At 39.3% G+C, this 452,865-nt stretch overlaps 1 protein-coding gene across 1 annotated transcript; it reads right to left on the bottom strand.

Moving 5' to 3' along the window:
- Nucleotides 1–52,057: 52,057 nt before the first annotated feature.
- Nucleotides 52,058–378,302, bottom strand: SPOCK1 (SPARC (osteonectin), cwcv and kazal like domains proteoglycan 1). The gene is made up of 11 exons (XM_052771960.1): nucleotides 378,151–378,302; nucleotides 377,602–377,769; nucleotides 267,522–267,567; nucleotides 186,751–186,865; nucleotides 155,983–156,115; nucleotides 118,156–118,270; nucleotides 70,605–70,721; nucleotides 63,629–63,850; nucleotides 62,962–63,024; nucleotides 57,606–57,743; nucleotides 52,058–56,579 (listed from the first exon to the last, which is right to left on the bottom strand). Exons 2-11 carry the CDS (start codon nucleotides 377,767–377,769, stop codon nucleotides 56,389–56,391), a joined length of 1,308 nt encoding a protein of 435 aa, XP_052627920.1. The 5' UTR covers nucleotides 378,151–378,302; the 3' UTR covers nucleotides 52,058–56,388.
- Nucleotides 378,303–452,865: the final 74,563 nt, after the last annotated feature.

The following is a 452,865-nucleotide window of genomic DNA, read 5'->3' as shown; positions in this document are numbered from 1 at the left end:
CATGAAATGGGGAACCTGGCATTTAGCAGACATGCAGGTGTGGACCCAACAGCTTCGTTTAGTAAGTGCTTAGGGCTGATAAAGCTGCTTCGGAAGTGCTTTTAAGGATATCTGTCATATTACAATGTCAAAATCCAGTGCGAATCTGCACAGCTTATTATTTTTGCTGTTTCTTAGCGGGTATGTCTTGTTTTCATTTATATTGAACAGATACTTTATTCTTATCACAGTATCTGCCTGGCAATCTTGGATAGCTGGAGAGCCTTGACCCTTTTCTGATCCTGGCTTCCAGAGACTCAGAGCCAAAAATATAAAAACTGCCTTTCAAGAAAACATAAATTATAAAGTGAATAACAATTTTCCCCCATCAGGATACAATTTGTGCACACCTGAAGCGGGAGAAAAACTACATAGAGGAGAGACAAGTCATTTCCCAGTGCCTTGAGAGGCTCGCTGGCTCTGATGAGCTTCCAGTTCAACTGGACTAACAGCCTATGACAGATTTTGGACACCTTTTGGGTCTCTGCAGATCTCATTTTAGGTGCAAAAGACTACTAATAGATTTTGCTTTGCATGTGGAGGCTAAAAGATTTATATTCTATGTGCTCTGCTTGTGGATGATGGAGAGATGTTATAGCCTGTAGAAAAGTTCATTCGAATTGTACTTGCAAGACACATTAGCAATAAGTAGAAAGTCAAATAGTCCCTTCTGGGTGGAGATGAGGTAAAGGAGTGTGGAAATAGGGCTCCCTGGGATAGCTGGAAGGTGTCCCTGTGTGCTGGGGAGGTCTGCAAGCCACCAGGATGGCGTGGGCAACTCCTCCAGCACAGGGCGGACCTGGAGGCCTGACAACAGCTTTTGACGCGAGGTCTTTTGGCAGAAGCATCTCCCCTTCCTTTGGAGGGGTTCAGGCCCTCGAGAGCTGAAGTCTCACTAGAAGATGTAACTGAGGTAGGGACCTGGATTTCGGAGGGTAACAGCAGTTTGTAGAAGGGTGAGCTCCGGCTGGAGTTAATAGACGCTCCATGCTGATTGCAAATCTGCTCATTAGGCACTTGTTTGCCCAGGAGAACTATGTGTATGTGGCTATGTCTACGGTAGTACTGCGGTTTGGATGAGAGCGTGCTTTTGAAGCGAATCCCCTGATTGTCTGCACTGCTCGTGCCTTGGTTTGTATTGCAGAGCCGTCTCTGAGTGCCCAGAGCAGATTCCCTTCAAATGAACCCAACTGGCACATATAGCTGGAATATGCTGCAGTGCTAATGTGCATTGGCCCCCAGCACCAGCTGTCCCATGCTGCACATCCCATTGTAGAGCATTGCATTAGGTATAGCCTTGGCACGGCTGTAGGAAAGCTAATGCTGAGACAACAGTTGGACAAAGCAGGATCAGTCTTTTTAGTACCCTGGCGTGATTTGTTGCAGCTGAGTCCTTCCAGCAAATCCTTAAGATTTTCAGCAGCTATAAGCTTTTTACAGCAAATCAGATTTTTGCACCCATCTGGTTGACTGGTTGTAAACATACATCTTTCAAGTTGGCTTGTTATGTTTTGTTGGTATTAAAAAGAAAACCCACAATGTGCAGTAGAGTATTCATCTGTATCTGCTTTTGATGACTTAGGCCTCTTGCAAATGAACACAAATAACCAAGAAAATTGGTTTGCATGTAAAATCCCGAAGACAAAAGACTCAAGCACAACAAAGCAACAGGTTGGCATGTTGAAAACGTCAAGGCAGTCTGACCATGATTGCTGCTCTGAGTCAAACATTCTGGTACAATGAAGAACTTAGGGGAAATTGATAGTGAGCTGTCTGGTTTTTAGGGGCGCCAGGCGCCCACCGGTCTTGTCAGGGTGATGTGCCTGACTTTCGCCATCTGTATTCAAAAGCGTCGATCTGGGCCTTCAGTGTAAGCCTTTGCTGAGGGATAAGCAACACTAATTAACTTTCCTCCTTTCCTCTGAATCTAACTAATTTAAGAAATGTCTTATCGATTGTGATTTTGGCAAGTTAAATTTGTGTTGTGTGTGCTGTGAACATAAGGAGAACGGTTTGCCATTGAGGGCTGCAGTCAGTTGTAGCGTGTTGCTACTCGCTCAGCATGGGAGGAGTGCTCTACTTGCTGCTCCCTCTTGCTCAGTTGCTGATCTTTTTATTGCTTTGGTGCCTTGTTGTAGGTATTTTGGGCGGATTCAACGATCACAACTACAAAGGATCTGAAGCATTTTTGCCATTAAAATCTAGCAACGTAGCTGCAGTACAGTCACAGCAGATTTAGGAGATCTCAACACTGGTCTCACTCAACACACTCAACACTCATGTCTATACCTGGGCTATAATCTTACAGCATAGACATAGCCCAGAACAGATTTACAGTTAAGTCCCACTGTGTTCCATAAAACTACAAATTTCTCTAGTTTAAGGTACAGAAAGGATACATCTGCCTTTCTGACCGGTGGTGTGCAAATGGGGAAGAGCCGGGGTTTGGTTTGTTGTAGCTTGGTTAGTCTACATGCCTAATCTTCAGGTGATGGTTGATGCTAACCTTTCCTCCGGCATGTGTATGATTTTGGAGCATTTGAAGCAGAGAATCTCTGATGCTCCAATACAATTTATTGAAAGAACATTATTTCCATGAGGCAATGAAATCAATCGAATGAACGATTCATGTTTAAACCTCTGTCCTCCCCATCCCCACTCCACCCGCCTCTGTGTAAGAGGGAAATTGGGAGGAATTCAAAGCAAAATGTGGTCTGGAAGTGTATGGCTTCTGGCTAGATGCCAGCAGCCATGCTTTAAGGATCATCACCTGTAGGATGTAAAATGCCAAAGAGAGAGACTGCCACATATAATGTGAAATCTTTGAAGGGGGAATATGCTTTGCAGTATGGATGACTCTTTCCACGGAGCCTTTCAGACTGCTCAGCAGTTACGAGTTTTTTATAGCAAGTCAAATTTCTTCACCCATCTGCTTGTCTGCTTATGAAAATGTATCCCTCTGGTGCACTTGTTACATTTCATTACTGTTAAATAAAATAAAAAGTCAACATACCTTGCCCACTGGTTTAGTCATCTGTATCTGCTTTTGATGAACTGCATCTCCTATAAAATGAACACACGTGCTCTGGACGTAAATATCACCCCCTGTTACAGCTTCCAGACCTCTAATAACAAAATCAACTTCATTAATGATGAGACTAAAGGCAATGCACACCAAACAGAACAGCTGCACTGGGAAGCTTTTTAAGTAGAAATATGATGGATACATGATTCAGATGTCTTTCATGAACAATTAAATTTCCCTTGATTACACCCTCTTGAGAAGGAAAAATAGAAAAGGAAGCAGTATTATTAATAGTCAGCTTTATTTCTGATTGCTTAAGTGACTACACTAAGATGAGATTCAGTAAAAGAAGTCAGTAAAAACATTGGAACAGAAATGTTAGACAAAAATTTGATTAGGCCTCAGACATTCTGTATATCAAATGAATCTCATGCCGTAGCAATCATCTGCACTCGCTGCGCAACGCTGTTGCGTTGGTCATCTCCTTGTGGGGGAAAGAGGAGCACAAGGGCCCCGATCTCCAGGGACAGCCTCGATAACATGCTCTAATTTTGTCTCGTTGCCTTTAAGGTCTTAAAAATTAAGAACGCATTTCATTGCACTGCATATAAACAGTCAACCCCCAGTGGGAAAGTTAATTAAAATGGCCAATGCATCATATTACCAATCATCTGGGTAGTGCTCAGTGCTCTCTGATCAGCCTTCTGAACATAATTCAGGTTGTACAGATGTGGGTGCATACAGACAGCGAGACTTGTAAGATGCTCTTAGTCATAGGTTCATCACTTGTTAAAACACAAGTATTCTTAGTTGTAAAGACAAAAATGTCTAGGGTTTAGTCCAATACCATGCCAAAGAATAAGACACAGCTAATGAAACTGTGCCTTAGGTTAAATACTAATCTCCCCCCTTCCTTTTTCCTTTCTCTTTACCTGTATCTAATTATTTTCAAGTTTCCAGGTGCACTTGCTTGAGGTTAAAAGGGCTCAATTTCATTCTGTTTTTCTTTCTGCACCTTTCCATCATCTTGATGGTTTTTATTTTTCTTTTCTTTCCTTTGCTGGCATTTCCTTAGCTGGTTGGTAGCTAACGTGGATTGTTAAGAACAGATTTTACAGCTTATATGTAGGCACTAGTATCCACTCACACTGGCTTCAAATCCCACTTTTGGTAAGCGTGTTGTGCCTCCCTGCATTTCCTCGTGATCTTATTTCGGAGCAGTGTCCTCTCCATCCCAAGCTGATTTGCAGTTAATCAGCTGCTACATTTCTGTGGCTGGTAAAGTGATTCCTATGGGTATTTAATTTGAAAACCATAGTGGTATGACATGCAAGTAGAGGGGATGCTGTGTGAAGGCAAGATGGTACTGTATATTCCTCATCTTGTAAAGAAAAGTCTCTGTGTGCGATCCAGTTTTTTAGGTGCTGCTCATGGGACACTGAGTTTTATTTAGCTGGATTTGTTATAAAGTTCTTACCTGAGACTGTGGGCAGCAGCAGCACACACCTTAAAACCAGATAGTACTAAAAGTCAGTACTACAGGACATAAACTTACCCATCCTCCCCAAACAAATAATAACCCCATAATAAAGTAATGGTTGAAGCCATGGTCTCTTCACAAGCAGCTGATGCCGCAGTCCTGCTCTGTGATGTATTCTGGTACAGTAATTCTCCTTCTGCAGGGGGTATCTTAGAAAGCTATGACTGTGCTCTATCTGTTTATTTATAGGATCAAAATTAATGTAGTGTGGATTAAAAACATGTTTGTTTATAGGATTGTGACTAATGTAGTGTGTGCACTCTACATCAGTAAACATTAATGAATATTCCTCTGTATGAAGCTGAATAAGTGACTCGACTGTTGCATTGCTCCCACACAAGAAAGCTGGGCTCTGCAGCAGCGGCGCGGGGTAATTCTGGTTCCATCACAAGACCTTATGTACTGTACCCATTACAGAGCCAGAAGCCAATGTTTCCATAGTGAATAATGACTTGGGGTCCTGAAATGTTTATTGAGATTAGCCAGGGGTGACATTAAACCTGTGGGATGGCACTGATACTACAGAATCCATTTTGTCATGTAGTACCCTTCAGATTTAAGATATTTCTAAGTGCGTGACAAAATTGAAATCCTGAGTGTTTGGGGACTACGATAGCAACTATACCAGTCATTATGAAATGAGATGGAAAGCAGTGAAAGACCTGAAAGAAACCCCATAAACAATGATAACGTAGCATTACCACCAAGAGGTAACCCAGTCGCTCTACCTCAACTCAGTCCTTGCTGTATTTGCCTGTATGCAGCAGATGACCAGGATCCTCAGTGCTGTGTGTGCAGAGCCCAAAGGGAGAGCAGAAGGCCAGAATTCACCGTGCTTTTTAGGCACAGAGATCCTTCTGGTGGCTCCGCACCTCCGAGGGCCTTGAAGCACTTGCCCAAGAGCGCAGAGTAAGGAATTGAAATACGAATTGCAAGAACCAAGTCAGGATCATGCTATTCTTGTTTTTGACTATCTGCTGCTTTTATTGTAACCTACCTGCTTTGCCTTTTATCTGCTTAATTTTCCTCCGCTTGTGGCTGCAGTGTATCTAAAACTCGATGTGCTAGGATGGGTTTCCATGGGATGTCCAGCATGTGCGGAGGCTGCACACAAAAAGTAACTGCCTTCTACTTTGGGAAACACTTGGGAGGAGTGAAGAGACAAGTTACTTCCTTTGGAGATTTGTAAAGTTTTCTCTCCAATCCTTCTTGCAATTCCTATCGAGATACATCTTACTCCATATGTGTTCCCAAAGCTCTTCTTTGGCACATTCGGGATGACCTACCTACGAATGACTCTCAAAAAATCAGCACAAAAATTTGTTCAAAAAATCAAAACAAGTGCTTAGCGATATGTGAAGAATAACCACAATATAATAGGCAAAGAAAACACATCATGATATATTTTCAGGCAATAGGCTTTTCCTGCATGTGCTTTTCAGTCTGTTGGAAGAGCAAGTAGAAGCGAGTTCCCTCTTTGGATCTGAATCCAGCCTGCAAAGGTTGTATTTGTTGGTGCAAGAACCCAAAACGAGGGAAAGTGGCAATGTTTGTCCTTTACGGTCTTTATGAAGCACTGGACTTTTCAATCTTTCCTGAGAAGAGTGGCCAGAACCATCAGCTTTTGGGGGATTTTTATTTCAGTGCAGATGAGAAGGGTGTGACTTGCTACAGCTCTGCGTAATGCCACTGTTAGCTGAGCTAGATCGTGCCTGCGGAGCTGGTCATGCTGAGCTTTACGGCATCTTCATTTTACACAAAAGTCTTGGCAATGCAGGAAAAAGAAATTACAGAAAATCCAGAGAGCTGAATGGGAATTTGAATAAAACGCCATAGAGCACAATGGCACTCTTCTACTTGCATCGGAGCTGGACAGCTGCAATACGGCACGAAGGTCGCATCTGAAACGACGTCCCTCTCAGCTCAGCACCCCTCTGGTACCACTGTGCAATGCAAATGCCTGTGCAGGACTGGCACCCGAGGGCTTCCAGCCCTCAGGCAAGAACTGCTGTCAGAGCTCTTCTGCGGCTTTCTTTTACCCTGACAACTCCCCTTACAGCTTTCCAGCCACCCTACATGTTTAAATTCCTCAAGCAGTTTTGTGCGCAGCTCCTGCAAATTCATCTAAATGCAGAAGCACCTCTGCACACCTTTCCTGTCTGCTTTGGGCTGTCACGCACAGGCTCCGTGCCGTACAAAGTGCAGTAATAGCATAAAATACGCTGACAAACCTGCCTCTGAACCACATTGGCACAGGTGATTAACAGTCTTTCCTGGTAACGCTTTACTGTGCTTGCTGATCTGTCTGCACAAATAGGGAGAAAAGAGAGGGCAATAGGGACTGGTCTTGAAAACACAGGACCAGGGCATGTGCTGTCTTTGACTTACTCAACTGACGTATTTGTGCATCAAATATTGGCTGAGGGAACCCTGTCAGGTCCTTTCTGGCTGAAAGGGAGATGCCTCTTTGGCTGTAGCTTGTATGTGACTTTGGGGTATCGTCTGCAAAGGTGTCTGGCTGGCAGATGCAGCCTGGGATGGTGGATGCATCCTTTGTGTATTGTTTTGAGGAGGCTTTAAGCCATACCTTGCTCTAGCCTGTTCCTGCCTCTTCCTTGCTCCCTCCCAACTTATCGCATCTTTGCTAAACCCTCCCTGGTGTGAAATGGCTTAAGGAGCCTGGTCTGCAGCTGGTTCTCCCGGCATGACCCTGCTTGGGAGCTTTGGGGTTGTAAAGGGAAGGGGTTGTGCTGGGTAAGTAGTTCTGGTCCCTAGCCACAATTTGGGAAATAAGACAGCGAGCTTTCTGCCGGTGACTTTATTAGATAACCTGGCAAGAACAAAAGCTACCCGCCGGGGAGCATGCTGCTTCGGAGCCCCAAAAGGACTTCTTCCCAGGGTTCTGTGTAACGTCACCATGCTTTGTTATTCCCAATTAATATTTTAGCAAGCAGAAGAAGAAACTTTCCCTTTGAAGTTATACACTAGTAAATCAGCTTCTTATTATAGCATTAAAATAGTGACAGTTTTGCTTGGGGGAAAGAGGGGCAGGCAGCCCAGCTATAAATACTATATTGGAACGGTTAATAACTTTAGGAATAAGCAAGTACTACAAACTAGAAATTTATTTTCTGTGGCCCCTAAAGCTGAACCTGCGACAGCTCTGATCTTGTTAGTTCGTTCTTTCATCCTTTCTGAGCCTAATGCAAACCCTTGAGGGAGCACTTCAGGCCTAGATGGTACCAAGTACTAAGGTACCATAAAAAAGAACATTTTCAGGATGATGTGCTGGGCTAGCTGGGAACAGAGACACAAACATACTGGGCTTAGACCTAACTTTTTCTATCAATTACTGTAATACAGGAAAATGTGTATATATCTTTATTGTGTAGTTACAGCTGGCCAGGCTAAAAGCTTGTCTGAGAAAAAATCTCTTTCCTAGTGGACACTAAGGAAAGCACTTTGTCTGGTAAGTATAATAAAAACTGACCAGCACACAGTGTTGTAAAGATGAAAAGTGCTGTAAATGTGTCACTACCTGTTATGTGGTTTATATGAGAGATTTGTAGCCATCGAGACAAGCTGCCTATAGGGAGTGCATTGGGAAAGGGGATTGTACTTAGAAGAGGATCGGACGTACAGATCCCGGTGTAATCCTTCTCACGAAGAACTTTTTGAAATCTCTGTTATCAGTGGCAAGACAGTACAATCTAAATACAGACCCATTTGATCTACAGGGTTATCTCTATTTCCAGGATCAAAATAAATCTCAGCAGGACAGTTCAGCTGTAATCACAGAGAGGGAGTCGGGAAAACCCTTTGCTCTCCGGATCAGTGTGAACACTGTTACCGAGACTGAGCAAAAGTTTGACTTAATCTCTTGAGTAGGCAGGAAAAAAATTTAGAAGCCTTTAATAAAAACTAGTTGTCCAAGCAGTGTTTTGCAATGATATCTCTTTCGATGGGTTTTGCTGAAAAGAAAACTTCATGCTGATCAGCTGATGGCAAGTTTAATCTAATTTTCCCTCGGGAAGCCTTGTCTGGCCCATTTCATTATCTCTTTGCAATTTGTTCATTTGGGAAGGACTTTTTTTGTTGTCGCTTTTTAAACGACATGTTTGCATAGCTACTGGCATAACCTCAAGTGGATCTGTCAATAATGACTATCTCATAAACTGCTAATGGAGACGTGTCCTGTGCAGGCACGGGAAAGTGCTTGGGTGTCTCAGACCTGACGTTGTTCCCTGCCGAAGCTCCTGCCCCTTTCCTCAGCCCAGGTGAGACCCCTGCTCTTTCCTGGCTGGCCCCAGAATCTCTCTGGGGAGAAAAAACAGTGTCATTATGCAGGTTTCATGTGTATCTTCAAAAGCCTCTAATGTTTAGAGCTAAAACTTGGCATGTCTTAGCCCCTATTATATCTAGCTAATGTTTTATCCTTCACAAAAATGAACAAGGTAATCCTTTAAGTTAATAACTTAAGGAATCAATAATAATTCTAGATGCCACAATTTACTTTCTGCTTTGAAATTTGGCTTAGCAAACTGTGTACCTTCAGCTCCTCTGCTAGAAAATGGCCAGAAGATCCCCTTTGAAGTGACGGCTCTTTTATGGCTTTTTATCTGTTAATAGTATTTATAATCTAATGGAGAACAACTTTCCAAATCTGTTTGAAATATTTCCAAGCTGTTTATCATGATGTAGCATGATAATCCAGCACTAATTCACATTAGCCAAGGACTGGATTTCAATTAATAGTTGCAATACTTAAGTTTATTTAGCTAAACCATTGGCATTGGTGTGGCGTTCATAAAATCAACATGCAGTTGCATAGCTTCCTTCCACATTGCCCTCATAACTTTGGACCAATTTTGTAAATTATGTATAAAACTGAGATTTTTTTGTAAATTTTTTTTTTTTTTTTTTAGTTTTTAAATCCAGGGGGCTCTGAAGAAAAATGAGGCACATATTTCCTGGGTACCAAATCTTCCTCTATTGCCTTTTCAAACCCTGACAGAAAGAAATAGCATGAAATCCCAGTCCCAGTACTGCCTTGCATGTTTATGGCCAGGCTTGCCCTGGTGATAACAAACCCAAGCTAGGGAAAAGTGACAATGTGCAGATCAGAAAGTGCATTTCACAATGTGCCATTGGGCTGAGTTCAAAGCGGTTCCTTTTACTATTTCATCCTCTAAATTACTTGAACAGGATTCACTCATTCTCCTGGCGTTTCTGTGCATATTGCACAAGTGCCCTGCAGTACAAAACACAAACAAACATCAAAGCAGGGAAAATAATTTGACTTCCTCATCTTTTTGGATGTGTCTTTTTTTAATTTTTTTTAGATATATATAATTCCTGAAGTAGCCCGTGGCTTATATTAAAGTGCAGGCATTTGAAATAAAGTGACAGGGGTTTATCTTCCTGGGAAAAAAGGAAACTTCTAAAGTGATGTGATCAGATCCTGAAGTCTGAAAAAAATATAATAAAAGAGTTGAGGCCTCTCTTCAACAAACAAGCCTGAGCTAAAAATGAAATTTTTCCTAGTTTTACTATTTTTCTTCAGCGCTCTGCTATGGAGCAGGACCTTAACAGTTTCTCTGGGGAGCAGATGGATGAGAGGGAGACCAGAAGCACCTGTAGCTCTTCTGCAGTTCTTGACCTCTGTCCTTTCCTGGTCTCACACACTCTAATTTTGGGTGGTATCGCTATGTCCCATAGCTGCAGTGTTCATTATTTCAGGGTGTTCATGGTTTGGTGACTGGCAGCAATGGAATAAGAGGAAATGTTTCATTTGAAGTGAGTATCAGCAAGCAGTATTTTTACAGAAACGGCTTCACACAGACTCAGATTTATATGGTGTTTTTAAAAGAAATCATAAAGGAAAATTGGAAAAATGTGTGCCCTCCTGTGCTGAGAGGGTGTGAGGGTTTGGAGCAGGGCTGGGAGCAGGGGTGAGCGCTCTGGGGGTTGTTCCAGCCTTCCCTCTCGCCAGGCTCACTGCTGATTAACCCACCCGATCCTGGCATTATTATACAGAGGGGTCAAGACGTGCAGGGGTGGTTACCGTGCATTTACACGCTACAGGAGAAATGGAGAGCATCACATACCGTGCTGCACGTCAGCGTGCCCAAACAAGCTATTGGGGAATTGCTGAGAAAAAGGGACTTTTTAGAAACTTTCTCCTGGGTGGAGGAGCCGCGGAGCTGCGTTTTGTACCCCTGTGAAGCTGGGAATCAGCTGCTGAGGTTGTTTCTCGCCTTTGGGCATGTTTGGTCCGTGTTTGCATTTCCCCGTCTCAATTTAATTCCATGCATTTCACTTCGTCTTTTAGGGTCGCGAGTGTGCAAGAAAGCCCGAGCGTCCTCTGGGAAACCTCCATGTACCTGGTGCCTGTCAAGCGGTGTGTACTCTCGTTCGCTGGCAGCGCGCACATCTCGCCTCTCGCTACTTCTCGTGCGTCCCTACAGCCCGTTTTGAAACCTCGTAATGCAGAGGATGAGCCTGGGACTGACCCCGAGGTACGTTAGCACTTGAGTGGAGATGGGATGTGGCACCCTGTCACTCCCCAGCCTGCGCTGGGATAATCCAGGCTGGTCGCAGCAGGGTGCAGAGCCTCCCGCTCGCCTGCAGACAGGCGACGGTGTCAGCACGAACGCTGCTGCTTCAGCATCCGCTCAGAGCCAGTCGCTTAACGGCGATCGCGTTTGTCTAATGCCGCTCTGGGGTGCGTGTTTGCTTGCCTATCGCTTTTGATCGTCGGCAAAATGACACCTCGAAAGCATGTCGCTCTCCCACAAGGGCACCTTGAGAAGCTGAGCGCCTTCGGGCGCTCCGTGAGCTGTCGTGCTCCTCGCAATCCCGTTTTCGCTTGCTTATCTGCTGCAGCGGTTTGGGCTGTGTCCTTCTGTTGCAGGGCACAGACCTGGCCCCAGGCTTTGCATCTCCGCTGGCTCACACATATCGGCCCCTTCAATCCATGCACAGTTCCCGAGTAGCAACAGCTTTGATATTTTCTGGCTAGAGTAGCACAGAGTCATCTAATTCTAGGTGTTTCATTACTCGAATTGCACTGGGGAAATACATTGCTTAATGGCTTTGTGTCACTTGATCTAACGGTCTCCTGTTGGGCCATGTAACATGACCTATAGAAATGGTGTTGAATTTGCAGCCTAATAAAATGTTTCCTCGTCCTGCTGGGACTTGCTCTCTCCCTTTGCTCACCAGTTTGCAGGAGGCAGCACGTTGCTGCTCTGGTGAGGAGGATGGAGCCATTCTGGCAATACGAGTTACTGGCTCTGTTGTCCTCCTTCCCTCCGACCGTCCTACAAGACGGAGTAGAAAACTACGTGGCTGCTTTCCACAAGCAACTACAAATTGTTGAAATGTAACAACTCCAGTAAAGAACAGCTTGTGATACTCTGCTTTTCAGCTTGGCTTATTTGTTTGTTTACTCACTAATTTTTTTAGCTTCAGCAACTTGCAATGAAATCTCGGTTATTAGCAGGAATTAGCAGGATTTGGCTGCTTGGCTTTCCAGAGTAAGCTCATTTGCTTTTGTGTAAGTCATGTGCAAATACATATGAAATCTGAATTTAAAGCACCAAAACTTCGTAACAAAAATGGGCAGTGTATTGTCAGTCTAAAATCAGCATATGTTTTCATGCAAACTCAACCAGATCAGGCTCCAGTTTGAGCAGGGAGTTGGGCTCCAGAGGTCACTTCCAGCCTAACTCGTTAGCTTATAAGGATGAGGCACCCCTTCCATCAGCATTTCTTCTCCTTTCCTCTCCATGGAAGAAAAGGATCATCTTTCTCCTCCAGCACTCCCATGAACCCCAATGTCCTTTTTTTTTTTTTTTCAATCTGCTGCCTCATCTCCAAATCCTGAAAGTTCTTTACTGTTTTCTACTGTTTTGCAGGTTGAAGCTTCCCTCCATCCCCCATGAGGACCATTTTCGTTGTTCTTTCCCTACACCATCAGGTGCTCTGGAACCATTCCTCATTCCAAACACCCTTGATTTAATTTACCATTTTTGCTCTAGAGTTCCTTTTCTCCCTGTAATTGGTAGATGCCTTCAGCCCATAATGTTTGCGGGCAAAATTGTCAGAAGCATCATCTGTGGCATGTGCTGATTGACATGTCCCAAATGCCCAGTTTTATTCTCTCTGCACTCAGAGTCCATTACACCAGTAAAAGGCACTGATTATGACTCAACACTAACTCCCGTTGGCACGAGCAGAGCTGACAAGGGAGATTCATCTGGAGTAGGTAAGGATGAAGCAGTTCATACTCATCCTTCCCTGGGTACTGCCAAAGGCTGATGGCTTCTCTGTGATAGAGATTAGTGCCTACCTGGGAAAGCCGCTCTTTGTAGAGCAGTGGTGGGGGGCATTCTCCCCCTCTCTCCCTTAGCCCTGTAGCATCCTCCTTTTCTCTCCATAAATGTGTTCTCTCGTGTACCCTTTGTACATGATGTGTGGGATTACTGGTACTCGCCGGTACAGGACTATGGGTTCTGCTTCCATCCACAGCCCGCTACAGCACAGTCACCTTTCCACGCTGACTGGTTTTCATTTTATGCTACTGGGAACATGCTCTTTCTGTGAACTTCTTTTCCAAATACACTCCAGAAACAATGATTTCTGGGAATCCAGAAAACATCATGGGTTTGTTAATCCCTTGTGCAATGCAGAATGATGGTGGGATTCAGTTAGGAAAATTATGAAAACTGCAAAGAATGGTTCAGATAAAATGAAGGAGTTCTCTTGGTAGCATTATATGTTCCTCACAGCTTTATATGCTATTTATAGCAATATATTTGGCAATGCAGATTAAATACATTCTCCTTGCAAGATTCAGATCTGGAGCTGGAAAAAACAGGGTATCTGTGTGTCCGTGCGCAGCTGCACGTTGAAGGCTGAGATTGCATTTGTGGGGGGGTTTCTTGAATTTTTTTAGGGAAAAAACCACTTTGTGTTCAAGTTGGCTTTGTGTATTTCAAAGCTCCCATTTCTCTCTGACTTTGCAGTTTGACAAGAGGCTTTCAATTCTCATTTGATTGCTTCGCTAGCAGCTTTGAGACCACCTCTTGTTCTTTCCTCAGCTCCGCTCACCAGCTGGGCAGGGCAGCCCCTCTCCCAGAGGTGTTTTTAGCTGAGCCGTGGGCAAGCAAAGGCAGTTTGCCTCTGACTGAGGCTAACGTGGCTCTGGGAGTGAGGGAGTCCCTTTGCATCCAGTGTTGCTATGATATTTTCCACCTACTACAGCCACGCTCCTTCTGCCGCCTCTAATTCTGGCCCACAGGGAGGGGGATGGATGTATGGGCAGGGGCGTGAGTTGTAAATTAGTGGGATATCCTACAGGCTATCACCTTGGGTTCACAGCATGTGTGAGAAGCGATAGGGATGTTCTTTACCCAGCCACGCCATTTTTTTAAACTTCTGGTTTATTTTAGCAAATGTGCAAAGGGATTCACGGGCTTAAAGGGTAGGTGGGCAATGTTGGCACACACTACTCTTTTAAGTGGAGCTGGGTGGTTTTAATAGCCAGAACCCAAATGCATGTCTCCAGGGTTTTTGGTTTTGGGGAGTTCACAAGGAGTGAAGATTAAAGATTTCAAACCTGCTTAGGAACACCTTTGCCATCAAAAGCCGAAGGGACTCACGTTCCTGAGTTGTTCAGAAGTGTAGAAAAATTCCACCCTGAATCATATCTAGATTTTTTTAAGACTGCGAGCATGCCCCAAAATAAATAAAAATAAAACCTAGGGGAGATCAAAATGGAAAGAGGCTGTGCCAGCATCTGCCAAAAGACAAGACAGGCTCTTTTCTGTATCTTATATCTCTTACATAAAACTTCTACACAATTTCTGCTTTAATAATAATAAACCTCTTTACCCAAGAAATGTCTCAAGGCTCTGGTCTAGTTATCAGCTTCAGACTTTAGTGAGGTTCAAATCTGGTGCTGGGCTCCTTATCCTAAACAACCAGTCTGTTGTCAGCCATCACTCAAACCTCTGATTTCTCCCTTGACTCAAAAAAGGTTCCCCCCCTCCCCATTTCTTTTAGCACGCTCTGCACTTTTCCTCTCATTTTCTGGCTCTCTTGAGCTTTAAGAGTATTCTGGGAAATAATAAGAGAAAAGATAAAAAGTTGATTTAGTGCTTAGCAAACATTGGAAGGAGATTTGTGCATGTGATTAGAATTTGTTTGTTCTCTTCTTATGTAGCAGAGGAGGGTTTGGTGTAATAGCTAAGAACATATGTGGTAGAAGTTGCTGAAGAAGGCTTTTCAATGTTGACAGACTATGAATTTAAAATTAGCAACTGCAAGTCATAGTTAAAGAATCTTTTATGGGGCAGAGAGCGATTTCTTGCCAGTGTAGATATGGCTACAGCCAATAGGCACAAATCCATGGCATGCGGACGCAAGGAATTTAAGGTGTGCCAGGCACATCCCAAGAAATGCAATGGGGAGAAGTGCTTGGAAAAAGAAGAAGAGATTATCCAGCAATTTAAAGAGTTTCCCTCTCGTCTTGTTTGGTATCAAGCCCTCATTCTGCTTGGGCTGGGGAGCAGTGAGTGGCTACAGCTCCATGAAGCTGAGTTTTGGCTTGGGCCAATGATCTCTGAAGCACCTTCTGGACTCGTGTGTGTGTGCGTGTGAGAGATGGATGCTGGAAAAGCTGACCTGCTTTCATGTCCAAAATGCGGTGTGTGGGTGGTGTTAGTATGCCGTGAAGGAAAGACCTCATTAGTCCATGATGAATGAAATACAAAGGCACAGAAGAAAGGAAGGAAGTCAAGGGTGATAGGAATTGGAAAGAGAATAAAAAACCTGGGCATTTAGAAGAGGAAGGGATCCCTGTTTGAACAGATAGTCTTGTAAGAAAGTGATATAAAAATAAACTTAATTTGCTTCCTAACATGACATTGCAGCAACATAAGGTTGGAATAAATCTTGAAATGGCTTATTGGAGAGAATATAGAGTAAAGCTTGATCAAATTGTTTATGTATAAAGAATGAAAGAACATGTAGGAAAATGGAGTTGTACTGAAGAAAAAGTATGTTACAGAAGGAAAACAGACACGTGGTTCCAGCTCAGCAAAGCCTGTAAATGATGCTTTCGCCTCTCTCGCTGCTGAACACGAGGGGACTTTGTAATGAGCTAGCAGCAGAGAAGGTGCAGAGTCAGACCTCAGACCAGCTGGGAACTGAGGAACTGGATCGATCAAAGGGACTGGGGATGCCCAAGGGACACGGCCACTGCTCACTGGCTTCAGTGGGGACAAAGCAGCTGTGGCTCATCTGCCAGCTCCAGCATCTTCTAGGGTTTGCTCCTGGGTGAGCACTTAGTGATTCCCAAAGGGAGATGAGAGCAAGTAACAAGCCACTGTCCTACAAGTTAAAATATTGAAAATGTACCTATATTGGCTATCAAATTAGAACCACAGAAGCATTTAAAAATGTTTTGTTGATTCCTGGTTTTGATGGCAATGAGAGCAACAGAATCGGAGAAATTAATGAAACGCATTTGAAGTGAGATATTGTTAGCAAGGCACAGTGGTTTTTTTGTCAGGATTTATGTATGGCAGGTAAAAACCAAAAGAGAGAGAGTCTAGCAAGCCAGATGAACTGTCAGACCTAAAAAGTGTCGTCATTCTGGAAGCAGCTGAAAAAAGTCAATAGAAGACAATTGACTTTAGATAAATTGTCAAAAAAATGTCAGCACTTGAAGTTCAGAGAAAGGCCTCTTGACAATGGAAACCTATGGTTTTCCTTGATAAAAGTCTGTTAAGATTATTAGTAATGCATTGATAGAAAGTTTATAGAGCAGCTTTGAAAATAAGTGATGAAAGGAAAATGACAAAGAGCAGCTCTGCCAGAGGTAGGAGAGCTACTGTTCTGTAGCAAAATGACCTCTGATAGGGAGAGAAAAATGAAAAGCAAGTAAATGAAATAAATTTTTCTTGATTTCTACATTTTTATGATCACAAAATGCTATGATATGGAACGTAAAAGAAATTTCATATAAATGTATAATTCCTAAACCAGAGTAACCACTATGAATGTTGAGGTATACAAATGACTACTCTGATAACAACAGTGCTTGTACCTCCAAAGACTCATTTCGCGATCTTTGCTTATAATGCTGGCTGTTTATTCATGTGAATCATCCATTTGCTCTTTTCCATGTGCCATAAAAAGAGTGAGAAGAAAAACAGAGTTTTACAATATTTTCATTCAATAAGCCTGGGGTGCCGCGATACACTACTGAAATCTAACAGCAACATACAGAAACCCTGGGTGGCCCAGGTTTGTGAGGTTGTGAGCTGGGATACACAGTAGATCAGAGCCCTTTTTAACCCTTCAGAAATCAGTTTTGGGAAAATGCCCTTCATGGCATTCGCTGCTCCTGCCAAGCAGTGCTGAAAGCAAGATGTTGACGTTGTTAAAATGGTCCGGACATTTCTGTGGATGCTGTGAATATGTTGGGCTGGGGGAGGAAGGGTTGAAACAACTGGTCTGCCTTAAAAAGCAAGTCAAGAATTATGGAAGGAGTATAAGTACTGTTATCCCAGTGCCTGAGCTTTAACAGCAGCAGGAAAACTCCTTACAGACAGGTTATTCTTACGCCTTCCTCTGAAATAGTAATATTCACAGAGACGGGATGCGAACCTGAGTGGACTGCCTGTATCCATCGATGTGCTGATTCCTGGGATCCACATTTACCTGGGTTCAAATTCCTTGAAGCTAATAAAGTGGGATGTGGGGTTTGCTCTGCATCTGTTTGAAGAGGATCTGCATGCAGAGTAAAATACGATGGTTGAAGGACTCTATCTTGATATGATTTATTTAACTCATGAAAAATGTAAGAAGATTGAATTATATTGGCACCGTGTCTCATATCGCTGGGTGAAAAATTAAGATATATTAGTGGAATTTAAGTGACTAGTTTCTCACTGAATTTGCATTATGATTAGCCCAGCTGTCTCTGCAGTGCACTCTGCCACGAGCACGAACAAGAAAGCAGCAGGCAGGTTGTCTAAGTGCTTTAGGAACTCCAGACTACAATAAAATGTGCAGAGGTGTGTGGCTATTATGGAGTCATGTCTCGTCTGCGTTTTGATGATATCAAACTTGATAGAGCGGCAGGAAGAAATTAAGAGGGAGGTTTTGCAGTAGGGAGGAGAGCATATGTGAGACTTGAAGGGTTTTGTTCAAGTTTGAGGAAGAAAGGTGAGACAAATTGCAGGACAAAAGGAAAATTAAAGTGTGTTCTCTGAAATAGTGTAATTTGTCAGTAACAGCAGAAGGGGAGAGACAATTCCAGTAATCAGCAAGAGAGGGAGAACTATTAAGAAACCATCAAGAGTCCTGTCCACGCAAAGGTTTTTTGCTTATTAATAAAAATCAGGGAAGAAAACCAAACACTGTATTTAAGGCTGTTTTCTAATCCTAATTTTCAGTTATGTGTTTTTATTCTTTTCCTAAATACTTTCACATCCATCTCCCAAAGGGCAATTATATTGAATAAAAATAATTTGAATTGATATTAATTGCATTCTATAAATTTTCAACCAATATTTTTTTATTCAAATTTTCATGAGGCACGTATTTTAATTCTCGGTTCAAGTCTTCAAAACCAAACCCAGTTTATAATTTAATAGCGCAATTTATTAGTTTTACAATCCCTACTTTTGACCTCATCCCTTGTGCCATGTTTGACCCGGTGGTCGCAATTTCAGGTTTTTATGCATGGTAAAGTGGTGTCTAAATGGCGTAGTTCCCGTTAAAGCATGGCTGGATGGTGCTGTGCTCTCCCTGGGTTTTTCATCTGGTGCTCGCTGCGTGCTCACGCTGCGCAGCATCAAGGCCAGGTTTTAAAGGAGCTCTTGATAATGTCGTGTAAGATGCAACCGCACAAATTACCAATTCAAAGGTTATGGATAGAAAGGAGCTGTCCAAAGAAAAACTACATCATGTTTGAAATCTAGACTGACTAAGTGGCTTAAGAGGGCAAAATTTAATTAAATGCCTGGAGCCAGCCTGAACTGTCGGGAATAAATCTAAATTAAATATGATTACAAAGTGATCTAATAGAATGAGATAAGTTATACATAAATTAGACATAGCTTGCGCGACAGAAACAAATCAACAGAAAGTCCTTGGGTGTATATCAGTCCTAGTACATTTTTATGACACAGATCAAAATGGGATGAGAATTCCTGACTGTACAGCAGAAAGGAGCCTATAAACATGATTGACAAATCTGCCAACAAAAGTTGAGTCTGTGCAGGGCGGAGATGGATCATGCAGCGGTTTCTGTGTTACGTGCTCTTAGTTGCTGAGAGGTTATAAATTATTACAAAAAGGCTGGTTTGCTGCTCTTGTTCTTTTAATAGTAGAAATGGTGGTAGATTTAAATGGAGAACACTTGATACAAAAATTAAATGTCATTCCCAAAGCACGCTTAATGGTTTTACCTTACTTTCTGCCAGGGAAACATAGCTTGTGACTGTGAAGATAAGATGGAGAAATTGTCTACTAAATTGGAATACTCTTTGTGATTAAGCCAGGTCACAATTAAGAGAGTAATCCAAGGATTTAATCACTGATAAAAAAATTTTACAGCATGTTGTTGTGTTAAAAAAAGCAAACTGTAATTAACTTGTAGCCATTGCTAGAGTAGAGCCAATAAATAAATTAATATGAGGTTGGCCGCTTAGCAAATTGTATCAGCAGAAAGACAAACCAAATCAAAAGACACCTCTTCGATGACAAACATCAATGTTATTACAAATGGCAAGAGCCAGCTCTTCCCCAATTAAAACAGCTTCAAAGAGAATTCTGAGACTCTATTATGAGAGAAATGACCTTAGAAAAAGGGAATGTGTACAAATACAGCAATTCTTGTTGCTCAGCCTATTGTCCTTTGAATATTTGTGTGTTAATTATTATTTCTCTTACCACAGTGACACACGCTAGGTTTGGGGGAGAGAAGCATGTAAAGAGCAGACCCGAGGGAAAAAGGGCCAGTGAAATCAAATGTCTGAAATTTGACTATATATATGTTTTTTTTAAAAAGGAAAATGTGAACAGAGGAAATGGCAGGAGTGTCAGGAGGCAGGTGAGGCTGCCCGCAGAAACACGGTCTCGTGGGACAGCGGTGTAAGACTGACTGATTCTGGATGGCAAAATAGCAGTTTGGTGGTATCAGACCACTTACTCCTGAACAGATGTCGGGATCAAAAAATACGCAGCATTTTTGCTAAACTCCTCTTGGTAGGCTTTGAAGGAAGCCCAGAGGTGGGGTAGCCTGGAGTGTTGTGTGCTTTGAAATAATCCTTCGATGTCAGGAGCTGGGGGTGTTGTGGGGCTGCAAACTTTCTCGTTGGTGGTAACAAGTGTGTTGTGCAACGGAAGAGAGGATCTTGTTCTCTATTCGCAAAGGGAAACTAAAAGTCTTTCTGAGATAAAGATGGCATCTGTTTCAAAGCTGAAGAAAAAAAAAATCCCCTTTTTCTGGTCTGGAAGTGTCACATTGCTCGTGGGAATCTGTACCATGGTCCTGGGACAGTGTAGAGGTGCCCGTCATCTTCCTACCACCTCTGATATCCACATTTGGGTGGTTTTCTCAGCCTGAGCTGTACAGCACAGATATTCAGCAATTCACTGCGACGAACTGGAATGGTGATGGAGAGAACTAGACCCCACGTTTATCTCTAAATTTCAGCGTAAGAGAGGTCGGATTTCTCGTGAAATCATGCTTCTTACAGCCTGCATTTCATTAATTGGTCGCAGAGCCTATTGCAGAGACTGACGATCAGCAAAATAAGACTGTCAAGTCCCCCTGAGCCATCCCTTTCTTTTGGGTAAAAGCACAATGTTGCCTTTTATTTTCTAGTCCTTATCTTGCTTTTTTAGTACAGTGTGAACCAATGCTGGCATGGAAAAACATGACAGTTCCCTGAATCAGCAGTCATAGGTTTAAGAATGAATAGGGCTTCTGTGGAAAATTTATTAGGCTTAGAAATAGAATTACAATGTTGGTGGGTAAAATATAGAGGAACATAACCTTGTGCAGAGAAAACTAAGCAGTCTTCTTCCCAGTCCTCTGCCTGTTTGTCAAAGTTGACTCCATACAATCTCAAACAGCTATTTCCCTGCCATCCTTTTAAATATTATTACTCTTATTTAAGACCTTTCTCCATTTTGCTCTGCCCCTGCCTCTCCCATGTCCTCAGCAACTGGGTATGCTTGTGGCAACGTCGCAGGACTAATGTCCGTAGCTGTCTTTAGTGGTAGAGGCAAGTGAGGGATGAGCATTTTTAATTGAGGGTGGTAACGCAGGAGGAGCGGAGGGGAGGGGATCCAGGGGAGCTGCACAGTCAGCAATCGCCATGTCGTTTCCCTTCCCTGGCTAGTATGGGACTAGCTGATGCTTTGATCTGAGCAGGAAAAATGCCTTTTGGGAAAAGGCTTCACAAATCACACCCCTATAACATTAAGTAGGTTGTAGCCTCAGGACCTGAATTTGTCCAGTAAGTGTGATGTAATTCGTACTTTCCTTGCACAGCTCCTCTTATTTTCAACACCAGGTTCAGTCCCGAGTAGGTCAGTGCTGCTTTGCTGGAGGGTTACACTCAAGGCACGTGGTTGAGCATGACGGTGGGATGTCCTGCAGGACACGTGGATGGAGGCACCTCTCTGCACCCGTGGGAGGTGCAGGGCTGGCCCCAGGCAGTGCTCACCGATGTCGATGCTTCATAGGTGCAACCGCTTCTTCAGATATAACCTTGTTCTCTCTCACCTGCAAAGCATGTAGCCAAGCTAGGCAAATACTTTCTAATAGCCCACTTATTTGACAAATGCAGCCTTTGTCTCTGTACGAGTGTCCCTAAGTCAGCTGCGATTTGAGTTTACGCTGTTGTTGGCCCTTGATGGGTAAAATCTGAAATTGGAGCTGTGGTTTGGTGATTGCTGGCAGAAGCACAGCCTCTGCTGCTCAGCTGCGCCAGTTCATTTCCTACCATGGGGCTGCTGATTTAGAGCTTGCTTTAGGAGCTGGGTGAGTGCGTTTTTAGGAATATTTGATTAAATCTCAGTTACATGAACACCTGAGGAGAGAAAATACAGAACTGGCACAAATACAGCTGACATGAACTCATTCAAACAAACATTTGCCAAGCCACCACAGGGACTTTTTTTATTGCTTTTGTATTGGAATTCCTTTCCTGAGACAGCCTTATTTGTTAAAGATATCTATACATGAAAAATGCAGTACAAATACTCTGGGCCAGATTTACAGCTGACTTTGCTGCCCTGCTTCATCTGGGGATTTGTCCGTCTGTACTAAGGTAGAGGGCAGTTATTCCTGGTCAAAATGCAGCAAAATACATTCATAGATTAGGTGTAAAATGAATTTACTTACAGGGCATTAGTCATTCTCATCATTTCTATTATTGGTGAAGTTAACTATCCTTAATTCAAACCCAGAGAAAAGCCAGGATAAGTAATTGTTTCTCGTTGGCATCTTAATTTTGGAGCTCAGCTCAGTTTATTTGGTTGCTTGTCTCATGGATCTAATAATTGCTTTATTTGATATCCCTACCCTAGTCTGAAATCGTTCTGTAGTTTCATTAAAGAGAACAGGATATCAAGATATATCAATCAGCCTTCTCTCTTCATCAAGGGGCAAACTCTTTCTCCCGCAGAGGAAGAAGCTCTTTGTCACTTGCTACACTTTGGCATCCCTTAACTGCTGGTTTCTTTATATCTTGGGTTGCCGCTGAACTGTCAGCCCATGAACTCTCTTGTCTTGGGTGCAGAAGAAGCTGCTGCACGTGTTGTCAAGAAACTGTAGCTGCCGCCTCCCCTCAAAAAATTAACATTGTGCTCTGGTAGTGCTCCTGAACCTTCATAAACCAAAGGGGACAGGCAGACCCTCGCGTGCCCTGCTTTTACCGGCGCTGGAAGGAAGGATGCTCAGTTACTGCCGTTGCCCATCTCCGGCGGGCAGGCGCTGGGCTCGGGCAGCAGCGGGCACGCTGCCCACGTGGGCTGCGGCCGCGGCGTCGCTCAGCGCTGGCCAAGACTTGGCAGCAACTCTAGTTTTGGACTTGATTTCCATTTTTATTACTGCCGCACTTAAAAAAAATGAAAAAGTTAGTTATATCTGTGTTCGTGTTCGCGTCTCCATTGTTAGCCATGACCTAGCATGCCATATTTTGCTGTTGCAGCACCCAAGTGAAATTACATTTCTTAATAAGGAAACTTGGCTACGCGGAGTTTGGAAGGTGCTCTACAGAAATGTAATAACTGCTTGTTCACCTGTCAAGGTGGAAAGTAAGTTTGGGTGTTGCTTCAAGCACAATTTCTGCTGCTTCTGTGCCATATTAGACTCGGGTTTAATATTAAATAAATCAGAATTCATGAAAAAGGCTGCTCCTTTTTATAGTATTAAATGGATTTTGAATACTGCACTGAACTGACAAAAATGGCACTGAAGGCAACGAATGCACAGACTGCGGACCTTTAGACTGCATTTGAAAAGGATTTAAGTACATTCTGAAGTTGGCTTTCAAATATTTGTATATTTTCTTACCCCTTCTTCCCCCACTCTCCCTCTCCCCCCAAAAATCATGAATATAATTTCAAATATCTTGGGAAAGTTTTGGCATAAATATATGTAAATTTTAAATCTGTTTAAAGGGATATTGTCAAATATTTTTCTTTAAATAATTTCCAACATCTTTGTTTACTTCTCTTGCTTACAGTTTGCAGAATTGCAAAAATATAATCCTCCTTGACCCGTGAAAACCTTTTTCTATTTATCAAACATTGATTTTTCTGTGTTTCTGCTAGAGCTTGAAATTAACAGAACTGTGCTGATAATTAAAATACAAATGATCATAACAGTAGCCTTTTCATATGTAGATCACTTCATATAAACATCTAGATAGCTATCTGTAGCCATTATGTATCATTTGTATTTACACACAAAAATGGAAGGAAGCTTGCTTAATTCAATTAATTTTTTTTTCTTGGTTAAGGAAAAAAAGCAACCACTATAACAAAATATATTCAGCAGCGGGATGAAATACTTGGGTCCTTTTTTCCATTGGAGTTGTTGCCCTGCTGCTGGTGACCCTCTTGGCAGGCGGTTTGGCCTTTTTGGCGAGGTGAGGATAGGCAGCACCTCTCTCCCGCTGCCAGTACTAGGTCGGGATGGCAAAGCAGAAATACGGGGAAATGCTTCCAAAGGCGCCGGCTGCCATCGGCTCTGGCACCCCATGGAAAGGCTTCGCAGCAGCGTTGGGGCGGTGGGGACCAGGAGCCAAGTCAAGAAACCTCTCCTGCCAAGTGATGCAGGAAACTGAAGGAACCACACAGTTTGTGAGAACAGATCCACTATTAAAAATGGAAGGATAAGGTACATCCTTTCCTCCTCTGCAAGAAACTGCGCTGACACGAGAAGTGCAGAGATGCTATGCTAATGTACCAGTGAGAAGTGGTGTTGGCAGGCTGAGCAAATGAGGGATGGAAGAGCCGGCAGGATAGCAGCAGCATGGGGCAGGGCAGAATTTGTCCCATTGCTCCCATCTATGAAGCAGATGAGGCACAGGAGCTGGGACCAGATCTGGGGGTTCACTTAGCGAAAACCCACCTCCCCTCTGCCTGGAGAGAGACAAAGTTCCTCCTGGGATGGTCGGACCCTGGTTGGCAGCGGTTCGGTGCTGAATCTCCTGGCCGTGGAGAGGGGCTGGTGGATGCCGGGATCTGCTGGTGCTGTCGCTTCATGGCGTTCCCACTTTGTGCAGAGCAGAAAAACCTTTTACTTTTCCAGCATGAACATTTGTACCTGTCTTGCTGCCTCCCTGCTCTTGGCAGCATGAGAGACTCTGCCCCGGCCAGGCAAGATAACTTCTGCTGGTTTCTAAGGCAACCATCACCGGCACATCCATTCAGACACATTTCAGGAGGCAGAAAGAAATCAAACCCACACCCCAACTCCTCCTGCTTTTCCAGATCTGGGTAGTGGAAAATCATGCAACAGCGTGCGCACGCACACATCTCTCTCGCCTGAGCATCTTCAGGAGGCTGATGCGCACGTCCACTGGATGCGTGCAACTGTCTTCTGAAGATGGTCAGGGATAGAGGTGAAAGTAAGTATACTGAAAATAGGCATTATCAGTTAAAAAGCAAAACATAATCATGTTCTCAGGCGTGTGGACAGATGGATTGTCACCATCCACTGAGTTGCTCGTGGTGTATCGGTATGAATGGAGAGCATCGCTCTCCCTGTGACTGGGAAAAACCCATGATGGGCACGGGGGTCCAGAGCTGAGTTTTGTTGTTTGACTCTGCTTTTTATAGGAAACTGCAAGTGTGGGTGCTCATAACTAGCATTGGCTCAGCCTGTGTTTGGAGCCGTGTGCTTGCACGCAGCCTGGGTGGCATGTGCACGTCGTGTCTGAGTTACACCATCAAGGGTCGTATCAGATTATGAACTTCGTGAGATTATCAACTTTGAGATTAGTAGGTTGAAACTTTTAAGGGTAATGCTTAAACAGCAACAGCTCTCACACCTGGACAGGAGTCAGTTTGGGCTGAATTTAGCCAAGGAGGTGTGCTTCCTAGATCAGTTACTTGAAACCTGATGTTAAAGGAGTGACTAACTTCTTGGGACATGTGATCTTATCCAGAGATGCAGCAGAGGCATGAACCACAAAGAGGTGTAGATGGCATTGCTTTGCAGGATTCCTGCCGGAGATTTTAGATGTAAGTCAGGCTGGGAATGATGTTCACTCTGCTTTTGCAGTTGACTGCAGTGAGAAGCATTTAAGTTTTGTACATAAAAGCTTAAATGACCCAATGACCCCATTAAAAATAAAAGAAAAAGAATTGGGTTTAACAAAATAATCTTTATTCAAAATAGGTGAGCTGAGGTGACCTTCTGTTCTGTTATTTTGCTTCATTCCTTTAGGAAGAAAATACTTGACTGTTTTTTACAGCAGGAGGTGATAATGCATAGAACTTCCCAATGACTCTTTTAGAACAGCAAGTTTGGGGAAAAAAAAAAAAGGAAAGAAAAAAATCTCTTGGGTTGTGAGCGGTCTGTTGCTGTCTTAGGCAAGCAGTGAGTTTCTTGGGTGGCTGTAAAGAATAACCCTTTATCCTTTTTCACCGTCACCCTGTTGTTCGGTGCGTTGTACCCCGATGACAAGCAGAGCGCTGCAGGACGGGTGAGTGGGGACCCCGACTGCTCGCACACGGCCACCTTCCAATGTCACCGGGCAGCTTCTACGGAGCACAGGGGCAAAGGGCGAGTGTGTGACAGACTGCTCGTCTGGAGGGAGAACGGGTGATGCTCGCGGGGTCGGCTTCAATTAGGGGCTGGATCTGCCAAGGGGTGATTGAGCTCGCTGCACGCTGGGCTCTGCGCGCCGCTGGGGAAGGTCACCGGGGCTGAAACCCTGGATTGATTGTACTGTTGTACCTTGAATAAAGGTTAAAGGAAAAGTTTTGTACCATATGAAGTGAGTATTGATTTCCTGAAGGCAACTGGGAATTGCACTGTGGCTAGACTTTCTTTTACTGAGGTAGCATCACTTTTTTTCCCCTTAAAGGGCCAAGATGTTTCTTTAAGCAAGCTCTCTTCGGTCTTTAGTGGTTAAGCGGTTAGCTTTCTGGTTTTGCGAGTGATTGAAACATGAGTGTGATTTTAATGTTCCCAGTTGCACCACCCACCAGTTCTGTGTCTATAAGGTTTCATTAACTTTAATGATACAATAAAAAAAACCCCTAAGTGTAATAATGCAGCGATGATAGAAAGGGAGTAACTCAAAGCAACTCAGAGCGCTCCTGTTGTTAATGCACTCCATATGAGATCTTGTCTTTAAGTAATTCAGAAAGCAAAGTTGCAAGATTCATTTGATTCATTTTGGTACCTCAAAGCCCAGTACCACAGGTCTGTGCGTGCAAACCTCTCTGTACGGGGATAATTTTGGCTTTCACTTGCTCCACTTGTATACACTGGCATAATAGATACGTACGTCAATAAGGAGATAGCTGGCTGAGAAGATCAAATGACTGTGATTGAGCTCTTGCAGAAAATGCTAGGGTAAATAGTGTGGCTGTATGTCTTGAAAAAGACAGGAGAGGCCCCAGAAGCGTACACGATGGTATAAACTAAGAGCTGTAGAGCCACGGCTTACCCCCACCATCCTCAAACTTTTAACCAGCAGTGATGCTTTTGATTCATAACTTCAACTTAGCAGGGCACACTTCTGCTGATTTCTTCTTTTTCAATACATTGTTTATTCAGCAGTCCAAGGCGACTACAAAGTTACTGCATGCTCTCAAATACTTCTTGCAGATAAGGTTTTGTCATTACTGAAATTTAACACTTAATCCAACCTTGCCTTGAAATTATCTGGCCCTGTCACAAAACCATCACAGCTGTCCTTTTACTGTGACCATACTGTAAAGACGACGATGATTTGTAATTTCTTTTTGCAACAGAATTACTCACTTACTGTGAGTGGGGAGTACAATTTTGCAAGGCTGATTTAACTTGTTTTGTTGTTTCAAGGACAGATATAATCCTATATTTACAAAGTAATTACATGGTCCTTCATGTATAATTCTTAGTCTGTTTGTGGAAGCTATTCATCATATAATTAAATGAATGGTTACCCTTTACAGCTTCTTGTAACAGGTAAAGAGTCCTCCAAATTTGTGCAGTACAGCGTTACCCAAATTGCAGATGCTGGTTAAAGTGACCAACAGTTTTGCTACGTTATAATTATGTATTCTTTCCATTGCTTTTCTTCGAAATGAATTCAGGCGCATGAGTATTTGACTAGACTTTGGGCGTTTTTTCATTAACTGGTGTGCTGACGAGGGTTATATCTGAAACCAAGGATTAGAAAATAATAATTCTGCAACCTCCTAAAGTGCCCACGTCACTCATGTCTGTCCTGTAATGCCCAAAGCCTTTGCCAACTGTTTAGAGCATTCAGAATAATGATAACGATTTTTCATTCATTCAGTAAAAGAGAGGGAGAAAATGGAGGAAGGAAACTGAAGTGACCTTTTGTGGTAAGCAGAAATGTGCCAATATTGAAAGACAATTATCTGAAGTGCCTGTGGGTACCAGCTTCCTGTTGATAACCTGTGGTGCTAATTACCTGCAAGAATTCAGGGCAGATATTTGTGACTTGAATTAATTGGCTCTCGGGAAAGACAGCACTTGCAGAGGCTACCGAGACAAAGTAACACAGAATAGCAAGATGGAAAAGATGCTTGTGATGACGGTGGGGCCTTTTGGTTCTGGTTTCCACCGTTCTCCTCTACGTGTGCAGTTGTGCCGCAGCCTGAGTGCCTCAGCCTTTCTGTGAGATACCGTGTTTTATCGCACTCCTTTAACCTTCCCAGTGATTAGAAATGTGATTTCGTAGCTTTTCCACCTCTTCGTCCCTCTATAGCCTTGCAGACCTGTGGGGCAGAGGCAAGGTGGCCAGTTAATCAAAATACAATGTACTGAAAAGGTCAAAATAGTAGAGCAGACTCAATATATTTTTTCTAGAATGGGAGGCATTAATATTCTGTGTCTTCATAGACCACAGCGTAATGTCAAGGACTGCAACATCTGAGCAGAAAATAGAAAAAAGGCAATAGATTCCCTTGACGAAGATTTTAATTAGAATGAATAATGATACAAAACTAACTAGTGGGGTTTTTTGCATGTCTCGTTTTGGAAGATACATGGACTTCTGTGAAATGGCTCAGAGGATACTTCGTTTTGCAAAAAACCAAATGATTTGCACAGTGCATGAAATCAGCAACCTTGCTTTTGGGGAAAGAAGCGCGCAAATGCCCATTGATTTTGGTGGAGGTAGGATAGCATCACTTCTGTGGCACGAGGTGCCCGTGGCAATTCTGTGCCTAAGCCTTCCTTGCTCATCTTCTATAGCTGAGCTAATTTGTACATAGCCTGGTGAAGAAGTAAACGGGCATTACATTTTAAAAGAGATTAGGTGGGATCAGGTTTTTCAAAGAGCTTGGTGCCTACCAGGGTGTTAAAAAGTCAGCAGATACTTGTGAGGGCTTGAATCCTGCTGCCTCTGAGCATCTGGCCATGGAGAGCCCCAGAAAATGCTGCATAATCCAGGGAAATTTTGCAAAGTTAATCCTTACTGCCATGCCGAAAAAGCAGCTTGGTTGCTTCCACATAGCCGCTGAGCCACTGAAGACATGCTTTAAGCTTCAGAAATGCTTTACTACCCACAGCTCAGCCCCCGTGAGGACAGCTAATACACAGCAACAGCAAAATGAGGCCACCTAATTAGGTACCTCTGTCTGCTTAGTTAATGCAACTGACCATGTCCTAAGTGACATTCCCAAGGTCACACAACAAGCCAAAGCCACGACTGGGCTGAGGGTGTGCTGATGCAGTCTTTCTGACCCATGACTCCTCTAAAAAGGTGTATTTTGGCCCTTCTCCCCTCGCAGGGGTGAAGCTGGGCGAGCAGCGCTCAGGAAGGCGGATTGACCTTTTCTTCTGCCCTGGTGACAGATGTTCCTCGCAGACATGTCAAAATGTGTTCTTTCTACTCCCTCTCTCCTTTTCAGGGTGTCTTTTTATTGATTAGTCCAGGCAGGTAAATCCGAGCCTAAAGTAATTACCTTCTCTTTGTTTCATAAGGTCCCTGGGCCCAATATATTTTAATGACTTTCCTCCACTTTAATGGATATCAAATGACTCCTCATGACGTCCATCATTTCTCCTCGGTGACACTGGTGGCTGGTTACAGCTGGTTCAGACAATTCTGGGCAAACAGGCCTTTTAAAGATAATTAACATTCAAAAAGGTCAGTTATCCTTGCAGGTCTGCATGCTGATGTTGAGCTGTAAGAGAGTTTAGCTACCCTTTATTATAAACACCAAATTGAAAACCCTAAGCACAGCCAAATCCATTTGTAATAATCCCACACAGGTACGGCTTTCGCTGCACAGCGTATGAATATTGAGCTTTTAATTTTTTTCCATTTCTTCTACCAGCAGACTGCTCAGCTATTTCAATTCCTGTAAAATGTTTACAAATATCAGCTTCTCCTGCTGCCTCCTGCCTGCCTACCCCAGCGCTCACCTCCTCAGTGTAATATTTGCATTTCTTTGTCCCCTGGCAGCACAGATGAACATTTAATTAGGGCTTTTGGAGCCCTAGCATACGAATCTACTCCCTTGTTCATCTTGGCCTGCCTCCATGCTCCTTTCTCGATGAAGAGCACTCGCTCCTGCCCTGCACATTTATCAGCCCCGGCTTGGCTCATTCCAGCTGTGATTTATGGGGAACACGTACCCAAAGGAAATGTCTTTGAAGGTCAGATAGGAAGAGCCATTTCAGCTTGTCAGGATAAGCAATAGTTAATGCAGTACTTCCACATGGTTTCGTGTGTGTGCATATATATATATACACACACATATATATACACATGCATATGAAAATATAGGCATGAGAACAAGCATTAGTCCAGCAAGATGTGTAAGATGCATAGGTGCGTTCCTGAACTGGAGCTGTTGCGAGGGGAGTTGTGTGTGTTCTTGTGATACAGTTTCTTTACCAGAATATATTTGAGGAATTGCAAGGCCTGAAGATGGTGATTAGATGGTAGAGTAGTTTTGCAGATACTGTCTTTCTATTTTGGCTGAAGAAAATGGCTTGGTCTTTTTTATTGCATTTTTAAACGAGATTGAGACAGATACAGATTTAACCCAAATTGCCGAGGTGAAAGAGTCCCAAGGCTGACTGTATGGACAAAGCTTTCCCAGAGGATGACTGCTTATACAATTATGCAGCTGACCCAAATAAAAGTACCCATTAGAAACTGCAAATGGAAGCACTTTCTGAATGCATATCCTCCTACAAATTGAACCTGAATTGGGATTTTTGTTTCTTGAGAAAGCTGTGTCTGAAAACAAATGTTTTTTTTTCTCTTGCTGCAAGGGTAGTTCATTAACACTGAGTTTCTGTGCTTTATTATTCCAGCATTACATGTTTATCTGCCAGGTATTTGTCAAAGCAGCCTTCTCTGTGGACAAGGAAAACAAAGGGAAAATGTAATTGTCAGCAAGGGTCATGAGTTCTGGCCAACAGTTAAGTATCACCATGTCCGCTGTATTTTTGATTTTTCTTACTTTCCAGCCTGTGCTTTGCTTTGCACAAAACTTTTTAGTTCTCGTGATTCTGCATCCATAGATGGTATGGCATGCAGGCAACTGCGGTGGCTTCCACAGAGGCATCTTAGGAACAAGCAGACCTTGTGGACGTAATGGGTATAGAAGGCACGAGCAATTTGGTGACAGTCAAATGGCTATTATCATGATGGTTAATATCTAAGTTTCTGAGTTGGATGGTTAACGTGCGAGTTTACAGATACATAAATGATAAAATGAGGGACAAAAAGTTTTTCAACCAAAACGTCCCATTTACGTCTTCTGTCACTTCTGAGAAGATGAAGCCCAGGTCCTGGCCCCACCACGGGCCCTGACACCCACAGCCCTGTGGTCGGCCCCCAGCCTCCTGCTTGGCATGGCTTTGGCAACTTTTTCTGGTGGGGATGTAAAGGAACACTGCAGGAGCGACATGCCTTGCCACATCACAGCGGATGGCTCAAGGGGTTTCAATTTTTGGGTGTCCAGATGGTCCCGGCAATTGTGAGTGTCACAGTGAGGGATGGTCATTTGAGAAACAGACGTGGAATTTGTTTTATTTCACAAGACTGAACAAATCCATGAAAACGTGCAAGCTCAGCCCATTTATACACTCTGTCTTTATTTAAACTACAGCTAGAGGTAATCATTCAAAGCTGCTCAAATTGCACTGGTGACTTTGGAAAAGTCACTGCCAACACCAGCCTGGGTGCTGTTGGACAATATGTTACAGCAGGAGTAGGTGTCAGTTCTCCAGTTTCATTACTGCTGATGGTTATTACTGTCTTCTGGAAATCTCCCTCCCACTGATGGCTAATCAATGAGCTGGGCATCACTCCGAAAGAAGTTGTAGGTCAGTAGTAAAATGGCAACAATTAGCAAGTTTGCCTTTTGCGCCAAATATTGCAGCATATTTCCCCACCTCCTCCCCAAATAGTCTGCTTATTGAATTGTTACTTTTTTGACACTAACAGATGGTTCTTAGTGGCTGGCATCTGCAAAATTTGGGAACAGATTGATGAAATTGATAATGACCGGTTTCTGCAACAGATGGCTTATAGACAGATTTCTGTGTAAACTGACAATGTTGCATTTAAAGAGAAGTTTCCAATGAACCCACACATTACAGCTATGATTACAACATTATTTAGACCCTGAAAAATGGGTCTAATCTTAGCATAAGCACTATGTAGTGTCTAAGACAAAGGTTAAGAAAGATTGATTAGATAATTAGCATCGCTTTATTAGCCTTTCGCCACATCTGCACGATGTTCTTACATAAATATTCCCTGCCTAAAATTGCAGTGATGATGTTTTAATATTTATTATGCGTATAGGAGAGAACTCAATTTATTTTATAAAATATAGTTGCCTCAGATTTGCAAACCCCGTCTAACAGAAAATTATACACAGCAAAATCATAAAATAGCACGAGTGAGCCCCATGCCGTGGTGGGATGGAAGCACGTTGACTGCAGCCGTGGCTTTTCAAACCTGCTCTCGCTGACGTGAGTGGAGCACTATCTCACTTTGCAGTGTAGACAGGCCTGGAGAATTGCTGTGGCTGTAGAATTGCTCTTTTGTGTTGGTCCTCTGCTCGCCAACAAGGTTCTCCACAGCCTTTCAGAACAGCTATGATGTGCCCCCCCCCTTTTTTTGGATAGCAAATGTAAGAACATCCTTGAGATGTTGTGATGCTATCACTTTCAAGATTTACTTCAGCTGTGCCCCTGTAACCTGTCTTGTTGGCCTACCACCCATGTTTTAGTTGGCCACAGAAAATGGCTTTGGGCAGTCTGTTGGCTAAGATAAGTGCCAAAGTCCCAAAGCAGGGGCACCGAGGCAGAGGGAGTGCTGCTGTGCTGCCGAGCAGTGCTCCACGGCTGCAGCGTTCAGGCTCTATTCTTGCCACCTTAATATGATCGAGTTTGTAAAGGCAACATCTGCAATGCTTCAAGTGAGAAGTGCAGGAGAACGGTAATGCCCAGCACACCTTTACTTGTGTTGGATATCTTTTTTTCACTTCTGACACATTGCTTTATTCTCCCCCAAACTGCCTAGGCTTTTGCTATCCTCCCCGTGCCTTGTTGCCAATCATTGCACCAACTCATCGGCACGTCTCTGTCGGCACGTGCCGCCTCCTCGAGATGATTTCCAGCGAGACGGCCGCCTCTGTTGCTTTTCTTCAGAGGCTCGGGCTGAAGCACTTTGCGCTGTGATCAAAGCACTAACGAGCTACGGTCCCTCCTTGGTAAAACGCAGGGCACGGGGCCAGCGCGTCGGTGACCTTTGAGTTAGCAGAATATCTCTGGAGTAAAGGCTGAAAACTCTGCCATCGATAAAGCGGTGACTGCAGGTTCATCCATCACAGGCTCTGAACCCATCAGAAGCCTCGTAGCGTAAGGGATGTTAAGGAAGAGTTGTGTGAGGACTCGGCCTCGCTTTGCACTGGTTTTTCCTACCTCGATCAAGGACTCTTGAGAACAACAAGAGTAAAAGTAACACAAATTATTCAAAACTTGCCTGGACACCTTAATTTGTGCTGAAGCTCTCAGAGGTCAATGTGCTAGAGCTGTGAGGCCGGTCAATGAAGATGTATGCAGTGTGCACTCCTCATAAATTCACCTGCCTGAAAAAGTTCCATCAGGGTTGCCTTGGGTAGATGGGGACAGGGACAACTCTTCAGAAGGACCATATTTGCATCTTTCCTGGTAAAGCTGTTGATTGCTACCCTGGCGTTATTTTTCTAGCAATAAGAGAAGCGAGATCCCATACAGGGTACAGCCACATGAGAAATTCAGCTTTTTGTTGGCACAATTAGCATCATGGGACAGGTTTTTTTTGTTTCCCGCAACTGTATTTTTAAATCCAAGCACTCTTCCTGTAGGCAAAATTAAAATAGTTTAACTAAAATGAGTGTAAAACCAAATAAAACTGGAGCAAAATCCCTCAGGGAATAGCAGTTTAACTGAAATCAGTTCCTCTGGTTGAATTGGACAAACAGACTTTAAAACTGAGCTGCATTAATTTAACTAGGTAATTTAACTAGGTAACTGGAAATACATGTTTTGTTGATGACTTACAATGCAGAAGTGCAGTTAGATAAAACCCTCTGAGTTTTCTGCCCTGCAGAGCTGCACGTCTATACCGTTTCTCCTAAGAGACGTTTTTTCAAATTTGTTCCTCCTTATTTTGCTTCCTTTTTAAATACAAAAAATGGTTTTTTAAACAGCTGCAGAGGCACAGGTGGCTAGGGATGGTGTTAGGGTCTCGCAGGAGTAACAGATTCAAAACTACCTTTTTTCCTGAATGGCAGTTTCTTAGAGCTTTTTCTAAAATACTCTCAACTCTGGTTCTGATACAGATTTTGTGATTGATGTGCAATTTTCATTGGGTTTGAGTAAATCTGATGATTTGATATCAACCTGAAATTACATTGGTAAACACAGAATTGAATTTGGCTGCAACTATTTGCATCTAGTATCAGATTGTGGAAAATAGTTGTCCACCAAAGAAAGTGAAATATTAAAATTCTTGAAGCCCTTTAATCCTTTTTGTTCTTATTTTCTTTCTCTTATATGAGGTTCCTTCGGTGTAGAAAAACAAACCCTTGTGCAATACAAATGTATCAAAATGCTAAGGTTAGTTTATTTACATAAATGCTGCTTTCACTGTCTTCCCTAGATTATTTTCAGTGCAAATCACTGTTGCTTGAATGCGTGGTGCTTATAATGATTCAAAAGCTATTATGGCTTCTGCTCTGAGGAATGATCTACTTCTGTAGCAATGCCTAGAGAAATATTCTGCTTCCTAATTTTTGCTCAAAGGCAGCTGATTTGCTCTTTTTCTGGTGTCAGGACAAATGAGGCATGCTTGCTTTATTTTTTATTTATCTGGATTACTCGGGCTAGGCAGAGTGAGGGAGACGGGGGCGGTTGGTATGAATGGAGGGATCTGCAGGACCTCCTTAGCTGCAGGCTTCTCCCCTGGCATCTCTGTACCATCATCAGCGGACATTTGGGTCTCTCCTCCAGGGAAGGAAAAGCTGGGGACATTTCTGCCCTCGCTGTTTGCAAGGTTACTCAGATGGCAGCCTGGGTTTGGGCTTGGAGGCACGTTCGAGTCTGGGTCCGTCCTCCTGAGCACGAGAAGGTGCCATCCTGGGACTGTTTGAGTTTATTCCCATTATTCTGCTTTCTCATGGGTTCTGGCTTCCCATGCACTCAGGAAGGCATTTTGGTGGTGTTGGCTGGGGTGTGTTCCTGGTGCGAAAGATAAATCTCTTCCCAGTCTATTATCTTTTTGATCAGGCTTTAAGGACCCCTTGTTTTATCACAGCTACCATGCATCTCGGTGTGTCCCGTTGCTGATCAAACACGACAGTTCTGGTGAGGGATCTGCACATAATCACCATGTAATGAGGAGACGTTTTCTGTCAGCGAGCTACGAGGCAGCTTATTCTCCAGTTTGATGAAGGTAAAATAATTCCATACAAGGCAAAAGTGGAAACCATCTAAGATACTGAGAGTATTTTTTTCCCTTGTAACAATGGGGGAAGATATGTGGGATTTTACATCATTTATGAGCCAATGATCTAATGTCATCTTTGCAGTACAGGATTAAACACTGACTAAGGTGTTCTTCTCCTTATTTTAAGTGCCCAATTCTTCTTTCTGTCCTTATCAGATGACAGGCTCCCAGGCTGGGAAACTCATGCCCAGAGGCAATGGGAAACTTGGGTTGATTTTCAGGAAGAATGAGGGAACTTCTGACAGTAATCACCTCCTGCTGTAGAAATAAAGCAAAAAAAAAAGGCTTGTCTGAAGCATCAGTGATGGTTGTAATGGTTTTGAACACTTGGGCTTTTAAAGGAAAATGTAGAGCAAAAAAAAGGCACAGGTAGAACCATTTCAGGAAATGTTCACAAATAAGATGTTGGCTGAAAACTCTGGCTTATGCACAGTGTTACTGGATACTTCTTGGGTCAGCTGGTGACCATATAGCTACAGACAGTGGCATGCAGTTATCACACACTGACATTCAAGTGAAGTTTTTCTCTCTCGCAAACTCACACTCACGTGCACACCCACACAGTCACTAGTATGCAAAGGAGGTTTGAACCATAATAAAATATCAACAAGAAAGTGCATAAACTCTACCACATAAGAAATTTGGGCTTCAATAAAAACTTGAGGCATGCTGCTGTAATGAATATTGAATTGTATTCTGGGCTCCTAATAGGCACCTTAAAAGGGGGCATATTAAAAGGGCAGCCAGTTCCTATTACTTTTAGCAGATTTCAGGGACTGGTTTCTGGCTATTGCAATGAATAACAAAAATAAAATATTCATTCTATTTTCCTATTTGCTTTTTCTAACCTACTGAGTCCCTAGAGCACTGTGGAATTGAAGTGCATCACTGATTGATAGCAGCAAGAAAGCAACTGAAATTCATTTTTAAATTCCTCTAAGTGTAAGATTTATAATTTAAAAAAAACAATGTAAGGAGCATTGTTTCTCGTTAGTGAAGGAATTTATGGTTTTAATATGTAAATGGTAAGTAGCAGCCCAGCAAAATAGAGTAGGTCTCAACAGGAGGCTTGCCTACATTTGGCTGCAGGCTGAGGTCTCAGGCAGATCTTGTTCAGGCTCGGTAATGCCACATTGGAAGAACTCACAGGACCAAGCATTTTAGGGACAAATCTCTTTTTGGAAAAAGCCAGCATTGTGCAGTATGTTTCACTGGAACAGCCGTTCCAGCAAAAGTTCAAGAGGCATTGAATGGGAGCCAGCTTTTCAGTGTTTATTAGTATCTCGCTGATTTCTTTCCACCTCTGTAATGGCCTGGGTAGGTACCAGACATCTCCTGGGATGTTTATTCCTACAGAAAATGTGTTCACATCCAGAGTCAAAAGGACTTAGGTAATAACAAATTATTCCAGTAATTCTAATATTGCTGTTTTTCAGATACTGCTGGCATACAGCTTCTGAAGGGGCAGGAAAAAAGGCACCTTTTGCTCTCTAGTGCCTGTGACATGCATAATCAATAGATGCTATTGGCTGCACTACTAGTGTCTCAAAAAGGGATTTGCTTTAGATCTATTTGGGCAGTGGTACTTAATTAGCAATTGATTATTAAGGGAGTTTACTGATGACTAACAGCCATTCTATATAAATGTATAAATTTTTATGTATAAAAAGTGATTCACAGGCATTGAAATCCTTTTTTAAAGCCCTCACTGGAATATAACACGTTTTGCTTCAAGCAGCAGTCACGTTTTTCAGGGTTCTGCCAAGGCACCCCGCTGTCCTTACAGCGGTCCCTGGCTACTGTTTGCCACCGGGTGATGGGTGATCTCCCGCGAGGGCTAGAAGGACCTTTCAGGGTTGAGTACTGGCTACCAGGGACATAGCAGGGCTCTGCCCCTTTTCCAGCAATCAGTTCCCATGCGCTCTCACCCACCTGTGCACTGTGGCACTGGCACGTGGGGCTCTGGGAGAGTTAAAAAGTGCCTTTCAGATTTGGAAAAAGGCAAATGCTGAGTTTGGGACATATAAATAAGGCTTCTCTGGCTGCAGCTGAGCAATGGCTACAGTGTGTTGTTGCTCCACAAAACTTAGTCCCCCCTACTCCTCCCACGATGGCTGAAAACGCGGGCGAGCACCCCAGAAACAGCAGCCTGGTGTTCAGCACCCACCCCTGGCGAAGGTGACGTGGGCTCAGCGCCGTCGGCTCATCCGCCTGCGTTAGCGTTTGTGCCCTTCACCCTCTCCTGCTCCCCACGTCCTACTGCTTCCCTCGGCAGAGAGCTGCTCTGCTCTGCCCTCCCTCCCTTGTCTCGCTCCCCTTGCATCATGGGTTTATTTGGTTTATGTATATATATATATTTTTTACTGTTTTGGCTCCATCATTTTGTTTCTCGGGACTGCATTTAGTACCGTCTTGCTGCTTTCCTTTTATGTTCCCTACATCCTCAATTGCTCAGTATATCACCGAATATCATCCTGTCACTCTTTACCATACCCATTTACTGCTGCCGCTGCTTCAGGCTGCAGCTCCGCCTAAACAAGCAGGTGGATAAATTACCTGGAGGGCTCACGTCGCACCTCCCATGATCCATGGGCCATGCGGCAAGTCACGTTTTCCCTGGTCATTAAATGATCTTTTTCCACTATGGGCTGTGGGATAATAAAGGAGGTGCTTACAATAGAGTGGGCTTAAGGTGACAGAAACCCAGGAGTGATTTACCCACTCTATCCACTTTTATTTATAACTTGTGGCTTCTCTTCTGGGGGGAAAAATGGGGGCTTTGACCTTCCATTTCTGGATTATGGAGTGGAGGGTCAAAACCAAGTTTTGACTTGATGATCCCATGACCTGAAATAACATGACAAGAGGAGCAAAATGACAAATTACCCTTTAAAATGTGTGCAGGTGTTACTGAGAGTAAATTGGGCACAGAAATTGATTTCATGGTATTTGCCTCCTATGTTGAGGTAACAGCCTGAGCAACTTATTCAGATTGGCAGTAATTTGGGGCACCTATGTCTCTCCCCAGACTCGCAGAGTACCGAGTGTATTTTGTACGCAACAGTCCTACATCCTCAGTTCTTGGGAACTAACGTGCTGTTGCTGCCCGCAACCAGCAGCATTATTAAAACGGGACAAAAATGAGTATTTACCATTCACGCTTACAATTTGCGTCACCGTGCCCATTTTCAAAGAACCTGAAGATTCATGATGAAAATTACTTTTTAAAGCCTTTCAGGTGGAAGTAGTAAGTTTTACACTGTAATACACAGGAGTTCGGACCTGGCATCCAGGTGATGGGTTGCATCTCTCCAGCCCTGGGGCAGCTTTCGGTACCCTCGCGTGCGCTTGGGAGAGCACCCAGCAAGGGGCTCTCCTGGGGCAGGGTTTGTCCCCTTGTTTCTACTTGCCACTGGGCTGAAGGCACTACTTAATTCTTGCTGTCACTCTTTGCTCTGAGTTTAATGGAAATGTTTCGAAAATGAACACGTTTAATCAACATTTTAAGCTTTTGTACTGACAGGAGAGAAATTGAGTTTTACAGCTCTGGAATATCGTTTCCCAATTTCTTTTCTGTTTGGATTGTCTTTATTGGCAAGTTTTTCCCTATATGGATACTATTTCCCATGTTACCATGCTAAATAACACTCTGAAGCCTTCTAAAGTAATTAATAGCAAAAAAGAGGCATATGATATCAGCAAGCTCTCCTTTACGGGGTGATGGAGTTGCACCTTCCTGAGTGACATCTCTTCTGTCACGGTTCAGGGCAGTGGGACCATCTCCTGCTCAGTAAAACCTCTTGTATCGGTTTTGGTGTGCCTGGAGCAGGAGCAGAGCTCCTGGGCATGGGCTGCTGGTTCCTGTTCCTTGCTTTACTGGAGAGGCACTCTGCGTTTCCATGTGCTGCGTGGGCAGAGCCAAGCGGCGTTCCCAGTGATGCTGGCATTCCCGCATTGAAAAGTTAACTGTGCTTCTACATCCAAAATAGCTACATGTGGAGGATGGGAAATAGCCTGGAGCTGTCCCCCAGCACGGACACGTGTGGTGGGGAGCAGGTTGAGGAGGGAGCGGAGACAAGGAAAGCAGCTGCGTTACCATGAGGTCTGCTAATCTCCGTGAGTCTTAGATAAGCAACTTCTAATACCTTAATTTCCAAACCTATGTATTTTTCCTCTCTTGATCTCAAAAACTTAAATAATTTAATTGATTATGAGATTCTGGAAGACAGAAAGCATCATCATCAATCATACACTCCCTCTGCTTGCCTACCCTCTAGGTGATATTAAAGAAAAAAAGACATTAGCACTTTTCTGTGTAGTTACCTTCAAGCGCAGAGGATGTTTGTGCTGTGGTGCTATGGCAATCACAGCAGAGCAGCAACTTTAATTGTCAGGCTATCTATGAAACGTAGCATAAGCCCCTTTGCAGAAATTGATACCGTGCCAAATGTATCTAGCGAATAAATTTTTTTAAGTAGATTGAGTAGGTCATATATTTTTAAATGGTAAAGGGTGTTTTCATTTGTAAAACAGTGTTTCCTGTTTTCAGTCATTTAAGAGGATTTTCATCATACAAACTGGATCCTAAAAAGCCCCCTCATATTATGAATTTATTTCTGTAACCATAATAAAAAAAAGTCTTCATTTTTGTTCAGTTTAACACAGCAGGTTTAAACAGCTATTTAGAATGACAAGGGTAAATCTGTGTTCGCTATTCACAAAATAGGTCAAATGTGTCAAAAAACCCCTGCTGTAATGTGACTTAATCATCAGATACTAGCTTTGCTGTATTAAATACCCAGACTTCTTTGGGAGAATGGCTTAGGAGTGAAAAGTTTTACAAAAGTGCTGCCTCACCCATGATACCCACTGTAATTAGTATTGCTGACTGCAGACACTAAGTATTTGTCCTTCCTCAGTGACCTACAAAAGCTCTCTTACCTTCCCGAAATAAAATATCTGGGGCAGAAACAGATGTGATGTCATTTGGGGGGTCAAAACTTGTGGCTCTCACCATACCTGGAGGTTGCCCTGTTGCCCTGGTGCAGCCAAGACCAAGGACCTGCAGCACTTTCCTACAGCCACATCTCGGGACGCTTAGGCAAGTGCTTAACTCAAAGCACACAAACCATCTAATTGACTCTATATAGAGCTGAAAAACAATTGTGCAATAAAGTACATCACACTGTTGGCTCAGACAACAAGAGCTCACGCCTGGCTCTGAGAGGCATGAAAATCACAATCATCAGATGAACTAGCTATATCACAGCAGTTTCATCTGAATATGTATGATATTGTTATTTAAAAAATAACTTTAGCTGTAGTGCGCTCATTTTTGGAAATAGCGCAAGTGTCCTAGGAGCAGCTATTTGACCTTCATCTGAAATGCAGTGAAATACTGCAACTGTTTGCTGGATGGTTGTTCTTATTTTTTTCGTGTTTGTTTTAAAGAACTTCGATCTAGACTTGAGTTTTATGGATGCAGCAATCCCCTCCATCAACAGCACAGACTCACCATCCCATACCGTAGCTACAGCTGTACGGACCTACAGGTACTTATAGATATAAGAAGTACTTGTTACCCAGGGAATTTGGGATTGCTCTGATCCCTGCCTAGGGATGTGGGTAGAGGACTCCAGGGATGCTTCGCTGGAGTTAGAAACGTGGGGTGTGTTGAATGAGAAAGTGTCTCTAAAAAGAAAGCCCCTTTCTGTCCGTGATAACCTCATTCTGTGTGGAAAGCAGGGTGGCAAAAGGTCTGAGAGCAGTTTGCAAGGCAACTTAGAGCAAAAAGAAACCAAGCTTACGCTAACAGAAAATGGCATTTATTCCAGAGCAAAAGCCCACGGCATAGTGCCCGGAGCACCCATGGCTTTGCTCCATCCCATCCCTCTGCACCCAGGTGTGCTCGAACCTGCAGCTGTCCCTGCGGTAGCACCCAAGTGATGTGTTGGGTCAGCAGTGACCGAAATGGGACAGACCAGTTTGGCTCTGGGTGTCTGTGGGTTGTGCTCAGGACAAGGTGCTGGAAAGTTGCAGGGATGTGCTGAGATAAATGATTGCAAATTTGGCAATTAAATTTGCAGCTGCCTTCACAGTTGTGGACATGCATGGAACTGAAGGAATTTCCTTTGCCTGCTAAAGGAAGCATGAAACAAATTATTTTATGTCCAAAGTTTGTAGTAGAGCCGTGAGGGACTTCTAATTAGAGAGCTAATGTGCACTTTCCCAGTGATTAGGTAAATACATTTTTTTTTGTTATTTATAATAGCTTCCATCACACAAATTCAACTAATTACAAAAACGTCCCTTGTAGAAACCATTTACAATTTTAATTCCAATTATTTTTTGATAATTCTGAAACATTTTTCCTACTATTCATCAGAAAGCAGAAAGTTAATCCATTCATTACCACACTGAATGGCTGGTTTGAAACCAACCATGGATTACAAGGTCAGACTGAGGGTGAAAACAAGGCTTTGCTGTGTAGAAAGTTGCAGGGGGGGGAATATCTGTAAACCGCCCCAATAACATATTGCTGAAAAAAAAGCATCATTTGCAGAGCTGAAGAAGGAATGCAGTGTTACATTTGCAGCTTGAACACTCCCACGTTGAATGAGCCCTTTTGCAATGGCAGTAGCAGAAAGTCAGGGACGTGTGTTTGCCCAAAATATCCTCTCTGAAATTTCTGCAGCTTAATGAAGTCTGTTCAGTGGGCATGAATCAGCTCCCAGTAACGGCCGATCCCCATTGACTCGTGTAGGGGCTAAATGAATCTGGATAGGAAGAAAAGCTGTGGCTTGTATTTGAAAAAGCTTGGTGCAGCAAAGTATAAACTTTTGCCCACTGGTCTGTTTTGCTCTCTCCGTACTCAGCCACATGCCAAGGCCGGCATTTCCCAGCTGGCTACGAGCCCGCGGCCGGCCGGGGTGCCTTGAGCTCCTGCCGGCTCATGTGCCAGCCTGGGACATGCAGGGCAGGAGATGGCCCTGGCTGTTTCCCTGCCAAACAGAAATGCTTTTGATTTAGCTGGTTTTGTACCAAAATCCAGCAGGAGAGAACCCTAAGGGTGCCGGAGGACGGGGCTCGTTGCCATTGCATCCCAGAGACATACCCCAAACTCCCCATCAGTCTCTTGGAAATTGTAGGTATCCGTCATGTGATAGCTTTGCCTTTAAAAATACTGGTTTTTAACTCAAAATGTGAAAGGACCAAAGGTTCAAAGTGCCTTCATAAGCACTGCGGGATGACAGTGAAGCTCCTGTGATTCCTTCTGATCCAAAAATTACAGGTCAGGTCCTCCTTGGTATGCATCTGTTCAAGTTATGTGCTTTCCGTGGAGCTGCACTGATTTACAGCCCTGGCCAAGGAGTGAATACATTTCTTTAACCTAAATGACCTTTTTTTAATGTACCCAATCTAGGAATTAAACATCCCATCTGATGTCCCATTTGTAATTTTATTATACAAAGCTGTAAGACATATACAGCTTTCTTCTCTGAAAAGTGATTATGCTCTTTGTTACACAGTCATATAAAATCCTATAAAATTTGCTTCTGACTCCCAATTTTGTATACCAAACTCCAAATTTAGAGCCCTATAAAACTAGTTTATTGAATTCAGTGTGAAAAGCTTTGATTTTGTATATACTTTAAGAAATGTATTCTTACTATCTCTTACCTTTTCCAAATATTTATTTAAATACATTTTTCAAAAGACAGTTTCAACCTTCAGAAATGAATTGCTGCCTAAAATGGGTTCGACAAGCCATGAATGCAGCACTTTTAGGTCAGAAAATACAAAATGTTTTAGTTTTGAAATACATCTTGCAAGGCAGCTGCATACCTTTTGAAGGTGCAAACTCAGAAGGTCCATCTCAGCCCGGGTTTCCTAGCTGGGCAAAGCTGACAAGTGATGTTTGGGAACTATCTGTCCTGACACCGGCAGGCTGAGACACCTTGGAAAGGGCTTTGCAGGGACCAAGGTGGAGGCAGGGGGGAAGAGGAGGGACGTGAAGGACGTCACATGTGAACACAGTGGGCGCAGATTTGGCCTTTCGGTCCTTTAAAGACATAGCCTTTAACTTGGCTGTGCTTTTATCGCAACCACTGTTACCAACGCTACTGATGTGCTCCAAAAATATGTGCAGAAAGGAAAAACGAGAAGACGACAAAGCGTGAGATCTCAGCCACTTCTCTGAGGGCACCAAACTCATCCAGCAGCCTTCACCTTTCCTGGACATAAAAAATGGTTCAATGAACATCCATTGTCTCACCCTTCCTGAACCCTTTCAAGTATCCCCACTCTTCTAGTTGGCTTTTTTTGAAATCACTCTGGAGATAAAAAAGTGCCACATCTCCCTGTTACTGGTACAGCGCTGCCCAATTAAGTGGGGCTTTTGCTGAGACAGAGCCTGATTTGCTTTCAGCAACTAACAGTCAGACACGGTTGCTTTAGACCTTGTTAACATAAATCTTCCCTTACAGCCTTGCTGGACAGAATAAATCGGATCATGGGAGCAAAACGCTCTGAGACCGCAGGGGTTCAATGACAGAAACCATGGAGGAAAACAGGTCTAGGGGCTGCAGTAGAGAAACCGCGGCTGAATTTCTGCTGAATATTGGGCCTCAGAACCCAAGGGTGAAAAGATTTCCTCTGTGCCTGAGTCACTGCTGAGCTGGCACTTCTGTCTATACTGTGCTGTGTCCCAGCAGACTACTTGCTCCCTTCCTAATGTGCCATGTCTTTGAAAACGAGCCTCTGACGCAAAGCAGTTCTCCTTTCTTCTTCCTTCACCCTGCTCTGGTGGTGGATGAGACTAAAACTGGGAGGATGATTAGCTCTGGTCACAGCTTGGAGCTGCAGACCGATAAATTTAGGTTGAATATTGCTGGGTATTTCCTGGGGGATGCTGGAACCACGAGAGACTTTGTGCTGGAGAGCCAGAGCTCAGACTGGCTCATCCCTGGCAGATAATGAGCATGGAGAGGCGATGTCCTGGTTTTGGCTAGGATAGAGTTAACTTTCTTCCTAGTAGCATGTACAGTGCCGTGTTTTGGATTTAGTATGAGAATAATGTTGATAACACGTGGATGTTTTAGTTGTTGCTAAGTAGTGCTTATTCTAAGAAGTAAGTCAAGGACTTTTCAGTTTCCCACGCTCTGCCAGAGAGGAGGGTCACAAGAATCTGGGAGGGAGCATGGCCAGGACGGCTGGCCTGAACTAGCCAAAGGGATATTCCATACCATAGGACGTCATGCTCAGTATATAAACTGGGGGGGACTTGGCCGGGGGTGGCCGATCACTGCTCAGGGACTGGCTGGGCATCGGTTGGTGAGCAATTGCATTATGCATCACTTGTCTTTCCTGGGTTTTATTTCTCCTCTTTTTGTTATCTTCCTTTTATTACAACTTATTATTATACTTCATTTCAATTACCAAACTGTGCTCATCTCAGACCCATGACTTTTTTACTTTTCTTCCAATTCTCACCCCCATCCCACTGGCGGGGAGGCAGGAGAAGTGAGCGAGCAGCTTTGTGGGGCTTCGTTGCCAGCTGAGGTTAAACCACAACCGTCTTTTTTGGCAAGAGCCAAATGTGGGGGCTTGAAACCACAACCCTGAGATTAAGGGTCTCATGCTCTACCAATGGAGCTAGCTAGGCTGCACTTGCCAAGCTCCAGACCTGGGATAGAGACCACTAAGAAAGCAAATACCAGAAAATGTGTTTGTCATTTCTTCAGCTTTTTGGAGAGCCACCATCCATAGGAAAGGCCAGCCTGCCTCAGTAAATGAATAAACGCAGGTAATGAGTCCTAGAGCAAAGCATGTTGGATGTTTTCCTTGCAGGATGGCGGGAGGGTTTGTGCTTTTTGGCACTAATCTCTGAAGAGCGGATCCTCCTGCCTCACCAGCCTGAGCATGACAGCCTGTAAAGCTCCAAAAGCAAAAGCCAGATGATAGATAGCAGGAAAAACCCCCTCACCGCTGTTAATAAGCAAAGGGACCAAGGAGGCCAGAGCTGAGGGACTGCACTTAAAACAGCCCCACCTGAACAGGGACCCTCTTCATGACAGCACTTTGCCAGAAAGGATCCATTTGCTTCCCAGCCAAACCCAGCGATGGGCAGGCAGGGCTCTTCCATCCTCGTCATTAAAGATGATTACTCCGAAGGGAACAGCATATCTGGGGTCTGCCAGAGCCGGCAAGGCTCAACGACCCTTTCAGCCCACTGAAGTTGCTTTATCAGCCTCCCAGGCCCCTCTTGACCCGGCAATACTGGCTGGTAGGGGAGTAGCACTGAGGGAGCACATATAATTTCTAAGAGTTTCTAACACTCCCCTGGGAGGATGGAAACCGCACGGAGAGCTGAACCAATGTGGACTTGATGAGCAGGTCAGCAAATGCTGCCGATGCAACGTGCATATTGCATATGTGAGAGTACAAGTCCCTATAGGAAAAAGCTTCACAACTTTTTATTCTCTGCCCTAAAGTCACTGTCATCTTAAAATTCTCTGCAAACATGAAAACAAATCATGCTGTCAAAAAATCATGCATTAGAAACAAATTATGCTCTCTAAGTGCATCTTGGCAATATAATTGATAAACTGTGTATGCGAAATAATTGAAAAAGTGGGGGGGGGGACATGCAGGATAAATGACTAAAATAGGAAAGTAATGAACATGTGTAAATAAGAGCCACAACCAATAAATATAAATTATGGTGTGACAAACTGTAAATAATCAGAGTATTTCAGGCCTGAAATGTGATCCCTCTTCAGGGAGAGCTTGTGTTAGTAAATCTGCAAAGCCTTAGAGAAGAAAACAAGAAGAGACGAGGTTATCAGGGCTCTTTGAAATGGCAGGCACGATGAATTAGCCCCTGGATTCATTACTCAAAAACTTCACCAGCAGTGTGGAAGTAAGATGCGTTACCAGCCCACTTCCTACCTCCACCCCAACGTACAAATGATCCTGGCAGGAGCGGTGCCGCCAGCCTTTCTCACACCGTTATAGATAGATTAAAAAAAAAAGGGGATGGCATTTATCTTCCCTAATTTAGCCATTTAGAATGGGCTTTTGATCGCTAACTCTTGTCTCTTGATTCACTCCACTTCCCCCCCCCCCCCCCCGCCCCCGATGAGTTGGGAATCCTTGTGATATTCGGAAATAAATGTTCACTGTCCCTAGTTTCTTCTGCAGATGCACGTATCAAGACAGTTTTTTTTGTCCATCGTGTAGGATTTTAACCCATCTCTTTGTTTCCAGGTCCTAAATCCTTTCCAGATCCTCGGGATTAAATTCTCATCAAGACGAGCCCTTGCCAAGACCCTTCAGCGCCAGTGGGACTGCAGCCTGAATTAGGGATGAGGCTCAGCCACTGCTGCAGAGGTTATAAAGCAGCTGGAGATCAGTACTGCGGATGGACCAAGCGGTGTGGGAAGAGATTTGGGATGGATGAGGGCTGGCGGATTTACACCCTGGCCTCCTGGGTGACGACTTCTGAAAACGAAGGTGAGGGATGACACTTAGACCTTCATTTGCTGTTTCAGAATCTGGTTGCTTTGTCTTAGGACATCTTTAACTCATTGCCCAGAGCACAGCAGGAATGTCCCTGCTCACCTGCCTTCCGTGAGTGGACTAAATCTCTGAGTCTTTGGTGAAGGTGCTGTGGGTTTATGGCTAGTTAGATGCAAGCGGGTTAGGACTGAAAAAATATTTCGCTAGTGGACAGATTTGGAAGAAAATATTTGCTGCTCACTCTGATTGAAGCTCGTTTGGAAAGCAGCCTCAGGAGCAGGGTTTACGGCAAAGATTGCACCCCTCCACCTTGCTGCTGGCTTGCAGTCGATATCACGTGGTAGAAATACATTGTGCTCCACGTCTAGGGGCAATAAGAAGAAAAGAAATGACATTAAAATGCAAACTATTGTCAGTGGTTATTTCCATGGATAGTCCTCTTCCATTTAATAGCCCAGAATCCATCATGTTATGCCTTATTTCAGCTGTGATTGCTCCCGAGAAAAGATGTAGGTCACATCGTGTTGAATGCAGCGCCTTTCAGAAGAGCTCACGGTGCAGTTTTCAGGTAGTGTGTGGGGAGAGGATTGCTTTGCCACTTTATTTTGTAGCTGTGCTGGCACTCACACACAGCCAAAAGTGGTAGAAAATGTCGCTAACTAAAACTGGCCATGAGGCTGTACCTCTGTACAACGTAAGCGGTGGCTGGTGGTGTAAAGCAAGAGAGGCAGCCCTGGAGTGCACAAACACAAGGACCTGCTGCCAGGGGTGTAGAAGGAAAAAATTTTGAAATTTTGGGTACACGTGAAAACAAGGGTCACCCACCAAATCATGCATCTCTACAGCAGCCCAGGAGCCCCCATTAAGTTAATGCTGTGCCGTGACTTGCACCACAGAGCCTGGGGGAGATGGAGCAGCCAAAATGTCCTGATTTTGATGTAACCCTACAAGCAATGGTTTGGGGACATACCCTTGCTCCAGTTTAACAGAGGATTTCATGAGACTCAATTAGCAAGGTTATTAATTAATCAATTATGTAAAACAGATGAGCAATCAGATATCCTGTTCTACAGTGATACAGCTCATTGTTAAAACTTAATTAACTCACAGGCTTAGAGACAAAATTAAAAAAAAAAAAAAAGAGAAAAAAAAAAACCCCCAACCCCAAGCCCTACAGAAGAATCAGTTAGGAGAGAATGATTTCAACTGAGGATGGAAACTGGGCTTGAGACCAGACGGGACGACAGCCCTGCTCTGAGAGGATATCATCAGAGTTATTTTGGGTAGTTTAACAACCAGCCTGATGTTCGTCTCTACTGCTACAGCCAGCTGAGCCAAACTGTGCTCTCTTGCTTGCCAAAATAAATCTATGGTAATTTCTTCTGTGTAACTGAATAGTGCCCACCTTTCAAAGCTGGCCGATGCGGTATATGACAAGGGAGGAGTTTAGCAGATGTATTTATTTGCACCCCATCTCCTCTCGCTATAGCAGGAGCTATTGCAGTAGGAGGGGAGGTGAGCTGCAGCATTAGTGTCACTAACAACCACCAAAGCTCAATGTAGGTTTTGGATTCTTATGTGACTTGTACCAAAAGCAATGGGAATATTGATCTTCTGTAATAGCCCCTTGTAACCCAAGGTATTTCAATAGCCTACATTAATCTGTGAAAACTTACATCTTGTTACAGTCTCAGTTTTATTTAATTTTACTTTAGGCTAGTAGATATTTAGGTCAATTCCTTGCCAGTTGTGATAAATTGATATATCATCTGTGATGGAGCAAAGCTGTGTCTGTATGCTCCTACTTGTACAGATTCTTACCTGAATATATTTGCATTAACTGGATTTGTGATATTCAACATAGAAAAACCAGTGTCAAAACCTGCAAGTCTCTCAAAACCTGCAAATAATTTCAGAGGTAATATGTTTTCAAAGCATAAACCAATGTGTTTCTGGACCTTTCCTCTAACAATACGCTCTGGGGTCAATTTTCCCATGTTTAAGGGCCAGATTGCAAATGTATTGGCTGGAAATGCAAGTAGAGTCATGCTCCAGCAATGATTTTTATTGAGTAACTATAGATGAGAAAAGGCAGTTACTACCTGGCAAAGACCCTGCATTTTAAGTTTTCTTTACAAACTCTCTCTCTGCCCAACCCTTTAGTGCGGAATTGCAGGGATTTATAGTGATACGTGAAAGAAGTTGATACTCAAGACCAGTGGCTGCCAGACACCGTATTTCATTCTAAATCTGTTGTCAGCAGAGGGGTTTCTTGCACAGCTACAGCTGGGGGGGGGTGGTGGCTTCATAGCCACTGAATGCACACATTAGAGCTTTTTACATACCTCTGCCTCATTACTGGGCTGATATAGTGCTGGCAAAATCTGAATTTGCTTCTGGCCTTGCTCTTCCCTTCCTCCCGGAGTGCCATTGTGTGGTTTGGGGTTTTTTTTTCTAATCCTAGTTTTCAGGGATTCATTTCAAGCATTTACTAGATAGTGCACACAGGGGACAGGACCACCCCAGCCTGCGGCAGGAACCTGCCTCTGCAGTTTGTGGGTTGTGATGGGCTGATCCTGAACTGCTCGAGTCAGTGGGAAATTTCCACTGAAGAAATTAAGCTCTGTCCTGAAAGCAGCAGGTAGGACTTCTCTGTCCATGCTCAGTGGGTCTGTCCCTCCCAGTCACAGCTTACCTAAATCTATTTGTTTCACCAATTTTTTTTTTTTTTCTTTTTCCAAGACTGCATAAAGCCTGCTCTTCACTCTGCCTCCCCCACCCCCTCTGAGAAAGATGGTCTAGTTTCAAAGATGGGAGTGCTCAGAAAGTCAAAAGCTTATTAATAGCTCTCTGCTTCTTTTTAATCTATTCAAAAAGCTGTACAGTGTGCAAAGCTGTTGTGACATGATTTTTCTTTTTAATATCTCACCCTTTGACTGTCAGTATTTAAGGAAAAAGGAAACTAATCATCAGTGAAGGCTGTCATGCTACTGTTTTATAGCTGGTGTGGATCTCAACAGAAAATTTTATAAGAGAGAAAATAAAATGCTCTGCGTGTGTGTGTAAGTGCATGCATGCATCTCACAGTCGAGGGTTCACAGCAAAAACCAAGAACAGTATAATCATTAGCAAAATAGTATCAGTAAGATAACGAAAAAAACCAGGGGGAAAAAAAGGCTATTTATTTCTTTGTAAATGGTTATTCTTGTAACTTTGTCATGTGTGCCTCTTTCCATGCAGAAGTATCAGCCCCCCCCAGTGCGGTACTGCCCGCTCTGGCAGATTTTACTGAAGATGCAAAGTACAATGTTTGAGTGGGGATGAACTCCACTGTCCTCCAGGTAAGAGCCATCCCTGCTGGTTGTTTCACCTTAAGCCCAAACTGACCTTTTGCCATTGCTGGGGCAACATTTCAGCCACAGACACTCTTCAGTATCACTAGGGAAGCAAAGGCTGTATTCCCTACCAAGGAGTTAATGAAAATGAGTCCAAGATCCTCATTCGAAATGGAGGATGGAAGTATGGAAAAGCTAAATATAAATCAACACAGCTTATCAGGACGTGACAAGTGGGATATAATAGTCTACTATGAGTATTTTAGTATATGAAACCAAAATACCAGTTCACAGCATTTAGCTCAGTACAAGTTGTTACAGAAGAGATTAGCAAAGTATGGGTGATAAAACACCAGCTCAACCTTATATGAGGCACAGAAGGAATTCCCAGAAGCAGGTATCCCAAAACAGGAGAGTCTAAAGACAGCAGCGACCGAAGCAGGACGGTGGCAATGGGAGGGACCTGCCAGTTTTCTGCCCAGCAGCTCCTCAGAGATGGCAGCGATGCTGCTGGCCGGGCTAACTCTGGGCTTCAGTCCCCATGCACGTTGTGAACTCTCCCTCGCTCCCCCAAAATACTCTGGCATGTTTTGGCCTCGACCAACACGTCTCAGGGCAGGTGATCATAACAGTATATGCGTGTATATATACAGACACACACATATGTTATGATCATATATATACACACACACACATTTGTATATAGAGAAGAGGGATATGTGTTTGTGCATAGCTATGCATGTGTAATACAAAACAAAGCTTGCAAGATGCCTGCAATTTTGAATCTAGAAGGGATATTAAAAAAAAAACCCAAACCCTCCAATCTTTAACCCTTCCCAACAACTAAAAACCTCATTTGCAACTCACACACTCTTAAGCTTCGGATTTGGTTTGCTTGCCTTCCAGGCCTCAGTGTGACAGTATCTGACATCTGGCACAGCTGGATCACTTAAACATGAATGATCAAACACTTCAAAGAGTCTCAGAGTGGTTTTGGAAAGGGAGAACCCATTTGTTCTCAGAGTCAGGTAAGGTAACATACTGGAAGTAACGTGTGGTATCCACAATAAAAATAAACCAATGAATGCAGCCAATTTAACAGAAATTTAAGGCAGGTTCTGACCCTAGATGACACAACTCAGCCAATGGTGTACAGACAGACAAGTTAGTTATAACTGTATACCTGATGAGATGATAATTGCAGAAATGTTTGAAAATATGTTTCATGCTTTCATGTGGTACTTTAATATTGCACATACAGAGGAAAGGTGATGGAATAACATTTTTTAACTTTGTAATTAGCACTGTAATAATGTTGGCTGTTTAAATTAGTTAATAATATTAAAGAGGAGCTCTAATTTAATAACAGAGATGCAAACCCAGGTATTTCGAAGTGAGGGTGGCTTCCCCCCAACTGTATTCAATATAATTTTGTCTTCATTTATACTGTAGATAATGGCCACTGTAGAATGTATCTGTGTTTATTCAATTTCCCTGGATACCTTCAGAAGAGACAGAAAAACACCATTTTCAAACTGGGGAAGAAGTAAAATGGAAAGGCCCTCCCCGCCCTCCTAGTTCATTAAAAATCAATTGTTATATAATTTGAAAAGTTCTGGGTTTGGTACAGTTATTACCTTCAGTTTGGTTTCATTTCTGCTTTTAAAATATAGCTTTCTAGAGACCTTACAGTAACTTCACAGATTACAGCTGACATTGAACAGAGGTATAAGGTATAACCCAAATATAAAAGACTGTCCATTTCCATGCATGATTAAATGCTGACTCAAGGTACTGCAGTATTTTTGATCCCCAAAGTTTAATAAAATTCAGGACAGGCAATAAGGAGTCGCAGACAAATTAAAATTTATTGAGACAGACAAAAATGCAACTATTTCAGACTACAGTTAAGCATTTACAGTTAACCAAAGATAGCAAAATGCTCACATTCCACTTAATTCCTTATGGAAAAAGCATTCAGAATTTACTATGCAGTTCTACTCACTATGATAGTCTACATCCATCTACAGTAGGGACATCAAACTGAAACACGTAATATTTGGATCTCTCCTTACTGATCTACACGTTTAACAGTAACGGACATCAACAGCATTGAGAAAAGTATAAAAAGACCAAAACCCACCTACTGTAGAAAGGGCTTTTTGATGTATAGTAACTGTACAAAGCAGTCTATGTATTAAAGGAACTTGAATGGCATACAGAAGGGACTGCAATAAAAGCCAACAAATGTAGGAAGCTAAGCTTGAGCGATCTGGGGGTCTGTACCAAGTGGGGACCTTAGATCTATGTCATTTGCTGCTTGAGGGGAAAAATGCTACAAAACTCCTAATATCAAAATATTCCCATGCCAGAAATGTACACTGAGACTAACAGACTAGGCTGGAGAGGCGGAGAGAAGCATTCACTAACAAACAGTGTTGTTTTAAATATAAACTTTACATTTTCAATATAAACTGTAGAATAAATATTAAATAAACACTTCAAATGGTTTAAAATGATAGTACAGAATAGCTTAAAAAAAGGCAAAGAAAAGGAAAAGGATTCTTTGTGTTCACAGCAAAGGCCAGTAATGACCCAAAAAACCCAACTGTGCTGAAATCTGAACTCAAGGAGATTTTGATTTAACCACAGTAGTTAAAAGGACACCTTGAAACATAAAGCAATGCCTAACAGTATTTCATAGCCTCTAATAAATATGAAAAGAAAATTAGATTAAAAATTGGTTTGTGTCTCTCAAAGAATGGGACAACTCTGATTCCATTTTTCACCGATGAGAAAATGTTTGGAAGGTCAATGACTTGATGCAGATGAGAAGTCCTGCTTTGCAAAAAAAAAAAAAGGAAGGAATGAAATTAAGCTGGAAGCAAATTAAATCCTTTACAAAGCATGACGAATGGAAGGGGCTTGATCTGGAAGAGAACTGGTTCTTGGTAGAATCGCTGGTTTCTTTTAAAGAAATAAAACATTTTCTTAATGCATCTTCCCAAATTGGACACATGCACACACATATATGTGTATAAATGTATATATACAGACACACATGTATATACATATGTATATATAGGCTGCAGATACCCCAGCCCCTGGAGGATGCCAGTGGATCACAAAAGGTCTTTGCTAAATAACTTTGTAGTATTTGGGAACTTGCTCTTAAAGCAATCCATAGTCGGAGCTGCCCTTCCAAGCACGACAGCCTGTCTGCCCTGTTCCTGACTAGGCTGTGACCCCTTGCGATGTGACACTACTCTCTTTAAACTCTTGTAGTCGTACCCAGCAGAACTAGTCAATAAAATGACATTTTTCCAATGCTGGCCCTGATTCAGAAGAACATCTGAACAACTGAAGCAGGTGACTGAACGATCGCCTGGCCAGGGGTGTCTTCTTAAATCCAGGTCAGCAGGTGTAAACCGTGTGTGTGTGTGGACAGTAATTGTTTTATAGTTTAAGAGAAAGCTATAAAACCTGCCAGCTCCGATTTGGGTTAGTTACATGTGAGAGATTACAGCTAGGAGAGGATCAGGGGTGTTGAGGAATGGATGGTGGTGGCAAGTCTGCTCATGCAAACTGAAAGATGTCCATATTCGCTTTTAAAGGCTTATTTAACAGCTTTTATTTAAGCATCTTGCCTGTTTGCACGTGACATGGAAGGGCTGCAACCTTGGACCCTGGAGCTGCCGGCGAGGGCTTGGTTAGACAGGCTTTACCCTGGTGAGGTGCTGGGCAGGAGAAGGGATTTACTATGTGGCCTTTGAAGTAAGGCATAGTTCCAGGCTAAGCTGTTGCAAAGGGACACAGGACAGCAGAAAACACTAGTTGTGTGCAGAGAATGAGTCCAGTCAGGAAGATAAGCATAACTCTACTGATTGTGGACCTCAGTTTTATGTCAGAGTGAAATGACAACTCTGTGCCTTAGGCAGGTCCCGCACAGGACAGCAGAACTAGACCCAGAGGGTGTGGGTTTAATTAATAAAATACCAGAAGGAAACAAGCCGTGATGTTCAAGAAGCAAGCTACTGATGGTGTTCAATTGCTTCTCACAAAATCATACTATTTAGGGAAGCACAAATGCTGGTTGTATCTGTTCCTCTTGCGAGTCAGCATCATTTTCTCTGAAAGGTAAGTAGAAACAGCATATATATATATGTGTGTGTGTGTGCTGTGCAGCTCACGGACAATGATTTTAAAATAATTTTTCAAAAGCTATAGGAAAACCAAAGGGATTTGAGGCAGGGCAGATTACAGGCCTTTTGGAAATGACTGTGATGGCAGATTTTTGGGAGGATGCGGGGGCGTGAAACAACACACACAACAAATTCCTCACGATTTTACACATCCTTCTGCATTAATAACAATTACGCAGGCTTGCTCTTTGTTCTCAGGTCATCTAGATAAATAGGAAATGAAAGAGGAGAAAACAACTGAGCCCCTGCAACACATGGTGTCTGAAAGGAGCTCCTCTTCTGTATTGCTCTTGGGATCATGTCTGAAAGCAGAGGTCCTACGCAGAGGGGGAGAGGGGCTGCGGAGCCCTGCCAGGCTCTGCAGCGGGCACTGACTTTGCAGAGGGCTGAGGACCACAGCCCTTGGGCCAGTGACCCTAAAAAAACTTTCTGCCAACCAGCATGGTATTTTCCTGCTTTTGAGCGAATATATAACCAGCCATGCTTTGACTCCACACTGTCTCCACCTCTATTTCCCACACTAACTCAGAGGAAAAAAAGATTCGATCTAATTAGTTTTCTGTGTAACAAGCACATTTTTCGTTCTGCAAAAGAACTCACAGGCAAATCACAGGCACTGCTAAAATACTTACATCTGCATCCTAACTCAAGAGTGGGGTTAAGGTACCCCTTACTGTTTCTGAAAACAGCAGAAATAATAACAGGTCACCACAGTACATTACTGCATCAGAGAACTGCAGAGGGAAAGGATACAGCAAATAATTTAATGTCAATAAGCTGTGATACAACTGAAGATCGATGAATATACGGGAGATGCTGAGGGAATCACAGACTGTATTTTAATACTATTCTCTTTTACGTGTGTGTATTACGAGTGTGTAGCTTGTCACACTGAGCAAAGGGGTTATGCTTTTGAAACATGGCCACTTGAAGTTGCTTTTTTAAACAGGCCAAATAAATATTAACTATTTAAATTAAAGAAACAACAGCTTATTACTTTTGATGGTTAGTGTCTTTGACAGCTTTATAACTTTGGAATGAGGCATTGCTAAGAGTAAATGAAGAACAGGCAGATCCGTAGTGTGCGAGCGGGAAGCGGAGGCTGCCTGCACGATGTTAGTGCAACTCTTGGTGCAAAACAAGTTCAGACAGAAGCTGAGGAACAGCTATGGAGGTGGTTATGACGCTACAAATTCAGAAAACACTTTTTCCTTAAACACTTTGAAAGGCAGATGGAGTCTGTTGCCTGCCTGTAGGGCTTGCTCCGTGGTAGCTGCAGGTTCTCAGCAGCTCTTAAGATCAAGGCCATGTTCCTTAACCAAATAAAGTGTCAGTGAGCTGATCTATGCTCTGGTGGGAGCTTTGCCTTCAGTGTGGGCTGGACTAAGCCTGTTGGACTCATTCTCAGAGAATGTAAGGAAGAGAAAATCCCACCAGTGGGTTTATTTCTGGATTAAACCCCTGGTGCTGAGCAGCCAGAAGTCACTATCCAAAGAGACTGACTGACTTATTACTGGAACATAACAAATATGAACTAGAAAATGAGGCACCTACTTTTCCTTCTTCATAAAAGAAAAATAACTGTTTCTGATATGACCCAGGTAACAATTTATGACACAAATTCTCTAACACGAGAAGGGCTTCTAAGCCTTGTATTGGTTTGTTGAGCCCCTTCTGCAATTCTTTCACAGGATATATTTCATAAGCTGTGCGAGTGAGGATTAAGACATGAAATGTTTTTGAAACAAAACTCATTGCCCCCATGGATAGAACAAAAATCCCCCAAACCAACTGAACAGAAGCTGTATTCCAAACAGTCCTTGCTGGGAAAAAAGGTTGTCTTCCAAATTAAACAGACTATACAAAATTAAATTCAGTAGAGAGGGAATATTTGTGCCAGGTACTCTCAGATACAATTGCAGAGATATGATGTGACTTGCAATATTGTGCAAAACATGAGTCCTCATTATGATGGGCACTACCATATATAACCAATTTCATCATCCTTATCATCGTCTTCATCTTCATCATCTTCATTAGCTGCTCTTACATGAATCTTCAGTTTCCCTTCTTTGTCTTTTTTTGCTGCTTCAGGTTCCTCTTCCAAATCATCCAACAATACAACAGATCCACCACTGCCAAAATCCCCTGAGGTTTCTTGCTCTTCTTCTGAAACAGGTGAGCAAGAAAGGTCATTCCCTCACATGACACCAAATCCCTCGTTCATCACTACCCTTGTCATTCAAGCCACTGTCATTTGCAATGTGACTTTCTAAATTCGTCGGTTCAGCTATTCATGAAACAACCTTTAAATTTCAATTTTCATCCTGAACTGGGATAAATATATATCAATTTACTCTGAAAAATTTACTTGCATGAAAAACTATGCATCGCCCTCCTCCTAGAGACTCAACTGGAGAGTCTCACTTCACAGGCATGCAATCATTACTTGTTTGTAAATACTTTCATCCCATCACAACTCTGTAAACCAGGCTAAAAATATTCCACAAATTGATTTTATTTGAGTGCATAAACCATGCTCTGCAAATATAGCTGTTGAGCTTAACATCTGTGATGTGATTCTGGGCCTCTCAGACCTTCTAGGTCTCTGCCTTTTCTGTTCTTTCTCGCAGAAGAAAGTTGCATCCACAACCACCACTGTAGCACTCTGAAGGAGTATGGCTGAAATCTTGGTTGCCTAGGTGTAACAGCTATTTGGTGATTTCACATATCTATATAATATTGTCTTGTCAGCAATTTTATTGGGCTTGGTTGTTAATCTATAAAATTTTACACATTTAGGCCCTCCTTTGTCTGGAAAGACATTTTTCATGAAGTCCCAGTAAATGTGCGTTCCAGAGTATACAGAACAATATATTTAATAACCATGCAGAGCAATCCCATAGCCTTAATTTTAATCTCAATTAAATTTTCCAGGCTGCTAGCAAAAATACCTTCTTATCAGTGGTTACTGCCTTTTAACTTCTTCTGCACCCCCCCAGTCCAAAGGACCAATACATATATATATAAGGGCCCCATTTGTAGTCTGAATGGGAAAATACAGGAACACTTTAAACACTGGTAGTCATGTTTCCCTGTTGTCATTTTTGTTATCGTACTCCATCGTACAGCAATGGCAGGGCTTACAACAGTGTTAATTCCTTTGTTGTCCGAGGAAAGCGCATCATTACTCACCACAACTAACTGTCCCTTGCTTTCTTGAGCCAGCTATCTCATTCCCGTACTTATCAACACACCAGCACTGCCCTGTGCTGCCATGGCACTGAGTGGCTTTGTAATAACCTTCTTCATTGCACCGTGGGATGAAAACACCTGAATAAAATATAAGGTATAATCAGTAATGCAAGCCTCTGTAGGAGCAAGCAGGTACACAGAGTACTATGAACGTGTCACTTATTTACATGAAGATCTTTACAATGTTGGCAAGAAAATACATGGGATTATCTGGTACCTAAAAGGGAGCAGAAATTATATATAATTATTTTTGGCCACCCTGGTCACTGCACAGTGCATAAATGTTTGTGCATATATAGCACATGGAGGGTGATGGCATACGGTACTAGAGATAGGTTCAGTCTGTCCCTGAATGATTAATATTCCCACAGAGCCCCTTTCAGGTTTAACTCCTGATTTTAAACTTTTCTTCCCAACTGGATTATTACCCCAACTTCATTAATTCTGCATGTGCCTTCCATTTGCACTCCTTCAGTGTTTATCATATAAGTCTTTCCACAACACTGTAATTATCCCTGGAAGGTATCTGCCATCTGCTTGCTATTCATACTAATCTCAAGCACAACTTTCGACTTACTGAGTGTTCCCATGAATAAAAGGAGAAGTAATGCATAAGCTTTACAGAGAGGGACAACAGGATTTGAAGTCAGTAAGTCTTTGGATTTGAAGCCCAAGATTTGTCTCACAATAAACCCAATATAGTTCAGCTTTGTAGAGTGTGGTTTATTCTGGCTTCTGCAGACAGGGAAGCTCTCAGGAGAAACCTGTTTTATTGTTCCCACCATTTTCAGCAGATACAGCAAATGTACTTCAATATGAAAAGCCCTCTTGTCCTTCAAGATGAGTTAGCTTTATTCCCAGGGGAGGTCAATACAGTCATTTTCCCTTCTTTGCCAATTGCTTCAATTTGAAATATGGCAGAAACCCACCCTTGCCCCCAAATTTCATGTCTCAAATAATTTTTGAGAAAGTATTTTTCTCCTTTGTCAAAGATACCAGTGATTTACTGGTCATGCAGTAAGTTTCTTAACTAGTTCCATGTGTATAGCATCTCTTCAGACAGTTCATGTGTCAAAGGGGCTATGTCCACTATTTCTCACAGAAAAAATGAACGAGAAGGTGCTGCCCAAATGTCATGAAATTTCCTATATAAAAGAAAGACATAAAAGTGGAAGTCACTCGATCTCATACGCACACAGGCACATCTATATAAAGTGAATCCTTGAATTTCCAAACTCATCGCCCTGCAGATCTTATCTAATGTTTGAGTGCCACTAATGTAGGTGTGGAAGATGAGAGCAGAAATCTTTGAACATCTGCAGAAATCTTTGTATATCGGATCAGTTTTGGAGACCACTTCACATCCATTAGTGAAAGTATTTTAAACAACTTCAAAGCATGATCTTATAGCAGGTTTGCTTACAAGTACCACTGTTATGTTCACATACAAATGTAAGGATACTGATGACTACCAAAGACCCATTTTCACTATTTATAAAAAAATGGTTCTAATAAACATGTACGTGTATTTGCTTTTGTAGGTTTTTGCTCACTGTTCAATCCTTTATTTCAACATTGATTGAGAATTTCTTTTTTTTCATATTTATGCTCCTGTCCTCTCTCTGTTAAGCACTCCAGGTGTTTATCAGACTATACACAAGCTTGGGAAAAGCGCTCAGGTGCTGATTTTGAGCTGGTGTAAATCAGTGTAGCTGTACCCGTGCCACTGGAGCTCCCCTGTTACATCAGATGAGCATCTGGCTCCAGGGAAGAACCAAAGGGGGAACCTCGGTGGCATTACGGGGTGAGCAGAGAGCAGCCTCTGCATTTTAAACTGTCTCATGCTTTCTCTTTTCCTTGGGCAATGCAACCTTTCCCTTCTTTGAAACAGGCCTTTTTGCATAGTTTCACTGTGTTTCTTGTAAGGTACTAAAATGTTCCACACTGCCTGTAAAAGCCATAGATTTAAAAATAAATTATGGCCCAGGCTCACTGCCAACATAACTGTGCGTGGAAAGGATTCACACTTTGGGTCACAGCGAAGAGTAGAAGGTACTTTTCCTTCTGCCTAGGAAATTTGTGCCAGTTTGTATGTAACACTGGAGCTTTAAATATTTAGCTACGCATACTAATGTCACAGTATTTGCCAACCATCAGAGGGAAGATTACAGCATGTCCTCTCCAATGTGTCAGGTGCAGGTGATAATCTGGTGAGGATCGCGAGTCACTGGGAGCAAGTGTTGCACAGCATGGTGATTCGTCCTGTAAATCCTACACAAATCAGCCCATGTTCATTAGAAATAAGCTCTGGCTACAAGCTCTGCTAGTCTGGAGCACGGCATCCACACAGCCCATTTAGTGGGACTCTTGCACCCCATAATTTGGTTTGGCATCAGACAACATCTGCGGACTTTGGAAGGAGAAAGGAGTTTTCCTCTCCAGAGGTTCTTCCACAGGCGGTGCTTCCCCACAAGTGTGGAGGGGATCGCTGGTGGACCAGCTTTGCTATTAAGCACTACAAAATGTTAGTCACTCCCCACTGAACTGCCTCAGGCTAGTGAATCCTGCTTCCCTCATCTCTCTTTGTCCCATGGAGTATGTAAGTATTCCATGCAAACTTGAACAGCACTGTTGCATCTATATCCTCTTTACGGATCCAGACCTATCTCTCTTTTTCTTTTTTTGCATCATTTCCTTATCTATATAATGCTTCCCTTCCTCAGAGGACATGGGGAGAATAATTATATGCTAAAGATAGTGAAGCACACAGGTAAAAGCCTGACAGAATTAAGTGCTAGCCAGCATAAAGCTCCTTGTATTAGCTATTATATTAGCTGAATTCACAGGGCTGATACAGAAGAAAATAGTGACGGGAGTAGAAATTTATTACCTTAGTGATGTGGGAGAAGCATTATCAGGCTGCACAGTTGTATGCTCTAAAAGTACACTCTCTGCAGTTAATTGTACTCTAGATAAATCTGGTAGGAAAAGATGAATAGTGCTGTTTACTTTTTAATTCAGTCCCCTGGGATGCTAGACTCTATCTGAAAGCCTCCAAATTCAACATATCTAATGGCAATAGCTTTGAAGTACTTCGTTGCAACTGTCATGTGTTTTGAAAAATATATAGAGAACAAAATATCAGAAGTCATCATTTTTTATCAATAGATACAAGTTAACAGAAATCTTCTTCATGCGTACTGCCCAGACTGTAAATGCTGTGCTCTGTATGTCAGGGACAGAGAAGGAAAGAGAATAATTAAAGGTTAGTTTCTCTGAAAATATACATCTCTCTTTTCAATCTTTATTGTTGCTACAAGTGTGTTTTTTGTCACGTGTATGTTTTGGTTTCCATTTGCATGATTTTTCAGTCAGTGAAGAGAAAAGACAATGTTTTCCACTGTATAAATAGCTATGAGATCAGATTAAAATCTCACAGACAGGTGCCATTATGCAGGCAGACTTTCAAGGTAGGTGAAGCAAAGAGTTCCTCTCTATATTATAATTTTCTAGCTTGTGGAACAACCTATGCCTGACACGTCTTGATTTGTTGAGCTTAGCCACTTTCATCCTTCACTTTTTTTAATACAGTTGACTAGAAGTTATTTGTGGTAAGGGACCATTCTTAGTGCTTTTACTTTGTCATTTTACTCCTGCTATTGTGATCAGATCCCAGTGACATGTGCTACAACTGCCTGCATGTTGTACTACCTGCAATACAGCCATCATTTTTCCCTGCACACTGGAACAAACCACTTATGTTTCAACCTAGATGACATTTATTGCATATAGCAAATAACAGCAAAGCATAAAATAAATATGGGATAGCCAAAGCTATCTATTAGGAACTGGGCTTCTTATTCTTTTAGGTGGCTTTGAAAATCATGACACCCATGAGACAGAGAACATGGTGACTTCCTCTGCCACAACATGCATTTGAACACAAATGCAAAATATTTACTGAACAGAGCATACATACAACTGAGCGATCAATCCTCCCTTTGCTCCCACAGCTATGAACAGCAGGAGCTGTAACTCTGAAACATCTTAATCTTTATGTGAACTTACTATGAAAGGATGATGGAACTAAACCATAGTGCCTATGGCCTTTGGGAATGTTTATTCTTAGTTTAAACCAACAAATCCAGGTTGGGATTGTTCGTAAGGTACCTGAACCTCGCGTCCAAACGGCAGCAGCATCTGGAAATGGCAGGGTTTGGCAAAGGTGAGCTTTGCAGAAGCTCTGTTTGTAGGGTCGGCTAATCAGACTAAAACCTGAGAGCAACCTGAGAAGCAGACTGCAATCTGAGAAGCATTGCAGCAGAGCTGACATGCATGCTCTGTGCTGCAGTTAGTGATGCTGTAAGAACCTGACACGGGTTCACGATGATGGGCCCGACAGCCCGGGTCTGAGGTAAGCCAGACTCTTCAAGGGTGAAATGCAGTGCTTTCTGTAAACAGAGACTTTAATCTGTACTGGTATGCCTCACATGATTTGGCTCTAGGTACACAAATGCACTAGGACAGAAGTTTCAATAAGATACCACCACATAAACGCTAGGCTAGAGAACACTCTGTGATTTTAGGGTATGGAATTAGTTACCTTACATTTACTCAGTTCAACAACCCTATTTTTTAGCAATTAAACGGCAAAATGCCATATGGGGATTTATTTCACCTAATTCTAGATATGCATCAGAGCAGTGTAAGTTATCAATCAATTCAGGGCCCCAACAGTCAGTAGAGAGAAGGGCAGGCATTATCGCATCTTACAGCACAGAGCATCCGGCAGGGCTGCCTAAAATGAGATGAAATGAATTCCCGTTTCCATACACACGGACTATACTGAAATATTTTTAAGGGTGATTAGGCAAAACCAAACCCCAAGGAATGCATGCATTACACCACAACTGGAAGAAGACATGAACCCATTGGTTATGCTCTGTGGCACCTTCAGTCACCCCTCAAAAATGGGAGGCTTGAGTATCAAGCAGCCTCCGTACTTATTCTGACCTACGAGGTGATGAAGGCAGTACTAAGCTCTGTGCAGAACAAGGCTTTGCATTTCTGGAGAGCTGTAAATTAGTTCTGAACCCATTGCCACACTGACACCTGTTCTGTATGTTGCTATCTCATTATTTGTTTAATTTCATAGTGTCAGGCCTACACTTTGTGGTACATATTCCTGACTCAAAACATTAGTCTCTAATTGAAAAACCATTACTGCATATAAAGTTACAATAATCACAGAAGCTTTAATTAGTTGAGTAAATGAATAGCAAGTAATCAAACTTACCCAACAGACTCTTCCCTCTACTTAGCTTTTGAATTCTATTCATTTCATTCTGGCAAGGAAGACCTAAAATATAATGTATGAGAATCAGTTTCCAGATGGTACGGGACAGACTCTGTAATGACTGGCTTCACTACTGACATGAAATGTAGACTGCTGTACACCTGGGAACGAAAGAAGCCCATATGCTGGTACTGTACTGCAAAACAAATTTATGTCATTAGCTCCACTAATTAAAAAAAAAAAGCAACACACTGTAGTTGAGAATAGTGTTTGGGGGCCATTTTCATTGTTAAACCATTTTTCCTCTCTTTTCACCAAACTGACATAATGCCAGCTCTCTTATTTATGATTTGCTAATTGACTAAATTTTGCATTAATAAAGGGTAAGTTCTTGAGCTTTCTATCAGCAATAGAGCTTATTTCTAGACTGTGTGCACTGGCACTTACTACTTCTTTGTTTGTTTTAATGATCAAGGGATATTAATGTAGTTTGTCTGTCACAGTAAACACTGTTACACAATGCCCTTTCACACCAGCGCTGGAGAAAAGAGCTTTTTAAGGCCGCTGACTGCCAATTACCAAACTACCTCTATAAGCAGGTCAATCAAACCTGAAACACAGGGAGACCCAAACAACTTCTCTTTGTACTGCAAATTGTACAACTCACCGCCCGGCTTCTGGAAGCAGTAGCACCACTCGTTGTTTGAAAGCTTTCCGTCTTTGAAGGAGTCGCAAGAGTTGAAGAGAGGCTTGACGCATGGCTCATACTTATCCAGATAAATGGCACTGATCTCCGAGGGATCCAGCAGCAGGTCATAGTTCATGTCAAGTTTGTTGAACATCCAGCCTAAGGAATCCTTACAGATTGGTAGTATGCTGGTGTCAAATCCTGTAAGAAGATAGGCAAATATCCCCAGCTGAACCCCAGCATGCTCACTGCACAGAAATCTTTGCTAAGCTGAAGCCTTGCTAATATTTTTTGGCTGGACTCTGAACATTAACCTGATTTGCCCAAAGCAGAATAAAATTCTAAGACTGAGCTGATTGTGTAAAGCTTAAAACCCAAGCACAGCTACAGACTAGAGCACTACTGACGCTCTTTAGGAGCTGTGGGGTGGGGAGGGCTGAGATTCATAGCTGATTACTGTAATTCAAAGTTATTTCTACTCAAAAAATTCTCACTTTTTTTTTTTCTGTCCTCAGTCCAAGTGGGTTGGCCTTGTTCCAAGAAACTGAAATGTGATGAGAAAAGGCTGCATCCACTGTATTTTCAAACTAGACTGAGCCTGAACGCGATCTAAATCCTGTTTCCCAGACCTGTTTCTAGTTCCCTGATCAAATTCTTTCCTACAGTGCTCTCACCCTCCACCTCTCATCCTAGCTTTTCACTCTTCAAAGCCCTGCCTCCTGTGGTGGACAACAAGATGCTTTGATCTGGATTGCGAGCTGTCTGGGGGAGGCAGGGGGAGAGAAGGGACGAAGCGTCTCTTTTGCTTGCACCACGCTGAAGAATGGCACTGCTTCGGCTGGCAGCTCCGGAGAGCTGCATATGCTCTTGCATGCCATACCAGCACTATTCCTTCTTGCGGCCTCCAGCATTGTGCAGCAATACAGGATTCTGCTCTTCCAGTGCTTTGGAAACCATCATCATCATTCATTTTAATAGCCCAGTTCCTTAGAAGACTGCAGCAGTGGTTATCCCAGAAAGACCAAGTCATGCATATAGATACCCACGATGTATATGAGATACATGTTCCAGTATTCTGCAGTCTCCACAAAAACAGTGGCCCTGCCTTCTTTCACAAAGAAGACTGGGCATTATAAATGCATACTGTCACTGTATTTTTCAATGCTTGGTACAAATATGGACTAATTTCCATGTTATTTATCTATGATGCAAGAAAGTATATTTGTAATGCAGAGCTAATAAATCTGATAAGGATATTGGTTTCAGCAAGGACTCAGAAACACGCATACATCAGCTGGGGATTTATAGGCACAGAGGGTACCCGAATCACGCACCCTGCGCTCCTCGTGCTCACGCTGTTCCAGCTGTGTGTGATAACCTGCCTGTGCACTGTTCGTTCTGCTATGGGCCACGTGGAGAAACCTGATGGGCTTTTTCCTTTTGCTGCATCTTTCACTGAAAGAGGTCAAGCTTAGCCTTATTTGCTGTACATGTCAAGTCCCATTTCACGATGCTGCTTTGTTAAAGTGAAACCTGAGATGTTGCTGGAATCACGCTGACAGTTTGTCCAAGCTCTGCAGCCTACCTGCTATTTTAAGTATTAATCCGAAGGAGGGCAGTGCTTTATGCTGGAAGCTATGCTTTTTGTATGCAACTGCAGCTGAAGGTTGTCAGTGACATGGAGGAACAATCAGAAGGGTTAACTAATGGGAAGGTTTATGTCATTCATAATACATGTTTCTCTAAGAAAGGAAGAAGGTAACACCATTTCCTCAGGGCTAGAGGCAGCTCAGGCAGGGAAGAGAGAAATCATGCTGAACATTTCATCACATTTTTGTGCTGTTATCTCCTCTAACATTATCTAATCGAGTTTGAGCACAGTGAAAAAGAAAAAGGCCATGTGAATAGATGTAGGGAGGAAGCCTGCTTGCCTTGCTGAAGCAATTAGGACTATTGACTTCAATTATTTTATTCATCTGAAGAAGGCAAGCAGGATTTGGTCACCGCGCAATCTCTTGAGCGAAAGGATTTAAGAATCCTTGACTTCGCCTTTACAAAGCACCGAGGAGCAGGGCACACAGTCCTGCCTTGTGCGGGTATATGCTGTGCCCGATTCCCCACCACGGGGCAAGTTAAAAGTAGTCAAACGGGCAGGGGTGGATCATTCAATTGCATGGCGGAGCTGGGATCAGTACATGCTTCAGCTATCCCAGTTTAACAGCTCCCAGGGGAAAAGCAGCTGGGTTCCGTTGGCTGCTCTTTTCCGGCACAGATCCCCTCTCTGGTGATGGTTTTTACCCCCTGTCGTGGCACTTACTGCTGCTACAGTGAATAACTACAAGGTCTGTTGTACAACCAGTTGAGTACGGTACGTGTTGCTCAGCCCTGTGGGTCTCTAAAGGTCACCTCCTAACTGGCAAGGATCAACACAGGATCCTGGCATGAACTTTGCCTCTGTGGGTTATTTCTGAGTCTTGTTTTTGGCCCTGCTGGGAAGTCTTTATCTGTGTGTACAACATGCGTTCAGGGATACAACAGCAGTGTGCCCTCAGTACGGATCTGTCTGAGCAGATGACGAGATAGTGACTGATGTGAATAGGAAGCTGCTCTGTGACATACCGCCAGGGCTTGGATACAAGATATGATCATGAAAGGTCACTTACAAAGACAGTTAATTACATTAGTTGAAGAGTTTTTGATTGTAATTTCTTATAAACAAGGGAGCTTTCACTGCTGTGACCAGAGTTCCAGATTAGGTTTATTAAGAGGCTGTATTATTAAGCAGTCAGTGCTGGATTATTAGACAGTCTGGTCTGGAAGTCTAAATATTACAGTGGTAGGTGTGACAGAAAGCCCTTAGCTAGATGGTTATTATCAGTGAAAAGGTTAATTCTTTAGTTGGCCCTCAGTACGTGGTTGAAGGTGAATAGTAGTATCTACCTCCACCTCGTATTGTCTCCTGGTAAAAGCTACTGTCCGTAAATCACCTTTTACAACATTGCATCTGCAGTCCAAAACCAGCGAACCTGGATGCTCTCGGCACCCAGCAACAGGAATGAAAGCAAAGTGCCCCGACTGTGCAACGCAGGCTCTGACTTACTGTGTAACTGGGGCAGCTGATGCAAAATGGTTCTCAGAGCTCACTTACCTTCACTGGGAGGTCACTGTGCTCCCATCAACTTGGTGAGGCCAAGCGATGTTGAATGAATTAACTCTATTTTAGAGTCTTTTGATATACTTGCTTATAAATATGATGCAATATGCTGGCTGAAATAGACCACACACTGTAATTCTGTAATGAATTAATGCTTGGTTAATAGGCTGAACTTCTAGCACAACAGACCTGGAATAACAGTAACCTCAGTGAGAACGTTTCTGCATCTTTCTGTGCATCAGCTCGGCGCTGCAGTGCCTATGGTGAGAAGCAAGAGAACGGTGCAGGCTCCATATCCCTCCTGCTCTTGGCTCCTTGGCAGAGGCTGCCAACACAGATGCCAATTAATGTCAGTTGTGGCGGTGGTTGCTCTCATTTGGACACCTGCTCGCAAGGACCTGGATCGAGACCGTCATGTTTTTCATTCTGACTGACAGCTGCTCAGTGTCCTAACAACTTTCATTCACTACAGATCTGGAAGGAAATTAAACTGGTGACCTACATGTAAAAGTCTCATATCCCATTACTACGTAAAATGCTCCACCTCCTCTGAATTAAAATGGAATTAAATTAAAAAAAGTCTTTAAGTGAAAATCCTAATTAAAAATAAACACACCTTCTGGCACATAAAATTATTTTCCCCCTTCAAGAGTTGACTTACATGAGCCAGTTTTATTTTATTAAAGTGTACTACAATTAAATTAACAGGGGAATAATTAACCTAATTTCCCCCATCACTTGAAATAAAGGAAGAAGGAGAAGAAATGTTCCCCAGAAAAAAATCCTTTATATTGCATAGATCTCTAGTAAAAGAAAAACAACTCCCACTCCAACCAACGAGACTATCTAGATACAATACGGGAATGTTATGAATTATCAACAGGCTCAGGAGCAATTTGAATCTGATCTTACTACCTAATTAGTTTTATTATTTCCTTATGTCAAAGCATGTCCCTGAATTGCTTATGTTATTTATTGAGGAGATTTCAATTGTACAAAGCCTGCAGAAGACAAAGTTCCTGGCCTATGGTGCTTTGCTGGGATCTGGCAGATAGCTCATTGAATGAGCGTTTGAGATTTCAAACACACTGACTTGCCCTCATCCTTTTCCTTTCAAGAGAGTTAAAAAAAAAAAAAAAGTAGTGTACTTTTTTCTTCACCTGGGGGTGAACTTAATACAGTCAAAAAGCTTATTTACACTCACAGTAACATCTTGAAAATTTAATGTAGCATAAAGAAATCTCTGCTGGAACACCTTCTCTAGACAGCTGATGTGTCCGAGGCATCGTAGTCATCGCATCCCACCATCTGTTCCTTTTACCGCCACAGGGGCATACCCAAAATGGATTACTTTGAGGATGTGCATGCCTTTTAAGACTCTACAGGCATAACCAAACCAGTTCAGTTTAATGAAGTGATCAGCCTGGTGAGGAGGGCAACACATGCAGAGCAATAAAAAAAGGGCAATGTGTACATCAGAGCGTATTTTCAGAGCTGCATGTGTCCTGTTTGCCAGGATTCACACAAATTCTTTTTTTCAGCTTGGGTATGTGAACTTGGCTTTGAATTCTGAGCCCTGTTTAAGATGTCTTTCATTTTTACAAATGTTTGAAGTTGGAGGAAGCCAAATACTGCTGTCCTTACTCTGTTCCTATTTTCAGTGCTACTAGAGAGAATTGGAGCTGCAGAATTTGGCACATGCACATTAATTCATGAATACTGTTGCAAACTCTTAAAAACAAGCCCAAGTTTTGTGGCATTCAAAACCGATTTAGGCTTCTTAACTCATGAAGTTTCTCTCTCTTTTTTTTTTTTTAACTGACCTATAAGAAAATAAAAAAAAGGTGCCAAACTAAGTCAACAGTCTAAAAATGAACATTGTTGAGATCAAGTGTTTAAGATCATCAAGGCAGCCTTTCATATAAAAGCTGCCAGGAATCAAACTAAACTAAAAAAAGATAACAGCTCCTCTGTGAATCAGAGCAAACACTGCAGAATTACTAGGAATGTTTTTCTCACTGAAATTGCTTCAGCAAAAAAAAAGACCCAACACCTTTAGGAATGAATTTAGTCTTTGGCCTTTGGTAAGGTCCTCACGAGCAGCTCGCAGGTCATCTGCATGAAAAACATCCTTTCGACAATCTGATAGAATGAGATTTCATGTGGTTCTGGGTCTAAAGGACCTCAGACAGTTTTAAGTCTGGCGCTTTCTGTCGTGGGGTCTGAAATGAATTCCCAACTTGAAGCCATGATTAGCTGTACATCCAGTTGTCTTTTTGCACTATGTTTTGGCTTCCTCTGCATGATAATACCGTTTTTTGGAGTACCATTTAAGAAATAAGTAGGACATATGGTTTTAAAGATACTTCGTTGTAAATACTATGCAAAGTAAGGGACATATGAAAAAGATCTTTTACGCAGAACATGACTTGTTTCACCACGTAGTTTTAAGATACAATTACTTGGCATTAATGAGGTTTGACTACAGTTTTGAGCAATATAGCCTGTGGTATATTCTGTCTCTTTAGGAAGAGGCGATGTATGGCTACACAAGCTCAGAAGTAGCCCAAAAGAAGAGTGGCTGTGGAGACATGGACCAACAGTAAATGCCCATCCTGATGTGCTAGGTCTGCTGTACTGCACCTTTAGCTTCTCCAGTCTCACACTACAGGGAAACCAGGATCTTGGGTCAAAAGAGCCACAAAAGGGAGCAGTTGACTGAACCCTTTAGATTCTGTGTGTGTGGACCCTGGCTTTAGACAGCTTGTACCAGAGAATCAGGGCAGTGAAGTGAAGGTGAGTCACACACCTAGATAAAACTTGTGCATCCTACTTTGCAACCCAAGGGCCCACGTGTTTTGGGACATACTACTTAAAAGGATTAATGAGTCCTTACAGAAAATAAATTCGCATTTGCTCTCTGATGAACATGACCTCTTTTGATGCTGTTAACTGAATCTTTCCCCTCCCAGGTGGGTAAATGACATCAAAATCAGTCATGTTGGCTTAACCTACAGAGAGTAAATGTCCTCTAAACTGTTCACTTTCTTCCTTTCTTAAAAAAAAAAAAAAAGCATCAAAGGAAGCAAAGATGGTGTTATTAAAAACGTGGGACACAATAGATTCCAGCTTTCCACACCATTTAACTATTCCAGCTCTGTGGCTGCGATGGGGATGTTTTTATTATTCATGCTCTTATATAAGGTGTTAGCAGGAAATTGCAAAAAAAATTTGAAGTGAGTCTTTTCCAACATTGGCATAATTTTCCCTATGCTTGTATGCCATGTTTTTGTCTCATGCCACTGACACTGGGTCAGAAAATGCTTGGCCATAAACTGTGGGGTAAGCATACGCCACGGTCCATCCCCAGGAAGTGATTTGGATGCAGCCACCCGGATTTGGAGGGTCATGGAATTTAACTGTACAGACATGAACTATGTCATGCTAGTTAACCTCAGAGCTTGAGAAAAGTCCCTGAGCAATTTTATTTATTAGTATAGATGTGACCTCCGTGGCCTTCGGACACAGTTATTTGCCTGATTAACTTGTAAAGGTCTCTCCGTCTCTGACTGCCAGTTTTTAGAGCAGTTTGGGCCAGAGAGAGTACAGAACGACTGCAGCTCCTTCAGAAAATGGTGCAGCTGTTTATTTGCAGGATCAGGTCTCCTGCGTACCCGCTTACTTGCTGGCACTGGCTTGACGTGAGGTTGTAGCACTAACAGCTGTGCTCAGCTGAATGCTCTCTCAGGCCGGGAAGCTGCCTACAACACTCAATATTCAACGGGTAAGGTGTTTTCTTACTGCCTTGTGCCGTCTCCGAGCTTGTTGGTTTGATGACACGATTCGCATCCTCGTGAAGCGCACCAAACCAGTCTTTTAGTCGCGAAGCGAGATTCCTCAGTTCTTTGTCTGTGCAAGCTAGAAAAAGAACAAAGCACCAGACTGAGTCAAGAGCACCAACAAAAAACCTTTCTCCAGATAGTCTATTAGAAAAAGTATTGTTTATGGTTGTAAAGTCCTTCTCATTAAGAGCTCTGAAGTAGAAGAGAAGGTTAGGGAAAAGGATGCAAGTTAAAAAGAAAATGTAAGCCATTATGAATTAAAAGTTGTACTCAAGTACTTCCTCAGTAGCTGACATGATTTGTGATGGAAGAAGTGACACACAGAGCTACCTGTAGGTTCTCAATCAGAGCTATGTGACTACTTCACTTAAATGTTTTCACCTTTTACGATTTCAGAGAAAAATATCAGTGAAACAGATGGGGAGGAGGGACATACTTGCCTAGACATACTACTCGAACAAGATGCTAGGAATAATTTATAACCACATTTGGCTTAGTATAAGGCTATTATCTCAGTAATAGGAAATATATATACTTATTTATATACATAAAAAAGAAAATCATTAGGTTGCTCTGGTTCTACTGCAAATGAGACTTTGCCACCTCTGAAGGCTGTCAACTCCATTTTGTTAGCTAGGTAAAGCATTTCTTTTCTTCTAAATTTTTACTGAGAAATATCTAATTTTTCCAGAAATTTCTGCCAAGAGATTAATGTCCAGCGGAAGCAAATATTTTTAAGGAAGAAAGCTGCATTAGTCACCAGTCTCTGTCAGAAAAAATATTCTTGTTTCTGTATCATGTTTAGTGCTTAAAATTCACATGCTCAGACAATTTTATTATTCCTGCTGTGCACTCATTCTACATTTTAAACGACATTTCTTGGAATACAGAGCAAGATTTTATGCCACAGAAGCAGACATCCTTCACAGGGCAAGCCACAATATGTCTTCTCCAATTCACTGCACATTATAATTTTCCTCCTTCCACCTTATTGAAGAACAATTGAGTCCCACAGCTTGTCTTCCCAAGTTAAACTCACTGCTCCAATGACTGCAATGAACTTGCTGATACCTCATGGCTCTGGTGAGTATTTGTTTGTTCTCACAGGGGTTTTTGGGGTCAGAAATAACTCTGAAGTTAAAAATAGGACATTATAGCTTTTTCTAAGTGGAAAATTTTTTAGCATTTGCGGGGGGGGCAGTGAAAAAGAAAGATTTTCCCATTTTTCTGTAATGCTGAAAGAGTTTGATATATTTTCCTATTAAAGATAAAAATATGAAGGTCACTATCCTACTAAGGCTGAGTCCAGGTAACGAAAAATCAGGTCTTAAAGACAAAAACAATTAATGTCAAATAAATGGAAGACAATACAATATTAACCTTAAAGTGGCTTACGTTACTGAAAAAGCTTATTTTCTCACTTAAATTAACATTATATTTACTCATTGTAAACTATCTTATCTTTGCAAGCTAAGACAAAAATCATAGAGTGATAGGATTTTTGAGCCCACCATGCCATCTTTTTTATAAGGAACATCTCATGCCACTGTTGTTCCTTGGCTGTTACTCACAAACAAAGTCTTTTATCAGAGAAAAATCACAACAGAAGTAATACCAGAACAAATTCTATCATCCTGCCTGTAACAAGCCCCTGTCAGGAGATGTTGCCTGAAGGAGTGAGGGGGTAGGAAGAAAACTAATTTTATAGGTAATAAATATTCAGGAATGAACTAGCTCTAGACAGGCACGAATGATTTCTTATTTTGTGAATTTAGATCCATAAAGAAATTTCCATCGTGCATGAATTTCAACAGGAGCTGGGCACCTAAATACGTGTTAGAAGTGACAGAGATACTGCTTTTACATGGGATCGAGATGCTCTTCCTGCATCCCCTGTTGAATTGCCATCAGCTGATTTTCATCAGACATAATTTTTGCCAAAATATTATTAGGCAACTACAGCAACATGAGAGACCATAATAGCCTTCTTTTCAATAACCTGTCTTCACAAATGTTTTCTGAGAAGGAGCGTACCGATAATTGTATCATCTTTCAGAATTAAAAGCAGGCAGTATCTTTTCTTTCCTTCTGCCAAGTAGCCGTCTCGTCCTTTGAAAGTCAGTTTTGCAAAGGCAAAAGAGAGAAATATAATGCATAACAAGTAAGTGTTGTTTAGCCCATACCTCATATATGACAGGTTATCCATATGTTCAGAGCATTTCACAAATGTATCTCCAGTCAAAACTGCACATATAAACACAGCTTTGACTACCGATTATATCAAGTGGGTGAAAAAAAAGAGGATTCAGTTGTCCGAGAAACGAGTAACGTAGTTTTATTGTGCAAACCTGATACTTATTAAATATTTACTGTGGCACACGACATCTTTAGGAAGCCAAGGCTGGAACTCTGGACTACAAACAGCCATTCCTGTGCCATCCTGACACCCTCATCGTGCCTTCTGTATAGGTATACTGAGCTTCATGGGCTTTCAGTCAACAAGTCACAGGGAAAAAAAAAAAAAATTAAAGAAAATACCCTCTAGGGCTGTTTTCCTTATTCAGATTTGTGTACTTCCAAATACAAAGACAACTCTAGACACCACAGAAACCTACGGTAAGTCAAATGCTCTGAGGGATGATGTGTTTGCTCTCAAACTCGCAATGCCATCCCGCCAGTGCAGAGTGCCAGGCAGGAGCTTGGAGCACGCTTGCCTCCTTTCCCGGCCTCAGCACCATGCAGAATGGCCTTCCCACTGAAAAACTAATGTCTCTGAAATAAATTTCACAAAGTGGTCATTTGGTTTAACCTGCGTTGACTGAGGTAATTTGAATCCATGCTTTTAAATTGCAATAGAAAACAGGATTGAATGCACAGTGTAGGTGGAATAGAAGTAGATTAATTAATGGTAAATCAGTCTTGAAACGATTTTTCTGTCTAGTCCAGCCAATCAAACATGTCAGGATTTGTAAAATGCCATTCACAGTGAAGTGGTTATTTTTTTTTTTTTTTTGCTTGTCTGTAATGCTAACCATGTTGAGAACCAGCTTTTACCACGTACATGTACACTCCAGCTTACACCAGTTCTCTGCTGTTACCCAAGTGCTGCAATCCATGACCTACCTCAGCTCGGTTATACCCTACGGCTGCTCAAACAGACCCAGGACCCCTGTATCCTCCTGTCATTCCCTAACAATATTTCTCTTGATTTTGATGGAGCAAGAATAGGCTTTCAGCCTCTTCTACGCTGTAGCTTCCTCAAAGACTGCCTCATTCACTCACTCTGAGGGCAGGCTTTAACAGCGGACTCTGGATGATGCGTTCTCTTGTTTTCACCAACAAGTGTGCAAAATTCTATGATTCTATGAAAATGCCACAAACCCTGCAGATTTCCTTTGGAATTCGGTCTGAGGCACAACTTGACAGCAAGCCCAGAACTGGAGTTTTCTGCATTCTGGAGAGGTTTTTTTGTGAATAACTGAGATATTCCTTAAGTATGTTGCTTCAGGATAATTCAACAGTGGATATTATGTTGAGGTTCTCTCTTAGGACTGCAGTCTTTCTTCACAAGAATAACTGCTGTTTCATGAGTAAAACAGGAGCCAACTGTGCTGTTAATATGTAGTGAATAATAAATTTCTTCACGAGACTTCAAAAATTTAATGCAAAGTTCAGTTAAATTTCTATTCAAGTGTTTCATGCTCTCAATCTTAATTTCTACTGAACATTAAAATAGAGGAAGTATTATTTTACATTTCTTGTATTAATTGTATTTTAATGCTACTATGCGTGGTTAAAAAGATTCTGTCTCTCTACCTAATGAAACTGCATTCTATTTATTTATTTTATTTGAACATTTTCAGATGTTCCTAATAATTCTGAATTTGTTTGGTTTGGGACACGTTATTTTAGACACTTCAAAGTGGATTGACATTCAGAGGGCATGAGTCTAATGCACACAAAGTCAGGCTCAGCCTCCAGCTGGGTATCCAGGAACCAGAGCACTTACTGATTTATTTCTGGTGGTAGAGCCCATTAGTTACATATCAAACAATTAGGAAGCATAGCTCTGAGGAACCCCAGAACTAAGATCCTCATATATAAATTTGCATTTTTAAGAACCCTCTTCATGAAAAATACAGTGCAAATGTACCTCTTTACTATTAATAGAAGTTTCAAGTAACATTTCTCAGATGAGAAGAATAGAGCTGTAGGAGGAATAGATGTGATAATGGGTCTCTTGCTACTTGAAGATCTATAAGGAGAGAATACCTAGGTTGCAAACAATATGGATATTAACATGACTTGAAGCACTGATTAAAAACTCCGGGATAAGGAGACACATCAAGGGAGGAACCTCTCTATAGCCCCTCTCTAGCAACTGAAATCTGTCCAGTCAACTGTCAACAACCATTTAAAACTCTAGTGCTGTGACAAAGACACAAGTGCAAACACATGCAAATATGCATTTTTACTTCTGTGTCTATTTTCCTCAAGATAAGAGAATCTGGCTTCAATTCATTTCCTACACCTTTTAAAAAGGGAAAACCCAAAAGACTTCATCCTTGTTATTTTATTGATGTCACCAAACATTCTGCCTTAGCAGCCCTCTGATACCAGGTCCCCACATAACATTAATTCCTGGATCCTTCACTGCCGATGCGCTTCAGTGACGTCCGCTCACAGCCCACAGCTTCCCTGCCTGCAGCAGGTTGGTATTGCTGCTGTTACAGATGGGGATGGCAAGGCAGGCTGGTTAACATCCAGCTCGCCAACTTGATCACAGTGCACAGTGCCCTGCGTCTGACGCGGCAGTGGGACTACGAGCAGCGGCAGAATCCGTCACTTCTCTGCGTCACGGCAATGTGAACGCAGGATGAGGATCTCAGCTGCTGGATCCAACTGACAGCCTCAGAACTGAATCTGCAGATGTTAAGAATCATCCTGCAGAAGTGATTTAATAGCAAGCACTGAAAGCGCAGATTTATTCCCAAGGGTGAAGCAATTCATCCAGCAGTTATTTATTCCTAACAAACTGAAAGCACTGTTGCTAAATACCTATTTTCACCAAGCAGAAAACATTAATCTGACCTCATGGAAAGCCATTAGCATGCTGTAAAGGCTCAGGTTTTTATAGGCATGCTTCCATTATGGACTTTTTCAGCTCTACAGATTCTAATCTATATACATTGGTGGTGAAAATTAATGGTATATGTGCTGGTTTTGGCTGGGATAGAGTTAATTTCTTCACAGTAGCTGGTATGGGGCTGTGTTTTGGATTTGTGCTGAAAACAGTGTTGATAACACAGGGATGTTTTAGTCATTGCTGAGCAGTGCTTACACAGAGACAAGACCTTTTCTGCTTCTCACCCCACCCCACCAGCGAGCAGGCTGGGGGGCACGAGATGTTGGGAGGGGACACAGCCGGGACAGCTGACCCCAACTGACCCAAGGGATATTCCAGACCATATGACATCATATTCAGCATAGAAAGGTGGGGGAAGAAGAAGAAAGGAGGGGACGTTCAGAGTTAGGGCATTTGTCTTCCCAAGTCACCATTAAGTGTGATGGAGCCCGGCTTTCCTGGAGGTGGCCGAACACCTGCCTGCCCATGGGAAGTGGGGAATGAATTCCTTGGTTTGCTTGGCTTGTGCAAGTGGCTTTTGCTTTACCTATTAAACTGTCTTTATCTCAACCCATGAGTTTTCTCACTTCTTTTACCCTTCTGATTCTCTCCCCAGTCCCACCCAGGGGAGGAGTGAGCGAGCGGCTGTGTGGGGCTTAGCTGCTGGCTGGGGTTAAACCACGACAGTAAAATATTTAATGTCACTCTTTCAGGGGGGACTTTCAAAAGTGCTCAGTGCCAGAAATCAACTTTAAAACTGAACTTACCTGTAGACGCATAAGATTAAATCAATATTGAATGTTCTCTCACGTCCCATTTTTACTCCAGCCTAGCAAAACAATATTGTAAAATCTCCAGCTGCTAACAAAACAAGCCTTATAACTCATAGTGCAGTTAACTCTAAACAAAACTTAGTACTAAGGAAGTACATTACTGCATTACTGCCTCACTTGCTGCCATAACGTTCTGGTACTATGTGACAAGCAAGGAGTCCATATTGTCCAGAAAAAAGTTACAGTGATACATTACCCTGTATTTCACAATAAGCAAGCTACGCAACCAGATTCACAGAGTGTGTGTAACGTTTTATGTCATTTGACTTCTCTGTCATCTACCTGGCATGTATCTGTTGCCTTATCATTACTACTGTTATTATTGTAATAATAATTCTTACAAATAGTACTGCATTACTACCAATTACACGTGGAAAGACTGGTTCTTTGGGTTCATGTTATTGTTATACAATACTAAATAGTCTCTAAGGTAGAGATTGAGGAGCAAATTCCCTATTCCCTGAATGCCAAAGTGGAGCATGTGAAGATTCCCTGAAAGGTGGACTAGTTTGAACTGTTTCTGTACTGTACAGGAAAGTAAACTGCAAATGCAGAGAAATTTAAAAAAAAGAAATAAAGTAGAATCTTTAAAACCCCGCATATTTAGCTACTGAGGTTAGTGTCCTTTCCACATGAAGTAAATCTGCCATGACAGAATTCAGCTTAGGAACATGTCACTAATTTTGAGTCACCTGCTTAAAAAGATGCAAATGTCCTGCCATGGAGCAGAACCAATGTGTTGCGATCGAGGTGACCAGCCACCTAATGTGAATAAGAAATGGCAAACATTGCAAGAGAGTCCATCTCAATCCATAGTCTGAAATTTCAGACTTGGAGTTCCCTGAGCAGCAAGAGGGAGTGGATGAATCAATGGAAACTAGCGCTGCTTGGCTCACAAGCAGAAAACCAGCTGTATTTGTAAGACATATTAGTTGTAACAAGCAGTTCAGTCATTTGTCCTGTGAGCCTGGAGGACAAGTCCATTTAGTTTTGATTAAAATGTGATATAGCACAAACCTACATGACATTGCCCAATAGTGATATTATATTCTTCCAGTTACAAATAGGACAGGCATAGTTTCAACAATTCAGAAGGAAAAAGAAGTCTCCTTTTTGTATTTTTGAAGACTAGCCTGACAAAGTTATATGGTAAAACACATATTTAAAAACACCGTAATAACACTATCTAAAAAGGTTTGATGTAAAGGTATCATAGCATGGAAGTTGACAGGAGATAATGCTCATCTTTTGTACTGACTTTTATATTATTCTTCGCATAAAACCAAAATGTGTCAATTTTAATCACGCTTCCTCTGACAAACGTCACTACATTTTCTCTCTTGTAGGTAAGTCAACAACTTATTTCACCCTGCTATAATTGTTTCTATATGTGTGTGGATTATCACAATAGGTTTTAAAACTAAAGTAAAAAAAAACAAGTATCAGCTTTCAGGCTTCAGGGAGTGTGTCTGCTCCCAGTCATGCAGAATACAAAGCATGTTCTAAAAACTGCTGCTGCAGGAGCTGATTTGTAAGTAAACATCAAGATAAATTCAGTGCTGTGCTAACCCTCTACTTCAAATACAACTACACACATATGCATATAAACACGTACACGTATATGTGACTTGTAGATGACTCCAGGTGTTTTATCTGTGATATTTTGGTGATGCAATTGTGGCAATAATTACCTTCACAAATATTTCACCGTTCTTGTTTGGAAGGGGCAATGCTCTAATTTGATCTTTTCATTGAGGCTTCAGACAACTTCTTATAACAATAAAAATGAAGTATTATGCCAATAATTTTATGAAGTAGAAAGGAAGGGACTGTTTACTATTACTATAAGCAAAGGTATTGCATTCTAAACATGCTTTGCTGGTTCGATAAATGAAGGTCTTTCATTTAAAATTGCTCCTGTAGTCACCAACATTTCATGACAAAGTTCTACGCAGGTGTATTTGTCGCACTGCATTTTTGGCATTCATTGGCTATTCTTCCACAGGGTTGACACCTTTGCTGATAACCACCTCTAATCCTTCTGTCACTTGTTTTGCCTTGTCTTATAAATACAGCAGCAGATGCCAAGATCCTGCAGTTCCGACTTTGAGATGATTACAGGAGCAGCTGAGTTATTGGGAAGACGAAATAGGCTTTGATCTGAAGCTTCCTTAAAATGGTACATTTAAAACACAAAGCTCAGCTAGAACTGTATAAACAAAGATTTAGAGCTACAAAGCTCACTCTCTAAAGCTGTAGGCAAAGCGTACATCTGCTTTCATAGTACTTAACGCTAGCTCCTTTTGTGCTTGCATTAATTGTGAAAGCCCTGCAAAGTTCATCTTTGCTAGGTGCTTCAGAAGCCCAGAGGCTTCTTTTAAACGCAGTCAAACTGTAATGATGCTGGGGGTCTGTCAGAACTCAGTAGGAAGGCTTGTCGGAGTAACGTCCCTTGTGACATTTTGGCCATGTCAGGTACTAATTAAAATGTAATCTCCTGCATGGTTCTTAGCCTCCCAAAATTCATTTGGCAGCTCACCCTAATTTTCTCATTCAAATTCTGTCATATCACCTGAAAGGAGGAATAGAGAGAGTTGTATCAACTGAAAACTAAAACAGAGCAAATAAAAATGTCTAACTGAATGGACTTTTCCAGAAGTTCATGCCGTGCTCTGGATGAAAAAAGTCTTAGTAAAGTCATCATCTCTCCTCTTGCCTCCCTTCCTTCCTCTCTGTTTTTTACAGAGCCTACTCTGAACAGACGTCCTTGACTCGGCAGACATACGTATGCACCCAGCGTCTTCTGCGCTGAGTCTCGGAGAAGGCATTCCAGTTAGCTGTGGTCGTGGCTTGTCACACATTGGCCAGTCTTTGCAAGAGGGCCGAGTTCTTAGAAAAACTGAACATTGGTTTGATTTTAAAGCAGCGTTTAAAGCAGACCCACAGCTCACAGTCCATGGGAGGTCTTCACAGATACCTGACTTTGCTGCTAACAGCTTAGCAGATATTGTACTCTTAGGCATTTGAAATAATAAATAAGCAAGGCTGGAAGAATAAGAGTAGAAACAAAACTCACTGGGCTTAAAATGAGGGAATTGAGGGATGGTTATTTTGGGGCAAACAGTATAGGCTACCATAGTGTGTACACTTGAGCTTTAGATAGAATTGTTTCCTACAGACTTTCCAAAGCCACAGCTGAAAGTGTTAAGACAACCTGCTGAACTTTTCCACATCCAGGAGGTTGTTTTCCTCCACTTTCTAGAGTTGAACAGAGAGAAATTTTAGATTCTGATCTTCAGTAAAAATGTTCTGAATTACAATTGCTGGAAATAACTTGAGCTGTTGATGATAAGGGCAGCTGCTAGCTTCCATAATGAAAATGGCCTTGAGCTTGAACAAGCAAAACTCAGGTAGTAAAATTAGTAATTTGACAGTATTTGAGAAGAAATGGGCAGATCTATTTATGTTCAATCACAGCGGGAAAGCAACAGCCAAGAATCTAAATTAAAAGATTGTATGTAGAGAAAAAAGTAAAAACCTAAGATGATTTCACAGAATGCCAATGTTAGAGCGTAAGCACATGCAACGCTTCTCAAAAAATAAGTTGAAAATATGGCTATATATGAAATGAAATGTAAAAGACTTCTAATTTTTACAGTTCCTTGCGCAATCATAGATAGATCTAAACTGAATTAGGAAAAAACCCCAATGCAAGTAGATCATTTTTGTAAAGTATCATAGTAAACAGGGATATTCATTATTATTTGATACCATTCTTTTAAAATGCATGAATTCTTGAGCAGTTCATAGGATGAAACTGCTTCTTTTACACAGTTCTGTTCTTCTGACACTACTCCATCTCTGTAAGTTTGTTCAAATCTAAAATTCATGAGCTCCCAGATGGTTATTGGGGTTTTTTGTTTGTTTTAATGAGAAAAGGTATTATTTTTATGGCTAGCAATATCTAAATGCCAGTGTGTGCTGGACTGGTAGATGCCTATTCTGGAGGTAAAGTTTGGGCTATCCATCCTTACCGTAATGATCACTGCTGCTACCTGAAGAAACTAACTGCAGAACATTGTACAGAAATGCAAAAGCAGCACTCTTATTATGCAGCCTATGTATCACCGGGCATTTCCAGAGGGCCAGTGAGCACAATGACTGATCTGCTTTCCCATAGGAAAAAGAACTACCCCACATCCTTCTCAGAGTCCCTGCTGTGATTTAGGATACTGCCTAAAAGCTGCAAGAGGGACCCAGGAATTTATTAGAAAGACTCCTTTTTGCTAGGAATTGGTACTCTATTATACAAAAAAAAGGGGGAAGCAATTGAGTAGATTCACTTCATTTTTACCAGAGTCCACCATCTTTATTCACTTCCTCAGGAACCCTTGAAAAGTGACAGATAAATCCAATTTGCCCATGCCTGAGCAGGACGGAGAGAGAGATACTCGTGAGTCAGCATATGCTAGCAGAAACTATTTTTCCCCTCATTAACTTTTTTGCACATCAGCTGATTTTTATTTTATACTGTGTATATCCCTGTCCTTATTTTCTGTGTTCCCTACTGAATGTTATCACATCTGATACCACCAGGGCTTCATTAATGTAAAATGTTGTCATGTGGTGAATTATTCCTAAATGAGAAAACACAGACAACCCTAGAAGAGAAAATAAGGAGTTGTTGGACGGCATGGAGCTAGAAGCATTTGAAGATGTCCCACAGGAATTCTTCCAGCAAATTGTTGGAAAAACTGATTGAAATTCAATAAGAAAGTGCAAATGAGACAACACAGCTCCCCAGTGGATTGCAAAGATCCCCTGGAAGGAAATCAGAACTATCTCTGCTCTACTGCACCTTGCAAAACCACAGAAATGCATAAATCCCGCCAGGGAATACAGCATAGTAATGCAGCATTCAGGGCAATATGAAACACTCAAGTGAAGGAGTAATTTTAGTAAGGAAATGCAACGTATTTTGAGAATCAAATCTGAATGTATTTACGATCTGAATAGGATTTTATTGGAACCAGTTTTACACCGGTGCAGTGCCATTAACTTCACAGGAATGAACAGCAATCGGTACATCAGCAAACACACTTGTCTGGGTTGGTTCATCGACGCTCAGATGCATCACATTAACGAAGGCACTTAGAAATATACTTCTCCCTGGAGGTGACTTTGAAGGTGAAGGAGGTGCTTCACAAGCAGGGCTTTGGCTTCTGGTTAGACAACTGTCTCCTGCGGTGTGAGCAACAGGGACTGTGGAAACTCCCCAAACGATGGGACCTTCACTGGGTGTGAAATGAAGAAGAACCTCTTCCCTTACAAAACCAGTGCTCAGGAACTTGCTGGGATTTTACACTGGCAAAGTGGTGGAGCGGCTTAATTTTTAACAAGCTTTGGGTTTTTTGGCTGAGGTAGGCACTGATGTTTCAGCCGTTATGGCCTCTGCTTCTGGATTGAAGAGCTGGGGTGTTGCTAAAGCACAAAGCAAACTTCTCTGGGATTAAAAAGAGGATAGTTAAGCCGAGCTGAGTGTCAGGGAAGGCTGTAGATAAAAAAAGGCTCAAAAGATGCACTGTCTGTTGTTTACCTACTGTGACATGTACCTCCTATAGCTACATAACTTCATTTAACAGTATAAAGAAAAGTATGAGATGAACATACTAATGAGCACCTGGCCACTTAGATACTGTGGGAATCAATAACTTCAAAAAGTATGGAATGGAGTTGCAAAAATCCCCTACTAATGCGTATTTTGAAGAATCATTTAAAGAAATGTCAATTCTTGTCTCAGTCCTTCATGCCCATTTGTGTATTTTTAAAGTCTTTTAGAGGGAGGATTGAGTTTTGTGTATTCAGGGATATGATTTATTGAAAACGTCCCGATTTTTTAAAAATATTTGCACTATTAAATTATTTAACATCCAAAAAAAAAAAAAAAAGGCAGCAAGTGAGATCAAAACCATCCTGTGGTATTATGAAGACCATAAGCTGAGCAATTCTGAAAAGGATAAAAATGGCTTGTGTGAAAGGAATTTGTTTCTTTTTAAAAAAAATGACAGATTTGGAACTGTGGCTGAGAAAGCTTTGAAAGCGGCCAGGCTGACAGGGTGTATTGTAGGGTAGTTGTAAGCTTTTGTAGAAGCAATTATTATCATCTCCCCAAAGCACAAGTCTGTGAGTAAAAAAGCAGAGAAAAGGAGAAAAGGCTGGCTGGGAAGTAGACCCCCTTTCCCAGGCCTAGATGTTTACTTGCTGACAGCTTAAGCCAAAGTGAAAACAATCTGAATCTAATTTAAACTTTACTCATTCTGCAGAAAATTAAATAGCTGGAACTGTACCTGCTGAAAGAACGGGCAAGGAAAGAGCAATGTTCTGGGAGGGGGCCAGCAGCACTCATTTGAATGTAGATCTAGTGCGGTTCTTTCAGACCCATCACCTGTCAGCCCTCATAAGTGTTCTTCAGAATAATTATTTAATCAGAGCAGCCATGGATCAATGCTCTCCAAGTGTTCGTGATTAACAAATTTTGTAGAAGGTCCAGCAAGGCATCCTGTAGAACTGAGGATTCGGAGCTCCAGATAAAATTTTACATTGTGCAAACACCAGCAGCTTTCCAGTGGCAGCTTTTTATTTGGGAACAGCGAGGCCATGCTTCTGGCAGGTTTCTCTTACACTGTACAGAGGTATCTACAGAAATTCATCCTTTAGTTAAACCGGTATTTTGTCTAGATTTTTTCATTTATCAGGCTGTCCAGTTCACACCCCACATTTCAGTATATTTAGACCATACTATTAAAATTAGACTATGGGCCTGATTCTGCTTTTCCAAGGTTCTGAATTTACTTGGGTGCAACTAAAAGTTGAGTCTAATTTCTCCAGGTGCAGTACGCTGAAAAACTTTTTGAATATATCTTTCAGTCTCCCTCCAAAAGTAGCCTTGTGCATTTTAGATTTCATTATTCCTTTGATGCTCCTTAAAGATGCAAGGATATGTTTTCACACTCTGGCCCTTTTAATTTTACTATTGTTTTAATTCGCTGCAGAGCTGGAATGTACTTTTCCCATTCCCCCTCTTCCCCCCCAGTTTTTGGACATTAAAAGCAGGACACTAAAATATCTGTAGGCTTACAGGCCTTTAGTACAATATTTGCTATGCCTGTCATTTTCAGAAAAAGCAGTCATTACATTAAAGGAACGAAGTCCCATTATTTTCTTGTAAGCTAATAACCAGCAAGCTGTTTTGTGGGTGTCACTGCAAAGGATTAAAAATAATTTCCTACTACGTGTGCTATGACTGATCATAGCTTGTATCCACAAATCTACACACTTAGTCGGTATAATTCTACTTTTCTAATAGCAAGAGTCAGACACTATACTCACAATTATCCTTCAGGACAATAGCATCCCAAATCTCAATCCTCTGCTAGCCAATGTGGCCACAAGGTAGCCAATGGCAGAATTGGGTGGTTTGATTTTTGTGGGGCTAACAGAGGATCGCAGTTTGGTTGATAAGTTTCATCCCGAAAGGATTCAGTAAATTTGATAATCAACTCTTCTTTAAAAAGTAATCTGTGGAATGGCTTACAGTATTGATGTTAAATTTCGATGAGTAAGTCCAAATGAGTAAAACTATGTAAAACTATGTATGAGTAATATTAATTAATGATAAAAACCTATATGTGAAGCTGGATAAAGTTACCTATTAGGCCAATTAAGACTATTCTGAATAATTTGATTTGAGGAAGCTTTAATGTTTCCCTTGATTCTAGTGATAATCTTTCATCTGGAAAAGAAACACTTGAGCAGGTACACAGCACTTGTAATGGGCATTAACTGAACAGTGTTTTGCAGAGCAATCTGTGGGGGCTGAGGCCACTAACTGGTATTAATATTTTAACAGTGATGCCAAACTATCCATTTTGTTTCTGAAAACTGCCTAAGTAAAACACAACAATTATATCCTGTACTAAATAACAAAGATTGTTTTCTTTATCTTTCTTCATTTATCATTTCCTTCTGGCTAACAGAGGCAGTCCTGCACTGCTGGGGCTATCAAGTCCTTGTTTTCAGCATGTATTTACAAATGGCTTGGGCACAAGGGATTGGTTTTTATCTAGGGAGGTAAAAGTCACTTTATTCCTTGTTTCTAGGCAAGAGATGATGACCAATAATGAGCATGCAAAAGATTTGTACAAATATGTTTAGGAGTGTTAATATAAATATTTATAGTAATGGAGTTTGAGAGGGTTCTTTTTGCTGTTTATCTAGAAAAGCAGTCATACTGAGAGACTAATGTACCAAATTTTCCCCCAATAAATAGGTGTGAGAGTAAAATGCTTTGAAGGAGTTTGGGGAGAAGATCATCATCAGTGATGATGGAGGTTGGCTCGCTTTGGTGGGGAGGGAGGGAAGAAGTGAAAAAAAGGGTAATATGTTGTAGACTTGTGAAGGAAGTTTCAGGGTGTCTCTCCTGTCCCAGGGCTGTAAACTACAGTCTAATCCATTAGACCAAAAACTACCTACAGTCATACAGACTTGTATTAGGTATTCCCTTTTAGCAGAAATGCTGATGTGTATTTCATCAACCAAACACAACACAAGCCAACCAAGGATCTGAGAAAAAAATCTGCTGATATACTTCAACCGTTCAAACACAACTATTTAAATATCAACATTATTAGTAAGTGGAAGTATTTGCTTTAAACTTGGCTAAACTCTGTGGAAGAAAGCAGACATCAATGATCTGCTGGTACTTCACACAGTTTGATTACTGTTTGATCAGGACTGTTCTGCAAAACACAGCATTTCTTTTATTCCATGGTGAAGGTGCATAGAAAGAATTACATTATAAATAGATCAAGTCGACTAGTTGAGATTTACACTCACATAAATTAGAATAGTGTAGATTTCAGCTCACTGCATAGTATTTTCTTGGCTAATTGGTTGCAAAATGGGTTTGGAAGTCAACCCAACATTTTCAAACTAAGCTACTGCAGTCAAGACAGTGGGGTTGTGCTCTTGTAACAGGCATTTCTCCACCCTGTTCCCACATAAGAACACTACAAAGCCTTCCAGTGTAAGAAATGAAAATTTACACTTTTTTCAAGTGTAAAGTTCTCAAATATTTTTACAAACATCAGTTTTTGAAAATGTTTTGTTCATTTGCTATAGCTCTAAGTAACTAAACACAAGAGAAATGCACTTATAATGTTAAGAAAATCTTAGAGAAGTCACTGGGATATTTTTTTCTTTTCTTCTTCCTGAAACCTTCACTGACAGCAACAGGAGATTGGATTTAAGAATCTATGCAACAACAGGTGAAGGACACACACATTCACTCTTTTGCACAGCAGGCAGAATCACAGAGCTACCCCCATACAAGTAATAATGCAAGAGGAGCCTCCTTTGGTTGTAAAGGCAAGAAGTAAAGACAAAAAATCACCCTTGGATTCATATCCACCTGCCTGCAAAAAGCACTGCTGAAAGCCCAATTATTTTGACGGATACCGAGGAGAGACAAACAAATAAGGACTTATGTAAATTACAACGAAAAAACTCAATGTATTTCTAAAAGTATCTCAGGAATTTATAGTAAATAATGCTTTCAAAGGAAATGGTAATCATTCTGCATTGAAAGCTTCTGATCTTACCATCTTTACTTCAGATCATATTAGTACTGTGCATCATTACAAGAATGTGTTCTTTGAAGCATGTGTACTCTATCTTCCTTCTATTCATCATAAATACCCTCTCGGTGAAAGTACACTTTGCCACTGTGCACGCATTTTTCTTTCTAAGATTTAATTCATTTCCTAAAGAAATGTCACGCAGAAATCAATCTTGTCAGTACAAGTTCACAAGGCCTGATTCATTTAACAAATGATTTATTGACAACTGTGAGATAGAAAATAATGGAATGCTGTTATTAAGAGCAACATTACACATTTCCAACAGTCTATATAGAGAGGGTATCTATAGAGGGTGTTAATATTCTTTCATGAAAAAGTGATACATTGTGAGAAGAAAGAAGAGAGCTTGCCATGGTTAATGGCTGGCTTCCAGCTTCTATTCCAGCTCCCTCTTTGTACTCACAGCTAATGTTATTGCATAAATCCTGACCTTTGCTGGTTTTGGTTTCATTGAAAAACAATAGCTTGTAGAAAAAGAGATAAGAAAACAAGTGTCCTGTTACAGAAAATGTAATTTTGATTGGTATCCAAACATAATCAGTTCTTCAGAGAAAACATGAAAGTTCAACTGAAACAGTGTATGTAGCAGCAGACCACAACTGAGTGTAGTAGTTAATGGTTTGATAGCTAATCTAGAAGTATTTATCTAAGCAGTGTCAAACATCAGGATTAAACACTTCTCCTCCTCCTCCTCTCTTTCCTTCCTGTCCCTTTTTCACCCAGCGCCAAAGAAAGCAGTGTTTGCAGCTCTCCAGGCGAATACGCCTTGGATTTCTTCATATGGTGTATAGATCCTTTTTATTTTCTACTAAACAAGACATGAAGAAAAGAACCAATTCCCTGCAGTACACATTTATCTATATATACTGCAAGCATGGTGGGATCCTAGGGTGTCTCATAAAAATAAAGAAGATTTCCCCCGAGCTGTCTTCTGCTCTCATATCCATCATGACTAGAGTGATCGAATGTGACCTTCAGCATGGTAAGTACTTTGGTGTCCCCAAGTCGGGTGTTAAATCATCCAAATTTTAGTTCAATGGCTCCTGGAAAAGAGTCCAAGCCCTAAGGTCAGATGCTCACGCTCCTGACTCAAAGTACCTGCACACACCCTGGGCAGAGAGCATCTCACCCGAGCCAGAGGCACAGAAAGAGTTTCGAAATCTTGCTTGTCCCTGAGGGCTGAGTAGCTGGGGCTGAGCTGGCAGGGGAATGCCCTGTGTGCTCCAGATCCGGCACCCAGAAGCCTTGCGAGGAACTCGGCACACAGGGGCTCCCGCAAAATACCATTTTAATTCCTAGAAAGCAGCAATGAAACAGCACTGTGCTGAATTAGAAAGCAAGCAGTTCTGAGTGCAGTCTGTCCCACCAGACTGGTCCCCTAGAGACTTTGAACCCTTGCCAAATTTCTAAATCCCAGTGCTGCATAGTTGAGAAGGTGGTACCTCTAACTAACCCATCATGCTAAATGCTATACAAACGTAGGAAAAAATGGCTCATGCATGAAAGTGTTCATGCTCAGCTTTTTTTTTGGAAAAGTAAACCAAATCCTCAGTCCTTCTTTGTATTCCTGAAGAAATTATCTGACAAAAAGTAGGAAAAGAAATTATTTCCACAGATTTCTAAAGTGCAAAAAGAGAGGAATATTTTACATGCTTCGTTAAACACAGATGAAAATATAAAACATTTTGAAAACATATAGTTGAATAGGATATAATATTTCCACAGGACTCCATAAAAAAAAAAAAAAGGAAAGATTAAAATCTGTTCCCAGCAAGATACTTTAGACTTAGAATGATACATTCCCTCCCTAGTAATCAGTCTGCAAATAGGATGATTTAACTGAGACCCTCAAAATCTCTGTAACAGAAAAGTAGGGAAACCTGAGGAATTCAATTGTACTGTATTGCACTGTCAAAATTATAAAGTGAGAATGTTAACTCAACCTACAAGGCTTTCTTACTGTGTAACAGAATTTCAGAAGTAATTAAAAAAAAAAATCTCAAGCACCCATATTTCATGAAAACAAGCCTCTATATTTTCTGACACCAGAGGTATGCTGAACGGGAAAGCCAGGAGATGCGAACTCAGGCGCTGGTGTATTTACAGCAAAGAGTCACAAGGTAGCAGCACAAAGCATTAGTCTGAAGAATTTTTTAAAGATACTACAGAGGTGGAGGTGATGTGTCATCAGTCACCAGGACGCAGCTCTAAGCGTGGAGGCAACATAACTTACCGCAATTAAGTACGTAGTGGGGAGTAAGTTCGGTGCTGGGGTAGCCTGTGCTAACCTTTGTGAGCCAGCAAGCAAGTGCCCAATAAAAACTGACTTTTTGGGGGATTTACTGCAGACACGAGAGATGTGTTATATGAGCCAACGTCAGGGCACAATAAGACAGGGAACAGAGAAGGCTGGTAGGGTCGTGGAGGGGGAACCTTATGTCTGGCAGTGTCTCGCAGCTTACAAATTGGTTGCACAGTTCCTCAGCTGACCTGCTTTCGAACAAGAAATGATTGTTTTCCCCTTTCAGTACCCTCTTACACTTTTTAAAAGAAGCAAAAGGAAAAAGGATATATATCAATTCTCTACACATTACATTGTATATACAGTATGATGGAATATGTACACATGTAGAGTAACTTGGAATTCTCAAAAGTAAGTAAATCCATATGCTAGGAAATGAACGTAAAGGTCAAGAAAGATTAATAATGTCATTCTTGAACTCCTATGAGGGGAAGAAGCACTCATAGAGATGAACTGAGATCTGCAGTATAGTTGTTGCTGAACATTCACCGATTTTTCAAGAGCTGGTTTTTTTGGCTATTGATCTGCCAATCACTTTTTCTGTAAGAGGAAATTCAGTTAGCCACGTCTCAGTGAGCCTTTTTCACCCAGTTGCTTTTGTGGGAGTTGTGTTTGTTGTACATCTGCATCTTTTATGGTATCTTGGAATAAAAAATTCAATAGCTGCTGTGTTGAATTCTAAAGATCATTATTCTACTTGTTTAGAAAATGAAAATGATACCTGCTTTTCTTTCCCCTTGCTTTCACCATCAGTTCACTTTCAAACAGTCTGGCATATTTTACTCAATTAAAAAAATGTATCTTTTGTTAACTGGTGTTGCCTGGGCAAATACTACAGATGTTCCCAATTATGTCATTGTCCCTGCCATCAGAATAAATTTGTAAAACTGTTGAATAAAAACTCTCTAGTATAAGAATCGCTATGACTTCTCTCTTTTAAAATATGAAATCATTTTTCATTACTTACTACAGTTCTATCATAAACCCCAGTGACCTCCCCATTGTCTGGACACTCACTGCACTCCCTGCCCTGTACCTTGGGTCCCGTCCCAAAGCACCACCAGGATTTCCTCTCCAACTCAGCGTCCACTTTCTGCACATCAGTAAAGCCAAATTCATTCATTTCAAGTGGCCTGTATCTGGCTAACGTTGATGCCAGCTGCTCTTTCTCTATTTCTTCAACTCTCAGCTACCTTCAATGCAGTTTTCTCAAGAATCTTGTTCTCCCATGGCTCTGCCTCCCATGTTTTTCTGCCTGTCTTCTACCTGTCCCATTCATGCTCTCTGCAGCAATCTGGGAGAGGTCCTCTGTCCCCACCCCTCTTTTGTCCTCCACAAACACAAACTCAGTTCAGTTTCCAACACACGCATGTGAAAGACTGATGGATTGACCTTTTTTTCCATCAAATTGAAATTTTTGTCCAGGTTTCATACATCTCTTCACAAATGCCAACTTGTCAGCTTAAGATCCCCACAGGCAGAACTGATCTCCTCATCATTCCTCTCTTGTGCTCAAACCCCTTCATTGATCTTCTTCAACCCTCTGTTACCTTGAAGTGGGGCTGTAGCCTTTCCCAGGACTATCTCAAACTTCAGCTCTGCTTACGTTTTTTGCAAAGTCAGTAAACGACAGTTTAAAACATGACTTTTCCAATCCATTCTCACATGTAAGCAGCTTTCATCAGCTTTCCTCCTGACTATTCTCACGCCCTTTCCTTTGGCCTTACTGAGTCCCACCATCTCCTCTTCATATCCTTTCAAAAAGCTTCTGCAAAGGTAATTTTGCAAAGATAATGTAGCCCAGCTCTTCCTGCTGACCATGCTATCCTCTGCTGCCTGTATTTTTCCACCAGCCTCCCAGTCCCCGCTGCATCACACATAAGCTGTAAGTCTCTGTTTCAAGACCCTTCACAGTTTCTATTTTACTTCTAATCATACCTCTACAAAGCCATCACTGACTTCTCTCTGTTAACAATGACAGCCTTTATTACCCAGTTGCTAAATTTTGAAAAAAGTATCTTGAGCCTTTCTTGTCATACCTGTCAGAAACTCTCTGTAAACACCTGCAAAGTCATGTTCAGAATACTTCTTAAAACGCAACTTTAACATGATGCCTACACAAACCCAGACACATGCATGATAATTAGGCTCTGAGGCACTGTCTGTAAGACTGCCCATATTGCTGACCTGTATTGTCACATTTTTAATTAGCATTGCCAGCATTGTTTCTTCTCTTTGCTTTCTGTAGGTTGTAAACTTTTTGCTTAGAAACCAACTTTTTATTCTGCTTACATGAAACGGGCATAGCAAATATCTGACTCCCTTACTATCTTAAGCAAGTAAATTGTTAGAAGAAAGCTATCTTAAAATAGAGAACTATATAAACCCTTCCAGATGTCCAACGTATATTTTGCAAAGGATAAGAAAATGAAGACAACAATTTGGCACAGTGTCAGAAAGAAAACCCACTAATTGGGATGGATGATAAGGAGGTAAAGAAAAAATCCAAAATTCACGGCATGATTTACTTCACTGTAAATCTGGAAAAAAAACTAGTGGTATCGGTGAAATTATTCCATATTTGTTTAACTGAGAGGCTGTACAGGATGCAATTCAGCCATCTGTGCTTGGCCCATCTCTACTTCGAAAAGTACCATACTACTGTGCTGTACTGCTTCTGCTGTCAAACTTTGGAGACGTTACAAGATATGCCAAGGAGCACAGAACAGTAGATGACAGCACATCGATTAAGATCTCTGTTTCAGATTGTCTTCTCTCCAGTCACTTACAGATGCACTTCAAACCAAAATCACTAACTAAATCTTCCTAAGAACTTGAAATTACCTCCTCATTCCTCTATTGTACATATATTTTTACTCTTCCAATGGAAAGACAAACTACAACCATCAGTCAATAGTTATATATAAAAATAAGAAAATAAATAGTGCTCTAAGTAACAGAACTAACAAAGCCTGCTTTGCTTCAGATTTGTTTGCTATGTCCCAACAGCTTAAGCCCATGTAACTCTCCAACGCCACACGTGCCAAAGCCATCCCCAAACTCTCCCTGAAATATTTCCCTTCCCACAAAACTAAATGTCCAAGGAGCAGATGTAGGGACTTCCCTGCTGTCTGCATGACCTGTAACAGCCAAGCAGCCCAGGGAACTGCTGAGCCTTTCTCTTGGGTCTCTCTTTTCTGCCCATCTCCCAAGTTTGTCCCAAACCAGATAGGAATCACGACCTCTACTACTGTTTGAGTTGACTTATACGCTCAAGAGTTACGAAAGGGAGTTCGGTAAACAGGTTGTATAGCCTTTGTTAAAAATCCCTCCAATACATCTCAATGCAATAAAGGAAGATAGTTCTCGATGCAGGTAATTCCTCTCTGTGGGTTTGTTTATTCTGAAATTGGGAAGAATTGTGTTGAAGCCATTAAAGTATAGATGTTGAAGCCTTCTCCCTCCTCTGTGATTGCTGTGAGGAAACAGCACTTCTGTATTTAACAAGACATGGGGACAACACGTGCAGAAGCACTTGCAGGTCTTTGCTATTGGGCATGACCTCCTTTCATTAGTTTCCTTGCCTCTTACATACATCAATAAAGGCAGCTGCAAGGAATTAGTATCTATGTATTCAGAAAACACTGCAGTTAAGTATGAGTGGTCTGACACAAAGCCTTACTACTACTTATAGAGAACTATATCTGCACTGCAAAGAAAGTAGTAAAACCCACTTAGCCATGTATTAATACATAACGAACAACTGACAATAATTATTTCAATATAGTGTTCCTGACCTGCTTCAACACTTCCTTCCTTTTTCTCTAATCATATTTTCTTAGAAGGTTTTGCACTTGATTTCTTAACCACAGAGGCCCTTAGTAGTTTGTATTTTCCATTAATTCTCTATATAAAAGTAACTATCACTTCCCTCTAAGACAGAAGGGTAAATGATTGGCTTTTTTTTGTTTTAATGATGAGAATGCAAACCTTGTGACTTAGGGCTTAGCAGAGCTCAACACATCTCACGGACCTTTACTGCGATAAGACTTTGCTACAGAATGAGAGAATTCAGTGAAGTGTGGTAGGTGTAATTAAAATTGTTATGCTGCTGATCCACAGGCAGATAAATCCTATAAGCATTAAATTGCAGTGGTTTGTTGAAAAAAAAAAAAAAAAAAAAGGCTGTTCATTTCCTTGTAAAAAACTACATCAATTTAAAGATGGTGAAACTATAAATCTGAAATGAATTACAGTAGTTCACAAGTTTCTCAGAATAAACATAGGTCTATGTACTCGCCGACCAAGAGACTTAACACTTTATGCAGAGTGCAGTGAACCACTTTAATAACAATTACAAGCTGAAGGGATCTATATGCACAGATTGCTGACTGGTGGCATATTAATCCACTTTCTTCCATCCAGAGTACAAACTTCTTAAAGGAAAAATACAGAGATTTTCTGGGAATGAAGGTCACAGGTTTAAATCAAAACGTTATATTTGTAATTTTTTAATTTGCTATTCATTGACACAAATTTGATTAGGTGAAAATAAGCCTGGCATCAAATGTCATGATGTGGGCAGATCTTCTGTTTGCTCTGATTTGAAATAAAATTTCTGGCTATTTTCCTTGTGTATTAATGGCAATATTTCATCATCGTTAGGAGTCAAATCACAATATGTTCCACATGGAATATTATAAATAAAGAACCCTGTTTACTTTTCACATGGGCTTGCAAGTTCAAAGAGACTAGCCTTTTTGGAAAAGTTGCCCTTTATCACGTTTATCAGTCTGTGAAAATCAGAGTAAAAAGTCATCTGTTACAAAGTTGTCTAACAAAATATTAACACATACTCTTTCACAGACAGCAGCAATTACTCACAGAGCTGTAGAGATAATGGGAAGAAACTAATTGAAATGACTTTACACATGCAAGCAAATTCTTGAATTAAAATAGAGGAATGTCAGATAAAATTGCACCAGGTTTTAAGCTGAAGCTATGCAATAAGTTTTTACTTAATGGGCATGCCTCCATTCTGAAAAGAACATTAGCTCATACTGCAGAGTATCCTTCACAGATTTACCTGTGAATATTTATAACAAAGTGAATAACATTTATTATATGATCTTTTCCTCAAGTTATTTATGTAGTTCAGATGAGGAATAAAATACAATGAAGATTATACAAATAGGATGAAAGATCAGGGCTGAAGAGCTGGAGTAGCTCATATATAGAAGAGAAGCATTTTCTAGAGAGAATCTGTTTATGAAGTCTTGTGCTCATAAGAAGAGAGTCAGGAGCAAACAAATGAACGGGGAGAGGAAAGAGCCAATCTGTACGTGCTCAGGTAGTTCGCTGGATATGAACTGAAGTTTTTGGTGGCACAGGACAGATTCCGAGAGATTCCGCGTATGTGAAGAGTGTGACTTTTTGCCAGGAGACTAGGTGGCTTTACAGCTGGGATAGCAGCGTATGAGCTGGGGAGAGAGGACGGAGCGGGATGCCGATACGGAGAGTGCGTGTAAGCCAGCTGAGGGGTGATGGAGAGGGAAAAGAGACAGAGATGTACTGCAGGACAGGAGCACAGCTTAGGAAGGGAGATATAATAAGAGGGATGAGGAGACACAGACTTCCCTTCTCTTTCATTGCCACACCACACAGTGCCTCAAATCTTCTCATTTTCTCACCGATTTTCCAATTAAAATGATCAGCTACATCTTTATGTATAATGTCAACAGTTCTTGGGAGAGTCAACTGAAATTCTCTATTTCCTCTTCAATTTAGACTCCCAAAGTTCCAGTAGCTAACAGTAAGGCAAAAAATGGAAAGATGGGACTTTTGAATTGGTAATATCAAGCAATTACATTTTTCACTTCCAAAGTTTTAACTCTGGCAACTTTTTCTTCCTTTCAGGAAAATGAGAACAGAAACGGGTATTTAATGCTGAAATCTGAATGCCTACCTTGCCCTTTTTCATACTGTGAGTTTTTCATATAAGCAGCAAATCTTGGAGGAAGCTTCCATTCACTGTTATCTGTTGTTCCCATTTGTTTGTCTCCTGGCAGATATCTGTCAGTTCCTTAAGTATGTCATTTATTACTGGCCTTTTAAAAATCTTTTCTGCAAATCTATGTTTTTATTTTACTGTGTCTTCCCAGAATTCTTGTGGAGTATCAGTAAGAGCTTGTTTACATATGAAGTTCTTTATAGACAAGAAAAAGCATATCTGCTTCCTTCAAGAATGATTCCATGTGCAGATAAACCCAAGGCTATACTATATTCTCAAGGAATTTGCAGAAAGTTAGCAGAATAAGTGGTTAGAAAGTGCTTTGCTGAAAAGTATCTTGATATCTTGTTTAGAATTAGGCTACAGTGATATTAATCTTTTTCTTCTTATCTACATACCTATGGGACATCTGAAACACTAGTGAGCCATTTCTGGAAAATATATTTCAATATCCTTCTGAGGGGAATATAAAAGGGCAAAATCCCAATCACTAGCAGTTTTAAGAGAGCAACTAGTTGCTTTGAACTCCACCCTACTTTACCAACCTGTTTTTCAAAACTGTTGGCCACTAGGTATTACACAAATATCACAAGGCTACTCATGAAAGTGTTTTTGTGGTTATTCTGCTGAAGTTAATACTTTCTAGAGACAGAAGAAAACACAGCACTATCACTGCAACAGTTGTCTGACTTGTTCACTTGAAAGTCATTCAATTCTACTGGGTCAGTGAGGTCCTTTCAGATCATGCACGTTACTGTATACATTTTAGTCTCATCCCCAGAATAATGTAAGGAGGGTGCCAGCATTCAGTCCCCCCTTCTCCCAGAAGTGAACAGAGTCCAGAATAAGTAGAGCAGGTAATAACAGCATGCAAGTAATGCAGGCCCCCACACAAACTGCATACATTTACATTTTATTCTAAAGCATGGTCTAAGTGAGACTCAAAAGTTTTTGTGTTTTCTCCAACTATAAGACTGTATGGAAACCAACATACAGAGCCCATCAACAGAGGAAATGGAATAGAACATTCAAGTTGCCCAGGGAGCCCAACATGGAGGGAAATTTGGTTTTGCTTTGCTTGGTCTTTACCTCCAAGTCCAATTAGGAGGAGCTGTGCTGGTGATACTGATCAGGCTCAGAGTGATGAAGCTATTGGTTTGGCCTCCTTAAATTTACACATTGAAGCTTTGTTCCTTCCTGTAATTGCAGGTGTGTGAAGCACAAGGTAAGATGAGTGCCTGTTCCTACATGGGGAGTGCTCAGTCTTCAGCCTGAGCACGAACATGCCGTGAATGTTGAAAACATGAAGCAGCACAACACTGCAATGTCGCAACAGTAGGTTTAGTGGAAAAAGTAATATTTGAATCTTTCCCATTCTTGCTACAATCATTAACATAAAATCAATTTATGTTGTGACATTTTCAGTTCTCATTATGAGCTCTGTCACAAGAGGGAGGTTTTTAATCCCCCATAAAGTCTTTAAGAGACAGCAGAATAATACACACTAAATGCATTATACATTTTCTAATATGACCTTTTCATGGTTCTTCAGTTTGACTCCCTGGTCACTCCTGTTCTTTGGCTGCCTTGGTAATCTGAGAGGAACAGGTGGAATGGTAAATAATCAAAATACTGAATCTTTAAAAGGTTAACTTCATACTGCAAGTGACTCTTTTATAGGTTATATATACTGTATGTTCATATTCTGCAACCCAGAAAAAAAGCTAGGAAGAAAAGTAAATGGCAGACTATGACTGTTCTCATGATGGGGATAAAAATTATTCAGGAAAGGAGTAAGATGGCTGTGTGATTGGTACTAATTTTATTCTGCCAATAGTTCACATGTATTTATGTTGTGTGAAACAATCTACTCTTTCCGGAGACGGGGGGAGCTTTAGTCAACCTTCACCCTTAAAAGGTTTGAGACCCTCAAATAGAGAGAATGGTTTCGAAACGGAAAGTATATTATGACCCAATGCTAATCCTCTTCCTGCTGTTGTGTTTTGGGTTCGGGTTTTTTTGGTGGGGGGTATGAAACTTAAAAAGTAATCAAAAGTGAACCTAGTATTGAGTAGTTTGTAAAATAAGTGGCAAGTAATCATCTTCTCTCATTATCGTTTTAAACTGTGGCATTAACTGCAAAGGGACCCAAGGGTCATGCAAGAAAAGAGGGTATTGCAAGTGCTGAGAGAAAATAGGGAGAAGCCAATATATCCAGTCAACGAGAGCATGGAGCAAATGTGGAGGATGTGACCCATCATCTGAATGTATTGCATTAAAACTAGAGACTCTCCTTTTGACTCTTTGATGCTTCCCTGCCATTCCTTTCCCATAGCTAAGCACAAGAATTCTCCCAGGAAAAGGGATGGGGAGACAGGCTAAGAAAGGAGGTCAGTTCCTGGAACAATTTCTGTATCAGTAGCAGAAAGTTTTTTCTAAGAAGGGCTGGACAAGGAGTATAAAATGTAAGAATATATATATAAATATAAGTAAAATGAATATATAAATATAAAAATATATAAAATATATATGTAGTGATAACATACCCCCAACAATGCAGTCACGGGTATATAGAAATAAGGGAATGGCACTACAGGTGTCAAATGAATTAATAAAAAATACGAAGGCCCCTATATCACAAGGATGTAAAACTTTACTGTAGTGTGCCTTCCTTACAGGAAAATTCTTAGAAATGAACAACCACAACAACAACAACAACAAAACCCTAGAAGAGAGAAAACTCGTCTTTAATGGGATTTTAGAAAGAATCCTATTATACAGAGAGAAGTACAGCTCTGGCTGGAAGGGGTCTTTGAAACCCAACATCCTGTTCCCCAGTTTAAAGGCATTCAAGCCCTTACATAGGTACCTGCAGACCATTTAGTGGAGATAGGCGGGATCCTTTCTTCATTCATTCTTTTTCCTGCCTCTATCACAAAACTCCTGAGAGCTTAATAATGTATGGTCCAACCAGAAATATTTTGGCTGGGGGGGTTCAGTAGTTCAAACACGATGATTTGCTGCTGCTTTGTGTGGGCTGGGGAGAGCTCGCCTAATAAGGCACTGCTGAGTTTGTCAGAGAGATCGGCTTGAAAGTTTTTATGAAGCTCTAACGCTACATCCTAGTTATTCACCCTAGGAAAGGGGGGACTGGGTTTTTCAAGTGGTTGAAACTCATAAGCAAGTTAACATTCTGCTCGTGTCTAGGAAGACTTTCAGAAACGGGGAAAACCCACAACCAACATGCAGAGAAGCTACTCTCTATTCCCTACTAAAATGGCAATAATCTCTATTGCTTTGTAGCCTACAAAGCAATAAAGAGCTGCTAAGTTTAATTAAACTCTGAAGGGAGGCTGAAGTGTTTAATCAATCACCAGTGCTGTTTGTTGCCAGTATAGCATTCATAGAGATTATTATATAGCAATTCAAATTACAAAACAAGGCATTTGTAACACAAGAAGGACATTGCTAGTCAATTTTTGGATATCCAGTCCCAGGTATTGAGGACCTGCTTTTTCACAGTATCTGAAAACTGTTAACAGGTTGACTTCACACTGACCATTCACTTCAGTTGTGGGTGCTCAGCACTTCTGCAAATGGGGCCTCAGAGTTTCAAATCAGGAACCTGGAAAATCAGAAGATGCAGCTAGTGACCCTTCGTGAAAAATCTGGCTTGGGAAGATGGGCAGCATTACAATGGAAATCAGTGCCAGGAACTGCACAAGAACGAATTTCTCTGGGGCAGCACACATCAACTGCTCTGCCTAGGTGACTTTTTTCTCTTTGTTTTCTTCACCCTTTGCAATTTGCTGCCTCTTGTGCTCTGCAGCTTTGGAGAAATACAATGTAACTGTTGTCTCCTCTACTATGCAAGGTGACATATGGCCAAAAGAGGAACATTCTGTACTGAATGAGAAAATGATGCTATGGACTAAATGGTAGACAAACATGTAATTAAAAACTGTATCATATTGAATACAGAAAAGGGGTTGAATTAATCATTGAAAGATGGACTCAGCAACCTCTCTCACTTTCAGGTGTACTTTGAAAACCAAACAATTATCTGAGAATGATTTCAATTATCAAAGGTTTTAAAACCCCATTCAGAAAGCTTCAAAAGACACTTTTCTTGAAAAAAGTGAAAACATGATCTTGATTAATTCCCAGGCTGGTGACATTCAGGTGTGAGATGAGAAGAGAAGCATGGTAATAAACCTTTGAGTTAATGCACAAATCCTGCATTTGTTAATAGCATGTTTGCTTTTGCCTTCCATTCTAATAGCGGTTAACACGTATCTTTAGGGCAGCTAGGAGAACATACCCCCACATTATACATACTTCTAACTTTCTAAGGTGGCCATTAACAGAATCCTAAATATATATAATACCAAAGTGAAGGGTCACACTTCCTATGAACCAGCGTGAACCGAACTGCTTTAAACTCCTGTTCTTTCAGAGTTGGCTTTATTTCTGCTGAAAGGAGGAGGCCATCAAACTGTGAATACTCCAGGACAGGTCCTCCACTGCTATAAATCAGTACTGACTTTAATGGAGCTATGTGGATTTACAGCAGGCAGAGATCTTGTCTGGCCAATTGTCCAGAGAGTGTTAAAGCAACTGACAACTCAACCACATGGAGAACTCCACTGAAAATAGGTATTCCCTACAACTTTTGATTTTTGGCATCTGCCAGACCTCCGCGTGTGGTACAAGTCACTAGTACTGAGAGATTTAAAGTCTATTTGAGGTAAAACAATCATGAAAACAAAAGACAGAAAACAGAGTTTTCTATAATGATAAAACCACTTACTGTATACCATGTACGATAAGTACTCAAAGCACTTTAGTAAAAAACCGTTCATTTCCTTTCATAATATGGTAAAGTATGATTTCTAACACACAGAAATGAGAATCGTCACTGCGGCTTTTTGGAACTGATTACCACGTACTTCAACAGAGACCAGCAAATGCTATTTCAGGAGTAATTTGAATCACTGATGTGGTCGATGCAGGAGCCAGTTATGTCTCCTTGGTATGGAAGGATAATCTGTCACAACACTGCCAATGCACAGAGCAACTATGAACTATCCTTAGATTACTCCAGTGCAGCAGAAGAGAAATGGAGGTTTGCTTTCATGTCCTCTTGCTGGAGCTGGTTCCATTTTGGCCAAGTGACAAGGACATCTAAATTTGCATTCGAAGGGCATATGAACAGGTTCACCCTGAGCAGAATGGAAAGGAATAATGGGTGTCTTCTGAGACCGAGGGAGACAAACAATTGCCTGGGGGATAGGACGCTAAGGAATAAAAGAATATGGGATGGTCATACCAGGTTCATTTAGCCTAATGCTCTGTGATGATGGCCAATGCCCAGTGCCATTTAGAAGAATGTACAGTCGTACCTCTCCAGAACATTCTTCCAACTTCCCATGATTTTTTGCTATTTAGAGCAGAGACAGATTAAGAATGTGAACAGGAGGCTAAAATACAGATGCAATGACAAAGTGTCTCTGAAGTATGCCAGAACTGAAAAGCCTTCACAAGCAAGTGGAGTTACATACAAGCAAAATCATCGCTAACAGAAAATACCTAATACCATGGGAAGTTACTGCACTCCTGGGGAGAAAATGATGACTTCTATTATTATTGTTATTATTATTATTTGGCATACAGCTTCTGTGCTGGAAAATGGGGTTTTGAGACAATCAAAATAATTTACAAATTGAGATCGACAAGCTGAAGCACTGAAATGCTGAAATTAAGCACATTCATTTCAAAGTGATGTCTCTGCTTCAAAAACTGTCAGTTTTCATTTTAAAAGAGTTTTTTAAAAGGTCTTTTACTTTACCATGAAGAATTACCCCCTCAAATCCTGACTTTCCAGTCCAGTCAGTAAACTGAAAAATCAATTATTTGCACAGTACTGGTTTTAGGGAAAAAGGCCCGAAGAGAAGACAAGCACATACGAAAGTCAGTGGGGAATCAAATAGGGAGTGAGAGAGAATAAACATGGAATTTATCCACAGGACTGACAGAGCCTTATAAAAAGCTGACTGCTATGCCTAATTTATATTTAGAAATGTATGGGCAAAGAGAGGAGAAGAAGCTTTGCTGAAAGTGGAAAAGCTGGCAAGTGTCACAGAACCCAAGTACTCTGACTTGGCGAGAGGGCAGATGGTCTCTGCAAATGGTATTAACACTTCTCAGCAGAAGACAGCCATTTAAAAAAGTGAGGGAGAAGTTGGCCTCCAAAATCTGGAAAGAAATTAAAAGGATGTGCATGACACAACAGTCCCTGAAGCAAAGTGTCTACACAAAAAGGCCTGAGCAGAAATTGGAAAAGAGCCCTCTGGCAGTCCAACTGAAACATCTCTCTATGGAGGAGAGTAATTATTGTTTTGGAAGGAAGCTGAGTCCAGCAATTAAAGCAAGAGCTTTAAACCTCAGCTGGAGGTTTCCTGCAGTATGTTCTATGAATCATAGAAACCATGCGTGCATTTGTTTACCTGTGCATATAAACAAACCCCTAAGGCAATGTGAGGTTGAATCCATTAACATTAGCAAAGTGCCTAAAGAACTCAAATAAAGGGTTTTGATGGCACAAAGTGTTAAAATGCCCACAACAGGCATGTTGGTTGGTATTTAATGGCAGCAAGAGGAACCGGATTAAGAACATATTCGAACACCTAGGCTGTGCTTACTTATATTAAGATTATACAGGTTATCTGAGAAGAGTAACGTGAGGGAGCGAACACTGCACAATAAATGTAATTTGTTAAGGACCTTCTGTAGCTAGGCCACATGGCATCTTTCCAACCCAATGTCTTTATGCAAAACAAATCATTTTGCATAGATTTGCATGTTACTAACATGAGGAGTGACTTATTAACAACACAAATTACATCTCAGTTAGATTTCATTTATTATCCTGAATTAGCTGGTGAGTGACTATCCACGTGCCTTATCTCTCTGTGTAGGCATTTACAGAGCATTTATCATTGTGGCATCAATGCCACTCTTCATCCTTGCTATAATGCCGGGAATATGTATTCAAAACAGTAATCTGTGAAATAAAGCAAGCTAAGTTTAGCTTTACATCTGGGTATTCTGAAGGAGGAAGAGAAGTAATTTGCAGAAGCCCAGGGCATTATGTTCTATTAAAATAAATTTCCTAAAAGTATCTAATACTGTAACTGCTTTGCCCTACAGCATTAAGACTAGTATTTTCAATAGAATGTGTACACCCAGCTCTTTTGTAAGCGCCAGTCTAAATTTGAAACCAGTTGTTTACGGTTAGTCTAACAACATACCCATAAAACCAGCTGGCTGGCTGGATGTCTTCTGGCTACTTCCTTCTCCTCTTATTCATTGTGACCTACAGCTAAGGACATTTTTCACACTGCAGACCCATAGAAAAGACTCTCATAATCTTGTTAAAGGCTGGCATATTTGACTTGCAATACAGAATCCCACATTTGTCTCCTCAGGGAAATAAACACTTTTAAAGAGTCTTTGGACTTCTAAAATGACTTAAACAGATACAATGGTCACACTAGTAATAAACAAATCAGTTTTCTACTTCTCACAAATACGTCTACAGTGAATAAGTTGGATTTTATGTGCCCTTATACAAACTCATCTACAGCTTTATTTTTTTATTACTCACATGTTCTCAAGGGAAGCCAATTTCTCTGTCAGGCAGCAGTGACTTTAGTAAGTCAAAGCATCCAATTGCTAGAGGAGAGTTTACTTTACCTCTCATCACTGAAACCCTGCTGTGGAATACAATCTGTTTTCAGAAGAGCAAAGAGGTGAAGGACAAAAACAAATGACAATTACTCAAAGCCTGTGAAGAGCTTGGAGGCTGGTATTCTCTCACATTTGAATTAGGGTAAGAAAATATACCGGTCACAATGTTGCCAAGGAAAACGCTCTATCGCTGAGCATGCTGAAATTTGTCTTGCTGTCATCTAGAATGTGAAGCTATAATTTAATAGTATATAATATTTGCATTTATGGCTGCTTTTTAAGAAAGATTGCACCAATTTGTTAACTCTTCTTTAGGATAGGCATTAGGCAAGGACACGATAATATATTCACAGTTTGCGCCAATAACTGTAATTCCATTATTTCATGACTAAAATCTTTCTTGGTACTCTCAATCCCTTGCCATACCAGTGGAATAAGCTTCTGAACTTCCCCCTTGATAATCAACTTGAAAAATAACTGCTTTTCAATCTAAATTCATGCAACACCTTTCTTAGGGATTCCACCAGTCCAAATTATAACACATTTAATCAGTATTAATGTATTTGAAGCACCAGGAGAGATAAAACACAGTATTTTTCACTATCAATGTTGCCAGAGAAGTACTGTCTTCAGCATTAGCAAAAGACTTGGCTATATGATAGTTTTATATACACAGCAACTCTACCACAAAGAACCGGTTATTTACCCAGACACATTTCAGGTTTTCCAGTGGGCATGCTATAATGCTTTGTGAGGTTACTAAACAATCAGAGCAGGCTTGAAGATCAACCTTTAGATCATGTGTAGCAAAGTCTTGTGCAAACTACAGAGGGAAGAAAAAAAATGCGCCAACCCCCAGTCACTTCCAACCACCTTGTAAACTTACGATATACTGAGCAACCTCAAACTCTTCATGGTTTTTTTTGCAAAATTTCCAATTACAGAAATTGGAATTCCAATAATCATTGGAACATTATTGGGGATTATTTACAAACTTAAGGTGTAAATATTCGCATATATAATCACTTTTTGTGACATATGCTGATAAAAATTATCCCCAGTCAACAAACCAAACATAAATGTGTTTGGAACCTGGTAGCTTTTTACCGTAAAATAAGAAAATAATCTCTCTTTATAGTAAGTTAAATGCAGGAGCTACTCTGTGGCCTTCACTAGTTCTTAGAGTGTGACACGCAAGTCCAGGCTTGCTTAAAATATAAGCTGCTTTAATGTAATTCAGTTTCCCAAGGTCAGGAGGAGGAGTTTGTTTCTGAACCCTTGTTCTTAACAGCGGTCGTGCGACATGAAATAGCACCACTGCATATCAGCAGGTTCTGAATTTCTTTTGAAATGCAAAGACTTGCCAATGAATCTGCTTCTCAGATGCTTAATATATTGTTTTCACTTGCATCTTCTTTATTGTTACTCTTTTATACCTGTACTTCAATTGCACACAGCATCTTTCCTTTATTGAGGGCTGCAGTTAATCAGCTGGTTCCATAAAGCACCACATAAATTGCGTTTTATGAATTCTTTGTCACAAGAATGTAGCCAAATGCCTTGTGCCCCAAGACTCAGCAGTAACACATCACCTTTGCACAGCCTTGCAAAACTGTGATGGAAATTACAGCAGCCCAAGAACAGAAACTCCTCAATCACCTTTACTATGGTAGTGTTGGTAATGAAAAAATAGAATCAAGTGATGTTTAACAGACAAGTCTTAAAAAAGACAGCGAGAAAAAGAAAGAAAGAAAATCAGTCTGGGTACATGAGTGGATAGACGTTTGCAAGGTTGCCTTTGCAACAGAAGAACCTTCGACAGTGTGAAATGCTGCCATGAGCTTTCATTTTCCAAATCTCTTACAAGTAGCAGATGTCTTTCCCCCTTCCTCAAATTCCTCATTCATTTTACACCCTAAACTATATGACTAAAAGAAAAAAGTCTATAAAATTATGTGCAAAAATATACTCTTTTTCAATTAATGCATACTGAAAGAATTGCCTTAAAGCTATATTTAGATTATCATTTAAATACCTACACCAGGCTAATGTCTTCTCTAAAGCGGCTGTAACAAATCTTTTCAAGAGCGCTGTAGCGTTAACTTTTAGGAGATGGGACTTTTTACTTTGTTTTTGTACCAAGCACAAAGAAGTCAGTGACAGGAGCGGCTTAGCTCCAGACTGAGGCAGAGAAAAAGAAAAACTCACTCTCTCTCCTATTCCGTCTTGAAATCATCTCTGATGAACATGGCTGACCCAAATCTACAAAGACTCCAGACGAGGTCTTACCAATGCCCTATAAAGTATTACCAATATTTCTGGCAATGCTTCTCCTAACATACCTGAGGATTATTTAAGTCTTTTTCACTGCTCGTAGTTGCTTATAGTTATTCCGTGACCAGCTAGCACACTAAGGTCATTTTCCCCTTTAGACATTTCTAACTGAAGAGCTCTTAGATTAAAGCAGATGTTCATATTATTAGACCCCAAGTGTATAATTATGCACTTCGTGCTAATGAACTTCTTCCCATTTCTATTGCTCCAGTTCTCAAGGACATCCAATTGAAAATACAAAAAGGAACTTCTTTAAAGAAATGTGAAATATTGTCCAGTGTTTTTTGCAACCAACCTGACTTCTTTTCTTAAAAATGTAAACTGAACAGATAACACTTCCTCCCACTTGCTTCCTTATTGAAAAATCTATTTTAATTATTCGTTGCCTTCTGGGTAACAGCATTCTCAAAGTTACTGTATACACTATATAGCAGTCACCATATATCTTTCTTCCTCATACATTAAAAAAATCAAAACAGTTAAAAATTATATTTACTAATACCCCCCCCCGTGCTTTAAAAATTCTGATCTATTTTTTTGGCTGAGAATTTCTTGTTTGCTTATTGGATTTTACTAAATTGAGGAAAGCGATTCATATATAAGCTTCATTTAACAATCTTAAACATACCAAGTGAAGATTGGTATGAAAGATTTTTTTACTTAAAATATCCAGAAAGATAGTGTTAATATAAAAAATGAAAGGGAAGTATGATGCATACTTCATAACACTGTTTAGTTTTGTGCTTTTGGCAATTTCCCCTCAAACTAATTCTCCACTGCCCACCAACAATGTAATTTAGAGATAAGGTGCTTTATCTATGAGACACTTCTTCTAATGCTTCTCTGGCTCATCAGGCTCAGAAGAAAGGACCACAAACGAGGGAAGGCTTTGCACCGTTACACATGCCAATCTCACTGCACTGTGGAACTGTAGGATCTCACTTTTTCTGGATGCGATCAGCTACAAATAAACACTGGGTTTGATGCAAGGAAAACTCACGGTCTGCAAAGCTTCCCTATGACTTCAGTATTTTTCAGGCCCTTAAGGTCTTATCGGGAAAAGTGCTATACTGCTACCTCGGCACTGGGACTTCTGGAGACAGAGTTGTTTCTGGCATTTTCCCGCGTTTCATTTCAACTGATCATACCTTAAGCAGAAGCTAATAAATCCTATCCTGAAAACCACAAAACAGAACGAGGTGCCTTCTGTATATAACTATTTTCTTAACCATACCTGAATATTATAACATAACGTTAACAAAAGATGCATTATGCTTGAGAAATACTTAGGCATTCCTTTTTCACAGCAAGATAATACAGAGATGAACAGCCATGTACCACATTGTTTTGAAAATCATGTTGCAAACAAAGAGATATATATTTTTTTTCTCACTTTACAGTCCCCAATGAAGCCTAATTTTGATTGTCTCAACTAAAATGCTCAGGGAACTGTGTTTTTCAAAAGATTATACCCCTTCCACTTTTTTTGCATCTTAGACTCTCCAAGAACATTGCAACCTTTTCAAGAACTGAAAGCCTAAACCTGAATTTCAATCGTGACGGATCAATGAGGCATTTGTAACATGCAACTTGCTGCCTGAAATGACTGTGAGATGATTTTATTTTACCCAGTTTTCATTTTTCTCGTTGACAGGGATTGCCTGATAAGTGAGTACTTGCTGTTACAGACCATACTTACAATTTGGACAATAAGAGAATATGCATGTTGTCTGTACCTGATAACTCCTAGGCCCTGACTATCACTGTAAACAAACTGAGAAATAGGACACGATGATATGTAAAATTACCTTTAGACAAGCAAGATGGAGCCAAGGCCATAATTTATTAAATCCAAGAATATAGTGATATCATTGTATATAGTATATTTTCATAAAGGAAACTAAACTGTTTCTCCATAAACATACCCTTCTAAACAAACTAGTCATGAAATTCTGTCTCACTTAGTGGAACATAGTATTAGAAAATCGTAATTAAAACTAGGTTGGAAAATCATCATACAGTGAACAGATTGCTTGGACATTAGCTTAGCCACTTTCTATGCTACTATTAATTAGAAATATTATAAAGGCATGTCTGAATGCTTTTAGGGGACTATGGCTTTATAATTCAGCTCCAAATACAGATCTGACTGTCCAAGCCAGCCCCAAGGAGACCTCCAGAGAGGCTGGACACGTGCAGGGAAGATAAAACTGCAATCTTGAGTGACCAGTCCCAGTCTTCAGAGTTTGAGCCTGTATCTGAAAAAATAACTAGACAGAAACATGTATGTTTTAACATTTGGGACATAAAGATCATACGTGGGTTGCCTAGAAGCTTCTCTAATATTGACATTTATTTTTTGTGTTGCAAGATATTTTAGTAAGTGTTTTCTCTGTGTATGATGGACTCTCGTCTGACAGAGATGGACCTGAGCCAAATCATTCAGATTTTAATAACGCACAAATGCAGATCCTGGTGCTCATTCTAGTCCATCTCCAAGGAGAGACATCTGCTTTACAGGAAGCAGATAATTTCTTTTTTTTTTTTTTTTTATTTACACACAGTCCATTAAACTGAATTACAAAAAAATGCAATTCTTCAGAGGAAAATGAATGTAGAAATGTCCCTGTTGGGACAGTGAAAGCTCTAAAATATGTAAGCATATATATTTGGAAAGAGGTGGTGATATCTCAAATACCATCTCCCTTCTTCTGCACTAATAAACAGGGAATTGGAAACAGAAAAAATCAGAACTAATTTGACACAGTGCTGCATAAAAAGTAACAAACTTTCTGAAATGATCAATTAGTCTCTAGTCTATATTCATTTATACCATCACAGACTCAGGATAACTTTACCAAAGGCAACTAGCTCAACATTGTTGATGGAACTATTCCAGATTTATAGTGGAGTAATCAAGGATGGAATTTAGTCCTTAAGATACCAAAGGAAAAAAAACCCCAAACCACCAGAAAAAGATGTATTTGAAATTTCAAAAGTCTGATTTTCTCCTGTATTTTATTGAAAAGGTTTGGGGTTTTTTCCTCACCCTAGGGATGTTTTAGCTTAACACTGCAGTGATAAATACTATAATTTATTTCACTGTCAGGTTTCTGGAGATTTTACAAACTTTTTCTTGTATTAAATGTTGGGGAAATATTCCCCAAAATGCAGAAATCAATATCCACGAGAAAAAACTATATGAAACCAGTCTTATTTATTTGGTTTTGTTTATGATGAGAGAGATATTAGTGCTCTAATTATCATTTTCAGCACACAAACACCTGCTGTTACTAGATGGTGTTTCCATTAACACAGCGTGCCACTTCAATAGTTTTCGTTGGCAATCCAAAATCAAATTACTTCTTGTCTGAAAATTATTGTTACTTGCTGGCTCTAATGTTTACTATGACTGTCATTTTCTAACCTTTTCTTTATGGTTTTAAAAAAAAAAAATCAATAGCCATTTTAACATTTTGTTTAATAAGTGTTTATGAAACTCTGATTACCATGGAGCTAAGTACACTCTTACTGTATTTTGTGGGTTTATACACCCCAGTGGCATTTGTATCCTTTGCATATCAAAGTGGGAAGTTTTCTGCAGGGTCAGTGACACAGGTTGGACTCGATGATCCTTATGGGTCCCTTCCAACTCGAGATATTCTATGATTCTATGGACCTGGTTTAGTGGGCATGGTGGTGTTGGGTTGATGGTTGAACGTGACGATCTTAGAGGTCCTTTCCAAACTTAATGATTCTAAGCCTTCCCAGGGGCCAGGAGGAAATTCCCAGTTGGACTTGATGATCTTTAGGTGTCCCTTCCAACTCGAGATATTCTACGATTCTAGGTTACACCCGTACTGCCCTTGGGACCTCTGCCCTGTTCAGATCTGGGTTTGCTGAGTCAGGTGCCTGAAACGGGGTCGTCCACACTAGAAACACCAGCTCCTTTCTAGCTCACAGCAGCTGTGTGACCGCTGAGCTTTGGGCTTGCCAGCTACCCCATGTTGCTGAGCACGTCCCTGCAGGACAGCCACCTCCGACTCATTCCTCCACAGCTTTGTGCATGCCCCGCGCTGGAACAGACCCTGCCTGCTACAGCTCTAGAACCTCTGCATTGAACTTCATGTGGAAGTAAGCAACCCACAGCTACTGGTTATGCGGATTAGACCTACCAAATCAATTTGTTTATAATATTTCCATTTTAGGTGGTGACCACTCCTGGGCAAGCGGTGAAACCCATATCCCACTGATCAGCCTGGGGTAACAGTACAGCTATAAATGCTTATGAGAACATAAGGACTTGCCTCAGCCACGGAATGCTGCCAGAGAAGTAGCACAACCTTAAAAGTTTTCTTCCATAAGATTTCAAAAGGATTTTTAAAAATCCTACTGTTTTTAATATAATTACACCACGACACAGTTATTTTTATGCAGTTCCTGTCTCCCGCTGCCGTCTGGGATTAGTCTTTATTTAGCGATGATGAAGAGTTGTCTCATGTCCTGATTCAACCTCAGAAAATTATGACAGGAATTCTGGCTCAACGTTATTCTATCGGCATGTTACCTTGTTAAAGAGACGCATTTACTAAAAGCGCAAATCCTGCTGACAGTGATGTTGCTACTACAGCCAACATTGTTTCAGCAAACACCTGAAAGAAACAAAGTGAAGGTACGCTGCTGCTAGTGCTGCTTTTTCCTCCTTTCTGTCACTTTTGGCTCTAAAGCAGAAGTTGTCTGTTATATTTTGGAACCTGCTGTAATTTCATCAAATCCAAGGAAGATCATGCCAAAGAAGTGACAGCTAGTCAATGGATGGTATCATCCCTAACTTGTTATCCGTCTGGGGTCTGCTATGATCAATGCTTCTGTGCTGAGTTCCGAAACCTTAGAGCCAGACCAAAGTGCAAAATAACTTCTACAGGGGAAGAATTCTTTCTCCTTTTCAAGTTCACATCAAAGCAGGCATCACACATACACCCGAGTGCTTTCTGTGTATAATTGTTGAAAGTACAAAAAATATTTTAATTTATACTCCTTGGTAAAAAAGCATTCAGGTATCATAGGTTCAAACCTGAATTTACACTTCAAGCCTAACAAAGCTTTTTGGGCAGGCAATTCTCCTGTACAGCACAGCTATAATGGAAAAATGCAGCAGTCTGAAAATATGCATTTCACTTCTGTTGTATAAATACTTTGCACATATAATTCAAAACCTCAGTATGTCCAGAATGAATGGTGGTGAAAAATCCAATAGTATTTGCTCAAACTGAAAAGTGATTTTTGATACGATGTTTGCAATCTCTTTGTAGTCTTTCTTTGTGAAGGTTTGAGCCCTTCAACTATACCATTATGACTGTTCACACCTGCATCCTAAAATATGATGCTCACATATCGGTGAAATTTAGAATTGTTTTGTCAATTGTAAAGTTTACAATTCACATTATGTGTTGGCTAATTATACAGTCAGTTAATTGTATTTGGGAACAGGAAAACCACCACATGAATTCTATAAATAGCTAAAGGCCTTGTATTACAAATATTGATATCCTTAAATGTAGTCAGATTATCTCATTCACCAAAGGCAATGGACCTACTTACTCAAGCTGTAACTGCCAAGTACAAGTGTTTGCAGTGACAAGACTCAACTCGCAGCACAAGTCGGTTTAATTGATAATTAAGTCATTTACTTTTTTTGAATTTCAGACAATGAAAACAGTCAAGAAATGCATATTATCAGCTATCACTGTAGGAAAAAGTGCAGCTTCTCAAAAAAGATTATTGAGAATTATTTGCTAGGACCTAGAAAAAAAGCATGGGTTCAAAATTATAGTTTTGTGTCTACTTTAAATCTAACTATGCGTAGTACCTTTCTCCCATTTCTCTTCCTGGCATGACTAATGTCTTTTTATTCAATTGATGGCTACATTCTGCATTCTTTACTTTCTTTTCTTCCAATAGTTTTTTGCTAACTTTGGAATATAGATACCAAGCCTTAACTTTTCCTCAAAAAAAGGAATATTAAAACCTGCATAAATGGAGAGGGAAGACCATTATGTGAGGTCTTCGCAGTGAATCCTGATGCATGCAACCCCTATGGAAGCTGGTGATCCTTTCCACCTCAAAGTAGGCAAATATCAGCTGATTTTGGGACAGAATGGGGCAATACTTTGCATACAAGGTTATACTGTGCCTTGTCCTTCTACACTCTTGGTGCTTTCATGAAAATATTTGAAAGGAAGCCTTACAAGATTATCTGGCTTCTGAGTTGATCTACATGATTCAAGATGCCTCCTTGCCTTCTTCAGGGAAGTACCATACTTTTAAGGTGTGACCGCTACTTATTGTAAGGCCTTACAAGGTCTGTCCTGATTTGCTAACAAAACCCTAGAAGATTCTGCAAGTGATTTATCTACAAGGGTTTTGCAGTACCTGTAACTGTTCTGCATGATGACTTGTTAATTGTACGCCATGGAAATTCCTTCCACCTCGCTTCTGCAATACAGCAAAGTCATTAAAAAAATTTTGGACGTTTTTGAGGTTAAATTACATTGATTAAAGATGTTTCACTGAATTTGAAGGAGAGCAGTAACTACTATTGATCACCTCATTATATGTAGCTAGCTGAGAAATCAGTGCAAAGAAGATGTATGATTTGATGGGAATCTAAGTGATATAATTTTGGAGTGATATAAATAGCAGCAGTTTCAATGTTTCCAATTCAGCAACATCTATTGCTTAGTTATAAATGCTTCAGGAGGATCAGATTTTCAAAACGGACCAGAAAAGAGCCTTGTATGTACCAAGCGCACGGAGGACTTCCTACGCAGAGAGGGAATTAGAAACACAAAGCTTTGCTAAGCAATCCTCTGTAGTTTGTGGATGTGGTTAAGTATTGACCACACAATCATACCAACATTTCCTTCAGCAAAGAGTTGGGCCCAGTGGCCTCTCAGTCAAACCTCTTGTAAGGGCATCACCATCTTTCTGAGCTACAATAAAAGGACTTGCATTTGGAGCCATTATGGCTCCTTCCTGAGCTATTCCAAGGCTAGCTCTACATATGACTCTTGATAAAGCACACCTTCTTCACAGACATAGCAGATAATATCAGAGTGATGTGGTATAGGAAGATAAAAAACATATCAGGAAAAACCAGCATTTGTATATCAATCAATTAACATGTCTCATTCTCATTATTAGCTTTTTTGCTCTATTCCTTTTCAGCATGTGAACATTTTATTCTTTTGGCTCTCAGATTGTGCATTCTATTTAACATAACACTCCTACAAAAATACAAGTTTTCCCATGAACTATGTGTATGTAGAATGTGCAGCTTTTCTCTCATAAGCTCCTGCTTTTGTCTGATGCACAAAAGGAAGATACATGTGAGGTCAAGCAGCAGAACAAAACATCTCCAGCTACCATTACTTTGCTCTTTCTTCTGACCCTGGCAAGAACTTGATTTTGCTGTCTCAGTCCTGAAGCTATTTGCTTTTGCTTCTGATAGGAGCAGGTGATGGTAATAGCCATCCATGAAGAGCAAAGGTATCTGTTCTCGACTGCTTCTCACTTTCTTTTAATCAAATATTAATTGGCTGCAGCCACTTCACTACTCACAGATAATATCTAGCAGAAATGAAAAAAGTTAATCCTTCATGCTTTCAGGAAAGGAATAATAAAGACTGATCTGCTTGTGTGAAAGCTTGCAGGCAAAATCATAGTAATAAAATAGTAATAATTATTATTATAATTATTATTTAAAGATACTACATAACTCAGGTTTACTTGGGTAAGGGAATTTCATCATGTAACAAAAGACTGAATTGCAGTATTCATACAGAAAATTTTGGAGCAAAAATATCAGATCCTGCAAAGTTTAGAGCTAATAATCCTACTCTTTACTGATGAAGTCCAAAGAAGGATCGTGTCAGTGTCTGGAACACACATCACTGTGTTCCATGTCCTTATATCCGCTGTGCACTGAAAGTTACTCTTTGGTTTGAACAAACATAATTTCTCCTCTGTAAAACAGGAAAAAAAAAACCTTCTAGTTTTAATGAGATATACTAAAGCTTTGAAACTCTCAGTAATCTTAATTTTGGAATGTTTTTGCTTTACCATTCCCAGAGTTTGAGACTCAAATAGGTCATTTAAAAATCTACCTGGAAATTCAATGTCAGAAGGAGTCGTTTTTCAAAGCTAAAGCCACAAAAAGAAAAATTTCCTGGCAAATCAAACCCAGGAACCAATTTCAACTCAACCATGCTCATGACTCATACTTCATAAACTTTAAAATTATGTATGCTGCAGTCACGAAAACTTGTGAATAGCAATTTGAAACTGAAATATTTGCTGAAAGTGGATTTCAAAGAAAGACTTAGTTCCAAGACTTTGAATTCTTTTCGTTGTCAGTCATTCAGGCACAAGAAGCGATACAACTCATTTGGGAAACAGGACTGTGATTTTTTCAAATGGATTTCATGCACTGAGTACTCTTTTTATAAAGGAATGGAACATTAGACCTTCTCATCCATCACACCCAATAGGGCTGGTAGTTAAATGCTACCATTCATATTCTAAACTATTCCCTAAACAAGGTAGATTCTTGATCGAGCTTGCCAAGACCTATTCCTGTAACTTAAAAATGTTCTCTTGGTTCCCTTTAGAAATTTAAACAACACTCAGCATAATTGAATATATTTGCTTTTGCCTATTGACCTTACATTTCCCTTATCAAGATAACAGCATTTTCTTAGAAGTTGCCTTGGGCATTTCTGCAAGGTCAAGAGACACAATGCACAGATAGGGATCAACCTCCTTTGAATTACTGCATCCACTCCAGTGGCTCTGCAACCCTGATGGCAACAAATGAAGACTAGTATGTTGGGAGTATAGCACTCAATTTAGAAAACACGAAAAGGTTATGGTCAGAAAGAGCACTGACACGCTGTTAAACACTTACCATCCTGCCTGAGCTACTACACCGTTAACATACGTAACAAACAGGAGTCACACAGGTATGGGGGAAGCTGACAGAACCACATTATTGCAACTCCAAATTCATATTTGCCAAGAGATGCTCCAATCATTGCACGATGTTGTCTTTTTGACAGAATGAACTGCACAGTCAAGGGAAAAATCTCTTCCCTTGCCCGTAGGTTCTGAAAAACTAAAAGCGGTTGTTTCTCGTCTGAAGTCCTTTGTATATGGAGGGGTTTTAGAAGCTTCAGCTAGTGACAAAATAAGTTACGCTTGATGAGAACTCTAGTTAATATTGCAGAGCTTTTGGAAAGAGGTACCTGAAAACCACCAGCAGACAGGACTTTGTGTCTTAAATAACTTCTCTCACTTAGGTGTCACTAAGAATCTATTACCAGTCCTTTTGTTTTGTTGAAATTATAGCCTTATTCATTTTATATTATTAGATAAAAGGGCACATACACTCTGAAACAGCAGCTAACCTCAGGGCAGATTACAGCTCAACCTTTGTCTCTGGGTAGCTGAGTTGAAAGTCAGTGGCTATCATGGAAGCATATTGTAAAGCTGGGATACTGCTGTGCATAATGAAGCTTACCAAGTGTTTTGATAAACTAAAGGAATCTAAACGGGCCTCAAAAACAAAAGAGAAGAAGCATTAGGGCTTGTCTTCTTTTCCAAAATCTTCCATTAGTACCCTCATAGACTCCTGTTCTCTGACTCTGACTCAAAATTCCATTTAAGAAAATGAAGAACATGATCCTGCCATCTCTTGAAAGATTTAACTTGATGGTAGAGAGATTATATTGTTGTTATTTGCCATTAAAGCTAGTAATTCTGGTGTAGTTTTCTTTTGCTAGCATCGGTGTTATTTTATTAACATCTCCATAGTACCAGTTAGCACTATAAAAGGAATTCCAATTTTTAACATTATTATTAGTCTTGATTTTCATCCTCAAAGCAGAGATGTTTTTGAAGGAGCCTAGGGAGGAGGAAGGAATACAACTCAGACACTGCAGTCAATTGTTACCTCTGAGCACATACAGTTAGATTGCTTTTCTTTGATGCTGCTGCCAATTTTATTCACAAGCCTATAAAAAAAGGTCATGACATTTAGAATTACAGTACTCTGGAAATTAAATGTTCCTTTACATTTTTAATTTCTGAAAGTAATTTATTATGGAATAATATTTGAATATGATTGAATGAATGTGTAAAGATTAATGCAAACTGTCTTCAAATTGGGAGTTCACAACCACATACATTTAACCTTGTTGTATAATAGGCATAAAAAAGTTTATGCAGTAGCTGTAAGAGCCACATTTCCATTTTGCTGGAAGCATTTGCACTGTAATTCTCCTTAGTATTTTTCCACTGACATGTCTGTATGAGGCATGAGGTTTAGCTCTCCATCATTTTCTACTTAAGATTACGCTGTATTGAATAGATTTCACAAACCTGGCAACTAAAAAAGGAGCAGAAACTGAGTCCCAACTGTCTACACAATTCTTTTATACAAATTTTTATATAAGAAATCAAATGACCAATTTTTATACCAATTCAGCAATATTAATGAGACTATCATACTATAGGAGGAAAATAAAATAATTTTGTGTGAAGACCAGAGAAAACACTAAGGTACCAAGTAACCAAAATGCTAGTCCGAAGCTCCAGACTGAGAGGTCTGGGGATTTGAAGAAGGGGAGATCGCTCAAGTGCTGCTGTGACCAGGCTTCGGGGGACTGCCACGCTCTGCCATGTGATTGCCTCGTATGTCTCACACATGTCACCTCAGATACCAGTCAGGGCTTATTTCTCCAAAGCCACGTGACACTACTTGTTGATCAAATAAAGGAATCTTACGAAAGGCAGTGCTATGAAAATTTCTTGTGGTCAGCAATTAGAATTCATAATTCTCCCATAAACCTAAGGCTAGCTGGCTGGCTTCCAGGCTGTAAAGGGCAGACACACACAATACCGAATCCCTTTTCAGATGCTGCTAAAATTGCACCTGGGTAGAATTTATACTGGTATATAGAATTTACTCATGTTTTGTCATGGAAACTCCTGGGAGCTCTTTGTTAAAAGACTGACAAACTCTGAAATTTTCAGTTTGAGACCCCATTACACTCAGTGGGTCAGCTGAAAAGACAACATCTGAAGAAAGAAGACTGAGAAGGTAAGTTGAAGGAAGTCTTTAACTGGCACGTTACTGGCACTTTCAAAGATCCAGAAGAAAATTTAAGATAAAGCAAGTTAGAAAGCCCCTTTGCTATGGATTATTTGATACTCAACAGCAAATCCTTTTGTGGGCTTTTCAGCACCTAACCCCAGGAAGAAACAGACAGTGATAAAGCAAAATATTATACTGCTATTATTTTTTGCATATACGTATACATACACACACACTATCACTCCCATGCCTGTAAAAGTATCTTGCTTATGCCACTATAATCAAGCTCATGAGCAGTTTCTTTGCATACACTTGATGCAGGAGATGACTAGTGTCTTCGGCATTTTGAATGTTTCCACACACATGTGGCAATGATTTCCCTTATTTCCCAGGTGACTGTGTTCCTCTAAGGGGGCAGAGCACACTCTTCATGCCACACTGAAGATGGCAGAATTGAGGCATTTAATATCCTTGTCACCAGGGCAATGGCAGGAGTACTGTTAGCTCAAGTTTGGCCTCTTGAAAAAGCCTTCAGGAAAGTTGCTCTGCAGATCACCCAATCTATTAAATTAATGCTTTGTTGGCTGGAGTTAAAGTTTTGAGTCAAGCAAAACAAAAGCCTGGGTTTCAGAATACATATACCCTGTCAAATTGCATTTATCAAGATAAGGGTTATTAGAATCTTTTTTCTCTTGTGTGAATGAAATTGTAAGCTTAAAATGTCACTGAAGATTTATTAATCTGATACTCTTTCTGATAAGGGCAAAGAAAGAGAAAGGGCAAAGAAAAAGAAATATTTCTTGTAGCCTGATAAGGGCTACAAGAAATAGAAAATATGAATAAGGCAATTTATCAGTGGGTATACTGTAACCAAAAGATTCAAGCCACATGAAACAATATTACAGTTATATATTGATATCAGAATCTTGCCATCTAAAATACTTCATCTAAGTTTGATAGCTATGCAGAAAAATGTCTGTGGTTTGCAAAAATTGGAATAAACCTGAATTTTCAAAATCTAGGCTGGAGAATCACTTCTTTTTCTAGAAAGTAGATGGAGGCCTAATGTGAAAACTAGTGCTGTGCTAGAGGATACGGTGTGTGGAGCATCACCAGCAGGTTCATCAGTGTTTTCAGCTGAAGCGACAGGGCCTGAAATAACTAGAGGAAGTGCTGTTCAAACTTTTTTTTTCTGTTTATGTGCCTGCTACTGTTGGAACGTGTCCATAGTGGGGAGGAGTAAGAGAGAAAAGAGGTTCTCAAATATTTTGGGTCAAACAGACCATTGTTAAAGCTTCATCTTTTTTGTACTCCTTGGGGTGCACAAGGCAAATAAACACATTTCACTGCTTAACGTGACAGAGCAAACCCTGCTTAAGCCACTGCTTTGGCTTTGTGAGCTACTAATACAGCCAGGAGCCCGGCAGCTGTCAGTGCATTAACCCTCTTAGCACTCTTCCTAAGAGAGGGGAGACAACACCGTACTTAAAAACAGGCTAGCATTCACTTTGCCACAGATGCTCTCACCAGCACATCTGTACTCATATCAAGAAACCACAGCCACAAGTAACAACTCTTTTCCCTTCCAAAGGGCTTTCCCCAAAGCAGGGTGGAAACTCTTAAGACGGAACCTGGCTGTGGCACTCACCCTGCTGCTGGACTTCTGCTTTTCATCAGTCTCTTTTGCAAGAACTAATTCCCTTTGGATGAAGATCCTCTGAGACAGCTTGGGCTTACTTCCTCGGAAAAGACCTGGGGGACTAAATTAGCTCTCCAGGCTTTCTGACCTAAACAGAGAACTCACCAGACAGCTGGCAGGGACAACAGCCATTTGTGCTGAGACTCCAACCTTCAGTTTTATATAACATCATTTGCCATGAGTTTGTTGTTGAAACAATTTCATAGATAAATACAGATACGTATATCTATTTAATATATATTTGATTTTTAATGATAATGTTAATAACAATAAAGATGAAAATGAGAATTCAGATGCCATGTAATATAGATGTGTGACTTCAACTTTTTGGTTAACACACAGGCTACTAATTATTTTTTTTAACTTACGAAGTAAGGAACCATCAAGTAGTATTTTATCTTTTCTATCTTCTTTTATCTTATGTTAGTTTTGCAGCAGTCGAGATGTTTGAAAACACTACGTGTTTAGAAAAGGATTAGTTGTACCTTCGCTTTTTCTCAGAAAGCTTTATGTATAAAATCTACTAAAGAAACATCTTTCTTACATTTTTCTAAGAACATAGCAAGAACCAATTAATCTACTATAGTCCCATTAACAGCTCAACTTACCAGTCTTCTCTGTCTTGTGTTTTGAACTTTCAGGTCCTGGAAGGCAGGGGCAGGGCCCTTCGCATCGAGCTGTGATGGTCTTGCCAGAAGTACATGCATGAAACTCCAACTTGCACTAGAATCATAAAAAACAGCAAAAATACATTTTGAACTAGGACAAGATATAAAAGCAGCAGCTGTGGATTAAATGAGAAATTGCATTTAGCAGTAATGGCATTGGACAGATTGCAGAACTTCAGCCTCTATTGAAAATGCCATTGTTTTTATTATTGTAGATAACAATAATAGCTACTTCCTATGCAGAGTTTTGCGCGGCACTTCTAAATATGGCTCAAAGTGTTGTTGTTATTTCTTGCTTAAATATATAGAATCTGCAGCACAGAAAGTTAAAACAATTTCTTCCAGGTCACCTAGGAGATCAGTGGCAAAGCTGGGAAGAAAATACAAACCTCCAGAATCCCATGTGTTTCCTATGCTGCATTACCATGTTTCAGCTGTGAAATCATGCCATCTATCACCTGCTACCACTGCTGATTTATTAGTCCAGTCTTTTTGAGGAGCTGCGAGCACTCAACTTCCACTGCAAGCAATGGGCTTGGTCTGAATAACATCCATGAAAAGACACCAATCCTCATAATAGTGAGAACTAAAAGAAATCAGCTCATCAGCTGATGAGACTGGTCCTTCAACACATCAGCTTCTCTGAACAAGGAGGAAATTTTAAATGACTCCTACCAATAACTATAAATTGCCTTAACAGTTAACAGCACCATCCCTAAAAATAGCCAATCATCATGCAATCAACTCCAGAAATACAACAAAATTGTACAACTGAAGAGTGAAGATTAAACCATGAGCGATACAGGATAGTTCCCTATATCTGCATATTGTTACTTCTTCCTTTCCCTTCCTTCAAACCTCAGCAGATGGGATTTACAGCGCCTCTTGACAGTCACCACATTCAAACCATTTAGGACAGCAGGACGTGTGTGGTATTGGACAAATGAGACAACCCAGGAGAATTAATATTGCAAAAGCGTGCTAGTTAAAAAAGCCCTGATTTATAACATACTGACTATTCATAGCCTTTACTGTTTGCATTAGGTATATTTTAGTGCTGATTTTCCCAAGAGCTTTGTGCCTGCGTAGTTGTCCTCTCTGCAGTTACTGCTCCAAGGATATTTTCCGCAGACTGTGCCCAGCAGCACGGTTGCTGGAGACTAGACTAACCTACTTATAAAATGGAGTAAAAGAAAACAGCACGCAGAAGCAGGAACAAAAACGTGCGAGGCGTTCTCTTTGGCTTGATACCTAACGAACTGAATTCAGTTCCATTTTTTGTCTTCTTCAAGCACTGATTTTACCAGATCAGAATCTGAGGGCTTTTAATGCAAGGGGGAGTTTTGCCTTGCAGCGCTGAGGCTGGCACTCCTCCCTGCAGAGACTGCCTCCTGCCAGGGGAAATTGGAAACGTTGGGCTGTAAAATCCCTTTGATAAGGCTGAGTTTTATTATAGATTAATTCTTCTTCATTTAAAAGTAAGCCAGCATGCTTACACAGCGTGACACAATGTGTTTTGAAACGTGCAGCTTTTTTGAAGGCCGAAGGACACACAGCATAAGACCATGGCGTTACCCAAAGAGCATGCAGTGGGCAACTGGAGCTCATCTAGCAACAGCCACTGACACAAATCACAGCATCATCTTCTGTTATTTTGGTACAGTGGAAGCCAAGAGAACAGAACGGGATGTTGTTACAAGATAAATGCCTCCTGCTTTGAAAGTACTGCAAATATCTTGGCTTTGCCTCTGTTTGTTTTTGTTAAAAGGGCTCATCTTTGCCCAGGCTTTAATCTAGCAGCAGGAGACCATTATCCTGTGCCTACATCCTATTCTGTTGACATTATCTCCCAGCCATTCTGAACTTCAATGTACCCTGGTGGTTGCACACCCTGTGTGATGTTCTGCCCTTCCAATTTAGAAAACGCACGGCCACACACAAACATGTGCAAGCTTAGCTTGCGCTTTACACTAATTTCTTGCAAGACTGAAGGGAATGTAAGTACTTATTTTTCATCTGTCTGCTCCATAAATACCCTTGCTTAATCTATGCTGTTTGGACAGAAGACAAACACAAGAGAAAGCACATCAGAAGGAGAGGAGAACAGGAGAAAGGAGAACAGTCTCCAAGCGCACAGTCCTGAAGGCAGTGACTCTTTTTCTGCAGCGTATTCTGATAGTCAATACGTTATTGAGAACACAGGCATAAATCTTCTTCCTGCAGCTGGAGTTGATCATTTAGTCCCTTACAGAACATCAATTAGTTACATATTTTATTATACATAATAAATGTAAATTATGTACCTAAGCATTAGCAATTATACTTCAAATACCACCTTTAAGATGGTAAGGCCTATTTCAAGCCTGTTAATTATCTGCAGTTAAGAAAGAAAGAGTTTTATACTTGGAAACAGCAAGGCGAGTTTTTTCTCAGCTTTCCTTATGACTGATAAAAATGACAACCAAAAAGCTCAAAATAAACCAAAAAAAGAAACTGCTTAAAAAGGTCTATCTCTATTACCTGAGTGTGCAGGGCAAGAAAGAGAGCTAAACTTGAAGATCACAATGGTGCAGTCACATGTAAGTAAATTTACACCTATGATTAACCACATTATATTCCCACCATACTTGTTTGGGATGTTAGTTTGTATACATATAAAGCTGGGGTGGCAGCTTGGTGTTGAGGGAGGAAGATGAAAGAACTCCATTGTTTTTAATATTAAATTAGGGAAACACTGATTACTTTTCAACATCTAATCACTGTATGTAACTGTTTGTCCCTTCCCTAAGAAAAACATGGAAATATACTTTCCATGTGATGGTGTGCTTACTCACTGTAATAACCTACACAAGTAGCTCAACTTTGGATTTAATGATGTTGCCTAAGCCAAACTAAGTGATATTCAGAGGCAGAGGGGCCACAGAAGATGTCTTGTGGTGGAATAATGAAGTTTTTGGACTACTCTGCCACTGGATCTACAGTCTAGAAGGAGCCTCTTGGCTCCCCCCAAGCCACAGACATTGCATTTCTATTTTTGTGGAGAAACCCCAAATACCCTCTTTCCTTTTGCCATCCTCATCTCCTTCTCACGTGAAAGTAAAAAGATACACACTACAGGACAAAACATATTAAACGAGGGAATGATCCAACCTATCAGTCGTTAACACCAAACAGACATTAAGAGTTTTTGCAAACACGAGCCATTAAGACCTTGCAGTGATTCTACACAGGACTCACTGGGAGCAGTCCTGCAGTTTGGGGCTGGTCCCTCTGATTTCAGGGAACCCACCTCACTCGTGCTATGACTGGGTATGCCTTGACTCTCTGCCAAGCTCTTCTCCTAGTAGAGCTCCCTGGGTCCTGTCAAGCTTCATGTTTCTCTGCTACCTCCCTGGTGTTTGAACTGCATTTGTTTACTACGAACCCCAAGGCCCACATAAACATCTCTAAACTATTTTACTGCAAATGGAAAAGCAGCTCTGTTATTTGTTGCTAAATGTATATGGAGATCAATAAAATATATGAGGGGAGAAACGGTTGAACATATTCATGGAAAATTCATAAATTAATTTATTCAACTAAGATGTGGGAAATTATTGCAGAGTGTGTTTTGGCTAAAGTGTTCCCCTGAGAATCCACTACTCGTATAATGATTCCCTCTTTATTGTCAGTGAATCTAAAGCAATGTGTTTTGCATAAGCATTCACATTTGAGGGAGAAAGAAAATAGCTACATAAAATTTATTCCCAGCTATTTTATTCTTGTCTGTCAGTCTCCAGCCTGTAGTCCCTGATAGAGTAGAATCTAGATGTTTTTTTTAATGATGTAATAAAACAGCGTATTTCTGTCTTTATCCTGGCTTTCAACTTTTGGCAGCCAGGTTTTGATCTAACCTGCACATAAGTAATATTGTCGAATAACTTACTGTGATCTTTTACACAAGGGTGTATATTTGACTAACGAATGTCTACGTGGACGGCTTAGTACAGCCTCCAGACCACACCAATTCTCAATACCTTGAAGAGCTTTGCATCCTGACACAAGGAACTCGGGTATTTGCTTCAAACGCAGCCAAGGCAGCAGTCGGGTGAAGGAGGGGACAGCAGCGCTCCGGGATGCAGGCGGGCGCTGGCCCTCGGGAGCATCGGGACGGAGGAGCCAGAGGAGCTGCCTCCCGGCTGGTACGGAGTGATGCGCAGCACCGCGCTCTGCTGCGGAGCTGAAACTCCCTCTGGCAGCCAGTCAGCCACAGGTGAGACAACAGCTTAGGAAACTACTTCTTCCACCAGCAGATACCCAGCTGGTCCCTGCTGAGATCAGCTAATACTCCCCTGCCAGCGGAGAAGAGCAGACAGGAACACTGCAACAATAAATGCTCCCAACAGCAGAGATGGCCTTGGTGCACACTGACAATATTTGATGCATTAACTACACATGCTGGGATGCAGACCGGCAACTCGCTCAGTAATGGACATAGCTCTGCATTTCTTCATTGTGATTCTAATTACAATATATAGGGGAAATACTGTCAGATCCTAGCCCTGACAGCACCTTTCATTGGGAATGCAGATGTAATTGAGAATCTGCTGTAGGTGCCCCAGATGGCCTGGGACATACTATGTGCCTAACTTTACTCCTGTTTGTAGGGCCACAGAGAGGACGGACGACCGGAGCGCTTCGCACAGGCTCAGTATCCTGGGCGATCTCACAGCCTCGATAACAAACACGCACCAGGGAAGGGGATGAGGAGGGAGCACACTTTACCCAGGGTTCAGCAGAGGGGAGGCTCTCCGAGACCCTGATTTGGTCTTAATGCATAAAATCTGTAATACAAAATCTATCATTTAAAATTTCTTGTAGTTATGCTAGTGAAGGAGAAAATGTTCACTTCCAAACTTCTATTGCTTCTGTCATTAATTGAAATGTGAATTAAAAAGGAGAGACCCATGTTTTTATTGGTGGGAGTATGCAGGAATTAGAAGACAATATACATGATGAAGATAGAGACTTCATGGTAGTTTTTCCTCATGAAAATTGACTGAAAATTGGAATAGGAGGTTAAATTTTATAGTATACTAATTAAAATGTATGTTAGAAACCTGAAATGTTACATCTTACTAATAGCAGTGGCTCTAAAACTCTGTTGTTGAACAGCGCTCTCGCCTGGAAGACACTGCATCTTCTTTAGCGCCCTGCAGCTTTTTACATTTCCGCCGAGAATTATTTCAGTGAGTGTTTGTTTTATGGTGCATCTTTTGTTCACTCACAATATCTCTTCTAAACTTCAGATATGAATAACAAAAGCTCATTATTTTCTACCTTATCTTTACTTGGTACCTGCCACCGGCAGAAGCTAAAACTTCCTGAAATTACAGCATATATATTTTTTAGTCCAGAGAGTTTCTTTATATCAGTAGGTTTTCGTACCTATCTGTCTTAGCAGATAATTAGAATCCATTGGAATTCAGACACTCATTTGAGCAGGATTGTTTGTTTATATGCTTTAGAGCAGTGCTTGCCATTGCTTCCTTAGCTAGGACTCTTATCAGTATTTTCTTTATAAGCCTCTGTTTCCAGTTTTCATCAGATGGAAGAAAAAAAATACTATATCTGGAACACTCTCAGACCAAAAGACTTTTTTTTTTTTTTTTTAAACTTGGCACAATAAAAAAAGGTTCAGTATCTTTTCTTCAAATCCCCAAAGAAACATCATATGGTGCACTCCCATTGCATACTGCTGAACATCTACATTAAAAAGTTTTAATAGGAATTCTGTAAACTTTCAGGCTCTGTAAAACCCGAAATCCTGAAAACAACCACCCAGCTGGGCAGCTGGGAGACGCCAAAGTCAACCACGTGAATTCACGTTTGTAAAAAGTCAGACGCTAACGCAAAGTCCTGACACGAGTCTCAAATTTTGGGCTACGTGACAGGGTTGCGGGGTCCCTTAGCACTCCTCCTCCCTGCCGCGCAGTTCCGCTGCCTCCTTGCTGCTCTGCAAACCAGCGCCTTGCCCAGGCCCTGCTGCCCTGGGACAGGGCAGGAGAACTCCGTGCCTCAGAGGGGGCACCGAAAATACGGACCAAGCTCTGTCCCCAGGACTGACCACTTGGGTAGGATTTATACTGACAGAAGCGGCATTCTATGGCCGGATGAGCGTTTTTGCTAGCTAGTATAGTCATCTAATTTCCCTGCGCACACACTTGCTGTTCCTTCTGCTCGAAGGGTAAGCTCCCTGCAGCAGGGCTTCCTGCCCTGCACAGGCTCTGCTCCTGGGTAGGACTGGCTCATGTTATTGCAATAAAAATAAAGGGGAGCCTGGAGGGAAAAAAAAAAAAAAAAAGAAAAAAAAAATCATTTGTTTTCTTTTAGAATAGCTGCCAGGCAAACACACAGCACTTTATCTTTGCAGTAAAAGCTGTACAAAGATATCTTAAAAACCTGGAGTTCTAATTAGGAGCTCTGTTCTCCTTATGAGAATATATAGGTGCTGATGATATTAATGGGACTTATGCATGCATACCAGTGGTGGAATAAACTCTAATTAACACAAACAATCTATTGTGTAAATACACATTGTGGCATTTTTAAAACATGTGCTAGCTGCAGCTTTGAAGCAGATGTTATAGCCGATTGGCTCAGAAATTCCCCTTTCTGCAAGAAATGACATGAAGGACCTTATTATATGTCAGGTAAACAACAAATATTGGAGCAAGTCTCTCACTGCACACTTAGCTGACAGGCTAGTGGTTCATAATCTGCTAGAAAAAGAGAGCAGCTTCCAGATGTGGGGTCAAGAAGAAAGAGACCCAGGTTCCAAGGCACTCATATTAAACAGGCTGAACAGATCTACGCAGCTGAATGCAGTAACACCAAAAGGTCTCATGCAGCAAAGCTCTGAGGACCAGAAATTGTTCTACACTCCACAGCTCTGCCCTCTGCAATCCTGCTGCTCTAATGAAGGGAGAGCTGCAGGACTTTGCCCTCCGGGTAGAATTAACCACGGGAGCAGAGGGAAAGCATAAGACCCGGGCAATCTTTAAACACCTCTCTTTAAATCAGGAGGTCACATCATTAATATTGCCAACTGCCGGTGCTCCAAGTACATAGCTCAGGTTCCTAAAATTATGCTTGTCAATTTTAAGATTTTAAAATGTAACAACACTTTTTTTTTTATTTTTCACCTGCTTTTTTTTTTATTAGGTCCCGCCCTTATGCAATCAGTCAATTACATGGTTTTGACTCTTACAGCCTAAGTTTAAACAACTGACTACCAATTCCAGAACAACTGCAAAGACAGAAGGTTCGTCTTCCAGGAAGAGACAATCGGTTCCTGGCCTGGGCTTCAGAAAAGAGCGAGCTGAGTTGCAAGAGGCAGCTTTCACGCAATTCAGAATGGCTTTAATTGCATATTTTGTGGCTCCGCACTATAACTAGAAGCATGCACGCCTCTCTAAAAATAGGTTTCGACCTCTTGGCAGAAGAGTAGAGGGGCTCCTTGTTTTCATCAGTTAAAGTCAGAGTTGTTTAGAAAACTGCTCAGCAGAGGGTCAGCTCTGCTCCTATTAAGAGTTCATGACTCTTTCCTTGCCTTCAGATTAGTGCATGAGAGCGCCTTAAAAGACAGCCTGTGCCCATGGGGTCCAAGTCCTACACAGCACAGCCAGGAGAAAAAGGGGGAGGAAAGGAGCAGGGCAGAGCCGCGGGGCCAGGCATGCTGCCAGTGGGCCCTCAGGACAGCGCCTGGAAGCACTCCCCAGTGGTGTGGAAACCCAGGGTAATGGTACAGCTAAAGCAGTGACTTTGGAGCAAAGTATCTGACCACACTGCAATCAGAATACCAGTTCCTAAGTGTTCTGCCATTAATTTGTTTCTAAAGGACTACTTGGTTGATCTTTCGTATTTGTAATTGGACTCCAAGTAGCCAAAAGTTTTGCATTTCAATGTTACCCTGCTGGTCAAAACTACCCAAAGAAGAAAGAACTACAGCCTTAAAAAAAAAAAAAAAAAAAAAAAAAAAAGAGCCATTTCCCAAACTGACTGATAGCTGAAGAGTTAGTAGGGTGACTGCTTGTAGGCATGTTGAACCATTCCAGTGCTTGAATGGCAGGGCTGCAAACCAAGGAAATGATCATGTACTCATGGTGCTGCAAACTGCCTGTACGGACAGAGCAAAATTGGCTAATTTGGGAACTTCTGGACAGACCGTTGAAGGACAAAATTCTGTTTTAATACAAAACAAATTGCCCTGAGAAATAGTTGGCAATCAGCTCAATGTGAGGCAGGAATTTTGAAAAAAATGCAGTTAGTTGCATCAGCTAGATGATATGGCATATAAGGTCACAGCACTGGATACAGGAGGCAGAGGACCTTCAAGGGACCGTTTATTAATGCAATGCAACAATGAAAACAAATGGTTGCCATTTTTTGAGCAAACAAGAAAATAGTTCTAGGCACCAAAAATCTAGCATGTCATATAGAAATTAAATTTGTTTTTACAAGTAATTTAGATGCCAGTTCTGGAAACACCTAGGCCATTGCAGGGGAGGGGGAGGCATATCGTATCTCAGTTGATTTTTCATCCTGTAAGAAATTTAGGTGCTTTTTGGAGCAGCAGGGGCCAAACAGGGCTGGAACTTGACACAGAAGAGTCAATTCATAAGTGGAAACATTTATGCAATGCTGATTTCAATTTTTCTTTTGCTGGCTGAAGAGACCAAGACAAGTTAATAGGCAAATGAAGACAAAGCACTTCTGTCACTATGAATGGCAGTGTCAAAATAGAGGCACCCATCCCTCCTTCTCCCTGAGATTTAACACAAAGTACCAGCCCGTGTTAAATCTGCAAACTACCCTGCTCTCCTCTGATTCCGCCTCTGTTAGTTATCATGCAAAGGCTACTACAAGGTAGGCACATGCTTGTCTTCTCCCCAGCAGAGTCACGTTCTTAGACTGAAATCTGGGCTTCAGCCTGCGGTTCAATCATTTGGGTACCGAGGTCATGCCCACCCTCTGGGCTCTGCGAGCTGGTTCCTTGTGCACGAATGCAGGAGCTGAGGTGCAGAGGAGATGGTGCAAAGTCACTCGTCCCCAAGGGGCAGCTCCAGCTCGCAGGCAGCCCAGACAGAGGCAGCTCTGAGCCTCCTCCCGCACGCAGGGACTCGCTGCCGCAGGTTGGCACTAACTTGGGGAACTCTGCAGAATGCTTCATTGCGTGGCATAATCGTGCCCTATGTCTGGTAATTACTGCTATGAACTGTCTTTGGAGATGCTAATTCTGTAGTCAGGAATATTTGCAGGATCAGAATCCAAATGCAAATGTAGGCAGCAACGCTGGCTTATTTAAAAAAAAAATTAAAACTGTATCTTATAGCCCATATTCTATATTCGCATACAAAAGCATTTCCTGTTGCTAAATGTCTACTCCTTTTTCTTCCTGCAGGATTTGCATGATAGTTCACTAATGATGACCATTTTCTAGCTGCACATGGGAGTTTTTGCTTTCCAGTACAGTAGTCTGCCACATCCCAAGATGTGGACTTTAAAAATCACTTTCCTACTGCATTTGTTTTCTTTCATTTCTTTCTCTCTATTATATTGCTTTTGTCTCTATGAAATCATTCTCTATTCTAACTCTTCATAATTATGAGCTGAGAGTTCATAGCTAACAGCGTTATTCAAAGTGGAAAAAAGCTACTTTTTTTTTTTTTAAATAGACCAAAGCCATCTTAGTTTAAAAGTAAAGAAAATCACAGGAAAACAATTGGAGATTTGGAATGATCAATGCTGCTTGAAATGTACTTGCCACGTAATTGAGATGCATTCTCGTTCTGTAGCCGTTTACTGATCACACGAGAACGATGATTTGTCATTTTTACTTGCTTCAAATTACTAAAGGCAATTTAATTTCTCTCATGGAGATGACACATCAGATAACATGAACATAATCAAGAGGTAACGATCTGTGGCTCTATGCACATAGAGGTACTCCAGTTACCACCTAAACAACTGCCTGCATATGGCAGAGGGAAGGCAACGCAGGACATTCAGATCCCCAAGCACAGGGTTTCCACCCAGGCAATAACATTTTAAACAGAGCAATTTAGCTACACCATGCAACTCTATCAATGTAGATTTCAGATGAGGCAATGCTCCATCTACTCAGGCATTCTCATATCCATCTGTCCATACCTGGGCAAAAAGCAGCCTCTGGTGACCACTATAAAGGGCAGGCATGTTTTCTTCAGCTTTTATGCAATTGGTATGATGGCAATATCTTAGCATCTCAAAAATCTCTCAACCAACTCTCCCCATGAATCAGTAACTGCAGAGTCATATGCCTTCTGCAGGAGAACTATAGCACGTAAGGAGCCTAAAGCAAAGAACTGGGTATTGGCATTAGGTGTGGGTCCCATATTTAGCACCGTATTTGCAGTTACTTTAAGGTGTCTGATGCACCTGACAGTATGTTATTAGGGACGAGATTCTGTCCGCCATGCCTGTACAGGCTGAGAACAGTTCAGAAGTACAGTTTAACCCTCTCTCTGATGTACATATTTTTACAAATTAAAGTTGAAGAAAAGTTGCTACTACACCTACTTCAGCTCTTGAAACACTGGTGAATTAGTCTGTTGAATTTGTTCTCTGCTGCCTATTCCTTCTCAAGCAACCTTGCCACAAATGACAAGTAACTCTTAAACTAGCACATCACATTCATAAAGTTTTGTGCTTCCCAGGGCCTGTGTTATAAAATTACTGGGGAGAAGGAAGAATTATTTGGAAACATCTCAGAGCCCACATGGACAAGGGTCTGGGGAGCTTCCAAGAGAGACTGAGAGAAGAGAACAAGGGTCAGGCTAGGTGCTGTACTCTGGGCTTCTGAGCTCATATGTCTTTAGCTAGCAATGATTTCTTAAAACTCACCGCATTTTTGTTTCTAGAATGGCTAAAAAATGATGGGCGAAAAAGGACATAGATACACTGAAAGACCTCCTTGGCTTGTTTGACAACTTGGCAGTGCAGCGAGCAGCTAAAGTATATTCTTCCTTTTTACCAAACTCAGTAGTTTACTTGTGCTACCAGTCATATGCAAAACACACAACCAAGCCCTGAAGTGCCTCTGTAAAAGTGGAAGTATGAGCTTTTACAGCATGCATGCCTGGTTTTCAAATGTTGTGTGGTCCTTTTCTAACCGAACTTGGTCTTTCCACGTGAGAGGTGAAGGTCAGTCCAGGTTCTTCTGTTCCCAAATAACATCACTGGTAATAAACTTCAGGAGGCCTATCCTCTGCTCCAGGATAGTTATCCCATTCCTTTCCCATCAAATCTATTAGATTAACTAGTTCACAATAGATTTGCTCAGGTTTCACTGACCATGATGTGGCCCTAGCAGTGTTCGTTCCTTGTTACTTGACACTGTACATTTCATACATCAGTAAATTTTCAGCTCTCAGAGAGAGTTTTTCTCTGTTGTTTATAGACAAAGCAAATCTGAAGTGCAAGTACTAATATAAAATAAAGAGCATTCTGCAGTACCACTGCTCTGGTTGCTTTCAGAATAGCAACAAGTTTTAAGTGCTAAGAATGCCAATCTATTTTTTAATTGACTTCTCAGAATTTTTATTTTGTGAAGAATAAATCAAAACAAAAGCCAAACTGAAAGCCCCAATGCTAAGAAGTGCTGAAACAAAACATTTGGCAGTTACTAGCAAAGAAGCTTCAGGAATGTATTTTGAAGCATAGCAACCAATGAAGAGTAAGCTGGCTTAAGCTTTGAAGTTAAAGCTTTCAGCAATGCTTCTGATTTCTAAAGTCGACAATAGAAACAGTGAAAAATTAAAAAAAAAGAAAAAAACAAACCCCAGGCCTAGTTCAATGCTTAGTGAATGGACTCACTGTGAAAGACACCCATACAAAGAAAGCAGAATTAGTCTGTTTGCTCAGAAATCAAGTAACCACAGCTAATCCTTTTGCAGTATTATCCTGTTTCGGCCTTTAATAAATCTGCTTTAAATTAAAGATGTACCCAAGCCAAGAAACACCTCCTTTGATGTTTTAAATGCCTCAAATAAGCTGTTTGCTGGTAAAACCTCAAAATATGAATTCTGAAACTGAAAAAAACCCCAAAATAGTCATTTTTCTGTGCTAAGAGGCTGGTGCCTCTCAGGAAGGTCAGAGCATTTAGGATCACAACTTTTAAGCATCTCAAGCATTGGTGTATCTTCTGCCCACGCATAAAGGGAAAAGATCCTGGAACAGAAGTATCTTACAAGCCAGTTATCCAAAACCAGCTAATCCCCTTGTTTTACAACTGTTATATCACATTGTCTAGATACTGGAACAAGGAATTTTACATTTTAACTGAATGCAGGCATGGAGCTTGGAACAAGGTAACTAAATAAATAAGAATGTCATTTGCACTAAAGCTTGTGTAACCTGCTATGAGTTGGTATAATAAACTCTAAGATTTTCTTGTTTCCTGTTCCTGTCAAGAACACAACTTTCAATGCTTGAACTTTGGCAGACGATTCATAATGTAAATAACAGTCTTCTCCTATTTTGACTTCGGCTGCAGAAAGGAGAATTTTAAAAATAACATTGGCTTTACGCATAAAATGTACAACAGGCAAGCTGAACTAACAACAAAAGTAATCAGGTTGTCCTTAGCACAGAGGAAACTGTAGACAGAGGAGTGTATGTAATTGATGGGTTTTTAAGTTCCGACCATCACATGCCAATTTGTTTGATTTGGCAGTCACAACTGTGATTCTAATCAAGTGAGGAAAGGAGCCCTGTGATTACCAAGATTGGTAGCTTCCCCCCAAAGAACAAATACTGTATTTGCAATCCTCGCTTATTGCTGAATTCTCTTCAAGGGTGTTCTCTGGCTCAACGCAAAAGCATTCATTGCATAACGCAAATCATCAACCAGCCACAGACAGCCCGAGAACAGAAAGCTACTCAAACTTGGTTGCTTTATGCTTTGATCATCCTTTCAATGGAAATCGTTGCAGCTTTAGAAAGAGGCCTGGGAACTTCTTGGAATTTTCCATAAGCTACATAAATATGCTGAAGTCTGCAGGTGTCACGGTTAAAGTGCAAGGAAGCCACATGCCTGAGAAATTGGACTGACTCAACAAGGGTAATGATGGGAGAAAGCCATGTAGCTATAAAACACAGCACCCACCCTCATCAGGATGTGACCGTGACATTTCCCTTCATTTCCACTTTTCCCTCTGCCTTTCTCAGCCACATGACCTTGCTCCTACAGAGTCTGAACCAGGCAGATGCACGAACCCTTCTCCCTTCAAAGTATGCAGGGCAGAAGACCCCTGTCTCAAACACATTTTTGGCAAAATAATTCAGCCCAGTGGGCACCCACCTTCTAGGTCCTACTGCAGTATGAATTGATAGACAGTAGTGAATATTGCTGAAGGAGGGAATTGCTTAAAACATTTTTAATCATATTCACTGTAGAACAAATAAATACCTCTGTTTAAGACAAGCTGAATTCCAACTTATTCTGGTTTCTTGTAGTTTTCACATGGAGCAGTACATATTATTTCCCTCCTTACCGCCTTCTGAATTCTCATTAACCTTCCTGTCAAGACTGCATTAAACATGTCTTGTTAATTCACCATGTTCTTTGAGAAACCTGACATGGAGATGACAAATGCTTATCTAAAAAAACCCCTCTGGTTTAATGAAGTGCATAACAAGAAACACAAAATTCTAGTTTACAACATAGGTTTGATTTCAGCTTTGCTACTTCAGTGAGTTCAACAGCAAGACTATCTGAACAGCTTGAGCATCTGTCCTTCAGGGAGCAGAACAAAAGGTCACGGACCCTGAAGAAATCCTAAAGGCTTCAAGAACCTCCTCCAAAGTTGAAGCATTTTTACTATTCTAATATGATATTCTACAGCATGCATGCCTCCTAAATAAGAAAAACCTTTACCATTAATATACCCTGCTCTTACTCTCACACTTACTATAGGTCAAGGCACTAAATTTCTCAAGAACTTTTATAACCTTGTGGGCATTTCTAGTGAGAAGTTGTTGCAGTCTTGGTGCAACACAAGGTAAGGTATGAACATTTATATTCAGGTAGGTTTTGTGAGAGAAATAGTGTATGTTCTATAAACACCAGGCAGCTAACACAGCATTCATTAATCCTCAGAAAAGATCCCAAAGCGGTTTAATTGACTGGTATTGATGTACTACATCTATCCTACTAAATATTTTCTGAAAAATATTCAGTAAGACAATTATGCAATGAAATTACCATTTATATGGCTCCTTTCATCTACAAAGGAGTCAAAGTCCCATGTACTTATAAGGGTTTAAATACATACTACTGCTCAAGTGCAGCCAATTCTGCAGCAGGAAATATCAAATGCTCTGCACCAGCACACAAAGTAATGGGTTGTACAGACAGAGCGATGATCTTTAAATCCAGAGATGACAACACCCAATTAACCAGATTAGAGTACTAAACATACACTCTAATACAGGCGACTTTCAGACTTTTGTTTATTTACTGGCCTCTAAAAATTCAGTCCACTATAGCATGACTTTAAGCCTCCTGAAAATAGCTTTGCTTTTCTTACATACCTTTCTTGACCAGGCAAAGTAGTTCAGGGACCTTCTACCAAGCAAAGCAATTCATGGACCCCATGTCAAATGCCCACAGACCACCTGTCAGAATCCACTGCTTGCTTAAAAACATAAATCAACCAACATGGCAATCCTTCCACCGAAACTCATTGGTTCAGATTACCAAACCGATTCTTGGTAAGTCTCAGGCTTCTATGTGGAGGTGCAGTCTTCTTTTATTGACTTAGCTTGGTGTTGAGTGGCACTAGATCTGATAATAAAAATAAAACTGTTGTCTCTTAGTAAAAGGAATGGTTGGCAACAAATTATTTCAAGTTGGAAAAGCCTATGAGCAACAAATTCTGTAAAAAAATCCAACCTTTACAGCTGAATGCTACAGGTTTTTTAGAAAAGTAAAAGAATTTTTCCACTTATTTCTGCTAACAGTTGCAGATAATGAGGCACACCAACTGGTCAAAACTCCTCAGTTTTTCTCCATTTAACAGGCCAACTTAAAATACAGTAACTTTACACTAAGGAAACCATAACAGTAGAACTGTAGAAGGTGTCATATAGTCTGGAATTACTAATTACTAATTCTTGGGATTAATATATTCTCCAGCTGGCCACTGTGCAGATGAGGTTTGAGGCATATATCCTATTATTCTCCAATATAAATGCATCAGGAATGAGTGAAACTTATTAGTAAAATGTAGATGTTATCTCCCAAAGAACTCCAAGACTCCAGAAGATTAAAAGTGTTTTCCTGCAATGAGATGTACAATGACCTCAAAGATTAGTACACTCTTTGAACTGGAAAATGCCATCTATTCTAGCTTCTGTGTAGTATTACAGGACTGAACAAAATAGAATACAAGAACGTTCCTGCTAAAGTTTACCCCCATAGAAGCCTAAATAAAACTGCGTTTAAAGTCACATTTGCAGGCTTCAAAGTCCATGAAAAATGTTTGGTGAATGCATTTACACTTTTGAAGGGGATTCAGCCCATTAGGCTAAGATTTTTTTTTTCCTAAAATACAAATAGCTCAAGAATCAAAAGATTTGCCTAGATAATAAATCAGTATTTTTCACATACTATCAAATAGCCAGTTATATACCATTGATATTTGAACTGTTTTAATTAGCAAGAGATTTATTTTTGTATTTTTTTGCAACTTCTTTTGAAAAAGCTACTTCATAGAATAACACAGCAAAGCTCTCATGTCTAATAATGTACATTTTGTTGACCGGTTAGTTATCCATTTACTGGTATGTGCACTTATTCCCCATTTACGTGAATGTTACATTCGTTCCAAATGGCTGAGCTCAAAGCCGGTCACAGCAGTTCACGCTGCTGTGATGCTCCAGACAAAACCCTCCCTTTTCCCCCTCACAGGCCTGAAGCATTCCTGCATGTCCTCAAAAGAACTCAGAAATTACCCTTCTAAATGGCAATACATCACCCTTCCAGACTATAATAATAATATTGTAAATTACTGTTGAAGCTTCACCAAATTAGAAGTCAAAGATGACTGCTTTTTTGGAACCAGTTTCTGGAATACTTCAATATTAAGCCTTAAAGCCATTTCTTGCAGTTGAAAAAGAGCTGCCTGTGGTTTCTGACACAGTGCCTGACTTGTCCAGAGGACGTTACCTTTGAAATGCAAGGAATTGAGGCATCTTTGCCCAAGTCCTGCTTTTACAACTGAAACTCCAAGCACAAAGTTATGCCCTGCTCAGAGGAGAGGCTGAAAAATTGGGTCCTAGAGGCAATATCGGCCAAATACTGCAACATGCCTCGGACAGACACCATAACATTGCCTTTTCTCATCTGGATTTGGAAAGGGTTTAATTCCCTGCAGAATCAATGAGAGTGAGGTTAATCCAACTGATGACTATTGCAGTTAGTTTGCCACATAATTAATCCCCACAGTGACTGATAACAGGCATTTATAGAGTTGACACTCAAATGAGATTTGATCTGTTCAACCTGCAGACATTTAATGCCTTGGACACTAAATTCTCGGGCTGGGTATCTACATGTTTGCCACACGCTTCACAGACTTGTCCTCTTGGTCTTGTAGCACTACTGACTATCCTTAGAGCTGGTGCTGGAAGGACAGTCTTCAGCAATTGAAGGTTCAAATGTCATTTTAGCAGTGGCATTTTTCTCTTGAACATTATGGAGACCGTGATTATTTTGACGGGTGAACATTGCTGAAGATAGAAGGATAAAGTGACTTATTTTAGCTGTTCATTAGCTCACACAATCAGTGGGATGCGTATATACACATATTGAAAAATGAATTGTATTAAAATGCTGAAAATAATGTAAATATTTTAATTGCCACTACTTGGTGCACTGTCTGAAGGTACTATCAGAAGACGCTGAAATGAAGAGTCATTGTGTTGATTTAAAGCAATACACTTAAGAGACTGTAGAGTTCGTCTTGCTTTGCAAGCTCCTTTGCCCCAGATAGCATGGTTCGGGTTTCCAAGACCTCAATTCCACGGGGAGGCATTTAATAAGTCAGTGAGTACTGGCCTCCATCCCTCAGGAGAGGCACTGGTCCCTTCTCATTCTGGCCACAGTCTGAGCAGCCAGATAGATAAAGCCTCACTGCCCATAAGCATTCTCCTGATCTCTTGGTTGTCTCATCTCAGCCAGGAGGGTTCCTTCCCCCCATCAAGGTGCTGAGGAGGGGACGTGATCTGGATCATTTGGTTTAAAAACGACATGAGAATGGGTGAACTGTGCTGTCAGAGCGATGCTGAAGGATGACAGCAGTGTGCAGAAGTCAACTGCAGCCCTGTCCATGGGATCACCAAGGACATCTATCCCCTAAGCAATGCATAGGCTGGTGGTTGGAAACTGAGGGAACATGACTGATTTGCACAACTCTCTGGGTAGCAAAACATTTAATTTAAGAAAGATTAGATTGTCACAATTGCCCCTGACAAGAGTGCCTGCCTAGTGAGGCCTTGAGCCTATATTTTGGGCTAGCACTGTGCTCTAGCCAAGACCTTAAAAATATTCACAATACGAGCTGTCACCAGTGCTACAGTTCCTTGTCACTCTCTAACTGTGACTGATTTGCCAAGATCAAGACTAAATTCATGATCAGCAGCAAGGGCACCTAACATGAATTATACAACTGGCTTTCCTTCCTAGCCTCCTGGATATGCTAAAGAAAATGCTTTCCCTGCATACATTGTTGCTTTTTATATCCACACCATATTCTCTGTGTAACGATGCGTGACTGCTCGGCTCATCCCGCTGTCTCCTCCCCGCTCCCAAAACAAAGATGATGCTCAGTAACAAGGAGGCATTTAGCTATTAAATATCAAAGCCTGTATTAGAAAATGTATCGATATCATGGCAGAGTGTCTTGTGCCCTGGGATAAAATGGAAAAAAAAGAAGGGGGGTAGAAGTGGTGATGATTTTTTTTTAGTGAATTTAGCACTGAGGAAAGTGACTGTTTGCTCTGTGCAGCTCCAGAGAAGCAGGGGCAGTGCCTGTGCAGAGAGCTCCATCTATGGAGACAGAAGAGCTCTCCCTTGAAGACAAGGGTGGGGAAAGAAAGCACAAACCCAAGGGGATCAGCTGATTAGAGGAAAGAAGGAATAGGAAAGGACCTTTCCCTTCACTTTCCCAAAATCATGGATACAGAGATGAAACCGAAGTCACTAAACTGACAAACAGTGGATCCAGGAGGAGCCTGTGAAGTCAAAGGATCAGCTTTTCAAATTTCTAAGTGGCATCCCGGAGCTGACCAAAAGCAGGGAAATGACTGTCGATACAGAGGAAACACAAGGATTAGAGAATGTCAGATTTTGGGAAGTGGCAAATGATTCTCCTCCCAAACCTAGGATATAGCCCAAAGCCAAAGCTGTAAAACGAGGGAGCCAGAGAAGTACAACAAACAGAAAAATCCACAGTGCTCTCAGCTCTCGCAGTAGTGAAAGATGATGTCTTGAGCATATTAACAAAGCAATAAATCCCACAGAGTAATCTGCCACCCTTAAAGCACAGTGTATGCTTAGTCTTGAGAGTTTTTGCCCAAGGGAAGAAGATACTGGAGTTTCAGTGTCAGCTCACATCTCAGATTCTCTTCTAAAGGTATCTTTAAGTGGGTCACTCAATTTACTGGTAAACCGCAAGATTTGATACTGAAGTTGCACAGCATCTTCCCCAAAGAATTAGATGATAAAATTTCAGACACTGATGGACTGGGTTTCACTCACCATGTCAATGTAGAGATAATCAGTGATAATGAATAAAGCTTTTTTCTAAGCCATTTCTACAGAACTTTATAAGCTTCACTGCAGACAGTTATTTGGAAATCACCAGGCTTATTCAAAGCCTTCACATTCTGTGCTGTGTGGGGTCTCATTCTTCCACTGACAACATTGAAAAGTTTATGATAGTGCATCAAAAGAAAAATATGAGTTAAAAAGGCTTCTGATTAATGAAAATGGAAATAATGACAAAAACTAGATTTTAAATCATTTCTTAAATTAGATATAAGGAGAAGAAAAAAGCAACCTTCTAGTAACTGTCTACTTATGGAAAAGAAACACCATTAATTAAACTAACAGAAGACCAGAATGAATGAGAATATTTAAGGTGTAAATAACAGGAAACTATTGCTGACTATCATTCAAATATTCTGTTGCATCAACCTGCGGGGTTATTCCACAAGGAGATAAGTGAATAATTCTTCTCATTTGATTTTCCCAACCAATACAATCGTTCTTTAGTCACAGATTAGCCTTGGTGTTGCTCAAAACAACCTCCTACTACTTTGCAGTTATGATTTAGGTCTGAAAACTACTCTAATAAAAATATATGGAATCAACAAACAGAAGAAAAGGAGCTGAAATTTAGATAACAATAATGCCAAATTTATCACCACAGTAGAAATATGATTCACTTTCACCTGTAAATCTGCAAGAGTTTTTCATCCCTCATTCCTGAATTACAGCTATCACATCATCTAAATCCATGTATTATTCACACTTTTCTATTATTACTGTAATCTGAGAAAGCTGACTAAAAGAACCTAACAAACTTCTTATCAGGCATTAGGCTATATTTCAACGTCAGAGAGCAAATCTATGGCAAATACCCCTAGGATCACAGCATTACCCTTGTAGTGGTGTATTAGGCACTTTTGGAGCCTCAGTTTTTGGTCCCAACAAATGGCCTTTGTGCCCCCAAAATCCTGACCGCCTTTCCTGCTAATTGCACAGAGCTAATTAAACAACAGCAAGGAACATCTCCTGTTATTGTATTTTTTTGATGCTGTGAGCCTTTAGCACAGATGGAAGCTGCTGCAGATTGAATTCAGACATGCCTTCTGCTTAATCCTAACCTGTAGTCACAGCCATCAATTTATATATTATTCATTTTATTAAGCTAATATTTATCTAATATTTCACTGTATTTGACAGCAAAAGCTATCTTTGTACATGACCATATGAGCTCATAACATTCTTGCTTCTTAAATGCATTCTGAATTAATCTTTACATGCCCTATTTCCTATTTCCATTTCCCAAGGAACAGCTTCTTTTTCTTTTTATAGACTCTATATGGTCCTAAGAAATAGATAAGTGAACACAATAACAGTTAACTACCCTCAACCTGCAGCCTGTATCTTCTGGCATCAGCAGGAACACTTCGAGCTGCAAGACTGCATTCAGTATCTCCTATAAGAAAATTTACTGCTGAAAAGAAAGTAGACAAACATCTTTGAACACCGAAGTGTCCCCATCTAACCCCTGTGTTAAGCAGCAGCATCTACAGGATAGCTTTATCAAAAACACTGACATCCTACCAAAGCTGAAGAAAATTTGCATAGGAAAACCCCAAAGGTTGCTTGTGCCTTCCCTTGTGGAAGGGTGCGGAGTCACACCTCACCTCTGGTGCACACATGAAATGGCAATCCCAGCGCCTGGCAAGAGTAACTGGTTAAAGTTTGCTGAATTAGTAATACTGGCAGCTTACGGCAGGTAAAACTAACTTCTCATTGGAAGTACGCTGCCTGCAGATATTAGCATTGAGATATCCCTTGCCACCACACATCCTACAGGATGCATCCTACAGGAGCGCAAGCCTTCACCCTGTTTTCTGTTTAGCCCATATTTGTATTTGGGCTGACAACATTCTTTGCCTCCTGGTGCCTTCTCCTGGGCAAGCTGCCTTATGGTTGTCAAAAGGTATGTCAGAGAGCCTGCAGGTGATGTAACTCTCAGTCTGGAAATAAAGGATCAGGCATGTCAGACAAGTGTTCAAACTAAACGCAAAAAGATTTAGAACATGCTTTTAGATATAAGGAAAAGTGTAGTCTTTAAATGACTGCTTTGGAATTTACTGGCTTAAAATGAAAGACCTTATGGCATCCCATCAAAGAGTTATGTAACTCAAAAGGGTTTTCTTTGCTCAGTGTTGCCTGTGTAAGATATATTTAAGTAATAAAACACACTTCCGATGCTAACCCTCTATGCAGGCTCTATGATGACAGATTTTAGTTTTGAAAATACAGAGGTGTCTCTGTACAGGCTAGCATTCCTCTTCCATTTTCTTAACAGAGGCTTTTACTGGTTATTTTCTACTCTTTGCTTGTTTGAACTGAAAGGCTTTTGATACCAACTTCAGCAGAATTTGGTCATGATGTGCAGCCTACGGTCCCAGGTTTGGCACCCAGCACAAACCAGACCGTATTCCAGCCGAGTGCAGCGCATCAGCTAAAACAGCCTTTCATTTCAGTCTCCCTGCCATTTAAATTGGCTACATATGATCTGTAAATGTCTTCAAGCTTCACACTGTATCTTACAGCATTTAGCCCCCCTGGGTGGCGGGTGCCTCTTTGACGTACCTCTCCTGAGAATGTTAAACACAGAGACTTTAAAACTGGAATTTCTAGCAAGTAGCTTTCATTTGCCTCAAAAGCAAGATATTCCTGAAATAACTTGAAAATCTGAAGTTAAGAGGGAAAAGTCAATTAACAAGTTGAAGCCTTGATCTACAGGAGGCTTTTAGCACTTTATCTAATCTAATTTGTACTTAATAAGACAGTTTTTTTTCAAACAGTGCATCCACAATCCCCAGGAAGAACCCCTGTGAATGAAATTAATTATTTTGTACTTTCTGCAGAGTTCAGTTTTATATCTTTAGATGTTCTGCTCGAAATTTATAGCTAGTCCTGGTGTTGCTTTTGCCTTGTAATGATGTCATTTCCACAGATAATTAATCCCATTGATTAATTCTATTTGTTACTCTTAGAGAGGCAGCTAAGAGAAGTAATAACAATTTATGCCATTTTTATTTGTGATCTTCTATTTACAACTCTATTATAGTTAGGTCAAAACAAAAATTTGCCCACAAAACCAAGAACAGGCTGTTGATTATGACCTGGGTCAAGAAGTCTTGCAAGTTGTTATTTATGCACTGAATCTTAAGCAAAGGGTGGAAGTAAAGTATACTTTAAGTCATATCCAAACATGACTAAAGGTTTCAGGATGCCATTGGTTTGACAGGCAGAATAAGTGATTATACACTCATTTTAGGTTTAAAATATCTGGGGACACAGATAGTTTTCACATTTCCATTTAATACCCTATTTATTTCACTGGAGGTTCATCTCACTCCCATGTGCTATTGCTGGCTATAAATATGTAAAGATCACTTCCATTCTCAGATTTACCCTCACCTTTTATCACAACTACGCTCCAAGTGACACTAAAAGACAAAATAATGTCACACGGTTGTGACACCAGATGTTACGAGTCTATTCCTAGCCATTGGAGGAGCATATAGAAGCCACGTGATGGGTCGTGCTGATCCTTTTCTTTGCCTAGTAAGTACTGGTGAAAGTAATGGAGCAAAAATAATGGAAATAGGAATTGTGGGAGCCAGTCTTTCACATCCACAAGGGAATTAACTATACCATCACCTATAGTGTTTTGTGGTGTTTTGTGTTTTGTTTTTTTTTTTTAAATTTGGTACACAGTACTGTGCATTTCTAGGTATATACCCTTGCCCATGCCTCCATTCAAGAACAGTTTTCCTTTTCATTATCTCTCTGAAAACATCAGTTCTACTTTTACCTTAGGTCAGTATTAAAACCAAAGTGTTACAGTAAGTTTCTGTTTGGCAGGGTCAATAGTATTGGTCCATGCAGATATAAATCCTACAGGTTGAGGTACTATTTTTTTGTTGATAACTTGAGTTTTAAATTTAGGGGTAGGACTAATTCCAGCCTCAAGACATGTTGGAAAGACAAAGGGAGAGGATGAGAAGCATCTCAATGTCTACAATTCAGCTTTGGTAATAATGTCATCCTGTGAAACAATAGTGGAAACATTAACTTTGTCTTTTGTTCATCTGTGCCCAACATTTATATTAAATTGTCTTTCTTGCAAGCTGAGATTTTGAAGGAGAATCTTTTATTTGTTATTTATTCTCAGTCTTGTGAGCAATGGTGAAACCAGGAAAAGTTGCAAACAAACAAAATTCCTGATGTTATAACAACACTTTGAAGTAACCAAGGTAGCTCAGATCACATAGTTGAAAAATAACCACACAGAAATCTAAAACCAACTAAGTTTCCACTGCATCCCAGTGAAGCGGGCATAATTACGGGTGTTGTGGACTCCAACTATAAGACAAAGTATCCACAAATATCTTTATTTGTCACGGGCCCTGTCCGTGTGCCAACTGTCTGAGCGAGAGCAAGCTCAGATGGAAAGGCTCTCCGCTCATACCAGTACACACACATTGCTAAGAGCACAGTGCTGCAATACGTAAGCGTATCTGTTACACAAACTTGGCCGTCATTTGAGTGAATACTGTAGTACTTTATGCAAGTCTTGAGTTCACCCAGCAGCCTACTTCACAGCAAAGCACTTGGTATCTGCATCTGCTCAAGTTTCAGGTGCTAAGAATTACCCCGAACCTCTAAAGGGAGCTGTACTGCGAAGGGAGAGCATCCTGCACTCCAACAGGGTGCTGCTTCATAGGTCATTTTTTTTGGAGCTGCCACTGGAAATCCAACTACGGACTTCAAGTCTTCAAAACTGTTCTCTACTTTAAGCATGATGGAGGAAGAGAGCTGCTTCAGAGCATTTACAGCCAAAATAGAAACAGCTTTTTACAGACTTCATGCTGTGTCATCCTAAGCCAGGGAGGTGTGAGAAAGCTGTGGAAAAGATGCACTTTATCACATGTGAGAGAAGGACACAGCTACCGACTAACTAAAAAAAGCCAGATTCCATCTCTCCAGTTAGCTGCACCAATCTAACACTTCAGTTAGCCCCTAACTGGAACTAGAAACAGCCCAAATATAATACAGAAAATAAAAAGCAAAGGTTCACCTAAAGCCAAAACAGTACAGGGTGGCAGACAAAATGCATTACATGATGTGATTACATGTCTGTAAGAAAAGAAATTCTCTCTCAACACAAAATATTAAGACTGCAGGCCAGTTTTCAAGAACCATGTGGTGCATGGCTGCATACAGACATGCAGGAACAGGACAAAAATATTCCCCTGCTGACTGAGCCCCACCAGCAGTTCCAGTTTGCCTCCCCAGAGCTCGCGCGGGGGTGGATGTAATCTGCAGAAGACACACAATCAAATAGGGAGGATTTGCCTGATGCTGCCATGTATTGCCCCAGGACACAAGATCTATTTGCAGAGGTCTTGCAGGGTGAACTCTGCAAGGCTGGGCAGAACCCCAGATTAGAACTGCATCCTACAAGGTTTTCCTGTCTTTTCTATCCTACACAGGAATTGGAAGAGACAGCTTGAATAACAGTGCCGTCTCCCCTCTGAAAGCCTCTGCTTTTCTATTAATAATTTCTTGCATTTTTGAACTCGCTCTCATCATGAAATGCAATATAGTGCTATGTCTACACCACTGACTGAAGAAAGCCATCACCATCCCCATTCAACCGCTGAAGTTTTTAAAGGCTCTTTACCCTGTCCGTGCTACCCGAGGAAACTTTTCTTTAAAAGACATTTTGGCACTTTCTCCCCCTCATACCACTCATTTTAAAAAAAAAAAAAGTCTTTTTTGACCTGACAATGCAGGTTACTAAAAGTCTTTTGAGATGTCTGCTCTATCATCTGCAGAAATTCGTACTGAGATCTCACAACCAGCATTACTGAAATCTAAACCAGGTAACTTCCCTTTCTCCTTTATTTCCCTACCTTTTCATCAAGATCTCCTGCAATAAAAAGTGAGTACAGCTGGCTAGACCTAAAATGACCCACTTCACATTCTTTTCTCAATTTGAACAGGTAACAACAATGGAAGACAAAACTTGCATTAACAAGAAAATATCCTCCACTGTCATACACGTGGAACAAAATACATACCATTTTCTTCCAGGAAAAAAAAAAAAAAGTATATTTGCAGCAGAAACTACTTTTACTAGGATTACATTACAGCAAACTAGAAGAATGTTTTATTTTTGACTGTGATCCTTTCTCCCTACATATTTATTTCTATATGTAACACATTAAAATAGGTAAAAGGAAAGCATACACCATTGGAGAACAGTTTGAAGCATATGGAAACAAAAATTAATGGATGTAAGTACATGGTTTTTAAACCCTCTTCTCTGCTTTCCTCCATTTATGATGAAAAGATCACAGATGAGGGGAATGCAACCAGTTGAGCTCTCCGTTTCCACGTTGTGTAGCATTACCTCTGGGTAGAAAATCCTCAGTGAATCAAAGAACTCCACTTGTACCATCTAATTGCCAGTGACTGGGCACAGGCCCAGTATGTGTAAGTTGTTCTGTAAACAGTGAAACAAAGTCCAATTTTTCTATGAATTCACGTCCCCTACATCTTCCCACCCCCACTATAATATTCTCAGCATTCTTCTTTCTCCTTCCCACAGACTCTCTCCCAAGACCATCAGTTCCAAACCACCTTCCACACCCTCTGCAGCTGATCACTGCAATGCTCCCAGGTCGTCTCCACAACCCAAACTCCCTCCTGCCATTTCCTTTAGTTGGATGGAGTAAAGGCCTTAATGCAGAGTACCTGGAGGTATAGGGAGGGGGAAATGGAGAAAAGGATAGGAATAGCCCTTGAAAGGAAAAGACAGAGTAATCTAGAAATGGCCCAATGCTTACAATACCATTACAAGGTAATCTAGATGACTCCATGTTTTGAAGATTTGGAGGACTCTGTCCCACCTCCATTGCTTCACTTGTTTTGTTTTAAAAAAAACAAAACAAACCAAAATGACACCACCAAAAACCCCACTCCCTATCTCCTCAGGGAGAACTGTCAACCTGCAAGTTATCATTGAGCAGGTTCTCAGCTGATTTCCAGCCCATGGTAAAGATATTTTGAGGGCCCAGTCAGGTTCCTCTTTGAATTTTGCTTTAGATTCAGTGAAGGTTCAGAGTAGTGATTTTGATGAAGAAAACACTATGAGCTCAGACTGAGATTTTTCTATAAAATGCTTTCACTGAAAAATACTCATATCACTGTACCTGCAACAACTATCACAATATCTCCTCAATATTATGTAACAATGTGATTTCTTTCTAACACCAACTAAACACATTTTATATGATGCAATTACTTTGTGCATGACTATTTAAAACCCTGTTTAGTTGTGCATCTATACTGCACAGATTTTTTTCAAATATGAGAAATGTGTTCACTCATGCTCTTCATGCCACACTGACAACTCATTGAGTAACGTCAACCCCAAGATGCATCTTCTAGTCCAATTATACTATAGGGGCACATTTGAGCATGATGCATAATGTAAAGATACACACAGAAATCCCATTATTGTTAATGGAAACTATGTGCAACGCACACTCCCACACACTCTTTAAAAACTATGCCCCACGGAATCATTTTAAATAACTCTTATTCTACACAGTATGAACCTGTTATCTAAAAACTATTCCTTTGCCTGCTCTATTATAAAGGGACAAGAGACAGTTTACAAAGAACAAGCCTTACGGCTCCAGTCCCTTTGAGTTTCTAGCCTTTTCTCTTGAATACTAAAAATGTAAAGCAGTCTGTATCATTCAAATAACCTAATTTTCCAATCCACCTTCGTTAACATTGCTGGCTGAAGCCAATTACAAATGCCTTAAGGCTTATAGCCTCATAAGCATAGTGTGACAGGTCAAATTTTATTGTTTGCTCCATCCATCATTACTGACACAGTAATTCAAAGTACACAAGGCATAGTCTACTCACTGCTTCTTCTTTCTCCCTGTGCACCTGCTGTAATTTTAATGTAGAAGCTTTATTAATAAAAAGTACATTGTCTTCTGTCATTCAGTGCTGGCTTCTTCCACACACGTGAAAAGAAAAAGCCCCAAGTTATGCTTTTCTTCTAGCAGCATCTAATGTTCTCTCCTTTGGGGTAACGTGCCCAAGCAAGTCATTGCTGGTGATGCATTTCATCAACAAACACTTTTTAGATCTAATGCAATGTGGTAATGAGAATTAAAAAAAAAAAAAATTCAGCCTCAGAACAGCCAACACTGGGAAAAAAACCCCAAACTTTTGGAGTGACCTAGAGAACTAACCGAGATGTTCATTTACTGTGTAAAACATGGCTGATAGGCCTACATCTTCTAGCCTAAAAATGGGCGCATAACTTCATTTTTCAAGTTGCTAACGAGATGCAGTCTCATTTAATTCAGTAAGACTTCAGCACATATATTTAAAAACACTCCCTAGAAAATGGTAGTTTTTCTGAGTTTTTGGAATGCTGAGCAGCCAACAGTGGGACTGTTATGTTTTCAGACTTCTAATTATTGGCAAAAGTTACCTGGATGCCTAAAAAAACCCACTGCCTTCAACACTGTAGAAGCTCATAAATGGGAAGGAGAAAATCAGTGACATTCTAAACATTATTTCATCCCTCCAAAAAAAAAAAAAAAAGCATATGTGGGCAAATCAGAAAGGCATAAGGAGCAAATGTTTCCTGCAATGAGTTGCCCTTCTTCAGCATTGGTCTTTGCTATGTAATGAAAGTCGGTCCCCCACACTTTAAAAAAACAAACCAAAACCAAACCCCTGCAAAACATTAAAACCAGAATGAAACATGCATCTAATTTAAAATTATTTTAGCATGCTACAAATTGCTGTAACAAGATCCCAAAATATTCATTGTTGTTTGTCAATACCTTGGCGAAGAGTATTTTAGACACGTCTGAGTCACCCCCACACACCACCCTCCCCCCCTCCATTTTTTTTTTTTTTGCTTAATCTGGTAACAGCTGACATGTAAACATGAAGAGATGCATTATCATATGGCAGGTCTAACTGTTAAGACTAGAGACTCTTAGTGGGTAAACATGAAATGAATATATCCAATTTAACTAAGACATTTAAGTGACTCTTATCAACTGAATTCTAGTCAATTTAAATGAATGCAATTAAAAAAAGGCATAAACCCCCCACAACAGTGCACTACTTTTGTTTGACTTATTTAGAGTTTATTATCCTGTGGGAGCACTAGTGAAACTCAAGACAACAACCACAAAATCCTGCACAAAATCTGCAGCACCAAAAAGATGAGCTCATTCAGTTACTTTACAGAGCTGTATGAGTATTATCAGAACCATTTGGGAAAACTGGCCTGGAAAGAATTTAAGGGGGTTGGACATGAGAGAAACCACCTTACACTGCCTGAAACTTCATCTCTTCCTGTCACTCAGTGACAGTGTGCATTTGTTCGAAATCTGAAGGTTATTTTATTCTGCACAGGTTCTTATACTGCATTTCCCAGTGTGGTGTTTATACATCACTACCACAGCTACATATTGAGCAGGCTTTTTCAGGGAGTTTAAAGCAGTGTTTTCTCTATACTCAAGTTACCAAAATAATATGAAGAATGAATTACCACTTGCAGCAACATGCCTAATGGAGACATTTTATTGCCATTTCCCCCAGGTTCTGTGGGCTTAACTTGATAATTAAAACATTCAAGTCTGACAAGCCTTAACTATGGTAAAATAACAGATTCAGGAATTAAAGAAAAAAATACAGATTTAGAAACTGACAAAATATATTAAATTGCAAAGAACCCAGTCTGTCAAAGCCAAATTGTTTTGGACTGAGCAATGTTAGGATATGGAGAAACAAACTAAAAATATCCTTTCCCTGCTAGGCAAGGTTAGAGAAAGGAGATAAACATTGCCATCCCCCAATTAGAGCAACTTGCTTAACCCATAGTTGTTAAAACTTGGAGGTACAACTCTGGATAAATTTTGCTTTCTGTCAGGGCCTTTTACTCACTGGCCCCAGTAGAAATCAAAGCGGTAGGAATTTTAACTAATCTCTCTTAAAAGAAATTATACCAAGAATGAACAAAACCAGGTTGTGATCTATCTAACCCTGTCCCCAGAATGCCTCCAATATTTCTCTGTCCTGCCTTTATGCAAGATACGAGAGATCACCAGTCTCCAGCAGAACCAAAGCAACCCCCTTCTCTTTCCAACACTGACCAGTAGCTTTAACAGAGTTTTAAGTAGCCAGTTTCCCACAAAAACAATCAGCATCCTCTGTATAAGAGGGTTCTTCATGGGATTAAAAAGATATCTTTTTTTTTTTTTGCCAGTCAGTGTTTGCAGAACTGTGTTAATGAAGACTCCTTCTCCAAAGACTAAAAGGATAGCAACAAGCAGTCTCTGAAAGAACATCATGTCTTGAGCCACAGCAATTTCTCATTAATTCATAGAATATTAAACCTGGCAATATGACAAAACAGCCCCTACCCTGTGAAAATTGCCCAGAGCTCTTCATTTTTTCCTCTATCTGTTGATTCACTGCAGAAGCCTCTATTTTGGCTGTTCTCACAATTCATACTACGCCAGGTGAAAAATCTTGCAAACGTGTATATTCATGGAGTTTAGCTGGGAAGCTGTCACAGAAGTAGCTACGATGCACAGATCAGTAGTTATGCAGGCCTAGTTTTTCCCAGTTAGGATATAAAATTGGTAGAGGATTGTTTGGCATTTTGAATTTACTATCTGACACCACTGAAAAGCAAAAGCTTCTCCACTTCAACATAAAACTAAACGGGATTTGAAAGGAAGCTCAGGAATTTGCTGAATTGCATGGTTATTTAAGCCGAGTTCAAAAGTTGTATTTCCCAGCTCCCTCAGAGTTTAACAAAGGTTACCCTAACCAGGGGAAAGCACAGATCTCTGCGTCCTGGATTGTTTATTTGCGGCCAAAACACCCCTATGAGGCAGCACTGAAAAGAACATAGGAGACAGCCATTTTTTGAGTGCATTAATTGACCAAAGGATAAATTTCAGTCTTTGAGCATATGCAAAAATACCCCTTAGACATAACTCTATTAAGGCATTGGCATGGATTACAAGGCACACAAGAATCGAGATCTACCTTATCCCTGATTCTCTGCTCATTCCTTGAGACCATGCAGAGAAAAAACCCCAAACATATAAACAACAGGATGTCTTTAGGATAAACAGCACTTCATCAAATAACATCGCTCACCTCATGCTTCAAGCCAAATAAACTGCGCAGCTGCAGTAGGCACAGCACAGAGCTCTATGTGTTTTGCCTTCTGAGAGACAAAGTTTATTATTTAGGACTTGATTATGCAATAACGGCTTCATATAGCTTTTGGATTATAGGACTCGAGTCTCACTGGCCCAGGCTACAGGCTGAGGGAACATCTACCTTATTGGGAATACAGTAGCCAAATGTGCCCGAGTCAAACGAGTGGTCTACAAAGGTACTCAGCATTAGGCAAATTCTAGTTCTCCCACAGTCCTGTGGAGTTCCCTGTTGTTATTTGTGAGAATAAAGTCAGTAATGCTAAAAGCCTCATGCCAGATGTATTACTACAGTTAGGAAACCCCCTGCAACAAAATGAACTAAATAATGAAACAGAAATGAATGTTGAAAACCTACTACTGGAATAAAGTAGTAACGATGCCGTAAAATATTTTTCCTGTAGAAAACTCCATCAGAACAGTCACATACCATGAAACCCATCGATTTCCACAAAAAGATATTTGAATACTCCATTAAAAATCCTGACCAGCTTGATCAGAAAACTCCAGGAAACTTAACAACAGTGCTGTCACGTCTTATACAGACACATTTGACTTAAACAAAAAACATCATCACACCCCCGCAATCCCTAAATCATGCAAGCTTTTTTAATCATGACTTCAAAGTAGCTCTTCCAGTATTTTATTAAGGGAGCAAGTCCAGATCTTTCCAAACTACAAGTGAGGATAAGGTGAATTGCCCAGCATCACAACATAGGTCAGTGGAAGAACTGGGTAACGTACCAGATCTACCACATACAGGTTCAAGCCATGATAGACTACGTCAGGCCTAGACTCTGAACTCCCAGCAAAGAATTGAATTCATAGATTAAAATAAGATGAAGAGGAGTGGGAGGTGAAAGAATAATTTATTCTTGTACCTCCCACCAACAATCTTTAAACTTTGTACAGTGAGCAAATGCATAAGGATGACTTAATTTTCTTTTCCCTGGATTTCTTTAACCATATCCTACCTTGTCTTACTCTTCTTGTCTTTCATTCCCCCCTCCCCCCTCCCCCCTTATTTCATTAATTTTCCCTTACCAAGCCAAAGCTGAAAGTTAACACAGAATTTAATCCAACTCTTCATGTAACTGAGGACACAACAGGTCATAACACTCAGTAAGCCTCTGACGAGTATCTTGTTTTCCATCAGGAAAGGCTGAGTCATCCCTTAGACAAACCGCAGGCAGGGAAAGCTGTGCAAAACCACAGCTAGATAACAGCATCCCACACCTAGAGGGCAGGCAATCCAGCCGACACTTGGATTATGAAAAACCAAACCATGTTGCACTAAACACTAAACACTTGGACACTTCAACAAATATTTGTTAATTGTGCTTCTGAATACAGACTCCTCCTAATTAAACATAGTAGCCCTCACATTGTACATATTTAACTAATAGCGTCTCATTATTTTGGTCATTATTTTTTCTCCCATTTCAAGATTGTTGGAAAATTATTTCTCTTGCGCATCCCTTAATATCAAACTTGTTACCTAATGTTATGACAACAGGAGGTGATTTTTCCATTTTCAAACAGAGAGACATGATCATGGACTTAATTAGTTTGCAACGATTTAATTAAAATTTGCAGAACAACAATGTACCTAATTAGAAGCATAATAATTATGCCAAGGTACCTTTCCATCTTTGAAGGGACTATTAGTCATTGAGGTGGTATGTTTTGTAATTTAAGATCATCCTTATTTTCATTTTCTGATTAGTTAAGTGCAGTCATCGTCATGTTCAGGTAATTGCTTTATTAACTAGCTTAATTAAACTTCCTGTAAAACTGACAGCTACAGAGTTATTCTTCTTAATGTGTTGATGACAAAAACATTAACTAATTACATAGCGCTCTTTACAGGCCCTACTTACCTCATAAGCTTAATTCATTAGTACTTTAAAGAGCTTTGAAAACTCTGACTGCAATATACTATGGAAGTGCTTTGTATTGTCACAGTATTAAATAGAGCTGTTATACCCAGGAAACAGCAATTTCTCTTTACAAAGTTCTATAATATGGCAGAGAATGTACGCATTTAAAAACATTTGCATTTCAAGCAGTAACGAGAGACTTAGTGAAGTCGTTGACAAGCCTAAAGCCCACAGAGTTCAAAGTTAACAGGAAAGGGTGATAGAGGGTTTCTAAAGTTTCCAGAAATATAACAAAATTATGCAAGTCCAAAAAAATGCTAGGAAAAATTGCTGGAAGCAGGGCATGAGGACTGAACAGATACAGGCCACATCCATGTTCAAATTTTGTCATGCACAAACACTGAACTGTTGGTGCGACTAAAGAATCCCATCGCTCAGAAGAATTAGTCCGTCATCTCGAAAACAAAACAAGAACAGAAAACCCACCGCACATCATAGCCAAACTTCTTCATCCCCTTCAACTTTAGCACTTGGGTGAAGCAGAGGCAAATAACCCAGCTCAACAACAGAGACAAGTTTTGAAGACACTTCAGAAAAAGAACCAGAAAGGTTTAACGCCTAAAGGGCAGTAAGATTTTTCAAGCAGTACAACTGCCACATATGAAGCTAGACCAACTTAAGATCCATCAAAGTACTCAGTACCTTGTGTCTCCTATTGTGATAGTTTAGGTGACACTTTAAATCCATTGTAGCACAAGATCTGGGCATGGACCTCTCATAATTTTCAACATTTTCCCCATTTACCTTTGTGTTGGAAGCCAGCACCTTCGAATATTTTCCAACGGAAGATGAAAGAGAGAAAGATTCCTTTGACTAGCCCTCAATAAGTTAGTTGAGAGGCTGAAGGCTTCGATGTATTTGGTGGAACTGAGAGACCAAGTTAAAAATCCTGAGCCTCTATCTAAATTGACCAGTAAGCTTAAACATGGTGGTTTATAGTTTACATTTTATATTTTTTTTTTCCTGTGACCCTTGTATTATTGAGTGCTTTGGGTTGGATCGCCTTCCCCACTTTTATCAAGAAATTCTTGCCTCTAGGTCTACAATGTCTTTCTTCACGAAGAAAATTTTACTAATTAAAAAATAAAGTTGGTTTTGAGGAAAAGCCCTTCAGTTAGAAAACCTCAAGAAAGTCTGCCGCACTGACTTCCTGAGGATGCTTGGACCTGCTGTTAACCCAACACGTTAACCTGAGTAAGGATCCATCATTCTGTTTCACTCTTTTTTTTTTACCCACAGTATCAGTTACTGAGCATCTCTAGAGACATCCAGGCACAACACCACATTGCAGTAGTGGTCCTCAAGAATACGCCACATAGCCCGTATTTCTGCTGGGCCAATAACAGTTCCTCTGCTGCTCTGCAAATGGCTGCCTTCAGAGAATCCTAATCCCTTATAATTGAGGTGGATGGGCACAGTCAGTTCCCAGAATCACCAGCACTATAATTAACATAAGCAAAATGCTTTCTTTCAAAATGCAATCTCCGCAGAAAGCACTAGAACAAAGAGCATAACAGTCTGAGGATTATCAAACAGTGCAAACCAGCAAGATGATAATGCTTTTGCTATTTTGCCATACAGCCTTTATGAATGGAAGATTTTATTATCCAGTCAGGAATGAGTAAGACATCATTTAAAACAACAACTAAAAATGCATTTTATGTTACTTTCCTGGAATTGAATTCTTAAAGATTTCTTGAAGTTTTCATAAGAAGAGAACAAATCAAAGTCCTCCACATTCCTCAGGCTCTGTTGAGCATCATTCCAGATCAAGTTCTGCAGTCTTAATTTTACTTTAAGGTCTAAAACTAAACTTAAGGGGTAGAAACTAAAAATGCCAAGTAATGATATAAGGAATACTCAGAAACTGTTTAAAAAGAAATTTCTACCCTAGCCAAACTTGAAATGGAAAAGGAATAGGCTCCTTTCTTAAAGGGCAGTACTCTGATGAAGAGGAGTATGTTAGCTCCATTTTCAGCTCGCCTTATCTAAAGATAGGGATGCCTTCACTTTTGCATAAGAATCACATTAGTTCAGCCCTCCCATCCCTCAGCCTAGTATCCTGCCAAGTTGCAGACCCTTAAAAGTAAGAAAACTACAAAGGAGTAAAAGAAAGAGCAAATTAGAAACAGAACAAATCGGTCCTGCTGAACCACACCAATCGTCCCAGCTTCTGGTCATGACTGGCTTAGGGACTCAGTGTGCTAGAGGTTTACCAGCCTGCAGTGGATCCATTCTCCATGGATTTATATAAATCCCATTTATATCTTTGGCCTGCACAATACTGTGCTGCAGTGAATTTCACAATTTTATTTTGAGCTGAAGGAATAAAAATACTTCCTTTGTTTTGAAACTACTGACTTGTAATTTCATTAGATCTTGTATTATGAAGTACAACATTCCTTTTCTAATATTAGTCATGATTTCATGTAAAATAATGCTGAAATGTTCCAGTTAATTCTGTGCTTCCTTGCAGGTTCTACACCTCTGACAGTCATTACTGCCCTTCTCCGTGCATTTTCTAGTTCTACCATGACAGCTTTGAGATGAAGTGATGATAACTGAAGGCAATGAGAAGACCAGGCATTTACAGAGAAATATAATAACGTTTTGTTCTTGTTCTCAATTCCTTTTTTAACATTTTATTTGCATTTTTGCCTCATGGTGATCATTACAATGCCTTCTGAGAAACAGCCAGAATTATTCTGAGATTAAGTGGCTAAATTAGAGCCTGTGATGTACATATTTGGTTATTTTCTCTTAATGTGAACTACTGTGCATTTATTGACACCCAAGTTTCATCTGCATTTTATCAGTCAGTCATACTCCTGTTGTATCCTGTTCTTTTCATTCATTTTTACCTCAGCTAACAGTTCAAAGCGTGGAAAGAGCAAAACCCAGTACAAACACTACCGAGAGTGTTGAACGGTAGCCCCCAGTCACCAGTGAAATGCTTTGATGCTGTTCTGCCAGGGCACGAGCTATAAGCCCAAAGCCTGTCTCCCGTCTAACCCCTGCTGCGCTGGCAGGGAAAGGCAAAAATCAAACTGAGCCAGGATGGATCAAAATGCTGGTGTGTATGCGTATACTGCCTCTCTGCCTATGTGAGTAGATGGCCAATATACAATTTCAGAAGACTTTTTTCCCCCGCAGAAAGGTAGTGGCTACTCTCCATCTTTTGTTTACAAGCTTAGCACGAATCCTTTCATTTGCCCAGAATATCATTACATGTTCACCAAGCAGCTGATGCAGAGCCAGATAGGAATACACACATAGAAATGCAAAGCAGTGTGGTATTTGCCCACACTCAAATGTCTACCTTTTTGCATTTTCACAGTCAATACTAGAACATGCCAGCACTGCAGAGCCAGAAATACTACTTGCCAATAGCACTGCATGTGAAAAAAAATTATCAAAGAAAAGCTTTGATTTTGGAGACTTAAGGGCAAGAAAGAGCGATAACATTATCTGGTGAAAACTAATAGTGAATTTGAGGGAAGAAGTTGTATTCTGTTCATAAAAGATACCAGGAACCCATGATCATTCCTGACCATAAAAATGTTATTTGTTAGGACATTAAAATATACCATTTAGTTTTAATGCTCAGTCTAAAGTATTTTCAGCTCATTTACCAAAATTTGTCTTTTGAAATAAAAAAAATGTAAAATAAAAATCAATGAAGCAGAGCTTTTCAAAGAAATCGTAGAGACACAACGATGTTCTACAGGTTACTGTAATAACATACTCACAGATTTACAACGTACTGTATACAGCAAAGAACAATAGTACTGCTATAAGCATCTCCTTGATATTGCATAAAGGTTAAGCAGCTGTATCCTTTCATGAGGACTGGATGTTACAGAAAGATTACCAACCAGCATGACGCTAGAGAAGCCTTCAATCAAAAAAAAAAAAAAATCTAGAAAAAGCAACTACAAATATGCAATGTGACAAGCAATCGCTCCTGTGGAACGGTACCCAAAAAGCAATGAAACCCTACTTTCCCCAGGCAGTGGTAAAGGAGGACAAAATTCGTGGAAAAGAAGTTGCTGCACTTGAGAGACCAACAGGATGCTGGAATTTTCAATTGCTAGGACAGGAGCAATTGATAGTTAAACACACAATAAATGAAGATGAGATAAAGTTGCTTCAGAATAAATGTTTTAAAAGTCTCTTATAAAAAAAAAAATAATACTTCTCAGACACAACTTCTGGGAGGTAAGTCTTTGATAGTCAAGCATGTCAGCAATGGGAATTGTTTGATGTCTTCATTATAGCTGTCAGGCTTATATCGTAGTCACAATAGTTTGGTGAATTTATTACATTGGCAGAATTTCTGATGAAAACCATTTGGATCTTATGGCAAGAAGCGCAGAAGGTCAAAAAAAAAAGACTCAGAGCTAACAGAGATGCAGGTAAGATGCACAGAAATGAGCTCAATAGGATGACAGAATATGCAATAAAAGCTATTTACTACAGAATATCTTATATACTCTCAAGACTTCAGGCAGAAAAAGTTGTTTTTTCAAAATAAGCCCAATTTTAATCCTAAATACCAGTGCTAAATTACTGCATTACGTACTCCTAGAAAATATTAAATAGTAGCTTGTTTAACAGGCAACTTGGAGCCCTTTTTCTGCAGTCTACGTGTGCAAGGATGAGAGAGTTTCTGCTGATTTGCTCCTTTGGCCATGTAAATCCTTCAGCCGCAATAGAAGACATGCTTAAATGAATTAGCCATGGCAGCATTTTAATATTTGTGTCCATTAACGGATGAAGAATTCAAGCTGCCCAGCTGAGAAGATAATGTAGCTGCAGTATCATCACCACTATTACAGCCCAGCAGAGAATTTCTGCCCCCCCATCACTTTTTTTCCCTGGATTTTGGGGGGAGCTATTTTTGGATTTTTTACTGGTTGTCCAACCTTACCTTGCATGCAGGAAGAGAAGAAAACCTTAGGGGTATTCCCTAAACATGACTTCCAGTGCCTGAAGGCTCTATTTGGTAATGGGAGATCTGGACTGCTGAATGGCTCTGAAGCCAGCTTCTTTTATTGAGTCAAGCCCTAAGGTGACCATATTTTCAATACAACAATGAGCCAATTTATCCCCACTGGGTTATGGGAAATTTTTTTTATGGTACCATATATGCCACATCTGGCACACAAACCCATTAAAACTGTGGTTTAAATGAATTGTAACATGTTACCCATGCAGCCTAGGAAAAAAGTTATTAAAAAAAAAAGTATGTCACAAAACAATGATAGTGCCAAGTTATTTTACCATTTGGAGACCAAATCTTAAAAACAAGAACTATCCCAAATCCTCTTGTCTGAACAAGCCAATGTGATCAAATGAGTTTTTTCTGTTGCATCATCAATATTGAAAGTGTTCTACCCCATTAGCATGAATGAGCTATTTAGAGAAACATGAATCATGAAAGTTATAAGATTCTGATTTGTCATTCTGATTTGCTGTTTGTCAAATATGTAAAAATCTACATTTAGCAGCACTTTTTACACAAAAATATTCCAAAACTAAAGTAGACGGTAATTTAATGCTGCCTATTAATGAAAGCCATTTCATCTTCATACCACAGCCTGGTTGACTACTACTGACAGAATTTCAGGTCACAAGCAGAACTTACCTTGGTAGTATATGTATGTCCATCAGATCCACAGACAGCGTTGGCATGCGTCATGGGGCAAGGCTTGCATTTTACTATGTTAGCTGGTCCAGCCCAGTGCTTCTGGGCCAAGTTTCCTTTCTTTTGTCGAAGGCTGTAAAATAAGAGACACAAGGTTTTTTTGAACACGCTTGTATAAAACAGAAGAATGAAAGCTTCTCTGAATAAGGCAAAGCAGGATTTTCAACACAGTGTTGATTTAAAGCAAGTAAATTAAATATAGCTCCTAACAATGCTTCTATAACATGGCATATTACAGCAGGCAATCTAAAGAGTCATAAATTGGTAGGCAGTCCTAGATTTACAATACTTGGCAGCTTCATTTGGTTTATAACTACAAATGACTTCACTTAAGAACACGGCATTCTGCTGGACTACACGGCGTTTCTGGTGAAGCAGGCAAGTAACGTTATATCAGGTTGTATTTAGAGACATCTTCACCAGGCCTTCTCCAAGTTGCCAAGTTACTGTTAAGGTAGCAACAATTTTAAAACAAAATCCTTTGAAAAACATTGCAATTTATATTATGCTTATAAAAAAATTAATGTATAAAAATCACCAAACAACTTTGTCATTGTACATGCAGTAGCCCTCTCTACATGCCAGCTACTGAACAGCTGCTCTTCTCAGATCAATCACAGTCCCCCAGGAATGCTATAAATTAACAGAGAGCATCTCCAAATCTACAGATGCATTTGTACCATGGGAGTGACTGCAGTTGTCCTCAAGTCATGGACTACTCAATTACTGCGTTAAAAATGTCTACAAAAAAGACAGCTGCTCAAAAAACTTATTGCAAAACATGTGCAATTGATTCTGATTAATAGCTCATTTTCCTGTCATAATGAACTACTCGACTGATCCAACATTAAGTAATTATCACCAGCCTACTGTTGTAAGCTGATTAAAAGTTTGCTTTAGAAACCACAAGTCAATGTTACAATGCAGATTCATTTTGGCCATGTGTACTTGTCTTTCACTTGAAAGCATTTACAAGGGAAGGCGAGGCATCGCATCAGCTTTGCTGGAGATTGTTAAGAAAAATAACTGCCATCTGTTCTCATACCACAGTAAAAAAAAAAAAAAAAGATATAACAGTTCAGCTAGAAATACATTTCAATCCACCACTGAATGACTTCATCATAGTTTTAGAAAAATATATACAGATATTTTTTTAAAGCAATTTCACTACAGCTTGCAATTTGCTACACAATACTGACTCTGATGTAATGACACATTCAGCTGCTAAAATAATAAAAATTCTATTCTTTCATCTCAGTTCTAGTTTTCTTCAAGTCTAACCTTTGTCACAGTGATGACTAGTACTATTAAGATGCTTGTGTCCACAGAAGGAATCCAATCATGATATCATACATTATGAAAATAGAAGCCTAGTATTTAAGACTAAATTCCCTTGTTATTTTGAAGAAGTTTTCTTAATGCACAGAGCAGCTTTCCCTCTTTCAGACGCATTCTGCCTTGCAGAGTTACCATTATACCAGACGCTAAATGCTGCGGATGGGTTGTTACTTGGCTCTGAACCCCCAAATACAACTCTGCAGACATGCTCTCTTAGGCTAGAGCTGTACAAACCATTTATTTAAGTTTTCCAGAGTAACTGACTCTTCTGCAGCCCCCTTGCCTCCAACAATGCTTTGTTACTAAAATATAATGATTATCTTATTTTCTCAAACTGTTTCCATTACAGGCATTTCTTTTGTCTTTTCAGCTTGACAAGAAAATTTCCTCATTCACTTGACTTACAGCCCCGCACTTCTAGAAATGCACAAACTCAGAGTCAAAAATATGTTTGGATGTAGTCCTGTAGATACTGATGAGCAGAGACCGGAGATAGATGTGAAAGGTGCTGTGCTTCTCCTTTGGGGACTGCAGAAGGATGGATCATGGCACAAAGCAGACTTGTTACCTTTGCACAGACTTTGATTTCCACAATCTCAAAAGGCAGACCCTTGTCTATACGTAAAATTGTTAAGAAGAAAGTTTTAGGATGAGTTGTAGAAAAACATCTAAGAAATGCTAAACTTGAAGCGTATGATTTAGTGCCGTCGTCATCAAAGCCATTAGTCACAAAGCACACAGGATGGAGATGAGCGACTGAACTAATGAGCACCTCATCAAAATTAAATACAGATTGGAGTTCTTAGCTAGACTGATGCCTAACAAATGACAGGATCTTGAGGCTCTGAGTGACAAGGATAAAACACATTGTACAGCATTTGTGGACCAAACTACATTCAGGCATTTTACACTACAACCCTAAAAGACAAGTCCACTCCACACACGGCTGCTTGTCCCTCTCTGCATAGCCTTACACCTCCCAGCTCTTACTTTCTTTAATCCTACCTTGGCCCCTTGAAGACTGATAATGCAAAGCCAGTTTCTATTGGAAGAGTTTTCTGGAGCTAATAATGTTTTCCACCCTCACTTTAAAAAAAAAAAAAAAAAGTAATTTAATTTGTCCATTTCAAGTCATTTCAGCAGCTCATCAAGCCTGGTGGCCCCTTCCATCACTTTACTGAGAGTAAAAAGAACATGCACAGCCTTAGGCCTAAGCTCTGTTCTCACTGCAGCTGCTTTGAAGCCAACAGCAAGCCATGTGTGTAAAAGCAGAGCCTCCCCCTTAGCTAGGAACTATAATGGTTTCACCTGAGCTTGATTTGCAGTGAGTGTTTCACTTACTGACCCTGAAAGAAACACTATTCTCTTCCTCCCCTCCACATTCATCTTCAGGATCTTCTTTGGTTAATAAGAAGAAATTTATTCTCTCAAAGAGAGTGCTATTTAATAACAAGAAGAAATCACAGTGGATTACATCTCAAAGCATTTTATTCTTTTGAAAAGAAAAAGTTAACAGTTTTAGTAGCACTTCGTATGAGGTGCATAATGAGGCAGGGGATTGCTGCAAGACACCTGCAGCAATCCTAACTTCTGCATGTGTGATGTGATTAGCAGCACAGGACAGCAGCCATTTTAGTTGCAAGAAACGATCTGGGTTTCAAAAATGAATATATACTTTTTGAGCTACAGTTTTGTCAGAAACAATAGCGCAAAGCGTCACTGTATTTGAAGCAAGTAAAAAATAATTATTGTCAGCTTGGCCAAGCGAGCAATAGCTGAAAGTTTTAACTGGATACCCTGATTCCACACCCTTGCTAAAAAATACAGATAAGCACCTATTTCCTAGGGAGAACATCTATTTTCCAAAAGTAAACATGTATTTTTCTGGAGCAATATTTTGAGAGGCTAGATAAGACTTTTGGAAGCTTTTCAATCCTATAACCCCTAACACCACATCAAACATGCAAACAAACAAATTAAAACCCAGACAAGAATATTGGCTGCCATAAGCAGCCAGCCAGCAAATCCCTTCTCAATGGAAATGCACATTCACATACTCTGGGAACATGTTTTGCTATGCTAATCATCTTGTTTTAGAATAAATATGTCAGGAGCAAGCCAGGCCAAAGCAAATGAGGCCTTATTTTTTTTCTGACAACTTAACCAACTTTAATCCTGCTTTAAGACTCAGAGTTGAAAGGATCTACTACAAATCATTAGAAAATAACAACTGCTGAGAAAGAACAAACCAGAAACTCCCCATTGGGGTAAAAGTGTGCCACAATTATAAGGACAAGAAGGCCAAGTATTTTCAATATTCTAGAAGCAGACAGACACAAATGTCTTGCTCAAGTATTAAGACTTACAGGCAAACCCTGCCTGCTTTTGCTTTTCAGACTGGTAAACCGATGCACCAAAAGGTGTAAGATTTAAGGAGTAGTTAAGTTCTACAGAATTCAGCCTCTTAACATTTTAATGCATAAAGAAATTTTAGTGGCTTAAAACATTCACACTTCACCACAGGGAGAACGTACACTGACTCAACTTCATTACTCATTACAGAGACGTACTACTTACCACATACTGTGAAAATACAGGCAGACTACATCTGTTTTGCTCGCACAGGAACAGGGAGAATGCAGCAGGGTTTCCAGATGCTATCAGCCAGACGCTAGGACCGTACGCGGCAGCTCTGGCCAGCCACGCTGCACAGCCTGCCCCAGAACCACGAACACACAGGTCTTCCAAGCACAACGCTCCGGCTGCGGAAGAGGGAGCTCAGAAGGTCTAGAAAACCTGGCTCCACCCAAGATTTTAAGGCTTCCAGGTGCACCCTGGGGAGCCAGAAGCTCAGCCCCAACGAGAGCTGGTGTGTGCAGCTGGCAGCTTTGCCCCAGCTGGCAGCCCCAGGGATGCGAATCACGGAGCCTCATCCCACCTGGCCGGGGACTCAGGGATGCTCCTGGCTGGGAGCACCGGCTCTTGGCACTGAGACAGCCTGCAAGGGGTGTTTGAACTCTGCCTTTGATTCAGCAAAAGTTTATCAAACCCAGTGCCTCAAACAAAATATCGCACATTGAGTCATATTTTTTCCAAAAAATCCACAGCCTTAATTCCTGACCAGCTCTCTGAGTGGATGATATGGGCTGTGCCATTCAGGGATCTCCACACCTTTGCTTATAATGATTCTCTCCAGCACGGCACAGAAGAGCATATATGGAAAAAACCTTTGGCAAAGCCAGAGGCCAAAATAAAGTCACTTGCACAAAAATTATTTTTTGTTTATTTACATCTACAATTTGTTTTATTTACATTTAATTTTAAATTTTACACAGGTCCTAGAACTAGGAATAATTTCATTTTTATGTGTCTTGAAATACTCTTGGAAAAAAATGAAATTTTAAAATATTTTAAACTAGCATTTTAAAAGAGAATAATTTATCTTTTAGGGTGAAACCTGGAGGGCATCACCATACAGCATCACAACCACAACATCGGAAGTGAGAGTGGATATGAAATGGGTAAGCTTAGTTTCACCCAATACTTACTTCCAAACTACTGCACAAAGTTCATTTTCTTACCATTTACTGAGCTAACTGATAGATCTTAATTAATTTACTTATTGAGAAGACAACGATCTCTTAGTCTCTGCTCTGCAGTTGATTTCTCTTGTCGATGGAGTCTCTAGGTGAAGCTGTGGTAAATACAGTACGATATGATTAGGTGGTCTATAAAGACATGAAATTAAAAATGGGACCTCGTAAATTTGATACAGAATGTGCAAATTGAGAGTATCAATGTTCAATTTTGAGACAACAGCTTAACAGAAAACATGGGCATATTATATTTTAATAAACTGTATAATATTGCTAAAACAGATAATGACTATAACTCAGAAAAACAATTGAGAAATTGTAATATAATTTAAAATGGCAAATTATATCAACTTTTTTTGTTTCAATTAATATTTGTCTTATCACTGCCAGCTAGAAACAGCCAAAATATCAACAGATTTCATAAGCAAGACCAATTCTGTGCTTTTATGTAGCTATATTTGATCATCCAAGTGCAAATTCAATTGAAGCTGTAAATGAACTTTAGTATTAGTAAAGATATAAAATGCACTAGAATTCAGAAGTTTCATCCAGAAGAAAATTTACAACATTAAGAGTATCTTATTCCTCTTCAAGACTAGTTATTCCCAAATGCACATACAGTAAGCAGATTAAGCATTGATGGTTTTAGTGCAATTACAAATTAGGCTCCTTTGAATACAAGTTGGCAGGCTGTTATTTTGAAAGTCCTGCCAAAGTTTTGGGAGGAAGGAGACAATAAGTAGAAGTTCCTCCTTAGGACTTTAGAACCTATTTAGTAATTTTACTGGACAAGAAAAAGACACTTCTTTACCCAAAGGAGTTTTTGTTAGATGAATTTTCAAAGGTCTGCTGCAAATAATGGCAGAAAGTTTCTCAAAAAAAACCCCAACAAACAAGTTACACAATTTCTTCTAACAAAAAGTATCAGGTAAACAAAATAGAGGGATTGGTATTGTCTCTTCTTGTTCTTGAAGTCACTGTGTCAGTGACATTTACACATGCACAGAATTTGGTTCAATACATGTTGCAATTACTTGCTACGCTCACCTCTGTGTTTCTGCTGCCTAAAATACTACAACTGCTTACTTCAGGTCCTGTCTGAATAGTATTGAGCTGGTCAGGAATTTTTTGATAAAAGAGGCTTTAACTACAAAATACTAACCTGACAAAACCAAATTATTTCATGGAGATAAATTGGTGTTACTGAACTTTTAATGACATTGCCACTGGAGGTCTAGATGGTGGTGTGCCAGTTTATCTCAGGCTGCAAGTGACCTTGAGGTCCCAAGGTTGGGGTTTGCAGATGCCTTGACACGTGAAGTGCTGCAGGGACAGAAATTCATGTTCCTATTTCCTCTGCTCTAAAGGCAGAAGTCTTCAGACTTCTCAGAGCTCTGGTCCTAGTTGGGCTGATTGCATTGAAGACCGTCTCTTTCAGAGACCTCTTCTGTTGCAGCAAAAGCAATCTCACCATCCTCAGGGTTTGCAGGTTCCCTGGGAGGCAAGCTGGAGTTAGGCACCCACAGGTGGGCCAAGCTACCGCAAGGATTCTCCATATAACCTGTGTTGTGTTCATTAGCTTTCAATTACAGCTCACATGGAGACATTCCTCAAGATTAGGATTAACTTCATCCGCCTTTATTTCTTTCTAGACGTTATACCAAACCAAAATTCTGAATGTCACATACAACTACTTATCGATCACGTCCTACTGAAATAAGATTAAAAAGTTCAGTGCACCAAAGCAGGTACCAAATATTTCTGCTTCCTGAGAAGTTGGAAGGAGCTCTGACAGAGCGAACTTAAATGATTTCCTGAAGCTGGAACAATTCACTGTGGAAAGAGTTTAAAATGTACTGCCTGTACCTTCTCTATGCCTTGTGCACAGTTTGTTCTTGTCTCCCCGAAGGAAGCTTATCACACTAAAGATAAACCCAGCAGTGCCTGGCTGTTTCTATCTTTCCTTTGCATAAGCTGTTCCACTTGTTCTTGAAGAAAAGAATGACAGAGCTGAAATTTGCCAGTATAAATGGCAATGCTTTCTTCTCTCTTTGTACAATTTTTGTATTCTGTTTATTACAGCTAAGAGTTTGGCCTCATTTTTACAACCTTTCATATTTTTCACAAGAGCTGTGTATACCTTGAGCCACTACCAGTCAAGCTATGCGAAGAAAACAGTCTACGCTTATTACCTTGAAAAAAAAAGGATACTAAGCTTTTGAATTAGACACAGACTCCTTATTTAATACAAACACTGTAAAATGAGAACAGACATATGATTAGAGTAATTCTTCTACCTGGAATTTACACCTTCACATACAAAGAATAATAACATGCAGAGCTGCTTTGCATTTCAGCATCATCCCATTGGACTTAGATACTACCACTTTGATTTCATTATTCAAAGAAATAATTTCAACTATCTGGTTGTACTAAGGCTGTTGATTACTTTCTCTTGCTCCCCAACCAATCTGACTTAAAAGAGCCATAAGAAATAAAAGGCCTCTACTCACTGTACTTTGGTAGATGTGCAAAGATTCTTAATGGGGCATGGTGGTGACTGGGGACGTTTCTGGCAGAATGAGGCTTGTTCAAGACTTTCTCCCACAGTAAATGGATAGTCTACTTGCTTGCTGTTCTTTCAAACACTGACACCGATGAGATTACACTGGGAATTAAATCTGTCCATTGCTGGGGAGAACCAGCAGCCACAGGACTATTCTCAGAAAGCAGGGTGTACTCAGAAGATAGAGTTGGAGATGAAAAATTTAGGAAAGAGTGAAAAGGAAAGTCTTGACTGTTGAGGTGAAAGTGTATCAGGTGTCATTCCAATGAAATGAAAAATAGGTATTTCCAAGGGAAGAGACAGAGTCAAGGAAGAGTCAAGCCTCTATTTCTCACCAACAGTAAGAAGGCAGTATAAAAATAAGCATGGGGAAAACAACGTACCAGGAGGAACTTGTCAGCTAGATATAGGGAAGGCTGAAAGTTTTGGTATAGAAGTATGTTTTGCAAGAAAAAAACCTGACACATCTTGCAGGGAAAACGCTTTGAAGATTCTTGCATGGATCCTACTAGGTCCAGTTAGCAACCAACTCTTGAAAGGGTCTTGGGGCCCAGGGTGCTCAAAGTAATTGGTTCTGCAAGGTGAAGGGATCTTTATACTTTTTATTTTCTTACAGGCTTTAAAGAAACAGAGGATTTGGAAAAGCTGACATAGATTCCGAGGACCTAGAGGGTCAGAAAAACTGCAGTCTGTTAGACTGACTGATTCAATACAACTGCTGCAGGTTAATTCCTGAGATCCAGCAACACTGCTTCTGAGTCAGAGAAGCCCCTGAGTGCATCTACTTGAGCAAGACCCATCAAACAACGCAAGGTCTGTGTCGAAACAGCTGTAATATGGCATTTAAATATGGATACTGTTAAACTGCCAAGACAACGCGTTCTGCACAATATCAGAATCTCCCAGTACAAGTATCCTTCTGAGATGTTAGTACCTGGCCTTACTTATTCCCAGACTAAAAATTATAAGATTGTTCATTAAGGTCATTAAAGAAGCACATGGATTTCTGCCTTTGGGCACTTTGATACATAAAAATGGTGTTTGAAAGGTCTCCTTACATTCTTAGCTAACAGATTATTGTGCTTACAGGCGATTTATTTTTGCATCTAAATTCTTAATGATTTGCAACTTTTAGACTAATACATATGCTCCACAGCTGCATAGATATGAAAACTGGCCAGGTACACAAAGGAAAAGAACCAAAACAAGAAATCCACACAAACATACAGTCCTAGTGTTTTTAAAAGTCATTATGCTTTCCTGAATAAATAACACAGCTTCTAAACTCTGTCTGTTCTCATGAATTTTCATAAGAGAATTACTTTCCTTTTCATCGTTATTTTTATACTAACATAAAAAGGAATCTCAGACACCAAACTATGTAAAAATAAAATGAAGTGCCTTGAATTTCAAAGGAGGAGGGGAGATAGCAGGAAGTTCATAATTAAAGCTGAAATCTTCTCTACTGCTCCTCAGTTTGTAGTAAACTTCAGCAGCCACTTCTGAACCCTGGATTTTGCATGCTCTGTGAGATGCTGTAACTTGGCACAGAGTGCTTAAAGGTGAAGTGTGGAGCAAATTTAATACTTTTGTTGGCATTGGCTTGCTTTCCTTCCTTCTGTGACAGCCTATGTGGTTTTTCCCTGTAACCAGAAAAGAATACTTTTTAATAGGATGAAGGTACCTTTTCTCTGCCCAGGTTCTGATTATTTTTTGATATTAAAATATTGTATTGATCAGGTCTGCCTCCTCCTGCTGGCAGAGCTTGCCAAGATCTCCAAGGAAGCTGAATTGCTGATGGCATGTGAGATTAATCTGAGCTGTCACATTTGTTTGGGAAGGAAAGCTGATCCTGACTCGCTGTGGCCTGTTTCATGCAATTAGACAGCTTCAAAATTGTTTTCACCGAATCTGGCAGAGCAGTCATTTTCCACCATTTCCCTGCTACAGCTCATATTTCTAGTTACACTGTTGAACGCTGTGTGGCTGAGTAGCTGCGCAAAGAGAAAGGTGCAAGTTACTTAGTAAGGCTACAAATCATGGCAGATTTCTTGGCAGCATTTAATAAAACCGGGGAGTTCCAACATGACTGATGAACCTCCCAGAAGCTGCGGATAGACAAGCTTTAAAAGGGTCCTCATTCTCAGCCAAATTCAGGGGTCTGTCAAGTTTAATGCCACCAAAACTCCACTGCCTCCTGTCTCTGCAGACATTCAGCTGCTGGGAGAAACTAGTGGGCTGAAATAGGTGGCAGACCCACACTGGGATCTTTATCAGCTCTATGTCCTTCAGGAGGGTTTATAACCTGGCCTTATTTATTCTGGCAATGGCAGCGGTTCAGTCACATGCAACACATTCCTTACTTCTCCACTCCAAAAGGCCCTACTGCCCCAAAAGTGTGAGTTTGGTTTTTTCTGAAGCAAAAAGGTTCAGAAATCTTATTGTCACTTTGCAACTGCAGGGGAAAAAATCAACGACTCCCCCCAAACAAGCATCCTTAGACAGCTCAGCCGCGTTCTGCTTCATTATGTTGATTTTGCTTTTCCTAAGGCAAATAACATGCAATCCTCACAAAAATTGACATATTGCTGGTAGGGATGAGAAAGTAAATGCATTTTAAAAAATATAGTAATAATTCTTGCCCCTAAGGCACTAAACCAAATGTTTCTTTTTAAAAATGACTGCACGGTACTTCTGTTGTGTGAATACTTGCTACCATGGTACAAACAATCAGTTACAAGCTGTGCTAGCATAATATTTGCCCCTTCTGACACATTTTATTATGAGAGAGGCTTATTAAATTCTCACGAAGGCTACAGCAGATTAAGCTGTTGAGGATTTTTTACAATTAGCATCCATTGCCTAAGAATTCATATATGATTTCTGAATAGAATTGGCTTGTCAAACAACAGACAATTAAAGAAAAAAAACAATCCCAAAGCCACATCCAGAGTGTAGTCAAAATCCACTATTCAAGGTTGGTTTGGAAAAATAATCAGAATGCAGTTTCCTATGTTAGAATAAAATGAATGCTACTGAAATGCGTGCTAACCAAACCAGTTATAAATATTGTAAGGAGCTGGGTAATTTTAAAATCCCATCCTTTTTAGCATCTAAATAGGCTAATGCTCCTGTTGCTTATTCAGCACTGGTGATTTACAGAGCTCAGTACTATGAATGTCTAAACATTCTGCTGAATTTCTCAACATATTCAGTGCTGTCTGTCTGGTTATTTGATGCTAGAGATGGAGATCATAATATCTATACCACTCCCAGCTTCTCAAATGAGGCCATCAAGAGCATTGCCCATCTTATATCAGGCTATGTCTTAATAAAAGGTGACTAGAGCTTCAGGAAGGTCCCAAACTGATAGACAGAATTTACATAATCACATTAATTTATGATACTAACTGAATGCATATGATCCAGTCTAGAGACAGCATGTGGTGAAACACACCTTTAGGTAAAATTTGAAGATGAATGCAACTGACATACTTGCAGAAAACGCAAGATATACATTTCATGAGTTACTTCCACTGAGTTATTAAAACTTCACTTTGCTGTGACCTTGAATCATGAAGCCTAGCAACCATGCATTACAAACCATCCATTCTTCCCATATTCTTCAAATATGTAGCTCCATAGGCTCCCCTACCCATGGAGGCTCAAGGTGCCATTAAAATGCAATGTAGCTATGCAGTTACACTTTTGAAAGCTTCAGCATTTTATAGCAGCTTCCTCAAAAGCATATTTTACTGTGTGAAAAAGTGAGACTCAACCAGTGACATATTTAGATATATAGCATAACATTACCTGGGACTTCTACAGGTTCTGTAACAAAATAGATTTAAATACTTTGCTGCTAAGTTATTAAACAGGAATCAGTTTAGTGCAGACAATGCTGTTGGCTTAACATGTGCCACCTTACTTTCAGTCACTCCTTCCCACCTGAATTTCACTTCAGTATACATTTCCCTTTGTTTATCTTGCTGTGATCAACTACACACCTATGTCCTCACCGCTCTGATTTTGTCCCCATTCGTCCTTTGTGACTTAGCTTATGGGAGACTAATGGACTGAACAAGGGTCAACATTTCTTCATCTCTGTCAACTCATTTGGACTAATCCTGAATTAACCATCTCACTCATAAGAGATGGCCGCTGTTTTGACCACATTTGTCTTGTGTACTGAGCTCTATTCCTGTGAGCTCCCAGATGGCTTTCAACAATTTCTCTTTGAATCCCCTTCTCTCCCCTGTCCTTCTCCTACTTGCTATTGATTCCTTGTACCCTATTCTTATTCTTATTCTTATTCTTTCTTTCTACCATTTCTCTGCTGCTGTGGTGGAAATTTAGGGACTGCACTAATTTTTTTCACTGCAAATTAATCCTATTTTTTTTTCCCACTGTCGTTGCATTTCTTCATAAAACACTTTTTTTCTTTCAAAACCTACTGTCTGTGGTCTACCTTCTGTCTGATTGGCAACTCTGATTCTCTCCTCCAGCCCTGTTTTCTCAAGATCTGGTCAGCTTGTTTAAGGAGAATTTTATAAAATTGTGAAAAAATTGCAGTGCTCTTTCCTACTCACTGTTGTATTTAACCATTTTGACTCTAATCTTTTAGCCTCACCACTCTGCTCAGACCTCCTCCCAGCTCCTTTTCCTCTCACTTTCCCCCTCCTACCTCTGAAACGTTGTTCTGCTTCATTCAACCTCAAAAATGAGATCCTTTGGAGAAGCAGTTATTTCTTCACCTACTCTTAACTATTCTTTCCATCTCTGCTAGGAAGTATCATATTATGTTCTGTCTAGATGGTCTCTCAATGTCATTTTGGTGCTTTACCTGTAATAGTCTAGTCTTCTTACCTTTCTACACTTGAATCCTTGGAAGTCTGAGAAACTTTACAGGTGTCCTCTCTGGTTTATTCTTCTATCTCTTTGTACTGTTACTGTGATTTCTTCCCAGGAACATCTTACCCACATTAGAAGCTCGCCATGTCAAAACCAAGCATACAATATTTCTTCTCACATCAGCTTCTCTATTTTTCAGTCACTGTTTCCCTATCACCACATTTATCATCTGGACTTATTCTTTAACTTTATCTTTCCTTTCCCAGATGCAAGCCATAGCACATTATCTTTCTGCTTTCCACTATGTCCAAGAGGAAAATATCATGAATTTAGCTATGTCCTATATCTTCTTCCTAAAGTCCTTTCAGATCACCTGAACAATCATTCTCACATTTTGCTTGTTTACAATCTATTAGTCTCTTATTTTCAGTCTGTATACTCTTTAGGATACAAAATGTACTTTTACCTTTAGACCTATCAGAGTTCTGGGTCATTAGTAAATAATACTTTGGGCGAGGGAAGGAGGTATTTGCAAAGGTAAAATACAGAATATGAGTTTGTTTCTTCCCAGAGCTGGAAAGTAATTTACATGCTCTGAGATACCTTGTGCATGAACCCATTTCCTTACATATAAAGGAAGCCAAAGGCTGGTTAAATCTTACTCTGAGGGTTGCAGTATAGCAGCTGTAAGGCTGTTTTATGTATTGACAACTGTGTTTTGGATTCATGCTCTAATGATCCTCATTTCTTTCCTACCTTTCAGAATTTAGCAGAAAGCCCTATAAACAGGTGAACTGGAGTAATCAGACCACTGAATAGCAGGAACACTGAAACTTCAGATTGTGTTTTCTGACCAACAGCCTACAGAAAATTTTTCTCATCTTGATCATGATCCTAAGGTGTCAGTGATGGAGCTCTTCTCTACCCAGCTGTGAAGAGGGCGGGGTTTCCATTTCAGCATTCAACATATTGCTGGTGTACTGTCAAGGGCTGGTTGAAACCTGTTATGAAATGAATAGCTCTCACTGTGTTTCATCAAAAACTGGAATATGAGTTTCTGAAAGGACTATGAACCTCAGTTATATAGGCAGCTGGTTCAAAATGAAGCAAAAATTTCTGAACTAACAAAGGAACTAATTAAAAAAAACCCTCAGACTTGTGAGGTCTTCCTTTGCTAAAGTAAAATATTGTTGCAAATGAAAAATTTATACACAGATAAAACACAGGAGCTCAAGAAATTAACTATGGATGAGGTGCTAAGCAGGAATGACTGCAGTGTAATTCAATTGGGCAGTCTTGGGCTTCAGGTAAACTGGATTAGCTAAGACTAGAAAAATCTGTCAAAGGACTTTAAAGAGGTTTAAAGCCAGATGACTGACCAGAATAACGGCACACAGCATTACAAGGTACAGCAATGAAGAACGGACAGACTAATTTATACAATGAAACTACAAAATGTCCCTTCTGTTCAACACAGTCCATCAATTTAAATGCCAATAAGGTACAAAGAAAGAATTTCTAAAGAGGAGGAACGAAAAAAGCAGAGGACATACAAGTTTCCTTTATTTCTATCTGTTGAGTCATCTTCTGAGCAAGGCAAGAGACTGGATGCTAGACTAGAGGAGCAGGTTTGATTCTTTATTAGTGTTTTCAACACTTTTTAACTAACCCTGTTCTCTTGACTTCTTAACTCATTAAACAAACGAACAAAAAAACTTACATTATGCTTTACTACTAAGGTTAATTAGACTTCTGCAGTTGATGATCACTGATTGTAACAACCAACTAATTACGATGGTTTGTTTTGTTTCATAAAAGAAGATGGGTTGCGTGGTGATCAAAGCTAGAGGCTAGCTAAATCAGCAAAGCAAAATTCCCAGCTGTCACTCCCCATACATATTAAATAACATTTTCCTGGATATTATCATAATAAAGCTGTGACAGAGTTACAATAACAAAACTAGGCTAAGCAGACCACATTGTTTCTTACTAAACTTTATATACTATGTGTGGATGATGCAAAGACAATTTCCTTTAGTAGCTGCATAAATACAGATAAATACAAGAAATACAGTACAGCCATAAGCCGTAACAAAGCACGCATTAACAGGATATTGCTGTGGACCAGGTAGTTTGTGAGATGTAAGGCATGCAGCCATCCCAGAATCTCAGCAATAGCCTTCTAGCAGAGTATGGATAGCTTGGTATGCTACTGCCAAGTAATCACTTGTTTGAAAAAGCTGTTTCCCCACTTTTTTTAGCAAATTCCATCAAACTTCAGCAAATAAAAGGATATTAAAAGGTGTTATAAATACCTCTCTTTCAGCTATTTTGACCTTATTTTCTAGAATCATCATTTCCCACCCAGTACTTTATTTCCTGTGCGTCAGTAGAAGCAGTTGGTGCCTCAGTGACCCTTGTCTTGAAACTGAGAATATGGAAAGTTTAGAAACATACTTAATGTTTCTTTCTCAAAGAAGCAACTGCTGACTAGTTGAAACCAAAATAATCCATGGGAATATGCATGCTGAAGGAGAAGAGAGCTAATCTTGTCAAAATGTTTTACTTACCCAAATTCAGAATTATAGGCTAGTTTATATTAAAAGCCTTTTTGTGTTAAAGCAAAACTTACACCAGAAGCTGTTAAAAAAGAAACATCAAAATCAAACTGAAATATTTCAAGATCAGATGAACAAACACTTAAAGTAATTTGACTGAACCTTATTGTGTATCTGAACATGAATTTTGTCAAGATTTTGTCTTTTTGTTAAGATGGAAAAATGCTAAAACTCCAAATTTGTGAGGAGACAAGAAAAGAGTTTCTCACCAATTCCAACAAAGAATACTAATAAACTGATTTAACGAGAGTAATTAGATCACATTTATCCTCTGTATTTTATGAAGCCTCTTGAGATTAATATAGTTGGAAGGCTCAAAATTATTGCCAGTAAAAGGAGAAAGAAAAAGGGGAAACAGAAGAAAAATTGACAAAATTGCAACATAACCTGAAGTTTTAAGGCTGCATTCTCCATCAGCGATAGTTTAAATGTTACTTCAGAACAAAATGTCACTATCGTGTCTTTAAGGTAAATTGTAAACAACATCTTTTGCAAAGGTTTCTTTGCAAAAGTGAAATAACTTAGTTCAAATATCTCCTCCAAAACTATTACAAAACTACTCCTTTCTAGCAGAGTGTGCTACATGAAAAATTAACAGATGATTGATTCAGTTTGGGTCAAAACTGGGACTGCAGATGAAAGCTCCTCTAATCCTAATCATAACTGTTGGGACAGTCCTTCCTTGACTCCCTTAAAAAATTGGCTGCACAATAAGAAGTGTAAAGTATTACAGATTCAGTATGGTGCTGCAAGAAAGATGAGAAAACTCTAAAGATGAGAATATAGTTTAGGCCAGAGGAAAAATAAAAATACATAAAAATAAACAGGAGATAAAATATATCAGTGAAAATAATTGGGTTCCAATGAACTGCACAGCATGCTTTAGCCCTCGGGTACATTTCCTTTTTTTGAAAAGTAACATAATTTTGAAATTTTACGGGATTGTAAAAGAGCCTCAAGGTACAAAAATTGTTCTTTAATTTAAAACCATGTTATGTTGTATAGGAGCACGGTTATTCAGATGTGTGAGGTAACATAAGCCCTCATTAAGGGACAAAATAATTTCTTTTCAAAGTGCCGATCTTCTAGGCAGGAGAAAACTACAGACTGTCAGAGAAAATTTATTTCATGACAAGTTTTGCTGCTAGAGTTAAAATGTAATATAAGCAAAATACTGCAGTAGTTAGAGTGATCACATCACTAAGCGTTCACAAGATTTGTGAGATTTTTTTTCCTGAATCCTGCAGGTCTAGTAGCAAGTCCTCAGAACACGCTGAAGCATTTGATTTTCCTGGAAAAGTATGAAGAGAGATAATGACAGAAATTGCCTGTTCTTCAGTATGCAAAGAGAATTCTGAGAAAAAAGACTAGTTGAAGGCTATTGGGAAAGTCTACTTTGCAATATTCACTTATTAAAGATACTGTCCCAGAAAATGGAGAAGAAAGAAGACTGGGAATTTTTTTTTTTTTTTGATAGTTAGCATTCATCAGAAACCAGTGAAGGCCCAGACAAAGGATTGCATCTTTCAGAAATCATAATCCAGTATGTTTCATCTCTACCATTGTAGAAATAAAATATGAAAGCAGCAATGCTAGGTCACTCCCAAATAATGAAAAGAGAAGAGAAAATGTCTCTGGACACTTTTCCAGGAGCAAAGCCATACTCTGCCTCTTGAGATAATAATGAAAGAAAATAATGCCTTATCTTCCCTAGGTACAAATGATAATTGAATGCTCAAGTCATTTGGGAGTAACTATATGCTATAGACTCTCTTCACCACTTTAATATAAAGTAAATTTGTCATATCATCAAGACAGGGGGTGGTGATTACATCAGTCTGATTTTACTGACTTCTCAAAGGTGGTATGCTGGAAAGTTGCGGGAGAGGATTTTATTCACCTTTCTGTTAACAATAGCAGTACAGACTCAGTAGAGCTTGAGTCCCAGTTGAGTGCCATAACCATCAGGCTACTGAATGAATTTTGCATAATTAATGAAATGTTCATTGGGTCAGACATGGACAGATACCAGTTTGACAGCCCAGTGACGAAGGCACTCACCCAGGCTGATGGGACCAAATCCCTTCTCCAATTAACACCAACAGAAAGGAATAAAAGCTACAGACTTTCAGGGAAAGCCATAAAGAAAAGGCAATAACCACTCATCAGAAGATCCAGAAGACCATTCTACCTGAGTGACTAGGCTTGAACCTCTCTTTTTTACATTCTACATTCAAGGTCTCTTCACCATCCTACTCACATTTCTGAGGTGAGAGACTTTCTTGTCAAGAACTATTCTTTACAGTCCTAGAAAATGTTTTGTTGAATTGACAGGAAAACCATTTCATCAGAAGACTCCAGTACTTGTCTACTCAATACTTAAAGCTGAAAGCTTGTTTTCATTTTAAGCTTATTTCTGTTTCCACTTTCTCAAAATGTTCCTGTGTTAAAAAAATCTCAGCAGGGAGCTGAATGCAAACTGAGACTGCAAAGACTATACAGATAATTCTACAAAGTTAAGAGCTAATCCAAGAACATTAAAAAAAAACAGTTTTAAGTACCGTATCTAATTGCAATATTTGATTTCATAGGGGTAGCAGTTTTACACTGGTTGCAATACAAGTTTTCTTTTTCTTCTTTTTTTAATATACTAATTAGAGTAGTAAATAACTCTGTGGAATCTGCTAGAAATTTTGACTTTTTAAATTGCAATCACTGAACGTTCTGTATTTACTTGAAATGAATCTTTTAGGATTTCTTTGTTAAAGTAGTGAACATAAATCCAATAATTGATAGCAGAATGAAGGCTTGATAATTCTCTTAACTAATTTGAAAACTTGTTAATCTTCCTGCCCCTGCTATTCCACAAAGATTCAATAGCACAGATCTGTAGAAATGTTTCCTGGTAATTACGCTTCATTAATGTAACAGAATCTATCATGATATATTTGGTATTTATTTATTTATTTTAGCTCTACACTGTAGCCAGTTAAGTGGCTTAGAATGAATATACAGTCCTTGATAAAAGATATACCACTGAATTTACAGATGAGAAAGGTGAATATTGGTCCTCCAAACATAAAATGACCCCGTAGGCTTCCAGCTCTACAGGCATGTAAGTATGAGATGGGCTTTAATGAATCAATATTTTCCTGTTGAGGAAAGTGAATGCTGGAGTTCAGCATTGTCTCATGGGCTGCCTGCTCACAGCCTCCAGACCATCAGATCCACCAGGCCAAATCCTGAGAGTTCTGGGATCCTGAAACGATAACTCTTTTCTGTTTTAAGGAGCCATGAAGAGGTGTGATATGAGACAAAATTTGATCTTTTGGCTACGGGCACTGAGAATTTAGCACTGACTTTCACAGCAGATTCAAGGGAGTAAGAATGAGGGGAAGAGCTCAAACTACAGAAGCGAATTTCCTTCTTTTCTGTGTTAGGTTTTGAAGTTCAAACATATGATCACCTTTTCCAATTATTAGAGAGATCACACAAGAGTTTTGCATTGGTGATATGGACTGTAATTAAAATGCACATCGGCATGGTGCTTCCTTCCTTGACTCCCTTAAGAAATTGGCTGCATAATAAGTGTAAAGTATTACACAGAAATATCAAGATTTTTTCCGCCCCTCTTTTTAAGGTACAGAAGATGCTCCTGGGAATGAAATTATCATTTATTATAAGACTGGTTTAAATCTAAAGACACAAGCAATATGTCTTTCAAAAGCGTGCTAAAGTATTACTCCTTTTGCCTAAAAAGTTAATGGTACAGCATTGCCTTTCTTTCGTTAATTTGTAAGTGGAACAGTGATACCTGAACAGACATATTTAAAAAAGCAAAATATTTTGGCTTGATTTCTAATCATCATTAGTACTCCCTATGTACAGAGCTTTAAACAGACTGTACTTTGGTGGCTCATGTCCATAAATAATGTCATTTGTGGTTCGTTGGTTGAATTAATCTGATATAAAATGACTAAATTGAAAATCTGTAGGTTGAGCTCTTGATGAGTTCTGGCAGAGCACTAAGCAGGCAATCATAAGCTTATTAATGAAAAGAGAATGATAGAAATTGAAATATTAAAGAAGCAGGAAGTAACAGATTAAAAGTTAATTTTGATAACATAACTTGTACCAAATAAGAAAATGATTGATGCAAGAAGCTCCTTTCTCTTGTTTCCATATGCTATTTCTTTCAAAAGAGTGCCATGAGATGGAACTGCATGGCTGTGAAAGGGACAAAACACCTAAGACTACCTTTTTCAACTTCTTATATTAGCTGTCATTCATATCTTTGTTGCTAATCTAGTTTGGAACTGGCAAACCTATGTGGAAAAGGTCTTCACAGTGTAAGTTTTTTGCAAGCTTTAACTCAAAAATGAAAGCCTGTAAAGATACTCGCTGCTGAATTCCTCAGGGTGGTCTTGGATATGGCTTCATCATTTTTCCTAGTGAAGTTTTGTGCCTGAAATGATGAAGGATGTTGAACCAGATATGAAATTCAGCAGAACTCTGCAGAAAACCACTTCCACCTTTAGAGGAGCCAAGGTTTCCCACCCAACAGAGCCATACACACAGGATAGAAAGCTGTGAACTATGCAAGGCAGGAGGTGTAAAAGAAGAGTCTGGCCCAACTCATTAGAATTTTAGCCTATTGTTAGCAATGCCTTTCACTGCTAGTGAAAGGCTTTAGAAGCAATAACTGGGAAATCTCAGAAGAGTAATGGTAAAATACAGAACTGTTTTACAAACAATAAAGATCAGTCTTTGGCAGGTTTAAAAGTTAGGTATGTTGAGTCTGCATCATATTGAAGACACACGATTGTAAAAAGCAGCAAGCTGACCAGCATCAAATGAAATGCAATATTTTTAAGGCCTAATTTGAAAATTTCATACAAAACATATTGTTTGTAACATTCACTGAATTGCAATGTATAATGCTGTTTATCAAAAGGCAGATTTTAAAATGCTGCACATTTAATACTTTTTCCAATATAATGGGATGTTGGAAATTGAAGAAAAGCTTTAATAAAATTCCTTTGCCATAAACATCCGTCCCAATCTTACAAAAGCATGCCTTTTATTAGCACTAAAAAGACTTCTCCACTGAACACATTCATGTCCTGGGGCTTCTACAGCAAAAACCAGCAATAAATTTAGAATCTCCAGTAAACAGATTATTGTATAAATACAGAATAATTTTCAGAGCATTGGAGGTCATTTGTAAACATTAAATAATAATTTCTGACTGACTGGATTACTCAACAGATTTAAGATAGGGATAAACAGCAAAAATACAGACACGTATTAAATACCATTACAAATTTGCTTCCAGCAATTCTGTGGTTAAGATTTTTAACACATAGAAAATACAAAGAGCTTGAATTGGGAAATACTTTCTTAATCTACTGGGCTGTGGTAAACCCAGAAAGACTTCAGATTCCAAGTCATTTGAGGATTAACGCAGTCATAAAGTCAGCCAACAACTTAAGGCAAAAAGACATGCATGCGACCTCCAAGGTCAATGTCAAATGTGGTACTGCTGACAGGTATATGGACAGCCTGTAGAACTGTCCTGTTGGGTCCCACATCTGAATATACCTACCTGTTTATATTTTAATAATGGTGATAATGATGATGTGTTAAGGTTGTTTGAAAAAGCATTAAAAATCCAAGAATTACCAAGCATGCAAAGCCTAATGTCTTCTTACAGGATGAGGATACAATGGCAGAGTTCCATCCAATTTTATTCATTTGTTCATTATTCATTTCTTGACAAATCTCTTGACATTTGCCAAGCAGATGACATTTATACCAATTACTGTTTTCGTATCTTGCTCACTTGAGAGTGAGCAAGAAGAGCTTTCCAAACAACAAAAAAGCCAACATCCCTTATGCTATAAACAGCTCACAATCCAAGTCAGGAAGAGACGAATGCCATGGAGGAGGTGATTGAACTTTTAACTCAGCCTTCTTCTAGATATCTCAAGGGAAACAGGAGTTTTTGGATGCTAACTTAGCTTTGAATGCTAGCTCTTGACAAGTTGATAAGAGCTATATCAAGAGGTTTATATATGACCAATTCTGCAGTCACCAAAAGAACCCACTGAGATAGTAAAACCATTGAAGAACAAACATTGTGTTGCCCTTATTTTCTCTTTCATGTATTTAAGTTTTCCTGCTGGCTTGTGTTCCATATGAATCTGCTGCACAAACTTACATTCACACATGAGCTTTCAGACATGCATTTTCCACCATTATACATTTAAGTTTCACATTAGTCAGATCTCAGAGCTCTAAACACTGAATTTTATATATAGTTTATATGTAATGCTCTATTAGGTATGGCTTGTATTTATTTCAAACTCCCTCCTCCCCCTCTTTTTGTCATCATGTTAATAAAAAATGTTTTGCTCAGAGAAAAGTAATTTTGGCTATTGTATGTTTCTAGTGAGGATGAAACAAATGTAGAATGCTATGTACAAATCCTTGAAACAGTAAATTCCATATATGTATACCCAATTCTGGACTGTATATCAGTCCAGAGGTACACAGAACATTAAAGCCAGAACTGTCCTCCAGAAAGCTCAGCTGAAAGCCCACCTGGAATACGGACGTTCGAATTGCAGATATTCTACTGGGGCTGAGGGAAGGACAACCACAGGTTTAAAGCAGGCATGAATAGAACAGGCACTTAAGAGAGGGGATTAATTTAGGAAATAAAGATTAAAATCTTAATAAGCAATGACTCAGAGGGAATATAATACCTAAAGATGTGTAAAGAGTTTAAATAGCAAGAAGACAAAGTGATAATTTTGAGTTTAATTTCTTGACTGATCTCAGCAGCCAAGCCCAATAAGTTCTGCCACAAAGGAAAACTAAGACAGTCAAGAGGAATGTGTTTTTAAGAGAGATGTAAGAAAAGAGTAGGAGCATTTGCTAAGTCTGGCAAAACCACAGAAAGTCATTATTTCCAAATAAATACTGAGGAATCATTTAGGAAAACTCCAGAAGTTTTAGCTGGGATTTGAATAAATTTAGGCTAGGTATTAGCAGGTTTCTAACCAGAAGGGTTGAGATGCTAAGATTCTTCCAAACAGGGTAGAGGGGGCAATAAACCTTATCATCTTTGAGACAGAACTTGGTAGGCTAATAAAAAAGTTTATATGATACTCTTGCAGAGGGACTGAACTTAATGATCCAAGAAGTCACTTCTGGTCCATTTTTATATACTGCTAAAAGCATACAACTAGAAATATTAAGAGCAGGAATTTTACAAAGTGGTATTCAATCCATCCAATAATATTATCTTTACATGCACAAACTATTTATAAATGTTAAATTAAAGTGCAGAAGATAATAGATTATTTTCTTATTCTATTCACTATAATAACTTTCTGATGACAGCAAAGGTATCCAGAGTTATTGAGGTGGTTTTCAGCGAGTGCTCTGATACTGGTCTAAAAGGAGTTATGCAGCAGGAGAATGTCTCAATAACCATTGTATTTCCTCTTGTGCCTGCAGCATCCTCACAGTAAAGTAGAGCACAGTAAGGTAGGAGCTGCAGAGTAAAAGACAATGACCTTAGCAGTGAGATGTTCACCCCAGCAGCCAGGTGCTTGGTGACTGTGAATAAAATACAGTAAATCCCCTGTTGATAGCAAGAATGAGTTCGTCTATTGATATTGCCAAAGCAGACAGAGATGAGGACTACACACTCTAAAATCCATTATAAAAGAGCTGTGCACTACCATATATTTCAAAAATTACTCATGTCCAATAGGCGACAGTCACCTTGCACTACTCTAATGAGCTCTAAAGCTGATGAAGCATGACTAGCAATGAGTTACCAGTTCTGGGGAGAGAAGTGCAGAGTGGCTAATTGGCCTTGGGATGCAGAAAGTTTCACATCTAGGCTATTGGTGACAATCTTGTGCAATTCCCATGGGAGATGTCTGTGCTCTGTCTGATCATACTTTAGCATGCCTACATTCTTCTGTGGAAGTTTGAAAATGCATTGAAATTCCAAAATGCATGGTGCAAAACTTGGGAGCTTTTTGCTTTGAGTCAGGAACCATATTTGAATTCAGCTTTAAAGATGACTGCAGTACTTAAAGTCAAGGAAGGTGGATCTTTCCTTCTACTTGTTTGCTAAGGTTCAGGAGTCTTTTACCTCTGAGGTTTGAAATACACCAAAGTCAGCAGCATATCTAGAGCTCGGGAAAGCCAGAAAACAGCCTAAAAGGTACATGAAGTCTTGTCTATTGAGGGGAGATACCATAGCCAGCTTCCTCCAGAAAATAAGAAACTGGAGGATTTTTTGTGCAGAAACTCCTGGCAGCCAGTAGGTCACTCTCGTGACTCAGAACAGAACCAGCTCATATCATCTTGACTGATGAAAGCCAGTCCCTCCACAGACTCTCCCTATGGTCTCTTTAGTTAAAAGCAATTTACCTTAGGCAGAGTTGAAACTGAGAAATGGACCACTTGGAAAATGAGACCTACAGTTTACAGATTATCCTGTTCAGGAGAGTAATATCTGCTTTTAAAACCAGTGAGTGCTGTTCCAATGTTTAAGCATCCTTGGACCGAATCCCAGGCTGTTAAAGATGGAGACCATCTTGGAGGAAAAGCTAGTGACCTTTTGGGGTTCATGCTTAGACTGTAATTTTCATAATCAAAATTTTAAAAATAACTGTAATGGGGAATAAAGGATGGTGCCAGACTCTTATGCTGTTCTCTCTTAATATTCAGTGGTCCCCTTGAGCACTTGTAGATTGATGGCACACCATACCATGTGCTCTCTGTCTTACTACAAGGCAACATAGCCCACATAAGAAAAACAAACATGCCTGATTTCCACATGTCTATTACTTGTCTGCTGCAAAACCCAAAGCTTTTGCACTGTAGCAGAGGCATGCCTTTGTTGTCAGGCAGTCCAGAAATGAAATACTTCTAAAAGCTTTCACGTTTTCTCTAAGGACTTCCACACATCACTTGCACACCACTTGCACATCACATTATGTGCTTTACTTGGCTGTGACCTCAAAGGCCCCTCGCTCTTTTGATTTTCCTGGATTCTCATTTATTTTTCTGGACAAACAGCATGAGCTACAGTTAAACTGTGCAATGTACCATGAGTGATTAGATATTAGGAGGAATAATAGTCTTTACAGAGTAATGCATTATAGTTTACAAATTACCAAAAAAAGCCATTTACTCCATCTTGTTCATGTCTAGAACTTTCATTCACAGAAGATTAAAATAATTCTCCAAGATTCTGTCAGAGGTACCCTTGGGAATAATAAGCCTAAATTTTGGCAATTTCCCCAGTACAATATATCTGTTTGAAAAAAACCTAATGCAATCTGTTGTTTTTTGTGAGTGTGTGTTTAATCAAATATTTCAACGCTTTTTCTTCTGAAGCAAAAATCTATGCCAGTAGATTAGAGAAATCAATGCTCAGCATTAGAGGTGGATAAAATGTTTCACATGAAAACTTTCTTGTTTTCAGGGAAAATCACATTTAGTGACTCCAAAACAGTTTGCAGAGAGATGTAAATATTGTTGTATTGTTACTTGGAAAAAAAAAATCCAACAAATTTGAAATGGCTTTATTTTTTTCTAAAACAACTGTCAAAAGATTTTCTTTTTGCTCTGAACTGGGCAGTTTTCTTCCCTTAATTCTGAAAATGTTAATCAACAAAAGAATTCATTTGGTGCTCATAAACAAATCTGCAGTAAAAATTAACTCATAACTGTGAATTCATCCCAGAACTTAGAAGAAACTCTAGGGATGTGAAAAATAATTTTGATATTTATGTTTTCTGCATTCAGTGCATACATTAACAATTTAATCCTCATAATGATTTTATTATAGAGCTGTATTATCCTGAATTATTGAGTGGAGTCCCACATCTCACCATTAAAGTTATGGAGGCCTGTTACTCTAGGAAGGCCTCAGTGTCCCAGAACACATTTTTTGGCATGCTGCCTACCCAGGATGGATGAACAAACTGTGTTCCACTGCAGCACCGTTGAAAACAACTGCATTTTTCCTCAGCTAAGATTAAATAATAATTGAAAGAACAGTATTTTTACAGCAGATTTTTCAAATTTTCTGCATAATTTTGCCTCTCTTGCACCTACCAGCTTACAAGAAAGCATCAAGGCTTCAGTGAAAAGGGGGAGAATTCACCCTATTAGGGAGTCACATCCCCTCCCTCTTCATTTTAGCACAAACTGAAAGAAAAGTAGGGATTTCCAGAGAAGTTAGAAATATTGACACTTTACTTTGGAAACATTCTGAAGTAATAAAAGCTTACTAGAAAAACTACTTGGATAGTCTCCATGGAGAAAGACAAGAAAATGAATAAACTACCCAGTGGTCTTGCCCTATTATTGTCTGGGTTCTCCCATCTTGCTGCTTGTGGTAGCCCATTCAAGAAAATACATACAAGTAAAACACATAAAATTAACACTGATAAATACACCAACAGAAAGCTGAACAATGTTCTTTTGTAAAGTTCCCTTTGGGATATGCTTTTTTTTCCTGAATTGTACTTAATACATAAAAGAACAACAATTATTTTCTGAATCAGCATGAAAATGAACAATAGAAAAAAGCTGTGAGCACAGCAAGGCTAACTGGGGAACAAACTGATGTTATTAGTAGATCCAAAGATAATTAATCACCTCCCAGGTTTGGGTCTGTTACAACACCTCATATAGATTGCTCACGTATTCAGGCTTTGATAAATATTACCACATAAATCATGCACAATTAAACATCACGGGCTTAGGAACAAGTCCTCCCTCACATCCGTCAGGCCACTGAGAACATGGGAGTCAGGTTTTGGGCACAGGAAGATATTACCCCAAAGGAGTCCTTGGTGTTTTGCCAACCCTCACTAGCATTTAGCAGCAAAGCAAGCAAGAGAAAACACAGACATGCATGAGTCAGAGAAGAGAGCAAAACAACAGGCTTAAGGTTTATAGGCCCTATATTTAGTGCATTTTAAAAGGTAATGATCTAATACATGGCCATTGAGGAACGGCGCTGTTTAAAATCCTTGCTTTTGTGCACGATTTTTCAGTAAATCCCTAGAAGTGCATTTGCTGTGGTTAAAGATTTTTCTGTAATGCTCCCAAGCAGTTCTTGAAAGCAAGTGGGTCACTGACATTCTTGCAATTATTAATTTTCTTCATTCATGAATTCCCTTTTGGACACAATTTAAAGCACAAATACAAATAGCACAGAGAATAGCACTGGTATGAAAATGCTCAGTTTCACTTATGGGGATGTTTTACTGGACTTGTTTTCAACAGAGTCCTTCCTAACCAGAAATGGTGTATCAACTGCAGGATTTGTAAAGAAAGAGGGAGAACTGACTGCTCAGTGTGGCTAAGTGTAGTTGCCAACACTGCCACATTGGTCAGACCAAGCTTTTGATGTGTAAGCAAAATACAGGCTGGGCGATGAGTGGATTGAGAGCAGCCCCGAGGAGAAGGACTTGGGGGTGTTGATTGATGAGAAGCTCAACATGACCCGCCAATGTGCGTTTGCAGCCTGGAAAGCCAACTGTATCCTGGGCCGCATCAAAAGAAGTGTGACCAGCAGGTCGAGGGAGGCGATTCTCCCCCTCTACTCGGCTCTCGTGAGACCCCACCTGCAGTACTGCGTTCAGCTCTGGGGCCCCGATATCAGCAGGACATGGACCTGTTGGAGTGGGTCCAGAGGAAGGGCACAAAAACGATCAGAGGGCTGGAGCACCTCTCCTATGAAGACAGGCTGAGAGAGTTGGGGTTGTTCAGCCTGGAGAAGAGAAGGCTCCGGGGAGACCTTAGGGCAGCCTGCCAGTACCTAAAGGGGACCTATGGGAAAGCCGGAGAGGGACTTTGTACAGGGGCGTGTAGTGATGGGACAAGGGGTAATGGCTTTAAACTGAAAGAGGGTCAGTTTAGATCAGATGTAAGGAAGAAGTTCTTCACTGTGAGGGTGGTGAGGCACTGGGACAGGTTGCCCAGAGAGGCTGTGGATGCCCCATCGCTGGCAGTGTTCAAGGCCAGGTTGGATGGGGCTTTGAGCAACCTGGTCTGGTGGAAGGTGTCCCTGCCCGTGGCAGGGGGGCTGGAACTAGATGGTCTTTAAGGTCCCTTCCAACCCAAACCATTCTATGATTCTATGATCTGGGAACTTGTCTAGATCTTAAAAAAAAAATTCGTGAGGAACTCAGTAGTGGCCTTTTTTGTCAGCAACAGTAGCCTCAAAAGTACTGAAGAAATACTGAGTAAATAGCTGGATTTCTAAGTCACAGCAGAGAAGCAGAGAGGTTGCATGATTACCTTTGTGAGTGACACACTGCAGTGATGAACTAATTGGTGATCGCCAGTTAAATGGACTGAACAAAGCTGTAAACCCTGGACATGTTAATATGCCCATTATTTTTTCATCAATCCTCTTTTCTAATTCTATTCTTTTCAGAAAAGCCCACGAGTGACATCTTTCCTTCCCACCAGCTTCACTAGCAACACCAGAAGAGACAAATGGCATGAAGTTTTCCAGGACTGCAAATGTATGAGTAATCTTTGAGAGATATTAACTACTGCATTTCATGCAAAACCAAACTAATAACGAACCTTCCTCGTAGATCATGTCCAAATTGAAAGGGGTTTCAAGCCACACAAAAGATTTCATAAGGCTCCATCATTAGTCCAAGGACTATTAAGCATATAAGAAGGCACCTTCAAATTTATCTTTTACACTCTCTTCAATCACTGCTCAGTCTTGCCTTTTCTCTTAATGCCCTGTCCAATTTGTACTGTAAACGCCTTAGAGGATGTGCTGACAAAACGCTATTATCTGTCTGAAACACCTCTCAGACATCTTCTCCCTTATTTTCAAGACCAAGGGCTGCTCACCAGGTGACTGTGGAGGGGAAGGAAGGAGGAGGCTGTACAGGAAGGGTCAGGCTGCCAGGCTGCCCCTGGGGCACGGGACTTCTAGCAGGCTCCTTTGGCACCCCTGGGGTAACCCCCAACCAAACCGACCAGCACCGTGAGCTGCTCTCCCATGGACCCAGCCCGTGTGCCCTGTCAGGGGATCCCACATCTAGCAGATCACCATGGGCAGGATCAAAGCCACAGCACTGTGAAATATGTGGCAGCTGTGCTGCCAGTTGTGCGAGTTACTCTAAAGGCATGAGACTGAAAGCTTTACAGGATGAGTTAGCCGTCAGGGAGCCAGGGTCTGAGTAAATATAAAATAACAAGTTTCCATTTAACTCAATTTTATACGCTGTTATTGTATTCTTGCAGTGGTTTAAAAAGTGTGCATTCCAGCACAAAGGAAATGAAACAGCAATGGCAATGCGTTGTCACTGGTGATTTCAGTTAGCTACACTATGCCTGGAAAAATACAGTTTCCTTGTGCTGCAACTCTTCAGTAGGCCAGTTAATCAGGTGATGCAAATCAGTGCAGCTCTGTCTGGAAACCTCAGCAATAACACAAGATGTTGCTCTCCTGATTACTTTTTGCTGAGCCTACATGCTTTGTAAAGCCACTACGGCAAGTTGATAATGATGCATAAAATGGAAAATCCTTCTGAGCACACCCAAAATCACTGTGGATGTGCAAAGCAATCGCAATGGTGCTGTGTTATTTGATGGTTCTTACTACACATATGACCACACTATGGTCATATGGGAGTGAGTGAGCGGCTGCGTGGTGTTTAGTTGCTGGCTGGGGTTAAACCACGACATATAATTCAGGCTTTCCCTACTTTTAAATAGGTGCAACTCCACTTCTTGTAATGCATTTACTCCTGATTAACACACCCTTAAATATGACTGGAGTATTTAGGTCAGGCACAGAAAAAAGAACAGAATGTTGTGGGACTAAAGATGAAAATCGTTAGTGGTGTCACTCCACAGATTCAAATCAGCAGACAATTTGGCCTAGTTACTTTCCTCATTGACATGTCTACCCTCTGAGGCAAGGGTAGCTGGAAATTTTGAGAATAAAAACACTTTGGGGACATATGTGCCACTATCACACATCAGCAGTAGTTCTTTCAGCATTACAAAACTTGCTGGAAATTGTTTGGAGAATTTTCAAAGTAAGTTTTCAATACTTTTCTATTCATCTCCATAGTCACAGTGCTGCTCAAAGGTTAGCTGAAATAGCTGCAGGCAGTGGAGAAATCAGAGAGAGATCACATGAAACACAGCCTGGTTTCTGGAAAAAAAAGGATATTCAGCTCCTCCTCTATACCATTACTCTGTATCATTTTGACCACTTTTGGGACATTAAATACTGGAAATAGCTCAGAAAGCATTTGGCTTAACATCTATGTCTATATATCATAAGGACTACTATATAATGTAAGCGCTTTAAATCCATCCTAACTAGAAAATGTAAGCTACATAATGCCAAAAATGTCATTAGAATGTAAGCACTGCACATAGACACACTCCTAACATCCTTCCAGGGTTCATTCCATATTGAAAACCAAAGATTAAACATACTGCCTCATGCACATTACACCATTAACTTTGTATTATAAATCAAATGCATTTTTTTTTTTTTTTTACTGTATTAGCTTCCTCAGGCAGGTAGCAGTGAGATAAGATGAGATGTAGTACTAGTACCTGGGAATCAGATCATCCTGAATTTAGTTTGGCTTAAACAGTTGTGGAACTACAATCTCAGCTGACAATGACATTTAGGGACCTGAGTTGTTACAGGTGAATTTTGCTTCACTACTAAATAGGGAAAGAAATTGGAGACCAGTCCCCAGATTTATCACTCAAATGTAATGAAAGCAAGACAATGTATTTTTCTTAAAGTACAGACCAACCATTCCAAGTTGCCCATTACAGCAGTACAGTTTTATTTGACATCTGTTGGCAAGTGGAGGGGCTTATTTCTTCAGTTTTATTCCGGGTCTTGACTCAGAGAGCCTCTGGAGATACTTGAGACCAGTTTCCTTACTGGTTCTACTTGTTCTGCTTCCAAAATAAGGCAATGTTAGTTTGTTTTCTCTAAATTTGTTTATCAATTTCTTCATTCTTGATTGTTCATAGCATATTTCAACCTATGCTCAAGGAGGCTTTTCTTTGTTTATTCATAGCTGCTTTCAGTGAAGTTCTGTAGTCTAATTTGAACATCTTGGCCAAAGCTTTTAACATATTAGCTATTTTATTTGCTCTTAATTCAGTCATTCAGCCATCAGATCTGGAGATTTCTGTAATTATGTGACTCACCAGGGAGATGCTCTACAAAGGTGCACCAACATTTTTCAGTTCTTTACTAAATTTAAGCAGAAGTTTGATATGTTTAAAAAAAAGCCCTTTATTAATATTTTTTTAATTGCTTCTAATTAAGTTACGGGAACTGTAGATGTCTCTGACACAATGTTTTCATATTCCAGGTTTTCAGATTTTAACATATGTGTAGTTACTGCTCTCTGGGAGGAGAAAACCACTCCCAGAACTGGGAGAGCATTCTGCACTCCAGACTACATGGTGCACTATGTTCCAGTTCATCTTTTTGGAATAGCCTTAGTTACAAATAGTAAGACTTCTGTTTGGTTTTGGAAAAAAATGCAAATTAAACTTTAAAGGAATGTTTTAAGATTATGGTTTTTCATGTCCATTTTGGAGTTTTCTCATTTTACTTCTCATCATACCATATGCCTGTGAAGACACAAAAACCTCAAACAACTTAAAGTTTCCTTACCTGTGTACCAGCTGCTTGCGGCTTACACAAATAGCAGTTTCATAGTCATGAGTGACACACACTTTATGTGGGCTGCACTTCACCTTCAAACATGGATCTTTGGATGGATCAAGGGCTATAAAAAACCAGACATATTAAAAAAGAAAGTGAGAAATGCATATAAAGTTATCTCTTGGTTGACAGATGACAACTGGTTAGAATGAACACTCCCACATCTGAGTGAATAAATACTTTGCCATTTTAGAGTATGTGCCGTTGTTTTCAGACTGCATGTTAAATAGAGATGTTTAAGTAGAAAGATAGATGGAGAGCTTAAAGACTCTGATTATTGAACAGTGATCTGAGTCTAACTTGGCATTCACATTAATACTAGACATGATACTTTGGGATGAAGTTCTGGTATAATAATCTATATCATGCTGTTTATTTCATAGAAAAGTTATGGTGGAATGAAATACACTCACAAGAAACAAAATGACTGGTATTTTAGAAGCTGTCTAATAACTGACATATTGCAGAGTGCTAATAAATTTAGTTTCACAGATACTATGTATAACAGGCGTATTATTTCGTAGAAGTTATTTCTAATTTTTACAGATAAGCATCTCCTGTACTTAAAATGCTTAAGTAGAAGAGCACTAATAACAATAAAATAATCCTGGGCTTTTATACAACAGCTTACATCACCAGCAGTGCTGTCGGAAGTGGGATTAGAAGGCATGATGAGTTGCTATCTCAGAGCAAATATGCCCAAGCTGTTGTCCCTGCTAATGCTCCCCAGAGAAATTTCTTCCTCTAAAGTCAGTCCTTACACTCTTTGTTCTCCTTCCATCACTATCCAATGTTCCCCCTCTTGGTGGTAGCACCCCTGCTTTGGTCTGAGGTTGTGGTTCCACGTGGAGTGATCACTGCTGCTTTGCCCTTCTCTCCAGTAGCCTAACAGGAGCCTAATGGGACCAGGGGACAGACAGGGACACATAGCCCAGAAATGTTTCTTCAGTACTTCAGTCAGGCCCAGGATGAATAACACAGTGGTCAATCTTTCTCTCAACAGTTCTTAAGCTTCTGGAGAAAAGGACATGGCAGCAGTACAGGGAGCTTCTCTCCCTCTAATGCGATGGATGATTTGAGGTACTGCAGCTAGTCAGGAGTCTGGAAAATGTGCAAAAGTGACATGCAATCCTGCGTTGGAAAGTGCAGGGTACTTGGGTTTACCCTCTGGTACCCTCTTTACAGTTTTGATTAGGAAAGATCCCATGAACCTTCCTCCTGAACATACCCATTTCCCAATCCTCTTGGTAAAATCGGCCTCTCTATGACAGCGTACTGCAAGGCAGCACAATAGTGGACTCAAAGGAGTGAATAATGACGATGCAAACAGACTTAAAGGCCTGCAGACGGAAAGTAAGCGTCAAAATTGGCATTTAGCCAGGACACAAGGATTAACACACATGTGCACACACGTGTGTGCACACACACACACGTGCCCTGCTTATGTGAAAAGGGTACTCAGAGACCGAAATGGCACAGCAATACACTGCCAATATTCTAACAGGAGGCTCCCGCAAAGATCTTCATTTAGCTTGCAATGAACCGTTTTCCCCAAACACACTCAGAAAGGAGCAGTGAGAGTCTGAAAAGCCCCTTCATTTTTTTTCTCTATACACAAAAATGTCTCCTAACACTAAATGAAGAAATTAGCACATGGCATATTACACTGGGTTTTACTTGAACTGCACATACCTTTCCCCTCTTCTCAAATCAATGAAGATATTAAGCATATATCAGAGGCCTGATGTGGTAAAATTAGGATTCGGGTTGGGATCATCCTGTTTAGCACCCAAAGTGAGCGAGGGTCTGATCTCAGTCAAGGCAGGAGCTGCTCCTTCGCAGAGGCAAGAAGATGCTGTGCATTAGGCACTGGCGCGGGTGCCGGAGCAGCCTCCTGGTCCCTACAGAAGCTCAGCAGAGGCAGACAGTATTTGCTGTCCTGTCAGTGTGTAAGTCTGTCTGCTCCTGCCAAGCTTCTATAGAACGCTTCCTTAAATGAGTGGTGATTTGGTAATCTTGGAAATAAAAAAAAGAGGAGCGATACAGCGCTATGCTGGATACCACTCCAATTAGAGCACTGATCCCACCTGGGAAAATCTTTTATAAATACTTTTCTGCAATCAAGTCCCATTTGAAAAGCTATCTATCTAAATTCGTTCTCTTACAAAAGGATGCTTCTAAAGATCAGCAATACAACGTATCTGCCAGGATGAATTACAAATATTCAAAAAATGGTTATATGAATACTTCAGAAGAAGGGAAGTCACAGCCATACAGAGAAATTTCACCTTTAAGAAGTGATTTTTAGATAAGCTTTTTTTGGACATTATTTTGCCATGGATTTGACTTTCTATGCCTCTTCAATGTACCCTCAAATCCCATTTTACCTCTCCCCCCCCTCCCCACATAATGGGCCACTCGTGGAAATGGGCAACTCCTAGTTTCATTTTGGGGACTGTATAAAACTCTTATTGCACATTATGATAACTGAGCTTCCCACTTTTACTGAATGATCAGAGAAACTTTTAAAGGATACTATTTGAAGTACAAGAAGTTTCAGTTTGCTATGTACCAAATTTCTTTATATGGCAGCAAACGTACTTTCAACAAGCAGAGGATTCTTCTGTTTTCCTGCAGTGCTAAAGTGCTGCAGCTGTTCGGTGTTGGTTTAAACAGCCATAGCTACAAGCTCTTACCACATTAACACCCATTACACATTTGTGATGGGCAATTGAGCTTCACTAGTGCGTATGTATTTAGTGGAATGCCTTTGGTGCAAGACACGGGGAAATCGTAAAAACAAACCAGAAGTGTTAAAAGCATTTTCTTTTAAAGCCATTAAAACTGATAGAAAAGGTGAAGTGAGCAAGGAAGGAGAAACGACCATCTGTTTCCTGCACCATAAACAACAAGGCATCAACATCCAATGAGTTGCCATTAGGAAAATATATAGGCAGTGTTTGAGGGGCCAGGGTCTGTCCCACTGAAAAGACCAAAGGCTGAAAAGGCCCTTCAGGGGTGTTTTGCTGTTGCCTCTTGGTGTCTTTTCCAAGTCAGACTAACATGCACATGAGAAGTAGCCCACCCCTGCTCCTTAACCTCCCAGAACACAGCGGGTGAGATACACATTCTTAATCCTCTTTGCTCTCACCGGAGACTGAGTTAAAGACTGAGGTAGATATTTGACAGGGATTGAAATGGCAAGCCACAATTTCCTTACCTATCTGTCTACGTAGATATTCTTAAACTGCAAAACAGAGTAACATACCCTCCTTCTGCAAAGCCTTTAATAAGTAAGCACCACTTGGAGCATGAATGGTCACCAGATCATAGGTTCAGTGGGCTGATGTAATTCAAAGGTCATATCCACACGAAAAAATTTAATGACCAGAACTTTTGCTTGCTTGCAGCTGGCCTTGCTCTTTTACTGGAGCTCATGCACGTTGTCTGCTTTTGCTGGTGACACATCCTTGATGCAAAACGCTGCATCAACAGAAACCATTGTGCAAACTGGCTAGGAGCCCAGGGCTAATAGCTGCCAACCTTGCTGGGCTGCTGGAGAGCACTCTGGCCTTGCGCTCATAGTTTTCTATCAGCCAGAGCCTGCATAAGTAGGGATGTGGGTTTAGCCTTGCAAGTCAATATTAGTTTGTCATGAATAAGAGAAGCAAGCTTTAGGCCCCCATGGTCTTTGTGACATAATGCACAGTTTCAATACTTAACATTTTTTCACAGTAAAATTTACTCTAATTGAAGAATTATATCCACTTCAGGAACTCCTTAGGTCTTCTAAGGCAATAAAAATGCATGCACTTCTGAAGTATGTACCTTCTGAAACAGCATCACACAATATATTATTGTTAAAAGAAACAAAACTTTCAAATATTTTGCAATTAAAGAATTGTCTATTGAAAAAGAAAAATATTGTTGAATGGTCATCAGTTTGAAGCAAAGGAATGGGAAAAGATGTGGTTGGAAATCCTGGTCACTATTTCCTTTTAAATCAGGCCTCAACTTCTCTCTACCTCAGTTTCTTGCTTCTAAAATCTGAAAAGAATAATAATGCTGGCAATAATAATAAATAAAGCTTTTCCCCACCTATGTGTTGGATTAATTATTTCATTCATCGTGGAAAACCTTATGAAGATCCTTAAATGGGACACACTATAGAAGCATCATTTATTATTCATTACAAACAGCATTTGCATACAGTTCAAAACAGTAGCAGGAAGTTTATTAAATACAAGCAAAACTGTGGGCTTTGTCAGAAGACAGCAAAAAACCCCATGATGCAGATTATTATTTCTTGAGGTTTTTTTCCACTTCTGCAGAATGCATGATCCATATGAACATAAAGGGTCAAAATAGGGATTTATATGTCTGCAAAGTTCCTCAACATGTTAAATAAGTTTGGAAGGTTGTTCTACTGCTAAGCAACACAAGCCCTAAGGAGAGCTCATAATAAGAAACAATTTCTGAAATATGCTAATCAAAGATCATGCTTTGTTAATCAGATTTCTACATGACTAGGAGCAGATGCTCATCATCTGCAGAAGAAAAGACCCTTGGGAATAAGATGAAACATAACAACCATATTTGTCATCACAGTTCTTTCTGCCCTAAAGCAATGAGTATGAAATCTTGAAAATGAAGAGCCAAAAGTACAAATAAATAAATGAAAGTGGGAAGAGGAGTGAGCAAAAATTTGAAGGATTTTATTTTAAAGATGTTATTTTATCAGCTTGAAAGGAAAACTACAGCCATCCCTTTTCTATGTCAAAGAGTCTGCACATAGTTACTCAGGTCTGTCTGCACAGTAATAACAAAAATACCTCAAGCCTGGTTTTAATATGTGAACATTTTTCTACTTTTTCCTTAGACTGAAGGTGAAATTGATGTTATTTAATCTGAGCTGATAGTGGCTGAGGATTGGTCCAAAATTTTTGGAGAGGATACCTGTCCAGCCAGAATTGGAATAAAAGGTTTCACATGAATGTAAATTCTTTAATGAAAACCCACTTCAGTCACCCTGCCTATCTTTTTTTGAGTCCAGGCTTCATAGTTTCCTGTCCCGAGCTTTTCCCATGTTGTTCAAATCCCTGCACACTTGGTCTCCAAGGGAGGTATCCATCCCAGGAGAAAGCTGTCTGAAATACAGAGAAATACAGTACTGCACATCTCTCAGTGCAATCATTTTCAGAAGTTTTTTATCTTGGAAAAATTTAGAATTTCTGGCTTTTTATCTTGGCTCAAAAGTCTTACTCTTCCTCACTTAACACCTAGATGTTTCTGCTGCTGACATTTGTTTTCTGGCCAGCTGTCCTGGTACTGTGGGCTGTGAAGTCTCTTCCTGTGTGGCGGAGCACAAGTGAAGAAGTGTTTAGATGGGCTAAAGTTTCTGCTTCATTGGCCACAACGTTTTTGTAGGAAAATTGTACTGTACAGGTCAGCTGATTGCACTGCAAAGGGGAAAGGCTTTCATATGTATGCAGTGACCCAAAACCTGTGCTAGGGCCATTTATACAAAATAGAGGTGCAGAATCAGAATTCCTGTCATCAAGAGACAAAACACTTGCACTCCTCTTTTTTGGTCAAGCTTTTATTATACATAGCAACCTAAGTACCCTCTTAAAACTATTAAACTTCTATGGTTATCTCACAGAGATACCAGACCAGGGATTGCATCAGACCATGAACAACCTCCTAATGGTATATTGACATCTGCTTCCAATACCAAAAAGGATTACAAACACCAGTTGCACCCCAAATCCCTTTCCCTCGCAGCTCCACAAAGCACACCAGAGAATGTTTGCTTATGAACTGTACACACTTTGCTCTCCCCTCCCTGCACCATTCACCAGAGGCTATGAGTTTGCAGTATAAATCAGTGTTGGACAAAGACCTAACAACAGTGTTGGAGATACTTTTCTATTACATTTCATGTTTTTATATATTACCACTATAAAAGAAGACTTATGACTTGCAGGAACCTCCTTAGTTCAGACAAGGGCAGTACACGGAGAAGTTGCTCTATGAGACTGTAGCTCTATATGCTGCAGCTGTGGGTCATTGTGTTAATCACAATATAGTAAATTTATTTTTCACACATTTGACTTTAAAAGGGTGATAACAAATAAATACTTTCAATGTCTTGCAGCAATGGATGTGTAATCCTGCAGAAACTGTACAACTAGTTCACAGAAAGATTTATGAGCTTGATTCTGTTTTTATGACCATTTGTTTGGGGGAAGAGAGTAATTTCAAACTCATAGCTGTTTAGTGGAGCTGAAACAAACTACACAACCAAAAAGAAACAGCATTATGTAAATATTGGGTTTTTTGTTTTCAAAATTGCCTGACAATAAGTACTATGATCACTCAATGACAAAAATACTTCTGCATAATGAAATGTCAAGAGCAGTTGCTTTTATGCAATCCCCTTGGAACTGTTCTGACTATGTGAGAAAAGAACAACATCTGTTGAGAAAGGTATGATGAACTGGAAAATGGGACCTGCTGTCTTCGATGCAGAGATCCTAGCGCATATTTTAAGACAAAAGAGATTGATAAAAAAACAAAGCCTCTCCATTAAATGATGCGTTACATTATAGGTGTGCATTTCAATATTATTATGTATTACTTGATTCCAGCAATACTCCACAAGCAAGCACGAGAAGGAAAGCAGAGCTCCTGGCCGTACAAGCCAGCAGCTAGGGCGTGGGAATGAGATAGCTGTGAACACAAGCTGGTCTGGGCAGGCAGGGGCGGAAGGCTGACTCCTCACCTGGCTTCCTCCCCACTCAGCATGAAGCTTAAATGGCAGCTCATGTCAAACTTCAGATCTAAGAACCAACATTTCAAATCAGCATCTTGTCTCCACTTACAGCATAGTGACAGCCAAAGAGAAAGTGTGATCAAAGCAGCTAAGTAGTGACTTGGAGGAATTTTACTATATACTTCCATGAAAACCGTTGTATAGCAAATGTGTAAGAAGCCACGCAGCCAGCTTAAACATGTATTAATAAAAGTCTCTACAAACTTTGCCCTCGATTTTTGCTAGGGAAAGGGCATGTTTTCAACACACGATGGCTAACACATGATGGCTAAAACCAGTTTCGGTTTTAACATTTCAGTTGTTCGAAGTAAACTATAGACTTCCCCCCAGAATTAGAGCTTCTACTCAGCTTTAAAGTAGATGATGAATTTATGCTTTTTTTTCTTAAGGTGAATATGCCCATACATATTAACTTAAAGAGCACTCAAGTGAACGTTGCTCTGCTTCTCTGTGAAAACATCATAGTTTTCAATGGTCCAGTGGTAAACTCCAACCAACCCACGTGCTGAGGTTAGACTGTGGGTGGAGCTTAATCCAAGTGCAATGGGACTACCCCACCGCCCTTGTATGAACAAGACACCCAAGTAAGCCTGGGATGGACTTCCAGGCTTTTATAGCTATTCAGAAGGTTTCTGCCTACACTCTTTCCCCAGATTTTCTTATTTTACAGGTTGGTAAGTGGCTACATTGAGTGGCTAAGACTCTGTTGTTTATTGGAGCCGAGTTAACGTTTCTTCTCAGAGCTGGTATTGTTAATAATTCTCATTTTAAAAATTGTTATTTAATAACAGATTACCCCCCCCCCCCAATTGCAAATAATTACCAATGTTTTTTATCCTGCTTCTGCAAATCTTGGCATAAATCATTCTGCTTCATTAGGGAGAAAATTGGTGTTAGCCCTCCCCCAAGTCTAGGGGAGAACATGTCTTCGATTAACAAGCTCAGATATTTAAGTCTCTCTTTCTCTCTCACATGCTCCCTCTCTGCATAATTACTCAGAGCAATTTGCATACAGAAATCAATTCGGCTGAAAATTAATTACTGTAGGCCTGAATGTTTCAAACATGTATGTGAATTATTTTCAGTAAATGGAATTTCTCAAGGCAGTTAAACAGTAACATCTCAAACTGTCAGCATTTATTCCATCACCATGTAGTATTTTTGTATAGTTTTGTTTTGGAGCACTCTAACATTTGAATGGCTGAAGACGTTGGTACAGTGCACAGAAACATCTATTTTAATTTTTACAGGCACTTTCAAAAATCATTTCACGTAACTGACATATAATTGCTTTTGACATTGCTGAGGGCCATCCAAAGCAAAAGATGCTTCAAAGGACTCTACAGATTTCCTTTCCGAAGCAAAGGATAAGAACCCGAGTATTTAAATGAATTTGCTTGACAAATATACAGAAATCTGATGCAGTGAAAATAAGTGAAGAAAAGGAAAAAAAGATAGGATTGTAAGTTAGGAAATGTGTTTCCATTGGTGGATGTGATAATCAGTCACAACCATCAACGCAGGTATTTGGCTAGCAACTAGTAAAGAGACATGTACAAGACCAAAGTTGATTTGCTAAAGAGTCATAAAAGAGAAGCTCCTGGTTTGATTTCTGACAATGAATCGTTATGATTTATATCTCAATATACTGCAAATGTATCTCAAATACTTCCCTACAATGGGGCAGGTTTTAAATATTTCATATACTTAGGTATGTTTAGCTAATACATTTATCTTTTTAACACCTTCTTTTCATTCTGAAAAACCAAACTTCCACCAGAAAAAAGAAGCTGTCAAATCCAGCTAGGTACTTGCTGTGTTCTTCTGCTAGCACCAGGCGCACTTTTCACAAACAACTCTCCTACCTGCAAGACAGAGGTTCAACCAACATGCAAGTACAGAGCACTCGCATTGGTTCAATAAAGTATGATCTGGCACCGGTGCCATAATGCTTCTCTAAATTCCAAGCACTTCCACTGCGTGATAATTTGTGCTTCTACATGTCATACCCGAGGGTGTGTTTCTGCATATCCCGGGAAGCTGAAGGCAAAACAGACCTAAGAAACCTACAGACAGAAGGACATTGGTCAGATGTTTCATTCAATTATTAATTCCAGGAAGTACCGAGGGTACAAAAATAACCCCATTCTCCGGGATTCACAGGGCTTTGGCATATGTTTAATGACAGCAGCTCTACAGTTTCTCTTTTAGAGTCCCCCAAACCCCTGGGGTGATCCAGCTTCAAGCTTCCTGGGATGGAAGTAGAGCGCTTCAAAAGACTGCTCTAATCTTTAGTTGGTGGAACATGAGAAAATGAAGACTCCCCTGCTTCTGCCTTGCAGGGAGGACCCGGTTCCGCAGTATCTGTCTTCACAGATCCTCAGCAGAGGAGCAGAGCTAAAAACATGACTGTTTCCTTTGGTCAGCCTCAGCTCTCTGCTTGCTTTTCAAAGGTACCCCATACCAACGCAGTCAAGCGTCTCTAAGCCCAGGCATCCTGATACTCACTCCAAATGATCTCCACCCTACCAGCTTTTCACTGCTGTGCCAAAGCAGGCCCGGCTCTTTCTGCAGGAGAGCCATTCCTGACCCCACCTCCCCGTCCCCTGGGTGGTCCCAGTCCCAGTCCCAGCCATACCTCTTCTGGAACGACATATACTCCCTCAGACCTGCAAGCTCAATTTTATAGCAAATGAGCGCGAGGAAAAGTCAGAGAAAGCACTTGGATCTCCACACGGGTAGAACTGGCTAGCTGATAACATCTTGTGAAATGATTGTAAGTCAGATTTTAGTTTTTTAAGAAGCTGAGGCTACATTTTCCCTATCTGTGACTGAACTTGAGTCCTGCGATACCTGCTGATTCCCTTAAATCTGCAACTCCTAGTATCAGAACAGAACTTTGTTTTTCTCTCCAAAAGCCAGTAAGATTTTATTCTCATTGCTGCTGGGGAAATACTGAAGATATAAACTACAAAGATTTTTAAAAATCAAAGCCATACAAAAGACTCCAAATCATTATTAAAAAAAAAGACAGTATATTTAAGATAACTTTGAGATTTCTGAATGCTTGGGCTTGACAATCCTATGGTAATTTTGAAATCCTGGATATAGTTTTTCCTGTGAACTGACCTAGACTATTTCTGCTTTCTGTTACACTGGAGTTAATTATCATTTATTTAGTGGGATTTCATTTAATACAAATTATTTTGCTCCAAAGCCAATGAAAACAAAACAGGTTATACCTTCTTCAGAAAATAATATTTTAAATTATTAATGCATAATTAAAGATACACTTTTCCCATTTCAGATGAATACAAACAGGCATTTTGATTTGCTTGGAGAGAAGTTGCATCGTATGTCACGAAACACTTCTGTAATACTTCTGAAGCTGTAGTAATTTATACTTTAACTGAAGCAATAATATAATGGGAAAAAAATGACCACTATTTAATTCAGATAGCAAGTTTGAGAGATACTGAACCCTTTTCTGACTTTGATTAAAAACTATAATGTGTAATACTGTGAACTATGAGTAGAAAAAAAATAAAATTGAAACAATACAGAACCCCTCTGTAGTTTTCGTAGAGAAAAATCTCTTACCAATCAAATGTTATTATTCTTCAATAGATATTTTATGTCATTAAATTTCATTTGAAAACATGAATAACAAACGTATCTTTTAATGCTTATTTTTTAGAGGTAATGCAGAAGCAAACGTGCATCACTGTTATTACTGATTCCGTCAGCAAATAGCAAAAAATGAGGACCAAATGGCTGTTTTTACAAATCAGTATTCCAGTATGCATAACTACAATTCTTTTCTAGTACAGCATTGTAGAGAGCTAGGCAAGCAATAAAAATTCTGGATATGAATTCTCTGAAAAGCTGACGAGTTTGCTCTATTTGTCGACAGACTGAATGTCAATGTTGTAACAGTTACAGCAATTCCCAGCCAGGCACCCTGCGTATCTCTACATACTCGTATTTAAATGTTAAACTAGATAAGACAGTCAGCCCTGGAAATAAGAAAACCTCTACTTTTTCCATTACGTTCCTTTGTTTATTTGCTAGGATAAATGAAACAGAATTTGGCTCCAAACATTATCAGCTATTGAGTATAAAATATAGGAGCTCATTTTATGCTTAGGTGCAATATGGATAACATTTTTTGAAACAGTATGCCATGGAAGAATTACCAACTTTACACTTGTTCTTAGCATTCTTAGCATCTTAGCGCATGGGCACTGGCTGTCCTAGTCAATGGGGCAGGAAGGAAAGGACACCCTTACGTTGTCGTCTTCTATCATTGCCTTTTTTGTGACTTGGGATAAATGAGTTAGTCACTCTATGCCTCCCTCTCTTTTTCAGCATTTAAAATGGGGATAGTAATAGTTACTGTCTAGAAATCACCCTGGGACTCTTGGAAGGCATCACAGAACACAAGCAAAGGGCCCCTGTGAATGACTTGTAATGATTTCAAAACAGCTAAATTCTGCAGAACTAAGAGCTGTTTCATGTTCATTTATGGCAGTCTGATTGTCGCCATGGAAACATGGGCAAAACACTTCATTTTCTACATCAACAGAAGAAGATTTGTTTCCATATTACATTAGTTTTAGTGTGCACTGAGCAAAACAAACACAAAAATAAAAGACTTTTCAAGACTGATTTCATTATGAAAAGGTAGCAGTTTCAGTCCTATCACATGGAAGCAGTTCCTGTCAACCTGATACCACAGTGGAAAACCTTGCAAGATGGGCAGCATTCTGCAGAACACCTCTGGATTAGGGATGAAATAGAAAAAACACAGATTTGTAATCTTACAGGTAAAGAATTTATTGTCAGAAGAAACCACTAGAATTATAAAGTTATAGGGATTTTAGCTATGAGACATGACCAAAAAACCCCCTTACAGAATGAGTGCTGCTGCTACTACACATAGCTTGTACATAATCTAGAAATCTGTGTCACATGAAACACATCAAAAGTGTAAACTGGCTGGGGGCTGGCTAGCTTAATAGATTGTTGCCTAATGTAATTTCCATTGCTTTTGAGAGGAATTACCTAAGCAGGAAAAGATGAAGCTCCTCTATGGATAATCAATTAGTCATATCATTGATATCTGAAAGAGGCTTAAATGGGAAATAAATGAAAGAACAAACACCTGTCCTACCTGGTTCTAAAGTATAGTAAATATAAATACTGTAAAGAGAATTCCTTCTTCTAGCATGAGTTTAACAGAGACAAGTGCTGTGAAAATCAGTGAATATCTAATACCATTCCTCACTCCACAGTGCAAGAGAGAATCTCTAATGTGAAACAAATAAACATGAAAATTTATAAACTACAAAATAATTTTGTAAAAATTAAATCCACTCTGCTGGAATTGACCAGCAACTGCTGGAATTGTGCCAAAGGCAGAAATTTTGAGACTGGGAGTTTCTAAACAGTAGGAGATTGGTGACTTTTCTGCACAGAATGAAACAAAAGGGTAAAATAAGCAGCTAACCTCAGAAATTGCAATTTAGAAGTGTCTAGTAGTATGATAGCAATGAAAACATGAAGTTATAGGACTCGTACAGCCCTGCAGAACAATACATACAGAAGGAAGAAAAACAACATTGAGGTTTTTCTACAGGGTTTTTTGTTGCTATACCTTAGTTGCTACAGAAGTATGGAAACTGATGATCAACTTTTAATTTACACAGCCTACAGTTCATGTCTTGGTTTTGAGACCTCAGAATTAATTTTTAACAACAAAAGATCACCTCTACAGAACTACTGCTAAATCAACACACTTTGCAGTTGTCTTTTTATAGTTCTCTGGCAAATGCTAAAATTCTAGCCTCATTAATGCATTCCAGGGCATCTCAATACGTCTTTAGATAAGTGATTGGTAATAATTTTTAAACACACAAAAACAACATTTAGAAGGCTTTAAATGGATTCACAGTTTAATTAAAATGCTTTATGTTTCTTAAAAAATTATACATTGATGAAGATATCATCTGACAGAGGAGAAATGCTACTTCTCTTGTCAATAGTTAGACAAAATAATTCTGAAAGAAGATCCTTTATGAGGAATTAAAGTTTGAGCAGTTCCTTGTGGATACTTCAGTAACTCTCTGGAATAACTAAAATGTTGTTTTGTCCTTTACCCACAGAGAAAGAGCCAAGGTTGCCTCAGGCAATACAACAGTGAATTCTGTAACTTTGCACTCAGCATGGTAGCTAAAATCCACTTCTACAACAGAGGAACAACCGTTCATAAGAGAATTGCTTGATTTCTGGAACACCTAGGCAAGAAATGCCTTGGAAAAGAGTAAGCTTCTTGAGTTATGAAGTAAAACTGAATTATTCAGGGTTCTTGATGTACATGTTACTTTTTATTAGAAAAAAGATAAAATATACAGTTCTAATAAAAAGGAACCATGTGTATCAGTAATGCTGAATAATTCAAACACAAAGTAACAATGGAATTGGAAACTGAGTTCTACACTCTTTCAGGGAATATATATTATATTTCCAGAGTCAACTTGTCTGATCTATCTCTAGACATATCTGGAGGCATTGCCCCCAATCTGAGACAAGAATAATGTGAAGAGCAAGAAACAGTGTTACAGTGGTTTGGAGATAGGAGATGGGAAAGAGGGAGGACACTAGCAGGCACTACTACTATAATTCTAAATGAATTAACTTCATTCAGTTTTGATCTGAAGAGATGTAAATGTTACCTGTAACTGCTATCCCCTTCTAGACTTCACCATTCCCAGTGAATATGGAAAACCCAGGAGGATAAGCAGTGGATCTCAGATTGGAGGGAATACCAAATAATGCCAGATGCTTTTCCAATTTCAAGCAAGATCCTTGTTGAAAAATGACAGTCAGAAGATAGAAACAGTATAATTGTGAACTTAGTATTAAGAAGAAAAAAACATTTCCATTTATATAAATGTGCTGTGATGTTAAGGGAACAGAAATTGTACTTCAGCACGATTTATCCATCCCACCGCTTCTTCTGCAGAATATATTTCTATTTGCTTTTAATCAGTAAATTGACATTTTGATAAGGGTGCATCATTACTACTGCAAGAAGAAGGCAGAGCAAGTCGTACAGTAAGACGGACTGACAATGAGGGAGTATCTCTGCTCCTTTCTGATTCCTCGTCCCTCTCCTCTGGGGTTTGCAATACCTCCCTGTGTTACTTGGGCTGACACTGAACTGGAAAATGAGTTTAGCTTGATTTTACCATAGTCAAATATTAAAGTCTGTTCAGAGAAAATGTGTTTGTCTGACATGATGACTGAGTTTGCATTTATAATTTTTCCAGCTGATTTCACAGTACTTTGCAGGATAAAGTCGATGCCAGAAAACCTAACTCAAAATTTTCATCCACTCTAAGTCACGTCAGAGCAAAGACTGTAGACAACCTGAATATGCTAGGTGTGCAGGAGAGAAAAAACTAACCAAGAGCTTCATGTTCTGTGCTTTGACCCTTTTTCAACACTTTGGATATTAAAGTAACTTTCTTTACTGAGATACAGAGGTGAGGAACAGCTGTACAAACTAGTAAGCCTAAGCAGCAGTTAAAGCACAGTCCAATCGACTATACACAAACCTTGGAAAGAAATGCTGTCACATCAGCTTCTACTGTTGCCACAGAGGCAGTCTTAGCATTCAGTACCGTTAAATTCATCAACAACAGAGTAATAATATAATTCTGCCCACAATGCTTGAGAGCCATTATGTTATACATCACAATTTGGAAGCAGGGAGTCAGTGTTTCAGTTCAGGGTATTTAATTCAGCTACTTACATAATCGTCCCTTACTCTTTCATATACAATACATATGCACACACAAAAAAGTGAAGACATTAAAAAAATATAATTAAAAGAAATATCAGTATTTTAATGCATTATTCCATGTGCATGTCTGTTATAAATGAGCTACGATGGTATATCACAAGAACTCAGATTAAATTACAGCAACAGCCTTTGTACTACTGTGCAAGACCTAATGAGGGAATTCCTTTCTCTCTTTCTCACACAGTATCAATTTCATGCCCTATAGGCTTTTAAATGGCCCACGAATCTTTGTGATTTGTTTTTTTTTCTCTACAGGAAGACTACCATATCAGGTCTTTTTATGCAAGCTGAACAGTCAATAACAGTCAAGATATTTATTAGACATAATAGGCTCCTATTATGGAAGAATCTCTATGGGACATGGCCATTATGTGTGTATCCTCTACTACTGGCTCTCAGTATTTGCTGAAGGTGGACGGTGGTAGCCTGACATTAATATATAGATAGTTTTTTTTAAGGGCTTGGCAAACACTTCAGAACATTAGGCGTCAAAACGCCAATGTCATTGTTTCAGAAGAAACATCCTTCTTTCCTCCTTTCAGTGGATTGTCTCAGTAGCTCCTCCGTGAAGTTTTCTATCCAGCTAATTAATTTAGCAGTCTCTCAGACTGCAGGATGATTTGAAACTCAGCATGTTCTCCTACTGGTAATTTGTTAGTGTGTCTAAATTTCACATCACTTAACTGCATTTTCAGGTGGATTTCCGGATCATTTGGTTTTATAATGAAACAGGACAAAGCCAAAAGGCTGTGGCTAGAAGGGCTTTACTGACCCTTGTTATTTACTTGCAGCCTGAGAAAGCAAACAAATAAAGAGGAAGCTCGGCAGGCTCGTGACTACAAATACGGAAGAGTGATGTGTATTTTTACTGACAGTAGACTGTCATGTTTTTGTAGTGAAATAAATTGATCATATAGTTTCTTTTTTCTGTGAGTAATCTCAAACAAGTTTTTCATCGTGCTTAAAATCCCAGAGTGTTACAGCTGGAGTGCTGATCCTGTAAAACGCTGTTGATCCACAACTTCCTCTGATGGCATTAACTGGCAGCCTTAAAAATTGCCATAGAAACGTCAACATCCATATGAAGAGCCATTACCTGTATGGGAAGTACTAAGTGCCTATACCAGAGAATGTGCAAATTTTAAAATGGCCATGTTTTTACAGATACTTACCTTTTAATGATGAAACACTGGGTATTATATCACAGACTAGTGGAAGCTTTGGTGTCTTTGGGATCAGGATTTCACTTTCTGCTTTTAAATGGGCTTTGTTAAATGATTCATAAGATAGAACCAATAAGAAGGTAGGGAAACCCAAGGCTTATCTAAACAGCAGCTTTGGTCACTTGGAGGATTAAAATACTTCTACTATACTGCTGACACATTTGAGAAAAAATGCACAAACTAAAAAGAAACAAATGGAAATACAACAACAGTAGACATAAACATTCTTGCCACCATGCAAAAGCTGATAGCTTGGCAATGCATATTACTGCTCATACTATGTTCTAGAAGAGAAAATGGAAGCCAAACATTAGGCACAGTTTGGGTCAATGACCCTATCTCTGCATGATGTTATGGTGCCAATATCTTTGTTGCTCATGCTTGATAGAGCTATCAGGAGGAGGACAGTGGAATAGCTAGAATCTTTTATTCTTACCCATTACGGCAGTTTTCATGTAATGAATAATTCACATCTACGTTATTTGCTTGAACTGCTGAATGCTGGGACTCACAACCAGATAATTAGCTAATAAAGAATAGTGGATTTGTTGCATGCTTCACTTACCAGTTTCTTCAAATTAATGTAAAGATGACAATGTGCATTCACACAGAACATATACACAAGCAATGTAGGAAGAAGAAATCTTAAAAGCATCACGTAACTACTAACATCTAGATAATGCATGTAGCTTCAAAATGATGTTAAAATTTGTTCAAGACTACAATTGCATATGTGGATTTGCCATATAACACGTACCATTATACTGTCTGAAATGATCTCACATCTTTCTGCAGCTGAAATCGGAGATGAAACCCACAACTGATCACACTGTCTTTCATAATGGAAGCTTTTGGCCCTCCCCAAGAAGATGATCAACTGGAAGCCACTTTATTAGATTAGATTAAACATTTAACTAGAGTTACATTATCCATCAACATTTAAAAGCTTCTGGACTCCTTTTACTATTACTTTGAGATTAAGTGTGCCTATTATCAACTGTCCTAGGTCATACCTTAAGAATATGCAAATACACAGCGCACGGGCTCAGATTTAGTGGGAACAGACAGAAAGTCCTTAGGGGACTATTGCTGCCCATTAATGACATCTTAAGCTGTGCCCACACTCCAATGTCTAGTTGATTCCTCTGCAGCACCATGACTTTTCCAAATCCAGTAGGAAAAAAAATTGTCACGTTTGTCATTTTATTAGAAAGGCAAGAGTGCAGTCAGTATTTTGGTAACATGCAAAAGAAGCATTCAAGACAATTTGTACATCACAGAAAGGGAGGGAATAGGGCATGAGGCCATCTGTCTTCTGACTGAAACTGATACAGGCTTTAATGGAGTTACACTGGGGATGTGGATTAAGCAGGCTGGCAAGAGAAGGAAACAAATGTGGAACAGTTAATGAAGCAGAATGTGAGCGAGCATCAACCAGCATGATAGCCTGCGATGACTCTGAAATAAAGATACATGCTCTTCTTGTAGGAATTACAGACTCCTGAGGCAAATCTTTAGCAGAGAACACCTACATGAACAGCCCCCAGGGAATACTTAAAGTTATGTGAAGAACAGAAGGCTCCATGTATTGGTAACTGTGACTCCTTCAGTGAAAAAAAACAAACCTAAAAAATACCAATCAACTAATGCCCTTGGAAATGCATGAGAGCGAGAAGTACTAAGAGACAGAAGTACCAGAGATTCTTCTTGAGTGTTGCGTCTTCTGAGGGCCCACTGACCTCATCAGTATCTCTAGCACATACATTACTTGAGAGCTTGCAAATGAAGTACTACAGAAATGCTGTATTTCAGCATGCCAGTATGTTTTGGTACTTTAATCACAGATTGTCTACTTGCTGACATAAAATAATCCTAATCTTCCCCACTAAAGTTTTGCCCAGCTCTCATTTGCTAATTCAGCTTGCAGCCAGCACTTAATTTATCTCTAGGCTACATCCTCATCTTTGAGGAAAGACTTGCTCACCTCGCTTGAAATGACTCAGAGGATTCAATATCCAATTAACGTTCTGAAAATCTAGTTGTTCCATAATTTTTCCAGGTGGAGTGAGTATGTGTTAAATTTACTTACCAACATGATCTTCTTTTATTATAACTTGACATCTTACCTCATCAGCACTGCCTTGAAATACTGACCTGGGAAACTACGCTGATGTTCAATGGCGGGGGGGGAGGGGGGGGGGAGAAGAATGTGTGTGTGTGTGGGTGGAATTTCATTAATTAGCCACCTACCAAATTACTCTGCCAAGAGGGACCAAGTATAACTGATATTACATTTCCTAGATGAGTCTGCAAACAGCACAAAGACAAGAACTAGCATCTATAGCCCAATATGATCTTAACACTTAGACTGTAGGATAATAATTAAATTCTGGTATAACTAAATACCTCAATCCAGTGAAATCTATAACATGCAGTACCTCTTACTGGTCACTTAGAGATCAAAAGCAAATGAAAAGAAGTGTAAATTGTTCTTGCTTCTCCCTGACAACTGAATGAATCCTTTTGCACTGTGTGAGACTACAAGCAGCACAATATCCTTTATGCTGTTTTAGCTGAGGGCTGCTAAGTTTTAGCTACAAACAGTAACTACAAATGGATTAACCAGGTAGCTGAAGATCATGTGAACATATCCAGAGATTTCTATTCAGATCAAGTGATAGGATCTTGAATCTACAGAACAATCAGAATTTTATTTTGGTACCATATGTATAAAACAGCACCGACAATGCCTTTCTTCTTAGCCTTGAATTTATTATTCTGAAAATTGATCAAATGTATCAAAACCAGTTGGTCAACCGAATACACCACTGAAAATCCATGTGATCCACATCAACAGGTTGCCTAGAAAATTAGGATGAAATGAAAGGGGTGAGCTGCATTTACTGATGGGGCATCCATTACAGTATGCATAGAAGAGACACTGATAAAGTAGAAAGGAGTGATGGTGATGTCAGCCAGAAGGCAGAACTCCAATAAGAGGATGTGGTCACACCAACTCTTCGGAAAGTAGCATGGGCTTGGTGAGGCATTACAAAACTGAATTTCAAAGCAGGTATCAGCCACAGAAGGCATGGTATCATGGCACAGATTTTAGCTGTGGCAGGTAAAGCCAGATTGCTATTTTGAGAGCCCTTGAATTCATTATGTTCCTACTTGTAGTCTAGTCAATGAATATACATTTTATCATCTTGATGTACAGCATAAAGAATGATTTCCCTCATTAATACAAATTGAACTTTCAGTTCCAAGCAAGTCAGATTATAAGAGGTTGTAAGAACGTGTGGCTAGCCCTGCCCAATTACTCAGGACATGGCCCTAATTAACATTCTTGTGGTCAGTTTTCTAATTTTATGTGTTTCAGAATTTTGAGTTTCAAATGCAACATGGTGTTTAGAATATTCACTAGCTAAAAAACTGGAAAAATATATTGATCAGATATTCTTATTTTAAGTATTAGCTTGTAAGCAATATCCTATTGCTGTTACGTCCTGGTGAAACACAAAGATTACACCAACTACTATATATTCCTGTGTATAATTGAAGTTTATAATAAAAAAAAAAAAAGAGCAAGCTTGGATTCTGTGGCATTGCACTTGCATGTGATAGTGATACAAGAGGAAGTTTCATCTCAGCAGCTTCCCCTGCCTATATTCTCCTGGTTTTAGCCCTCTATGACAGATGAGCTCTATATATGAAAATACGGTACTGGGCAGCGACTGCAAGATGCCAGAATTTGGCATTCAAGGTTCTAAACTATTACAGTGATGATATGCTTCATTAAAAGGTAATAAATGCCAGGACAGTATTTTAAGTGATGATGAACACACGCTGAATTTACCACAAAACTGGGACCAGTTAACTGTATGTCCAATTCAAACTCTTATTCGAGGTGGCTGGCTGAACACCTGCTTTGAGGAATCTGTTGTATGGAAAGGTATTACACACAGCTTTTCTGTGCAGGGGCTGCTAATGCTGATCGGAACTGCCACTTCAGCAACACCCTTTCAAACTAAAGCATTTTTTTCTAATAGCTGAGGCAATTTGAAGTGCTTCGTGTTTCTTTCATACAAGGGAGTGCAGTCCCTTAATACATTCTGTTCCACATTTCCTTACAGCCTATATAATACAAAAGGACAAAACAAAAAAGTGTAATTTTCTCCATTTAAGAGAGTAAAATGAGAAATGAAAACATTTATATCACTTAAATCTGACTCACTCACACTTCCACATTTAAGTTTAAAAAAAAAATCTAAAATTCTCCAGTGTTTGACAACTACCAGTTGGGAAATTATGTTGATGTAGAAATGTCAAGACATAAACATACCAGGTGGGAAACCATCTCATTGAACATTAGATTCCCACACTGTAAGCATCTAAAACCTAACTACTCCTCTGACTTGTTTTTTGACAGCTATCTGAATATGAGATGAATTGCACCCCAGAGTATCTATTTGCCTGTACCAATGAGAAACAGAATCCAGACAATCAGATCCATAGTAACAGACACCTAAATGTAGATAGATGAATCCCTGCTTCTGTGATGACGCACCCTACTGATATTGCAATAACCCATAGGGGAAAAAAATGAGACTTTGTCTGGCTCCTATATTACTGAGGTAATGCTATTAAAAATATTTAATTACTAACAATGCTACCATGAAAAAAATTCAACTAGAGGGAGTCTCACACAATTTACTTGTGAAGAATCCACAAATTCTGTCCTTCAGCCATTTCATTTGGGCAATTTTTAAAGAGGTTTCCTCAGATGGGGAGAAAAAGAGGGGCATGTTATCTTCACTTACTCATCAAAAATGTTCCAAAAGCACTTATGCTTTGAATTTAGTCAGCAAATACATCAACAGGTACCACAATTACTTATTAAAGAAGCAGTATGGTCAGCCCTGTACCTGAAATCTAAGTATCTGTCCCTGCATATCTTTTGAGTATGGAGGTTTTAAAGCCTGGTAAGCAGTATTATGGATTTGCTGTTTAGACTATATAAGTTACAGTGACTTTCTTAACCTGAGCTTTTATACTTCAGTTATCTATCAGAGCTGGTAGCTTGTTCTGATAGATACAGCCTAACATTATTAGCACCTTAGGAAGATTTTAAATTTCTTTAGTAATCCTTCAAGAACCTTATAAAATTGCAGTAGCTGCACTTTAGCCTGGGGGAAAATGAAAGCAAGAGGTTTATCAGTCTTAGGCGAGGAAATATGGAGAATAAAAGGCAGAGCTAGACAGAGAATTCCAGTATCTCTGGCTGCCAGTTCTGTGCTAGTTCACTGAAATATGCTCCTCTGTCATCACGAATTAGCCAAATTGTATGCTGCACTCTGTATTTGCAAAAGTTGGAAGCTTCTGGATGCAACTGCACGTGGAAAAGACCTCAGTCACTAAGAGAGTGGCCTCTACTGGCTATCTGAAGGACTGGTATTGACAGGATTAAAGAGAGGATTATTTTATTTGTGCTGTAGACAAGAAAAATCCCTGTATATTCACAGAAATGTGAATAGAGCCCTGAATATGACATAGTAAATCTTAGAGGAGATGCAGGCTACACTCCTCATCTCAGAGCTCCCTGCTGATCTATTGCAGAGATGTACTGTGAAGCAATTTCAGAGCATACTATGTCTTGCACTGCCAGCCAAGCGATGAATAGTATGGTGCCTGCCAGACTGCACTGGGCTTGGGAGAAAAAAAGAGCAGGACATGAAAATTTCCTGCAACTGCAAAGTTTGGTGGATTTGGGGAGGATTTCCCACCCATACACAGAACTCAAAAAAGGGGAGAGATCACTTACATCCACACTACGTTCCCTACAAGAAACAAGTGAAAGAACCAGTATCAACAGGTGAAAGAATTAGAATTAACAGGCAAACTAGAATTCACATGGCTTTAATAAATCATAGTGACATTTGAATACAATTAGGTTAACGGACGTCAGCCACAGGAAGGAATAGAGAGTGAATTGTGTTGCTGAAGCCATAAAAAGACAATTCATGCTCTTAGAAGTACTGTGATTGCACATGTATTTCATATTTGGGGTGATCAATACAGTCTGCAAATAGAAGTTGCAAATTTTGGGAAAAATCTTTTCCAGATCTCATTCTAAAATCAAATTCCAAATTTCCTTCTCCCTCTGTCATGAAACGCTGGGCCTTTTTAGGTAATGGTCCCTTCAAAGTGTGCTAGACAGGGATATATGCCTTCCAACAACTACTCTTGAAGTCGGAACTGGACCAGAAGATTTTAAGACTGGCAGAAGCACCCCCATATCTCCATGCCTAGTGGCAGGATTTATCCCTAAGAACACCTCCTCAATAAGAAAGTTCATTATTTGTTGGTCATTTCAATTTTAGATAGAAAAAAAAATATAAAAAAGATTCCATAATGCTCTGAATGCTGACAGTATAAATATTCTTTCTCCTGTTGCCTTTTTATTTATGCACTTGTTTCACATACAAAGAGTTTTTTAATGGCAAGAACAGTCCCCCTTGGGAAAACAAATGATCTAAGCAAAACGCAAAATGATTTTTAGTTTGTTATACTAATAGCAACAAAAATGTGATTACTGCTGAAGGAGATTTGTGTCCCTCCAAATCCTTCTGATATTTATGCAAATACACAAAAGGGCTGCGTTTTTCCCTCTGCGGAGGAAATCTTTCATACCACAGTGTAAAAACAGAGTCCATACACCCACTGAGTGGGTTAAAGAGCTTGTCAAGTACAGTATTAAAGCAGGGGCATCTCAAAGAACAGAGCATACACAAAAGGCAGGTGGAAGCAATTCGAAGGACACTTGAAAATTCCCAAAGCAGCAAGGGGCACATATGTATTTATTTCCCCAGGCATAGGCTGGAAGAGAACTGTACCAGGGCTACCTGATGGGCCCATGTAAAATGTCAATTAGCATGAGGAACACCAGGATTTTGCTATGGAGGGATTTGTGGCCACCCCAAGTGACATAGATTTTGGAAGATGCTCAGTACTTCTGGATCTTGTACTGCCTCAACTCCTTTGCGAAACCTTCCTACAGATTTATGGAGAAGGAAGCAATATGGCTTGCCATAAAGCAGTTTCACACTCTCTGTGTAAGTTCCCGGCTGCTTTATCTGGCTTACCAGGCACTGGTCTCTTGCCTCTTCCCCTGTGCTGCTGTAGAGTTCCATTACATCTCTACAGTAATCTATAACAATTGAGTCTGAAGTGAGGCTATTAAAAAAAGACAAAAGCATCTTGCTTCAGAACTCTTTATAAATGAAAAACATATTCCTAATTTCATATTGGTATTTCATTTATTTTAGGCTTACGAAGGGCTCTTATTCTCTAATCATACAAATGGATAATGTATTTCCGTTTCCATTAAGCTTCTGATGTCAAATTTTTCTTCAGTATTGGGGTAATGGAATTTCTTATTATTTTCTCATATGTTCCACTGAGGATATTTGGTCTTTATTTGTAAATAAATAGAACAATAAGTGAGGAGATAATAATAGTTTGTAAAGAGAAAAAGTCTGCCTAGCTATGGGGTTGTCTCTCTATTCTGGATTCTACCAAAGTAAACCTTGAAAGGTTGTAATTGAAAGCCACTACACCCCTGACAAGCTTTACACTGATAAAAAGGGCACGATAATTAATCACTTGCCTTATTAGAAAGATATGATTCTTCACAATGATTAAAAATGACTACAAGAGCTGATAACCTGTTAACTCCTCAGGAAGGCAGCTTTGTGAATGCAAGAGACAATAACTGCAAGTTATGTCAGCAACAGAATACAGATGAACTGCAAGGGAGGTGGTAAGGGCAGTGTTAGCATCAGGGAAGAGGTTATTCAAATACAATGTACTGTAAAACCACCTTCTGCTGAATTAAAGGAACACAGTAATAGCATATGTGATTAGCTGGAAAGAAAATCTCAACACAAAGCTAAGGCCGAACCCTTTCCTAATTTTGTCTTTCCAGTATCATCACATTTTTTGTTCCTTAAACAACAGACCCACAGGACTTACTTCTGGACTATTATCTGCTTAATTAATGGTATCTTTGGTTTCAAGATACACCACAGTTTCCTCCTCATCACCTTCTACCTTATCTCTATAAACCAGGTTATGCACAGGACCCAAGCAAAATACAAGACATCTGAAAATGACCAGCTGCCTTGAAAGTCTATATAAAACAAAACCAACTTCAGCAACATTAACACACCCTGTGCGCCCTGCCCCCCCCACCCCCCCAAAAAAAACCCCACCCCAAACCCAAACCAAACCGAGAGCATTTTGCTACATCAAATGAAAACAACAACAGAATTTTGCTGTGACCTGGCGATACCTGTTCTGGTGGGTCATGACTGCTATGGAAATCCTGGGTTGTTAAACACTAAATAATTACTTTTAAGTGATTCTTCCCATCTTTTGATGAAATAGATAAGAGGAAAGAGGCTGAAGAGACTAGGGTGCAGAGTTCGTTTGGGAGACACAGACACAGCACATATATTTAAATTTAAGATGAAGCTCAATACCATCCCTGGCACAATCACAAAGTCTGCCAGAAGTCTGAAAACAGGCTCACATCAGTACTGCAATGAAGCTCAGCATCTTAACATGGCTAATGCTACCCTTAAACAAAAAACCCCTTTGAATCTTTCAGACTAAGGCGAAAACCAACCATTTAAACCATTGCTTGTTTTGGAATCAACCTGATTTTTATGACCTGAGATTTTCAGAAATCAAGGCACTGTGATTTCAGCAGTGATACTGCTAACTGTCTGACAGACCACACAGGAAGACTAGAATCAACTTCTGGCTCTGAGAATGCGTCTTCTCAGTGTCTTCCTCTCATACCTGGAGAAGAAATGCAACAGGAATATGCTTGGGATATTAATAAAAGCAAACTACTTCAGTTCACACTTTCTGTTGACTGTGACTCATTAGCCTTGTCTGCCCACCCATGCTTTATCTCCTCATAATTTCTTACTAATTATCTTCTACATCAAAGCTTTTGGGTGGCTGTAATACTGTAAAATCATCTAATGAAGTACCATACTTGAAATTGCATTTTCTGTAACAGCAGGTTCTCGGATGGATAAAATATGGCAGGAAAAATGCCCACGTGTTAAACCACTGGAGCTTGCTGTGATGCTCAGGACCCTGGCAATAATGACTCTGAAATATTTAAGCACCCAACTGTTGGCATTTCCTATGAGGGAGTGCAAAGCATGCAAGCGTGAAGGGTAGTGGACAGTACCTACCACAAGTTAGAGTGTTAAGCCTTGATTCAGGGCAGTATGTGAACAGGTAACACAACTGAAAAGCTGTCTCGGATGCTCTCTTTGATTCTGTACCCAAAAGCTTTGCTGTCTTTGTCAAGACAGCGTCATAACAAATGTGAAGAAATCATGTAAGCAATGGTTCATTAAAGCCGCCCATTCTCTGTAGCCTTTAATATCAGGCTTAGTAACCCCAAACAGATCTGAAATAGGTGGGCATGTTGCCACCTCTCCTGCTATTGAAGCTATTCCACTGTCAGCGGTGCACCACCTGCCCAAACACGGGATCCCTGCTGTCTGACAGCACGGCCGGCTCTGAAAAGCCAGTCAGGCACAGGAAAAGACAGAGATGGCATTAAAGCAGCATCTCTGTTGCCACTAAAAAAAAGGCCCCGTTTGCTGTTCCATCTCTTGAGGAAGGTGGTAAACAAACACTGCAGAGAGCTTTCTCAGCATGACAGGGCACCATCAACGCAACAGATTTTTGCATTATCCTGTACATTGGCTTTCATAAGAAGAGTTTAGGATTAAAGCTGGCATCAACATTTCTTGCTCTCAAGGCAAAAGCATAGGCAAGTCTTATTGGAACAACAAGTGGAATTTTCTCCCGGGATGTTCAAACAGTCTTTCCAAGAGTGAAGAAATATCAGACCACTTATAGTTCCACATGTGCAAGATGCTTTTCTTCAAATGTGACATTTGTGCATATAAACACAAGCTCCAATATCAGGAAAACAGTCATTCTTTGCTCAGTTTCTCAGAATTCAAAACTTTGGCTGCTGCATGGAAATCAACAGGCAAAAGTGCAAAATGAGTACTTCTTTTTCATGCTGACCCATCCTGAACAGAACTGCAGAATCACTGCCACAGGAAAGTGATGAAGCTAACAACTTAACGAGGTCCCCAAAGGATTGGACATTTATGCAGACAGCAAAAATACCTAGAGCTATCATAATTAATCACACAAAGGTTTCTTATAGCTTAAATATTTCAAGGTTTAAGCCTATTAACTGCCAAAGATCAGGAGAAGACCTAATGGGAAGATGTACGCAGTTGTGATGCATGATTGTGGCGGTAGCTGTGCATGGCTTGCTTTCTAGTTCACTTGCTCTCTCTACACATGGTGCCTACTGGCATCCCAAACCACTTACTGGCATATTAGGAATCCATGTGCCTTGGCTACAGAAGGTCCTGTTTTCTCTGTAGCATTCCTGCTGGCCCTGCTGTCTGCAGCTGTAGGGAATTTCTCCGGTTCTGAAGAGGGCTTTGAGGTGGCCTTCAGAGGACAACGTTGTGTATGTAGCAAATTCCTGCCTATTGGTTTATAGCACATTTTTAACACAGTTTTTTCTGATGCATCTGCCCCAAGTCACTGTGAGAAAGGGGACGTTGGACTAGTTCGTGTCATTTAGAAAAGAAATTCCTGTTTTCCTGTGTTGCTTTTTCCAGCCAGATATGTGATAGACTTCTGCTGAGTTAAAAACCAAATAAGCTGTGCCAGGTGGCTGACTTATTCAAAGGGTGAAACTGAACCTTGCAGAGACAGTAAAACAATAAAAAAATAACAAGTAACAGGTGTCTCTGGGCCTGTAATTATTTATAAGAACAACTGGAGACCCCAGTAAGAGGTCAAAAGTCTGCTCAGGCGTCAAAAATACATGGAATGGGAAAAGAACCCCTATCTCTGGCAATGTTCAGCTAAGGCCATCAACTACTGGCTCCCACCTTGGCCTAAAGATGAGTTATTACTACAGATCTGCCAGTGCACCAGGATCTCTTTATGTTTCTATGTCACAACTGTGAGTCATTGCATTCCCATAAGCCAGTCATCCAACAAGTAAAAACCCAAGACGTGCATTGGTTATCTGCAGCCATATGTGTGCTGCAGTCAATCCATCTGTAGCTGTTCTGCATGCCAGTTATTTTTGAGAGACTGGACTGGAAGTGGGGCCCATTAGATATCCACAGTTAATGAATAACATTCCCTTTGCCTTTTATCTTCTCTGCCTTTCATCTGTGGATGTTATGCTACAACAGATGCTGATGTACCTTTAGACACAAGTAGTGTTACAGTGGCTTAAATATAATCCCCCAATAGTTTTAAAACATACTGACATGTGGGGGGTTTTCACCTATTCAGTGAAGTTAATATTGGTAGACAGACTATTTAAACAAAATAGCTTCTTTTGATGTGCAGATTGGCAGATCAAGGGAACTTAATCACTGAACTAAATCTCTCTGAAAAGCACTGCAGCATACATATGCTCATTAGAGTACAATATTGCTACTTATCTAGCCTCTGAGTAATATTTATAAAAGGAATAAATGCAGTTAATGTGAACAGTTCAATGACTTGAATGCCTGGGCAATACATTTGATGTATTTTAAACATGAATAACTTTAAACATGCCTTAACTTTAATTTATCTAAACATAACTGAAACTTGACAACATGAGCAACTACTGCAAATCACGGTTGAAAACAGTTTATTGTATTACTTGTTTGCCCTTAGTGGTTTACAAGATATATCCAATATTTCTCAAGGAAAAAAAAGTAATGGAACCTCAGCGTAAAGACCTAGTCATGCTAAAAATCAGATACATACCTGTAAGGAAGATGCTTTAGTTAGTGTAGTATTTGAGGTAAACTAGATCTCAATGACATGAATTAGCATGGAGTTTGCTAATCAGTAAATCATGCCAAAAACCAAACCTCAAAATAAATAACTCTCTCCCCTTAGGCTGCCAAGATCTTTAATATAGGATACTGCTATAATACTTTTTTTGTTGCTTTACATTGCTGCTTCTGAGATATCTTGTTGGTGGTATGAGAAAAAACTATTTCCTTCCTGGTAATTTGTCTATCTTATTCCCAAACCCTTAAAGAATGTCTAATTTTAAAGAAATACGTACATATATATATAAATCAACAGAGTTAAAAATGGCAAAGAAAAAATGATAGTAACCCCTGGTAGAAAAGGAGTGGACAAATACAGGCAGCTTTATTCTAACCCTTCACTTGCAAAGCATTTGCTAAACAAAGCCACCATCTACTCAATACAAAATGAAAAAAAAACTTGGGAGCTTTAAACAGAATCCCCCAATACTCAGCAAAACTCACATGCAAATACAGAGCCTGTGTAGGCTTTTGACAGCTAAGTTCTCACAGCTACAAATAATGTATGATAATATAAACCTATTATGGTTGGGTAGCTGCCTGGATCACTCTGTAGAGTCTTATCAGGTTGTTGACCGCGAGCTTGCTCCCCTCTCAACTCCCACTCTGCTTTAGAGAGATGAAGGAGAGGACTCAAAAGTTTTTGCAACTGCTGTGTCTAGCTGGAAGATCATTTCTCCAATCTTTACTGCAATAGAAGAGCAAACAGGATATGTTTCACACATTTTTGAGACACTGGGAAGAATAAGAAATGAGTTGAGAAGAATTAGAAATGAGTTGATGCTTCAGCCTTCATTTGGATATACACATAAGACAGGACTGTTGTCTAACCAGAGTCTTAAAATGCCAGTTGCTGTCTCCCACAAGCTGCTTACATGCTTGTGCACAGATTATACCAGAGGCTCAGGATGAGGGTTTTGTTTTTGTAAATCCACAGTACACCTGAAAGGCTGATACATGATGTAAATTTTAGTATAAAGGAGGAGAAGAATATACTATTAAAATCTTGAAATTAAGTAATGGTCTCATGGCCCTAAACTATTTCATGTCTGTCATCACCACTTGACCTCTTGCTTCCCTGTACTGTAGGTGCACAGGGATGACTCTTCATCCACCAAACGTGGCAAGTACCATCAATTTATTGGGGACACAATTAACTCTCTTCACAAAGTGGTTTCTTGGTAAGAGAAGCAATGACAGTAATTCTGCAGTGTTAAAGCATTATAAGGACCCAAAGCTGCCAACAGCCATGTGGATATGAAGCAGGGTTAAATTTTTTGACATACAGCTAGCACAGCTTCATCAAATACTAGTGAGAAATTCAGTGATAATTGGTGCCCAAGATGACATTTTTTTGTTCACTTATGAAACTTAAGAAGTGTAAAGATTAAAAGCACTGAGAAATTTCAAACAAAAATTACTGTAAATACATATTTCTATATACTAACACATGCACATGTATAGCAGATGATAACCTCTTCTTTTGGTGACTTACACCATCTTTTGCTCCCCATGCCTTTCTGAGGTAGAACAAATTACATACTTGTTCCACTCCAAAACCATTTTGAATGTTCTTGCTCCACATTGCTGGAGAATGGTGTCTCTCTTTTGTGATGTGACAAACCAGCTCTAGAAGGATGTAAAGTTTGATGGTACCATGCTACCCAAGTCCCTATAGCAAAGGACACAGGGTTTGCCCTATTAAAAGATGAAGAAATGATGGTCTCAATTACTTTAACTGATTGAGTCTCCCTTTTTAATTCAAGAAATTGGAGTAGGTGGATTAATGCCATTTCAGGAACAAGAGGGAAAGATACCTACAACAAAGGAATGCTATAGTAATTGGCACTTGCAAAAACAGAGGCAGTGCTTGAAACCTATTCTGTAACACCAGCAGACACCTGGGTTTGATCACGCTGGTGAATATAAAAAGCCTCAACTATATGCTTTGACTGAGAGTAGCAACAAAAGAGCTCTAAGGGCTCTTGTGAAGGGAGCAGAGGAGGGCTAAACAAGTCTCAACTCTTACTAGCATCAGTGGGAGTTAAGGGCACTTTGCATCCCCAAGGAGATATGCAGTACTTTGCAGAATCAAAGCCTATAAAAATGTATTAATTATTATAAGTCACAATATTGGCCTAGCTGCTACTAATGCAGCTATAGCCCTTTAACCTTTGTACGCTCCTGGAAATGACACATATATCCTTGACTGCTTACAGAGGGGGGCTCAAGGACCTGTCCCAACACATCATCCCCAAGCTCTTCTGTCTCCATATCTACTATAGCACCGTGTTGTATTATTGGCATGACTGTCATATCAAACTTACTTAGCTACAATGTATTTCACAAATAACCAAGGGCTGTGGCTCGTGTTTGTTGTCATTTTTAAAAAAGCTCACTGAATCTCATTAAATGTCTTAGTAGAAGCTATTTCTGAGTGTACTTGTGAAAATAGATGTCTGGAGAGTGGCGTATTACAAACCTTGAGTGAAATGACACATCAATCTTTTTTACAGAGATTTCTGGGGATATAGAAAACATGACACTTCACCAGCAAGGCAATGACGGCTGCCCAATCAGGACAGAAAAAGGATACAGCAAATCACTCATATTATACCCAGTGACAGCCACCCCTGCCCTTGTCCTCCATTCATGCAGAGAACCCTATGGCAGGCGAGCAGGTGTAGTTCTTCTGCAAGGGCAGAAGAATATTGGCAAGGTCTGCCTGGAACTGTACTGCCTGCAAGGGATTCTGATCAGCTTCATAAAGGGGCACCTTCTCCTGCACATGCAAAATCTGTCTCTAAGTGCAGTGGGAGCCATTGCATTAGCAGAACATGTGAACAGGAAGATCCTAAAACTGTTTTCCGACCCCTATTGCTGTCGATGCTGAAACACAGCAATAACATATCATTACCTAGGAAATTACGATGTGCAATGCCATACAAGTACTATTCAGATGAAAAGGAGAAAGGGAGAGGAGGTGGGAGGCAAAGTGAAAGAAAAAGGGACCAAGTGAGGTAGAATAAGCTGGAAGACTTAAGGAGAGGTTTTACTAAGAGCAGTTATCATAACTAACAATGCAAGAAAGGTTGTAATTGGTTTTTGGCTTATGGAATCCCATCCCCTCACAAATGTTTACACAATGACATGGGGCAGGAATAATTTGCCTCCAGAGACTACCCACGCACATAACAGCTATTTGCGGTATATTCCTAATTAACATAACATTCTTTAAAGCAGACCGATCTTTTCCCAACTTAAACACAGATTTCATTCCTGCCAAGAGGTTCTGTACACACTTAATATATGTAAACTGTCCCAACTGGAACAATGACCAATTATACTTGTATTTAAATCAGAGCGAGTTTTTTTGAAAATATAGTCTAAAATATGCCCAGTCCTGCATTTTTTGCTCATGCACAGCTTCCACCAAACTCAAAATGTCATGTTAAGGCCCATTGCAAACTATACACTTACACCAGGGATGCATGTGGTCTGGAGAATACACTCATGAAAATACCACAAAATTGGCCCCAAAAGGATCTTGCCAACACAGCTGTTTAAGCAGCAAATGTAAATTCTGCTCATATTCAGCAGGGAATGAAAGAAAATACAAATGGTAACTAGGAAACAAAGGCACTTGACTAGGAGCAGGTACAATAAGTAAAATCACAACGTCCTTCACCCAGCTCCCAAACTTATGCATATTTTCCTGATTTGTTTATTGACAATGCACATAGTATAGAATAGTAATACAACTCAAGTGGCACTAACAGGATAAAATTGCAATGGAGAGTAGCTTAAAAATCCTTTACAAACTGAAAGAATATTCAGTAAAAAATATCACATCTTCAATTTATATTCTACAGTTGGTGGTTTGTTTGGTTCCCCCCCCCCCCCTTCTTCAGAACAGCAATGATCTGTTGTGGAAAAGGCGGAAAGGGAAGGAAGAAGGATCTTGTATTTGAGGCACTGGACTGTGTCCCCTGAAACCTGGGTTCTACCCTGAGGAAACTTTAGACCTATAGATATGGTATGGTAACTGAACCTCACTTCTGCACAGGTAATATTGCCATTCTTGCCTAGTTCAAAAATATTTCATGAAAAAGTGTGATAGACTAAGAAGGACTCATATATTACAGTGACAGACATCATAAAATCATCATATCTTCATAAGCTGTAAGAGTTAATAGCCAAAATTGGAGTTATTGCAGGTTTCTTTCTGTTAGGAGGAAGACAGTCAGATATGCTTTTGGTGAAAGCCTTGTTTAAAAAAAAAAGGCAAGTAGTCTTATTTTCTTGAAAAACAAAATTAATCAAACAACAGATGATAGCTTCCTTGCCTAAAATTGTTAAACTCCTTTCTCAATCAGCACTGTATTTTAAAAGCTCTGCTACTTCTACAGGCCATAGTATCAGTGTTTCTTGGCTGTTGATCACTTCTGCTGTACTTCACGTTGTAGGTACAACATCGCTGATGTTTTTGACCCCACACATGCATTCTTCTATCCAAACCAATAACCCAAGCCTCTGCAATTGAACCCACACAGTCATACAGGTGAGCAGGTTTGCACATAGACTGCATTTTAGGCAATGGTTTCCAATCTTAATCCCGAAGAAGTACATTTCTCATATTAGGCACGATGAGAGGCAGATGCTAAATCTATCAATTTCCACTACATTTGACCCTCATTTTTTCATTAGAATCGATTATTTGGTGATGGCATCTAGCTGTTCCAGTCACGGATTGGAACAGTTTCTCTGAGAGCTACAAAAACACTACACCAAGAAGGCTTTGCAATTAAAACTAAAGAGTATCAATGGGGAGTTTAATTTCTCTAAAATAGGAATGTTCTGCAGAAACAAGATTTCAACAATATTCAACACAAATGTGTTTCAATGTATAATAAAATTAATTAATTTACAAATAAATTGATTATAAAAATAATTATATTTCATATAATTCTATTTTACACTATTCTATAATATTCTGTTTACATCATAATGAAAACAAATGAAGGACTATCAAAACAATTTTTTCTAAGTACATATATTCTATGGGAGTTTTGACTTTTCTTCTATTGATTCATGTTAGAATTTTTTTAGAAATACCACTAATTTCCACAGTAACTGAGTTCTACGTCCTGCAATATTACACTTCAGGTTATGATTGCGTAGGAGAATCACAAAGAAGTTTGTAAAAGACAGGCATTGATTTGTGTTTGACAGGACAAATTAATTCTGTCTACAGGAATAAGGAAAACATTACATAAGTCTTGAGAAGGCTGCTGCCTTACAAATGATCACACATTTTCCTCTCCATCAGCATCCTAATTCCCTGAAGATAACTTCATTTTATCACTAACACACTGGAAGTCCACAATTGAAATCTGCCTCTGAGATGTCTGCTGTACTTGCAGTTGTTTTTATTAGGGTTTTTTTTTTTCATTCTAATTAATTGTTAGATGAATCATGACCTGGATGAACTGGTATCTCTGAAATCACCAGCACCAATGTGCTGCCAAGACTGGGCCCATAGGCTGTGCTAAAATCCTGTATGAATTCATCTCCATTCATCCTCTAGTGATGGTATCGTGCTTTTCAAATGCCTAGTGAAGCAAATGAATTCCCTTGTAGAAATGAATGGTATGTTCTGTACCCAACAGAATAGCATGGAATACATTTAAAACAGAAAATTGATTTGTATGAGCTGCTTGAGGAGTTATATTGTTATCCAGTCATGCCTGGACAACACTGAATGTGTGGATAAATATGTAAACTGAAACTATACAGGGTCATCACCAAATGCGCATATTTTTAAAATGTACATTGACTTGCCTGAGCACCTCAGCATCATTTGAATACGCCTCTGGAACAAGCACAAATACTTCTTTTTTCTTTTCATGACCACAGAACGACATCACAAAATTCAAATGCACAAGGCACAAGCCCTCAGGGATTCTGCTGCATCTTATTGATCTCATGGGGCTCTCCTTTATTCCAGACAGTTTCCCAGCTCCTGCAACACCTGCTCTCCTCCCTCTGGGCTCTGCTCAATGGGCCAAACTCGTTTAATTTTCCATCTCTGGAGAGAGTGAGTGAACTGTGACACTGCTCACACTTGGCACTGCGACTCATATTCTTCTCTAAATCAAATCTCCTCTTTTCATTTGATGCTAAGATAACTTGAAATGCCATAAGAGGATAAACAGGAGGCAGCAGAATGCCAGTCCTGACGCAGGAATTATCCATAATTCAAAGATTTCAGGAAGCTGAATACCAGAAGGTCTCTAACTTTTTCTGTTCTGATCTTCCTTGCTTTGTAGATCTTTTTGACTAAGTGGCTGCATTCAGAGATAAATATCTGAGCTGCACGTCTTTATGAATTTTGTAGCTGAAACAAATGCCACAAATCAGTTACCTGACAGAGTGCAGTGGGGAAAAAAAGGTTCAATTCATTCTATGTGACTTTTGGAATAAGCATTTATCATACAAACATTATTTTTTGAAATACTGAATTTGAAATTGTTAAGATAAATGAAGTTAAAACTTTTAAATGTTTGTTCACCTAGTTGTACCGAAATTTGCTAAGAACTTTTTTCTTAAAGCAAATCCCACAGTTGATTTCTTTCCTCAGTAATAATTTCAAATTAATTAATTTTAATAGTCATTCAGGACTCTCAGACACTGTAACTACCCAGCCAAGAGGTTAGAGAAGAAAAACTTTGATTCAAAATTAAAGTCTGACACAACTCAACAAAACATTTCTACTGAATTTATTTAATCTTTTCTTTTGTCTGTATGCTTTCATTATGCAGGGCACTTCCACAGCAAATTCAGATTCTACTTATCAAAGATTTCCCTTTTAATTCTTTGTTGTTCCAAATGCCCCTCTTACTCTCATGTGCCAAAGTTAAAGTCCCTAGTGAATTTTAGACATGTCTTTCTCCCTGTGGCTACTCTAACTATTTATTTCTTCCTGTAGTACAGTTGACATTCCCTCTAGCAGAAAAACAAGACAAAAATGTTTTCCCATGTTCTGTTTTTCTGCTATAAATTTCAGAAAAACATCTTAGTAAAACAGGAGGAACTAACTGGCTTTGAGATCTTACATTGCAGTCACTGCCTACTATACAATAAAACAAGTAACCTATAGAAATTCTCTTTCTCTTTTATATATTACATGAACTTTGTGGGTTTTCAACATAAAAAAACCCCCACAAAACAATTCATAAAATAATTGAATCTACTACAATGTAAAGCAAATAACAGGGGAGCTGTTATGCCTTCTTCATCAGTTTAGGGATGGGTACCCTGATTTTCTCATAAGGTTGCAGAAGAGCTTCAGTGCTTTAGGGGTTTGTGGACAGAGACTCTACTGCAACTCATCAAAGCATGAGAAAATTTTTTGAAGAACGATGACAAAAAACACTTACTCATCAAACATTAAAGTGGACATAGAAATGTGACTCAAGTTGGAAACTTATAAATATTTTTTACAAAGAATACCAAGATATACAGGGCTATGTGGTAGTATTATCTTCATGAATCTTACTGAAAAGAACTTGTTCACCCTTAACTAATTCCATAAAACAAGAGTTTTTTAATCAAAGCTGCTACTGTAATGAGACCGTAATATAGTTCTTTTTCAAAAGCAGCTAATTAATCCACTAATCCTGTGAGTAGCTATCACTAACTTAATTCTTTCAGAATAAATTAAAACATAGAATATACCAGAGATTTTGTTTCTCCTCAAATGATACTGTGCTTCCAGGTTTCAGTTTTCATTGGTTGTTTTGTTTATTTAACTATTGCTTTTATATATATACATAACACTTACTATTATTATTATTATTATTACATAATAAGGTTGGTACATAGTGGGGAAAAAAGTTTCAAATAAGCAAATGGAACACTTAGTTTTAAAAATGTCAAACCAAAACATTCTGACTTTGTTAAGTTTCTCCTATATATAAGATGGCTAAACCCAACAACTTCAAAACACGACTCTCAATTTGTTTCTGTCACTTTTTCAATGAAAAATCTATTCCCTCCTTGACAAATTTCACTGTCAAATGAGACTCTTGTCAAATTGGCTTCTTTGGCAAATCTCGAAATCTTTGGAATCTCACTGGACTTGTATCTATTACAATTGCTAACATGGGATTGCTTTTTCCCCCTCCTCTGCGGTTTTCTTGCATTGCAGTCAGGACTTAAATCATTATGTAACTCTCCTGTCAGCTTGTCACTTAGGTGTACAAAAGGCAATTCTGCTTGACAAGTGTGTTACAGGTGTTCAAAATTTAATGAACAAGACAACAAAATAGGAACCAATAGAATATAATAATTTCATGGAAGCTAATAATAAAAATGAATATTTGCAACTAAAAATTGAGAAATTACTAACATTCTCATAAACGCACCCAAAAGAAAAGATGTTTGCTGTGAAGTCAGACATACTTATCTGCATTATATAACATTAATGAGGTTCCCTGCTGTTTCTGAATTAACTTCAAGTACTCTCTCTCTAATATTTGTTTATAAAAAATGTAATGTTATAGTATTTCAATTTCCTTTTATGGGGATTCTAATATTTCCCTTGTTAATACACTTAGCTTTATTGAAAAAAAGCCCCGGACAGCTGTATCAGGAACTTATCCAAAACCTGCTGCCAATTTCAGATTTTATCATTTGAAATTAATCTGTGTTAAAATTTGATGTTGATAGCTATGTAATGTTATATCTTGTTATCCCCCCAAACCCCAATGATTGATTGTGGTGGTATAAAGCCCCAGCTAGATTAGATGACTGAAAGGAGGACCAGAAGGTTGAATTCACCGAGATACAGTTAGAATCTGTATGACGGAAGCAGAAGTAAGGGCTTACCGTGACATAGTAATGGAGCTTGCACTTAGGCAGTAGTTTATGTTTCTGAAGTGCAGCAGAACACATTAAAACCCTTCTAACTCTCCTATATGGGAGATATAATTAATCCCATTTTATGGATGAAGAAAGTGCACCACAAAGAAGTGTCTTGGTAAGTACCAGACAGCTCTTTCATTCAACACTAGACAAATAATCCTCAAGGTCGACTTTTTCAAAAGGCTGGCACAATTAGGCTTCTTAGAGCTTAGACTGGATTGCAACATGTTTCCTGATGTCAGGAGATTTCAGAAGAGTTAGCTGCTTTTGTTGTGAGTGCAAATGCTTTGGGGGAGAGAGGAGCAGGGCAGATGAGAAGAAGGGAAGGTAAACAAATGGGCAGTATCCCCACTCCCATCACTTGCTCTGCATATATTTCCATACACTGCAGCTGTGCAGCCCACTTCCCTGCCACCTCATGCACATCAGGACTGAATGTGGTTAGACCCAGGTATCTGAATGCTCTAGGTGTTTGTAGCCCAAAAGCAGAGCTGGGTAGATAGTATTCCCTAAATCTACAGTTTCAGGAAGAATTCTGACACCCCTAAGCTGTTGATAAACTACACAAATCACCTAGAAGGCATAAACTATGACAGAAATTTCTGCATTCCACATACCCAGCACTCCCTTAATTTTAAAGAAAAACACTAGTACCTATGAAAACCCCATCTTGGATAACATTCCAGACCTTTTCCTAAATCTGAGTTCCTGATTAGGTACAGCTCTACTAAAAAAGAGATTTAAAAAACCTCACAGATTAAAATTATTGTATTGGAACATGTTGGAGACAAAAAAGGAAAAAAAAAAAAATCACAGACTGACTGGCTGGTCATCAACAGCGACCTCCTACTTAAGGGCGAAGGAACAGAATTGGACATTTCATTTATAAATGCATGTATGAATGAATATTCATTAACTGTAAACCAGTCAAACTTGCTGGACAAGTGATTTCATGAAAAAATTCATCTACTGATCTGAGAATGTTGATTTAGGAATCTCATACATATTCAGTACCTAGATGCTGCTTAATCAACTAATCAAAACACTTGACTAATTGAATGTTGATTGCTTTCTGCAGTAGGGTGAAAGTCAGCTCTCCTAGACCTTGTTGGTGTTATTCCAAGAACTGATTATAGCTAGTTTTTATAGCTGACTTATTCTTAACAACTGCATTATTTCTAATGAAAATTCATTCCATTCTACTTATTACCCAAGTTTAAAGAGAAGCTGACCATTGCTATCAGATTTCTTTCTAGTTGTCTTAGCAATATTTGATAAACTTCACACACGTCTATGTACATTTAAAAGTCACTAGATGGATTACTATTTGGGCTCTAGCTAGAATGTTTTGCTGAAAGCCTTGATGGATCACCAGGTGAAGTAAAAGCTTTGGGACCTGATAATGCAATCCATTTTCAGGAAAAACTGCTACTGATGTCAAGCTAAGCTTTCTGTTTAAGGACTATTTGTAACCAAGAGAAAAAACAGGCCCTATTCTGTGCCATACTCTTGCAACAAGATGGGTTTTCTTAACTCCAGGATCTTCTTGGTTGCTTTCCCAAACATTGCTTTGAATTTTATTGTTTTCCTATTATAGCAGAAATACTCTTTAAACAGTGTTTGAAAAGTGACAAAAATTTTTTTTTTTCATTTTAATATGTAAGATATCTGAAAACATTTGAATTAACATTAATGTTTTTGATAAAGTGTTTATGCCAACAGTGAGATTCAATGGAAAACTCCAATTTCAACGCATACATGAAAAAAAGAACTAATTTCATATGGTTCCAAGAAATTATCTTTTTTGCTATGTTCTTCCTAGATTATTTAATCAAAGTGACAGGTTGGGGGAAGAACACTGGAGAGAAATATCTGAAGATGCCTAAAGATACGGACTAATAACAGGTTCGAAAATTCAAATAAAGTTATTTAAATATTCTGCAGATAATGCAGAAAAGTGAGTGGTGAAATGGGAGGCTGTTACCTGTTGCTTTTCAATTCTGTTCTCCTAGGAGTACTGCTGTCAGATTCTGGAGAGGAATTAAAGGCTACTGCCACTTGGCAGCAAATGAGCTTCCTTGTGGAACTTGCTTTTATTGTTTTGGCTAAATTTAAGATCCATAAAGATGATGAACTGGTCTCACAGCTCTGGAAACTGAGGTTATTTGTGGATCCAGACAACTGAACTTACAAATTTAAAGCAAAGAAACTTAATGTTTCTTGACATTACTATCACTCACCCTCCTTAACTTAAAGGGCAATATGGTATCTATAACCATTTAAACACAAGTCCAGAGACTTCAAAAGTCATAAGCAAGGAATGAAATTTTTCTAATGGGAATATTCATCCACTGAAAACAGCATGTTTATATTCTTCGGCGTATGGCTTACGTTTTCAAAAGGGGTACATCTGAAAAAAGTAACATTAGTCATTGCACCAGAAGGTTTATACTTGCTTAAGTCAAACACCAAAATCTTCTGTCATGTATGCCAAAATCTTGGGAGAAGACTGTTCCCCTATGGGGAATCGAGACAATAATTTTAACGTAAATGCTACCTTTCAAAGTTTCAGAATTAAAACAAAACAAAAAAGATATATATCATAAAAGCAGTGTATTTGCCTATTACATCTTTCTACGCAGAACCAGTGTATCATACAATCACTTTGATACAGCAATAAATGTACTAAACAGGGAAACTTTGAGTTCACAAGAAATCAGCCTGATGGAAAAAGGAAAAATATTAATTCCTTCAATAAGGCGCTTACAATCTGGAGAGAACTTTCTTCTAATAGGCAAGACCTTTACACTTTGAGGATCTAGTCACATACTCCTGTCTGTGGCTAAACCTGCAGAGCTGGCAGCATAATTTGCTGCTACCCTGGGACTGCAGTTTTACTATTATATAAAATTTCAAGGACAGCTTTTTTTATTTTTCCTCTACTTTCACTCTAAGAGCCAGAACTCCTTCTTGTTCTCAGTTATTCCAGTGTAAATTGAAAGCAAAGCCTTGAAACTCTGTAGCATTACTGTGGATTTACAGTTTTATAACTGAGAGCAGAAAAGTGCCCCTAAATATTCTAGGTTATTGTGGAATGGTTTTATAGGAGAGAAAGATATTACTTTAAGGATAAAATAGGGAAATTAATCAAAAAGGATTAAAGTCAGAAAAATCTGACACTTCCGATCATTTAAACAGCAGAAGAATGAAATCAACTTGTCTTACCATAGCTATATTACACTAATCCATTTATTTATTTATTTATTTCCAGGAGGAAGAGGTGTAAAGTAATTGCAGAACTAGCTAGATCCCAAGAGTATATTTCTGTATAAGAAAAATAATCCACTGAGAATTTTTCCAAAGCTTTTTAGAACAAACCTTACTGCTAGACAAAAATTGCTCTTTTGCAACACACTGATGTCTGCTTTCTGTATGGGACATGCATTTAGTGAAGTATAAGGATATTCTGGTGAGCACGTGCTTGTTCCTCAGTCTTTCTGCAAAGACGGTCAACAGTAATATCAACAGCTTTATATGATGATGGGAAGAAGCAGACAGTAGCATGAAGAATATTGTGGGACCTCATAGTATATACCACAAAGACTAGAGAAGGAGCACAGTCTGAGTTAAATACAGTGGGTTAACTAGCTATCATCATTGTTGCTTCTCCCAAGAAGGTAGTGAAAAGTCATAAAAATTTCAAACTTTTCCTCTCTTCTGCTCCCAGTAAACCCACAGCGGCTAGCCAAACACTGAGCAAAGGCAGTGCCACAACAGAAACAAAGGCCAAACATGGAGATTAAAGCCAAATTCCCCAATTTTTCAAACAGTTTTATCATGCCAGCAAAACCCAGGAATCCAGTCTGTCAGAAACTAGTCGTGTATTTCACAATGATTTATATAACATTCGCACCAACCAACAGTTGAACCACTGACCTCAGTATTTATGGGTTTTAGGACTACAAGGAAAAAAAAAAAGCTGAAAGAACCCAGTTTTTAAAAAGAGAGCAAGAACACAAATGTTCAGTATTTCAGAATCTCTTTGTATGTGTTGCCAGGTCAATAGACTTTATCACTGACAGACATGGCCCCAAAAATTGTTCTAGTGACATCTTAACCCTAGGAAAATATGAGAGAAAAGTCATTATTATCAGAGTATATCAAAAAAGAAAACATGCTTCAGCAATACTAAATTTTATTAATAAAATCTAGATTTGTAGTATGTTTCATTTTTTTAAGCTGATGGTACCAAAAACCTCAAAGATTTGGGGAAAAAAATCTAAGCAGTGTAAACTGAGATAGAGCACTTTGAAATCTAAGAAAATGTCTTCTCTTTTGGATTTACTCAAACTGATAAAGGCATTCTAAATTTATTTAATAGAAGTAGCAAATGAAGAATGTTACCACAGGCTGGGGATATAGAACTATTTTCATAACAATTTGTTCAGCCAGGTATCAAGAGACTCTTTATTCCCACCTAGTGAAAAAGATTACAAAATGCTGGGTTTGACTGAACCTGACTAAATGTATATTACTTTACATAAAATGCCTTTAAAGAACTTAATGTTGAAGTTAGTTAAAGGTGATGCAAAAATAAATATTTTGAGAGATCAGCATAATCATGGAAGTGACAAAATATAAACAGAACTTGAATTTCCATTAATCGGTGTATTTGTCAGTTTGCCCTTGCTACTAAAGAACAGCAAAACCATAATACCACTGATTTTCAACTGTCTTTGATTTTCAGATCAGTAAGAAAGTTCACTTGGGGAGGAAAGCAAATTTAACTCTCTTAGCAGCAGGTTTACTACCTCTGGTTCCCCTTTCCAGGCTCCTTTAAAGTAGCCCATAAAGTCCTGAGGGGGTTTGTGGACTACCTAGCTGAAAGCCACTGTGTTACAGAAATACATCCTGCAGGTAGATCAGGATAGAAAAAAAAACATTTTAAAAGGACTAAAAATACAAAAGCACTAATTGCAGAATGCAAACCTAAATGTTATACCCTTGATTTAGTGCTTACATATTATGATTTCTGATTTCTTGTTACAGAAATGTTTGACTTTCATCTGCTCCTCCCTGTAATTTGCCTGCAAAATTTCCACTGGAAAATTGATTTGATACATGTTTTTCATTTTAGGACTTGTATCTGTAGTATCATCAGACTAAATGTATTATTACCTATAGCAACACAATTCTCACATTTCATTTTTTCCCTTCATAATGTATTTAGGGAAAAACTAGTTTATATGGATATGCACTAGGGCAAGGAGAAAGGTTTCAATTTCTTTTCCCTGGAGTGGGACAAGATACAAACTGGTTAACCACAAATATTTTACACATTAATTTTTACTAGTAGACCCTCTAACGCCAATAACAAATAAGTCCAAGGACCTGTCAGAGCTGTTAAAATTCTTTGAAGCTAGGTATTTTGGTGGTGGTCATGTACAAAAAGACAGGCAATTCCGTCCTCTTTCTATTCTATGCCCAACAAACACTTCCGTGCAGTTAGTATTCTCCATATTCCTACGTATTACCTGCTACATAAGGATATTGACATATATATGTTATGGGGAAGCTCTCTGTCACAAACCACCTTCTGTCATTTTATCTAAAAAAGCAATATTAAGCATTAATATCATAACTGGATTACTTATTCAGCATTTTATTATACTCCCTTAAAATCTTACTGCCATAAAACAGGTAAAAATGTACTGATTATGATAAAGGTCCTTATTTGATTAAGTTTGCCACTCGTATTTCAGACTGAAGTCTTTTTCTGCTGGTTTTTTTGGGCCCAGTAGACCTATACTTTCAAGCCTTCACATTACACAAAGCCTTGTGTATAACCTACAGGCGATTTAATGCAATAATCTGGGAAAAATCTTCCTTCTGATGGTAAGAGAATGAGTTATAGCTGGCACTTTGGTGGTGGTATTTGGAGAATCTGATATCTTTGCTGTGGATTCCTTTTGTGTCCTACTAATTAGATCTCACTAGAGTGCCTGCTTCAGTAGATAATTTTGGTTTCTATTCGTAGTCACTGAATGTATTAGCGGTTTTATGAAAAATGTACCCACTGGTTGACAGGTCATATGAAAAAGGATTTATTTGCTCACGTAGCTTGTAGCTTGCTTCCAATTAACTGATTTGTCCAGTGGAAATATTTTGATCTTGACAGGAATTCTAGGGTGTAGTTCATGGGAGACTCTGACCTTGCTGACTGTACTGGCTTCCAGCTTTTGTGTGCTGCTTTTCCTTTCTGCCTATTGCCTCCTTGACTACAGCTGCTTACAGCGATGCTGAAGGCAGAAATATCCCCCTAGATGTACATCTTGACAAGAAGTGCTGTCACTGGATAGCAACTGAAGCCATCTATGGATTTCTTATGCATTCAGTAATTGCATGCCAAGAGATTTCTTTGTTCCTTATAGCTTTTTCTAATCAGGTCTTAACAATTAAATTCTCATTTTGCCTCCTTATGTGCGTGGCCACTATATGCTTAAACTCTCTGTAAGAAAATTTGGAATCCACTGTCTTTCCACATCTATACAATATTCTATCATCTGTTCTACACAGATCCTTGCATCCTATTAGTATTTTTTGCTTGCGGCATTGATGTTTGTCCACCTGCTAGACTGATCCCAAATGACATTCTTCAGCATCTGTATCTGTTGGCTGATGTCCAGTATGTGGTAAACTAAATTGCTAACATGCATTTTCCCTTCAATTTTCCCATCTGTAAGTTTGATCTCTTTTGCTGCCATTACAGCAAGAGTCCCTATGCTGGTTATTTTCCATTATCATGTTATTTTCCACACTACCCACAGGTATTCTATTGTCTCTTATCTACTAATAGCACGTTTCTATTTTTACATTAGTTTTGTTTCAATACTTCTGTTTTCATGAATTCCCCAATGTAATGAATTATCTCTGTCCGCTCCTTTTATTCTCTGTGTTCAGTATGAGCCTGCTCATGAGAGTTTTTTAAATGTCTAGAGATCTTGATAGACTTAGGATGGATTCTCTGAATGCTCATTTGATCTCCTTCTTTGTTATTATTACTAATCTATCAGGAATTAACTCATCTTTTAAGATTTGATAATTGCATGAGCAAATCATTTGGTACAGCTTAGCTAAACAGTCCTTTAGTGTTTATTCAGGTCCTTGATTGCACAGGTTGAGTATCTTTCTTGTGACATTTCTGTGGTTTGCAAATATTCCTGGAGTGCTCCTAGAGCTTTGCGTGGAGCCCTTTGTTTGCTGCTAACTAATTGCCGGTGGTCTGTGTAATAGTACTTCTGCTCATGTTTTGTTTGCCTTTTCATATAGTACCCACTGTGATCTGAAGAATATTCAACAGTAAACACATCCTGTTTCATGTCCATCTGCTCAAAGACTGGAGTTTGGTATTTTTCCATTAATACTGTTTGATCTTTCTGTTTTGCTTGCTGGTATGTACCTGTAGGAGTAGCCTCACTTTAACGTTATGTTCTCTCCTCAGCATGAGAAGAAAGAAGGATCACAACCATGCAATGTTTAGGCTTTGTCTTTTCTCCCCATAGAGAATTTTTCCTCTCAGCTTTAGCAGGCATGTTATCATACTCCCCGCTGATTACTACCTAACATAATTCCCCCTGTTGAAAGTAAGTTGCTGCTAGACAAAACCCTCTTCCAACCTCCAGCAAGTTTCCCATGGCCCAGATGCCCAGATATTATGCCGTGTTTTTAACCACCATCTGCTGGTTCTTTATCTGTTAATTAACTATTTACTCCTCGCAGCTCTCCTGTAATGCTTTGAATGAATGTTCCTCTGAATGTGGAGTTTGCACATACTGACAGAACATACACCATAGCCAAAAAAGTCCACACACTTCATCTGTCACTGTCACAAAAGCAGCCAATTACAAATGATCTGGCAAAGCAACTTTAATCTAACCTCTTTTTATTTTGCTTGTCATTAATTTGTTAGACCCAAAACATGCCATTATAGAAAAAGCGTTAGTTCACTTCCAAAGTAAAATCAGGAAAGACAAGTAGCTAACAAAATCTTCCAAAAATCTGTGGAAGCTACTAATTCATATTTATACCTTTGTCTCTAAAAATGTTGCAGCCTAACATGAGACTGTCAGATTTCACTGGATTTGCTGATTGCTCATCTCTCTGTATATAACAAAGGAAAATCTTGATTTAAGGACATAAAGGCTGTCAGACAAGTCGATTGCATTAACTGGAGATCAATGCTAGAAATATGGAAATTATTACAAAGGCATATGGAACCTTCCAGAGAGAATCAGAGCAATCCATTCCCAGTCCCAAATTCAGAAATATTCTACATGGGCTAAAATACTATTTGCATTGGATTCAGATGGGATTTGGTACAATGTGTAACAAGCACTACCAGGTGTTATTGATTAAGTGCATGTATATAAGCTAAGCAGATTGTCAGAAGTGCAGACAGTGTTTCAGATTTTACCAAAACAGACGTTCAGTGTTGTACCAGTGGTGGAACGATCCAGTTAAAAGAGGAAATTGCAGCTAACCCAGACGTTAACATTTTCGTTGGTTTACATTAACAATCTTTAGAAATATTTTCTTCTTCCCCTTTGCTCCTACTTGCTCCTTAGGCTCCCGGCTGTCCACCTGCACGTGGGGCTATGTGGGGTTCTCAAGTTCATACACACAATCACTGCCGAGGTCTTGACTGTTGGCAGCAGATTTCACTTCACTCAAGATTTGACCTGCAAGACCCCAGCCATAATCCTACCTCCACACTCAACTACATCTGAGGGCTGGTTGTTATAGTCTGGCTGCAAATGCTTCATGTTAATTGCCCACAATCTTTTGTCTTTCCCCCTTTAAATTCTGTGCAATTTTCTTCAAACGGATTCATTAATTGAAAATTGAATTTTGCAGTGCCAACGACCTAGCCCTGACAAAATAAAGGAGTCAAACCTGGCTAATCGTCATAATTATTTTAATAAATCTGGACTATGGGAACATTTTCAGAAGTATGATTGCTCATTTCCAAAATTCATCTTGAGGACCCTGGAAGTCAGGAGGCAGAGTTTTAAAGATATAGATATATGTTAAGATCCTTATGCACTGCATATACAAGAATCATCATAATAATCTATTTAAACTTATATTTAAGAGTTGCTTCCCAGAGCAATTCCAGAGATGATATCGCTAGAGATGATATCTTCTAGATACAATACTTCCTAGAGATGACATCACTAAATCTGTCTTCAGGAGCCTAAGTACCATTGGTTTCAAAACTATCAAGTGGCAGACCACATTTGAAAATTGGACACAGTATCCCAACTCACTCCTAACAAAGTTTTATAGGCAAATCTTTCAGCTTGGGTCATGCATTGACTGGAAGGTAATTCCCACAACCTGCGCTCTATTCCTGGGGCAGTCATTAGACATAAACTCAAAGAGTTGAGTCTGTTTGATGCAAAGCTTTCTACTGCTTTACATTACCAAATCCTTAAAAATTTAAGATAAGCAACAAACATGCCTACAGGAAAAACTTTCATCATCTAAACAATTTGTCCAACAAGCTGCTTACATAAAATATGGGGTTTTTTTAATAGGAACAAGGCTAGTAATGTTCAAGCTGGAAAATCATTCATTCCAAATGATGTGCACAGTGGTAGGTATTAAGATTTTTTGCAATACAAATCTGCAAAGCGTGTTTCATGAATATTAACAAGAAGCTGTAAGAGCAGATTCAGTGATGTATGATGTTGGAATGGAAGATGGCTCCAAAGTCTCACTGATAGTTGCAAGGGGGGACTGGGGCTGATACCACTGGTCCAGATGGTTACACAGGTGTACAATTAGTTAGAAAGCTACATTTTAAAACACGTTTCCTTTTCAATGGAAGGCTTTTGATGGTAAAGATAGTATTACTTGAATATAGTAGCTATATGATTCAAATTACTTGATCTCTCAACAAATGCTGCCTTTAGCCAAAGAATAACAATAAACAAATTTTGTATATTATGAAAACTGGGTATGAACCAGTAAGGTTTCTCTAAAACCATGCAAAGTTATTTGCACTTATGGAGAGTCAGAATAAAGTAGGTATAAAACCACTGTTGTTACTAACTAAGCCAAATTTCCTATATCGTATCCATTTTGCACAGATACAGAGAACAGCCATTTCCCAGGAAGTGGAAATAAGGCCCATTGTTTGTCGATTTATCTCCACCACAATTATAGAAAGAGCTATCCAGAAACAGTAAAATCTTCATCATCTTAAGACAAGCTTGATTTAGGAGAGCAAAAAGCAGCTCCTATAGAATATTGCATCTCTTCCTATTGATATTCCTGTTGATTTCAGTGAGAGTGGTTATCATTCAAGACTACAGATCACAGCATCTGTCAAAATCAAGCACCTGAGTAACCATTCCTACCCATGAAGAGGATTATGCTCTCAGGGCTCTACTGATGAGGCATAAGGAGTAAAAGCCCCATCCCTTTTAGCTTAGCTAATATGATTGTATATGCATATGTTGAATCCTTTTATTACATATCAAAGACATTTACTTCTTTGTATAAGACTTGAAAGAATAGTTTTAGGATTTGCCAGCAATACCTTTTAAAGAAAGGTTTACAAGAAAAACAGAAGAAATTACAGGTTTTCAGAACTATTCAGTATATGAGCCTACAAAAGTTGAAGGAAGGATACTTCTGCGCTACCTGAGAACAGCTGCTGTGCTGAAGTACCAGCTTCCATGAAAAATTTTCTTTAAAAAATAAAGGAGAAAAATTTTGTTGCTGTCCATACAATCCAAATTAATAAAATGTATCCCTAATTTGTGTGAACTTCTGGGGAAAACATTCCGACCTCTCCTGAAAACGAGTAGAGTCATACACGCACCTAAACTTCGTTAATGAGCAAGGTAAGGGAAAATCTGAACAGCATTTGCAACAGCTTATCTTTCACCTGTCCAAATAGCTGACCTTGGGATTCTCTAAGCACTGTTGGGCACACTTTTGCTCCTAGGGAAAGAGTACACACTTGGTTCTAGTTCCAGTAAGTACAGCTGTAACTTTCATCTTGAAGAGCTCAAGCTCTACAGTAGTGTGACTTCTATGACAGATCCAGTAATTTGGCCATTCTCAAATCCTTCTCTGATTTAACAGAGTTAAAATGCAGGAATATGCTGAGGGATACCAAAACAAAGCCTCTACCTCAGGTAATGGCAATTTATGGAGTGGTCCTAAACCATGCTATGATGTCTGTTTACACCGTAAACTACTAGCTGATAGTGAAGGTCACATCAGTTAAAAAAAAAATCATTTCTCTTCTACTCACCCAAGTGTCCCCAAGACATTTTAAACTCACTAACTGCAACTGAAGAAAATGGAATAAATCAATTTTCAGGTTTGCAAAATATTTCATCTTTTCCTGTAATGACATTTTGTACCTCTGTCCATTCATGATTTTACAACTCATTAACAACTATTTTAATGTTGCTTAAGCTTCCACGACTTTTTCCCAGTGCCAAAAAACCAGTTTTGCTCCGTGAAACAGTTTTGGACTGATAGCAGCCAAAATGCAGATGCCAGAAAACTCCTATAACCCTTTTTTCCAACGTTATTATCATGGCTTCACAACTTCACTGCCTCCCTGCTGAAATATTCAGTGTGCACTTTTTAATCCTTCATGCACCTGAACAAACAGTTCCAGCAACACAGAAGATTAATAAAATGCTGAACAGATTCAAATGGCTTATATCTTACTCATATTCTGATAACTTGCTTATGCAGTCATCTTAGGTCATTCCTTATCTTTTTACAAACAACTTGAAGTTATCCATAATGCTGCTTCTCCTTCTCAACATTGATCGTACTTATGTTTTCTCTATTTTTCATTAATTTAATCAAATCTGAGGAGACCCAAATGATCAGGAGCTTGATTAACTTTGTCACTTAAGCAATGGTTTTATGGTAGGTTTGGAGCCGATCTTCCATCATGCAAAATGCATTATGAGCATTACAGCTTTCATTCAATAAAAGCCTGCTGCCAGAGCTCAAATACAAATAAAACTTTTTAAAATCAAAGGCCCCATTATATCAATCATTTCACTGGCTTCTCTCTAGGCCAACAGCCATTATTTATGAATAATAAAGAATTCTTTTCGCTATATCGTACAGTTTTAATGAAGAGAGTTGTTAATGTCTATGGAATAAGCAACAAAGAAAGCAAAACTCTTTCATTTCAGTGGAAAGGTTTGGACTTTTGAAGAATTGTAAAATAATGATGTGCCTGTCTTGCAGCAAATTTCAGCAGAACATCAGCAGCTCTTTTCCATGAGAAACCCAAGAAAAAATGCCAGACTAAATCAGTGGCAGCAGATCATTTTCCTGCTATGTGAATGTAATCCATCTATTATTGCCACAGTAAATTGGGAACTGTTTTCTTTCCAGCCCTCAACACTATGCTTATCAGATCTTCAAATGACAAATTAATATCTCCCCATTCTGCAAACCAGGGAAACATTTCTGACATATTCAGAAGTAGGTAACTTTGAATAAAGAGTGAACTTCTACATTCAAGGCAACTATAAAGCCATTGTTAACCCTGCTGCTGATGTTATACAATCATTTAAATGAACTGCAATTGATTTTGAAGAGATCAACACATCAACTACCAACGACCAATTTTTATCTTAGCTCATCCCCTATCTGAAGACTCTTGAAATGAAGCAGCAAGGAAATTTCTCCTAGCACAGTTTTCCTAGCTTAGTGGAAAGCTACAAGTGAACATCATATGGACTACACAAGAACCACTGTTCTGACACCGCAGCCTACAGAAACGCTACCAAAAAAATTTGCTATCAGCTTCATTGGCCCAGCCATGGGACAGGTTACACACTGCAATGGGAACAGATGAAGTGGGAAGAGAAGAATTCTATTGAATTCCTTAATAAGCAAGTTCCGAGACACTCATTTTCAACAGTACCAAGTACCTGATGTTCACATCTGTTCATTTGAAGTCCTGCATGTACATCGGTTCTGGAATTTCCAACAAACTGAAGAACCAATTCACACTGAAAAAGAATTTTGTTTTTCTTGTTCTTTCCATCTCATTCCCCTCCAGGAAGTTGAGAGACATGGCACGCTCTATAAAATGTTTACAAGTGAAGAATCATGGAAGTCAGTTGTTTGAGGTGTTTATGCACAATCCAAAATGCAAAATGCATCTGTGCAAAATACACAAGAGGAACAAGTGTCCTGAATGTTTTACACTGATTCCAATGATGAATTTCCAGTAAATTCAGCACAAGATACAAAGGCAAAACAAAAAAGAGTATATTTTACAGGCTTAGTAGATATACCTAAACCCAACATATTATCACGCCTCCATTGGTTTTTTTTTTTCTGAAGGCTTATCCAAGAATTTTTTCTCCCATTTTGTCCTGAGTTATAATACACAGTAAAGTAAATACATGGTAAAATACACGGTAAAGTATTTGAATTTGATAATTGGGCCCCACGTTAGAAGAAATACAAATACTGTTTCCCTGAGTGCCTTTTATTTATTTATTTTACCTGAAATTTTAAGAGCAACGAAAAAATTGCAAGCTTTGAATTTTCTCACATTCTGGCTGCCCTTGTTGTATGGCAGGAAAATGATCTGACAGTAAGGAATTAAAAGCTTACCTTCCTACAGCCATTTCTGAAGTTATGGTTGCTAGAGGACACCAGGAAATACCCTTGGAGATGTGAATCTTGCACAGACCTGTTCAAACTTATGTATTTACATATTTATCACTTGGTGATCTGTATTTTGACAATGTATCTAACACATGCCAACTGAACCAGCCTGCCTGATCACAACTGTATCACTAGAAAAATTCCCTAAGTTTCTATTGGGGGGGGGGGGGGGGGGGGGCGGAAATCACAGCTATACTTGTAAGACCCAGAAATGTAGAAAGGTAAGCCATACTTTTTTTCAGCAAAGCAGTACCACTTGGGCTATGCAGGAATTACATGGCATTTGAGGTGACAGAAACCTCTAAAGTTTTATTTGGGGTAACTAAAAGGTATTTGAGTTCACAAGGAATGTTTTCTGTAATTTAAATCCACAGCTTACCCCAGGAGTGATTTATTTCTAGAAAAATTCATGGTATTTCCATATTACAGAAAAAGTGCTCTTTATGGAAATTAATTAACTAAAGAACAGACAGAAAGAATGCATCTTATATAGAAGAATATGGGGAATCTGCATGGAAAATTAGAGCTACATGACTAGGAACTACTTCTTTTAATGCCATATCCATAACAAATGAGTCAAATACCTCATACAAGTACCTTGTGATACCTCTGTATATCACTCACTACATTGCCCTAAAGTTACAATGCATATGAAGCTCCTCAATTTAAGCTGGAAAAAGTATTAACGTTCCTACAAAATCCCACATAGAAATATGTCTGTCTCAATACTGCACCTATTTAATCAATGTTGCCATACTATCACTACTTCTAATGAAATCTTTCTGTCTTCGTCTCCAGCTTTTTTCCATTCCTTGCTGTTTGTTGAATCCAATTTTGGGCTCATGCTCAAGATTATTTGAGCAGAGACCAGAGTTTTCTATTTTTACTAATCACACTCAGTAGTAGCTTGTGTGAGTAACCTCTGTTGGGCTTTTGAGTGGAAAAACGACGAGGCAGAAGTTGTAGATTTACTTGAAAGTTAAGGAAAAAATGAATCAAGATATGCTGGATAAAGTCCAAGTGAGCTGAAGGAATGCACAGCTAGGGTTGGGAAAGAGAACAAGGTTACATAAATCAGGAATTAGAAAGGCTTAAGCTGCTGCAGATCTAAAGTGTGAGTTACATGCTGAGTTTTGGCAACCCGACTTAGAATGAAGCGAAGACAGAAGTGAGCTGTAACAAACCAGAAGATGGTTTTTTGCTTTTATCATGCCCAGAACAAAACAATGATGGATTAAGAAAGCAATAATGAGGATTTGGAAAGAAAACAATGAGACACAAACATCAGTGATGAAGGTAGAAGCATTTAGCAGGCTTAAAAATATTGGTGCACTGAGACCAAGCAAAGCAAAACCAGGATTTACTGTCTCTAATAAAAATGTACAATTTTATTCTGTATCTTAAATAAAATTAAAAAAGAGAAGGATGCCTCTTTAACAAGCCAGGGAATTCGCCTGTGAGGGATCTGAGATTCTGGATGGTTACTTGCGCGTATCATCAAACTGAAGCATTTCACAAAAGCAATTAGTAATCTCTTTACTTTATTCTCTGATGGGGAAACTCACAGGACTGAGGTGGTCACAGCATGGCTTCATCTGGGGTACTGAACCCAATAATGAAGAATTCTACAAAGTGCCATATAAAGCTGATGGAGTGAACTGATGCAACAGATAACTGAGTATTAATGTCATATGTATCTGGTCTCTGGGGTACCTCAACCAAAGACCTGCAAGCAAAAAATGTTCTGGATTTAATAATCAGCAGTTTCAAGTGCTGCATCTCTAATGATCTGATTGCAAAGCATTAATGCAGTTGTGTCCATTTTTTCCCCTTTCATAGCTCAGCTGCTTATAAAGAAATCAATTGTAAGTTACTATAGTGTAGTACAAGGATATGGAAAAACCTGTTGAGTTTAAGTATCATTAGGACATTTCTCAACCAAGTAAGTTTTTTCTGCATAGAATGCAGTTACAGCAAATCATGCCTAAGTGGTAGGTAGCAATATATAAAAGTCAACACAGCTCCTTCGTTATGTAGTTAAAGATGCTTTCTCAGTATTTTTGAGAGGAAAGGAAAAGACTTCCAGAAACCAAGGACAGTTATTTTGTTGGACTATATGAAGGACTAGATAGGCTTTTAAAGTAAATTAAGAATGTTAATCTCACTAAAAACTGTGTCACAAAACCATTGATCTACTCAAGCAACCAAAAACCTCATTCTGATTTCAATGTTGTGGATTTCAGCTAAAGAGCTATAGGCCTGCACAACTTCAGAGAAGTTGGAACGAGGTAAAAATTGAATGATTACCAGAGTTTCTCAACATTTGGTAATGTCAACAATTTGGCTACAGATATGCAATTGGTACAAACATTTTGACTCAAAAATGGAGAATGTATAGGAAGCCTTGTAAACATAGAAACAACAGAAAAAACTTAATTCAGTCTTATTTCATGTCAGTTGTAATTAATGACTGAAAAGTCACCAAGCTTGTGTAATTCACTCTGAATAAAGAAAGCTGAGCAGATCATTTCTTGCTCACTCACCTTTTAAGGCTGACCCTACTGTCTCTCCATGCATGAAACTCCTACTGCAGTCAACAGGAGCTCTGCATGGAAAGGAAGAGTGATACTGATGCATAAGGTGTTCCTGAATCTAACTGATGGGAAAACATACAGCTTTAAATGTTAAGCAACTGAGGGAAGATATGTTAATTTTTTTAGAACCTGAACGTGTCACAATATGACTTTTATGATCACACACACACACAGGATCTGAACCCAAGACCACGAAAATCAATGGGAATCTCTTTTATTTCCATGCTTTTCTGATTAGACTCGCAGCAGTTCATTTAATACAAGATATGAAACCATTTACAAGGTTAATTTATGTCCACTTTTTTCCAAAGTGTACACGCTGTGCAGTATATAATGCTATAAAACAGAATGTGTTCATAATAGCCAGGCCAATTTGTAACAGATTCTCCGAATCTTTTTGCAGAGGTAATATCAATTCCAGTGATACTCTTCATACCTAAAATGTTGGATATTTCAGCTACTAGTAATGCTTCTAAAATTGGAATGAACTTTTAAAGTGCATCTACTGTAACATTTATCTTCTGCTATCAATATAGGATGCTGTGAACTATTTTGCTAGATAGGGCTAATAACAGCCAGCTGAACTAGAAGTGACTTTGCAGCACAGAGGTGATAGAATGTACCTTCCTGTGTGCACTTTATCTGATTTCAGGTCAGTCAGTTGCTTTTGATGGGTAAGAAACACAGGTTATTCTGCAAAGCTTCTCAAAATAAAATATTTAGTACTGTCCACAGGCTGAGGAGTGATAACAAAAAATGCAAGCTCGAATTAAAATTGTGCTCAAAAAGAACGAAAACTAGCAATGCTGAGGATTTCTCAAGACAACCCTATCAGTTGCTGCACACATTTCTGTTCAATTATACCGCCTTTACTTCAGAGTTAATAAAATTCTACTACATAATCCTTCTTTATGGAGATTGATGGACATGTTTCATGCTAATGCCTTCTTGAGTTAGTAAGCCTTTATTTGCCATGTCAAGGCAAAAATGATGGCAGGCAGCCTAGCAGAAATGCCAGCGCATACTTTAAAATGTCATTAAGCTGCAGACCAAATTAAACTATTGACCAAATTAAACTGTTTACCACACATACCATCTATGCCTTGCTATTGTTAAAGGCTAACATGACACCACATGGGTATCAAAGTGCATTTTACATAACTGACAGTCAGACTTCACAGCAGAGACAATATGATAATGTGGCCTGCACGAGGAGCATTGACGTGTTTTCCCCATGCACTGGACTAGCGAAAAGAAAACTGGAAATGCAAAGAAAAGCTTCAAATATTACTGAAATATGATTCACTGCAGGATATTTGCATTTGATTTTATTTACTGTACTATCCTGATTTGGAAGTCTGCTGACATGGAGAAGCTCTAAAGCTGGAAGGATTGGCCGCAAAGAATACCCTGGTCCCTGCTGGTACAGAAACTGCAGGATCCAGTGGTGCAACTGCCTACCCCAGCAAAACCATAGGCTGGTACTGACTCCAACGATCACATACTATTTACCCATAGCTCCAGCCACAGCAGTTCTCCCACAGGCAGCACAGACACAGGGGCAGTACACAAAGGACACACTCTCAAATTTGTTTTATGTACCGAGATATGTGACTTGCATTTCTTGTTCTATGCCTGCTGCAGCTATCAGCCTCAGATAGTTGATTTTCCCTACACAAAATATCTCTCTTGTTGTTAAGAAGTTTTCAACAGCTCAGTTTCTGATTTGAAAAAAACAACCTGACAAAACCACTTTGACTTCTTGTTGTCACTTTGCTGGTACTTAGGAACTAGTATTTTGCTCCTAATGGCCTTGATTTAGGTTCAGGCACTATCAGCAGGAAAGATACTCGGTTCCTAACAGTGAGAACAAGGCTCCTGGGTTTTGGCCAGTCTGATAATCACCTTGCCAAACAGAACAAACATTACCCTGGATCAGCATCCTGTTCCCATGGATCCGTGAAGCTGGTACATCTGTTCCTTTCCCATGGACTGCTGGGCAGGCTTAGAGCCTCTGGAGGCTCAGTCCTCAGAGAATGTAGATAATACCAGGGTAACTCAAGAATAACTGCTAAACAGGCAACATCCCTCCCCAACCCCCGAACACCAACAAGCAAAACCACCCAGCCAGCATAAAATACACTAAAATGAACACAGGGATCCAAGGAGTTTTATTTCTTTTTTTTACGTTAGTCTGTCTTCACATGAGGGACTTTTTGCTAATTGGCATGATTCCGTTAAATGAGGAAGTATTTTGAGATTAAGAAACAGAGATCAACTGTTTGGATAATGGAATGGGGAGCAGGCTTATAAGCCACAAAAATGAGGAAAGGAGCTGTCATGCTCTGGAGGTTACAGTGAAAAATGATCTTGAGAAATGGGAGGAATGAATAAGGCAACAGTCAGTATTACACAAATACAAAGCAGCATCATTACAAAGCACAAATCAAAGGAATAAACATGAAATGGGGATTGACTAGGTAAAAATAACACAAAACAGGATCCCAGAGTGTCAATGGACTGCAGGCTGAATAGGAATCAAAACTGTCAAGCTGTTGCAAAAAAGTAAACTCTTTTTACTGGAGTGTATTAGCAGGAAAGTCTTAACTAAAACATGGGAGATAATTATTCTGCTCTATTAAGCATTGTTGATGCCCTCAGTTGGAATATGGTTCTGTCTGGGTAAAAGTATAAACAAGATATACAGGATAAGAGGATAAGACAAGGAGAAGAGTTCAGGGGGGAACAGTAAAATTGATAAAATTTTGAATATGAGTTGTAAGGAAATGAAAAAAAGGAAATAGATTGAACTAGTCGAGAAAGGAAAGACGCAACAAGGGAGCCATGATATGTCTTGAAATGAGCAAATGCTTGTCATAAAGCAAGCAGTTATCCTTGAAGATTGTTCTCCATATCTATGAGGACAGAACAAGGAACAACAGACAAATTACAGCACAGGGGTTTTGGTGAAGTATTGGAGGAATCTTTATGAGGAATCAGACTACCTTCTTCAGAAGTTTATGATTAGCCTGGGCAAACAATTGTTAGAGCTATATGACCTCTTTGAGACCTCTGTTGGGGTTAGGTCCAGCAGAAGGATGGGAAGAGAAGATGAAAGCATTCCTTGCTGCCTTTCTGGCCCCGGACAATCACAGGTTCTGCTACTGAATTGCTCTCCTTGGGAAAGCAGTGGGAAAGACCATCCCCCAACTCACTGGGAAAGAATATGAAAAGCAGGGAGTCAAGGTAAAGAGTTTGTTTCTGGTGAGCTGGTTTCATGTGATAGAAGTTTTTGTAATTGGAAAGAAATAATGAATTTCCGGGAGCCTAAATTCTTAAGAGACAACTGGATTACAAATTTTCAAGATAAAAGCACAATGAGGAATGTGCTGATTATCCTTGAGTAATAAGATTCTATCTAGTTTGAGTATGAACATGACACATCCTCATCCTCATTTTCCTGGTCACCTTTAGGTATTTTAACTCTAAATGTGAGACACAGAGGCTCTGGGGAATGCATGAGGGATATTTATGTGTATTTACATGCAATCGCTGTTTGATAGTTGTATTAGAAATCATTTATCTGTGACTGACTCTAGCTGCAAAAACTACTCAAACCTTTCTAGCAATATCTTACTTCTCTAATTCTCTGGTTTTGTTGAAATTGGTTATAACCCCATTGCAGGGGTACATTAAAGTAAAAACACTAACACATCCTAATATGACAAATTAATCAGAACATGGCCAATGTCACTATATCCATCTATAGAAAATGGCACACTGTCAAAGCTAGTGACAACCTAATAAAGATACACGTTCTTCATTTTAGACGACGTTTGGAGTGACAATTATGGTGTAGAAGAAGAAAAAAAACTTTGAGAGAAACTGTAAACACTATATTTTGCAACTGAAGGAACATATTAAAATAACATATTCTTTTGGCTACTTTTCTATTTCTCTATAAGCAAATAAGGCAGATTGGAAAAATGATCATTCCCATCAGGAGGTTCTGAAAAGACATAAAATAGATTAAACCGCTCTTGTCTTTGTGTTTGAATACAGAAGCAACAAAAAGTAATTTCAGTTCAGAGAAGCTGAAGGTAAACAACAGTAATCTTCAGTTTCATTTTCATTCTGGCAGGTCTCCTCACTGATGGTTTACCCTTAATTGCTCTTCTAGTTACCTAGTTGAACATAACTGCCTGAGATCATATTTAAACAAACTCACTTTGTTTTCTTAACTCCTGCAGGACCAACCTTATTTTTTGGCCCTAAAATGTACAGTTCTGACTTCCAGGAGTAAAACGTCAACCTTTTAACTCATCTTTTTAAAACTTAGTATTCTTAGTATTACCATTTTCTGACTCCACATAGACATGCAGTGTGTGACAGCAAGCCTTTCTTTCATGATTCTCAGTTGCCCTACAGTCATAGAAGCATCTTGCTGCTCCCTAGTCTTATCTTTCCCCTTTTCTCTGATGACTTTAAATATTAGAGAAAACACCAACTATTATGCCCACAATGTAGGGGCTAATCCGATCTGTCTGATCACACACCTGCTCTTATAAAAAAATACTGGCAAAATATTAATGGGAGCAATCAGCCTTACTGATGTGGAACATATCAGCACTTCCACATGAGTGGGAGGGATCCAAACTGAAGCAGTAAGAAAACAGGTAATAACAGTTGGGATGGAGAGAGCAAAACATAGTAGAATAAAAGAAAAGGCATAAAAGGCAGAGAGAACAGCAATGTTCACAGAAGCCAGAAGATAAGGCATCAGAAGATACAACAGAAGTTCTGAAAAAATGAAGCCAAAAGCCAGACCCAATTCAAAAAATCAATGTGCATAAGAAAGTCTTATTCTGAGATTCAACAGGGGCTTTTTGTCTCTGAAGTGGTTCACACAAACTAAGTACTCTTCACCATAAGGTTCAATAATAGCTGGATTTCATGAATTTCCAGTGATATGAAAACTGTACAGAAGAAAACCAAAATAGTATCACACAACTGCTAAATTCAGGATAAAAACTAGAACTAAAGGAAGAGAAATGTTACAAACAGATGGAGGATGAAAATTAATATAGACAAAACTAATGTGTAAGAGGAAGAAGCTGTAAAGAGACCATTGTACTCCCCCCCCCGCCTTTTTTTTTAACCTGGCTTTCCTAAAGAAAAGGCTTTTATAAAAAGTGGAAATTAATACCATGTTCTGTGGGGGGAGCAATAGGAAGAGACTACAGAAAAATCCAGTAGTGTAAGGCTGTTATGCAGCATATCTTCCTGCATCTTTGCCTTGCACCCGTAGACATAGTGGCACCTGCCAAGGACACACAGGCAGTATCTGAAGGTACTTCAGTATCATTCATTCAACATCAAGGACAGAATATTTTCCATGCACTCCACTGCTATTAATAGTCGATTCTTTTTTGTTTCACAGTCCTCCCACTGTAACTAGCTCATATCAGAACAATTTTGCTCTCTTCCCTTCCAGTATTCTCCCCACTTCCTTCATTTTATCTCCGTTTTGGCAATAACTTTTTCTCCAAGTTTTCTTTTCTCTTTAAATCTCTCTTCCTCACCAATTCCTCCCCATGGATCACTCCCATTTCCCTCTTCCTATCACCCTCCCCAAAACCTGATCAACCTATGCTCCTCATTTACTCCTCTCCTGCTGTTCCTTTTGCACACTTACCAGTCTGCAAAACTCATCTGTCTGGCACTGCTCCTCCTTAGGGGCTGTGGAGTGGAACCTGGGATCTGAAAATACCCTATAGTGGCTGCAGGTCTAGTGAAAACAGTGTATTTATTTGGAGCATAGTCCCTCCCGGATGCTTTATTGCATCCTGCCTTTTACCCTGAACAACAATATCTCCCCTTTTCTCCCTTAAAAAACTCCATAATCAGTCTAGTTAATTTTGAACCAAACAGAGTCAAGGAGAAAGCAAGGATCTGGGTTGAAATTCTGCCTCCACTAAGACAAATGACAGCATTCTCATTGACTACAAAGGGGGCTGATGTTAGAACATATTGGGCCTGTGAACTTTAAATCCTACAGGATTACACACAACAAACAGTGTCAAAAAGATTTCATCACTTTTTTCCTTATCAACTTACAGAAATTAGTTGCTGAAGGGTATACAGAAATGTAGTAAGTTTTTCATCTGAATGAAACATTGGATAGAATTTGCATGATCAGACTCCAAAGTTTTCTAAAAATTCACTTGGCCATAACGGTGAGTCCAATGGCATGAAGCTGAAAGAGCTGAAGGGCCATCAGCAGTGATTAATAATGAAGCCACTAAATGGATGTGGGGCAAACAGGAGGTTTTCATCCTCAGTGAAAGTTTGTGGGTACTGATCAGTAAAGGGCAGGATGGATATGTGGCTGAGGAAAAAAGTAAGGCTGTTAAATGGTAACTGGTTTATCAGTGACTCTTGCTGTCCTGGTTTCAGGACCTGGAGAGGTTCTTGCCTCCTTTTTGCCCACTGGTTGGTCAGTCTGCTCCCTCCTTTCTGTTAGTGCAAAATTATCTCAGTATTGAATACTGATTATTAAACACTGAATCTTGAATCCTGATTTAATACTTGGGACAGTCAAAGTGGCAGAACCTTGGAAGGATGATGGACTACATGGGAAGAGGAGGGATGGAAACAATTTTTGCAACTGTTTGTTTTTTCCCCATGAGTGGTTCTGCCAAAACTAAGAGAGTAGCCCTAGTAAAGAATTATAGAGCACACAATTCATGTAGGTCACACTCACATGCATATAAACTAAACAGAGGAGAAGGGGAAAAAGAAAATTTTATTATTCTAATTACATGCACAAGGAACTAAAACTCAGTTTTTATGATCTCATCTCAGGTTCCCACATAGCTGACATTAGAGCTGGAAAACAAAACTTTATCTCATAATTCTCAGTCTAACTGTTCACGGAGTTAGGGAATGGATTCACTCACAGACATGAAGGCTAGAATTAACTACTAGAACATCTAGTGTCATGGTCTGTGTATTGTTGTGAGAAAGTCCAGGAATGGGGATTTAAATAATCTTCTAGAACTTTCTATGGCCATTTTCTATTATAGCAAAGGTGCACAATTTAGTTGCACTCTAAAAATATAAGTGTAATTTCCAGACTGAATTAATCTAGGTTTACTTCTGGCAGTTGTTTTTACAATTTTCCTCTGTGAGATTAAAGATGCTTTAGCAGTCAGAGTTTCCTTAGAATGAAGGAATTCATACTACACAATCTATCACCTTACAATTTGCTTTTTTATAAACTAAACCTATCAAGTGGTTTAAGTAAAAGGTGGCTGTGATGGTACTTTCCCTAACAGATGTGCTACAAATCTGGCAGAAAGATGATGATCACAAAGGGCAGATTCCTACTGTATGGACATTCCAGGGATGAAGCATATTTACTTCTCTCTAATAGGCAGGATCCTTAGTTATAGATGAGTTTTGCTAACTTTCCAGTACGCCCAGAATGAGACAAAAAGGGTTTGCATACAAGAGAAGAAAAGAAGTGGAACACACAAGCAGACCAACTAGAACCAAAATTCAGACACTTTATAACATGGTCCCAGCTTGTTCCTAACTTGTTTAAGGTGATTTGCATGTATGGGAAACATCATTTGCTACACAAGCAAATAGACTACAATCAACAAACAAGTTATTAATGTTAAAGAAGCAGTAACAAAACAAAAAAAAAACTAAACAGGAGTTTGCAATGCATTAGGGATTTGTGCTATGCATTGGTGACCCTGTTCCACAAAACTAACAGTTTTGGGGTACCTGAAGGCAGAGATTAACTGGATCCAGTGTTCCACTACTCTTTTACCAGCAGTCTTTCCGTTCAACTCATCCTCACAGGTTGCTGTTACTGAAGTGAGGACATTCTCAGGCAGCCTCTGGTTGTATCCAGAGTAGAACAACATATAGAAAAATGTATCCACCCATTTGCTTTGCTTGCCCCTTGCACGTGGAAGGTCTCCTTCAAGATGACCATTGACCAAACTTGACTGTTTTCCCATCAAGCATTGTGCATTTATGCCTTTATGCCAGGAAAATGGAAACTCTGCTCACTGTATGACATCTAGTTTATAGACAGCTTTTGGTGCCAAGAATGTCTAATTGGTGTGCAATTGTACCTTTGTGCAAACCATTAGGAGGAAATTCTATGGCAGCGAGGGGATGTACAGAAAAGTGTGGAATTACCTGCACAGCCGGCCTCCTACTCAAGTGTACTAACTCTGCCAGTCAGCAGCTGAATTGGACTCTTCAGACAAGAGCAGCTTGGCACAGAAATTTCAATCACAGTATTGCTGCTCAGAGTCAGGTTTAAGTAACAGAGTTATTCTTTGTCGTATCAATGATTCACTTGTTTGCAACGCAACAGAAGTCAGCCTTCCATATAGCAAAGAATTTTTGCCTTCCTTTCTTTTATTTAATTTGATCCAGGAGACCATACTATCTCAAACTGCACAAATCAAAGCACATAAGCTAAATCATCACTAGCATCTAGTGATTCAGGGAGAGAGGTGTGCACACTGAACACACATAAATCATATAGGAGTGATATCCTGCAGGCAAAAGGAATGATTTTGGGCATGTACAATACTTTAAAGTTCAAAATGTAATTTAAAGATGCTAAAACCTTCCTGGTAATCCTCACGCCTCCCCCCCCCCCCCCCCCCCCCATGTATATCTACTATTATATTCTAAAGGAATTCTTCTCTAATAAAATGCCATAATTTAATGCACTGATGGTAATGCTGATTCAATTTTCTGCTTGCATAAATATCTTCTAAATGCATATTATTAAAAAAATCACTGGGCCTAGGTGTAAAAATCTGTACTTCTAATCATCTATGTAGCCAGAATTAATGGTCCAGTAATAAGTGTCATTTGATAAACTGATCTATCATACCTTATCTGCACTACCATAGCATAATATAGGCATCCACTAGTGAAACATTAAAAAATAAAAGATCTGTTGGTTCTGAGCATGGATTAAAGGATTATTTAACCAGATGAAAGCAACAAGGGTAAAATTATTTCAAACAATGTGGAAACACCATTTGTTTCAAACTGAAAACTGGAGATTCTGGTGAAGAGCACAAGGAATACAAACAGTGGGTTGCGTTATTTATGGAAGATACAATCCTGGGAAAAAATCCAAAGTGCAGGAAAGAAATCCCCAAGTTCTCTTGCATTTCACATGCAATTTACACTGAAGAAAGATCAAATATATTTTGTTCAAATGCTTGCACATGAATGCAAATGTCTAACAGCAGTCAAATAAAACATGAACAGTCATATACAACAATAAGAATCTACCACTGGCCTGATCATTCAATTAGACTGATATTCTTTATGTGTCTGAATAATTACTAGTCCAGTTTAGGAAAACCTTCCTAGATTTCATGCCCGGAGCATTACAGCTGGGTGCACACATGAAATCGTATCTCAGTTCTCTGCACATTCAAAGCATACGAAACAAGGTGGAACTATCGAAGAGGAATGAAAAATGAAGAGTACATGCCCATGCTTGCAGTCAGAAGAGTTAGGTTTGGCATCATAGACCTTTGGAGAGGTGCTTAAAGAATCTCAGGTGCATGGCAAACTGTTGATTCTGGCAATTCTGCCAGCTCCATGATACCAGCAGTCAACAAGTCCAAGGGGATGGAACAGATTACAACCCTCTTCAGACCAGTAACCCATTAAGTAACACAAGGTGAAAAAGTAGGGAAGAGGAAAGTTATAGATGTAGTTTATCTGCCCTGATAATATCCTAAATTTGTTACAGTCGCAGTTGCATGTGCAGGCTTTATCACTGGACTGCATAATTAAGATCTTAACACACACATACGCTCCCCAATGTCCAGATGCCCTAGCACTAAGGAACTGGGAGCTATAAAGCCTCTGCCATGGTCCCTGGAAAACATATCAACAACTCTTTGTGACAGAAACTGTGTTACCACTTTTGTATCTTGGGCGGATGTGACAAGAATCTTTCAAACTGTCTAGCTTAACTGGAAAGAACAGAATGTAAAAGTGCCATTTCAAATCCTACTGCATATCATTCTTGCTCCTCTGATCCTGCCTATTTGCAAAACCAGCACCAAATACATTCACCTCCATGCCCATGTATACATAGATTGTTCCACACATACATAAAAACTCACAGGAATGTACACAGGTGTACCATCATACACAGAGGATGACCTTCTAGTTCCTAAACACGTGGTTTCTTGCTATCTGCCGTCATGAGTTTGAAAAGCCCCATTTTGATCAGTCTGAGAAAGGTTAATAAGGCTAGTAAATGGTCTGTGAGGAAGAACTAACAGATATGTGGTTAAGATGACAGCACTAAAGGGAAATGTAACAACAAGCCTTCATATAACAAAAAGGACACTAAATTTAAGGTGGCACCCAATTGTTTGTCACATCAATGGCACACAACACAAAAGTTTTCAGTTCAAAGGTCTGAACTGTAAAAAGGGACGTTCAGGTTACAAATTTCTAATGGTTAAGAGTACCAGAGGAGAGTACCAGAATAAATTGCTGGGGAGACTGTGGAGCGTCCTGCACTGAAGGTCTTTAAGAACACGGTTAATAAGTGTCAGGAACGATGCAGCTAGGGTTGATGCTGCCTTGGGGGAAGGGGTGGATTAGCTAACTCCTTGAGAGTCTCTTGAGATAACGTCACCCCATGTCATTTCCAAAGCTTTGCAAGTTTAGTGGATTGAGGAAGTGATGAGCTAATTATTTATGTGAAAAGATTCTGATAGGATGATATATCTACTAAACTAAGATTTTGCTGGATTTATAGTTTGTTCCCTGCCATTTTCATCTCTAGCAGATGAGGTGTGAAATTGCTTCAGTAGAAGGACGCAGCACATAACAGCATCAGACAGCATTTAGAAGAACAGAACTAAGACTGTCAAACTTCGGAATCATGCTGAGCTCATCACTACCGCTGGATCTGCAGATTCTTTCTTTACGGCATATTTGCTAGGAAACTGTGGAAGTCAGAGATCTGGTCACGTGCTAATTTTTTAATGGTTGGACTATTGGTATTTTTTCAGTCTCTGCTATGAAGTAATCCCCTAGAAAACAGCGCTGAAGAGCAAAACTGCAAAATGGGACACATGCATAATGCTTCTGCTTCATGTGCTCTAGTCACTTTGAAACTTCTTTCAAATCCATGGCCTTCTACTTCATAAGCATTTGAAGAATTAGGCCAGATACCTCAGACGCCATCTTATTATCCCCAGCTTAGTCCAATTCTGCTAAAATAAGTATGCCCACATACATACGAGAGAGACAAGAAGGCCACCAGGTCACTACTCAGAAGTATACCTCCAGCAGAATCAACGAAGAGATCTGCGGCACTGTTGTGACTACTGTGTTAAAGGAGGGCAAGAGATGAGAAGGTGGCTTCCTAATCCCTCAAAGGTTTTAGATATTTCTACCAACATTATCAACACTGCTTTTGCACCTTTGTACTTCTATCTGCCAGAGGAGAAATGGGCTAAATCCACAAGCCAAGATAAACAATTCACCTAAATTTAAAAGGAGAAGCTAATCTGGCCCAAATTCGCTCTCATAATATATGCTGTCTATATGGATAGTAAAATGCATGTGATACTAAAGCTCATTAGCCAGGTTTATATCAGAATAACTGAAAAAGAGAAATATCCAGTGAGCATGCATTTTCCATCCAAGTAACGCAAGTCTAAGCTAAATTTAAATCACTGTAACTTCACTAAGGAGCCTGCACGTAACTGAGGGCAGAATTTGACACTGATGTAATTCTGCCTTTGTGTTCTACCTCTTACTAATCCGTTTTAAATCTATTTGTCATACACATCTTCCAGCTTTATAAGCTTAAAGGAATTTCTAGTACTTCCTCTGCTCTCCCCAAAGAAAAAAAGGATGCAAAGGAATTAATGAATTAAGATTTAATGCCCAACTTTAATTGCCAAGACAGGGCAATTATATTATAATTCATTAAAATAAAATCCATTCACCACACATATCCACAGTGTAGGCTCTTTATGTTTCAGACACATCACGTAAATTCATACTGCTCAATGGAAAATAAATGTTACTACTAATTTTTATTAAAATACTAGTTAATTCACATCTACCATAATTGAAATACAAGACAAAACATTGTTACTAGCTTGCTACTACAGACCATACAAAGATTTTAATGAACTTTTTTTATTTAGTCAGCATGCTGAAAATTAATTTCTCAAACTAACAGTTCTTATCATTGAGGAAATTGCCTACATATAAGAATGGCATCTTATAATTATTCAGTGCCTTAAAAAAAAGCACGCCTGTGAATATTTCAGACTTTAATTTTTAATAATTTCCTTTTGAAACATCTTATTGTGCCAATGTACTGGACAAACACATGGAGAGAGATACCAAAATAGAATTTAATGTAGACATCCCCAAAATTAATAAAAATGTTCTCATAAGAAAAACCTTGTTCTAGACATACCTTTAAATCTTCCCTTCTTGGCCCCTCCACTGCACAGAAAGCAGTATTTCCATCTTGTACTACCTTGCTCCAGCAACCTCCTGAAACCCCATCCCTTCTTTCACTGAATACTAACTAGAAGTGAGATAAAAACTTCATATCTTAAGGTCTGGAGAGTCTGGATTCAGTATTTTAATTCAAAACAATAATTTTTAATTTAAAAGCTGCATAGAGATCACAGAATTCTAGTTCTTTCAGAAAAGCAAGCAAGGGACTTTTTTCTCTTTGCTAGATTGACAAAACAGCATACTAACGGACAGGTAAAAATCAGCTATGCCAAAGGACTGTCACACAGCAAATCCATTATTAAACTATCTGATTCTTTTTCAAAGTGTTAAACAACATCTACTGCATACTTCATTTTCCCTTCTCTCAGCTCTCTCTTTCTTCCTCCTCTCTTCCCAACTCAATGGAAAACAGTAAAAGTGACACTATCATAAATTTCCAGCTCCTGCAGCCTTCACCCCAACATGCTCTTTTTTCCCACTGACTATCTGGTGCTTTGCCATATTCTTAGCTGCGAAATTTTCTAATACTCTGGCCTTCACAAAGATGATACAAATGCTTAGAGGGGTGTGTTCCAGGAGAATCCTGCTGGTAAGGGACACCTGTCATGGTTATTTAATGTCACACAACTCCTCTGAGTTCTTTTCTTCATTTGAAAGCCTGGCAGAATTTGTTGTTCTTTAACGTTTCAGAAAACATGGGTAAAGCACTTTCCAAATATCTTGTGTTGGTGTATAAACTAGTATGAGCTCTGTCTAATCATAGCTGTTGGTGTAAGCCTGTGAACTTTAGCTGACTTTGTTTTAGCAGAAGTAGACAACGTATGACCAATCTCTTGTCCCAAACCACAGAATGAACCTTGAATAGTTTTTTTGTGCACAGGGAAACTATGCAAACAATCTGCTGATTATCAGGAAGCATAAACATGTTCAGAAGTGTCCTGAACGAGCACATTGTGGGTACCAACAATGGCAACAGCAAATCAGAAAATGGACCAGTCGCTAAGGAGGTATTGTCTACCCCATCCTATAACTAAGGGAACCAAAGAATTTTTGGGGAGACTCAGAGGGAAGAGACTCTGGAGGGAGCCAGAAGAAAGGGGAGTGCGAGACACTGAAAAGAATCGAGGACCCTGCACCAAGACTACACACAGCATAGCTGGTACCACGACGCTAATCCACTCGACCCTTCTGGACTGCAGCACCCTTCCTGCAAAACAGGGAGGTCAGGTAATGAGCTACAACAATAGCCTGCACAACTTCTCTCCTGGACTGCACCGTCTCTTCCACAAAACACGGAAGTAGTTTCAAGCATAAAATTCACTCAATTTGAGCTTCAAAACCAGGACAGGATCCTCATAGATTTAACAACCATTGTGCTTTTGACCTCTTCATCTCTGGGGAAGTTGAGATCACAGTGTCTAGAAGAGGTCCCCATATGCATCTTGCCTTCCTGGACAGGATCTGTGCAATGTCTGATTCCATCTAACTTTAGCCTTCTGAAAGTTAATTAGTCTTATCTAGACCTCAAAGTTTCCTAATCTGAAACAGTTATTTCAGTGTCTGCCACAAAGACAATACGGACAACTACCTCAGGCTAGGCATCTGGCTTTTGGATAACTGTGCAGACAAGATGAAGTTAAGCAACTATGTTCTGTTTAAAAGTACAGCCTGTGAAAAGCAATTTATTTGTTGTATCATTATAAAAACAACATATATAGCTCTCGAGTGCATTCCTCCTTTTGGGCTCAAGCTCTCAGCTCTCACTAGATGGGTGGCCTCTCTCTCCTCTTTCATCTCAAACCTTTATTTTTTTTCCATTTTGAAAAATGGAGTACCTGACTGACTGATACAAAAAGGCCTATTTCCAAATCATATCAACAGCTCCATCTGTCAAAAAGTTCATCTTCAATGCAATTTCAAAAGCGGAGCTATCTGCAGTAGGTGTTTGCAATAGTTCCATACATCAAGCATGCTACACACAAATGCACCACATGACACTAACAGGGAATACAACTTCCTATACAAAGTCAAGGGAGAACAAAGTAATAGAAACTGAAAGAAGATAAAATGTTTTGTAGGCAGTAGTACACCAGCTGATAGCAATTTCTCTTTCAAGCCACAGTATACTTAATTTATTTATAGGCATTGGAAAAATGTTATTGACACAGTCCTGTGTAGGAAAATACACTAGAAGTGCCACTTTATGAAAAAGCAGCTCAAAAGGAGAAACATAAAGAAAATGAAAAATGTTTGCCTAAATATCCAAGTCACATTTCTTGCAACAGAGTAACGATGAAGCTGGGAGCAAAGTTAAGTAATTAGGATTGAGAGCAACTAAGTACAGCCTATACCCAGCATACAGCAATGGCATGTTTAGCAGTTCTATTGAGGAAATATCTAAAGATGAGAAGTAATAACTCGTGATCTTTATGCTCTAAACTATCAAGACCAATATATTTATGTTTCTGATACTGGGACGTATCATCCACATTAAGGTCCTGCTAGTATATTTCAAATAGACTTGTGCTTTTCATGGCTTTACTTGACATGGCTTTTCATGGTTTTACTTGGATACTTCAAACGGTTTGACCTCTGTAAATGTCGTCAGCCCAAGTGGACATTCAGATAGATTGGGTATTTTCTTACCATGCTAGTAAGAAAAGAAATAAAAAGAAAGAAAAAAGAAAAAAGCCCCACAAAACACAAAAAGAAACAAAGAAAGGAGTGATTGCTGAAAAGTTTTCAGGCTTTATCATGAAGGTCAGATTTTAGCTGACACTCATGCAAATGTGCAATTTGAAATGTTAGAAGAAGCAGTCTTCCCTTTGATGCACAGTGCACGCAGAAGGACCAGATAGTCTCAGTATTGCTGGAGATACGCACTTTTTTGAACATTGCATTTTTATGTCAGCAACCTGAGAATCTCCCAAGATTTAAGAAAACCCTCACATAATTAAGCACAGGTTTTTAAACACTCAACGCTATTGAAGTAACTTGAGCTTAGTGAGGTAAGCAATTGTGGAAGACAGACAGTTAACAAAGACAACCTGGAAGATGAGTAAGAGCATTTGGCTTTTGGTTGTATAAATGGCTGTCAGCTGGATATTCACTGTGGCTATTCACCACAGTGAGGGGGTGCTGAGAAGCTTAAAATTAAAATGAGCACTGCTATTTGAAAAACTAGATAAAAATATAATGCATTTTTAAGGGCATACTGCAGACAATCATCATGCGACTCTGGTACCGCTTGCATGTCAGGCAAGTTGTAGAAAAACCAGGAGGGAGGGAGAGAAACAAATGCATTAGCACCTACAGAAGAATGGACATTTTGCAGTTCTGCCATTAATGTCAAGGATGCAAGGTAGTGATGACTGATAAAATCAAAGATGGAAATGTTGCTTACACAAGTACGCAATTATTGCACCACACTCTCCTTTGACATAGCTAAATGTAATCTGGATTTTGAGGATAAATAGGTCCTATGGGTTAGAGTGAATGTACTATAACCATAAGAACCATTAGTGCTAGAGTTCAGAATAGAATTAACAAATCATGGCTACTTTTTTTTTAAGCTAACACTGATTCCTTCGGTAGCTTTATGGTCTACTGAGAGAGAAGCAGACACATTTTTTCTTAGATGTCTGTATTTAACACTATGAAAAGCAGGGTTTCTTCCCCTTTCTCAGTTTTGCAGACTTCTGCAACCTGTGTCAGCAACTTTTCATTGCTTGGTTTTAAATATGAAAGGTCATTACAAAGGTCCCCACTGAACAGAGAAACAGGCTTAGATGCTGGAGCCTTCACAACAAAGATACATTTGCTCTTAGAGACTACTACATGCATCTTCTGATTTTTTTTTTAACCCCCAGCAATTAAAAGAAAGGAGAAACTCCATTAACACACTGATGTATCACGTTAAAATAATTACTATAATGCTTACTTACATTGCATTAAAGATTTCTGTAATGTGCAATGATCCCTAGGATTGCTTATCTGTACATCCATTTATCACTGAGTTCTGTTTATCTGTTGCTAAGGATAAGATGGCAAGCGGAGGACTAGGTGATTCAATTGCTCAGCTTATAAATTAAAGCCATCCCAGGAACAGAACCGTCTTTTTTATATATATACAGATTCAATTCTACTGTTTGCCTTGTGGTTAAAGTGAACATGATAGTTCCAGATTTTGCAGCAGCACTTCACTTGTATGCATCGCTCTCATACGACTAAAGAGACACTGGAAAGATGCACATATATAAGACAACAACACTGCTTACTAATCTCCCCAAGATAAAACAGATCAAATCCTCAAAGAGAGGTTTCAAGAAGGACAGTGGAAGTCAAATTCTGGTCTTCAGATATAGCTTTCCTGTCCATACACTTTAAAGACAATGTATGTAAAGTTGACAAGACCTTTAAAGAAAGCTGTTGGGCAATAACTGACAACACAGAGACACATATCAATGGCAAGGTCCATAGATATATTGCAACCAGAAGACACAGAAAAAAGACAGAACATAATTAAATGACTAAACAATGCTTACCAAACTGATACTAATTTTTAACACACTATGATTAGGGAACTTTTTAGTGCAGAACACCACCAGAAAACATATGAAAACATTTTCTATTAATCTTGCTGCTCAGCACCATTTTATAGTTTAAAGTAACTTTCCAAATGACCAAGGACTGCAAAGCTAGAATGCAATCAATCAGATTGGAGCAGAAATACTATCATTTCATGCAAATACGTTTAATCTGAAGCAATAAGAACAGGAAGAAAAATAGCTGTGATTCAATTAGTGTTTTGATGACCTGGGCACTTAAATCTCCTTCTGCTATAAACCTAAGTCCTAAATACGCATGCATTGTCATGTTTTATCTAATGAATTGAAAGAGAATAATTAACCAATTTTCATTCAAATCTTTAATCTTAGGGTTAGATCGTGGCCTTTATTCCTGCCTGGACAAAAAAAACCCCACTATTATCCAAGTACAGAATCATCCATAGGAAGTCCTCCTGACTCTATATTAGAAAGCAAGTGAGATAGGGAGAAGCAGTCAGAGAAAATGGGCTGCTTTTTGCCAGTCCCTCGTTACATTCATGGAGGTTTGCAAGCCTGTGACAACCGTGGTTGTCTATCTTGAAGCTTATGCACATTACTCCCATCAAATGAGAACCTGTATTTTTTTAGGTAGTGCCAAAATGTCTGTCAAGGATACTGATTCATTTATTTTCACTTCTTTGCTTTGACTGGAAATCTATTTTAAGAAATACCTTCTTCAGCATTTCTTCTGTACTTTCAATGAAATTAGCTGGTTTCCATTAATCAAAATACAATCACAGAATCACAGCGCTAGAATGGCAATTCTGGGAAGGATGCTGATTCGATTCCCCTTCTCCATAGCTAGGTCCGCTATCAATGTGTCATTATCTGCAACACATTTATCTAACACGTTTTAGAACACCTTCAAAGATGGAGACTCTACATCCTCTTTAAAATAACTCTCCCAGTGCTTAAGTATTGCTGTCATTACACAGGCTAAAATTAATTATCTTTGCTGCAATGTAAACATATTGCTCCGTGTTGTATCCACAATGGACAGAGAACAAGTCCCCCACTTTGCAGTTCATTTTATGTATTTGAAAATAGGATTTGTGGGTTGTTTTGGTTTTTTGTTGTTGTTGTTTTGTTTAGTTTGTTTGTTTTTTCTCCACAGAGGAGGTGCTCCTCTCCTTCAGTCTTTCTTCACAGAGTGTATTTTCTGCAACTTTGATGATCTCTGTTACCTTTCTCTGGGTACTTTCCAGTTGATTCATACTGTTCTTGAAGCCTGGTACTCAAATCTGGACAACATGTTCCAGCCAAGGTCTTACTGGCGCTGACTAGAGCAGAAGGATTACTCATAGTTACACATGCCAGTGCAACATTTGCCTTTTTTGCAACAGAATTATATTGTTGACTCGTGTTCTATTTGTAATCCATTGTAATCCCCTACCCTTTTTCTCCAAATTTATTACTATCCAATTTTTTTTCATCCTGTTTTGTGCAGATGGTTATTCTTACCTAAGTAAAGAACTTTGTATCTGCCCAGACTGAACATTATCCTTTGTTTTCAGACCATTTCTTTAATTTCTTAAGGCAACTGTGAATTTTATTTCTGTGCTACATTTAATAAGCATACTAATTTCAAGATCTACAATTTAATGAAAATTATGAATAATACTGAACCCAAAATAGATAGAGGAACCCTACTCAATTTATCCTTCCAGCCAGACATTGAACCACTGACAGCTACTACCAGAATGTAGTTTTCCAACTGATTTTGTATCCACCTCATAATTATTTCTTTTAGACAATATTTAACTTGTTTATAAGACAGTAATGTAAGCCAATGTCAAAAGCCTTATTAAAGATATGTGTTACTGCAAGCTTATCCCAGAGTCTCAAGGCCTGTAAATGTCACAGAAAAAAATTAGTTCGGTTTGACATCCATACCAGCTTTATTTATCCCCTTATCTTCTTGATACTAACAAATACTTGCTTTAATATTTATTCCAGTACTTTTTTTCAGGATTACAGGTTCAATTCATGGGATATAGTTTCCAATTTTCTTCTTTTCTCTAACTTTAAAAAATATGCATGCTGCTTGTCCTTTCCCAGTCTTCTACAATTTCACAAATTTTCAAAGATAACTTTCAGTATCTTTATTTCAGCCAATTCACTTGAACCTTAGATCAATTCCAGCTGATTTGCAACCATCTAATTTACTCAAGCCTGTTCCTTCCCTAATCCAGAATCTTACACTTCAGCTGAAGATATTAATTATGATAGCCACCTGGTCACAGCTGACCTTTTAAGTGAAAGCCAAAGCAAAGACAGGTAAACAATGCTTTGGTCTTCTCAGCAATGCCTTTATATAAGCGTCTCTCTCCACTGAGCAGTGAACCACCATTTTTCTTGATTTTTCTTTTCCTTCTAACACACTTATAAAAAACTGTTATTCTTAAGTCCTTGCCCAAACATCTCATTTTATACTTGGCTTTCTGAGTTTGGGGCTACCGTTTGCGCTCCCTTAAGAGTTCAACCTAGTTGCACTTTCTTTACGTAACTTCCTGCCACTGCAGTCGCTAAGAGCCTTACCATTATTCAAGCTCTTGGCTTTTGGATAATTCGTGCCCTTTACATTGAGGAAGTGCCACTTATCCTAATTTTTCTTCGTCTAATTTCTGCCTTACCAATTCTCAGTTTACTGAAACTGATTTTGAAATAACTTGTCTTTACTTTGATGTTCTTTTCCTAAAAAATTTGCATTATACCCTTTTGTGGCCATTGTCACTCTGCCTTCTACTTTCATTCTCCACAGGAGTTCCTGTTTTTTAATTAGAATCAAATGACAGTTAGTAATCACCTATTAACTCACAAGCATATAAACATGTTTAAATACTGTGCAAATTACTCTTCTGACTGGGTAGTGATTTAAAACTAACTCTGACATGCAGTATAAATCTACTGCTATGTCATCCAATATTTAAGTCAAATATTTCAAGGCTGGAGACTTTGCCCCTGATTGGTTTGGCCTATTTAAGTCAGAAAACAAACCGAAGCAGCTAGTTTGAATAATAAACTGGGGTCTCTCTTACAGCAAATAAGGAGGGAAGCTTTGCAGGCATGTATTTTCCAAACACACTTCATTTTTAAAGGTTTAGGTAAGTTTCCAAAAATGATCTCCTACATACTGAACTGAAGCAAAGGGAAGGAGACCCCTGCTCACTAAGTGATGTCAATGAGAGAAGGGTTGGGCCCTGTGATACTCCCAAAAATGTATTTACTTCAGTAGGAGCTGGATGAGCATGGGGAGGCATGAATTTCCCTTTAAAAATCATGTCTGCTTCATAGTCAATGAAGTAAGAGATATTAAAAGAAAGCCAGCACCATTATTGACAAAACTTAACAAGCGTTCCCCAAGTGCTAATAAAATTCTAGACAAGCAACCTTATCAATCATTGTCTCAGTTCAAAGTACATCAGCCATAATACAATCACAGACAGGGACCCCACCTCTGTCACTTCTGATGCCATATTTAATGACAAAATTGGTTGCTTACAAGCATATAAGGAATTTAATATCATGCTTCTAGCGCACAAAGAGAACCACGTGCATCTGCTTGGAGGATATAAGCAGCCATATGTGCTTGAAATGCATTTGATGGAAGATAGTATATTTCATGTGCTGCATCTTAGCTATTGTTTTCTGTTGATTCAGTTAGCATGTTTTAAAATTGTACTGATTTACTGAAGATTTACAAACATAATTCATGTGTAGTTGTCCTACGAATAAGCCTCTAATTCAACCACAGTCAAAAAATAAATTGCAAAATAAGTTATTCAATTGAAATCTGCCATCTGAGGCACAGTAATAGAAAACATTTATTATAAAACTAACATATATTTGTGGCTAGAGATGTGTACAGTACTAAATAACTCTCTGAAAGGAATTTATTCAGGCTTTTCTGAAAGAACATCTTAACTGGGCTAACAGAAAATTACATGTTCAAAAATAATTGCAGGTTCTATGATTTTCATCCTGCATCACAGGCTTCCCATTATCATGCTTTTTGTTTTGGAAGGCTTATGTATTTTAGGCAAACTTTATTCTGCACAGCTGCAGGCAGCCATTTCTGGAGTCTGGATTTGCCAGTTAGACACTGGAAAGACATAGGTACAATTCAATGCAGGAGAGGAAGCATTAATACCAATACTTCCATCTCTAGATATAAAGCTCTAAATTTGACAAATTCACTTCCATGGGGCTGCTGGACTGTGAAAGTCATAGGCTATGCTATGCTGGAGGCCACAATCCACTCAAAAGCAGTGTTTCCTCTTCAAAAGTGAGGGTATTTTGCCAGTTCTGACTTTCATTAGTGCTCAGGGGGAATTCTTTGAAATGATAGAGAGTTCACGTTGAGTCTACGTGAGCATGTATGACTAGAGTCATTGATAGGTCCGATTCAGGCAGATGAAGATTTTCACACAGTACAGTGGAAGAGGGATTTTGGAATTTTTTGTTTCCCCCTCCAGGGCAGATAATGAAAGCCCTGAGAAGTAATATCCCTGCCCAGATTTCTCAGTTGCTGGGGTAGAGGATTGGGAATAAAGACAGTGAAAAATAAAGACAAAGGCTGGAGGACAAGGGGGAAAATTCAGACTATTTCTCATCAGGAGCTTCTTTTCCTGAGAAGTCCAGCAGCTTGGAACACTTGGGACTGCTATCACCAGCAATGAGTAAAATTGTACCATGTTTCTAGCCAGGCCCTTTGCCTCAGTGCAGGTGGCAGGGTCGAGGTAGAAGACTCAGGCCAGCTCAGTCCACTGCAGTCATCTGCCAGTGTCAAATCAAAATGGAAAGGGTGAGACGTGCATCTACTTGAACAGAAAATTCCGCAGTTCAGTGGATGGTTTTAGACATAGATTTGGGAAAAAGCTCAGCACTACAACAGAATCAAGCTTTTCCCCCCTCTTACTGTGTCCTTCTACAGCCTTGTTAATAATAACGGCAGGTCAATGGTCTAAACATTTTTGGATTCAGAGCTTATGTATCTGCAATACAGAGTGCATCCCATTACTTCCACAGTTCCTATGTTCCGGGTAACGATGCTTTAAAAAAAGCTATGTGGCAAGCAAATTGGACACCATTCCAAACTGTTTCCAGAAGCTTTAAACCTAACAAAATGTACTCTTATTTGTGCACCTTATTGGAAAAATTAATAACATCTGTTTGTCTGTAGAAGAATTTACTACAGCTATTGAGAGGTGGCTTTTAGCAGAAATTGTCAATAATTTAAACTTATTTTTTTTATTTAACAGTTTTCACTTATAATAATACATAAAGTCTTAATGAGTTAATTTTCTGGCAAGGACATCAGACACATTTAATTTCCATACCAAAATCTCTGACTTGAGAATGTTACACTAAACTTTTTCCCTGATTCCCTCTTTTCTTTCTCCAATGTAGATGGAGAAGACTAGGAATGTATGTCTAGTTAGCTGTCAAGCTCCTTAAGAACTCTCAAATGACCTTGTCAAAAAAACCCCCCAAACTAACCCTTTGATTCATATTTTAAAATCCTGACTAACCTGCCCCTTCCACTCTTCTGCTTTCTGGCTTCTGCAACTCTGACAGAATTGAGTTCAATATTAATGACTAGCGATCATTTTCAGGCTATACGCTCTCCTGCCTTCTGTAGTCCGAATGCCTCTTTAGCTTGGCTCAGTCGGTAAGATGCTCACATTTGTATTGGTTTCTACTGGGTTCAAGATGAATAAAAAGCTGGGCTGGTAGCGAGGCTAAAAATAAATGCTGATCACTCAAGTACCCTCTGAGACACAGCTGAACCATTCAAGTTGACTTCCCTTGAAAAGGCACATTATGCAAAGATACCTTGTGTGACTCTCTAGGGGTTGTTTCAGTGAAAGTCAGGTATTTTTTTTTACAAAACAAGGTATTTCTTTTCTTGAGACATACATGCAGATATTTCTCTCCGCACTGCAAGCAGAAAGCAGACAGCTTGATTCCACTGCTATTGTTTTTAAATGCATAATTAAATAATTCAATCTGCTGAATAAAGCTAGCTTTTTTTCTTTTGTAGAAAAGAATATAGAGTTGGTTGGACCCAGCAGACTCTTCTTTAAAAGATGCAAATGAAATACAAGCCTAGAAGCAGAACTCTGCTCATTTTTAAAACCTCTGACTGCTGTTGGTTTTTAAATCTCTTAAACATACCGAGCCCTCCAGCTGCCTTTGCGAGATCACTTCTGGCAGGTACTAGCCACCTTCAGTTACTTCTAAGCACTGCTCTCCCAACTCCCTCATCATGATTCTACAGTCTGGCTTCCATATAAAGACTTCACAATTAGAATATTCAAACATGATTTTACATTTAGAATTGAGAAATAGACTTTAAACATTAAGAACTTGTAAATTTGTCCCGAACAGTGGGTATTCACACAAGTTAGCCTTAGCTTAGTAATGCTAGACTCAGATTTCCCATACAACCCAGGGAGAGAGGCAGTTTTTTGCTTTCATTCACCCACTGGAGAAGTTTTTTCTCTTCAATCACCGTAGGAGGAACCTTGGTGTTGTGAGGTTAAAATTTGCTTTTGGGATATCTCTCAAAATAACAATTGTGTGGTGAGAACCTGGAGCTGCTACTACACAAGAGCAAGCTAGGACTCCTTACTGCAGGATCTGCACAGGCTCTCTGGATATAAGAACCCCAAAGAATACAAAATGAAAGCTTTTCTATCTCCAAAAACATACAAGGGGGCATTTAAACACCCCAAAGCCAAAAGGAACAACATGGAAAAAAATGTCAGGGCAGGGAGAATGGAGAAGTAAAGACTGAAGACAGATTAAACGATTTTCTTGCAGTTTGCACCACAAAAGGTCTAGGACAAATTCTTCTGACTATTCTTTTTTCTCTGTGTGGAAAATGACAGAAATTAAACATGTGCTGGAAAACACCTGGAAAAGAAAAAGAAAGCATTCCTTCTTTCCTTTGTCTCAGCGCTTCCTATTTAAATGGTACTCTGTATACACATATATATAGTATATATACCTTTACACATGTATATATAACTATATGGATATATAAACCGAGCATTAGTCTTGTCAGCATCTGATTCACATGGGCCAAAGCAGCAACATGACATGATTTCTCTTCTTTCCATTTTTTGGGTGACAACAACATAGGAGTCAGTGGCTAAAGACTCACATGCTCCACGTATATGTAACTAAACTAAGCAACAGTTTTCTAAGGTAATTTTTTTTGTGTAAGAAATCTCATTAGAAAGGAGTGGCTATTTTAATGTTCTAGTGAGGGTGAATTTTACCACAGCCAAGAGTAGTGACCACTTTGTCAAAAAGAATGACCTATTGGCCAAATAAAATCCATCTGTAAGATTTAAATGAGACAAAAGCAGTGCACAGATCTCTGTGCAAGGCCGACTATCATGCTCAGACTGCATTGCCTAGTCTGCATTCTGCTTTCTGACAACAGACTATCCATAGTCTTGGAGAAACTTTACACTGATAGAGAAATGATCCTTTTCTTTGTAAAGGGATGGGAATCTTTAACAGATGTACAACTGTTTGTATCACTTCAAGGTACCCACCTGTGATTTTAGATTCTCTAAAATGATTTGTGTTTTTGCTCAGTCAGACATCTCAGTAACACAATGAACAATACAGTTTTAAAGCATGTCAGTTCAAAATCTTTTTGCAATATTTTGCCAGGATTTACCTTCTTGCTTTTCCTCTTGGAAAGACAGAGGGTCACAAGGCCTCTGAAAGTGGTAGGAGCCTAAGTTCCATTTGAGGTCAATAGGATTTGTAATCCTAAATCCCTCAAATGCCTTTGAAAATCTCTGTGGATATATGCCTTAACAAAAACATCATCTTTCCCTTTCCTTTGACACTTAAGTTCCATTTCCATACAGACAGAGAATCTACACTCTTCAGCTGTAACATGTAAAAGCCCCCAAGGATATTCCTGCAGGCTACCTACAGACAATACAAGGAACATGCCTGGCAATGGAAATACAAAAGTAGATGTAAAGTGGAATTTTCAAAAGCACCTTCAGAGACTTCCAATGGGTATTTTTTCCCTAAACACTTTAGTAATTTTGAAGATTCAAATCTCTGATCGGCAAAGCTGCTCCCTTTTATGACTCCTGTTTGTAAAATAAATGACTGCCAAAGCTGAAACTGAAAGCAAATAAAGAAAGCATTGTAGTTTCATCTCTTCCACTGGCCTGTCATTTATCTAGTTATCCCTTCATTCATTTGTTCACGCCTTTCCTTCTCCTTCTGAACTGACTCGCTCTTTCTTCTCATTTGTGGTATGATTCACAAGTATAATTTCATAGTGTTTGACTTCCAGAGGCATAAAAATGTTTTTCTGCAACATGACTTGCTTTTTTTCTTAAGCAGTTATTAAAAAATTAGCAACTAACTAAACTATTGGGCACCGCCTGCAATTATGCAACACTGATATTATCTAACATTATTTAACCATTATGCACTGGTTAAATCCCAGTGACACCAGACATAAGTCATGCTTGGAGAAGGCCATGTACATTTTAATTTGCTGTCTCCTTCTGTGTACCACACTGTGACTGTTTCACCATGAATTCTTTTTTTCTTAAAAAAAAAAAAAAAAAGTGCGCGTACTACCTGCCTCCTCATTAATTTGCCTAAGCAATTTTCTTCCAGGAATACCTTTTCTGAATGTAAAATCACAACAATTATATATCCAGATAGCCACTTCACATTCTGAAGGGCAGAGGAAGTCTCACACTCCACTTGAATGCCACTTAACTTTGAACACAGGATCCCAAAGAGAGGAGGACTGTGCAACGAATCGAGGGATCTACATGACTGAAATTCATTTGTATTGTAGTTACCATGTACATGATCATTCCTTTCTATATGACTTTAGGACAACATATTTTCAAATCCCTACAAATTTCAGAGCAGAAGTAGATTGAAACTTATAGAATACCATTTGAATAAAATTCTAGGACACTGCCGTTCTGCCAGTTGAGGCATGATGGAGAATAATGAACCAAAACTAGTCAAAGAAATCCAAGATCCTAAAAACACCTTAAGCAATGGAAAAAGTTTACCATCTACCTGTGATTTTACAGCTGTAATATTCTCGCCTCATATGTGTTCTCAAGCAGGAGTTATATGAGCTTCACTGAACGTTACAAACAGGAAAAATGAGAAACTGTCAAAAGGCAAACAGAGAAGCTAACTGACGTGCACTTTATATTGTCTGCTGTTATCTTCCACAAATCAAACAGCTGATAACTGGTTCTACCAAATGAAAAGAAGCTGTGCAAAATGTAATTTTTAACATTTGTCCTGAAAAAAATACATTCTGGAAAGCTTTAAGAAATAATGAAATACAAGACCCAACTGGTTTCATATTACACTTTTTGAGGGTGCTCCGGTATGGACCACTACAGATCCTTAGTGTCACAGTGACAAATATAACAAATAGCAAAGTTAAAGTGCAATATTCTGATTTTAAGGAACAAATTATGGCATACTATCAGCTTGCACTACTTTTGTATCTGTCTTTCAGAAGTCAGACTGCTGAGATTTCTTTGTGTACAGTGTTCTTTACTGACAAGACATTAAGTATCAAATCCAACCCAGCAACATCAGGGCTACTAGTGTTTCCAGCGATGTTCATCTATGGCATTTAGAGTGAATGTCTCTTACCATCCCAGCTGAAAAGTTTGTTGCTAGCTATGAACGCCAAGCAGAGAATGCCTAATGTGGAGTTGCTATCTGAGATCTCTTTTAAGTTGTCAATTTGAAGTTCTTTTTCCTGGCATGGTTATTGTTTCCAGTGCTACCCTGGACATAACAATTAGAATGTTTTTTATTGGTTTTTCCTATCCTTTGGTGGCTGGCCTAGAAATTGTTGAAGTACTGCCATAACTTAACAACTTACCAAGACAAAGTGCAAAATGTCATTTACAGAATCTGCATCTGAATCAGCAGCATATACACAACACCCTTTTCTTTTGAAAAACAGCCCTGAAATTCATACATTACAACTGGCTTCAAAGAATTGGCCCCTGAAGTGTTAGGAAGTGCAGTAATCACGTTTTTAACATGAAGGAAAATGTACGTGAAGATACCTGTTTTAAATTGCATATTAGATCGAGATACATGGTTACAGAGAGTCTTTCTAAGCATATATATCATCATTGATTATAAACTGGAATGGATGGGGATTAAAAAATGTGGCTGAAAAAAACAGAGATGAGTCAAACCCTTATACATAAACCAGCACAAGCTGTGACTAAGTTCGGAATGAGACGTAAGTATGAATATAGCTCTTCACTAATGCATGGGACAGACAAGGAAGAAAGGCATAAAGTATATGGAGATATCACAAAATAGCAGAAGACAGCCACAAAATACATACTAACTTTACCTTGATCAAAAGGCTTGTTTGGATTCCAGTTTCTGAAATAATCATCCTAAATGGAGAGGAAAAAAAGGAAACTTAGGAAAAATATAATCAGTCTTTTCATTACAATTTTACATAACTAAACTACAAATGCATCAACTCATCTTTTAATGCTAACATATTTAGCCCAAATCAGATAAGACTTTCAATGGGTTGTGTCCTACAGAGTACAAAATGCAGGTTAGAAATTAAAGAATAAAAAAAATTCCTTGGATTCAGCACCTTGAATTTTTCTTCTGAATTGTTTTTCAAAGTATGTTCATTATTAAATATTTTCTGATAACTCTGTATTATTTCATATCAGTCTACAACTTTTGATAACAAAGATATGAGCATATTGTTCAAATAACGCAACATGATCCACACCATCCTGGTTTGGCGAAAGGTCGGCAAAGTAAATCCAAAAATACTTATACTCCTTTGGACACATGTAAATCACACCATTGTGAATGTACAGAAATACAGCAATAATATCATAAGCGTTATACTTAAAGTACAATAAAATCCAGGAGCACTTGCAGTGAATACTTTTGTCACTGTTCCCATCATTAAATTTTAAAAATCTTCTTAAATCTAATGTAAAGATACTATTCTGCTGTGAGTCCTGTGGTTCTGTTTTACATAATTCTGATTGGACTTTAAAATGGAGAAAGTAGAAACTGTCAGAATGCCTGGGCAAATGATCGTTCTGTTGCAACTGAATCTCTGCGCAGAAAGAATAGAAAACCCTTCTGTGTGTTGGATCAATTTGTATTCTATGCACTTAGCAAATATTTACCTGAAGGCAAAGTTTCCCCCACTTCAGAGTGCCATCAACCCTAGTCCTTGAGAACTGGAATATTTAGTTTCAGCATATTCTGTACATCTCACTTGTGTCCTCCTTGAGAGGATGTGATAACAACAGAATAATGTATTTGAAGTGAGGAAGCATTGAAGATTTCTCTAACACTGTGATATTTTTCTGCATATTAATCTTTATTTCCTTTTTAATACATCCAGTATTCTATATTCATTTCTTGAGGGCTGCCACTGAAGAGATGTCTTTATCAAGCTGTCCAGAATGATACCTAGATTTCTTTTGCGTGCCAGGAGGGTAACTGAAAACCCATCAGTGTGAATAAGACACCTAAATTATTTCTTCCATAGGGCTTTGTTTACCATTTATCTCCAGTCCACTGAATTTCACATGCTCTCATGCTATCCAGTCACCCTAACCTGGAATATTTTGGAGACTTGGAAGCCAGCATGTCTTACTTTCTGGGTTCAGAACAGCCCACAGGGCTGTTACAGGAGGAGTGGGGACTCTCCACGCCCTCACTGAACCCCAGGAGATGCAGCACATTCCTTTCTGAATGCTATGGCCAGCATGAGAAGCAGAGAGTACTAATGCTTACAGCGTGGAGAACTGTGGACTGCTATCCTGCTCTTCTCTGCCTGCTCTGGGGACAGGCAAGGACAGGCAAATGCTCCCTGTAATGGAGGGGACTGGATGTAATTCTGCATGACTATCCGGAGGAAATGCATTTTCTTTCTCAAAGTATATTCGTGCTTGGTGTCTATACCAACTTCATGGACAGTGATAATGTTCCACAATAACAACAGAGATTATTATTCATAATTTATTTCAGATACATCAGAAGTGTCTATACTTTTTCTTCAGAAGTACAGGGTTTGGCACCAGAAATAGAATCACAGACTTGCCTTTGAATTCCACAGCTTTGTTAATACAAAAACCCCCTCATGTTTATACAGTGCTTTGTAATTGATTATGATGTACTGCTAAATTCACCAAGCATTAATCACTTTTCAGAATGTGTTGGGTTTTAAGCTTTCTGAGCAGAATAATTTTTTTCCAGCAACAAAATATTCTTTTTTTGCCTGCTTACATTTTTTCTTAGGTGTTGCTTTGCTGCTGGGTTTTAAGCATCAGAAACTGTTAAATAATTCAAATCCCAAGAAAGATTTCTTATGCTGTTGGCATATGGAACCAGTTTTGAAATAAGGATTGGAAAGGGGGTGTATCTCAATTTCAGTGTCAAAGGAATATTTTACAGAAAATGCACCTTCCTCACAAAAAACCTACAAAACACCCATCTCTTCTGTAAACCTATTCTTTCTCCTTTTCTCCTTTATGCACACCTGTTTAGTATTCCTCTTTGAAAATTGAAGCTATATTTATTTTAGAATATGCCTGAAACTACAGTATGATAACATAGGAAAATACACAAGAAAAAAATATGGAAAAAACCCCTAAAAAGTAGAATAGAGAAAATCTTTGACACTTTCAATATATAAAACTCACTATTATTCAAAGGAGTAAATAATGACTATACATACATTAGAGCAATACGGTCAATAGCAGTTCGAAATAACTTATGCAAGTTGGACAACGGAAAATAAAGCACTAGAGTTTCAATTCAGCACTGATACCAGCAAGAACTGTAACTGAATGGTTATGGCACTGTAAAGGTGAAATTCACCCTGTAGATATGGCTGAGCAGAAAATCTATGTCTCATTTAAATACCACCTAAAGCCCTGACTTGAAAAATGGACAGGGCTTTTGTGTTAGTACTCTGCAAGGTGCTGAAATTTATACATTAACCTGAAATGACTTTTGTTAGGAGGAGGAACTCTTAACATCTCTGAATGGATACCATCAATTTCACTGTAACTTCCTCCAACAGAAAAACAGCATGCTGATACAGCAATATACAGTGCCTAAACATGACAGTGATTTCCAGGTATATATCTTTTTTTTTTTTAACATATATATATGTATATATATGTATACAATATACAATACAATATATATAAATGTATATATTATATATATATATAAAAATATGGTCAGCTTGATTAAAGAGATTTAGCATTCCCATTCAATAAAACACCTTCCTGACAAAAATGACTGCATGGAAATCTATGTGTTTCTGAGCTTTCTACTAGGACAGATACTAATGTGCTTAAAATACCTTATGCCTGCTGTACAATGTGAAATTATTATGTCATTTTAATATTAACATGTTAATAAATTAGTATTAACACATTAATAATTAACACGTATCAAACCATTTCATTTATAACAATATTAACAGTTGATCATAAGTTTAAAGTATAATATGAATTATGATATGTTGTAAATACTTTCATTCGCTCTATGGATATTTACAAGTTAAAAGTGAAAAACCTACCTCAACTTCCTGAATACGTAAGCATTACAAATGAGAAAAGAAAAAAGAATGAAATAAAACAATATAAAAATATGTTAACATTCATCAATTTTCTCCTTGGCAGCCTTTTAAATGTGAAATCACTTATTTCAGATGACCTTCACCTCCAAATGAAATAATTTTCTCTTTCTTTTCTGATCTTTCCACCTTTGCTGTCATGGCCCAGTTTTCATCTGCTGCGCTATTAGCCAAATGCCACTCTATTAGCATGTTTCTGTCTTATAGAGCACCAAAAAAAGGCACTTTCATTTCCTTTTGGCTGACAAAACCACCAGAAAGTGTTTTCCCACATACTCATCTGGTTATATCAGGTTACATACCTGATATAAAAGAGAATTCCCCCCCCCCCCCCCCGCCCAGCTGACTTTAAAGGCTATTTATTTGATGGACTTTGAAGGGAAGGCAAAACCAGGCGTGGATCCACTTCAATACAACAGGTGACAGCAACTGAGAAATATTTTTGATTAACAAATACTTTAAAATATCTTTCTCCTTGCACAGAATTCACACTTTGAAGGTTCTGCCTATGGTTCAGTGGCTGCATATGACTAAGTCAATCTTTTAATTAACTGAAGGGACTGCACACCTGAAGTCATGCATGAAAAGGGAAGAATTGATACTGCAAACCAAGACTGGATCTGACTCCCTTAGCTCAACCCAGCATTATATAAATGTGATGCATTGGCTTGGCCTCTGCACACAGCCAGGAATAAACATGAACCCCAAACTCTAGAAGTTGCCTGTCCCTCTCACAGAGCAGAAACACACTGGTGGGAATGGTACAGAGCTTTACTGCAAGTCCTGTGACTCCAGGTCCCTGATGGACTCAGTCTCACATCACAGGTCAAAACTCAGCTTCCACTACCAGGAAAAGAAATCTGACTCCTCTCAAACTGGCCCCAACCCAATTCTTGAAGAAATCTTGAGTTCTGTTCTGTTCTTACTGGGTGCAGGACGAGGCTTTTGGCAAGATTCCCTTCTGCCCCCTCATAAAGTCTACTGCCCGCCGAGGATTGACATCCACCTGGGATAGCAGATGGTTCTTCACACAGAGAACAGCTCCCTTTTGACATCCTCTGACCTAAATCAATTGCAAGACTCGGGAAAGGAACTGTCTTTTCAGTTCTGTATCTGTTCATCACTTAACATCATGGAATCCTTCTTCAAGATTTTATCCTCAGGAAATGTAACTGAGGAATAAGTTATGATCATAAAAATGAAAAAATTTTAGAAAAGCAAGTATAAATTGCTAGACTTGGGCCTCAGTTCTTTATTGCATTTTGATTATTTTGATTTCAGCAATCAAGAGATGATATGAAACACTTTTTGAAGTTATTTAAATCCATTTTGCCATACCATGCATATTATTGTTTCTTAACAAGAGCAAAATATTCTTTTATCTTTCAATACATAGGTGTCAAATCCAGCCAACTTAGATTGATATGCCATCAACAAAGTCAATCAAGAGACTAATCATATGTTAAACTAAGTATGCAAAGGGCATATTAAAAAGTGTTAGTTTAAAAGCTCACAAAAGCTTTCTTACAGGCAGTACTATCAAAAACCTCATTCATCAGAGCACAAGGATTCATCAGAATTCATAGATTGGGTTCTGATTTGCAAAAAATCAAACCTTGAACTAGACCTGGGTCTGGCACAATTTCCTGTTAGTTATATCAGAAAAGTTAGCAAATAGAAATTGACCCTAAGACCAGTACATTAATATGTGACTGCTCTTCCTTCCTATTACCCTCCATATTACTACAATACAGTTAAAAAAGTGAAATTAATGGTAAAACCAAACAGATCTATCATCTTTCCCCCCATCAACTAAGAAAGTAAAAACCAGCTTCTTGTCCTCCTGAAGTTTAAGGTATTTAAGTTATTCCCTCCAAACCTACTCTACTGTCACTTTTTGGTTTAGTTATTACCTAAGACTTGATATTTTGGAGGAGTTAACGAAGCATGGTTAATTTAACACACAGGCACTCTCCATACTTACTTTATTTACTTGTCAAAAAGAAGCTCTTGCAAGATGCTCTTGTTTATAAATAGAGCCAAACATTAGCTAAATGGGTGCATAAATATTTATATTTTGTTGCGTTAATTGAGCTTATAAATTACTTGTATGAATCAGGCAGAAATGAGATGCTGATTGAAGAAACTCCACAGAACCGCCCCCCGCCTTATTTTGCACCTTTCAGAACCAGCTCAGTTTGGTTTCCTCCCCCAAGGGCTGGGAAGATCACACTCAACTGGATGAGCCCACAGGGTACACAGCCATCATGAAACCCTCATCACGTAGGCTTCCTGAGAAAACTCATATACAAAGGGCGTAACCCCAAGGATTGTCAGATAACCTGTTGGAGGTAATCTTCATTCCCAGCTCCTCCCAGCCCACAAGAGCTTAAATTTCTAAGTATCTCCAGGAGAGACGTTTATTAAGACTTGTTTGCAGCCTCCTTAGTATTTTCCTCTTCCATCCTCGATCTATGATCAAACCTTTTACCCTCACAAAGACCAGCTGGGGAAAGTGGTAATTACCAGCTCATTGCTTTTTTAAAATTAGCTCCAGAAAGATGCAGCTGCCTTTTCTGCCTCTCTACCTTGCAGAACAGAAGATCATTCCAACACTGAGCAGTGTTAAAGCACCAGCTGCTGCTGCTTGCTAAAGTCAATCTAGCTTGTATCGTAAATATCTCCCTAAAGCCTATTGCCTGTTTTAAGCAAATAGGTTGTGTCCGCAAATTGCATGTTATTTATTTATTTAAGAGGAAGAGAAAATATTTTACCCCCTGAGTACTTCAGTGAATAAAGATTTCCCAGTGGTAGCTAGTGCCCAGAGTCTGCATTAGTGTCAAGAGCTGACCCCAAACTCCTAAGCACATTAAGACATCTCTAACCACTTCTGAGCTCGCTCTCTTCCCCAGGAATCAGAGAATATGCATCCAAAACAAATGCTTTTGCTTAGGGAATTAGTAGTGCTTGTGCTGTGGATATTTAATTTTAAATTTGGTAGGGGAAATCTTTGAAAAGTTTAGTGACAAATTTCCCAGAAAGGCCAGGAATGTAGGGGTTTAGTTAAAGAGCTAGCAACAGTAAGTGGTGAAATTGAAAGAAACCACTCCAGACTGCAGTAGTACCACATGTAATGAAAGGTCTGAGGATGTCAGGACCTGTTTAGAATACTGTAGCTAAGTCAGTAATAAAAATATAATGAAATGCTTTAGCCTAGAATGAAATGGTATAAAGGATTCACATTGGACTTGTATATAATGCTAAATATATTAATACCTGTTTATTAATAACAGTATAAAATACATAAATACATATCCAAATAAGTCCTCAGATATGTATGGCATAGAAAAGACCCTTGACCATGTATTACAATCTCAGATGTCCCATAAGACTCAAATTCTCAGCACATGTACTTTTTGTTCAGCTACCACTAATGTGCAAAAATTTTCTTCTGCTTAATATGGCCCAGAATGTTACTTTTTTCTTATTTTCATAAATTAAAAGTTTTTTTGGTTGGTTGGGGTTTTTTTTGCTATATCAGGAAACAAGATTTGCCACTCCTGTTGTACTGGAAGACTTTTCCAGTAAGAAAGCGGTAGGCAAAACTTTCAGCATAGGCTTTCTTTACCCACAGTCACAATGATTCATTGGCATGGCAAAAATTTCAGAAATGAAATTGAAAAAATTTGAAAAAACATTGAAAAGTAAGTTACCACTGAGCCCATGTCAGCCAGAAGAAGAATTCTCATTCTTTAGAACTCAATCATATGGCCTTTTACACAGAAATCTTCCAGCTGCTCTATTGTTTTTTTTGTTGTTGGGGGTTTTTTTGTTAAAAAAGACAAATAGAGTAAGAATTAAAAATATTTCTTAAAAAACCCCAAACCACTCTTTGTTTATCCGTAAGAATGAAGCCAGAGGATATGTCTACAATGTCGAGGGCAAACAGATGCTCATTTATTCTGCTTGTGCTTCAAGCAGGATGAACGAGGGCCAGCTGTGAGCCAGAAGCTATATAGCTGCTTTAGCACAGCACTGTGCCAGCATACACAGCTGATATATTTGGGTGGCTGGAACAATCACACAACTGTCTACGCTAGCTTGTGCTGAAATACCTAAAACTGAAAAAAAAGCCTTGGTTTGATTATTCTTTGCTGGCTCTTTTCATAGACATTATTAGAAATACATTATCACTTCTGCCTGAACTCTTCCTCTCATTAGCATGTGCTAAAAAGCCTGTTATCCCCGCCTAGAGTTAAATAATTCTTTCTAACCTTAATTTCATCAAGTTTTTCACTCTTCAGTATGTCCCACCAGCCACGCCAGGTTATGTTGCAAGCTGTAAAGCTCTCACAAGCCCAGAAAGGAAAAACTCAGGAATCTCCCAAGGTATGGGCTCACTGAGCCTTGTTGCATTGGATGTGCCCTACTGTTGTCACAGATGCTACAACTCCAAGACTAGACTGAAAAACAGAACGCTACTTGGTTGCTTGTGTTGTAAATTAACAACACAAACTCACTAGCTACGGTGCCTCAGCCACACAGAACTCTCTTAGAGGCACTGCAGAGTCACATTAAATGCATTTTTTTCTCCAGTCACGAGTTCCCCTTCCATGACCTTTGCAAAGAGCCTCCACTGCGGCTATCGGAGAGGCAGCAAAGTGAGGAAGGAATTAGGATGGAGGGAAGACAGGCAATGGAATACTTCTAACAAGGCCTGAGGATGAGAGGTGGTATAGAGATGATTTACCATCTCAGCTGAAACAATTTCCTCAGGCAATCGGATCCTGGGGCAATCTGCAGGGAAGCTCAATAGTTACTGACCCCTAAACAAATTTGTAAGGCCCTACACTCTCCAGCATTTGGTCCCAAACACTTGAGAGTTTCTGATTTCTTTGGTTATTCTCCGATTATACCCCAATACCTACAGCATGTTTATGCAAATCTCTACTGAACCAGAATTCCCCATCCACCTCCCACAACAAACATGGTTGCTTCAGCTTCTGAACTTTAGTCAGAGTTCCCAGTGATAGACAGTAAATTAAATTTATAATCACTTATTTGGAAACAGGACTGTTTGGGAGGGAAGATGTAGGCGGCAAACAGGAGACAAGTAAAAGGAAGAGGACGGCACCAGAATTCTGGGACAAAGAGGACCGGAGCTCCACAGGGTGCAAGAGGTTCTGATTGCAGCAGCTGTTTGTGGTCTCATTACCAAGGAGTTCCCACCCAAGGAGCCAAGCCCAAGCAGGATGGTACAGGGTAGCAAAGCTGAGTGCCTTCGTGGGAGGCCAGAGAACAAACTTCTTTCAGTAAAATAAGCTTGAGACATCCCTCTGGTAAAATGATGCTTGGCACTTGTACTATCTGCTGTGGAATTTATACAACCCAGTTGGAAAACAAAAGTCTGCCATGGAACACATTCAAGTCAATGGTGTTACACTGTTTTCAGAGGATGGGGAAAATACAGTCAAGACCAATGTTTTTTTTACTTCTTAGCTAGAAAATACACACGCCCTCTTCCCTGTGAGCTTTGTGCTGGTCCTCAGTTTGACCCGTGAAGAACTACTTAAATTGTGCAGCAGCTTCAGCACAGAGCACAGATAGAAGCAGCCCTGGGAATCATTAACTCCCACTTTCACAAACTGAGTAGCACCTAGTTGAGCAGGAAGCAAGAAGCAGAGCCAGAGATTACAGAAATATATTCTTCCTCCTTCCAGGTGGAATTCCTTAAAGCAGCATTATTTCCAATCTCTGAACTAACACTACGCATGAATTAGCAACTGGGTAGACAGGCTAACTCACTGAGTCTAGTGATGCTTACAAGGTTCCAACAAATGCACAAAAATAACATAAGTGCCTGCTGCGTGAATTGAAGATTCACAAGTTGAGAACCTGGCCTAGTGTTGTTTTCTCACATGATCATTTGCTTGTTTTCCACTTATCAAAACCACTGTGCCTTCATCTAGGATTATTATTGTGAATATTGGTGAAGAATGGCCCCATGCAGGTTCCCTCTATATAGAGAATAGTATTATTAATAAAATCGTATTCTCAATAGGTGTAATATTTGTGTATTGGTTTTGTGTGGCAAGGTTTTGGTAGCGGGGCGGTTACAGGGGTGGCTTCTGTAAGAAGCTGCTGGAAGCTTCCCCTGTGTTCGAGAGAGAGCCCATACCAGCCGGCTCTAAGACAGACCCGCCGCTGGCCAAGGCCGAGCCAATCAGCGATAGTGGTAATGCCTCTGTGATAACATTTTTAAGAAAGAAAAAAAGTTGGGACAGACAGTATTCGGCAGCCGGAGAGAGGAGTGAGAACATGTAAGAGAAACAACCCTGCGGACACCAAGGTCAGTGAAGAAGGAGGGGGAGGAGATGCTCCAGGCGCCGGAGCAGAGATTCCCCTGCAGCCCGTGTTGAAGACCATGGTGAGGCAGGCTGTCCCCCTGCAGTCCATGGAGGTCCACGGTGGACCAGATATCCACCTGCAGCCCAGGGAGGACTCCACACCGGAGCAGGTGAGTGCCCGAAGGAGGCTGTGACCCCGTGGGAACCCCGCGCTGGAGCAGGCTCCTGGCAGGACCTGCGGATCTGTGGAGAGAGGAGCCCACGGAGCAGGTTTTCTGGCAGGACTTGTGACCCCGTGGGGGGCCCAAGCTGGAGCAGTCTGTGCCTGAAGGACTGCACACTGTGGAAAGGACCCACGCTGGAGCAGTTCGTGAAGAACTGCAGCCCATGGGAAGGACCCACGTTGGAGAAGTTCATGGAGGACTGTCTCCCGTGGGTGGGACCCCACACTGGAGCAGGGGAAGAGTGTGAGGAGTCCTCCCCCTGAGGAGGATGAAGCGGCAGAAAATAACGTGTGATGAACTGACCATAAACCCCATCCCCGTCCCCCTGTGCCGCTGAGGGGTTGGTAGAGAATCCGGGAGTGAAGTTGTGCCCAGGAAGAAGGGAGGGGTGGAGGGAAGGTGTTCTGAGATTTAGTTTTATTTCTCATTACCCTACTCCGGTTGATTTGTAATAAATCGAGTTAATTTTCCCCAAACTGAGTCTGTTTTGCCCGTGACGGTAATTGGTGAGTGATCTCTCCTGTCCTTATCTCGACCCACAAGCTCTTTGTTATATTTTCTCTCCCCTGTCCAGCTGAGAAGGGTGAGTGATAGAACGGCTCTGGTGGGCACCTGGCGTCCAGCCAGGGTTAACCCGTCACAAAAACATACCTTGAAATGATAGCTACTAAACTCTTTCCACATCTTAATTTTCAAGACTCAAATTACATACTTAGAAAGCAATTGTTTTTAGGCAGCTTGAAAGCCAAACACATTGAGCTTGAAGGTTATAAAGCCATTAGCAATGTTACTTCACTTTCAGTATCTTTGTTGCTTCGAGAGTACATTTGCAGTAGCTGTTTGTGACAGATTCACTGGCCCTTTTTAGCTGAACATTTGGGGTTTGTATCTGGAGAACAACATCCACATAAAATAATCCTAATGCTACCACTGCTTTCACATATAAGAACTGCTTTACAGTGAATAACAATTTGCATAATGAGTAAATACATAGTTATTTCTTGTTTTATTTCACAAGCCTTCAGAAATCTGTTTTGAGTCATGTGATTTTTTTTTTTTAAATTTACCGTTATAGGAATAATTTCATTATGAGATAAAGCGATAATTCTCCTAACATCAAAGTTATAAAATAAAAGTTATGAATAAAATCATACTGCTGTTCTACTTAGATACACAAATCCCAGTGGTTAAAACGTACAAGGGAACAAACAGTACTTGAATAAAATCAACTTATCTAACTTTGATATTTAGTGACGCGATTTTCTGAGATCTATAGAGACAGTTAAACTAGTTACTGTGTCCTAAGTCTTTAAAATTACTTCTTTAAATGCATAACTAATGACTGGAAGGAGACTGTATGAATTATATTGAATTATGAGCAATGAACTGTCCCTGGGAGCACACATGCTTTTGTTTGTATTTCACTTGTAGCTTCAAGGAAAATCCAAGTATTGTTGAGAAAAACCTTTGCAAAAGGTGAAATCAAACTAGCCAGGCTGCTCTTGGAAAGGACAACTTTGCGACCTTTTAGCCAGTTTTAGTCAGTATTTGAAATTTCTTAGAACTGCAGCAGGAAAAAGCAGTCATGGTCAACTAGTCTAGGGAATAACCAGTTGCTGACTGTGTGCGACAGTTGTACACATTTTCAGATCAGAAACCCTGTGAGCCATTACAAATGTGTGGTTTCCATTGCAGTTTATAATATCATTTTGTTTGTTGTCTCTGGCATTTTATCCATTGTAAAAAAAAGAACACATCAAAAATCATTATGCAAAACTGACAGCAAGCTTAATGGAAACAAAACAGCTAAATACTTGCAGCAGTTGCTGCAAACAGAAATCCTGTCCTCCCTCAAGAAAGTGCTCCTCACTTTATCAGCAACAACTTGAAAGTATAGAAGGTTATTTTAAATACCTTGCTCAGTTTATAAAACTTATCATGTGATGAGGTTTTCCATAATAGTTGGGGCTGGCTGATTCAAGTAAAGTCCCTCATGATTTTGTTACTGACGGACTTATGTTATCTCTACCCATTTCCTGAAAAATCATAGGAGGTGCACAAATGTAACATTTTACTGATGGTACCTCATTAATCCATTAAACTGACAAAATAAAACAGATTATTCTGAATATTAAGAAATTAATTTCTTGTGTCAGTTGTAAAGTAACAATAACAAAAAGTTGCCTTTCATAAATGATTGCTACTTGCCATCTGGTTGAAGCAATAGTATTTTGGAGAGAAACAGTTTTTGTTGGAATGGTATTTTAAAAGATTTAGCTCAAATAATCAATGGAAAAAAAAGAAAAAAGGTAAGATAAAAAGGCCAAAGAAACAAAATATTCTGGTTCAGGCAAAGGATAGGTAAACTGCAGCAATGGCTCCAGTGGGATTTAAATGCCAAGACTGTTAGCGTCCACAGTACAAAGATTTCCATATGCATTGATCCTATTAGCAGAAGATAGCACCTGACTGCCCAATTAGTGCATAATTTGTTCTCAAGAAGTCCATGGAACACTGTCCAAAGGCAACTTCAGATCCAAGCTGAACATTTTAAGCCACAAAAGTCAAACTAGAGTTCTACTTGCATTTGCAATGAAAAATATGATCTAATAGCTTAATTTGCACACCTCTATTTGCTAGCAAGAGTCCTAGCTAGCAAAGACAACATCATCATTACTGGATAAAGTTTTTACTCCTTTTGACCACTGCAACCATCTTAGTATTTTCCCCTCAAGGAGGAAGATAGTGACCCCTCATACCCTATACACTAGGCCCAGAACTACTCCCCCCAAAAGTACTGTTGCAGAGACGACATCATTACACGAGTTACAAGTCGATATACTAGCAAGCACCATTATGTCAGCTATACTCAGACTGTATTTCCATTTTGCTTCAGAATCATGACAAATGAGTAAGCAGAAAGATTCAAACATGATACACTGGTGCGACATGATTTCAGAAACTTTGAACATTTAATGTTTTCATTGGCTCTTGATTGATCATGTAAAATTCTTAATTGTGTACATAGGGAATTTCACATAATACACAATCCAGAAACAATATTCAGCATGAACATTGTCATTACTGATGCATGTTCAGAGCTGCTCAGAAAAGGATGAATTAAAAATATGAAATATATATTGTATTAAGCTTCCATAGCTGTGATTATGATGATAAAGCAACATTCAAGCTAAGTTCTTCTGACCAAATTGAGAAAACTAAGTGACCTTTCATTTTTTACAGTAGCATGCTTCTTGCATCAAGGACAGACATCTGAAAGAGTCTCCTGTAGGGAGATATAATGCACTCTTGAACTTGCCAGAACATACGCCTCTGTGCATCAGTGATAAAAGGTCAGTATGTAGCATGGCACAGCATGGAATGAACAATGACACGAGAAAGTAAGATGTAGCAAAACTTTATTTTACAATCGCAGGAACCTTCTAACCAAACAACTGTGGCTCAAGAGAATAAATAGCTTCCAGATCTCAAAAAGGCATTTTTAAACTCTTCTGCAGTAAACAGAAGTATGTTCCTGATCTCTAGACATTACAGTTGCTCACTGTTAAAGGGATTAAATAATGAAATGGGTCTAAAGCAAATCAAAACAGAATTTTAACAAAGAATAGAACCTGAAAAAACCAGCATTGAGAGACAACTGAAGAGTACTGAAGGACATAAAGAATTCTTTAGACACAAGAGAACATTTGAATTTTGATCACCTGCAATTTTACACCTGAGGTCTAGTACAACTAGCTATTTAATTCTAACAACTGAGAAAATCGTTCAAACATGCAGTCTAACTAATCTCCAAACCTTAGAGATGTAAAATCAGAGGAAATACATATCTTGGAGAGCAGCTGCATCTACAGAATATAGAATTATTAAGTAAATGTGCTGAGGATCTCCAGAAATTCGCCCTAATTGAACCCTCCCTCCAACACAGACACACATACACGCATTTACTATGAATTTCACACATATATTAAAATGACAGTGAGTAAAACTCAACATTAATCTCTTACTCTTAAAATACCCTTCTGTCTTCTGTTCAACACCATACACGTTATAAACTAACCCTTTTCTTGGTTCCATGGACTGTAGTACCAAAAGGTTTGAGGCAGATGATTTACAATTAACCTACCCAGTTGGGGGGGGGGGGGATTTTTTTCTTTCTGTCTTTAGTGACCTAATTAACGAACATATGCCTTAAGTGCTCTTCATAAACAATTTTTCATGCTGCTAAGCCAAAGCCTCGACTTTATTCATGAGTGTCACAAGCAGTGGAAAGCTCTGAGACTCTCCAGCAAAATAGCATGTTTTACTTGCAAATTAATAATGCAGATTTCTTTATTAAAGACCAGTATTCACGCAAGCTAAGAGCTGAGATTGAGTGTCACACTTCTATTTGTTTCAATATATACAAGAATGGACTTAGAGAGGAGTTCATCCTAACAGATTTTAGCAAAAGGAATGAAATGGAAATCTACCCTCTAAGAAAAGTGTCCTGAAATGGTTCAATCTTACCTTTATTAAATATTTGTTGTTGGAGACAGACACAGATTTAGCATTATTTTCACATCACCCAAGCATCATCTTTTCCCTGATTTTTAGCTCCCTTCTGCTTCCACTGAAGGCAAAATTCCCTGCTGTTGTGTCCTAGGAAGGTGACTTTCTCAACTGCAGAAGTGGTTGGCCTATAATGTCTATTTCTAGGTCCTCTAAAACAACTTTAATACCTAAGAAAGCTCAAATTCGAAATTACATTTCAAACCCAGTAACATTACAGAATCCACAAGATAAACTTCATCTCCACCAGCACTATGAAACTGCTAATTCATATATGTTTGAGATTTCTGAGGAACTAAATAACAGCAGCTCTTGCTCATTTTTTAGGAGACCCAACGGAGTTTGAACAGCTAATTAAAACATAGCATTTCCTGCACTGAAGCTACTTCTTAGTAGTTGTACATTCTTCTTCGTAGTTGTACATTAAGGTCATTCCCATTGTCCACCCCATTATTTAAGGAACAATTTGAAAGGTGTTAAAATTGTTATAAGCTAACCATGAAACGTGAATTATAATCATGTGTTAACATAGAAACACAAACCAGAAACTTTTACAATTACTAAGAAACAAACAACTGGGGACTCACCTGGTTCTAACTGAATTAAAGAAAGTCAGGAATGTGAGTGCTCAGCTGCAGTAACATTCATTTAGATTATTACCTTGGTTGGCATTGTAGTTTCTGAAATTGTATTTTGGCAGATTCCAGGAATGCTGTCAAGCCATTTGTCAGCTCAGTCAAACATAATATGAGCTGGTAGAATATTTCAACAGAGGTGAACTCATTTTCAAAAAAGTATTTTGAAAAGTGTTTGTGAGGGAAACAGCAACCTGAAATCAAGAGACAAAAATCGAGCCGAATAAAAAACACCCCACAGAGTTTTAATATTAGCTTGAGGACTGGAAAAATCTGCCCTGTATGAGACTCTCCTAAATCTCCCAGTTTGTCTAGTCCTCAGAAAATTACAGCTGACCACACTGAGACACTAAGACTGCCACAGCTTTACAGGGGATGCTTAAAAGGAAACTGAGTCCTTAGCACCAGTCTGGAGGCTACATGCACTTGTTTTCATGTCAGAACCCTGCGATCAGTTAATAAAATGCAAATGATGGTTTAATGTATTTTTTCTTAACAGTAGGTTAAGAATATCTGATGGCTGAAAAACACTATGTTATGTGACGGGGGAAGGACTGGACCCTTCACCAGTTGCCATTTACATAAGCAGGTTTGCAGATGTATGTTATAGAAGGAAGGAACATAGACTATAAGCCTCCTACAGTACAGATTCTGACATCTACATCAACAAGAGCATGGTGCCTGAGGAGTGGATTTGCAGAATGGAGTGATTCATGCTGAGGATCCAACATCTGCTCTGCACGTGAAGTCCACACTTTGCTTCAGACTAGCTCCAGCCTGATCCCCTGCACTGATCTCTTGGTTATTAGGTACACATATCTCCAAGCACATCTGTTTCCTCCTTTCATCAATAAGGAATCTACTTCACATGCTCTGCAATGTGAACAGCAGCACAGTAACTGGAGACAAATGGGAGACTTGCTTCCAAGGCATACTTTGATGCAAACTAAAATGCTAATGAAGAAATGCCTTGTGCTCACTGTACACTACTTTTAAGACCTTCAAGGACCAAAACAGATCCTGATTAAATAGTGGATGATTAAGAGATCTAGATCACGTGAGCTAGACTGTTGTGGGCTGAGCAATATTACTAAGTGAAGAGAAAGTGATGGGAAAGTCTGATGCAGTGTGAGATGAATCCAGAAAGTGAAGTGTAATGCAACAGCAAGAGGGCAAGCAGGAACCTCAAGAACCAGCTGCCAACAGATGATGTTCTGAATTTTTAAATTATTCTTTTCCTTACAGCAGACCCTCCTCTGAGATTACATCTACAGTTCACCTCTGAGAAAGACTGGTAGATCCTGAAATTTGCCGGAAGGCATCATTATACATCTGTAACTACCTTTTCAAAAATCAAGTGTCATTAATCATGACAAGAGCTGGGAAGAGCTTGAAGAGAATGGCCACAATGAGTTCTCACATCTGCTCAGAAGGATGAATAAACATACACCCCACACCAACATCCCTGCATGATCCAGTACTGCTTTATTTGACTGTGTTACACTCAGTATGATGCCCTCTTCCCTATATCTACAAATAGGCTACAAAAATGGAGCCTTTCATTTTTGAAAAACCCACACTAAGTCAATATACTTAGACATCTCAAACAACCATATTCAATATTCTGTGTGATTCTTTGTCACTATAAGGTGTGATCCTGTAGTGTGCTTTCCTGGTTACCATATCTGTGCAATTATATTTTCAACTGCAGCCTTTTGCCTTCATTCCAAACTGCCTCTACTTACCGGTTACAGCTTATTGTATCTAGTTCTGCATGGTTAATCTAAAATTCCTGCCTCAAAAAAATCATCAAAATCTCAAAACAAGCGGGGGAGGCAAAAAGTCATTAATCATAAATCTTCATAATTCTGGATTTTAAGACCTTCAGCATCTTCTGAGTGCCTCTTGAATTTCACAGCTTTTCTCCTGAAGGTTTGTACTAACATTAAAGAGAACTGCACAATTACCTATATATCTTTTATTTCTTTCTGCAAGGTTCAGTGGTTCCACATTTTACAAACACTGTGAAGATTTCTCTGCGATTGCTGACGACTCCAGCAGCAGAATGAGTGTTTACTGAAGATTGTTAGCAGTTTTTGTTCTGTGCCTATTGCTTCAACTTTAGTATGCAACTCCCTAAAAGATTTCTCATTACCTATGTTTCTTCACCTTGGCTCAGATTTTCTTCTTTGTTTTGCATTCAATCAGGTTGAAAAAACCTTTGCTCTCACTGATCTGTTAAATTTCTCTCAACTTCATACTGGTTTTCAGCCACCCACGTTAAATTTTTTTAGTAAAAGACAGTTTCCATTTACTCTCTTCTGTCTCTTTCCCTTTTGCATTCAAGTCTCTATAACTTGATCTTCAGGATAAGCACCTAATTTTTTTATTTCCTCTTATTATGACCTTTTTGGATTTCTGCAATTGGCATCTCCAATGTATTCTCACTTACTATCTTTCACATTGGCATTTCTTCAACATGTTTTAGAAAAACAACTCCTGTTCTGCTTTCTATTTCACTTCTGGCTGTCATCTAGATACCATGATTTTTCACTGTCTGTCCTGACGCATTTGATGGATTCTCACTAGAGTTTCTGTCTCCTATATGTCCTTGATATCTTTAATTACCTATTTCTCCTTGTTTACTTTACACTTAACTGGGACAGATTATATTCTCGGCTATTTCAGTATAAATCAGGAGTACATGAACTGAAATTAGCAGATTTGTGCAGATGTAAAAGTGATAGAAATGAGAGCAGAATATGGACTAAAGAATTAATACCTAATTTATTTCTATACAAATAACAGAAAATCATGGCTGAGAATTTACAATGCTTCCTCCTAAGCTTAAGCATAATGGATTCCTTTCTGAATATATTGGTCATCTGCAGCAACAGCACTAGCAAAAACACTGGTTCATGATTTGCTGATGCTACAGAGAAAACACAAAGAATGTTACATGTCTATTACATACCTGTCAACAGAGAAAACACAAAGAATGTTACATGTCTATTACATACCTGTCAAGAAAAGTTTGAAGGAATTTCCTGAAAATTTAATTTATTATTTAGGGGGTACTCGCAGAATGTTGCCTTTCTTCACCAGCCTGCCATTTCCAGATTCTACACATATTCTCTGACATTCTGATGAACACTGATTATTTATACCTATACTCATCAGCTAGACAATAGATTGCCTCCTACTTCATATTTCAAAACCAGAAAATGTTAGCTTTTAGAGAAATCCAAACCAGACTATAGTTTATTTGTCTGAAGATTTAATCATCCGGTAGTTCTGTGAAAACTGAACCAAAGAATTTATCTTTAGAAAGTTAGACAGTTGCTATAATGCAATCCTATGGACATACCTCAACAACTTACTGCCAGTAAGCTCAGAACATAATAATGCTCTCAGTTTATGGCAATTCCAATATTCCCATACTGGATAAATCAGAATCTAGTTTCAGTTCACTCTAGCCAGGCAATAACATATTTTTTCATTCAGTGGATTAAAATTTCCAGTTCACTAGGAAGAAATCCTCCAAGTGCTTCTAATGCATGATTATTTCCCATGTGTTATTTAAACTGTCAGGTCTCTCTTCTCTTATGCTGAAGGTTGCAAAACACCTTTGGTCCACTGCTACTTTTTTGGTTTATTTTACCATTAGCTCATTCACGAAGACACATACAGTGATGGTCAACCTGTGATTTACCAGCATGAAGCAGCAGCCCCCTGAATGCAGACACATTTCTTCCCTTTGCAACAAGACAAACTGTATAAGGAGAGAGGCATGCAGAGCATGGGCTGTGCCAATACCGTAGGACATCTTTGGCAGCAGTGGATGGCAAAGGAATTCTGATATAAGGCTGAGCACCAGTTCGTCAGCAAACAGCATGAGGCTGGGAATACGGTGTGGAGCAGGAGCAGATGAGTAGAGGTTTGCGCGTAAAATGCTACAGATAAAACCTCTGTGGGAGGGCAAAAGATGTTAGGATTTAAGGGCTGTTGAAATGTGAAATGTGTCAGGGATGCCTTAAGGCTGCAGGGAGAGAACAGTTAAGATGTAGAGATACGCACACACACCTGCTCCTAGGTCAGGTCTCCTGGACAGGTTGGACTGGACTCTGCTGACCCTAGGGGCAAATGAAGTGGGAGCACTGATGAAAGCAATGAAGGAGAAAGGTCTCTGATTCCTTATCCAAAATTTTTGGCTACAGAGTTTTACGGGCTGTTCACACAGCTGTGGTCTTGAAACTTATTTTTCCATAGATGGCATGGTAAACTTTGAAGGTAACTTTGCCAAAGTTAAAATTGGTAATTTTCCCCAAAAGGCAGCAGCTGGCCTTTGTTTATTCTCTAACTCATCTACATGTCCTATGCTCTTGCTCCTTCTCTGCCTGATTTGTTCTGCTGTTCTCCACACATGGCTGACCAGACCATTCTCCTCTTTCCTAGATGAACAGTTTTCTTGCTGCAGACAGTCACTTTCCCCAACTCTCTCCTCAATCATTTAAAAATGTCTTCTCCTTTCCCAGTGCTTGCACTTGGGAAACAAGTAATTCAGGAGCAGCTAATTCCCCCCCAAAGTGACCTATTCAAGTTTTAGCAGCTAGGATTATCAAATCAAAATGCTGATGAATCATAACACCCCAAAATACTCTTTGGATCCCAGAGAGGACCCTTTTTTTTTTTCCTCAATACATCTCTTGTAATGCCAAAACTTGCTTGGGTCTTTGGAGTACAGAGCTCTGAGCCACCTCTGAGCACTGAGCTACTACAGGTATCTCTCCAGCTCAGAAGATTGATAGCTAAAATATTGTTTTTATTAACACCATATATATTCACCTGGCTGTCACAGAGTATGCTTAGCTTTTCTGGAATGCATAGCAAAAAAGCCTGAGATGGAAGAGGGAAAGAACAGTGCTGGACATACGTGCAACACAAATACGCTTGCAAAGCAAGAATCACTCTATACTGGCTGCATTATATAGCAATATTATTCATTTCAGCTCATCAGTCAAAATAAGGTAATTTCAGAAAGAATCTGGGGGATGGTCTAGGGACCTCTCATCTCCCGGGTCAAATTCATATAAATCCATGAAATACCCAATTCTACTTAAAACAATTTTCTTCCTTTTGAAGTGTGACGACCTACACTTTTGTATGCCAAGCAAGCTTTTAACATTGTTTCTTTACTAAAATATTCTCTTTAGCAATTGAAGCAATGTACCCACCACAGTAGAGTGGGATGAACATTGCTTCTACACTTGACAGTGATTTGGAGATGAAAAAACATTCTGTTATATATTCAGTTGCTGTGATGTAAGGAAAGTCTGATTACATTAGGTACAGTCCTCAAATTTTTTAATGGGTACTTAATTTTTGCCATAAGCAATTTTTGCCCTTAAAATACACAAGAACAAGCAAAAAGTAGGAAAGTACGTTTTGTTTAATTATTAAACCTCCAAGGGTTTTAATATGTGTGTTTGCTGGGGGGGGTTACTCACAAAATACGCCTCTGACTGCTCAAGTTCCAAAAAGCCTTCTTGTTCCAGCGCATTTCCAAGCCTACACAAACACACAGTCCAGCACTCTCCATCCCGTCGCAGCACTCCACCGGGATGGGCCTGATTAGCTGTTCCCCTGCTGCTGCAGTAAAATGCTGCAGAGTGGCTGATGGATATATACAGGGTGTGAATAAAGACAGCTTCTGCAGCTATCCATAAACTCAACTCATTTAAATTGCTAGCTGTCTCCTACCTGAGAGGAGCACTGGAAAAAGGGAAAGAAAAAGGCTCTTTCTTTTTTAAAGATATTCGTTTGGCTTTATCATCGGTATGGCAAAGTGAATGACTGTGTCCTAACACAACTCTGAGTATCACATCTGATAGCAACTAAGGCATATATTTTCCAACAAACAAAAATAATGTGACAGCTTCAGGTCCCCTTTCCTATGGAGCATACACTCTTGATAACAAACATCAGAGATAATTTTCTGATGATGACTAACCTATCATAAGCATGAAAAGAGACTTTGCTTAAAATAAACAAACCAGGACAGAACAGTGAATATATTGTATTGCAGTGTTTAAAAAGAAGCTAGATGTTCCTGCAGAACAGATTTGCTGAAATTCTGATGGCCAGATGAGGGAAGTTGACCAAACTTTGAAAGCATGTGAGTTGAGGCTGATTCTACGAACTGAAAGTCTGACTCTGAAGCGTCTGAGTTCACCATAAAGTGGTGCAAAAAACATTTCTCAGGGACACATTTTTCCTTTAGTATAAAGGGGAAAAAAAAAAAAGAAAAAGACAAGACAGAAGAAAAAAATCCACTCCCAAACCTTCCTCTCCCAAATGTTACACCCAGCTTTTTTTTTTTTTTTTTTTTTGGGGGGGGGGGCGGGGGAGAGAATTATGTATCAAATACAGAGCTATTCTCTCAATAAATTTACTATTTTCTTACACAGAGATACACATGCTCTAACAAAACAGGGCTTCATTGAAGTCTGGTGCTACCTTCTTTTACTATTACTGTAAGAAATGCCAGTGAACAGATTGCAGCACTGCTTCCCTCCCTTACACATACACAGAGACAATCAAGACAGAAATTACATACTCTGATACACAGGTTAGTCACAGACTAAGGCAGCCCTAATTAAAAAACTGGAAGCAGAAAGGTGAAATATTCCACAATGTGCCACAAATGTAGAAACCGTTAAACACAATGGAACATTGTAGGGAAACACAGACACGTGTAGCTTTGTGCACTTCTGTGAAAGACCCTGAAGATAATTGCACTTGATTGCCTTATTTTATTATTAATAGTAGACAGAAAAATTATTAATTTTTTAGGTTACAGAATTTTATGAAATTTATGTGATGTCAAAAGCACTGAATGAAATAAAGAAATAACTTTTATTCTGAAAGGAAAAAAAAAAAAAAAAAAAGAGGGAGTAGCACTATCTTTCCCAAAACAGAGGAAACGGAAACAAGTCAGATAGCCATAAACTCTTTCCAAATACAGTTACAGGTAGACTTGAGCCACTGTGATGATTGGAAGTAACATTCAAATGACAAGCAATGGAAAATTAGGGTTATTTCAATCAGATGTGGGCTATGCTACATTAAAAGAATGGGGGCAATTTGGTATAAACCAACTCAAACTCAAAAGCAGACACACCTTGAACAATAAGGAAATGTCTTGGAAACTGGAGTATGATCTTGGGAAACAAAAAAGATACAGCAGCTGTGCGAGCCACAATAAAAAGCCATAGGGTTGAAGCCAAAACACTGACTGCTCATTCAATGGAAGAAAGTAATTAACATACTAGAAATAGAGACTCATACAAAATCTTGGGTATTCTGGCTTTTTTTTTTTTTTTTTTTACCCCAGCATGAAGAAATTCCACTCCTGACTTGAGATCTCCAGTAAAATTGCAATATAAATAAACAAACAAATATATAATGGCATCAGAAAAGATGTTGAAGAATTCAGCCTCTCCTGTCAAAGGGTAATGCAGGAAATCAGACTAAAGTATTAAAGTATCATAGGAGACCACTGTGACTGTGAAGTCTATGAATCTATGAGTACTGAAAAAGCTGGCACATTTCCCATGCACAAAAAGGGAAAAAGTGACATTTTAAAGTTATTTTCAAAATTACTGTCTGCCTCATTATGCAGGAACACTACAGTCTGTGACTTTAAAACAAAGTTTACCTTATTGGTATAAGGCTCTGTTATGACACTTAAGTCTTGCATATTTAAAAAAAAAAGGTAGCAGTTGCCCTGCTAGTAAAAACTTGACTGAAAGATGACCACCTGTAATGTTAAATTTCAGTATTTTCAATGTTAAACTCAGAATCTGTATACCTACTCTAGCCTAAACTTTTACAAAGATATCCAGTTCCAATTTAAGGATTTCACATGACCAAGAAGCAACTGGATATCTACTAGTTAATTTCCACTGTTTAAGAGCATTATTGCTAGTCTGAATATGTCTAGTTTTGAATTCTAAGCATCAACAGTGACACTCCGGTGTCTTTTCACTAGCAAAAGAAATTAATTACTTTCCCTACAAATTTGAAAAAGCTGGCGAAACCTTTACCTTTTAGGATCTCACAGAACCCAAGGGACTCACAGGCTAAAAATGCAGACTCAACCTTTTCCACATGTAAACTTGTCTGCTTGGTATAATCATACATACATAAAGAATACGATAGGAATGTTAACCAACACAAATCCTGAAATCTCATCCCTTACGAGGAAATAGCTAAGCTTTGATGATACACTGTATAGTATGGTTATTTATAGTGTAGGTACAGATTTTCAGCTATATATTAACAAAATACCAATAGACTAGCAGATTACACCTCCCAAAGATCTACCTTTGATATATTTCACATTTGTCTTAACTTTGTTATTTGAAACATTATGTTTAATTGCATGAATAAAACTAGGCATGTGAAATAGAGCATAAAGAAAATCTGGGTTTGGGGGAGTGGTTTCGTTTTGGTTTTTTGGGGTTATTTGGGGGATTTTTGGGTTTTTTTGTTTTTTAAGATAACAAAAAAGACATCTTTTGATAAAATGAAAAATTCCATGGATTTTCATCCAAAATACTAACAACCCCTGAAAATCAAATTCCTTCCCATCACCCCCTAAACATGTATCGGTCAAGGAAAATGCCTTTCACTTGTGTCCTGGTTTCAGCTGAAAAACTAACAATCCTCCCTCACAAGCTTGCCACTGAGCTCTGGCACTTGCCCTGTATTCAATATTAGCTGATTCGACTGCCACAAAACTGTGACATATATAGTGTATTTTGGAATGGACGGCACAATCAATATTGATGTTGGCAGCCTCTCTTGAGCACAGACATGAATACACAGCACCGAAGCTCTGGAGATTCACTGCTTTGCTGTAGCCTGGCTGCTGACTGGGCTTGTATGTGTGAGAAAGTGAGCTGTTTGCAAATAGCGTTTCCAAATGGGTTCTCCATTCTCTTTGCAATGGTTTTCAAGTTGAGTCTACTTCAGTTTTCCTTGTACTTGAGTTCTGTTATGCTTCACACACAGCTTTATTTTACTTCCCGACTTCTGCTCATCCCTGATTCAAGTTGGGTGTGGGGAGTGGGATTACTAATAGAGAGAAAATCATGCTCAAGAGGCAGTGACTGACATACTTTAAACCATTCCAACAAACCTAGACAACTAATGACCACCCAAACAGCCTAATGTATGTTGGCTTGAGAAACAAAATGGGTATCCTGAGAAAAGATCAGTTATTGTTTCTTCTAATATTTCCAAAAGCACACTTCAGTTGTGGCTATCTGTCAATCAAATTGAAGTCCTGTCTGCATATAACACAACTAATTCCTCAGGAAAACCCATCCCCCTGTTCTTATCACAATAACCTGCCTTACAGGTTTTGTGAGCACAAAGAGCATATCACCAGAATAAGCTGTTGTTCATTCCCACGCAACCTTACAGTACATTAACTTCCCCTATAGACAATGACTTTGTGGAAGAAAAAAAAAAAAACCACAACACAAGAGAAACAGAAGTGTCTGTTTGCTGTAGAAGGACTGCCACACAGGTGCAAGAACACTTGCAATTCTCCCAGCACAGGATATGTCCCAAGTATGTCCTGAAATGAAGCACATGAATTTAGAAGTGAAAGCTAGTTCTGCTTCAAAACCTAGGCTAAGCAACCTCTTAGGGAAAATGCTGCCACAACACACCCAAGACAGCAGGGGAGAGAGAGAGATCATGAATTGAATTGTGAAGAAAACAGTCTCTTCGTCCCAGTCACCACCCATTTAATTCTCGTAATTTTCTCTTAATCAATAACATTTTGTTTTATACACCCAATGAAACAGATACTGAGAAAGTTTCTTCAGTTGCACTTATGCTGCCTAATTAACACTACAGAATAGTAACAACATCACCAAAAGTAGAATTTGATCCACTTTTCTTAGATAATAGTTGTTTTAGATCAAATACAAATTGCAAAGGTTTTGCCTTTCCATTATGTAATTTAATTGTCATCCTCTCCCTCCTTTACATAGAATAAAGATAAATGCCTTTTTGGCTTCTTATTTTGTATCCTTCAGACAGACAAAGCATGCATGAACATATTAAACACTAGAGCTGTTGTGTCCTGGTGAGAGTGAGTGGATCATTTTCTTTGCTTCTTCTGACCTGCTATAGAAATCTATAGCACATTAATCATTTCTGAGCTCAATCCCAGTGTGAGGTGGGAGCAGAGTAATTTACTGTGTCTGCATTAGATTTTTCTTTCATCAGACTTTTATACAGCTCAGCAGAAGAAACTAATTTAACAGGAATGTATTTCTGTTAAGGCTACGTTACTCTTACCCAAACGTAGAAATGAATAATTAAGTCTCTCTTAAGTAAGCAACCATCGTATAATAAATCCTAAACTCATTCATGCCATAAATTGAACTAATTAAATTAGAGATGTTTCTTCCCTAATATACAACAGATATGTAAGCACTGAGACAGCACAGTGATGCTCATAACACAAATGCCTACGCAGATTAGCCAAAACAGACAAACAGATTCATGGATATCATCAGTGGTGAAATGGATTATCCATGTTCTGGAACTTTTAGAATAAATCCCCCATCCTCTTTATTCATGATTCACTGTACTTCTCAAAGCTGTATGTTGAACAACCATGACTGTATTACAGTGAGAGCATTTACCTCCTTCAGAGTTGGTGGTACCTTCTAAAATACACGGAACAGGTTTGAAGACATTGCAAGACAGCATTGCATTGGGGAGGGTACAGCAATACATGCTTCCTTACTGGCAAGGGTGGGCCACATCTTCACAGCTACTTGAACCTGGCATAGGCTGAAAAAAATCAGCCCCACCCTCTTTGTCATTATTTTTTCCTATATTATCTCTTCATCGTCTCAGCACAAGCACTCACACAGCTAGCTATGTGGTCACCTGGATCAGGAACTGCACTGATTAAAGTTTTGGGTGGCATCTCTCTCTGCTTCCTATTCATCTTTCCCTCCCCCACCGGATGTCCTTTGGGAATATTGAGAATAGCTAAAGTCCTGATAGTGCCGAGCAGAGCAGTACCTGGCTACTCTAGGTACTTTTCAGGGCACAGAGGCGTTTGTAATTTGCTACAGCGGCAGACGCAATAGGTGATTTCAGAGCCCTCTGCAAACCACTGAGGAGGGGAAGAAGAGCCAAGAGAGGAATTCAGCTCCCTCTCTACCTAATAGGATTCAAATCACACCACCTGCTTCTCAGGAAAATGTCGTATCCACTTGACTTGTGTCTGAAAGGAAGAGAAGCAGGAGGAGGTCTCCAGCACTCTTGAGTTTAGTAACACAAGATTCATGAGCTCAAAATGTGCATTCATATTCTCTATCATTATGGGTAACAAGGTATAGGTAGAAAGTTTTTTATTTGCTTAAAACTATGTCTTGACTTACAATGAATAATAATTCACTAGCACATAGAAAAATATATAATGTAGCACCCAGCATAATATTTCTATGTACTGAAAGGGCCAAACTCATCAGTACAATCTGCCTGTTCAAGTCTCACAAAGCATCTGTAAACAACAGTCACTGGCCTATTAATACAGGCTAACAGCAGCTTTTTTTTTTTTAATTGGGAACTGGCCATAATAAGCTGAAGACACCAAGAAAACTGATCCTTGATATTTCTCTGTAATTATCCCTAATGCCTCATGAATTCACACACTGTCTAGAATATACATATGTATTACTACTCTTCCCTGCAAATTCAATTCTACTCATGCCTTGGTGCTGCAGAGAACATACTGAAGTGAACACCCAGGCTCCGGAAGGTGTTACTGAACAGGGACCTTTGGTCCTCATGTTGCTGCATTTTGTGGGTAAAAAACCCTGACAGTGCCTGCATATGACAATTGTGGGAGAGAGCTAAGAAATAAAGATGAAAACTTTCCTAAGCAATACTTTTAAATGCCTCAGTCTGGTTTCAGGTAATTTCTGGCTCTGATATCTTCTTTTTCACAGAAATTTCAAGGCAGTTTGCTTCAAATTATGCAAAAGCAAAAAACCCCACAAAACAAACCAACCCTTCAGTTAAAGCACAATGCTCAAGAATTTCAAGTGGAAGGGAGGTCAATGGCAGCCAACTTTTGTCACCCTACAAATCAAACATCAAAAGATTTGTAACACACTGTGCTAAGGTATACTTGTACCTCTCTAAGAGCAGTGCACATGGTGTGCCTGAAACCCACAGCACTGCATTACCCATGCAACAGGTCTGACTAAAACCATAGCTGCGTCTGAAGACTCAGTAGAATGATACCAGGAGATGGACCAACAAATATTAAAGACCTTGTAAGGAAGAAGGTGTGTGTCTCAGCCTGCTAAACAAAACTAACCACAAAAGTAAGTACTTTATGGGTTCAGAATATGGCAAAGATGGCTACTTTTCAGCTGAGACCTTCTGAAGGTCTTAAAGAAGGAAAGACTTAAGTTTTGCTTTTGCAAACAAAGGTTAGAAGCATGAGAAGTAAGGGGAGAATTGGATCTTTGCCCTTACCCATACAGCATCTTTGTTTCTTTTTGATGCATACACTGAATGAACATTGCAGAGCCTGTGCTATCTACAGGGTTATGGGAGTTGAGCTCACTTGTCCTTCTTGCAACATACACTGGGTTGCAAGCAAATCCTCCAATATATATTGCTTTGATTTTCCAATTCTGGAATTCCCTGAACCCTTCTCACCTTAACTGGACTTTCCTACCAACAGGTAGCAGTAGGTTTTCACTCAGTTTGGCTATTGATAGGTGCCTAGTGGCATATATTGGAATATCCTTATATTCACAACAGAAAGGGACAGAATATCATTGTTTTACCTGAACCTGTAAGGCTATGTGGTACACACAAAATTTACAGGGATGTTGCATTCCTTGAATCCCTGCCACTTTCCATACGCACAATTTTTTATTCTGTCTGGTGTTTATGCATGGTTACTTCAATGCTTGCTGAGAGAGAGTATGTAATGATGCTGTAAGGGGTCAAGTTCTCATTAGGCTCTTCTAAAAGTATTGAAGAGTCCAACCAGGAACACTGGAAAGGGATGTCACGGGTGCCTATTCTTACCTTCTCTTTCCCCAAACCATACAGACAATTGTTATGCCAACTTTCAAACATAGCAATATTCCTGTTAAAAAAAAAAAAAAAAAAAAATGCTTAGGAACTGTATATTTTACCTTCTCCTACAAATCAAAACCAGATATCAGGGGGGTGAGGTAGAGAAAAAAAAAGAGTTGGGCAGAGACCAAGCATAAAAATAGTGCAGTATGATTTAACCGTGTTAGAAAGCTATGAAGGTAGAGGGGTGGACTGAACTGGAAACAGATTACACCTTCAACTCCAGGCACTCTCTTTGATATACATAAAACATTTATTTTTCAGAATTCAGGCTTTCCATAAACAGGCAGGACAACTATTTATGTACTTATATGAATGTTGTCTCACTCATTGATACCTTTTCAAACCAGGAGGCACCAGTGAGTGTTAGCATTAGCACATCAATATTCCATCACTGACACTGGTGCAAATTCAGAACAGGAACAGCATTCAACTTCTGAAAAGCATGGAAATAACTGGGCTTTCTCATGGTATCCATACTTATTGCACATACCTTGGAGTGTAACGGACTCACATGACTTAATCACCAGCTCTAAACACATTTTTTTACTGCTGCTTCCCTACTTGCTTTAGCAATTTTCTGTTATTTAAAATGCTGAATGCAAGTGAAACAAATGCATGCATGAATGAAAACAAACAATGCCACTTCCAAACATCAATACACACTGGCAAATACACAACTGTAATAATGGGCACATTATATATTCCTAATGTTTCTTATTAATCAAATCTTGTTTGTATTAGAAGAAGTAACTGTATCCAAATTAACCTGCCAATATGATAGCCATTAATAATAATGTAGAGAGAAGACTCCTAGAATGCAATTACGTTACCAAAGTAATAGTGATACAAAAATAAAACATGATATAGTTGATACAAAGAGTGAAACAGTATGCATTCTCAGGTGCATATACAAAGGTATTTTTGCAGGTGCTTACTCCTCTAATTATAATTCCTTAGAACTGAAGATATCTATAGTCCACTCAACAGCTCAGACAGAGGGTCAGATACTCTATGGTATCACAGTGACACAAGTGAGAGGTAAGTATTGTAGTTTATGTAGTTGTAGCAGGAAATTCAAAGCCTAAGTATATTTGGTCTGGATATGTAGAAAGTACACAGACAACTCCATCTTTAATGCCTAGGGTTCTGGACAAGAGTATTCCTTAATGACATGTGAAATGGATCTCTCTGAGTGCAGGAAAACTATAGATTTAATTCTCTCCATCAAGCAGATGGCATCAGAAGGCAATTTGCAGAGAGTGGCTGCTTCTGGAGGTTATTCTGCAAGATCCTTAGAAGAGAGCTGATGTGTGGGTAAGAAAGGTTCTTGAGTGGTGGAGGGATTTGATTGCCACAAGACAACAAAGAAGGAAGAAAAATTCGTAGGTAACTTTCGTTATTTCAGGGGAAACACTAGGAGGGGCTTGAAAACCTTTGTTTTACTTAGACAGACAGTTTGTTGCACCTCTTCAGTCATGCTATCATGGCTTAGCATCCTGTAATCTGACATCCAGAGACCACTTTCAGCCATTACTGGGAGTGCAGACCTCCCATTCTCCAATATTTCAACACAGAACATATGGAGACAATTTTCACATTGAATCCAATCCTTCCTAAGGTAACAACAGGATACATAGCATCAGATAAACCAGCCATTTACTTTATGTAATTGGATTAAGAGAAGAAATAGACTCCATCAGGTATAAAAGAAATAATCATTTTTCATACCTACACTAAATTTTTAGTCTAGTTTCCTAAGGATACACTGTTTATACATTCTTTCTCTGTTAGGGTTTGTGTACAAGTCTACAAATCTCCTTCACCACCAAGTTCTGAATACACTGACTGATTTTAAATCAGTGTGATAGAAGGGTAGGGGGTCTCAAAGATAACTATGTCCTAACACGAGAGATGGATGAGAAGGGAGCTTGTCTAACTGCCCCTAACAGAATACTAAGGGAGAGGCTGTAGTATGAACACATATATTATTCATGTGCCTGAGGCTCCATGAAAGCTGGAAAAGCTTTCACATGGCACAAATCTGTAGGAAACGAAACCTTGTTAGTTTGCTGCTAAGAGAATATTTGCTCATCCAACCTAATTATCAGTGGAGACACTGCAGACTTATCTGTATTTTCCAATTCCACATGTGTGATTCTAAGATTTTGGCATTTGGCCTACAGCTGACCGGAGATGCAAACAACATGAACAAGCTTGATACTATTGTAGGACTATTCTCCTCTCTGTGACCAATTAGTCCAACTGCTATGATTAAAAAAAAAACAAAACCAAAAAAAAACCACCCCACACTAAAAAGTGGCAAGCTTCTAGAAAGCTTAATTATCTTTAAAAATACTTAAAATTTTACAAAGCATTTTAGGACTTAAGTCGAACTATTCACATGGCCCTCATTAGGGTTAATGCAGCATTTCCATAACACTTTAGAAACAAGATAATTTACTCTGTAGATCTTCCCTGAAGAAAACATGATTATCCTAGCTGGGAAAAAGACAACATAAGTCTCCTGTGCTACTCTGACATATGGTAATCAATGTCTCACACCCATGTGAAGGAGTATACTCGAGGTCAATACTCAAAACACTTAGTGAAGAATCTTGACCAACTGAAGCTAAGATTTCATGGGAGGCATAGGTATCACTTGATAGGCCTGTTATTGTTCACCTATTTTTCATTTATGCTGCCATAGTGGTAAGTGAGGAATGACTGTGATGGCACGGAAATACTGTATCAGTTCTAGACACTACCCATTGAGCTGCTGCAGGTAGCTGACAGCATCAAAGATAAACAGTGTCAAAACAGGTCTGAAAAATCATTTCTTTATAGGAATCAAAGATGTGATTTAAAAATTGTCTTACTTTGGGCATATGAGCTGAATTCTTGTTATCGATCTGTCAAGAAGCCAGATTGCTTAGGAATTCTTGAAGATAGAAGAAACTATAAACACGTTTTGGTTTGTCGGGGCAGGGGGGTTAACAATATAAAATTAAAAGAGGAGACAGCATTTCAAAGCAGCCACTAAGGGATGGATTTTGCCACCTTTCCACATCCCAGAAGTACCCAAAAAGCACAACATGATTAACCCTGAGTAGCAGCAAGAGTAAGGCAAAAAAAGGAAACTAGCAGAGCAAAATTCTGGTAAAAAAATAAATAAATACTACATTACGATACTTATGCCAATAACTAAGACTGCAGGAGTCTTCAGCGTTTCTGGTTGGTTGGCTCAGTAGCTGAAGCAAAGATGTGAGAATTACTCCGTTAGGGTCAGCACACAACAGCAGGTTTATTCCCACTTGTGGTTAAAGGCATTTTCTGACAGGTTGCAGACCCCTGCTTTGCCTTGGAATTAAAAGTTTATTTGCCTGTTAAAAATCTTCCAATTTGCATAACATATTTAAATATTGATTCATCCAAAAGGCCAGACAGATAATTTTTCTGTTGCCAGTTGGATGTAAAAGTTGAAAGACAGCCCAAACAGACCCTAACAGAGGCTTTCATTAACATTTACGCATTTTTGTAGGAAGTGTAACAATATTAACCAAGGAGTCAGAGAACACACAGCATAATATATGTCGCAAAATATCTCCTCACTGTCTAGGGATATGAAGGTTAAACCTCTACAGCTAGAAAGATTTTTAGCAGGGCATGCCACATCTTTGCTTAGATGCATTCTCTGTTTTGAAAGACGAGCCCAGACAATACTGTATTCGTCCTGAAATAGTCCAGTTTTTACTGGAAGAAATGAAAACACACACTTGCAGAACAAAACATTTGCCCAAAACAGCACAGAAACACGTAGCTTTACAATTACCAGAGCTGAGAAATGTCACAGTTTGTGATTCATTTCTGTAGCTTACAGAGAATGGGAGTAAAACTGATGTAACGTGTGAGTCCAGGCTATGCCTAGAGACATGCGTACACCCCCACTAAATCTCCAGTGTGGAGTGTATGTTAAGTATACAAGTCACCTGTATCTCCATTAGAGATATATTTGCTAAGCGGAAATTGTTCTCAGACTTGGCACAAACCCAGGGAAGACTACTAACCTAGGCCCAAGTCCTGGACTACTTGTGATGGATGCCTCTTGGAGACTCCAGAAGAACAGTACTTAGTACACAGTATCAAACAATAGCCAAGCAATCTATATTTAAGTAAGGGCTATTTCTGTCTTCAAAATTTATTTCCTTCACGTATATCTGCATGTACAGACACCCATGGATTACATCTAATCAAAATTAATAGGGTCACCCAGAGCTTTCAGTAATAAGAAATATGAAGAACTGCTGCAAGCTATTGTTATCCTGGTTAATGTATTTTAATATATTAAATAATGTATTAAATACATTAATAATATATTTAATACATAACTAATGTATTCATGCATGTGCTAAGGTTAATATTTTATTGTGTTAGACCATAGGCATTTATAAAATAGTCTTCATCCTGCAGTATATGAGCAGATCCTACACTGTTATAAGTCATGAGTACAATGCATAATGGAAATTACTGTGTGACTCTTCCACAGCTTTTAAGTTAGTAGTTGAAATGTTAAATCAAAGTGTCAAGCGTTGTTGAAATCCCCAAGAAAATCTTTTTTTACTAATGATGAGATTCCTCCCAAGAGACTGTAACAGAGGACTGGCTATACATATTAAAGTTTCAGTGATGAGGTGAGTTTTATTTCTCTTGACTATTACATCATTATTTTCTATTTATGAGTAGCAAGTAGTTTGCTTGCTCTCAAGAGAACCCATCTATCTTGCTCAGCTCCTGCTGTTCTGGGATGAAAATGTGAGACTAGAGAGGAAAGAAAGTTTTCCTCATATTTTTAGTCAAATAAATAAATAAATAAATAAAAACTGCTTAGAAATCTCAGGTTTGATATTATAGTTGAAACATTTAGATATTCATGTTTACACAGACCTCATCTCTAGTTATAGCAGATCAGCTGAGGTCATTTCAAGCTGCACATCTCATTATTTTATTGTGGAGGATCTTCTGGTCAAAAAACTCATTGTATCTAGGATTCAGGGGTATATACTATGAAAAAGTTAAAACCAATGTGGTCTGAAATACCCAAAAGGAAGGCTTACTGTAAATTTCACTTGCTGCTGTGCATTTATACAAAATAAACAAAAACAGCACTAGTCCAAGTAAGGATGTTTACCACTACACTAGAGCATCCCAATGTTCTTGTTTGGTCAGGCACACAGGTCCCTGTCTCGGTGGCGTGAAGATATTCAGAACTACATTTGCTCCAGGATGTGTAATTTCACCTATTACACTTCTAAATTATAATCTTTTCCCAAAGCACTAAGCATGGAGACAGGGGCTCCACACATCAAGTCATGTAAGAATCTGACACAAATGGCGTATTTCCCATCCTGTATTCTGCACTGGGATATGTGGGTAGGAGTACTCCTGCACTAACAATGGCACATCAGGGCACACTTTCTACATTTTCCTGGTCTTTTCTTAAAAATATGGCCATGTTCTCCTACAGAGGGTTGAGATTTATGGCCCTTCCTGTCCACTATTTTTGCTTTGATCAATTTTGAATTATACAACAAGAAAGCTCCAAGAGAAGAACAACTTATAACAAAAGCATCAGACAGTAACTGCAGCCATGGGTTTGAGCCCCTTCTTTAGCTAAGCACAGAAAGGAATGTTTCACCCTCTTCCTGGATGTCTCTAGAATTCAAACATTGATATAGAGCACCTTATCCAGCTCTGCTGCTAGAGTTCCTTTTGAAGAGGTTTAAAATTAAATGTAAATTTAAATTATTTAAAATAATGACCTTAAACAGCAGAACAGACTTTCCCCATCAGGAATTACACCTGGCGACCTCAGGCCCTCTCTGCTGCTCTGATTGCAGCAGGTTTTGCCTCATGTCCTTCCTGAGTGCTTGCCTTTTAGCTGTCTCTTGGTAGCTGTAGACTGAGGCTATCTGCACAGTGCATTTGTTGCCTACTTTGGATCTCCTCTTGGACCAAATATGAAGATCAGATCCAACACAGCACTATTTCTAGGGCCCAGCCTTTTACATTCCTATGTTAAAGAGTCTGGCCCTTTATCTGGAATGCCACAAGACCAAACCCTAATGCATTTTATTTAAATGATAAAAAAAGGGATGATGTTTCTAATAGGAAAAAACACAAATAGGAAAAATGCAAAATGAAAAGTCTCACCACCTTGAACTGCTTTCTGAAAGTACCTTCTATTTTGTGTTTGGTATATTCCCTGGGGGTATAGCTGTCTTGCAGATAATACAATTATTGAAGAGAGGAAAGTAACATGCCTCACCCGAACAACCCTCAGAATTTCACTCTGTATTTTTCCTTCTCTAAGATTTTCCTATGAAAAATTATTTTGCAGCCCAAAGACCAATATTTGTGACTCTAAGTCCACTATTATTGATAAACCCCTTTTCTCCCAGAAAATAAAACTCAATCCTATACACGACTTTGTTTAAATGAACTGAGATTTCACCTGAATGATTTATCATCCTTGAGCAGAAGGCAACACCAATCTTATCAGCATAGTTTGGGTGCTGAGAGTTCAATTAGAATAGTTTGTAGCAGGCTGTCTTATTGAAGCTACGTGACCCAAGGTCAGTATTGATTGTATATCCATTGATGTGGATCTTTCCTTGACAGTTGTTTAGAGAAAAACAAAAATAAACAGATAAAACTACACACACAAAACACAGCTTCAGAGAGAAACCCGTAATAGTGCTGCAAAATGAGTGATTATTTATTATACCTCATCCCCTCTCATGAATGCTCTTGCTATTGGGGGTTAGAATCTCTCCCACAAATAGTGTCCGATGATCAAATTTTACATTTATCCCAGATTAGGTTTAGGGAATGTACTTCCTTTGTTATCTTAAAGCTTCAAAAGTATTAAAAGTTACAAATGTTAGTCAGCAGACTCAAATATTGGAAGGATTGCTTTAACATTGTGCTACTTTAATATTAACAGTGCTGCAAAATTAATTTTAAGAAAGTTCATTCAATAGTTTTCTTGAATCTGATGTGTTTCTTACACATAAGGGATAAAAATATACTTACAGCTCTTGTGAATTTCAAGATCAGTGGTCTATTCAGAAGTCTCAGTGTGACAATGCAACACAGACCACAAATGCCCTGTGCTTCTAAAGCAATTCTAAATTCAAGGAAAACCTCAAAATCTCATTCACAAAAAAAAAATGTCCTGTCAAAAGGAAAGAATATTTATTTTATAGTCTAAGAAATCATTTTATAAAAGGAAATATTTTTACCCAGACATCTCTTGAAATACAGGGAACAATGATATGGAGCAAAGCTATAGATTTATTTTAAGACATCCATTTTGAAATTTTGTTTTTATCTTTGACTTAAAGGAAGTCAACATTTCAGTGTGAATAACTATGCAAGAAACCTTTCAATATACTATGACTTTATAATTGATAATCCATGGAAAACAGAATGGCCTCTAAATATTTTTTCTTGAAATCTGAAACGGTTCTTTGAAACCAGATGCTGTTCTCAGTATGTTTTCTGATCACTCTTTCTTCTCAGCACTTTTTCTCTGAGTCATCAGCTACTTTTAATGACAAAAATCAAAGCTCAAAATCCTGCCTGAATCAACATCACTTGGAGAGAACACATATAAATGTTTTCCTTTTTCTGCCTATTGGATCAACTGCAGTAAATAAATAACAGGTTATCAACACACCCAAGAAATATACAAGCATTCCAACTAAAAAAAAAAATATCTTCAATTTGCTAATTAAAACGATAATAATAAATAGAGGCTTATTCCACCACAAGCATAGCAGTAGAGAGATATGTAATAACCAATTATGGATATAACAAGACAGTTTATTAATTTACAAGAAAGAAGCTATTCCAGTAATTGTTAGATACATCTTACTACAGTTTGTCTGCACATAGTCAAAGAATAACACATTCCAAACTAAAGTGATTACACTTCAGTGAAACCACATTCAAAACCCTCAATCCTAGTGTTTGAGTTTTTCTGGTGGATTTTTTTTTTCTTTTCTTTTTTTTTTTATGGATAATTGAAAACTATAACATCTTTAGCTTTAAATGATTTGGGTGGACAATTAATTGTCTGTTGCTCCCACACTGTGAGGATGCATCAACATATAATATTGATGTTTTGTGAAGGACAATAGAGCAGATAATGTTTAAATCTTTCTTAAAAGCAAAAAACTCTGACTTGGCTAATTGTTAAGACCAGTGATTTCAATATAATTGAATGGAAATAAAGCAGTTAAGCATTTAAGACTTCAATAACCTTCCTAAAAATCAATGTTTCTTTTAAACTAGTCTCCTAGCCAGGCCTGAGATTTCATAGCTTTAAAGAAGTGGGGAAAAAAAAAAAAAAAAAAAAGAAAAAAAAATCACAACACTGCATATTTGTCCTCGTCACATAGGGTCCCTACAAAATGCATGTGTGGTGAAAAATTGTTAAAAAAAGATCATCTTTGGAAAACTCTCTAAACAAAGTTTAAAAAAAAAAAATCAATATTTTGCTGGGGAACAGAATGCACGATATGATTACTGCTTGCATGCATATGTGTGGCTGTGAAAGAATGACTGATTATCTAGATGTTTGATGGTAAAGATCAATAGTTTCTTTAAAAGGAGACAGATTCATGGAAGCTATTGGATCCAAATAGTTTATTGGTTTGTGCTCATCCTTTTGTTTCATGGCAGCTCTCAGAGTCACCTAGGCAATTATTTTTTAAGTTGACTTTCAAGTAACTTACTTGCTCATCACACGGCCTTTTAAAAATAGCATTCCAAAGCACAATCTCCCTCTCCCAAAGTGTTTAAAATATGTGTGATGTTACATACTTCAGCATTGCAAGATGGCACTTAATAGGAGATATGCTGTAAGGAAACATTACAATTTACTTTCAGCCTCTGGAGCAATCCTTTATCTCTGGATTTAACTACTTGTTGGAAATGTGTTAGATTTGTGTTGCTAACTTTTGAATGTCAAAAGAGTTAGTAACCTATCAAAGTTCAGGTAAACATCCCAATTTCTGTAGGCTCATCTCAAGGTACCTGACCTACCCAAACCTCTGAGTTTGCTGCACTGGTCTGGAAATCCATATTCTTCTGTTGTTATTTGATCATAATCCAAACAGTCATCAAGTGCAGTAGGTAGCTTTCATTGCTCCATAGTTAGCGTAGTATTGAAATACAGATTTGCTTATTTCATAATTGCATCATAGCTGTATTTTCTAGCTGCTGGCCAATTCAGTTATTCTCTTTACACTATCTTCAGCGTCTGCCCACCCCCCCAGCCCCCTCCAGTTTTGTAGGGAAAAATTTATTTTTGAATAAAACATTAAATTATGAGAAACTTCCAGAAAAAAAACCCAATCTTTCATCCCAAAAAATCTAACAAAAAATTCTGGTTACTCAGGTTACTGAATGTCGGCTTGCTTTCTTCCCTCAATGTCTGATGTTGTAACAGGATGACAGGCCATACCTATGTCAGCCGTTTTTGCTATAATAGACTGGACTGAATTCTGGTTTCAGTTACTCTGGTGTCGCATCAGAGTGCACAGTGCAGCCTCCTGTGCCTATCATATGAACACAGACACAAGGGAAGCTGTCAACTCTTATTCGAGGGTCCCTTGTGGCAACACCAGTATGGGACTCAACCGATGATGCCATAGCACTCCCTAGGCTTAGATACAGCATGCTGCGCTCTTCACTGCAAAGTTATTTTTTTTGTGTATCAGTTGCCAAAACCAGTAAAGCCTTGAAGTGACTTCTTGACAAGCTTACTTCACATTTATAATCATGTCTCAGAAGTATAGAATACACAATCATGATTAAAACAAAGCTAGGATTAAATATAGTGTCAGAGGCTTGTCAAGGATTTTTAGCTGTGAGGATTCAGCTATCATGACTTGAAACCATGGTGACTGCATGATAGACAAGCTTGTATTCTCTTGGTGGGAGAGAAATGGGTAGATCCAAGACACAGTACCTTACTTTAGTTTATGTTTATTCATTAGTTGTGGAAACAGTAGCAAGAAAAGCAGAGAATATCTCACAACTCAAACTTGAGAAAAAAGCAGCAGCAGTTCTCAGACAGACTTTCTTTCTCCTTATCTGCTTAGGAACCATGCATACCTCCTGTTGGCACCACGTTACACACTGCATCAATCATTGCTCTGAAACTGTCGCTTTGTCTACCCAGTGATTTCCTTCACACACCACTAAGACCTACCTCTAAGGTAAGGCCATACCACTAGGTCAGAAAAGTGAAACGCCCACTTTTCTGATCACTGTTTTACAAGACAAGCAGCACAATACCATTACGGAAGCTGCAGTGAGTAGACAAGCTATATGCACTACTCTGAGGAAGGAAGACACATAACAGATTAGATTTGATACCTGATACTCAAACACTACCTACAGTTTTCCCACGTTGTCTGTGGAGAAATACAGAGTATACACACCATGTAGTAGTTGAGAAGCTACTATCAAAGCCCCAGCTTTCAGCAGAAAATCCCCTCTTACCCTACATATCCCAATGGGATCCTTCCCCAACATGTCCTCTTTTCAGCAAAGTATTCCAGTCCTGCTCTCTTCCACATTCAACCTCCCATCATCTAGTTATTTCTTCTCAACTGTACTTCACTGTGGGTCTCCAAGTTCTCTAGAACAAGTTTAGCTCTGTAGATGCTAGATAAGACATCATGTCTATTTACACTTCTTTAGAAGATTTAGAATCTGATTCTATACTAAATCCCAAGTAAAGCCATTAAATTTAATGGTATGTGTGATTACACGGGTATAATAAAGATCAGAATGCTGGCTTTGCCCTGCTTATGTCATCAGGATATCAGCTATTTTCTTATGCCAAGTAAATACCACAGATTAGGCTAAATTCCTTGCTCGAGCTATGTTTAACTTAGCCACTTTAATTTGACATGAATCTCTGTTGCCACAGAAATAGAAAACAGGGACTTCTACATCTCTATCAGACTGAAAACTCATCTCTCTTTCAGTCAGTCTGGTTCTCAGACAGAGCAGTTCTCAGATCTGACTTCCTACACTGCCACACAAAAGCTGGAGCCGCGCAGGGCTGGAACGAATCCTTTTGGTGCCAAGGAGAGATTTTTTAGAATTTTTTAAGAATAAAACAACCAGGTAACCATGGCCACAGTTTCACTGGTGTGAATTACCAATCTGTTAACACCCAAGTGGAAATACCATTTCCACCATGGGCACACTCTAACAATTGGAAGCAAATGAGTTAGCACTTCTTAAGGCAGGTATCACCTCTAGATGAATAATGGATAACTAGACTACTTGTGGATTCCTGCTGTATACCCAAAAGCAATATAGGATTCATCTATCTGGCTTCTGTTGCAGAGCTGGCCACAGGTGGGGCTCGGGCACACTATCTGCATAAAAAATAAACAGACATAGCTTATTTTGCCATAGCTTGTTTCTATAACCCCAGCACATTATTAGCACTAGTAGCAAAAGTCACATATATTACCATTCATGCAAATACTTAGCATAGCAATAGCATTTTTCTTGTGCGAATTTCAAAAGGTTTTGTTGATATAGAAGCATATCGGTTTATGTATATTAATTAGGGCTCATAGTAAGTGTAATACACAAAATAAAAGACATGCCATTTCCAGAGGTTAGATTTAAAGATGAAAACTTGATTTCAATGTTATTCACCTTCTTTTATTAATATTCCATTTGGCAAGAAAGCCATGCCAATTTTCACAGTTTTTTCTTTTATCATAATTTTTTTTCAAAATCCTGTGAAAAATTTAACAAAAATGTTAGTGTACTAATTTCTTCACTTTTTTTTTTGCATTTCTATTTTGTTTATACTTCATCAATATGAATACGCAACCAGTCCTTGGAGAAATAAGTGCTTTGGCTTCTTCAAAGTAAGTCAGACTAGCATGGTAGTCCATCACTATATTAATCTAAGTGGCATATTGGCACCACTGCCAGGTGCCCTTCCTGTGTCTGGAACAAATATCTCTCCCATCAGATAAAAGCAGTCCACTTCAACATAGGGGAAATATGCAATGTTTATTAAAATAGTGTCAAGTATGCTCGATCAACTGCCAGTGAACAGCTTTATCATCTGAGGGACAAGTATCACTAACAGCTGCAAGGGAAAACTATTCAGATATTCCCTAAAGAATGCATCTTCTATCAGTCTGTCCACTCTTGTTATAAAAACTGTTCCAGATATTTATATACAGGACCTGGCTTTTTCCAAAGAAAAAGGCAAAGAAAAGGATAGGCAAATAATGGGAAGGAAGACAATGAGTTCCAGAATCTGTCTACTACTTTAACATTTTTTCAGTAAAGTATTTCAGAAGAAATACACTAAATATATGTTTTTATATAAATTCTTTTTGCTCCTTTTTATGGCCTCAGAGTGCTTTGTTGTCTGTTCTGTCCTCTCAATTTCTTGACCCTAATTTCCTTCCCACTTTTCCCCCCTCTCCCCCAAAGAGCAAGTGTGGCTGGGAGAAATGAAAGTTATCTTTTCTCCTAGTCTTATTTATTCTGGAGTAGGATTTTGTGATAATTACATGCTTTGTAAATTTCTACCATGAGAAGATTCAAGAACAGTACACAAGATCAAACATAGTTGTTTAGGGTATAGCAAAGGAGCACGTTTCCTGAACATACAACTTAGTCCCTCTCAATTAGGCACAAGGTCTAGAGACATTCATTACAGGAACAAGAATCAGCCCCAACTACGACTGAGATGCAGAATTTGGTTCTATCAGGGAAACTGCATATAAGAAGAAAACAGTCAGATTAAAAACCCGTTATGTTAACTCCTATTCCACACCCTTTAACATTTAAGGAACAAATCATGAAAACAGCAGTAGTTTCTAGACAGGAGCAAAAGCTCTGGCAAGAGGGAGAAGAAATCTCTCCCAGGGCACAGAAATAACTGGGGAGATGCTCCACACGTTCCTAAGCAGACCAAAGTTCTCTGCTGCATCTCTGCACCTGGATCTTTGCTCTTTATCCAGACATCCAGGTAAGGGTCTGAGATAGCCCTGCATCCTTCTGTTTGGTCTTAAATCAAAAAAAAAGTAAAAAATCTCTCATAACTGCAGGTAGCAGGAGGCTTAATCCCAACAGTTTTTTTCAGAAAGACTGGAGGAGAGAATGGCTTTCAATAAGAATGAAACTTAAAAAAATCTTCCCCCCGTAATTAAGATTGATGAATTCTAAAATAAAGAGCTAAGTAATCTGGTATCATAATATCAGTTCTAGCTCCTTTCACTTTTGTCTCATTTCAACACAGTGATGGGTAACAGCTGAAATCAGTGCAGGCAATCAATAATCATTTCATGTCTGTATAACATCCTGTAACAGCAAAAAGTCTTCCTATTTCACATTTAATTGAAGTAGATATGCTGACTGATTATTTTGTTTGTCAAATGTTTGTTTCCAAACTCCTAAAACATTTGGGTATACAGAACTATTGCATCAGAAATCTGCTTTCATTGGGCCAGATTTTTAAAATGAATTTTAGGTGCTAAAAGATGCATACGTTTAATTTAGTACAATTCAAAAAGAGAGCATCACTGCCAAATTTGCATCCATTTCTTAAGTAAAACTGAATTAATGAACTTGTGTTAATAAATGGGAACTGGAGACAGATGGAGAAAGCTTCTGGGATAATTTTGAAATATAAGGTGAGTTTTGAAATCCTGATAGGTGTTTGTCTATGTATTTTGGCACTTAAGTGTCAGACCTAGACCTTTGCTAATGACAAGTGGTGACTGTTCTCTAGACAATTTGCAAATTGGGACACATCTAGCATCATTTGTCTTAAAAAAATAAAATATCTGATTTCCAGATACCTTTTCCTCACCAACAACTGCTAGGCATAGAAAATGCTAGCAGAAGATGGCATGTCAAGGACCCAGCAAAACTCAGCTGACTGTAGCTGCAGCAGTACAATATATTCCAACCCTGTACAGGAACTGAAGGGCAAATGAAGTGGTTATAGCCAGACAGGTAAGGAAACTGAGGTACAAATTTGGGAATGTATTTCACAAGGTCACCCAGCAGGCCAGCTACACAGCTGAGAACACATATCCTAATACTGACCCCCATTAGGCTGTCTACCCAGAATATGCATCTCGCATGAAAGCATTCTCCTACACTCCCTTCCCCCTATAATTTTGTTTAACAACCTGCAAAAGTTATAGCATATGTAATTCTCTCTAATATTTACAGCCTCTGGTTAAAACAATTGCAACCTATTAAAGTGTGTTATAACCTCACAAAAAATAACCTTGTACAAAACTCCTCTGCAGCTTAGTATCCCTAAATCTTAACAAGGAAAGGTAATTGTTAGCGTTAGCTTTCCATCTCTTCAAAGCATAAAACAGCCAAACATCGACAACTATATTTCAAAATGTAGGCGCACCAAGATAGAGTGAGACTGCTGTGCACCACTGCAGCACGAATAAGATCAGGGTCAGGGACCCCAGACACAGTTATGTGGTTGAAACACAGAGAACAGAAGTCAGCCACAGAACATATACTAGGTAATGAGATGCATCAGCCTAGCAAGCATCCAATTGACATTAAGCAGTAGTATTAGTACATGGCACAAACTCAGTATGAAACACCCAACATTGTGAACACGCTTTCTGTTCAAAACCCTGAGAATAAAGCTAAAATATTAAGGACCTTAAAAGTTAACAAATCCAGCTTCTTGCAAATTGAGATAGGTAAGAACTGCAGAAATAAAGCAAAAAAAGTGTGACAGTAACCCACACTTCATTTTTTTTGTTTTTAAGTGAACAAGACTCTTTATACCAGCCCTTTCTCATATCACAGCAGCTTAGACAAAGCAAGACAGTTATTTAAAGAGGTGTGTTCCAAGACAGCTAAGTCTTTACAAGCTAAAACCGCACTGCTCCTGAACACAAATGAACAGCCAGCGCAAAGATGCTGAGAACTGTTCTGACATGTTGACTGGACAATCCATCATTGAAGAAGTGGGCAGATACATTCGAAGTCTTCAGCATTTCAAAGGACAGCACTGGGTCATGTGTACTATGAGAGTTTAGGAATTGCCAGAACATCCTATCTTGAGAAAAAAACAGCACTGCAGTTTGCTGGGAATACAGTATAAGAACAAGAAAGGGTAAGACCTATCTGTTGGGAGAAAAAAGAATTTCTCTTGTCTTCACTAAGTTATGTCGTTAACAACCCAGCAGTATCTGGTTTCTCACTCCTTCAGAAACTTGTCATCTTTAGTTTCTAGTCATAAGGATTTTATTCTGATTACTTTGAAAATCCTGAAGGACAATGCACTGTGTGGTTCAGTGCACACAATTCAAGGAAGGACCATTTAATATGCCCTTAGATTTGAAAATGTTTAAGCAGCAGAACTTAATTCACTACAGAGGATGGGTAAACCAGAAGCCATGTTAGTCAGAGCAGCACCATTTACACTGCAATTATGGACAGATAACTAACCTTGAAATTCTAAATCCGATATTCTGCATTTCTTCTACTTCACTTGCTTCCCACTGTCACCACTGTGTCTTACCTAATACTCTGACTGTAATTTTTTTGGATTGTTTTTTCCACATGCATTGGTTGGATGTATCACAGATGGCTCTCCATTTGTAATTTTCTATGTTTTTTACCTGCTCAGTCCCTGTTCATTACAGTCACAGCTTTAGTTGTATATGCGGTTTCTCCTGCCCGGTGTTGTCTGTACACTTCATTAATATGCTCTTTACCTTTTTGTTGGTCTTTTACTAAAGTAATCTGGGTTTAGTCCATTCTCTGAAGCTCCCTATGTCACCTTCTCCATTCCACCTTCGAGAAACCTGTGTCTTGCCCAACGTAATTTAATAATTTTTCTAATGAGAGATGGGAAAATCCTGAATAAAATACTTCAATGAAATTCATCTGTCTGCCAAATGATGACTTCCTAATGTATTTATTGTGTAATATCTAGGCTTCTATTAGAAAGATGAGAAAAAATAACTTACTGCCAGTTCAGTGCTCTGTTCTCTGTCGCGGTTACAAGTTGCATGTACATAAGCCTAGTCTCAGAGATTCGATTACACTAGGAAAGAAACTTTGTTCTGCTATTTTATAACCTCCCTTCTTGCAGGAAGGTCAATGCATGAAGATGAGCCTCCCACTGTGCTTTTAGCTTAATTACAGAGAGTGAGGAATAAGTTGATGGATGACCCTCTCATGAGATCACTCATCCCTTGGCCTCCATGAGCTTCCTAAAGGATCCGGAAAAACTGTAACAAGTCACAAGAGGAGGGACTTGAGACTTCTGTAAAAAGCAAAACTGGTTCAAAACTGCAAAACCTTGTGACAGCACTTGAGAACTTCCAAAGTTGTTTTTATTCTTAAATGTCCAAAGCTGACCCCATTTTTTCATCATTTTGTGATTTTCTTCCTTTTACATTTCTAGTTAATAACTAAAGTGTTTTTATTTCCCCTAGTGGCCCTTGTTAAATAGTATTTGGAAAAAAGAAAAAAAAAACCAAACCAACTGAAAAACATATTTGTAGAAAAGATTTCTACATTCACATCAAAATTCACATTGATAGAAAAAGAATGTATTTTACCCTGATGAAAAGTCATCAATTAATCTCTGATAGCCACTATCCCTTGAGAAGCTCAGAAACAAAGGAGACCAAGATTATGAAGCTATTTGTTACTGCACAGGGCAGCAGCATTGGGTTCAGTTCCTTACAAGAAGTATGTCTGGAACTTAAGGCCCAACCTGACAAATGTTTCTTTATACAGCAATGCTTGATTAGGCGGCCCTACTCCTCTGCCCCTACCTGTTCTTTCCCCCAGACCAAATACACCTGTCTGTGTGGCAAATACAACCTTCTTGAATGGACCATCACAACTTAGTGGGCTGCAAAGAGGCAGGTTTACATATGCAAAAAAGCTTGGATCTGCCTAGAGTAGTACTTCCACTGAAAAGATACTTGTGAAACTGCACAAATCCTTCACCCTAATGAGTGAGAGCAAGGACTTCAGGTAGACGTGCAATACCCAAGCTGATACCTTAATTACTGACCTTAATTACTCTCATCTGTCTCTCTCAATACAGTTTGGATATGAAATCCCATCCTGTTCTGATAACAGGTCTGTGGAAACAGGTACCTTCCCGCAGAAAGATTTTGGTTTGAATGAACTCGTGGTTTTCAAGAGGGAAATGTAAAGAACTACTTAGATAAAGGTTAGAAAGGCAGTTACTCATAAAAGGAGTTACTCATAAAAGGAGTTAATTCCTGATTTTTTCCTCTCATTTTCTGAAGCCCTTAGCTTATTCTATTATTAGAAAAAAAGCAACACAATTTGTCATTTAATCACTTGGATACATTCTTCCATATAAGCCTTTTCTATTTATATATGCAGCAAATTTTGATGGCAAAAATTTTACAGTAGAGATTAGAGCTATTAGCAAAATCAGAAATAAATCTGTATGTTGACCCAAATGAAAAAGAATCCTTTTTTTTACCAGTTAAAATCCATAATAAAATATATTTCATTTAATACACTCATACATGCTACACAGATAAAAGAAATGAAATATGTAACCTAATGGGTGAAACTTTCACAAAACTGTCTTTCCCTTGTACAAACTGTTCTTTAGATTAGAATGACTTTTTCCCCCTAACAGTCTTTCAGCTTCTCAACATGCATTCTCTTTTTCCCCCCTACAGTATATTTTTATGTTGCAGCTAAATTTATCTATAAGTGATGAAAAGGGTTTCCTTCCATTTGCTTTCTATATACACCCACCAATCAGAACGTGATATGCTTTTGCAGATCTTTTATCAAAAACTTTGCTAGGGTAGATTAAGCACTTAAAACAGATTCTTCCTGTATCTCCTGCCTCATATCTAGCTACCTTGAATTCCAATTTAATAGGCATTCAGTGATACCACAAAAGGAACTAAATGACCACAAAGCCCATAGTACAGGGAAATACAGGACTGCTTTTTCAGGTATTATTTCTGGAACTGAACTCTGAAAAAATTCTCTCACAAGCCAGTTGGTCTCAAAGGAAGGTTACTGAAACTTAACTCACTAGGGAGTCTTCAGTACAAGTTATATATGAGAAATACTTGTTGGGGAAATTGTGTTTAAAATGAACACTTTTATTATTAGGGGAGCATATAAATCTATAGGAAAACGGCACACTATTTCAGAAAGATGCAGGTTCCATACTCTTTTTCCCAGCCACATCAGGACTCGAGTTGCAAAGGAATATATACGAGGCCACATACCCTGTAACTCTTCAAAAATGTTGGGGGAGTAGGAGAAAAGCGAGAAGAATTAAACAGACCAAATTAAGTGCATGTAGGTGGATTGCATTAACACTTTTTGACATATCAACAGCTTCTATTTTTTGGTGGTGGTGGTATTTTTATTTTTTTTTAATTCTATAAAAGCACTGAATAGCATGACTATCTTGTAGGTCTAAAAGTTTAAAACAGCTGGAACAGGATTTGAAAAGCAAGTAGGGTTTTCATGGGAGCTGGAGGGAACTATTTTGTTGAAAATGCTGGGCCTCTCATTCCCCCCTCATAGAGTTTTCAATCCGAGGACACATTTCCACAAGAACAGATTTTCCCAAGAGCAACATCACACCAAAACTTGCATTGAAATGTTATTGGAAAAACAATAATAAAAATTAAAAAAAAACCAACAACCAAACACACACCTGCCTACTCTTTAGTAAATATAAACTATATGTAACTGTAAGCAGTAACCCACCACACAGGATAGCTCAAGATGCACCAGATCTTCACAAACGCTTGTTAGCTGTCTACAATTCTTTATAATGTTTGTTACTTTGAAAATACAACTTCCCCTCCCTACCCCCCAAGAAAAAAGATAAAGAAAATAGCATCTGCCATTTTGTCATTGATTTGCTTTAAGAAACTCTGCACTTTATTAATCTCTGTCAAGCATTTGGAAGCAGACATTCATGCATTCCAACAATTGAATCCAACTCCACAGGCAGTGCCAATTCTTCTCCAACGCAACGGTGACATGCTACACTGCTCATAGGTCATCTAATCAGCAGTGAAATAAAGAACTGCCAGACCTAATAAAATTTAAGCTATCCACCTGAATGAAGTGTGCTGCACATACCACCGGGAATTGGTGTACTAAACATGCACTGCAACATTTAGAAGCCTGACTTGAAACTCATTCCAACTTAAAGGTTTCCATTTTAATGAACTTGTTTCTGTTTACACAGAAACATTTTGCTTTGCCATCATACCATGGCATGGGAAAATACAGCAGGCTAAGCAAACAAAGATTTGTAGTCATGCAATTTAATGTAAGAATAGAGAAAATACATACACACAGCTATATTTTGTCCTTAGATATACATGAACCACTTCTAGTGAGTTCTTTAGTTGTTTTGGTTTTGTTTTTTTTTTTTAAATCAATGGATATTTTGAACTCAAAGGGCAGAAAGTGGGTCAGAGTCATAATTGGATAAATGTAAACAACCAGAAATTAACTGAGATCTCCTCATTCTTTACAGCACACGCAGGGAAGATACAGTTCTGCTATCAGAGGGCAGAAAAGGCCTTTAGCAAGAGAACCCAGCACCTGAAGAACTGCTGACCCCATCCAAAATGTACGTGGATCGCAAAGAGCCCAAGAGCCATCTGAGTGGCTCTGAGAAACCTGTTGGCAGCTATGGCCTGCAGTGAGGAAGGAAACAGTCCTAAAAATGAAGACAAACAAATTTCCAATCTGCATTTTTCTTTGCAGCCCTCCTGCCTCAGCACAGCCAGAGGTCAATCACTTCAGCAGGCAACGATTAAAAGCAGAAGCTTTTGTCTTTTCAATAGCCTTAGTGAATGATTTTGCTTGACAGGAATCTATGATGCAAGGACAGGATTTAACCGCAGCAGTGCTAGCAGCTACGGATTCTCTCTTTAACCTGATTCTTTTTTTTATTAGTTCTTTTTTATCTGTTTATTGGCCCATGGAGTAAAAGGTTGGAATTGAATAAGAAACCCAAGGGACTTTCAGTATCAGTCAATGCAATTTTCCTCTCTTTAGAGGCTAAGCACAAAGCCAATTACTCTCCAGAGTTCCTTAAGCTCTCATACACCTATGAAACCGTATTCATCACCTTCATCCCTACATTCTTCTTACCTAACACACTAGTCCTTCAAGTCCTACAGCCTCTGATTTTTCACCAAAACTTAACAATACTCAAGAAACTTCAGTACTGACTTTTTTAAAATGCAGCAAAACATACAGAAACAGCTTTTATGTACATAAATTTCACATGTAATATGCATATCAAAAGGACATGGGGAATACAATTAACAGGCCAATAAGCAGTTGCAAGTAGAAGGAAATTTAACTGAACCAGAAACCATATTAACTTGTTCATGGACACTGAATTCTTCAATGGGCCTTCGGAATTGTTCCAGGTGTGAAAGCTGGGGAATGTAACAGGATCATGGCAATAGTCAGTAAATGAACAGCAGTGAAGGAAACTCATATTGACTTTGGAAATGGAGAAAAACGGATACTGTGCCCTCTCGAGTAACTAATAACACATGCAGTCTGCAGGTAAGGTAAGAAACAGTCCCCAAAAGATTCATACAGAGAGGAGAAGTATCTATTCTTTACATTCCTGTAAACAGGACAAGAAACAATCACCTCAAATTCCAGCAGAAAGATTCTGACTAGACACTAGAAAAATCTTATTTAAGTCAAGAAGAACAAAGCGCATGTGCAAGTTGCAGAGCAACATATGGTAGGAATATTCAGGGTGGGAACAAGCTTGATAAATATTTGTCAGGAAAAGCACAGGTATTGCAGCAAAAGGATGGGCCAAATAACTTTGAGGCCTTGCCAGCCCTATGCTACTATGACTTAAAAGAGTCACCGTGTGCTGGTTGGCTGACCATCTAATAAGCCCGAAGTACCTGTATCAGAATAGAGAAAAGCACGTAACTGCAGGTGCATCTTCACGAAGATATTCTCACATATAAATTGTTTCAACCAAAACCTCAAAAGGGATCTCACTGATGCACAAGAAAAAAATACCACATAGAACTCTCATTAGTATAATGGACAGGTGATTACACAATTTCAGCTGGTACAAACACGAAAAACATTAGTAGATAATATTACAACCATCTGCAGAAAGGCTTTGCAGGATTCCTTACAACTGTTAGTGCTGGCTACTTACACATCTGATTTTTTTTTTTTTTTTTTTTTAAAGCTGCTACAAAGTTTACTGGGTTCCCATGAATCCCTTTAGCAATTCTTATTTCAGGTATGCAGATCTACTACATTGAGTCATAAATCTGTAAAGCAGTTGGGTTTTTGTTAGAACCAATGTTTCTTTTCCAGCACACGACATTTCCAGTCACTTCTCTCACAGGTATTCTGATTCCAAGTGTCCATGTTTCTGTTCTCACCTCACATTTAGCCGATCTGAGCCCCTGAAATAAAGGACTGCCCATATGTGCTCTTTACCTTCACTGACACTGCAAGGAGCAGAGAATGAGGGAGAAGCACATTGCCTATCATCATCTTGCTGCTGGAGAGACCTCTTCATAATATGCTTTATCTAAGCACCACCTACACTTTTCTTGCACAACACCCATCCATCCTAGTCTGTGTCATCAGCTCAGGTGAGAATTTCCATGAAGGACGCGGCTGATTAAGCTCAAACAAACTCCAGGGTAATCAATGGACATACTCTAGACAAGCTTTAGGTCTTTGCTAGGACGATCAAGCATACTATGTTTTAGCTACTCTAAACAAGCATGAACCCCTTAACATCAATTTGATATTTAAGCCAGAGTGCAGGTAGTATCATTGGCTGTTCTTGTAAATGACAGCTTTTAGGTGGCCGGAGTTTTTTTCCACCACATTTTGACTTCATACACAATTCTGGATGTAGCTTTACATCATTTGCAGATTTGTCATGAGGTCTCCAAGCCTGCTTCTGCACTGATGTACTGTGATTGCCTGGGATGTATGTGCTAATGCAAACAACATAGGATTTGGTTCTATGACATGTGCAACCGCCTTTTCTTCAGCAGCTGGGTATTCCCTCCTCACTCTCTTCAAATGCCTGCTTAATCAGAACACTTAGTCAAAATATATGAGATTTTAAGTTTATTAACGTAAAAATGTCTCTAGAGCTCAATTTATATCACATTATAATTTACTGCATTTTAAGCATGTACAACAACTATTATTCATGCAATCGGAAATGTTTCCCTGATTGCATTTATGCAGTTTTCAAACATGTATTATAACTGACCTTATTAAATATGCTGAAGCACCACTTACACAAAATCATACAAAAGCACAGCTCCTCAACTGAACCTTCAAGTAGCACTTACGAGCATGAATCAGTGCTAATTGCTTCACATTTATCGTCTCTGAAATCACAGTATGGGCAAGAGTTCTCAAACAAACAGCTGTGTAGGTCACAGCTTGGCAGCAACATGCTAGGCAAGTTATTTGCCCCCCACCCACCCCCAGCTTTTTTTTTTTTTTAAAAAAAACCATCTTCAGCCAAATAATCTGAGGTTGCAGAGAACATGTTCTTTCTCATCACCTGTATGTCTACTCTGAACTTATAAATACTCCACCAAAATACCGTAAAATAAAATCATCACTTTCTCATCTAGAACCCTGAAGTTCAGGTTCTAAACAGTGCCATGTACTTCATATGCAGAAATTCTGAGACTGCGTGTATTCTGGGTAATTTATTGTATGCCAAATAGTCTGCTATGTTTTTCTGTGTGTTTATTACTGCCCCCCCCAAATCATTCATTTAAAGTTTTTATGTTAAATAAAAATCAAAAGGAGTAAAAGTCAACAAATTCTTTAGAAACATATGCCCTTTTTCTTCAGTAGGCAGAAATAAATTACAGAACTTGATTGCCCACAACTTTCATCCTTGTACACTCAATGACCTTTTCAAAAGAGTTGCCACAAACATCCTTTGAATTCAATTGGAGAGTATTTTAAAACTGCTTTTACAAAAGTGTAAAGTGGTTCCATGCAACTGTGTCTCCCAACCTTTAGCTATTAAGGTCACCCCATGTTGACTCCCAGCAGAAACATTCTGAATTACATGTTTTCCGAGTGACATCAGTTTACATCAGGAAAGGATCCAGTCCACAGTTGTGGTGGGGTTTGGGTTTTTTTTTTCCAATATATCAGCATTCATATGCACTTGAATATTACTTATGAAGTGAATGCTTGAAAACTACATCTGGGGACATTTACTTGAGCACATAATCAACAGCTGGGCTTTGGGAATCAAGATGTGCAGAAACACTAGTGTTAACAGCTGGAAAGAAAACAGAAGTAAATAATAATCATCCTAGAAATAACCTTTCAGAGCAGACAGGACAGTAGAGACATGCTATTTTTGCCTGGAGGCTGTACCCAAGTCTGAGGAACCCAATATGTGGATGTCAGTGTGATGTACAAAGACCTTGATTTGAGAGAGATGGAGCACCTGCCACTCCCTTTCTCATTAAATGGCACACAGTAGTCTAAGCAATTCTACTAATCATATCCCCACAGTGCAACTATGCTCTCCACTTTCCTCACCAAGCAAAAGAATCATTAAGACAACCTATTAAGTTTGGACAAAGGTGGAGGACTTCTATGAGAACAGTGTTTGGACAATACAGAGGTGGTATGTCTAAGGCACTACCCTTCTTTTTGACAAGGGGCTATGAAAAAAAAAAAGCTACACCCCAAATGATCATCGCAATAGGCTGACTACAGTCACCCAATGAATAGAGAGAAAGAAAAACTGTGAGCATGTTTACGCAATGTATTTCAACGAATTGTGTCCCCTGTACCAATCACATACACTTGAGCTGGTCTGGGCACCAAAATCATTGCAGATGCATAAAGACAGTACTAGAAGCAGGGTGAAGTACCTTACGCTGAACTCTATGATACTGAGCCAGAGTGCTTCCTGCTTCTGAGCAGCATAGTTTCTCTTTATGCTGCACTGCTGTCTGAAACTTGCATCTGTTTAGGGCTGAAACTGTACGGTGGTGATTAGCATACTAAGTCTGGGATACTTAGCCCAGCTATTATTCCCTATAAGAATCCATCCCAGCCTCAACTGTTTCTAAAAGAGCTATCATTTACCTTCATCTGAAAAAAGCTGCCTTCTTTTGTTTGCTGCTAAAACCAGTAGAGCTGGCACATGTCACAGCTGCCATCAGCACCACTGCAGGCTTGGGTTAGGATGTTAATGTCTTCCTTGCTTCCACAGATGTTTATTCATCTCCTTAGACACCAGCTTTCTTCCCAGAAACTTGCACAATTCAGGAGCAAGGCCAGATACGCTTCTGAAATTATTTCAGGCTAAAGTTACTTTCAGAATAGGATAAGGCCCTCTGTATATATTTATGAGCTCTCTGACTCATTTGTGATAGTGAAGAAAAAAGCAACTTATCCCTCTTCTCTGCTGTCAAAAAGGACAGAATAAGAAAAGATGACCATGATTGTGGTGCGAGTCCAAGAGAAGATGACCATCTTAATAAAGGCTTTCAAATAAAGAGCTATAATTACAAGTGAAGTATAATGGCGTTGAGGGGGAAGCTGAATGGGGCTCAGAAATCTAATTTTACTTTTGCTTCCCCTTTTGCTTCAGTTTTTCCTGATTTATAAAACGGGAATAATACAGTGAAAGGCACTTTGGAATGGACTGGAGAGCCGTAATACTTTAAAACTGGGGATTACTATTCTGCTTTAAGATTAGAGGTAAAACGTGGCTTAAAATGAAGAAACATTAAGTCAACTGACAGAGTTATTAATATTCTCACACCACGTTGACTTAAATAATGTGATGTGCAGCCCTTCTTGCAAACTAGAAGAATGATGCACATCTGATTTATCTTCATAAATCATTTTATTTTTAGCTATAACAGCAAAGCAGACTACCTAAAAGTAATAAAACCAGGCCTGAATGGTACTGAATTATCACTTCTAAGACAATTTGATAATCAGATGCAAGTCTTAAATTTTTCCCAGAGTTGTTTAAATGGCAATGAACATCACTTAACTAATGCTAACAAGGCTATAAAAGGAATGGGAAAGCAAAAAGTGAGGAATAAGAACAGCAAATTCAAAGCAAGAGGGAGTTGAAGAGGAATGAACCAAATGGCAAGAAAATGCCAAAAAAAATTGAGACAGAGAAGAATTCTACTCTGAAACGTTGGCTCTGCTCAATGGCACTTACTCAATAAAGAATATGCCAGGATAATATGCTGCAGTAATAAAGACACCAGGGTTCATAACATGCATCTTTTTTGGCATTTCGCTGAAATGGTAAAGTCACCGGTGCATTAAGGGAGGCTTCAAATGAGTGATACCGTCTTTTTCCATCATATATAAACCCATTATATTCTTTTCAGCAATAATGAAATTCTTCTTATAATGATTTTTCCTCACTCGAGAATATAATTTCTATCTATGAAATGTTTTACTGAAGAAACAAAGCCAAAGCAGAGTTTTGCCTTAGTTACCTTCGTCAGTGCATTTACCTTGGTAATATTTTCCTAGGAAAGTTCATTTTAGATTAAGTTTATAACCATAAACAGTTGTCAAATGTATTCAGTCCTCAGGAAATACGGAGAGAATGTAATAAGCTACTTCAAAGTTTGGGGATGCTTTTTTCCCCCCTCAAATTCAAACTGCAGTCAGTAATATGCTTGAAGTGATGCATAGTTAGACTGGTTGAAAATTTTCTATGATTGAAAGTAAATTTTTTATAATATGCCGTTTCTTAAAGATGACATCTGCTGTCCTTAAAAAATGGGAATGTTTTGGTTTGCCAGAACATTTGGAAGACATCTTTCTATTCACCATTAGAGAAGACTTCATTAAAAAAAAAGTTTTAGTCTTTCCACAAAGAAATAGAAGAATATATTCCACTTGGTTCTAAAAATTAATGGAAAAAATTTTAATGGTTATAAAGGTGAAAAGAAGGAGGAAATGCTACTGAGACTTTACTGAAACCAGAGGTCCTTATCACGTAAGGAAAACATTTCCAAGTATATCAATTATCACAGCTCAAAAAAAGAGATTCCATAGCTATGGTGTAACAAAGAAGTTTTTCAGAAACCTCTAAGAAATATTTTAAGAAATCTTCCTCTGACATATTTTGTTCCAATTCTTAAGTAAGGCTGAGGGCAGAAAAATGATTCATTGACAAATATTTTTAAGGGCAATGACACCATAAAGATTAGGTATACTTAGACTAAGTTCTTTTGAACAGAAACTCTCTATTACTCCATATTTATGACATTTCTTACACAGTAAGGACTTACTGTCACCCATTAGCCCTAACCCTTCCTGTAGTGCACACAAGATAATCATAGGAGGTAAAAGAATTCCAGGTGTTTTAAAGAGGTTTTTTTGTATAAATTATAAGTGTTCATGGACTAAGAGGCTTTTATAGAAGATTTGTTTTCATAGGATCTTGCTCTAAAAGCTTCCTTCTGTATTGTATTGGGCCCTACCCTGGATTCTGCAGAGCAAAGAGATTTTTTTCATGCTTTTGCCTGAGTTACTTGAGGATTTTGCATAAAGTTAGTTGCAAAAAGTGTCAGAATGCCTTAAATACTAAAAATAAATTTAAAATTAGGTGAAAGGGCTGATTTAGATATATGACATCATCTCACAAGCATGTTGCAAGGCACTGAAAAGGGACACAAAACAGATGCCCATTTACTTTGATTTTATCAAAATAGAAGTTGGCTTGCTGATGGTGACAGGCTAAAATTTAGCTCAGGACTAGGCATATACACAAATGCATTTGATGGAAAAGATGAACTAATAATGAATGAAGCCAACTATAATAATCACAGCCCCATTTGAAACGTAGCCTGAGGAGCCTGGCACAACAAGGTCATGTTGCTTTCTCCTAAGTATCAGAGTTCAGAATTTTAAAAAGGGGAAAGCCCTGCTTCTTCCTCCTGCATTGATGCCTTTAAGTTCTGTAATTGCCTGTAAGAAAATGTTTCACACATACAGTAATGAAATACGTTGTTTTACATAGTTACCAGAAATTTAATAGATCTAATTTTCTGCTCTATTAAGTAGCGCCATGATTGTTCAAAAATCAAGGTATTTCATGAGTCTGCATTTTCCAAATTTGTATGAAATCATACTGTTAGAGCTCTTGAGAGAGAAGGGATGCTCTGGAAGGTAAGTTTTAGTTGTGGAAAGTCTACAGGCCCTGATGCGTCAATAACTTTTATAATTTTATTTAAAAATTGTAGTTAGTATAAATTATATAGCACAATTATAGCAACGTACCAATATGCTGGCTGTATATTAACAATTCACAATATGTCTATAACAAAACAATTTTAACAATTTTAATTGAAAGCCTTCATCATTTCCACAGGAGTTGAGTCTGACAACTTTGTTGATTTCAATGTTTTCAGTGAAGAACTGAGCAGAGTAAGGCACAGAGGAGTGTTGTTAATTGACCTGTAATCCTAACCAATAATCAAATGAGAAAAGAAAGAGATAGGAAAAAACTCCAAGAACTTAATCATCCCTTCAATGCAATGTATGCCACTGACTCTGGTTTTCAATCTATTGACAGCCTTGATGGTCTTCCCCAAAACACACCTTGCTGTTCCTAGACGTTTCTCACCAGTGGCCAACTCAGTGCACCAGCTCCCTTGGCCTATCCAAGTTCCACACTGCCCTGGCGCAGCTGGTCCCTAGCATGGTGCAGAGTGAGAAAAGGCTGGCGTCCAAAATTGTCCAGGGAAGAGTGCCAGGGCAGAGGGTACACACAAGCTGTGCTACCACTGTCTGCCACGCAGCATGCTGGAAACCCCAAATGACTTACATGCTTCCTAAGGCAGCTTTCCAAGTCACCCAGGACAATCACCCCCTGCACTTTCAGAGACACTCAGTAATTAAACAAGCTACTTATAATTGAATTATTTTTTTGTGAAACTGATAACTGAGAAAATATTTAATAGGTCTAGCATGAAAGGCCTGTATATTCGGGCTGCCACCTTTAGTATTTTTCCCCATCACTCCATAACAACATTAAGCCATGAACTCTCACGCAGGAATCAAACTCACAAGCACCAAATGAAACTTTTCCTTACTAGAAGTTGGTATCACAAAAAGAAGGTTCATGTACAAAAAGACTCATGAACATTAAAAAAAAAATAAAATCTAACAATTCTTAAGTTAGAGACACAGATACTCTACAGAAACATATTGAAGAATTTTTTAGACCAACGTAAAGAGACAGTTCCTCCCTGTTCCATTTTCTCTGACCTGAATACATGAGGACCTGAAGGCAGGCATCTGAAGCTAGACTTAAGAACTGCAACATGTCTGTAATTTAAGTTATATTCAGAGATCTAAATACAAAACTCTTTAGGTAACTGTACAAGAGGAGTGAAAGAAAAACAAAAACTCCAGCAGCTCTGCCAGTGCTTTAATACATGTTGAAAATAAATAAATAAATAAGAGGAGGGCACAGGACCTTGACCTCACAACTTTACAAACATATTTTGAGTCCCTTTGTAGCAAAAGAAAATAAATAGGAATTATGTCTACGTAAAAAAACCCCAAAACAAAAACCACCCCCCCAAAAAACCCACAACACCCTTCCTCTCCAAAAAACCATACAAACCAAAACCATAACAAAAAATGCTGCAACCTGACATGGCAAGGAAGAAACTTCTTAACACACAGTGCTAGTCCAGAAGCATGCCTCTGAGCTCTGGTAAATTCAAGGGCTCTGGTTTTGCAGACCTCAGCAGGAAGCTAATATCAGCCTTTTATCACAACAAAGATGCACTGTGCATTTGAAATGGTTTTCATTATCCTGAATATATGTTAATCTCCTTAAACATAACATGGATCAAACAAACACAGATTCATCCTTACCTCAAAGACAGAGAATTCCCAGACTATAAGGGAAAGTGTTTCTGAGGCTTTAACGTACAAGAAGAGAGACTTAATGTTCAAAAGATGCTGCTAAAATGGCAATGTCTTTTTATGCTTACTTTTCATGAAGCTGTTTGCAGGGCAAAAAGCTTTCTTTGCAATGGTTTCTAACAGCTGTAGGGTGTCTCAGGATTTTTCAACCCTGTAATAACACAAGGGAAGGAAATTATTGTGTGATTTTTATTTTTTTTTCAGCTCCTCATTTTCCTCATTCTATTAATCATCTCTTATGTACGACTCTACTGAAAAAAAAAAACATTTAGAAAGCCAAATGAAGCCAAATAATTTTGGCAGACAGACGTATCAATCATTTGTGCTTGACACATTTCAAATGGCATGGTTCCTTTCAAGTTTTGCTCCCTTAGAGTATTTAGCAAGTGAGCATGTTTTCCAAAACTATTCAGATCTTATTAACAGCACTTTAATAAGCAGAAATAATAATGTTACTGAAGAGGACAATTCCTTTCTGTAAAACGAGCCAAAACAAATACTAATCACCTTACCACTTAGTTTTCTATATAATTTTAGTTTGTTCTTTCATAAATTGTATAAATCTTTGATATTGACACCATGTTTCAAGTCATGTTAAATCACTTTTAACAGCCATTAATTATTACTGCTAAAAAAAAGGCATTTTATCGATCATATGGTAGAATCACTTGTGCCTCCAAAACTCCCCCACAAATCCAGAGTTTGCAATGTTCAAGGCCTAGCACCTATACACATAGTGAATTTACTGGTTTTTTATGCCAAAAGGAAGTAAGAAGGTTCACTGCTGCCCCCAAGAGAATGAGGCAGTGCCCAGCTTCACTGGGGAAAGCCTGCGTGAGGTTATGGTTCAGAGAAACAAAGCCTGTTTCCCAAGTATAAAAAGCTGAATGCCATGCTTTCTTCATGAGGAAGAAATCACTACTGCTGACTCAGGGAGATCCTTTCCTTCTTGAAACTCGATGAAACCACAGATTAAAGGTATGTCTCTACAGAATGTAGGTAGCAAATTCAGGTAGGAAAGCTTCTTAACTTCACTAAGAGCTAAGTAGTAAGCTTAACACCAAACTACCTTGAAATTGCATGTGGAAGACATGGAGCCTGCTTTCCTTTGTTGATCAATTTGCGTATATGCACACAAAGGAGAAATCGGTTTTATTGGTTGTGTGGCAGTCTTCTAAGTGAAATGGCATATAACAAAGAAAATCTTCAACTACTGTAGGAGAGAGGGAAATTTCAAAGGCCCTTAGGAGTACTAGACTAGAAACACTTACACTGGATATAGTAACTTCTGATGACCAGAGGCTGTAGCTTGCTCTGTATTTCTGCAGCGTCCTCAGATTTACTCTTCTGCCCTGTTATGGGAATTCTCTACCTCTATATCCTGTGGAGCTTGCAGCAATATGCTTATACTCAACTAGCAGTTTTCTAAATTGCCCATTGAACAACACACAGCAAGGTTGTTTTATACTTTGCATGTAGCCCAGGCTGCAATTACATCAACATTTCAAGTTTAATTACAAGCAAGATAAATACGCTTTTAGAAATACTGCATAGAAGTTACGTGACATATTCTGCTGGAAAAACATGCAGATTATTTCAGCTTTCTTGCTGGGCTCTAACAAGATTCTGCTTTTAAAAAGCTACTTTATATATATACACCCCTGTTAGGTATTTTCACAAGGACTTCTTAATCATTCAGCTGCACCTTCTACTGTCAATTCCATCAGAGGAAGATTTAAGAGGGACTGTAATTATGATCTGTAGGAACAAGACTGTGCTAGTAAGTCACTTTTCAAGAGCACTGAATTCTGGAAATTAGTTGAGAACAGATTTCTGAATTGCCTCTAGCCCCGTAGAAACACACACAATGAGACTTAACAGCTTGTCCATTTTACTGCATCAGCTAAATTCTGCACTCAACATATTCATTGCAGAAAAACCCCAAACAGATTTGACTTATAAATGGCTACAGACCACTTACAAACACAGCAAAAATACAGTTAATTATATTACTCTGTAATTCTATGTTAATATTCTTCATCTGTTATCAATGATGTGTATTCAGACATAAATGATCTAACATTGTTTTTCCAGGAACCATTCTAACAAACTGCTTCAGTACAGGTCCATTCATCTTCAGTCAGCAGTCAGGTTATCAAGAATGTTATGCACTGAATTTGCTATATACCCCTTGTGTTTTCCCAACATTATTTTTTGTAAGTTACTTTAAAATACACTTTGCCACACACAGCTTTAACATCAGACAAACCAGTCCTATTTCATTCCATTTTAACCAAACCACAATCTCACAAAAATTTTCATCCAAGCTTAGTAGGATAATATTCCGGTTGTTTCAGGCAGAATTTCTTTTCAGATAAGATTATTTTTAAAAAAGCACAACCCAAAAAACCTTCCGGCACTTATTGTGATATAATATGATCAGCATACAATAAAGGACAAATAAAAATAAAGTTGTTAGCTTCTCTTATATCCTACCAGCCAAATGCAGGCCAGAAGTAGTGAATGGAGAAGAAAAAAGATTAAACTGGAATAGTCTGAGTTTTATTATTTCTCAATTCCAGAGGCAGCAAGTCTTCTAAGCATACCATTTAGCAGCCTGGTTGTAAATGAATTAATTGCCATACCAACTGGTTACCCCTCTACCAAAATTCAGCCACTAGAGAACATGAAGGCTCCATTCTAAGGGCCATTAGAGAAGACATTTCTGTAGTACTGATCTGAAACTACACAAGATCAGAGTCCTCACAGTCAGCACATTTATGGAATAAAGCGGAAAATTTGCATCCCTGGCATCTAATTCTCTCCTTCCCTCTGACATGCTATAAAACTTACCAGAACATAACCCGGAACAGACATAAGGACTGTGTTCATCAACTGGATTATGATGCATGCTGGATACACACTAAGCAATCCTTGTGTTCTTGGAGCAACCACTACAGTCTCCACAAAATTCTCATCACTGGAAGAAGTGGAAAAGTTTAGATAAAAGACTAAAGCAAGACATAAACAACAACAACAAAAAAAAGGTGCAAAACATCTTTCCACAGAACAAATGAAATACTGTGTTCTGTCAGTATGTTTTTTTCCATATATGGTACGTATAGACTTTTTAAAAAATAAAACAATGCCTCCTACCCCAGTTTTGGTTGCACTGAAACTGATTTCTTTTTTGCCCTCTTCAAACTCTTCTGTTCAGAAACTGAACTAAAAAAAAAAAAAAAAAAAATCACCTCTGCTGCTTAAGCTGACCCAGAGAAGTACTCAGCTTCCTTAATTGCAAAACTTAACAAGACTTACAACGATGCTGCTTTTCCAGATTAAATTTATTGAAATTTAGTGCAACAGCAACAAATGATCCATGGAGAAGTCATTATGGAAAATGTAAGGACAATAAACTGTTCATGAAGAAAGTGGACTCAGTTACTGGTTCAGTGTACTCTTCTGAACAATACTTGAATAAATCTATAGGCTATCTACTGTCTACAACCCAAGTTGTGAACTAGGATGAAAGATTCTGTAACTCAAAAAATCTTGCAACAAGGAAATCCATTACTTACAGTGGTTCAGATGATACAATGAAAAAGAACACAAGAAAGAAATCTTCAAACCAGTGCTATCAACTGCCAGGGAACAGATCATTCCCTTCTCATTTTCATTACATCTAAATCTGATGACTAACCTATTCATTCTGTAAATCTGGGATTTCTACCTTGAAAGAGTTAGATTCTGGCTGTAATAGCCTCAGAACTGTAAGGTTTCAAAAGCTTGCTCTCAAACTGTCCTTTGGAAGATATCATTCTTGTCCTGCTGTACCTTGGTGCTATATAAATATTACCATGGCTAGCAGTAGTGCTGCCAAGAGCTGACTAAGCACAGAGCTCGGTACTCTCAACATAGCTGACCTGTTATAAAGCCTCTTTTTGATCTCCGCATTGCTTTTAAGTAAACTATTTAAACTATTGATTCTCTTTCCCACAATCCAATTTTATTTAAACTGAGAATTAAGAGAGCCCAATAACTCTTTCTGTTGACCATGCAAAGGTTTGCATTTGTTAGGCTGGAAAAAAGGCTGGGTCATGGTGGGCAACCCTCATTCACTGTTAATAATTCACTTGTCATTATACATAGTATTTTTAAAAAATTTTAAATTTATATAATTGCAGTAGGCAAGAAAATAGGAAACTGCATGCAGCTTTTAGAGACATTCAAAGGCTATTCAAGATGTTGAAGAGTTGCAAAGAAGCATTTTGAATGACTTTTACAAGTATTTCCTGTTTTTTTCATCCATTACATTTAGCAGTAGGTAACCATCAGCTTTTGTAAGGCTGTTCACAGAGGTAGGGATGCTACTTCTATGACTTAAAGAGTCTATTGAGGCACATCTCTTGAATGTAGAGGAGAAAATAATCCAAAGGAATACTTCAGTGTGTTATGACGCAGGAGAAAAAATAATCCAAAATGCAGAATAAATGTTTTGATTAAATTAATGTTTTCTAATATACTTTTAAAATCATGCTTTAAAAATAAATCTATCAATAAAAATTAAAATTCAGAGACCATTTCAGACATATATCTTCTGTTTGATTTACAGTAACTACCACATGTACTAGGATCCAAGTGTTGGGACACATATAGAACAGTCATTGCAACTAAAGACAACTTAGAGAGTAGATCAGGAAACTTCAAACTGTGAACCAGATGGCTCCCCAGGAAGGGAAGCCTCCCCCTCAAATTTTCCTCCAAGCTATTCTGTCCATTTAGAATGAGGTTTCCCTGTCAAAATAACTGAGTTTGGAAACATGTATTGTGAGATCAATACAAAACTCCTAGAGATCCAACAAAATGTCCTTTGTCTTCAGGGAATTCCCTTCTCACCCGGTATAGTCTCAGTCTGTTAACGGTCTTATTGAAAAATTTCTTTCAGATTATGCAACTCACAAGTCCTCCTCAAAGGTTGTGGCTTTGGTGTTGGGTGATTTTAAATTTTTAACTGTTATGTGACATCACTTGACACCTAGATCCCTCTACATTTGATATTAGAAAAGGAGAAAATACAACAAACTTTTCCAAAGTAGTCTTTGCCCCAGACTTGCTCTTATTATTATTACAAGGACCATCCACTAAGACTTTTTTGCAACAGGCCTGCAAATTGTTAACTGCAGTTTGCTTCCAGATACTATATGCAGTATAACAGATACCCTAACCCCACCATCTCATGAAAAATACTTTATGTTTCAGCAGACAGTACTTTCAGCATTACTCACTCCAAACATTCAAAGAGTAACAGAGAAGCTACTACTACTACAAAAAAAAAAAAAAAAAAAGAGAGAAATAGCGATTCGAAAGGGATCACAAAAAAAATTAAGACGACGGCGTTAAAAAAAATAAATGCGTGAGCCTAGCAGCTTCTGACTTGTGGGTTCCTAACTTTTCCTATACAGTCTTGAAAAACATAAAAGATGAGATTCAGATATAACCAAATGACTCTAGGAATAAGACATTAAAAAGAAATTACCTTCTGCAAGTGTCTAATGCTTTTACACTTTGTTGTATTTCTTCAGGCACTCAGACTGGCTCTGTGCAACTAATTTATCTCTAAAACCACAGAATGTACTTTTAGATAGTTACACTACCTCTGAGCCATGGCATAAACCTCAAAGGCAAACCAGCTGACCTGTACACCCACTGGTTTGGTTTGATTTAACTTTAGAATCTCTGAAATGTCCTTGGTTGCATGATGGAAAGTGTTAAGCTGTGCATTTTCATTTCAGTGCACTGCTCCATGCTAATTCTTTTCTGGCCTTCTCTGGAAGAAGAACTTCAGAATGGCTCTTTCTGGTTGGTTGTTCAATTTAATTTACATTAGAACCTATCAGATTATTTTTGCACTTAGTATTTATTTTATGAATACAAGTATATAACCAGACATTCAGATAAACCGATTTTGAAATACACTAGAACAAGGAATTGGATAAAAATACTCTAAGCTGTTACTGCTAAAACCTGTTGTTCATTTCAGGTAGAATTTGAAAGAGTAAAATAATTTGTTAAAGAGCATGTAATGTCCTAATAAGAAGTAAACTACTTTTTAAATGTCATTCTGCACATTAGAAAATTAATCTGTGAAATTCTCAGCAGCAATTGCATATACTGGATTATGGAACTCAACTTATTAGGCAAATGGGGGACTCAATCTATCAAAACTTACTTTCAAGTTCATTATATGAGAAAATTGCTCTTCATGAAGCATTTAAAGCAAACTTCTGACACACTGATGAAAATAAGGAAAAAAAAATTTTGCTCTGAAATTCTTACTCTCCAGATGGTGTAGAAATATGGAACATAACCATAAAACTACATGTTTACAAAGCACGTGAACAGAAAGATTATAACGTTAATGAATTCTACTTTTCACCATCCTTTATTTTATTTTTAAGAGTAAAGTGTATTTTTCCAACCCAGCTTCTCGTTTCTGATCCATTCTTTTAATTTTTCAAAAAATCCATAAAAATGCCAAAGATTTTTTTTTCCCCAAATGGCATTACCATACAAATGAGGAAAAGCCAGCAGGTATAGACTTTGATTCGAGAGCTACTTTGCTTTTAGAATGAAATGAAACATTATCTGAACACAAAGTTGTTACCTAATGTGTCCAGTAAGTAGTTCGATCATGGACAACACCTTCAAATTAACAATGGCTTAAGTAACAAAATGGCAAACAATGAGAACTGACAGTGAAAAATGGTATAGTCCAGATGTTCCATATTCAGATCCCAAGTGAATAATCTTCACCCTCTAGGGTAAGGCTGTGTCTTGCCCTCCAGATCCCTGTTCTCCTTAGAGTACTGCTGTTGCTTTGACCTGCCATCTCAAGTCTGTACTTCGATATGCATAGAGTCTTACTTAAGAACTTAATATTGCCTCTGGCTTCTCCCCATGCGCAGTGTTTTTAGCTCAGTGTTTCTGGGCACACTCAGGTACTTGCTTCATTCTCCAGTCTAGACATGGAGATAGTGAATCCGGCATCTCTGAGCTACAGATAAGGTTATCAGATGGCAATACCCACTTCAGCTCATTAATATCTGAACCCCACACCTGATATTATGGCATTTCCCTGTGTGCTGTAGAGTGGAAAATTAAGTATATTTTTACATGCCAAGTTCCTGTGTAGATTTCCTATCAGGAAACCCAAGGGTCACCAGGGCATGACGGAGAAGAGAATACTCTACTCCTACCTTCTTCCCAATATATTTATTTCTGTGGTCTGCTTGTTAAGGATATCTTGCTTCTGGAGAGGGAAGGCCACATTCTCTCACATTTCGCACTGGAGATATACCTTTCTTTGTCCTCTTTGCAAAATAACTAGATTATTTATCTTTCAAAGAGAAGATCACTACTGCATATTAAATATCAAGATTTATTAGAATCATAACCTGGCACCAGTCTCTTCCATGCTGCCAGTTGCCTCTTGAGTACACCAGCTGCACTCACTTATATTCTGTAATATCTAAAAATCTTTTTAGCCACTGGTTAGTGATAATTATGTCACATGATCCCATGAAGCTTCATGTTTATCTATCCACAAGTACGTCTCAAAAAAAAATAAATCCCCAGACAAGACAGATTGACACGACCATATCTTTTCAGGACATATGGAACAGAATTCCCACTTGGTGCAGCATGTTAAATGCTCATTCAATGCCCACACTTACACAGAAAGAATTTAGATGTCATGGAAACTTCAGAACACATGTAAGTGCTGTAATCCAAATGGCCAAGAAAGGAAGAGAGGGGAAAAGACCAATCAGTTACAACAAAAGAATCTGTGAAATCATTCAGAAAGTCTGTGAAGAATGCGTAGCAGAAAAAGCAAGAATAAAAGTGCACACAACTCGAATGAACCCAACTGATCATATCTTCTTTAGCCAGAGTAAATGGGGACGTAATTTAATAACTCTGGCACATCCATGAGTTTAGGCCTTTTCATGTGTACTGCACTAGAGTCTTAGACTAGGTGGATCTTTCCCCAGACCAAAGCAAATAGCTCCTGATCCAAGACTTTAGCCAGGAGCTGGATTGTTTAGATATCTTTCATGTCTTGGCCCACCCTTAATCCTCTTACAGTTTCACCAATACAGTTAAATACATCGCTAAAAGAGACAACAAATAGGATGGCAAAACCTTCAAAAAACACTGGCCCTCTTAGTAACTTCTGGCTGTAGAAGGACTAGAGAGACAATCTTTCAATAGAGATTCATATAAACTGAAGTAAGCATCAGCTCTGTCTTGTGGCAAAAGATATGTGACTTTCAAAGCTTCAAAATTTTATTTTATTTTATTTTTTACTACGGGTTTTTTCAGTATACAATAAAGAGGTTTAGGTAATTTCTAATGAGACAGAGAGGTTCTTTGGTGAGTAAGAAAATGGGTGACTGCCAGTTTTCAGCAGTATTTTTAATAATCCATTTGAAGAATATCTCTTTAATCTGATGATTAACAGCAAAAGGAATCTCACTAACACAAAAGAGGAGTAAAGAGACCCAGCTTCATCCAGGACCTCCTCCACAAGGGGTCTCAGATCTGTCTCTCCAGATTTGGGTTTGCACAGTCACATACACAAATCTACTAACATTAATGATGAGTCTAATAGCTGTCCCTTAAGGGTTATTTGGTTGTCCCGTATAGAAGAAATATTGCCAATGAATCAAGGATGCTACCATGATGCTAGTCAATGGGAACACCTCTTGCACACAACTAGCTAGAAATATTACTTTAAGTACTCATAAGAAAGTCTCTCTCTATGAGCAGAAACTTGTGTGTAAAATAATGTTCTCTCTAAAATAAAATCTTTATCTTCGATATGTTATAACATGGAAAAGACTGTGGGAGTTACAGGATATACTGACAAAAAAACATGTCTCATTTCACTGCTATATGTGAATGGAGCTGCTGGAAGCTCTTACAGATTGCAGGTTCAGGCTATGAAGAAACAGACATCTGGAAATACTTTCAGGATATGCAAAGTCTACCATGTCCACCCACCCAAGTCTCTCAAATGTTACATAAAGGGCATCAGCAATGCACAGCCATGGTTTTCTCCCCATCTCCAATATGATAACCAAAATGCGAGATTATCCATAAGTCTTCACTGTGTGTCAGCCAGCAAGCAACTAGCTTGAATTAGTTCACTTGTCCGTTCCTCACCAATTAGAAGAAATACTCTCCAAAAATGGCTCCCTGAGACCTTAAAAGCATTTTGATGGACAAAACTGGCCTTTATAGAAATGACCATAAATGGATTCCCCTCCATAGCTTTGTCAGAGCTGTACACTCAGGTCTGTATTCATCATCACGCTGTTATATTCTAAATCCTTAATGGTAACAACTAACGAGGCTATTACAGATATGTTCGGGCTTCTTTACATAAATGAAACCAGGAAAAGTTTGGTAAAATGAATCTGATCATTACCAAAATGAACCTGAGGCAAATCCATACTTGTTACTTCACCAGATTCTATCCAAAGAAAGAAAGGAAGAAAGAAAGAGAGAGAAGTTCCTTTCTGATAATAATCTTCTGGTAAATTGCACAGCATCTGCTTAAGATTGGGAGTAGATTTTGTCATAAGAAAAGGATATATTTATTAAATTTCTGGAAACTTAAAGATCCACCATTTCCAGTTTCAACTTCCAAGTGCTTGCCAGACTCAAAATTACAAATTACGGATTATTCATAAAACATATCAAATAGAAATTTTTTGCCATTTCTTCCAGGTCATAAGGTTAAAACATCTCATTTCTGAAGGTAAAGATCAGGAGCCATTCTAATCAAGTCAGCAGAGTTGTATGGTGGTAGGGGGCAATGATAATCATCTACCCTCACATCCAAGGTATCATAGAAGCCCCCTGCTTTGTTACAAAACAATCACTTATTCTCAAATGAATACAAGACAATCAGACAATTAAGGTGTAGAAACTATTCACAGTTACAGTAAGGTTTTAGTAGGGTTTGTGCATCTTGAGAATCTCTATTCAACTCTATAGCAAAAAAGAATACAATACAAAATTCAATACAATACAAAAATTCAACTGCAAATTGAAAATCTTACTTTTTAGCAGCAACCACCTTCACAATTATGAGGTTAACTTTACACTGTTCTTTGGAGTTTGGCATTGTCATCTGTCACCGTAAGTTTTGCTGTGATTACCATAAAATGCTCCTCTAATGGAATTCCACTGAATCGAAATAAAATGCTATGAGTGTTACAGCAAGAATCCTGAGGGTTACTGAATTGCTTTTAGAACAGCTTATTAGTATCATTGCTACAATGAAATACTGAAGAATTTCCCACAAAAATGAGAAGTACAAAAAACCTAGGACATCTCTAAATCCTGTAATGTATTGATCTTTATCACTCTACTAATGTATTTTTCTATATCATATTAAAGAAAAATACCAAAACTACCGTCAAAAACATAGGTGTTATAATTATTTTCTGTGGAAGAAGAAAAAGAGTAGTCTGTAAGAATCTCTTCTCAATAGGTCACATCTCATCTTGATATTCATCTATTTTAGGACATTACCATTTTAATATCGCAATGCTGAGAATTTTTGGCCATCTATAACCTAAAATACATAATATTGCAGTATTTAAAGAACTGCTGTAGTCTGTCAGAAAAGTTACAACTCTGCAACCTGAAGACATTGACTTGGTAACATTTGGTGCTATTTTAATAAGAAAACTATAGTCCTGAATGGAACAAGATGTTGCTTGAGCTTAACCTATAGAAAGATCATGTATCAGAAGATATCTGAATATTGACATGAAAGGTAGGATTCATCTAAGTTAGTTATCTAGGTTTCCTTTAGTCAATAGGCAGAAGCAGGCACGATTCATCTCATTCTAACACAGCTATCCAAATCAGGTCAGATGAACCACATCCGAGAATTAATTGTCTGCTTCATTCCAGTGGCTGCAAAACAAGTCTAACCAGTTGGCTGAAATACAACTAGCTCAAGTTAGATGAATCACATTTAAAGTGTATCTTTTGCTCTGTTAAAGCCTGAAAGATCACCAGCCTGGCAGAATTCTGTAATGAGAAATCAAGACTGAAGTATCACTGCACTGCTTACCTAGCAGTGTGGACACTGATGCCAGTTCACTTGGAGAGGGATTTTTCACTACCCCTTCATACAAGTTGTTCCCTGAAAGTAAGATCTGTCCTCCCCTTCAAAAAAATTAAAATAGTTTATAGGTGACTTTGCCCTGCTGAGCCAACATATGGTCCTTCAGTTTAATCACGGCAGGTGTTCCTGCTGGAACCCTGATTATTTCAGCTAACTATGGAATGATAAACAGGGAACATAAGAATAATGGGACACAAGTATGGAAAGGAAAGGTCAGGGAAAAGTCCTAGCACTTTTAGCACCTGAGATTTTAGCTTACAGAAAAGCCGAATTCTCCAGAGAGTTAAGAGACATTCATGGCATGAGGAAACCATTTCCTACAGTTCATCTAAGGCACTTAATGGGGCCACAGTGTGGTGATCTTTGTAAGCCTCACAAATGCTGGTATATTATCTGTACAGTCCCTACAGGAATGGCAAGTAACATTGTTCCCACTCCAAAGGTGTTTGGACAGTAACCTGGGGTATACAGTAATGTAGTGACTTCGGTCATACAGCAAACCTGAAGCAACATGAAATGAAAGCCAGTTTTCTAAATCCCAGACTTGCACCGTTTTGATGGAACCGCACTTCCTCTGTGATGTGGTCACAGCCAGAGTGTCACAACTGAAATGCCTGCATATTCCTCTTCTTTGTGAAATGCCTCCCATAATAGCTCCAAAAAGACAGTGGGGTAAAGATTTGTATCTATGCAGATGTGATGGATGGCTTTAACAGAGTACAAGTGACACTTAAAAGCTGCAGTTGCTACCCTAACCCTTAGATGAAAACTATGCCACTCACCTGCTCTGATATTCTTCAGTCCAGCCATGGGTAAGGATGGTAGATTTTAGTTACAGCCTGGTTTCAGTTTTGTGTACAGGCTGATTAATCAGGTTGTACGTGGGAGAAATTGATTTCACTTAGATGGAAAACTCAGTAACACAGTAGCAGCTGTGTTGTACATAAAACAGCATGACTAGGCATGCATCTGTGGGTACATAAGAGCCAAATAACACCCTTTTGCTTGCACTATATAAATCAAACCAAGTCACCAGATTATATGACTAAAATTATAATGAGGTATTTATATTTATTTGTTATTTAAAATGCTATAATAAATTCTGAACTAAAAGCAGTGCACCGCAATATGAGAGACAGAACAGACAACCAAAAATCCAGAATTCAAATGAAATCAAGTTTTTCCTCATTTAAATTAAAACCTTTATCATTTATTTTTAAGGCATTTTCCCTCATCAGACATATTGGAGCAGTGATACAGAAGTAGTATAGAGAGCCTACCTGTTGAATTAGTGTGCAGGTTCAAGTCCTGCACTGACACAAATATGAAAGCAGACAAGGCTGCGCGTGTCCAGACATGTGAGAGAAGCAGCGTCACAGTAATGTGGCAGCTTATTCTTCTGCCCTTTTCTGGTCCCTCTACCCTGCCTATCTGAAATTTTACAGCTGTTTCACTTTCCTGGTTTGCAACAACATTTAGCAATTCTCACACTCCTAATTCTGTGATTTGGGAAAGACATCCTCAGTTGGGCCATTTATTTAACTGCAACCATGCATAACAGAACCTGTGCTCCTTTAAGGAGCCTGTGACCAGGGTTTAAAGTGACTGGTATCTTCTTAAACAGTTGCATTTACCACTAAATAGAACGCAACATTATAGGACATTATTTCAGAATAATACAACTCAGCCCATCTAATCTTATGCTTCTCTGCTACCCAGCAAAGCTATAGGAACAGCTTTAATTCATAGTCTTTTAGGAAACGCAGTGCTCCTGTGACTATGACTTTTCTCTGAAAGCAAATCTCTTGCTATGCCTGTCAGGGTTCACACCATTACCTTTGCCCAGCGAACCATGTTGTAAAGCACTCGTTTTGCCTTACTCTCCTTCAATCCCATCAGTCACCCAAATAGTCACGTGTGAGCTCTCTTCCACGAGAATGCCATCATTTGGCAGCTAAACTCAGTACACCCACAGGACTTTTGATCAGGGTACTGGAGCATAGCCACCCACCTGCCTGCCGTGACAGCCTGACAGAGCCATCTCAGGATCCTGACACAGGAAACATTAGACATGGGAGTGTTACCAGAGCTGACCACTGACAGACAACGCCATTCCATCAACACTTGAAAAGTTTCAAATTTGTTCCCTTATTTCCCAGTGGAATAAAATTCCTAAATATTTGAAAACTTTTGTAAAAGTAGAAGTTTACCATGATGTCCGTTTTCCAGCTGGAAAAAGAAACAGCAAGACTGAAACATTTTCAGTGCTCCTCTCTTACTAGTTGCGCCAAGAGAGCTCTGGAGCTTGGAAAACATTCACACTTGAAAAAGGGGCATTTAAAAGGTACCCATGAAACATTTTGTGCTTCAGAAGTAATGCTGATTTTGACAAAATACTCTGAACAGTTCTATTCATGACAGAGAGGAATTTATGAAAACGATGGTGGGAGGCAGAAGAGGGCCTATTGTATGTTTGCCACCTACCAATGTTTCTGTGTTCAGGCAAGTTATTAATTGCTAAGGAAATGATTTAAATTAAGCTGAGTAAAAAAAAAAAAAGAGACTTTCAATACCTAGAGAAAAGCACGTTACAGGTGTTGAAGAGCAATCCTGCTTGAAAGTGGCTAGGTAGCTGAAGGTGGAGCACATACCCCAAAATATAATGGATCCTGACAAAATAAAGCAAGTATTTAGGGCTTTTTTAATCTGCATTGAGAATTCATTAATTATTCTGTTTAAATGATTGTGGCAGGTTTCCCTTCTTCCCTTGACTTGTGGCCCAATCCTCATTTACGCTACTTGCACTTTAACATTGCTCTGCATTGCCAGACCAGCCAAAGAGGGCCTTAAAATAAGTGACAACTATGGCTATGTAATTTTTATTTCCTTGTTTTACTTCAGCTCTCTCCAAGTCTACATTCTGCAAAGCTTATTGTCTACAGGTACTGAACTTTTTATCCCCTTATTACCATGCTCTTAATATCTTCTTTTCACAGACAGTCAGAATGACTTTATGTTTTAGAATAAAACACCTATCAGCTGTTAGGTGCTATTTAGATCATAGAGTGCAACAACCGTTTCCTCTGATATTTTCAGTGCTCTTCTACATGTGTCCTTTGTTTAACTTCTTTTCTGATAACATGCCATTTAAAAGCATAAACTCCAGGACGTCAGAGCAAGTTTTCAAATGATTCAAATGTCAGCTGTCCTTGAAATCAAATCTTGTTCTAGCAGTTCTGAGCAACAAGTAGAAAAGGAGGGCAATGGGAAAACATGGTGAATTCCAGACACATTTGTGTGTAGACTTTTTTGGCATTGCCTTCTGTTTCTATAATGTTTGCTTTGTTCAACATGCCTACTATGAAAGTAGACACATGGAGAAAGTGATCCAATTCTTAAACACTACTGCTGAATCTCCCCTTTAGAACAAGATTGCAAGAATTGCTCAAATACTCAGTTAGAAATATTAGAATCCATTAAAATATAGAAATTTATATAAGAAGTGAAAGAACAAAACCAATAAACAGGATACATTTATTTTCCCCCTCTCTGGTTTAGCTGTCAAAAGAATCAAGAAATAAAACCAACTGACTGAATGGCATTTGATCAGAGCTCCTCCAAAACAGCTTTCTTCTATTTGTATTTTTACACACTGATTTTGGGGATCAGCTCTGAGTATATGGACTAGGGGTATTATTTTTAAAGGCTACTTATAATCCATGTGAATATTCCCCCCAAAGGAGTAACTAGAAATAAAATCTCATGGTTTAGGGGTTAAACAGAATCTTTTCTTCCTTGCTTCATTTGCTGAACCAGCTTGAAAAGGTTATGTAAAGATGATACACCATAAATCTGAAAAAATTGTACTACTATTGCATAGAGACACACACACACACACAAAAGACACCCTAATACTTAAAAGCCATATTTTACATAAACATCAAGCTTAGAAAATGACAGCCACTTCTACTGAAAAAGAACACCGTGTCTCAACTCCCACAGAGCACAGATCAGCAGGAGTCACATGCATCACAACTGTTTGTGCAACCACTCAGTAAGGACAACAAATTTCAGCTATAAGGGTCCATCAATAATTTATGAAGCCTCTGCCTCTTTTCTCTCCCCTCACCCGTCCCACCAGAAACAGGAAGAAATACTGCTTGTGCGTCCTCTGGGTCTCTGTGTTTTTCAGAGACACCTTCTGTAACAGAAAACAGGTTTTCATTGGTCATAACTATCTGTATTTCAAACATTGAAGTAGTCAATGCCACCTGATTTCAATCTGGCAGTTATAAAACACAGCAAGAGAAGAAAAAACAAACCACCTCAAATCATTTTGGTTGAACATATCTGTATCAGGACATGAATCACAGAATCACCATATCATTCAGGTGGGAAGGGACCACAGGAGGTCTCTCATCCAACCTCCCACTCAAAACACAAATACACAACTGTCTTCATACGTGCATTACTGAATGCCCAATATATACAGAAATAGGCAATTTTTTAGATGAGTCTGTGACCTGCAGCAAATTTGAGACTGCCCTCATGGTCCATTACTTTCAAGAATATGCCTTGCAGCCATTTATTCTAAAACTGGTTCTGGACATCTAGGCTCAATCATCTCAGTACCTGTTCCTTACAGGAGCCAGAACTGCCACTTACTTCTTTGACAGATGTTTGACCCAATTCTAATGAACAGGATCTCTTCAGTCTTTCTAGGTGCAAAGGTATTATTTCTGAACTATGTATGAACTAAATATGTTCTGAAGTACATAGTAAAATGGCACTGACAGGTCAGAAGACAGGACTATGTTTATACAGTGCTTTTGGGAATTTCCATATCACAAGCTTCTTTTCTACACAAGCCAGTCCACAGAATTGACTTTTACCTGTTTCACTAACGGCAATAACAGAATTTCTAATATTGAAGACAGGATCTCTGGGACAACTCCTTTATCAATTGGCCATCATGCTTTCTCACGAACAATATTGTAAACCTATGCTTTGTTCAGGTGCAACACAATGTATTACTTCACCCAAGTGAATAACATTTATTTCTAATGCTTTTATTGATCTTCATTTTTGTTATTTGCCTGAATGCTGCTAAAACCATGGTATAAACAAACCAGCCTAATGTTTAGAACATGCCAAAAGTCTTAATATACTACATTACACCAAGCATGCTGATCAATATTTTCCTTTTAGCCACTGCTGGAAAAACATGCAGTTACCTTTCAGAAACTTCTGTAACAACTCATTAGGATTAAGAGATGTAGGCTTGACTATTATGGATGTTCTTTTCATGCCAGTGAACATCAGCTTTTTCTCTGCTTTCAGAGGCTTTCATATTATCGTTTGAGTGATGCTACTTGTCAGGTGACATACATATGAATTTTGATGATGCTCTTTTTCTATGCTAACAGAGAATCCATATTAATCATGAAAAATCTATGTGATTCCAAAGGTCACAGATATGCAACTATAATAAAAGCACATTACAGTTTCAGGAAAACACAGTCTTGGGGGGGTTTGAGCCCCTGAAAAATATCTGGCTTATTTAATTCTGCAGATGCAAGATAACTGGAGTTAGATCAGCAGATTTTTGGCTAATAGCCAAACCTGATTCATCACAACAGTATTCCAGTATTATGCTTTGTGATTCTATTAATTTCATTATTTCAGTGAAGTTACACTGGCTTAGAAACAATGATAGTGAATTAGGCTGAGAGTATTTGAATTCATTCTGTAGACTGGCTTGTATAGAACTGTGTGGGACCGAAAAAGAGATGGCTAGAATTTGAGTTATTTCTATGAAGAATAAAATAGAATACTAAAAAATAATAAATCTGTAAATCATTAAGTAAATGCAACAAGAGGAAAGAAGGAAAATTACATTTCTTAAGAACTACCCCAAAACATAATAGTTTATTTCCAACAAAAGCTACTACTCACCAGATATGCAAACTCACTCACTATATTCCCAATGATCCAGTCCTTGTCAGCTCCATAAATCATAATAAATCACATGCAACATATTTAAAATAAACAAAGAATTAAATGACCCCTTGAAAGACAAATAATCACTAGTTTAGAAATGTTTTGGAAATTGATAACTTGTATAAATGGAAAATTATGAATAATACCCAATACCACTCAATTCCCAGTGGTAATAATAGATTAATGCTTAATTCATTAATCACTGGAAAAGTCAGTAATGTTATAAAAGATATGTGTTGGGACTGCTGCATTAATGATCAACACGGTGTGACCTACGACCTATATAATAAGTGGCTAGCCAGTGATATTGCCATTTATAAAACTGAACCTTCTTTCTGTCTTAACCTTTTTATTCAACAGCCTGCGCTGGAAATCAAACCTATAGAGTACATTGTTTTTTCTGATCCCAGAGCATCTTTGTTTTCCTCACAAGTTACAAAACTACAGAGTCACAACGCTAACTTTCTATGTTTTAAGCAGTATCTCGCCAAGTTACCAGTGTAACACTAGCTTTGATCAGAGACTCACAGTCTCCCCCAACAGACACTAGAACTGGCTTCTGAGTGTTTTAGTGGCAATTCTCAAGAGCTGGTCAGCATCAGTGTTTCCCTATCTAGTGTTTCTTAACTTGTTCTGATTCTTTCTTTAAAACGTATTTGGCATGCTCCCCTTACTGTAATGGAAAAATAAGCAGCATGGGATTTGTAATAAACACTTGATAAATACAACATTTCTCACAAGCATCACTGCAAATCTTCCATCGCTTGACAGAATTACCACATAAACAGTAAGATGCAAGTGCAGTTACTTTCAATAACTGAAAGAAAAATCATTAATTGCAGTTGCATAAAGAACATATGCAATTAAAGTCAAATTTGGCTGTCCCCAAATTTGCTTGCAGCTGGGTCAGCAAAGCCTCTAGTAGCAGCAGGCTGAAAGAACTAGGCAGGGCAGCTAGAGCAGGATCACACTGCAGAGACCTGAATTCTATTCTTGGCTCTGCCCTTCACCCAGCGAAGTGTCAAACCCAAAAGTTACATCATCTCTCTGCTTCAGATTCCTGAAGTGGAAACACACTTTGTGACTGCAGAGACAGCATGAGGTGTAAAAGTAATGGTTTCCCATTACTTCAACCTCATTAAGGGGCACCATACATTTTCACTTCTGTGGACATGTTAAGACACCTTTACATTGCAAGAACAGGGAGAAAGCTTTGTGGTCCTATCCAAGAATGGGATCAAAGTGCCTGATTACCCACTCACTCATTTGGTTAAGGGTGGTGGGGCAACACCTGAAGCTAGGTGCCAGTGTAAAGGAAAATCTGGTCCCAGTTTTTAAATTTCATGTATTGGCTTCATTGAAAAGATCAGTCTTGAATTAAAATAATCCTTAGTCTCAAATGTCAGTGTTTGACCAATTAAATTATATTGTCAACTGATACCTTCCACAGACTTCTGTGTTTTAATCTTGTTATTTTGAATTATATGAATTTAAACATCATAAGCCAGGAAGTCATAGAAATCTGGAGATCAAATATTCAGCCAAGGGATTTGAAAAAGATAAGTAGATTTTATGTGGAAGGGCTTTGTTTGCCTTTTAGCTTTAGAACATTTACAGTACTTCTTACTTACATTTTCAACTATTTCCCAAAATTTTGAAGGTAGAAATAAAAATGAAATCTAGATGACCTGATCTGCCCCCAAGAACTGGTTTATAACCAGGACCAGGTATCTTCAGATAGTTGCTAAAACATACAAGACTGGTTTTAAGCTAACTTTCTCTCTCACGTTCAGGTGCCAAAGGCCAGTTAAGGTCTACTTCGTTCAGTATCCAAATTCTAACTCAACATGCTGTGTAACAGGACTCTCCATTCAGCAAAACGACCACAAGAGTCCTGCAAGGAACCATGTCTGTAGGATGCTCCCATCTTCCTTTCTGCCTCGCATAACAGCAACGACTAACCTTATCATCATACAGAACTTTGAAAATATAATAAACAGGCTACTAATTAACAGCGCTAAATTGGTCTCTGAAGCCCCCTTGCTCTGTGATGTAGCCAGTGCGGGATTCCCAGAGGCAGTGATACCAGCACTGTTGGGCTGTTAACCTTGGTTGGATATAAAGCGTGCTCCAGGCAGACAGGAGCTCACTGAGCCAGCAGCTGACAAGAAGCCAGGCAACTGTATTAGTGCAATGACAGAAGCAAGCTGATAAAGCCAACCTCTCAGAGCAGGGTTAACCTACACCTGGTGGCTTTGAGTTGATCTGAAACACAGCCAGAGGGACTTTGTATCTGCCCGGAATATACCATGTAAACTTTCCAGCTGCCAGGCACTAGGGCTCAGATGTCTTAGGCAGCAACTGCCATACAGTGAAACCCCCAGAAGGTCACATTTGAATCTCTACTCAGAGGACTTTATATATAAACTACTGAAAAAATCTTGAAAACTATAGAAACAACCCTTGAACCAGGGACTGAAATGCGGGTATCAGCCTTCCAGGTATTGCCTATGTTGCTGTTTGGATTTTCTTTATTTTTTTTTCATGAAACAGATTGTCATCTGTGACACGCATTTAGAAACTCGAGTCTTGGCACAAGCATGTAATGCTTTGGGATGAATCCGACTCAGCTTACATCTGGGTCACAATAGCTCTGTTTCTCTGTTTCTTCCTCTTCCAGACCACAGTTATTTCAGCTGCTTTGAAAAAGGAGTTTATAGGGGAAACATATAAAATTTCACTGAAGAGAAAAAGAAAATAAGATACATCAGAAAAAAAGTGTGAACCTATAGCAAAAGTAATTCAAACTGAACTGAATTATATAAAATTATTTTCAAAGTTCTAATAGCTGTAAATGAGGAAACAATTCATGAAAGAAATTCCAATTACAAAAAGGAATTATCTGCTCTGCAGCAACTAGTTTTGTGACATTTATAATACACAAGAAATCATGAAGCTTAATTATTTGAATTTACCAGTGCTACAGATGCTGCACTGATATCTAATTAAATAGATCCAGTAAGACTTACAGATGGTAGACTACAAATAGGGAATTTGCTGATCCATGCATTGTTTTAAAAGGAATTCATAATGACCTCCAAATAAGATGGAAATCAACCTTTATTTTAACGTGTTACATTGTGACAACACATTGCAAATCAAGAAAATATTTTCACCTTGATTTAACGTCCTTAAATCTATCAGGATGAAAAATGGGATGTTTTTCTTGGTCTCAGAATATCTCTGTAGGAACACTATCACTTCTGCATTGCATTTTTTACACTTAACTACAAAGCTATGTCTCTTGCATTGAGATTTTTCACAGAAATAAAAAAGGGAAGGTTCTCTTTATAATAGACTTCCCTCTTCCCCTTCCTACCACTCCCCCCATTCTTAAGTTTCTCAAATGATCCAGTGCAAGTGGAGCCACAGGTTTTAGAAAAGTCCATAGATTCTTCTGTGACTTCCTCTGCCTTTGGAACTACACAAATACATCATTTTTTCACTATCTACAATTGTTCTCTCACCCCTGAATGCATGTTTAAAATGCTGCCATTTACCCAAAACCCCTTCAAATTGAAAGCAACTTTGTGGGTCCTTGTAGTTTCATTTATTGAGCCCTTGGGCTCAGAGTTGTGTCTTGCCAATCTGTGTCTGATTAAAAAAAAAAAAAAAAAAAAAAAAATTACAGCTTTACTGCTCTCCTCTTTTGGAGTTCCATAAACTTGCAAAACTCTTGCTGTGGTAGCAATCACAGTTATATTTCTCTTCAGCTATAGGTTGTTGCAAATTATTTGGAACATTGTTTATTTTAAGTGATTTACTAATTTCTTCATTTGGTGCCTCTAACATGAATATTCTATATGCCTTGAGTATGGCAAGGTTTTTATCTTGATGGCAGTTTGTTGCTCAGGACCAAATCTCTTGGATAAATTCTTTTGCCATTCCAGATGCTTAAGCCAGAGATGTATTCAAAAGACAGGATGCAAGTAGACTCTCCTTACATACCACACATCTCCAGATTGATGCAATTCTCTGTTGGGCTAGAACAGGCTATTATAGGGTACAGAAACCATGTCCTTGCTTACCTTGCACAGAATAGCCTCAGAATCAAGGGCCTATAAAGGACATTTTTGAGTCTTTATCCTGTAAATTGCACTAAGCAATACCTGGATCTTGCTTCTGCTCCATTTATTGCCGTTCCTTTCATTATCTTCATTAAAAGCTGGCTCTAATTAAGTGGCTATTATACCTTTCTAGCTGCATGGCAATAAAGGCAAAATATGATCCTAAATCAATTATTTGTGACATGTTATTCCGTACTGCAAAACTAGAAAATAGGTAGCATATTAACCAGCATTATGTTAAGATTTCTGAGCATTAGAAAACATCAGGCAGATGAGTCTAAATGCTTTGACACCAAGTATCTCTAGCGTTTCCTGTTGAATCAAAGTTAAAATTCATTATGCTATGGACAGTAACAGTTGAATTTTACTGCGTATGTCCCGTTTCCTGTTGCAAGAAACTCAGTGACTACCACAAGGACAAACATGAAAGGGCATCTCTTCTGAGGGCTAGAAAGCCTTGACGATGACACAATCAATGACCAAATGTAGCAACATCCATGCATCATGTGACAATCAGATCAGGCCTCGAAGCAGAAGCAAAATGAAGATGAAAAATCCCTCCCAAGGAAAAATTTTTCCACTAAGAATCTCTGTAAAAGAAAGAATGCTGCTATTTCCTCTGAAGGTCAGCAAGTAGTCCGTATGTCAGACTAAAAGCGACAAACTTTCCAATGAACTCTCACTGAAAACAGTCTCCTAGACATCCCATCTCCTTTTTTACCAAGAAGCCTTTTCATGCCAAGTCCAGCAGCATTTAGTCTCTCAGGTAACCAGTCCTGCAGTAAGTCACTGAAGTGTGAGTCAGACACCAACTTCCACTCTGGCTTCCTAGTCACATACATCAAAATCCTACCTCCAGCAGCAGCAATAAGTACAACAGGGGAACTTGCTGGGAGAGTTATTGTACCCTGGACATACCCAGCAAACACTGATGACTTTTGACAAGCACGTCCTATGGGAAAGCAAACCAGTTCCTTCTGTCTTAGGCCATAGGTAATTTCTCCTTGCAAACCTTTGTGGCTCAGTCTGTAAAATATGAGCTGAATCTTGGCCTTAGAGAAGAACTGCATACTGGCAAGAATCTGGTTTTACTTTGCAATAATGAGGCACTTCCATTACCTGTTTCTAGAGCAGCAGTCTGTCCAGACTCCTGCCAGGATTCACTTCATGCCATCATCTCCAGGATTCACAAACATGTCAGCTGCCCTGAACACAGGCTCTCTGCTTGGAGAAGCATGCTAATGACAGAACAATCCTTGAATGTCTTTACATTGCCTAGCAGGACTGATACTACCAGAAAGAGAATTCTGCTTTTATATGGCTACACTAAATTCAGCGAGAGATTTGCCAGGATGATGATGATCTTTGAACAAAGTAACAAAAGAACTTTCAGTAACTTATAAAAGAAGCAGAAGGAACTATGTGAAATTCAATTTTGTCAGGTGTGAATTACAACTCCTACATCTAAACTCATCTGCCCGTGTCCAGTGCCTTTGCGAAAAATTGCATCATCAGGTCAGGTGATGTTACTTTGTCTTAGTGTTTTCACCTGGAGAGGGCAATGTTCTTTTATGACCAAGGATGTTTACTATTTCTCAATTAAATATAATTATATTTAATTTCTCAATTAGAGAGAAAGAGACAGCATGCATTCATGCATATATAGGAAAAGGCTAACAAAAGACTTAATAAACTCAGCTACTAGTTTTTATGAGGTCTGCAGATTAATTTCATCAAGGCTTGCTGATTTTAGCATTCATTCAGCAGAAGACAGTGGTTCAACTCCAATTCTTCTGGACCCGCAACAGATGGCCACTATTTCCTGCCTGCCTGCAACTGCTTTTCAGAGACTGGAAGAAATGGGATCTCTGAAAAATGCAGGGATTCTTCCTGAGGTCCGTGGAAAAACGCAGTCCAGATCAGAGACCAACCTTTGCATCCACCTATTCTAGAACTTCCTGCTTTACCTGCCAATTCACACTAAGGGCATTTTCATCTGAAGTATATTTCCCCTTTCAGTGTGAACCATGCAACACCCGAGACATGTGCATGTTTGTAGACAGTGTGAGAGAACACACCAACCCACTCCTACTGCTGGATTTAGATGCAGAATTCTGCACTGATCTAGTTACTGGCTCATGATGTTCTTTAAGTGTGCAGTACCTAAACTGGCTGTCACAGCAAACAGACCGTTATGTTGCATCACACCACAGAAACAATAGAAGTCAGCACAAGCAAATAATGTGCTAGAGTACAATAAGAACTGTAGATGACAAGAGCTGTGGTTTTCTTGCTCACTTCTCCAAATGCATTGAAGTTCTTCAGCACCACTTAAAGACACCACATGTAAACAGAAAGATAGTTTAAAAAACCCTCTCTAATAAACTACCTGATTTTAACCTTCTACTCAAACCGTGTAGAGTTATATAGCTATGTTTGATAGAAAAGTGATTGTTGGCACATAATTAATCATATTTGACAAGATGTTATTTCCATTATCATCCAGGATAATACATCAACGAATAACCCCAAAATAGTCTCCACGACAAAAGAAAATCCATAGGAGGATCCTTTCAAATGCACGAAATATTTCCTGGTAAGTGACAGCACGGTACTGTGTAATGGGAAGTGTCATTCATGCTTTCTTATCTGATGTTTAATGGTTATCTATTTACACCAAGAAACCACACAGCACAATGACCAAGGACAAGTGTATAACAAATCAATAGCAACCTTAAATCAAAGAGTAATTATACAGAGGGGAAAGAAAAAAGGAAAGAAAAAAAAAGTGAGGTGTTTCAAAATATCATAGCATCATTCATTAATGTCAACACATAAGACTTAATTGGAAAATAAAAATCTCCTTTCATATATCACTAAGTAGCAATACTACTTTGAAATAGGAATCCAAACTAGAGCAAGTATAATATAACCTATGGAGGTAGATCCAGTTAAGAACAATAAATGAGGAACAGCTACTTCTGTCCATTCTCTTAACATGATCCTTCTCCTTCCCTAGGGCTGTCAGTCTCTCAATAAAATCCATGTGTTCCTACTTTGGAGACATCTATCAGATTGTGTTATGCAGCCTAAAACTTGGAGTCCATTGAATCAACAGCAGATAGTGACACACTGATTTGGGACAGAATAAAATCTATTTATTTCTTTTATCATCCTCCCTTGACGCTGATGTCCTGTAAAGTACAAGTGAGCGAGTTAATGCTTTCTGATCATAAACTTACCACCACCACATTATTTTGATCAGATGTCAAAAGCAAATAACACTATTGGTCAAATGTAGCCATTTCAGTCACATTGGCAAGCTCCTATGACTGCTAACATCCTGTTACTGTGGATAACAGCACATACAGAGCATAAGATGAAAACCTGAGTGAGGGAATTTGTTTTAAGCCCTCACACACGAACCAAACACATTACAGGATTTTCCAGAACATACAAGAAGAATGAAAACATGGGGGTTTTGCTCAGTTTTTTATTTTTTATGTTATTTTTCAGTCATACCTGGAACAAGATAAAAACATAACAGTGTATTTGCACATTTCTCACAATGAAACTTCATCAGAATTATTATTTAAATGAATCACTACCATTACAAAATTATTTTTGAGGAATATACCCTACACACCTGAATGTATATAGTTTTATTTTTAAGAAGAATAGCAGGATACATTTCTACTGTATATACCTGAGTATAACACAACTTAAGGAAACCTGGATGCAAAGCTTCAAACTTGCCATACCAACCTCTTCCAAGGAAAACTTGGGAGCTCACTATGAAGAATACCAACAGATCAATGAAAGTCTGGCTTTAATATTCTCATCCAGTTGGTAAGCAAATTGAAGCAGTACAAAGTACTATATTTGGGGCACTTTAGATGGGTTGTCAGATGAAATACTAACAGTAAAAACTGCCATATAAAATGCAATATCACAGGGAATAAAATCAATAGAGAAGACTGCCTGTATCTGAAATTACTCTGAACTACAGTACCAGAAAAGACACACAAATTGATTGAGTAGAAATACCAGAACTTCCTTGGATTAGAGCTGCAAATGTAAACAGATTAAAACTGCTAAATCATAATCCCCCCCATCCCCTTATATAGTTAGCACACATTATAAACAAAGCAAGACCTCAAGGCAGTTCAGGGTTTGAGGTTCCCCACCACCACCCTTCCCTGCCCTGCTCCCACCCTTGTATTTAGAAGCTGTTACTATTTCCATGAATTTGTAGTTCATCTTGTAAGAGCATTGGACATGACATATGTGAGTACACGCTTTGGGACTCTTCTATTAAGGTGCAGAAAAAAATCCAAGAACTAAGTAGTACCCAGGATGCCTTCTTGCATGTACAGATGGCTCATACAACTACCTTGCCATAGTGCTACAGGCATTCATGCTGATACTGTCATAAAACACAGTATAAATTTAAAAAATAAATAAATAAAATAAAATCTGTCATCTGCACCTAATGCCAGTTAGAAATAAGACTCTGAAAAATAATTATAAAGTTCTGGTGGGAGTGGGCACTACTGTCCCCAGCACAAATGCTGCCCCTAAGAGAAGACAAATGAAATAAGCAGTTACATCCTGTTTCTTACAGCTTTTATCTTGACATCTGCTACTGGACACAGGCTGAATACTAGTTTAGGTAGACACCTGGACTTACCAGTATGATTGCTGTTATAAGCATAAGAAAGATGACTGGGAAATTAAAAAAAAAAAAATTAAAATTATGCTAATAGTGGAAGGAAAATACTCATTTTAACAAACTAAATGCAGCATTGTCGACATCAATAGCATGGACAGAAACACTTATACACAAATATAGAGTCCTTTTTATGAAAGTTAATGTCATCTTCAGAGTCACCAGATGCTACTTCCTGCAAGTGATTAATTCCTGCATTTTTACTTATTCACTGGAGAAAGACAAGAAAACAAGCTTGATGCTAGTCATTTCAATCATACGTTGCAGTAAGCCAACCAACAGCTCTTCTACTGAGGCATCGTGACAAGCACAGCAGTAACAAAGCTAGTAGTCTGGAAGCACATACACTTTTCTTCCATCTTTTGTGCATCATCTGTATTCTAACAGAGAGATCTCATATGCAGAGTATGCCACAGAAGAATTTAGATACTGTCCAACACTCCGAGTTGAAAAATAACAATGAAGGTTGGGTTAAAAAAAAAAAAAAAAAAAAGAGTCAGCTCTTCAATTGGTGTAAATCAGCATAGCTTCAATGACTTCTTGGAGGCTGATTACAGTTTAATCACAAAGAAAATAATTTAGATTCCAGTTGGTGTTTTATTCTGACCTGCTATAACTCCTTAGTAAAGGTAAATGTTCTGGACTGCTATATGTTGAAAGTATTTCAGAAAGGCACTTTAAATCATGTGAGAATTAACTATGATACATAGCAAGGTCTTCAATAATTCCAGCTGGTATGTGAGCTAATGGAGGAGATTAAAGAATAGAGAAGAACAAACCAGAAAATTAAGAGAGAAGAAAGGTATTGGAAGCAGAGTACATGGCAAAGGGATACAGAAAGACACACACAAATAGTTAAAAGAAAGGATGAAGTAAGGTCAATGGAGAAACATATTTAAAGAAGAAAGAATTACATACAGACAGACAATGGTAAGCCAGAATGAACCACATTATGCATTTGAAGAAAATAACTGAAAGACATAAGGCTGAGACTGTGAGAGAAAGGAAGTGAAGCTACAGTGCTAGAAGAGAGAAATTCAGGCTTACTATTAGGTGAAGAGCCTGGTTTATTATTATCAAATGAATTTTGTTGCCTTCCTAGCCAAGCTTCATATTGAGAAAACCAAATAAAAGAAAAAAAAAAAGAAATTAGATACAAAAAAGAAAGATAAAAGTCAAAATGAATGACATTATTCTTGGGATAGCAGTGCTGCAAAATAAATATCTGAACATTCCAGAAGCCGATGAAATTTTAGATGCCTAAGCTGCCCTTACTCAGAACCACTGTCCTGTTCTGTGAAGTATGCGAATGAACATTCAGGATTACAACTGTGCATTCTTGATTCTTGCAGTCACCAGAATAGAGATCTTTCTGCAATAACAGCACATCTAACAAGGGGAAAAGTAGTGGTGGTTCAATATACTTTGGGTGCGATTTAATGACCAATGCTCATTTTGTTATACTTCTCCAAGAGTGAAAAAACAATTGTCGACATAGTACTAAACTGCTCATCTTCTCTGAAAGGTATTGGTATCCCCTCATTCCCCCTCTCTCCATTCACTTTAAACTGAAGCGCAGAAATACGTGCTCCTACAATCCTGCCTGTGAAGGTGCCCATCATCAATTCTGGCTGGTATGTAACACTTCTGAGGAACGGTTCTGAGGAATGTTTGAGCCATGCAGTGATGACTGCCATTAACAGAGGAGAAACAGCAACTCCGGGTGGAAAAGTAATTTCAGTTTATCTGATACATTCTAATTGAAGGGAAGGGGAGTATTGATCTTCATATTCATTTAGAGCCATGACATTAAAAACAATAAAAAATACAAAAATAAAGCAGCTTATTCTATCAACCGACAGCTTCAAATTGACGTTTTGCTAAAATCTAATTTTAGAAGTTTTGCTCCAAAAGGAAGAAAGAAAAAATAATACAATCACCAACATCTGCAACTGAGAAACATCTGTCTCTTGATAACGATTTGACCATGGCAGGCAGCTAAGAACTACCAGTAACAGCTCAATGGGAGGGCAGCAGTTACAGCAGCAAGGCACATGCTAAGTATGAATTCTGCTACTGAACAATTTCTAAACGCCACTTGCAATAGTTTCCCTGTGTTCTGACTTGAAATAATATTTTTCTGCCTACATCTCTAATTTTTTACTTAAGGCTGACTTATATAGCAAAACAGAGACATTTAAGAAAAACAGCTTCTTTTGCAAGGCTTATTTTCTTGTCTTCAGAAGGCAGCAGCTTTAAATTAATGTAAAGATTTAACATTTTCATGGGGAAAACATGACTCCACCAAAGGTAAATATGACTGACTTCAGTGGGACCACAATTTCAACCTTAAACACCAGGCACTTGAAAATTACAAATAACTAACATCTGTAAATGGCTAAAGATTGGAAAACATTGGGAGAAGTTCAAATTCAGAAATAAGTATTTATTTTGATTTTGATCAGCAACAGAGAAGACCTGCACATCAGATATAGAAGCGTTCAACCATGAAACAAGAGCTAGGACAACCATTAAGGTCGGTTTAGTTCTGTTTAAAGTGAAAGCTTCAGAGCACCAATATGTCACCAGACTTCTTAGAAAAAAAATGGCAAATCTCTCCCAGTGACTAATATTTCAGCCCTGTCAGCACTCAGAATTTAACAACACTGAAACAGGGAAAGAAAATACTGTCACCTTGTCATTCTGAAACGAACCTATAATCAAAACCATTGAAGTGGGTTCATAGAGAAGTATCAACCCCACTAAAACAGAAGGCAAGCTCAGCTTCAAAAAAAGCTTCAAAATACACCTGATCTCACAAAATAAAATACATTTCTGCATTTTGTGATCCCACACAGTAAAATACAAAATGGCACATTCCGTATCTCCTACAACACTTACTCATTTATTTGGAATTGCCAGTAGTTTATACTGCTTATTTTCAGGTCTGCCTGCAGCCTTACAGCCTCACACTGTGATTTTGTCAGATACCAAGCCTTGCAGGGTCAGGTTGGGTTAACTCTTTTGTGTAAGACCAGCTGCTACATTTCACCCTGCAGATAGCTGCATTTCAAAGGCAGGTAAAGTGTTTCACAATTTTACGAAATTTTAGGAATAAGTCAGTCACTAGAAGATTTTCCTAAATACTGTTTCTAGGATTCAAACACAGCTATTCTTTTGGTAATGTATTTATGACTTTATGGCATCAACATATGGTTACCACAATAAACACAAAATTTCTGACTGTTTATAGCCAAAGTCTTCTTATAAGGACTGAATGACTAAATTACTTTTGTAAAATAAATAGCTTTCCAGTGAAAGCAAACAGATTTTGAAACTTGCAACCATGCAACTACATATTGGGGCTCAAACTTCAACCACTAGCTAATCAAAGGCATCACTGAACGTAAATCCTGCAAACACCTATGGAAGACCCTAATTTGGAATTTGGAGCATGCAAGCTAGTCCACTGAGTTCTTCATCATTACTCATCCAAAGCTGAACACATACTTAAACATTTTCAGATCTAGAAACTCTAAGCATTCTGTCTACATATTTAACAAAATTAATTGTTAACGTATTTGTTACGGTAACCAAAATTCATAATGAATTTATGAATAATGAATTTTCTTTGGTTTAATTTATTTTAAACTCCTTTGAAAGGAAGGCATTCTCCTTATCCCCTTCCAAAAAGCTAGCTTTTTGGGGTTTTTTTGGTTTGTTTTTTTTTTTTTTTAGTTTTCCTGTTTATTCACATCAGAAACAGTACTGTGCAGAAACAAATACGGAGATATGGAGAAGTAGAGACAGATTTGAAAAGACTGCTGCAGGTAAGCTAGTTATAAAACATCAGCTGATGCTACAGATTGCTATACCTTATCATACACAAGACAAGAATCATAAGAAAAATTATCAGAGGGCAACTGAATAGAAAGATAACTTGTACTCAGTTGTCTGATAAAACTAGTAGAAAAGAAAGAGAAAAGTTATATATTTCTTTACTTTTAAGTGTGAGGAGCCCAATTGCTTGAACAGCTTACTGGGATCTACAAAAAGTCTGCTGGTTGCATTGGGTCTAAACACAAATGTAAAAATAAGCACACGTTAAAATTATTGGACAATCAGAACTCCCTTGGGGAGAATGGAAATATGACAGACTTTTATCGCTGTGGTTACAAGACCTGTATATAGCTAAAGTGGAAGGGTACCAACAACTTCAGCAGATTTTCTTTCAGAAAAATGGTGTGGGACTTAAAGAGGCAGTGATATGCCTCACACTTAATTTTCTCAAGCTCTCAGGGAAACTGTTTTGACAGGTAAGTGACCAGATAAGTAGAAACTATGGTTTTCCATGAAGAAGATAAGAGAACCTGGGGGGTTATTATGAATTTCTGAAATATGCTGAAACAGTATCTTCAATCTGAACATGATAAAGCTTTATCAGGGTGAGCACTTCACAACTTCATTATAAACAGCAATTTGTTTGAAGCTTCAGGCATGGTATTGAAAACATAACATACACATGCTGTCCGCTTAGTAATTCTGGCTACAGAAATTAGTTAACATAATATTGACTTAATCAAAAGAATGCATTTTAATTCCATGGTATTTTACATAATAATGGTATGACTACCATTTTCCTGAAATAGAGTATGACATTTACAAATTAAATTAAGTTTTGTAGCACCTATATAATGCTGAATACTCAGTATGAAGCGTTAACCTTGGGTTTCAAACGGGTCTTTTACATAACGCAACTTGCTTTATACAATAGCTTTATTTCCTGCATTAAATGAGTATAGGTGCTTTATGTTAGTGTCTATCCTTTGTGCAGTGTTCCAAGAGGTTCAATTTATTTTCAGGGCAGACAAAATTACACTTGTTAATGATCTCCCGTCTGACAGAAAAATTAATGTCTTTAGCTAGGCTTTAAACTTGCTGGAAAGATTGTACTGATCTGGTAGCAGCTATGCACCACTTTCTCAGGAATCCAAACTCTTACTAGTCTGGTACCTATATACCACTTACTCAGGAATCCAAGTTCTTATAGACAAATACTATGCTAAAACATTTATTTAGCACCACATATTCACAAATATACCCAATCCTAACATACCAGAAGATTTTACCCCTGTAAAGGAGACAATGCAAGGAACCAATAATTGCAGCACAGAGAAGGGAAAACAAACAAACAACAAAAAAAACAAACAAAGAAACCACCAAAAAGCAACCACAGAAATTAGTTTAGGGTTAGTGACTGTACATACAGGAAAAGGAGGAAGAGAAGGAAGGAGTGAAAGCAGCAGTTCAGACACTAGAAGTAACACCAGAGTGGGACAGCAGAGGATAGGCTGTACTAGCCCACTCTGAACCCACAGCTCTGCCAGATTATACAGCTCACTTTCCAGGGAGCAGGAAACACCTGGTGTCATAGGATTAGGAACTGTAAGGAGCAGTCAGTGTCACATCCAGTCATTTTTTGCTCGCTGAATTGTGTCCAGCTGATTAGAAAGTAAGGAATATGAACCCATTCCAAAACAAGAAAAGCATTCAAAAACATACCGACAAACTTTAGAGCGCGATACATCTCAGAAAAGAACCTTGCCCTGTTGACTACAGATAAATGAGGAAAAAAACATGATAGTGCATCCTAGAAGCCACTGTGGACAGACAGTGTTATGCTTGGGCTTAGCCTCAAAGCTTCTTACACAGCATAAATTCCATCTTCTGGAGTATAAATAAATGCTCCTGTAGGGTTATATAAGCAGAAATATCACTATTCCCTTCTTTTAATATTTTGAGATCAACTATAATAAATTTCAAAATTACTACACTTAAAAGGGAGTATGGCACTTTGCTTTAATGTGGCTCCTAGAAAAAACTTCAGGTACTCAAGAACTGGACAGATAAGCCTTCCAGTTCATGTTAGAAGATTCGTATTATTAGATTTCTTAAGTCAGAAGAGTATTAAAAACGTGACTTGTTTCAGAGATATAATGATAATAGCCTTTTAAGTCAGTGATGTTAAGCTTTATGGTAGACACAGCAATAAAGAGTAGCTGCATCTTCATCTCCTTTCCACTGCCTTGAACTGGAAGTAGGGATTTTCTTTTATGTTACAAACTAGACAGTTTTTCAAAACTCTTTTTTTTTTGTGAAGCTGTTATTAGAGAGCTTAAACAAATGCTCACAATAAGTTGGACAGAGTACTAGAGAAATTAGGACTCTAAAGTAGTCTCTTCACTTCTGTGTTTTGCCAGGGTTGTGTCATCTTGCAGCACTGGCTTACTCTTCAAGTACTGCTACCCCGCGGTGCATAGTGCAGGAATTCCTGGTGCAGGAATATACACCAGTTTTCAGTGAGCCAAGTTTAAGATCAAAACCAGACTGACCACATCATCATCAGTTTGGATAAAATAGCTCCGTGCTGCTGTGACTTACTGGCTAGCAATATTTGGTAGCAAACTCACAGGACTTGGCTAATGGAAGAAGATATGAAAGATACCCATAAAAAAGGACAGGAGAAAGATTAAAACTAGAAAAGTGCAGTAAAGAAAGGATGAACAACAGAGATGACAAGAGTAAAGAAAAAAAACCTGAGAAGTGCAAAGTAAAGAAGGTGCTGCAGGGTCAACTACAAGAGACAGAAATATAAAACGACAGAGAGTAGGAGAGATGGAGAAGGGCAAGGAAAAAACCCCATGAATCTGAGGGTCAAGTATTAGATGTTGGGATGAGAGTGTAGTCCATATTTACAGTCCAGATGCAAGAGTGAATTACTTCAGGCAGCACAGAGTTGGGGAGGAGAAGGTACTTGCACAGGCCCAGGCATTTTGAGGGAATGACAGCATGGATGTCTACACAGGGCCTCACAGAGCTTGTGCACAAGTGCAAAAAGAAAAAGATTTTCAGAGTGACAGATGCTCTGAGGTGGAAGATTTCTGTAAAGCTTTTTCAGTAGCAGAGTTTATAGCCATTACCACAACACATGGTTTCATCATAATTTTCCATGTGAAAGGAGGCAAAAAGAAAAAAAAAACAAACCTCTCCCCTTCACTGGACAAGTGAGTCAAGTATAAAAATACGCCCAAGCAAATGACAGCTTTTTAGTTCATCTTTACATCTAACAATGACAGCTGTTTGCATGACTCAGACGGATGATTCAACTGGTGTTGTCCTCTCAGCTCACTTTAGAAAGGAGGGAAGGAGAGCAGCAGTTTATTTTTAAGTATGCTTTGCTAACAACATTTTGATGAGAAATCCTTTAAAAGCTTTCTTTCCTTGAGAGCTGAGGTCTTACTTAAAGTCAGCTTCAGAGATAAATAAGAGTAGATGGCTTCCAGGGAATCTGGAGACAAAGCAGAAAGCCTTAAAAAACAGAAAGAACACACTTTGAAAACAGTGTGACACCACAGGTGCTCAGTCAAGTCTTAAGCAAAGGCCAAGAGCCAAGTCCTTGTTTGAAAAGGGCTGCAGAGACCTGTAATTTCGATAGCTCTGAAACAGCATTATCTAGTGGCTTATTGATTATTGGAGAATCTAGACTCTCAGCAGACTCTCCCCCCTTCCTCCCCAGGAGCCATTACAGCTTTAAAGGCTGTTCAAATTAATCAAGAAACTAGCAGGACAGGTGGACAATTCAAGGAGACACTTTCTCACATCAACAGCTTTCAGAGATATTTTCTCTATTCTCTTTTCATTCAAAATGGATCCAGAGTTAGATGCTGTAATCCAAGATGCTTTAATTCTACTAAGATCTCCTTATCTAGGGCATGAACCAAAATACTTTATGAACTAAATCTCTTTCAGGAAGCACATCACCTATCCCTATATTGTTGATGAATATTTCAAATACAGGATTTTAAATGTCAGTATAGCGTTTCCAAAGGCGGAGAGCACTGCCTGAAGGATAATTATACTAGTAACAGCCCTTTCAGAAATACTAAGTTAACCTTGCGTGGAGCAGGAAGATACCCTATCTGTTTTTCAGAGACACTTGGCTTGAGTATAAAATGGTCACCAAATTGGCAAAAGTCAGAGAACTGGCCACCAGAAAGAAAAATAAAGGGCTGTTAATCGTTTTTACTTTAGACCACACTTCAAAATGGAGGTAGAAAACATCCATTTTCCATTCTCAAAGACTCTTTTCAGCTCTAGTATCACATTAAAATTTGCATCTCTAGAAATCATGAAAGTTTGGCCTCTGTTATCACACTCTATTAGTTCCATAGGAGAGTTCAACATGTTACAAGGGATTACCTCACAGCCTGGCTCACTGCAAAGTACAGCAAAAGAACAGACGGAATACCAGTTATTTCTGAGAGGAAGCTAAAACAGTATCATAGCTGATAGCAAGGACAACAGTAATAAAAGCAGCTTGTTTTGCTCCTGAATATATCTTTGATGACAAAGAAGCTCTTCGAGAACAAGGTAAATTCATTTTACAGATGACATCTTTATAAAATGAGCATGCAGATTCCTGAAACATTTTTGATGAAAAATACTACAGATTTTTCAATGACAATAAACAGTAAAACTTACCCAAACAGGCTTATATTTAGGCTTAAAACTGTACATCTTAGACAATGGTTTGAATTAATCGCCTCCAAGTCTGAATAATTTTCATGCAAACAATCTGCTAGAGCCAGTTTTAATCTGGGTTGGTTGTTTCTTTGTTTTAACCTCAGTTTTTTTTACCCTCAGGATCTCAGTAACAGGGACACTAGTGCTTCATACTGTCAGAACTTCTGAAGTACTTGAAAATGCCAGTGGATCTTTTCCACTCAGGTCTCAAGCACATTAGGATTCCTTTCCCAGAGCAGCCATCCTACTCAACGGAGACAAGCAGAAATCCCAGTGCTCTCCTGGGATCAAGTTGTCAGAAGTGCCAAAAGATTTAGTGGCCTAGTCCACTTACGTGCAGTCATACCCAAGCCAAGTATCAACGCTCTCTCAGGCACCGATCTAGGAGCCCAACTGTACAGGGATAAAATCAGCATCAGTTGGATATTCTTTTTAACACTGGCTGGTAGTTTGCCATTTCATTTGTTAAGTGAGGCTGGCCATGACTTTTAGTCTAGCATTTTCTTATTGGTTTTATTATCCAAATTACAGCAATAGCTCCCACTGCTTCACTTTTGGGAATTTACTATGAATTTTTGAAGCATGATCTAAGGTCTATCTCTGGAAAACAGCCGCCTTTTTCTTATATTCAGTAGGGTACAAACAAGACTTTAGAGATTAAAAATCCATATATTTGGCTTTGCTTTTCAGAAAGTGAAAGCTGAAAATAAAAATAAAACCATTTATGTAACACAAATCATGGGGCCGAAACGAAGGAGGAGCTAGTCCTGTAGCACTCTAGCTTTTCCTATTTGCATGCTCTGTGCATGTGAAAACAAAAGATAATAGAAGCACCCTTAACTAAGCACAGAATTGAAAACTGTGTCAGGTTTACAAGGAGTTATGAACTGGAAGACATAGATGAAAGGCTAGGTAGTTGCTGTGTTCTGTGCAGGAATATAGAAGTCACTATCCACCTCCTACATATGTGGTCTCTGTGTACAGGCCCAGTAAAAAGGATTTGTAGTGCTCAGAAATGACAAGCAGGCAAAGGCCTAGCACTGCTGCTGACATATGCAAAGGAGGTGGGAGGAGAAAGCGTTGTATGTCACAGCAGGGTGTAAATGTTACATGGTTTGAATTAACACGGCCTTTGCCTTTCCAGAAAGCGCAGGAAGGTAGCCGTTCCTCCAAATCAGGAATTCACTCTATAAACACTGTTTTGGATCAAAAGTGAGCAACAACTTGCATTCTCCCTTCCCCCAGAAAGAAACACTCCCTAGGCAGCAAGTGAAAATTTGCTTTACGAAATTCCTTTTTATTTTCCCTCCTGTCATTCCCCCAAATTGTTAACAATAAGCTGTTTACTCCCTGTCATGGGATTTCATGTGGTTTTCTATAGCACCATAGCAGGCATATTTTTCATGTTCTACTGCTGTGTAGAGTAACTTAATGATCCTTTTAAAAAGAACAAGTCAGGTCTCCAACTCTCTGTACCTTCTTGTGGTATGTCCCCCATGCTTTCTCAAAGTATCTGCAGCCAGTCAATAAACAGTCCTAAGTACTACTCTGCCAGTAGTACTGAGAGAGCAGGTTAGGTGGTCTTCATTTCTTCCTCAGTTTTTTGCACAGTCACATTAGTGCAAGTTATAGTCCAACCTGAAAGGAACAATTCTGCCACTCAGCAGGCAGTGGTAAGCCCTATCATTATAGGGAATGGTATGTAATTCTTCAGCCTTTCAAGACAGTTGAAGTTGCAAGTAGCACTGCTGCAGTAACTTCAGATCCTGAGTGATAAGTCATTTTGTCTTGCTATTCCATACTTTCAACAATTAAGAAACATCACCTTCTGAAGCCATGAATTTGTGTGGTGGTGCATTTCTTTCCCCCTCTCCAGGCTGATTTACAAACTTGGGAAGGCTCGCTAGGCCTTAGCATACGTGTAATGAGTCAGGCAGTTAAGCGACCCTTGGCTGTGCCAGGAACTCTTACACAGCTAAGACAGGGAGATATGCTGTGCGTCTCAAGGACTCCTGCTGCCCGGCACAGGAGGGGCAACAGGAGCAGAGATAGCCAGGTCTCACAACAACCTGCAGCCTGTTCTCATAACAGCCTCAAGACATTATAATCCTCCCCTGACAATCTTGGAGCATCCCATATTTATGTTTTGAGTTATTCTCAAACAGTCTCAGAATTTTCCAGTGCAGCTGGGATTCTAGCAATTTGTTGATGACAAAAGTCAATCATCTCCTGAACCTATAAACAGCAGTACTGAGTGAGGCCCTTTGAGCTATCCTGGACCACAGCAGGCTGTGACCAGCATCTCCCTCTGAGTGGGACGCATCTCAGAGCTCGCAGACTTTCCCGTTTGTGAAAATCGGACGTCTGTTGCCGAAAGCCGACACAACCTGCGCTGATTCTCTTCGCTCCTTGAGGCTTGACCCTTCGCCCGTTGAGACAAATGCCAAAGCATTCGACATGAATATTTTCACTGACCTCGAGGGGAATTTTTAACAGGTATACCTCTTTTTCTCTCTCTTTTACTCTCTTTTATGTATTTCTCTTAGTGTCTTTATGCACCCACATGTACTAACCTGAACAGTCTACAGTAAGTTATAGCAAGTATAAGTATGTTATAACAAGTATATTATAAAATATAAGTTAATACTTTCAAATTTATACTTAAATTACTGTCATGATTTTTATTCAACTGTGAATGAATTTTAGGCTGCTATTATACTCATAATCCCTTTATATATAAACCATTGACCAAGTCTGGGACTAGGAGTCGATCCACATCTAGACTCTGACAGGAGTTTAGAAAGCAAGGGGGTCTTCTCTGAACCTCATGACTCAACAGGAGGGTCTCCCTTACCCGTTCCCACATTCCCTTTTACCCTATTATGCTTTCGGTCCCTATATACATAAGTTTAGTTTGATTCTCATTTAATTTTCCTGTGTGCATTTCATCCACGTACCAAGTAATAGAGTGAACCTTGCCATCAAATTCTGTGAAGTCTGACTTTTATACAACTTTCTGTTAAATCATTTTTCTATTGCTAATACAATTGGAGGTGATTCTTTAAGCAATCCGACCTCCCCCTCTCATTTTTAAATCCCCCCGCAACAACATGCAACTAAGAGCCACTGATCTGGTGTTCAGGAATCGCTATGAGAAAAGGCATCATAAAAATTCACTGACTTAGCTTCAAAGACAAGGGAGAGAGTGGAACTCTTCTGGGCAAAGTTCCTATGGCTCATGAACCTTTTGGCTCAAGTGGTTGTAAAATAAGCTAAATAATTTCTGAAAACTCTTGGTCAAGGAAGTGTTTCTGACTAAAGTTTGAAACAGCTTAGGCTTACTTCTGTTATGGAGCAACTGAAATTATATTGCCTTTGCAGCTCTTGTAGCTGAATACTTAGATGACTAGAATGCTGTTACCCAAGAACATAATGCTCGTGACTGTTTTGATAATCTCCAAATGGAAAATACTTCATTCAATACTAAATTGAAAATACTTCAGCTAACTTAGAAGAGGCTATTCCTGAACCTGAACTAGTTTTATGAGGTCTACAAGAAGAAAGGGAAAATACACAGGGCCCAGGAAAAGTCGAACTCTGTGCAAGTGATGTTCTTTCAATAAACTTAGCTGAAGTTTGTTTCTAGTCTGAGAAAAACACTCTTAACAAGAGCAGCATACTGAGAAGACACAGAGACTGTCAACAAAAAAAGACCCCATACCGATGCGGATGTTTTAAATTTAGTTTTACTACTGACCACATCCATTGGTGATGAAGATTAATTATTTGTATTATAAAATTTGTATTGGTCAGCAGCCCTTGCAAAGATGACAGTCCCCAGTGAGCTGGCTTCTGCATGAAAAAACACATAGAAGTGTTTCCACCCCAAGAAGTTTACAATCTAAATACATTAAAAAATTAAAAAAATGTCAACTGAACCGTATAAGCACAAACAATTCATTCAATCTTGTCAGCGAAGAAACCGGCACTGTTGGAAACTTTAATTTTCATACTAGAAAAATTTTGAGTCAGTTTTATATGAAAATTGGAGAGTAGAAAGATGTCTAGGCAAACACAAAACTACATGTTTATTCTGTGAATTACTTATTGTGAGCAGATACAGGAAGTTTATGATGAAAAAAGAAAACAGTTCGCACCAGATTTAAATTTATAGTTCAGCACATAGAGAAAAATAGGAGCTATCAAAGATCATTTCATTGACTATTACAGATACTGCCCCAAATATTCTATACATAGAGGGAATGGCACCACTGTTTTCACAGAAGTATTTTATGTCTGCATCCACAGAGTCTGCAGGGAGAAAGAGTGATATAAAATAGTTTCACAGACTAAGAGAATACCCAATTCACTGTGACTTGAAGGTAAATACAGGTCATCTCACAGAGATAAACATCTCAACATGGGTTCATTTTTCTTTTTTTAAAAAAGAAAATGTGATCTTGACTAGATTGGATGGTTGCAATAATCCATCCAGCTCCTCTGGAACAGAGGATACAATATTTTTACTTTATTGATGAAAAACATATTTAGAGTATTTTTCTCTTTAGCAACCTTCTGTTCTCCTTGCTCCTGCCTCTCCTTAAAATCAAATATTTTTAAGTTTTTAATTTGGAGAATGGAATCACACAACTAATCAATCAGCCTTTACATGTGAGATCTCATCATTCTGAACATTACCTCATACGAATCTCAGTGATTGTGCCTGCAGGGTTACCACTGCTTTCTAAAAAGATTACATGGACCAAAAGAAACCACTTTGTTTTGCCCTCTGGCTTTCTATGTGAAACAAGTGTCATGGTGAAATGCTGACAAAATCCTCTCATGTTTTCTAGCTTTGAAAAATTGCAGCACAATGCTAATCTTGGAAGCACACAAGCAAAATATATGGGGGGGGGGGGTATTTCTTTTTTTTTTTTTTTTTTTTTTTAAAGTAAGCTACAGTACAATACTTACCAAAATTTGAGCAGAGAACAGAATTGTTCCCTTTTGTGCAGAAATAAGGACAGGGGAAAGGAGAAATCTTATGGACATTTTGGTATATTTACCCTATATATGAACGCATACCTAACAGGTTTCAGCTATGCAGGACAGTAAAGCTTGAAATTCATCCTTGTGCAGCATGAGACAATAGCATCCATGACATGTTCTGAAAGTTTAGATGTTTTCCATGCTTCATATATGTCCTACACGCTGAATTACACCAACTGTTACAAATTCTTTTCCTACTTTACTCCTGCACCACTGTATTAGAGCACCATCCAAGGGAACAGAGCAAACAGCTTCCCAAATAAGTCTGCAGCAGCACATGATCACTCAGTGGATGCTCTGTTTTAAAACAAGCTTTTGCCATCTGTTCCTCTGCTAATTATGAATGCTACAGATATCCACAACTACACTGCAAGGAAAAAAAGTGATTAAAGTACATGTATTCTTTCTACAGTGCATCTTTGTTGTTTATCTCAAATTAAAAGCAATACCACCCGCCACACAACACACAAGTCACACAATAGGAAAACCACATGAGGGCAGATGTTTATAGCTTCTCATCTGGCAATAAGCCCGTGGTGATTGCTTGGAGTCCAAAATGTATTGTGTATACTCGACAAGACAATCTTTACAACTGCGCCCAGAATCACACACATTTCTTAAGTGGGGCTTACCAGTAGCTTTGCTCACAAGAACACTTGCTGCCTAGGTCAGGGTCATGCAGGATACTGATCAGCAGCTAACTTTCAGTTGCATACTCTCTAAATCCCTTCCTGCTCTCCTCTCCCTCTGACCCTAACACCATCATCAACCGACCATTTTGGAATCCTCTCTAATGAAGCAGAACATGTTTTTCCTTATCTATCTCCTTCCTATTCTGTGTTTATAAATTCATTACCTAAGACACACATGTCATGGCCTTCATTTCCTCTTTCTGCCAGGCATTTTCCATGAGGAAAGATCTCTGGGCTTTAGAAAAGATTGTTCCAACCATGATTTCTCACCTAACTGATCATATCTGCATCTCAGCCATGACTCCTCTGGCTGGATCCACTAAATAATCCAGTATTCAGTTGCCTATGACACAGATTGTATGTCTGGGGGTTTTTTGTTGATTTTTTTTTTTCATTTGCTTGCACCTGTAGTTTCTCTTTTTAAGGAATGACTGAAAAAAAGACATTTATTCCATCATTGCAGTTTCAGTAACTCCTAATTTCAGGAAGCTTCAGCTTTAAAATCAGCCATGCCCTAAGGCTTCAGCTTAGTACCTTATTTTATATCTACATATCTCCTTATTGAGTTCAAATTTTACAGACAGTCTTGCATCATTCTGGATGGAACACATCAGCTGTACCATCCCCGATATATCAGTAACAGTTTTGCAATGATGGAGGTAAGTTTCAAAATTGCTTCCTGTTAGCAGCTTCCTTCACTACTAATGAAAACTACAGCCATACTGAGCACGTCACATCTATCTCTATTTTTACATTGCCCTGCTGCAATAGAATATTGCTCATTCTTGATTACATAGGGTCATATTCTGCCATTAAACCCTGGATGGAATATCTCAACAAAAACTAATGCTGAGGTTCTGCGGCTACTTTAGAAAATAGTGATAGCAGAATAAGGCCCATAAGAAGTTTGGATTATTTTTTTTTCCTTTACATACAGAGCCAGGACTATTTGTGATGGCAGATGTTGCTTTAGAAGTGGAAGTTTCAATATATTTTTAAATGGTTCTAAAATTGTCTATATTATCTTTTTATGAATGCTCAAAAATTGTCCATTTATACCCATTAAAGTTTTTTGCGCTTGTGTTCAGTCTTCTTTTCGCTTTTACAAGGCATTGCACCTGGATAGGAAATGCTTACTCACAATCTCTAACAGCAGTATCTCTGGGGGAAAAAGATTACCTTTCATCTCAGGTTATAAGAAGTTCATTACAAGCCACAAAATCTTTGCTCTGCCAATCATTTTAACATTTATTAAGATAAGATACATGCATATGACACAAAGCACCTTTTCATGAGAAGAGCCAAAGGCTTTATAGAAAGAAAAGGAGACTAGATATAAAAATAGACATTTGTGTCACATAAGGATCATCATTTCAGTCCATCTTGCCTCATATTCCAATGAAAATAAACCATTAAGTGTCTTGTTATATCCAACTTAACTTTGTTATATAAGTGTGAAGAGACTAATAAATCTGTGGCCACTGATCTGAATTACTATATGCTTCCTTATGAGCAAATATATCTGGTTTACCAGTTTCCTTCATGCTCCGGAACTGCAGTTATATGCATAACCGACAGTTGTGCTGTATTTTTCAAGTTTGTATTTACCCTAATTAAATGTGACGTGATTTCTTTTTGGATGCTGTTGTCCTGAGTGAACCATAATGTGGAGATTCATGGTTGTGTTTAAGGAATATGGCAGATAATTCTGTATTTAAATCACTAATTACCCTGTGCCTACAGATATTCTTACTGAATGCAGCACTCCAGTGTTCTTTTATGTGACACAATTTCTTTTTTAGCCATATGAAACAAGTTTTAAAAAGATCAGTAGATTTAAAAATCGTGAGAGTCACCAGTTTCACCAGATGTAGTTTAACATTGAAATAAACCAAGATACGGGAAATCTGCTTTGCCTAATATCTCTGCTTTAACAGGAAATACATAGTCCCCCATCAAAATGATATCAAACTAGAGATGTACCAACCTAGCATTAAATAAATAAATAAATAAATAACATCTAGCTAGCATCAAAAAGATTGGTTACCCTGACTTCACTTAGGAAAGAAATGAACAAAATTTATCTCTTATATACATTGAGCGAAGCTTATGTTATCAAAAAAGAAATGAATTTGACCCAATTAACTTTGCTGTCAGATACTGGCAGATATATCCAAAGGAAGAATACAGACCTGTTAAGCTTTGTCTTTCTGTATTCCAACACAGTACATAGCTCAGTAGAAGAGCACTGTTCTGGGACTTTTAAACAACCTAAGTTTTGTTGTTACATCTGGCATTAGCTTGATGGATAACTCTGAACTAGCTTTATCCTCTGCTTCCACATCTGTCTCATCTAGATATACATCTCCGTAGGCCTAACCACACCGGAAAAGCGCTTTGAGGCGTAGCAAAGCAAGCCACGAAAAGCTTCGGAATTCTTAAAGGAGATGGAGGAGCCTTCCCCCGCTCTGCGCAGCCCGGGACCCGAGGGCGGCTTCAGCACTGGACAGCTCCGAGCCGGACGGGCTCCGCGCGGCGGACGCGGCGGGTCGCGCGGCGGGTCGCACGGCCGGGCCGGGCCGGGCCGGGCCGGGCCGGGCCGGGCCGCCTGCCCTGCGCTGCTCCTGCGCTGCCCCTGCGCGTAGCGCCGCGGATGACACAACACGCTCAGCAAAACGCCCGCACGAGCAAGGAGTACGAGTGCTTACAGTACAGTAGGTATCGGCGCATACGCAAGTCCTGGAAGACTAACAGATTTCTCCTAGAAATCCGTGTTCAAAGTCCAGCTGACTCTTGTTATCAAACAAGAAATGACAGGCGTTTCTGAATTCTCTAAAATTGATTTTTATTAATATTTACCAGTTGCAATCAAATTCTACAAAGAACCTCAACAACCCTAATACACCCAGAAACACTACTCTAAAAACAATGTTTTCCACTCACTGCCTTGAACGACCAACTCGCCTCATTTCTTCTCAATCCTGCAATTATAATTTTCAGCCTCCTGCCCATTCCATTCTCTAAAATTTAAGCATTCCCCACCCCAATTCCAGTGACTGCAGCTACCTCTACCTCAACCTTCTGTTCAGGTTCAAGTTGTCTAACTGCTACAACTTGAAGAGAAAGGCAGAGAGGAGAATATACAAACACTAGAAGACAATGCTGAAATAGACTTCTGAATAGCCAATGGAACTCAGGGAAGGAAGGGCAAACACAGATGTCCAAGCTAAAAAGCACATAAAAACTATTCACAGAATGTGCTGTGATATTTCAAATGAAATTGTACACACAGCTGAATTTCCTGATTAGACAGTTTCAAGAAAACCTGCATAGACAGACAAGTATCACTGCCTCTATCAATCCCAGTGTCAGTCAGAATTCAACTGTAAGCCATGATTGAAACCGTTTTTGAAAACCAATCTGAATATAGTTACTCTATCAGTAATTTTTAATAAAGTATTTTTCTGTCTGCCCAGGAGAAAGCAATCAGTGAAGTGGATTTATGACACTAAGTTCATTAAGAGGACAGCTAAGATCACAGAATTAATTGATGCCCCCTTGTACCTATTTAATGAGAATGATTTTCTGTTACCCTGGATTACAAACCAAGCTATAGAAGTGACAGATAAAGACCAATCTACTCCCTGCCAAAACCTCTATTCAGTAGCTTAGCAATTTATCTGTAAACTGAATTTTGAATCATATCTTAGCCTTGAAACTCATTAGACCTTAGGTGTTCAGTCCAAATGTATAATTCAATTTTAGCTGCCAACCTGCAACGGCAAATCCACCAATGATAACTGCTGGAGTTATCTACCTGATGATGACAGACTACTTGCACAGAATTAAGGCTTGGTAACTTAGCAGCAATAAGGCCCCGTGTAAAGCTGAAACAGAGTGAAGTGTTGGAAGTACAGAAATTCACACTGGAGGCAGCAGCATTACCTTAACTTTGCTATGTTTCAACTCCCCTTTCTTATTTTGGTTGGAATCTACAAAATGTGTACTTTGTAGACTGCAGATGTTTGATTTTCAGATAGGTTGATTCTTCCAGGGACTTTGAGGGAGCTTCTTCTATTTATGCTGGCCAGACAACTGATCTTTCAGCCTTTTCCAATTATGTAATGTCCTCCAAAAGCCAAAGAGAACTGTTTAATCTAACTGGTTTTTCACGTACAGTTGTTCTTTGTCTAAGAGAACAGGAAGATGCAGAATATGGGAATCAAACTCAGGCCTCACTAAAGTCTTTGAGAATTTGGTCATCACCTTCAACATAACCAAGACTTGACTACAGCTCTTTTGGACGAATCTCATTTTTGGTTACACAAGGAAAGAAATAATCAGACAGCCCTTGTATAAACAGATGTTATCAAAAAGAAAAGAGTTTTCATACCTTAGATGTAGTATTTGACCTCCATTTCCCTCATGAAGTCCTGCCTCTTGTAAAAGCAGCTCAGCTGCCCCACCCCAAATTCAGACGGACAGTCTCGTATTTTATTCTCAAAAAATGCATACACTGTTAAAGATGTGCTGACTGAAATTATGTATTTCTAGCCTGCTGGTTAAAACCATAAACATAGAGCAAACAGTTAAAATATCTGAGACAAAAAAAGGCAATGATGTCCCTGATGTTCAAAACATAGTATCATAACCAAGCTTTAACTTTTGGCACTTGAGAATAATGAGCCTGATTTTCTCAACCCTAATCCTGGACAATTTACCTTAAATAAAAGTAGTATCATTTACCCATGGATACTTGAGCCTAATAACAGTTGTTACACTAAGAGACATCAGAACTCAGCCTCCTATGACTATTTTCAATCCACCCATTTTTTATTACACTGACATGGTTTGACATGCCGCAGGGCTCATTTGTGTGGGTTTTTCCCCTCTTTTTTTCCTTTTACAAGAGTGAGTTTTGACAAATATATAAATAAAATCTAACCCACAACTGTGTATCAGGTTTTGACTTGCTGTTTTTTCTCCCCACCCACCCCTGTGCTAACATTGCAATACATCAAAACTGGCTCTTCCACTTTTTTATTCCTTTTTAACCTCATGCTCATCAAGAAACAAAAGATTTCTCTTTTGTCCTCTACAAAGGTGCAGCATGCTCTTCACATCATTATATTTCCTATAGCTCCCACTGCAACTCTTAAAACATACAGTCTACATCCAGAAATGTAGCAGAAGATTCACCTCTCAGGAATCTGACAAAATTGCAGTTTAAATTTGTAATAAAGAGAGCCCCTATGGAAAAGAAATCCTATAAAATGGGGGGGGGGGGGGGGGGGGAGCAGGAAGCAGTAGAATACAAGAATGGTTACTCTAAAAACCTGTAAAACATATTAATGAAAACTTCAAATCTACAGAATTCCATAGCAGGGATATGATTTGTGACTGCAGTCTACAGAACATTTTTGTAAGTGAGGAAACTATTCAAGTTATAATTTGAAACATATAATACAGAAACTAACATGCTAGTTTTCTACTGACCTATTTAGCTTTGGAGTCTTAGGTAATTCCCAGGGAAGCTGGATAAGTGTCAGTTAATTACAAAAAGCTGGCTCTCTGTACCTGCCAAGTTAATTATTCTGACATAAATGCCATTATTTTTCCCCTTGTCCACTGCAGAAGGAAAGTGTCAAGTTTGAGAAGGGCATTTTTAGTAAGCATACCTCTTCTGTTTGTAAGAAGCTGATTATGAATTACGTTTGCACAGATTCAGTCTCATGTTTTGCTATTCTTTTAAACTTCATGCAGCTTTGGCAAGTACATCTCAGCTGTACTTTTCAATCACATTTATATTCCAGCCTTGTCCTTCTGTTGACTAAGAATTGCCCTAAGAGACAACCTATGTTAAGAATGTCTGGGTAGACTTATAAATCACGTTTCAACTCTGTTGTACTTCAGTCCAGACCCACTGGAATCCATACACACAATCTTCATCTTCACTTAAATCTCAAGGTGGGCTTGCAATGATAATCTCCTGGGAAGCAAGCCTGAGGTGCCTCTGTCCCATCACATAACCCAGCCACTTTACTGACCGGGTACATCCATTACCCAACTAGTAGGTATTCTTCAAGTGTACTGTAACCTTCCTTATGACTATCTTCACTACTACATAATTAGCAGGGCCTGGATGGTTTCTCCAGGAATATATATATTGAATGTATTGATCACTGAATCACAGAAAAACCTGTGCCTACATTTGAGGCTAGTAGAAAGTAGAAAATGTGATGTTCTGGTAATAAATTGTTGGCAGAAAAATATTTCATTCTGCCTGTAGACCTAAATACAACATAGAAAAAGAAAATGCAATCCCAAACTAAGTAGCTTCCCCTTAGCATCTAGCCTATCAGGCGGTATCTTGAAATTGGTCGAGTCCTTGGTAGCGAGATCACGTTGAAGGCATGGATCTGCCAGGGCAGAGACAGCAGAAAGAACCCACTCTACACAAATCAACTGTTAGCTCAAAAATCCCAAAGGGTCAGGGGATACTTGGGTATCGCAGATCAGGTTCCACCACACTAGGAGCTGTATGGATAGGGAGCAAGACAACCACCTGCTAGGGGCTTTAAACTTAACAGACAGACACATGTGATATAAAACTCCAAGGCCTCTAAAATCCCCAAATCCAGGTTCATTTATTACAGTTTATTACATCATAATCTTTTTTGTTAACATACAACCTACATATTGAAACTGAAGTGCTTATTAAGATAACTTTTTAAAACATAACTGTGGATCGAATAATAACCTTTTTCTTAAATTCAGAAATAAGGTTATTTTTGTCACCAATTATCCACTTACTTCTTTATCTCAACTTCACGCAAGGCAGCTTTTGCTGTCCCTCTCAATAAACATTCTAGCAAATCTACTCTTACACAATTAGCTTTGTGTGAGTAAACTAGTATAGTATATTATTTTAAAACAGGCTCTTTTCCCCCATGATGCTGGAAGGCCTTTGGCTCACCAACTCCAGAAAAATTTGTCTTTCTTGAATTTCAGTGATCAGAAGTGCTCACAGTATTCATAATTAATATTCTCTTCTATACATTGTACAATTTTATTTCTTCAACAGAACCAGAGATCTTTCATTTTATGCATTCCTACAATATATTTGCTCTCCTCAGAGTAGCATTACTTTTGTTACTTAGAATAACTCTGCAAATCAATAAAAGTACACAGGTTTTCCCTCTAATCTATTTCAAGCTGAGCGGCCAGGACCCAGAATAAATTTGTGTTAGCTCTCAATTCCATGACCTTCTACTTTGTACTTTTAAATTTCATTTTATTTCTATTACTTGAGTTCCCAAGGTCTTCCAATTCTGCCTGCTTGGTATTCCAACCCCTCTCAGTACTGGTCATGTTTTCCAACTCTCTGCTATCAAGTTTCACTACCACACTTCTAATTTTGGGCTAAACAAATCAGAGAAAGGTAAGTGCAACAATGGGAAAAGCAGTGAAGAAGTGTGAAGAACCAGCCCAAAGTCCAACAATCCATCAGTGGCAAAGCTGGAACAATACAGGTCCCCCAGTTCCTAGCCTTGTATTTTCTTTATCACCTAACACTGCACTTCTGATCAGGTGTGAGGAGGAACTCATAGGCTCAGAAAGGTGATGTACTCAATAACTGACAAAATTGTGTCTTCAGTGGGTTGTATCAGGGAATGGTAGTCTATGACCAACCTGGGAAATCTAATATCTAATCTAATCTACTTATATATGACTACTCACGCTGCTGATAGTTATATGTAACTATTTATCCACAGTAAGTCTGAGAAGTGTATACACACAGATGATGACATTTCATGCCTTGCTTCTTAGGCATGCACAGTCTCAAAGCATCTCCAGGCATATAATGCATGGGGGTTTTAACATGATAGCCTGAACTGGAACTCTGTAAGCAATAACATTTAGAGAAACAGCTTAGTTAATGCTCAGAACATGGTCTGGCAGCCTGCCATGCATAAACATGCACTGAAACCAGAGTTCATGCCAAGATTCTTAGCTTTCAACTTCATAGAAATTCCTTGTATGGTTTATACTAGCTCCTCCAAGTTAATTTCACTTTTTTCTTCCTTTTTGCAGTTTAATCCATAGCTAGTTGAACTTATTACCTTTTCATATATAAGCATTAATAATGTAATAGACATAACTCCAAGTAGAAGTAATAGAATTAGACTGCTCATATAATTTTGATTAAAAAGACAGGCCTAACACTAAGTGGACACTTACTCTATGCCTTCTGTGCCAAGCCTCTATGAACACAATGAGATGCTGCAGTGTGACCTATTACAATAATGTGTATGGCTATTCACATTATAAATGCTTTCTAAGACTCATAAGAATTCACTTCACATTCAGGTGTCGAATTTGTGCTTGAGCTCCTCTTAAGCCAAGGGATCTCTTTCGATAGATTTGATCAAAAGATCGAGGCCTTAACATTTGTTTTCGTAATATCAAAAAGTCTAATTTGACTCTCATATCCCTGATGTCTGCTTTTCCAGGCCTCAAATCTGTACAAAGGAAATAGCTGCAGTTCCTTCCTACAGACTCCAGCTTTATTACTAGAAAAAGAAAAAAGTAAGCATTATGCTGATTTAGGTTTTATTTTTTAGATACTTTCTAAACTAGACCTAGTCAGTTACTCAAGTATGTATCAAGCCACTTTCAATATATGGATTAGGTGAATAATAAATTCCATATTACCACAGATCCTGAGCTCTGTCCTTTCTTTTTTACAGCTTCAACACACAGTTGTGAGGAAGAGAAATACTGTTATCCCCAACTATAAAAATGGGACTTAAGACAGAGCTAAGATTTTGTCATTGGTCACACAGAAAACCCATGGCAGACAAGGAAAAAGGAGTGGAAGACAGATAGGAATATCAAATTCAGATTGTAACAAAAGCTTATTAATACATCAGACATTACACCATTATTGATACTGGACAGCTAGACAGTATACAAGATTTTCAATAGCATGTGCTTCACAACAGACCAGTCACATTGGTCTTACTATCCATTTACAGGCTCTGCTTGTTTTTAAAAATGGAGCACTTGAATATTCTGCAAATTGTGTTCATATCATGTGAAAAGATTGTATTGTAAAGTATTGTTTTAAACAGATCCCTTGAGGTCTTTTGAAAATGTTGACAGGTCATCATTTCACACTATTAAATTCAGTCAGACTTAAAAATTTAGCCTGATTAGGCTTCAAATGAGGTGTACTTCTGTGCTGTCCTTTCACAGAAGAAAAGTAATGACTGCTGGGCCATTAAGTGCAACTACCATGCTGTCTTTGCCCAAAAGAAATATGGGTCATACTAAAAAACCCGATCAATAGCTGTCTTCTCAAATCAGGCCATATTGGACATAGCTCAATAAGGCTGACCAACCAATTGATTTTGAAAAGAATAACTAAAAAAGTTGAGAGAAGCCCAATTTAAAATTTTATATTCAATTATATATCATCTGTAAAAAAACCACACAGTACTGCAACATTTTAACAGATTTATACACACATGTGTATGCAGATGTTTATGCTGCATGCATGTACAGTTTAAAGTGGCCACACCCAAAACAATCAAATCTTAGCTCCATACGTGACAGTGTTTCTCCTACTCTACATGAGGACACAGTTATGTAAATAATTGTGCAATTTTATTTATATAACATAAAATTCAGAAAGCTACTAAAAGTAATTATGATAATTACTGCAACCTTGCTTCTGCTGATTTACAGGGAATGAACTAGGTCGTCTGCTCTGTAGTAGCTGTAGTGTCGGACCCAAGAAGGTTTTAACTGAAACACCACTTCTATGCTCCACCTCCCATGCAAAGCCCACACCCACTCATCTAGCAATGATGTATATATAGTTACAGTTTGGGAATGAAGGGAAGATGAGGAGACAGTTTCCCTACAATTCAACAGTTATGAATGAAATGCTAGCCTACCCCATACATAGCAGTTCATACTGTTACGCTGCATCTCACCAGGCAGTCTTTTAACAAATGTTTTAACAATCTATCCCCGACAACACAGCCATGAAGCAACGACCACATTTCTTCTAATGACATCTCGGAATGCAAGAAGCGTGCTGTTTCTACTGTACCTACTACATTGGCAGCAACTCTACCTATGCATGTCTTCATCTGTGGACACAGAACCTCTCACAGAAGATTACGATGCAATAAATTGCTTTGCTTGAAGACAAGTTATTAAGAGCTTAATTACATATGCAAACTTTTTTTTTTTTTTTTTTAAAAAAAGCTAGGTAGGAGATGATTAGCACTCTCTGTTAATTTGCCCCATAAAAGGTTTCATGGATAATCATATGTATTCATAACATGCTAGTTTTGAAGTAATTAAATAGAACCATTAAGATGGCTGGGAAGAAAGATTCCTAAACTTTGTGTGAAATTTATACTATTTGCTTTTGCTTGGCAGAGGACTGGTTAAGAGGGGTTTTTTTCCATAAAATGATTCTTCCTATAGAAAAGAGTTCTGAGGCTTTATGGGTTTTGTTAGCATTTTCAGAAAGTCTAAAAAAACATTTTCAGATGTGAAACCTTAACACATGAAAGAGGTAATCTTTACAAACACCTTCTACAGGAAGAGGAATAATTTGTCTGACAATTGCACTTGTTAGATCAGGGAAAGGGGACGAGAAGACAAGTTGCAATGACTCCAGGCTTCAAAAAAGAATAACGGCATAAAATTAAATAAAAACTTTAAGGTCAAGGACTGTGATTAATACAAGGCCTCAATTTGGAAGGAGACTGTTAAAAGATGTCCCTTGCTATAAATCTGTCCCTAGTTAAACGTGTTTTCAGATTAATTTGGCAGTCCATTCAATTTACCATTTTCAAATGCTGCTGAATTCTCACATCAAGTTGGATGTAGAAATTAACAAGTAAAACCCTTAACCTGCATTCCCCAGGAGACTAAACCAGATATTAACAAAGATTCCCTTGGAGCCTGGTAAAAATCTATAAATCCATATTAACTTAATAAAGTTTATTAATAAAGTCCCCTTAATAAAATAGTAGTTACTGTACAAGCATAGGCTTTTCCAGACACCTATTATATGAGAACTTCAACAGTCCCAGTAGGTGGATGTCATCACAGTGACTGCACACAAATATACATTCTGACATATCTGTTGATACCATTGTTAAGGCCATACTTTGTTACATTGAGATTCAGAGCAGCATGATTTCTCAGACACAGAGATGACCACAATTACAGAAAAATGTAGAGAGAATGACCTAGGCAGAGACAGGTCACATTTAACTGTAATACTTTGACTTCCTCTTTGCACAGTAAGATACAGTGTTAAGACCACAGAGACAAACGTATAGCATCAAAGTTTAACTTGTTAATATATTAACAAAACACCAGAGCTTCCTAAACAAACAAAAATTCTTACAGAATAGTACTTGCAGAACTGCTAGCCAGCTCTACTCTTCCCTTTCCTAGAGTCACACTGCAGCCACAGTGCACAAATCCCATGCAATAAGGAACACTTAACCTCAATGTGCTCGTGATTTAACAGTAATGTTTCCCTTATCCAGTCTTGGGCAGACTGAAGCAGGGGTTTCTCTGTGTGCTCCCAGAAAGCTTTTTCAGCGTATAGACAACAGAAGCAAAAGGAGCTCCGTAAATATTACATTTACCATAAATGTTGCATTTCTCTTTCTCCAGTCATTGACTTAATACACACAATTGTATTCAAACTAGGGGTATTCAAGAATTAATTTTAAGCTTAAGAAAATGATTTGTTTTGTACAGATACATGTCATAACGCATCCTGAAGTTACCCCTATTTTCCAGACTGAAAAAAGACCTGAACCAAAGCTCTGCTTCCTCTAACCCTATACCAGCATCAAAGATCTCCATGAGCAGAATTGACAATAAAATGTTTTCCACCAACTCTGCAGGCAAAAAAAGCTTCACTGCTTACCACCTTGTGGCTTGAACTGGTAAACATTCCCTTCTTACACACACACCGTTTCATCGTTTTACAGTTAACTAGCCTCTTAAGCAGCAGGCACAGAAACTTCGCTCAAAGTTCCTCCCCAAAGGAAAATTGAAGACCATAAGCTTTCAGTGAGACTGACACCGAGCCCAAGCTGCCCCAATCGATGGGGTAATCAAGAATGCCAGGACTGTCTGTCCAGCTTCCAAACAGCTCTGAACATCCTTCATACAAGCAGCAACCGGTTGCCCAAGCTGCATCTCTTCTACCCACAGCTTCTAAAAGCCAGCAGCCACCCATCGAAAGGATGCTACGGTCAAATGGAACGAACAAGAAGTACGCGGTAAACGAAGAAGTACTTACATCCCTGAATTTGTTCCAGTACTTGTCTCTATCGTACTGCGAAACGGTGCTCAGCCATTTGTCGTTGTCCAGGAAATTGCCATGATTGCTATTACTCGTGATGATTTCAGGATGCCGGCTCTCCACTTGCAGGAAGCACCAGGCAGCGATTACCAGCACCCCCGACATCTGCAAGGAGAGGAGAGGAGAGGAGCGGAGCGGCGAGGCGGCGGCAGCGGGCGCGGACGGCGGCAGCGGCCGCGGGGGCGGCTTTCTCGGGCGGGGAAGTTTGAGGGGACCCAAGTTCGGGCTCGCCTCCCCTCACGCCCCTCGCCAACTTCTGGCTGCGGAGCTGTCAGGTGCGCTGAGACCCACCCCACCCGCCCAGCCTGGAGGGGCGGGGAACGAGAGTCATAATAATAATAAAAATAAAACGGGTCACCTGGGGCCGGGCAGAGACACCAGCCAGGGGAAAATACAGCGTTACGAAACCCCAGTAAAGCCTCCCGCGGGAGCAGCCAGCGCTGGCTCCACGAACTTTGGCTGACAGGGCGGAGAGGAAGCCCCTACCTCCGGGCAGTGCCGCCGGCCGGGGCTCCGAGCACCGTACGCTCTTCCTCCTCCTCCTCCTCCCCTTTGTGCGGCTGCCGCTGCTCGGGCGGCGGGTCGGAGAACCGGCGAGCCCCGAGTAGACGCCGTCAGCGGCTCCGGCTGCGTGTGTGTGTGTGTGTGCGGTGGCGGGGCGTACGCGGGCCAGCAGCCGAGGTCTGGCGCCATCTACCCGCCGAGCGGCGGCGGCGCGGGGGAGGAGCGCGGCTTCGCGGGCAGCGCCCGCCTGAGGTAAAGGGCGAGGCGAGGGGCCGCTCGCGCGCCCAACGGTCGCCGTAACGGTCGGTCTCGCGGGGACGGGCTGAAAGGGCTGTGGAGCCAAGGGCGGGGCGGGATGGGCAGCTGGGGAGGGTGTCTGTGAGGAAAGCTGGGGAGGGTGTCTGTGAGGAAAGCTGGGGAGGATGTCGTCTGTGAGGAAAGCTGGGGATAGCTTCTTCAGAGGGGTCGGCAATCAAGTATTCACTGCTGCTGCGCTCAGGAGAGTTACAGAGCCATAAAACTGGCCTCAAAAATGTAACACCACTCCCACCCCCCCCAACAAATGCCAGCTTTTATAAGCCCTGGGTAGGATATGACTGTCTTGAGTCAATGGTTTTACAATTTACAAAAGTAATGACATTTCAAAGGCACAGGAGTCATCCCAGGTTTCTTAATTTCTTTTGACAAGGAGCTCCCCTCCCTTGGTGAACGCGCCCCACACCGTGAAGAGGTTTGCGCTCCCACACCAGATAACCAAGTAGGGACTGCCCAGGCCATCAGAAGGGTGTGGGGAAAAGCCATCTTCCATTTTTAAAAATGGGAAGGAGACAGATGAGGGGAGCTACATACTGGTCTAGGAACTAGGGTGAAAACTGGAGACCTTCTCCAGCAAGAAAGCAGAAAGCTCTCCATTGTCAACTGAGGAGGTGGGAAAGAGGGCTGGGTGATTTCCTACGTCAGGATTTGGGTGATTGTTGCTGTATACATCCCCGAAGACCGTGAGGAAGGCACTCCTCCTCCTCCTCTTACTTCTGAGCATTTCAAGGGACAGGAAAGCAGGAAATTTCACATCCAAACCCAATTTTTAAAATATGGAGGGGAGGCTCTCATTGAGGGTCTCATTCTCTGCACCTGGATGGAAGAGAGAACTTATCCCCTGCTGATTAATATGATGCCGAAAAATGAGGACATATACTTTTGCCAATCATTTTAAATACAGCTGTGAGTAGTGTTCCATATGACGTTTTTCAAATATGGTTCATTAAACTGTCTTGTAAATAGTGCCTTTTCTCTCCAAGAAAACTATCAACAGGGTTAATTCCACTTTGTCCAGACAGATGCATTAGGCGTTTCTTTAGTAACGCAGAAAGGGTCACGTTTATTTGGTTTTTTACTGCTATGTCTGAGCACTGAACTCAGTATACAGTTTTATTCCTAGATCTAATTTTAAATACAGTTCCTAAATACCATGTAACCACAATAAAAGCCTCTGGGACTGAAAAAAAAAAAAAAAACCAATGAGGTTTTATTAATTTTAACAGCAGAGAACAAGCACATACACACAAAAGTACCCCACATTGCATTCTCCCCTTGGTGCGCATAGAATCTAACGAAAGCTACATGCCTGCAGGAGGGCAAAGTATAACCCAATAAAAGCAACAACTAGAAGAAATCCAAATCAAAGCCCTGCAGATCTGGATGTAAATCCATATCCAAACACCTTGCTCCACCTTCACTCCTATACTGGACTATACCATTCTTCTATTCCTCTCAAATATCTCTCTGTTTTGCACAGACGTTCCTATAAAACTGTTAGTTTCAGTGACAGATAAGGTTTATATAACTTCCACCTGGCAGGGTGAACACAAGCTTTCTCCTTTCTTACTCAGATTAACAGAGTACTGTGCAGTTTATTCTGTATGGGCCTTTTCTGTAAGGCTTTTAACAACAGAGAATTTGTCTTCTCTGCACAGACATTAAAGATCTTGCGCCATCCTAAATCTTATGGTTAAGAGATTTCCCCAGTGAGCTTACAGAAATCTATTGTCATTCAGCTATACATGGTTCCATTTGACTTGTGTTTCAACCCAGACATTGCTGCATTTCAGCACCGTCATACACAAAAGACATTACCTGCTACATATTTGAGGATTTTTATGCACATGGAACTACACCAGTGCTTACCAGTTTTGCATAGTTACTACTTTCTTGATCCCACTGGAGGTCAGATCAATTTAATCCTCCCTTGACCATTTCTCCAAGTCATGAATTGCCAGGCCAGGCTGGTAAGGAGTAGTGGAACATTGTTTCCACCCAAACTTGTAGGCGTTCTACCCATTATATATTTATAGCAGCAGCTAGTTCATCCCTGTAAAACACACTTGTTAGCACAGCACAACCAGGCTCAATCCTTCAGTGACTTCAGTACGGTTGACTTCACTTAGTATGAAGCAGGCTGATATGCTTGCAAGTCAAAGACCTGAATGATAAATTACAGAAACATTGTATATAAAGTGAGTAATTACATTCTTACTTGTAGCATTTGTGTCAGAAATGTGTCTTCATTTAATTACTTCATAATCCCATATTCAAAACATGGCTAATCTTTCTTGATCCAGCAAAACACAGGCTTCCTGTTTAATTCTGATAGCAATCTCTATCACTCAGCAGCTGCAGCATTTCACCTCCGCACTGTTTATCATCCATGACTAGAATTGAAACACCCTTGTCAGCTGGTTTTTATCTCTGGACAGTGCTATAATTGCCTCTAATCCTGATCCAAGAATATAATATTAGAGATCTCTCTATAGTGAATGATTCAACTCTTCAGTATTTTGGATGTAAAAATTTCTTTTGTTCCAAGTTAGAAGAACTACTGAAGAGTTAAAAACCATTTTTATCATGCTTGAAGCTATAAAAAGTGCCACAGTATTGATTTGGGATATTATTTGATAATTCTCTTCAACTGTATAAATCATTTGATCAGAAGTTCTAATTACAACCATGCCCTACCAGCTTCTCTGTGCTGTAGCCTGTCCAGGTTCATTCTGGAAGCAGAACCTTCTGGTGCAGAAAGCATTTCACACACACAAGGATCAAGGGCCAGATCTCATCTCCAGCTAAATTCCCCATGCAGAGTAATGTTATAGTTGTCTTAATAGGGCACTTTGGGACTTTGAGTTAATAGAGAAAGCCTTCAGCACCAGTCTTGCAGGCAACATAACTGAAACACGTTAACTTCCCGCTAGACCAAAACAACAATGCCTGGAAACCAAGTCAGCCACTCCTGTTTTTTCTAAAGCTACACTGAACTTGCCCCACATCATAGCCAGTAGCCAGCAGCTGTGTACCCAGTAGGGTAAGGCTGGTAGAAATAGCACATAAACATTGTCATGTAAAGGATTTTATTTCCCCCAGTTATACTTACATGGCAGCAAGACTCACTTTTTCACCTTCTTGATTGCTTCCATAGTTCTTGAGGCAGCGGCTGCAGCCTTTGTAGTAAAGCCTTGAAAATCTTCTGTGGACTTTTATTGATGGTTTTTCCCCTCCTCTTGTGAGGCACAATTCCACTGACTTCATTTTTTTAAACATTCACTCAGGAAAGAAAATCTTTACAGTAACAAATGTTTAAAGTGCATTTCTGTACTTTACTGTGTACCAGAGTCCTTCACTGCTGGATTAGGAAAATTCAATTCTTGTAATTTAGCTGGATTTAAAAATATGTCACTAAAAAGGTACATGCAGTGGGACAGACCTTTATTTAACATCCCTTTTGTATCTTCCATATACTGTTGTATCCTTTTAATAGACAGGGTTTTTATTTCCTCCCATGATTCTCAGAACTGCAGATTCAGCTTTGTTAGCTTTGCTGGGCAATTGTGCAGAAAAAAACTAGTTTAACTTGTGCAATAAGTGATTGTTGGCTTATACAAAGTTCCTGAGACATTGTCCATTTTACAACAGACTGTAATTCCTCTTCTTGAAAAATACTACAAATACAGGTTCTGATCTGACCTCTTTATTCATCTCTGCTCCTGGCCTCTTCTCTGTATAAGACAGCCATATTTTATTGCAACAGTGTCTGGAATTTTGCAAGAATTTGCTAAATGCTTGCAACCAGAAATGCTGTAAGTATGTCACACAGCAGGAAAATTATGGATTTCTATCAGGCAAAGTGGCACCAGCTATTTTTGAGACATTGCAGTTGGTGCAATCCCCTGTGTTCTCGTTCTTCTGAAGCACTTAACCCCTATGTCAGTGATTTCAGTGTAAGAGAAAACATCCATTGACCTGGAAAGATCCTACAACATGTTCTGCAATCTATTTGCTAGCATATATTAGTTGTAATATACCAGATTAAAGCGAATTGAAATACTGGCAAGTCCTGGGCAAAATAAAATCTGAACACAGTTTGTGGTAGAGAGGTATAAGAACCAAAATAACTCAAGCAAAAGAACAGTAAAAAACAATGAATAAATAAAGTGACTTATCACCTACAGAAGTTGGAGGTGGATTTCAGGACTGAGGTTTTCCCACCTTGCAAAGCTATCTTGCCCACAGGTGTCTAGAAGAGAAAATAGTAAAATACATTTAAAATTGAAAAGACTTGTGTTCAGATAAAATGCATAATCAAATACAAGGTTACATTTAAGGTATTCATGATGCTTAACTTTTGCCTTCTGAGGCTAATCCTCAATTTCCTCTGTCATCAGGAAAAAGAAACAAGTCCTGAATGATGCCTCAGAGCAGAAGTCTATCCTAGCCACTGTGGATTGTTTACTGAAGGAAGTTATTGACTCCAGAAACAGCCTACAAAACCAGAGGCACACTAGGTAAAAGCTAGACCTTGTGATTACTGTCCAAACGACCTGCAGACTAACATAAAAAAACCCAACTTTACCCACATGAATCAGTCTATTCGGGTCATATCAGAACATTCATCAATTTAAAGACCAAGTGTTTAATAGGAAGATAATCCCTGCATATTTGACAAATGGTTTCACTTTCTTATCTTTCTAGTGGGTATAGTGATCATGACAAAAGTAATTTTATGGTATTTCACAAAGTATCTTGTAAAATGGCAACCTTATTTTATAGTGGCTTTTATTACTACTGGAACTTTTACTAGGAATTGCATCACAAAAATCGGTTAACGTAAATATTGCAGTGAAGAGCTCTCACCATTTAATGCCAGAGTTAACTCTGCCAATGCAGCCTTCATTTTCAGATGGAAAAGGTCATTAGAATTAAATTTGTCCTCAGACTTCATACTTAGCTGGGATGAGACGCTGGTACGAAGTTTTGTAGCTCTGTTCAGCATATCATCCCAAGATTTGCCACTGTCAAGCACTCTTAGAGAGTTGCCTTAAGCCCTCTCTATAATATATGAACAGAAACAGAGATTTGGAGATTAACATGTAGAATATCAAATGGGTTTGTTCAATCTTTACCACAGTAAGACCCGGTTTTGAACATCTGTGAGACACCACAGCACCAAACAATAATCAGTAACAACCATTTATATTAACAGTCAGATTTCAGAAATTAAATTTGCATGGAAGATGGAGCATTATTAATGGCTGAACTACAAAAATTAAATTTGCATTCATATAAATGTTAAAGAAGTCTCAAGTGTGCTTGTTCTTTCCCCATGTTATCCTTTTCTTCTTTTTAAACTTCCTCAATTTTCCCCATTTTTGCTACTTTTTTTTTCTTTTCTAACACGATCTTATGCAGTCTTCTCATTTTGAGCTCTTTGTGGTTCTTAATGATAATTTCTTCCATTCTTCCCTTTTTCCTTTCATTTACTTCACTCTTCCATCCCCCTTTTCTCTTGCTCATAGAAACACATACTAAGATCCTTACAAAAGCAGGAGCTTTCCTGGAGATTATGGAGCTATTCTGGAAGCAGTGCTGCCTGATGGACAAAGAGTCCCAAAACATCTTGCAGCTTCAGAGGCCAGGCTTGGCATCAGCCCAGTTACATATGGTTAACATCAGATTTGAATTTGCTGAGTAGTGTGAAAACAACAAGAACTGGGGATTTATTGTACCAAACAATCTTCTGGCTCTCACTAAACCCCCTTTTCATTAAAGAAAATAAAACAAAAGTATTGATGTCTACAGATGAGGACAATAAAGATGAGCCACAGAGGAGCCGTAATGGTTTGCATACTCATAAACCCTTCTCGGTCTTTGCGGCTTCAGTGTTTTCCTATGGGGGATAATGTTAAGAATGTGCTAGAATGCAATACTCTCAGATAATGTAAAGAAACAATTTTCTTTCTCCCTGCCGCTACATTTTAGGCACGAAGCTTAAGCTCTCTAGGGAAGCTGATGATTCTCTTTGCCAATAACTTGAACCCTTACAGAAAACCAAATGCTATTTTACACAAACACCGAATCCCTTGAAATCAGTGTGCTTAAGACGAAGAATGTGGGTAGGGAGGGAAGAGAGGCATTAGGTGTGGCAATAGCTGAAAGAGAGGTAAAAGGTGTAATATAGGGTCAGCATCTGTCTGCTAGCACCCAGGGTAGCTGTAAGAAATTTGAGGAATGTGGACCATATGTCCTAGGTATGGCACGAGGGTTCTGAACACCTGACTCAGAGTCAGCTTCAGGCCTTGGGATGCTGAAGGTGACTGACCAAAATTTGGCCATTGGCTCAGATCTGCTACAAGCCTGTATCGCTGTATCTACCCCAGCACAGTCATTGCTCGAGCATGGCAGAGGCAGGCCTTGATCCAGCTAAACAGTTCTGCTGCTATAAACAATCAGTTCGGTCATGTGTACTTTAAGGAGGTCCTTGCACCAGGGACAGTATTCTGCAAAGGACCATGTGGTGGTCAGAAAATGGACAGAAATTTAAAAAGAATTCTGAACATCTTCCTCTGTTTTAAGCAATTACCGCATTGTCTATAATAACAGGATTATAAACACAAAGAAAAATAACCTCCAAACCCATATAATATTCTTAGGGTCAGGAATTCTAAAGGGGGAAAATGCCTTACTGACAGTGACAGTCTCTAGAAACGTGGAGGATGCAAAACTTCACCTTGTGTCAGCGAGCATGGAGACTGGCAGAAAGGCAGGCAGACAGACAGTAGCTTTGTTTCTCACAGTAAGCGATTCTGAAGTGCTTGATGTGTTTTCAGTTAACTCTGGCCAAATTTGAAACTGTATTAAAGGAATCTAAGTACTACTTCACTCTGCATAGAAATGAAAGACAAGTGTTAAGTTTTTAAATTCAGAGTACAAAAAGAATAGAAGAATTTGCCCACGTTCTAATGCAGCTCAAGGTCTTGAAATTCCAAGGCGTGTGGGAGGAAATGAATCCACCAAGGGAGGAGGAGACCAGCTCACAAGTGGGAACAAAGCTCTGGCAGAGAAACTGCAGAAGACCCAGAATTCATCCCAGACAAAGCAATCAGAATCTGCCAAGTAAAATTCGTGCTACAGTGAAATTTATGAAAGGTGGGCAGTGCTTTGATTCCATAGGGAGTAGAAAGAATCTGCTAATATTTCAAGAAAGTATGCCTGGGGCCAGGAATATATACAGAACTAAATGTCAAAGTCCACACAAAAAGTAGTACATGGGGTGGTACACTGTGCCATATATTTGAGCCAAAATTTTGCCGATGCCTGGAAAGAAATGCAATAATGGCAAAGGCATACATAATTTCACATGCCCTAGAAGAGTATGTGCTGCATCAAAAACCATGACAGTGTCATTAGCAGCTCAGAAAAATTCTTCATAGGAGCAGCGCATAACACTGAAGCAGAAGATGGACTATCTGCCTGAGAGGATCTGAGATGTATTAATTTTAGGTTGGATTTTGGTGCACAAGCCAGTGGAATGCCAAAAATAGTATTCTTAGGAGAAAGAAAATAAAAAGAAAACAAAACCAAACAGAATAAGCTAAGTGACTGTGGCTCGGAGCATTTTAGTGGGGAGCTCACACATTCTCTTAAGAGGGTTAATCAAATCTACAGGGACATGAATTTGAGAAAAGCTACAGATTACATTTGCTTCAAGGGAAAATAAGCCTATTGTTTGATTCCTGCTCTTGATGATGTCAAGTCACTGGAAAAGCAAGGAATTCAAAATAAGTAAGTAGAATATGTGAGTCTATCCAGGGGACAGAGGAGGTATTTCAGAACACAGAAGAATCCTAGGAAAGTTCCTTAAGGCAGAGATTTAAAAAAAGGACAAAATGAAAAGCAACGAGATGCAGTGCTCATTGCTTTATCCCAAGGGAAGTATTCCTTTGAGATGGGAAAAAGTAGAACCTTTTCCTCATGATTAGACTCAAAGGAACTAACCCCATAAACTGGAAGTGTTTTTCACCAAGGGACAGAAGTCCTTGAAACAATACACCTTTCTTCTTTGTGCATCATCAGGCTCTGAAAAGGGTCTGTAGGGAGGGAAACAAAATATAAGCAGACAAGATGACTTCTGAGAGTCTTTGCAGATTGATTAGATGGCTTCTTGAAGTCTTCTTGCCCCTATGCTTTTGATTCCTCATTCTTGTGCATTCAACATCCCTTCCGGGAAAGATCTGTCTTTTTCCATCCTTCCTGAGGTCTTTTTTTGGTAGAAAAAGTAACTTTTTTTTTGATGACACAAAAAAATTAAGATTTTCATCAAGGGCAAAAACACAGTATCAATATAAAATCTCCAGGCAGCTATAGAAGTAATGAGAGCTACCAAACTAACAGACCCTACAAATAAAATTAAGTGGATTCCATGTAGTATAAATAATAAATGAGACAATGAGAGAAACTAATAGAGCCAGGAAGATCATCCATTGACACCATATATTCCTCCAACACACCAAAGAAGGTATGAGGACTTCTTGAATTAATTAACTGGAAAAGGATATTTGTGTTTAATAGAACTTCTGAAACCTGAAAGTTATGACGGAGATGGAATTTAACTTTCCAGGTATCATAGTTTGATCTAGACGGTTCTGATTTCAGGTAAGAGAGCTATATTACACATGTAAGTACAAGTTAGCCCAGTTGAAAACCAAATGGTCTGTCTCATGTAATACAGGCTCCCCACACCAATATCTATGGGGTTGACAAAATAGGAACAGTGCTACTCTGCCTGGACCCAATTTTGATCTTGCAATTCTATCCTGACTTGCTAATCATATCAAACTGTAACCAATTTTGAGGTCTGGGACACTACGATAGAGTAAGCAAAGTTGGTCATAGATATTTTTTCAAAGAGACTAGTCAGTTCTCTTAGTCTCAAGACCATTATGTCTGCAAAAACCTAATAGTAGTGTGTTCAGATAGATAAGGAATTTTTCACCTCAGTCAAAGGTTTAACATTTTTCTTAGGTACTTTGGGATCCTAAAGTCAGCTCAAACTGAGTATAGACAACTTATTGCCATTGCCAGAGGATCTGGCAAATAACCTGTTGAGAAGATTATTTTTCCTCATTTACAAGCATAGGATTCTTGGTTGCATGCACACACTCTGGAGCATTTGACAGGAGTGCAACCAAGCAAAGTGCAGAGCTTGATTATATACATGTTTTTCTAAATCCAATTCACAAAACCGGACCATCTGACCTCAGATGAAGTAAAAACTGCAAGTTCCAAAGCTACAGCTGAGTTCCCTCTGAAGAAAGAAATTAATACTATTAGCACAAGTCAGGTCTGCATGTTCCGGGCCCATATACTTTTTTTAATGAGATCATTAAATTGTTAAAGGGGCAAAGATAGTGATCCCCCAAGGCTTCATAGAAAAATGTGTGAAGATATACACAAAGGTGACTTTAGACATTGAAAAGTCTAAGAAAAGGTCTGAAGTCTGGTCTCAAATGAAGCATGAGCTATTAAATATTGTCACCTAGGCCAGCAATAGAGACCATGCTGAGTGAAAGAGCACATTAGGAGGCAATCACCATCACACTGATGCCACATAAAAAGAATTGCCTGTCCTCTGCTGTCCTCTCCAATAGAAGGATTGAACAACAATGACTAGAAACAACTAAATAATAGTTACATTATTCTGTCCCCCTCAGCAGCTTTCTTGCAAGATTCTACAATTAAATAGACAATACTGTGTCTCAATTTATTTTTCTAGATATGTAAATACTGACAAGCTCAATAGGCTGCTTAGTATGTATGATTTCAAGCCATTAACTTGAAATGTGGCTTTGGACTCCTGACCAATATTTCTCATCATTCATAGTCCAAAGGGTTGCTGGGAAAAAGTGTCAAAAGAACAAAGAACCTGCTCAGACAGACTGGAGTTGTTTCCAGACTTCACACTGAAATTAAAAAACAGTTTTAGCAAAACATAGGTCATCACTTGCTGACATTTTGTTCAACAGAAAACTGAAAACCTGTTGCCTGGATGTTCAAAAATTAAAGCTGCGCTCATCAGAGGCATGCAGATAAAAAGTCACAAGAAGAAGGTGTACAACCAGCCATATAGCTGGGTCTCAGATTTATCCTACAGCTCTCACTCAAGGCTTCTCTGTCTCTAAATCCCAGAAAGAAGGACATATGGGCACAAAAACCTGACTCTTTCTGACTTACTGTGATAATTCTGTTTTCCTGTATTAGGGATGAATGCAAATTGTTATGTTCACTGCAAAATACAAAGAGTGTATAATTAAGTCCAGATGTTTACATCCTGGTTTATGCCTAATAAATACACAGTGACAGGAAAGCATATAAAGTACAATTCAGCAAGAGCAAAATGTTATTTAAGGTCATATGGAAAAGCACTGAGTAATGGATTTTTCTTAACTGGATGGAAAAAATACAACTCCCTCCCTCTTTAAAAAAATACAAGCCACCTTCTCAAATGGTGGGATGTTTGCAACAGAGATACACTGCCATCACAGCATTGGACCATGTGTTATCAGAGAAAAATCATAACTTTCAACCTTTATAAACAAAGAGGAGGAATAAAATGGGATAAAATATATGGAATAAGCAAAATTTCTGGTGAGATAAAGATGTTGAGACTCAGATACCTTTCAAAAATCAAGTTCAGTCTTATCGTGGGCTTAAATGTCTCCCCACTGAACATTTGAAGTTTATGCTCATGTTTTTAATTTCTGTATACATTTTTATTAAATAAAGATTACTTATTATATTTTTCTCACAGAAGCTGTATAAGAATATCAGATAAATTGGTGGCAACATGATGAAAAAAGCATTTTGGATATTTATGCTGAATTAAACAATAAGATTGTTTGGGCAGTTTTGCATTCATTGGCCTGAATGTGTCTGGTTTTACTTATACCTCATCATAGAAGATTTCATTCAGTTATTTGCATGATTATTCAAAAACACCGAGAATTTTATTTTAACACAGGATGTCTAGAAGGGCAACTAAACCAAGGCCAAAGGTTGGTCTTGGAAAGGTTGGCCTGTCTGGAAAGGTTATTCTTAATGAATCCCAGACAGGCAAAAATACAAAGTATTTGTCAGTGGGGATGAATCCAGTCGCAGTGCCAGGTGGGAAGGAAGCATCTTTGCAGCGCAGCACTTAGCGTACACTGTTGCCTGTGACTGGATTGTGGTGGAACATGTAAACAGGTTGTGTCTGCAGTAGAGTTACAAGACTTGCCAGATGGAAATGAATGGTCGAAGAAAGACCAGTAAATGTGTTAGTCAAGCATTTGAGATGCTGGCTGGTGGGAAACAAGTCGTAAGTAAGCAAGTATGAATGTTAGGATTATCTTATTTAACACTTTCATCAATTACCTGGCAAAAGGAGTGCACAGCCCAGTACTGAAATTTGTATAGAATACTAAACAGGGAGGGATCAGGATAATGAAATACAGAGAAGTCACAACATAAAGTTTTACATGGGGTGTTTTGGTTAATTTTACCAAAAAAGTCCCTAGGGAAAATGATGCATAGCTTATATTCTCGACTCATTTAAACAACTCATACGCTTCCTAAATGCAAAGTACAGATTCCTGGAAGAGCTTTTGATTAAAGTTCCTTACATCAGTCATAAGTGTTACAACATGGATACTAGATTCTTTGATGGACACTAACAGAGCATAAGCAAAAATAATTCATAGGAGATGTCAACAAATTAACACCTTCTCTGGATCCTGTTAGGAATTTTGAATTAAAATTATATTTCAGATTTAGTTTAGAAAACTGTCTTACAGAATGAAGTGTGAGATAATTAAAATGAATCAATACATGTTCTCTAGGGCCCAATTTTTAGAGTTTTAAGACATCTAATAAGTCTGTGGAAGTGAAGAAAATCTTGATGGTGGTAGCATACATAATTATCCCAACACATAGGCCTTCAGTAATCACAGGAAAACCACTTCCTGCATTCTCTCTTGCACTGGTGTAGCAGGGGCTGGGGAAGGATAGAGACAGGAAGGACTTTGGCTTAATAAATACAGGATGAATATAAATAAGTATTGTCTAGCACTAAGATCTAATAGACTGTGCAGTGAACTCCCAAAGGAGAGATTGCTTGAGACTCTTAAGAACAGGATGATTAAGGCATTGGTGAATATACTCAGGGGAGCTATCCTGCAGTGGCAGAGAAATGGGCTAGAAGACAGAACAGGTAATTTCTAGCAACTTCAAGGCATGGAATTCCATCCTCAGCAGCCATTCAGAAAACTCCAGAGAGGCAAGGTTATTTCCTATGTACATAAAATTCGTGTATGGGAATCAGAAACTCCTGTATTCAGCATATAAATGCACACAGTTGTGTGATCTTAATACAGAATATAAATAAACAGTGACAGAGATGCTTAAGATATACACACAGTAGCTGACAAAGTATTGCCCTCAATGTATCTGAATGCAAAATGGGATATGGCTGCTCTGTATTACATTCCTTTAGGTTTTTAAGTTTTTCCACATTCTTCAAGGGCTGAACAATTTTTGTAATTTATTTACTCTTCGCATTAACCAGTACTAAGGGTGAATTTACATCTGATCCTAAATCCAAATGGACTTTCTTAGTAATTAAAACCTGTATTTAAAATAAAAAGTTTTAATATTGTGACATTCAAAAGGCAACCAAAGGTTTTCACTGATTATAAGTAGAAAGAGGAAATAATGTATTATTCAAGCTCCAGAGCTTGCTTAATGCAAGATCAATTTTGTTAAGTGTTGCTTAGCAATGGATTATGAGTGAAGATCCTGAATATTAATGCAGGATGGGTATGGCAGCAATTCCTGTGAAAGTACACTTTAAAAATGAAAGGATTTTCCTGGTGAACCACAGACAAATAAATACCTGCAGAGTTCCATAAATGAAGAGAGCTCACATCTTCTTCACCTCTTGCATCATTTATTGGTTACCAAGCCACACAGCAGGAACTTTGAGATCATCTTTGTTGTTTTCCAGGTACATACCCAAAATGCTGAGGGTCTGCTCCCAAACCCTGAGGCAGGCAGCAAAACTTTACAATGGCACAGTATCAAGTCAAAGCAACAGGGTCAAGTTTTGGTAACAGTTTTCTGGAGGATGTGAAATTTTCTTGTGATATTTTGTATCTGCAATCCAATGTATCAAGTTGTTTATATTCATTATATATCTAAGACTTTTATCTTCTTATAGACAGTGGTGGCATAGTTCATTCTTATAATCAGAGGAAAGACCTTACTGCTTCGCATTTAGCTGCTTTTGTTGTTGCTATAAAAGAAAGTACCCATCACCTTATGCAGAAAAATCTTGTATCTCATTTTATCCTGTATTTTATTTTTATATGGTCTGTAGAAAAGATGACAAGTGGGACAGGCTATGCTCTGAGAATGATGGACTACTGAAGAGAAACAGAGGTGCAGAAGCCACGGAGCCATGGAAGATTTGCACCTGAAGTGGAAGTTCTAAGGTGGGTTTGCTTTGATTGAGATTCCTTGCACAAACTGGGTCTGCCTCATGCATCTGAAAACAGTCTGCTCTGACAACACTTTAACAAAGCACTAACAATGCTGCTCTAAATATAGACCCCTCTATATTTAAGGTTGCAGTACAGTCTGTAATGTAGATTGCAACTTTTAACTACAGCTTTGGCAAACCCTAAAAACGGCAGAATGTAATTTTGACCTTTTACATGAGATACATTCTCTGTTGTTTTTATAGTACTTGAATTTCTTGATTTTTTGTATGATTTTTTTTTTATATTATACCATCACTAAAAACTCCTGCATGTTTATTCTAAACCCTGATTTTATTAACTAACATTTTTCTGTCACTTCACAGACTTGATCATATCAGATGAAGCACACAAAGATCATTGTTCTGGAAGCTATCAAATTTCCTAGCATCTGTGTACATGACTCTTTTGGGACTTTGATGTTATTTTTCAAAGTCTCTCTTTACTAAAGTTGTAAATTATAAGAAAGTACTTATTTGAATCCCATTGATTATTGTCCAATTTGTGTGAACAGGTTCTGCCTAATAAAATAATAGCTTTTCAAGTGTATTTCTTCCTAATCCTCTCCTTTCCATGCAACTTGAGAAATCCTACTCATATGTTTCTCTCCCCTCAGACTCAGCTTTATTTACTACATCTCATTTTCTTTGAATGTGGCCTTAAATGAAGTACAGATTTGGTTTTGTATATCTCTCTGGGGAACTGAGGAGAAAAATATATGTGTATGTAGATGTGTGATTGTTGATCCTCAGACCACTTTCAACTAATAACTAGACTGTAAAATTTTCAGGACAAGGGCAACCTCATAGTCTACATCTTTTACTTCAGCAGTAGCTGACTGCTATCTTCAGCCATAACATTAAAAATAATTACTAGTGTTTATATTATAACATCAACCAGGGATTTCAGAGTTCATACATAAAATATGAGACAGTCCTTGCCAGAGCCCTAATAGCAGAAGTTTGTTCAGCAAAGTGCTTAAACATAGATATGACCTTGTGAGTAAACTTAAAGGCAACTTCTGTGGGGTTTTTTTGTTTTGTTTTGGTTTTTTTCCCATTTTTTTCTTTAAAGCTCTTGCTCCCCAAGTTGGTAGGGTGTTTAAGAACCCAAAAGAGAAGCACAGTAGTAAAAGAAACTCAGGAGACATAATCATCTTTGTAGTAACTTTGTTCCTTAGCAGGAGGGAAAATTACTTGCCTTTTTATTTTGGAAACATTTTACTAAGGTTGAATATCAGCAAAGTATGATACAGTATCTTAACCCAACCATTCCTGCTTCCAAGTTCTGCTGCATAGCTAAAATATTAAGTAAGTCACACTCAGAAATTCAATAAAGACCTTCAGCAACAGCATCAGAGAAACCTTATTCCTCAAGATCAGGATGGTCTGACTACTCAGGTCTCAGATAAGCAGCAGAAAACCTGCTGGCCTGTTTTTTCATGCACTTTTCTTGATTGGTAAACTCTAGAGAGCGTTTATTTTCTCCTCCACTCTCATGAGCTTATATATGGGGCTTTTTTGTTTTTGGAAAGCTGCTTTCATTCACTGTTACTTTAGACATTTGTCTTCCATTGGAGTTCTTGCTTAGGTTACGTTTTCCTTATGCCTCATACCATAGGAAGAAAGTGGAATGCTGTGTCAGTCTGTAATATGAGGCTAAAAATTTTGCTAGGGAACTGGCTACAGTGGATATGTTCAGGGCCCTCTACTGAATGAGTTAGATATGTTTAGCTGTGTCTAAGGCTTGCAAAAGTAGGCATTTGAATAATTTTTTTATGAAAGGTTCTTCTGACTCAGGAAGCATGGTCTGCATAACCACTGTTGTCTGCAATACCCAGCAGGAGCCCAGGTTTCATGATTTTGAGTTCTCTCTACCATGTGTGAGGAACAGGAGTTTTCACAACTCAGAGTATCCTGTGACTTTCTTCAACATTGCATCACTGTATTCAATGCAGACTCACAGCACATAACTGTATATTCATCCAGCGCTCAGAAGGCACCTTCCATATCCATCCAGCTATGCATGCACTCCCCACATTCACACTAACTTGTTGAATGACAAAGCTTTTCTGTGAAATGAACATCTACCTAAAACACAGTTCCTATCTTCAAAATTCAGCTGTGGTGTACAGTTCAGCATTCACCATCTCATGTCTTCAGCCCCAACAATAACTGTTGTGATGTAGCTATGTATGATAAATTTAATAAACCTGGGTCAAAGCAAATGCTGAGTAACACTATGGGCAGGACTGTGCAGTTACAAAAAAAAGTCAGTCAGGCCTAATTCTAGAATTCATATTTACAATGTGCAATCTTATTCATGAAAACAGCCTCCCTGAAGTCACTGTCTATATTCTTTTTAGTATATATTGCTCACTAAATATGAATATGAAAAGCAGTTTTAAAAATGATGTGATTATTCTCCCAGATAAAATTTTCCTTAAAATGTATCTAAGTAGCTGAGACAGGGTGAAAAAAATCAGTCTCTGAAACTAGGAAATGCTGCTATGACCTTTAATTGTATGTGTCAAATTAAGACTGTGTCACATTGAATTTGCACATAATCAGACTAGACCGCAGAATCTAGCCCTTTATTCAGTCTATAGTCTATAACAATTATGTTTAAAATTTGATCCCAGTATATGAGATACATATCTTTCATGGCATGCATTGACCAGAGAGAACAGGAACACAGCTTTCACTTCATTATAGAGCGATGCCAATCTAAGTACTCCCTCATGACTTTTGGTCACTTTTAGTCATCACTGTAATCCAGTGTGTATAAACAACTTTAGGAACTTTACAATTACTTGACAATTTAACTATTCTTTCCTTGAATGGGAGGCAAACAGAATTCTCTTTCCTTTCATGCATTATTTCTATGAACTGTATTTGAAGAAAAAAGTTTTATTTACATTTGTATATATATATTTTTTTGTCAGGACTGTCAGTTGTTTGCAATTGCCATTGCTAACCCTAAAAATAATATTCTATTTTAGCTGATGAATTTCGGTGTCACCTATGTTGCTGTATCAAATGTCCTTCCTCTAGCATGTAAGGGCCATACTTAAGATTTTTTTTGTCGTATTTTTCCCTTTTTTGTCTTCTCAGATGGAGAATCACACACATTTTTTGTTAGTCAATTGTTTTTAACTTTCCTGTACTTTGTAGGCTTTTGAGTGTCAGTTTCTGTGTGTACACATCAGATTCAGCAACTGAAACAGGTGTATTTTGCACAGAAATTGAGGAAGCTTTTGACTCTTTTCTGGAGAAGGCAGCTCCAGTCTCAGACTGGCTAATGAGAAGAAGTGCCTAATTAGCACATAAATCACATAAAGTATACAGGCACACTTGTCTTATGTCAGAGAAGGGATTCAGAACCAACCTTTTATTCAATCATGTCCAAATCCACAGTGGTTCTTTAACATTAAGGAAGAAGTAGTAAGTAATTCTTCATCAAGTCATCGTGTCTTCATCCAGGCTTGAAGAGAAGGGACACTGGTTAGTGGAAAGGCTTTTCCTAAATCAGATCCACAGCTGTGTGAATACGGGTTTGGTAGCATACAACTGCATCTTGAACTAGCAAAGGCTAATTCAGGTAGAAACTCTCCTGTACCACAAGAATACTTTTTCTGTTAAAGGATAAGCTTTAGGAGAGTCTCATAACCCCTGTGCGATGTTGCTGCTGAAGGAAAAAGGTGTAAGCAACAAGGCTGGATGCTTTCAGTGAGAAAAAACAAGTGCCTCCTTTCTTGAAATGCATAAGCCATCTATTATACTATTATTCCAGGCTGAAATATAATTCCAGGCTGGATCATCAGCTAGTATGAGACACCATACATAATTATAATCAATAGTGGTATGTTGATTTACGTCTGCTAAAGATCTAGTCCTCTACTTCAAGCATCCAAACCCCAGGTGGAACTAGGAGGTAATTTAGTTCAGAAACACCAACTTCACTAATTGCTGACATAACTGATTTCTGAGGAAAGATATGCAAAGCTTTCCTAAAGGATGGCTCATAGCATATAAAGGTATGGGATGATAGGAAGGCTCTATTGCTTATAAGAATTTGTTTCCTTAGAAAGGAAGTGAATCGAGGGAAAAAAAGGATGAAACTTAGTGATAGGGAAAATTCAGAAGGGTAAAATTAAAAAGTATAAGAGTAAATATTTTCAGTGGCTATAGTAATTGAATTTGGAATAGTTTTGCTAAGGATAATGATAAAGATATGCAGCTACGATACCATGAAACTAGATGCAGATGAGTCTCTGAAAATATTCCATGTACACTCAACTTTAATGGGATTTTTCTGCCTTCCTTTTATCATTTGGGATTTTCATGTGATACAGTATTTTACCTACATTGTATTATCCTAACCAGTAAGAGTAGGTGATAATCTGTTGAAAGGGCATTCATCTGTTTTTTCTTGGATTCTTTTGCAGGCCAACCCCGTGGTTAAGCTATGAGGCCCCAAAGAGGACACAGAGACCAATATTGCCTAATGCCCATTAATCTCTCTTTGTATAGCTGCTTCGTCACCATTGTTAAACAAAGAAGAATTCTTAGAAAGTGAGCAGGGCACATTGTATTGTGCAAAATGAAAGAGTGTAAGCTCACTAACGGGATTCTTTCAGCAGATGTCCAAAAAGCTGAATTGTATTTGTTAGAAAGCTTGAGCAAAAAAACAGTAGTCTGATTTTTGCTGGATGGTGCAGATGCTGAGGAAAGGGAAGGAAAAGTCCAAACATTTGTTTGTGCACCTCCAACAGCGCCCTACATTTCAGAGCCAGAAAAGAGAGAGAGAAAGTGTGAAATCTCACCTCAATTCCGTGGTTCCCTGCTGCTACTTCTCCTCAGAATGAAATCTGGATTAGAGTGATAAAGAATAGGATATAAAGTGCCAGAAGCATTGTAATTAAACAATTGAAATGGCAGAATCTGAACAGCGGTGGCAACTGCATTTTCATGATTTCATGATGGCAAGAAACACCAATGATAAAAAGAGATGGGCAAAAGTCAGAAGGAAAAAAATTTAAAACCATAAATTGAGATTGTGCTCGAAGTGGTGAGATAAAAGCAAGATGAGCACCTGGCTATATAAATGCCGTAGTTAGTTTAAACAGAATGCCTGAAAGTGTTTTATTAAAATTGGGCTTTTGTTATAAATGCAGGGGCTTATTTAATAAGTATTCCTCCTAAAGACTTAAAGTGTCCTCTGTCCATGCAGCTTGCATTCCAAGGTTATCAGAAGAACTGTTGCTATGGGCTGAACTCAATTTAGCACATGCTTTTTGTGTGGTGAGTGGATGTGAAAAGGATTCAGCAACACAAATCTGTCTGTGTTCTGAATGTGAAATGAACTTTTGTTAAAGATCTTGCAAACCTCAACTACAGCTGCACAATACTGATACAGCCAGGCAAGAGAGTATGACCTATTTGTGTCTATCTGAACTTTGTATGCATCTTTTGATCACAAGCAATGAAACCTGCAGCAATACACCAAACCGGAAGGTGTAAGGGAGACCCTCTATATTTAATTATCTTTATATGCTTTTTAACTTAAGATTTTAACTTAAGATTTTTATAAAATCTTTTAACATCAGAAAATACAGTGTGCTCAGGAGATTTTTAATCATTATGATGATCAAGGAAAGTTTGAACACTGCAGGCAGAAGGTTAGAAAGGCCATGCATTGTAATGTAAATTTCATTGTTAGGATCCACAGAAATAGATGCTATTTCTCTAAAGAGGAAAAAAAAATCAGATCCCATCATTATCTGGATACACGGCACGACACAGGATCACGAATAAGACAGTTTGCAAAAAGGCGTATCATCTGCCTGCCCCAAGTATTTGTTGCCCTACAGTATTTTTGCACGTTTCTTTGACAAGAGATAAAACTGTTCTATTGGTTTATGTGCAGACTGGTCAAGAACCAGAGGTCTAAAGAGGATGTTTACTGAAATACTACAATATGGTCACTGTAATCTAACAGTATCTAATGATATTCTTGCTCTAGTTCAAATCTCTCCCCCATAGAGAAGTTCTGACACCCATCATAAATGACACCATTTCAACCAACTAAGACATCACTACAGGAGAGACAGAGCAGGATCTTTTGTATGGGCCTAATGCACAAGATACACCTTAACAAGCACTCTGGGGTTTAAAAGATGCTCTGATCTTTATGCAGTCTGTCATTAGCAAAGGCCAGCTTTGATATTGTCTAGAAACACCTGCTAAAAAAAATAACAGTAAAAATTGAGTTGTTTTAATATTTTTATCAATCACTTAGATTTAATATTTATACTTCCAAGCATTTTCATCACTACTTGCCCCTTTCCCCTCATATAGGAACTCTCAGAACATATATCACGTCTTTCGTTTGCCAGAAAGTGCAAAGGGAAAGATAGACATAGTTCACCCAATAAAGCAACAGAAGACTGTCTGAGGCTTTTAGCCCAATCTCACAGTTCTGGTTATTATTTACTTAGTTCAGTAGGGTCTGGAGCTTATTAACATTACAGTCTCTCATTCACCTCAGGCACACATTCTAATCAACTCTCGTTATGGTCAAATAAGTGGCTGGAGGCAGTTCCTCCCAAAATTCATTGGTTTTAGATCAATTTCTATAAAATCAGAGCTCCTGCATCAGCACTCACAGGAAGATTGTTTCAGCAGCTAAGTTGTTATGGAGCTGGTATATTGCTTCCTGATCAAGTGTCACAAATTCAGAATTACCCCAGTGGGCAAGAGTGTCCAGGTAGGAAACCAAGAGTACAGCAGAACTTGCTTAGCTCGCTTCTTCAACCCCAGTGCCACTCTTGAACCTGACTTTTGCACTGGGCTATCAGGTAATTTTCTCCAGCCTTTACCTTGAACAAATGTTCCTGTCCAATTACACGCAGTATTTATGAGATGTCCCATATGGAACGAGCCCTGTAAAGTACAACGTAACACACTATCTAGAGTCAACAAGGATCAACATTACAGTATATAAACTAAGACTTGTATATGCTGCATAACTGTGGCAAGAGCCAGCTCTTTTCCCTTCTCCCCAGAGCAGTGGAGAGATTCTTTCCCCTGTGGGCTTTCTAGCTTGATCTTTTAATTGCTTTCCTGTGCCAAGTCCTATAAAACACAATCCAAATTCACTGCAGAATGTGAGGCAAATCGTGTACATAAGTCACCCATCAGCTCATAAGTATTTTTATTAGCTATGTATAGAATATCATGTAATTACAAGGTAGTCACATTCATGATCATTAGAACAGAGTTCTATGCAATAGCCATATTATATGTTGTGATAATGCGTTACACTTTTGAGCATGCAACCATCTCAGAGTTAACACGCTTGAAGATATTTTCTGTAAGGCAGGTACATCTCAATGTTTAGATCAATAAAAAGACTCTTAAATTTGGTACTTGTGTCTTTTAATGCATGAAATTGTAGTGAGTTTCTCTCTCATATACATATAACAAAGAGAGCGAACACATTCACTGGAATTTTAAGTACTGCATTCACTAAAGCTAACTGATGGAAATAAAAACTACAGAGCAGTGGGGAAAAAAAATTCAAATTCTGAGAATTTCAAATCAAAAGATCCCTGTATTAGGATTCTGCTGGAAGAATTCAGTTGTGAGAACAGAACAAAGAAGCTCCTACCTGAGAAAACAAGTGGCACAAAAGAATAGGAGTATTTCGTAAGATAATTCTGTCACCCAGGAGCAGACTGTTACCGGAATCAGAAAGGTTCACTGCATATGTTAAGGCACAGCCTAGATGCCAACACACAAAAATATCCACATTAAGTAGAAATGAAAGGGCATGAGATAATGAAGTGAAGGTGGGCAAGTTGAATCCCTAAGAAGCAGGCAGGAGACAGCAATCAATTACAACAAAAGTAAGTGCAGCAGCAGAGTGAGAGGAGTGGGGAGGACTGGCTTGGACCCTCCCAGCAAGAGGGAGAACATAAAAGAGAGGAAATAAACCTTTCAAGTGCCATGCAGGGAAATCATGGATTCAAAGCATCATTTGCTTTTCACATAACTCAGTACACAAGTAAGCAAGATGGTTTAAATGAAAAGGTGGTGTGGTTAGTAAGAATGAGCATCAGGGAAAAGGTTGACAGTTTTCACATTAGCTTTGTGTTTATTTTCAGTAGCATCCATACCTGTGACCTGAGCCACTGATTTGGCTTTCATGGCTCTCCTGGCTCACCTTTCCCGAGTCCAAGAATTCAGAGACAGCTAGGCATGCCAGCTGTAGACTTTGGACTTCACTCCCAACTAAGATTGGTGTCACACTAGAACTGTTCTTCTCTTTGAGCAAAAAGTCAACCTAGGAAGCTTAAGTCACCCATCACTTAAGCCGCCCTTTCTGACTTAAGGTTACTGGAAGCCACCCATACAGTCTTGAGCAAGATGTAGCGGAAAGAGACAGCTTGCAGGACTCATTCGTGCTACACAGACACCCAACCTACAAACTACCCAAAGGCTCTGGCCCACTCTGACTCTAGAAGCCACAAATTGAAATGACAGGATAGGATAGGATAGAATAGAATAGGATAACCAAAGGGTGGAAGGGGATAAAGGTGGAGGATAAATGAGGACATAAACCTGAACTAAAATGTACAGGGAAAGTGTATCTTTTAATCTCTCAGCTTTGTTTTGCCTGTGTGTAGCATGGAAACAATCACGTCAATGACAGGCAAAACTGCTGGGAGGACGCACATTCTTTTCCATAGCAGCTTGCAAGATTAGACAGTTTTATTTCACAGTAAGCAGGAATGGGACCAAAGCCCTGTGAAAGCTATCATGAAAGAAGCAGTGCCAAAGCATTCAGTTGCTGATCAAAACCTGAACATTTCATCTCTGGACAGTATGTAAAGGCAGTCTTCCAGTAGGGCTTGTCTTTCCTGTAGGAGACTGAGTATTAAATTCCTGGCCTCTTTATTTACAGTATGGCTTTTTTTTTTTTTTTTCTCCTAGAGTACACAATAATCGGTCAGAAGAGGAACCCAAATCTTTTTCTTGGCATCCCAGGGTGACCTAACAAGTTCTTCTTAGGGCTGTTTTCCCTTCCCATAGCACAGGTCTCCCTCCATTCTGTACTGTCCAGGGCTTCTGTCATGTTTAGATGCTGTTGTTTGTATAGACTCTTTTAATAGAACATGGATTCCCACATTGGGACAGGTTATGCAGCACCTGTGTGCACAGCCGTGAGAATCAGGGAATTTACCTACCTATTCTATACATGCCTCTGTAGTGTGGCACAGCAGGCTGTGTTTTTCTATCCACAGGGTAGCAAAGGTGCTTTGAAATGGGAGCCACAGCCACAGGGTGATGGCGTGAATTGACCTGTTACCTGCAGGAAAACTTGAAGTCTTTTTTGTCTCCACTTTGGAGCAAAGGAAGGAATTACAAAGTCTCAGTAGTGCAAGCAACCCAGCTGTTCCCTCAGAAATGTGCAAATCTTGATTAGGAAAAGAAAAGGTTCAAACAATGCACCCACAGTTAATAGGCTCGGGCTATTTGGCAAGTTATAAATATTCTTAGAGAGTTGTCAGCATCTTTCAAAAGCACAAGAAGTTTTGCTTTGTTAGGATTGCTGTTGTGCACATATTGCAAGGCATCAAAAAGAAAGTGGCCTTGCATGGTTTCTCAGAGCTGAATTATTTACATGAAAGGCTTATGAAATTAGTTCCTTACTTCATAATCAAAAGACTCTTTACAATAGTATGAAACAAAATGCTTTCACAGAGTGTATAAGTCATTCCTGTATTTTATCTTTATACCTCATCTCCTTTAATCTCATAGCATGATGTGGACATCAGTTGAATCTACAAGCCTTTTAGCTCTGCAGAAACACTGCCTGGAAAAAAACAAAAATCTGTGATGATGTGCATATTAGAAGAAGAAAGAGATACACTGATGTAGAACTCTTCATTTCCTTTGACCATTTTCTTTGTTTCACAACTATTTTGTCTCCATTTCTAAACAGTGGTGTAACACAGTACAGAAATATAACTTGAACCTTTGTTAGTTGAACTAACAAGGTTAGTTTATTATCTAGTATTCCTTGGCATACTTCCTAAAAGTAGAGCACAGACTAGATGTACAGCTGAAGGCTGCCAGTCATCATTAGAACAATATCATTTTGATCATCATTTGACATCAATCCAAATCTCTTATAGAAATGTGGCAAACTGTAAAAAAATACCAAACTAGAGCCTTTGGTTTTCAACTAACTAACATGATCAGGAATCAGAGAAAGGTTCTGATGAGCAAACTTACAGTCCTTAATTTGTTCCTAAGATGCAACCCAAATTTGTAGAACTTTGGATCATCTTCATTTGTATTTGATAATATTTTTATCCTCCTCACACACCTTTGTAAGCTTTCCTCTTATTTTGCAATATTCACAGTACTGCGTACCTCACAGGCAAACTGAATGTGAGCAAATTCAAACCATAAACTAGAAGAAGGAATTTGACCAACAAAATGAATTTCTTCAGATGAAGTACTGAAAGCCCCAAACATACCAGTTTTCAAGCTACAGCTCACAATGGCTTTACGTGGAGACTGCATGTAGATGTAGGGATTTAGTCTTCAAGGAAGGAACATTTCAGAGTTCTCAGGTGATACAGTCTGTGTTTTGAAGAATCTTCAACTGCTGTGCAGTGTCTGAAAGTTTATCGTATAGCTAGGCAGAACTAGAGCAAAATTTTTTTCTTTTTTTATGTAGTTTAATAATACATAGAGGTTTTTCTGAATCTTGGAAGCTGGCAGAAAAACCCCTTTACACTTGGTCAAACAAAACATTTTGGGCAGAATAGCTGAAATGTATAGTATGATTATTCAGAAGTTTTGCTTTTATTTTAGACTTTAGTCACAAGATCTGACAATTTACTATAGAACATTTACTTGAGAATTAAACAGATACATTTGTTGTGACAAACAGTATATGAAAGCTTTTGCTAAACTGGGACATGCCTATGTTGGAGCGTTGTGGTTTGGGAGTTTTTAAAGCATTTTCTGAACTTTCTGAATAGCACGAAAGTCTGCTTTGTTCATCTTCTGCAGATTCATCACAGCTGCATATCTAGTTTGCACATTTGTCATCTTATATATGACAACTTCAAACATTTTTTTAACGTCTAATGAATCATATAGTGAGTGATGGCTCTGGTGGATTACCAAGAAGTCATGCCTCTGAATATATAAAGGAACAGGATGGAACGTCTTCTGTCTTATATGTTTCCAAGGGCAATTGCTCATTAGTTGTTTTCAGGTTTTGTCTTGAGGTATTTGCATTTTAAGAAAGTGAGTGGTCTTTTCAATGGGCTACCATCAGTCATCATGTCAGCTGTAGCAAGCAATATTTTCATGCATTGTTTCATGGTGATAACTAAAGGGAACATTTGGGATTGCATTTATTTAGAATTGTATTATTTCTGAGAGAATGATGACAACTGGCTTAGATGCAGCCTGCCTAACTTTATGGTGCTCAGTATGTTATAAATTTCATTCATATTGCAATAATGGTGAGTGCTTAGTAGAACAGAAGGAGCATGTTATATTCTCTGTCAGAAAAGGTGAAGGCACTAAGAAAATAATTTCCCCAGTCCAAAAGACACTTAGGGGTGTTCAGCCTAAGACAATTAAAAACCTTTCCTCAAAAGTAGCACTTCTGAAGCTGAGATATTTCTGCCCATGCTTTTTTCAGTGGATGAAATGGCCCCTTTCTAGGTAGCTGAACCATTGACTGGTTACAAGGAAAGTAATTTTCTCATCCTAGCCCTTTCACAGGTATAGGAAGTAGTTTCTTAACTTTTATATTCATCTTACATTTAATTTTCTTCTGTCAGAAACAGAAGCTCAACACGGTTTGAAATTTTAACATTTAATTCAATCTGTTTTGAAAAACTGTTATCACCAGTTTAATGGGTTTTACTATAGAAGGTCTTTTAAACAGGCAAAGATAGACTATTAAGACTGAACATAAAGACTGTTTCTCATTCCCCCAATAGTAAGATTCACTTCAACCTCATGTTTGTGACTCCCTGATACAGCATTTCATAAGTTGGTTTATCTTCTAGGAACAAAAGCTATTTAATTGTTACTAAGCTGCCCTTCAAGGAGAATAAAGAATTAACTGGGACTGAGCTAAAAATATAAAGACATTTGAATTTAAAGAGTCCAATTTAGTCTTAAAAGTCTTAAGACTGCAATAGCAACTAATAAATCCCCAGTTAGAGGCAATTGTTAACAGTGAGTTTTGTCCTATGTTCTCCATACAGATGAAAATTTCCCTTCATTACTTGGATATGGATAATCAGCTCTTATTCTGCTCCAAAATCATTAGATTTTGCAAATCTTCATAAAATTTTGCTTGCTATTCTCAGAAAACTCTAGGATTACTGCAGAGGGAGAAATATCTTCAGAGAGTGACAGTTTGGTCACTGGGTAATGAGGGGTTTAGGACCAGGGTCAATGTCAGTGGGCTTTAGGTCAGTACTTAAAGCCTGAGATTTAAATGTCTTCAAAGAGTATTTCAAGTGCCATTAACTCCCTGTTAAATGCAATGAAAGATCTAGGCCCAAAAGCAGCAAACATTTAAGCAACAGAAGCAATAGTATCTGTTTCAACATATAATCTCTAGTATCAGTAGAGGAATCACAGTTAAGTGTGAAGAGAAAAGGATCCCATCTTCTTCTTCAGTAACTCGACTTGCTGAAAGAGAATAGTTAAACAACTGAGGACTTATTCTTGCTAAATTTCAGCCTCTTCCAACATTTTCAATAGGACTACCCATTCCTTGGCATAAATGCAATCTCTGCCATGTCTTATCTGAACCCCAGACAGTGTGTTTGCATTTACGACAAGAGACGGGCTTACGGTAGGCTTTGTAGACTTATGGTAGGCTTCTTGTGGTAGACAGTCAGCTGGAATCAGGCAGCTGGAGCTCCCCAGTTGCCTACTTGAGGAGGAGCCACTTGCACTGATTTGAATTAAGTTTTTATATTCCTCGCTGCATATCATGTGATAATAGTAATGGAAACAGAGGGCTATAGATCTAATTTTCTAGAAATTCTTTTTCATACTCTTTGTAAATCTGACCTCTGCAAGCAGTGTAATTCTGAATGCTATGGCATGGACAGCACAACTTAAAAACCTCAAAAGCTTGCAACTGTGGTGCCTGTGGTTGAGTCAAGCACATTCTTGACAGAAATGTCAGCTCTACTTTCTTTTCCTTATTACAATAAAAATATAACAGTTTCACCAGTGGATACATATCCAGAGATTAAACTCAAATTCTTGTGTTTACTTGAGACATCTCACTGAATTAATCATCTCACTTTGTTCATTAACTTTTCTTAGTACCGTTAAATAACTATGTGTTTTCTGTTCATCCATGGAATCAAGGCTATTTGTTACTTATTTGACTACAAAGAATCATGCAATGACTCCCCAGAGATGTTTTATGAGAGGGCCCGTGGAAGAAGAGCTTAATCTTAGCAAGGTGATTTATATTGGGCTGTTTACCATTGTTAATTTGGGGGTCAATAAAGCAAAGCAAAGAAACATGAATTTGGAGTCAGAAAACAGATTAGGAAAGCAAAGAACTAAATCTGCTTTTGGACTTGAAGCATTTGTCCCCTTCATATAGGCAAAAAGTTTAAGCCTAGCTTAGTGAGACTCGGATATTATTGGTGAACTCTTTTCTCAGCAACATCTACAAATGCTAAGTTGTGAAATATTGCTCTTCCTTCCCTGTCCAGCTCCTTCTTACAAAACCAGCAAAAAGGCATAATTAATCAAGTAGCAGCCTTTTTACACAGAACCTGTTATTATCTTTAGGAGTAATTGCTCCCCTAGAAGTGATTTTGTAAATAGTAATACGTGTTACTTGGCAAAGAGGCACTGTCTCAGCAAATTTATTCCAAGCAACTGTAGGCTGAAAGAAAGCACCGTAGGTATCAATTAGTCAGTAAAGACAAGTGAAAAACACATAAATGACAAATGCTACCTATAACATGTTTTAATACACCTTCACTGCTTAATCTGAAAGACTGCTAAGTTTCATGCGGAATGTTTGAATTTCAAAATACAGTAAGTCTGTATTAGGTACTAGAAGTCTATCAAGTAGGAATCAAAAAAGTATGGTTGTATTATTTTTAAGCACACAGCCTCAGACAAAGTAAACGCTCAAGTCCACATGCTTTGAACCAGCTTTCCAGGCACCATCTTTGGGTACAAGCTCAGGAAGATGCCTAGCTTTACATCTTCAACAGGTCTGAGACTGGAATACCAGGAGAAGTCAGGTTTTATAATACAAATGTCTGCAAGTTATTATAGTATTTCAGCCCCTCCACAAATGAGAAGACAACCCCTGCTGTTTATTGTAAGACTCTCACTATTCTCAAACGCAGCATTAATCACAGCATCAATAGCCCTTCTGATATTTTGCCTTTTAACAAAATACTAGGTGAAAGACTGGACATGGGCTGCAGCTCGGACCAAATCGGGAAGCGAGCTCCAGTTTGCTTGGGTCTGACTTTACCAACCCTGAAAGAGCAGAATCCTGATTAGGTCTAGAATTTGATGGAATCTTTATCTTCGAGAAGAAACTGTGGGATTTGGATCCGAATGTTTTGGTTTGCACCTTTCTGTCTCTTCAAGGTAGGCCTTATTACTGTTGGGTTTGTGTTTCTTTGTTGAAGATTTAGCTTTTTAGATTTTGTTCCTTTTCACATGGCTGGAAAGACTCTAGCTAATTATTTGTGAAAGAAGCTTTTCTGCTTCACCTCTTTTAAATGGATTTTTTAGCAAAAAAAGGAATGTAAAAATAAAGAGAGTAAATAGTGGGGATCCAATCTGGCTCCTATTTGTCAGCAATCTGCCTCGTTTGTATAAGAGGCCAGAGGAGACAATAATACTCAAATCTGTACCCCTTCCTCCCCTTCAAAAGTAGCTGAAAACCACTGCAAAGAAAGAAAGAGAGAAAGAGAGAAAAAATGATTGGTAGGAAACCCATTAATCTATTTTAAGAGAGGAAGAGGTTGGGTAACATTGAATAGTCAACAAAACAAAAGTTGAATTGAAATGATTCCCTTGAGGTTCTACTGAGAAGTTTGCTCCAGATAATCCTCCTCAAAAACTCATTTTACTCTCTAAATACAGGAACGTTTCATCTCTTCCTGTATTGGTTGGATGCATCTATAGCTGCCATGGCTGTGACTGCAATATAACTTACTCAGACCTGCACTGGGTTAATGCCAGCCAGCTCAGGTGCTGGTAGCAATCCAGCAGAAAGAATAAGGTTAGATACTCAATTCTTTACTGATATTACAGCTGATACAGACTCCCACAATACTGCAGCAAGCCCACTTCTGGTACTACAGCCACAGTTAAAGCCAATTTGACTCTACTGCAGCACAGACTTTGCAGGTTTCGTAGATCTGTGTGAGAAAAGGGACACATTCAGGAATACAGTCCTGCTTAGGGCATCTGCTCTGGGATGTGGGGACACCGTGTTTGTGTGGCTTGCAGAGTTGTGGTTATCTGTTAGTGTCCCTTGTGCCAGTTATTTCAGCTTTGGTCCAGTTCTTACTGGAAAACTGGAAGGCTTATTGCTGATTGTCATGGGGAAAAAGTGAAGATGAGTTTTACAGGGTTCAGTATTTTAAAGAAATGTTTTCCTTGATAACCTGTGTTCACAGTGCAGGGGCATTAGTGGAGCTGTCTCTGTTTCCCTCAGGTGGGATCATTTATGAAGCTGAAGTTGATGGGATATCAAAGCCATCTGGACAGCTCTTCACAGGGAAGAAGTATCACCCCTCTCCAAAGATGAAAAGATGTGGGAAAGTCCAGGCTCAATGACATATTAATGTCCTTCTAACAATAGCAATCTGCTGAAAAAAGAGCCAGGCAAAGCAAACAGAGGATGTCTGAATACTTTTGTACCATCCAAACCAGGAGACATTGAAGCTTTGTGTTCAACACAACTTTAAATTTCAAACAGTCTCTGCTGAGGTAACAACAACAAGGTCATTTCAATAAACTAGAAGAGTCATTAATATCTTAGCACCATGATATTTACCTAGCAAGTCAGGAGGCAAGCTTGAAGTAGGGATTATTTGGAACTAGTTGGGCTGAAATAGTGTCTTTTTTATTACCTCCACGACAGGACTTCCTGTTCTGCACAGACGGCTTTGTCAGTCCCACTCTAACAGAGCTTTTCTTCCAGCTCTGCAGCAACCCATCTGCCAGGGTTATTATTCTTTTGTCACAAAGGAAATAACATTTCTTTCCCAGGCACGGCAATGGATAACTATTTTTTAAAGCTAGCTCCTTGTTTTTAATTACAATATATTTCCAAACCTAACACCCTAGGAAGGCTGCAAGAGTAATGAAAGATAATGCAGCTTTATATGCAGTGAGTGTAAATACACATTATTCATTCAGTCTTAAGAAGCAAACAAAAGTCCAAAACATTACCTTGAAAAGCAAACAATGGCTCTTTTTAATAAATATATCTCTTCTTCAGCAAGGAATATTACATTTATTAGAAAATCATAGTTCTCAGGTGAAAAAAGACATCTCCAGCAATTCTTTTTGTTCCACATTTTGCCTATATTATAGCCTCATAAGAAAATATTTGAATAATTTAATAGGATTTTTTTTCACATTATGTACTTAGTTTTCAAAAAGAGCATAAAACAGTATAATGGTAGAGTCAAAATAACATCATACACCACCATCTGGAACATCAAATTACAGTATTTGAAAGCTTTGACTAAAACTATTTGCTACCTGCTGCAATCTGCAGAAAATACCACAAAAAATGACCCAGTTACAGAAAGGTCATCACACAGAACTCCTTCCAGGGATGGGTCCACTGCAGTTTAGAAATGCACATCTCTGCTTCCAACTAAAAATCGTATCCCATTGGGAAGCTAGAGGAACATAAAACAGGAACAGCTATTTGAGCAAGCTTGAGCTGGCAAGCTATATAAAGTATGTATTTGCTCTACCACCATATAGTCTGTGGTGGAAGCCACATCAGGTCCTTTCCCACTCTGGTTGGTTGCCCACAGGCATCCTGCCCTGCAAGGATGCCTTAGAGGTACAAAGCCGCCTTCTGCCAAGGGACGGCATTGAACTGTCTGTAGCAATGCCCTCGTGACAAAGCAAACTTTTAGTCATTCGCAAATACTTGTCTTGTGCATTTAAGGCCTTGTCCTGATTAGAATCATGGCCATGCACGAAAGTTTGTAGAGCTGGATAGTCCCAGATCTGGTCCCCTCTAGTCCTTGCTCCCTTTGCTTCCAGGGCCTTAGTTTCCCTTTCTACCAGCGATAGGAAATAGTGACTCTTTCCAATGGGATCCAACCTGGGATGTAAAAGGCTCCCTTTCATTGCTTTCCAGCACCCACATCTTTAAATCCTCTCAAAAAATAACTGTACGGCCTTACTACCAGCTTTCCCACTTCTTTCTGGGTAGCTATTTTAGATGTTGTTTCTAATTGTCTCCTTGAACATAAGTGAAAGGTGTCATTAGATGTTTGTGCCTGAGCTGTAGCTGTGCAGGCTGTGTGTATTCTAGCATATATCCTGGCAGGAACGGTCTCCCCTGGACATTCTCTGTCATTAGTCAAATTATAACTCCTTGGTGTCTCCTGATTACTAGAGAGGTTATGTAATGCATAGAGAATCTGATCCAAACATCTGCATTGATTAACTCCCTAAAGCAAGAATGCAGAGAGAAAATATAGTACACTGGGAAGAAAGAAAAGCCCAGGTTATATAATATACATTTCTTTAAGCTCAGTACACAAACAGGCAACTACAACGTACCAACTACATTTCCAGTTGTTTGAATTTGCCATAAAGAACTTTTAAGTCATAGATACAAATTCATAACTTTCTAACTTCAAAAATCTCAGCTGAGACACGTCCTTTGGGCAGGATGAGAGAATCACCATGACCTAATATTTTCTGCAGAAAGTAATTCTGCCTGGTGTTATATGCTGCTCAAGCACTGTCCTCATTAGACAACTGGAAATATAGGTTCAGACCCCAGCTATATGCCAACCACCTGAGAGGGCAGATTTTTCAGTTTGTTGAAAAATGGCTAGTGACCTGAAAAGCTACCTTCCAGTGATTCTCCTCTGTAACAACTGCCTCAAAGCAGAGAGCCATAGGTACTCCAGTGCTGGCAAAGGGAGGTATAAAATATGTTTCACTTCCAATTAAAAGCAATCTTAAGCGGGCCAGTCATCTTTAGCAGACAATTTATAAACTAACTTAATATAACAGTTAAAATATGGATCTGAAATATTTTGCAATGTCTTCCGTGTTTCTTGATCAACCAGGGTAAATCTTGATGGCAGAAAAATAGAGGCTGTCCTTGTTAAAAACTGTATTTCTACTTCATCCCTCATACCATGGTGGTCAAGAATAGCACCGCTGATTCACCTTCAGTTGGCTCAGTTCTTTTGATCTGTCTTCCTAGAAACAGCTATATAGACTTAAATCTCGCTGTTTGTGTGAGCAAGTACCGAGTACTACATCCTATAGGTTTTTTTGTAGGATGATGTGGTGGGTTGACCCTGGCTGAACACCAGGTGCCCACCAAAGCTGCTCTATCACTCCCCTCCTCAGCTAGACAGGGGAGAGAAAATATAACGAAAGGCTCACGGGCTGAGATAAGGACAGGGAAAGACCATTCAGCAATTACCATCATGGGCAAAACAGACTCGACTTGGGGAAAATGAACTTAATTTATTGCCAATCAAATCACAGTAGGATAATAAGAAATAAAACCAAATCTTAAAACACCTTCCCCCACCCCTCCCTTCTTCCCTGGCACAGCTTCACTCCTGGATTCTCTACCTACCCGCCCCCAGCGGCGCAGGGGGACAGGGAACGGGGGTTACTGTCAGCTCATCACACGTTGTCTCTGCTGCTCTTTCCTCCTCAGGGGCAGGACTCCTCACACTCTTCCCCTGCTCCAGCGTGGGCTCCGTCCCACGGGACACAGTCCTTCACAAACTTCTCCAACGTGAGTCCTTCCCACAGGCTGCGGTTCTTCATGAGCTGCTCCAGTGTGGGTCCCTTCCCTGGGCTGCAGTCCTTCAGGCACAGACTGCTCCAGCGTGGGTCCCCTGTGGGGTCACAAGTCGTGCCAGAAAACCTGCTCCAGTGTGGGCCCCTCTCTCTCTCCACGAGTCCGCAGGTCCTTCCCACAGGGTCACAGCCTCCTTGGGCATCCCCCTGCTCCGGCGTGGGGTCCTCCATGGGCTGCAGTTGGATATCTGCTCCACCGTGGACCTCCCTGGGCTGCAGGGGGACAGGACAGCCTGCCTCACCATGGTCTTCCCCATGGGCTGCAGGGGAATCTCTGCTCCGGTGCCTGGAGCATCTCCTCCCTCTCCTTCTGCACTGACCTGGGGTCTGCAGGGTTCTTTCTTTCACATATTCTCATTCCTCTCTCTGGCTGTAGCTTCTGTGCCTGCTGCAACTTTTTTTTTCCTTCTTAAATCTGTTATCACAGAGGCACTACCACCACTGGTGATGGGTTTGGGCTTGGCCTTGGCCAGCGGTGGGTCCATCTTGGAGCCAGCTGGCATTGGCTCTGTCAGCTATAGGGGAAGCTTCTAGCAGCTTCTCACAGAAGCCACCCCTGTAATCCACTCCCTGCTACCAAAATCCTGCCACGCAAACCCAGTACAGATAACAATACACGTGTTGGAGCCCTGTGCAACATTGCGATATCTACTGTATGTGAAAACTGTATGTCTTCATATACTGCTCTTGGATATTATATTGAATTGAATATATTAATAGAATTCAAAATTCTTTTTGAAACAGAGCTTAAACAGGCTATAATATTTGTATCTGTATGCTCTCCCTTATGAACTCCTCTGCAATCCCTGGTTTATTACATTGGCTGAGCTCCTTATTTTTTAATATGCTTGAGGAGGACAGGACTTCCCCACTTTAAAGGCAAACTAAGACTGAGAGACTGAGACACTAGGAATCAGATTATTAAAGTGTTTACATTTGCAAAGAGAGGAGCCTAGTAGGGATTTTCACCAGTACTTAAGAAACTTCTTAAATTCCCAGTGGACTTAAATCCATTTCTCTGGGGACATCGCCGTAGGGACTGATCTGAGCTCGCTCTTCCCTCAGGCCAGCAACACGTGAGGCTGCTGGAGGTCAGAAGCCAGGCAGCTACTCTAAGCAGAGCACTCTGCCCCTGCTGAGAGCCAGGATCTATCTACTCAGTCTCAGCCTCAAGTCTAGCTCTGCCAGACAGCTCATTCTGGCAGCTTGGAGCATAGCGTGGATTTGGGTCTCTGTCTGAACCCTTTGGGTAGATGGTCCCAAAATCCTTGTCACTGAGCCATCCTTTTATACCAAACACAGCAAGTGAACCTGTCACTGCTGAAAACCCAGAGAGAAATTTCTGTAGACTGCAACAAGTGGAGAATAACTCGACCCTTTGGTCTTCTACCTCTAACTAGTTGCAAGACCTTAATGTACCAGAGTGTTGTAAAGTTTTAGTGATCTATTAAAAAAATGGAGATGCATTTTGTAAAATTGAAATTCACATTCAGATGCAGTTCTTGGGTACCGTGACTCCTGATTTAGGTGAAGATCTCTCCTGCTAACCAAGTCCTTGATACAGCACAGCTGACTGCAGGAAACAACTACAGCCTAATTTGTCTTTCTTTAACTCTAAGTAATGTAGAGCAAGACCTATTTTTGGTTTTTTAAATCTGCACAGTTTATGCTACTGCAGTTTTCCTGTGGACAATGTGATATGTTCTCTGACATTATGATGTCAACCTATTGAACTTGACTCCTCAGCCCTTTCTTCTTTTGTCACGTTGGGAATATCTACAGCTAAACAGCCCAAGAAGCCTCTCCCTTAAGAACAGGTTTACCCTTCAATTGGCTGGTGGCACTGAAGATTCCAAATGCAGAGACCTGTTCTCCTTGGGGAGATTATTATGCGAAGGAAAGGTTATGCATAGTAAATTCAACCAACAGAAAAAGAGCCTTACGCACACACACAAAAATACAGTCTTTGACAATGTATAGCTCCATTTAAAAGTAAATTTAAAAAAGCTTTTAGAGATATTGAGTACTCTGTGTGTGGAGATAAAGGTATTAACTTTCTGGACCTTTTTTTTTTTTGACAAAGGAGGAGTTTTGCTTTTGTCTTTGCAGACACACTTTATCCCTCAGAGACTCTCATGCAAAAACTGAGCATGACAAGCAGTGGAACTTTTTTTTTGCTTTTGGTGCTGATGAATTCTTCAGGGATTCAAAATACAGAATCAAATGAAAAGTGCTGAGACCTTCCTGCGAGATAGCAAACAGAAAACATTGAGGCTTCTCAGCACTTTGCTACTTCCCAGGAGTTTTTCCATCTACAGTTCATCACACTATTTTGCTAAAAGCCTATCCTGTTAAGCTGAGGGGTTATACACACACACGTACACAGATCCTTCTGCACTGAGTGGGGAAACTGAGGAACCTCCTTGAATTTGCAAGAACTGCACAAACTCAAATCAATGTCTGCAACTGGTGCTCTACCAGTCTTGGTTTCCCTACATCCTAAAGATTAATGTGGTCTTTCAGCCTTCAAATTTCCCCAGTTTTCAAGAAAAGGAAACACGTTTAATGCCATCATTAAGTGCCCTCGGCACAGCTGGAACTTTGATGCCTCATCAAAACCTTTGATGCCATCTGCCACTGATGGATGTGAAACTACATGAACCTTTCTGTAGTTACTATTTACCTACACAGCGACCCAAGATGCAAAGCTGTATTGTAGCATTTAATTTATCTGGAGCTGTTAAAGTCTAGTCTTCTGCTCAATACTCATCTCTTCTCCCTCTTTCCCAGCACACACAAATAATTACAACACTTTATTTATTTGTTGTTACTTACAGATGAAATCCAACTCACATTTCAGTTTTAAACAGAACAGTATGTGAAGTTATTTTGTCTCAGCTTGCAACAGCTTCTGTAGCCATCTATTCAGCACTGATTTTTTTCAATTCTTTACTGTTATTGAAAAGAATAGACCATATCCAAATGTTCACAAGTTGGTCCCTTTTCAAAGAATTTTATGTTTTCATGTCTTGAAAATAGATTGCTGTTGACACTGGGCATCCACAGTCACGTATGTGCTTATGAAAGGGAGATCACAGAGAGAGATGAGTCAGTAAGACTCACTGCTGACCTGCAGCTGATTTCTGTGACATCAAGGCTCTTCTAAAACTTTTGTCTAATGACTTCAAAGTCCTATAAAGGCCACCTGGAAAACAATGCAGAATAAAAGCCCAGCAGACTTCTCAGTGGAAGGAGAACTTTGGGAGTATGAGAAATTATCAGTGTGAGCAGCCACTGGTTGCTAAGGCTGCAGTTTGGCCTTAGGCTGATTTAATGTCTATCTGCTGCTGAACAGGGTGGCCTCAAGCTAAATGACTCACCTGCAGCCTCACAAGAAGTGGTGGCATACGGGAAATGCAGAGGAAGTGGAAGAGGAATTCCCATTTGCAACTAGCTGTTTAGGAAGACTCAGGTGTTAATCTAAGGCACACTTTTGGTCTCTGAGAGTAAGAGCACAAGGAGGAGATAGAAATGCCTTTAGAAAAGAAACAGAAAGCTTGCACAGTCTCTTCGAAAAGCACAGTGTAGTCGAATTGTCAGTTCTTGCAACACTTCTTAGGTTTCAAAATATTTTGTGCTTTCCTTTAAAGTCTGGGTTCCCTAACCCCCCTGAGAATCTTAGCTGTCATTATTTTTAAATGCAAATTTCTATCTTCTACACTGCTTAGATTCCCCGAGCCCCATACCAGTAACTTCTAATAGCTCAGAAAACTGAAAGGCAACCTAACTGAATCTAATTTAAAATGGTTTTTAAAATCCCCAAATATCTCGCAGTTCTGGGGAGCTTGATTCTCAAATTATTTTGGAAATTATTCTTTGTATGGCTTAAACTATAACAAGGACAAGGAGAGAGATATTCAGAATAAGAGAAGCAGATGCTGGACTGAAAGAAGGCAAGGAGCATCCCAATGTCAGACAGTCTGGATAAAGAAGCAGGGGCAGTGAACTGAAAAGACCTTTCTGTTATACAAGAGACCAATGTAAACCTCATTAACAGAGTTCCTAATTCTAGTGCCCTTTCTAATCATCCATGCTGCTTCCTCTAGAGTACACAGTACTGAAAAATATTCCAATAGCACTCAAGACCTTACAGGATAAAAATCTTTTCTCTTGAACCCTGTTACTCAGTATTAATCTTCAGTGGAAAACAAGTGATTAGAAGAACTTTGTGATAACTGTCATTACAAATTAAAGGGCAGTGGTAGAGAGATAACCCACATGTTTATTTTCTTCTCACATCAGTTCCCAATTGATGCAAGTATATTAACACTAATGGAGCTACTCCTGGTATGCTCTGGTACAGGTGAGCAAGAACTAGCTCTTTATCTTTCTTAGACCTGTAACACCATCTTTTGGGGTCTTGCCTGTAGAACCTCTGGGTGGAAAGAGTCTTCGGTCATTATAACCTCATGAGATTAAACCTTAGACAGGCTAGTGATGCCGCCAGCTGGCCACTCTTCCAAAGTTGTTTTATTGAAGGCAGCTAAGGAGTCCACATTGTCAAAAATCAACAATAAAAAACCTTAAAAACAAAAACTAGTGGGAGAGATAATGAAAGTGTTTTCATTTTAAGTGTCACAGTGACTTTCTATGAATCTGAATTCTATTAGAGACAAATGGATTTGAAATTGCTCACTTTTCAAGGAAGATCTGGCTGCAAGACAGCTATCTCAACAGAACTTGTTTTGAAAAAGGATTTGGGGATGTAGGGTTAGTCATCCCAAGGCTTACTTATAGATTTGAAATAAGTAATCAGTTTTCTTGCTAGCATGCTGAATCAGAAGAATGCTGCATGTCTGATTTATATGAGAGGGCACATTGGCACTACTATAGATGTAAATAGGAAGTGGTCATTATAAACAGTCAGAAACAGAACTTCTGAGTGAAATATTCTATTTCTTTTCCTGTCACACAATATATAAGAGGCAGCATTTCAATGGTTAGAATTAGATTCTTTAGAAAAAGTCATGATACAAATCCTACTGGATGGAGGGCTTGTGTTGACAGAGTATCCTACAACTTTTGAAGTCCCTTTTTGACTTGGACTAAAATATCATGCATCATTCATAAAGAGCTTTGAGATGTTTGCTTACAGAAAAGACTGCATATAACTGCAGAGGACCAACACATACAAGCTGACTAATTTTTGGCATCTCTGACTTCTGCTAAAGAAATAATTAGTTTTCAGGCTAGCAGAGTATAATTTGGTAAGACGTTGTAAGTCTGTACAATAACAGCAGCAACCTTTAAATCGCTAAATATTTGCAGAACTTCTAGCAAATATACTCTTCTGGCTACAGTGATTACCTGCCTACTGAAATGTTTGCATACTTGCCTGTTTTTAGTATCACCCTTTGTCTGCTCAGTGTAATACAATGTTAAATCATTTTTCAGTGTAATCTTGTAAAGGACAATTGCTGTTTGAGCTACAGCAGCTAAAACTGAGCTTAATTACAAAGAAGAAAAAAATGGAAGGGCATGCCAGGACTGAACAAGAAATAACTCCATGGGAATGTTTGCCTTTATAGTGACTGTCACATCGGTAACTAAGAGGGGCTCCAAGGTTGGCTTCAAGGTGAGATCCTCAACACTTCCCAAAGAGGAAGCATGTCAGGTGGGTCCTGCCTGCAGCCGGATTGTACTCGGTGCATTATTGAGTTGTCAACACAATCACATAACTGTCATGGATTAACCCCAGCTGGCAACAAAGCCCCACACAGCCGCTCGCTCACTCCCCCTCAGTGGGATTGGGGAGAGAAGCAGGAGGGTAAAAAGTGAGAAAACTTGTGGGTTGAGATAAAGACAGTTCAACAGGTAAAGCAAAAGCCACACATGCAAGGAAAGCAAACCAAGGAATTCATTCCGCACTTCCCATGGGCAGGCAGGTGTTCAGCCATCTCCAGGAAAGCCGGGCTCCATCACGCCTAACGGTGACTTGGGAAGACAAATGCCCTAACTCTGAACATCCCCCTCTTCCTTCCTCTTCCCCCAGCTTTCTATGCTGAGTATGATGTCGTATGGTCTGGAATATCCCTTGGGTCAGTTGGGGTCAGCTGTCCTGGCTGTGTCCTCTCCCAACTTCTTGTGCCCCCCCAGCCTGCTCGCTGGTGGGGTGAGAAGCAGAAAAGGCCTTGACTGTGTGTAAGCACTGCTCAGCAATGATTAAAACATCCCTGAATTATCAACACTGTTTTCAGCACAAATCCAAAACATAGCCCCATACTAGCTGCTATGAAGAAAATTAACTCTACCTCAGCCAAAAACAGCACAACAAGTGAAATGGCAGACATAAGTGGAGGGCAAGAATATCTGCACATGTGGCTTCTCTGGAGGACTCCTTTCCAGAGCTCTCCAAGTGTTGATTTGTGTGTTTACTTTCCCAGATCCAGCTTCAACTTGATACTTGTTCTCCTCCACACAGGTTAACAGCAGGTAGCAGTACAACTAGCATTCTTCAGCAACTTACAGAGCTGTTGCAAAAAGGAAGAGGAGCTCTGCGGAGCTTTCTTCAATGTATTTTCTGTTATTTCAACAGTATGTACACTTTGAAGTGTGGATTAAATGACAGTCCCACTTCTCAAACCCTATTTACTTGACAGGCATTGACTTCAAAATTTTGGATTTTTACTTCTTGGATACAGCTTTGATTATGCCTTTTAGGTTTGAGATTGGTGGACAGTAACATTCTGGTGACAAAACGATCGATTTTGACATTCTGGAGTACGTTTACTGTGCAAATTACTGCACTATAGCTTTATGCTGGATGAAATAAATAGACCATACTTGCCATTTTTTTGAACCTTGTACAGTCATTAACACTTATGCAAAGGGGATATTAAATGCTATTTTGTTTTGTCACCCAAATCACTTCATAAAGTTGAAATGCAGAGATTTCTGCCTCCAGTAGTCATGCATTAGGAGTTTTCATGCACATTTATTCTGCTAAGACATTTTTGCATGCTTCTTACATGTGCAAGATCCTTTCACTCTTCAGTCTACCTCTGTCATTACCACTGCTGACATGCATTTTTCTTTAGCTTGTCAAACGCTATTTCTGAACACCAGGTTCTTTATCTGTTATACCATGCAGATGGGGAATTAGAGATTAATAATGATACACCAGTTGGAGTTTTTTGATTCATAATTCAGCATAGCTTTTGGCTCATGACCACACGCACGTCCTAAAACATTATGCACTTATAAAATGCTTGGGGGCTAATGTTAAAGGGCTGGAGCCATGGAATAAACGTAGACTGAGTTCCCATCAAGTGATCTCACTGCATTTTAGAAGTAACACAATTTTACTTTCATTTAAAAATATGTCTTCATCTAAAACCTGCACATAGAGGGTTTCAGTGTTATTACCCTTAGAGAAACCGTCCCTGATGCTGCCAGAACAACAGTATCAAACAAGTTCTGAAGCAGTGATGAAATAGACCCTCTGATGATGCATAATCTACACCAAAATAAACAACTTAGTAACAGAATAGCCTCAAACTCTGAATATTTTAAAGAAATTAAATATATGGGTTTGTGGAAAGGCAGCAAAGGGACATGCTTATCAGTGAGAATAGATATAGGGTACAGTAAACAGAAATTACATACTTAATATTTAATTGTTGAAAATAACACATAAGGCAAAATCACAAGCCAAGTGTTTTCCAAACCAGAAACTTAGCTAAAGTACCACAGCAGGACTCACAGCAGAGATATCATAAATTGCTTTCACTCTTTTCCCTTTTGTTTCCCTTGGATCACAGTGTAGTGTCTTTCTGCAGAGTGAAACTTCTTGTCACATAAGGGAATCTTAGCGGAGCAACACCACCTTTCCACCGTGCCTTCAAACATGCATGCTGAGCGGCATGCAGATTATTCTCAGAGTTTGGCAATGGTACTGGTAATGCACTCAATCCTCTCATGTTACCCTTGTTCTGAGAATACTTTAAACCCAAGTTTGTTCTGAGCATTAAATTGGCCTTGAGATGAAACAGCTGTCTGAGTTTCCTTGGAGGGAGGCCAGCTGACTATTAAGGAAGGCATTGGATATCCTAAGCAATGTTCCTGATCTTGTCCTTTCATCTAGTGTCCCATGGCACAAAATGATCTCTTTCTGGAAGCTATCTTGCAGTTTGTGAATGTATTAGAGATGCTGGTTAAACAGCTTCTCCCCTTTCCCCTAGCTCAATAGTCTGCATTCCTATTTTCAAAGCAGTTTGAAAAGCCACTCAATAACATCAACCTCAAGTAAAAGCTTAGGACTGTGCAATTATCACATTCTCAGAGTACCCAAATGCCCTGAACACTACCATAATACAAAAAAAATGGGCAAAAAGCCTCAGGTAGTTAAGAACCAGGTGTATTGCAGTAGCTCTGTGCCGTCAGCATCAGCTGGCGAAGGGAGGTGTGCGTTCCCGTGGCACCTGATGCCAGATGACAACACCGTCTCCCACCCACTTCGCTCATAACTCTCACCACAACTGGGTCATTTAGTCTGGATTTCCTTTGATAATAAAATCCACAAGTACAAAACAAAGTCATGAAGTAAAGCACTTCCTTTTTGTTGGAGCAAAATGTACAAATGCAGGAGTACTCGTTCAGAAATCTTGACCTTTTCTGCTTTTCTTCAGATTCAGAGTAAAATCCCATTTGAAATGATTGCAGTCTCTAATGAGACAGAACTGCTGTCCTCTTCACGGCTCCTTGCAGCTGATTCAACAAGTCATTATGTGTGATGGTAACATTTTTGAAAAAGGCAGGTTGAAACACTGTGATACTTCTCTCGCCACGTTGGAATCATTCATGATTAAAAAACATTATTTCAACAAGCTCAGTAGTTTAGTGTTTATGAAAATCTAGAGATCAATAGGTTTTCTTAATATGTAATTCCTCTGGGTACCATATACCATCATAAAATAGAAGAATTCCTATAAGCTCTGTGCTTGATATTCAAATGAAAATTCTAACCTTTCAAGAGAAAAAAAACACCCTAGTTTTCCCCACCCCTGGCTTCCCTCAAGAATCCACTTAATTGTATTTTGAAATCTAATAGGTTTTAGGAGTGATAACGGTATTCTAGGTTGCAGTAACGGAAAGGAATAGATTATTCTAACCTTTAACAAGAGCAAATGTGAAGGGCGATTCATTTGTGAGGCTTTCTGAGGTTGGAGATGAAATCCTAGCTCCCTTGAAGTCTATAGTTTCAGCTTCTATTGAGATTGCACAGCAAGGGTTGCACTCTGGCTCCTGTTTCACTTCCTACAATAAGCAGCCTGGAGTTACAGTATCACCAAATAAGCTGTCGTCCGCCCCCCCCCCCCCCCCCCCCGAAAAGAAATGACTAGTGGTATGACACATCTTGACTAAGAGGTAAGAGTTTAACAGAGAAATGGGGTAAGGTTCCTATCCCGAGTTTTGCAACAGATCAAAGTAGATTATCACCATGGTTCTTCTGGTTTTAGATGTAACCCACGAACAGAGGAATCTACTCATACAAGAGTCCCTGGGGGTTAGAGTACAAGCGCTATTGAACTCCCGTAACAGCAGAACAAATAATATGCAAATAGCCACTTTGAAAACCTTATTCCGATACGTGTTTTCATTCCCACCAAAGGGCACTTCTCAGTGGAGGCTTTGATCAAGTAGACTTTGGTGGTAACTTTGATTGTTCTTTTTCTTAGCAAATTGTTCTGTTCTTGGCAGTAACCTGAAATTGCCTGCATTCACTTGGCTGTAAAGTTTCCATCACTTCAGTGTATGCATTACAGGATGTATGCGTCTATAATGTGAGCTGGGAAGAAAGACAGGAGGGAAAGGACTGGGGAGAATCTGGTGTGGAACAGAGGGATGGTTTGGCAGCGTGTTTCTTCTTCTTTCTGGGCTTGGGTCTCAGAGACGGAGGAAGGCGCTGAGTTACAGGAAACTCAAGTCAGTGTTAAACCACGAATTTTCAGAAATTGAATGGGGGGGTGCTATTTTTAGCACTATGAGCTATTTTCTGGTTCTTGTTTTCTATATTGTGAAGTGGTTTGTTTCTTCTTTATGGAGCACAATTATGCAATAAGGTTCTGATATTTTTCCTATTCAAGTCACTAGAAATTTATGCCTGACTTAAAAAGCAACAAGAGTGAGCCCTTGATTATCAATATACAAAACTGTCACCTATTGTACCTACTGAGATAGCTCCTGGATTAAATGTATTTTTTACCTCTGTTTCAGACATATCTTTAACCTTCACATCTCATTTTGATCCTCCCTATTATGTCTGGGTTGAAGCACTGCTGCATCTACTTTGAATGAGATTCTTTACAATCCAGAATTGTCAGAATTTTTAACAGTTGAGAAGACAGGAAGAAGATACAGCAAAATGATTTTAAAAGCTTGGAAACTTTTAAAAAAAAATTCTAATGCAAAGTCAACCTAGCATGCAAGAAAACACTTTGATGTATATGGGAGAAATGCAAGTGATAGACAATATTAAATCAGCATAGATGTATCTTCTCACTGAAACTCACACATGACACTGTAATCGGTTTGCACACATTTTACTAGTAACCAAGGCATCATAGCAACCTGTATAACAGTTATACCTATGTGAGCAAGCCTACAGTGGTTGTTATTGGAAAAGCATTTTTAGGTTATTTTTTAGGCTTCTTTTCTCTTTAAAGCTAGCTACATTTAAGAGTTTAAGATTATCATATGCCACATTCATTTTTTTAATACATATTTATTTTAAAATTTAACTTTTTGGTGATATAAAAATGTTCAAATCTTAAACACCCAGGTGATGAGTACAGCTGCAATTCTTTTTTTTCAGTCCAGCAGCTCTGTAGTTTCTAGACCTAATCCCCTATAGAATATGAAATGTCACAGCAGATTGAATGGCTTCAGGCCTTTCTTTTTCCTCTGCAAACAGTAATAACGATCAAAGAGACACAGGATAGGAGGATGCAAATATGCCAAATACCCATCTTGCTTGATGCCACCCGTTTATCTAGATTTTTGCTTGGGTTGATTCAGCTCAAGGTCTCATCAGGGAAGCATCAGACTTTAGGACTGTGAAATTTGGCTTCCGTAGCTTCACTGTAGGAACAACCTAAAACACTGTCCATGAAGTGCTCTCTCCTATCGTTTTAATGTAGATTTGCAAAATGATTCTGCATCAGTGGGAGATGAGGTGTGGTGAGCAGGAGAGCACAAGAGGCAATCCACATAGGCATTATGCATTATTGCTGCAGACTGAGGAAAGCACTGTTGGCTCATTAATTCTTAGCTGTATTGTTAATCTTAGATGCTCACTTGTTCTGTGATCCTGCCAGGTTTCCATTTAACACTGCCCTCCTTAATATTCCTTTTCCCTGCTTGTTTTCTCTGGAACGCTGCTGCTCTCTAGCTTTCAAAAGCTTCTTATATCCTTCACCTTTCTTTCACAAGTGCTTTTTCTACACACTTCATTGATTTCCTCTCTAAAATGAACTGGAAACCTACTATCCATGCCCAAGCCAAAGATGCCACCTTTGTTTTGCATGCTTTTAAAATGCAGTAGCATGAATTACCCACCTCCGAAAGGAAGATCACCAAAAGCAATCTGTATCCCAGGTGCAAAGATATAGATGAGGCACAAATATTTACAGCACATGGGAAACATACAGCTCTTGCGGATACAGTGCTCTGCACTGAGAAGTCAGAGCTGAAAAGCAAAATATACAGGCAAAATGTATATATATAGTGTATATATATATACACAATATACAGGCAAAAGTCATAGATCAAATCACACGTTTGTTGTTTTTACTGCTCACTGGAATGATAACAACTATCACCCATGCTGAAGCCAGCTCCCTGCACACCTTAGTGACTCATTTGCCCAGCTAACAGTATGAAATCTGATTGCAAATTGTTTCACGAGTATCTGCACAGCTTCAAACTTCAGGTGCCTTAGAAAGCGTGCCCTCCTCTGGCTACACAGACACTATGCGAGTCTCCTTAGGAACATGACTGGTTTAATTCCGTACAGCTTCTAGTGCCACTGAACATCAGATCTGAAACTGGGCTTCCCTCCGTGGCTTTGGCATTTCAGAGGGTGTAAAGGTCCTTTACCAGTCACAGATTTACACAGCACTGTAAGGGGGCAAGAGAAGGGCTGATGAGACTGTTGTGAGCAGTGACTTGTTTTTACAGTTTATCTACCTTCCTCTTACGTAGACAGAAAAGAAAAAACTAACAGAAAAAAAGGAAGGGCATTTAGCCTGCTTATGAAGATGCCATATAGAAGAGAGGTAACTGCTCTGATACATCTAGGCGGTCTTGGGAAGGAGTCTGCAGCTGCATGCGGGAGGCAGCAGGAGCTGCAGGGGATGGGCATGGCCGTGAGACCCCCAGAGAGCCCAGGGACTGCAGGGGCCATGCGGTAGTCTGCACACAGATGTTACCGGGTCTGTTGAGGATGCTTGTGTCATTCACACCGAAGGCTAACAGGGTGAAAGAAACACTAGTGCTAGGAAAGTCAGGGATTTCAGAACAAGGGAGGTTTGTAGGAGAAAGCTGACATGGCTAAACACTCTTCATAATCTCCAGAACAGGGGTTGGAGTTTTTATCTTAACATAAAGGTACAGCCTCAGGTAAATCACCCTTTCAACGTAACATTTGCATAAGGAATATCTGAGGCTTGGCCAGCTCATAAAAGGAACATATCAAAATTGAGTGCAGGGCTCTGGTTATAACACTTACTGCCTTACCGGGACGGATGCACTTCTCCCCCACTGCGAACCTGAGGAAATGTTCCCCTTTGCAACTCTACGTGCTCAAAGTTATGATGATGACTTGAAAATCGCTGGGATCTAAAGGCATTTGATCAATGAACTGACTTTCATTTCACAGATCTAAAGACAACTTCAGAAGCCTGAACTTTGGAGAGAGGTGTTGTCCTTTACGCAACCAGATTTGTCAGCAAGGGAGAGCTCTTTGATCTGGATCACTTTGCAAAGGCTTCTCCTGACCTTTCCTCCCACACACAGGCATCTCTTGGGACACATATCCAGCAGAGGCTTTGAATTCCATTTATATTCTTGGACCTTTCTTGTGAGTTCATCCTCATGATTAATCTGAGAGCAAAATTCAGCTTTGTTTACAACCTCCCTGTGAAAAGACAAGTTCAGTTTTGTACCTGACTGTTGATTCCTTTAGACCCAGGGAAATTTGTAATTAGGAACATCAAGCATGGAAACTGCATCGTGCAGCTCTCAACCGACCAGTGTTTGACAGTGGCCACCTGCCCACGCTGGGGCAGCTGTGGATAGGACTCCTTGATAAAGAAGGAGAGAGATCCTGGGGAAACTCTCTCCTCAGTAACAGACCATCGACATCCATCCCTGGCTGAGTTTTGTAGCACAAAATGTGTTATGAAAAGGCACGTGAAACAGATCAAGTGCTTACAGAGATAGGGACCCCCTGCTTTATTAATTTGAAACAGCTAGAGCATCAGCTAGAGTCCTACTTGCCCAGCACTATTTGTGAACATAACGATCCAGAGTTTAGGATATAGATTTATCATTGACTAGAACTGACTTAACCAAGAACCACGAACACTTATATTAATCATTACAGTAATGTGTAAATGCTACTGAGCAAAGGTTCCCAGTACTCCCACTACTTACGTGGCCAAATGCAACGAGGGTCTCTCTTGTAGGTGGCAGACTTGGGCACAGACGTGAATAGAAAAAGCTATTTGCAACTTGAAGTCTTAAGGCAGCCAACAGTGCCCTCCTCTGGATTCTTGCTGAATTTCTTCCAGGAAAACGCATTTAAAACCTGGTGGCTGTAAACTGTGTGTGTTTTGCCATTACTTTATCACTCTTCGTACGCTTAAAAAGAACGATGTGTGCAACACTAAGCAGCAGCTAGGAAACAAAACCATTCTAAAATCGTTTTTCAAATTGTTACTTTCAATATTAGGTACTGGATATCAGACAGACTACCTGGACCTCTAGACCATTGTCCAGCATGTTTATACTAATTTGTAGCATATATTAAGACAGAGAAAAATTCCTACTGAAAATAAATTACACCGTGAACTCACTAGATGCTGGTTTGGATGCTAAAATACTCAGGACTTGGGTCCGGGTTCAATATCATAAACCAGAAATTCTCCGAACTTGGTTGAAAGTCTGAAAACGCCACTCTGCCCCTTTTTGTGCCCAGCAACATCACTAACAAGAGCCCTGTGTGCAACGACTTCAGCTCTTCCTTCAGCCCCACTGTAACCTCCCCCAGAGAAGCTCCTGCTCCACCACCACCTAGAAAAGTATCTCAGGAGCCCTGAAGCCCTTCTGGAATTTACATCCCTTGAAATACTCTTTAAATGCCCTAGTCTGGGTCTTTGCCACATGAGTCTCTCCCGCCCCTGTTCCTCTTTACAGTAGGAAGTCCCGAGAGAGTTTCTCTAGGTTTTTCTGAGCAACTCTGCAAGATTCATTTGAGGTTCACCTTCAGGGTTAAACTCCAGCTATGTTAAAATTGCTATAAATTCTCAAGCTTGTAAATCAGACCTCAGCTCTTAAAGTTTTCAAAGCTTGATTAATCACAACAGCAATAGATAGCCTTTTCACAAATTGTCAAGCAACTGTATTGATCCTACATGTGTACTCAACATAATTGAAAGACCAGCAAAATAACCCACAGACAGTGACAGAACAGTTGCTAACAGCAAATAATAATCAGAAACAAACAGATAATGCACAGCTATGAAAGATAAAATAAAGTTTGATGGGCACAACTGAAATTCAGGGAGAGATAATCACAAGTTCTGACACCTGTTTTCAAATACAAATCCCTTGTAGCAATAGTAAGAGTGCTTTGCCCACGACTACAGACAACTGCATGAGAATCAATCTTAGGAAGGGCAGAAGGCTAATAAGAGGAAAGGAAAGAAAAGTGAGGAAACATCTGAGCGGGTAAGATTGCTTGAGTTAAAAGAATTAGGGGGGTTGGTTGTTTTTTCTTCAGGCTTTGGAGATCAAGCTGAAATGGAAACTCAAGATTTCTGCCTTGTGTGGAGAGAGAAAAAAAAACCAATACAGAAGAACTGCAGCATCAAGGATTAGTGATTGATCTGTAATAAAGCATTTTAGCGACGGATGCTTAGCTGTTCTAAAAGACATGGAAACATTGTGAAACTCAGCTGGAGTATTTAATCCATGAAGAATCAGAATAAAGGCATTTTTATTTTAAAAGTTCTGATGCTGTAAGCTCAAACAGGCTGGATACAATAGCAACAGTACAGTTGGCTGTAACAGCTCCAGACATGAAGTCACCGTCTGTGTGCTGGGGAGTGCCAGAGAGGTAGAATAAATACCTCCTGGACACTTGCTGCTCTGCACTGACGCAGTATCTGTTTGGTTACATTCTGACTTGTCTTTTCTTCAGCATTATACAGATCTCCCTGAATGTCCTTCTTCAGATGGAAGAGTTAATTGCCTCTTTTTTTTTTTTTTTTTTTCCCCAAGGCTGCCTGTGCAGATGCAAGGTGCCTGGGAGCTGGGGAGGGAACAGTTTAGGTTCCTGAGGAGACTGACCAGTAATTAGCTGAAGGTTCTTGTGTTGGTAGAGGCAGTGATCTGTGCTGGTAACCTGTTCAGATTCCTGTTTCCTGAAGTTTTGTGAAAAAGCACAAATTACTGTTCTCACCGAACAGTTGTTCATTGTCAAGAGCAACTAAAGCATATCTTTGGGAAAAACCTATGATCTGTTCACACTCTCACAATAAAAGCAAGTGGTACAGCTAGACCAAATTATAGATTATAAAGATTTCTTACAGTTGACTTCGCTTTACAAGACAAATGCAACACGTCTTCTGCAAAAGAGGAGAGATCAGGCACCCCCAGGGTGCACTTTCAACTCCCCTGAAACCCAGCCCTTATTTCAAACAACACTTCGAATCTAAGAGGGCTTAAGGAAGAAAACTAAGTTCAGTAATAAGGAAGTTTTATAACCACATATGCCTCTGGAATTTTCAGGATTGTGTAAAACCTTTTCAGCTACATCTCTTAGTTAGAAATCTATCCAACTGCAAACGTGTCCAACGTACTCCTAGCACTGACTAGACAGAAGGAAAAAAAACAGCTTAGCTTAGGCCTGACCTAAAGTATTTCCTCTACCATCACTAGCACTTTAATGTGACACAGCACATCTTTTTTTTCTACTGTTTTTAGTACAAATGTTACCCCCCAAAAGAATTACACTACGCATAAACACTGTTTTCCCCCATATAAACTCCCACCCTATAAAGAAGTTAGATAACAAGGTCATTTTTTAAGTTTCTATATATATGTTTTCATATGTTTTGAACTCTTGTAAAGAGCTAAAAGACTAAAACATCCATCAAAGTCAGCAGCGTGTATGGTGGCCAATGTATTCAGTCTCCTGATCATCACTGGGGAGCTGCTTGTGGGATGAAATGCTGGTGACAGACCTGACATTTAACATTACATCTAGTGACTATGAAAGTTAAAACATGCTGATGCTTCTGCACTAAAGCAGCTTTCACATTGCAAGAAAGAGGGTGGGGTGTTATTTTTAGCTCCAAGTATTATACGGAGACATTAAATGCCGATGTTAGAGGGGACAGCACATGATTAGCTAAAGGCCAGACAGGGGTGTTCTTGTAATGACAGCTATCGTACTATGTGTCACTTGCAAATGGAAGTGTGGCTAAAAATATACAGCAATGGGATAAAAATATACTGTGCAAAAATTACAGAGCTAATGGAAACATAAAAAGGAAAAAAAAGGTAAGACACTGTCGTGTTTCTGCAGCAGCACAGAATTACCTTAATCAGACAATAAAGAATCATTCCCTTTAATAGAGTTCTCTGAGATGGCTTTAATACTCTGCAAAAGGGACTCTCTGCCAGATGTGGTGGGGCTGCAGGTGGCATTACAGCTCCAGGACATTTCTTAGGAACCAGATGGTTTTAACTTGACTACATCCTATGGGTTTCTCCGTGACCTGTAGCAATGAGCATAACCAGGACAGAGCTTGACACAACCAAATCAAGACTCACACTGATCCTGGGAGCAAGCAGAGCTACTGAGGCAGACATACCTCAATACAGTGGTTTTACATAGTACATTAGTGACCGTAGGAGCCCGGCCAGGTGGTTACATCCATACATCCACATATATCAACCAGTAAGACAGTGGTATTTAATTGACTGGGGATTTTTTTTTTCCCCAAAGAATTAAAAAAATCACTTGGAGAAAGTCAGAGGTGCTAAGTTCTGCTAAATTTTTCTCCACTACTAAGGACATATCCTTTGCCAGGATAGTGTGTATCTGTCCCGTGGGATTTAGCAAGGGAGAGCTGCCTCCAGGCAAATCTCCCCAAATTCAGGCTCGGAGGTGGGCAGAGCAGTAGAGGGCACCATCATCCCGCTCAGACAAAAAGAGATCAGCAGCAGAAATCCCTCCTGATTGTGGTTTCCAGTAGGCAGAGGGAAAAATATTGCAAAGGGAATAGTAATATAAAAAATTCAAACTCCAGTTTATCTGGCATGAAAACCTCTTGATTTACACATGCCTAAGCCACAGCCAGTGGCCGGGGTGCTGGGGATGCATGTTGTGTCAGAGTGCTGGAAGACAGAAGATTCACAAGTCCTTAAAAAAATAATGGGGTTTTTAAGTGGTGCTGTCCAGTGATCCTTCTGTCTGCGTTTCAGTGTTTGAGCAGGACAATAATTTCCCCAAGTCTGAAAGGCCTTCATAATAAACACATACAAACATAATAGAAAAGAACAGTCACAGCAAGAGCTGGGACAGCAATGTATATTTAATCATCAAACTAGCCTTTTAGCACCTGAAGTATGAAAACGCAGGAAAATTGTCACTGCTTGCTTCTATTTGTTACTTGACATAAGCGCTGGGAAATGCTGTGCTTCTCTTCCAAGGTGACACTTCATTCATCGCTCAAACCCCAGATTTGCCATATCCTAAGCTTCCTGCATTCAAAACCATCACTCACCAGGTCTGAGCGTTTCCTGCAGCAGAGATGAATTTAAAAGCACAACCATGCTGCTGTTGGGTACTTTGTGCTTCCTTGTCCTTTGCTTGGACCCATCTGGTCGTACAACTCTTGGTGTAACGACTGTCCCCTTGCTGCGTGTTCCTGGAGCACCTGGGGAGGTTTTCAAGGTGCTCTGGCAAGTACCAGAGAAAGCAAAACGACTCTCTCGCACCGACTCCAGTAACAGGCAGGAGAAAACTGGACAAGCCCTGTAAGAGCGAAATCACGCACCCAGCTATTAACAGTATCACAGTGGTAGTGATCTTATTAGCTAGTGACCTTTTAGAGCAGAGCAGAGCATTCCCTGGAGATGCAGAGCAGTCAGTCTCTGCCCCTTGCTCCTCTAAGAAGGAGAAGGACAGTGCACGTGCCCGTGAGCCGCGGCAATCGCTGTGCGATGCTCCCCAGGGCTCACGTCCACCTCTTCGAAGCCCTTGCTCCAGGGGCTTGTAACAGTCCCAGGAGTTAATTCTGGAACACGGCAGATTTCAGGGCAGGACGCTGAGATGGTGTTTCTGCTGCTTTCCAAGTACCCAATTCACTCAGTGAGCTTTTATAGTCTAAAGTGCAGTAATTGTCTCAGGTTAAGATGCTGCAGTTAATTGCCCCTAAACCATGCACCTTTCTCACCTATAGGCAAGAGCCCCCTACGCCCTCCTTTTCTGCCAGTGAGACCAAGAATATATTCCTCAAAGAGGAGACACTACAGAGGTGCTGGTCACATTACAGTTAGAATGATTATGTTATCTTATGGGAAAAAAAAAAATAGAGGTGTATTAATTATACAGATCTGAAAATACACACAGGCAAATAGGTCACACATTGATTTCAGTTATTTGATTAGGAATCAAATTAATCAATGAATTCTCATTCATCTAAAGAAATATTTTAAATGTGTTTCAATCAACAACTTGTTGGCAGTTTACACAGAAACTGCTGAAACTAGATGATGCTACCACCTGGAAGAAAGGGCAGAGGCAGTGAACTTTACATAATTATTTAAATTACTTTGAAGTATGTGAAAGTAAATGGTAAGAAATTCCACTATAATTGAGTGTTCTGCTTCTCTCCATTCAATATTCAACTTCAGCACCAAACACCATTAATATTCTCCTTCTGAATTAGAGGATTTTTAATAATGCATTAAATGATTCCTTGGGGTCCACTGAAAAAATCATGGCATGTACAATGGTTTTCTTCTATGCTCGTTCACACAAAACAGCAGGTTGATTACCCAGGCAGTGTCTGACCAACATCCTTTACATCTTTACTAATGAAAATCTTGCACTTAATGGTCAACAGTCACACTGTGATCTTAATTGCAGTGGTCAGCGCCTATCAGCCTGGAGCTTCTTCATTGAATAAAATCAAAACAGCTCTTACAAGTGCTGGATATGTGTTTGTAAAATTAATTCCTTATTGCAAATAATACATCCATCTAAAATGCTCTCTCTGTGCTTTTATACAGGAACTAGGTGTGATGGGATCGGCGACTGGGCAGTGCAATCGTGCGTATGCACCAAGTGCCCCTGGGTTGCGCTGGGTTACCTTACTGTCTGACCTCAACTTCATGCATAGAAACCTCTTTTCAAACCATACAAAAATTATTGTTGAATAACAAAAAACCTCTTCAAGTGCCTATGACAGTACTGCAGTTAAGAAAAATCCTGTGAATATATATAAAGCATTGAAAATGATTTTATTTTCTACAATTACGCTTAAGACTAACGTTTAAACTGGTTATGAACCCTGGATAAGTGGGTTCCTGGCAGAATATCCCTGAATCATTTTTGCTGTATCTCAGCACTTTTGACACACACTAATACTGCTAGCAAGCGACTCTTTCAATTTTTGGACATGATTGTCATTCCTGTCTCAGGCCTGGAAGTGGCAGTAACAAAATGGTGTGAGATACTTTAGCTAATTGTTTCCTCTTGCCAGTTAATATGGAAATGGTGGCCCTACGGTTATTATTAAAGGAGATCATCCAGCCAAGACAACATGTCTGCTTGGTTTTTTTTCCTCCCTTGTCCTGTTTTCAGGAAGAGACCTGACTATGGGGTTTTTTGGGTTTGGTGGTTTTTGGGGTTTTTTTGGGTTTTTTTTTTGCCTCTTCTAGATTACACAGTAACAAAATGCCCTCTGCCATTTTCCACATGGGACCTTCTATTCAGGAAACAAAGCCTTTGCAGTTTCGGATACAGAGCGGATAAATAGTACTCAGACTCTAATTCTGCTGTATGAAACCAGAAGTGATTTGGGATCTTTTTCTTCAGCTCCAAGACTGCACTGTTACAACAGCCCAGTGCAATCAGCAAGGAGCCCAGGGCCAGAAGACTTTTTGGTTAAACTGCAACAGTTTGGGGACAGTGATTTCTGCAGCACGGGTGAACTCTGGAGCTCCCTTTGGTGCAGGTCCCTGAGACAGAGACAGGGACCAGCTGTAAAGGTTTGTCACCCACCAGTGCTCTCTAACACTTTCTGGGACAGAGCTGCTGGGGAGATGGGCAGCTGGGTGATAAAGGAACTTCCTATTTACTGAAGGAGCAACAGTGCCTTGAGAGATGCAGGACTGGCATCCTGCAAGCCTCCGAGTACTGCCCTTGTGTGTATATATGGGTCTCAGGATCTAACGTACATGTGCCAGCCTGGAAGTCTACAGTTCTACTTCTGCAGTATTTTAGCTGGAAGTGTTACATAGAAATATTGCTATCTTTGCAGATGCGCTAGAGTTGGCAATGAGGGAAAGTTATAGCTGCACCTTTCCTTGGATTTCTTGAAAGGCAGACAGCAAAGCTGTTTATATTCCAGCTGTAAGCCTGCCTATACACATTTTCAGAATCTTTCAAATTTCATTCCAGCTTTGAGCTACCCTTTAATTTCTTTTTGTTCTTTTATCCTCATGGTATTTCTCAGATTTACAGGATTGGCATGGATATTTGCTTTTGCTCAGTTCTAATTATTGCTTTTCCTATATTTTTAGTACAGGTGGCTCTCTACTGTATGTCAGCCACGCTGAAAAGGAGCAAGTAAATTGTTTATAAGTCACACTGTGGGGATGTGACCTTAAGGTGAATTTTAGGTTTAACAACAGTGCCAGAACAAATTATTAACCTTATAACTCAAGTTTAGCTGTACCACCTTGCACTGAAGATCTTCTAAAGCGGTACTCTCTATTAAAGTGAAAACATATGGAAACTTGCATAGATGAGATTAAGGTTTTAAACATATAATCTTCAATCAGCCTTCTCTCAGGTTTCAGAAAGTTACACACAAGCTTCTGGACAGACGTTACCATACTTGTTATAATATTATTACTTTACAGTATGAATATTAAATCAGAAACCTTTCCATTTTTACATTTGTTGTTTACTTCTTGATGAGCTTTTGCTTCTTCTCTAGGATTCCCAGGGCTCACTCAAGCTTTGAATACCAAAATCTTTTCAGAAACATCACATGCTGTTTCACTTTTCTTGGTAAGTTTTGAGGACAAGGCTGGCTGCATGTTGTGAAATAGCCCAGGTTTGGAGGAACAGGGTATTTTAAGGGAGAGGAAGACCAAGAAAAATGTGAAAAATTGAGTCACTTATTTTTTCTCATTCTCCTCTAAGAAGAATGAAACCTAGAGACTATGATTAATCTTTAAGTCTATCCTGATTTCTCTGCCTATCATTTATTGAAAAGAGAACCTTGTTTTCTATTAATAAAAGTGAAGGTCTGTATTCTTAGAAAACTAATCTATAATTTCTGTCATTGTGTTGCTTGGACCAATTTTTGTTGCTGCTGGCATTAATTAGCCAGGAGTATGTATGAGCATTAAAAAAAAAAAAAAAAAAGGCAAAACCAACCTCCTCCCCCCAAACCGCACCTGTCTTATCACAGAATGAAATCATGTCCACAGTTCATTTTTTTTATGCCTTGTAGACTTTATGATTTGCTTTCTTCACCCCTCAGATGAATCATGTGTGACAAAGATGTTGTTATCCCAGACATAACAAGTTTCTGCAAGTTTTGTGAAAATGGACAGCCAAGAAGAGAAGAGACTTGTTAACGCCTCCGCTAAGGAAAGAGCGCAGCAGAAACAACGCTTCTTGGAGATCAGAAAGCCCAAATGAGACTTTCAAACACCCAAACGCTGAGACAAACAGCAATCACTGTTGGAGTTTATGTTAGAGAACTCACTCCTTAGGCACGGGTGGTTTTCTTTTTTTGCTGGATAGTGTCTCTGATGTCTAAGTAGAGGATGAAATCACGCTGAAGCTTTGGTTAATTCTGCTAAGAAAAGACTTGCTCTGCCTGGGTCAGCCAGGCAGAGTGTGGGAGCCTTCCCTGTGCAGCAATCAATAGCTTACTTGATGGCAAGTTCCTTAACGCTGACTTTCCTTGTGCTCCTGTTGCCCAGGTCTGTCTTGTTGGCACACCTGTAACATCCACCATGATTAGCAAAAGGGAGCGTCCATTCCTGAACTTCAGAAAAGAAGTTTCAGGTTTTCAAAATGGAGCAATTGGTCCAGGGCTCCCCTTTGCCCCTCACTGCTGCTGGGGAAGGCTGCTTGAAACTCTGCCCGTCTGCACAAGCAAGAGCCCAGCTGACATGTTTTCTGAACATACCTGGACAGATAGCATCGAGCTGCAATTAAAAATGTTCCCCTTTATGAGGTGTTTCACTGCTAGCAGTCACAGGGAGTTATTCCACATACCTCAGGTTTAAATTCTATAGGCAGTGTAAGAGATCTGTGTCTGCAGAGATGAAGGACTAGTCTCAGTCTCTAACTGATTTGCAGAGGGATAGGATGACTTATGAATCCTGTTCCTTTCTGCAGTGGCGGTTGTCCTTTGGGAATAATACTGCAGAGCTGGGAATTTCTGCATTTCACTACCTGGAGTGACTTGCAAGAGCCACCCCTTCCTCAGTGGAAGCAGGGAACAGCACATTTCTGCTTCTGTGGACACCCTGAGTTATTCCTCAAACTTGTATCTTGCAGGGATGGATGTCCAGGGTAAGATGTCAGAAACAGAGGATCAGAGGCCAAAAAGTGAAAGAATTTGATATGCTTGGCCTAGGGAGCAAGCACACTTGACTTATTAATTTCTACCTTGTATCAATCTTAGTGCAAAAAGAGCCTGCAAACCAGTCTTGGCTTTTATTAGATTTGACAGCATTAAGCAGAAAAGTTTCATAGCTGATTTCAGATTCCAAGGGATGTTTTCATTGCTGAGAAACAAAAGCACAGCACCTATCACGAGGAGCAGGGAACATGTCAAATAGCTCAATTTTCCTTAGTACCAAAAACTCATAATGATATCCAGAACTTTTCTCCTGTGGCAGGCTCAGAAGTGTCTAAAGGCATGCTTACTGTTCATTAGATACTCTTACAGTCTGAAGCTTTGAATAGCATCTACTTTTTCTAACAGGATACCATGTACTCATTACCCAAAACAGAGGTATGGTTGTACATTGCTCACGTGAGGGTAAGCAAGCAGAGAACAAAGCAGCAAAGATGAGAAACGTTGTCAATGCTCATAACACATCCCTGCTCTTTCATCAAATTTCTAGTCTGGAGAACAGCCAGAATATTAAAGGAAACCGGGAGACATGCAAAGAGTGCAGGGAAAGGAAATTAGCACAAAGCTAATTGTATTTGATTTCTACAAGAAGAATCACTGCCTGCCTTAGCAAACGTAGTGGCAGAATATGCACCAAGAGAAACAGCAAATTTGACCTCATGTTTCACCCCCACCCCAGGATATGGATGACTGTCTCCAGCAGAATGAAGCAGCTGGTTTTCCTTTAAAAAGCCAAGTTTCTCATAAAATCACAGAAAATAAAGGGTGGAAGTGACCTCAGAAACATTTTGTCCAATCCTCCACTCCAAGGCAGGGTCAGCAATCCTGCACCCCTCCTGGGAGAGGCTCAGAAAGACCTCAGTGATGGAGGGGGGTCCACAGCCCCCCAGGCAGGGGATCTCAGCACTTAGCTCTGCTCAGCCATGAAATACTTTCCATAAGCAGAATTGCGCTTGCCATAGCTCAAACTCCTTATTTCCATACCTGGGAATTTCATGCCTCAGCAGGTGTTCCTATAAGCTAGAATTGACTTATAACTGCTTAAAATCAGACATCTGCCAAAGCACCATGCTGAGTCTGGGTTCAAATTAATTCTTACATCTCCACTCTTCACTCTACTCCCTGCCCCCCCTTCTTCAAATAACTGTGACAAAAATGACCTCTAAGTACACACTGTAGCGTATGACATTTTGATGGAATATAAAGCCTACTGGTCAAGTAGTACAAATTAAGTTAATTTCATTCATGGATTTTAATTTACTTCCTACAGAGTGATTTTTTTTGTGAGTTAATGCCGAAGTCAATAATGATTGTCATCATCATTTCAACCTTTCAGTCCAGTTTCCTGAATCACATCTGCGAATCAAATCAGTTATTGCCATAAAATGCATGTGCTGGTTACTCGATTAGCTCCCTATAAAGGCACTGTCACTCCCTGCCACAAAAGTAATTGCAACTATAACTTGTTAAACCAAAGCTTGACTTTATAAGCCCCTGTGCTAGAGGCTGCACCACTTTCTACTGCCTTCCTACCCATCGTTGCAGCTCAGCTCCAACCTGGATGTTGTGCCTCACTGCATCATGCCAGCAGGTCATTCCGGTGCTCTTGACCAAGCGCTTATGGGTACCTGAGGATACGATCCCCCATGGTCATCACTATTTAGGGCTACCCCTAGCTGGTTTACAAGCTACTGTAACTGGTAAGTTCTGCACCTTTCTACTAGAAAGCAGATCCTCAGGCACCAGGTTGTGAGTGCTAAACACACCCTTCAGAGAGAGCCCGTGCCAGGGAGGGAGCCGAGGTGCTCTAGCAGCATCTTTGTCCTCTCAGCTTGGCTTGCTTTGTTCTCTCCATGATGAGTGTCACCCAGCCAGGCACCAAACGCAAAGCTGCACCCATGTGCTGTTCACCCCAACCCTGGCTGGGCTCTAGCATGGGCTCAAGCCAAGGGTGAAACTTGTTGACATAAATGATGATCTAGGAAAAAAAATGAAGGGTTTTCAAAGCAGTTGTGGTTTACAAATGATAAATAAAGCTAACAGATGTCGCTGGTGATTTTCCTGCAAATGATATGTACAGCTGTCAGTCAGTGAAATAAAACCCAATTTTATTCCTTTTTGAAGTGTTTAATGTCTTTTCACAGTTGAGACATTCTGGCTAAAGAACACAGTAGGAATCCTTCAATTTGAACCATAGAATAGTTTGGGTTGGAAGGGACCTTAAAGATCATCTAGTTCCAGCCCCCCTGCCACAGGCAGGGACACCTTCCACCAGACCAGGTTGCTCAAAGCCCCGTCCAACCTGGCCTTGAACACTGCCAGGGATGGGGCATCCACAGCCTCTCTGGGCAACCTGTCCCAGTGCCTCACCACCCTCACAGTGAAGAACTTCTTCCTTACATCTAATCTAAATCTACCCTCTTTCAGTTTAAAGCCATTACCCCTTGTCCCATCACTACACGCCCTTGTACAAAGTCCATCTCCGGCTTTCCCGTAGGTCCCCTTTAGGTACTGGCAGGCTGCCCTAAGGTCTCCCCGGAGCCTTCTCTTCTCCAGGCTGAACAACCCCAACTCTCTCAGCCTGTCTTCATAGGAGAGGTGCTCCAGCCCTCTGATCGTTTTTGTGCCCTTCCTCTGGACCCACTCCAACAGGTCCATGTCCTGCTGATATCGGGGCCCCAGAGCTGAACGCAGTACTGCAGGTGGGGTCTCACGAGAGCCGAGTAGAGGGGGAGAATCGCCTCCCTCGACCTGCTGGTCACACTTCTTTTGATGCAGCCCAGGATACGGTTGGCTTTCCAGGCTGCAAACACACATTGGTGGGTCATGTTGAGCTTCTCATCAATCAACACCCCCAAGTCCTTCTCCTCGGGGCTGCTCTCAATCCACTCATCGCCCAGCCTGTATTTGTGCCTGAGATTGCCCTGACCCATGTGCAGGACCTTGCACTTGGCCTTGTTGAACTTCATGTGGTTCGCATGGGCTCACCTCTAAGCCTGTCAGGGTCCCCCTGGATGGCTCCCTCATCCTGACTAATTTCAGTCTTCTGACATCTCTAGGTCTCGTGGCAAATATAAGTTATATTCAAGGCCTGTACACTTTGTTCTCTGGTACAGTTAAAGACACATTTGCTGGCATGGAAACCTCTTCTCTCTTCCTCTGTATTCTTTACCAGGCAGCACACCACTACTGTGTATCAATTCACAAAATGTTTCAACACTTAAAACTGATTTCTGTTCAAGTTTCCTTAAAACCCAAGAAAGTACATTGCCAGGTTGTAATGGACACATTTCAGATTCCCAGCTCTGGCTGCCAGTTGGTTTGCAAGCCTTTGGAGTAGTTTAAATAGGACAGCAGCAACGGAAATTGTCCTTTGCACCAAAGCAGGATGATTTGCATGAAAAAATGTGTATTAAAGGTTAATCAGGGCATCACTGTAGGGATTTAATTTGTGGTTTAGTAATAATGTCTGTTGCTCTGCAAAATGGAACCTGCGTTTTCTTATGGTAGACCTTTCTATCGATATATTAAAGTAAATAAACAATATAACAGTCCATTTTTTCCCATGTCATAGAAAGTAGAAAGAGCAGCCAGGAAACAGAGCACATTTGTGTTACAGGGTAAGATCCTAGGCCCCCTGCCTTTTGACATCAAAATGGCTAATATTATATTCTTGAATTGCAAATAGCTAATAAGTTCATTAGTTTAGCAGTGTTGCATCTCTTCTGCTTTCCTGTATAATACAAAGCACACAGTGCACTTAAAAGCTCTACAATTGTGATTAAAAACATGACAAATATGATTTCCATGATATTTTTTTTAATCTTATAAAGAATGCCTACAAATTGCAACCCTTAGAATGCTGCTTCTTTTAGCATGCATTCACCTTAGTGAACCTTACAGCTGCATCTACAAAGATGACAAACAGATCATAAATTTTTACTTTTCTTTTTGGCAGGTACAACGTTCTGCTTTAGGGAGATTCTTGAATAACTTCATTGCATTGCGCATATTCAGAGCTTGATGCATAAAAGCACAAATCACAAAACTCAGCTGCATTTAACTAAAACATTTTCTAAGGCTCTTGAACTTTTCAAGTAATCCAAGCCTGATTTACAGTTTCCTATAAAAGTCAAGCAGCATTTCAAGGTTTCATATGTATGTGCCTCCAGTGAAACGATTCCATTTTGACTGCAGTTTTGCTTCCTTTTTGTCACCTTTGAACCCTGATTATAAAAATATCCATTTGCATTAACTAGTTCTACATGATGAGAATCAAATAAAATATTTGCCCAAATCTCTCTGCAGCTTTACATCTTTCATTTTCAGATACATTTTAATGTTCCTTAATTTATGGCACATGTATCACAATGCCTTTCTTCTGTGACTTCTCGATGCAAGACAGACACAAGACACCCACTCTATTAGTGAAAACCCTGAGCTCATCTCACCCTTTCCCCGCAGGGCCAGATTTCCTTAGCTTTTATGCAAACCAGGTTAACACTGCTAACTCCACTGGAATTACTTCCAGATTGCACTGATACTGTTTCTAATCTTTGCATTTATTTGTGGATTTATGGGCTAACATTTAAAGGAAAAAAAAAAAACAAAAAAAACAAAAAAACCAACCCACAACACAAAAACCCCAAACATTTTGCCAAACTCCTGTTGACAATTACATACCTCAAAATAGGGAGATTAATAATTCATTGGTATCTCCCCATTTGTTTCTCCCAAATGCATCCTAGACTTTATATCCCCTTCACAACACACTTGGCATCCTTCAAAACCGATTAGTGGAGGCTCTCATTTCCCTTCGCTTTCATCCCAGCAGATAGCATAATAGATGTCTAACTACCAAAATATTAACCTATTATAATACAATGCAAATCTGGATCAAGGTCATGGTCTCAAAGAACTGAAATGGTGTGGAAAAAAATCTTCTGGAAATATTTCTCCATGAGAACTTCCACTGACATTGGTATAGTTTTGTGATTTTTGTTTTTCCTCTTTTTTAAATCAAAACTATTTTTTACAGTGAAACTTCTCAAACAAACTCCAGTTGTGAGCTGTTCTGTATTATAAACTGTGTCCTCTGCATATGAATTCTGATATAAAATAGCTCCAGGTATAGTATTAAATTGAAAAAATAAATCATACTAATAAAGCCCTTAGTTCTAATATTTTTTTCCCAGATTTGATACTTCCTAGTACAGCATTCTGTAGGAAAACTATGTCCTGAAAGAAATTAAAATGTGTAATATACAGAAATCTCAGTCTGCCTTATCACACACTTTCTTCTTAATACAGAAGAAAATTATGGCTGTGTGACATATGGAAGAGGTTAGGGAACATAAACCAAGCAAAGCGGCACTTGCGATAGGAAGCAAATATTGCAGGCTAGTCTTTCTACATTCATTTGAGCATCCCAATAGCTTTAAGTAATAATTAATTACTTGTATTAGAAAATTGCATTTTTTAAATTGATAACTGGATGCTGAATAAATGGAGTGTGTGTTAAGCCTGTAGTTATTTTACTTAGCTAATTCCATTAAGTGGAAATAATTGTGTACATATGTCCTTTTGGAGTGACATCTTCAGACTTCACTTGCTAAAATAATTGTTTTAAACAATCCTTAGTTTTAAATACTCCCAGTGCCCTATTCAAAGGGGTATCTTAGGATGCCAGTGTAAGAATTGGGAGTATTTCTTCTGGTGCCACACCAGCAGGCAGAGCCAGGTGGAGAAGATGCACTGGCTGCCTGCTCTGCTTACCAACACCTAACTGGAGTGGAGGTGTTGGTAGACACTTCTGACCAATTCACATTGCTCAGAGCCATCTGATGTCCTCGTTTAAGCACAATAATATCGTAAACCAATATATTTTACCAGCTGGTGTTTGCCAAGTAACTTGAGTTCTCACTAAAGCACAGATTTCAGAGACTCCTAATCTTCGTGACAAGACCCTGATAAAAAAAAAAAAAAAAGCATTACTATCCTCAGCACGTCATTCCAGTAACTAATCATGCACACTGATAAAAACAACCATCACATTTCTCAATAGGATTGGTTTGGTTTCAGGTTCCAGTCACCCACTCTTCTCATCCCTTTCTCCTAGGTTAAAAAGAGTACCGGTGGAGAAATAACTTTGACTGGTAATCATATCCTCTCTCATCTTGCTGTATTAAATGGAAAGAGGCTTTGGAGAGGTTTTTGTCCAACATCAAACCGATCTTGAAGCTTTTTCCTGTAACCACTTCAGGTTTTGAACATCCTGTTTACAACATGGACAACAGTATTGCAATATGCAGCAGTCAAAATATGCCTTTATTAATATAGTTTCCACACTATATGTCTTAATTCTCACATATCTAAATGTTTTTTGTACTAATCAAATACAACTATGATTTTCCACAGTACCTTAGAATTTGATATTTGTGAAACCGTGAAAGTGCATACAACTATTGAGACTTATCTTAATTTTCCCTTCTTGATTATAAACGTACATTTCTAGGTTATCATCGTTACCACCAATTTCCTTTCCTGCGGACAGTTCATCTTTGCTTACTGTAACAAGGAAGTCTAAAATTTTCCTTCTGCTATTTCTTTACCATGTTTGAAAGCGTTCAGCTTCTGCATTTAGAATAGCGATGCCATTAATCATATTTTACTAGTGAATGCAGATGATTCCCACTATATTGCACAGGAACACACAGCAAAAGTATGTATTTCCACACTGGAAATATAGACCCCAGAATATTTTTCCCTGGCTGTTACACAGGGACTGCCTGCAGTATGGTTGGAAATGCAGAGCAACCATTAACATCCGATTATTTTATGAAGTATAAACTGAGAAGAAGCAATAATAGACCCTTCAGAAAATTTTGCAATGAAAATTAACATTTGGAAGCTTCTTGCAGAGACTATCAGCAGTGTGTATGGGTTAATTAGTGAAGAGCCTGGCTGAGAGACACAGACATCCCATCCCCTAGTAGTTTTATTCCTCAGTGCAGGTTCAGTTACCTGCTATACTAAACTTGCACTAGTGATAAGCTTTCTCCATAACCACTCTGTACAAAGCTGATCACTTCTCTCCCTGCTTTTGGGACTGAAAGGGTAACACAGGCAAGCAATAGGTGGAGTCAGTCTGGCTCTGCACTGGATTTTCCTAACAGCTCCAGAAATGCAAACCCAGAGCATGGAGCAGCCAGACCCTCCTCGTTATCTGCAAATGCAATGGGCCAAATTCTGCAGAAGGTCAGAGAGACCTTAAAATTATCCTCCAGAGTGTAATTAAATTTATTCGCTGGCTTTTACCCCAATATATCTAGTGGTCAGACCCCAAACTTCAAAAAAACCTATTCAAATCATGAAGATACATTCTTAATAAATACATTAGTAGGTGCACGTAATAGCCAAAGGGTAAATTTCAATGCAAGAGAGAAAGAAATTGTAAATAAAGTTTTGGTAAGATCTTTTAAATCTTTCCTTCTTTTCAAAAAGTCCTTCCAGAGAGGCAGAAAATTGATTCTTGACACTAACTGGAAGCTGTCCTGGCGTGTTACAGGAATTGTACAAATAGCTGCTGTGTAAATATTCAACAAACGCTTAAGAACAACAAGTAAGACTGCCACATGTATTAACAAATCTCAAGTGCAATAGTACACTGTGTGGTGAGATTAATGACCTGGGACACAATAATATCCTCCTGAGGAAGTGAAGAAGCACCGAAGTACGAATGCGAAAGAATTGTAGCATTTGCATAAACCCTGCTCAGGCTCTAAATCATCCTGGGTCAAGGTTGCAGTAGTTTGCAAGCACCTACAGATGCAGATCTTCTATTTACTCCTCCTCCTTTCATCTTGGCAAGGTCAGGCCTCAGTGAGCCCCTTCATTTAGCGTTTGCTGAACCATTCTTGAAACGATTGCAAAATATACAAACAAACTCAACAGAAAATGCCTATCCAGAAGAAATTGTTCTAACTACTGTTTAAAACTTGATTCTAGTCTCCATAATACAATCCTTACATTCATGTTTTTCTAGCTGAGAACATTAAAACCGCAAGCATGTACATTGAATTTAGCTGTAAATGGGTTTTAGTGAAGTTATTGAACATTTATGCTAGGAGATAGCAACTCAGCAACCACCTGTGAGTGGCTGGAGGTAGCTGTAGATCCAAACGTTTATGGCTTACACCAACTCTAATAGTAATACACACAAGCCCTTGTCAAATCGTACTTTATAGCAAAGCAGCTGGCTTTAGCAGCAAAACTCAAAAAATGGAATGATGCAGCCAAAACCAAAGCAAGAGATGGGAACCTGGGCATCTTCAGTCCCAGCAGGTTGCTCTGTGAAACGTGTCATACAGGATTCAAACGATCCGTAGGAACCACATGCATCACAATTATTCGGGGCATGCAGTAATTTGGTGTTGCTTATTAATTCCTCTATAATACCACTTACAGTGGTCACAGTTTAATGCTCCCAAGCGATAACAACCAACACCAGGCAGATCCCATTGTAGACACAGCCTGCCCATACCAGCTGCCCAGGTAGAATACTGCTGCCAGAAGAACACTGATCCTTTGAAAAAAAAATTTTTTTTTCAGCTAAACCAAATCACAAAGGTACAAAAGCATGAGGAACAGTGGTGCATATAACTAGATATAGCGTATTTCTAATTCTTTCTGTTTCTCTTCTATCAGAAAAGACAATAAATCCCTTCCCCAAAATTACCCAGAGGTCAGGATGAATGAAAGAGGTTTCTTATGTGCTTTATCCTGGAGCTATTTCTGTTCACCATCTTCAGCTGAAGTCACTCTGCATCTCTTAACTCCTTGGCCTTTCAACTTTTTGTGGAGAGACTTGGGCCTATAAATAGTTACAGCTAAGTTAATATTGTACTTTTTGCAGTGGCAGAAGGATCCCTTTGAAGGCTGGTCCTGAAAACAGCCTTGTTCTAAATAGTATCTCTATGAAGCCACAACTAGGGACAGGTGAAATTAGAGCACCGATTCCTTCCCAGACACCTCTGTTCAGAGAAAAACTGATTTTACCTCTCTCTCTTCCTAGCTCAACACTGAACAGCAAGCTGGTCAGGTGAAGACATCCAGTTAGGAGATAACTGGTATAACAGGGAGGGTTGTACCTGGTATTTTTACTGGCACAGGTTTAAGTAGCAGCAGATACCCCTTGAGTGCCAAGCGCTGGCTGTGCTGGCACAGTTACTACCCGGAGCAGCTCTGCATTTCCAGCCTGGCAGCCCCAGGTACCCCCAGCCAGCCCCACACCTCCCGCCAGGCTCTACTGCACATGGGATGCCCAGGGCAGCCTGACCACATACATTTGTGGGGAAGGAAAGGTGGATTTAAGAGGTACGCCACTCTTAAAATGCATCAGAGGACGACTCCTAGGCTTCTCCAACTGCACATCCTAGTTATCTCAGCAATTATGGCAGAGACAAAGGCAGTCACCAAGAGCGATCAGGGTCCAACTCTAATTATGCAGCACCCATGCTGTAGGGACCACAAGGAAAAAAATTCCCCTTTAATTTCTGGCATATTCTCATGCTGGTCCTGTCAGCCTGTTTCTTTGCACTGAGATCTCCATTTTTGTTCCATCACTGCTAGTGAAAATGGATGTGGAATAAAAGCACTAATCCAAGTATTTCCCCAAATATCAAGAAAATTCAAATCTGGATTGAAACTTGCTACCTCAGGCCCTTCATTAAATGTAAATTATTCTCGTTAAAAGTAGTATACTAAAGACTGGTCCCCAGATATACTACTGACTTGATCAAACCTCCTGCTGAACAAAGCTATAAATATTACTATAAATATTCATGAAGTTCATGTAAATAACATCTCCCACAGTGCTGCTGCTGCTACACAGGTAGAGTGCGTAAGAAATTTATTTATTTATTTTCTTAGGGAGGTGGTCCACTTCTCTATTACAGGGAAAGAAGAGAGACATGAAAAAATACAAAGAATACTTAGGAGCGAGGGAGAGGCTGAGTCACCAGCAAGGGCAAAACCCTGGTGTGGTTAGAGCAACTGTGTCCTGTACAGCATATATAGCTTAGTTTCCAGAAGCAAAAGATTGCCACCCTACCCATAGCAGAAGCCTGGTTGGGATGCTGCTTCACATGACTAATTTAATACCAGAAACCCCCTTGCAAGTAGCAAACGATATATTTTGCTGTGGTACCTGTGCAGTTGTACAAATCAGAAGGATCTCTACCTGTGAAGGATGGTGCTGTCTCAGCAGAGGAAGGCTGTAGCCGAGCCAGCCAGGTCTGGCAGCCTGCAGCATCAAACGAGCTGGTGTTCGATCTGCACAGTGTCGTGCTGCCACGGGGAGAGGACGAGCCTCAGCTCTGCCTACGAATAGGTGAGACAATCTTGTCTCTTTGCTTCTCTACCAAAAACATCCCACCCCCAAAAATAATTTTTGGCACAAACAGATACAAAGTTGGGTAGATGGTCAGGAGTGCCTTGCCCTTTCCAGTCCAGCCAGTCCCTTGTGTTTCCCCATGATGATGCCAAGGTCAGAGAGGGCAACAAATTTCTGCCCCAAGGTGTGTTTCCTCGGCTGCTCCATCACAGGACGGCATTAGTGGGCAGAGTCCCAGGGTTCTCTCACGGAATCGTAATGGGGCTGCAGATCAAGGAAGTCATATAACTCAGTGACAAGAAACTTAATGCAGAGTGAAGGGTGCCTAGAGGTTTTCCAGAACACTGAACGCAGCGCAATTAGGACCTCTAAAAGGGAAGATACAGGCCAGACAGCTCTTTACTCCGTGTCCTATTCTTCGAGCAGACAACTGCTGCTGGGAAGTTTTTCATATCATCTTTCTGATCTGCTTCATAACGAAGGAGCAACCTCCCGCGTGGCTCCAACCCAGATACTGCTCAAGGGGTCACCGAAGTCACACTGCACCTACCAGCAGGAGTTTTGCCACATGACTGAGGCAGTTCCTGGGTTATTAATGCTGTCATTTTTATCTTTTATTTGTAATTGTACTTTGTCCCATTTTATAGGGCTCAGGATGAGAGAATAAGGTCTCTCCAGGAAAGGAGAAAGAGGGAATTTGGAAAGAAAGGCTCATTAATAGCTCATCCTGATAAAACTGCTCTGAACCACTCTTCCTGAGGGAGAGTAAAGGCTACAAAAATTTCACTTTTCCTTGTTTTATTTTTCTACTGGAAAAGTTTGGAGCTAAAAAGAAATCTCGGCAGTAGGGGGAAGAGTGTTTGGGGTGATTTTAAAATTTTTTTATAGTGAGAAATTTTGCCTCTTTTTTGTTAGAAATAAATAAAGGTCATTAAAAGTTGCCTTTCTTATTTACATTCCAGTTTGCTCTGCAGGGCAGCAAACCTTTAAATCCAGAGCTCTTCTGATCCTGCACATGACAAGTTTTCTTAGTGATCAACAGGCAGAATATCTATCTGTGAGCGACTTGCAAACATTGAGCTATAACTCATTAGCGAGCTGCAGGTTTCTTTCAATTTTCAAATTACCTTCTAAATATTCAGGAGCATGATGTAGAATAGGACTTACCTACATGCCTTCTATTCACATCACTGAGGTGTCTTATTTTGGGACTTAGGAAATGTGTATATATGCAGGAAAGAAATGAATAATTAGCATGATGATTGCCAAGAAATCAGAAGCTAGGCTCGTGGATGATAGCCGAAATACACAGTGAGCCGAAGTGTCAGCACAAGGCAAGAGAACAAGTAGCAACAATCACAGTTCATTTGTATGGGCTCAGCGTTGATTCAGTTTTCCATAGCCTCATGTCCAGAATACCCCTGCGGGAAGATGGACTGAGAAAACAGAGTCTGCCTGACTAGAAAACCTTTGGGTCCTGTTTCTCTGACACCAGGAGAGGGAAAAATTGCTTGACCCAGAATGGAATTGTTACTCCTTACATGGTGGGGACGCAGCTTGCAAGAGGAGTGCTCTGGTACTGTCACATTTGGCATGAGCTCTTCATCCCCGTGGGAATATCACCTGCAGACCACCCTGCAGATTCCTCTGTGTTCCAGCCCTTGCCCCTTTGGCTGTGGGGATCCTCAGCAAAAGGACAAACCTCTCTGACCCACACCTCTTGTGCACAGTGGACCAGCACAGGACCAGAGGAGCTTGTGTTTGGTATGACTTTCCTTCCACGTTTTTAAATTTGTGGAGATACTGTTTTTATTCTTCTCCTTGCTGTGAACGGGGGGATGGTTTCTGCTATCCCCTATGCCATGGTGCGGTGTTATAGCACGGACTCTGCTCTTGCTGTCTATTAGCAGAGTTTGAATTAATCTATTTCCTGGAATTTGGAGAAAGCAAGTGTAGATGCCAGACAGGACTGATTTTTGAAACATCCTTTTCTTCCTCTTAATCAGAGCTGCGAACGCGGCTGATTCTTGATTATCTACAACTCAGACACTTCCATGTCTGAGCAGCTGGAGCAGCCATCAGTCTGGTGAATGCGATTTCTCCCCTCCCCTCTTCGGCTCAGCTCTCTCTCCCCCCAACCCTGTCAAATGAACCCATCTTCACACTTTGCAATAGCATGGGGGTACTTAGCTGGATGCTCTTGAGGCCTCTTGCCAAAACCTGGCAAACCAATTTTCTGTCTCTCTAGATGGATTCTTTGAAGCAAAAGTAAGCATTTCTTTCAGGGAGACAGACTCTGCGTTGTGTGAAAGATTGATACTGTATGAGTCCAGAAATGAAGTGCTTCAAAGGAGAAGTAAAACAATTTGCAAAAGCTAGAGTGAATCTTATTACTAAATCACAACTAGCTGCAGTACAGGTATTTACAGTGGCTTTAATTCAGAAAGCAAATCAAAGAAAAAAAAAATCTAGAAAGAGCACTAAAAAAATGTTGTAGGAGAATTACCTGAAAGTACTGATCACATTCATCAATTATGGACAGGAATAAAAAGAAAACAGGGTTTTCAAGATATGTTGATCTGGCATAACCATGAAAGAAAAGCATCAGGACAGAAATACAGCAGTGAGAAAACTGCAGCGGTGTTAGTTCTGCAGTTGCCCCTTCTGCACAGCTCTGCAGTTAGTAATTTATTCTAGTATTACAGATATAAAATGGAGTACATAAAAGCTAAAAATATCAACTTAGGCATAAGTGCCTATAACAAATGACAATCAAATAACGGCATGAAATGGAGTGTCAATAATTGCAGATTTAGATGGTAATACCTGACTATGCTAAACACATGTATTCTTTTAATGACATGATGTAACACATCTGTAGGCACCCTACCCACGCTTATGTCCTCAGCTGCAGATTTGCAATAAACTGGAAAATATTTTGGTCCACCTACCCTTCTTACAATGCTTTCCTAACTTTCTTCACATAGTGAACAATATGCCACATTTGGTAAGCATTATTGGAATGGGATTGAGTATTTTTTAGCAAAAAGCTACTGGTACCTGAGTGACTTGTTGGAGGCTTTCTTGGTTTTAGGGTTGGGGTTTTATTTGTAACAAGTATCTTTTCTGAAAAATAATTACGTCTGTCTTTCATTAAAAATATCTAAACAGATAGTAGTGGTTTTGGCATTCCAATAAGCATATGACATTTCACAGCTTAACACTTATTCTTGCAAGGGAAGATGGTGAATTCAATCCCCTTTTTACTGACCCATGGAGAGCCTCACTAAAAACATAGTTTTGTCTTAAATTCATAGAATCATGAAAGATGGGGCAAGAAAGGATTTTAAAAGGATGTCTAGTCTATTCCTCTGTCCCAAGACACAGCCAAGTCTACTATGTCATTCCTTGAAAGTCTTTGCTTTAACATTCAGGTTAAGTGAGAAAAAGAACAGTGAAAAAATTACCCAGGCAAAAATTAGAGACAAGACCGAAGCGGTGATCAGAGGGGCTGTCAAAGAAACGAGGGGAGACATACAGGCAAGTAAATAATCCAAGGCCAAATCTCACCAGTAGTAAATCAACCTTGACCCCATTGCCTCTACAAGCCTGTGGTACAGAAACAATGCCATCCCCCTCACGGCTGATGCTTTTCTTGCCACCACAAATACCAAGTCTACCAAAACTAAGTTGCTTTTGCCAAGATGTTTGCAGTATGACCAATACGCCAGGCAGGAGAGTGCCTATCACTGGTACTATGATAACAAGGGAGACCAAGTTTTGGAGGTATAACAACTTTTCTTTAAAATCTTAAGTTGCATAGAATCATAGAATAGTTTGGGTTGGAAGGGACCTTCAAAGATCATCTAGTCCAACCCTCCCACTACAGGCAGGGACATCTTTCACTAGATCAGATTGCTCAAAGCCCTGTCCAACCTGACTTTGAGCCGTTTCAGCGATGGGGCATCCACAATTTCTCTAGGCAATTTGTTTCATCTCAAAAATCAGTTTGAGGTATTAGCAAGGTTGTTTGCAGGGAGGAACCTCCAGTGGCAAAAATATGGTAAAAACGCAGCCACGAACAAAACCCAGGTAGAAGTTGGATAGGCAGGGTTGCATTGCTTTATTAGCATTTAGCCAGTTATGTGTACCTGCTTGTTCATCTGGCCCTCAGCGCTAAAGTTAAATCTCAGCGCAGCTCAGCACTTAAATACGCAATTAGCTTTAAACATCTAACACTTCAAATGTATTCACAAAAATCACACCTAGTTCCTGAACAAATCAATCAAACGTACTATTCCTTTTAAATTTTCTATGTACAAAGAAATTGTAGCTATTAGCCCAGAGGGAATAATCCCAGTAAATCCATCAATCTGAATGTAAGAAGGAGGGATAAGACACCTTATATGAAAGGCACATCAGCAATATCACTCCTGAGTTGGACTGAAGAGCTTTCTCACAAATGTCAGTGCAGGGTACTACTTCACACAATAGTCAGAGCCAGCATCCTTTTCAAGAATTACTCATTAAAAAAAAGTCAAGGAGCACAAAATAGCTAGGTATAATGATGCCACCTTTACATGGGGGAAAATACGGAGGCCTTCCCTTCTGAATGGCTAGTATCCCTAAGCAGAAACTAAGGCATAAAGAAGAAACTCAGGAGTGAATTACATTTTACTGAAGAACAGTTGCTCAGGGTGCATACGATCCTTCGAGGAGAACAGGCTAACATGGGTCAGCAAGTGATCAAACTGGCCCGTGGTCTGCTAAATTGCTTCTCCCTTTGCTGAACAGTGTGGGTAAGGCTTAAAACTGAACCATTGTTCGTTTTTTTTTTTGTTTGTTTATTGTTGGTTTGTTTTGGTTTTTGGTTTTGGGTTTTTTTGGGGGTGGGGTGTTGTTTGTTTTTTAACTGCTCTAGAGAGCACGCACTTGTCTTTCTGTACCCAGCCAGAGAGGAATTGCTCTCTCTGGCTCTACTACGCTGTTCTTCAAAAGGCAGTTCCTTCCAACTTCTTTAAGCACTGAGCTCATTTCTTTCCTCTGCTTTCTGATGCAGGAAAATTGTATTGAACAACATGTTCTTCCATCCAGGCAAATTCTCCTGGCTGTACCACTCTTTTGGCACCAGATTTTTAGGCCAGCAGAAGACCAGAAGGACTCATTAGACAGATACCCAGCCGTGCTCTTTGCTGCGTACCCTGGTCCCCATATGCACACCCTGCTTGTGTGGGAGACGGGACCCCTCGTGTGCTGGCATGTGGCAACATGCTTCAGTAAGTCCTGGGTCTGGAGGATGTATGGGATTTACATCAGGGTGTGTTTATCTCAAGGCTGGTAATCACCTAAGGAACCAGCCAGCAAAGCACACATACCTCTCAGTACAGCCATTATCACTGCAAAGTGCAGAACCTTCGTTCACATTGATCAGTATTGGTTATATACACGGTCCCACAGAAATCAGTAAGTACTCAGCAGCATACCAATGCAGAGTATACACTCTGAGCTGGGCCTTCAGGTGTCTTGTTTTTATCCCATTTCACCAAGAAAAGCCAATCCAATTCATTCTTATGACCAATGAGAGACTGCAGATTTGCAGTCTGTGATGCTTTGTATGTCCAGTGCTAAAAATCTCCTGGTAGAGGGAAGAAAATATGTCATAAAATTTGAGTGGTTTAATCTGTTTCAGAGAAGCTTTTACATTTTATGACTATGGACATTGTCAGCAGGAGAAAGCTAAGCTGGGAGGAGGCTTATAAATCAGTGTAGAATATTCTATAAGCTCACGCAAGGAAAAGGAAGATACACTGAAATGAAATAACAGGAGATACTTCCTCATTCTCCATCACACCCCAAAAGAGGTGCAAATGCAAAGCTATCTGCTTCATAACACCCAGGTCTTCAGGGCAATGCAGGCATTGCTCTCCCTGTGAAAGAGCAGCTACTGGTCTCCAAACACAGCGTTGACTTTGCAGAAGTGCAAAGGCATCCCTCACTAAGATGAAGGCTTGCATCATTCCCCCAACAGTCTCTGCTTTCCTAAAACTGTGAACGTATTATTTCAGGGGAGTAACAGGGTCACTTAGCTATGAAGGGGAAGAATAAAGCCAAAGGAGCATCGCTGAACTTTTTGTGAAAAACTCTAAACCAAACAGCTCATGCAATGTTTATGCAGCCAACACCAAATGTTTTATAACTGATTTCTGACCAAACTAGCTGTCAAACCTGCACAATAAGGTGCCTGCAAACTTGATATCTCCCTTTCCCCTCCTCATTCACCCTGTTCTCTGCATTTTATCATGGAAAGAGTAAAAGGCAAGCTTTTCTGTCCCAGCTAGCTTCTTATTTTGTAAGGTTGGCAGGGGTAATACTACAAGTCAGAAATACACAGCAATTCCCTTGGCCAAAAATGTTTGCACCAGATCTGATAAAGATATTGTTGGCGTGAGAAGTCCAGCTCTCCTATCGGTACCTTAACAGTTGTCTTCTGCAAGCGTAGAAGACTTTTCAGCTTTTACAAGAGACTGATGGAGTTCAGCATATCACATTCACATCCTTGTCTTTAGGACTGGGGCTAAGATGATGTTACAACACAACTAATCCTATTTAAATTAATTATTAGATCCACTTGATAATGATAGTGTTATTCTTCTAACAAGTCACAAGACTTCTAGGCTGACATGGGCCACATTACACTGTCTTTATTCATTCTTCAGTGGCATATATATCAGCAAATGGGACTTTTACCAAGGAAAGTATACACCGCTGTAGGTGTATCAGACTCTATGTGAGCATTTTATTACAAATACACGAAGTAGTTCAAGGCAGGGTTTATAGTCCCAACTTGGTGCTTGAGCTTTATGCCCCCTTTTCCCCATGCACGTATAAAAATGTTTTCTTTTGTTAGTTGTTTTGAAACATGGATGAAAATAAAAATATATTATATAGTAAATGCTATTTCTGAATATAGGACATCTGCAACAGTACTCCCCTGCTCTTCCCTGACACATCTTCTATTGTGTTACCCCTCTGTGGAAAATCCACCTTTCCCCCCCCCCCCCCCCAGTCTTTAGTTCTAGAATACATAGTTTCAGTGACTCGTTTGTTGTTAACACTACATTTTATACGCTGCTAAGATAAAATTGTCAGTGTTAATACTGCACAGAAAAGAAGCTGTCATATCTTTTGGATTCCCATACTAATTGTTTGCACACTTTAGTTCAAAGGACCAAGTCCACACTATATTTAGCTGAAGGATGTTGTATCACTTGCTTTTCCTTATCTTCTCTTCTACTTTCTCTTCCCAGTACAAATCACTAGGAGTAATGGCTCATTTGCATCATGTTAGTTAAAATTAAAGCTTGATCACCTGGATGTGCCTCTTTCTACAGAAACATGCAGAGCTCAGCCTCTTACAAGACCAGGAAGAACATTAATTTTAACACTGTAGAGAGAAGTGGCAGTTCTATTAATCTGTGATTTTGGAATAGCTATTTTTGAAACTTTGTACTGATTTCCATACATAAAATAATACACAGGACTGAAGGACATTCATCTTGGAGCAAAATTCTTCTTCATGACAGGTGGATTAGGAGTTTGGGCTACCAGTAATCTAATAGCATTTGGGATTTAAAGAAGTTATAAACTATCACTCTGAAAGGAATAAAACAGACGGATGTACAGACACCAAAACTTAATTTTACCATGAAAACCTTTTTCTGTGAAAGGTCATCCCATTACAGCACCCAGGAATTGGGGCTGGCCACTGAAGTAAGGCTAGAAGGGAGCAATCCTTCCTTGTGCATAACAAAAGTGGTGCATTACTGCTCCAGAGTGGATTCTGTAACCTCATAGCACCGCAGGTTTTATCACCTATTTTGGATGGATTAAAGCATCCTGCTCCTTTCCTAATCCACCAATGCTCTCTTATTTTCCTGCCTAAAAAGCTGCAAGCTCCAGGACAGAATCCAACCCAGAATTCAGCTATTTTGTTGTTTCAAGCTACCCCCAGATCCTTGGGAATCAAGCATAAGATCTACTACCTGGCTACATGACAAAGAATTTCTGACACAAGTAATCACCAG

The sequence above is a fragment of the Harpia harpyja genome, chromosome 20 (assembly GCF_026419915.1).
Source record: "Harpia harpyja isolate bHarHar1 chromosome 20, bHarHar1 primary haplotype, whole genome shotgun sequence".
NCBI lineage: Eukaryota > Metazoa > Chordata > Aves > Accipitriformes > Accipitridae > Harpia > Harpia harpyja.
This window is presented reverse-complemented; position numbering and strand designations above follow the sequence as displayed.

Excerpts from the sequence above, each read along its gene's own strand:
- SPOCK1 (XM_052771960.1), bottom strand. The coding sequence starts at position 377,769 with ATGTCGGGGGTGCTGGTAATCGCTGCCTGGTGCTTCCTGCAAGTGGAG. Across the intron at positions 70,722-118,155 it reads ACACAAGACAGAGAAGACTG|CTTGCACAGACAAAGAACTG; the intron begins GTAAGTTGAGCT and ends TTCTTTTTCTAG. Across the intron at positions 56,580-57,605 it reads GCAAGGGACAGTTAGTTGTG|AAGAAGAGCAAGAAACCTCA; the intron begins GTGAGTAATGAT and ends CACCTGTTTCAG.